The sequence below is a fragment of the Nelusetta ayraudi genome, unplaced genomic scaffold, assembly GCF_046127955.1.
Source record: "Nelusetta ayraudi isolate G7.1 ecotype Tasmania unplaced genomic scaffold, CSIRO-AGI_Nayr_v1 ptg000008l, whole genome shotgun sequence".
NCBI lineage: Eukaryota > Metazoa > Chordata > Actinopteri > Tetraodontiformes > Monacanthidae > Nelusetta > Nelusetta ayraudi.
In genome coordinates this window covers 1205975-1725000 of record NW_027466058.1, presented here as the reverse complement: position 1 = coordinate 1725000, position 519026 = coordinate 1205975, and the positions used below count along the sequence as shown (strand labels likewise).

Genomic DNA, 519026 nt, shown 5'->3' with positions numbered 1-519026 from the left:
ATCCCTCGGCTGTAACAGATCCCTGCGGAGAGAGAGGCAAAAGCCAGAGATGAAAGGGGGGAGGAGCTCCTCCCCGGAGAAGAAAAGTAAGTTTTGTCCAACTTGGTTGGAGCTAGTGGCTGCGGCGCTATCACCTGTTTTGGGCACCTACAGGCTGTCAAACTGTGAGATCAACAATAGCCGCTTCTCAGATCGCGCTATGCTCGGGATCAATCCAGCTTTATGAAAAGGAAAACTAACAGGTATTGTGTGTGTCTCCGCAGCGTCGCCTCACTCTGCCGAGGTGTGCAGCAGCATTGATCACACACAGCGCTGTGGCGAGGCAGCCGGGGAGGGAGGGGACCCCGAGGAGACGCTGCGTTAATACCGCCTCCGATTAGCAATGCAGGCTTTGCTTTGGTGTTTGTAATATGCAACAGGGATTTCTGTGTATTCCATGTATTATACAGTATATACTGTATAAAACTACACAATAATGCTTCCAGACTGTCCTCAGCGTTTGCAATATTCATAAACTTGAACGGCAAACTTATGTACGAATGGGGCTTAATGGTCCCATGTTACGCAACATTCACCCATGTGTTCTGACTGTAATAAGTCATGCAGTGAACTTCCCACCACTGGGAGAAGTCTGTTCTTTACTACTTTACTTTGCCTGTTCCACTTTCCGGAAAGTACGTGTGGGAAGTTAAAAGCGTTTGTTTGTGGCTACTTGCAGACTGAAGTAGATACTTGATGTCACGTGACTTTGCTGGTAATAATAATGGGTGTGGTTTAGCATTTTTGTGCATCACAGCACTCTTGCATGTATAGTTCTAAATCACTGTCACAAAAAATGATAACAGATAAAAAAGAATCCTATCTAGACCTCATGTGTCTGAAGCAATTTTTTTTTCTTTGCTTAGAGGCTCAACTACTTCGACCAGTCGGCCCTGGCAACCTACCAGCATCTAAACACATCAATTTGACCCGAAATGACAACGCTGACAGCTAGGGGGCAGGTGATTTATAATGGAGGGGCAAAGCAGAGCCAACAGTGATACTGAATGAAGCAGCTTTCAGCGAGTGTTTTGCACTTTAAAGTCTTGACGCTGAAAGTGAGAAGGCATTGCACTCTGATTTCCATTGCTAACTGATTACTGACGGCTTTGTGTGTTTGTGTGTGTGTGTGTGTGTGTGTGTGTGTGTGTGTGAGAGAGAGAGAGTGTGCCAAAGTGCTTTTGTTTAAACATTTTAATGTGGGCTTATGCAAAGCACATATTTGTATGCGTGGGTGGTAATGACTCCCTCACAATAAGTGGACTGATGGATTCGTACCTTCCTGTTCGTCTTGTACTCGGAACATCACGCGTCTCCTCTGCTTAGAGGCGGCAGGTAAAAGTTTTTTTTTTTTCTCAGCTCTAAAGCTCTCTCTGTACCTTTTTTTTTTATTTTTTTTTTTATCAAAAGCTTTCTTGTTTCACATGTGCACTTGTTCCCTCCGGCTCCACATAGGGAGAGCCTTTCTGAGCTTCTGCGTGAGAGATAAAGTAATAATCCTGATTGCCTTTGTGATAGTGGAGCCTTATGTCCTGCTGAACGCAGATAATGCCCCCTGTGAAAATACACCAACATGAATGGCTCGCCTAATTTTCCTCATTATGCCACAATCTTACGACCATGCGTGCAGAGAAGAAGGGCTCTCTGAGGTTCCGTTAAGCCTTATTAAGGTTTATTTTTCTTCTTTTCTTGACACCAGTGACTTAGGTCAGAGCCAACACGGTGCAGGAACTTCTCTCGGTATAATGAGGAACAAGAGCCGGACGCATCTTCACATCTGCTCCCACATGACTCCATGGTTCCCTCTCATTTTTTTGTTGTTGATGCTCTCGGGGGCAAAAGGGTCTCTCATGCAAATAGAGAACGGGCTTCTCTGGGTTCATGCAGTCGTTGGAATGACAGGTACAGTGTATCTTCCCGCCGGGACATCATGGGACTGTCAGTATTGTGCCCTGCGGGGGTTAAGAAAAAAATTACATTAGTGTCATCGTTTCACCTTGAAAGCTTGTTTGCTGTCCAAGTGCTTCTGCCGAAGGAGCTATTAGAAAAGCCATTAATTAGTGTCACTCTGAGTCAACGTAGGAGGTGCTCAGACTTGGCCCGCCTCCCAAAACCTGAGCGTGCGCGCACACACACACACACACACACACACACACGCACACACACGCATGCACACACACTGTTATAGCATGCAAAGCCATGCAAGCCTACTAGGTTTTATTAGCACCCGCAGTCGGCGGCAGCACCCTCCTTACAAATTAAACAGGGTTATATGTATGCATGACACATTATGGAGAAAATTTACCTCACTTTGCTTTATTCGGTGAAGGGTAAGTAGCATTCACCTTGTGGACGGATTGGACACGCTGCAAGATGCATTACCAAAGGCTTTAAGGCTGCCATTAGGGGTGTGTGGCTGTAGGAAATGTGTGACCGGACTCTTAAGATAAAAAAAAGTTGATTTCACCGCCAATTAAGAACTTTCTTTCTCTTTGCTTTTTTTTAAAAATTTTTTTATTGTTAAAGCGAAAGCATTGAATTCCACTATCGCCAGAAATACATTACTGCAGATGATTTAATGTTTTTATAATACTATAGTAGAAAGGACTGTTTCTGGATTCTGCCTTTGCTTGAAAAGCCATCACCAACACAGAGCGGTACTTCACAGGTGATTAAACTCTGTGTGTGCGTCTGTGTGTGTGTGTGTGTGTGTGTGTGTGTGTGTGTCACAGTCCCTAAGGCTCCACCATTGTCAGTAGTCTGCTTTGTAAATCAGCAATTTGCAAGTAATTACACTTTAAAAAATAGGATAAATAGGCTTCATGTAGACTCTTTGTTCTTGGAGTATTACAGTCAAGCTGCTTCAGAGCAGATCCGTCTCCTTTCGTTGATATTTCGAGATTGTTAACTAATATCAATGCATTATTCCACATGATCATAGATAATCTCATCATATTGGTCCTTATGTATCTCTTGGCCACAGTTGACCCCTGTCCATGGTGCTGAAACAATCTGCTTAATAGTTAGCAATACTCGTATGCCTACTCCTTGTTTTATCTTATGCAAGAATCATGTTTTTTGAGAAAATATTTTATCGTGTCAAAGGCAATGTTTTTAGGTTGAACCTCTTGGAACGCTCTCCTTTTTTAACTGCATCTCAAAGAAGCACAGGTGTTAACATTCAAATTGCTAATGGAGAATTCTTTTCAAGTATTGCAGATTGTCATCCTGGGGTGAATGGTTGCCAGCGTTAACAATAGAGACGGAAAAAGACAAATCAAGTACTTCCCTCACCCCTGAGCTGTTCTTGATGCAGCATTCGTCATGTCCTCTGCAGGAGGAAAAAGTTCCCCATTTGTCAAAATTGAGCCATTTTAACCAGCATACATTATAATTTAGAAATGTGTCAAAAAGTCAAAAACCTATGAGCATTATAGGGGGCAAATACCTCTGCAAGGTCACAGACAAATTGGCATTTTCAGGTAGGACAAGTGGAGGAATTATATGGTTTTTTTGTGTTTTTTTTTTGGGGCCATTGATGACTAAACAAGCAGAGAAAACACACTCATTAAATGCAACCAAATGTCAAGGACGTTCATGCACACTCTGAATATTCTAGACAATTTAAAGTCAAGATTTGCCTTTCATTAGAGGACTTAAATTATTTATTTCGTTTATGTCTCTCTGCGGTTTTATCTTTTCTGCTGCTTTGGCTCTGTATTGCCACTCTGGAGCCGAGCTGCCTGCGTTCTGCAGCTGTGATTAAAAAGAGAGTGAACACTGGTAGTAACCTTGGAAAATAATTGGGTTATTTTTCAGTGTGCCAACAAAAGTGTGAATGGTAATAATCTACTTCAGCCGGCGCTTTCCTGCAATTATTTCCCCACACATTATGGATTAATCCCAATTTAAGACACAGTCGCACAGTCGCTGACACACCCTGAAATGTTTCTCCGCTAATATGTCCATGAAGGACAGAGAACAGCTTCCAGAGGAGGTAACAGCAAAAATATAAGCGACTTGATGTCTGAGTTGTTTCAAGGGCTGAAACCTTTTATTTATTTATTTATTTTTTTTAAATCTCCATAAAGCTGGAATATCTTTCCCACTGAATCCATCTATTCTCTTTTTGCATGTGTGACAAAATGAAAGGGTTCCTTCAGAGGGCTCTTATGGTGTCCTGGAGGTTCGTTAGCATGCATGCAGCCTGAACTCGCTTAATGTCCAAGCTTGTTTGCCACTGCAGGGTGCGCGAGGTTCCAGGGTGCAGGTGCTGAGAATGGACACAGAATAATGCATGAAGAGCCCCTCAGCCGCAGGTCAAAGTGCTGCAGAATATTGCAGAGTAGCAATATTTGGAAGTTAGCATTTTTTTTTTGGTGGGGGTGGAGCTGGTAAGAGAGTTTTCCAGTTTCAGTTTATTGTTGCACACTGTCCTTTTTTCCATTTTTAAAAATTTAATTTAGTCTTGTGACAAAAGTATCTGGAAATTTGGTTTTAAATCAAAAGAAAGGTTATGTTTATATCCTGCGGCTTGATTCGGTCCAACAAGCCATTTCCTTTTCCTCTCTATGCACAAGTAGTAAAGACGGTGCAGCCAGAGTGGCTGTTGCATCCTTTCAAGAATGCATTATTAAACACCTTGCGTAGCTGGCTGCTGTCCCCGTCCTCGCACTCTGTTTCGTATCATCTTCTTCTCAGTGTGTCATCAGCGGCGCTCCTCTGTGCTCGCTAATATTCATTAATCAGCTGCATTATTAAAACGTCTGGGGTAATTATGAATGCAATTTACCGTAATTAAATCCCCCATGGATGTTTCATTTTCTACGGTAAACAGCGAGGAGAGGAGACTGCGAGATTGTGCCTTTTACACAAGGAGGAAAACAAATGGATTTTTGGAAGATTCTTTTTAGAGAATCTAAAGCACACAGAGAGATGCACTCAGATCTTCTGCAGGAACAATAATTGATCAGTTGGAGAAGCAGAATCCAGAGAGGCATGCTGTGGTCGCGAGTGAGATGAGGAAGCAGGAATGAATTAGTAGAAAATTATATGCAAACAAACACTTAAGTCTAATGGTTCCGCATGATGAAAGAAATTGCTGCTGAGTCTATGCGGCAACACTGATGACTTCCTATTAACTCCTGGCTGCTCGGTAAAGACAAAGCAAACATGTTGCATTATCTGAGACCGTAATAATGCAGCGATGTCGTAAGCATTTACTCATATTTACATAAGGTTGAGTGATTTTCACGTCAGTCCAATTCATCGGTTATTTATGAGTTACTAGGAGGCTCAGGCATTAAACATTCAAGAATGCAGCCCCTGTCTGGGAGGCTGCAGTGGATGTTTTGGCGCTGGATGTGACGTTGCCGATGAGAAAAACTTCCATACATCGAGCCTAAATCAGCAAAGTCTCAATGTTGAGTGAACTATCCCTTTAACCTCACCTCCAGTGTATCACTCACGACGTGCAAATGAGATATTCTCACCCTCGATGCAGCTCATGCAGGCTCACAGACACAGGTGTGAGGCCCCCGTACTTCTCCGTCAAGCGCGGATTCAGGGCAACGAGACACGAAAAGCTTCTCCGCCGACTACACGGCTGACAAAGCGTTGCGGCCGACAGCCGCCGCGGCTTGTAGAGCACCTTCCCGTGACACAAAGCTCGCTTTTTCGGGGATCCGCCGGCAAACAACAATCTTGTAATGCGCTTACGCTCGCTGTCTGCAAAGCATTTCATCTGGATGCTAAAAATAACTCCCGCTGTCTCTCTCTAAAAGTTCCCAGCGTCACAGAAAGCTTTTAACAGCCGTGTCTTTTTTGGAGGGAGCCAAGTAGCCCGAACCTCTCTGGAAACGCGTGCTGGGTAAATGGTGTTTTTTTTTTTAAAGTGGCTGTTGAGGAAACTTTGCCGCTGTAATCGCCGCCGACAGTCAATCATCCGGTGAAACGCAGCTCGGTGACAACACTTAGGAGGGCTGTTTGTTGGGTTGACGCCTGTTTTTTTTTTGTTTCACTTTACTTGAAAGCAATCTCATAATTGCTCAAGTTTTACAAGCTCTGTGATGGATGAAGACTTTTATTGCTCGGAAATTGTGCTTAATATTTTATGCCTCGTATTAAAGAATTGTTTTATTCTCGTCACAAACCTCCATCTCTCTCTCTCTCTCTCTCTCTCTCTCTCTCCCTCTCTGGCTGCCCGCTTGGGGAAACGCTGCCACGCTTGCTTGTACAATTTCTCGTGGGGAGGCTTTTAAAAGGGCTGAAAAGCACTCATTACTTTCAGAATTTTGTCTGCGAAATTGGCCAATCGGGCCGCTTCTTTAGCTCCAAATGGCTTTGTGATGGCGGCCGCTACTCATGATTATTTCATGTCCTCTTATTTGGGCTCATGAATCATGCAGCCGACGTCGTCGGGGCCCTGAGAGTTTTGCACCGTGAGCGACCTGCGCACGGGTGGGGCGCACGCGGTGTCTGAGGGAGTGAATGGGTTCATGTGAGTTTCTTTCTTTTTTTTTTTTTGTGCCACTGATCCTCTGGAAGGAGGAAGAGCGGGATGATTGGAAGGGGCAGATCCCAGGGGAATATTCTTATAGATATGGGATGGAAGAGAGGGAGGGGGGGCGCCGTTTAAGCCACAAATCTGCAAGCCTCTGGGGCGATGCCCCCCTAAGTCACAAACATAAACAAGTGCACAAAAAGGCTGCGCACGTGTCGGCGGAGGCAAAAAGGAGCCTCTGTGTGTGTGTGTGCGTGCGCGCGGTAAATAATTCAGCAGCTCAGCCGTCTTTTCCCCCCCTTTTGTGTTCCGCAGATTAGGCAAAGTTCCAGAGAGTACAGTCTTAAACACACACACACACACACACACACACACACACACACACACACAACACAAACACAGATGAATGCATATTTAATATTTGTGTGTGTATTTTTTTTAAGTGGCTTGTGTGGAACTTTTTAATAAGTTGTGTGAGTTTGAGTTTTTTTTTTTTAAGTGCCGCTCGTACAAACTCACCATTCGATAAATCTCATCACACTAATACAAGAATTGGTACAACGGCGCAAATCAATGCGCCGTGATGACTTTTACTGATTTGCTTGCCGTTGGCTTCCGTAACTCAATTTGCTACTCCAAACCCTCCTCCATCCCTTCATGCAAAAAATGAAACGTCACTCCTGGCCTCGGACCTTCTTGGCTCACATCAAGTTTTTACAGCCGCCCTCTGCTCCCCCCCACCCCCGCCCTGGCTGGAGGATATCTTCTCATTCTTTTGGAATCTCTTCAAGGAGCAATTTGAAGTTGTTTTCTTCTTCTTGCAAACAAACTTTTCACTTTCCGCGCGCGTTCGGCTGAATACAAACTAGGCTATTCTCTACCAGGGATAATGCAGAGTGGTGGTCATGGCGGTGAGGGGAAAAAATAATGTGGAGTAATAAAATCCCCCTCAAGAGCTTTTCTCCTTCTCACAGCTATAAAAATGTTGTTTTTTTATTGATTGACTTCCTGCTGAGGGGAAACTTTCAATTATCATTTCCGCCGGGCTGCCGTGATGCGCTCGTCTGAAGCCGTAATAGAGCCTGGTGTTCTCCTCAGGCTGACGTTATTAAATTCACAGTTTTTTTTCTTTCTTGGTGGATTGGTGCGATCGCACTGATTGCACGGCCCTCCGGAGCTTATGACCAGAGCAGAGGCCAGAGAAACACTTTGTTTATTTATAGCTGCTGCCAATCAGGAGCAGCAGACTGAATGCTGCTATTGACCGTTCATGAGGGACTTTTCAACAAGGCCTTGAAAAAAATAAAATGCATTTATTTTTTTTCAAACAGGTGAAAATTCTAAGCTTGCAAGATTTTTTTCTTTTCTTTTCAGTTTAATATCTCGCAGATCCATCATAAAACCCCCACACCTGAATTATTCATACTGCAGAGGTGTCAAACCCATTTTCACAGCGGGCCATATCTTCATTCCCTGCAAAGATAACTGTGAGGCTGTATATATGTAGTAATTTCTTAACATACTGTGTAATTGCTGTCACCATAATGACAGGTTATTACTTATTCAAGAAAATAATCTATCTGTGCACATAAAGTATGTGCTAATGTGTTTGCTCTAATGTATCAGGTTAACAAACCCACATAAACCTGTCAATCAAAGATCAAACAGCTTGTAGTGCAGTGATTACGTTCACTTTGCCCAAAACCTTCATTAAGTCAAGCAAATGAAGCGGTGCAATAACCAAGTGATGCATCTGACAGCAACAAAGTGCTTATGTGTCGAGTGCAAATGAGCTCAGATTTGAATTCAAGTGCGGCACTTGAGTGAACGTGTTTGGTTACGTTGCCGCGCGAGAGGTCAGTCCCAGGCGTCCAGTTGACCGTCTGCAGCAGGTCGTGGGAGGAAGAGCTGCAGGCTCGCAGTGACTCATCGCTCTCCGGGAACCTACCTGCGTGTTGGCCTGTGTTTCTTCATGCGTGTGTATGCGTATGTTTGAGTGGCGCCGTCAAATCGTCTGCGACAACCGTAGCAATGTGCACGTTTCCCGAGGCTGCGGCGTTTAATGGCATCCGCACACATTAGCGGCCCCGCCATGGCCGTTTTCCCCATGATGAAGTGCGTTCAGTCTTCTCCGGCGCGCCGCCCCGGGCTGCGCGGGCTGCGCCGTTTGTCCAGTCGCACACAGCTGCAACACACTGCAGCCCCACGAGAGCCGATGTCAGAACGTTTCATCTTCATTTACTGCGGCCGTGGTCTCTGTGTTTGTGATGATTTTATTTGAATTGAGGGCTCGGCTGCTCTAGTATGCTCTCAGAGACTCTCAAAGCATCTCAAAGCAATTCAGACTCTGCTTATGTTACAGTGAAACTGTCCTCTTTACAAAGAGCCTTGCCTTTAGGGCAGCAATACTATGCTGATATGAAGCTGTGTATCGTTTTCCCCCCTTTATGTTTAAGCTTTTCCAACCTGTTTTGGCTGCTTCAGTTCACATCACTGTCTACTAAACTAAAACACACCAACAGTGACTCAGCATCCTGCTCCTACAAGATGTGGAGGAGAGAGTTGGTGCAGGAATTTGGGCCCCTATGGGCTGAACTTTAGAAGATGACAAGCCCCTGCTCTGCCCACAACAACAGCAACCCAGACATCTAGCACCAATTAGTCTTTTGCTTCCACCAAGAGAAGTTTTTTTTTTTTTTTCCTGAACTGTGGTTAGCCGGAACAGTGAACAATATAACACTGAACTTATCTGTAAATTACAAAGAACATTTTTTTTAAGTTAGAAAGTTTTTAATTTCTTAAAAGTTTTTTAACCGTTGCAATTGCTGAGCGTTACCTGAGTAACTCCACATCCCACACAGCTTCCCACTGTTGCTAGTTTACACCACACGCTTGAAAACATCATCTTCCTCCTCCTCCTCCTCCTCCTCCTCCTCCTCTGGATTCTTATTGAGCGTTCTCGATCTCGGATGGAAAGAAACGCGAACGAGGAACCCCTCTGGTGATCGATCATCTCCGGCACCCAGGGAAGGCTGTGGGAGGACAGGTTGGGGGGGTGGGGGTGGGGGTGTGTGGGGGGGGGGTCATCGAGGGCTTGCATTATTGGGGGAAATTCGCTGGTGAAAACGTGCACATGCATAAGCGCGCGCACACACACACGGCTGGTCTGATTAACTGGCGGGCAATCACTAGTCTGAGGCTGTCTGCGACGATTGCGCCCAGCAGGAGGCGGCGAATTCGCTCCGAGATTCCTGGTTCCGTTCAAACTGCGCGAGGCGACATCGACCGAGAGCGGGGGGAAGGTCAATGTTTTATTGCCGCAGTGATTTAATTGGCCCCGCTCGCCGCGGTATCGCGCCGTCTTTTATCTCCTCACCCCTGTGTTTTCCTGAAAACACGACGCCGAGCTCGCGCTTGACTACTGTGAATGCAATTGTCCACTCTGTCGCAGCCTCACCACTCCCTCTTCCCCCCACCACCGTTCTGATGAATCTCATGGGTACGACTACCAGTGCCATCAGTTTACCTGCAACAGGCGGCGGCCAATGCCGACAGCCTTGTGCTAAAGGAGGGGAGTCGTGGAAGGTGGTGGGGGAGAGAAAAAGCAATCAGTGGTCAGACGCTGAGGAGGGGAAGGGAGGGGAGGGGGGGCGATGACGGAGGAAAAAGACCTCAAGGAGTCTGATACAAAGGCAGAGGGGAGCGATACAGGTGGAGGGGAAGGCGTTTAATTTGGCACAGTGTTGCCAGCCAGACACTTAATCGCCTTCGATCTTTGCGGAAGGTGGGAGCAGGAGAGCACAGGATGGAAGGAGGAGGGGGAGGAGGGAGGGTCGACACACAGCGGCTACCTGTTCAACGGCCATCTGCCAAAATAAATGTATCCGCCTACCAACTGAACGCCCTCGGGCAAAAATCCCTCCATCCATCCGTCTGTTTTCTACCAGCGGTTGCAGAGATCGTCCCGGTGAGCTTGGGGGCGAGGAGTTGGGGCTGCACTCTGGACAAGCTGCCAGTTGGAAGTGTTGCAGTGCTACAAACAAACCAATTGCGTGTACACACACACCTGTTGTCGATTCAGTGTGGCCAGTCAGCACAATGTTCTTGTAGAAGCGCCTAAGATCACACCTGCCATTTATAACGGCCTTTTCTGCCCCGATGCAGAGCCTGGGCTGTTTTCTTTCTTTTTGGTGCCCTCTGGGGATGTATTGGATTACATGTGTCTATATTATATATTTTCATAAATTGCTGTATTGTGTGTCTACTCTATACAGAAATATTTTCAGATGTTTATACATGACTTACCTGTTTATTTTTTCATGTGTATGCATTTATATATAAGATTTTTTTCCATCTTATTATGCATGATTTTGACCAATATCTGACGTGAAAGTTATGTCATGTAGTTGTTGCAGCTGATCGGTCACGTGATCTCGATTGTGCCATGTGACTAGTCCCATTTAAGATGGCTGCTCACGGCACCTTATTGGCTGAAGAAGAGCGCACTGCTCGAAAGGTACGTCACGATCACAACTTTTTGCAAAGAGTCCTGCAGTGCTGGGATCCTTTTTTTCACAGTTTTCAAGAAAGCGTAAGTTTAAAACATAATGTATGTAAATGTAATAACTCAAAAACCCACTAAACTGAGGTCAGCGCAGCCATTCCAGACAGACGCACAGCTGAATCACTGACATGATTTACTGCGGTGATCTAGTGATCATCAGTCAGGGGGGGATTTTTTCAGCGTTTAAACAGCGATTACCCGCTAATAGCCCCCGCAAAAAGTCCCTGATCATTTAGAGGGTGAGTTAACAGCGATAAAAAAAAGTGAGACAAGAACATCGGCGGGTTACAACAAACGTGTGTGTAGGTGTGTTGGATAGCGGCGTTCGCCAGCGAGCGGGGAACAAGAACTCGCTCGCCAATTTCTCATTCCTCTTTTTTGTCCGATGAGTCACTGCACTCCTGGAGCTTTCATTATGTGAGAGGCAGAAGTACATCCTGTATCCTCGCCACAGAAGAAAGTAAAAATGCAGAAGGCCGAGGACACAGAACCAGTATAATTACAGCGTGTGGCGGGAGACGCGGTGTGAAGTGGCGGCGCCGGGATTCATTTCGAATGAAAGCCGGGGTTGGTGGGGTTGGGTGGGTGGGTACTTGTGTTGCGCCGCTAATAACACATATTATGCTGCTGCTGCGCAGCTCCGTGATTGCCTCTCGCTTGCTTTTTTCGTGATCGGCACAGACGTGTGGTCATCGACGGGAAACATTTTTTCATGTTTTACTGACGAGGAGCTGCAATCAAAGCATATTTTTGTCTTTAATCAGTGCTTCTGATCGGCACACAATAAAACCCTCAACTCTTAGCTTCTTGCTGCGCATACAGCGAGCTGGAGCGACAACCTGGCCAGCAACTGATGTCTCACTCCCCCTTCTGCGATGAAAACCAGCATGCTTTTTACACCAGAAAACGGCTTCCAGCCAGTTAGCATCAGTCGCTCCGAAAAAGCCAGGGAAGCATCCAGAGAGAAGATAAACAGGAAGCGACTGAGGGACGATGCATTCTGCTAAAGAGATCAGCCTGGATGCTGCTGCGGTGGCAGTTTTATCAGAGCTGGGTGGAATTTCACACCACAACAAGAACACAGAACGCCGCCGAAGGCTTTCGTCGGTGGGCGACGTCTTCTTACTTTGCTGCCGACTGGCCTCGAGTGTGGTTAAACGCAGTGGCAGGTGTAGCCCACAGCCACGGGCCGGTGATCTGTCTCCGATGTCGCCCCTTGGGCAAAACGTAAATCAGCCGGATACATTGTGTGTGCGTGTGCGTGTGTGCATGTGTGTGTTGCTTCTGCACAGGTAGAGGACAAGGAAAAACACAAGATTGCAGTGATCAAGGGGATTTAAACCGCAGCTAATAACACACATGGATAGAAAAATAAAACTACCCTAAACCCACTGTGGAGAAATAATCTCACCCTCTGATGCACTTGTGTGCTTTGCCGCTACCACTTCCCATTTTTGCTATTTGTCGCTCATTTTCCCCTCACACTGCTTCTGTCATCACCCTCACTTAATATTGCACTAATATTGCAAGTGCGTTTCATGCCTAATTGTCCACCCAGTATGTTCTGACCAGTGGTCTCAGTATCAGAGGAGCCTGTTTTTATGCAGGGTTGCTAACATCGCGAAACCTCTGTCACACGCACACAGACACGCACGCACGCACGCACACACACGGTCACACTTTGATCAGAGGTATAGCGACATCTGTTCCACACGCTTGTCAACTTCAGCGAGCTCTATTTCTGCCGGACCATATGTGCCCAGCCATTAAGCAAGGTCCGATGGTAATTTGCCATCTCTTCTTTGATGTTGCGTAACACCTTCATGTTTATTTTTTTGTTTATTTTATTGCCGAAATCCACCGAAAACTCCGAACTCTCAATTCAGTAATTTCATCGAGTGGCAATTTTGCCACCTGCAGTGCGGAACATCTGTCTCCCTCCCCTGGTGAAGCGAAGAATAACAACAGCTGCTCGACCGACTTCGATGCTTCCCACACGGAGCGGCCTTCTAACCGCTCAGCCTACTCCACCGCAGCCTCTGCTTTGTTCTGCTGGGCTCTTTTTAAACAACCTTTGATAAAACAGCAGCTGGTGAACGAGATGCTGACGTGATACCCGTCAAAAGATGCGTCCGCGCCGCCGGGCCATAGATAATTACGCCGTTTGGGATGAATCTCTGGGACAGCATCTGATCCACTCAGAGTAACTGTGAGGGCGATCAGGCTTAAATGTCTCGCTCCAGGGGGGCGATGGCGCCGTCGCCAGCCTCGATGATGGGCGTCTAAATTCCCCAGCAATGCGTCGCGCCGGCCTAAATGGAGCGATCGGTGGAGCCGGACGCCAGGCTGCACCTGCTGCTCATCTCCGCTGCGCCAGGGGCCGTCGCTGGGCTCTATCCAGCTCGATGGAGGTGCAGATGGCCGACAGCGCACGATAACTCACGCGCCTCTGTTAGGAGGCCACTGAGTCACATAATGAGCTTCACAAATGGCAGACTTTGAATTTGCCCGTGCCAATAAACTAATATGGATTAAAAACAACACAAAAGAGAAACACGGGAGTGGAACTCTCTCGAGCCTCGCCGCAGAAGTCTTCACTAGCACTTTTTCTGACCTTTATCTGACCTTTGGCTGGTTTTTGTGTTACTAATCTCTCACAAACGTTTTCATTAAAAGAAGCAGGTTGCACACAATGAAACTAGCTAAAATGATTTGAATTTGGTGACGAGTCCATGAAAGTGTTTGGAGATGGAAGTCACAGTCAAGATAAAGATTGGAAAGTGACCGGATGAACCTCCTGTCTGACAAATTCTACCAATTAGATTTTTATTGTGCTAACTGGCTTTCTGTTGCTGTGATGAGGGACAGTATTGTGTCGTCGACTTCTTGCCTAAACTCTTTTCAGATAGATTCAGTCATTTCCCTCTCAATATCGTTTCTGTTCTGATGGAAAATTAGAATAGTGATAAAATTGTGGCTTTTTCTGCGACTTTTGCAACTTGTTTCTTCTTTTGTCCCAACGGGAAGGGCCGTTTGGTCCCTCAATGATAAAACCGGCTCAAAACCACTCCGCCTGGTGCTTTTCACGAGATGGACGATTGTGATGCCACAGTGGAAATACCCGAAATCCTGCTGATTTGTTGCCTGTGAGGTCTTTGAATCTTAAAATACACACTATCATTTCAGCCACTGGTTTAAGTCACTCACCATTTGTCGAGCCCAGACTGGCTAACGGAGCCGAACACACTTGGACATCAGTCAGATGCTCGTAAATGGGTCGATACCAATCTGATTGCCAACACCACATGAACTTTGTATTGAGATAAATATTGCAATGGCATCCTCTTGCTGGAGTTTTACGGAAATGTGGCCCATAAGTGTTTGTACAACTCTATTCACAATCTTCTCAACTACTATAATCTCTTACTCTGTCTTTTCCTGTCATGTGACTTCCCTCCTCCTCTGTCTGCTGATAAGAACACCATGTCTCATGATTTTATGTAAATGATTCAGAGGATATATGTTTTTTTTGTGAGACCTCCTCCTCGTCCTCCTCCTCATTTTGAACGTCTGGCATTGGATATAGTGCACATGAATTATTGATGTGCAAAAATGGTAAGCGCGTACCACGCACATTCCGTCTATTTTTATGCACCCGACGAGGTCTGTGTGCAATGTCAGGCTGCCACCAACAACTCCAACGCCAATATGAAGGCAGGCGGCGAACGCTGACTTTGGGATTGTGGTTCTGATCGTTTTGTGTTTGATCACATACATCATCTGTACAGACCTGAAGAATAATCATTGGCACTTTGACTCTAGGATGGACTTGTATTATGATTTATTGATTGCAATGAAAGGTTAAATGAAGTCTTTACCAGTGTATTCAACGAAAACATTTATTAAGATGTATAATCCACAGGGCTTTGGTTCCAATATAATATTATTGCAGCAATCAATTGCAAGATTTGTGATCAAACCTTGTAAATTACTCACTTTGAGTGATCTGATCTGATGAAAATTTGACTTCCCATTCTGAAAAAATGAACAAACAAAAAACAACTGTGCTGAAATACACTTGATTCAAAAGAGACCTTGAGTCTAAATATACCAGGAGAAAGACTGATGACGGCAACACTTTGACAACAGAATCGGGAAGGAGAAACTATCGTTGCCAGGAAGACAAAAAAGTATCCTCTCCCCGGCAAAGTGTTACGTTTCTATGGTTACACACCTACACCTCCTGTTTATCAAAGTAATTTAATTTGCAAATGAAACCAATCTCACAACAGTTCGATCCCAACAGGGTTGATTACAGCCTCCGCTGCGACAGGCGGCGCGGGAGGTGGCCTTGGCGCATATTTTCAAAAGTTCAAAGAAGTCCATCGGCTGACCTCTTTCTGGCGACTGTGACTGCTGGAATCATGTCAGAGGGTGCACGGGTGGACTGGCTGCTTGGTGAGAGTGTGCCAGGTGGGGAATGAGATTGCCGTCCGTAGGTGGAGGTTAAATTCCCTGTTTAATGCATGAAGAGTCGGCCGGGGAGCGACGGAGGAGTAGGGAAAATGAAGGTGAAATCTCCTCAGCCCTGCCAGAAGATCAGCAGGAGGTGCATCAACATGCCTGAATCAGCACCTCTCCCCTCTGCGAGATCACTTCACACAGCGACCTTGTTTTTGTCTCCTTCCCAACACCTCTCTCTCTTAACAGGAATCTAAACAGAAACATATTCATTTTAGTTTATTTTTCTCAGGCTCCAAACAGAGGGCTCAATGTGCTAGTTTCCTGGAACTGTGCGGCTAATATCACAAGGCTGCTCCACTAGTGTCCCAGAGGGAAAAAAAAGTATCTGTCACAACATGGAAAACATCCATTGTGATTTCAATTCCACTAGTTGCCCTGAGTTGAAAAGTTTTATTCGTTTTGGTGCAAATCCAAAGGAAAAGTGCACTTATTGAATCAAGTGCTTCTGAGCCAAGAATAAACAATTTCACAAAACTGCCTGGAGGAATTGATGGACAAACAGTAAAAATGCTCCGTCTGTCTCCTGCAGGAAACAAACACAATATTAAGAAAGATTTTTCATCTTCATTTTCCTTTTGGCTGCTCCCTTCAGGGGTCACCACAGCCAATCATCAGCCTCCATCTAAGCTTCGGCTCTGCATCCTCTTCACTCACACCGACTAACTTCGTGTGCCTGTTTCTCCGCCATCTATAAATCTCCTCTTTCCTTTTCCTCTGTCGGCCTCCTGCCTTGCACTTCCAACCTCAGCATCCTTCTAGTTTTAAAGCACATCTATTATTCTCAGCCGCCGCATGCAAAGCTCCCGCAATAGCCTCTCAGAAAGTTTAGAGTTCTGCCCTCTGAGACAACCCCGCTGCCGCCTTTTGTCCCCCTTTTTATTCCTCTGGTTTTTACTGTATTTTGGAGGATTGGATTGGATTGGAGGGAAATGCAATTTCATCCCTCCGAGTACCTTGTACATGTTGGATTGACAATAAAGGCGAGTGCTACTACTTCTGGATACGTGTGAGGTACAACAAAGCCAAGGCATTTTTATTCAAGGCTGAACAATAGAAGGCTGAAAACGTATTTTTCATTTAGGGCAAAAAAAATAATAGTTGTGCTCCACTGGATTACAAAGAATAAATTACATCGTACATCAACTATTTGGATTCATTTAATGCGTTTGCCAGCAAACGTCACGTTTTTTTTTGCATCAGAAAAACAAATTAAGGGAGAAAGTTGGAGGAATTTCATTGGAGGGAAGAAATAAGAGAGCAGGTTGGGGGCTGACAGGGTGAGCAAAGGATTGACAGAAGAAATTGGGTGAAAGGGAGAAAAATATGGGCAGCTTATGTCCTGGGGGCTGAGGGTTTAGTGCAAAGTGTAAATCTGCCTTAATGGTCAGAAACGGACCCTCAGGTGTCCGAGAGAGTATCGCATATACTTTGTGTACGTGTGACAGCTGAATATGTCTGTGCAGCTTCCGGGGGATGACGGGAGACATGGTGTATTTCCCAACAGAGCGGATTAGTCAGTGTTAATAAGGCCAGGATTGTTGGATGGTGCCGTGAAAGGCAGTATGTACAATCTTTGGTTCTGCTTGTTTTCTTCTCTCGAAGGAAAGAAAGTAATATTTCCTCAATTCATCCTGTTTTGTGTGGATATGCAGGAACTGCTATTAGTTCCGGGACACGGCTTCGTTAAAGGAGCAGAAAACTGATCCGCCGGACTGGAACCGGCTACTGGGTAGTTGCGCCTACCGTCACGTGACCTCTGCTCTGCCTAATTATTCTAAATCACAGACCCAGACAAGCGAGAAGAGACGCAAAGCCAGAGCGGCCGGTGTAATTGAAAGAATGATGAGAATATTAGAACAATATAGCTTATTGACGCCGTGCTAATCTATCGGCCCTGTCGTGAGTGGATGCATTGATCTGCCGCTGTTATTCAAACCATGAGAAAGGTCATGTGGGCTGACTGGACTTCAGCTTGCCGTGGTGGTCAAACTGTGACGGGTAGTTACACCAGAAGTTGGTTCAATAGTTAGGGGAGGAGGGTCGGCTGTTGGTGTGACCAAACTGCTGCTCCTAAAAAAGAAAAATGAATAGACGAAGATCAAAATAGACGAGTGTTGCATTTGTGACTTTACCTGGATGATATTTTTGAAGGGTTGGGGTCAGCTCGAGATTTCTTCCCACCGTTTTCTTGTTTTTTCTAGTTGGTTTCTCTTTGCGCTTAGACACCTTTGCATATGACTTAGTGCTTTATAAATAAAGATTGATAGATTTATATAGTAATATTACACTAAAGGCTTTCTTCTTTTTGCTGCCAACCGACTTTGTGAAAAGTTTAGCTGAACAAAAAATATAGTAGCGCTGCAGTACCTGCGCACTGCGGGCGGGGACACCTGTCTGATGTCACCCCTCACACCAATCTGCTGTGGTGGCCAAATGCTCGCTGCAAGACTCTTCACCAGCTCACTGGACACGCAGGACGGATCTAACGCTTTTAGGAAATGTCACATCACACAGAAGCTTCCTCTAAAGGTTCAGCATTCCAGGAAATGCCGAAAGACATTGTCAAGTTACTTGGTGTTTTCCTTTGTTCCCACGCAGTCCCTGGCATTTTTTTGGGATTTGATGCAGCGCGTTGTGTTTATCAATGGAAACCTAAACAGGGCAGCGTGGCAGAGACAAAAGAGAGCGCAGCCACTTAAATGAGCTAGGATCGGAATTCTATTAAGGCGCAGGTGAAGCAAACTGAGACGGGAAGTGAACACGGACGGGAAGTGTGAAATGAGAAGAGACACTCGCAGACTATTCATGGGCAGCAGAGCTGAGACCAAGACTCACTTTCTTTTTTCCCCCCCTTTTTAAGTCGAGCTGTGCCAGGAAGAAATAAATAAATAATGCTGAGTCATCGCAGGCGTCCTCTTCTGAAAGGCTATTGTCATCTGAATTTTCTCTGCCTTTCTCTACTGGATCACCGATTTCCTTTCTCTTCCTTTTTTTGCCCTTTCATCTTTTGTTTTACCCCGCTTTTCATAATTCATTCTAGCACCGCCGTGTGATTTATTCGCCGTGTGAAACAGTGCGTGTGATCAGTTTCACTGGGTCTCATTTGGTCGGGCAGACTAGATAAACAGACACAGAAAGACACTGACGCGCGCATTTAACACAGTGAAGGAGAGATTAGTAACGTCCTGAGTGGTGGAGGTGCAAAACAGGGCCGTTTCTCCTCCCGGTTCTGTCCACACTGCACTTCTCTCTCCCGCGTTCCCCGGCTCTCCTTCGGACAAACATCCCGGCTTCATGCAAAGTGCCCGTTGCCTTATTTGACAAATGGCAGTCAGGAGAAATCAGAGAGGCGTAAAAATGTAACCTGAACCATTTCAAGACTTTATTTGAACGCATTCCCCCCCCTTCATGGATATTTTATGACCGAAAAGAAAAGGTGCTTTGTGTGTATGCGTGAGAGAGCGTCTTTGGGAAAGGATTGAAACAGAGTGCACGAGATAAAAGCTTGTTTATCAATGAAATATATATCGCCGTTACAGTTCGAGGGCTTCTGACACTCTCCTAGAAAATGATACGATCCGCTTTGTGCCAAATACATTTACACTCAAAGACGAGATGATACAATTTTAGAATCGCTGCCGCAGACAGGTTTTGTTTGAACACGGCCCACCAATGAGACATATGTCGAAAAGTGAATGTTGAGCTGTGAAGTCAGACAACTCTGGTGACGGCAGCTGGTACAGCAGCTGCAGCGTACACGCCCTTCTCTGCTTGCTGCGGTCGGGCTGATGTGCTTCAGAACTGGATAACATGCAGCGTTGGTCCTTTTCTGCAGAGGTGGAGCATTTCTTCTTTACAGTCACGTTTGCTTATATCACTATTGCACATTTTTTGTTTATTATTAAAATGTTTTTTGCACAAGTGGGGGTGTTAGGGTCAGGATGAGGGTTGTGAAAGGTTCAATATTACCCATGTTCAGATCTGAAACCTTTTCATCCTTGGCAGAATGCTGAACCCTTCAAGCCTTCGACAGAATGCTTTGTTTCTGCTCCCTGCTGGAACCGACGTTCTGCTGGACCCTCTGCATGTTTGTAAGGGGACAAAACAAGGCTGCTGATGAGTTGGTGTCACCGGGTGGAACAATGAGTCATCATCTCACAGGGAGACGGCACATTTGAACACACGTTTACTGCAAGGTGGAGCAAGCAAAACGAGTAGAACACTAGGACCTTTTCTCATTTGTCGACATGCTAGTGGAATATGTTCCTGTTTGAAAACGCTGGTGAACTTTGCATAAAGCAACAGAAACTTTAAAAAACTCAATTAATCATTATATACTTACATTTTTCTTAAAGCGAGAAACAGATTAATTTAAAAATCTTTCTATTTTCCCCCAATGGAAGCTCCCAACAGCTCCAAAACAATCAACAGCTGCTATGATCTAATTGCGCTGCAGCTACTGTACGCTGCTGTGTTTGCAGGAGGGGAAAACACTGAAACACTGACTTCTGAGTGCAATCACTGTCAATTACCCCGAAGCAACCAGCGCCGCACGCACTGGCAAAACAAACTCACGCATTTAAACGTAAAGTAGACATTTCTGCACATAGCCCCCCCATTCCGCAGCCACCTCAGGCAGATAAGTGCAGCAGCTGAGATCTTTGTGTTCCGCTGGGTTGCGCTCCTCAAAGCAGCCGTCCTCTCTCTTTTCTTCTCAGACCCTCTGGAAAATACTGTGCGTGGGTGGACTGTGCGTGAGTGACATTTTTGGGCTATTAGCAGCCGTCGCCGTTCTCTTTAAGCAAAGCCAGCGACAAATTTTCCTCAAGTCAATCTAGTAACCCCCGGCATTTAAAGCCACTCTGCTTGACTCTTGTCTTGACCTTTGACTGTAAAGAACGAGCTTCGCTCTCTCTGCGCCTCGGCTGCCTCGTCCGTTCCCGACGACATGAAGAGATCCCCCCCCCCCCGTTCCCCCTCCTCGTCTCTACGTGTAAGAGACAGTTTGGCAGCCAACAAGCGTAGCCTCATTACACTAATGAGTGGAACGACGTGTTATGTAAGAACCTGTCAATGGGAAACTTCATCGGATGTGTCACACTCGATTGTTGAGTGAGAAGGTAATACTTTAATACTTTATCGCGCAGCGTCTTTCGGGGGGGAGAGACGTGCACTTTTCTTTGACAGATGGAAGAGGAAGCCGTGCAGAGTAGAGGGAGAATATTCATGGATTTGATGTATTGTGCCACGCTGTCACCTGCGCGTACTTGCAACACGTCGGAGTGCAAACGTACGAAGGGAAAATATAGATTCTTTGAATGACATTCTTGATCTTTTAGAGTCAAAGGCAGCGTTTTCAATTTATGACCCCCCAAAAAATCAATCATAATCAACCCACTCATTGTCACGCCATCAAATTAAACATGCAAACAATACACAAATCTATCAGGGAAGCAAAAGTATAAGCATGTTTGGTGCAGTAATTATGGCAATTCTGTGAAAATACGTGCAGGCTAAAATATATTCACAGAGGTGAATTTGGTCAGTTTTTATGATTTGTTTTCCCCAATCCCAAATTAGTTATTCAATGGAACACACACACACACACACACACACACACACACACACACACACACACACACACACACACACACACACACGCAAACGTCTCCCATTGATGGCAGTAAAAGCTGATGCAAACAACGGGACAGTCAATGGAAGATAAAAATCCACTCCTGCGTATTTTGCATATTGACTGACATTCCGGACAGGAGGCATTTGCATTTCCACAAGCACCTGGTTTCCTCCTCCAGTGGACGGTGCGGTGTGACTTGGATGAAGGATGGAGTTCATACGTGGCCAAAAATAGAAAAAAGCCAAATAAAGCCCCTGAGGTGTGACTGCGTGCGTGCGTGTGTTTGTGAAAACCTATTACGGCTGATAAGAGTGATCGCCGGCTGATGAGCGTTTCTGTGTGTGTGACTGTGCACATGATGTATAGCTCACAATCTACTGTGATAACCTTGAGGTAATTAATCTCGGCTCTGCATGTGTGTGTGCGCGTTTGTGTTTGTGTTTGTAGGACTCATCATAAATCAAACCCAGGATTAAGAGGAAAACAATCAAGTTTAAATGATAAAATAATTAATTTCTTTGAGAAGGGCTTTGATGAGCGGGGATACGTTCATCGATATGAAAGTAAAAAAATCCAATTCGGAATATTTTGATAAGAACATTCAAAATCAATCAGTTTCAATGAGCTAATGAATTGTATTGATTTTCTTCTATTTGTTCTTTTCTCGTGCTCTGCCAGTGTGTTTGCATGTTTGATTTGAATTGGAAAAAAAACAAAACAGTTTCAATAAAATGCATATTTTCACTTTCAATGATTTTTTTTGTGCCTGGAAATACAAAAAACGCTGGCTAAATGAGCACATTTAAAATTTTTGTGTGTCAGTGGCGTGAGGCTAAAAAAAAAATAAATCAGAAAATATCGAGATCATTTCATCTTAAACGGACGCTTCGAACCCCTCACACCAGATCAGACAGACATCGCAAGGGGAGGAAAGTCTCTTTTGAACCCTCTTGTAACCCACGATGCTCCTGTCATCAGTGATTTGCTATTGGAGGAGCTTCTATACATTTTGTAAAGGAGGCAGGAACTCTGCCCGACTCCCATCATCTCAGCACCGCAGGCAACAACCTCGCATTCCCAACACTGTGATCTCTGTCATTTGCTGTCATGCACTTGTTTTGCTCCCTCTCATTATTTTCCTCTTTTGCTGTTGGTGCACCCCCCACCGCCCCACCTCCACCACCCTGTCAGCATCACGACATCTTGGGACTGTGTGGTATTTTGACATTTTGCTCCTGCTGAGAGATTAATTATGTCTCTACCTTTGAGATGATGGTGTAGGAACGCCTTGGCTTTGCTACGGCTTGGCTTGTCATTTCATCATTTTTTTGAGCATGCTTTCGTATATTTTACATCTTTTCAATCTGAATTTCACCACTTCATCGGCCTCATGCGACGCCGGCATTGTCAACAGACTCCTGTTTGAGCCACATCCAAGTTGGTAGATGGGTGACTATTGCTGTGTCTCAATTCAGGGTCCACACCCTTCAGAACGAGTGTCCTCCGTCTGAAGGAAGCGTTCTTTGAGTACCCAGCCTAGAAAGACGGACAAAACCCCGCCTCCCCGGTCACCACTCGGGACGGTCTAGCCTTCGGCGTATTTCCTCGTTTCGTCACCGCCGTTCCCTCCGGCTGGCCAACCCCAGAAGTGACGTTTTTATAGTATCAAGCTAACCATTGGTTAGCCATCTAACGATGCCGTTGGATGATCAAATAAGTAAAATCCTACGTTAAAAACTGGATACTTTATGTGAAACCTCAATACTTAAATTTATACGTCGTGTCTTTGCCAGTACATGCTGCTAATTTCAGCTGACTTTCCAGGATCCTACGATGCTTTGCAGCAGCACGCAAAGCATCATGGGATACACAAGTACGCGAAGGATAGTAGCGGTGCGTCCTTGGAATCGGCTAAAACGAGTGCGTGTTTCTAAGTACGCATTTTGAGCGTCCTAAGCACCCTCGGGAATTGGGACAAGCCTTCGCGCAGTGCTATGACGCAAATTCCTTTCAAAATGCATACTTCAAGGATGCAGACCCTGAATTGAGACACAGCATATACTTCATGTGCTGGAAACAAGGACCCAGAGTCCAAGATGGCGGTCCATTCATTTCAATGAAGTTGCTCAACTCACATGATCTGTTGCCAATCAGATCCATCCTGGAGAACATCACTTACAGACACGTCAGGACACAGCCAATCAGAACGAGCTGAGACACAGCCCATGGGATTTTTTTTAATGCAGTACCTCCAATGGCCACTGGAAAAAATCGGACCTCCGCCTTATTGCCAGTCAGGTATCCAGTTTTTATAATACATCCACGGCTAGCGACCAGCTCGCATAGTTGAACTGCATTCCAACCACGAGCCCCATGATCACTTGCTGTATGCACAAAGGATATAAGGAACAGCTCGCCAGAGACAAAAGCCCTAAAGTCTGCGTCGATAAAAAGATCAATCAGTTGTCTATTTCGAGACTTCATAGTCATTTGTAGTGTTTTTTTTGTTTTTTTTTTACACTTAGACACGTTTTTGCTCAAACAAAGCAGCGGTTTTCTCTTTTGAAGGGGATGTTTTCGGCCCAAATGTGAAGTTAATGAGAGATTCCCCTACTACACAAAAAAGCAGCCTTTTCACAATTTTATGCTCTTGGAAATGTTGTCAGTGGAATTTCTTCCAGGGGCCCTTCTTTAAACTTCCATGCACTTTCATATTCACACAGTTGAGAGCAGACGGAATGTTGAGGGTGGAGCTTTTGTCACGTCACGTCCACAACCGTGAGAAAGACAGACGTTGCCCACACTACGAAAACTCGGCTCTCTGGCTGAAAGTGTTCGTACTCGCCTGCAGCTGCTTTGAGACAGCAAGAACTTTTGAATGGCAAATTGAACTCTGGCTGGTTAGACAGAAATAAAAAAGAAAAAACCTACCGTCTGTTTAAACAAAAGGTGTTGTGGCTTCCAGTCCCCGTCGTGGACTAAAACGAGGCAACAAACCTGCTGAAGAGTTGAGTTAAAAGGGAGCTGCAGACTCATTCACTTTGCATGAGCTGCACCTTGAAATATTTATGCTTACTTTTTTTATTTTCACACATAACGGTCTAAATCTGCGACACCTTGCCACAAAGCTCTCCTCTGACATAAAAGTTTAAGAAGCGGGATATAAACTCTGAAGTGACACTATAATAAACCTTTTCAGCTCTTTCCTGCTATATCTGTTTTGCTTTTCCCTGTGCGTGCCGTCCATTGCAAGGTAATCAGGTTGCATAGGTTTTAGAATCAGTAACCACAAATGGTTAAAGTGACAGAATGGGGTGTTTGCTGCAAACTTTTACTGAAATCCTTGGGCTTTGGACCGAAGGAAAGACACAGAAGACTGAACATGTTTCATTTTAAACTGAAAAACAAAAGATCACATTGTGTCTCTAGGGGGAAGGGGTCAAAAAAATATTTTAGAACCTAAACACAAGAATTCCCCAGTAAGGGACGGCGGTGTAGCAACCTTGAGCGATTGCTCGTCCAAAAACCTCCAAAGAACACAGGATATTTAGCCCTCTGTTTACAGCCTCCTGCAGAAAGTCAAACATAAGAAGAGGGAGAGTGAGACGGCTCGCTGTCTGAAGTCACAAGCCGAGGATGAGAGTGCGGCATATGGGCATTAATATGCGGGAGAGGTTTTCAAGATACAGGAGGAGCACATGGGGCTGATCACAGGGAGAGAGAGAAAGATGGAGAGAGATGGAGGGAGAGAGACAGAGACAGAGAGAGCAACAGGACTCTCAGGGTAAAATGTAGATCAAACCAGTGAAGATAAAACCAAAAAATTTCATTGGAAAACAAGCGCGGCGGCTTCTCATTAAATGTTCCCCTTCGTGCCCTGCACAGCTGAAACACTTCTGTTCCTCCACGAAGGTGCTCTTCTCTTGTAAGAGGAACAGCAGGTCAGACAAAGGTGGAAAGAAGAAAAGGATTGTCAGGAAGACACCCGGAGTGAAAGTCCTTCACTCTGTTCATTTAACTGTGTAAACAACTGGTTTTATTACTAGGTGGCGTCGTGCCACAGAAACAAAGCGGTGAGCAGTGCAGTGGGTTATTATAACATTAATTGTGTTACTATATCAAATCTTTTAGTCTTCACTGCCTGAGAGTTGGACACCTGCTTGATGTTCTACTCACTTCTGCAACTCAATATGAAAGAGGATTTCAGTGTTTTTTGGTTTCATTCATTATCTTCTGCCCTCCTCCCGTATATTTACCACCATAGAACTGTGAGATTTATCATTTTCACATTTCTTTCCCCGCTCCCAGAAACGGGTCATGACTAAAACCACCTTTTTTCCTCAATATTACCCCCCCCCCCCCCCCCCCCCCATGTGACCTGCAACACAACATGGAAAGTAATAACGTGCTCCAGAGCGACTGCCTAGCCCTCGTTGTTGACACGAAGCGTCGGGACGCATCGCGGCACGGATGGAATCCAGCGCGGGCAGCCACTTGACCGGTTGTGTAATTCCAGAGCCGCCTCCTGGGGACAAGCTAATGTAAATGTTAGCGCGTTCGTGAGTAACGAGGCGTGAAACGCCGCTGCTCTGCGGATGCGGAGCCGCGTGCCGCGGGTGAAACGCTGATAATTCATATTTCAGCCGAGATATTTTGACACTTTAATCACGGCGCAGAGGCTCGTCTCTCCTCGGCCAACAGACGACAGCGTTTGAAGGGCGAAATGTTAATCTTCTTACGTTATTTGAGCCGTTTGTTGCACGCGAAACTTTCAACTCTGCGGTTGTGTGCGTGCCTGGCTGTGTGTTGACGTTCAGCCCCCCTCTATCCGTTGTGATAAATCTAAATGATAACCTTCCGTTCTCAACGAAGCTGATCCCATTAGGGCAGAGTGTGATAAATGTGGCTAAGCCCTGTATTGTGATTGCCTGGATTTGGGCTTTGGCAAGGAAAAAAACAAAAAAACAATTAGAGATGATTACTGTGCAGTCGCAGAGGCGACGTCCCGTCATCCCTTACTTCAGCTGGGGAGGCGGCAGCCTCGCTTCTCAGCTGAAGCCTTTCATTATCACAATGAGATAGAGCTTTATCTCCGTCACTTTCACTTCTAATTTTCTCCCCCCCCTCAAGAACGCCGGCCGAGAATCTGTTTGTTGCCGTCCTCTTTGTTTTTCTTTGAGTCACGATGGGACCAAACATCTTTTATTCCGCCCTCCCGGCGGGCCCTTTTTCTATTATTTATACAGCGTCTTTTGGCCACAGTTCTCCTTTTCCCCTCCTATCTTATCGGCACAGTAATCTAATCCCAACGTCAGGCTTCTTTTATTCTTTACTCTCAGATATAAAATTTTAAAGGAGCATACAGGCAACTCCTCCCACGTCCTTTTTGACCTGATAAGGGCATGAAAACAAACCGAAGGAGACGTCATAAATCAGTAAGTGAGAGATACTCTGGCCGCTATGTACATGGTTTACAGCCGGCTTAGGGGGTGAAGATTGAAATTGATTGCTTATGGTTGGGATCCTTATCCTGCGGCCGTGTAGTGGTTATTGATTTGACATGGTATCTGTGCCCCCAGGGGGTGCAGGCTTTGGTTCGAGACGTCCTTTAATGCAAACTTACAGACCGCGTGCGAACGTTGCCCACGCACGGGTCGGCGGCTATTGGATGTCGGGCGTCCGGCACGGACAAAGAAACCCCTGCATCATCCCTCAGCCTGCGAGGGAGGCTCGCGAAGGCGATCGATGCAAACCTGCGGCCGAGTCCTCGCACGATTTTTCACGCTCTCGGCAGGGCAAGGCGAAGGCAGCGGAGTAAAGATTGAAACTGCGGAGGAAAATGAAATAATCTCAGCGGCCCCGTTCATGGCTGTGGAACCACGAGGAGCAGGGTGTATTAAGGCGCCGTGGTATTTCAAAGTGTTGGGATAGCACGACTCCAAGGAAAAGGCCAGTGAATATGCATTAAGGAGGCCAGTGAACATGTTTAGAGAGGAAACGCTCTCTGAAAACAGCTTTGTCACTACTTCTTGGCCAAAAAATATATATATTTCATGTCGCTGCATTTGAGTGGAATGGAGGGCAGGTGGAACAGAAGGTGTACAAAGTCCCTCACAAGGTGACAAAATCAACCTGAGTGACATAGTTTGCAAAACTGCGTACAATTCAGGCGGCATGTAATAAGATAAGATTGATTGATAAAATTATTCAGACATTTTCTTTCACGCATATGGGCCCCAATTAGTGAGATTACACTTAAAACCAGATTCAGCTATTAAAAAAAAAAAAATCCTCTTTTGTCAGAGTCCATCTGATTGATGAAACTTGCATATCTGGAATTGAATAGAATTGGACACAGTAAATGTGCAAACCTGTGCTGCAGTGTAGCAACATTGTAGGGACAATACTACCACTACTAAAAAAACTTGGTTGAAAATAAAAGTTTAATTCAAAGACCCGAGGAAGGATGGTTAATATTGATTTTCCTGTTATTATCTTTTGTCATGCTGAGATGGAATGTTCAATTTCATTGTACTTGTATAATGACAATAAAAGTGGTCTCATTGATAAATACTGCATTATAATCTATATTTGTGTGTAGGAATTAGTGCTTGTTTCACAGATGAGCACGCCTGTTATCTTTATTATGCTCTGAATCTTTGTACTTTTTAATGGCACCATAAACATTGTACAGTAGACTTGCTACTAAAGTGTCTCTAACTAAAGATTCTGATGCTGTTGCACCACGGCACTGTACTCACCGGGGCTGCCGGCTCTTTTGTTTCCCTGTTGGCCGATTGGTCAGCTGACCACATGACTGACAGCTGGCCTGCCCTGCAGACGTCCACACTGCCTGGGGGGAACGAGAGGCACTGGCCCTAATAGCTCAAGTAAACTTGCAGTTGTGAAAGGCTCACTGCTGACATTTACTTATTTTTGGACGCCTGCGTGCAAACATTTCCCCAGGCAGTTTGGATGCGCACCCTCTCAGTGTGTAATGCCATCAGTTCAGACTGTGGCTGCTGTGCTGCGGCATGTTGACAGCGTGCTGATGCCCGGGAAGCCAGTTCCAGTGGAAACGGTGCTGAGAGGGTGAAGAGCGACGTGGGGAAACAAGATGTCACGTAAACAAACGTAAACAAAAGGGCTTTTTGCTCCTATAGGCCTCGTGCTGACAGTGGACTGTAAAGTGCAAGACAATAAAGACGGTGTTCAGAGAAAGACTGAAAGGATTTCTGAAGCTCACATCCAGTCGTGGAGAAGTAACCCCGACCACTCAACCCTGTATGTCTGTTCTGCAAGTTCAAATTGAGATGGAGCTGGAGGGAAGATTGGAAGTATGAAGGAAAAAGACCGTCTGGCTCCTCAGACTTTAACATTTTAAGAAACATGCTTCAAAATAAACTTGAAGTTAAGTGAGAGTTGATTTATTTGGATCATAGTTGTCATGTTCTGTGTATTTCCTGTTTTATTTTGAAGTCTGTTTATTCTGCTGTCAGCAGTCAGTTATGTTATTTTTTGACCTTCATGGACACCCTTAGTTAGGTTTTCGTTTTAGTTTAAAATATTTTTTTTTCTGCAAAAACCGGAGTGGTCTGCATTTGGGTCCTATCTCCACGCTCCCGTTGTGACAGTAGTTGTGTTGAGGATTTTCTCTTCCAAAAGGCCACATTACAGTTAAAAAAAAATGTGTCAGCTCTACTCACATGAAGGACGTGAACCACTCGTCATCTAAACCACTGAGGAATAATGTTTACATCTCTTAGGAGTGGCTTTTACCCACTTTCCTCTATTATTCCGTGCTGATGGATGAGATATTTGGGTAATAATAAGAATAAGATGGACCACTGTATGTTGGGTAAAGTTCAACTGGGAGATGAAAGCTCGACCCTTTCACACAGGACGTCATTATCGTCATCAGTTGCCTGAGACAACCGGCTGCAAGGCAACCCTCGCCTCATTCTATGGACACGGAGGTAAAGGAGGAACCTAAAGATTTACGATGCACTGGAACCTTGTTTGTTTACGGTTGGAGGTGAGAGCAGCAGACACCTTCCCCGACCAGTCTGCGGGCCGGGCGATTCTCTCCATCCGTACACAGATGCGCCCTGGAAGAGCTCCATCACTTCCGCTCCCTGTTTTTCACAGGCCAGTGACCAGCTGCCTCTTTCATCTGTGGAAGCAGCTGCTATCTCTTCCCTCGCTCCGCTCTTCCTCACCACCCCCCCGACCCCATTCCCTCTGAGCACGATGGCCTCCACTCCGGCACACGTGGAGCTTCCCTCCGCTCTCCTGCAGCTCATTTATCAAGTGGAGGGGGAAGCCTCGGCGAAGTGGGGGGAGGCTTCCCCAGGGAAGGATGGAGAGCGAGGTGGGGGGGTTGTGAGGGGAGCTGTTGATGGCCGAAGGATGGTGGACTTCCTGTTCACGCTCCGGCGACTTCGCAGGCAAAGATCCGGGGGGGGGGCAGAGACCGACGAGGAGCTTCTGGTCAATATATGTACAAGTACTCGGTGAAAATACACCGCGCACACATCACCAAACTGTGCTGGTGTAACCCACGGGGAGTTGAGTTGGATGGACTCTCTGTATGAAGTGCCCTTCAGCCAGGTCTCACAAACATGATGTCCCGCAAAGTGTGTCTTCCATTTGAAAAAAATGACACTTTTTAACGCTAAATACGCACTCGTTCAGCTTCAAACTGCGTGGGCTTCAGAGAGAAAACAAACAGAATGAGAGCTGGTTATGGTCTTCATGGTTACCAGAGCGTCACTGTACTGCGGATCGATAAACGGTTATCCAGCAAGTCGTTCCGGCTCCTTGCCCCAAATAGCTCAACACAATCATGACGAGCCCGCGGAGCAGCAGGAAAACAAATCAGAAAACCATCAGTCGTGGAGGCTTGACTGAGAGCTGCCGCTGGGGCTTCTCATCCTCGCTATTAACTCACGATAGATGTTTTATTATCATCCAGTCTCAGCCCACTGTTGTGCAGAACGTATATAGGTAACTGGACTGCTTATACCTGAGCTCGGAGTATTTAACAGAGGTGGAACAGCCTGTGGGACTGGTGAGCAGCTGCAGGGCTGCAAGTTGCCTTCAGGAAGCTGCGACAACTTTGTAACGCCACTTTTAGAAAAGCTGTAATCTTTACAAGTCTGGCCGAAGTTGAATAAAGAAGCCGGTGTTCTTTTCAGCCTCCAGTCTCTCGCCCACCTTCTTCTGACCTGCGTGGAGCTTCCTCACAAATCGCACAGAGTCCCGCAGCGTTGCCTCGCCTGGAATGCTTTTTCTTTCTTGTCAGGATGAGACGGGGCCTACATGTTTCTGCAGTAGAGTAATAAATCAGATCAGAAGATTTATTTATCTTACGTCAAAGTCTGGCTGTGCATTTTTTATGTATTCAATATCACTCCCAGGAACGTGTTTTTCAGAAACCGGGCAATAACGATATTCGAGTGACTGAGCTGTAAAACTGCCATGAAATTCATTACGCAGAAAAAAAGAACAGCAAAAATAAATATATAATTAAATGAACAATACACTTGTGTCAGTGATGTGAGTTGGATCGCCACCAGAATTGAATGGACTCCTTCTTGGCACGGTGCTGCAGCTCTTCTTGATGGAGCCGGCGGTTGTTATTTGAGCGGATGACGGACGGGCCAAAGGAAACGTGACCTTTTTGTGTTGAGGAGGAAAAAAAAAATTGCGCAAGCTTCCTCCATCAGGAAGGCAACGAGACAAACGTTTGCTCCTCTTTCTCCCTGACCGCCCGCGTTGAATCACATTGTAGAGATGGATCTCGCCCTCTCTCTCTCTCTCTCTCTCTTGTTGATCCTTTCTTTGCTCTGTCATTCACTCACAGCTGAAGTCGTGTCTTCTAAAGCCTCACGGTAAAGTTCTCCCCACCCTGCCCTCACCCGTCCCCCAACCCCTCCACCCCTCCTGCTGCCTCCATTCTCTTTCATTCGCTCATTCGTATTCTCCTTTTCCTCCCTGTCTGTCGGGCTGTCTGCCAGTGTCAGTCAGGGTCAGCGCCAAAGGGAATGCCCTCCAGCTTTAGATGGAACTAAATGAATTAGGAGGTCCGGCCTTTCTCCATTTAGGCTCTGCGCTATACCTGTATCGCTCTATAATCTGGTCTGGTTTCCTGCGTTCAGCTTGTTTACTCTGAAGGCGAAGCGTCGCATTGGGACGGGTCCCATCTCGGGAAATAATTGGTGGCACTGACTTCTGGTTCTGAGGACACTCTGAGATTTTCCCAGAGAATGGAAAAAGTTTCTCCTCAAGAATTTCCTGGCTGATGGTTTTAACCTAACAGGAAATGACTGGTACAATTAACAATTCATCATGGTACATTAAAGGTCATACCTTATCCACTTCTACCAACATGAATGTTTCATGTTTTTCATGATTATTTGAAAACTGGGAAGCAATTGTCAGTTATTTATTAAAGTCAGTTACTGCAGTAATATGATTAGCTTGATGTCTTCGTTTGAAAGTTTAATCGCCTTTTCGTTCCTAAGAATATTTGAACTTTAAGGTAACCTTTCATGTTTTAAGAGACTATGATGTTAATGAGTTTGAAACAGAAAATGCTAAATCAGCAGGAGAATAAAAAGGCATGTCCCCACAAGTTGAGGCTCTTCATCTGCTCTTTAAGCGGCACAGCAGTGAGATCTGGCCACGTTTTTCAGGTGATAATTTGAACGAGCTAGCCGCGTTTTATTATCACATTAACTCTCGGTGGCAGTCTCTACCTGCCTGAACGCACGGCCGCTGCAACCCAATAAAAAACGCCTTTACACATGGTTGGATGCCATTTCCAAAAGAAAAAAAAAGTGTTTAAGGTGACATTCATATTTTTGTCTATGGGACTCTGGTTCTTTTGAAAAGTCATTAGTGTTTAGTAAAAGAAAAAGAAACAAACACAATGAAGAAGGGAATAAATGTAAAGTTATTAGGCCATGAAACTATAACTACACTTGACCTAAACCTGTCCTCTTGGAGTTTACTATCATTGCGATTCAGGAGCTGTACAAATATATCAAAGTAGAGAAACAGCAAAAACAAACTGAACCTGCCACAGAGGATTGAACTTTTCCTAAATGTTAGAGTTGTCTGATTTATCCACAATAATGTAAAGATCATCTACTGTTTATCAGATTTGTTGGTATGTTTTTTTTTTTTCCTGGTCTGCTAGAGGCTATTATATTGGTGCGAGGGACAGCATTGTTAGCCATTTTAATTCAAAAATATATCTATATAATTTCATCCTGCAGCAACTGTGCTAACTGCTTTAACAGCAGTAATTACTTACAACTTGCAGCCGCCTCCTTTTCTTATTCTCCCTTTTAATTCTGGAGTAGCTTGGAGCTCGCAGCTTCTTTCTCCTTTAAAGGAAGCTGACTGCTTATTGAATCTATTTGAAATTTTTAACACCGCCTGAAAAATGCTCTCTGTTGGAGGTTGGAAAGATGAATGGGGGGAGATTTCAGAGCTGAAGCGCCAGCCACCCAGCTGCAAAGACACTTTTGTTTAAAAAAAGAAAAGTATGCTGAATGAATAGACACACCGAGATTTGTCCATGCGTCACATTGTGCATTATGCTCCATTTCTGGATTTGTCTTCTCTGCCCACCGCACGCACGCACGCTGCCTGCTGCTTGACCTTCAGCTCCCCTCCGGAGGGCGACGGAGAAAACTGCGCATCGGGCCACAGACGTGGAGGGGGGCGGGGGGATTAATCCATACACTTCGTGTCCGATGTCATCCCAGATTAGAGGAGTTAATCCACTGTTTCCTTCTCCGCTCTTTCCCTCCCGTCAGATCTTGATTGGCCGAGGTGGAGGGCGACAAATACCTCAGGCTTTGGAGGGCGGTCTTCATTACGTAATGTGTGCTGGCTGTGTGACTGTGTGTGTGGGGATGGACCTTCATCATGCTGTGGATGTGTGTTTGTGTATGTACCTTAAGTGCATAGGACTTTACTGCATGGCTCTCTGTATTAAAGAGCGCAGGTGTGACCCAGTGGATCTAATTCTCCAGAGGGAAACTCCGCGATAGGCCGCTTTATTTGCGGAATAGATTCATCTCCTGGACGGCTATTTCTCCCCCTCGCCAAGGGCACGGCAGCCACGGCGGAGCGGCCGGCCCCGATGCCGTGCGCCACCTAATGAGGATGCATGTTCGGGGGCATTAAAGCGCCTGTCCGGCTGTAATCGTGCACATGTCGATAACCGGGATCTTCCCCGGTAGGGCGAGATTGAACCTCGGCCGTCATCAATACTCGCTAAATCTAGAAATGCCATAATCCGGCAAACACTGCACATAAACCGGCGGTATTAAACCCCCTCGGGATGCTGCGAGCCTTTACAAATCACTCCTGAGGCGAAAGTCGCGGTTCTTCGGTTGCGTAAGAGCCTCGTCTGCGACTTACAATCGATGGTGATTGCTGCCTTGCGTACGAGCGTGCACGTGCATGCGTGCGTGCGTGCGTGCGTGCGTGCGTGCGTGCAAACGCCTCCGTTGTGGTTGGCACTCTGGGAGCCGTTACTTGTTTTGCGTGGGGGATATTTTCTTGGCACGTGTCTCGCGCTGTCAAAGCATATTGTGTGTGAGTGAGTTCCTGTCATCAGCAGCCTGGAGCTCGGCTCACTCCCGAATCACGCCACCACCGCCACCACCGCCACCACCGCCACCACCGCCTCTCCGCCGCTCTCCCACTCCTCGCCTTTCTCCGTAACCCCTGCTCTCCCTTTTGTCTCTCGCTCTGTCTCCGTGTTTGTTATTTTCTGAGTCGGTGTATCCTGCCAGAGAGGTGACGCCGGGGGTCTCAGGGTTGCTGGCATCTTTGATCAGTTTATTCTGTTTGCTTTTTTTCTTTTTTCCCCCCTCTCCCCTCCCTGCCTCCCTCCGCTTGGAGGCATTCAACCGTGAAACAACGACCATTGTCGGTCCTCGTGAAAACTCTGCCAGGGCCTGCTGAAGATTCTATTTGTGAGACATGCAGCTTGGAGGTCCTGAGGTTGCGTTGGGGATGACAGGTCTGCAGCCTGCCTCCGTGTAGTCACTTCAAACTGTACATCTGCCACGCCTTTGTTTCGCTGATGCATCAGAGGCACATGAATATACTCTTTATACTCTTTATACTCTTTATATTACACTATATATATATTTTTTGTTGTTTAGTTGATATACTTGTTTATATCCCTAAATGTATTTTTGGTCACCATATGCACAATAAGAATATAGTTACAATAAATTGTCCCTTTTTGCTCAATCCTGCAGTTTGATAATCACTCCGTTCTTCTCTTTCTGATCCACCATGAGATGTTTACACAGGTTCATGTTGCCTGGTCAGTAAGGAAATTGATTTTCTCTTCACCCCTCCCTGTCCACTTGTCTTTGCCGATGCCTCTGGCTGCATGCAGAGGCTTCAGATGCGTAAGAAAACAAATGGCTCCAGCTTTGCTTGCCCAATCAAATGTAAATATTTGCATCCAGCGGAAAGCGGCGCAGCGGCACTGGAGCCGCTCCTTGCTAACAGCGTATGCGCGCTGACTAATGGCTGCCTTATAGGGACTAAGTCCAAATATCATTACTTCATGCGTCTGCCTGTGACTTTCCAAAGTAGAGGGTCATTAGTCTCAGCTTTTCGAAAACGAGCTCCGCCATTTATTCTTCGCCGAAGTCGCCACAGCTGAATTGAAATGATTTAACGTGTGTGCTTCTCCGTTGTGTATTTGTGGGTTCTTGAAGCGCCGACCTTGCCAGCTGCCCCAGTTCGGGTCAGGCTGCCGGGTCATCCGGCGGTGGGTGGTAAAAGATTTGTTTGCGTCTGATCTGTTAACTGACGTTGCCTCAGATGTGCGGTGACATCTCCTCATTGTCTGCGGGGCACAAACTGTCACCGTCGGTGTCAGAAAGGCTCCGATGAAGGATTTACTTGTTGCAAAAGCTGTAATTGACGTGGCGCAGCAAGCGATGCCTCATTAAGACTCCAAACTTCTCCTTAGAAGATCTGTCTTGTCACTTCTTCTGGTTCCGCTATTTGTAATACAGAGCAGGCTTCTGCTCCCGAGCACCCGGGGTGACGGGTTTGTTTGAATTAATAAATTGATGAGTGAATTCTAATTAGCTTATTAAACTTCATTTGAAGGTCCAGTCGTCCTTTGTGTCCTCAGCCAGCTAAATGGGAATTAGTAAGTTTGTGGCTTGTATAGATTTTCCAATAATGAGCCAAAGACTTTAAATTGATTGATCGTTTGAGCCGCTGTGCAGTTTGAGTGTAAATATACCTCCTGGCTATGGATGCAAATGATCGATTAATTCATTAATCTTTATTTGAATGCCCTTATCAATCGATTAACCATTAATTGATAAGTGGCGATTTTTCCTGAGAACCTAAATTTCACAATTACAGATGTGTAAGGAACACATTATTTAAGCCCTAAATAATGTTGAGGGTCCAATGTGACCCATTTTTACATTAGAGAACAGTGAAAACACCCTTAACATTTATCCGCTGACTTTAAGTTGACTTGCAATGGGTCACATTTCAACAAGTTGTTTAACAGTAGCTTGTTCCAGGTATACAGTATTATGACTATTACAGGTGAATTGCTCTTTTCTGCCACTCCACTGTTATAATGATATTAACTATCTGTGCAAAAAATGAATTGCGACTAATTTAATTTAATCGATTCAATTCTTAATCGACAATTCATCGATAGTCGATTAATAGTTAACATAAAAAATTATGTTTTAGAAAGAAAACGTACAAACTGAATTATTATTGAAGGAATGCATCAACGTTTTAATTTCTTCGGTGCTGGAATTTGTCACCCCGGCAGTGATTAATCTCTGCGGTGCCTCCCTGTGTTTTGAAGCGACACTGTGGTGAGAACTCTCGCTTTACCCTGCTCTTCAATCTGCGTGGCCATGTGGCACTAAACTAGGCTATTAAGCCATAGTGGTCTGGGGAGGCCCCTCGGTCTGATGACAACTCTGCCCCGTGGGAGGAAACAGCGGGACGCCTCAGTGCCGCCCTCGCAAGTGGGGGGATTTGGGCGACGGGGAGGGGTGGTTGTTGCGCCGTGTTGAATGATGATACAACACGCCGCCGGCGTGGAAAAAGAGAAAATCCATATTCACACAAAAACAACCCCGGCAAAGGCATATAATATCATATTATCTTGTTTAATGTATGATTTTTATTTTGAAAACCCTTTGAAGTCTTGAAGTCTCTTGGCTGCGTATTTTCGACCAGTTGTATTCACAACGTGCGCATCCTTTGGTGCCAGGTCATTTAAAGTCAGAGCACACACAGACACACACACACACACACACACACACACACACACTCACACAGCGCCAGCCCACATTTAAGGACAGATGGAAGCCTTGGGGCCAGAAGTTTGCCTGCATTTACACAATAGATGGGGTTTGTGGTTTCATTCCCTCCAGCTCATACGAGACACGACACGCATGAATTAAGCTGATGACCGCTCATGAGTTCGTATCGACCACACGGAGCAAAGGGCCGCCTCAAAGCGTGGATGAGACACACACGCACACGCACAGATGGAGGCTTTAGGGATGATGAAGCACATTGATCACGGCGCCTACTGGTATTCAAAATCGATAAGCCACTGTAAAGTTTTGAGGTTTTGCGGTTCAGGAGGAACAACAGATAAATCCACCGCGTGACTGAGTGCCAAAGGAGAGCCGATTGATTCAAATTCCAAATTAGAACGCCCGGAAGGGGCTCGAGTTCGATTCGCGTCCCGCCTCGGGGTGGCAACAAAGTCTCCCCTCTTGCGCGAGAACAAGTACAGGAACTAGCAACTTGGATTAGCCGCAGCGACGGTGACGGTTATCGCGGTGAACTCTTGTACGCCGCTCTGAGACAGTGGTCGGCGCTATGCTTGAGCGGCCGACATAATGAGTAACTAATGACGGTCGTATTACCGGGACCCAGGTGCTGCTTCATGCCCGGCTGCCTCCGTTGGAGGTAAAGCTTAGATAACAGTAGGGCGACACGTGACGGGCCGCGGCAGACCAAGGTCAAGACAGCTCCACATGCAATTAGCAGAGTAAATAGTGTTCAGAGCGCTTGGCTATGCAGTTACATCTCTGTTGACTTGTCTGTTTCTTCTGCGTCAATCGTTTAAAAAGATTTTACAAACATATGATATTCACAAGATATAGTGAACAGCATTAAGAGTCGGTGTGTTTCAGTGTTTGTATTGGTGTATGTGTACTGTGTATACATGCTGTTGTGTCCCATTTATATATACGTATATGTGCATATCTACAGTATATCTGTACATTCATTGATATTTATAGAGCATACTATTTTTACATTAAATGATATAGTATTATTATTATTTTCTATGTAAAAATTGTATTATACATAGAAGGCAGCAAGTATCCACGCAGTGTAAGTTGTCAGTGTAAGTACATACGTATTTTTACTTCTTCTCACTCCCTTTCAAATATATTCATTTTTTTTTATTGTTTTCTTTTGCTACATCAGTTATTCATTCTTGAATGGCTTTATTTGTTATTTTTGCATATTTTTTGTTTTTTCTGACATATTTGAAATAAATACGACCTAAACTAAACTAAACTAAAATGTCACTTTGAATTTTCTTGTTTCTTTTTCCATTTATGAGCTCAGAATTTTTCCTTTTGTAATCATAAAGTCCAAAACAACTTCAGATTTTGTGTTTTGCTGACATTGACCCAGAATAAATTTTTAGCTGTTGCTAGAAAATGTTGAGAATGGAGACTTCTGCATTTGTCAGTTGAGGAGCCTTCACTGGACAAGGTGAAATCAGAAAATTGATTTTGAATTAACAGCGGTCCTTCCGCTAAGAGTGCTCCTGCTGTTTGCATCCCCAGTGGCGGCCGAGTGCACGCTGTCTCATTCTGAGGACACGCGGTTCTCTCCGTAATCGCCCACAGTTTTTCTTTTTCCGTATTCTCGTTAAAGACCTGCGGGACATCAGAAAGTTCTCCCTCCACTCTCCATTACAGAACTCTCTCAGGTACACTCTCTCCCCGCTGCGCGCCCAAATCCGAAATGCCTCTTCGTGCTCAGTGGTGGAGCATTAACGGCGGCGCGAAAATAATGGCTCCAAAGATGTTTTTCTGGAGCTTTGAAAAGCAGCGGACAGTGGGAGCGAGATATAGACAAATTGTCTGTGAGCGCTGCTTTATGCTGCATTAATCTGAATAAGCACGCGGCTGCATGTCAATAGGAACTGTATAACATCGGCTACGTCATTTTCATTCGCCGCTGAAACAGCTTCATCAGATTATTGTCACCGCCAGTGAAGGGCATTGGTGCTAAATACAGTGAACGATGATGACAGAGTTGCAGCAACTGATGATAAATTGTCACTATAGGTGATGCATAATATATAAGAAGCTAATTTCGAATGACTTCATGATACAGACTGTCTCTCAGTGCTGTTGCCCAGACTGCCGTCTGACCTTCCAATCTAATCTCACTCGCGGCGACGCTTTGCGGGTTTGTGTGTTTCTCTGCCGAGACTCATCAGGGCTTATCGCCTCAGAGCATCTCAGCCCGAACCGACGAGACATCTCCCCGTCGTCTTCTTGACCTCCTTGACTTGACCTTCACCCTCGTCTCAGTCGACGGCCGGCGCCACACACTCCTCCGCGCTGTAAATCACGTGCGCGCAAACACGCTCATCAAAACACAAAACACAGACGCTCATTTTTCCCGAGCGTCGCAAATCATTCCTGAGCTGGCGGCGGCGGCGGCGGCGGAGGGGACGCGGCCAAGATTAGCGGCCGCGTGCTTTCGTGACGACCGAGTGCGGTGACTAAAGCAGAGGCTAATCCTCCCTCTGTAGCCGTTGGCTGGATGGCCATTTATGGGCGCTCTGACTGTTGTGTTCTCTCTTCCCGTCTCCCCCGTTAATCTGCCGACGGCTGGAGCGGTTGATGAGGCGCTTCGCCGCTGCTCCACCACTTCCTCCTCTTCCTCCTCCTCCTCCTCTTCACGGGCCGCCCATAAACAAACGTGCGCGTGTGGGAATAACGCACTTTGCATTGAGACGTGTTTTGCCCCGTCCGTCGGACGTGCGTGATATATGGAAGACACAAATATGTTAGGGTGCGCACAAAAGGAGTGATATCCACCAGCCTGAGTCACTGGGTGGAAATTAAAGCCCGGGATGATCCCTCCTTCAATGAGCAAACACTTCATTTTGACAGATCATTAACTCGACATTATCTTTCATTAGGAGGCGCCTCGGCATTACTCATGCAACACCCCTAGGACCCGCAGTCACAAGTGGCAGCACACACACAGAGTGAGACACGGAGAGAGAGAGACACCCCACTCCTCTCAGGCGAACCGTGGAGAGGTTTTGATGCGATGCACTCGAAACCCGTCGCTCAGAAAACCGATATGCGCCACCCGATCCCGAGGCTGAGATGGAGCGCACCCCGCTCCACTGATAACGGACTTTATATATGCAGTTTGCCGTTGTCAGACATAATACTGGGGGGGCTGCAGGCTCAGATCAAATTTCTCCATCACGCGGTGAACTCGTCCGCTCCTGATGGTATCGTGACGCTCTGGTCACCAAAACCACTTTGCTGATGACCACAGTAATTAGTCTGACAAGAAGGTTTTTTTTTTTGTTTTTTTGTTTTTTAACAAGAGTTGTAAAAAGCATCCGGATGAATACAGAGGTGCTCTTAAAGGTGTGATGTCGATGTGGTATTCCTGAGTGCGGGTCGCAATGGCCTGGGGATTCTTTATATTTAGTTTAAGACAGATGCTTTGTTTGACTGTCCACTAGTTCGGAAAGAGGAAAACTAAAAATCCCAAAAAACGGTCTCAAAATGATCTCCGAACACCTGGCTGGGAGTGTTGTCAGTGACTCCATGTCTCACAGGTTTTTTTCTTTCAGCTTGAAAACAGCCCCGCGGGCAACATTAACGGGAAAACACATCTCCGGGTGGAGGCCGGGGCCAGTTTTCCGGAGCAGCCAGACTCCATCCATCTGTCTGCCGGGCCAGATTGGCACTTTTGCTGTTTACTCCCTCCATCATATCCTGCACCCAGCCTGGGTCCCCGCTTTCCATTCATCTCCTCACCACCACCACCCGGCCCATGCCTATAAAAACTCCCCCGCCTGCCTGGGCCAAGCACGCCCCAGTGATCTATCAGAGGGTGATTTTTATGGGCTTTTCCCCACTACTGATGGCTATTTAGCCGGCATCACCCCAAGTCAGCGTGATTTGTTATTGTAAGTGTTTGTCAGACACATTTGGGCTGTTTGCTCTCATGGCAGACCAATGAAAAACGAGTCGGCTTTATGGACAACGGTGACGCTCCTTCGTGGCCACGATGATCAATGGCGCTTCAGGGGATCAGGAGGAGGTAATGGGATTGTTTGGATGGGCTGCTGAAGGTATGAAAGATCAAGGGGGGTGATGTGATGTGATGTCTGAAGACACATATACAGTATGTCACATCCCTTTCCTCCAACCGTCTCCATTTGCATTTTTTTGAATGTGTGTTCTGGTTTTGCGCTCAGCGCTGAGCTTTAACTGCTCTGACGGAAACCAACATGCAGACATTCTGAAGAGCGTTGCAAGCTGTGTTCTGTTTACCCCACCACAGTCGATGGCAAATCGCTTTCGCTTCTTTCAGCCTTTCAGTCTTGGTTGTTTTCTTTTTTGATTTACGAGTTGCTCATAAATTGTGTTTTCACTAGAAATAATCATTTCAGCTTTCGCAGTTCAAGTAACTTTTGTAAATTTGTGCGAGGTGGACACACACCTGCGTCCTCTGGAGCACCTGCATGAATATTTATGCTTGAATATTTTTCAGTGTGACAGAAATGCTTAATTAAAACAAGCAGGTGGGTGTTGTTCGACTCTGAAACACCATGTGCATAAAGAAGCAGATTTAAAATGAATGAATGAATAATGGATAGACAAACAATGAAAACACCAATGCTGACTCATGATATATTTAGTTGACATCAAGTCATTGCTGAATCTCTCGTACTTTCAAGTTATTGAAGTTACGGTTTGCCAACTAACTGTTATGCAACAAGTTATTTTTTTTATTTGATGTTGGTGAAAATTTTTAAAAATTGCTTCTTTTTTTTTTTACCAATTGGTTTTCTACACTAAAAATAAGCGCACGCAAGAGCATATCAAGAGAATTTTCAGACAAAATGACACAAAGCTGCAAAAATGGCAAAAGGGGGGAAGCTAAAGAGAGGTCTGCCAATATAACAAACAAACAAACAAACCTAGACAGCATCAATGTGAGAGTAAAATAATGCACTTTACCCTCCTCAGTAATTCATGCCGCTCTAAAAAAAAAGTTGCTTTTCTTTTTCTCCTTTAAACATACTGAGGTCAGTTCTGTAACTTACTTGCTGTGCTGAGGAGAAACAGAACGTGCACATCGCAAACCGGTTTGCCTAACACGGCTGCAAGTGTGTGTGCGTGTGCGCGTGTGTGTGGGCTGCTCTCCCGGACGGTGCCATCCCTCGGGCATGAGGTGACGTCGGTAGCAGCAGCCGAGCGCTTGACATCTGTCAGGAGCCATCACAGGTTCCAAACGTGCGCTGAGACAACAGACGTATTCCGGGGAGACGTGTGGTCACTGTTCTCCGTCTGAGGCCGAATCATAAGACGGGGGGGAAAAAAATAGAAAACATGACAAGGGAATCTGACGATGTTCGGGGAAGGTCACTCTAGTCACGTCCTGGACAGTTGCGTGGAATTGAAATACAAGGATGGAGGAAGGCGAGATTGGGAAGATGGGAGTGAAAAGAGAGATGCAGGGAGGGGATATATCACAAGGATGGAAAGGAGGGAGGAAGGAGGAGAGGGAAGGCGGACGGTCGGATTGAATTAGGGTTAAAGGTTTGATGAAGGCGGCGGGAAGCGACCGAAGGATGCTGAGATGGGAGCGTGTGAGGAGGAGGCAGCGGAGGAGAACCGGTTGGCGCGGAGAAAATTTTTTTCTTTTTTTAAATTTACATGACAGTGTGTGGTCACGAGGCGGGCCGCAGCTCTGCTCATTAAAAGTGCATGAAAGAAAGTAACGTTCGCCGGCCGCCACGGAAAGCTAAGCTGCTGCTGACAAGCGGCCGGCTTCCAGTTCTCAGCTTTTATGAAGACAAAAAATGATCATTATCCATTTTTATTGCCTTCCTAAGGGAGGCAGAATACATGAAATTGTATTTCCAAGGAGCAGCAAAGAGCAGAGCTTTTGGAAAAAGGGTTCATGCGAGCATTCATTTGAAATTCCTTTTAAGTCATGCTGTGTTGGATTTCCATCAATATAAGGCTAAATTCAGCTCTGGTTGATTTCCAACAACGATAATAATAATAATAATAATAATAATAATAATAATAATGATGAATAAATAAATAATAGTGTCAACACACTCAACACATTCACATTCTAGAAATGTTTTCCATCTTTCCAGAATGAGGGAGTTACACCAGGCTGTAAACAGGGGGCTAAATATGGTGTTTTTCTTGAGATCTATAGCGATTTGTGGATTTTATTAATTAATGAGCTCTGAAACTCAAATGAATATTGAAGTTGGAAGGCTAGCGAGGATTGGTTTCTAGAGTTCCTCCATCTTGTACCATGGTCATCTTCCTTTTAATAGCTAAAGTTCTTTGTGGTGTCTCTCACTGCCATCCAGCCCGCGATGATGTGCGTGACGAGGCTTTGATCCTTCCCGCCGATGAGCGAATCCACTCTTGGGTGTGTGAACGGGGTTCAGCCGCCATCAATCAGCCCGTCGGCCAGTGTTGGCCGTGTGACTGAGGGGAAGTCGACAGCTCCTTGGTGGTGGTCGGTGGCGCTGGTGAATAATGGAGGGAAGTGTCAGTCAGAGGGCTGAAGTGCTGTTTGATGCTGCTTAACAAGGAGGCTTTGCTCTTCGCTTTGCTGAGCTCTCGCATTCAGAATACCATCGCTGACAGGTTTTTATTTTCCCCCCAAGTTAATCCCTCTTATTCTGCCTTATTCTGCTTTATTCTGCCAGAAATTATTCTGCGGCGCCGCGGCGAGTCCCAAATATTGAGCAATGAATTGAGGAGAAATGAAAACGCTCTCACAAGCGACCGTCTGACACGTTGTGTTTTGAATCAAGCCAGTGTCACTCTGCGCCGCACGCGCTTCGGTGAGGGAATCCCGGAGTTTGGGCTATTTATAACCTCAGTGTGGCGGCTGAGAGAGTTGCCAAGGACATGGGGTCCAACCTTGGGGGTGTTGCGGAGGGAGTCAGACGCTGCATCAGTTGGATGATGAGACTTCTCGCTCCTCCGCCCCTCTTTCATTTATCTGCATTTCGCAGACGCCGGTTCCGCATCCCATGTGTCTGAGTGCCTGTTTATGCGTTTGAGTGGGTGTAAGTAATCCGGTTACAAAGTGCTGCAGGTTCAGGGGTGGACGGGGATTAAATGGCTAATTTGGATGCACTCGCACGCGCGCTGAAAGGGTTTGTTACATTGCACAGGTGGATATTTTCACCGGGCTCAGTTTGGTGAAGCTTTACTGGCCAAGTGGTGAAGAAACTTCTGAAGTGTTTGCTGGACCCCAAAACAACTCCACAGTGATTCTCCCGGACCCAGAGATCCATTAGTAACACTTAAATGATGCAATAAATAAGGTGAGAGAAAAAAAAAAAACAAGAATTAGCCAAAAAAGCAGAATCCTCAGTTGTATTCATCCATTTAGGATAGGGAAGTCCGATATTATCAGCCTCCCAATATTATCGGCCGATAAAGGCATTAAAAATTAATATTAAAAACATTGGTTCCGGGAAAATATATTATAAAAATATGGCCTTTTTTTATTTCTCCAATTTAGTTGTCATGCCAAAGAATGAATTCCTTGAATTTCCTGGTATTACTAAAAAGTAAACAACAATACTTTACTCGTCTCAACTACACTTGATGATGTCATCAAACCGCATCCAAGCATAACAGCAAACAATGCGCGTGTTTCAGCAGAGTGCTTTCAGTGGTGGCTGGCTGCTAATAAAATAGCTCATTCGTAACTGATGACATCATGCGGGACGTCACAATACAAATTAGCCATAATGTGTTAATTCCACGACCCCATATATCGGTATTGGTTGATATCGGTTGATTTTGGTAACGGAAATTAGGGGTTGGACAATATGGGGAAATCGGACATCAGTAAAAAAGTCAAAATCAGACATCAATAATTTAGGAAATAACTTTTACTCTTTCACTTTGACAGGTCAAGAAGGTCTTGCTCCTGTGAAACACATTAACGCTCAGCTGAGGTGACTAACGTTAGCCCTGGCCGACGTGGTGATTTTTCAAACGTAAACGTGGTGAAATTTTAATCAGACTTGTTAATTTTTGAACACCTATCCCTCCAGATGGAGCAGCGACGGCCGCCAGGGCTCCAGCCCATCGCTCGAGTCCTAAAGACTTTCTGCTTCCTGCCTCTGGTCCCGTATTTCAGCCGTGACTCACTGAAAGCCGCCTAACTAACCATGAATCGATCTCCCCCACTTCCCCATTTCTCTTTCTATGTGTGCTCCACCTCCCTCTCATTTGAAATCCACCTCCGCTTGTCTCCTTTCATTTGCCAAGCACGGAGCGGTGCCATCACTCCCCAATCGCCCGTGTCTGTGAAATATTTGGTGGATATTAGATGATAGAAAGGGTGGCTCCCTGTGATTGTCCCGCCCCCACACCTCCACCCTTTCTTTTTTTCGTGGCTTCAAGCATGTCACTCTCCTGATGACCTTTTTCTGGGGAATTTAGATCGGTCTTGGTAATGCGGAACACTCAGAATGTAAATGATAACAAATAAATCAACCGTGGAAGCATTTACATGGTAATGAGAATAGCCGTCGGGGGAACTTTGTATCTCGATGTGGTCATCCGTCTGCTGCTCTCAGAGCTCAACCAAGTGAGCAGCAGTTGAAGAACATGTGTATGTATGAGTATATCTATATATCTATATATAGAGATCACAGATTTGGTTCACTGTGACAGAAAAGTGATTTTTTTTGTGACTATTAAGTTGTTAAGTTGTTTATTATTGTCATTATTATTTTACCCATGATGGGTTAAAAAATGACTCGTATTGTCATGACGTTTAAAAGGAGATGTTTCAATTCCACTTTTATTGGTTACACCACATGAAAGAATGTTGCAGCCCGTACGAACACACGCAGTGAAAATAGGAAATTACGCACTTGGAGACCAAGCAGACCATTGCAATGACTGCTGTTAGCAAAACCTTAACGGAAGCTCAGATAGATGAAGGAGGAAAACGGGGGGGAAAAAAATAGAAACGCACACACACACGCACACACACACACACACACACACACACACACACACACACACACACACACACACACACACACACAAGGCTTCTGAAAGCCAGAGCGTATTTATAGACAAGAGCGGCGTCGGAAACCTCTGCTTGGCAGCAGCAGCAGCAGCAGCAGCAGCAGCAGCAGTGTTGCTCCTTGCTGATGTCTCTGTGTACATCTGACACGGCTGTGACTCAGTTGAGAACATTAGGAGTGCATGTGACGGTGATAATAACGGCATGAATGGAGCCACATGTAGGCCAGCTGTGGGTTTTAAAAGATGTTGGAAAGCTGTTGACGAATGACTCAGGAATGAATTTTCAACATATTTTTTGACATATCCTGTTTTTGGTTTTTAAAAATTGGCTACCTGTAGTTTTGTTACCATATCCCATAAAGGAATGATCCAACAGAACAGAAAATTGTCCAATTTTGTACTCATCACTAAATTGTTGGAGGTTCTGAAGATGCTTTCTTACTCACATAACTGTTCTGGAGTTTCACAGAAGGAAATAGTTCCACCCTGCCTGTGCCAATACAATGGAGCATTGTGATAGCAATTTTTTTTCCATTCACATTTTATTTACATAACATTCTAAGAACATAAACAAAGAACAGAACTTTTCTCCAAACAACTTCGGTGGTGTCTTGTGAGTACCGAAAGTTAGTATTGAATCCTCGACTTGTCAAACTTGTCACGACTTGAGTTTACATTGCAGACTGCAGTTTGAAGAACGCTTGAAGTTCATGATTGCAGGATTTTTCTAACACATTCACAGTTCATTCGACCCGTGACCCAGAACAATTCTGAGGCATTGAAGCGCATTGTTGACATTTACGTTCCTTTTAATGCAAAACTATGTCTTGGAAATTTGATCTAAAATTGAAAGATCCCGTTTCACATCCAATTTCAGATCTTTGCACTTTTTTAAAAAAATTAATTTAACAAATGAGTTGTGTTTTCATTAAAGTAAAAGCACGTTCAGACATTTGGCAGGTCTGCAAAGGAAATCACAAATCAGACCTGCTGTTCTCATCGAATTGGCAAGTGAAGGCGGTGTTTGATGCATCCATTGTCAGACGACTGAAGGTTCGGCACAAACATTATCTGGCGAGTCATGAACTCTATGATAAAAACACACACACACACAAAAGGTCTGATGATTTGAAGGCTCCTCTTGACCAATCTATCTCCACTCTGGCAAGTCAGTGGCTGAGGATGTTTCCAGTCATCCAAACGATGACAACGCAGAACCGCTCCGTCTTTTTGGCCGCAGTTACGGACGTCAGCGCCCGTTTGACGAGGCTAAGATTCAAGATAATTGTTTGACTATCAGACCAAAAAAAAAAAAAAAAAAACTCCTCCAGCCAGCGTGCAGACTTTGCATGGCGGACCGGGGACCAGTGTATTCAAACGACTGTCTCTCTGTGTAGGGGAAACTTCAGAATGCAAATCACTTGGCAATGGTGGAGACTCACCAGAGGATCTGAACATACAGTAGTGGTGCAGGAAACAGGAAATTAGTGAAATTTCAAAATTTTGGGTTCCTTCGTGTTTAGTTGCTAATTAATCTCTGCGTTAATCTCCAGCCAGATCCAGTGAGGTGGATTTTAAGCTGTTGTGTTTTGTGTTTCCCCCCCCCCTCTTCTCTCTCCTCCTCTTCCTCCTCTATCTACTTCTCCTCCTCCCCTAATCCCCCCCCCGCCTCTCTCTCTCTCTCTCTCTCTCGCACTCTGTTGATGTGTACGCATGCACGCGCGCGTGCCACCCCCATTCCGACTCTCCAGCGCGCTCGGTTTCACTCTGCTTCCCGATGCCGAGAGCGCACGCCAAACAAAAAAAGCAGACACACGCGGGATCTAACAACTTTCATGGCTGCGATTTCAACGCTGATGACGAATCAACGATGACTTGTTGACTTCGCCGTAGACAGGCTACAGGGAGACGAACAACATCATCATCAACAACAACAACAACAACAACAACAACAACAACAACAACAACAACAACAACATCATTAACAAAACCTACTTTGTGTGAGAGAACCGCCAACACTCACAGCAGCTGAGTCCCCACAGTTCCACATTCCGGCGCACCGCGGGGGAAAAATGAAGGCGAAGAACCGTGACCAAAGCTTGTCGGACTCCAGAGAGCTGGACGGATCGTATGACCAGCTCACAGGTGAGTGGACACCTCTGGGTGTTTTTGAATGTACTCCCGCCTGCTTGATGAAAGACGAAAAGATTCAATAAGATGAGCGGATTGCGCGGAAATCTCCTAGTCTGGAACTTCAGGTGGCTTCCGCTCAGCACGCGCGGGTGGGAAAATCACTCCACTTTCATTTGCATGTGTCTTTTAAGTGTGCAAAGTTTATTTTTGTGTGCTTCTTTTGCATTTTATCGTGCTTGCTTCCCGCTTTAAAGTAGTGCAACCAGATTCCCCTCCAGCCCCTGCGTGATCAGACCGATTGGCGGCTGAAGCCAAAAACACAGGGACAGGCAAACAGCTTATTGAATCTTTACGCGTCGATGTGGCATGCCAGTGTGTTGCATAATGTGGTGCGTAACGCTTGGTGAGTGGAATGAAGGCAGCGGTGCGCCTCGCTGCTCGGCTCAGCTTTGGGAGACCACCGTGCCGCGGTGTTTGCTGGGAGGCGGCAGACGGCAGACGGACAACACCTGTCGGGCTGACGGGGTTGAAATTGTGGAGTCTCGTCGTTTTTCGACCTGCGTTTCTTTGTTTGCTCAAGTTTGACTCTGTGTAATTTGTTTTTGTTCAAGAAGCTGCCCTGACATGGTGTGAATAGTGGCTGTTGGAGACTCTGCTCTTTGGATTGAATGAAATGTGTCCTCCTGCAGGCTCGTGATTGCACAGTTCATTTGACCCTTGACACGCTCCAGGAAGCTCATGGTTAACGTTTCTGTTTCCGTTGATGTTGAAAGAGGTATTGGAAAATGTGACGGTCTCCAACTGAATGTGTGTTCAGAATTTCTGTTTTTCATCACTGACTCCAGTGGAGCAGCTCTGTGTGACTGTGATCAAAACAAAAAACAAAACAAAACAACTCCATAGATAACAGAATATTTAACCCTGTGTTTACAGCATCCCACCAAAATCACTTGACTTTTGGCGTTGTTCTGAAAGTGCGCTGTTGTACCTTGCAAGTAATTTGGAGGGGATAAAAAAAAAAGCCGGGGTGGGACGAATACCTGGTGGGGCGGTGGGAGAATCTGACAGAGGCATCAGTGCCCTTTGTGACATCACAATTTGACTATTTCCAGAACTGCTTACTTTCACACAGTATTTTCTTGAAAGTGTCGCAAAAGAAGTGAAAGATGCTCCTTTGTCACCGCCAAACTAGTAATGAACAATGCCAGTGTTTGAAAACTGGTATTGCTGTATAATGTGAAGAGACTCCACAACACTAAAACTGTTCAAGGTCTCGGCTTTATCTCCCTGCTGTTTGTGTGGAACGGCTATGATTTGAGGTCCATAAAGGCGTTTATGAACCTTGTGACAGCCACTGATAAATTGATTGTGCAAACATTTCTTTTTAATACCGGCCACAGTTGCGTCGTCGCCGCCCTGCTTCACTCGCTGCGGTACTAACACCCTCCTTACTATGTTGTTTACCGCCCTGTCGTTAAACCCAATGAATTAGTCGGCCATTTACCCTCAGTTGTTGCTTTTTGCATCTTTGACTTCTAAAAAAGTTTAATAGTACTTCTGGACGATATCCGCTCCTGGCCAGTCTTTTCTTTCTGCTGTGTCTGTCAGTTTAGTGCTTATATAAAGAAGGGAATTAATGGAAAGTGCTGAGGCTGGTCATTTTTCTAAATCCTAAACAGTTATCTAGAGATTCTCTTTTTTAATGCTGCACTTCAAGGGTTAACTCGCCCTCCTGTCACTACGGTCTCTACATTAGAGTTGTCCTCTCTCTCTCTCTCTCTCTCCCTCACTTGCCTTTGTGTTCGCCGCTCGCCTGCTAAACGCCAGCTGCCTAAATAAAACGCTTGCTCTTATGCTTGAACACACCTCGGGCCTGCGGAGGGCAGCTGATTGTGCTCGCACAGCTGTGTGTGTGTCTCCAGTCTCGTCCGCGGCAACTTTTAATGGAATTCTCACCTTTCCACTGTTTGGAACTGCAGCGAGGCTGAAATCAGACGAGCAGATCGTCGACGTAAAAACTAGCTCCGTCTGATGTTCTCGCCACACTGAAGGAATCTTGGGCTTACATGTTCGTGTGTGTTTTTAATGTGTGTTTGAAAATAAGATTTTTTTTTTTGCCTGGGTTTGAAAGCATCCATCCAGGCTTTTCAACTCAACATAGGCGCTGAAGGTCGTGTGAGGGCAGCCCACATACGGTGCTGCCGGCCATGCTGGGCCAAAACAGTGATGTTCACAACGCTCCTTAGCCTGCGGCAGACTGACTCCACACATCTTTCCTTTTGGCGGCTCTGCTCAGGATTGCTCTGTTACCTTTATTTGCAAAAAAAAACCCCAAAAACAAAAACTGTGTGCAGCAAATGTGCCAGCGATGGAAATGTTAGGTCTTTTTTAAAATGTTTTTTTCTTGCTTGTTTCCAATTTCTTTCCTTTGCTCCTTCCACCACATCCCATCTGTTTAGTCCAGCTTGTTGAAACGGTCCCCTGCGTCTGACTGTCCTCAAGAAGTCATATTGCATTTTTAATAGTTGGCCAAGTGGGCGGCGGGGAAGGTGGTACTCGGGGAGGGTGGCAACACTCAGCGTGGCGAAGCAATTTACTTCTGGCATAGTTTTTAATGACTTTCTCAAAGCTGTGAATTGCATGGTTAATTCATCTTTGTGGATGCCGCCGAATCTAAGACACACTCGGCCCCGGTATTTTTGTGGGGTCATTAGGTCCGGCCGCCTCCAGGGACGCCGTAATAAAGAGGCGATGTGTCTGGGGAGATGTCTCCCCGCCTTTTTTTTTTTTTTTTTTGGTTAAGGCCATTTTTCAAATTGCAAAAGCTTCTCACTGTGAGGCAGCTCTGCGTGTGTCTACGTGAGAACAGATGACTTCACATTTTCTGCATAATTTCCAATAAAATGAAAAATGAGGTGTGATTCGCAGGAGTGGGGAAAATGGATTCTTAAGTGTTTTTAAAAAAAAATAAAAAATTGGGGGGGCGTGGGACGGACAGCTACAGGTGAGTCATTCTTTGTACTTACAAACAATAAGGCTCCGCGTGTGTGTGTGTGTGTGTGTGGTCCTGCGTGTGCGTGCGTGTGCTCTGACCTGCGCTGCTTAAAGGTAGCGTGGGTGGCCTCGGATGAAATGTAACCCTCTAGAAATAACTCCCTCTTAGCCGGCTGCATTGTGCTGAAGTGCGCCCCACAGCGAGCGTGCGCGTGTGTCGGCGTGCGCGGTGGCCTGCCGTTCCCCCCGCCGTGTTTAGGAACGTTGGGCTGCAAGGCGAGAGGTAATTATAGCGGCGTGGCGCACTAATCTCCTCTTCGAGACGCCCTCGAGAGGGATCATATCACACGCACCTGAACGCCACGGCCCCTTTTCTTTTTGTTGTACAGTGCGTTTGCAGTGCGTCTTTTCCGCATCCATACTGTTTTTAAGGTTCATTTACAGTGTTTGACAAAACGATACCACCGTCCTTTTTACGGTTTCCACGGTTTAAAGCAACAGCGTGTAACTTCTGCAAACAAATGAAAGCCTCTAACCTTTGCCAAACGAGCCCGCGCGGTGGCGAATGAGCCGATCACCGCCAGGTAAACGTCTTTTGTATTTCACAGCGTCTGCGTTTGACAAATCTGCTGCCGCTCTGCACATTTTCCGCACCGGCAAAACCATCCGCCGATGGTTTGGTGTCGCTTGAAGGGTGACGGGAGCGTCGGGGAAGGAGTCGGGAGCGAGTGGGAAGCGGTAAGGGAGCAAAGCATATGGTGGATTCTGGTGTTTGAAAAAAAAATAAAAATGCAAAAAGTGCCCAGAATAGATTTTGGCAGGCAGGGAGAAAGGATTAATGGCGATAAATGAAGGGGAACGACAGCGAAGCGAATCAGCCATTAGCTTTTGGCTCCGGCTGTGTCTGATAGTCGGTGGATAGAAGGCTTTTGTTGATGGAGAACAAGCTCGCATGGAGATTGAAGCTTTGCGTGCTTTACTGTCCTGAAACTTGATAGACCTGTTGAAAAAAAAACAAAACAACATGTTTAGCCCTTTGTTTACAGCCATCCTGCGAAAAAGGTGGAGTTCTCGTGAAAGTGCAGCAAGCGAAAGAAGCAAAGGGGATGGACACTTCTGGAGAGTCCACTGGCCCGCGTGTATCAGTAAAAATAGAAATAATTGTACAATAAATAAATAACATGCTGTGTGGACGTCAGCAGATACGAGTGAGTCACTAAAAGATTCACGTGAGTCTCTTTCTTGGCCTGGAATGCCCTGAGCAGGCTGGCTTTGATTTCTGAGGGAACTGAAATGGAGCCTGATGCTGACACGTGTTGCCTCTGAAAGATCTGAACAGCGTTTATACATCTACAGTATGGCCGTGACACGCCGACCACCTCAGGTTTGATATGTAAATACGCCTCAGTTCGCTGCGCGCTGTAAAATTCACCAAACCAAAGAGCGAAGATTCCAGGGCCGTCGCTGCCGATCTCTCCAGAGGCTCCATTCACCTTCATGCCACGGCGGGTTTTTTGCGCCCTCGTCAGAAGTGTGTGATTGCCGCTCGCGCTAATTAAAGAGGCTGTGATTGAACGCCTCACCTGATGTGTCGGGATGCGCCAGACGCCCCGGCAACTCGTCAAGGGGATCCTGCATTGGGTTCCAGGGGCTCGGGTTTCCTCCTGGAAGTGCCAGAGCCGCTGATGTGAAGTGACTACACGGCGGAAAAAAGCTCGGAGCAATTCTCCCAGGCTTGTCTGTCACGTTGGTTACATCACCGTGGAAGGGAAGGGAAGGGAAGGGAAGGGAAGGGAAGGGAAGGGAAGGGAAGGAAGGAAGGAAGGAATATTAAAAGGACAAGTGTGGGAGTGGAAGACGCTGGGAGATGACAGAGGAGTAGTGCGAGAAAATTAATAAGGCTGCAGACGGTATTGCTTTTTTTCCCCCCACTCTCCCTTTTTTTCTAGGAACGCTCTTTGCAAGTCTGTAGGTGTTGTTTTTTTCAGAGGGACCAAAAAAAAAAGAAATCTCATCTTGCCAGCTACAGCCTGTAAATGCGAAACATCGATCCATCAGCGCGGCGTCGACGCGCCGCGACAACAACAGACGGCCGGCCGAGAGCTGACTTGACTTTGTGGAGCCTCTCGCAAGATGCTTGTTTTTTTTGTTTTTGTTTCTTGAAGAAAACAAAACAATGAGCCCATCCCCCTCCCTCCCCCCGAACCCCCCGCCCAGTTCTCCAACGATCCGGGCTCGTTACAAATTAGATCACATTAGCGTCCTGATTCATTCTGCCCGATTCCTTCCACCTCTCTTCTTCCTCCCTCGCTCATCCTTTTCCTTTTTTTCCCCCAACCATTTCGACGCCGTTGCTTCTTAATTCCCGTAACCCCGGCGTCCACGGACGAGTCGCCCTGCGAGACCCCCGCTCCCGCTTCCACCAGCGGCAGCGGGGCCCCGTCGGGGCCGTATCTGAACTGAGCCCCCGAGTCAATCCTAACGAGTTTTAATCGTTGACCGCGTCTACGGAGGGGCTGGGGGGGATTGTTAATTAAAACAGGGCCCCCGCTCGCCTCGTCACCCGCCCTGCCCGCTCCGCTCCTCATCCTCTCTGTGCAAACACGCTCATCGCTAAATGCCTGCAGGGGGAGAGAGGAGATGCGGGGGGAGGAGAACAAAGAGAGAGGGGAGATGGGAAGATTGTAAGATGGGCTGGGAAGAGTCGATGCATGTCACAGAGCGAATGTGCCGGAATTAAAGAATGCGATTCACAATCAAAATACACACACACGCACTCACGCACACACACACCAGACATCTGAGGTCTTTGTTTCTCTGCATGGATCTGACAGGGTTTCCCTTTTTTTTTGTTAAGAATGCTTATCAGCGAGTGATTGATCGCTGTCGTGTCTCTGGCCTGTGGTTCCTACATGCGCAGCATCTGATCTGCATTAGTGGATCATTTTCTTTCCCTTAGTCCAGTCGTTGTGCATTAGGCCGACGGTACGGAGAGGGGTAGAGACTGGCAGACAAATGGTGAGTGTGTTTACGTGCACACCAACGTACTCGTCTGGAGGTAGCTGACGGTTCAAGTGGTCATGTAAACGCCTCAATCCAGTATAATCCATGGGACAATTCTGACTGAACGCCAATCTTCACTTTATTCTTTGCCTGTGTACAACTTAACTTAGTCTTCTTCCTTCATTTTTTTCTCCCTGTTCTCTTGTGCTTTTTTCCATTTTATTTTCTTTCTATCTCTGCACAAGGGTCTCCTTTGTCATTAGTGGTTATCACAAGAGATCTGACTCTAAAGACTGGGGACATTATGCGTTTGTGTTGGATGTACTTTTCCCTCCTCTAACCTGTCTTTACTGGCAGGTAATATAAGAGTGCAAGAATCCATGAGGTGATTTATACCTTAGTTTCTGAGGTCCTTTGGATAATACTAGCTATTGGCATCAGTCATTCAACATTTCCTTTTGCCTGCATCCATGTTGATTGATTCTGTTAAAAAAAAAAAGAAAAAAGGAAAAACAATGGTAGTGCTGTATTGAAAGGTTTGCAGTTCAACTCTTCCAGCATTTTCTTTCATTCTTCAGTCTTCATTCTTCTCGCTTCTTATTGCTGCGATCATTTTCTGGCCGACTAGTCTAACATTTGATGAGACCACTGCTCCCATCACCTCTTACAACCTGAAAGACACATGGATAAAATATGGACGAATTGTCTTTTAAATAAATATGATTGTACTTGTATAATTATACCCGCACATTACTGTATTTCATTTGATCACAGAAGATAAAAGCCACTACATTGCCAATCTGTCAGGTTCATGCTGAACTGGTCCACACGCTACTGTACTCATGATAATCAGTATTAATTCTTAGGAATGGGCTGCATGAAGACAAGTTAACTTTCTTCATAACATTCAATCAATGACTCGAGAGCCTGCGGGACGTCTGGCCATAGATCAGTCACTTCAGACGGAACTCCGGGGACCTACAGTGTTGTCAATAGGGCATTCACATTCACACAGACGCACACTCAAATACACACACACACATGCCGAGCTGTGGAAAAGTCAGAGGGTTGATCCTCATCAATATCCGTCAGTTATCCTGCGGCTCATGGCAAAACCTACTGTCTCCCAGTGTGCACGCCGTCGAACTGATGGGCCAATCAGGTTCCAGCTTAATGGGCGTAACGTCTGCTGGCCTGGTGAATGAAAAGCAGGTTTAGTACGTCGGATGGATTAATTTGGGAGCAATGCTACCAAAGCAGGGAAAAAGAACACACACACACACATATATAAAAGGGATGTTAACAATTAATCGATGATTGATTAATTGTTGATTAATAATTTAATCAATTAAATTGAATTAGTCCCTATGAATTGAACATTGTTTACACGGGTACTTAATATCATTTTAGCAGTGTATTGGCAGGAAGGGAAATTCACCTGTAGATACTGTGATGGTCATAATACACTTAGAACAAGTTACTTTTTTTTTTAAAGTTGAAATGTGACCCATTAGAAGTCAACTCAAAGTCAGAGGATACATGTTTAGGGTGTTTTTACTGTTCTCTAATGTAAAAATGGGTCACACTGGACCCTCAACATTATTTAAGGGTTAAATGATGTGTTCCTTACACATTTTTCATTGTGAAATTTATCAATTAATCGTTAATCGATCGATAAGATCAATCAACTAACAATTAATAACTTAAATCAATAATTTGCATCCCTGATACACACACACACACACACACACACACACATATATGTATACGTAAAATGCACGCTCCACTCTCTTTATTTTCTTGCCTGCTGTTCAGTGCTAAGTAGAAGTAGACCAGCAAAAAAAAAATGCATAAACCAACAAACTTGGAATAAAACTACTCTATGGAGAGCATTCCAGCAGGTTGTATTTCCTAACCGAAGGTGTTCACCCTTTCACGTTTGCGGTTGCTTTATATCTGGGGCCGTCTTGCATTGTCTCGAGTAATTAGCGCTGTGCTGGCGGGCTTCCTGGCCCGTGTCAGCCCTCAGCCAGGTCGTCAGAGGGGACGTTTTTTCCTGACAGCTCGGTCTTTATCCCCCCCAGGAGAGATGCTGAAGTCAGCTCAATCCTCCACCACCACATATGCGCCGTGTAACAAAGTAGATGGACCCATTGCAATTTGGGCGGCTGGTCCAAGGTAGGCCTATTAGTATTTGCGAGAGAGGGTTATTATAAGAAAAGATTAGATAAAATGCTGAGGTGGGGGATTCAGGGTGACGCCGTGTCACTGTGCCCTGACTTCACCGCTGGACGGGCTCGCACTCCTCCACAGGAAGTCGCGGCAAACTTCACACCGTCAACGTGTTGAGGTTCGGCTTCATAAATAGCCTTGGCTGCACTCGGTTATCAGTCGATCCTCCCCACGGCTGCCACCGCCCGCCCACCCTCACCTCTATATCTCCCCCAGGCAAAGGATAAATCGATTACTTACACCTCAACCCGACATTCCATAAGTGTTGCTCCCCAGGTGCTCCTGCCTGCCTGGCGCTCGGAATTTTTAAAGCCCTCAATGCAGTCTCCTAATCCACCACTGAGCACTCGCCACACACACCCACGCGGAGCCCAGACAGGTTTGATTGATTGTGGGCATGACAGCCGTGACAGCAATTGGGATTGTTACCGACCTGCACCTGAAGAAGAACGAGTCATTTCTTTTTTCTTTTTTCTTCTTCTTTTTTTTTTTTACCTTCGAAGGGGAAACCTGAAGTTCGTCCATGGACTGAGAATGAGTGCGAGGCGACGGCGATCTTTCCTCGTCAATTAGTAAAGCACAACATAAACAGACAACTGCTGATTCGCATGCTCGGTGCGACAGCTCACGCTCCTGCTGTGTGACAGCAACAGTGATGCTTTGTTTTTGAACTGCAAAGGATGTGTATTTTACGTAATCCCTTGCATGCCCGATGGAACATTTTAAATTTATTTTGGCTTTTTCTATTTATCTAAGTGAGAAAGAGGAAGCATTTGGGAAGGGGAAGCAGAATCAGGGAGCTTGATTGGGTGGAACCTTCCGTCTGTCACATTTTCGCGGTTCAATCAGATTTTAAGCGAACACCTGCAGCGTCCACGCTGATCTCTTCAGCAGCACCCTCTGTTTGTGGAATGTTAATCTTGCATAGGCCCAAAGCCCCTTTTGGAAGGTGATGGTTTATGGAATTTCTTTAAAATTAAGGCTGATTGAAAATGCTTTCTAGTGGAATTTATGAGCTGGGTGAGGTGGATTCCTGGCCAAGTGGCTCCTGAACTCTGTCATATGCGGCTTACTCAGCAGCAATAACCTCATTTTAAATGAATATAAAACACACTTGTAAAAGTTAAAATGAAAAGTACACTTGAAAGTCAACCTCCACGAAAATTGGATTTTCATGCAGAGGTTTAGAGATGCAGCGTACACGTTCTTACTCTCACTCGGAGAAAGTCATTAGGAGGGGTAACGATTATTAATGAGGCCGATACAAAATTCATGAACTGAAATATGGGCCTGTGATTTGCTTCCTGTGCGCTCGTGACTGGGGGGGCGGGGGGGAACCCTCCTCTTGTCTCAGACAGCACGACCGAGCAACGTTTGGGGAATGACAACGGCTAATTAACGTTTCGTTGTGTGCTTCTGTGTCCGGATAGTTTCGAACAGCGCTTTAACGGGCCCGTCTTCATTGGGTGAGTCCGCTGCATGTCTTTGTGCAACGTGTCCCTGCGTCTCAGCCAGCCTCCTCACTTAGCTCTTCTTAAAACAATTGTCAGACGAGCGAAGAGGTTTTCTTGCTATGTAGCTCTCAATGATTATTTATATATAGTATTTCTATTGGCACTGATCTAATTTTGTTGTCCATGTTACAGTGACGATAAAGATGTATCTGTCTGTCTCACGATTGAACTGAGGAATCATCAAATGAGACATGTTGGGCTTGGAAGGCAAACACGATCCAGTTTTGAGGTTGATTTAAAACCCCCACATTGATATTCAGCGTATTGTTGTGACGCTGTAGCCGAGTCTAGCCAGTGTTGCGTGTGGCCCTCGTCGCAATTTAGAGGTCGGGCGATTTGTAAGCTGTGTGGCCTTGTTGCTGTAGTTCCATTGGGAAAAACTTAAGCTTTTCTAAATCTTCTGTGTGTGTGTGTGTGTGTGTGTGTGTGTGTGTGTGTGTGTGTGTGTGTGTGTGTGTGTGTGTGTGTGTTTGTAGCTCTTGTACAATCTCATTGACATTCCGGGGTAGATCTTGACATTAGGCTGTCATTAGAGTTTGCCAGCAGACAGGCAGAAGGCCACTGCAGAGTCTTCACTTTTCACCTCCACTAATATTTCCAGCAACGTGTTGGCCCTCCGCCAGCTCTGCCTTTTTACGAATAAGGGCGAGACGACGACGTGGACGATGATTGTAAGCGTTCCTCTCCTGTCCTGTCCTCTCCTCTCCACTGTTCTCAGAGTTGGAATCAGTGATTATAGCGCACGCAAAATAAATATTATTAATTAGATTACTTTCAGCTCCCATGTAGGCCTGACAGTGTTGTTGGGATTACTCCATACAAGTAATCCAACTACTGATTACTGATTTCTTCTTTAAAAAGTAATCTGATTATTTCTTTATCTGTTTTTTTTTTTTATATAAGTAATCAATTACTAACTACTAATGACTTTATTTAAAAAAAAAAAAGATGAAGTAACATGCACATAATGCACAACAAACCACAATATTCTTTCATTTAGACGAGATGAACCCAAAATAATGTTTGTATTTCCAGCTATCAAAGGCAATTGCTGCAACGACGCTGCTAGCACGGCTGCATCATCGATCTGCGGCATCATTGTTTTCGGTTGTTTTTCTAAATTTCAGACATTTTGTGGGCAAGGAGACATTTTTAGCTTGCAAAATCTTTCAGAAAAGTAATTGAATCCTTACTTGAAGTAATTATGTTATAATTACCAGTTTTGCCAGAGTAATCCTGTTACATTACTCTGTTACCAAAAAGTAGTTTAATTACAGTAGTGGATTACTTAGTGATAGATTACTCGACACACCAACACTGAGGCCTGAGTGGGTGTTTTGGTGACTTTAAGGCCAGTTTGTGTGTGTGTGTGTGTGTGTGTGTGTGTGTGTGTGTGTGTGTGTGCACGTGTCGGTATCGGTTTAAACTGCAGTAAAAATGCCAAAAATGTATTTCTGGCTCTCAGACTGTGATGAGTCCGTGCAGCAGAGCAACTTCTGACTGATAATCAGGCGACTCCAGCGAGAGGAAACAAACAGGGACAGTGTGCGTTCGTCTGCCTCGCTTGTCCCTCTTCTGCGACGGTTATCGCCGCGTCAAACAGGGAATGGCTGCGAGGAGCTCACGTCTGTTTTTCCTCTGAAGATGTTGAACCTCTTCGGTCGCTTGATTTCTTTCAAGACGGAAAACGGGAAACATTTAACAAGCCGTTTAAACGAGTTTCTCTGACAAACACAGTCACACAAAATTGTCAATCTGTATCCGGGGATCAACCCCGTGGATCAATTTTCTTTTCAGATATTGAAATGGCTCCAAACTTGAGTGAGTGCTGACATCACCTGTTCCTGCATTTTAGGATATTTTATTTTTTGTTTTATTCCTTAAGAGCCTGAAGGTCTGTGCCGCGGAATCAAAATGAGAGTTTTATTGACTTGTGCCCCATCCACCGAGCCACGAGTGTGGCACTCGCTTTGCTGTCAGTCGGTCGAGACAAGGCGAACGCACACGCACACTCACACTCACACTCAGGCAGGAGGAGGTGAGCCTGATGACTGTTGATGTGTTGATTCACGGCTGCAGCGCCGCAGCTGCTCTCTGTCAGCACCTGCAGGCCTCTTGGCTCGGCGTCATGTCGCCGATAAGAGGAAATCTTTCGAGCACCTCTTTCATTTTGTCCTTGATTGCAACATGGCATCAGCAGCAGCGCTCTGAGAAAGCGATGCCGAAATTGGCATCGCATGAAAAAAAGAAAGGAAAAAAAAAAAAAAACGGTCCAGAGGCCCGAGTACATTTTTGGCAGAAAGTCTGATGGAATCATTTGAGAACACGCCGCTTCTGTGCAAACTTTGCCGGAATGGGTTTGCTTTGTGCGATTTGCTGTCAACAAACTGATGCTATAATCCCGCCTGCCTCAGCTCTCGGGAAGTTCTCTCACCAGGGCATTAATTCCCCCCCCCATACATCCGGATGTCAATGATAACAAGCCATTGCTTTGATATTATGAGTCAGTATGTCCACCTGAAATTAGTTTACACATCCCATCAGGGCCAGAACTTCCGTCTATCGCATCCAAGTGGAGAAGTTACATTTCTCCTGCCAGTTTAGCCCGGCTGCATTTCAGAGTATCGTCGCTCTTACGAAGCTGAATGTATTTTAAAGCGCTCTATAATTTTCTACCCCAAGTGACAAAACGTAGACAGTGAGGTCAGTGCTGAGGTAATTTAGGTGTCTGCTGGGTAGCTCCTGGGAGGATGGCAGCACCTCTGGCAGCCAGGTGTGTTTTATTGTTTGTTTTTTTCTTCCAAACTTGGTCCCACTACTGTTCCTTTAAAAAAAAAAAAAAATCATATTAAAATCTTCACGGGGGAACTTACAATAGCTATAAATAACATCAATAAGTGCTGCTGCTGCTGCCGCTGCTGCGAGGTCTCGAAAGTAAATGCATTAGCTCTGCGCGCATGTGTGTGTGTGTGTGTGTGTGTGTGTTGCGCGCACGCCCTGAAGTCAGTCGCAGCGGCTGTTGCACCTGTAGGAAAACTGTCCTATTTCTCAGTCCGCCCTCTCGCGCTCTCCTTTGTGTATTAAGGGAGAGATAAGGAGATAAGGGAGAGATGCAGGCAGCGGCACACTTTGACAGGTTCTCGCTCTCTCTCTCTGTGTGTCTGAGGTATTCCCTCAACAAACACAGTCGACAGTCGGGTGTGAGGCTTTCCTTCCTTCATGCTGCTGCTTCTCCCACTTCTTGGCCCACTGCCTCTCTGGGTTGTTTTTTTTTCCCTGTGCTGTTTACTTTTCTCCAACCGTCTCAGCGAGAGCAAAGACGCGCTGACAATGTCCTCAGTTTGTCCTTCATGGGAATATAAGGAGCCGCGAGCAGTCAGGTGTTTTGGCACCTCCGCAGCTCCAGGATTGATTAGGGTCGATGTCGTCTGCGCTTATTTCGCCGAGCACCTCCTTTAGTAAAATGCAACCAAAGAAAAAGCACCTCAACAATAAAGCCAGGATTACACAAATTGGCTCTTTAGGATTTGAGCCTGCGTGTGGAGGGGTGATGAAAGGTTCCGGCAGCTGCTCTCATTGTCCCGGCAGAGTGCGATGGCGGCGGAGGATTAGAGTGGCCCTCAGTAACGCTGACGGCAACGTTCATCTCTCATTTGTTAGTCAAAGTTTGGGTCGACCCGGCCACAGAGGAAATCCTGCCCGCCGAGCCCTGCCGAGCCCTGCCGAGCCCTGCCTGTCGGCTTCCAAACCTGCGCCGTGGCAGCAAAGCCTTGACGTTAATCGGTTTTGCCTCCATTCTCTTCCTCGCCATCTTTATCAGGCCGAGCAACAAACACTGTTTTGTGCCACAGGAAGACAGACGCGGCGGTGAAATATCGAGTTCTCTCTCGCAGCTTCTCTCTCGCGGCTTCTCTCTCGCGGCTTCTCTCTCGCAGCGGTTATTTTCATTTCCTGCTGGTGGTGCGATAGAGGGCAGTCGCACAATCAGCTTCTGTTGAGATACAAATCGACTGTTCTTATCCACTAACCATTAACACCTAGCCTTTTTTGTTTTTTAGCAAGTTCGTTGAGATAAGCACAAGGTTGCTGACTATAGCATAAGGAGGAAAAGCAACGAAGAAGACGATCAAAATACTGAAGACAAAAGACTGAAATATGTGGAAAATACAAGGACACCAGTTCAGTGCACACACACCATGTGTCACATGCCTGTCAGTCGTGCCTGCTGGGTTCTGTGTGCCCTTGGCTGGCGCGCAGCTGAGGCACGTTTTCACTGATTCACACACCTGTTTTCCCTCCGCCATCATTGCTGCATAAAAGCCCTGGTCCCCCCACACACACTCTTTGCCAGATTGTCCGCTAACCCCTGTTATGACCTTCCAGCGGGCCCTGGTCTGCCTGCCTGATCTCGACCTGTTTCTGCCCCTGACCTGCGTCCTGCGTTCCTGTCCCGGTAACCCGACCTCGCTACTGTTTCCGACCACGAGCCTGGTTCTCCTGCCCTGCTCCTGCCGACCTGGAAACAACCCTCGATCCCCGCCCCCGGACATCCGACCCGCCTTCCGTCCCCGACCAGCCTGCTTCGCCGCCGTCCCGGAGAACCGACCCGCCTGCTTCGCCGTCGACCCGGAGGATCGACCCGCCTTTCGTCCCCGACCACGAGCCTACGGTTGCTAACCGTCATAAATAAATCCTCTTCTATTGACCATCTGGTGTTGCATTTGGATTCTTACCTGACATGTTACACCATGGCGTTTCCGGTCCAGCGCTTCTGTCATTGCTTCTCCTTTCCAACGTCTTGCCAGTGTGACATTTGAGTCACATGACTTCTGGATCTCATCCCCCTTATTCACCACAAACCTTCCCAACATCTTGTTGGATTTGTTATTGAATTACTATTGATTTTCACCTTAGACAGTGAACTGCATGAAGAGGCCAATTTTAAATGGAGTTGTACATTTTCGAAAGTTTTTACCTGCAACTTTACAACGACGTCTGCAATGGCTGGTGGGCGTGTCATTTAAAGAAGGACACCAGGACAAGAGAGAAGGGCAACATCAGCCAATCATAGCCGCCAGTATACCGAAGTGTCACTCGCATAAAAACTCATTTGACATTTCCCAGCCATTTACCTTCTCCTCTCCTCTCCTGTCCTCTCCACTCCTCTCCACCTTCATAATCTCCTTCCTGCGCCGCCGCGTCCTCCGTCCCATTTAGCCGCGTCCTGATTGGGGATCCTCGTCGCTCTTATCACCGTCAGCCAGCTTGGGGTTCACACCGGGGGCCGGAGGTGTCGGGCCGGCTGGGGAGGGGTCTCTTCTTCTTCCCCTTCTTCCTCTATCAGCCATCCCCACACGGAGGAGAGGAGGGACAATGGCTTGGCGCGCGTCCCGAACGCCCGAAGACGATTCCAGCCGGCGCTGAGGGAACGCAGAGTTCGGCTCTTCGCGCGCACTCGCGAAGCGTTTTCTTGGCGGGAGGAGCGGCGAGACCTCAGAGGAAACAATGTGGAAATGAAAATATTGTCCAGGTCCATTTAGTTGTTTTTCTTCCCGTTTACGGCGTAATTAGTTATCTAGTTTGTCGGAGACTCTCACACCACCTGCCTGCAGCTTCCCTCACTTAAACACCTTAACGAACCTCCTGCACAGTGTTTCTGTGTTTATGTGTGAATGCATGCATGCTCGCTGCAATTCCACCATATATATATCAGCCAATTATCCTGCCCGTCTATCCAAGCGACAGTCTTGGAGGAGCGAGCGCCGTGAAGGCAGCGCAGAAGTTTGGCAAACCAGCAAAGAGGCTCTGGTAGTTGTGTGAGGGGGCGGAAGTTTGATCAAAAAAGCTGAGAATCACGTTTTAATCATTTGGATCAACATCATTAGAGACAATATGTCATAAAACGGCGTTTTAAACTACACTCACCACTCCTCCCCCTGACCTCGGACAGTCCGTCCTGTTCAGTTGCACTCTGAGACATGGTAACCACCAGCAAAAACACACACACACAAAAAAATGATATCAACATTTTGAAAAATGAGCGTAAAACAAACAAAGCAAAGGGATAATGACAATAATAACGCTTTCCAGAGTGCGAAGAAGCCATGTGGGATTGTAGACACTGGAAGAATGCAGAAGCAAAACACTGCAGACATGAAAGACATTTTTCCCTCAGAGACATCATAAATAATAAGGCATCCAGCATAAAAAGTAAAATAAAATAAAAGCGTGCGAGATAAATCTTTTTTTTTCTTTTCTTTTCTTTTTTTACTTTTTAAGCTAGCTCATTGGGACATGTGATTATATGTGGATATAGTTTATGTAGATATTTTAAGGGTGCACTTTTTGTTTCAATAAATACATTGTCGACTGCAATTTTTTTATCGTACCCCCAGAGTTTGATGTTTTATGCAGCCATTGGCCAGATACAAACAATATATCTCTAATACAAACACAAAGATAAAACAGAAAAGAGTGAATATTAGATTAGATTTCCTGTCGGCCCTCCGCGTCCATCGCTGCTTAATCAGAGACAAACACATTGGATTAGCGAGTTTCTCCCTTGCCGTGTGGGCCGTCGCCTCGGCCGCGCAAATTGTGGCTTCGCTGTCTGACGACCTGAAAGAGAATCTCGACGTTTAACACGTGACACCCGTATTTGCAACTTTAATTTCTGGCTTTGGGCTGTTCATCCGGATGGAGCTGAGAGAGACAGAGAGAGAGAGAGAGAGAAAGAAAGCGAGAAAAAAAAAACTTTTGCCACAAGTGGCGGTAGTAATTGGACTGTCTCTCAGGATTTTTTTCAGACACACTTGCTCAGACCTGCCTAATTAAGCCCACACAACCCTGAGACACTTTCTCCTCACTCCGGCCGCAGCCTGGCCTTTTCCTAATGGCGGCGAGGTCTTTGCGGGTGTTGCCGGTGTTGTCGCCGACAATAATGCCTTTGTTTACGCTCCTCTTCATGTCTCTCTCAAATGATTCTAGCAGCAAAAGGGAAGCAGCCAGCAGCTCCGGTCCACTTGAATCGCTCTTTAATAAGCGGGAGCCGCTGCCTGCGAAAAACAACGGCTCGTTGTTTGGGCGAAAAGATTGTTAAAACGTCCGCGGCTAATAATATTCTCCTTTTTAAAACCCAACCAGAGCCAATCTGTTGGACGCGGAGTGTCGAACATGTGTTGGATTTCCAATAAGATTGGGAGGATTTTAATCAAAACGAAAAAGTCTAGCGGAGTCCTGGGTATATCCGCGAAGGGGCCGACACATTGTTCGTGGAAATCCATCTGTCCGACTGATTCATGGCTCCAAAACAAACTCTGAGATTAGAAGGGTGTCGGTAAACACGCGCACACGCCCACACACGCCTGCGTTTTGCCTCAAGCTGCACGAGGACTCGTGTTGAGTTCGGATTTTTCTTGCACGCAACCTTGACCGCGCGCTAATTTGCTTAACCCCAACCTCACGCAAATACAGCGTCTATATTTAACACGGAAAAGTGAGGACTGGCCAAACTGTCCTCGCAATGACATGTTGAGAAGAACAAACACACACGCGCACACACACACACACACACACGCAGACCGACCCTTTGTGTGTTTGTTTGCGCTGTCCGCACCGATGCTATTGCCGGGCTTATAATGTCTTCGGAGGTGTTTGCTCGGATGAGGGTCATCTCAACAATTAACCTTGTGTGACAAGTGCGGCAGCTCCACAAACAGAGGGACCGGAGCCCCATCAGCCGCAGCAGCCGGCCAATAAACAAACACGGCCGCCGGTACCTGCGCGCTCGGCTCTCGGCGATTTAATACGGGCGAGCCGATGGCTTTTTGGGGGGGGGCGCGACTGACCCGGTTGATCAAAATCCTCAACGGGCGACAAACTCAGATGCTGCACGAAGACGGGAGACCCTGAGAGAGACGGAGGGGGTAATAAAGCTGCGGCCAACAGCTGGGAAGCAAGGCGGCTTTCGTCATTGAGCATCTGCAGGGCGGCATGCCGGCGTCCGTCTGTCCGTCCGTCCGTCCGCCTGCCCCGCCCTCTGCGGTAGCCGAGAGGTGAAATCAGCGGGAAAATGCGACGTGTAAATGAAACACCTGGAGGTGACTCTCTTTCCAAGGAAAATAATAAAAAGCTGGAGGGACTCGGCTCTGCGCTCGCAAAGCGTTAATAATAGATAATCAGAGTGAGAATAAACAGTGCTTTTCAACAGCCGGCCGCCCAATTAACAGAACTCTAAGCTCATGGAGTGGAACGTGACGAGCAACAGCCGGAGATTTTCTTTCTTTTTTTCTTTTCTTTTTTTGAGTATTTTTCATTCGGAAGTGGAGTGCAGACACTGAACCGGCGCCGTCCATCACTTTCTGAGCTGTGACTTTTGCCGGCCGCAGCGCCGACGACCAAGACGCCCTGCTGGGAAACACTTTGTCATGTTCTGCTCCGGCAGCAGCATCAGAAGTCAGGGGCCGGGGGGGAGCTTGCGCGAGACGATCTGTTTCAATGCCGGAGAAAAGGCAAGACTGACTGCGGAAAACACTGAATCTGCAAGATAAAAGATAAATCATGTTTACTGGAGAGAAAAGTGCAAAGAAAAAAAAAATGAAGCCACATGAGCCTGTTTTTCTTCTTCAGAGCGTCCGAGTTTCCTTTCTGTGAGACTTATATCGCAAATTTTACAAACCTGCCTGTAAAATTTTTTTTTATATTTTTTTTATTTACTAGTGTAAAAATATTGAAGCTTTCACTAAGCCCCAACACAACATCCCACTCCTGACTGGATTATCTCTGGAAATCAGTGTTTGAAAACTCCGGGTGTCCTCACATATTAATCCCTGTAATTGCTGCTGGGAGGCCGACAGCAGCAGGGAGAAGCTGCACCGACTCACGCATGCACGCAAGATACGACGGCCTGATGATTTATTCAATTATTCTGACAGACGCAGGTTTGTGGTTTATGCTTAATCATAAGGTTTGCGGCGGTGAAGTGAGGCGGTCGTGATAAAGCTCTGGCGTCGGAGCATCGGCCTGGTGGAGCCTCCTCTACTGCTGCCTGCTCCTTGGTGTCGGACAAACTCGTGCCCCCTGTTCTCGCATTTCAATTTTTCTACTTTAAAATGATTATTTTAATGTGTCATTAGGTGCGTGAACTGCCAGACCCTCTTGCAAGAATATCAATACTTACGCCTGAAACTTATCAAAATTTAATAGGAATACTGTCAGGCAGCTTGTTTTTTCCTCCTCTCGTGTTGTTTTGCTGTTTTACACAGACCCCAATTTCTCGACAAATAAAGCTTGACAAAAAAAAAACAAATAAACATGTAAGGCTGTGGGGTGGAGCACGTTGTATTACCGACGGGATCACAAGCTGTGTAGGAAAGCCAGACATCTGGAAACTTAAATAATGGACGGCTTTGTTTTAGAAGGAAAATCGAGAAGCAGACATAAATGAAACGGGTTTTTATTGCTGTCTATGTTTCAGCTTTAAAATATTTCATGACAATGTCTTTTCCATCGGTGGCTAATTGTTCCTAAAAGTTAGTGCACTTGAACATCATCACTCTCAGGTCAGTGGCCAGCAGAGATAAAGAACTGCCAAGCCTCTTGGAACAATTTTGCTGTTAATGTGAGCTTATCGCGTGGCAGAGAGTCATTTCCCACAAGAGGATGATCATTTCTCTCTCTATCTGCCTCTCTCTCTCTCCCTCTCTCTCTCACCCTTTCAGTCGGCAGTGCTCGCCGTCAGAGCGATGACATTTATTCCCTCTGAACTGGATCCTCTCCTCACTCCCAGAGCGTCTCTCAGCTGTCATCTCTCCTTGTTCACCCACCCACTTCTTCTGTCTGTGTGTGTGGTGTGAGGCTGAGGTGCGTGTCCATTTGGAGGTGCAGCTATTCATTTTAAAAAACATAGAAATGAAAACATTGAAAAGCATCAAAAGTTGATTTAGTGGAAACCAAGAGATTTGGCTAAAATAGGCCAACGACATGACAAAGAAATAAAGTATTTATTTATTAAGGAGTTCATTGAGCTGAGGTGAAATTCATTAAACCTGAAAAACAAAACACATGCATAGCCGTAAGGTAATTTTCAACCCGTGCACTGGTTGGTCCTTTAAGGATAAAACAAAGTTCATTGCAAAGTGTGAAAATATCAGCATACAAAGCGTCTGAAAGCAAAGTAAAATAAAAAAGTGAATAAGTAATAATAAAAACAACAAGACAGAACTGAATGTATCTATTCTGCAGTTTCGTCTGAAGCCATTCTGATCACAGTGGCACTTTGCTGCTGCGGTCGTCCGTCCTGATTCTTCCTTGCAGCAGACGTCTTGCATCAGCCTTGCAAAAATAACTGTTGTTCCTGCAGCGCCGGCTCTCCTTATCCATCCTCGTTTGAAGACTGTCGCTCTCCTCCGCTGCTCTCCAGTGGAAAAAAAACAACGGCCCTGCATGCAAACGCTAATGTAAGTGCGAGGAGTTTGTTCTATTAGAGAGTTTTATTTACAACCCAGGGACGTCTTGCAACTTTTTTTTTGGCCGTTCGCCCTTTGGGTGTGAATCAGCAGGACAGTTTTGTTTTTTTCTTTCTCATTGGATTGAATTGGAATTTCCAGAGAAGGAGAAGCCAGCCTGTCTTTACTCTCAATTAGTTGCTCTCCTCAAGCGATTCTCCATTTTCCTCCGGTGCTTTTGTTTCATCCTCTCCCGTCCCTGTTCATCCTTTCAGTGCATGGAAAAAGCAGTAAAACGGATGGTGTGGGGTGGGGGGGGCGTAAGAGATAGTGGGTGCAGCCAAAATTCGTTTGTTGAGATTGCTCGATACAGTGGGATGGATAAATAAATGGAGGAAGAGGAAAAACAACCTCCTTTTAGTGCAGCAGAGAGAATAGAAGCTCGGCTCTTTCACCAGTTTTTCAATGGTTGTTCCTCCACAGAGTGAATCTTGGAGACTCTGTGAAGCCGGAACAAGGGACAGGCACAACATTTTTTGTGTGTTACCAGAATCAGGTTTCCATTAAATTTTCAAGTAGATTTTGAGGTCAACCTTTGGAACTTTGTTCCAGCAGCTGGTCTGCAGCAACTAGCATAACTGACTAACTAACTAACTAACTAACTAGCTAACTAACTAACGCGGCTGTGGTCAGGCAGGCTGCTGCACGGCACTTCCTTCTTGCATTGTGGCCAACTGCTGCTGTTTTCCATGACATATGGCCGCGATGTCCTTTGCGGCCGAGGGGACCTTTGCCACCTCACCACCTGCGACTGCTCAAGGGTTCACATCTTCTTAAGTAAGTGTTAGGATTAGAGGACAAATTTGCTTCCTGCACATCACATCTACTTTAATTTCCTTCTGTTTTGCATTGATTGTTTGCAAGTGAATGAAAACACCTTCAATTTGGGCATATTTCCTGTGGGAATTTTAGCATCTACCAGCAGTGCAGTGGTTACAGTGACTCCTGGACTTTGATGCCTCCTCCTTGGTCACCTGTGAGGGTGAGGACAGGACCGTGAGCAGTAGGAGACACTGTTCTGTTTCACATTTCTGGTGAAAACGGCGTGAAAGCTGAGCAAAAGAAAGACTGACAAAACCCTCACTGACTTGTTTGTTCGTCTCACAAAGAGTGACGGCAGGAGGGAGGAGCTGCGCTTTTATTGTACTGTGCTTTTGAAAGGAAGCTGCTCTACTTTATGTCACCTCACAACGCCGGGATATCAACAATAATGCATTCAAGCCGTGGCAGCTTATATTTAAGTGTCGCCCTGCAGCAAGATTATGACAATATACTGGGGATGATGACAAAAGAAATATTAAAAAATGAAAGATTTGTATTCTGTGAATAATATGAACTTTTGAAGATATTGTTTTTTTTTTTTTTTTTTTGCCTTTTAGCTTTTGCGAGTTCCTGCAATCAAGTAGACAACTAGATTCCTTCTCAGCCTCCTTCCAATTGTGATGTGCATATCGTATATCGCATGTCATATATTTTCATCAATATATCGATCGTTGATCAGAGTAAAAATTTGTATCGATAATTTTAAGGAAATATCAATACATATATGTATATATATATATATATATATATATATATATATGTATATATATATATATGTATATATATATATATACATATATATATATATATATATATACAGTATATTTTGACCACACCTGCAACGACTTACTGTAATGTATTGCATATTGACATCAATATTGGTATCGCAATATCAACCCCAAAAATATTGATGATCTTATCGAATTTGAAATGTTGTTACGTTGTTGATGATGTTATTGCCCATCACTGCCTCCCATTCTTCCACTCAGGGTCATGGCTTGCTGCAGCATATTCTAGCTGTTTCAGGTGAAGGCCGGGTCACATCCTGGACATGTCATCAGTTTTTGCAAGGCCGCATTAAAAGACCGCCAACCATTTGCACTCGCACTCACTCCGGTTCCCAGGTCTGGGATCAAACTTCACAGCAGGAATTTCGTGTTCATGCTCCTTAGAAAGTAAAATCATATCAACGCAGTTGGTGAAATACAAAAATGTACTTCTTTAAAACACAGACTTCGTACTGTTGGACATCCACTTCCTGTTATGGTGGGCTGATGCAGCTGCACAATGACTGTTTGGGCACAGGATTGGTGCCACGGCAAGAGAAAAACCCCGTTCAGCCCTGCTGGAGCACTCAGCGGGTGATCGCTGTTGCTGTTGTTGTTACCTTACCTGAAGCTGTTGTTCTTGCACCCGCCGCGTGTGCAAACAAGCGTTCAGAGAGACGTTAAGCTGTGGAATTTACCCTCTCGGTGCGACTCCTGCGGTTTTGAAGAGAAGAGGAGAAAATAATCCCTGCGAGAGGCCATCGGAGCGTTAAAGTGTGTTTGGAGGCAACACAATCAGACCGAACCCGCCGCCGCCGCCGCCGCCCTCCCCCTATTTCTCCCATCGCCGATCCATACCTGGCCGCCCACTGATTTCCCATGAGCCCTTGGGCTGATTGCGCGAATTTGCCCGAGTGCCGCCCGTGAAGTTACTCTTCGCTTTTGTCAAACGTGCGGGCGGTGAAAATTTTAGAGCCAACGTTCACCTCAGGATGCACTTCGGCCCCTCGCGTCTTACGTAACGGCCGTGTTTACAGCGGCCGAGGACGGATTACCACCTCGTTCGCGGAAAACCAAATTTGGACCCAAGTTATTTTTTGTGTTGTTTTCCATCCCTTAGCAATCGCAGCGGCATAGTTTATTCACGCTGTGATGGACGTGGCTCTGTGTCAGTCTGCTGATTTGTCTGCTCTTTCATCAGCGTGTTGTTGTGGTGGGATGTAGTTTAGCCCGCCTCACCTCTGGCTCCCTGCCCACGTGGAGAGGAAAACGGCCAGAGAGGATGAAAAAAAAAAAAAAAGATCTGCATGGGAAACACGCACAAAAAACACGTTTCTTTGGCTTTGTTCGGCAGGATATTTTATTTCAGGTGCGGTCACTGCATGTAAAAGAAAATGTCACACTTCCGCACATCTGTATCGTGACGAGCGAAGGCACTTAAGATGCGAAGAAGAAAGGCGGGAGCTGAAAACTGAGCGAGGTTGAAAGTTCAGGCGGAGCTGACTTAAGGAAGCTTCAGATGGTGTCAAGAGGAAGTGATGGATTACACCGGAAGGCTGGAGGATTACGGTCCAATATTACAGCTGCATTTGTCACGACCGGCGCTGCTGTTTAGATTCTCCTGAAGGATCATAAAACATTAGATAGCACGAGCAACGGCAGAGAGGCTTTGAAGACAAAGTGGGGAAAAAGATTGCGTCGCAGGTGCGGCTCAGTATTTTGGCTGTTTCTGTTTCTGTGTGTCCAAACTCCTGTCTGCTGGCGCTCAGGTTGAGCGCTTCTCTCCTCTCAGTGTAACCTTTCCACTGACACTTTTTTGATTAGTTATCCCCTCTGGGCTTGTGTGGCGCAAATACCTTCCCCATCAATAATTCCCGTCCACTCCTTCACTGTCCCGGCCGAAGCTGCGGCAGCCTCCAAAATCCATGACCGGCGACTCTTTGCAGAACTCAAACAGGCTTTCGACAGTTGAGCCGACGATGTGCAAACGCACGCAGTCTCGTGGCATTTGGAATGTGCGGCCGCGGTGAAGGTGACTTCTCCGTCTTCTTATTCTTCTTGTTTTGGGAGTGCCGGTGGCAGCGGAACATGTTTGTCCCTGCTCTATTAGGACTGATGATGTCATTTGGATACAGATGGGTCATTTAACGCAGCAGCTGTCCTCATCAGACACGTCAGACTCAGCTGCCGGCGTTAATGACCCACAGGAAGCCATGGAGCTTGTAATGAACGGGAAACAAATAGAAATCCCTTTGTGAAAAACATTTTTTTTTTTTTTTTTACCCTCCCACATCACTTAAAAAAAAGTTGAATCTGGACTAATTGGTGGGTAACAACGTGTGAACGCTACCTGACTGAAGGAGGAGATGAGTTGTTAGGTGCAGACTTGCAGCTCAGCTGGATGAATCACTCATGCGGACGCCGGCGCTGGCTGATGTGTAAACACCACCGCTAGTAATGGGCCAATTTAATGCTAGCTTTGTTAGCTGTCACTCCTCATTGCCATGCAGCCCGCTCCTTATCGCTGGGCGGGACTAACAGTAAACGTGGGCGGGGCATAGGGTTTGTGCTTTGTAGACGCTGTGTTTCTCAATGAGTAAGCGCCACTACTGGTATATAAGTGACCTCACAGTAGTGTTGTAGTACTCGAGATTGGTCTCAAGGACAACTTTTTAAGGGTCTTGGTCTCCTCTCTGACTCAGAGGCATTTTTACTCTGTCTTGCCTCGGCCTCAGACTGGGTGGACTCGGGGTTTTTGATCAAGACCGGTCGAGACAATCGAGTCCAGCCAAAACTGCAACGATAGATAATAAAAGAAAAAGAAAGCTTTTGTTTAACCACCTCATCCATAGAGCCAATTTTCGGTCTTTCACAACCACCATGAGTGAGATGAGTGTAATTTAAGTGTTGAGCTCAGACATTATACGCTTTTCACGCATTTTGTCCATGCTTGGCACGCCATCATTTTTAATGAAATTATTCAGAGTTATTTTATTTGTTATTTTCATGAAACAAAGTTTCATGTTTTTTTGAAAACTGTTCAAAGTAGCTGGAAAATCAACAACATGTTAAAGAAAATTATTAAAAGGTACTTTGCTGAAAATAAATATTGCTGTTCTATTTATGTGGAAGCAAACTGGTCTTGTCTCGATCTGGATTCTCTCTAGTGTTGATAATGTCTTGGTCTCGGATGGTGCGGCCTTGACTACAGCACTACCTCACGGCTGCCTTGCAACATGCATTAAACATGTCGAATTCTTTTTTTTTTTATTTGCCATGTTGACAACTTAATATTGAAATATTGCATCTAAACTGAATTTTCAGTCCTCTGGTAGACCAGGGCATCTGGGACCTTTCACCTCGTGCATTTTTTATTGACGAAACCGAGTTTTGTCCACCGTGGCAATTTTTCCTTTCCCCATTTCCTCCTACATACCATATGCTGCTCAAGTTTTATAAACCATATGGTGCATATGCTTTGGAAGAACACAGGCTGTGTGTCAGATGAGCTACCCCTCAAACAACAAACAACAAAAATGGAGTGGGAAAAAAAAGTACTTGCTTTCAGAGAGGGTCAGGTCAGACAGAAATAAATGTTGCGTCCCATACAGTCATCCGCCCACAAGCTGGAAGCTATTTCCTTGAATGCCTCTTATTTTGGAATGTGTTGTACCTCTGAGGGGAGGCAGGTGGAGGCTGCAGCTCTCACTTTTGGCTTTAGAGGAAAAAAAAAAAAAGTTAGCAGGTGAAAGAGAGAGATGGGGAACATGAGAGCGGATGAGAAGTGCTGAAGGGCCGCCGTTAACCACAGGGAGACTAATGAAGTGTAATTCACCGAACTGCTCACAGAATGGAAAAACCACGAGCGGAGCAGCCGTGGAGTGCTGGAGTTCAGCATGAGTGAAACTAGATTAAGGTCAGAGAGTGGAGTGCTGTGAAATTGGGTTACCGCGAAAAGGTCTCATCCAATCTGCACGCGAGTGTTGCATCTGCATATTTCATGTGTGGAACGGGAACGTTGCGGAGTGCTTGTGCGCTAATCAGCGGAGGCACGAGGAGTCGTGTTTATTGCAGCGGATGAGATGCGAAAATTCACTTTTGACACCCGCTGATGGCGCTCGGAGTCAGCGGGGGGGTTTTATTGAGTGGCTGCGGAGCAGCAGCAGCAACAGCAGCGGACTGTGAGCCACCTGTGAGGGTGGGTGGGTCACTCGCCCAGCTATGTCAGAGTAAATGAAGTTCAGGGTCGACGATGGTGGCAAAACCATGTTTTGGGAGGGGGCAAGAAAACAATGCAATGCCATTATACCTCTATGTAAACTCACTTGTGTGTGTTATTATGTATTGATTGTTATTATGTGTTACAATATTATGCAATTTCCCTCATATAATGTCATGTGTCACTTGCCTGTCAATGAACACTACAGTGATAAGAAATAACTTTTTACTTTTTTTACTCCAGTTTCATAAAATGTGTGTTAAAGCACAGCATTCTGGGAAATATCCCCTTGTAGCATCACACGGGACACTGATACCTCGGGTTCACCTATATCAGGTTTTGGACGAGACCCTAAGCCAGGTGTGCATTAAACCCCACTTTGTTTTTGTCTCCCTCTAAACATACAGAAGGTCCAACGTAAAGCATCAGTTGTAGTAAGCTATTTTTTTTTTTTTTTTTTTTTTTTTACAGAAGGCTCTAAACAGAGGGCTAACTCTACTGTTTTCTAGCGGTGCATAGAGTTGCTCAGGATAATAATGGGACCTTTAACTGGCGATTTTGTCCACTGGGTGGTGCAAAGTGGTCACTGTGTGCACCAGTAGTGGAGGAAATACAATACACGCACTTTGCTGTAATTGTACTGCATTGTTGCCGTTTGATGATTCCAACCCCAACTATCTACACTGCTCAATGGATGAGACTAGTTGATGGCAAACAGTTTGGTAAATTCACTACCAACCCTTTAAAAGATAGACAGGAAGAAACAGTTATTGCTGCCTAGTTACTATCTTAACTATATTCTTCAACTCTTCTTCTTCTTCTTCTTCTTCTTCTTCTTCTTCTTCCCTCCTCCTCGCTCGCCACACTATTCCATGCGTGCGTGCAGTGCACCCACACTGCCTTTTTGTCCTCGCGCCTCGTCTCGACTTGGCAGCCAGGAGTCTCTCGCATGTTCCTTAATGAAACGAAAGCGGCTCCTTGCACAGACGGCCACAGCCAGACGCGAGCGTGTAACGTGGATGAGACGCGCTCGCTGCCGCGTCGAACCTGTGCTCTTGTCATCCGGGGGTGGGAGAAAAGCTCTCTCTCTCTCTCTCTCTCTCTCTCTCTCTCTCTCTCTCCTCTTGCGTGAGAAAGAGAGAGTCAGGACAGACTCTGAAAATGGAAGCGTGTATTTTTTTTTTCTTCCTTCTCTCTCCACCTCCTACACAGGCAGCCAAGCTCAGAGGGGCTCCGTCTCTTCCAGGCTCTCTGATCTCCCAGTCACAAAACACCTGCTGCTGCCTGACTGCCTTTAGACAGGCAGGAAGTGGGTGGGTGGGCGGGTGGTGGTGGTGGGGTTACCGGGCTGAGGTAGGCCGGGTTGAAGCTGGGTTTTTGGTGGGTAGGTGGGTGTAGCAGCAAGCAGACAACGCAGCCAAGACTCTCGGGTGTGACGGGGAGGGAGGGAGGGGGGGACAACTTCTCTGATTGATTCCTCAGTGGATGCGCACAGGTGGAGATGTGCGTTCTTCAGCATCAGGTGCAGCTGAAACTGAATTAGAAAATGACTCCATGGGGGGTCCAGTGATTTGCTCCAGTTTTAATCAGTCACTCTTCGTTTTGTCGTCCCCCGGGTCTGTCTCTCTCCTTCCCAAAGTAGGGAGTGAGGAACTCCCATGGGGGTAAGAATGCAGAGAAAAAGCTGTCACTGCAGTTTGAATAGATTTATACAGTGAAAGGAGCCAAGCAGAAGACTGATTTGAAGGGCGAACATAAATATGTCTACATGTCTGGCTGGATCTCCACCTCCTTTCCAGCTTTTATTATAAATACATAGATAGGAGAATACAAAGGCAGACTCAGTGTGTAAAATTGATCTGCACACACCATTTATGGCCCGTTCCGATCATTTATAATGTCGAATTTGAATATTACTTCAGCCAGCCATCTGACAATCTGATCTATTACCAAGATTTTATCTTTTCATTATTTCTGTTTATAAATTCAGTGTTAAAGTGATATTGAAAAAAAGAAAGAAAAAAAAGATCTGAATCCGCTCTGAGATTGCTGCCTCCAGGGGACGCTGGTGAGTTTGCGCTGCGTTTTAGAGCCTCAGACGGTATTATTTATTTTTACTGGTGCCGATCTGCCATCTAGTGTTCTCTTTGGTACAACACGCGGTTTAAAAAAAAAATAAAATAAAAAAAATAACCTCCAGCACACAAGCGTGAATGCTGCACAGCGGCAATGTGTCAGTGTATGCAGCAGCAGATGCTTATTCTGACTTTACCCACGTTCTGTTTGTAATGTACGCCTGTTAATCATCACATATATACATACGTATGTTTATATTGTATGTGGAAGCATGCGGTAGCCTTAGTCGTTTGCCCCCAAACTGAAACTTATTGAAAATAACTATTAAATCTATACATTTTGATTAATAGAATTTATACAGGCCTCCTCTGTTGCAGTCCACTTGTAATTTAAAGCTATGCATCATCGCTGTTCTGACTCCTTCCCGTTTGTCGAAGATCTTGTGGTTTGCGTAATGTAACTGCTGGGAATCTGTCGCTTGCTGCTGCCCATTATTAACATTTACAGATGGTTTGGCAGTCCCGCTTTCTTCCTATCTGGAGAACAGATTTGGATGAATATTCATCAGTCTCCTAATTAAAACACGCTCCGCTTGCAGCTTGAAGTTTCGTGCTCCATTAGTTGTGCGCTTCACTTTATTTATACCCTCTCTTTAACCCGGCGCTTTGGAAAAGTTACACGCGTACGTGTTTGTGACATTTATTAGGTTCCTCTATTCTTTTTTTTCCCCTTTCCCAGTCCATCTGTTAGCCCTGGGGCCTCATGATCACATTGGAGCTGCTTTTGTGGCGCCCCATTTTCACCAGCAGATGGCAGCAGAGGCATTCAGTTTATATTTTAAGCTGAACGCCTTTATTTTTACCCTGTGGACAGCTGAACAGGCAGTAATATGAAGAAAAAAAATACACATAGTTCAGTTTAATTGTGTCCCAGTGTCACTACATAATATGAATAAATCTTTTTCACAATTAAAGAACATATATGTAGAACTGTAATGACTATATGTCCTATTTAACCTTGTAAGTGTAAACTACAATTGCAGTAGATGTCAGGCTGCAGGGTTTCTTTCGTGTTCGGAGTGCCTGCTGAGGATCGGGGCTCATTGATAATGTATGGACGGATGCCTGAGGCAGGATCAAACACGCTGTTTGGGAACTTTATTGTGTTTGAGGAACCTGACGTGTGTATGTGTGTGTGTGCGCGCGCGAGCGACTAGGTTTGTTAGTGCCACATCCATGAATCGTTTAATGTGCGGCTCAAGGCTCATCTCTTCTCATTACCTGCCTCCTCCCCTCTGATTGCCATATTGGGGTTTTTAACAGCTTTTCTGTTGATTTGGTCTTCTGCTGAAAAAATATATGCCTTTATAAAATGCTTTATAAATCTCACTTTGGCAGCTCTCTTAAGTAATAATAATAAAATACTTAAGTAATTAATTATAGGGTGACATAAATCCAACAATACATGTAAGTGAAGAAAAACAACGACTTCTATTTTTGTGTTTTAGTCAGTAATGCAGGAGACGAGTGCTCCCACCTGTGCCTCCTTCTCGCTCCATCCCTCCCTCTCCATCTTCCCTTTCCTCGCCGCATCCCTTCACAGTCACATGTCCTCTCTGAATACAATGTTGAGTGGATTTCTCACCAGCTGGTGCCTTTGCCTGCCACATAAATTATGGTTAAAAACAAATATGACCGTGTGTGTTCGGGTAAATGCGGCGCTGCGAGGACCGGCGTACGTTTGTAACTGGCAGCGTGAGGACATTCTGGTCGGGCCTCCCAACTTTATCTCAATGTCTTTGGCCGAAGCTGAGAATGAATGTGGGTATATTTGGGGAATGCAGTCAAGTATTTTATTTAGTATTGGTTTCCAAATACTTCAGACACGACTCAGTAACAGACAAGCCCTTCGACATTCCTGTGAGCTTTTCTGCAGAATGCTGCACTGATCCAAGATCTGCAGAAAGTCTTTTTGTTGGTGAGGATGAAAGAAAAAGGAAGAAAGAAAATCCCCCAGTGTCTAATGCATGGACAGGGGAAGAGCAGAAGGGAGCAGGTGAGGTCCGTCTGATTGCCGGGTAGATTTATCCTCTTCTTGACCCCCCGGAAGCTCCTCCAGATCTCCCGCCTGTTTGGACGGCGTTCCTGACATTAACTTCCCGCTGAGGGCAGATCTCAGGGTCTCCGGGGTCTCCATCATACTTTGATGGGTGATGTCACCCGGGCGGCCCGCTGATCTGGAGGTTTACTGTCAGGTCAATGGTGCAGAAAGTCTGCCAGCTACTTAGCTCGCGTTTCCTGCCCGCCTGTCCTCTGAAAGCTGGCGCCTCCCCCTCCTCCGCCTCCCCTCCTTCCGTCCATCACTTCAAGTGCGTTTTCATCTCTGGCGTGACATTTTCAGGCCTCTCGCTATATTTGCTCAAAGTGGAATCACAAGGAAGCGCAGGCGCAAATTAATTGACGCCTTGAGACGCAAATAATAGCTGCTTGTTAGAGCACAACGGGGGCCTGCGGTGTGAGTCGTTGTGACTCTTTGTCTGCCTGCGTGTGTTGTGTTGTGTTTCTTGGTAATTGTCGCTAATGGACTGCAGCCTGTGTTTGGTTTTGCCAGGTTCTCACCCTGGACATCTCAGTGGCGGTGACTCAGAGCTGGATGGAAAAAGAACACTTACTCACGCACGCACACACACACACACACACACACACACACGCACACTCACACTCACACTCACACTCACACACACAACCAATAACAGGTGGCTGGCTTCTGGCACATGTCCTGGATGGACGCAGTGTTTTAAGGCAGCGACACCTTTAGATCTGTTTTAACTGGAGCCGCCTCGATGTTCCACAATCTGCTTCAGACCGCCTCTCTCTGCAGCCTCGGTAAACAAGTCGCCGCGTCTGCCGCGCATCTGATATGCATTAGCAACGGCGCCGTGTCAAATTTTAAAGCGGGAGCGCTTGAATTTAGAATAAAGCAAACATTCAGAGACGGGAAAAAGAGATATTCCGACTTCAGTTGAGTCAACCATCTGGAACTGCAGTTTATATGATAGATATTTAGCCCACCTAAAGCATAATTAGTGGGTTTTTTTTCCCCAGGAAGGAGCGTCCCCTTAGAACACGCTCGACAAAAACAAACAGTAAAAAAATGTCTTTTCAATCACTTGACAAATTCCACATCTGGCCCACAGCGCCAACATCTGTGGTTTTACTCCACGTTGCCGCGGAGCGAACGCACACCTCCAACACTCCTCGCCTTTCGACAGCTGTCCTGCTTGTCACACTCGGCTCCGGCGCCAGGACGAGGCTCTAATCAGACGCGGCGCTCGGTTCGGGGAATTGTGTGTAAACAGAGGGGGCCTAAACTGTGATTGAAAAACAAAACAAGAAAAAAAAAAAAAAACAGATATAAAGTTTCCGACAGACAGGAAGGATGTGACTGAGAACCTCAAACAGCAGGTGCTGCCGTCAGTGGACGTGAGAGACGGATGGATGTGGTGATGAACGGGCGGAGGCAGCGCTACTTTGCTGGGATCTGAGCTGAGCTGATGCACGGCTCCCTCCACCCGGTGCCGCTCTGTCAGGCGCCGCAGCAATAAGGCAGTTGGGTGTAATTTGCAAAGTCAGGTCAGATCTGCATCACCGTGTGCTGGTATATTTGGTTCTCCGCTGTGTGGTGACAGTGGGCCTCCCTCACATCAGAGGAGGGCACAGATGTTGCAGTTGAATTCAAATGTTTCTTAATAACATGAGACTTTATTACGCGTCACGCATTCCAGGTGGCGCCGTCTCTGTCCGGCAGCTGGAGTTGATGTTGTTCAAACAACCTCTTTTGGTGGAAGCCAAGTGAAGCCTTGCAAATCCTTCGGCAGTTTCCTCGAAAGCGCATGTGCGTGTTTACTGATGAAATCAAGGATTTAACGTTTCTCTGCTCGGCGAAATGTCCCACTTTATCCAGCTAAATATACATTTAAAGTTGCCTTCAGTCGGCTGCGAAATGAAGGCGTCGTCACGGCGCTCGCAGAACGGCCCTGGCGCCGGTGCAGAAGCAGCCTCGCAATCAGGACTTTTTATTTATACTCTGACCGTGTGGAAAGTAGACAATCCGAGATTGCTTTCCGATGGTGTGTGTGTGTTTTAAAGAGGTGGAACAGATTGGAAACTACACGGTCGAACCAAGGTCTGGAGGAAACCTAAATGCCAGCAGTGTGATTACTCTGTATTACCATACAGCTATGAAATTGTTCAATCAACATTATTTCGTACTGCTGTAATGGTGGGATATACCGGTACAGCCACCATGGTTTTACGCCTCCTGTATTATCCCACAGTTTGTTGGTTAAGCTTAATGTTTGAATGAATAAGCAGGTTGGCCCGAACTTTATTCATATTTGGCAACTCGCAGGTACTTCACGTCTGATTTGAAGCAGAATAATCAGAAATAAACACTCCAGTTTGTCTCAGTTTCCAAACTGTTTTTGCATAATCACGACTCCCTGCAGCCGTTTACGTAACCTTGTGTTCACTCGCAGCGCACAATATTGCCAGTTAATCCGGACCTGAATGATTAAAGATCCTCTAACTCCTGTGCCTGGAGTCAAAGTTAATGAGTAGCCAGTAATCCCCCACAACCCGCCTTATTAAGGGGAAACTCTGCTCCATCTGCTTTCCCTGCATGTTCCTTAAGCACCTTGGCTCATAATCCGAGGACCTAATCAGGTCCTTCAGCGCGGCTCGCCCGCTCGTCTCTTTGGCTCTTTCTGCCGGCGCCGCATCGACCTGGAGTCGATTAAGGCTCGCTGTCAGACGCTCACCTGCACTTTGACCCCCTCTGCTTGTTTTTTTTTTTTTTTTTTTTACATAAATGAGGACGGGAGCGGCCCGGGCAGCGGACGGAGGAGAACAGGAGGGTTTTTCTTTTCTTTTTTTAAAGGCAGCATCTGCCTGACGCCCCATTGATTTTCTGTCTGACCTAAAGACCGCACAGGTGTGTGTGCGTGTGTGCGCGCGCGTACGGACCTGCCATTCAGACCTCGCTGGGGAAAAAAAAAAAAAAAAATCCATGCGTGTCTGCGGTTGCCGTGGTTACGGCAATTACTCTGAATTCCGCTTTGGGGAGAGGGTGGGGGGGTAGGGGGGGGGGGGTAAAGGTGGATAAAGGTGAAGGCAGTTTAACAGGCTAATGCGGGAGCTGCAGGTGGAAACCGCCGCCCGGAGCCTCGTCCACACCGGGGGAAGTGGGGCCGAGCGGGCTTCCCGCTACTCGGCCGTCGGAGGCAGAATGAGAATAAGGACTTAGGAGGAACACTTTCCTCTCTCAACGCAGCGCAACTTAAAGCTCCTCCGCTCCTTTCTCGGCACTTGCTAATCTCTCCATCCTCTCGCTGGTGAGGTGCTGGTGTTCCTCCCTGCCAGCGTTTCCCTCCCCGCTCTTCAAATTTTAGCCCAGTGAAAGGGGAGAGATATCAATTATGCATCTTCCCCTCTTTGCCCCGTCCTCACCTCACTAGCTGTCTCTTCGTTTTGGCTCTTGGCTCCCCCTCATCCTCCTCCTCCTCTTCCTCCTCCAACTCTTCCTCCTCCTCGTCTCCTCTGTGTCCTTCCCCCACCCCTCTCCACCACCATTAATGAGCTGCGGAGACGCAGACAGCGAAGGGTGGCGTGTGATGCTAATTAATAGCTTTGGTTTGCCTCCATTTGTCACTTTGCTTAACCTCCTGCCACGCACGCGCACGCACGCGGACAGAGGCTGCCTTCTTTATGTGACGTGAGGGGGGAAAAATAGAAACCCTTCCCAAACATCAACAAGATGTGTAGAGAGAGAGAGAGAGAGAGAGGGAGGGGGTGGGGGGGTGGAGAGAAAAACACCACCTGCCACTCCAGCCAGCCTCCTTGTAGTAGTACACACACACACACACAGGCCACTCATGTGCGCCAGTCTTTATTTTTGCAGCCACGCTCCTCCCAGCCAATAACAGGGCTCCTCAGGGTGGGAGGGGGGAGGGGCCAGGGCTGATTGACAACCGGCGCCCTACAGGTGGGGAAGAAGAGGAGAGGAGAGGCAGAGGGAGGAGAGAGGGGAGGGCGAGTGAGCACGAGGAGAGAGGAAGGAGGCGGCGGCAGCAGCAGCAGCAGTCCGGCTCTCTGACACACACACACACACACACACACACACACACACACACACACGCGCGCGCACACGCACACACACACACACACACACACACACACACACACACACACGCACGCACACACACACACGCACACATACACACACACAAATACACACAAACACACACTTCTTCCTCTCCCCCTTTTTCCTCCTACCTGGGAGAGATTCCGCCTTCCCTCCGTCCCTCCATCCCTCTCCTCCTCCCCCACCCCCCCTGCGGGCAGGCGAGCCGACCGAGCAGCACCACTGTCTCCAGCGCCGCTGCACCTTCACAGCTGCACCACGATGAGCCAGTGCAGGAAGAGGTGCAAGAGGCAGCTCACCAAGGTGGCTCGCTACTTCTACCACTTCCTCATGGGGACGCTCACCCAAGGTAGGCTGCCACACAAACTTTCGCCCCCCCAGCCGCCAGAGGGGCTTTTTGGCTTTCCTGAGAAGTGGAGCGGAGTTGCACAGAGGCGTTTTTTGTTTCGTTCGCTGACTTTGGAAGTCCAGGATTTGGACTCCTTGGTGTGTTTTTTTTTTTTTAGCCTGAAAGACGTCAGGAAAGACTCTTTCCCTGTTGGAACAGATTAACACTGCTTTTTTTTTTTTTTTTTTTTTAAATAGTCTGAGCCTGTGTGTGTGTGCTTGTGTGTGAAAGGAGAGAATGCAGCGATTGTGAGTGCAACCGATTGATCTCCGCCGGAGGAGCACATGAAACGGCGGCACATCAAAAAGCCTTAAACGCTGCGGTCATTATCCTCTGTTTAAAGCACCTTCATGTGCATCCTGCACACTGTGCATTTACGTGGGCTGGCTGCGCCCGCCGGGGGCCGTTTGGACCACTTTTTGCCTCAGTTCTGACAGAAAAGTGAGAGTCAGGATGAGCTCCTCCTCTCTGTCTGTCTGTCTGTCTGTCTGTCTGTCTGTCTGGCTGGCTGCCTTTTGACCCCCCTGTTCATCACTTTGCGCCGCTCCTGGTGCTCCCCCCCCGTGCCTCCAGCAGTCAGACTGATTGCCCCTGTGGAAGCTTGTGACATTCCACCTCCATTGAGAATCTCTCAGCGGGTGAAAGGCACACACACACACACGCACACACACACACACACACACAGCCCTTCAGCCAGCTCCCAGTGTGACATCAACTCCTCCTCCTCCTCCTCCTCCTCCTCTTCCTTTTCGCAGAAACACACACACTTTTTCCCCCCGCCATGCTTAACTGTGCCGTGAGCTTAGAAAAAAAAAAGTTCTTACTGCTCCAACTGTTTTTTTTGTTTTTTTCTTCCCGTCAGAGGGTTTATTTCCTCTCTCATCACGAGGTCTGAGAAGTGTCCGTGCCTCCAAAAACGCCCTCCGCTGCAGGAGCCTATTGACAGCCTGCTGCCAAGCTTTTACAGCCTTTTTTCATCCTTTCTTTTTTATCCTTGTGAGTGATATTGAGCAGCAGCAGCAGCAGCAGCAGCAGCAGCAGCAGCAGCAGCGAAGCCTTCGGGGAGACGCCACAAAGTGGGCCGGTTGCATTGAATCCCCTGCGGCTGATCCTCGGAAAGGCTGGGATAAAGCAGTGTTTAGATGACCTTGTCAATACAGCAACGCGTGAATGCTAATTTGACATCCGCGCCGCTCGTCTCCACCTCGGCGGCTTTTTTTTCTTCTCTCCCCTCTCCCCCAGCGTTATCTCTTCAGACGCCGACATCTGCGCGCCTTTGTGCCACCGCTCTTTAAGCAGCGGTTGGAGAAGAGCGTGCGCTGGTTTGATAGCCTTTTCAATGTGGGAAACAACCACAGGTGCTAAATGAAGATTTTATTGGGCTCCAATTTCCTTCATAAAGAAAAAAAAATCTTCGTAGTTGCTGCATTAATAGTGGGGTTCTCATCGTTGGGACCAGTTTGAACTTGCCTCATGCGTTGCCTGTATTCAGTGTCAGAGTTCTTTATTAATCTTCTGGTCCTTCTCCAATTAACATTCCTATTACTGATGTGGGATTCATACTGTACTACATGTTATGCTACTTCCGTGTTTGACGACCCATCCTGGAACCTCCAGCAGATCCCAGGGTGTCTTCTGCTTTTGATGTTCTGGCCCATTGGGAATGTGTCAACCTCAAAATAAGACCTGACAGTCGCTTTTGTATCCACAAGATCAGTGATGGAGTGTCTGAGGAGGAGAATGGAGCAGCCCCCTCGATTGTCGTCCTTATCGGGGTCTGCAACCTTTTTAAGCACAAACCCAACAAGACAGTAGCATAAATCTAAGTGACCAGATAAGAAGAAGAAAAATTCTTCCCTGTTTAAAATCTTCCCAGTCGGCAGTTTTCTCTTCCTGCAGTGACAGCATGGCCAACGCGCTCAGCCACTCGTGGGTCACGGTGTTTTTTCCTTTTTTTTTTTCTTTTTTTTTTTAGCTTTTTCTGTGAAAAGTTTTGAAGCACCTCAAAGTTCAAGGGCAGCTCTCGGCTCGTGCTGCGGTCACGGGTTGCGCTGAGGAGGATTTTCAGTTTCTGAAAAGCCCGCAGCACCATGACAGGCTTTTCGTTTCATCCCGACTCTGCTCTGTCTTCACCTCTCCTCCGTTCGTTCCATTCAGCGCTGGACAGGTCTTCGGGGTGTTGCCCGGGCCTCCTCCTTCACGGTTGCACTCTTCAAGCCTGTCCCGCCAAAGTAAAGTGCCGCTGATGCAGTGGCTCGCGAGCGTCCCTTTGCATTGTGACCTGGCAAAAATCCATTTCACTTTCATCATCCGAAGATCCGCAGCACATTTAAAAAATATGGTTCATCTTTTTATGCGTAATCACATTTATTGAGAGTCCTAAATTTCTTATATATGCATCTTGTCTGGATTGGTGACAAAGTGATATTTTTTCATATGATGTTCTTTATATGTGACGAAAAAGATGTAATTAAGAATATGCAATAGTCCGACTGTTTATCCCGCTGGGTCCGATCACTATCACATTGCCAACAGCTACAACAAGCATTCAGCAAATTCCCTAATCAGCTTTTCCAACACAGTGTTTACTTTAGCATCTAATCACACTGCTAATAAATTGCATGCTAACGTCACTAAAATTATCTTGAGCTGCAATTTCATACTGATCAAAATATTCATTATTGCATTTTCAAGCTTAGTTGGGATGTTTAAAGTAAAGCCAGTGCAGAAACTCGACTTTCCCTCGGTTTTTATGTCACAAGGGACACAGATTGTCGAGATATGACAACATTCCAGTGCATCACAAAAAAGTTAAGCATTTTTTTGTGTGTCCGCATTTGTTTGTTGAGGAGCTCTAAAAGCGGGTGGGAGTAATTGAGTAATTTTCTGATTCTATTAACTCCTATGAATACTAATCACCTGCTGCTCCAGTTTCCCACACCAACAACGCTTGATGGTATTTTGTATGAGAAAACAGCATGTGCAACAGGTAGATGTTGGACAACAGAATCAGTTCAACTTCGAGTGACTACAATCAACCCGGTAATACAAAACTTCCTCGCAGTCTCACTTAATACTCAGGGCCGTTCAACCTTTTCATTTATTCAGTTAATCTGGACTTTCTCTGATGATGTGGTCGACCATGAGCTTGGGGAATGCAACTTCCTTCCAAGTTGTTATGAAGTGCGGTGTAGCCTCAGGCTGCTGGACTCAATATCCTCAGTGAAAAAGTTTCCTTTCCCCGACGTTGGTAATATCAACCGTCTTCTGCAGCCAGCTTCTGCGTGGTACCTGAGGACTGGACCAGTGAGGCCGAATTTAGCCTTAACGGCCCTGGAACAGGTTCCTCACTCTCACGCTCCTGAGGTGCTCCTCTCCTGCTCTTTTTGGCTGTGGAGTAGACCTGGAGTGTTTCATGTTGAACATCACTGGATGTCTGCCTTTGTGGTAGGTTGCTGTGGTCGTCTGTGTAACTTGGCTGCGACCCCATGTGTCCTCCCAGCACAGTTGAGTCTCAGCTCCTTGGTGGATTTCCCTGCAGCTGGCTGCACACTTTGCACTTTGGTCGACCCTCTATTCTCTGTGTTCTGCTTCCTGGTACCCTTGTAGCCATGGGGCTGTGTGTCTGTGTTAGAGTGTGTGTGTGTGTGTGTGTGTGTGTGTGTGTGTGTGTGTGTGTGTCGCCCTCTCTAGAGCCTCACTTATGGGCATCTTGTTGTACAACTTTCCCATCCAGGACCTGTCTGTCATGCCGTCCGTTATCTGACTGTCTCTGTGGGCTTCCTCCATCGTTGTTTTCAGGCCCTCCTCTCCATGGAGGGCACTCCTGCCTCCTCCCTGCAGTGTGCACCCTTAATCTTCCACACGGGCACGTCAGGGATCCTGTTGCGGCGGCACGGACATAATGAATATTTCGTCCTTCCAGTTGGACGGAAAAAAAAAATTGCAATTGCAATTTTTGTAACTGAAATCCAAAGAAATGGTTTATCTAACTCTCAGCTGTGTGCACTTAGTAATCTGGAGCTACTTAAAGGTCCAGTGTGTCAATGTTGGTAGAATCTAATGATGAGAAAGTATAAGAACAGAGCAGATTCACCTCCAGGGCTATTGCCCACTTCATTACTTTAATTTTAAATGCAAACATAGTATTTATTATTACAATTACCTGGTTTTAGCAACATACCAACTAATTAAAAACACATTCTATTTGTTAAGTTAAGCCACTTTATGCCAGTAGACCATGCTTTAAAATGTCTAATTCTAATCTGTGATGGAGGAATCTGTTTTCTTCTTCCCGCTTCATACGTAAAAACACGCATGCACACGCAGACACACAGGAAAACAACCACTGTGGTCCGAGAAGGAAACAAACACTTCCAAGTCTGACGTTTTCTCCTGCACAACGAGCCAACAAGCGTCTCGACAGCTCGTCAGACTAGCTGCATCGTCTCAAGGCCCCTTTACCATCTCCCCTCCATGAAGTATTTATTAAAAACATTGTGCTCATACTGCGTCTGAGTATGTGTGTGTGTGTGTGCGCGCTCACACCCATCCCTAAGTTTACTCAGAGACAAGTTACCATGACTACTGGCTTCTCTGTACCAGAGACGGAGGGAGGGGGATGGAGAGGGGCGGGCGGGAGAGAGAGAGAGAGAGAGAGAGAGAGAGAGAGAGAGTGTTTGCGTTTCACTGCAAGGTGAGTGAGCGAGCGAGCGCTGAACTGTATAATGACTGCGCTTCATTGGGATTTCATCAAAGCCATTCAGAGTTTGGTATTTCGGTACTGTGGCATTTTTGGGGGGGGGATTGGGGGGCCGCCAGTTGAGGCGCTGAGGGAGTTGCCATTTAAACCACAGAGCGGCAGAATTCACCCTGCTGTCAAAACCGCTTTTGTTTTCTTAGCAGTGATTAATGCGAAAACAAAAAAGGGCAGCCGCATGAAATTAGGAATGAAAACAAAATCAGCGCTCCTCTATTACCCCAGTGGATGGGAGTCGGGGGACGTCCTAAATGAATCTTATTCCCCGCCGTGGAGCCCGAACACCACACGGCGCGTTCGTGTCGCATCGATCAACCCGGGCCGTAATCGCATTCCCCTGCCTGTCCAGAACCGAATCGGCGGCCGCGGGCCTAATTGTGTTTGGTTGTAGCCCCCGTTGCCTGGCGTTTGCATGCGCGCATCACTGATGGCGGTCGTTTTCGGTGGCCCGCTAATTAGCTCGTTTCATTAGCCTCCGCAGGAAGTGAGGGCCAGGCCAGGTCGCCGTGTCCTCATCTCCTCTGCGGCTGCCCCGGGGCCGAGCACACGCGCGTCGATTTAACCCTAATGGCAGAGTCGGCTCTGTTTGCCGCAATTAAGACGTATTAAACACAGGTCGCCAGGCCCGCGCGCATTGCATGCGCTGTGCGGACACATCAAGCTAGGACAAGCAGTCCAGGATGCTTGGGTTGTGTTGGGCCGAGCCTCTGTGAATGGCCCGCGAGCTCTATCGATCCGTCCTTTAACGCCGCTCTTATCAAGCGTTAACAGTTCAAGCTGACAGCGTCCCCGTCTCCTTTGTGCGCCCTCGCCTGCAGCCGTATCTCTTACCAGCGCAGTGCCGGCACCCTCGATGCGTCAGATAAGAGAGTAGCTGTCGCTCAGTGTTTCTGAGCACAAGATAAGGTGAACGTTAGAAGCATGTGATGCCAAATTTACCTCACTCAAGTGTTTTCCAGCAGTGAAATGTAACATCTGGCCCGTCGACCAAGTCCGCAGAGGTGAGAAAAGTCTAAATGTAGTTAAAAAATAAAAGAATGAGCATCACTTTCCCTTGCAAAATCCCCTCAACTTCTAATACACTCCTTTGATCAATATCTCCTCCCTAAAGCTCAACCTCTTTGGCAGAGACATAAAAAGTAGCAATTAATGCAGCTCATTATGCAGCGTAATCAATACGGTCTAATATAATAATTATCTCGGGACGAAGTTAATGTTCTGGAGTTGTTCTGCTGCCGTGTCACTGCACAATGTGAACAGACCAGGGGCCATTTGTTGAAGGGTTTGACGTTTTTCTAGATTAACGGGGCTGTTGGTTGACTTTTAGTCGTCCTACGGTGGTTAATGAGAATTGCTGCATTCTGATTAATAACCAGTCAGCCCCCACCCCACCTCCCGCTGTGTCTCTATGGACTTGTGCGCTCACACACACAGCAGCAGCCCAGACTAGATTTCCTGTGAAAACACACACACTGTCCGACTGTCAGTCAGAGACCCGCACGCCGCGTTTCAGGTTTCAGGTTTCAGGTGCACCTTTCAGAGCGGATTCTCCTTGCGGCTCGCTCGAGCTGCGACCAAAGAGATTCTGTTATCGACCCCTCATCCATGAATAAAGACACACTGCGGCCAAATCCTTCACCGCTTGCGGAGCTTAGCGTGTGTTTACTTCTGATTTGTTTGGCTGAAACACTGCGGTTGTTTAATCGCCGCTCCCAGCTTTTCCTGCGCGCTCGCTGCGCTAATTGTTTCCCAGCAGTTCAAACCTCCGTCGTATCGTATCGGCTTTTGCTGTTCTGATGCTCTCTCATGAAAGCTAGACGAGGGCGGAATCCCACAGCTGCGGCACTGTTGACTTGTCTTTGAATTCACGTTCTTCCTACCTGTAGTTTTCCAAGTTTGACTCGCTCCCTTTTTCCCTTTGAAAAACTTTATCCCGCACCACCCGTTACACTTCTGCGCCTTTTTTTTTGGACGTGAAACTCGCATTAGGCGTCGGCTATAAAATGCGTCTGCGCTGTGACACAAACTGCCCCGTGGCGCTGAGTCCCAGGCTTCTCCCGGGGTCTCTGAGCTTGTGTTTGTCTGTTTTTATTTGCATATGCAGCAGCGAGCCCAGTCGCAGTATGAGGTAATAGCTCTCGCAGCTGGAAGGGAATTGTTCGCCGCATAAGGATAAGTTAACGCTGTGCCGGGGCCCCTCTCGCTTGTGTGCCTTACCACGGGGGCGGCGTGGCTCATATTAATGCACAAAAGGCAATATGAAAACACGGCGGGACGCTGAGACGGGGCCTCAGGTTTGGGTCGGTAATGACTGGCAGCGCATGGGCGGCGACACGTTCGGTTTCATTTGCAAGGGTTTACCCCACTTCATTTTTAGCGAATGGTCGGGGCTGAGCCGCCACAGGCTGGTTTTCTTTCAGCCAAAAAGCAGATTTCTAGAAGGAGGAACGGCCACGTGCTACCACTCCGCTCGCTTCCACTTCCAGAGTTGCGCCGCTTTGGTTGCCAGACGTGTACAGATTCTCACTTTAATTAGCTCTTACCTCGGGCTGATCGCTCGCGTCACTTTCTGTTTTTTGACGGCGACACCTCCTGACTGGTGCGTTCGCAGTCGCGTTGGGGGAAAAGGAAAAAAAAAAAAAAAGGCAAAGAATGAAAATAAACCCATGTAGGAGCTTAAGGTTGCAGCCCACGAATTACAGAAGATTCCCTTCAGAAGATCTATATTTAAACGTTACTCTTTTAGTCCCGCCGCCCGCTTTGCGAACAATTACTGGCGCCCCAGATCAAGTTATTAAAGGAAAAGCGACAGTTGGTTTGTAGTTATTTGCGCGTTTCTTGAACGCTGACTAATCCCCCCGCGTATCTGTTGCTTCCTTCTTTTCCACGCATCGTTTTCCCCTGGCGTCTGTCCCACTGTTTTATCCTTAATCTGCTTCCTGCTGTCCGCGCCTTCCCCCACTTGCTCTGCCCATCAGGTGCTCCTCAGTCTGTGTCAATGCGGCATTTTGACTCCTGATATCCTGCGGCTGCGGCCGCGTCAAACAGGTCGCCTGCTCGCCGTCTCCGCCCGCCTGTCACGCGTCCTCTAGGTGGATGTCGAGGGAGATACAAGAGGCTGGGAATTGATTTGATTTAAGATTCGGCCTGAGGCGAGGACTTGCTACGTAGCGACCGGCTGAGACGTGGCGGCGTTCGTGTCATCCCTCATCTCCTTCCGAGAGCAGCGTCAGTGGCCTGTCGCTCTTGAGCCGCCTGTGGGTTAATGCGGTTTGCCAGGAAGGATTTTATTTGGAATCGCTGCTTTTATTGAAGCCCGGCTCTCCCCCGCTGGGGCCTCGCCTCTTGTAACGCTAACCTCTGGTCCTCATAATCCACCCGCCCCACCCCCACCACCCCAGCTCCGCCCTCCTTTCACTTTTCCCTCTTTCTGTGTCCTCCTAACCTTTCTGCCCCTCCCAGCGAGAGAGATGTGAGACTTCACCTTCATCAATCATGTGTATACACACACAGACACAGACACAGACACAGACCTAGCACGTGCTAAAAATATACCCCTATTAGTAGCAATCTGAGTGTGGAGGAGGCTTGAGAGGGGGAAAAGTAAGTGTGACTGGTTGCGGGGGGGTACGTGTGAAGAACAAGACGGGGAGAAGGACGGTTTTGTGTGCGTGGAATGTGTTTGAGTCGGTGAAGCTTTTCAACACAAAAAAAATTGCAGTCGTTAAGGTCGCGCAGAGGAGAACTCGAAGCAGGCACGGCCGTTAAGCTCACTGATGCTCAGCTGTGACCATGGCAATTTCCCTTGTGGATCAATAAGTCTAAGTTCAAACTGCTTTCTTGTTCGGTAATGAGTAGAACTGTATTTATTTTATTTTTTTTGTGAGAGCCAGGCATCACTTTAAATACCTTTAGCCAGAGGGGCTTAAGCAGAGGAGTTTTCTGTTATTTTATTCATGCCTTTACAGAGTCTGCGTTGGAGTTCCTGTCTTCCTGTCTCAAACACAACATGATATGAAAGGCCAGCTCTATTTAATTTAAACGATTAATAATAAACAATTATTTGTATTGGATATTTTTAGCATTTTTATCCAGCCGCAGTTGTTTACCAAAGTTTTTTTTTGCAGGCTTTGCTTTCTTAAAATGCCAAATGTTGAATTACGGTTGTTAGGAGCTGTTGCATCACACCGCTCAGGCTACACACTGTGTGTGTTTCTATTTCCACGCTGAAATCTGTTGAAGCAAGCAAACGGCTCAGCGCCTCTGCCCATGGTGCTGAAACATAACTTCCAGCACCTCAAGGTCACCAGCTTGTCAACTCGTCTCTCTGTATACGTTTTCCATATATTGAAGAGTGGAGCTGTGGTGCTCTGATTAGACTTTCTTTCCCCCTCTATGTACAAAATGTGCAGCGCTAGCAATTTGCCAGGTAATAGGCTGTGGCGCCCGTCGCTTTGTCAAACTTCCCATTATAATGTATATCAAAGTCACAGAGGTGCTATAGCACATAAATGGATTCACATGCGAGATGTGCTATGAGGGGAAATAAAAAGAAAAATCAAGTCAAGTTAATGTACTGTGGTATATGATAGCGCTGCAACAGCCAATGCATCATTGCCCAAGTCTCGACATTAACATGAGCGCCGTCTTCCGGCACGCTGACAAGTCTCCTCCAAACACATGAAGTCATGTGAAGTTGTATTGGCCCCGATTTAAAATTCACAGGATTTAATTTACACCTTAATGACTTGTCCTTAATTTTTCAGTTTTCAGGGGAAATTTTTAGGAGTATTTTGATCAATAATTAATTTTCTAATCAGACCTTCCCAGCCGGCCCCTTCGTCATTAAAGGCCAAGTAACTAACTGGGAGTGTATTTTCCATTCTTCTTTGACAAGTTCCCTTGGCAGGTGGATAAATTTACTGCTAAGTATAGCTATCAGAGTAGTGAATAAATCTGGGCTAACTATAGCTATTAAACGCCTCGGGGAGCTCTCACTTCCACTGGTGCTGTTGCATAAATGGCAGCATTCATGTATGTATGTATGTATGTGTGCTATTGTTATAGGAGAATTCATAGTGACTTACTAACCACTTGCGTGTACATAGACTGCAGTTAAACTCAGGTTGTGAGGGGCAAACCTTGCGTATGATGTTGTTTGTGTTTTTTAACACAGTATGCCAGAAGTGGCTATTGGCTAGACGCTCAATCTCCCATAATGAAGTGGACCAATCAGTTTTGTTAATGTTGCCAGGGCGCAAGTGCTTGTGGTTTCCTACATTTTGCAGAACTGTGGCTAGTTACTGTGCACTGCAGTGTTTAATGTAACTCCTGCCAATGAATAAAGTGGAAACATTGTTTCTGCAGAGAAAACTGCAGCCACGACAACAACAGCGCTAAATCTCCTTAGCGTCAGCCACTGTTTACAACCTGTGCTAACAACTTCTCCCTGGTAGCGGCCCGTCCTCACAGTCAGCATTCCAGTATGCTCATAAACTCAGATTTTCTGAGTTAATGACCTGTTATGTCACCAGGAAATCAAGTGAAAATGGTGCATTATACCATTCAGAAGCCCATTGGTCTGTTTTTCTTCTGTTGTCAGTACCATCATCAGCGTCATCTACCTTTACGACCGTTGTTTCGCTTTCTTTTTCATATGCAAACAAGACGTGCGCTGTCAGTCAGACATGGACGAACAATGCCTCAACAACAAATGTCTCACAAATGGAAACACTGTCAGCTCATCATTCATAACGATGAGGGAAATGAAGTCCACTTTCAGACCTCTGGCCTCTTTAGCCGTAAAGGAAGCTGATTAGTTTGGGAATTCAAAATTAAGATTGGCGCTTACTGTTGGAGCTTAGTTGAAATTTGAGAGATCCCGCTGCCATTCAGTGTCACATGTTTAACAGTCAAGTTTGAAGTGTTTCTGTATTTTCACGACACAGTCGTCGTGGCCCTGGTGAGGTGATGGGGGTGATAAGAGGACGTAGCATGAAGGAAGAATAATGGGTTCTCTGCGGCCAGGGTTGTCATTTATAAGTATGCATAAAAATAAAATCTGAGTGGCACTAATTTCACTAACTGGCCAGAGATGTAAAGGTCAACCGTCTGGAATGCGCTCCGTTGTTGCTGGAAAGCTGTGATATGCATCGCTTCATTGCTTCAACACTTCATCGCTTTATCGCTGTCTCCCACTGGAGACTTAAATATAGACGCTAGCTAAGGTGCAATCGCGCCGTAAACATGCTAATGGCTAATGCTGGGAATTTTAACACCTAACCTCGGGGAGAGTGACTTGCTTACGCTTTATTTTTTGACACTCTGCCAGCGGCTTCATTTTTAAGCCCAGGAGGCTGCTTCTTGGATTCATTCCATCCCTCTTCCCCATTCCTTTCTTCACCCGTGCACCTTTCACTCCGCGTCACGCTGCGCACGTCGGGCAGCGGCGGAGAGCTACAAAGAAAGGACGAGGACGATCGGTCGGTCGAGCCTATTCATGTGGGAGAGCAGTGGCCGCAGTTGCTAAAAGTCTGACGGTCCCCAGCAGGGACGGGGGCTGTCGGTATCACTCAGCCATCCAGGCATGAGGACACCAGACCTCGGACCGGGGTGGCCTTGAAACAATATAGCAGTGACCTCTGGTCGGCACCATGTAGGTGGAGCAGTAGAAGGAGGAGAGGCAGGGAGAGAGAGAGAGAGAGAGTGAAAAGGAATTCAGTGGAGTGACAGATGAGAAGGAGGTGAGGGTTCTTGATAGAAATGTGTAATACATAAAAGATGGCAAAGAGTTGAAGTTTTTCTGGAGGGAACGCAGTCGCGTGCAGCCACAAGGAGAGGAAGCTGCTGCAACACCGGCAAAGACAAAATGATGGCATACGAAATAAGAAAAAGCGTTCAGTCTTTAAAAAAACGTTTATTTTGCCTTTTTTATACATATTTTAATCCCCATCATTGTTAAATACACAGATTCGCTTTCATCTTTTTGCTGGTCATGGCTGTTTTTCCCTCTAGCTGAGAATTCTGTCTTTCTATTTGTGCAAAAACTGCTTCAGTATCACATTTTCACTTGATTTCTTATTAAAGGCATTTCACTGATAAGCGATTCATGATAAACAAAGTACATGATTCGAAATTAAATAAAATACTCTGTTTATTTATAAATGTGAAATATTTATATAATAAATAAATAATACATTTAGTGATAATCATTTTTTTTTTTTCTTTGGTAAGCCAACCTGCACCACTGTACAAAATACATCTCTGGACATGGTTTTACGGCTAAAAGCAAATGATGCCCTGAAGGCTGAACAAGATTCGCTATTTTATTTTGAGTAAGCCGAAGGCCTGGATGGAAGAAAAGAAAAAATAATAATAATAGTGATGAATAAATACTGATGATGAAATATCTCTCCTCCTGCTGAGACTTCATCACCACGGCTGCCGACAACTGACATTGCTCAACCATTTTCCTCTCTCTATTACTGTCAAGGTGTCGCCCGTCAACTTGACGTCTGTCAGCTGTCAAGCGCGCTTGTGCGAGTGGCGTGTGCGTACGCGTGAGTGTGCGTGCGCTTCTCGGCGGGCGTCTGAGCGTCACACTCAGCGAATGACAGCGGCGTCGTGGCGGCGGCAGGTTTACGATAAACAGCAGACAAAAGGGACGGCAGAAGGCTTTTACATCTCCTGCATAAAGACATTAATACCTTTTTAGATAGGCAGCATCATTTGACCTTGTTTCAAGTAGAAATGGGAATGACAGCTTCCACCTGCAGAAGATGCCTAAAATTAAATTACTTTGCTTTTATTGAACAGAATGTTGTTTTTTCTCCAGAAACATCACTTTAAATGTTTCAAGATGTGCAAAGATTTTGCCCTCGAGACGCTTGTGTTCTGAGCCAGGCTCGCCTCCTTTGGCAGTTAATCTTGTGCTTTGATATGTCTAGATGGCTCCAATGGCCCCTGACTTTAAACATATAAAAATATGCTTATGCTTTTCAACAAGCACCTTTGCCCGGCTGCTGCTTAGTCATGACGTTGTCTTCCAGGGACAAATCTCAACACATGGAAAATGAGAAGATAGTGCACCATGGGTCTGACTTCAGCACCTTAAGTCAGTTGTTTTTCTAGTGTACCTTGAGATAATGTCAGATAATTACCCAATTTCACCTTATTGGAAAATAATATTAACAATCCATTGTAGAGTGACAGTGCTTTAAAAGGAATGTGAGCCTATTTTCCTCCATCAGCTATCAGCTTTGTGTGCATCTAAACAGGCCCCATTTCACACTGAATGAGTGTCCATGTTAAGCCACTGTATTGTCATTATTAGACTAAAAAGTGTCATTTCATATTATTTTTCGTTGGTGCTGTGCCGCCATGGTATTTATTCAATGTAAAAAATGTGCCGTGGCTCCACATCGTGGCCGCCACGCCCGCTGTTTGCTCCTCCTCATTTTTCTGGTTGTTTCAGAGTGGCGTCACACGCTCCCCTCCCGGTGCACTGTGATGCTATCGGTCGGGTTCTCTCCCTCCTTCCTGCGGCCCCCCTCCTGTTCCGTCAGCTGCTCCGTCTCCTGGCCTGCATGATGTCAGTCTGCCCCCCCCCCCCGTTTTTATCTCTCTATCGGAGCCCAGCCTTCCTGCGCGTGTACGCTTTTGTATGCTACAACGAGCACAAGCGCACACACATGCACACACAGTGGCACGGCGTGTGATCTCATCGGTTACCACCTCCGGATCTCTAACTCTGATTCCACTCCAGCTATTTATAGCCGCGGAGGCTCACTCCACACTGTGTGACACGTCATGACCCGAGTTGCTGCCTGCCTTTGTGGAAAAGGAGCGCGTGGCACTTGAAAGAAATTGGAGGTGTGTGTTTTGTGTGTGTGTGTCTGTCTGTGTTGAACTCTTGGTGCAGTTCACCAGGTGTCTGTTGCAAGGCTTTTGCTGATGGTTTGCTTGTGTGCACTTGTTCTCTTTTTATTTCAGTTTTTTTAAACGCACGTTAGAAATTGCTTTGATTTTCCCCTGACATTGATCCCTTGCAAGCACTAGAAAAATGAGTCCGTCAAAACAGTTTCTAGTGCAGATTAGACTGATTGTATTCACAGTTAGTCTAAGTTATCTGAACACCACAGTAAACTGCAGACTGTGTGGGGGATTTTTCTCTCTCCTTGGGTTTGCTGTTCAAGGTATTGAAACGTTTCCGTCTGAATTTTCTCTCTCTGCTTTTGCTTTTGGAACTCGTGAGCAGAGTTTTGCACCCCTGGCTCTCAGAGATGCCTTTAATATTCGCCACCACCCACCATTTGTCCTTGAACACTGTTTACAATCAGGTCTGTGGACTATTATGAGCTATAAAAAAATTCTATTTAGAAGACGTCTTCCGGCAGGCATATATGTGAAGGTCTTTTCTTTCTTTGTTCGCTGCACGCAGTCTATTGCAGCACATCTCAATAGGTCGGAAGGATACAGTGATCTGGCACGCTGTTTGCTTTAGAAAAACAACAACAACAACAACAACAACAACAACAACAACAAGCAAAAGAAGGATGGAGGAAGGAGAGACCTTTACAGAGGTAACCAAGTGGCTGCCACTGACAAATTGGTGATTAACTACTGGCTGAAATCTCCTTTTTTATTGGGTGAATTGTCCCATTTAAACATGCTTATTATAAAATGCAGTTTACACCGGCAGGAGACAGGGAAAAACACAGACAGCTGAGCGTGGGGCACGGGTGAACAGCCAGTGGAACCAACAATGTAGAGGAGTGAAAACTAGTAAACATCGCCGACCACAATCAGGACTGATCGGATCATTTTGCTCAAGGCAATAATTGTTTTAACCTCTCCGGAAATAGAACGTCTCTTCAGACAATTATCCTGGAGGAGGTGTGTGTGTGTGTGTGGGTGTGCGTGTGGGTGTGCGTGTGGGTGTGTGTGTGTCATGCAGAGCACTAATGGATGCCACAACCTGAATGGTCGGGATAATGAGATGTGGCACAACCTAAAGGTCTGTCGTAGTATCAGAGGGACACCAGAGCACAGGCCTAATTGTGTGTATGTGTGTGTGTGTGTGTGTGTGTGTGTGTATCTGTGTGTGTATCTGTGTGTGTGCGTGCGTGTGCATGCGTGTGTGTGTGTGGGTGTGTGTGTGTGTGTGTGTGTGTGTGTATCGACTGCAGTACAAGAGGGGATACGGAAATATCTGTCATAGACAATTCTTTCCAGAACATCGTGCAGAGTGAAATATATAGTGAAGGTGAGCGTGTGTGTGTGTGTGTGTGCGTGTGTGTGTGTGTGTGCGTGCGTGCGTGTGTTTGGGTTCTTGGCTTCCCTGGGAATTGATGCTATTGCATTGTGTCCATGACAACCGGACTCTCTCTCCCTCTCTCTCTCTCTCTCTCTCTCTCTCTCGGTGTCAATCTATTCCTCACTCGCTCCCTTTGGTGACAGTTGACAGGTTTAACACAACAGGGTGTTTGACTCTGCCTGAGACGACTGCAGCCCCTCCCTTCCATCTCCTCTCCTCCTCTCCTCTCAGGCTGTACGTTCTCTTCGGGTGTTATGGTTGAGGGCTGATCGCTCACACTCCAACCATGGCAGAGGACCTCGTCGACGTTTAGCGTCATTCAGTGCCGGCGCTTGTATCGCACATCGTTGGCTTGCAAGCTCAAGATCCGTCCTATTGCGCAATTATGAAGTGTGGTTAAATTGGAACTGTCGCCTCACAGCAAGACGGTTTAGTTCGATTCCAACACGGTGCCTTTGTGTGGGGAAATGTTGCGAGTTCTCCTGCTTCCCGCCGCAGTCCAAAGACACGCAGGCTAACTGGCAGCGCTAAACTGGCCGTAGGTACTTCTGGGATAGACTCCAGCAACAGCAACACCACGGACCCTGAGTGCAGCAATATTGAACTTTATTTACTTGAAGTGATTGAAGTGATCAGTGGGTGTCTGGCCAGTTTCTCTCTGTGACCTCATGTCAGCATCTTCCTACCTTTAGGTTTTATTAGGATCCCCATTAGCATGGCAAAACCAGCTATTTTTCCTAGGGTCCTCATTCATCATGCAAAAAAAAAACCCTTCTTAGTAATACATGTACCACAAAGCATCAAACCATCCAACTGCGAACACAGTGCAGAGTTGTTTTCCTCACCGTGTGCCCTCGCAGCGCATCCTCTCCCTGCCGCTGACAGAACAACGGTGCTCTGGTGTCATTTGAGTCACTCGCGCCTCCTGATTGGCTTCTGAATCGGCCCTCACCTCGAGCTCGCTCGCCACGTCCCGAGTCGACGTCCGCTGAGACCCGGCAACAATACGTCTTCCAAACGGGGCTGCTGCGATTCGATCAATACGATTAAAGATGAATTCAGCAGGGCCCTCCTCCTCCTCCTCTTCCTCCTCCTCTTCCTTACCGCTGTGTTCTTTTGAAGGTTGTCCCGTTCGACGTTCTGCACAAGGTCTTTCTGCTTTTGTCTCCGGCTCAAAGGGAGCACGTGCCTGTTAACTTCTTAGCTCGTCCTGCCAGCCACCAGAGGGCCCCGGCTGCATGCCAGGGGTGCACGCCGCCGAGGTGCCGCTGATGAGATGGACGTGTCGCAGACTTGGCAACGGCTCAGAAAACTGCGCCGCCCGTGACCTTATCAGTTAAGTGAAGGTGAACATTTGAAAGTCGCGTGGTGAGAAAAAAATAATGTTTTATCACTCTATGTAGATGTTTTTTTTTAGAAGAGGTGTGGGGCTAAAGCTGAAAAGTAAAGGACAAAGAGCGCGCATGTTCAGACTTAAATCCACACTGACCTCATGTGGAGGCTGATTGAAGTTGCACCTTTTTCACCAACTTCAATGTGGTGGGTCGCCTCATGAAAACAGGATTTTCTTTTTTCCTCTGTGCAGAACATCGTGCACACATTGCTCTTGTTGTCTTTTGTGGAAGAAGTCAAGCCCACCCCATGTTTATTATTTTGTGATTCTCTTTCTTCTCTCGGAGTTTGCTGGTCTCACGCCCCTCGCAACCTCTCTTCCTTATTCTCTTTCTTCTCCCCCCAACATGTTCTGATAGCCATCCAGAGCCATGCAGCACCTGCAGTGTGAAATTCAAAGTTTTTCTTATTCAGAATTCAGACCGTGGCATGAATAAAACATTGTTTACTCCCAACTCTGTAACAAATGCTGCAAAAAATAAATAAATAAAGGAATACATAAATTGGGAGTACTTGTCAAGGCATATTCTGGCCATTTTTCCATATTATTGCAAAGTCTACAGACAGCTGTGGTACTCTTAAATAAAGACCTGCATGTTGTTTCATCAGGAAGCTGTTCCACAAGTCATTGTCCCCGGTGGCGCAACGACAAGTAAATGCAAGAGAATAGTTAATAAGACACACTGTCAGCGTAGAAATTACTCATAAGTGACCAACACTAAGGTCTCATTCAAGCTGGATGAATAGTTCACAGATCGCTGGCTGCTGTCTGCAAACCTCGACAATGGTGGCTAACACGAGGGAAAAACAAACAGGGCGCTTATCGAGACAGGTGGTGCACGGTGACGTGCACTGAGTGTGTTTTGGCGCTGCAAGAAGCACTCGGACCAAAGGTGGAAGAGGGAAGGTGTGGAAAAGGTTGGCGAGAGCAAGAAAAGAAGGGAGGAAGAACTGGAAGTAGTAGAGATGAAAATATTGTGCGTCTCTTTGGGAGTGACCGGGGTGAGGAGTGTCAGGAATGCATCAGAGGTCAGAGGTGCATCAGAGATGAAGCCAGAGAGTCCAGACTGGCCAGGATATGCCTGGGTAGAAGGATGCTGAAGCTGGAAAAACACCTGGGAGGAGATTGAAAGATACATTTAGAGAAGCCCACATGACAGGTGGCAACACCAGAGGGGAACAGCAATATTCAGATCAATTAAAGTGGGCATTAAACATGTGGAAAGTTTCCTAGAGTCGCTATGTAAAAAACAAACAAGTGAGTCGCATTGAATGGAAAATAATCAACAATGGTGGTGAAGCGACGGCGCGAACCCTTTCCTACCTGCGCGACGCGACGCCCACAGAGGGAGGGGGAACAAGTCCGCGCCCTCCTCCGTCTGTGACCTATTGTGGCCAAAACCATTTTGAGCCGTGATGGTCGTCCCTCACCTGTCCCGCTGATGTCTCTTTTCAAGTCGGTCCTTGTGAGCAGCTCTGAGGAGAGCACGGGGGGGTTGTACGCTCTCATCCTCTTGTCGCTGTTGCCGCTCTCCTACTGGCTGTTCCACAGGAAAGGTGAGTGGCAGGGACTTTCCCTTTAAACCCGTCGGTTGCTCTAACGCTGATATGAATTGATAAATGTCAGTTTGCACGACTTGATAGCGTGGCTCTCTTGTTGTGTGTGAAGGAGAGAATATGTGGGTTTTCTGAGAAAATTTTCTATCATTTCTATCAATTATGTCATTATAAAATCATTGTGCTTTTTACTGACATACTGATGTGACTGTCAGAAATTCAAAGTCACTGGGATCATGTGGTAATAGTTCATTGATAACAGTTGAAAGTAAATGATTAATGATTAACTCCATCCATCCAAAACAATCCCGTGTCCTTGTACATATTGTGATGATGAGGAAAGTACTAAAACATGTATGACTAGTCACTTCAGTTAGCATACATGTAGTCATTCAAGATATTGCTTTAGGGCTTTTAAGAGAATTGCAAGTTGCATACTTAAGGCAAAATGTTTCATTTTTAACTGAGAATGAAAAACTAGAATAAGAAAAAAAACAAAGAAAGAATATTACACATTATTCCATCCCGATATGATGTATATTTCTGAAAGTGCAGTCTTTGATCTTTGCCCCGTTCTGCCCACTAGATGTCCCACTCTAGCTGAGACAGAATCCTTATTAGTCCTTAAAGAAAAAAAAGGGCTTTTCCACTTCACTTGTTTCATTTCTCGCCTGGTATTATACCTGTATTGATCGTCTGCGTGGCAGCAGGACTCACCGTGTGACATGGAAACCAGGGACAACGCGTTGGCCCAGGCGCCCGCCTCATCTCTGATCACAAACGTTGCCTCGTAAGTTCGTCCCCTGACGACGGCGCAGTGTCAGGTGAAATTACTGCCAGAGACAGCTGCAGAGTGAGCTCGACCTCATGAATCCTAACAATCTCCAGCTTCACCATATTCCCAGAGAGCATTTCCATAGTATGACCTCTGTGTGTGTGTGTGTGTGCGTGTTTTTTGGTAGATGTGTATTTGGAGGACATTTGACGAGAAAACCCACAACACAAGAAGGACATTTTGTACCGTGCATGCACGTGCATAAAAAGTTGCTGTTTCGTCAGCACGCTCTGTCAGGTCCCACGAGAGCACAAATCGATAGTTATATTTTCCTATTAGCACGTTCTGTTGATAGAGACAATAACAAGCAGGGATCGATGCAAGATGCGACCGCTGAGGACCAACGGCGTTTGATTTTAAAGACTCATCATAGTGGAAGATCCATTTTTCATGGGAGAAACTCAAAGGAGGCACAAAGTCAATCCAAAATCTTTATCCCAAGGTTTCGGCTCACGGTCTGAAAATATCACAGCTACTCTTTAATTTCCAGTGTGTAAGATTTATGGTAATATACGCTGTTGCTCATAAAATTGTGACTTTTTTTTTTTTATCTGTCTTTTATAGCACCAAACAAATTTTATGCATGAATTCATTTCCCCAGGGTAACTTGTCCAAAATGATGACTGAGCCCTTTAAATAAGGATAAACTCATCATTGTGTCTGAAACCCACCCAGGCCATTTATATGTACTTAACAGCGTATCTCCTTTCATGGACGTTACCCTGTTTCTAAAACAAACAGCTGCTCAGTCATGTCAACACATCTTCTTCTTCTTCAGTATAATATTTCAATTTCTTATTTCTTTCTGATAATTAAATCCAAAATCAAAACATCTATGTGTATCCGCACAAGACGGGATGTAATTAGCATCTTAGCAATTAGCGTCTTGCTATCTGCGATGGCCAGCCTTTGCTTTTTGTCTTGAAAGGCCGCTTGGCTGTGGCCCACTTCAAGATGCCGTTCTCAACAGTGCGTGCTGGTAAATGTTACACACTGGGCCTTCAAGCGCGCCATATTATGCATGCAGGGTCGATACGGCACTTTGAACCAATTTGTCGTAAAACCGCCGTGTGCCAATGGCCTCACATCTCAAAGCGTCTCTTACGGTAAATTTAACCACAGAAGAAATTTGGAAAAAATCAATAGCGGCTTTGTGGGGAAGTTGGGCGACCTGTGTTCTGAATTTAGGTGCAAGTCATGGTGTTGGTGGTGTTATGTGGGTCAGAAGCAACAGATGGAGAACAAGTTGGCGTGCAGAAAGATTTGTTGCCGTTGAAGGACGTCATTAGCCTGATATTTCTCAGCGGGGCCAAAGAGTGGCCATCCTGAGGCACTGAGTATTTATGGCAGCCACCATTGACTGGGCCACTGAGGTCCTGATGAATGTTTCTTATAATTAGCACAATATGAAGTTTGAAATGGGAAATTGTACCTGCGGATCCCCAGAGTGTGCTGAGAAAACAACGACTCTGGCAGCAATAAATTTGCAGTAAAGAGACGGTGCTGCTGCGCTGTAGGCCCAGCGAGTTGAAATCTCTTCCGAGTTACATATTTACTCTCTTTCATTGTTTGGTTAGGTCATTATCCTTTTTTTGCTCATCGGCAAATATTTGAAGATGCCCCAGCAATCACCGATTTTACCCACTTTGATGTTTTTTCAAAGTTTGTGGAATAGCAAATGTTCCAGCAACTTTTAAAGCAATTAAGCTAAGCAAAGACAAATATATATTTTTTTAAAGAATGAAGTATTAAGGTGTTTTTTTTTTTTTTTTTTTTTTTTTTTTTTTTCTAAAAAGGGGATTTTAGGTCTTTTTATTTTCCATCTTAGATAATTTCCTTGTAATTATAGTAATTTGTATTATTCAGTCATTGTTCGGGCTTTTTTGCACCTTATAACTTTCAAAATTCAATCACTGACAAACTGCAATCTGTAACTCAACTGTAAATCATTAACTGTTGGTCTGTTCTCTGCCAACAACAATCAGAAATCTGTTTGGTCGGCTGCCGAGTTTCCAGTTGACCTTCCCGGCTTCGGATGCTATTTTCCTCCTGAAACCAGAGCCGCTGGATGGCAGCCTGGGCCCTGACGGGGTGTCACTGTGCACGTCCCCTTTGCATGAATTTGGTGAAAAATGGTAGTGAAAGGACGGGAGGCAGGCAGGCGGGCAGACAGCGAGGGGAGGGGAGGGGAAGGGAAGGGAGGAGAGTACTGGGGAGGACACATCTGCGGGGCCAATTTTCCATCGTGACAGGCAGAATGAGGGGAAAAATCCTCTGGTGGAGGGGAGATGCTGCAGGCTAATAAAGAACCGACGCCTCCTCACAGCGTGCCCGGAGCCGCCCAGGTGGATGCGACCTCAGCTCCCCAATCTCCTCACCTCGTCCTTCCTCTCGTTCCTCCTTGTTCTCTTTCTGTCCGTCCTCCGCCCCTCCGCCCCTCAGCCCCTCCCCCTTCGGTGACAACTCCTGGATGGATAGCAGGCCACTGAAATCGGCTTTAACCAACAAGTCGCTCTCAGGTTTCCTCTTCGTCGTCGCCGCCGCCGCCGCCGTCTCTCCCACCCCTCCCCTCGTCCCTCCTGCGTCTGTTTTTGTACGCGCGCGCGAGGCTCAATATTTCCCTGTTTACATTTGCGCCCTGAAATCGGAGCCGCGGAGCTCATGAAACAGCCAGTGCACACTGCCGTCGAGACTGGAGAGCAACGGCCCGGCGTCTGTTTGCGTACACATGTATGCGAACTCGAGTGACATCACGTAAGATTATGTTGCCTGTCACCTTGCGGGGAAGACAAGGTAGCGAGGGTGACCCCGCCGCCGCTTCTCGCTGACGCTGTTCTGTGCGACGGACGTCTTGCCCCCCTCCTCCAGTAATGAGGCGGGCTGCCGCATAGAAGAGCCGGAGCCGGGGAGAAGAAATGTCAGCGCATGGGAAACAGCGGATGCAGTCGGGCCTCCGCTCGCTGTCGTGCTTCACAAAGGGAGACACACACACACACACACACACACACAATCGGGAGAATGGTATAATGATGGAACATCAGGACTTCTTTTTTTTTGCTCTCCATTTCTGTTACTTATTTATTATTATTATTTTTTTAGCACAAAGCAAAGTGATACCCTCAGTGGGAGCCGGGCAGGGAAGGGCCGCTGGCTCGGAGGCGCAGCCTGCTCTCAAAATGTGATTATTCTAAACCGTACCTGCAGACTGGCTCCACAGCAGTGGAAAAAAAACATTGAAAAAAGTTTTCAGACAACCCTTAAAATTTTACACAATATCAATGTCAGTGTCATGAAATATTTGAGGGAAATGTGTGGCTGCATCATAGAGGCACAAACAAATGCCAACAAAAAGAAAATACCAAAAACTAAGTTCTTTAGTACATGCTCTAGATGTGTGTTTTTTGTTTTGTTTTATCTGGAGGGAACAGTGCACTTGCAGAAGGGAGCTTGTGGCTTGTCAATGATTGTACTAATGCAATTAATAACACTTTTTTTTTTTTTTTTCTAACACTGTCTATTAATTCCATTCACTCTGACAGGCCTTTTACTTAGGGACACTTCTGTCCACACTGATGAGCTCGGCTGTCCCAACAATCAGCTGCTGAAAGAGCAAAGACTGTGTTTGCTTCTTTAGTAATCAGCTGCGTGTCTCTGAGTGGTGTTTGCAGGAGGACATGGTTTTGCTTGCAAAGTGAATAACTGCTGTGTTTTTGACCTGAGCAAATGTGTGAACTTAAACTGCTGAACTGTGTACATTTGAACTTGCAAGCTCACAATTTGGCTCATTGTTGACAGCCTAAACAGCTTGTACCTTTTGGTTTTGTTTTTTAACACATTTAAAACATACATTTTTGGAGGATTTCTAAACATCCAAACTTCGTGGACTTGTGACGGCACGCGACCACTTCAATCATTGCTCTGTTTGTCCTTGGTAGACAAGTGCACTGAGCTTTGATCGAGCCAAAATTGGCATTGTGTCTTTTTTTCCCCCCATCCCGATTCATCACAAAATGTTGAAATGGCAACAGTTTGTCAAATACCAGACATTTTTATGACTTTCAGCCAGAAGCAGTGATACGACACTATCAAGGATTTCGAGCCACGGCGGACGCTGCATCATTTAAAAAAATCTCTTCGAAATTTTTTCATCCTTTAAACTTTTTTATTAAATCTTGTCGAGCTGCTATCTTGGATGGCATCTCGACAGCAGTATGGCAATACGTGTTTCACGCTGCAGTCTGTGGCAGTGCAATTCCCTCTGTTTGTGAAACTCCAGAGTGGTCACGACGAGGATGAGATCATAATGAAGAAGAGGTCACTCACGTAGTAACTTTAGCATGACGCTTTAGCTGATGCCAGTTCATTGGAGTTTCTCCATGTTTCTCCTGATTTCCCACTAACTTCCTTACTAGTTTCCTATCTATTCCTTCCCTCCCATCATGCTCCTCTGAATACTTCATTGCCTGCAAAGAAAATAAAAAGGCACTTAGACACTGAGGGCAAATACCTTAGAGTGGCTACGTGGGTACGTGTGTTTTGCCCCCTGCTTTTGTTCTGAACTGTTGTTGAAACATTCCGCTGTCTGCGTGTAAAATAAAAAGTTATGCGAGAGCGACTCGCATAAGCGGTTAAATGAGATGTTGCAGGGGCCAGCAGAGTGTGGGCAGCACTCTCAAGCGATTTCAGAGTGAAATGCAAATGAAAATAGATGAACCCCCCCCCCCCTCTCCACATCCCACCCCGCCCCACCCACTGGTGAAACTTGGCTCTGAAGGCTTCCCTCCGGATGAGGAAACCACATTAGACCAATCAATGGAGGTAATGTCGGTGCAGAGCGAGGGCATACCTACAACTCCTCCCTGTTTTCAGTGCAATCTCTCACTCATCCTCTACCCATCCCTCTGTATCTGCTGCCTCTCCCTCCCTTCCTCCCTCCCTCCCTCTCTCCCAGCCTCCCTCCCTTCCTCCCTCACTCCCACTTCCCTGCCTCCCCGACAGCCACTGCCAAAGGAGCAGCAAGCGCAGCACAACCCAAGTTTTCAGATTTCGACAGAGGGGCCCGCGGGTTTGAGGAAGAGTGAAGAGAGGAGGGTTTTTTTTTTGTTTTTTTTTAATAAAAAGCAAACACAAAAACAGCTTTAGGTCAGTTGTTGCGGCGGTGTGCTAGCAGCCTGTAGCTTCCAGCAGTGTGGCCTCCTCCGGGGCATCACACAGGCGGACTAGTTTATCAAAGTTTGAATATCCGAGTACGACTGTGGGAGCAGAAAGAGCACTCGGCGGCTGGGAAAGTCGGAGCGGGCGCTCGGATTGGTTGGTCTGTTGGTCGGTCGGTCGGTTGGGTGAGTTTGTCCGCCGGACCCGGCCTGGCTCCCTGGAGCAGCGTCGGGCGATGACAGACGGCGCTCTCCAAGGATGTTGAGTCTGGATGGCTTGGAGATGATCGCCGTGCTGGTGGTCATGGGCCTCTTCATCAAAGTGCTGGAGCAGTTTGGGATGTTCGAGCCCGTCGGAGGGGAAGGTAAGGCAATGCCTTTTCCCTCTGAGTTATTTATTTATTTATTTTTAAAAAAGCGGGAGCTTCAGGTCACCAAGGGCATGTGTGTGCAGACAGGAGAGTGTTTTGCTGCCACTTTGACGACTTTTCGCCGTCCCTCCTCTGGTCCTGGACGGGGTGCAGCCCTGTCTGATGGGTTTGGGTTACCAGTGCAAACGTAGGGGCCGTGCAACCCGCTCCCCTCTCTCCATCACACACACACACACACACACACACACACACGCTCACACAGACAGAGTAACTTTAGCCGTGTGTGTGAGGCCTGCCCTGCCCCAGGGGTGTGTGCTTTTACCCTATAATCGATAGCACTATGGACAGAGTGAGTCTGAGTGCTGTGCAGAGGCTCTCTCTCTCTCTCTCTCTCTCTCTCTCTCTCTCTCTCTCTCTCTCACTCCCATCAGCCTGTTGTTTGGCGCTGGATCTAGTGAGAGAAAAGCAGATGGTTATTTAATTTGCTGTACATCATGTGTACATCTTCATCTGACTCTTCAAAGAAATTATGACAATTTTTTTTTCAGTGTTTGACAATTTGACAAAAGTGGGCTAATTTAAAGGAATCATTCAGTTCTCAGAGCACAAAATTAAGCCTTGCTTTTAATAGTAAACATAGTTTAGGTGTGGTCTCTCCTCGGCGACAGTTTGAATGAAAGGCTCATCTCGCTGGCAGATGCTGCAGCCACACTCACTGTCTGGCCTGTGCTTTGACCCCCTCTACCTTTAAATGCCTGGTTACACTCGCTCATCCCTCAGCTTTGTGGTGACAGCGTGTAAGTAAGACTGCATTCCTTGCTTTTCTACTCTCCTCACGCCATTACCCACGGTGTCCTGGACACCTTGGGCATCATTCAACAGTTGCGTTTATGGTACAGTTGCCGCTCGGTTTTCGATGTTCTTAGCCACATCAGTTGAAAGACGTTGAGGTTTTTGTTTTTTTTCTTTAGAGTTTGCTCTGAGAAGCGCTCCGGACGCCCCAAAGCGGCAGCTGGACAGTGCCCAGACATCAAGGTGTGCCAGCAGCTCCGTCATCTCAACAAAGGCCGTTTGAAAAATCCATAGTCTGCGCTTTATGGGGGCGGTGAAACACACATGCGCGCACACAAAACACAAACACACACCGGCGACTCCATTTGTGCCGACCTCGTGCTCGGAACCTCATTCTTCAGCATATTGTAACCATTCTTCACGGGGTATGGCAGACATAAGCGGCATATGTGTGCGTGCCAGACTTCCTGTGAGTACTTAAGCTAATGAATTTTCCCTCTCTAATGGAAGAAGTTGGACCAGATGGCGGGACGACTGTATTACTCAGTCTATCTGTAAGAGTATGCCCTGACTGGAGAGCTTTGGAACCACCGCAAACTCCACACAAGGGCTTTTAATAAAAACTCGATCTGTTCTCGATGTTATTCAGGAGACTATTTGTTCAAAGCCGACTGCCGCTGAGTCACTTTTCCGGTGAGACGGCGGGCGACAAGTGACATCAAAATACTCAGAGTCTCCCGTTGCTCTAATGAGCTGTTTTACCGACCTTGTGTGCAAAGTGGCAGCACGCACACATGCATATGATCTTCTGCCGCCTCGGGAAGTGGAAGAGACTGGAAAATGGAAGGAGGCGTGCGTGAAAAAAGGGATTCACAGAGTACGCGGTGGTCTCCTGGCTGGGCTGGGCTGGCTGTTCGCCGGGCGCCGATAGATTCAGAGCTAATGGCTAATGGCTAATGGCCGGCAGCAGTTCTTTCAGATGTTTATCAGTTGGAAATTGAAGAGTTGTGCGACGAGGGTGTTCAGTGGAGGGCAGCACGCCGGAGAAAGGTTTCTAACAACTTTGCAGCTTCCTCTCACCTCTGCTCAAAACAAGAGTAACTACAGTTATATGATAACTTTTATTAAACTCGGCATATCTACTGTTACCACCATTATTGCAACTACCTCAGTTTTTTATCGTGTCCATCACTCATTTTTTAAAGTAAGAAAGCAGTGAAAGCTAAGTTTACCTACTTTAAAGGTTCAACTGCTGAGAGCTACTTCCTGTCCCGGCAAACTGCCTGAATCCATCTGACAGTACAAAGAAAAAATGCCGCTGAACTTTTTTTCCCTCCTTTTTTTTTGACAGTAATGTGTTAAGATTGTGACATTACGCAGCCTCTTTTATCAGAGTTGAAATTGAACTTTGGGCTTGACAAGGTCCTCGATGACATGTTCCATTACTTCTAAAAGGGCCTTCAATACCACGTTTGGCGCGAACCCACACTAACATTTTCAGATGTTCGATACACCCAGATTCCAGAGTGGCCACTTGCCAGTAACGATACTTTCACACCTGCTTCAGTATCTAATGGTGAGGCCTGTCAGCGGCAGTGTGGCATGGCTGGGAATCGAAAGGTGGAACTGATGGCAAGATAAGGTGCAGGTGGTGTCGCCGCTCTTTGCTGCCTCAAGAACTCCTGTCTGATTCGCTCGCACGTCGGAAGAAGAAGCAACGACAGCGGCACCGAGTGCCAGCTGTGAATGATTCGATGTGCGAGGGGTGTCGACAGAGGCAGATGTGACATATTCGCTGTGGTATCGACGGATGCATTGCACAGGCTTGGAAAGAAAATGTATCAAGGCGGCAAGAGAGCATCTACTCTAAGTTACTTTTCCTCTTCGATATGGGGATGAAATCGGTTGTTTTCATTCACAAAGACTCTTCCAATATAAGGTTGGAAAGATACAAACAGGGCCTTTCCTTCTAACGTTGGATTTAAAATAAAGCAGTGGTTGAGCGCTGGTTCCTCCTTAAAATGTAGCTGATACATTTCCCTGTTTGCTAAATAAAATATTCAGTTTTTTATGATCAAAGACATTCATTGAACAAAAATGTCCTCTATAAGAAGCAGCCAATGAGACCAGAACGACTTTATAATACCCTTAAGGGCTTATGAAATGTAAAAGTGTCATTCAGAGCTTTAGATAATGGATTAGTGCCAAGCAGTGACAAGGCCCTTGTACAAAGTAACTGTAACTGTATTATTATTTCTCTGCTGCTGTTCGATGGATTGATAGAATTCTTTCTCTCATTTTATCACTCACCTTTTATATGCGTGTGTGTATTTTGTGTATATGATAGGTAGATAAATAGATAGATAGATAGATAGATAGATAGATAGATAGATAGATAGATAGATAGATAAATAGATAAATAGATAGATAGATAGATAGATAGATAGATAGATAGATATAGATAGATGAATAAGTGATTTGGATAATTACAATCCTAGTTAGGAAACTTTTTCAAGTGCCGTAAAGCCACAGTGTGAGTTGCAGTCTGTCCCTGTCGTCCTTGTGTCAGGCTCCGTCTCATCCTGTCCCTCTGTTGGCCAGCCAGCTAGAGGACGAGAGGCCGGGACACTGGGTGGTCACACCGGGGACATTTAATACACAACTCTGCATTCTCTGCCATCTCCTTTTCCCCCTTAATTTGTCTCTTCCTCCTTTCCCTCTGGCTCTCCTTCCCTGGTCGTGGTTCGAAGTGGCCGTGTTTGTGTGTGTGTGTGTGTGTGTGTGTGTGTGTGTGTGTGTGTCGGAGCTCTATTTGTCTGTGCTCTTTGGATGAACGAGCATGCGTTGTTGATGCTCTTTGTCTTCTGAAACACGCCTGCAGGGAAGATGATAACACTACGAGTAAACTAATGAATAGACACACAGGCTCGCAGGACACACACTCTGTGAGCTTGTCCTTGAAAATATCCCTCGCCAACTTATTTGGAAGATTTGCATTAATACAGCTCAGCCCTGCGTCTGGAGACCTTTTCCTGTTTGCAGCTTAACCTGTAAACGTTCCTGCGGTTTGGTGCGGAGAGCGAGGCGCTATGCTAATTCACAGGCTTAGCGTCAAGTATAAGCGACAATTATGGGAAAAGTTCTCACTTCCTGTCATGTGATTTAAAAGACGACATAAAAAACACAAACGGGTTAAAACACTATCAGGTGTGTTGGTTTTAAATCCATTTTAAGCCTCATCCTGTCACACTGGTTTTGACATCTTCTGGTAGCCGCTACGTAACTTGTTAGCAGTAGCCTGATGCTGGAGAAAAAATAATAATAATTCAGTGATGACTTTCCTATTAAGGCTAATTGCAGAGGTTTGGTTACTCTATTGCGGCAATCTTCCTGCATAGAAGCATATAGGATATATGTGATATGTAGCCTATAGCAGTTTCACTTAAATCCAATTTTACAAAACCTCATATCATGGAAAATTCTTTCTACCAATACAATGCGTCTCGAGACAGAAAATGAATTTCACAAAAACCTTTTACTTATTTATTTATTTACTTGTTTATTTTTTTCCTTCACTTTGAAGAAGGCATTCATTTTTGCAGGATGCTGTAAACGGAGGTCTAAATATACTCTGCTGTTTGTTTTGAGTTTTGGGGGACGATTAATTGTGTTAGGTTCCTCCGCTGGGTTCGGGATGAAACATAAAGATCTGATAATGGGCATAATAAGGGACCTTTAATGTCACCAGGAACAAAGGAGGCCACACATGCCTTTCAGCTAGACAGGACTTTCATTCTGAGCTGAAAGTGGCTATTATTCACTGTTTCGCAGCCATAAAGAGAGGCTACAGGCTGCTGTCACACGGTCACCGATTTAGCTGCCACTTTAAACTTTATTCATGACTGGATCTCAGATGGCCATTCACCAACCCCACAAGCTGTTGCCAGCATCTTTTTTATTATTATTTTAGTTTTATTTTATACACAATGTTTTACAGCCCTAATACAGTCATGTGTTTCCTGGGCTGCAAATTGCTGTTGCACTGTAAAAAGAAAAATTGCGATGACAGCAATTTCCTGTGAAGATTTGTTTTAATGGCCCTTTGAGAAGCAGATTTTTGTGTCAGCAAAGTGAGATCCAAATGCGGTAAGCAGGTAGAAAGAGGCTTTTCTTTTTTTTTCCCCTACACTTTTTCCTCGATATTATCGACCTGTGCAGGATGTTTACCTGAGCCTTGTCCTGACAGGAAGCAGCAGAGCACAGTGTTTATGATCTGATGGAAATAAGTTTAGAGGATGGTTGTGTGCGGATGCAATTAAGATCGACTGCTTTACACCACTGAAAAACACAGGATGCATCCTTAAAAGCTTAAATGCGGCCGAGTGCCAGATAAGGAATGTTAAAAATACAGCAGCATTAACGCAGCTCGTGGTGTGCTGTGGTTTAATCTGTGGCGCCGGGGTCTCACTGCCCTCTTCAGGTCTGAGAAGCTAATTACTGCAATGTTGACACTTCAAGATTTGTGTCAGCCAGAGTTTTGTTGGCAAAAATCCTTTTACGTAACAGCAGTAAAGACTTTTTTTGTTTGTTTCATTCTCCATAATAACATGGACATATGGAAATTTGCCCTTTTGGTTTGAAAAAACAAACCTTGATGGTAATATTATCCATTCAACAACAATAACTGCAGTACTCCGGATATACGGATCACCTAAAACTTTTCCCAGTTGCCACTTCTCTGTCACTCAAGCGTGAACAGAATGGAGGGATGGTATATTCTCACTAACTGGTCTAAATTTGGTGATTTATCCAGTCAGAGAAGCTGAAGCCGGTCCTGCACATCGAAATAGCCCATCGCTTCTTGTCTCCTCAGATGGAGTAACCTCTCTTGATATCTCTGTCACAGCTGATAGTGTGCGTTCTGGAAAGTTCATCAGCGGCTGTCTTTGTTTTTGTTGCAGTTTTTTTTTTTTTTTTCTCCTCGCTGAAACGATCCGGCCTCGGCGGAATCAATCTGTTTGTGTCTCGTGTGGCAGTATTAAAAATATCCTCAAAAGCTAATGATCTATGCAAATGGAGCTATGCTTTCGCTTATCTAATTGGAAACACACATGCCAGTTTTGAGCACCATTCGTCAGTGACCTCGACCGCAGCATGCACACACACACACACACACACACACACACACACACACGGACAAACGCACACACACACACACACACACACGTGCGCAGGCACACCCATCTCTTAGACATTTTAATCAGTTTTGAGCAGGGTAATTGCCCAGGTAGACATCTAAATATGGAGGTGTTTCAATTACTGTGTGTCTGGCTTCAGGCAAAATATGGCTCACAGAGACTAATAAGCCGAGACTGATTAACGTGAGATTTTATTACATTGCCAGCGTGTGCGTGTGACTCTGTGCTCGTGCGTTCACGTCGACGCTACGAGTTTGCGTGTCCTTCATTAGATCGCAGCGCCTTTAAATTGATTAGAGTCGATCTGTTCCACACATGCGCACGTGGTAATCACGATTTTGTCACGTCGGGATACTCTCTGGTTTGACAAACCGCCTGCGCTGAAACCACGTGAGGATTTCTGGAGGACGCCCCTGGGTGATGCAATGAGGTTAAGAAACAAAAAGCAGCGCCTGTGCAACTTTTCAAAAAGCTGTTTCGGGCCATCAACATCCAGCAGACTTAATTTTCTGGTCGAGTGCAACCGCCCCTTTTTTGTACTTTTGGATAAAGCATTGTTGTCCCATATTATGCACTTCGCCAGTGTCAGGACTATCTAACAGGGGATTATAATATGTAAATAGCAAAGTGGAAAATAAGTCAATATGAGTCACGATCGGTCCAAATGTACTTAATAACACAGTCCTAATGCCTTTGTGCTTCTGGCTTGCTGTTAATGCAGACCCCAGAGAGTGATCATAATGCAAATGTGACATTGACAAAGAAGGAATCAATATTTTCACTGTTTCTGAAACATGTCTCTCTTTTTTGAGAGAAAGCCAACGTTGACAGTTATCCTTCCAGTTTCTTCATGGCTTAAACAGAGGTCGTTTCAACAACACAACTTCTTTCTGCCATCATATTAGCTGTTTATTAGCTGAGTTTAAAGTGCTATTTAACCAGTAGAGTTTTAAACTGAAGCATTATCCACTTTACAGTAACACTAGTGATGAGTGTGAACCACATTTTGGCCTCTCTTGCGGCGAGCCAGACTTTTCCCCTCCAGTGGGGGCGGCTACTATCGCACACACGGGTTTAAAGGTCAGCGCATTACAGTATTCTTGGAATCACAGACTTTTTATTTGGTCCCCCACAGGATTTACAACGTATTGATCTTGCATCTCCGTGTCATCATTTGACAGACGTCTTAATGCTTTGTGTAAGAGGAAGAGACAGGTGGGCTGGAGGAGCCTTGATCTCTCACTCTTTGATCCTTGATTTTACTCGCCGCTCGCCGAGAATTTACTGGCCTGAATATGTCACTGCCTTTTTGGAGGTTACGAATCCTGCCTAAATGCTCCCTTACATAAATATACAATGCTTTATGTAGGGTTCTAAACAGAAAAAAAAAGAAGCCATTTTATTACCTGCCTCACAGTTGTTTTCCCTATTGTGTTGTTTCTCAGTTCAGCACCTTGTGTTCCTCTAGTGATGGACGGCTGCTCGACACCGAGCACTCAGCCTTGCACTCTCAGTCTTTCCAATATGAGCTCGGTCTGCGGCAACGACTCGTCGCCGGGTTTTTCATTGACGCGGAACATAGGTGAGCCTGTGATTAAATGCAGTCCTTTCACTTCTACAGGAGAATCTCTGTGGTGTGTGATCCCCCCGAGGCACCGCCGATGTAGCGCAGATCTGGGTCTCGACTGTGACTCCGAGAATCATTAATCACACCAGAGACAGATCAAGCCCTCTGAACACCTCTGTCTCCTTTTTCCATCTCCTGGTCTCTTTCTGTCTGACGTGAGGCGACTTTGCTCGGCGGCGCACAAATTGTCTGCAACACATCCTCTTGGTTTGCAGCCGATCGTTTACCTCCGTTGTTTTTCTTCGACCAGATTGCCGTTTTCATACCAGGGTGAGGAGTGCGGGATGAATGACAAGGTTTTTTAAAGCCAAGGGTTGCTGGATATTGTTATATACCAATACAATATACCGATCCACTCTTTATCTCTTCGAATACCTTTTTTCCAAGACAAACAAAATGACATTGACAGTCAAGCATCTGTCTATAAGGTAGAAACACTTTTTTAAATCCTAAAATCATTTAAACTATGGGCACCAACTGAATTTTAAAACCAAACTGGGCTGTTTCACAAACCATTGAGGTTTTATTCTACGTCTTACCAAACTTTCTTTCAGACACCAAACTTTCTTTCAGACAACACTGATTTGATTCCTGAAACCTGCCTGATCAGGCTGTCAAATTTCAGACATGTTCATGTTGTTTTCTTCTGACACGATTTCTTCTGCAAATCAGATGAACCTCTAATATGCTGCTGTGACGTCAAACCAAATAATCATCCAGCTCAATTTGTCAAGGTTCTGTTTAACTAAATGTATTTGGCCTAAATTTCACAATATAGGAGAAAACCAGTGCTGCGTTTCCAAGAGAAAACCACTTTCCCCCTTTGCGCAACTTTGCATATGCATTAGCTGGATTTCCCCCTCAGGCCATGCGCTTGTTCGTGCACATGTGTTTTCGACTCATGGGAGGCTGCCACATCTGTCGATTTTGCCACAGTAGCCGCCGGGTCAGACGTTCTGCCTCTCTCCTCCCCGCTAACTCCTTCTTCCTCTGCTTCATGGTCTCCTGATCTCGCTCCTCGTGCTCCCTCTGCCACATCCTCTCCAATTTTTGTCATTTGTTTTCAGGCTTTGGGCCACAACACGTCCCCAGTTCCTGTTTCTTCTCCCTCGACCATCTCAACCATTCGTCTTCTCTCTCCTTACTCTCACCTCCCTCTGCCAATTTATTCTCCTCATCATCCCACATCCATGTCCCCCTCTCCTGTTTGCCCTTCTACCCTACAGGTAGCTCTCCCCGATCCCATTGTCTCTCCCTCCCTCCCCGGTCACCCTCCCCTTTCCCACCTTCATTCAGTCCCATCACTGACCCAATTAAATGTGGGGAGGGACACAGCGAGGGGAGAGTGACGGAGTTGGAATGAGAAAGAGAAGGAGAGGGAGGACAGGCAGCGCAAAGGGAGACAGCCGGTGAGTCGGTCGCCGGCAAATCAGGGGGAAGTCAGAGAACAATTGCCGCCAACCTTCCAGGACACACCCCGAATGTCCGAACTTCTCCTGGAACTTTAACAACCCTTGACAGCTCTCACAGGCGGCGTCGGCATCGGAGGAGGAGGGGGAGCGGAGAAAGGAGGAGGAGGAACAGCAGCGGCGGCGGCAGCAGCAGCAGCGAGTCTCCACTCCTGCTGCCACGCACTTACCGTTCCCAATGAAGAAACGAGGAGAATAACAATAAACCTCTAGTGAAGAAAGCAGGAGGGGAGCCGCGGCAGAATTAGGATGGCCAAGCACCGGCACATAGAGGGAGACTGAGAGGAGGGAGCGAGGAGACGGGAGGCAGCCGCTGGAGTCCTCGCTTGGAGCTTGCAAGGCGAGCGTGGGGCAAGGGGGACGAGGACGTGGAAGCCCCCCCGTTGGCAAGAAGGAGGATTTCTGCTCAGAGGAACACGGGGCGAGAGGAAAATAAGGGGGAAAAAGGAGAGGATGAATCTGTTCTTCCAGGAGAAGTGGGAGGTGGAGGGGCTGCAGACCGTAGGCATCCTCTTGGTGGTCTGCAGCTCCCTCAAACTGATGCACTTTCTTGGGCTAATCGACATTACTACGGCAGGTAAGACAAATGGTAAGAGAGCAGGAGAGAGGCGCCAAGTGAGAAGTCGAGATGATGAATATGGTGAGAGGGCTGCTGGTTTGAGGTGGGTGGGTTGGGTTGGGGGCAGCGTGCACATTTTGCCTATTTGTGTGTGTGTGTGTGTGTGTGTGTGTTTCTTGCGGTGTTTGCCGGGGTTACAACACAGCAAAGTGACGGTGGCGCTTTGGCCTCACATCTTTTATAAATAGCTGTCACGTCTGTCACACCTATTTATGGTGCCGCGCCGGCAGAGGGGCGGGTGCAACCAAGTGCTTCCGTTTTTTGCGAGATTGAAACAATGAAGCCTGCACAAGTTTTGTGTCTCACATGGCTGCATTGTTGGATTGCGATGTTGGTGACAGAAACGAGGTTTAGTGTAAAGTGTAAAGTGTAAAAACAAAGGCATTTGTGGTAAGAAGCCATATCCAACATTGTCTACCCTCCAATTTAGGCCCATCATCACAAAGCAAGGCACATCCATAAAATGTTCTTCTGATTTCAATGCCTGGCAATGATTAGTAGTCATGGATTGGAGGCTCCATGAATTCATTAGTCCTTAAAAAAAACAGTCTTGAGATGAGGGTAAGTTGTGTCCTATGCGGTATAAATAGCAGTCCTTGAAGTAATTCACCATAATCTACTTTGCTGGAGTCACTCGTCTTAATATTCCATGTCAGGGCAGAACTTTTCAAAGCATTACGTGAACCCAAACAACCATGGAAAAGCCATCAAGGAAGTAGACAAGGAACAGGTTCATTCAAGTTGTCGTCTGAACCCTCTGAACAAAATACTCACTTCTTGCATAATTTAAAAAAAATAACAATAATACAGGATCTGTTTTTGCTTGCTGCTCAGTCCAGTGGACCTCTAGAATCCAATATGAGTGCAGCAGAGAGTGAGCGAGAGAGAGAGTGTGCAGATTGCAAGAGATTGATGATGTTGCGCCTCATTTAAAAGCACTGAAACGGCTCACAGATGCCAAGTTGTTCCCGCCCATATACACAAACTGTTTTTATCGTCACATTCAAAGATTCAGGCTTCAATCATCCGGCGCATTAAGTCCCTGCAACAGTCAGCATCGTGGCCTTTCGTCGCGCCCCCGTTCCGTAATGGGCCGGTGTTTGCAACTTCCACCGCGACGCCGGCTGTGGTTTATTGTGCCTGGAGCGAAGTCTCACATCTGCGGCGGTTTATGGAGCACAGGGCTCTTTCAAATTCATTCTAATATTGCCAGGAACGAGTTGCCATTAAGAAACCCATATATATGTGGGAACACGTTCTTGAAAATATAGTTCTTAGTTCCCCATTTCCTGAATGGTTGTGATAGGCTGTCATCGCCCCCCCGGGGTGAACTAGTGAACTCTAATTGCACAATCACTCCAGGCCGAGCAAGGCAGCGGTGCGGTGCGGCTGCACAAGAGAGACAGCGAGCAGCTTCCCTCTCCGTCCGAGGATGAGACGGGAGTTTTGTTTTCACTTTGTTGTTAAAAATGAAAAACGCCGGCCTCGTCCGTGTCAAATTTAACATCAAACGCAAGCGGCACAAACTGATGCTGTGAGCACGCTAACCTACTTGTTTTACGTGTTTCTGCTTCATCATTCCCGCGGTTGTATTTTTTTCAATTCTGTGACGACGCTCTCCGAAATAACAGGTTTAAAACCATCTAAAAAGAACCCCTTATTTGCATGGACATCGTATTTGTTAGATATAAATAGAGTCACTTTAATGATGCGCTGAGACGTGTTTCAAGGCAAAGATTCATTTATAAGCTTAAAATTATGCATTTTTTGTGTGTGCGTGCGTGCGTGCGTGCGTACGTGCGTGTGCACATTTAGATCAGGTTAGTCCCGCTGAGATCAAGTGTCTCTCTTCCAAGACAGCTGGAGTACGTTTGCTCAGAGACTTGACAACGGGCGAGAAATTTCATCACCGGCAAAGAACAAAAATACAGGGAGGGGAAACAGGAGATGGAGATAAGGCTGCGAGACGGCGAGGGAAAGCAAAGGCTTCAAGACTATCTTGACAGCCGCTGGTAGATTTGGCTTTTATGGCCTCACAAGTATTTCGAGCATAATCTTCCCTGCAGAGGAAAGAAAATAGATGACTTGCTTTAAAAAATAATAATATAAGCCCTCAGAAGAGTTTACAGATATGAACTTGAGCTGGTTATGTGCAAAAAGCTTTACCTGCATGTGTTTTTTTTTTTTTTTTTAAATGTATGCAACGTGAGATACTTCTTAACTCAGTTTATTTATCTGTTATTACACTTACATTCTGTACACACTGCGCACATATCTTTCTGAAACAGAGTGAGTTTATTTTCATTATACATAACCTCCCCATAGCTATTTACAGTTTGGCAGATTCGTCAATTGCCATAATCCCTTTAGGTACATTCATGCACATTCACCACACAATGAAATAATGATGTAACATTGTGAGACAGATGAGTTTTTAAGGCAAATGCATAATTGGACCTACATTTCAGACATACCTGCAGGGCGTAGTGAAGAAGTGCAGAAATTCAATATCTATGTTGAGAAGAGTCTGATCGTGGTGGATGGTGATGGCGTTTTGTTTTTTTGAGCCAAAAACCACCTAAATCGGTTGAGGTTACTGAAGTGGCTCTGTGCTACTCTGCCCAGAGGTTTCACATAATCAAGAAAGTAGTTTGGAGTATTTGCCTCATTGTGTCATAATGTTACACACTATTATGTCATTGGGTTTTATGCATTGTTATTTCATGAGGTGGTGATCCTGCAGGTCACAACTTGGTAACAAGAGTGTTTTTGAAGTTGTTGGGTTGTGTATTTGATTAGTTTTGTTGTTTGTTTGCAGCTCTCAAAGCAACAATCAATGATCATTTAAGAAGAATGTAGTTGCTCATATGTCTATAGGGAATATGGCTAATGTGTAGAATGATCCTTTTAAGCAGATAGTGAAGTTTCACAGACATATGCAACACACACGTTTGTGTCATTATTCTTACTACCACACGATAGAGACGGGCATTTTGCTTTCCGTTAGCAGAAATATCTAACTTCCTGTTATTTGCTGCATCACTTTGATCTTCAACCAGTTTTTACAAGCTTACTTTACCCGCCACAGTTAGAGAATCGCACATGTCCTGGTCTACTGGTCTTTGATAAATAGGTATTTTGCATAGATCTGTTGGAACTGTGTTAATAGCCTTCCCCCAATGTTACAACCCAGAGAAAAAGACATCAACATTTAAGGGTTCATTTGGTCTTTTTTCCCAAACCTCTTAAATGTAATTGCTTCATTTCTTATTAAGTCATTTAAGGACCACCTGTCAGTGTTAGTTTTCCTGACGTTATGGGCAGCAGTTTGCAGTGTATTTTCACACTACATCTCGTGATTCATCGATTACACGACTGAACTTCACCTCATCTCGCTCAGTTATATCCTTCATCCGCTGCATCCATCACTCATTGCATTTACGGCTTTGGCATTGAGCCCACGTTTGTTGGGGCTTCTCCATATGATATAAAGGTTGCTATCAACCAACACACGTACAGACCTCTGGTTGCGGCCTGCACGTCAGGCAGGCTGGATGTAATGAAAACTGCCGTCTGCTGGACAATGTGTTCCACCTGTTCTGCCCCCCCTCGAATGAAGCTCCGGGGAGCACTGCGTCCACAGGGTGACACATCACAAAGTCAGTAGAGGATCTGTTGTCGTTCCATCACTTTTCACCCCATCGCAGCCTCCATCCATCAGACGAGCGGGCTCCCGCTCAAACAGGTGAGGCCACCGAACGGGCGGGAAACGAGAGTAAGTGGCGCGCTAGCGTCTTCATCCTGATGTCGACTCGTCCCTCTATGCACATCCAACCCGAGATGAAGCGTGCTTGCTTTGAGCTGGTCTGGGGCGGCAGACGCCAGGGGGCTCTGTGTGAGGCCGTTGGGCAGCTCATCATGTTCAGAGTGAAGCTAACTGGGAATTAAACGTGGTGTTTTATCGGCTTGTTCGGTGCTGGGCTCACCGCTGGTTTTCCTTCCAGTTTGCTCCGAGTGGTGCGGTGAACCGACGACCTGCCTGAGTGAAGGGACGCTGTGTGTGTTTCTAAGGGTCACGGCCCGTTTAGCCGTGGCGTCGCGGTAACAGCTTGCTGCAGCGACGCCCGTGGTCTCCCATCGCTGAGCCAGGTCAGCAAGGCCGTTTGCTTAAACGGCATGTGTGTGTGCGTGTGTGGGTTTGTTTTTTGTTTTGTTTTTGCATCTGTCTGCATGGTTTTGTTACACTGGCATGTGTGCATGTGTGTGCAAAATTGAAACTTGTCCGCGACCTGTGCGTGCGTGTCTAACCTCTGTGCTGTGGTTGGCGATTGCAGGTAATCCTTCCACCAGCCAAACCAAAAAAACCATAAAGCAGCGTTTCCTCAAGCTGCTGCCATGCTGCAAGCCTACGGCTGCCCCCTCTATCAGTGAAAGCAAGTGCTCCTTCACTCTCTACACATCTCTGCTTCCTCCAGTGTGTCCAGCCCCTTTCAAAACGGCTCAAAGATCCATGCACATAGCCGCCGAATCAGCCAGTTAAAACAGAAAAACACAAATATGGATGTATATTAAACTCCATCATCCTTCCCCAATGTGTGTGTGTGTGTGTGTGTGTGTGTGTGTGTGTGTGTGTGTGTGTGTGTGACAGGGTTTGCACTTTAACTGCGATGATGTAAGCTCCTCCAGACTAGTCACTCCTGAAGGCTTTAAATCCGAGAGTTTGCCGCGATCAGCGGGATGCGAGGCGAGGAGTGGATGAGGAATATCTGTCCGTAACTGTGTGTCTGCAGCGCTTTTATCACTGCTATTATTTTTAAAGGTCCCCCGCCATCACTCCCTTAGCATTCAGCTCTCCCCCAGTTTCTTCAGCGTAATTGAGCCTGCCTTTTTTCAGACAGAGAGATTGAGTCATTATATGGTCCCATTATCGGCCATGGTTTGCTTTTTTGATATGTACTTCTGAAGCCCAAGCCGGATCAAAGATGTTTTGGAAATTGCTTCGCCCACCGCTTACGTATAGAAAATTGCTTTTTCTTTGCCAATGGTGTAGTGAGACTGTGGAATAGTGACTTTAAAAAAAAAGAATGTTGTTTCGCTCTAAAGTAAAAGACTTTTTGCCTGTTTGATGAGCTCAAAATAACCTCACAATGCGGGCAGGTTGATTGCTGCCGTGCAGGTTTTTTTGTTTTTGTTTTGTTTTTTCCCGCCGGGCTCCAACGTGGTCCTAGCTAACGCTGGTCTCTTTCTCGCACACAGACAGCGTGGAAGATGACTTTGAGCTCTCCACAGTGTGCCACCGCCCCGAAAGCATGGACAAGCTGCAGGAACAGACCAAGTTCACCAAGAAGGAGCTGCAAGTCCTTTACAGGGGCTTCAAAAACGTAGGTCTGATTGCAGGAGTGGAAATGCAGAGATTGATGTAAAGATATAAAAACCCTCAAACAAACGTGGTTCAGGTTTTTTTTTGTTGTTTTTTTTTTTATCTCGATTGAAATTCAGTGCAGTAAAGTCCCGGTCTGCGAGAGCGACTGCTACTGCATAGTAATTTATTTATTCTACGCAAGATTGGAACTAATGAGTTTTCTCAACTCCCCAGGAGTGTCCGAGCGGCGTGGTGAATGAGGAGAACTTCAAGACCATTTATTCCCAGTTCTTTCCGCAGGGAGGTAAGACGGCGACGCTTGGCGCCGAACCTGCGAGAGCCCCGGACGTCTTGTTTTTGTTTACACCGTTTCCTTTGTTTTTATTCAAGCCCGCACATCTTGGGAAAACTGTAAAGAATCCCCCTGATTAAATTTTTGGACGAGTGCTGTTTCATCATCACAAAGAAATGAACTTAATTAACTCACAATAGATCGTCTCCCCCTTAATACACAGACGGTGCTCCGCAATGAGCCGAGGCGATTCTTCACCGGGTGATATTTAGCTTGATGGAATGTTAACCACTCGCCTCCAGTCGCATTTGAAATTATTCTTATATCTGGGCTATATTTAGCTCGCTGCTAATCAAAGCTGCTCGCACACGTTGCCTTGAGTTTCAAGGGCACTCTGGGTAACTCGGAGTCTCTGTGGTTGCAGATTCCAGTATGTATGCGCACTTCCTGTTTGAAGCCTTCGACACTAACAAGAATGGCACGGTTAGTTTCGAGGTGAGACCCGTTCTTCCCTTTTTAGAGTTTGCAAATGTTTTCCCAAAATCAGATCATTAAACTGCTCCCTGCCTGCCTGTGTGTCAGGACTTTGTGTTTGGCCTGTCCATCATCCTGAGAGGGACCATTAATGACAGGCTAAACTGGGCGTTCAACCTCTACGACTTGAACAAGGATGGCTGCATCACCAAAGAGGTAATATAATTCACACGCATTGGCAGACGTGTCTTCTCTCTCTCTCTTTCGCTCTCTATCTTCCGGTCGGTTTGAATTATGCACAAAAAGTTTCAATTTTTGTGGAAATTAAATGTGCAAAAATAATCAGTCTGCTGAGATAAATGACTTTTATTTGGATATTCATGCCGTGATATACAGCACACGACCTCATATTACTTCTCTGAGGAGTCATGTTTAATTAACAGCGCTAGTTTTAATTAACAGTGGATTTTAATTTTTAAAAAAAAGTTGGATGAAAAAAACCTACAGGCCCCTTTTGAAATCAGGATAGAGCCAAACTGTGTGATGGTTTGTCTTGGTTGTTGTTGCTGTTTCCTAATCGCTCTGAGGTTATTTACATGTCATCGTCTGTGTTTTCTCTCCTCGACTTTTCAGGAGATGTTGGACATCATGACATCCATCTATGACATGATGGGGAAGTACACGTATCCCACAATGCAGGACGACGCTCCGAGGGAACACGTGGAGAGCTTCTTCCAGGTTCAGCCCAGTCTTAAAATTTTGATAAGCCCTCGTATAAAGCCTGCGCCGCACTGCCGGGGAACGACTGAAAGAGTTATTGTGCTTGCAAAGAACGTTGATGTAGTGCGGCTGCGTGTCATTCATCAGCGACTGACTGCCTTTTTTGTTATTCCAGAAAATGGACAGGAATAAAGATGGAGTTGTCACCGTTGAGGAATTCATTGAGTCATGCAAAAAGGTGAGGCGGGATTTTAAAGTCTAATAAGATTGGCTTCATCAGTTTAAGGAGGCTGTATTTCAGGGATTTTCATTCGTGTTGAATGTTAAAGGAGCTGTAAGCAAAATGTAACTTATGAGACTATTGGATAAATGAAATTATGCAAACTCTGTGCGGCATAATGGAATTTACACTGACATTGTGTCAGTATACAACAAATGATAGTGTCAGAAATTGATCAATGCTACCTATAAAACCGACTGATTTATTTTAATTTAAAAGATGGAAAACAAAACAAAACAAACACTCGAGAAAGAAACAAAGAGGGACGTCGTCTCATGCACGCGCCTCGTCACTTGATATTGTCCAGAAATAGTGATGCCTGATTATATCCTCGTTGGCGAGCAGAGGTGGAGGTGAAACAACAGATGCGTCTCCTGTTCCAGCTTGTTTTGGTCTGTGTGTATAAAAAGCTCATTAAACTGAAAAGACTGACACACTTTATTGTCCCTGTGCTGAGTGTGTTGCTCGTTAGTTTCAGTTAAGCCTGCCGAGGAGGAGCAGAGATGCCTCCTGACCTAAACCCCTCGTCTCCTTCCAGGATGAAAACATCATGCAGTCCATGCAGCTTTTTGACAACGTCATCTAAGGACCTGGACCACAGCGAGCCTGCAGCAGGGCACCGGGGACGGAGAGCAGTGTGTATGCGTGTGAGGTGGATCAGGATTTGAAGCGAGGCTTTTGTGGGTGTGCGTGCGTGCGTGGCCGTCTTCTTAAATGTGGAAGCCGCTGCTTGTGTGTATCTGTCCAAAGCTGTGAATGCACAGAGCGCAGAGAGCTCCCCTCTCTCTGGTCCTGGACCTCCACAGTGACATTTCTCCTAGCAACAGTTGGATCCACCTTGACTCCCTTCTATATGATGCAGACCCTTAGTTTTACCCCAAAGACACGGAGTACAATGGCATCGGGATCACAGGCACTGACCACACCCTCCTCACCCAGACGTATTATTTATTTATCACTAAGGAGCCAATAACCTTCAGCCTGGAGGGAAGACGATGCCCCCTGAAGCCTTTCCCCCGCTTTTCCTTGTGTTTTGAATTCTTGAATCTGATCCTGCCTCTGTGCATGTAAGAACATAACACCTCCTTGGCAGGACGAAGTAAACCCTGGCCATAAATAGAGAGTCTGCCGCCATCTGGTGGATGAGACAAGAACCACTTCCAGAGAAAAACAAAAAACAAAAATTAGATCCATGACGTGCTCACATTTATTGAGGGTTCAAATGAGTCACTGACTCCGAGGAAGTGATTTCAATATCGCATGATGATGTCACTACTATCCGATTATGTATTTACAGAGATACTCCAAAGTCTGCTCGTCTGTCTGCTGTTCCTAGTCACTCACATGTGCCTCACTCACCTTCTGTGTATGTGTGTGCGTGCGCGTGCGTGCGTGTGTAACAGGGAGAAATCATCCACCCTACCAATGTAAGACTATACAATGGGACCACATTCAACTCTCATTGGGACGTCCTGGCCCTCCAAATTACCACAGTCCTATCTGTAGGTTTCTGACTGTTTTGCATTTAGTGTTTCCCCCCGTGATGTTTTATTAGCCAGAGTAACATGTGGGGATGCAATATAGCCGACAGGTTGGTTTAACCCTTGCAGCTTTAACTCAAACAATGGACTAGCATACCGCTGTCGTACTAGTCGCCGCATCCACATAAAAAAATAAAAATAAAAATCAAGAGATTATTAGATCGCAGGTCGTATTTGTGATCATCTTGTGACCAGGAGTGTCATGTGACTGTAGCAGGTTCTACTTCAAAATTCTTAAAACGTGTACAAGTAGGCTCATCCAATGTCGACTAAAGCATAGTACACATGCGTCCATTGTTAGAGAGACGGGGTTTGTGTTTTTATCCCCTCCACCCCCCACCATGCCCCTTTCTCCGCAATGTGTTCCCTCTTTCTTTAACACCAAAGAGAAGATAGAGGTGAAAGAGGTTTGTATGGGACGTGGAGCCCCTCATTGTTGCTGAAGAGAGATGAGAAGTTTGAGGTCTGCAACAAGCACGGCAAGGGGCAATCAGAGGCAGGGTGAAGTAATTACAAGGTGATGGCATCGTGTTACAGCTGCATTCTGTGCAAGTTTGAGTGTTTTGAAAGGCAAACCTTCATAACGAGGCTGCGATAAAAGTTTAAAGGTAAATATTTTTTGTTTTTTACAAGCCCCGATTGATTTGCTTTTTTCCCGAGCTGGAACCACATTTATGAGGGAGAGGCAATCAAGCGTTGTCTTCAGACGCCGACATGGAATAGCAATAATGTACTGCACCGTGATATCAGCGCACATTTCCTCATTTAACCTCCTATTCCTCTCAGAGCACAGTTGAAGGGTGGGCAAAGACCCTGATGAAAATATGCACTTCCGACCTAGCGGTCAGATTTTTTTCCCCCCTACTTCCGCTGTGCATTTTTTTCTTTCTTTAAAAAATAAAAATAAAAAAAACTTGAGGGGCAACGCATTTTTCGCTCTGATTGTTCCTTGCCAACAGCTTTCATCCCCGACCACCACCAGTAAAAACCTGTCTGTACCCGCATGTACTGTGTCTAGAACAATGACATCCTACTAACCTGTTGTACTGACTGTCTAGTTAGCTAGTCTCAACTGGTTGCATATACATATACAAAAATGTGTATATTTTGTACAGAGACAATAAAAAAAAAAATCACAGTTACTATGCAAATGGACTGGAGTTTGAGTCTGCATTATTGTCATATATGTTTAAATAAGTCAATTATTACAGCTTTGCCTTTCAGAAGAAGAATTGAGAAATCACTGGAAGTTTTACTTTACCTCATCATCACAAAAAGCAAAAAAAAAAGTTCAAAGCTTAAATATACACTTGTACATCACATTTAAAGAAACACATGTAAGTCAGCTGATAATCTGATACAAAGCGGCAGCAGAGTTTTAGTATTGAAAGACATTTGACCAAATATGTGAACATGATGAAAAGAAATTTGGTCTCCTTCAGAGATTGCGTCAGCATTCAAGCTTCTACAAAAACCGCAGCGGAATCAAGGTGAAAAGTGTGCATCAGTATGTTTTTACAATAACATACACGTAATTGTCATTTAGGTATTTATTCGAGAGCCTTGATGAATTCTTGCAACTTCAACCACCAACCATTTTGTTTTTTTTCAGCCAGAAATCTTCTATTATGATGCCACTGTCGACTCTTAGTAGCTTAAGTGCATGGCGGTCGTGGGTTTGTTTAGTCCGTTTAAGAGCAGTAAAAGCAGTTTTATTTTGGCATTTTGCGAAGCTCTGCCAGAACCCAAATGGCCAGCGAGAGAAGAGCCACAGAGCCGGACTGGTGAGTTGCTGCCAGAGGAGTGGGGACATATAGCAACAGGGTGCTGATGCCAAGGGCGACCTGGGGGGGGCACAAACAAGCACAGCTCTGTTAAGAAGGTGGAGTTGGAGGGGGGGCAGAAGGTTGCGCTTGTATGTTTCTTGCTTGACTGACAACTAACCTGTGAGTAGGCCATCGCTGTGAGGAGACTGATGGCGATTTTTGCTCTCCTGGGCAGCACCATTTTCCTTGAAAACATGTAGAGGCCTGTAATTGCAGCCAAGGAGGACATCGCCTGGAAAAGCCCCAAAAAATAAGTTGAGAAACCACAGTTATCTTAAAGTATGTGATTTCTGCCGCACCGATGTGACAAGCCGCTGATGCTTTTTTTCCTCTTGGAAGTGAGACTTGCCAGGATTCTGTGGTCAAACTGCACAGTTGTGGGATTTTCAAAGAAGTTCTTCAGTGCAGGAGAAAATGCCAGTAGATCGTCAGGGACCCATCGCTCGCCCATCTTGGGGAAGGAGTTGTACACAAGGCCGGCATCCAGACCAGCAACAAAGGCACCTGCATAAAAGCATGCAGAAGTTTATTAATAACAATAATAAAAATAATAATATATTATATTTATATAGCGCTTTTCAAGAAACTCAAAGACACTTTACATAAAAAATAAAAATCATAATAAAAACAATTACATTGAGATACAAATACAGAATACATGACAATTACATGACAAAGGACATTAATCACACATTAAAAGCAGAAGAATTCCTATCCTTTATAATACATGGTGGTTACAATTTGCCTGGCAAAGGACTAGACAAAAATCCTGCAAGTCAGTCATTGTACATCACATTACAAATAACTAAATAAACTATTATTGCAGTTAAAGAATAGGTATATGTTTGTGTCAGAAGGCGGCTTGGAACAATGACGATTCCCACCAAGAATTAACATTACCTGAGAGAGCCGTGAGGAAAACCAACCCGCCAGTGCCCTTGGCAAACCTCCTGAGCTGCAGGAGGCGTGTGGTTTCTGCCAGCTGGTTGGGTAAGGAAATAAATTATTGTTGTTGTTGCAGTTATTTAATAATATTACATAGAGCTCCTGGCTTGTAGGTAGGCGAGCTGGTATGTACCTTGTGCGCAGGCCGCAGCATCGTGAGCCCTGTCCAGAGGCTGGCACAGTAGAGCAGCAACGCAGAGCCAAGATGAGCACTTAGGCGATACTGACTGACCCGCGGGATGTCGTAAGACTCGGGCTTATCCTCCAAACCACTTTTTACCATGTACCAACCCAGCAGGCCCTGCGGGGACACACAGAAGAATTAAAGTACACGCTTCATGCAAGCAATGTTTCTCCACCCAAAACTACCCCGAGTCTCACCTGGAAAAAGACAAAGCCACAAAGACCCAGCACTTTCCCTTTCATGGAGCGATTGAAGTATCCTTTCTTCCAGAAATACACGGTGGGGAGAATGTACGCGAGTCCAACCAGCCTCCCCCACATGCGATGGCCCCACTCCATGTAAAAGATGAACTTGAACTCTGGCAGAGTCATGTCGTGGTTCATTCTGGGAAGACAGTGACAGAAGAAGAGAGGCTTTAAATCCAATTCAATTCTGTTTGAGAATTGACGTTTAAATGTTAGAAAGTAAATCTGAAAAAGAAGGTTTTACATTGTAGTTTGGGCGTTACTGAAAGGTAGCCTTAAAACAAAAATGCCGCGTTGAGACGAACAGAAGAGTTTGGGCGCTTACATTTTGAATTCAGGAAACTGCTGGTATTTAGAAAACTCAGCCTCCCACTCAGCTTGTGTCCGAGGCGGCTTCATCTCTCTCACCAGGTGCCAGTCAACCATGGAAAGCCCAGATTCAGTCAACCTAATGTCAACATAAATAGCTATGAGTGACACTTGCATACGAACAGAACAGCTTCATTCGGAAAGAGGTGCATCAGTTTTGAGCAGGGTTTACCTGGTGACGCCCCCCAAGACAACAGCCCCGACCACCAGGCCGCTGCAGCCCAGCAGCCAGCGACCTACAATGCGATTCGTGGCTGCATTTGGAACGGTGACTGCTGCCCGGGAGATGGAAGCCCCTGCCTCTGCAGTGATGGTGCTCTGGCATCTCCGAACGAGCCACTGGCGCGCCTGCAGATTCTGCAGAGGAGGTTTCCAAAGAAGTGAAGTTAAAGAAGAATGATTTGATCACTTAATAATGATGATAGCTATACTGAAACTGCCATTCCGGACAACTGGAACCATTTATAAGCATACTAAAAAATAATATAAAATTAAATGAAATACAAAGAACAACTGGCCAACAGTGCTGAAAATAAGAAACAACAATAAAGTTGATTTTGACCTGTGAGCCACCTCTGTTTTGACAACTTGGTCATGATCAGAAATCAAAACAGGATGATGCGGCTTGAGTCTAAGCAAACACAGGGATGCGGTTGAAAGTTTTATTAGCTCAGTGACGATGGCGTTTTGATGGGACAGTAATTGGTGCCAATATCCGCTTCAACTGTAACTAATTTAACAACAACGTGCGGACGTGACTACAGGCGCGTGAGTGGGTAAAAGATAATCGTGAAGTGGCATTCTACCGAAGCAACCCAAGTTGGAGGCATTGTAAATTCTAGTATGGTGTTGTCGTAAATGCGCAGAGATCGTTAGTTTCGCTATCACCACAGCGAGCGTGACCTTATCCTGCGGTCCGGTGCTACTGATACTCACATTGCTGTGATGAAATCCTTTGCTAGCATTCCTAAAACCGCAGAAGAACGTCGTCCGTAACGGTGACAGTAGCATTGTTGAGCCCAGAAGTCGGACAACGATAGACAGGTCCCACGGCGTTGTTATGAAATGTGAGGTTTAGGTAAAGGCAGCAGCCTGACTGTTACGCCACCATGTTTCCTAACGACACCGGTTCAACTTCGACCTCATGACGTCACAAAATAGAAAATTTCCCCCCTGTTTTATGTGGGATTTTGGAACCTGAAAAGACATTTTAAATACAAAGTAAATACATTTTGTTGTTGTTGTTGTTGTTTTGTTTTTGTTTTGTTTTTTGAAAATACAGTTAAATAATTGTATATGGATAAAATCGACGTGCGTGATGCGCGCATGTTTTGGGTACTAGCGTGTCCCGCATGGACGGATCCTTGTACGGTTTAATGCAGCGCGGGTTTTTTTTTTTTTTTTTTTTTTACTGGTTTTGAAATGGATTTTGAGATGTTTATATTGCCCCTTAAAATGTGAACTCCGTCAAAATTATGAGAGTTAAATTTCGACTTTTTCATTTTTTAAATAATAAAAGTTTAACGCCTTTGTGCTGCTCAAAGTCATTTTCTGTTTTCTACCTACATGCCATTTTTTCCACGTTGATCCTCAACGTATTTTATAACATCTGTATTACTGCATAATAATGTTTTTTGTTTTGTAATTTATATATTGTATGATCAAATAAAGGTTTTGGAAAATGATCTATCACCGCCCAGCTGCGACACCCCGTGTCATGAATCTACCAACCCGGAAATGACCGTTCGACGCTGGCGCTGGCTTGTCAGCGCTCATGGGTCATGTGGGAAGTCGGACACGCAACCCAAACATGCCCTTAAGATCCTGACACTACTTCCAGTCGACTCAAGGCCAATGCATCATTAGAAAGTGGATCTGACAGGTAGTTGTGGTGTAGGACAAAATCCTTTAGCTCCAGAATAGCGATCCCGTAAACTCGTGAAAATACTCGCGAAATACTGAATGTCTCTGTTTTTTCCCCCCTCGTGTCTTTCTCTCTTGTCTTGACTGTCAGAATGGCAGAAGGTTTCTTAATGGAGACGTGTGTGGACTCTGTAGAGTCTGCTGTCAATGCTGAACGCGGAGGTTGGTCTCGTTATTCAGCACCGTCCTTTCAAATCCCCCATGCCATGTAGATAAAGACTTTGAGAGTGGCAGTTCATCTGTGATGTCTGGGGTTGGAGACTGCAGACCAGCTGACAACATAACAACACTGCAACACTTTCTCACAGTGACCATTTGCAGACTACTCTGCGTGGGCAATCTATTCTGCAGATGATGATGCATCATATGGGTGCAGACTGAGTGTTTACCCTCCCTGACCCTCTATGTTGACAGGTGCAGGCAGGCTTGAGCTGTGTTCCAGCCTCATGGAAGGGGGGCTCAGCCCTAGTTTGGGTGAGCGCTGTCCATTTTCTGCAGATACACACTTTGACTACTACTGAACACAAACCGAAGTGTCAGACATTCAACCTGCGTTCACGTTGAACAGGTCTGCTGCAGGTGGTGAAGCAGTATGTAAAAATCCCCGTCTACGTCATGATCCGTCCGCGTGGAGGAGACTTCCTGTACTCAGACCAGGAAGTGGAGGTGATGAAGAAGGACATAGAGCTGATGAAGAGTCATGGGGCTGATGGGCTGGTGCTGGGAGCCCTAAATGAGGACGGTCATGTGGATACTGAGCTCTGCATGGAGTTTATGGGTAATGTCTGCTGGTTTGTTTTTTCTTTTCTTTTATCTTAATGTTGGAGCAAGAATATTTTTACAGCTTTATCCATTATCCGTTTATTGTTCTTTTTATTCAAATGCAGTTTTTGGAAATGAATAGACTTTCATTGTCTTCCTGCTATACTGTGTACTTTTTCTCACCAGCTGCTGCTCGACCTTTGCCTGTCACCTTCCACAGAGGTAACTTTTCTCTTTCAAAAATTCTGATGTTCTTACTAAATACATGCTAAGATTTAAAAGGGGTAAAAAAAAAAACAAACAAAAAAAAACCTCTTTATATATGTTATCTTAAACATTTCAGATAAATTTTACTTTCTGAACTCGTGATGCTGAATTGAATCAAACTTTCTGCAGCCTTTGACATGGTTCTTGATCCAGTGGTCGCTCTGGAGACTCTGATATCGTTGGGCTTCCATCGTGTGTTGACGAGTGGCTGCGACACCTCCGCGTTGGAAGGGCTACCTCTCATTAAACGGCTCGTCGATCAAGTAAGTCAGATCTTACAGAGAAACCTAAGGAACTGAGTCAGCACTTCAAAGGTGAAACAATGTGCAATTTTAAAAGCGAGAGAAAAGCTAGATTGCCACTCTGTCATATGCATTGTGAACATATGATTCATGCTGTGTTCATGCTGCTGTGTCATGTTGCTATTTTCCATTTTCCCTCTGTTTGTTTCCGCAGGCCAAAGACAGAATTGTCATCATGCCAGGTGCATTTTTGTCTCATATTTATGATTTTTTTTTTGTAACTTGCTTGTATTATTTAGTGTTTATGCTTTTGTATTGCAGGAGGGGGCATCACAGAGAGAAATCTACAGAGAATCTTAGAGGGCTCCGGGGCTCAAGAGTTTCACTGCTCAGCCCGCTCGAGTAAAGACTCAGCCATGAAGTTCAGGTATGGAAAAATAAAAAAAAGCTGAATGGAATTGAAAGCAAATAAATCTTTTTTTAAATATATGCATGTATAGTTTATTGAAATGCGTCTCTAGATTAACCATATTTTAACCGCACCTTCCTCTGCCATGCAGGAACACCTGTGTCACGATGGGCGCCGCTCTCTCCGCACCTGAGTACAGGCTGAAGGTGGCAGACGTGAGCAAAGTCCGCACTCTGAACGCCTTAGCCAGAAATACCTTGTGAGTGGGTGCAGGACAGTCAAGACAAGAGTAGTCGACCAATACCTCAGAAGAGCTAAGCGGTAACACACATCATCTGAATGAACCCCCCAACACACGTCAGTATCCTTTTTGTTACTGAGCTCACCTTGAACCGCTCGTTCTCAGGGATTTCCCTTCATTTCTGTTCAAATGTTAAAGTCAGAAACAATTCGTTTTTTTTCTTTTGAATTACTTTGTCGTCGTGTCAAGTCATATCAAATTAAACTTTATTTGAATAGCACCTTGCAGACATTTGAAGTGCAACAAAAAGGGCTTCACAATATGAAATAAAAAAAAATACAAAGAATCCAAGAAACATTAATACTGAACAGATCTGGAAATTAAACATGATTATCAAAGATAAGCAAATTAACTTATTAGTAGCACATTAAAAAAATATTTTTTTCTTTTGTGAATTTAAGATGATGTGTGTGTACCAACAGAAATCTGTTTCAATCCCTGCAAAAAGGCAACAAAAAGCTGAGCCCCTTTGGGTTTTTTTTGTTGTTTTTTTTATGTCAGAATAGAGACTTTGTGACTTTTTTTCTCAGAATAAAAAAAATTGTTAACCAAGAATGGATGAATCACAATGATTTCCTTTTTTCCAGTCTCATTTGTTTTAGTTTCTTTTTCTTACACGACGGCTCTAATATACTGCATATTATATTATAAGTTGGCTGTCGGTTTGAAATTATGCCTCATTTTGAGGGGTTTCAAAGTGATGCATTGAGAATAAAGAGTGAGTGTTAACTGAGCCAGAAATAATTCCTTAAAAAATCCCGAAAAATAAACGACACAGACGCTGCGTTAATGCAAGCATTATATAACTGCACGTTTCCGGAATCAAGAAAACCTGTGATGCCATAAAAAGAGTGATAAATAGTCAATAACATTTGAATTTTCCTTCTCAATTCAGTTTTACAGCCATTTCTCAACTTTTTTAGCTTCTCGGTGATATCCTTGTCAACAGCAAAATAAAGGACACTCTAAGGAGCACGCAACCTCATTCAATGTGAAAAAAGACAACAAAAAAAATGCTGACTAATCACACCACACACAACACTTCCAACACCAAATAAGAGTGGAACTTGGACTGATGCGTTAGGCTTTACTGGTTTTACTGACTTTTACCTCCAGTTATCCAGTGACTTCACTCAACCCATTTTGGTGCTACTAATCGGTCACATGTTGTATTTTATTGTTTTGTTTCTCACATTTTGACATGCAGTATGAACAGTATGATTGCATGGCAGGTCAGTGGTAAAGAAGAGTCGTCATCCCCTGTAAAATGTGCCTTGGTCACGCTACGTTAAACGAAACAAGCACTGGCGTAGAGTTTAAGTAAGGCTTTTTTTTGTTGCCATACCCTACCATACCATCCCGGGCTTGTGGGGTTCAGCCTAACACTAATCGGCAGCTCACTTCAAGTGGCACACAACTACACACGTACATACTTAAGACACACTCACTCATAACACACACACACACACACACATAGATACACACACATTGGTACACTTGTGCGCCCGCACTCAATACAGACCGTTGTTTACTTAGTTGTTTCCCGTTATCTTAATTTGTTTATGTATTTATCTCTTTTTTCTCTGTTTCTTTGTTATTGATTTTGTTAATTATCTGACGCTGCTCAAACATCCGCTTTTCTTATGGCCACATTATTATATTTTGTTGCCATTTGCTCTCTGTCCTACTTTATCCCTCTCTCCCTCCATGCACCTTCCCTGGGTCCTCTTTTTATTTGCCCTTTCACCCCCTGTCCCTCCTTCAGTTCATTTTGGCCAGGATAATATAAATATAATAGAACTACTCAACAGGTAGTTGAACCGACTTATGTGATTCACACTCCTGGGTCACAAGCTCTACCTTGGAAAATAAATCTCTCAGCCATCAAAGACATTCGGATCCATTTCTGCTTGTCATTATGGCCAGACATGACAAAGGGGAGGGGGAGGTGAAGGGGAGTTTATTTAAATTGTGCAGGCAAAAGTGAAGAAGTGTAAAAGCAGCCAAATTGACTTTATTTATCTGTATTATTTATCAATTGCCACATCATCCCAGATTTTTCCTCCGGGGGGGGCTTTGCATGTCGAGCAGGTCGGGACCACGTTCTCGTAAGCGACAGCAACAAAGAAAATCTAGAAGGGTTTTGAGGAGGTCGAAACCTTGAGCAGAAGTTGGTGGCGTTCAGAAGACGGACAATACACCATGACAATACAAATCTTTGTTTATACGTCCTCTTAAAATTATGACTAACTGCATAGACAGCCTACCTGTTATGATAAATAAAGCTCCCTCTTATGTAACAAGAATTCAGACATCAGATTAGATACAATACCAGAAGTAATAATTGCTAATTATCTCGCAATGTCAGTCTCGCCCTGATTTATGATGCCCCTGCCGTAAATCAGTGTTTTGCATTCTGCACGCAGCAGTACAGCTTCTCCCGACTCACGTGTCCTCAGCTCCATGAGGCGGCCGGCTTATGCACCCAAAATGTTATCAAAGGCTGTAATCATTAACTGACAGCGGACCATTTTCCAGCCCGGCCCCAAAAGTTAACAAGCTTTCATTCTTAAAGAAAAAAATAAAAGAAGAAGATGAGGAAGCTTTGGACTGTCGCTAAGTTGTTTTCACAGCAGGTCGATGGCCAGGAGAACATATGCTGCACATGCTGGCAAAATCAAAAGGCAAAGGTTGCTGGCAAAATTAAAAGGCAAAGGTTGCGATGGGCAGGCTGGTTGTGGGAACAAGTGGCACCAAGTAGTTAACCAAAGGTAATGAGATAATCAATAAGTGGTTGTAAATATTTGGAACATCCAGCTTTTGCCACTCGGATTGTTTACAATACGGAGCCAAGAGTAATAACAGCACAGAGACTTTAACGACATGTCGTCAGTCTTCAGTTTCAGTTTTAGGGGAGCAGCTTGGAGAAGTTGTGGTTGGGCTGGAGCTGAGGAAGGGACATGGTTCACAGAAATAATAATCTTAAAAAAAAAAAAGGAAGTTTCTGCTTGGTCATGCTATGTCTTTCTTTTGATTCTTAACCTTTAGCTTTGGTTTATCACTGCTGATACTGCCCAGGATAATGGGTACAAGGTGAGCTGTCCACCATCTCAGCAGAACCACGCTGGGGTTTTATCTGCGCTATCTTTGTGTGCGGCGGCAGCCACACTTGCCCACCATAAACATTCCCATGACACATGTTTTACATTAGAGAGCCCATTTGGTGACATTTTAGCGTGCAAGGCGAATGGAACTGGTTTGAGTCTCTCCTTTGACTCATTCCTCTTGTATACAGCACCAGAGAAGGAAACAGGCAAAGAGAGAAGGAGAAGTCACCAGACCATCTCTCTTTCTGGATGCCCCTCCAGCTGAGTCTGCTGTTCCCCCAAACTGCCGGCGGCCTCGGAAGCTTGTTTGCACGCATAACTGCCCTGAACTGATTTGATGCGATTCGACTGGAGCAAACAATTCTCTGGCCAGGCATGCAGAACAGAAAAATGGGCTCACAACAGGAAACTGGGTGCAGTGTGCCCGTTTCCTTCCCTTTCCCTTTGTAGTACACTCCTCCCTTTGGGTGGGCTGTCCCGCGGACAGCGGGACGCACCGCTGGGCTGTATTTCTGCAAGTCATTCCCGCTCTTCCATCCCTCCCTCTGCCTCCCAATGCCCCTCCCATGCCCTCTTTATCATATAAGGATGTGCCTGAAACATTGAACTTTAGACGTGAGTTAGTCAGGGGTCTGGAGCCAGAGGCTGGGCTCTGTGAATGACTTTGTCCGACGCTGCTGTGTTTTCTCACTCAGCCATCTGGAGGTCGGTGAGTTTGTGTGCGTGTGTGTCGGCTCCTTTCACACATCACATCACAAGTCTTCCCTGGGACCACCGCAGGACGAGCCCTCAGATCTTTTTTTGGGGGGGCTCCAACAAGAATACCTTTTCAGCCTCTCTTTAAAAACCCCTCCAGAACATCCCAGCCGTGTGAGCTTCTTTTATCTCCGCAAGAAGATCAGAGGTTCCAGAAGGTGGTGGGCTCCTCGAACTTTAAAGTGTTTCTCAGTCAACGTCCTGCCATTGTCTACCCCCGGTCCTGTGGGTGGGCTTGGAGGGGAAGAGAGCCTGGAAGGTTTGCGCCTCTGCAGCGGAGCAGCTGAGAGCAGAGAGGCGCCTCCTGGGATCGAGGAGAGCCGTCAGCGAGGACCATGTCTGACCCACTGTTGGACCAGTACTGCGGCTCCGTCTTCTGGGTGAGTCCAGCCGCTCGGTCTGGTAGGAGGCGGTTTAATTTTCCCGACCCAGTCGAAGAAACTGGAAATCTTTTACAATGCAAAACATGCCTTGGGGGTTTATTACCTAGTTAATAAGTGCAGTTTTGACTTTCACATATAGCCAGAACACATGACTTTAAGAATGATTAATGTGTGATGGAGTAACAATAGTCTGTGCGTATTATATTGCTATGTTTGTTTTACAGATATGCCCCCCCAACATCATGTTTGCCCTTGAAATTATCTCTCTGTGTGCACTAAACAATCCTACCTCTGTGTGCACGTGAGACCTCCACACGCACTCTGGGAAAAGTTAACGCAGCCCCTTTGTGGGAGTGAATCCGCCTGATTTCTTGTTGGAGTTTTAGCGCACATTTAAAGTCTAACCAAGGGAAGTAAAGTTTATAAATGTTTATAAAGAAAGGATATGGGTTAAAATGGCCACAGACACTCCGTATGGCCTAATGAGAAATATGTTATAATCAAACAAACATACAAAACACAAGTGGCTGCCTTTGAGGCTCCAGTAGCTGAGGGGGAATGACGGCGTCACCATATAAGTTTAAGAAATGTGGCACGAGTCACAATATTTAGAAGTGTGGATCACATTGTCTTAACACATCCCTGCTGTTAGTGGCGTGAGTAAAGAAGGGAGGAATCCAGGTTGGCGTCCCACGCTTCCCTCAGTGTAAATAAGAACTTGACCTGCCGTGTCTGCCTTCACGGCAACAGGACAGACGGGGTTTTGTTTAAAGTTTTTTTTTTGTTTTTGTTTTTTTTTAATCATCATGCTCTTCAAATGTTTAGAAAATCGCAGGATAGAGACCTTAATTCCAATGCCAAGAGAGCGTTTCTGTTCTTGCATGGTTTAGAGGCAACTTTTATTTGTTTTTTTTACCCCTGTACACAGTGAGGTGAGTCAACATGTGACTTAATAACTCTTCTGCAACATGACTGAGCATGTTTCTCTAACAGCCCCAGCATGTGTTTAGCCATAAATTTAGGATTATATATAAATAAAAAAAAAGGGACGTTTTGACTAAGTAAGCTTTGATGAAATTACTGAGTTTTTACACACCTGTAGGAAGAAATACGACCAATCTGATTTGATGTTGGATAAGATTCACACTCTTTTTTAATAACTTGACAAAACACATCAGAAAGAGGTGCAGCTAAAGTTAAATATCACCAACATATTTCAACAGCACTGGTAAACTTTATTTTGAAACAAGGAGCTAATCTTTTCTCCTATTATGGAACTTCCATCAGCTGTATCTCTCGGCGGCTGCTATTACACGCATTAATTTCCACACAGCTGTGAACATGCAGTTTGATGGTAATTACATGGGAGCAGTGGCATCTCCCTGCAGTGCCACTGTGGAGGAGGATCTGTCGAGGTTGTCAGCCAAGATCGAGAAGCATTTTGCCAAGTCACCACAATTGTATTTTTTTTTATTTTTATGGTGAAGCTTTAGGTTGAGATGCAATTAACAAAGGTGTGTTTTTTTGTCTCAGAATGCATCGTACGTAAACAGGGAAGACCCGGACCTGCCGGTGTGTTTGGAGAAGACGGTGCTGGTGTGGATCCCGCTGGGCTTCCTGTGGCTGTGCGCCCCGCGGCACTTGGCGTCCTTCTTCACTTGCAAAAAAGCAAACACAAAGCACCTGTCGAAGCTCTACCTCCTCAAACAGGTAAACACGCACCGCAGCAGGATGCGAACGGAACAGAGAACAGAACAGAGTTCACCTACGAGGACCTTGCTTCAGTGCGCGCAAAAAGGCTATTTTTATTATTGTTGACTCGTTTGTTCATAATAAGTCATTTTAAAATCCATCAAATTACTCCTCAGTGCTAATTCATCAGGTTAAAGATGTGGCCATTGTGGTAAATGGGGTCCCCCTGTGCTCAAGATAGCTTCTGTCTGTCATATAACTCTTGATTTCATTTATTGAAATGACTGTTTCTTCAACTGATGATATTGCATATTCACAATCACATGGATACATCTTTATTCGCTGTAGCAAACCAAGGAAAAGTGCTAATAACATAAAGGATTTTCTATTTGAGTGTCATTACTGTCCTTTTTTCCCCACAGCTCGTGGTGGGCCTGTTGTTCTTGACAGCCATCGCCGGCTTGGCTCTACCTCTAGCAGAGGGCCGTGACCCGGATAATGGTATCGTCATTTTTGTGAACCCCGCCCTGTTCGCTGTCTCATGGGTAAATATTGCCGGTTTTGCCGAAGCCAATTTGTTTTGAGTCCTCAACATAAATGCATAACCTGTAATTTGTGAATTTCTCTTTTGTTTTGTTTCTCAGCTCCTGGTGCTGCTGTGTCAGGACGGCCTGAGACGGAGGGAAAAGGCCGTGGACTCGGCCACGCTCTTCCTCTTCTGGCTGCTCCTTGTGCTGTGTGATATTTTCCCTTTCCAGACTCTCCTGAGGAAGGCGCTCGCTCAGGTATGAGCAAAGGAACGCTGAGGAAAAATGTGGAGTCTGCCATAACGGTGCCGTCAGCCTCTATCTTTATCAGGCTCCTCTGTCCGAGACAAATGTCTCCCACGGGAGACGAATACAGACCCTTTTTCTTTGTTTCTGATTTACAGGATCACATAGAGGATTTACCTCAGTTTTGCCTCTTCTACATTGCCTTTGGGCTGGAAGTGATTGCGCTCATTCTGTCTGCTATCGCTGACATCAGTCCCCATGACAGGGAGCGGGTTAAGAGGGTAAATGTTTATTTCTTCCTCACTGATTATTGAGGAAAATTTCAGTCATTCAACTTGTTTGTCTTGTGTCGCTCTCACCAACAGAACCCCGAGGCGGGTGCGGCCTTTTTGAACCGGATCACTTTCAACTGGATCAACAGGTAAACGACACGTTGCCACTGTCGAAACGTCTGCAAACGAGCATAAGCAACAACGACTAACGCTGTCTGCCTCCTGTGTCCCCAGCATGGTGGTTCGAGGACATAGGCAGCCGCTGGTTCAGGAGGACATGTGGGACCTGAATGACCAGGACAGCACCGGCTATATTAACGGGCGCTTTCAGCACTATATGTCGCAGGAGCTGCAAGAAGCCAGAGTCCGTTATCAGGAAAAGTTGAGGACCAAACCAAGGAAAGGAAAAGACCCTGAGGAGGCGTACGAAAATGGAATGACTGGCGGAATGGGGAAAGGAATCAGTAAAGATGTGCTAATGATGGTGAAAAAGTCTTTATTTATTGTAGTGTACATTTTGCTTGTCTTTTTTTTTTTTTTTTAGAAAAACAGGCTATTAAACGTATGTCTTTCTCCAGGAGGAAAAGGGGAAAAAAGATGAAAAGAAGGGAAAGAAGAAAGAGAAAAAGAAAGAGAGTACTGACTACCCTAACTCCTGGCTGATCTACACCATTTTCAAGACCTTTGGTTGGATTCTTTTAGAATCTGCCTTCTTCAAGCTTCTACAGGACTTGCTGTCTTTTGCCAGTCCTCAGCTCCTGAAGTGAGTCAAATCCAAACATCTCTTCCACCTCACCTGTGTAACCTTTATCCTAAATCCAATCAGAGACTCCCCTACAGAGAGATGCAAGCTAAGTCAGATGTATAAAATCAGTGCATCGTCCCTTGAAATTGCAGCAGTTTACGTTCACCGGTTTGACCCCGAGCTAAATTCAAATCCGTGGACAGGAGGCGTGACAGTAGCTCGAACCCTCAAAGCCCTCTCTCTTTTTTCCCAGGCTGATGATCAACTTCACGTCCAACAAAAGCGTTTTCATGTGGGAGGGCTACCTGTACGCCGTGCTGCTGTTTGTGGTGGCCCTCCTGCAGTCCATCTTCCTGCAGCAGTACTTCCAGCGCTGCTTTGTGTTGGGCATGAAAGTTCGCACTGCGATCATGGCTGCTGTGTACAAAAAGGTAAAAGCAGACAGACGAGAGACACCACGAGTTCTTTTGCTTTCCTCAACGCTACTACGCTAAACAAATTATTACACGGTAACAAAATGAATGTTTTTTTTCCTTTTGTTTGATTTTTTTCACTGTGTTCTTACTGCTACTAATCTCCTTCTTCAAGGCATTGGTGGTCTCCAACGACACCCGCAGCGAGTCGACCGTTGGGGAAACCGTGAACTTGATGTCCGCAGACGCCCAGCGCTTCAACGACGTGACCAACTTCATCCACCTGCTGTGGTCCTGCCCCCTGCAGATCGCCTTGTCCATCGTTTTCTTGTGGCAGGAGCTGGGCCCATCGGTCTTAGCGGGCCTGGCTGTCATGGTGCTCATGGTGCCTATCAATGGAGTGCTCGCCAACAAGGCCAGAAAATTCCAGGTCAGCAGAAATGCACGAGCAGTGGATTGTTGATAGTTGTTTCAAGCACAGTTTCCTAGAATGATTCTTGAATGTCTTTATAACTCGTCTTGATTATTTTTTTATTCCCTTTTTTTTTAATTTTCAGATTGAAAACATGAAGTGCAAAGACAAGAGGTTGAAAATTATGAATGAAATTCTTAATGGGATCAAGGTGAGGTCCTAATGCTTTGATGATAACTTTATGTATTTACACATGTGCAATAGAGGCAAGAAAATGGTGGTGGACAATTCTAAATTGCTAAAGAGGAAAAAAAAGCAATCTTGAATTGTCTCACTGTCTCCCTCTACTCTTTGATCCCTCCAGATTTTGAAGCTCTATGCCTGGGAGCCGTCCTTCCAAACCCAGGTTGAAGACATCAGGCACGAAGAACTGATCGTGATGAAGAAGTTTGCCTATCTGACGTCTGTCTCTACTTTCATCTTCAGCTGCGCTCCGGCTCTGGTGAGTGATGTGACAATACTGGGCTCCCAGAAGATAGCCCGGAAGCACACGTGGCCAGCAGTCGTTATGTCTTCTCTCACCGTCTCGTTCCTCTTAGGTGTCACTGGCCTCGTTCGGCGTGTTTGTCGCCGTGAGCCCAGACAACGTGCTTACTGCAGGGAAGGCTTTCACCGCCATTTCCCTTTTCAACATCCTCCGATTCCCCCTGGCCATGCTGCCCCAGCTCATCGCCGCCATGGTGCAGGTATGGCCACGGCAAACCCGGAGTCCATCAGCAAGCGGGAATCATACTTTAGATTAAAAAAAAAGCAACTCAGATGTTCTCTGACTCCTCAGACCACAGTGTCCAGGAAGCGCCTGGAGAAGTTTCTGGGCGGTGACGACCTCGACAGCGACATTGTGCGACACGACCCCAGTTTCAGTACGTTCAAAGCAAATCGCAAATGCACCTGTTACCAGTGGTTTGAGAGTGTGCGAGAACTAACTTTGCTCGATTTCCTCCTAAAGACACCGCTGTCAGCATTTGTGACGGTTCCTTCACCTGGGAGAGAGACACTGAGCCCCTGCTGAAAAAGTATGTTACCGAAGGCCAAAAAAACAAAGCTGCACATTTGTTTTTTAATATGATGTGCCATATCAAATATTATCCTCCTTTTTTGTTTGTTTGTTTGTTTGTTGTACACTAGTTTGTCCCTGGATATTAAGCCTGGCCGGTTGGTTGCTGTAGTGGGAGCCGTGGGCTCGGGGAAGTCGTCCCTCATCTCGGCCCTCCTTGGAGAGATGCACTGCACGAAAGGCTTTATCAACACTCAGGTGGCATTTGCTTTCTGTCTTGATATCCTTCCAACTGTAGTATGATAAGATGAGTAAATGCTTTACGCATCAAGCCTTATTGCCCCAATAAAACACAGTTACATAATTTGTTTTACACAAGAGCACTGAAGGAAAACCGAAGCGTCATCACACTTCCAAGACGTTAATCCAACAAAGAACAAAGGCCAAGAGAGATTAATAGAAGAATTGACCACAGGTTGTTATAAACATCTGTTCTGGACTTGTGTAGTCACTCAGTGGTGCGCTGCATAAAATCTCTTGTTGAAGATACGCATGAATGTGGACGTGGTGTTCCTTTCCTGCGAGGGTAAAGGCAAATTTGGCAAAAGAAAAGAATCCAATACTGACAAGATCTTGGTAATGATTTACTCCCAATAAAAATAACACGGTCTTATGTCTTTGCTTTTTAACCAAACTCCACCAGTCACGAGTCTCATAGCTGAGGGCGTCTCATGCAAGTTATGCAACATGTCACTACTAGCAACCCAATGACACCAGAATTTAAAGAAATAATACATAAATGACTGCGATGACTTGGCGACTTGTCCAGGTTGTCACCCTGCCTTCGCCCTAAGACAGCTGGGATAGGCTCCAGCAGACCCCCGTGACCCTGAATAGCAATAAGCGGGTATAGAAGATGAATGAATACATAAATTAGTTTCATATTGCTGCATTTTGTGCTATTGGTTGCAAATTGTGCTATTTCAACTTCCTGTCACAAAGTGAAATTCACTTTGCTATTGGTGAGAGAAGTTAATATAAGTGATTTCTGCCGAAACAGTGCCCTTAGTTTCCCTGCAAACAAGTATTGATGGAGTCAAGGCAATTGCTTCTTTAACCATATTTCAGATGAGTGGCCCAAGATCTTCATGCTCACCTGAACTGTACAATCATGGGCTTGCGACTGACTGACTTAAATTGTCTCTCGCTGCAGGGGTCCCTTGCGTTTGTGCCTCAGCAAGCCTGGATTCAAAACGCCACTCTGAAGGACAACATCCTCTTTGGTACCCCCCATGAAGAAAAGACATTCCAGAAGGTGATCGAGGCCTGCGCGCTGGCTCCAGATCTGAAGCTGCTGCCCGGGGGCATCCTCACTGAGATCGGAGAGAAGGTAGGATTTGTGCTGTTGGTTTTCCTATGTTCCTCTGATTAAAGATGCTTGTTGTGAAGGTTTGTCTGGGGTTAAGTCAACGTGCCATAGTTGCTGAACCTCCTCTCCTCTCCGTTCCTCTGCTCTCTAATCCTCCAGGGCATCAACCTCTCAGGTGGCCAGAAGCAGCGTGTGAGCTTGGCCCGGGCGGCGTACAGCCAGTCCGACATCTACCTATTGGACGATCCCTTGTCCGCTGTGGACTCTCATGTCGGAAAGCATCTCTTTGAAAAGGTTATCGGACCCAATGGAATTCTCAAGAACAAGGTTTGTGCTGAGCCTGAACGTCTCGATCGTCGCTGCTGTCCACAAATTAGAATCATGATGGTATTTTGAATAAGTTGGCCAATTTGTGTTTGAGCCGAGTGTGACTCCCTGTCCGCAGACTCGTATCCTGGTGACCCACGGAGTCAGCTTCCTGCCCTACGTCGACGAGATCGTGGTCCTGGTGGACGGAGTGGTGTCTGAGGTTGGCTCGTACAAGAGCCTGCGTGCCAGCAAAGGGGCCTTTTCGGAGTTCCTCGACACGTACGCCAAGGAGCAAAGAAATCGGACCCAGTCGGAGTCGGGTAATCAGATTTTTATTTATTTATTTGTTTATTCAACCAGGGAGGTCGGGTTACAAGCGGTTCTCATTTACAATGATGTCCAGGAGGCCAACGCGAAATAGAAAGGACAACTGAACTCAACTGAACTCAAATCAGCATTATTTATAGAGCACTTTAAATAGAACCAGAGCTGACACAAAGTGCTGTACATAAAAACATAAAACAAACAATAAAACAATAAAGGCAATAAATTCATGCTGACTAAAAATCACAAGAGCCATTGGGACCAAACGACATCACCTGTGTTTTCTTTTCATTGAAATTTAAAAAATATAAAGCCATCCAGGCTTTAATGTCGTCAAGACATGTTAGAAAAACACATTAACGGCTCGGACATAAAAACAACTGTCTGTCTGTATCGGGGAGGAGTCAGCGGCATCTGTGTCATGTGACAATGTCTCTCCAGATGGGGACAGCATTAACATCGAGCTCATCCCCGAGAGAGAGGACGCCCAGCCTGACTCTCCACTGGAGGACATGGTTTCTTCTACGCTGAAAAGAGAGAATAGCATCCGCCGCAGCCAGCGCAAGGGCAGGTGAGGCATCCGTGGAGATGGGCCGGCACGTGTTGCTAACTTTAGTGGGCACAGCAGCTGGTTGTTGTCTCTCTTGTTCGAATATTGTACCAATGTTTCAGGTTTTCGTGACAATCAGGCGGGAATAATATGCCTTGTTGTTGCAACCTAATTGCTGTATTTTTTTTTTTCCTCAGTGTCAGGCTGAGGAAAAATAGTTCCTTTAAAAAGCCAGAAGACGGCCAAGATAAGAAAGGCGACGACAAAGATAAGAAAGGCCAAAAACTAATAGAGAAAGAAGCCATGGAGACGGGACAGGTAATGTTTTATCAGCGCCTCGTTTTTTTTTTTGTTTGTTTGTTTGTTGTTGTTTTTTTAACAGTGCTTTATGGGACTGCGACCACCACTTACAAGTTTCTCCCCACCCCTGAATGCTTGCAGGTCAAGTTTTCCATGTATATTCAGTACCTGAGTGCCATGGGCTGGGTATATTCCACCATAGTCTTCCTGGTTTACTTCATCCAAAACATCGCTTTTATTGGTTCAAACTTTTGGCTGAGCGACTGGACCAATGACGCAGACGCCGCAGCCGCCAACGACACAGAACCTCGGATGGGGGCAGATGTCAGAGTGGGAGTGTTCGGAGCTCTGGGAGTGGCTCAAGGTAACTCGGAGTTTGTTTGTTTTTTGTTGTAATTGGAAACTTTTGTTTGTTTATGTTTAATTGTCTATTTTGTTTTCCTTAAATGTTGAATTATTGTGCATCTTTTAAGAAGTAAACAGTAAACACTAATCAAATTATGACATGAGATTTAACATGGTTAACATGGTTTAAAATCGTTTGGATGAGTCCGCCCATTAATCTAGAAAATCTCTGCTTTTCCCAACAGGAATCTTTGTTTTCGCCGGCACTCTGCTCATGGCCAACTCTTCGGTCAACGCGTCCCGCATCCTACATTCCAGGCTGCTGAATAACCTCATGCGAGTTCCCATGATGTTTTTTGACACCACACCTACCGGAAGAGTAGTCAACCGATTTGCAAAGGTCCGACTCACCGTCCGTCACAACAGTGTCTGTGTTTTAGAGTTGTGTTTAAGCGCACAATGTAACTGGGAAAATGGTCAAAAGTAGCTTTGGGTATTAGCATTCAATTGCCATGGAGATATTGCTATTATTGCTTTTCTTATCCTAAACATAGTTCAACTTGTATTATTAGCTACCTGAAAACATTTATAAGTCTTAGCAGCACGGTAATAATTGTTTCTCCTGCTTCTAAAGGACATTTTCACTGTGGATGAAGCCATTCCCATGTCCCTGCGGTCTTGGATCCTGTGTCTCCTGGGTGTGCTGGGGACCCTGGTTGTCATCTGCGTGGCCACACCCTTCTTTGCCATCATGATCATCCCGCTGGCTGTGCTCTACTTCTTTGTACAAGTGAGCTGCCCGAAATGACAATGTCAAGGGTGGGTGGTTGGGTGGGTGGACTAAATAACCTGGACAGGAAGGAAGCCAGAGTTGAAAGAAAAGATGGAAAGTTTTTTTTTGCCCTACTGTTAAAGTAGAGAGGTCCTTTGTTCCTATTGTAAAAGGTTCTTCCTCTGTTTATTTCAGTTTATTTATCTTCCTCTGTTTTGTATTTTTTTTATTTTTTTTTTTACTCCAGCGCTTCTATGTAGCCACTTCAAGGCAGCTGCGTCGGCTGGACTCGGTGTCTCGCTCGCCCATATACTCACACTTCAGCGAGACTGTGTCCGGGCTGTCGGTGATCAGAGCTTACGGCCACCAGGACAGGTTCCTGCAGCACAATGAGAAAACCATCGATGAAAACCTCAAGAGCGTCTACCCATGGATCGTTTCAAACAGGTCAGGATTTCAGTCCCCACAAAATTCCAATCAGCAAGATCATTCTTAATGCATATGATTTTTTGCCGCAACGTTCTCATGTTTTTCTGCGCTCGTCTGCAGATGGCTGGCCATCCGTCTGGAGTTTGTTGGAAACCTGGTCGTGTTGTTCGCGGCCCTGTTTGCTGTCATCTCCAGAGACACCTTGGACAGCGGCCTGGTTGGCCTGTCTATATCCACCGCTCTCAACGTCAGTGGCCAGCGCCGCAATTCTCTGACCGCAAGCACAGCTGATTATTTGGAACTGCGATGCAGTTAGATGAAAGCGGTTATTGACGTGTTGTGTGCTTTTGTAGGTGACACAGACCCTCAACTGGCTGGTGCGGATGACTTCAGAGCTGGAAACCAACATTGTCGCCGTGGAGAGAGTGAGCGAATACAGCTTGCTGGAGAATGAGGTGTGTCTCAGGAATGCTTTTCTTTAGCGGATGGTCATTTTCTTGAGAATAATTGACTTTTATTAAACTTTTGTAAACAAAGAAAACCTCCCCGAGATTAAGGTCAAGGATTTTTATTCATTTTCACTGTGCATCTACGAACACAAAAGAAAGCCATTTTACAGATAAAACAAGATTGCCAATTTACTCATTTATTATTTTCTGACTAAACTACAAAACCTATATTAAACAAATTAAAATGTTGGATTGATTCTCAGACATTGTGAAGAATAATGCAAATATCGTCAATAAACCCATTTTAACTTCAGCCACCTCATTAGGTCTTTTCCAGTGTCCTTTTATGTTTCTGTTTCAGTGTTTTGTGCGTTTCTTTTTGTTCATACCAGTTTGTTGTCTTTGTAGGCAAGCTGGGTAACAGACAATAGGCCGCCAGAGGACTGGCCCCAGAAAGGAAAGCTGCGCTTTGACGACTACAAGGTCCGTTACAGACCCGGATTGGATCTGGTGCTCCATGGAATCTCCTGTAACATTAGCAGCACTGAGAAGGTCAGTGTTCCGAAATTCAGTTATAAAAAGAATACTGCTCTCTACGTACTGGTGGTCAGACATTTACCTCACTGCTTCTCTGTCTCTTTACGTTCAGATTGGCATAGTGGGCCGCACTGGAGCCGGAAAATCAAGCCTGACAAACTGCCTGTTTCGAATTATTGAGGCTGCCGAAGGCCGCATCATCATTGACGATATCGATATTTCCTCAATTGGTCTGCATGACCTCAGAAACAGGCTCACTATCATACCACAGGTACAGTACATGGGAAAAAAAAAACAAAAAAAAACAAAGCAAGTCTTGTCTTACACTCACTTGGATTTTATTCAAAAGCTCATTTTCTGTTTTTCAGGATCCTGTTTTGTTCTCTGGGACCCTGAGGATGAACCTTGATCCTTTTGACAAATTCAGTGACGCAGATATCTGGAGGGTGCTGGAACTCTCCCATCTGAAGGACTACGCTTCAGGACTGCAGCAGAAATTGCAACACGAAGTCACAGAGGGAGGAGAAAATCTCAGGTTTGCAGTCATATGAAAAATAAAGATCAGGAAATGTGCAGGTCGATCTACAGGACAGTTAAATCAATTCATTAGGACAACGAACAAGGCTGTCACGGTACATAGCTCTCTTCCCATTGTAACTTTACTACTTCCATTATTGACCTTCATCACTCAGGTATTGGTAACTGTTTAAATTATTTCAAAACAAATGTTATAAACAGTAGTGGAAACTGTTTTGAGGCACCCTCAGTATTTTATACAATCTCTGATATGGAAAAACAAACCACTGATTACCCTGCCTGGTTAATAAGTTGATTATGCCTTCTTTATTGCTCATCCGTAAATACATTTCTGAGCATGTGACTCTTTCCACAGTGTTGGACAGAGACAGCTGTTGTGTCTGGCCCGAGCTTTGTTGAGGAAGTCTCGCATATTAATCCTCGACGAGGCCACAGCAGCCGTTGACCTGGAGACAGACGATCTGATTCAAGCCACCATCCGCAAGGAGTTTTCTCACTGCACTGTCCTCACCATTGCCCACCGCCTGCACAGCATCATGGACAGCTCCAGGTGAGCCGCCATCTTGACATTGAATTCACTCCCGACAGAGACAGGCTCCTTGGGGATACCGAGCTTCCTCTATAGGTTGTTCAATTGAATATGCTTGCCGTGTAACCATGTCTTTACTTTTTCCAACTTCCACAGGGTAATGGTGCTGGATGCTGGAAGAATAGTAGAATTTGATTCACCGGCCAACCTGCTTGAAAAAGGGGGCCATTTTTATTCCATGGCAAAGGATGCTGGAATAACGCAAGACAATACAGCTTTATAATTTTGTTAAAACTAAATTCCATAAATTGCTTTTGCGCTTAATTTTAAATGCTTGATTTTTGTTTTCATATGAATGTGTATTGTTGTATTTGTATTTATACTTGCTAAAATAAGAACATCTAATATTGTATGTAAATAATTTTTATATGAGACAATAAATACTCTTTTTCAAATATTGTATGATGGTTTTATTTACTTATTTACTTTAATCCTCTTGTTTGAGTTGTGAACTCATTTTGACCATGTAGATAGTAAGGATTAGAAGTTATGTTTTGTGTCATTTCTGTGAATTTTGTAAGGCTGCTAGAGTTTGGTTGACAATGCATTGCATAATGAATCAAGAACAGCTAGACAACTACAGTGAAAGCTACTCTAAGTCAACTTCAACTAGGCTTTTGCTGTGGATGTTCCCAGAAACAATTGTTTATGACGTTGATATAAGTAGCCATGTCTTACACCTTGTTGTAGTTTCATAGCTTTTAATCGTAAAACCAAGAGGGCGTCTAACAAAAAGCATGTGTGACAATTTATTGGGAAAATTACATTTTTGTAAGAATGATATTAGAAAAAAGGATCATTTTAAAAAACGGAACCGACATAACATTAAGTGTATACATACACATACATTACTGCCTCTCCTGACCTGTCAGGTTCGCCCTCCCCGTTGATGACGTAGACAAACATATTTATCAGCCAATTGGAGTGTTGTGGGCGGGACTAAGTATGAAACAGCGGAAGATTCAAAACGAAGATGGCGGCCGACCATAAGTCTTCGAACAGTCACAAACTGGAAAGAAGGTATCCCTTAATTAATTTTACGTTATCAGAGCTATATTTTACTAACGAGTGTCTACATAAATAATAACTACATTTGGCATAACATATTTTTAAGTGCATATCTAAAGGTTGAAACGGCCGTCAGCGCAGCTAACACAACAGCTGTTTGTTTTGCTAACATCAGCCCAAGTTCGCGCTTTCTTTCAGAATAATTCCATTTTAAGCTTCACACCGTGTGTACTCCCCTTAAAAAAAACCTTTATCCCGCTCGTGTTTTCGGCAGGGAGACGAAGTGCAGCGTGTTTACCAGCATGGAGAAACCAAATGCAGGCCAGCCAGTGATCTTCAACCCGGACTTCTTTGTGGAACGACTGAGACATGAGCACCCGCAGGTCTTCACGGATCTGGTCCTCAGCAACATCACCCGCCTCATAGACTTGCCGGGTGACGAGTTTGCCCAGCTGACGGGAGATTGTGAGCCTAAAGTCGCCGCTGCCGGTGGCTTCCTGCGGTCACTCAACTTCCTGAAAAAAAGAGGTGTGAGCCGTTACATTGCACCGCTAGAGCTGTTTGTAATCAGATCTTGGATGCATCTTTCGTTATATCTTTCAAGCATTTATATTTATATATGCATATAAATACTACTTTTAGACTAAATTGGTCTACATGCTTCGCCCTATGTCTGGCCCTGTGATTTATTTATTTTTTTCTTTAAAATTAATTTTTAATCCCATTTTTTTAAGGGCACACCCAAATGTGTTTGAAGTCTAATGGTCTTCTTGAATTAAAGTAATTAGTCACACCTGTATCTATTTTGATGTTACTGTGTAATTTCATGTCTTTCAGAAAAAGGGGTGGTTTTTGGTGCGCCGTTAACAGAGGAAGGAATAGCACAGATCTATCAGCTCATTGAATATCTTAGCAGAAGTGAGTATGGCTTCATCAAGGTTTTACAAGTGGATTTTATTGTGCGTATGTTGGAAAAGAAGTCCATTTTCATCACTATTTGTTATAATACATTAAAAAAATTAGCCCTCCCCTGATATCTTCTGACAAGAGTTTATTTAAGCCTCCTGTTAAAATTTGAGGTGGTTGAATGAACACTTGATGTGGGTGATGTCACTATCCTGGGAGGGTTATCATTGAGATATTAGCCCTCTTTGTGACATCACAATGGGGTGAATTCCAGGACTATGTTCTGGCTCACATTCTTTGGACTTTATTATAGACTCTTATGGAGTTTTCTCCTTTCTGATGACGTCATCGACATGTTTTTATGAGGAAAAAGTTGATAAATTGATTTCTCCTTCATTCTGAACAGAGTTCTTTTTTTTTTAAATCCTTTAAACTGCGTCTCGACACTGCTGCCAGTGAATTGACATTAGGTCATGGTTTATTCTTAAAAAAAAGTGATGTCATCCACTAAAAGTAGACACTAGAATAAAATAGATTGGTCAATAATTTATCTCAAAGCACTTTGCTCCTGCTGCACTCCCTCCTCTCCTTTCACTCAGCGCCCCCACCCCTTCCCTCCCTCTTGCCCTTCTCAGTCTTTTTCTCCTCCGCGCCGTCTGCCTGCCCACACACACCACGTCTCTGTTTCTCTTTGGCTGTTTCTCTCCACTTTTAGACCTCCATGTGGAGGGGTTGTTCCGTGTGCCAGGCCACAGCCTACGGCAGGCCGCCCTCAGGGAGATGCTCAATTCCGGGGCAGATATAGATTTGGAAGCAGGCGGCTTCCACCCCAATGATGCTGCCACCCTGCTGAAATCCTACCTGGGGGAGCTGCCAGAGCCTCTGCTCACACACCGACACTATCATGCCCACCTGAAGATTGGAGGTATTGACATGGAGACCTGTTTTTCTTTTCCAACGATTTAAAGGAAAGTGATCCCTGCCCTTTAATCGTAATTCCTTTGTTTCCTGTGCGCAGCGATGACCCGCTTTGACGATCAAGGGAACAAGACAAATATCCCCGACAAGGAGCGCCAGATCGAGGCGCACCAGCTGCTTTTAATGTTGCTCCCGCCGGCCAACCGCAGCCTGTTGAAGCTGTTGCTCGACCTGCTCTATCACACTGCTCGCAATCAGCAGGTCAACAAGATGTCTGCCATTAACCTGGCCACGATGTTCGCCCCGCACATCATCTGGCCAAAGAATGTAAGGACTTCAGGGTCGTTTTTTCTATGGCTGTTTTCATTGTGGTCAAGTGGACCTCGAGCCAACATGCTGTATGTTATGCATCTGTCCTCCAGGTGTTGCCAAGTGATCTGCAGGGAAACATCGAGAAGCTCAATAATGGTATAGCTTTTCTCATCAGGCACTCACAGAAACTTTTCAAGGTAATCATACAATTCTCTGTAGTCATTTAATTCAGCTCGTGTTCATGTGTCAATTTCTTTCACCTGATGTCAAAGACGCAATCAGTAAAATTGCCATCTCAAGGCTCGCTTGTGTCAAAAGGTCGAGCTCGACGTAGAGTAATGTGTCCTTTTATTAGCATGGAAATAAGAGGTGTTGTTGTTGCTATACCGAATAGCTTAATGTTATTTTTCTGTACTTAATGATAGCAGGTTACATAGATAACCATATCTGCTCACGTTTTCATTTTAGGCTTAAAAATTTTAAAAAATTTCTGAACTCACCAATTTTCTTGTTGTGTCAAAGGCACCTTTATATATTAAGGAATACACCCATCTATACTTTACTGGATCTAAAACTCTTCAATCAAAGGTGAGTGTTTTTTTTTTTAAATTCATTTTATTGGTTTGATTTAATAGCTTTCGATGTCTCCTGGAAAAGAAAAATAACATAATTGGCTTGTTTGTGCACCCTTTAAAAGGATGATCTGATTCTCTGCTCTGGGAAGAAAGCTGGACCATTGACCGTGGTCCCACCTGCCTCCCCCTCTCCCTCCATGCACACTGTCAGAGGGGAGAATGCTGTCGCCAGCGGCAGCTCGGTTGATACTCAGAATTACACTGACTCTGCCCTCAAGGAACTGTACCAGCAGGTCACCAACATGCCAGAGTCGGCCAAGAAAAAGAAACTGATCAGACAGGTAACATAGGTCTGCCGTGAAGCAAACATACAAACGGCTCACAGCCCAGCTCACTCGTGCACTCTTTGTTTGCGTGCAGTTTGAAAAACAGCCCTTGTTGACGCCTACATCTGATTCCCGGACGCCTTTCAGCAGGAAACACTGGCGCTCGCGCTCTTTAGGTGGAATGATTAAGGTAAAACTCTTCATTTATTAATACATTATTACTAATTACTAACTAAAGTTTCATATTTTAGAGTATTTGTTTTATGAGAGTTAAAATGCAGAGAAGAAAACATGCAAAACTGTCAAGTATCGGCTTTTAATTGACTTTTTTGTGCATTAGCTTGATGTCTTCATATAAAGAAAAATGGATAATGTTACTGTTCTTTATGGGATATATATGTGTGTGTGTGTGTTATCATAAAAAAAAAAAACACAAGGTCTTTCTCTTCATAATTAGATTTTTATGTAGGATGTTATTTGAACTGGGGTATTTTATAACAAGATATTTCTCAAATAACTCTGTGCGCCTGATTTTTGTCGCTGGAATCAGAGGAAAATGTTGGGAAGTCAGTCGTCCACGGAGAGAGAGAGCGGCAGGCTGCAGAGTCCTCTCCCCAATGCTTCCAGTCACGGACGGGGAAAAGAAAACGGTGGTGGTGAAGGAGTGAGTATTGTTCCGTTTCTTAGAAAAAACGCCGCTCGCTTGTGCCAAGTAGCAATCAAAGCCAATAACTGCATCGTGAATTATGTCAACAGAGTTGAAGGTTGCGATAGTTGCAGCCCGCTATGACGCCACATTGTTGATAGTTCATGATTTATACTACAGTTTATGCTTGGAATTTATTAGGCCAGAATTAAAGAGTGCAGAATTTCTGAAATTATCTGTAATTTTCCCCGATGATGATTTACATGTTCAGCAATAGACAAGTAATTCATTGTTTCCGAAAGAAAATGCACGAGAGTGTCTGAGGTAACTTTCTATTCATTTAGCCATTATCTACTCCTCAAGCTGTCATCAGTGAGCAGCGTGCAGCTTTTCTCCTGGCTGCTGACAGCGCCTGTAGCCACCTGCTTGTGATTTGCCTGAGGCGAGGCCTAGTTGTTATTTAGACATAACAATACGTGAATGGCCGCTCCAATACAAACCAGTCTTCTTTTTCTCCAGGATTGATTCAAAGAACATGCCCACACAACTAAAGACACAGACTCGACTTTTTTCATGCGTCGCTACAATCACAGCAGCGTAGTGGTGTGAGAATTCTGACACCCCGCTGAGGTCTGCAGTCAGAATTTGGTATGAAACCTTCTGCAGGCCTGCAACGAATACGATTGCGACTACTTCAAGCCCACATTAAAAACTGGAATTTTTTTTTTCATGCAAGAGTTCATGCTGAAGAACCTCACCTTGCATCAATCAAGATACTTTTCTGGAGGATTTTGCACACTGTTGATGCTGGATAACAAGGCAGCAGTTTGAAGAGGATGTTTTTTTTTTTTTTTTTTTACATCACAGTGAAATATAGTCGAGTAAGCTGAAAGGGCCCGATGAAAACGATAACAATAGCAGGGAAATGTCTCTGGAGAGTTTTTTTTCTCTTGCTTGCATTTTGTTATAGTGCAACATAGCTTTTGCCAAGCAAACACAAGAGTACTGCTCTGTCACTACCCTGAGTCTTTTATTTTATGCATTTGATGCTTTGAAAGGTGTAGCTTTACAAAATAGCAGGATTGCAGTGTAGAAGAACCTCTGTTTTTGCTTGTTTCATATTAGGCTTCTGTACTCCAGTTCCACTGGAGTTTCAATTTGTTTTTCAGCAGCTTCTTTCGTTGTGTTTTGCTGGGTAGTGGAGTGTTTAGCTTTGTGATCCTCCTATGCTTTGTGTTTGATTTGCAAGCCTGTCTGTATTTATTTGTATTTATCGGCTGAATCTTTAGAATAGTGCATCTAGTTCATCTTACGCACAGATGCAAGGTAAGTCTTTTTTTTTTTTTTTAATTTGTGAAAGAGTAGATTTAAAATGGTTGTGAGTTTAATTTCGCAGACCTTTAGTTCAGGTTGTTGACTTGGTAGTCATTGCAGAAATGTGCCTTAAAGTGAATATATCAAGTACTGTGAAAGGTTGCTCTTATTTAACATTTAATCTTTTAGTCTTTAAAGTTGCTAAAAAATTTTAAAGAGTTGATGTGTGAATTAAATGAGGGAATAACGACAAGAGGCAGGAGAGACACTGGAATGTTGATATAAAGTTGAAGATCTGATGGATACGCATGACCACTGAACACCATCCTTTTTTATGCATTTTCTTTTAACATATTTAAACATATTTTTTTTTATCCAAGACCAAATTTCATTCTTATGCAAGTTGTTTTATAGCTTTACATTTATGTTATGTTTTAAGTTCCAGTCAATGAGTTCATATAAGTTATATTGCTTTCGATATTTTATTATGTTTTTATATTTTTTTGTTTGTGGTTATCACATTGACTCTGATGTTATACTGTGGTGTTTAGGTGCTTAATTGTGGTGCATTCTGGGTGAGTTTGAGCCATTTTTTTTTTTTTTAAAGAGGTCTTCCTGCTTGTTGCTTCCTTCTTTCAGTAGCTGTATTGAGTTCACTCCATGTGGTCACTGTTCTAAACTGTTACAATTAATATGCAATATGTACCTTTGACTGTGTACGATTAATGTGAACGGATATCAGTGCTACTGTCATGTTACGCACCTCTGTAAATAAAAAGACAACAAGCTGAAGTGTGAATTTTATTTCATTTTATGACGTTGTTTTCGTGGGAAAGAAGACAATTTTAACGAAATGGTTTTCTTTCGAGCATGCCTTTCAAAAGTAGAGCTTCTTTTGCGCGGTCTACTTTTAATGCAGTGTCACTTTTAGCCACAAGGTGGTGCTGTTTACTTGTAAATGTTGGCCGAGCATCCGTTACTTCTGCCTGGATCAGATAAAACAGTTGTGTCTTAAATAGTGCGATTTTGGAAAAACTGAGAACATCTGCCCATTAACTGCGCCACTACATACGATAGCAAGGTTTTATCGGACACATATTTGAACTAAAAACAAACAAGAAGCAATCTAGCTCGTGCTTAGTCAATCACGTTTGTTTCACCTCTAGGACTTTGCCTTTGTAACGAATATAAACAAGACAATTATGTGACACTATAAATGCTTATCAATAATAGTACATTTTGAAAATGCAATGTGTTTTTTAGAAAGCCTCATGCGTAAGTGAAGCAAAGCCTCACAAAGTGCTGCTGCACTTTGATGTGCCAGGCTTTAACTTCCTTCACGGAGTCACCGAGTGAGTGAGTGAGTGAGTGATTGCGTGGGTGGATTTCAGAAGCGGAGGCAGCGGCTCTCACAATGGATGGAATGTCTCAGTTTGTCATTATGTTGTCCGTGTCAATGCATGTTTGGTATTGTAAGTGTATGCTGTAAACATTTGAGAGTGGGCTTGCTTCTTTCCTGCTTTCTTTTTTCCCCCCATCTTCTTCAAATATACAGCAGACTTCTTCTGTGGTAGTCGTGCGTTGTTTTGCAGCCGGAACACTACAGAGGGGGGTTTTATTTAGCATTCCTGCTCCGGAATAGATCAGAGCGTGATGCCTGCAAAATGACTCAGACATACTAATCAACTTTACATTATCACCCCCAGATGTGATTGTGCTTGAAGCTCAAACGCTATTTCTGTGCGACTTGCACATGCACAAATGGATCGGCTATTTTAGAAAGAGGGGAAGCAGTTAGGTACCTCACTTCCTGCAGTAGGAGGTTTTTTCCCCCCACACACACAACGTTTAGGCTGCAGAGTTGTTCTTGTATTTTCTTTGAGGCTAAATTCCTTTGAGGGTGACATACAAATAACTTGGTTTTGAAAGGAGTGGTTGATTTTTCTGATGCTAAATTTGGTTTCCTGTTGTCTCCTTTTTTCTATCAGCCTACTAATACAACTCTTTTTTTCCCTCCCAGGTAGCTGCATGCCCACTGATGATGGGAGTTTGGTGCTTTGATTGCCCAACTTTTAGGTACAAACTCAACTCTCTCATCTAGCTCAAAATCTAGCATTCATCCCTGTATGACTGTCATTTCCTCTGTCGGTTGTTGTTATTGAGGGCTGATGTTGTCCAAACCAATCTCTCCCAACTCCACTGTAAATTACCGCCGTGGGCCTCCTACGGGCTCCCAGAGCTGCACAATCATTCCGCTGTATTTTGTGTGCATTCCTGTCACGACTCTGCGAGAGCGGAGGGACGCTGCCACCGCCACCCCCGTCACCGCTAAACACCACTGTCTCCTCTTTAATTAGCCTTTCGTAGAAGAAAGATATAAACTTCCCCGATGCTGCAAACCGTGACAGATGGGGCTCCACGGCATGTATGATTGTTCACAAATTTGCATGTGCACGCGTGCGGTGTCGGTCAAACAAACAAATGCAATGTCAAGATGTTTTCTATTTACTGGAGTCTTTCGGCTCTTCTGCGTCTGTGTTGTTATGTGGGAAGGGGATCCACCGCACGCCAGAGGAGAAGGAGGCCAAGTGGTTCCCGGCTGAGCAGGGCATGGACATTACCAGGTTGCCCTTTGTGACATCACAAAGGCCTGATTTCCAGAAATGGGTGCATTTGGCACACTTTTGGAAAAGTAAAGTCCTCTGACAGGCCAGAGATCCACATTGTTGTTGGAAAACAGTCTCCGATTCTCTGATAGAATAACTCAGGAGCTTTAAATCTAAGCAAATTTCACATTAGCCCTGTAAAATAACTAATAGTGTTCTTAGTCACAGCCCATTGCCAACCAACTTGCTGTAACGGCGCCGCAGCAATAATGTGTCCTGTTAAACTAGAGCTCTAATTTACACGTGTGCCAAGCCGACTATTGGTTTTGTGTCGTTTGGCAGCCGATGAACCTTTACATCCAGATTGCTTCATTAAAGAGGTGCTTCGTGTGCAGACTCGCAGGCGTGCGGGATGCAGTCGTTGCACGGTGCCTCCGAAGAAAAAAAAAAAACAACCTGTGCCAGCAAAGACAGGAAGTAACTTTTCGTGGCTCCTTTCCTCTTCGCACAGCTTTGCCGCACCGCTCATAAAAGCCTCTTTACTGCCAGACTTTCTGAACAATGAGCTTGAGACTGAACACCAAATCTGAAATAAAACCACAAGTTGGCCTTCTCAAAGCAGGCAGAATTTCAAATTCTGCAGACTGCAAATCAGAAGCATGATGACATTTAAGGAAAGCAGCAGTCACATGCGTCTGAACTCTAAAATTTATAATATCTCAATGAGATATTTACATTGTTTTGTGTCCAAAAAAAGGATGGTGTCCAAATTATTCCCGTGTTGTTTCTTCTCTGTTTTTATTGTCCTTCCCTGTCCCTCCTTTGAGCACAGTCCAGCATCTGGATGGCTCTGGCATGATGAGAGGAGAAGTGAAATTATGTGACATTTACTCCTATAAGTAAAAAAGGAGAATACAGCTGTTTTTCTTTTCCTCCCCGTTCGAGGTTCTCACGGCTCCTTGTCTCTATATCTCTTAAAACATGCCGCGGTTTGATCTGTCATACGCTGCTCACCAATAATTGCGTCACTGTGTTAAATGCAAGTCTGCGTGCATGTCGGCAGCTTCAGTCTGTGTGGCCGCACTGCACCCACATCCACTGATCCACATTTACACATTTACAGATTACTTATTCCGGCTGTTACGCCTCCGAGGACCGAGGTGTTGATTCCTCTCCTCCCCAGCGGATTCTCCTTTGTTACATGGGCGCATTTACACACACACACACACACACACACACACACACACACACTGAGCCCGGTCCCCTGGTAGCCTGTCCCTTCGGGCAGAGAGGAGGGGTAGGGTGGGGAAGGGAGAGGAGGGGGTGCTGTGCAGTGTCATGCAGGTTAGGTGTCTCTCTTGGGGTTCCCCCCCGCAGGCAAAAAAAAAAAAACTGAGTGAGGAAGGGAGAAAAATAATAATAATAAGAGGAGTGGGAGAGAGAGATGCTCCGAGCGGTTCTGGTATTGTGAATTAACAGAATGAATGAGGGAGAATGAGAGTGAGTTCAGGCAGGGTTCTGTTGGTGGGTGGTGGTGGGTGGGGGGGTCTTGTGAGCAGGGAGGAGGGGTAGGGGTGGAGTCGGGGGCTCTGCTATTTGTAGATCCTTGTGATGGATGACTGGTGTGTGTGTGTGTGTGTGTGTGTGTGTGTGTGTGTGTGTGTGTGTGCAGGAGAGAGAGAGAGAGAGAGGGAGAGAGACACACACACACACACACACAGACTGCCTTTTTTCCGTTTGGGCTCTTTCCCTCTATTCCCTCTCTCTCCAGGCGAGCGGAGCAGAGCAGAGCGGAGCGGCAGTGAGTGAGAGGAGGACAGAGACGGCAGACGTGCGCAGACCAGAGCGCAGCAACTCCACAAAGGCAAAGAGACGGAGAAGAGTTTGCGAGGAGATTTGGAGGCAAGAGAGATTTTTTTTTTTGTTGGATTTTTTTTATTTTTTTATTTTTAACACCAGCAAGCCGCAACCGGATAACAAGTCTCCATCCAAAAGATCCAGACCAGAAGAAGAGGAAAGGATTTCACAGCTCTGAGAGAACTGAAGCTTTTGTTAGACTTTTTGTTATAAATCAATATTCACAAGACCGATCTTTTTTCAATCAGGGGGCCTACGAGGTGTTGCAGCAATTTATATTTTTGCAGAGACTTAAAGGAGAAAGACGGTTGTTGTTTTTGTTTTTTTTTTCCCTTTTTGTGTCTGTCTGGCTTCAGTGGCGACCGACATGCCCAGCAGAGGTGGCCGTTTTGGGGCGTGCGCGGGCAAGCTGGCCGGCCGGCCGCTCTGGATGTGGGTGGTGATGCTGTGCACCCTGCTGGCGGGCAGCGCCGACGCCTGCCCGGCCCTTTGTACCTGCAGCGGCACCACGGTGGACTGCCACGGACTGGGTCTGAGGAGCATGCCAAGGAATATCCCCCGCAACACCGAGAGACTGTGAGTATCCATCACGTGAGGGGAGAACTAACTACCTGAGGAGAGCGACTGCTCGTCCTCGTCTTTTGTCTGACTTTTTTTTTTTTATTCAGTTTCTCAGTTTGCTGCATGGGGAGCACATTGCAGCGCTGCTCATGATTTTGTTTGAGAGTATAATAGACCCAGTAGCACTGCCTGTGAAGCCTGTATCAGTGTGTCTGTGTGTCAGTCACTCACTGGCATTCCAGTCAGGTATAAATAGGCACGAGGGGACTGGAAAGAGCAGAGGCAGATGTGTGCCTTTCACATGTGTCCGTAATTTTTTGACCTCATTGTTTACACGCGCCGGGTCGCTCAGATTGGATTTTTTTAATTTCAGGTTTTAATATTTGCCCCATTCTCACCACATGCAGCGGCGTGTTTGCCTTGAAGTTTAAATGTCAGGTCCTTTTCGCACGGAGCAACTGAGCCAGATTTACAGTCTGGTCAACTTGGATTGTATTCATGAATTACCCCCCCACCCCCCACCCCCTCCACCTGCCCCCACCCTCCCTCCTTTGGTCAGTCATATCATGTGTCCTGTGTGTGCAGCTCTGCGTCTCTCCTTATCTCCTCTTCTCCTTACTTTCCTTCTGCCGCCGGTCAGACCGCCGCCCCCCCCCCCCCCCCCCCCCCACTCCCTCCTCCTCGGGCCCCCGAACGCACCCTCCGCAAAAAAATTGTTAAATCATGGAGAAAATTAAGCAAATCGGCTACTTAAGTGAACCTCGCGCGAGGATCACGTAAGCTGTCTTGTCGGACAGGCAAGGCAGGGAGGGGGCGGGTGAGGGTGTTGGGAGTCGGGGGGGGGGGGTGGGGGGGGGGTGAGGGTGAGGCAGACGCCAGCGAGAGTTTCCTCCTGCGTTTTTCTGACGTTTGGCCCCTGCAATATTCATCGGGAAAATCAGAAGTGAGGAGTGCGAGGGGGGAAATAGATTGTTCTATTTCAGCTTTTAGAATATCAACCCTGAATAAAACATGCGGTGGGAACAGAGAGACTGAGGGTGTGTGTGTGTGTGTGTGTGTGTGTGTGTGTGTGTGTGTGTGTGTGTGTGTGTGTGGGAGAAAGCCTGTGTCAGAGGCAGCGTTTTCACAGTGGGAGCCATAGCTGCATATTTAATGTTTTTCATATTTAATTTCTAAGAACACCCTCTTTTTCTTCGCCCGCCGTTCTGGTCCGCATGTCTCCTGGTTTGTTCGCGCGCACACGCCGCCTCGACACCGAGGCGGGAGGAGCGGTGGGCGGGGGAGGGCGGTGGCGGGGGGTGAGGAAACATGGTCATTTAGTGGTTTCCCCTTTTACATGAATGACCATTCACACTGGAAGGAGCAAAAGAAGTCGTTTTGTTCATTCATAGGTGGTGTGCACCATGCTATCATGCTATTTCGGGTGCTGTCGAGCATCTCCAGCGCACTCTGAGCGCAACCGCTCGGGGATTAACCAAACCCTGGCGACTTACGTTTTCTCTTTTCTCTCTTCTTTTTTTTCACTTTGCGCCATGTGTTTATTGTGTTTGCGGCAGACGTGTTTCTTCTGGGAGCTCAGCAGGAACTGAGCACTTCACCCAGTCCCGCGTCCTCGGCAGTCGCAGGACTCTCGGGGTGATTCATCAAAGCGATTGTGCAAGTTGGCGACTCCGGACCACCCTGCCTCGTGGTGGTCGCGGGGAGCCGGGCCGGGGTTGGCGTGGTGCGCCTTTTGAAAAATGTGTGTTTACGTGGTGGGGAGAAAAAAAAGGGGGGAGCGGGGGGGGGCGCTACTGGCGTCAACAAATAGTTCCTTGAAGACGTGTTCACGGCGCTTGACCTGTGTTTAGACGACGACACATTTACGGAGCAGCTGGTTCCCGAAAATGGATCGATTAACAGAGTTTAAAGTGATGTTGAAAGAAATAAGGTTTGGTTCACTTGAATGGAAGGGAACAATTTTATATATATTTGTGTGCGTTGTTAAGGAGAGAAGGACCGCTGGGGGTTAATAAGGCTGAACGCTCCACTTTGTCAGTGTGTGTGTGTGTGTTTGTGTCTGTGTTTACAGAGATGCTCTTGGGAGATAGAGTGTGTGTGTGTGTGTGTGTGTGTGTGTGTGTGTGTGTGTGTGTGTGTGTGTGTTAAAGGAGGAGGTTGTTGGTTTTGGGTGAAAGTGTGTGTGTGTGTGTGTGTGCGTACTGAGGGTGTTGGGCAAGACAGCAGAATCCCATTTGCACTTGTCAGTGTGGCTTTGGATCAGGTCTGACCCCTGTGCTCTTCAGACCACAGCCTGTAATGAGACTGTGAGCCACACATATTAAAATCGCACCCCACCCGCCCGCCCAGCTCCCTCCCCCTCCTCCTGCATCCACCCTTCCCTCCCTCCCTCCCTCCGTCCGTCCGTCCATCCTCTTCCTCCCTTCCGCTCCACCCCCGACACACACAATGTCTGGCGGTCAAGCGGCGCGGTGGCCAAAGTGACTTTTTATCACTCTCGCGCCAGGCCACTCGGGCTCGCGTCTCTTTGTGCGGGCGGCAAAGGGCGACAGCCCGGGTTTTAAGTGGGCGGAGGAATCAATCAAACCTGCAGCCCTTTTCTATTTCCGTCCCCTCCTAATCTATCAGCCCCCCGCTGGCCAGAGTAAACGTGTGGCTCATCTGTGAGTCAGCTGATTAGCGGAGAGCGGGGGAGGGGCCCTGCCTGCATGTCATAAATAATTGCACACACAAATAAAGGAGGGTGATTTATTGATCATTTATCCCCCAGTGGTGCCTCTGGTATTGGATCTCAGTCACTGGGAAGATGCAGGCGGCAGAACCAGCATTTTTCCGTGTTTTTTTTTTTTTTTTTTTTAAAGGCTTAAACTTGTGCCTGGTGTATCAGTAACAGGGCCTCCCTTTGCTCCACAAGCCGTGTTTACATATTCCGGAGGGCTGGAGTGCTGAAGGTGTTGTGTGCGTGTGCCAGGGAATGCCTGCTGCGCTCTTGGCACCGGCCTATTCCTGTAGCAACTGACAGCTCGCAGACCACCTGATCTGTAGTTTTTTTTTTCCCCCTCCCTCACCCCCTCGCTCGGCCCTCTTTACCTGCCAACTCTGTTTAGGGAGGACCGAGGCCTTGGTAGTGAGACTGGTAGGTTGGGGTGGGGGAATCACGGCTACGCTGGCACTTTAAGCGAGATTATAATCCAATGAAAGAGTCATTGCGGATGGGTGTGGATGCGGGGGAGGTGGTGGGTGAGGTGGGACTAAAGAGTTGTGTAAATTCGCCGCGACGTCATGAATTAATGAAAGGATGCCGTGTGGCGGCGGCGGAGGAGGAGGAGGTCTGGCCCGGAGGCGGCCTGCGTTGCTTCATTCAGGTCCTTTGTCTAATCCATCCATCCTCGCGGTGGGTAATCCCGCGAGGGGTGATAATGCCTGGAACGAAGATCATTCACAGAATGTTTATGCTTGGCGGAGGATTGTGAAATTACAGGCCTGGGACTCTGTCAGTTCAATTTACTGCCTGTGCTACACAGCTGTGGTTCTCTCTCTCTCTCTCTCTCTCTCTCTCTCTCTCTCTCTCTCTCTCTCTCTCTCTCTCTCTCTCGCTCTCCCTCTCCTGCTCGCTGCTGCTGCTGCTGCTGCTGAGGTGGGCTTCATTTACTCTCTGCCGACCCCGCATTTAGCAAATAGCCACGTGAGTCCCCCTGTTCTGCCCCGGCTAAGACCACGGCAGGAAAATCTCTATTGTAAGTCAAAGTAGTTCCTCCTGCGGCGCAACATTTAGCCGCCTCGCTGCATTTTTGCGTACATGGCACCACAAGAGCGTCACTCACCGGCCACTCAGAGCTGACAGGTTGGTCCTGAGCATCAGAGCCAGCTGCTTTGTGTCCAAATTCACCTCAGACTCGTGGACCAGGCCCTCCTGATGAAGGTCTCCTCTGTGTGGAGGTCCGACACACACACATACACAACGAGGGGAACTGATGGTCTCCTGTAGATCTCCTTCCAACTCCTCCAGCATCTGGTTACCTTTAATGTTCCTGTCATGCTTGAATAAAAATGTATGTACATGCATGGCCGCCGTGGGTAAGAAAGACTTTACCCCAGCAGACCGTGAAAATGGCATTAAGGGAATCCACCTAGATCACCTTTCATCTCCTCCTTTCAACCCTCCTGGTCAGTCACTCACAACCTGGCAGCGCTCGGTGAGGGGAGCGCAATTTGCGCACCTCAAAGCCACATGTGCGCGCTTTATAAAAATGCGCACAAACGAACGCTCGCCTTTGCGAACTCAGAAGTTTTAAGAGGAATTTGCGGGCAGCCGTCCAGACGTAAGCCCTCAGCCGTGCGTGCGTGCGGCGGCACCGGCTGAGCGTTTTGATGTCGTCTGCCTGCGATCGTTTATAATTCTCCGCAAAGGGGAAAAAAAACAAAACAAAAAGAAACGCCCGCCTTGTAAATAGTTTAGAGTCCGGTTTCGGAGAGACAAAGAGATCCAGGAAGCTGTCATGCGTGATTATCTGGAACAAGCTGGCCTTCGACGTTTCTGCTCGAAAATTGACCCGAACGCCGAACTTTGTTTAAGGAAAAAAAGGAAGAAGAAAAAAAAATCACAAGACAGCTTTCCTTTGATTGACCGGTTGTTAACTCGACTAACAGTTCCAGGCCGGTTTGCCTGCTGGTTGGCGGCCAGCTGGACGCTCCGATCCCCCCGCGCAGGAATCCGTACGTCATTGTTCTCGCTCGGAGGCAGCCGTCGAGCCGGCCTTCATCCGAGCAGATCCGCAGACAAAACGCAGCCCGCACGGGCGGCGTCCATCAAAATTACCGAGTTGTCAGAGCGGCGGTGACAGGCGCGCGCGTCTCTCGGCCTCCTGCGTGGGTGGGGACGGCGGAGCGTGATGGACTGCTGCCCGCGTGAGACGATATGAAAAAAAATCCAACGCCGTGCGCGCTCACGCCGCCGCCGCCGTCGTCGAAACCTTCGACGGCGTCGGAGCCGATATATATATATAAAACATGAAAGAGGCCTCGGCGTCTGCTTCTGCTGCAGCCCCATGTGTGCCCCCCCCCCCACCACCACCACCACCTCCGTAGCAGCAGCAGCAGCAGCAGCAGCAGCAGCAGCAGCAACAGCACTGCCAAACAGATGTTTAATTGATTCACTTTGGCCTGAGCGAGTGTCATATGTTATCTATGTTTGATCAGAAAAGTGGCAGCCCGCCACCTCCTCCTCCTCCGACGTCTCGACTCGCGCCGCTGCTGCAGACTCTCTGTCTGTCTCCCCGCGGCGGCATCTGCACTTAATGTCCCCTTTACGTCCCTTTGTGGAGCGGTTTATTTCTTTCGCTACAGTGTGAAGACAGATCCATCGCCGTGCGTTCGCTGTGTCTCCCTCGTCGGCGATCGCTGCTCCTTGACCGAGCAGCATTAAAAAGAAATCTGCCGCTGACCCTTTAGGAGCAGGAGCTGGAAAAAAAAACGCTCTCAGACGCCCGCTGACGCACAATCACACTGAAAGAAATGTACAGTCGAAGGCCGTAACTGCAGAAGTCTGACAGAAGTGTTCCAGTCGGGATCATTTCGGTCGTGGAGGTCTACTTTCCCTCTTTTCCTCCTTCTTCCCGTCTCCTCTACTTCCCCGACACCCTCCGTCTCTGAGGCCGCACATCAGCTCTGCCGTGTATTGCCGCCCGCCCGCCGCCACACTCCAGCACAGCACACCTCTCCCTGGACGCCACTCGCAGGCAGCCAGCAGCAGCGCTGTCAGAGCGGCTCGGCGTTCCCTCCGTCTCTCTCTCTCTCTCTCTCTCTCTCTCTCTGTGTCTCTATCCAAGCATCCCGTCTCTCCCTCCTCCGGGTTTTCACGGCTGTCATGTCCATATGTTGCCGAGTCTGAGGCTCGGCGAATGCTTCATTCTTCAGGCTTCTCTCTCGGCTCCCTACTCATTCATCGGGGAGAGGCGCTCGTCCAGTCCAGTCAAATGGCATTATGCGCGCGTGTGATTGCCGTAGAAAGAGAATCCACGCTTCGCCCTTTTTTTTCTTTTTTTTTCAAGGGGGGGGGGGGACCTCCAGCATCAAATCGTCACATTGTTTTCACAGTGAGAAGTTTGGCCCGCGGTGCGTCGCTGATCCTCGGTCGGCCGGCTGCTGTCCTCCCCCCGCCGGGCCAAAGCTGTTCGGGACAAATGGTCCTGCGGCGCGCGCAGCGGCGCTGCAGAATGACAGCACAGTAGAGGGAGAAAAAAAAGATAACAAACACCTTGATAAGTCGAATTTTCAAAGGGAAAGAATAGGTAGGCTGGCAGGCGATTAGCAGAAATAATAAACAGCGAGGAGGCATTAGGAAGCGTGACTCCAGCGGTAAGTGTTTATGGTGCGGCCAACCGAGCTTAACGCAGCTCATAACATGAGCCGTAAATGGCTGCGAGTCAAGCTAGCAACGCAGCTACTTTTAGGGCTAATGGGGGAAACGATTAGAAGGTTAGAAGTTTAGTTTTTCCGTTTTTCTACATTAAACAAACATCATATGCCAATTTCAGTAATAAGGATGAACCTGGTTGAGCTACCTTGCTGTAAAGAAAAACCACAGTCGCCCGTACAAATATCATGCAGTAATGAGAAACTGGGATACCAATATTTATCAAGCACACAGGGAAATGAGTGTTTAGGTTTCTCTGTATACATGTAAACACTATAACTAAATATTTGCAAAACCTGGGCTGCTCCACTTCATAAATCATCATTTATATTTTGGTGAATCCAGACTGTGGAAAAAAAAATCAAAGAGTCAGAGTTTAATTGGAGCCATAGCTGCTCAGTGAATTGAAGCCAATATTATTTTTTTCATAGGCGAATTGCATGATATGGTAAACAAGTTCTGCTGCGACGGTGCTTTGAAACAACAACTCGCCCTTGTCCTATTTTCCCTTCCGATGTGTCGTCATGCCTTTCCTGTCCCACCCCTATAAACCAGATGCACAAGTGATACCCTCACTGGTATGCTCTGAAGCACACGCAGCTCTTGTTAAAGTATATTTATATGGTCTTTGTGTATATATGCTCAAGAGAGAGGGCACATGTGGACTTGTATATGTGTATCTGCAGGCTGGGCCTTGACAACCCGGTGTGTTTGCTTATCCTGCCGCTGTTCTCGCGGGTTTGTTGCAAGGAACGTTGCTCAATTCGAACCAGGTCTCCCCTTCTCGACCGAGGGACCCCAGCACAGTCGGCAGGAGGAAGAAGAAAAAAAAAATTAATGACTTTTTCAGCATGATGGCAGAGCTCTGGACCTGTCTGAGTTATGGAGATGTGGAGCGGTGGAGCTGGAACTGCCGCGTGTCAGCCGGAGGGAAGGTGCATGGGGGTGGGTGGGTGGGCGGGAGGGCACTGCTAGGCATCAATCAACCAGGGACAGAAGATGAAGAGGGATTAGATAGTGATGTCATAAATCCACCCGGTCTGCAGGAAGTGTGTCAGCGTCGGGAATCCTCGCAAAGTTTCCAGCGGATAGGATGGATTTGACTGAAGTATTTGGCCGCCGCTGCAGAAACTCGGAGTGGTACCTAATAATTTTCTGCTTTCTTCGAGTAATACTGCAGCAGAAGTGACACAAAACATCTGTCTGTGAGAGGAGTGAACGTGCTCTGCCCGCTGTGCCAAAAGCCTTCACTTCCTTTGATAGCGCCCCCCCCGCCCTGACCACCACCCCCAGCAAAAAAAAAAAAAAAAAGTCAGTAAGCGGTATTGTGGCTAATGCACAGCAGATTTTATTTTCTTTGGGCTGTTGTGCCATTTACAACTGAAGGGGTTCTGTTCTCTGTACACTGGTTGGAATCAACAGCGTTTGGCTCTGCCGATTCCCAAAACCCACATTCTCCCCTTTACCTTTTTTTTTTTCTTCGTCTTTTAATTTAAGATGTGGGTTCGCTTAGATTTATTCATCTGCGCAGAACTTGGGACACTTCCCAACGCTTCCTGACAATGCTCACATGTGAAAATGACCAAAAGCTGATGAGAATTCCAGCTCTCTATCAGCCGGGGCATGTGAGCGCGCTCGCATGAGGGTATCTCGGAAAGTTTCCTCGGAGACGGAACGCTCCTTGGCGTCGGCCGACCAGACCCCACGCAAGCGGCTCTAAGCTGCAGAGCTAAATACAGGCTGTGCCTTCTTATCAAATCTTCCCATTTCACGCAACCTATACACTTTCCGTCTGGTCACGTGTCGTGCCATTTCCAGCTCCGTGCGCGCTAACTCAACAGGCGCGAGGCGCCGATCCTCGGAAAAGATGACTCGAGCGAGACAAAACTTTTTTTTTTATTGCCAATTTTCAAACAGACCATCGTCACCTGGGCCGTATCAGGAAGTGGGAGCGCCGGGTTGGTTAGCGTAGCAAAATGCCAGCGGAAAAGGTCGCAATATGTCAAAAAAACCATGTGGAGCCTTTACTAGCTTTAGCATCACAGGCTGCCGGGTGGCATTTGAGCGCTGATTTAAATGTCACAGCATTTGTGGATAGACGCGCAATCAGTGCCACTTTCTTTTTTTTTCTCCCAGGATGGGTGCGTTCCGCGGCCTGCGCTCTCACACTCGAGGAGAAAACACTTCAGGTGTTGTTGCGCCACCGCTTTGATTCGCCAACGGGAAAAAAAACAAAAAAAACTGGCACCGACCTTCGGCGGGATTAGAGCGCGACCTCATCGCTGGCGGGAGAATATCGTGGTTTCGCTTGTTTACGAGATAGTCATCTCACTCATAGAAAACCACCACCTGTCACCTCAAGCATCCCTCTCTCCCTCCTCCTCCTCCTCGTCTGCCTGCGTCATCGGCGGCGGCCTCCCCTAAACACAAGACACTGAGAATCCTGGAGTTTTTGGGGTTTTCTGCGCGTGGGCGTTTGTGCGAATACCTATCTGCGTAAGTACCTGTAATGAGCACCACATGTGCAAGTATCAGAGCCGCGGCTAATGAAGCTCAGCCCATTATTTATTTCCCGTGGCCCTGTCGCCTGGCCTGTCGATGCACCTGTGTACACACACGCACTCTCTCTCGCGGACACACACACACACACACACACACACACACACACACACACCATCTGTCTATAATGGCCACTTCTCTTTCGTACTGCATAGCGCTCCGGTCCCTGGAGTGGTCATTAGACGAGAGAAGCAAAGAGTGACTGAGGGAGAAAGACCAGGGCCTTCGGCGTCGATTTGGAAGCAGTTTTTTGGTCGTGCTCTGTGGTTGGGGATCGCCGGGTCAGGGTTAGGGTGGACCCGTGCTGCTCAGAAAAACTGAAAGATACTTGCGAGCTTGGACCGGCTAAAGAACCCGCGCCTGTCGTGATAGTTTGCTCCGAGTTTCCTCCGTCAAAAGAGAACAGTTGCGAACCTTTCAAACCTCAGTGCTCCGCACGGCAACAGTTTAGCGATGCAGCGTTTATTCCAACACACAACATGGGTTGAGTCCACACAATATGTTTTTTTTAAGCAATACTGGCTCGTCCTTCTTTTACTGTGATGGCCAGCTCTCAGCAGGGAGGCCGCTCCTATAATATCCCCTGCACTTAGCTTCTTGGCCTTGTGGCTCTACCTAAATCCCCTCCGCTGGCTCCTGCTAATCCCCACCAATGGTGGGAGGACGGCGTAGACAGAGAGCCAGAGGAGGGAGCCGGGAGGTGGAGGGGCGGGTGGGGGTCGTCTGGGATGCTGGGAGTGGGGCTGCAAAAGAAAGGCAAACAGACTGCTCAAGCAGGGCTTTCATTCCAATAGGACCTCCTAATATCTCCCCGCGGAATTTGAACCAAGCGTGAACTTCCCTTTAACACGAGCTTTTTAATTCCACCCGTCAGGACACGTTAGGTTTCACATTGCGTCTCGGCGTTTAATTGCGACGCTCTCGGTGTGCGTTACGCCGACCGACGTCTTGATGCTTTGTGTGTGTGTGTGCGTCTGTTTGAGTGAGTGAGTGAGTGAGAGGGAGAGAGTGACTGTGTGTGTGTGTGTGTGTGTGTGTGTTTTTTTTTTTAGCTTCAGGTATCAGTGGGCAAAGAGGCCTCCGCTCCGCTCTCCCTGCTCCCTCCGTCACATGGCTGTAACAGGTTCAGCGGGAGAATAAAGATGAATTATTCACCGGTGTTTGCGTGTCTGTCTTCGCAGGGAGCTGAATGGGAATAACCTCACACGCATCACCAAGACCGACTTCGCCGGCCTCAAGTACATCCGAGTCCTGTAAGTACTTCCTCCTCCCCGCCGCCGCCGCCGCCGTGTGCTTATGTCTAATAATAAGAAGTCCGCACACCTTTTAGTTTGGCTATTCATGCATACCTGAGCCCCCCCCCGACCCCCGCAACACACACACCCTCAACTCACAAGTTGTGCGGACTCGCCGCCGCTCAAATTAGCATAAACCCAGTGAAGTGGAGGCGCTTCCGTCAAGAGTCCCACTCCAGAGTCCATTAAGCCGGCGAGTGGAGCGACGTAATGGACTTCTGTCTCACTGTATTCTGTCCATTACGCCGCCACTTATTGTCCCTCAGACGGACGCGCGTCCACTCGGTTTCCCGCGCGTCGACGCGCGGTCTGTACACAGCCGCCCGGCCCGAATAGCCTCTCAGCCGCCGGTTAACATGCGCAGGTGGGGTTGCGCTGTCAACTTCCCTCCGTTGTTGTGTTTAAACTGCACTTGCGAGCGCTTGTGCGAGAGGCGCCGCCGGGTTCGTCACGAGCGCCGCCGCCGCTGCGGTGGGAAGCCGCGCAGACGGGAAAATGTTTTTAGGCGTAATGTGAGCCGCTCACGACAAAGAAGAGGGGGCTGCTTCCGAAAAAAAACCCTCGGCCCTGCGGGCTTCTGCTCGCGCCTCCGCGGCCTCCTTCCCTCCTTCCCCTCCCTCCCTCGCTCCTCTCCTTTCCTGTCCTCCTCCGTCTGAGCCACCTTCCGGCACCACGTGGAGGTTAAATGCCTTCATGTCAGCAGCTTGTCACAGGCAAGTGAGGGGGAAACGACTCCGGGAGCGCCGGGACACAAAGCTTCCCTTGCTGCGAAGCCGCCGGCTCCCTCGGCGTCACCACCGCGCTACGCACGTGCACGCACGCAGGCACGCCACTTGCTTTTTGATGTTCCTCCGAAATCTGCCGGCGTAGACCGGAGGAGGAATGCCGTGCGGCTGCCTTTTGTTGCCGTGACCTGCGCCGGCTAAAAGTACGAGGGCTAGCAAAGAGCTGACCTCCGACCCCGCCGAGCAGAGCTGCAGCCGAGGTTTATCTTTACAGTCAGCTGCTGTCCGTCTTGTCCGTCTAAAAAAAAACAACACGGCTAACTGACCTCCATCCGTCCAGCGGGTGAATCCGAATTGTTTGCACGCTATCATGAGAGGATACACACCCCACCCCAACATTTTTTTTTTATTATTATTATTGTTGTTAAAAAAGAACTTTTCAATTCAAAAGCACTCGTCATTTTTTTCTGTCTTTCTTTTTTCTTCCGCGCCTCCATCTAAATTCATGAGACAGAGATCAGAGGTGAATTGCACTTTTCTCCTCCATGTTTATGGAGTGCGAACAGTGATTAGCATTTATATTCGACGGGGAGGAAGCCCGGACTGCTGAGTTGCCGCGCGGCGGCGGCAGCGGCGGCCTCACAGGAGACATGAGAGGTCGCCTTCAACACAGAGCAGCTTCACTGGTAATGAAGGAGAGCTCTTGTTGCCCCCCACCCCCTGTCCCACCGAAAAAAAAAAAGAAAAAAGCCCGCTGAGCGCTTCTCCCTCTCTGGCACGCCTGGCCCCGGTGTTGTTGTAACACTTCCAAAACCATCCCAGCCTCCTTTCTGGTGCGTTGGCTTTGGCAGTGCAGGCAAAGGACAGGATGTAATCCCGCTTTGCTCGGTGTTTAACTGTATGTTTGCGTGCATCCTTGTTTGTCTCTCTGGCCCGGCGGCCTTGATGTGCTGCCCTGCGACTCCGACCGGCAAACTTTGGCAGCTTTGCTCTCTGTTGATTGCAACCTTGATTGTAAAGGGGGGAGTGGGGGAAAAAAAAAATAGGGCCCCCCTGCCCGGCCCTTTTGCGACGTCTCCACCCAGAGGACCACACCAGAGACCCCGGACCCTCACACACTCTCTCTGAGCCACCATAGAAACTTTCCTGGCTGCCATTTCTGCTCCTTTAGCCAAGATTCCACATGGTGCCCTGAGTCCACACTGCTGCCCTGGGAGTGTGTGTGTGTGCGAGGGAGAAAGAGAGCGAGGTGTTGAATACACAGCACCAAAGCTTAAATATACATACTGCAAGAAGTCTCAGCACCCGAGTCCCAAAGCCTCCTTGACTTTGTTGAAAAAAAGCTGAAGTTCGCCGTCCCTGAGGAACTCTGTCTCTTCTCTCCCTCTCTCCCTGCAGGCAGCTGATGGAAAACCAGATTACAGTGATCGAGCGCGGGGCTTTCGATGACATGAAGGAGCTGGAGAGGCTGTGAGTATCGCCGCCACCCAGGAGAATAACGCCATTTTCATTTATTTAATTTTTTTTTTTACCTCTTTTCAAAAAGTCGCACTGTGGCCGAAGAGCCTCACAGGGATCCGTCTGTATGAGGCGCTTGCGTAATGAGCGCTGGTGGTGGTGGTGGTGGGGGGCAGGATCAAGTGTGAGGCGCTTCCCTGTCATTCCATTGTGGTCGGCTGGTGCTGAGAGGGTACACTGTGGGTTTGGGGTTGGGGGCCGGGGGGCGTTTTTTTTTTTTTTTATTGGCTTCGCCTGACAGGAATGCCCTCAGTGGTATACGAGTCCCCCCCCCCCCCACACACACACACACACACACGCACACGCCCACCCCAAACCTCTACCCGACTACCGCAAACCCAGGCTCATCTGGACAGCACCAGGACCCCCCACCCCAACCCCAAAACCCCACCGACAGCTTGTAAAGCGGCTGGGAAAACACACAGACAAACACAGACAACCACACCTAAAGCCGCTCATTAGCAAATCAATAGGGCTACCCGCAGGGAAACCTGCTCAGCAGATGACTTTCTGCACACACACACACACACACACACACACACACGGCGGTTAACATTTCAAAGCCCCCCCCCCCCCAATATGAAAACCCACATTAACAATTTACATTTCCCAGAGTCCAGGCCGTGTCCCCGCTCCCCACCAGACCTCCCGCCCCCTCCTTTCCCTTTTCCACATCCAACTCATCCCAAAACATTGGGCTAGACGAGCCCGTGTGTGCCAGACCAATGTGGAACTCGGGGGCGACTCTTTCCCCCCAAATGTTGAAGAGTCGCCTGCCCACCACCAGTAGCAGCAGCAGGTAGAGCGGAGCTCAGTGTGGTCCCAGCGGCAGCGGCGGGAACGTTTAATGCCATTTAACTCTCGGCCGCAGCCCGCCTGGCCGGGCCGAGCTAGCTAGCTAGCACTGCGGCGGTGGCGCGGCTCCTGGCATCTGTCTTGGATGCGTCTGAGGGAGTGACAGTGGCCTGAAGGCTCAGATGTGCGGCCTCTCCGTCGGCCCCGCCGCATTCACGTTGCGGTTTCCAACAGATTAGCAACAGTCTGTTCCTCATTGGCTTCACTGTTGCATTTGCATAAAGGCTGCCAGCCTTGGACGCAAGTCGTTCGACACGCAGCCCGCTGCCAACTCGCAGCCCTGCCGGTGCCTCCGCGGCCTTTTCAATGCGCTCGTCTTCCTCTCTTGAAATGTATTTAGCAGTTTTGTTGTGATAGCTGAGCCCAGATTTCTTTTTTTCTTTTTTTAAAAAAAAAAAAATAAATAAAATGTGTTCAAGTTCCGATAACTGTAAAGTTGTAATTTACCTGTTTAAGTAAGACTGTTGTTATTCGGTTACCCTGGGAAAAGTCAGTGGGGGGGGAGGGGGATTGGATTCTGCTCCGCGCAGCGCCGTAATTGAACTGTGCCGAGATAATTTACTGCGCTGTCTCTGGCTACAAGTTTTAATTCCCCCTGAACTCGGAGCCGGGATATTTATGTGACGTTCCGAGCGCGCTGAAACACAATAACCCTCGGCCGAGCCGAGTCCACGGCCCGCTCGCACAAAATCATTCCCGGCCTACGCAAGGACACACACGCGCACGGGGAGCGATGCGCGCGCACACACACACACACACACACACACAGACGCACACACACAAAGCTCGGCAGCTGATCATATGTTTTCCCTGCCGCAGGCGGCTGAACCGTAATCAACTGCAGCAGCTTCCTGAGCTGCTCTTCCAGAAGAACCCTGCCCTCTCCCGACTGTAAGTCCATTCATCTTTTTACCAACTTTCGACTGAATGCGTTCACTTTTTCTCCTGTCGCCGCACACACACACGCCACCATCTCTCGTCTGTCTCTCCGCCATTGTTTACACTATGGGAAAACTACATGAAATGCCTCGTGGGCTTCTGACTAAACAGATTTAAAGGAATTCTTAAATGCTTTACTGTGTTATTGCCTCTTCTCCCTCATTATGTCAGTCTTCCATGTACTTACTGTTTATAGCTGGATGAGAGGAACTCTCAGTCCTTTTGCACATCATTGGGCCTGCGTGCCAAGTCATCTGGTCGCTCTCTGCCCCCCCTCCCCCCAAGCGAAGCCAGAGAGACGCCGTCGACTTTGAATTGTGTTCGGGGGCGAAAGGATTTCTCTGTGTTTTAATGAGCTTATTTTATGGGACAGCAGGACTGACCGGAAAGCTCTTTGCCAGCAGTCCCCGATGAGTGAAATGTGTCATCGTAGATTTTACTCTCTTTTTAGCTCGGGGCCAGTGCTGTGTTATTACACGTCCGGTCGTTGCGACAGCGTCCCGACTTGTATCCAACAAGGCTCTTTGTTTTCTTTCTGCGATATGATCGGCGTCCCTTCTGCTCGCCGATCATTCCGCAGCTCCCATTATTTCAGTTCGCATTACCTGGAACATCTGGGAATAATGAAAGACGGGGACATGGAAAAATCATTTCCCTGCCTTCATCCCACACAGCGGTTGCCGAGCCGTCGAGCCTCCACTGCGGCCCTTCCGAGTGTTTATCTTGCGCCCTGTGTTTGACACCATCTTGAATCTATCTGTCGCTTCCTCACGTGTGCACGCTCGCCCGCCCTCTCACGTCACCTGCCATTTAAGGCGAAGCGTCCTGAAGGGCTTTTGGGGTTGAGGGGGCCTTGTCCTTTGGGTTGCCGACACTGATCAGCGCCGCGTCGTCGTCCTCCTCCTCCTCATCGCCGGAGCAGACGCAGAGCAGACGCAGGCCGAGGCTTTCCAGGGCGGCGAGCTCGGCCTTGGACAGCGGTGATTAGTCCATCTGGAGCGGCGGCCTGTGCCAACAGCCAGAGCACCGCGCTAACACGGCCGCAGCCGTTTCATCCGATCCTCGCTCGTTATTCTCACCCCGGCGCTGGGGCCTTGTCAGCCTCGTTCCGGAGGGGCGAGACTTTGTTTAACGTTGCTTAATCGATTCGCTATGTGTCTCTGTATACACTTTGCTCTTTATCCCAGGGCTGGAGCGGGCCTTGAAGTTTCAGGTGTGGGGAGGTTCGCCCCGTGCTCGCTCTCCGGCGCCTAAAACAAACGCGCGATCGCTGGCCGCGAAGCCGAAAATAATGCAATCTTTGTGCTCGCCCCGTGCTTGACTGGCAGTTTTATGAAAGACTTTTAGTGCTTGTTAAAAAAAAAGAGTGTGAGAGAGAGAGAGAGAAGAAGAGAGAGAGAGAGACGGTAGCATGGGCTGAGCAGCGGCGGCGGTGGAAGACAAAGGTTTTTTTTTCCTTCCCTAATGCGTTTCTCAACTCCTGGGCTGTGTGTCTGGGCCACACCGAGGGTTCTAGTTCCAGTCTGATGCGGTTGGGTTACAGCCCCGTCTTCCTCCCGCCAGCAGCTTTTAATGGACTTAAAAGGTTCTCGCCCCTCTGGGAGAAGGCTTTAGCCGCCGTTGCATAGGTGTGTGCGGTAGCTTGAGCGTGTGTGTGTGTGTCTGCCTGCCTTTGCCGATGACACATAGTCTGTCAGTCCATGTATGTATATATGTACAGTATGTGAATTTGCGTGCGTGCGTCCTCGCGCCCGGAGCTGAGTGGGCCTTGTTGTAGCCCCGCCTCCCTAATCCAAACATGAGATGTCGATGGGAAAGAGCGCGGCCTCCAGGTGAAGCGCTGCCCCAGATGGTGTCGCTCCTCCTGGAGAGCGGGATTAATTGGTCTCTCTCCTTTTCCCAAACTCGTTAAACTCTCCTTTTCTCTACCCTCTTATTGCCCCGTCCGTGCGAGCGCAGACGGATCTCTTTGAGGAAGGGCCTCATGCAACAAAGTGCCCGTTTGTCTGAGGCGTCCCGCTGGGAGGACAAACAGAAGGGAAAGGACGGCGGGGACCGGGGAAGGAGGGAGGCGGCGGCATGAGACGGTCGCTCTCATTAGACTTTTGAGGAAAAGCTCGCCGGGTTAATGAAAGGCTGTTTGCTCAAACGAGCGGGCGACTGTTGTTTTGTGGAGAGTTTTTACACACTCGACTTGCACGCAGTCGTTAAGCAAACAGGGTAATGAGACTTCGCTACAAAGGGGCCGGAATTAATGCGCGCCTTCCCGCTGGAAGACGTCGTTTCGGCGTCGCTGGAAAACTTCAGATGTATAAATAATGGCGCATTTGCAAATTTGTTTTTCTCACCAAAGTTTTAACCTCAGTCGCTGTGTTCACACTGCACCCGGGGACGACTTCCTCTTTATCTGCGGCATCGCTTCTCCGTCTCTCCTCGGAGAGATACCGGTGGCGTGATGCATGAGGGCCGGAGGAGAGATAATTGGAATTGATTAAAGACGATTAGAGATAGTTAGAGCTGCCTGGTGATGGATGGCACCGGCGAGAGAGCTGGGAGTCGGGGGGGTGAAAACGACTTTGGCGGAGGCCGTGGCGGCGGCGGACAATAACAGCGGCAAACGCGGTCGCATTCATCAAACCTTAACGAGCCACTGGCCCCCCGACCCGCCACCCTCCGAATTCACCCCCGGCCCGCTTCCACTTACCTTCCAGACCTGTAATCTGTCCGTCCGTTCGCCTGTAATTTGTGCCCTCTCGCGGTGGGAGAGCAGGATGAAGGAGAGACTTCAGGGGACGGAGGGGAAACAACGGCAACGTCGTCAACAACAACAACAAAAAAAAAGGAGAACAGAGCAATAGGTGAGCGCAGTAGGAGGAGTGCGGCCTGATAGCCGGGCCCTCCGGGGGGGAACAGCATCTGGTTTGCTGTCGGGCCGCATCGGTGGGAGGTTTGTTTTCTTTTCTTTCTTTCTTTTTTCTCTCTGATTTGCCTTTGCAGCCTGTTGCCGCAACAAACAAGTGGGATGTTTGAGGGGAGGTTGCTGCTTTCATTGGCAGCTCACACGCAGCACGACGCGGCGGGCCGAGGCTGGGCATGCAGGATACCAATACCAGTTGGTATCGGTACTGATACCAAGGTTGAGAACACTACTCATACTCTTAGAACACATGTTGATACCACGACACCGATAGCAGTTGTATATGTATGTAAATAACAATTTTGTTAAATTTGTGTTTATCCTGCTGCTCTGATAATTAATAACGTAATAATAATGTCTAATACCCCTATTAAGTACTCAGTATTGGTATTGGTGAGTACTGAAATGCAATTGGTTGTACTTTACTAATTCTGTAAAAAAGTCTCTACCTGAGGCGCAGTCAGCCCAGGTGTTATTAAAGTCGATTCGCGTCCCATGTACGTACAACGCGGCACACGTGTTGGCTGGCTGACACACACACATACGCACAAGAGGAAAACTGGAGGTGTGTGTGTGGCGCACTAATTAGACACAACCACACTTAATAGCGCTGTAATTACCTCTCGGGATGCTAATATGTTCGTGTGAAAGTCGCGCAGCTTCCGAATTATGCCGGAACGTTGCTGTGTTTCCTGTTTGTTGATGGCCTGACGCTTCACCCCGTCTGTCCGGAACAGCATCGAAGTTTGACTCCGTTCCGCGCCTGATTTTTCCGGCTTCTCAGTCGGACATATTTGGTTTTCGGGGGTCGCTTCCCCAAGTCATTCGATTCGGTCAAGCAGTCGTCAAACTTTTTCCCCTCTGACTCTCTGTTCACAGACAGGATGAATGTGTCGCTTTGTTGTTTTTTTTTTTTTTTTCTCGGATGCTAGTTCAGCGCGGCGTCTGTCTGTGAGCCCGCTAATGCTCCAAGCAGGTCTCGTCGCTTCCTTCTCTTTGTCTTCATTTATGAATGACCCGCCTCCTTCTCTCTTTACCCCGTCGTCCGCCCTCAGCGGAGCGTCCGGGGCCCCTGCTTGGCAGCCGTCCCCATGGCAACCCCCCTTCGACGGCAGACGTGCTGATTTCTCCACTGCAGCTCGTCTGACGCTGCAGCGAACGCTGACGGCAACGACTTCGCAGCGGCCGAGTTAACTTTAGACCCAACATAAGCAAAATACCTGCATGCGTTAGACAAATTGGCAACCTAAGTGGCCAGCAAACCCCAAATTATACTTGCGAGATGTCTGCGGATTATACGGTGCAAGAGAGGTCAGGCTTTTTCTGCCGTCGCTGAGATTCTAAAATATGTATTTCTTTTTTATGTAAGCGCCCAAATAAGTGGCCATTTGACTGACGAGCATGTTGAACCCTGGATAAGATAAACAGGTTGGAATGATTTGCAGTGTTGTCCATGCATTTTCCTTTTTTCCCCTCTCGTTATTTAAGTTTGACGCTTAAGCAACAGGGGAGCAGGTCTAAATTGGCGCAGGAGTACGACATACCTGACCCGGTGGCCACCCGCCCCCTCCCCTTCCTACAAAAAAAAAGTTCCAGGCAGGCCTTTCCTCCTTTGCCTCCTGCCCCTCTTCCTGCCTCTGTCCTTGTCAGCTGGTAAAACCGGCTTTTATGGCTTGTCGCTGCTTTCTTTACGATTGCGACTGTGTGTGAGAGAGAAGTGCAGACCAAACCATGTGAGGACAGCGGAAGCCAAAAGGGGGTAATTTAAAAACCACTCCGCCATCTGAAATATTCACAAACCGCAGCACAGGGGGAGTGAGAGAAAGGGGGGAGGAGGGAGTGGAGGAGGTGGAGGAGGAGGAGGAAAGTGAAAGAAGAATAAGTGAGGGGTGAAAGAGAAGCGGCCATGTGGCACAAGGCAGGAGGGAAGCAGCGGTGTTTATATTTACTAACGATTCTGTGTCCTGCCTCATGAATAATGCAGCGGGCGGATTGAGGCCTGTTAAATATTCACACTAAAGCGCAGGGACATCAGTGTGCTGGTGTGCGTGCATGTATGTGTCTGTGTGTGTGTGTGTGTGTGTGTGTGTGTGTGTGTGTGTGTGTGTGTGTGGGTCCAGCGTCTGGTACACAGTGCTCTACATACTCACTGCTGCAAAAACTCTTGGTGCTCTAAATAATCTCACAAGCAAACACACAACACGCACGCACGCACGCACACACACACACACACACACACACACACACACACACACACAGCCCGCTGTGCCTTGACCATTTCAATCAAACACGTTTGTGCGATTCAGTCGGTGCGCGGAATCGCGCGTGCGAGTGCGTGTGCCTGTGTGTGTGTGTGCCTGTGTGTGTGTGTCTATGCGTGTGCCGCTTCGCAGTGGGGACCGGCCTGGTCATTATGAATTGATACAGCATGAATAAGACATCACAGTGTGGTCTAGATCCGTCATGACTATACACACACGGGGATTTCACTCACAGAGTTGTCGCTGGAGGCCTCCTCCTCCTCCTCTAACTCCTCCAACTCCTCCAACTCCTCCTTCGCCACCTCCTCTTTCCTACCACCTCCTCCTCCATGTCCTCCTTCCCCCCTCCTCTTCTTCCTCCTCCTCCTCCTCCTCCTCCTCCTCCTCCTCCTCCACCTCCTCGTCCTTCTCCCCTCTGTGCCGCTGCCGAAAGTTGAAATGTGTGACGGCTGGCTTTGCCTGGTGCAGATTGGAAGTGACACACTTGGAAGCAAAGGCTGCCCTCACGTCCACACACACATGCGCACACACACACAAACACACACCGTCCTTGGACTCTCCAAGTGGAGGCTTTTGGAATGCCGCAAATCCATCCAGGAATAACAAGCCGTACAGTGTTAGTCAGGTTGTCCTCCAGTGAACAAATGCTCGCCGGACCTATACATGTGTGTATGTGTGTGTGTGCCTGTGCGCTGCTTAGAGTGCGGCCGCATGGCGTTAGAGCGCGGCCGTCGCGACGACAGACCCGGCTCATTCATCAAGTGCTCAGCAGAGTGCGGCTCTGTTACAACTCTATTAAAAGATCCGGCCTTTCAATTAAGCTTATCTGCTGCCGATCATCACGTGGAAGTAAGTGTGTGTGTGTGTGTGTGTGTGTGTGTGTGTGTGTGTGTGTGTGTGTGTGTGTGTGTGTGAGCGGCTCAGCAGGAAGGACGCTGCCTGTGTGTGTGTGTGTGTGTGTGTGTGCGTGTGTGCGTGTGAGCGGCTCAGCCGGAAGGACGCTGCGTGTGTGTGTGTGTGTGTGTGTAATCTCTGGTTATGAGCTGTTAGGGTCTGGACTGGAGACTCTGGAGCTCATTGTTGGAAGGAACCCAAGCAAGACCCCAGTGTGGCTTCTCACTGCCTCAGCGGAGGAGAAGAAGAGAAGGGGGTGTGGAGGAGGAGGGTCAGAACCTTCACCCCTGAAAAAAACTTCTTGGAGTAGCGGCCGCATCCCGTGCCCTTGCGCACAAGCTCGGCGGAGCCGGAGGCGCTAAGAAGCAGTCGTTGCTTCTTCCTCGCAGCCTCCGTCCCGTGGCCTGGGGGCTCCGACTCTGAGATTTACAAAGAGCAAACAAACAAACTGCAGGGCTAATTGTGCCAGCCTGCGCACTCACTCGCACACACACACACACACACACACACACGCAGTCGCGCTCATACCATTCGAAGCAGATACTGTGGCCGCTGTAGCAACCCGGCGCTCCGTGGGGGCTCGGCCTCGCTGGCTGTTTACCTTTCAGCGAGTGGGCGGGCGGGCGGAAGACACGCAGCGAGAGGATGTCTGGGGGGGGAGGTAAATTGTTCCAAATGAGCCTCATATTTTTTTTTTCGCCTGCGAGATCGACTCCAATCGCTCTGGAAAATAGCGGTGTAATGGCGCAAAGACTTTTTTTTTTTTTTTTTAGAGGCTGCGTATGTAATTATATAGGATTGAAGACACGTCGCTCCATCCTGAGAGGCTGCTGAACTTTCTCCCCCGGGGCCGTATTTCCTGCAAGCATGTTCGCGCATGTGTTTGTTCGCATGTGTGTGTGTGTGTGTGTGTGTGTGTGTGTGTGTGTGTCTTAATGGCGGGTCCTGTCTCCTCTCTGTCTGTGGTGAGAAGATCCATACTCGGGGATCTTCGAACTGGAGCCCACCTCCCGGCTCTTTTTTTTTTTTGTTCCGCGGGCTCCGCCGCCACATGTGTTGCTGAACTCGCATGACTCGGTGACACAGCGTCTCACTGCAGACTGCAGACATGTGCCGTGTGTGCTCCGCGGGGTTAATGAGGTTAGGATGACGCAGCGGCCACGACGGGCTGAGGCGGCAAACTCCTGGCCGCAGGCTGGTTTGTGTCTCCGAAGAGAAAGTCAGACGGAGGCTTTTGTCTCTTCTGCGGCCGTCGGCGGCGGCCACATCTGCGTGGAAGCTGCTCTGCAGCGGTGGGACTCAAAGAGGCCGTGGAATGCAACCGAGTGATAATTAGAAGAGGGGTTAATGGGAATTCCCAAGTTTCAATGCAAAATGGCCAAAAAACAAACCAAACGTATTTTTCTAATTCATAAAGATATTTATTTCACCACGCTGCCCTAAAATATGATTTAAACCACCTAATTAAAATACATCCATTAATCCTCGTGATTAATTATTCATACGCAAAGGACACATTCCAATAAAAGCCATCTGTTTCATTTCCATTTTTTTTTTGTTCTCCTCGTGAACCTTTGCCCATTAATTATCCGCCGCGCCGGAATCCGTGTGTTCGCATTTGCATAATCGCATCTCGTTATTCGCCGCAACAAGTCATTTGTGCGTTGTAAACACGCACGGCGGCGAAAGGCAAACAGGGCACGGCGGCTGCAGAACAAATCGCACAGAAGTCTGCAGATGTCTCGGCTCATCCGGGCCGTCGATCCCTCAGTGCCGAGTCGCTCTCCTCCCCCTGCCGTGCTGCTGGCCGCGCACATGACACTTGTTAGCTCAATGAAATGCACTTCCCGTGCGTTTCGGCGAAAGAAAAAAATTAGAATAAATCAGCTGCAAATGGTCAGAAACCATAACAAAGAGGGGGAAAAAATGATTTAGCAAAGCCTCCTGTTTTTAATATTGGCTCCCACTCACAATGCCTCCCTGCCAGCATCACAGCAAGAAGCGGTGATCTCATTAACCCCAGAGTGTTTGTGTTCGCCGACTGTGGAGATATTTTTTGATGAGAAACAGTGCGTTGTCCTGTGTGTGTGTGTGTGTGTGTGCACGCTAGCGTGTTTCTTTTTTAGCTTTGCGCAGTATAACAGGAAATCGCTGGGGGATGCATTACAGAATCAATTCTGACTTCCACACTGTCTAACCACAGAATATACAAACGCACGCACGGAGCACGCACGCACATACACACGCACACATCTGCCCTGCCCAAATTAAACCTTGCAGAGGGGAGAGCTGAGTCTGAGGTGCAGCCTGATTTGTGCAGTATCTGTTGTACCTCTCGTGCATTTGTAATCACAGGAGAAAAAAACAGCACAGAAAAGGTGCAAAAGCAGAGAATTCAATTTCAATATATTAGGTTTGTTTTTTTTCTGTTTTGAATTTTATTGTGGAACCTTGTTTCCCCAAATCTATTATACTGCTGAAATTGGGTGAAGTGACTCGAATGAAAATAGAAAAAAGAGGAGGAGAGTGAACATGCTGAAGGTGAAGGCGGTTACAGATCTCAAGAAAACCTCCAACAATGTAGCCTGTCTGTTGGCAGTCTCCTCCAGAAATGCTTAGTTTAGCCCTATTAGAGGGCTACAATTAGTGGAAACAAATACCATGCACCAGCTACAGAGTGATAATTGCAAAAAGCATGTCATTTACATGTAAAAAAAAAAAAAAAAAGTTTTGCGTTCAATGTGAAAACTCAGAGATGGTATGTGCACCTGGCCGGCTGCAGTGTCACTGACCTCAGAGAGGTATCAGCTAAGCTTCAGTGCCCTTTGTCTGAAAAATTGAAGCCAGAAGTCGAAGGACGGGCTTTCTGTCATTTCTGGGAAGTCCATCGACGGGCCTTGCGACACATGTTATGCTTCGAAAAACACTGGCGGAGGGAATTCTTCATCGTACGAGAGCCTTATGAGGGCAATAAAAATGACCTATGCCGAGAGACCGAGCCCGCAAAAGGCAATAAATAGCTCGCAGGCGGCGCAGAGGAAGTTATGCAGATGGAGCAAAAGACATAAGCGATGCGGCGGAGGAGCGGCCGGCCTCATCTGCGGACGTTTGAAAAGGATTCCCGTCTCGTCTCATCTCGGAATGCCCGCGCCGGGAGACGGCGGTGGTGGAGGAGGAGGAGGAGGGCACCTGCAGCGGAGCATTAGCCAAAAGCCCCATTATCACTTCAAAGCTGGACTGGGCTGGAGGAAGCCTTCGTGGCACTGGGGCCCAGCGGAAGATGAAACGCCACGCCGAGATACGAGTTAAAAGTCCCCCCCCCACCGTCCCCCCAACCCCCACCGTCCCCCTCGTCCCTCTCCACTTCCTCTCTGTCATCCACCTGTCCTGACTTCCCTTATCGCTTCCCTTTCCTCCCCCTCTTTATTGCTTCCTCCCTCCCTCGGCTTATCTGCGCCTTTAGCACCTGGCCGCCCCGGACTCGCAGCCCATATGAGATCTCTTTCTCCGCTTCCCTTTTCCTCCTGGCTGACTTCCTCCATCCACTCTCTGGCTTATAAAAGGCCCCGAGACCGGAGGCCCTGATGAGCCCCAGGCTGTGGTAATGAGCTCGCAGGCTTCTTTCATGTGGAGATCAAGCCCGGACGCCTCCCGGGGGCTGTTGTTGGTGCTGGTGGTGTTATTGCCGGCGCTGGATTGCGGCTCGTCGGGGGAAAAAAAAATAAGAGTAGTAGGTCAGAACGTGGAGATGCACACATTTTTTTCCCATGAAGCCGAGCAGCGAGTCTCCCGCCCAGACGGGCAGGCACACAAAATGCTGTCGGAAGACCCGGGGGGCGATCATTAGAGCGTGCATAAGTTATAGCATTCCTCTGTCCAATACATTATCCCGCAGACCTCCCCTCCCCATATTTACAGGCCACCGAGGGTCAAATACTCCAACCAGGACAACCACATGGGCCAGAAATCAATGGCAGACGCCCCCGCCGTCCCCTCTGCGAGCGTGTCAGCACGTCATAAAGTTGATATCTGACTGAGGGCAGCAACAAAGGAGGAGCGACAGGCTGATATTTAAACATCCATTTCTTTTTGATTTCAGGCTTTAAATTCTTCTTCTCTCCCAGCCATTGTGAAATCCTCCAAGACTTGGCTGTGTGTCTGCGTGTGTGCAGGCGCATGTGTGTGTGTGTTAATCCGTAACGCATAGCCAGTCACCATTATTGCTTCCTCCCCCTGACACCTTCATTAGCCTGCGGACAGGGATTACTTCCCGATCACTTCGTAGCTGTTCATGTTTTCTTCGTTTTGCACGGTGAGATCATCTCCACGATCTAGTGGTTACTTTTAGTTGGATTTATATCTTTTAATCACACAAAGGTTTTTTTTCTTTAACTTTTTTTTTTGTGCCTGTAGAATGACAGAAATTGTTGACCAATGTGACCAGGCTGAGGGCGAATCCTCGGTTTTATTGGCAAGTTGTGGTCATTTGAATCTTGAAGTTTAGGACAGCGGCTAAGTTTTAAGAGTTTGTCCAGGAAGGAAAAGTACACTTGCAGTGTCGTTTGTGTGTGAGTGTTTGTGCGCGTGAGCGACTAGGGTTCCACTTCATAAAGCTGTTGTAAAAGAGAGGAACCATTCATGGCCGACAAAGAGTTTTCACATGAACAAGCTAAGAGGCCGGTGCCCGACGGCACTCCACACACTTCCTCCACATTTAACCATTTTATATCCTCTTACTTTCCTCTCGTCCACCTCGTTTGGCTTGGCTCTCATAACCCTGGTTGATGGGCCGGCAGTGGTGGAGCTGTCGGAGTTACGGCTACCCCACTCTTATCGGAACTGTTTTTCTGCATTTTTTTTTTTGTCATGGAACAATCCAGGATACGTGTTTGATCAACACCTTCTGAAACCAGGTTCATCCTGTTGATGGGCCGCGTCAACACAAGTGCCGTTGTGCCGCGTTTGGCCCCCCGGACAACTCACCCCGTCCCGCCCTCCGTCCTCTGTTCATGGATGTGGAAAACTAAAGAGATAGTTCGCTGGAAAAGGAAACTTCCCGCCGCGAGTCTATACTCACCACCCTGTCGATGGAAGCCTCTGATGACATCTCTTTCTGATGTGGTTTGGAAATCTGTTCCGATTAAAATCTTCTCTGGTTTCCTCAATCAGCGAGAGCGACAACATCTCCGACGTTTAATCCCGTCTCGATTGATTGAGGATACCAGGACAGATTTCTTCATATCTGTTTTTTTTTTTCCTTCTCCTTTGCACTTTTGAACATAGTGAAACTTGATCTTCCCAAACTGGCTGTTGTCCTGGAGGCACGACTGACTGATTTGTTTTCAGTGTGAGTTCTGTTCAAAGTGGTGGTGCGTGGCCAGTTTTTCCTATATATACAAGCATACACTGAGCACAGAATCCTTGCCAAAGAAGCTCCTTCTGTTGCTCATTTGACTCGATGAGCAACTTGAGGCCGAGTCCGCGACAATGATCGGCTACAGGTTGCAACAACTTGGGAGTGTGTGGCCGCGCAGGCCGCTCGCGCCCAGCCGTTTGCATACTAATGGGGGGTGTAGTTGAGATGTTGCGGCACTGTAACCACTAAACGCTCTTTTTGTTTAGGCTCTTTCGCTTTTCCTTTTTTTTCTGCCCCTCCTCGCTACCGCCAATAACTTGTGAGAGTGAGCTCGGAGTCGAGCGAGCAGGGTTCGAGAAGCACAGCCCCGTTTCCCAGGCAGCCTCCTTCTTTGTGACACGGTTAAAGATGTGTCCTCGCCACCATTCCCATCACCCCTCGTCCCCTCCCTCTCCCCACCTTGGCTCCCATCCCTCCATCCCTCCCTCCGTCTCCAGAGAATAGCTTGCCCTTTGCTCGAGCCATTCCCTCTCCTTGGAGCTCATTGTTCCCCCGGGTTGCTAGGCGATAGTTGGGGCCTCGTTTGGATACGGGGTGGGTGGGTGGCAGGCTGGCTGTCGGGCTATTGGTATTGTGAGGTCAGGGCTGACGGAGGTGATGTGAAGGTGTGTGTGCGTGACTGCGTGCAAAGCTGCGTGTGCGCCGCAGCATTTTGCTCGGAAGAGAACAACTCGAGTTGACCCAAATGATCTTATTTTCTTCAAAACAAGGGCAAACAATTTTGCAGGATTGACCGTTCTAGACTTTGCGGACGCTGTCAGGTTGATCTACCGCCAATGGCACGAGGAGGCAGCGGTGCATTTAATTAGCTGAACTGCACGTCACCCAACCGGAAGCGATTTTTATCCCTTAACGCAGCTCGTTCGTACCGCACCGTCTAAAAGTTTCCTCTATTTTCTTTGTGTTTGTGTGGTGATATGCATGCATGCATGAGTGTGTGTGTATGTGTGTGTGCTTTCCGTGCATGTTTGGTTAAGGGTCAGGCGTGACAGCACTGGCACAATGGGGCGGGTGTGACCAACCCCTCCTTCGCCATTTATTAGCCTATTCAGTCACCCACTCCCCTGCTCCCAGCCAGTTTGGGCCAGGAGGCAACCGAGCTGTCAGTCAATGGGGGAGGAGGAGGAGGGGGTTGGGGGGTGGAGGAGGAGGTGGAGCCGCGTCGGGCTCCCAGAAAACATAATTAATGTGAAACACAAGAGCGGCCATATCGCTTCCAAAGCAGGGGTGGGGAGGGTGGGGGGGGCGACAATTAAAGGAACAAGCGGCCACCGTGGCGGCGATCACACACGGCGCGGCCGAGCGGCTGCTGCACTTCCAGCCGCTCACACCTGCTCTCTCCCTCACTCACCCTCTTTATTTCTCTCTCTCTCTCTCTACAACGCACGCACACACACACACACACACACACACACACACACACACTGGGGGGAGAGCCTCTTTGTCAACGACCCTCCTGAATTCCGATCCTAAATCGTCAAGCTGGCTGCGGCTGGCCGGCCTTGGAGGGCCCTGGAGTGGCTTTCACAAACCTCCACCAAACACACACACACACACACACTCTCTCTCTCTCTCTCTCTCTCTCTCTCTCTCGCTCTCACACACACACACAAACACGGCTGAAGTATTGTCAAGCGCTCATCAAGAGTCATAAAATGAGCAAAACAGAGAGGGACTTTTAGAATATATTCTCCCATTCAAACGAGGTGCACCTTCCCATATAGACACACACACTTTTATTGTCACACTCTCTCTTTGTTCTCCAACTATTCGCTCTATGCGGTAGGTAATTATCTAAAGTGGCCTGTTTCTCTCATACCACCAGGATGCTGGTGTGTCCTCCAGCCCTTCGGGCCAAAACCAACAAGTATTTTCCTTCTAAATTAAGCTTCATTAGGGATGACTCACCGTCAGCGTTTGTTTGTGCGTGAGTCATCACTGTTTTGTGTCTTCTTTTTTTTTAACGCTTCGCACTGTCCTTCATCTGCATATCGCAGACGTGCGCACACACGCACACACACACGCATACACGCACTTATCTCTGTTTTCACCCCCCTTCGCCGGCTTTAATCGCGCCATGACGTATCACAGCTCGCTGGTGTTTCCCAGAGCCGGAGCTGCTGCGAGCCGAGGCTCCCGGGATGGATTGTGGCTACCGTGTAGAAAAAAAGAGTCAAGAAGTCTCCTGGGAATCGGCTTTCTCCCTGCAGCGTCTGCGTGTGTGTTCCAAAAAAAGAAAAAAAACGTCCGCGGAGCTAAAATTGCCGGCAAATTACCGGCTAAGTTGCCGCCTAAAGTTGTCAACGCTCATAATGAGTTGGAAAGAATGTGTTGTTCACACCTATGTGTGTAACTGATAGTGAATTAAAAAAAAGAAGAAGAAAAGGAGGATCCGACACGACGTGCCCACCGCGGAGGAACCGCAGAGGAGTCGTGGCCTCGCCGGGACCTGACGAAAAAAAAATCCCCGGGAACCCCGGGGAAGTTTTTGGAGCAGCCAGTCACTAAGAACAATTGCATATTTGCAGGTGTTTCTATTGAATGGTCATGTAAATGGTCATGACATGTAAATGCGAAAAAAGTGTTTCCATGATCATTGCCTCTATATCGGTACGTCTGAAAAACCAGCTCGTGAGAGCGTCCAAACCTTTTAGCGATATTTGAGAGGTTTGTCAAAGTTCCATTAACAGGTTTTTATTGCGATGTTTAGGTTTTGCGCAATTCTAGGGGTAATGGAAACGCAGCTACTGTTGACTAAGAAGTTGGATTAATATTCACAGGGTTAATCGACAAACAAGTCGTTGCAGACGAGCGACCGTTGCTCCGGTTCACCGGGTCAGTTGAACCGCATCGCTTGATGGGACCGCTGACCCCCGGGGGGGCGCCGCTGTTTGGGGCCGCGCGCTAACCTTTCTTTGTACCCGCGTTCGGGGCCTTGTAACCTCGCTTTTTGTGTGGTTGTGTGTATCGGGTGTAGCGTGGCCGCCCCCTCGCCCATAAATCACTGTCAGATTGCAAACAAAAAGGAGGATGGAGGACGGAGGATGGGGCGATGGAGGGGGGGGGGGGGGGGGCGATGGGGTCCGCTGGTGCTTGTGTCAAACCCCCCATCGCTTACCGATCAGTGGCGAACTGAGTTTATGAAAATTCACCGAGTGTGAGATGAGCCCCCATCCTCCCCGACGCCCCCCCCCCCCCCTCCACCCTTCAGATGAATATTGCATGAAACGCAGCATTGGGTGACAAAACACTCCATCGATTCTGAAGGGAGGAAGGAAGGAAGGAAGGAAGGAGCACTGGATCGAGCGGAGGAGGGAGTGAGGGAACGCGGTTGATCGGCAGCGGCGGCGGCGCATGATGAAATAAAATCTGCAGGATGTCTGTCTCGGCGTGCGCGTTTGTGACAGTGCGCGTGCACGTGCGCGCGTGGGGGGACCGATAAATAAATGATGTTTCAAACGGGAGCAGCTCTCGGCGGGCCGTCGACGCTTCGTCGACGCCACTTGTTTACGATCCTGCGCTCTCACACACACACACACACACACACACACACACACACACACACACACACAATCTCACATATTCGGATGCATCTGTTGCCGCGACCGCTGACTAATACACGGTCGCGCTCACTTTCTAGGAACACTGCCGACTCTCTTCATCTCCTTCGTCCCGTCGTCCGTCGAAGCAACAAAAAGACGCAGGAGAGCATCAGCCAGCTTGGCAGAGCAAAATAAAGGCGATAAAAGGCAGGATTTGGGACGGATTGGATGGGGGGGAGGTGGTGGGGGGCGTCAGGGCGGGGACAGGGTTCCACTTCCCCTTCAGACCGAGACGCAGAGTTCTGAGAGCAAACGGTGCGTGACGCTGACTCACCTTTCCTCTGTTTGCTCTGCGGGCCGTCCAAACCTCCAAAGCTGCTCATTACTCAGGCAAGAAAAGAGGAGGCAGCTTTCACCTCCTCCTACCCGCAGATACAACAAAAAAAGCGGAAACCCCATCGCTTACGTGAGACGTAAATGAGGCGAGACGGGCGGCGGAAGCGAAAGGCGGAAGGGGTTCGGCGTTCGCACGTGGGAAAAGGAGACGGGATTCAAGGGCGTGAGGGGAGAGACGGGATTCCCACAGTCTGGTTGTTTTTGGAAGATTGTCTCAAAGGTCAGGACGGGATGGAGGACGAGGGGGACGACAGACCTGGCGAAGGGACATCCGGGCGGGCCGTGGGGGCTGTTGTGGTTTTAATTACAGACGGTGGAACACACACTTTTTAAATATTTAGAGCTGAGATGATCTGGGCTCCGGCTCGGTGCCTCCGCTGCAATCGCGTGTGTGTTGGTGTGTGTGCGCTGTTGTGAGTTAGCTAGTTGGCTATGAAATGAGCCATGTTGATACGGTGGCGAATGTAAATCAGCCTTCTACTGACTGCAGTGCCACCGCAGCCTTGCGGCGCTCTCGCAGTGATAGATGTTATTTCTGTAGCGGCTGTTAGCATAATGGCTTCTTGTGGGAAATAACACTCTCGGCGACAGTTGAAATGACACACTTTCAAGTGTGTATTAAACGCAAGTGTTATGTATTTATTATTTCAAGTGAGATTGGCTTTATTAGCATAGTGCCGTGGCGTAACGAGGTTAGCGGGGCAATTCACATATAGAGGTTCGAGCCCAGGGATTGAAATAGAGTCACTAACCCACTCAATCACAGCAGCAAGGAGGAATTCACTAAACTAGCATTTAGGATAGTTACACATGTGGCCTCTGTATTATTCGCTCAACTGAAAACAATGAGAGACACAAAATTGCAATAAATAAAAAAGTAAATGCCTGAAGAGAAAATTGTGTTTTTCACCTCAAATGTTGCCAGAGGAAAAGCAAGGAACTCAATAAAGAGCCAGAAAAAGGGGAAATAAAACTAGTGAGTAGACACTTTAAATGTGCTTCGCCTTGACAGTCGGGAGGTCGCGTGGCGGGAGACGAAGTGGCGGCCGCTCTCACGGCACCGGCGCCCCGTCCGTCTGACTGGCATCGAGGTGCAAGCAGGGAGATAAAGGGGCCGCAATCTAGCGATCGTTAGACAGCAGAGCCGGACCTGAGCGACGTCTGCCAGCGCTCGGCTCCGGGGAGGAAGCGGACACGCCGCAGTTAAGTGGAGCAATATCCTCCCTGGGATGTGCGAGGCCGGGTTTTTATTTCATTGTGCCAGAAGCGGCGAACGCCCAGGCCCCCAGTGCCGGCTCGGACCCGCCCGAGGTGGTAGTTAAACGGGCCGTAATTTTCGAGGCAGTGGGCCCTCGCATTGATCGGCCATTGACAAAGTTAACGAGCGTGGACGCGAGGCGCCGAGTCGGGACACAAAGACATCAAAGCAGCGCGGCGGCGGCCGCCCCGCTGTGAAACGGGCCTTCAGGCAGACGGCCGAGGGGGGACGGAGGGGATGGAGGGGACGGAGGGGGTCTTGGCACTGCGGCTGGAGCACTTTGCAAGTCTTCCCTCTCCCTCTTTCTCTCTCCCTTCTTTGTGCGGGTCCCTGTGACAAACATCCCCGCCACTGTTTGTCTTCACGCTGGAGCCGGTGCAACTTTCGGAGCCATAACCAACAATCCTTGACTTGACGCTCCGGCGTCTGCAGGCCACCTGCTGCTCCGGAGCCCCGCTGGCACACACACACACACACACACACAAACACTTGCTCGCATGCGAACGGAGTCCCGCTACTAGGTAACCGACCCGTCGGCTATCTGCCTTTTCATTCCTCTATGTCAACAGCAAATAAGGGACGGGGTGCAAGAAGAAGTGAAATCCCAGCGTCAATATTGGCCCGAGTGGACAAAGGCATTCCAGACGGCGTTGACACTCTCAGCCGCTCTTCCTCCAGGCTCCCATCCTCCACCTCCTCCTCCTCCTCCTCCTCCTCCTCCTCCGCCGCCGCTGCAGCTTTTCCCACCTTATTCACAAAGCCGGTCCAATGGCTGACTTCATTTCCGCACTGAATCTCTCTTTAGCCAACACGGTTTCTGTGTGCATGTGTGTGTGCGTGTGTGTGTGTGTGTGTCTGTGTGTGTGCGCACGCGCTCATATACATGGGCTGAGCCAAGTGTTAATCAGTGAATGAACACAGGAAAAGTCTTTCTTTTTTTTCTTATTTACATGAGGAGCTATTAGTGGAACTTATTCAGCTTTTAAAAAGTAAGCGGCTCAAAGAAGAGCAGAAGAAGAAGAGGAAGTCCAACATCTGCTTGTCCCATAGGAGGCCTGGAAACAAACTCCACAGAAATGAGAAAAGTTCATTTTTGACTTCTTTCGCTTCTCAGACACTAGGCACTAAACCATGTCTGCAATGATGACATCACAAAGGGGCACTGATACCTCTCCCAGGCTGGTGACAACATTTTCAGCCAGTTGTTTTGTTCCCTCCTGTCTCCCTGCAGATGTGCAGAAGATGTGAGGGAGAATATGCTGAAGAAGGCTGTAAACATAGGGCTAAAATCAGCTGCTTACTAGAGATCACAGGAGGCTCTGGAGGAGCTGCTCCACTATGGCTCCACTAAGACTAGGAAACAGGAGCACTATGGAATCTGTAAATATTCTCCGTCTTTCTCTGAGGAAACTTCACCCACCGCCTTCCTTCCTTGCAGCTTCTTAGCGCCTCTCCGCCCTCCGTCTCTCGCTCCCCGCGCCTCCAGGGGTTCAGATGTCATCCTCATCCTTGTCACAGGAGCCTAATGGATCAGTCACGCTCAGGGCCCTGGCAGCCTGACTCACTGAGCCAGGGGTGAAAGGTCACGGGCCGGCTGAGACAGGAGAGAGGACATCCGCTCGGCCTTTCCACTCCTGTGACGTGACTGCAAATCTGCGTGTGTGCGTGTGCGTGTGTGTGTGTTATTTTCTCAGTAAACACCCTCCCCGTACCAATGCGCAAGGCTGCGGGGAGAGGCCTCGTACGCAGAATACAAAACCAAAACACAAAACACACAAGAAAAACAAACAGCGGCGGGACGCAGCGCTTTCAGCTAGCGCATGGACGTGCACGGCGGCGGTCCGTGCACGGCGGCCTTAGCTGGGGGGGATTAGTGGGGAGGCCGGCTAGTTTATGCATGGCCACGAGGCGAGTCGACACGCATGGCGATGATGTACGAGTTCCAAGTTCTCAGGGTCAGCGGCACGAGGGTTGTGGGTTTTTTGGTGGTGGGGCTGCAACGTTTTTCTTTGTGTCAGATCTCTCCTCCTCCTCCTCCTTCTCCTCCTCTTCGTCCTCCTCCCAGGCGATGCACATGTGGCGTGGAAGAATGCGGCCGGCCAGGCGTCGTCATTAATGCAGGGCACATTTTCAATCTGCGCGAGCAGAATTTTCCTTTGTTTCCCTCCACCTGACTCGAGTGATGCGATGCCGCCCGTCATTAAGTCCTCTTCCTCCCCTGCGTCTCTATTATCCTTTGTTTCTCCCGGTGCCACACACCCACTCCTCCATCACCACCTCCTCCTCCATCCATCCCACTTTTTCTCTTCCTCTTTTTTTTTTCCCCCTCGATGGAGAATTTTAATTTCATGCCCCCTGCTCTGGCACTGGGCCCTCTTGCGAGCACCATGCTGGCTTTGTCACACACGCGCGCATGCAGCCTCCTCGGAGGCTCCCAGTCTCTCAAAAAAACACACACACACACACATACACACAAAAATGTGCACACAGCCACAAATATGCACTCTGTCACACTCCACCCCCCGAGGCTGCACGTCGGCATCCGTGCAGAACTTATGGCAATGAAACGATCCAGATAGTTGCACAAAAGACGCACGCCAACGCCGCAGGGGACGCGATCACGCAGGCAGGCGCGGCGACACGTTGGTCCAAGTTGAACAAATGGACCTGATTCAGTGCTCACGCAGGCGGAACAGAAGCCACCGTATCCCCTCGTATCTATCACGGCTGTCACAGGCTCTCAGCGAAGGCATCGGCCCTGCCTGCCTGCCGACAGCGTGCTAACTGTCCTGGCACGTATTCATTAGCCCGCACAGACGACCCGCAGGCCCCGGGGAGTAATCAGTCTCTATGCTAATGCTAGCTGGTTGGTGATGGATGCGTTTCAACCTCTTTTGTGTTAAAACTCAGCCTGACAAAGACGGAGAAACTGTTTCCTCCCCACGCGCAGGTATGTTGTTTTCCCTTCGGTAACTTATCTTGATTCATTATTATGACAGGTTCCACGCTGGAATACAGTCAAAGGCAGACAAAGGGGGCCTTCAGCAAGAGAGCTCTGTGTTTGTGTGTGTGTGTTTGAGTGTGTGTGTGTGTTTGTGTTTTGGGCCCATGTGGTTAAAATCTGTTCCGAACAGTGGCTCCTCTGCAAGGGTTCATTAACCTCGGAGCGCTCCGTCTTCCCAGGCTTCATCTTGATCCTCTGAGCAATGCAGATCACATCTGCTGCTCCGGGCCGGCCACTCATTAACCAACACACCTCAAGGCAATAGGCGGCGTTTTCTAAAATATTCCGAGGAATGCAGGCGGCTCATGAATAAAAGAGGCGAGTGAGCTCGCAAAACTTTTTTTTTTTCCCCCACCGGATTTACAGAGCAAAATAGTTTTCCCAGGTAAACCCTGGAATATTCAGCCGGACCGGCGCTCACTTGATGGAATTGAAATTTCCTGCAAGTCAAAAACCCTGCGAAATTACATAAGAGTGACATATCGTTGCAGTATCGCGGCCGCTCCGAGAAGAAGCCCGCAGACCTCACTGCAAACAATTTTCTTTGGAATGGCTCATTTCACCAAAGGACACAGTTCCAATAAAAAACGTTCCTATAGACGCCTGCCAGAATACTTATGCCGAATAATTGCAAACATCTTGCCGGCCGCCCTCGCCGATCATCCGCAGTGCACGAGATAAAACAGTTGTCTTTGTCATTATGCGGCTGGTTTAAGGTTGGCTACAGCCGCGTGGCCGTCTGGATTGTAACGCGGGCTGTCAGTGTGGGAGGACGGGTGGTGGGTGGGTGGGTGTGTGTGGTGGATGGGTGTGTGTGGTGGATGGGTGGGTGGGTGGGTTGGAGGCGGGCGGGGGGGGGGTCTGCAGAGACAGAGTAAACATCCAGACCGGCCGCTGATGTCCATTGTTTGGGTCTTTTTCTCAGGACGTCTCTCCCACCCACCGCAGCAGCACAGCTGGGACCGACTCCATTGTCCCTCCCTGTCCTCTGCCAGCCTCGGCCTCTCTCGGCAAACACACACACACACACACACACACACACACACACACACACACACACACACACACACACAACCCTCGAGGCTTTAGTCACAATTCCAGCTGGGTACCTTTTGTCTCCTAGCAACCGGCACCTCTGCAATTTCTGGCCTTGCACCTCCAGTCTGGACCGAGAAGCCGTCCTCGTTTGGGGTTGCGCAGACAGAGAAAGAGTAAGAGAGAGTAAGAGAGAGAGAGAGAAAGAGAGAGAGAGAGAGAGAGAGAGAGAGAGAGAGAGAGAGTTTTAACTTCCCGCCTGAGTAAAACTGAATCTGAAGGCGCTGGCATCATCCCTCTCTGTTATCTTTACCCAGTAAAGAAATGATTAATGGTACCGACTGAGAGAAGCAGCAAAGCTCCAGGAGGGAAAATATATCTTTAAAAAAATTTGACAGAATTTTACAAAGTAGTTTTAATATTACTTCTCTCCACTCTGCACCTCTGCCTCTTGTCCGCCCTGGTCGGGAGGCGGCAACCAAACAGCTGAGCATCAACTTTTGCTGTTTACCTTCCTGACAGCCTCTCATGAAACATTCATGTCGAGGTTCCCACAGTCGCGGGGACCCCGCGGTCATTTTATTCATAGCGGCCGACGAAACCCCCTCGTCCCCCACCCCCGACGTGTTGGCGCGACCGTCACGGGGAGGAAGCGTCACCGTCCCACACGCTGACCAGCGCTTGACCTTTGGCCTCTTCACTTATGCAATAGGCTGTCTGGGACGAGCGGCACTGTCTGAGCAGAGCAGATGGAGATCCGCAGGTTCATGAATTTTGCTCATCGATTTAAAATAACAAGTCCAGCGCCGACTGTTTCACTCATCGTCCACCGTCTCCACTTTTCCTGGGGAAAAATCACATCCAGATTCGATTCAGTCGGATCCTACTTCGTCTGAAGAAGTAGGCGCAAAAGGGGCCCACACAAGTCGGCACACAAGCCATAAGTGCAGGACGAGTCTTTAAATAAGACAACGGCAGTTATAGATGTCACGCTGTAACCATGACAAGTCTGTGATGGGGCGCCGACTTGTTTACCCCTGATGCCGATGCGGTGGTTTGACGCTGAGAAGACAGCTTTAAAAAAAAGAAAAAGCTTTACGTTAGTGGTTTTTTCCTTTTTCAACATTTTTCTCCCTCTCTTTTGCATGGAAACGGTTCCAAACGAAACAAGCAGGTCACGGCTAACGAGGGAAATGTTTTCCGTAGTGGATGAGCCGTGAAAAACCAGAGGTTTTGTTGGAAAAAAAATCAGCCAAACGCACGAGCAGGGTGCAAATGTGACACTCTCGTGGTCAATCCCACAACATTTGTTTAGAACTCTGCAATAACAACGTGACAGCGAGACTGAGTCGGTGCCCTATTGAAACTGGCGGTTGCTTTTTAATCCGTGGCCAGTGTAGTGTAGCTGATGCTAAACAACGTTACACGCTGTGTAAAGTGCGCTGGACAGACGCTGACTGCTGTGAGCTAGCGCTAAGATCCAGGAGACGTGAGCTGGTGAAGGTGTCCTCACCGAGATAAAGTGAGACTAGAAGGTCAATCACAATGCACCGCCGTCTTGCGTCACAGCTAGCGGAGGTAGCGTTGGTAGCGGAGGGAGGAGGCTGCAGTGTTTATTGTCCCATCACCTCTCTTTAGGTGCTGTGTGGGAAAACACAGCCGGTGCAATGCGGCAAAGCTTTTTCTCTTTTTTTGGAGTGAGCAACCAGAACATAAACACAATCGACACTCAGTGAGAAATTGCATTAGCTTTTATTGCACATAGCTCAAAAGAAGAGGCAGTAAATCCAAAGCAGATAAAATATGCTGATGTGTTTTTTGGGTCTTTTTTTTTTTGTTCTTCACTTTTTAAAAGCTCATCGCTGAGAGCAGGATGTCCTTGACGGCAGCCGCCCCCGGGGCCGTGTTTGAGTTTGGATTTCCCAGGGATTTGAGCGGCTCACCTTCCCTCTGGCACCGTCCTCACGCCTCTCTGATGCTTTCCATGTGTGATGGGATGTTCTCCGGAGCCCGGAGTAATGATAGAGGAGGCTTTTCGAACGAGATCCCGAGAAAAGCGAAAGCGAGGCGGAGAAGGAAAGTAGAAAATGATCTATGGAGGGACTCACGCTGATCTGCATTCATCATTTTTTTTTTTCTTTCGCTTTCTGCCCTGCGCCTGGATGCGGCCGCTGGAGGTGCAGCACGGTTGCGGAGTTGATCCGCTGTCTCGGAGTGTGTCGGGTTTCAGCCCCCCGACTGCGTGTGTGTTTTCTTTACATACTTTTTCAGCGGACCGTCCTGTGATCCGGTATCGGGCCGCCCGTGGTTAGGTGTGGTAGATCTGTCATCGCATCAGCTCAACACAGACTGACCTCAGGCAGGCTGCTGCTGGAGCTTTTTTTTTTTTTTTTTTTGCCCTCCCTTCCTTCCAGGAAATGCTGACATCCGATCTGCAGGATCGGGTTTCCGCACTTTCTAGGTAGCCAGCCGTTCAGATAGAGGCATCTTTAACTGGTTTAGTGGGACCACACAGGAAGTGTGTACGTCTTGTGCGAGAGTAGGAGCAGCCACCCAGATTGGCTCTGCTGCCTCGCTACCAACGGGCTCCCTGCCTCTTCTCTCCTCCTGACCCGCTCCACTCATTTCTGGGTTATTCTCAGAGATGCAGATCATCATCATTTTCTCCGGTGGCGTTTGGTGTTTACGCCACTGGCATCTCACCGTCCGGCAGGTGGACAGCGTGATGGATGGATGGATGGATGGAGGGGGCTCTGTCGTGCCTCTTGCCTTCACTTGGTTCGGGCCCACGGGCGCCCGGCGGTGATCGATGCTCCATCACTCAGTCGGACTGCCAGTGAAAGGCTATGGACACACTGGGGGAACACAAGCAGACACAATAGCAGGGAGGTTTGGGAGCGTTGGGGGGCGAGATCGACTCCCTCCTTTCTTCACTCCACTCACTCTTTCATTGGCTTCACGGGTGGCAGACCAGCACACGGCCAAAACCTATGCGCTCATGTAGGATTCTTTTTTTTTTTTTTTTTTTTTTTTTGCGGCCGGCGCAGACATCATGAATCATTTACAGTGAGAGGAGGAAAGTCGCTCCATCTCGGTAGAGTGTGTTTGTCTGTGTGTGTCTGTCAGGCCTTATGTGGGCCCAGATAAGTTCCTCCGACGTTGTGTTTTCTCTTGGTGGTTCCAATCTGGGACTTGCGGGCGGGTGAGCCGTACGTGATCAGAGCAGAGTCCGTCCATGAACCCCCCTGGACGTGTGCGTGCGTCTGTGTGTGTGTGTGTGTGTGTGCAGGCCTCGGAGGGCGTTTGTGCGCGCCGTGTGTTTCAACATCCCAATTTATCACAAACCTTCTCCAGATGCGTCCACGCGGCTTCTCCTCCCACCATTTCCAGCGGTGGGAGCAGCGGGACGTCGGAGGGTTAAACATATAAATGGGGGCTTCTGCCATTACAGGGTCTGTTGGAGATGAGATAATGCCGCTCGATGACTAATTTCCTAAAAGTCCACACAAATAAACAGAGGAGGCGGAGAGGAGGAACTGCGGCGCTGCTGCGGCGTCGGCTCCCCGCGTGTTGTGTTCTGGGGATGCGCACGGCGCTGTCGACACCGTCTCCTCAAAAGGAAAACAAATCAACAAAGACAAACAGATGCCAGCGGAAAAATCGTGCCGGCGCGCTGTTTGATTCTCATTAGCATCCTTCGTCAGGCCTATATTTAGTCCCAGCAGCGAGACGCAAGGAAGAGGACAGGAGGAACTTTCTCTCTCCTTCCCCGGGGAGTCTTTTCTGTTTTACTCCTCAGTAGTTTCTCCTTCCCCCTCTTTTCAAGTCCTCCTCCCACCGAGCCGCGACCAACCCGCGCTCCTCCCGCTAATCACCGCCGAGCTAAGGGGAGAGGAGAGGCAGCGGGCTCGCCGCTCCTTGCGTGGCTCCTCGTGCATGAGCCGCGTAGCTCTCCTCTCCTCTCCTCGCCTTGCCGTGTCGTGCGCCAGGGTGATTTGTGCAAACATAAGTGGGGCGTTTTATTTTTAGGACCTCTGGGTTCTGACCTCCGTGTGATAACGGTAATCACGATGATGACAGTGGCGGCGGTGTCTGGCTCCATTGTCATTGTCCAGATTGCACGTACTGCTGCTGCATGGAGGTATATGGAGGTTTGTTTAAATATATGTATATATATATGTATATATATATATATACATATATATATACACAGTATATATATATATATATATATATATATATATATATATATATATATATATATATATATATATATATACATATCAGCCAAAATAATGTATACACACCTAAGCTAAAAAAAAGCAGAAATATTTCAATACCAAATTTATTCAGACATCACAAGATTAATACAAAGTTAACTTTGACCCCTAAAAGAATTGATATGTATAGAAGTGCTGTGTATACATTTTTTTGGTCGACTCTATAGATATATGTATACATGTATAAAAAAAAAAAAGTACTCAAAAAAGCAGGGAGGGGGAGGTGATGCACCCTGGAGGCATTTTTATTGTCAGTTATTTCAGCGAGATAGGAAGCACCTTGTTGCGAAGGTGTGGAGGGGGTGGGGAGACGAGGGGAGGAAGTGCTGATACTCTTCACCGCACACAGAGAGACTCAGGCCACACAGAGAGACAGACATACCTGCCCGGGTCCTGGCAGGCCTCCAAATGTCCTGCAGCCTCGATCTCTACTCTTCCTCACCCCGCTTCCCTTTCATTTTCTCCCCCGTCATCACTTTCTTTTGTTTCGACGCTCGCTGTCTCCCGACAGGTCGGCGCAACCTGATACAGCCGAACAACGAGGGCTTCCCTGCATTGAAGGAGTAGCTCAGCAATGTCGGCGGAAGCCCTGGTGACATTCTCCAGTCCGCATAAACGCGCTGGATTTTACTGAGGGTGAGAATTCTAAGTGATGGGAGTCTATGGTGGCCTTGTGCGCTGTCATTTTTAGAAATCAAACAGAGGGAAAACATAACGTGTCTCTGAGACTGTTTGCGTGGTGTCGTCCAAGTGTCCAGAAGACACGGCAGCCCAATTAGTCTGGGAACGGCGACGGGAACACCATGTATTTAGCCAAAACACACGCTGCTGCTGCTGCTGCGGCTGCTGTTGCGGCTGCTGCTGCTGCTGCTGCTGCTGCTGCCGCTGCTGCTGCTGCTGCTGCCGCTGCTGCTGCTGCCGCTGCTGCTGCTGCCGCCACTGCTGCTGCCGCTGCTGCGGCGGCTGCTGAGTGTCGCAGGTTTAGGACACTCGGATGCGCCGCACAAGTAGTCAGAGACTTTATTTTGTTGTTGTTCTGGTTGTCGTGATGGAACACCAGACCACAGTGGACCATTTGCCGAAATCTGTTACCTCCATGAAACTCAAGAATGTAGACTAAGGGGAAGAAGATGGAATCGCCAGAGCCTCCTGTCGAGATCTGTGGGGGAAAAAAATCAATTTTGAGCGAACTGTTCCTTTAAATTGCATTCAGCATCACCGTCGTCCAAGAACTGACAGGTGCAGAAAACAATGTCACCCTCTGAACATTTTTTAAATGCCAATTTGCCAAAAATAACTCCCGCTCTTCTTGGGGTGTAAATTTTTCATCAGCTGCGGCTGTTACATAAACACGGCAGCGTTTTTGGCTCTGCAAGGCGCCCGTTTACGCTCTCCGTGATGGCCTCTTTGTCTCCAGCTGTGCCTTCCTCTCCTCTTTTTTTTTTTATCTGTCACTGCATTATAATGGGCTGCTGCAGCCCCAGTTGGCTGTGACAGCGCTAATGGCTCCATTTTTACGCTGATGGTGGCATCATTAACTCCCTCTACCTGCTCCGCCGCTGCCGCGCGGAGACAAAGTCTTTTGATGCCCGGGCAGTTGGGCTCCCGGAGTCAAACGAGATTAATCCAGGTCAAGTAATTACTGTTTTTTTTTTTTTTTTACTTCTGGTCTCTGAGTCGTCACAATTAAGATGACAAGCCAATTGAAGCCATTAGCTTTTGAAATCCATGTTAAATGTCTGAGGGATGGAATCCGATTAGGTGCAATTAGGTAAATGTTCCAAGGTTTGTGCAGGCCTGTCTGATGCCGCCGTCCTTGTTATTCTTGAGCCGGGGATCCGCACTGTTTTCCACTCACTTTAAATAGATATCCTCGGATATCCAGCTATCTGTCAAGACTTGAGCTTATTTTCGTGACGGGTGACTGGACTCCGAGTCTCCCGACTTCTTTCCCTCCGTCTACGAATTTTCATTTTGAATAAAACAGCTACAGCTGCAAGAAGCGAGAACTTACGAGAGGCATAAAAATAAAAAAATAAAATTGCTCGTGCTTCTTTCACAGCCATTTTGCTACTTTGTTCCCGAATTATGCGACTTCTCGGCAAAAGGCTGCGTTTTACCACGTGCACTTGTTTATGCGTGTGCACCAGAGGGTTTTACCGTGCGGGGAGGAAGAAGGTAGTTAGCAGTTAGTGGCAGCACACTGCCATTCTTTTAACAGGCCCCGCACACCTCATTAACTCTTGTAATGAGTAAGTAATCAGACACATTCCCCTCTCTGTCCTTCTGTCCCCCTCTCGCCCCGCCTTCAGCTGGAGAAATTGAATTGGAAAGCACTTGGCAAGGTAAACATTTCCTTATCGCGTCATCGAGTGGAGAAATCCGGAACAAGGTTGTTGTGTAAAAGCAGGTAATGCTTTTACACAACAACGCATAAAGAAACGTCTTATAGAGGCGCCTCTGTACGAGTTAGTTACAAAGGTTTAAATTTCAAATATATGCATGTGGACCTAGTGAGGTTTATTTATAATGAGATTGAATATTAGAAGATGTGGTGAAGCCAGTGATGAAATCAGTGGTAAAGGGAAAGAAATCTGTATTAATCATTTGAAAATCATTCATTTTTATTACAGAAAATCCTCTTAAAGAATGAACAATGATGAAACTGCGCCCCCTCTTAAACTGAAGCTCAGCCTTACTGTCACACGGTTAGATTATTCTAGTATTTACTTTTAATCAGCACTGTTTAAGCATCCAGAATCTTGTTTGTTGAAAAAAACAGATGCAACAGACACCCAAGGCGTCCAAGTTGTCAGAATGCAACAACAAATTATTGTTTTGGGTTTAAAAAAAAAAAGAAAAGGAAAGATTCCTGACGAAGGGACGCCGCCGCTGTCAGACGGTTCTTCTGATTTATGCCTCCAGCCAGCGTGCTGTCAAGGCGGAGGTTGTGAAACCGTTTCGATATGAAAGAGACGATTGTTGTTCGCATGTACCCGCGTGTGCTGTTGCGTACATGGGCTTGTTTGTATTTGCGTGTTCGGCATTAAGAATTATTTTCTCAGAAGCGCGCAGACCGGAGCCCTCAGGGCTCCGACCAGGAGGGTGTTTGTCAATAGGGGTTTCGCTGCAGAAACAACTCTTCACTTTTTTCATTTCTTTTCTTTTACCTTGGCTTTCTGAAATCAAGCGAATGCAAATTTCTCCATTTTCCACTTTGATTTGCGCCGTCCACCGCTGTGTTGCCGCGCCTGGCCTGCGCTCCAGTGATTTGTGTCCTGCCGCCGAAGCTCGGTACTGTATTATTAGTACATGACATTACGATAGAGATCAGAGGTTAATGATGTGAATCAGACAGGAACCAGACATCGGGCCTCGACATGTGCTTAATCTCCGGGGCAGGCGCCTCGAGCCGGGCCTGATAACATTGTTAATTATGCCGCGTGGACGCTCTTGTAAACAGGAGTATCTGCGACGGGGGCCACTTTACACTCACTAAATGTCGCCGCTGGTTGACGTCTCGTACAGTTGGGTCCCTTTCAAAAGCGCCGACCTGACGGAACTGCAGGCAGCGACACACCTGGAAACATGTGGTCGTGTGTGTGTGTGTGTGTGTGTGTCGCCGTGTCATTAGTGCCACAATGGCAATGAGCTGCCGCCCGCGGCGGCGTCACTCCACTAAAGCGAGCCAGGCTGCATTAATGAACTGAAAGCGGCCGCTCGGAGGCATGCGGCGCATTAAGGTAAATGCGCGCCAGGTTCTGGGCCTCGCTCACTTTCGCTCAGGGCCGCCGCCGCCGCTTCACACGGCCGTAATGAAAGCGGAGCGAGCGGCCTCGCAGGAAACCAGGCTCCCAAAGTTGCCGGCCATGACATCGTTACGGCGCCTGGTGGGGTGAGAGGAGGTGCCGGAGGGGTCTGGACCATGCCTCGGTGTAGTCTTCCTCACGCTGTAATGAGGCCCGTGGAAGTGAGTCTGGCCGGTGGAGGACCGCAGCTCGGCTCGGCTCGGCTCGGCTCGGCTCTCACGGTTCTCACCAATCCCCCGGAGCTCAAGAGCTTCCACAGGATGCAAAACACACATTTGAAATATATTCCAACACTGGCAGTAACAGTTTGTTAGTCTGGCCTGCCAGACAGAGGGTGTGGGGGGGGGGGGGGGTCCGACGACCCCGCTCACTCCAAGCTGAGGGAGTTTAAGGAGAAGCAAAGAGCAAATTGGGAGAAGCAGCAACTGTTTTTAATCTCTCGCTTGTTTCTCCTCGTGCCACTTTGCTCGCTAAATTGAATTTACGACGCCTCTAAAAGAAGCGCCGCAGCAGCCATTCGCCGATGGCCAGTGAGGCCAGATTTACTGTCACGACTGGGAAGCCGGTGGCGGCCAGCGTGGCTCTTTGCGGCGACTGCTCTCACATCACTGTGTCTCGTTTTGTTTTTTTGTTTTCATTTGGAAAAAAAAAAAAAACGACCCAGAGGAAAATTTGCTTCCAAACTAATCAGAAATGTCAAACATCTCCAAACCGACACGCAGTCAAGGCTGCGCTCAGGAAAAAAAAACAAAAAAAAAACACTGAGGGGTAACCACACACTGTGTAAAATACAGCATGGTCTCCCCACAGAAATGTCCCGTTTTGCCGTTTAAAGAATGTGTAAATGCAGAAATGTGGCGCTGCTAAACTTGATTTTCGCTGCGGCCCCTGTAGGAGTCGAGGCCGTCGCTAAATCCCTGCAGGACACGTCGGAGGAGCGCCGACTCCAAACCTCCGCCGCCGCCATTATTCCATTACATGTGACAGAGGGGAGAACAAACTGGGATGAATGAGATGAGAGCGGTGATTGAGAGGAGGTGGAGGAGGACAGACTTCCTGGCACTGCAGTTTGCAGCATTTGGGGGTCGGTATGTGGTGTGTGTGTGTGTGTGTGTGTGTGTGTGTGTGTGTGTGTGTGTGTGTGTGTGTATGTGTTTGGATCGTTGTTCCGGGTCCAACCTGCAGATCCGACATGACCTCCCACAGCCTCAGCGTCTAATCCAATCAGCCCACACTGTAATTGGGATTGTACCGATCAGTTCGGCCAATCGTGTTACAGCATACTGATGGGGTTGGGGTGGTATGGAGGGGGGTGGAGGGACGGGGGGGTAGTGTGCAGATTTCACTCAGATCTTACATTCTGGCTACTCACACAGAAGGTGCTCCTCTCTCTCTCCCTCTCGCTCTCTCTCTCTCTCTCTCTCTCTCTCTCTCTCTCTCTCTCGTCACCGTCTCCTCTCCTTGTGCTTGATGAACTGTAGTCTTTGGCACTCAAACAATACCCTCTCTTGTCATAACTCGAGAGCGAACACACACATAGGGACGGTACACACACAAACACACACACACACACACACACACACACACACACACACACACACACTCTTACAGCTCCTCTGCCAGATGTCCCGAGGGCTTCGTATTAACTGCGCAGCTTCGCCTCAGCACAACGGTATCCATGTTATTGCGCCGGTTGTTTTGTTAGCGGCGGAGGGGTGGCGGTGGTGGTGGTGGTGGTGTTGGGAGGGTGACCGGGGGGGGGGGCAATTTGTCATCAGAGCAGAGGGCCGGCCAGGTAGACCAAAGGCATTCCTTGGCATTCGCGTGAAGCCGCCTCGATAAGAGGGAGACGGGTGCGGAGACCCTGGCCTTCCTCCGCCGCTGACTCAGCGTTCAAGTGCGCCGCTCACTCCCTGCCAGGACGAGAACAAAAGCAGCCGCAGGCGGCTCAACGACTCTGGCATCTCACCGCTCCGTCAGGCTGGTGCAGAGACAGGGAATTCTGTCAGTTGTTTTTTTTTTTGTTTTGTTTTTGTTTTTTTGACGTCCGGGATGCGATCCCGCCAAACGTGGCAGAACGACAGCGGCGGTAGAATGGAGGTCATTGTTTCGCAATTGTCCCCACCCCCGGAAAAAAAGGCATGCTAGCTGCACCGCGCCGCACGTCTCGATGAAAAGCCGATAAGACGGAGAAGTCAGGAGCTCCGGCAGGGGCGCAGCGAGAGTGTGACTCATTAGGCTGAAGTATTTATGTTCCCTCTGAACTCCGTCCAGCGATAAGAGCGTCTGCGAATACCTGCCTGTGCGACACATTTTCTGGGAGGCCGAGCATTTGCAGGAACTGCTGAAACACAATACGGCCCCTGTAAAGCCGAGGGGCTGCTCCTTAGGTTAACCACCCCCCACCCCCCGACCCAGCTTAAGCACCCGTCTTAAGTTTTATTAGCCGTGCTCATGTAGTTTAATTCAAAGGGGTTTTCAGGCGGCGAGGCCGGGTCCCCCCCCTTCACTCTGCAGGAGCATTCAGGAGCCGCGAGTTGCCGAGGCCCGTGCGCGCTCTTCCCCCCCGGGGCTGTTTGGGATGGAAGGAGAGCAGGAGCGTAAACATGCAAATTCCATTTTTTTATTTTTTTATTTTTTTTAATTGTGCCGTATTTGCAGCGGCCCCTTCGGATGAAAGTCCCGGAGGTGACGACCCGTCGGGGACGCTCCGCCTGCGCGACCATTGTTCTTGGAAAATCGCATCCCGTCAGGGTCCCACGCTTGTGGTCATGTGACGTGTAGCACACGGCGTGCGTGGACACGAAACAAGGAAAGAAAACTCCTCGAGGCCTCGAGGTTTCGCCGCTTTTTAGACTGCGGTGGACTCAGCCGGGCTACGTGCGACCATAAGTGCTCTGTTTACTTGTGTTAGAGCTTGAAGGGAGCACTCCGTGTGCTCTGTGTGTGTGTGTGTGTGTTTCAAGGAGGCTCACTGGTACTGTGCGGTCTACTTCCCTGTGTATGTGTGTGTGTGTGTGTTGGGGAGGGAGGCAGGCTTGTTGTGAATGAGGTTAGCAAACCATTAAGATGACAGACAAAAGACGCTGCTCATTAAAACTATGGCTACTTGTTTTTTAGCTCGGCTCCCCCTCTCTTCTCAGACCACCCCCCGCCCCTCACCCATCCCTACCCCCCCCACCCCCTCCACCACCCCACCTTTTTTTCAACACGTGCTCCTGCTAGAAGCTAATATTTTCTTTGTGCCGTGGCACCGTTGTCGGTGAGGGAGCAGCACCGCTTGTGTTCTTTGCCGACTCTGTGCAGGTTCCTCCCATCAGATCGGATGAAGCTCAGAGGGCAAATTACGGCACCGGTGAAAATGCATCCACTATTCAATAACCACTCGGTTGCCATTTGTAGATCCCTCCGTGCAAGCAGCGCACCTCGGGCTTCTGGCAAACGCAGGGGGGGGGGAGAAAATATTTGCCTTCAGCTTTCAGTTCTGCACCGTCGGTTGTGGTAAAAGGGGGAGTGGGTGTAGATGGAGCATGACGTCTACTGGTTGGAAAGCGAAAGCACAGTGATACAGTCTTTTTTTTTTTTCTTATGCGAAACTTTCAAAAAGTGTTTTTTCTTCTTCTTTAAGCTGATGTGTGGCCGCTGTTTTCTGTTGTCTTTTTTTTTTTTAGAGATTTGAGTGAGAACTTCATCCAGTCCATCCCGAGGAAAGCCTTCAGAGGAGCCATAGACATCAAAAACCTGTGAGTGGACGGCATGATGCTTTATTCATTGTAATAAATGATCAGTGAAATAACAAGTTTATTGTGAGATTTTAAAACTCGCTGGGGGACAAAGTCTGTCACCTCTGCATCCCTGCAGCTATCAAAACTTACATCTAGTTTTAAATTCTCTCTTTTATAAACCTTAAACACATCCCAGACCCTCTGTTTGAAACATTTACATCCACTCTGAGACACTTTTTTTTCTCCCCTGTTCTGTTCTTTTCTACGGCCCCAGTCGTAAAGTCAGTAAACCAGCGTTTAAAAGTGAATGAGGAGCGGCTCGAATTACAGTGAAATCAACCGAACGAGCACAAAACAATAACGTGGCCCCATTTCATTCCATGTAATTTTGGCATGTTAACCTTTCTTCTTTTTTTATCTGGCACGTTTTTACGGCCCTGCACGGGAACACTGTGTGCGAATCGGTGTGTGCGTTCCCGCTGGCTGGGTTGTGAATCACCCTGCACAGGAAGACCAACACACACGCACGCACACACACGCAAAGCTCCAAAGAGCTGGTAGCGGCTTTGATTTACATCCTCGCTAGAGTGTAAAGCACGTATACCCACACACACACACACACACACACACACAGAGGCAGATTTACGAAGACTATCGACGGAGGTAAATAATCACTAAGGCCCCGCTTCGCCACTCAAAGGGGTCACGCAGGTATGGATGGCCGTACGACTCGCTGTATCGATGAGCTTGTCTGACCGTCTCACTCCTTCTCCTCTGCAGGCAGCTGGACAAAAACCACATCGGCTGCATCGAGGACGGAGCCTTCAGAGCCCTCCGAGTCCTGGAAGTGCTGTAAGTGCGCGAGGCGTCGCCGTCCATCAAAGCCGGCGCTAAATCACTCCATTAGAGCTCTTTGCTCATTTGAGATATTGTTTTGTTTTCGGGGGGGGTTTTCCCCCTCCCCAAGACTAATAACCATAACTAATTACGGCCTGGTGCAGACCTTTAATTAGTACGGCCCTGAGTTATTATGCCAAAATACCCCCAGCGGGGCCCCCTGCAGGGTGGGGGGTGCTGCTGCTGCTGCTGGTGGTGGGTTTTAGGTGGGTGGAGCCACACGGCCGAGCCCCACGCCCCATTGATTCATTGTTCAGCACAGTTGACAGCACCCCCCCCCCCTCCCCTCCCCTCCGCCTCCATCACATTAACACCCACCTACTCCCCCATCTGCACCCCGCCGAGCCCCCCGGGCGGCCCATCAGGGGGGAAAAAAGAAGCTCTCAGCATCTTCATTCACTCCGACATCCATCCAACCAAACAACGGAATCATGGATAAATCTTCCCCTTTTGGGAAACATCCCACCTGAAACGACTATCAGCGCGTGTCTGCGACAAAGGCGGCGCCACAGCGTTGTTATTTTTACAGCGAGGGAGAGTCTGCTTCTCTTTCTTTTTTCTTTCTTTTTCTATTTTGCTAAGCGGCGGCGGGTGGGGGAGGCGAAATGAAGCCATTACCGGCTGCTCTCAAGGTGTGGATGGATTGCAGACGTATTGATAGTGTTGTCATAATGGTGCGTGAAGATGCACCGAGGCGGCTTGCTGATGGGGGGGGGGCCTGATGCGGGGGAGGGGCCGGGGGTGTTGGAGGGCAGCCTGCGATATGAGTAAAGGGCTATTACGCTGATTGAAACGACCCGGTTCGCTCCCGCCGCAGCTGCTGCCCCGCCGTGCGGGGAGAAACGTGCACATTGCACTTTTTCTTTTCTCTTTCTCTTTTTTATCCCCCGTTGACAACAAGTTGAGGCGCCGCTTCGCGACCGGCGCTCGCACGCGCGCAGCAGCAGATTTGCATGTGCGTCGGAGGTGCGAGGGCTTCCCATCTGCGTGGAGTGAGGTGTTATATTCCCAGCGGGGGGCGCCGTAAAGACGCGCGTGTGTGCATGTGCGTTTTAAAAAGATGTTTAACAACAGAGGCCACGACGCAACTCGCTTTGAAAAGCATTTGTTTTGGGGTTTTTTTCCGTCGTAACGATTGTCTTTGCTTCCTTTTCTCTTTTTTTCCCCCCCCAACAGAACGCTGAACAACAACAACATCAGCAGCATCCCGGTTTCCAGCTTCAACCACATGCCCAAGCTCCGTACCTTGTGAGTCGCACACACACACACACACACACACACACACACACACACACACACACACGCACACACACACCTTCTCTTCATCTTCTCCTTCTGGGAATCCAAACTCTCGCGCTGGAAAGCGCTGAAGTCCTTTCGTGATCCCGGCGAGGCCTTAATGTCATTCCAGGCGGTGCTGGGACGCAGCCATAGCCACAGAAGGCTGTGCAATAAAAAAGTGAGGGGGGCCATTATCCATCTCCATCTGAGGCCAAACGACAACAACTGGCCCAGATAGACGCTAACGTGCCCCCCCCTCGCACCGTGCACCGCTCGTGTGATTACTAAATCTGAGGGAATTAAAACAATTAGACCGCTGGGGAGTCGGGACTCTGTGTGCTCGCTCTGCTTGTGGTGATATTTTAGGGTCCCACCATATAACCCAACCCCACTCCTTCCCAGTGGGGTTGGGTTATATGGTTATATAGCTATTTTGTTTACGCATGCGATGCTTTTTGCCTTTTTTTTTTTTTTCTTGTCTTTGCGAGCTAACGTGCGTGCGGAGTTCGACCGGAGCACGCCGCCAGTTATTCTAGGCAGGCGCTGCATTCCAGGACTGATGTGTTTAGAGTGGATGGTACAGGGGGTGGTCCGCAATGTTCCTCCGTTTTAGAATTTTTGCCATTTACAAACATTTATGTGACATTTCTGCGGTACGCGCCATCGGATCTGATGAGCCGTTTTGGAAAGGACATCCAATCATCTTTGCATCCGTGACTGATTTTCCTCCCTTTTCTTCTCTTCGCTCTGCGTGCGAGCAGCCGCCTCCACTCCAACAACCTGAACTGCGACTGTCACCTGGCCTGGCTGGCCCAGTGGCTCCGGCAGAGGCCCACCGTGGGCCTGTTCACGCAGTGCGCCTCCCCCTCCGAGCTCAGGGGACTCAACGTGGCCGAGGTGCAGAAGCACGAGTTTGCCTGCTCAGGTAAGGAGGAGGAGCGATTGGGTCTTGTATTTATCTATTTATTTATTCCGTGTTTTTTTGTGTGTGTGTGTGTGTGTGTGTGTCAGTGCATTTCACACTCGCGCTCACCTGACAGCTCCCCCCACCCGTGCCCTCGGGCAAACCTCGCCGTGCTTTCCTGGACCCCTTTCATGTGTCTCCAGCTCTCAGGAGCGGCCAGCGGTGCCAGCAAATATCCGATCCGAGCGAAAAGCCGCTCCTGCCGAGGATTATTGTGTCTTTGAACTGACTGCCTCTGGTGCGCGTGAGAGTGCGTGCGTGTGGGCGTGGCGCGGCGCGGCGTGCACCCGGGTTATCATATCAGCGCGATGGGAAAGCAGCATGAGAACCTCCTGGCCGACGCAAGGCCATCTCACTCTCAACACCAGCTGTGTGAGGGGTGTTTGTGTCTACATTTGTGTGTGTGTGTGTGTGTGTGTGTGAGAGCACTCATGGGCGTGTGTGTGTGTCTCCCAGTCTCCATGGGTTGTGATTTTTGCATAGCCATACAGCGTGACGGCACGGATCATTAACTATTCATCGTCCAGGGAAAGAGACCCAAAGCATGGGAGTGTAACGCTTGCCGCTGCCAAAGGAGGGGGAGGGAGGGGCTTTCAGGGGGAACTTTAGGGTCTGACAGGAAGCAAATGCACAGAGTTAAAGTTTGGCTTGATAGGGAAGTGTAGATTACACTGATATGGCTCCTTGGATTGTTGGTGTTTTTTTGTAGAATGTCAGTAAAGGGTTTTCTGGACATATACTATCTGGAAAAACAAACTGCCCCCATTAAAATGAGCTCTGCTGGTCTTTAGTTAGGTATCTGTGTGTGCAGATACAGTCAAACATTCCCATTCATTCATGTGCACACACACACACACACACACACACACACACACACACACACACACACACACACGGTCTCCCAGTTCCCCCTGAAGTGGAAGAATGACCAGAAGTTGAACTCCCAGTGATGGACTCATTAGGGACTGGTTCACTGGCACACACATACACACACTTATTTTGTCAGAATGTGTGTGTGTGTGTGTGTGTGTGTGTGTTTTCGGTCACAGTGTGTGCACTTGCGCTGTGACCAGGCCAGGCCACCTGCGGGGGATTTGGGGGCGGGGCGGCGCTGTGTTGGAAAAAAGAGACGAAGGAAAAGAGAGACGTGAGAAAGGCAGCGCAGAATGCTAGTTGTTCCTTTTGCTAATTAGCGTCATCGTTCGCAGCGGTTTCTCAGTGATGTCATTGTGGGGAGGTAAGAGTTTCTGGCAGGTTGTCGGTCGGTAAATCACCGGGTTGGCAAGGTGAGTGCATGACCGAAAAAAGTTAGCTTGTTCATGTGATTTTTAAGGCTGTCTTAGCCGTGAGAATTTTGCAATGTGATCAAGTCCCACATGCTCGAAGTCGGGTTCAGCAGAAACAGCGCCCTTCAAAGTCAGAACTTCAGCTCATAAATTCAAAGGAACCTCAACAACCTCGGGATTGCAAAGCAGCATTGTGACCTCCCGGTTAGCAACAATGACAGGAAACAGACATGCATCCATGCAGTGTGCTGCCACATGCAGGTGTGGCCTAACAATACTTCACACATCTCACATTTTTTTGACTTGCGCAAATGTACAACTGCATTACCGCTGGTAGACAAAACACCCTCTCCCAAACTGTTTCCATCCAACCCATAATCCACTTGTGCAAAATTCAATTTAGCATGGCTCCAATTAGATGGAAAGAAAAGTCCTCAACCATATTTTTTTTATTATTATTTCACATTAGCGGTTGCCTCCAAAGATATTTGTTGAGTTGGTGGGATCGGAGGGGCAGTAACTGAACCAGGAGGGAGTTAATGGAGCAGTCGGGAGAGGGAAGGAGGGGGACAGAGAAGTGCGGGGAATAGAGAGGGTGGTGAAAGAGGTGGCGGCAGTGGCGGCGGCGGCAGTGGCAGCGGCGGCAGTGGCTGGAAAAGAGATAATGGGGAAAACAGTTTTTTGTGGGAGAACAGGGGGATGAGTGTACATCAAACAGCCTCACCTCAAGTATACCTGTCAGGCAGCTGTCATTGTTAAGGCTGCTCCAGCTGTGCTGTGCACTCTCCCTGATCCCAGACCTGTCAAATGTGCCATGTTAAATCAGGAGGGAGTTCTTCTCTGCCCTGCACCTGATCCCAGATCTGTCAGAGCGCTGCCTTCCCAGATCACAGGGCTCCGCGTCGGGAGGTTTTTAGGGATCGTGCCAGTGTTGATTCATGCTTGGGATGCTTTTTTTTTTTTTTCATTATTAATATGATTTTTTTTTTTTTTGCTGCGTTTACATGATTCCTAGATCTGTCAAAGAATCTCAGCCCTTCACGTAATTGATCATGATGGGCTGGAAGCAACGAGGTCTCACATAAAACATTTTGTACCGTCTAATCGGTCCAAGAGTTCGAGTTGTCACGGTAAAGTATACCGTCTGGCAGCCCTCGGCCTCTCCGCTGGGGGAGCAGAGGTTTGAGAACTGTGCGTTTCCCTGTCACTAACTTTTCACCATCGCTCATTCTGCCCCCCCCCCTCCCGATCTCTCCCCCACCTCCGCCCCCAACATTTTCCACGCAGGCTGAGCGGATAGATAGATAGGAAGGTAATCAAATATTCATGGTTTGAAACTTGGACTGGTATCGCTGTGTAAATGAGGCCATTTAAAAGTCTGTTTTATTCATTTTATCTGGGTTAGGCTAGCACACACACACACACACACACACACGCACGCACAAACACAGACGCGCTCACACGCACATGCACGAACCAAATACGCCATACCGGCAGATAGAGCGAGTGAGGGAGAGAGAGAGAGAGCGAGAGAGAGAGAGAGAGAGAGCGCGCCCGCTCTCCGCCGTGTCTTTGACAGTAGCGCAGCCATTTGAACAGGTACCTAGAGACATTGTGATGGGTTTTGTGCCCTGTATGCAAATGGAAAAGTTGTCGCGCTTCAGAACAAATGGAAGTAAAGAGGTGGGGGGAGGGGTTGGTGGTGGCGGTGGTGGTGGTGGGAGGACCGAATGTGCAGAACGGCATCAAATTCCGCCAAGAGAGAGCGCCGACTCTGGAGGAAAATTTGCAGCGAGATCAATGGATGTTATTGGGAGGCCTTCAATGGCTCCTCCGTCTCTATTATTCATGTCTTTTCTTCTGCTCTCAACATACCGCCGCGCCCCTTTGATAGATAACCTAGTTTCCTGCTCATTGATTCTCAAGGATGTGCGGCTTTACAATAAAGCCAGGACCGGGCCGCCACGTCTTCTCTCTTTACTTCTTTCTTTCCTTCCTTCCTTCCACCTCCCCCACCCCCAATGTCAGAGACTCCTTGGGAGCGCGCGGCAACATTTGCAATTCGCAAAAGTTGGTTGATGTCGTTAACGGAAGCGGAAGAAGAGCTCCGCGTCAGCGCGCAAATCCCCTCTGGCAAACAATCCCGCCCCGTAATCCTGCTCGGATTCACGCTGTGCTGCTCGCTGAGGAGCGGCTGAATCAACCCGCATGAGCTCGCGCACCTGTGTGGAGGGAGTTGGAGGGTGTGGTGCTCCCATCCTCCCCATCTTCACCATCTGCGTCTGGTCTTCTCCGCAGGTCACCAGGACTCCTCCAGCCCGCAGCCGTGCAGCGTCGGCGGAGGCTCGTGCCCCGCCATGTGCACCTGCAGCAACAACATCGTGGACTGCCGAGGGAAAGGCCTCACCGCCATCCCGGCCAACCTGCCAGACAGCATGGCGGAAATGTAAGGAGCCGTTGCCTCACTGCCTTCTTAAAACCTTATAGAGCCTCTCTAAGAGCGAGTTAGGGGATCTGTGTTTGGATCTGGATCCGTCTCATGTGATCAAAAATCATCAAAAGTCAAAATCTTCGCTAAACTGTATATTTAGCCCTCTGTTTATAGCCTGCAACAGTGCTCAGCTACCTAGCTGGACCAATTCTTTGTTGTAAGTTGACATCTGAGAGTCATCTGGCCAGGGTTCACTAGCCTGGGAGAAGTGTCAGTGACATAGCAGTTCCCTTTGTGATGTCACAAAGTTCAGACACAAATACTAGAAAGTAAGCGTAGGAAAGAGGCAGGAGTTTTCTCACTGTCAGGAGAACCAATGACAGTCGATATAAACATATTATTGTGATAAAACAGTGATAAAGTGAACTCAGGACATTATAGAAACCTTAATAGGCAATTCTGTGGTGTTAAAGATGCGGGCAGATGGTTCCTGATGGAGAAGCGTATGCTAAATCTGATCTCTGCATACGCAGATTGGTCTTGCACAGCTCAGGCAGTAATTGTTTTACTTTATACGGTTTTCCTAACGTCAAATCAAAACTACAGATGGTCCTGCGATGCACATTTTTTTTATTTTGCCAACATTCCCCCGGTGCCACCTGATATGTTCTGCAGCTCCATGTGGATCTGATGTGGGTCGTGTTGTGCCGCTCCTCTGATGTGTTCAATTTCCAGAGCAAACATCAAGTGGGGCAGCAATGAAAGGAAAAAGATGCGTGTTTCGGAGAACACGCTGCATGTGTTCCCTCGCAGTGGCGCCTGTTGTAATATTCCGTGTCCGCTCGTTCGGTCAACTGACAAGACCGAGACGCCTTCAGCATGCATCTTTCATGCCCCTCCTGCCTGCTCCTCTCACCGTGGCTCAACCCAGCAGGTAGACATCCATCTGTTTGCCCCGGCACCGGAGAGACACACGCAGGCCGGGAGCAGAGCTACACGCTCTTATCTGCTCAGACGGCTGTGAACCACATTGCGAGCGCTTCCCTCCCCTCACTTTATCAGCCGCCCGACATCTGTCCGGGCAATAACCGTCTGCGCTATCAGGCCCCGTCGGACGCGCGGGTAGTCGCGCTCCCTGCTCCCACTCGCCGCTTTATCAGCGGGGTTGCGAGCCGCCCTTGGCGGAGGTCGCGTTGACACAGCCGTGATGTATGGACGGGGGCGAAGGGGAGCGAAGGAGGGTGAAGGGGGGCCGAGGGCCTCCCGGGTTTTGCCGGCGTTCCCAGCGAGGGGCCGCGCGTGTCGTTGGGAGGACACGGCGAGTTTCTAGGTCTCCCGCTCCCCACGGGGTTCTGTTTATAAATACCCGGCTCGCGTGGTAGCCGCACATCCCATGTTCCCCAACAACCCTGACCCATTTCCAGTGCCGCGCTGTGCTCGATTTCCTAATTTGGGCATGTTTTGCGCCCCGTCAAAGAGGGTGACCAACAGTGAGATGTTTTGACACCTTTCAGCTGAGTCTTCGCACCGTCCTGAGCGTCGACTTCGAATCCTCAGCCTCGCCTGGTACGTTTCGCCTTACCAGTGGAAAATCTCTCTTGACCTTTGAACCCGACGACCGGTGAGCAGCTTTGACTGGAGGAGCAGGAACAGAGCTGAGCGATGGCTCTACCATACACTCCTTTCCGTAGACGGATTTTAAGAGTCTCGCAAGCCTTCACGTCCTACTGGTGCTTAACGGTCTACTGCTAATAAACTCCGCTGATTTATCTTTTACAAGGCCGTGCTGAAACCCGGGCCCTTGGTCCTGCCCATCACGCTACCACACCAGTCCTTCCTTCCTACTTTTAAATTTGCATTTCATTCCACTTTTTCGTGGGTCTTCTTCGCCCCGAACTCGCCAATTCACCACAGGGATGGGAAAGATCCAGTTTGCGGAAAAATAAAAATAAATAAAATTAAATTTGGGGAAATTCTTGTGAAGCAGCAGCGGGTTTGAGTCGAGCCCGAGGTTCATTACCAAGTAGCTCTCGATGGCGGCGAGGCGAGGCGAGCTAGCCGCCGGCTATCAAGGCCAGTCTAATGCCTCGTTAATGAGGCACTCTGAAACCGAAACGCCGACATGCTGCTCTCGTTATGTACAAATACGAGACCTGCAAACCTCGCCGTGCTGCTCTCCTGCCTAACGAACGGCCCCGGCCGCTGCCGACTCGGGCTGATTTCCCACAATCCCCAGCGAGACCGAGAAAACCTCGCCGCCCGTCCGGAAACGACCGAGCTGAACCCACCGCGTAATTGAATTGGTCGCTACGCTCCCGACATCCATCTCCAGCTCACTAATACCCAGAGGCATGATGCGTCCCCCCCAAGCCGACCCTTAATGAAAAGCATGCTCACACACTAATAAAAAGGATGAGGATGCATTGATTGGACGGACACAAAAGCACGACAGTCACACTCACAAACCTGACAAATGAGACGAAGATTATTGATTGTCTGTCCGGAGGAAACGGCGGGAGATTGTTTCCTCCGCCGCTGCCGATTGGACGGAGCAGCTCCTTTTGTTGATTGCGGGGATTAAGTTGCCGGGCAAATCGATCAGCCGGCAGCCCAGGCTTCAAAAAAACAAAACAACAAACTTGTCAGACAGACTGCGTTTGCGTGCTCTCTACTGGCTCCGGGGGGCCTTTTCGTTAAACGACTGACAAGCAGCGAGGCGCCGTGACATACGGACGCCCGGCAGCACGATGAGAAAAAAAAAAAAACACGTGCAACCGGCGTGCTGCGTGGCGCGGCGGCCGTCTCGTCAGGGGCGTACGCGAAGCCGCAGCGGCTCCCGAACACCCCCCCCCACCACCACCCTCCACCACCTCAACCTCCCCACTCTGGCGCACGGCGGCGAGGGCAGGGGAACCGCAGCGCTTGTCACGCCGCCGTAAATCCACAGACGGCATCGAGACGACGCAGACGAAAACAGACGGCGGGAGCTCGTCGGCCACAGGAATCTGCGGTGTGGGGAGCCGCTGCGATCCATCCAGCCAGCCAGCCAGCCAGCCAGCGTCAATTTGCGCTACATTGCGCCATAAACGCAGCAGCGGAGGCCACTCCTTTGAATGAAGGTGGGGGGGGGATAGGGAGACGAGCGCTCGGCGGTTGCGCGTAATGTGTAAGGAAATATCGATGTACAGACACAACCTCAGCGACGCAGGAGGCCGGCAGTAAATCTGAAGAGGTCCGCGCTTCAAGAATTTTGATGGTGTGGAAAGTGAAGCCGCGCCAGCGAAAATCCCACCGCACACTGGAGGGGCGTGGGGAATATTTGTGTGTTTGAATATTTTTCCCACGATCCTGCGGTGACAAACAAGAGTCACCACGGCCTCAAGCTGCGACCGGCCGACCGGCTGATTGGGCTGACTGGCTGACTGGCTGACTGTGGCTGACTGGTGCACACCCTGGCTGGAGTCCTGCAGCCGGTTCCGCTGCTGGGAGGCGGCAGCGTGGCAGGCAGGCAGGCGGTCAGGCGGGCGGGGGCCCACAGCTGGCCCCTTCTGGGCCCTGCTAAGCCTTGTTAAGGACAGTTTTAAAAGCTGTGAAGTGACCTGCAGATAAACAGCCCCTCTGCCACGTCTGGGACTGAAGCTGGGTCTTAAAGGAGCAGCCGGCAGCCCCCCCCCCACACACACACACCAAAAAAACAGCCAGACCTGCGTGCCCACACTAATGGGGATGCCTGCCCCCCCCCCTCCCACACACACACACACACACACACACACACACGCACTCCTTCCACCGCGACCATCTGAGACTGATTAGCCCTTTGTGACTGACTGCCGCGTCTCTCTGCGTATCCTCGTCTTTACTTTGGCAGCGTCCGACAGCGAGAAGGTTTTTTTGGGGTTTTTTTTTTCTACTTCGGCGGAATGAAAGTAAACAAAGATAAGGAATATTTCCCCGGGCGGCGCAGGTCTGAGTGGAAAAAACTTGCAGACGCGTCCCCTCAGGACAGACTGATGTCGGGATGTCGCATGAGCACAAGTGCCGGACCCCGTTAGCGCTCAGGCAGGCAACAATGTGAGGGGCTTTTATTTTTGGCACTGGTCAACAAACGGAGATGAAGCCTTGTCCCCCCAGGTCCTTTTCCACAGCACTTTAGTATTCCCAATGTTTATTGGTTCTGAGGATGTTATGACTCCGACATGCCTGGACCTATTACAGCTGGGGAGCAGATCGGCGCTAATATAATCAGGCCAATCAGCAAGGGTCAAAAGTGTCAGGGAGATTACTCAGCCCTCTTGCAATGTCGACTCCTATTGTTTGGTTAACTCCTCTTCTCCTCCTCTCCTCCTCTCCTCCTCTCTCCTCAGACGCCTGGAGCAGAATGGGATTAAGTCTGTTCCTCCCGGAGCCTTCTCTCCCTACAAGAAACTGCGTAGGATGTAAGTACAGCAGTGCGCTCACCTCAGGGCTATAATAATACCGACGAGAACAAGAAGTCTGGAAACAAGAGGGCTGGAAAAAGAAACAACAATTTTTCTTATTCAGCTTCCGAGGAGCATGAAGTATTTATTTTGTCTGTGCCCGAAGAACATATTGGTTCTCAGGCTTCGGGGGTGCCACGGAAAGCAAGCACTCGGATGCTGCAGCGGCAGCATAATAACAATTCTCATATTTCATGGCTACACACTGGTATTCCCTTGGCCGGTGCCGTGTCCAGTCTGCGTTGCGCCAGGGTTGGCACGCCGTAAACTGCGGGCGGGATGATGGTTCAGGGACAGGGAATGTGCCGGAATGACGGCTGAGGCTTCTTTCCCCCTGTGGGAGCGGAGCAGCGACAGGCTGGTAGCTCGCTGAAAAAGCGCGCGTGTGTGTTTTCGCTTCACCCGCTGAACCAGCTGTCTGACTAACCAGCCAAACCCATAACACCAGCACCGCCCGACCTGACCGAGACAGGGAAACTGAAGGTCAGGGAGTTTCACTCGCACTTCTGGGGCGGATTCCTCCCTGTTTGGTCAACCGGCTGATTCAGAAATGGCTGAGAGTTTAGCCGAGGTGAACACACACCAGTCACCAGTCTGGAGGAGCCGGCCGCTCCTGTCTGTGGCCGTGCTTCCCATGGGAAACCTAAATAAGCATTATAATTGGCTGTAAAGAAAAAAAAAAGAAAGAAAGCAGAAATCCTTGATTTTCAGGTCAAAGATTAATTTAATTTAAACTCCACAAGAGCTTAAAGTTAAATGTGCTACAGACACTAAAGAACGCACTAAATCGGTCTGTATTTTGCTGAAGAAATATAGAATATGGTATCGATGTGCTGGATCTAAAATGTATTTAATATTTAAATTTCTTCGACATAATAAAGATCTCTTCCGCACAACAATCAATCAAACGATTCAATCCCTTACCGGCTTTGTTGACGTTGGAGATGATGGACACCCGGTTACACATCACGGTTTAGCCAAAAAAAATACTCTCGCACGTCACGCTTTCTCTCCGCTGCGCCAATCTTCGGCAGATTGTGGTTATTCGTGTCAGGCTGATCAAATAATGAGGCAAGATTGAGTGCGGCACCTACTGGCAGGGAGGTATAAACACTGTCCGTATCGCTTATAAGTTTCCCTTTTGGGTTACCGCAAAGAAATGATTCAATCAAGTGATTTCTCTGCTTGTCGCAGAGAGTTCTGTTGTTTTTCTTTTCCAAAGGAAAATCTGGGTTTTCAGGAACGTACATAAAGCATCTTTAATGGTCGGCGGAAAGCGTTCTTCTTCATCTGCTTTTCCAAACAGTGGGCGACCTGCTACTGTTGCCGCATTTAGCAACAGAAATGCACCGGCGGGGGGACTGGGGGGTCTGTGCGTTGACCCTCGGTGCCTCTGTTGATCCAGCTGGCCCGCGTGCACCCACCGGCGCGGCCTCGCGGCGTGCGGACAGCGTCAATACATCACGATGAACACGGTTCCTCCCCCCCGGGAGCCCCCCCCCCGGGAGCCCCCCCCCCCCTCCCCCACCTCCCCCATCGCTGCAGATGTTTCATATTTAGCGGTGGGGTTTTCTGACGTATTATTTATGGAAAACAACTGGTATTTAAACACAATGCAATTTCCAGGGGGGTAGAAGATATATATAGGCCTCCGCGCTGCCGACTCTCCTTGTATATTTGTGGGCGGTTGAAATATGCGAGCAATGTCCCCGGCCACCCTGCGCGTCCTCCAGTCGTCCCAGCGACGCCAAAGACGCGCAACTCTCTTCCACCTTGGCCCAGTTTGGACGACCTACACGTGAACCGCTCTGCTCTCGGGATGGGGGGGAGACAGGCACCGCCGCCGCGCTTCCAGGAAACCTCAGTCCTCTTGCAAGACCAAGACGAATAGCTGCTTATTCAACAGTTAGAGGAGAAAATCCTCCTCTCGTGCACCACACCGTGATTTTTTTTTTTTTCCCCCCTACCTCAAAGGTCTCCTGTCCGCACAGTCCATTAACTCTGCACGTCTTTTTCTCCTCCTGACCTCGTGTTGGCCGACCGCACAGACGCGCAGGCTGGGTTGTTGTCCTGTATTAGGTTTTTTGTTCTGCCGATAGCTGCAAGAGCGGCCCGAGTCTTCGTCTTTTTCATCCGCGCACTCGACGCCGGGTGTGTTGACGGTGCCGCAAATACAACAAATCGCTGATGAGTAAATGTTTAATTTTGCGATACGACTCCAGCCAGATCTATTCCGCCGACTCCTTAAAAGGAGAAATTGAGAGCCGAGAGGAAAGTTCCAGGATTTGTCCTCCTCATCCTCCCGCTGGCGCACCTTCTCCCCTTGCTCGCCTCCACCCCTCAAAACCGAGGTGACAGTGGATTCCGATCTGCTGCTGACTTCCTCACCCTGCGTCCTTCTCCCTCTCCTCCACCGCAGAGACCTGAGCAACAACCAGATTTCCGAGATCGCCCCAGATGCCTTCCAGGGCCTGCGCTCTCTCAACTCCCTGTAAGTGCCCCCACTCCCGCCGGACCCCCCACCGCCACCCCGAGTCCAGTCCAGTCCAGTCGTGCTTCTGTGTCTGTGCATAAATTACTTGCTTGTCACTCCTGCGTCTAAACCGAGTCCACTTTGTGATTTTCCAGCGTGCTGTATGGAAATAAGATCACTGACCTGCCCAAGGGGGTGTTTGACGGCCTCTACGCCTTGCAACTGCTGTAAGCGGAACACACACACGCACACGTACACACACACACACACACACACACAGACACGTCCGCTCAATACTCCTACTCAGTGAAGAAGTCGTGCCCTTGAAGTAAACTTTGTACCTGCGCAGTTTTCTCTTCGGAATGCATAATGAATGAGCGCAAAGAGAAACTCTGACAGGCTGCTTCCCTCCGTGCTCTTCACATCTCCTTCCTCCTCCTCCTCCTCCTCCTCCTTCTCCTGCGCCCGCTCAACCTTCCTGCCCAGGCTGCTGAACGCCAACAAGATCCACTGCGTGCGCGCCAACGCCTTCCAGGACCTGCAGAACCTCTCGCTGCTGTCACTCTACGACAACAAGATCCAAACGCTGGCAAAGGGCACCTTCACGTCGCTCCGAGCCATACAGACCCTGTGAGTCAAACACACACACACACACACACACACAAATCCGCTCGCCCGCTGACACATGCTGAGCAATCACCATAAAACATGAGCCAACACAGGAGTTGTTTATTCACAGGTCCGTGTAAGAACACGGGAATGGGATCGCGAGGCGGAGAATAAATCAATCCTCAATAAAAACAGATGGTGACATGCTGCTTTTACGGCCATAGCACCATCCAAAATCATCTCCCCTGCTTGCACACACACACACACACACACACACACACACACACACAAATGCAACGCACGCAGGCACAAACACACGCAGGCACCTCCGTGATACACAAATCAGTCGACACACTGTCATTCATAACAACACAATACCACTGATCAGTGCAACATCAACAATGCCTGATAAACACAACACAATACAACACACACACACACACACACAAAGAGGGTCATGCCGGCCACCCGTGTTGACCACACAGACGCACAAAAGTTAAGCTAATACACTACACTAATATATATCTCTAGCCTGCCGACACAAGAATATTGTTTACCTCCTTTCGCTCAGTTTGCATTTCTGAAGGCGGTCGCTAACACTGACCGGTTTGGAATGCAGCTCTTTGTGATGTCACAAAGGGCACTGATATCTCTCCCAAGTCAGTGGCACGCCCTGCCTTTTGCAGCATCAGTTTTAACAGGAAGTTACAATTGAGCTTTTTTTTTTGAGAGCTGCTAACAGGAGGTTAATTGTGCCGTTTGTTTTTTAAGGATAATATCTGTGTAGGTAATTGATCGTGTGAGGCTGCTCCACTCGATGAAATGAAAAATACGAGGAAAAAACAAGTCGTCTCCGTCCCTGAGCTCCGCCAGGCAGCTAGCCGCCGGTCGCTAGGGCGAAGCCGCGCTAACAAGCTCCCTCTGCGCTTGCAGCCACCTGGCCCAGAATCCCTTCATCTGTGACTGCAACCTGAAGTGGCTGGCCGACTACCTGCGCTCCAACCCCATCGAGACCAGCGGCGCCCGCTGCGCCAGCCCTCGCCGCCTCGCAAACAAGCGCATCGGACAGATCAAGAGCAAGAAGTTCCGTTGCTCCGGTAGGACGGGAGCCAAGAAAAAAAAAACCTGCCTCCTGTCTCTCCCTCTCTCTCTCTCTCTCTCCCTCTCCTGGGGCCGGCCGCCTGGCCGTGTCGGGTCTCTCCTCTCTCCTCCTACCTTCTCTCTTTCCCTCCGCGGGGAGCAGCTTTTATCTCTCGATTGCTCCCTCTGGCTCAGCCACTGATCGCTCCTGGCAAAAAAAAAAAAGCTTTTATTTTATTCTTTTTTTTCCCCACTTTTCGGTGCCAGTTCTCCTCCTCCTCCTTAATCAATAGCGCCTAACCCCCCTAGATGAACTGGAGGAAGGCAGGAAGGAAGGAAGGGCCGTCCCTCCCTTTTCCTCCCGACACGTTGGCACACTTGTGAGTTCTGGTTTCACGCTCCAACCGCAGCCGGGCTGAGCTCACCGGTCCAGGCTGGAGTTTGTGAAGCCAGACCCCCGAGTTTCTTTTGCCCTTTTTACCCCCGGTGAGCCTCCATCTCCTTCAGCCCTTCATCAGTCCTCCTGCCAGCCTGCCAGCCAGCCAAGCTCAGGTTTCCTTCGCTCTTTCGCCCTCCTGCATAGCCAGACGGCTCCTCCGCCGCCCGCCAACCATGTGCCCGACTGTTGTGTTTATGCGCTGCGCTGCGCTACGCTACGCCGTCTGGCACGGCGCACTGCTGAGGTTTCACACGTCTTTTATAGCCTCGTTTGTTTGGCCACGGCGAAGACAGTGTTTCCCCTCCGACCCCCCCCCCACCCCACTCCCGCCTCCCGCCTCCCACTTTTTCTTTTTCCCATTTTTCTCCACAGCTCTTCTTCCTGTCTCGGTCTCGCCCTCATGTCACTCGTCCCTAAGCAACAGCCAAATATTTACCAGCTTTCCATCACCACTGCCTCTCCTGTTTTTCTTTTGTTGATTTTTTTTTTTTTTTGATTTAATTTAATGCGTGCAGAAAGAAGCCCCCCCGCGGGGCTTCTCTCTGCTCAGCCTCCATTCACCTCCAGTCATGTTCTGTCATATATAAGCTCTTGTATATATATGACGCCCCTGGCATCAGCACTGACATCCGTCCCTCTTTCTTTTCTCCATCACAGCCAAAGAGCAGTACTTCATCCCAGGTGAGTGGCTCGTAAAAATAGTTCTGCACCTTTTCATCGTCCTCCTTTGCCTCTGTTATTACCCCCCTCTCCACCCTCCCCTCTTCCCCCTCCCCCCTGCCCCCTCCGTCCCGCTGCCGTAAAAGAGCTGCGTCACCCTTTTCCATGACTTAATGCTAATCTAAATGAACGATAATGAGCAGCTCAATGGGGGGGGAGGGGTTCAGCTCTGCTCTCGCTTTATTGGCTCTGCCCTCATTTGCTCACAATTACAATTTGTATTTACCGACTTAATGGCTGGGACATGGCAACACGCTACAGGTGACCTTCCAAGAAATGGCAAAAGTGTGTCATTGGCTTCCTGTGTGTTTCAGCCCACAATCTACAAACTCCTTCCTTGCCCACTGCCCACCGCGCTTGCCGATATTTCTCTCTAATGTTCTTTAGTTTTGTGGTGACCTGGGCTTTCGATAAAGTGCCGCGGTGCAGAAAGTCCTTCCCTGTTTCCCCAGTTGGATACTGCGCTAGGAAAACGCTCCATAATATCCATGTATTTCGACTGGCACGACTCCCAGTCCACGTTCTCCTGGAGTTTGGAGGTTTTATGGTCTAAAGTCGCTCGCAGTAGAAGTTCAGGGACTAAACTCGCTGCGCCACACCAGGCCGGACATGGGTACTACATCGTTTTCAGTCGTTTCCAGCGTATTCATGTCAGTGGGAATTTTTTGGAATACAGCTTCGTGTAAACTCTGTGTAAACGGCTCCTCAGTTATGTCACAGGGTCACTGAGCACCTGAAGCCGATACCTCTCCCAGGTTAGCAACGACCAGGTGTTGGTTCCGCCCTTTGACCTCTGTGTTTTGTGTACTTCCCCCGTCTGTCGAAGGTGCACCAAATCGACGTTACCAGGCGACCAACTCTCAGTGTTTTTACGGGAGGCTGTAAACAGAGGGCTCAAACGTGCACTTTTCCCCACATCTGATGAAAGTTGGCGGCGTTCGCGCACGCTGCACCAGGCAAGCAGGGTCTTGAAGCGACTTTGGCGTCTGAGCGGGAGACAAGTGTGAGAGCATCTGTTTCCCTTCAGCTCTTTTTTTTTTCTATTCTGTTTTTTCTCTTGTAGTCTGGGCAGACAGAGTGCAGAGGAAGTGTCTCTTTGCTTTGGCATGAGCACAGACAGTCACTCAGCAAGAGGGGCAGAAAAGGAGGGGGGGGGGGTGAGGGACAGAAGGGAAGGAAAGTGTGTCCCCTTCTATCAGTGAAAGCTAAAGAAAATAAAGCCCAGCGGAGGGAGCAGATTCCTATCAGCGGATGTTTCCGGACCTCTTAACAAGAGCACTTCCAAGAAAATAACTAGGAGGAGCAGCGGTGTGTGTCGCACTCTGTCTGCGCGCGCGCGTCCGTCCGTGCGTGCGTGTGTGTGTGTGTCTATGCCTTTGTGTGCGCGCTCATGCGCGTGCCAAGCGGAGATAAAGGCCCGACGCTGGCTCGCGGAACAAATGGGGACGACTGTGTAAGCAGAGAGAGGATCAAAGCCAAGTGTGATTAATGAGAATTTCACCCTCTCTCCCAGTGAAAACAATGAGAAACCTCCCCGACACACTCGCAGGCGCACGCGCCCGCACAATCGCACCGGCGGCACGGTGGGGTAGTCGGGAGAGAAGGGGGGGGGGGGGGGGGTCGGGGGGGATTCCTTAATACATTGGTAATGATGGGACGGAGCTGCCTGCAGGGGGGAAAGCGGCGGAAACTTGCAGGAAGTGGGTTGATGATGAGTCACTTTCTGCGTCTCGGAGGGGAAGACCTCGTCCGTCTCTTCCTCCTCCTCCCCCCCCTCCCCTCCTCCTCCTCCTCCCGTTTTTTGGAATCTGCTGACGCCACCGGGAGTGTCGTCGTCGTCGTTGTCGTCGTCGTCGTCGTCTTCGTGCCGCCGCCGCCACGCTCGTGACGACGGCGGTGACTCAGGCTCCTCGCGAACCCCCCCCCCCCCTCGCCCTCCCCTCCTTCTGTCATCCTCCAGATCAAAGTGCCGCGCTCCAACTTTCGTTGCTTCCTCCTGCAGCAGGAAATGCCTCCACTCCCCCCCCCCCCACCCCTCCGTCTGGCCCTGCGACAGCCGAGCGGCGGCCCTTAATGACGGGCATTAGCGCGTCTGTCGTCGCCCTCGGCTCCGAGCCGCGCTCGCAGCCGAGGTGACTCGGCTTCGAGCCGGGGAAGGAAAAAAAAAGGAAAAAAAAGAGAGAGGAAACGGCGGCGGCAGCCAGAGGAGAGGAAGTCGATTCCCTTCGTTGCAGTTTCACTCTGTCACCACCCGGCCGCGTCCTAATAAAGCCAGCCGCTGAGGCTTTTGGGGGTTAGTTTATGGTTTCGCGTACGGCTCCATTTATTCGAGTGGAGTCTCGACGCTCGGCCGTTGGATTTATTCCTGCTTGTTTGTGGTTTTCCTGCCGCTCATGGTTGTGGTCCGGGTGCCCCCACGTCCCCCCTGCTGACGTAATCTCCGCAAAACAGAAACAGCCCCCCGAGAGGTGCACCACCATGCGGCGTGAGCATGCAAAAAGAGAGAAGGAGGGGCGGGACGTGCGCACGCACGCACACACACACACACACACACACACACACACACACAGAAAAAGTATTCCAACAGCAAAGACTGCGCTCTTCCTTCTAAATGGAACATATGCGCGCACACACACGCACCGAGACACAATACACACACACACACACACACACACACACACACACACACACACACACTGTTCTAAGTGACTCCCAGCGCTGCTCCATTATTCAGCAGCCGTGATGTAACTGGCAGCACGCTTTCTGGCACGTAACGTCTATTCATAGGCAGAGAGGAGGTGCAGCAGGACGCCTTCCCAGGCCTCCCACGCTGCCTCCCTCCTCTTCCTCCTCCTCTTCCTCCTCCTCCTCCTCCTCCTCATCTCCCAGACTTTGTCTCCACCGCTCACCTTTTCAGCCGCCCCCCAGTCTCCCCCTCCTCCCCTGTGACCTCACCTGTCGGCACCCCCCCCACACCCCCCCCAATCCCCTCGCTGTGCTTGACTGAAGCCGGCGGCCCAAATCCTCCTTGTCATCCTCAGTCGTCTCCCCGCCTTCCTTTCCCCACCACTGCTCCCACTCCATCACCTGGCTGAAATGACTCACCCCTTCCCTCCCCCTCTCTCCCCCCCTCTCTCCCTCCCCACTCTACTCCCCGTTCATTCCTATGAATAGACCAGCCCGCTGAAGTGCGCCTGAGGCTAAACTTTAGTGGGGGTGGCCCCTAAGGTCACGGCGGGGAAAAACCTGCAGGATGAGAGTCGTGGTGCGTGAGCGGGAGCAGCCTGGAGATGTTGCGTTTAAGGAGTCTGACGTGGTTTTTTTTGCAGGCCATCAATGGAAGATGTTGAGTTAAAGCAAACTTGCATGTTTTTTTGTTTTTTTGGGGGGCAGAAGCACCATGTGGGGATGTTGTATTAAAGAAGTTCAACAGCTTCGTACGGGCCCATGTTAACAAAACAGTCCCGTGTGAAATGCAGTAGGCAGAAAAAAAAACTGAGTTTTTTCTTTTTTCTTTTGCTGGCCGGGAAAAAGCAGCTCCGTCCACTTCTGCCTGTTGCTCGCCTCTTTAGGAAAGCTAAACAAAACTAACTTTCCCTCACACCAGAAAAAACATTTTCTTGGAGCAGCGCACAGCGATATATCTGAGCACGGCCATGTAGGGAAGTCCGGCACGCATTGACGTCAATGCGACCACAATGTTTAAAAAAAGACGGTAAAACACAGCGTGCAGAACCATGCGCAGCAACTTGGAGTGCTCACGTCCAAATGCATATGAACCTCATTATTTGACGCTTTGGCATCGTTTGACACCAGTATGCAACATTGTCACAGTATTTCGAGGTCAGAAAAGAGGAAAAGCATCATAGCTTCAACCTTTCTGCATTGCATTTGAGGAGTCTGACGTGTGCTTGCGTTGCTCTCTCCGTCAGGTACCGAGGACGCCCGCCTCAACAACGCCTGCAACAGCGACCCAGTGTGTCCCCCCAAGTGCCGCTGCGAGTCCAGCGTGGTGGACTGCTCCGGCCTGAAGCTCACCAAGATCCCCGATCAAATCCCCACGTCCACCACTGAACTGTAAGCAAAGAGTTTAGCAGGAGTAAAGAAATACAGCTGACAGCGCGTGCGGAGCGTGTGCATGCGAAGGACTTTAGAAAGTGATGAGATCATCTTTTTTTTTAAATTGGTATAAGTAAATCTTATTCGGCCACTCACTCCGAATTTATTTAAAGGGGACTCAAATAATTGTGGCTTGCGGTTCAACTTTTCTCCTTCCAGCCGCCTCAACAACAATGAGATCACCACTCTGGAGTCAAACGGGGTCTTTAAGAGCCTCTCCCAGCTGAAGAAAATGTAAGTGAAGCCTCCTGCGCTCCCCCTTCCAGCCGTCTCACCGTCACAGAGGAACCTGTCTGACGCCAGTCCTCCTCTTCCTCCTCCTCCTCTTCCTCCCCCTTCATCCCCGCAGCAACCTCAGCAACAACAAGATCACCGAGGTGGAAGACGGGGCTTTCGAGGGGGCGTCGTCCGTCATCGAGCTCCACCTGACGGCCAATCAGATCGACTCGGTCCGCAGCGGGATGTTCCGCGGGCTGGAGGGGCTGCGCATGCTGTGCGTAACTCGCCGATGCACGCGCACGCGCGGTCACGTGACTCCGGCCTCAACTCATGGTGGCGTCTCGCTGGCTTTTCAGGATGCTGAGGAACAACAAGATCAGCTGCGTCCACAACGACAGCTTCACGGGGCTGCACAACGTGCGCCTGCTGTCCCTCTACGACAACCAGCTGACCACCATCGCGCCGGGAGCCTTCGACACGCTGCAGACCCTCTCCACCCTGTGAGACCCCCGACCGCACGCCTGACTCCCCGCCACGGCTTTCAGCACCTCTCCGATAACGTCTCTCCCCCTCCCCCCCCCCCGTCTTGCAGCAACCTGCTGGCCAACTCCTTCAACTGCGACTGCCGGCTGGCCTGGCTGGGCGATTGGCTGCGGAGCAGGAAGATCGTGACGGGGAACCCTCGCTGCCAGCGGCCGGGCTTCCTGAAGGAGATCCCCCTGCAGGACGTGGCCCTGCCCGACTTCCGCTGCGAGGACGGTAGGCGGCGCCGAGGACACGGGTCCGCTTCCCGGGGACACTTTTACGACTGACTTTCCTGAAGCTTCTTCACTCTAAATGAAGCTATTAGTCTCTGCGAAAGCCAGACGGGCGTCTTCGCCCGGTGCTGGATGACCTCGGCCGTGCGTGAATCCAACACTGACCGTGCCGGACTGACTGACGGGAACTTTAACTGCCTTCAAACTCCACAATACCTGACGAGCGAGCGCCGCCGAAAGATCATTTTGAATAATGGCCGGCATTGTGCGACTCTTTTGTTGACCGAATGGATTGCTACTCAGCAGTTCCCGAGCTGCTGGTCGATGGCGGGCTGAGTGGAGTTATTGAGCTGTTTGCCTTATTGACCGCTCGCTCGCTCCTATTTGCACCTGAATGAATGTTAGGCTTGTCTTCGGGGCCCTCGAGCGGGCCGCCTCCGTTCCCGCCCAACCCCCCCCCCCCCCCCCCACCGGTCGATATTGCATTAGCAAGTCTCCTCTTTATCTCCCTGTCCAATTTTACTTTTTCGCAATTCTCACTTCCTGCTCTTTATTTGTCTGAAAGCCTCATCATCAGCATGACGGATCGCGCCGTTTGGCTCCGTCCTGCCTTCAGCTCCAGCTTTTTGTCCGTCCCCCTTCCCGGCCGCGGCCCCTGGCTCTTCTCCACGCCTTCCCATCCACCCTCCCCCACCCCCCGACTCACCCCCAGTGGTCGCTCCTTCCTTAATTTTTCTCTCCACCTGTCTCGCCCCCTTCCGCTTTTCCCAGGCCAAGAGGAGTCGAGCTGCGTGCCCAAGCCCCAGTGTCCCAGCGAGTGCACTTGCCTGGAGACGGTGGTGCGGTGCAGCAACAAGCATCTCCACTCGCTGCCCAAAGGCATCCCCAGGAACGTGACCGAACTGTGAGTCCCCCGATTGCCTCCTTCCCTTCAGCGCCTTTTCACGTCTTATCAGCGCGAATTCCAGGTGTGATTGCCTGGCTCTGGTGGAAGCAGCGGGCGTGAGGGGTGTGCGGTAGGGTTTGGCAGGTATGAGGGAGATAAGGAGGCGGCGGCGGAAGTGGAGAAAACAGATCTGGTGTTTTCAGGAGAAGGGAAAGGAGTCAATAAACCCTGCAGTTATTCTCTCAGACATTCTTCTCCTGTGTTCCCCGCGGCCCTCGGGGCTCGCGCTGATGTCACTCTCACACTCGGAGCCAAAGGATTAAAGTGTGTGTGAGCGAGTGAGTCTGTGGGGGGGTGTGTGTGTGTGTGTGCGCGCGTGTGTGTGTGTGTGTTTTTGCATTTTTGTGCGAGGGCCAAAAGCCCGTCCACGGGAGCAAAGGGGAGCGAGAGGACATTTTAATGAGCAGTTTTCAATGGAAAAGGGGAGGGAATGGAATCGGTCTGGAACTTTCCAATACTGCTTCGAGACCGGCTCTCACACACACACACACACACACACACACATGCAGGGAGAGACACACACACACACACACACACACACACACACAGTCACTCACACGGTGCGAGCCCTAAGCCTGTCATTGTCCCAGCAGGTGTGACCAGGTGTGCCCCTCTGCTCTGGGCTTTCATCTCGTCATCTGGAGAGTTTTGCTACTCCGTCATTATCCCGTGTGTCCTGCGCACCGTCATTACCCGTCATTATCCCCCCCCCCCCCTCCCCTGAAGCCAGAGGGACCCCCCACCCACACCCACACCCCCAACTCGACCCCCTCCTCACTCCCGCCTCTCTGTCCCTCCCGCTTCGAGCACCGTCAACAACAATAGCAGGAGAAAGCCCCCCCCCCCCCCCCCCCCCCCACCACCCCCTGCAGCTGGCCCCCACTCATCGAGGTGGCCGAGCCTCCGCTAGCATCGGCGGGGTGGTCGCGCTGAAAGAGTTAAAAAACAAAAGAGGTCTACAGACGAGAAACCAGAAAAAATATGAACTGTGGAAAAATTGTTTGGTTTTTTTCCATCTCCCCCTTGACTTCGGGGGAAATCAGATATTTTGTCATCGCTTTGAGACTCCTCATGGAAGTGGGTCACATCTCGAAGCGTCGCTTGAAATCCCGCCGTTCTACGTCCTGATAGCGTTTGATGCTATCTGATGCAACCTCCTGGCTGAATGCTGCTGTTCACTGCTGTTGATCTGAGCTGATGGTCGTCTGACTCACGTGTTATCTCGCTTCCTGTTGCATCTGCCTCTATAATGAACAATCATTTCCACAGGAATTGTTCTGTTTTTCCTGAATTCGGTTCTGTTTCTCTGACCAGGTATTTGGATGGAAACATGTTCAGCGCCGTCCCCAAGGAGCTGTCCAGCTTCAAATACCTGCAGCTGGTGTAGGTTTTCATACGCCGTCCTATTCGCCGCATAGTCATAGAACGTAACTTCTCACATAGGACCCGTGTTGCTTTTCAGGGACTTGAGCAACAACAAGATCAGCACTCTGACCAACTCGTCCTTCACCAACATGAGCCAGCTCACCACACTGTGAGTGCACACCGACCTCAGTTCAGAGCTGATGCCTTCCCATAAACTGACACCGGAGTGGAATTAAAAAGCTTTTCTGCAATTGTTTTGTTTGTGTCTTCCAGAATCCTGAGCTACAACTCGCTGCGCTGCATCCCCAAGATGGCCTTCGGTGGACTCCACTCTCTCCGGCTGCTGTGAGTCTGCAACCTTTTTTTTTTATTTATTTTTTTTTTACCACTTTTTTACCTGTCACGTCATTTCAATGCAGCGCCCGGAGCCGCAACTTCACTTGCGGAGCCACAGAAGTTATTTTAAAAGCAAGAAAGCGGTGGCTCACTTTCACAGCAAACGTGTTATTGAACGGGATATTTTTACACATCGCGCCGACTACAGAGACGGAGCAGCAGATGCGGAGAATCTGATTGACTCTGGAGGACTGAAAGGCAGCCTGAGTGGTTATGACAGCTTATGAACACACACACACACACATACGCATGCACTCGCACAACAAGCGCAGCAAACGACCTATTTTCTCTGCTTAAATGGCAGCGACAGTGGGAGTGTAGTTCCACTTATTACTTCTGCCCACACCTTGTCTGCAGACATCTGTTCAATCTACTTGTTTACCGGCGAACGCCTAAAGCTCATCAATTTCTCACCATCAGGTCCAAACACACCCCCGCAAAACCAATGCAAGAAATCATTCTGACACTGATTACGCGAGAATGTTAGCCCTGCTAACCCTCAAGCTTTCCGCGTCTGCCTCAGGGTCTTTCTTTCTTTCTTTTTTTTCTTTATAAAGTTATGAAGTTGTTGATTGTGTGCTCTTGGCTCCAGACGGATGAGTTTGCCTGCTGAATAACTGAGGTGCGGGGGGGAAATTAGTCAGACGGACGGATGATGGAACCAAGCTCTTTTATTTTCTGTTTTCATTTTGTTTTTGGAAGTGCACGCAAAGATGCGAGCGGCCGGATGCGTCTGCACTTTAACTTAAACGTAAACTTCGGCTCCACGAGGCAGAAACAAAGACCAGGCACACCAACACCCTTTATGAAATTAAGCGTGTGTGTGTGTGTGTGTGTGTGTGTGTGTGTGTGTGCGTGCGTGCACGTGTGTTTCTGCGCCTGTATGCATAGCTTAAATGCTTGTCATCCTCTGGCTCGGCGCCCGTTAGCATGTGTGTGGGAGTCGACGTCTCGGCCCTCCATGTGTGCTCTTAACAGGCGCGCTTTTTTTTTCTTTCCTTTTTTTCTTTTACAGCTGACAACAAAGCTTAAACAAAGCCTCTTTTCTTTTTCTTTGTGTTTTTTTAACTGATGGTGACTACTAAACTCTCAATCATTACAGGGCACAAGAAGCCCTTTTAGCGTGGAAACCGAGTGACGCTCGCTCGTCGTTAGCCGCCGCCACCGCCGCGCTAGCCCGCCTTTGATCTCTAATGAAGCCGCCGCGTCCGTTACTCCTGCTCTTGCTCACTCGCGCCGCCTTCACTTTTAAAGTGTTGCCTCGTGCACGAAACTGCACGCACAGGCACACACACACACACACACACATCACACAGCCTTTACAGTGCAAGCACAGGCCGCCCTCACATACATGCACAGGCTGTCTGCATTAACTTATTGTCTCAGTCAGTCGGGCCCTGGAGTCGCAGCCGCAGCAGAAAACTTTGATGTCTTTACTGCTGGTGCGATCAATCATGAGCCTCCTTATAAATGTCTATTGGTGCCAGGACTCTTTTCTTTTTTTTCCCCCCCTCTAACTCAGCAACGCTTGTGGGGGTGCAGCGACGCCGAGGCGACAATGAGCTCCATATAACAGTTTCAACGTAAAGACCCCACACTGGATTCAAAGTTCGGTATTGAAAGCTTAATAAGAAACCGCAGCGAGCGGTAAACGTGGCGGCGGCGGCTCACTGGTGCGCTCGCACACACGTTGGAGGTGCCGGAGCCTTTGTGAAGCCGCTGCACCTCTTGGCTTTTACAAGAGCCGTAAAGAGGAGAAGAATCATTAACGCTCCGGGGCCTTCCAAGCAAGCAGGGGTCCTGCTCTGGCGTTGGATGTGCGGCGGCTCGGTGCGTGTAACGTGTGACGGTTGCGGTCGCAGAGTTGCAGATTAATAAGCTGCTAATTGGCCTGTCGGGCGTCAAGTGGGAGGCGAGGTAGCCGAGAGAGCAGCAGGCAGGGCGTCGTCCCCAAGGTTTGGGTGGGAAGCCACAATAAATCCAACGATATGAAGATGTGAGAATAAAAGGATTAATAACAAGCCGGCTGTAAATTTAATCAATGCTATTTTGCCTTAATTACATTTTTTTTCCGCCCAGGAGGGGTTTGAGCTAAAAGCATGTGAGCCAGATGACTCATAGCGCTGCACGATCAGATTTTCACTCATTAGAAATGTAGTTCATCCGTCTTGCCAACTTCCGATTTTCTCTTTTATTGTGTAAAAATTTCAGTGTTCTTCCAAAAAAAACACAAAGAAGAAGATCGGTAAGAAGCATCTTACCAGTTTAAACAATGGTTGCTGGATGAGTTTTATCAGAACCTGGTGGCGTTTTTTTCCTCGGTGGACACTATTCTTTTATTTTACTCCAGACTGGCTTTGGCAAGACTTGAGTTAAGCTGTGTAGCCGCTAGCCACAATGGCGGACCTTTGGGAGTTAGCATCCTGCCCAAACTAGCAGATCAAACTGGCGCACTTGAATGTAATAGACCAAAAATGTTTGGGGTTTTTTTTTTTGCCCACTTTCCCTTAAAAATGTTCACCTCACCTTTTTAAAAGGCTTTACTGGGCTCTTCAGCTGATGGATACCTGAGATAAGCACGAGGGACTTTTACAACTCTTCCATCCGCCATGCCAGGTTAACACTGTAATAGAAGAGAATGTTTTAGAGCAGACATGGGCAAACTACGGCCCAGGGGCCATATACAGCCCGTTTAGCTTTTTAATACGGCCTGCAGAACTTGAAGAAATAATATCAATAGTAACTAAGTCATAAAATAGCTGTATTTCAGCCATTTTCTTGAGTGTTTTAAGAGTTATTTCAATAAAGAGCTAAATACCTTAAAGAGATATTTTGTTGTAATGCTTTTGTTCCTTTTCAATTGGCATTAAAGAACGTGTTTTCTACACATCCCATGATATAAATACATATATTTTTGAGGTGAGGCGGGTCACCAAAACACTCCATCCATCTGCTCCTGCTCCGGCCCCTGTGTCAAATTTTAAAGCCTGCTGTAGCCACCAGTCAAAAAGTTTACCCACCCCTGAGTGTTTCGGGAGAGTTCAGTAAACAGGAAACATCGCTTTGGCTAAATGCAGCGAGAGATAGGAGGACGCGGGCGAGGTGCAGCGCAGTAGCGGCACACAGCTGCACAAAGGAAAGAGGCAAAACGACGAGCTGGGCGAACGTTGGCGAAAGGAGGAGGATCGGGTTTCTTCCTGGAGACTCAGTGGCTCCTTTCTTCCAGGATCTCTGGCCGGCTGGCACACTGTGCCCTTGGTAACCCAGATTCTCTCTTGAATGCCGCAACCTTGTCGTCTCTGCCCATTATGTCGCGTGTTTTTTTTTTTCCCCCCCTCGGAGGCTGCAAACCGGCCGCACATTTCAACGCAAAACCAGTTCGGACCGTCTGTATTCTTTCACCCGACTCTTCCGGAGCGGAACCGGTCGCTCGGAGAGAAGACCCAGGCGAAGGCAAGTCGGCGTCAGCGGCTCTGGTGCCGCGCTGACATTACCGTGCAGTCAGCTGAGGGCCGGAGGCGGTAACGACCTGACACGTTGCGGCGGACGCCAGTCATTTTAAGCCACTAAGTCCCGTTGCTTGTCGCCCTGAGAGCAACAAGGAATGCAAACAGCCGTCCTTCCACCAGCCGACACAAAGCCACGCGAAGCGAAATTTAAGACAGCAAACGCGAGCGCTCATTTGCCACGCAAACAATTACGGGATCTATTTCCTTTCCCCACTATCGTGCAATGCGGCTCAGGCTCGGGTCTGTTGCTTCCCCTCCATTCGCCCCCCCCACACACCAACCATCCCTCCCTCTACACTCTGTGCACTTGTTGGCCCTGCCAGCCAGACGCACGAGGAAACTAGACACCAGTGTTTCTCAGAAGCGACCGCTCTCACTTCATCTTGCTTTGGCCAGCTGCACAAAGTCGTGCCGCAACCGGGCGGCGCAGCGGCTTTCAAGCTACCTCGCAGCGCTTTGAAAAAAAGTCGACCGGAAGCAACAAAGAACGAAACATATTTCACCGTCATAGTTTTCAAAATCCTCGCGATTTGTTTTCGAGCTACAAACGTGTTTCAATGCTTTCAGTTCACTCCTCCAACATCCAAAAACCAAAACCTGATTATTTTTGTCCCCCCCCCCCTCCTCCTCCCTCAGGTCCCTCCACGGCAATGAAATCTCGGAGCTCCCCGACGGCATCTTCAACGACGTGACCTCGCTCTCCCACTTGTAAGTAGTTGCACACGCGATCCCCCGGTGGCGGCTGCCAGTGTGTTACCGGCCGCGGCTCGCGTCAAAGCGCCCGCAGCTGCCTGCTCGGACAGCTGGAGCGTGCGTCTCACAGTGGCCCGTCTGTAGTCCACTTTGGTGGGCTCGCCGTGGGCTAACCACTCCCCCCCCCCCCCCCCCGACCCACCCACACCCTGGCCTAATCAACACAAGGCGACCCTCTGCTGCACCGTTTTTCCCCGCTGTCACATCCCTGAAGCACACACAGATTCTCCACGGTCTGCAGACCTTGGTGTTTGTTTATCCATGTCTGTAATTCTCTGAGCGCTTGTCATGCATGTGTGTGTGTGTGTGTGTGTGTGTGTGTGTGTGTGCGCGCGCGCCGTGCGCAGTGTGGGCGTCATGCGGCTGAGAAAATATCCCCCCCAAAAACCACACAGACCCCCGTGCTCCTCAGCCGAGATGTTTGACCTCGACATCCGCTGATCGATGGAGCTATCAGTCAGATCCGCAGAGGATATTGGGAACCAGGCGGAGACGTAATCTGAAGATCAGCAAAAGACAACAACAAGAAAAAAAAAAAAAAAAAGAAAAAGTCAAGGCTGGGCAAAAGAAGGAAAAAAAAAAAAAAAAGTGTGTTAAAACGTGGCGTTGGAGGCGAGCCATTGATCCGCACCCAGACTCGAGTGGCTTCCCATGTTAGCATATGTCAGGTGTCAGGCGTTGGCCGGGCCTGAAAGATGAGCCTGTGCTCCGCCGTAATGGAACGCCATCGATTCAAGGAGTGTTTGCGCCTCGGGCAGCAGGACAGAGCCGGGCATTGATTCGCCGACGCTCAGAGCGTCTCCTGTTTGCGGGTTTGTCAAGAATCGAGGAGGCCCCGCGCCCGTGTCACAAAGGGCCGTTGAGCATCTGAATCGTCTCACTCGTCCGCCGCTCAAAGACGACGTTTGTGTGAATGCTTGTCGGGAGTCCGACGCGGTCGTGCCAACGTGAAGCTGTGGGGACACCTGCAGGTGATGGGGCGTACTGCACAGAAACGGACATGGGAGTTTCAAAAGTCCAATTGTATGCCTTCTTTACAGGAACCTAAACACCTCTCGTGGTATTTTCACAAACGTGGCCAGTCAGGTACCAGTTCCCTTTGTGACATCATAAAGTGATGATTCACAGAAGTTAACCATTTAGCCATTTTTCTTTTAAAAAAGACCAAGTAGAAAAAAAAAATAAAGGATAGATTTTTCAAATCTCATGACTTTTGTGGTGAATTTAGTGTAATGTGACACAGCATTTCTCCGTGACTGGGTGACGAGCGCGCTTGTTTGCTGTGCTCCATCAGGGCCATCGGCGCCAACCCGCTGTACTGTGACTGCCGCCTGCGATGGCTGTCCGACTGGGTGAAGACCGGCTACAAAGAGCCCGGCATCGCCCGCTGTGCCGGCCCGCACGGCATGGAGGGCAAACTGCTGCTCACCACGCCGGCAAAGAAGTTTGAATGCACAGGTGAGCTGCCGCACTGAGAGCAAAAATCCTTGTTCTCACGCCTCTTTAGCATCTCTGATTCATTTGGACTTCTCTGTATTCCTTCAGGAGACGTGGACGCCAACGTGCTGGCCAAGTGTAACCCCTGTCTGTCCAGTCCCTGCGTCAACCAGGGCGTCTGCCACAGCGACCTGATGGAGATCTACAGGTGCAGCTGTCCGCCAGGATTCAAGGTTAGAAGCCCGCATTGGTCACTCGCCGCCCCAAATTGCAACGTCGCAAAATGTCGACGGCGGATTGAGAGTCGACGCTGCCTCTCTGTGTCCCAGGGCAAGAACTGCGAGACGGCGCTGAACGCCTGCGTGAGTAACCCGTGCGCCAACGCAGGGACCTGCCAGCTGGCCGTGGAGGACGGCGGAGAGTACAGGTGAGGAAGGGGTCGAGGCGAGGGGTTTTGGGGGATTCCTCCCCTCGTACGCAGCGCCACGAGTCTAACTTGAGCCCCCTGTGTCTTCGCAGTTGCTCGTGTCTCGCAGGCTTCGAGGGCCCCACCTGCAAAACCAACATCGACGACTGCGAGGACAACGACTGCGAGAACGGAGCGACCTGCATCGACGGCGTCAACAACTACACCTGTTTTTGTCCCCCCTACTACACAGGTTCGTCCAAGCAACAAAATGGAAGAAAAAAAAACCCCACTGAAGACAGTTGAAGTGATTGCGGCAGATGAAGTCATTCAGCCACTCAGGGGATTAATGAAGCTGTTTTGTTTTGCGTGCAGGGGAGATGTGTGAAGAAATGGAAGACGTGTGTGCTCCAGGACGAAGCCCCTGTCAACATCAGTCTACCTGCCTCATCACCTCCAATGGGCCCAAGTAAGACTTTGCTGCTTGAAACTCAAAAGGGGTTCAAAATTTTTGGACAAATCCTATGAATTTAATGTCTTTTCTTTCATTCTCATGACTATTGACATTGCAGTTTCTCACTGGAGGCATCAAAACTGCGTATGAACACTGTGGAATTATGTCGGAAACAATAAAAGTGTAAAATAATTCAAACTTCAAAATAGCCGTATTTCATAAAAAGCATATTTAGGCTTATGTAACGTGTTTTTTTCTTTGCTGCTGTTGTAAAGATAAAAAAAAAAAAATTGCATGGGAAGGTGTGTCCAAACCTTTGACTGGTAGCATATATATATAAATATGCTTAAAACTGTTTTGTCTCCATCCAGCCTAATATAAGTGTTGTGTTGCAGATGTGTGTGTTCTCCTGGTTATGTCGGCGACGACTGCAGCTTGGACTACGATGACTGCGTGGAGCACCGCTGTCAGAACGGAGCTCAGTGCCTGGACGAGCTGAACGGATACTCCTGCCTCTGTCCCGACGGATACAAGTGAGGAGGAGGAAATGAAGATTAAAAAAAAAAAAAATCAATAAATCCATCTCACTAATCACCTCACTCCATCCGCAGTGGTCAGCTTTGTGAGATCCCCCCCTCGCCGCTGTCTCTGTGCGAGCTGGCCGACTGTCAGAACAACGCGCCGTGCGTGGAGCGCGGGGGGCGGGCCCTCTGTCAGTGTTCCCCGGAGTTCGGGGGCCCTCGCTGCGAGAAGCTGGTCAGCGTCAACTTTGTGGACAGAGACTCCTACCTGTTGCTGTCCGACCTCAAGAACTGGCCCCAGGCCAACATCACACTGCAGGTATGTAAAGACAGGAGGTCTTCTAACTGCTTCATCCAGTTTACATCCCTTCATCCTCCCATTTGTTTCCCTCTGTGTCTCTCTGTAGGTGTCCACGGCTGAAGATAATGGCATCCTCCTGTACAACGGAGACAACGATCACATCGCGGTGGAGCTCTACCAAGGTCACGTCAAAGTCAGCTACGATCCCGGCAGCCAGCCCGGACACGCCATCTATAGGTTCGACACCACGTGGCATCTGAAGGTTTAGCTGTTTTCCAGTAAACAGGTTTGGTTTGTATCTTAACATCCACTCTCGTGCTTCCACCGCCAGCACTGAGACCATCAACGACGGCCAGTTCCACACGGTGGAGCTGGTGACCTACGACCAGATGGTGAACCTGTCCATCGACGGGGGTCTCCCCACCACCATGGACAGCTTTGGGGCGGAGCGGCCCCTCAACGGGGAGGCTCCGTTATACGTGGGGGGTAGGGGCCCTCTCCAGAACACACCTCCCTCCTCTGCAGGCACTCTGAACTACTTCACTACTGTCAATCACCACCCCTCCCCCCTCGCTTTGTCATCACCGCAACCGACCCCGCCCCTTCCATCATGCAACCCTCCCCTCCCCCCCCCCGTGCTCCCTCCCCCACCTTTGCCCCGAATCCTTTCACCCGCCCACTCACGCCGTGTCTTCCTTCACTCATGACTGTGTCTGTTAGGTGGAAAAATAGAGAAAAAGAACTGTTGGTCTAACTTAATGATAAAGGCAGAAATGCTTTTTATTTCCAAAATGTTCACTCCCAATCTCAACTGGGAAACACGTCACCAAATTTTAACCTGGTAATGGTTTTATCGTGTACCAACAGCTCCCTCTACTGGTGATTGTAAGACCTAACAGACACAGTCCTCCAATTGGTTTTGTATTTGCATGTATTTGTACTTGGAGCAGAAGCTATTGTGTGTTAGAGCTGTGTGTTATTTATCTGCTTTTAAAATTGAAAGTTAATTTTAAAAAAAAAGTAGGTTTTTGAATGGGATTACAATTTTCAGAAAGCGCTAAGACTTTGTGACATTTGTCAGTGCCGTGAAGTGTTGTGCTGTCTACCAGGAGTCAGTCAGTTTTCCATACCCTCGTGCCTTCTGCTGTCCTCTGTTTCAAGGGTGACGTGTCTCGAAGTGCAAATTCAAACTGTTTCTGCAACTTTGACGTACTTAAAATGTGCACTTTTGGGACGCGCACGCTTGAATATGTCTTCCCCCATTACTCTCATACCAGCCCCGTGTTAGTTGTCTGTTTGTGACCCAGCTTAGACATCTACACACTCGTCGTCATGATCTTTTCCCTGCCCCTACCCTCACAGGCATGCCGGTGGACGTGCACTCTGGCACCTTCCGCCTCTGGCAGATCCAGAATGGCTCCAGTTTCCACGGCTGCATTCAGAACCTGTACATCAACAACGAACTCCAGGACTTCACCAAGACCCAGATGAAGCCCGGCGTGGTTCCGGGATGCGAGCCCTGCAAGAAGATCTACTGTGTGCACGGCATCTGCCAGCCTGACGGCCTCCAGGGGCCAGTGTGCCACTGCCAGCCCGGCTGGAGCGGGCCGCACTGTGATGAACCGGCTGCCAATCCCTGCCAGGGCAGCAAGTATGTTCATAAAGTCACACACACACACACACACACACACACACACACACACACACACACACACACACACACACACACCAATATATATAAATATATATATATATATATATACACATATACACACACACACACATATAGGTAACATTAACAATGCTAAATATGCTAACAGTATTATGTGGCTCTAGCCATTCCTTCGACATAAGTTCTAAGTTTGCTTTACTTTTGTTTTGTTTTGTTTTGTTTTGTTTAGAAAATGTTAGCTACAAAACACAGTTCTGTATATCAGCCCTTTGTGATGACACAAGAGACTCTAGTGGGCTGTTAGCAGGCTCTGGTCTCTGTAAAGAGAGTCAGAATGTTTGGATCATGTCCTAGTTTCTCCACACCATTCACCTGTTACTTAAATGTCTTCAATGTCCTTTGAAATATCATTTCAACCGCTATGGTTTATATTAATATTTAAAAAAAAACAAAACAACTAATGTATCTTACCAGGTGTGTCCACGGAAAATGTATCCCACTCGACCATCAGTCGTACCGCTGCGAGTGCGACGAGGGTTACCGCGGCGCCCTGTGCAACCAGCAGGGGGAGCTGTTTAACCCCTGTCGGCGTCTGTCCTGCAAACATGGCCGCTGCCAGATCTCGGACACGGGCGACGCTTATTGCCACTGCGAAAGCGGCTACACCGGGGACCTCTGCGACGCAGGTTTGCTTCCTTCACCCTCTCACCCAGAACCTCTGAGCACGAGTGATGTACAGATCAATACGTATGACGCCAAGTTTTTTTTGGTAATGTGTAATATCAATAGCAACACAGTAACTAAGCTATCTAGGTCTTATTAAATTGACACTAGGTTGATAGGAACAGCTTTTTCTTCCACCTGTGTGTAATGCGTAAGAACTGTGGCACGCTGAGTGGAAACCAATATTTTGCAAGAGCCAATAGGAAGCATCTGGTTACACAAGCCAATAGGAAGCCTTGTTTTATACGAGCCAATATTAACCCTGGTTATATAGGAAGCCTTGATTTGAGATTGCCAGTAGAAAGCCTCTATTTGAAAGACCCAATAGGCAGTCTCAATATGAAGAGCCAATAGGAAGCCTCATTTTATATGAAGCAATAGGAAGTCTTGTTTTATATGAGCCAATATTAATCCTGGTTATATGGGAAGCCTTGATTTGGAGATAGCCAATAAGAAACCTCCATTTGAAAGAACCCACAGGCAGACTTGATTTTAAAGAGTCAGTAAGAAGCCTAGTTTCATATAAGGCAACAGGAAACCTCAAATTGGAAAATCCAATAGGAGGCCTTGTTTTATACGAGCCAATAGGAAGCCTTGATTTGAAATAGCCAAAAGGAAGCCTTGATTTTAATGATCCAATAGCAAGCCTTGATTTTAAAGAGCCAATGGGAAGCCTTGTTTTATTCACTTTAGGTTTATTTGCTCAAAGTATCAGTATCAGATCGATATCACCGATACCAGCCTGAATTTTACTCAATGACGTAAACCAGTGGTATCAAACATCACCAAACGTCGCAGCAAATGCATAAACCTTCCGTCGCCCTGTGTCCTCCAGAGTCCGAGTGTCGGGGGGAGCCCGTGCGGGACTTCTACCAGGTGCAGCGAGGCTACACCATCTGCCAGACGACGCGCATGGTGTCCTGGGTGGAGTGCAGCGGGGTGTGCGACGCCGGGGCCTGCTGCGCCAGCCAGCGGATGAAGCGCCGGAAATACACCTTCGAGTGCAGCGACGGGACCTCCTTCAGCGAGGAGGTGGAAAAGACCATCAAGTGCGGCTGCGTGGGCTGCATGTAGCCCGAAAATCCCCCCCTCTCCCACCGATACACACACACACACACCACTGCTGAGAGTCAGAGAGGGAGGAAAGCAGAGAGAGGGACGAGAGAGAGCGAGAGAAAGAGTGGACTGGAGGAAGGGAAAGAGAGAGAGTATAAAGAGTATATACAAAAACATCTATCTATATATTATGGACAACAATGTTTGTAAAATAGGACCTTTCCTTCCCTTCCGAGGGTGCGTGACCTACAGCGACGCCGACCGGCATCATCAGCAAACAGCAGCAAGAAAATAATCATTGTGTCCGCAACGTTATTCCGAGAGGCGCGGGAGATTCCGAAGGTGTTGCGTTCAAGAGCGACACATCCCTCCAGCCGAAATTCCCCCAGAGCGAATCCCCTGCACCGCCCGCCCTGACATCCACCTGCCGAGCCACCATCCATCCATCCATCCATCCATCCATCCGACAGAGGAGGAGGAGGAGGAGGAGGAAGAGAGCTGGACCCTTTGACTTGGCAAAGCTGTGGCGAGTTGAGCTTGGCTGGGTTTGCGCGGGGCCGGGGGGGGGGGGGGGGGGGGGGGGGGGGAGGGCCTTGGTCGAGTTTCAAATTGACGTCGGTGTCGCCGCAAAAAGAAAAAAAAAGAAAAAAAAAAAAGGGGGAAAACGACGACAAGAACAACGAAAGACAAAAGCAAAATTCCCTCCGCCCCCGGAAGACAGTCAGCCGTCCACACGTGCGCGCGGAGGAGGAGCGGAAGCGGAAGCGCCGCGAGCGAAGAGTTGGCGCGCGACCCAGTGTGGTGGACGTTGGGCCAGACAGACAGTGGTGGCGTCACAGTGGGGTCGCTGTGTGATACCATAGCATTGAGAACTCCATTAATAAAAAAAAAAAAAAAAAAAAGACGGACAGACAGACAGAGAGAGAGAGAGAGAGAGAGACTGCACTGACTGGCAGCACTGAAAACAACAGTCATACACTTTCCCGACATGATCACGTACACACAGTCTTAACGCTTTAGCGAAAGATGCGCGGGGGAGCCTGTCCACTTCTGGAAGCCCCTCCCCCCGTGCCCCCCCCTCCCCCCCAAACGTTTCTCCCAGCATACATTGCTTCTGGATGGAGGAAGATGACGTGGAACCCTGTCAAAGCCCCCCGCCTCCCCGCCCCCCCCCTTGACGCCTGCAGTATTAAAACTTTGTGCGAACTGTTGCATGTACGGAGACCGAGTTTGCCAACTAAAAAAATATTTAGAGTTCTCTCCATATCAGTATAAATGTTATTACAAAGCAAGAGGTTGCAGAATCAGTGTCCGATGTTTGTTTCCGTTCTATTTGTCCCGCATTGATTTTGTTTTTTTGTTTTGTTTTTTTTATTTTATTTTTTATTGTATTTTGTTATATTTTGTCTCCTGGTGTAACCTAACTCCTATAGTTGCCCCCCCCCCACCCCACCCAAAACCCCTCCCCCAGCAACCCTTTATATAGAAATGCCTAACAGATTCTAATATATATATATATTTGTATTTCATTTTTGGTATAGTATTTTTCTATGTTAAAGAGTAAGTCTGTTTCTTAAAGCTTTGGGACTCGTGGAGAGGAGGCGTTCAGTTCCCTCTGTGTTGTTTTTCTTTTTTCTTTTTTTTTTTCTTTTTGTTGCTCTCACTCGCGCCAACCAGACAGGAAAGTACATTTGAATTGGCCAAAATCACAGCAAGCAGGTTGGCCCTCGTTGTATAGAAGGCAGTATTTGCTCCAGTAATATGTTTAATATTGTATATGTTGTCTACCATGTGAATATTACATCTAATTCATGAGAGTCTGTGCTTGTTTTTATTTATTTTTATCTCGAGGACGTCGTCCCGCAGGAGGCGAAGGGCCACAAGTGTCGCCGACTTTGCCGGCGTTTTCGGAAAAAAAAAAAAAAAAACTTTTGAAAAGATGAAAAAAGGTGAAAGAACAAATAAAAATAGCATTAAAAAAGAAAATCAGTGAGGTTATTCGCCACGTCACTCAAAAAGCGAGTTGGAAAAAAAGCAAACAGTATTTCCCTCCTCTCCGGTTCAGACATTCCTCAATGGCTGCAGAGGCTGAAGATACTACCAGCTCCACCCCCCCAAACCTAATCCAATTGACCTTGGAATGACCCCTCACACTCCCACCAACACACACACACACACACACACCGCCCTCCACCCCACTAACTCCTCGGAGCCTTCTGATTGTTTTCGCGTTGGTTTTGTCGAGGCGCTCGCTCGCCATCGCCCGTTTTGCGAGGTGCCTGCCACGGACTGGTGTGTGTGTGTGTGTGTGTGTGTGTGTGTGTGTGTGTGTGTGTGTGCGTGTGTGTGTGCGTCTCCTTTTTTGTAGTACAACGTCATGAAAGTGGTCAAGCGCGACTGATTACATAAGCTGCTGTCAAGCCAGAAGAAACAGGACGAGGAGCTTCCGCGGGCAATAATCACGTTCTGACACACAAATCATCGCAAATCTGTTCCGATTGTGAAAGGCGTCGCGCGCTGAGGGCGGGTGAAGGGATGGGGGGAGTTGGTGGGGGGTGGGGTGTTGCCGGGGGAGGAGGGGGGCTGGGCTCTGGACATTTCAGCGCGTGTCGGCCCCTGGCGAGAAGAGACGGGTGCCAATTACAGTAAAAACACAAGTCATACCTGAATGTATAAATGTGTATAGATAAATATGACTATGCTTATTCTTGAAGTGGTAACTTTTAGCTCGTCATTTAGTTTCCAGTGTAAGATGACCATCAGGGTGGCTCTCTCTGCAGACTGGGACCGTGTTTCCTCCATTTTGCTGAACTAAATGGTATTGAGAAAAAAAATGTTTCAAAAAAAATAAAAAATAAAAAAAAAAAAGTCTTTATAGTGTGAAAGGCTGCAGATCTCGGCTTGGTGCTTCAGCGCACACAGAGCTCCTATTCATATTGCTACCCCATGTCGACTTTGTTTTACATGCTGTTGTTGTGATTTCCGTGGTGTACAATAACATTTAAAGAAGAAGATCTCGTTTGAAAAAAAAAGAAAAAAAAAAAAGCATACTTGGTGAACAGTCACTTTAATTCTTAGGCTGTTGCGCCTCGTAAAGGCGCACGTGTAGTCTGAATGTGGCGTTTCCTTTCTGTGTCTCCTTCCCTCTGCACTGATCAAACCGGACCGGTGCGGCTCAACATCCTGGTAGACATCTTAGTGGTGCTTGTGCTATATTGAGATGTGCTTCTGTGTTTTCCGGTCACCCGACCGGAAAAACACAGATTTTTTTTTCCATCCTATGAACTTATATACTTAAATATGTTATTGTAAACAGCACAATGTCTCTGGTGTACTGAACTGGTGCAAAAACTAAATATCCGTCGTTGGGTTCCGTTTGCTTTTTTTGTTTTTTGTTTTAGTTTTGTTTGTTTGTTTTTTTTTTGTTTACAGGAATGATGGGTGGGATTAAGCTGAAAAATTTACCAATAATGCTGAATGTATGTAGTGCCACCGACAAAATGTTTACCAAACCTCCACTGTTTTTCATTAATTAAACTTAAATGTGTGTGCTTTTACGTATGGGTTGTCAGTTTTCTTTCAGCAGTCGTTGAACAAATGTCAATGGCCCTATGCTATGCATGGGAATTAGTTATTATACAAGTTATTTAAGTATTTTTTTGAAATTATTTTTTGTCCCAGAAAAAAAAAAATAGGCACATTTTCGGACATGTCGAGATTTTTGCATTGTACCACTCCGTCTCATGTTCAACTATGCTAGGAAGGTAATTTTGGTGAGTTTCAGGCTGATTAAAGTTGTTGTTTTTTGGTCCAAGAAAAAAAACACCACAGACAGTTGTATATTGTTTTTGGTTTTTGGTTTTCAATATTCACATTAGGAACAGGTAGCCTCATTTTATTGGAGCCAATAGGAAGCCTCAAAGATTTTTTTTTTCTCTCTAAATAAGAGGGCGAGAACCAGGAAGTAAATTTCAACCATTTTTATATCAACTCCAGCAAAAATACAAAGTTTATAACATAAACATGTATTATTCTTAGGATTACCACAAATAAAGCAGTTATTTCTTCTTTCTAATATACAAATTCAAATCTTTAAATAGCAAATGCAAAGGATAAACATGTTCAAGTCTGACATTTGGTGGGCTGTTTTCCGTTAGCTAAACAAATTAGCATTAAATGGAGTTCTTAAATAACAATAAAAACATAACAGACGTGGTGGATCTACTTTGACGCCGTAGAGGAGGGAAAAAAAAAAATAATAACACTGATAAAACATTATGAACCACCCAGACACCACATTATTGTCAGTCACTACTGTAGGAGTAAAAACATTTCACATGATCAGCCGAGTGAAAGGAGTCGTGCGTACAAAACCCCCCTTCGGCTCAGCGTCGGTGTTGCACTTCAGAAAGCAGAGGAAGTTCCTCGAGCAAGCAACCACCGCCACAACTTGGATATCGCTCCCTCGTCTCATCTTCTATGCTGTTGCGTGCCGGGTGAACACGGTAAACGGCCGATGCCAATGATGAAGAAGCCACAAAACCTCACAGGAGGTCGTTTCCACCTGCCGCCATCAAACTAAACAATGTAGCTCCGCCCCTAATAAGCCGAGAAGAGTGGTAACATTGAAGCGGACGCATATTTTTCTGTCGGTTAACTTGTTGCTTTTTGTATTTAAAATATGTAGCTATATCTCCTGCTGCAGCACTCTACTTTACAGTTCTCACTGTGCGCCTCTGCCACCTTCGGGGTGAATGAAGTTCAATCTTGTTTCATGATGACAACATCTACCTGACACTCAATGACAATTGAGTGTCATTGAGAGTGTCGGCCCCTGGCGAGAAGAGACGGGTGCCAATTACAGTAAAAACACAAGTCATACCTGAATGTATAAATGTGTATAGATAAATATGACTATGCTTATTCTTGAAGTGGTAACTTTTAGCTCGTCATTTAGTTTCCAGTGTAAGATGACCATCAGGGTGGCTCTCTCTGCAGACTGGGACCGTGTTTCCTCCATTTTGCTGAACTAAATGGTATTGAGAAAAAAAATGTTTCAAAAAAAAAAAAAAATAAAAAATAAAAAAGTCTTTATAGTGTGAAAGGCTGCAGATCTCGGCTTGGTGCTTCAGCGCACACAGAGCTCCTATTCATATTGCTACCCCATGTCGACTTTGTTTTACATGCTGTTGTTGTGATTTCCGTGGTGTACAATAACATTTAAAGAAGAAGATCTCGTTTGAAAAAAAAAGAAAAAAAAAAAAAGCATACTTGGTGAACAGTCACTTTAATTCTTAGGCTGTTGCGCCTCGTAAAGGCGCACGTGTAGTCTGAATGTGGCGTTTCCTTTCTGTGTCTCCTTCCCTCTGCACTGATCAAACCGGACCGGTGCGGCTCAACATCCTGGTAGACATCTTAGTGGTGCTTGTGCTATATTGAGATGTGCTTCTGTGTTTTCCGGTCACCCGACCGGAAAAACACAGATTTTTTTTTCCATCCTATGAACTTATATACTTAAATATGTTATTGTAAACAGCACAATGTCTCTGGTGTACTGAACTGGTGCAAAAACTAAATATCCGTCGTTGGGTTCCGTTTGCTTTTTTTGTTTTTTGTTTTAGTTTTGTTTGTTTGTTTTTTTTTTGTTTACAGGAATGATGGGTGGGATTAAGCTGAAAAATTTACCAATAATGCTGAATGTATGTAGTGCCACCGACAAAATGTTTACCAAACCTCCACTGTTTTTCATTAATTAAACTTAAATGTGTGTGCTTTTACGTATGGGTTGTCAGTTTTCTTTCAGCAGTCGTTGAACAAATGTCAATGGCCCTATGCTATGCATGGGAATTAGTTATTATACAAGTTATTTAAGTATTTTTTTGAAATTATTTTTTGTCCCAGAAAAAAAAAAATAGGCACATTTTCGGACATGTCGAGATTTTTGCATTGTACCACTCCGTCTCATGTTCAACTATGCTAGGAAGGTAATTTTGGTGAGTTTCAGGCTGATTAAAGTTGTTGTTGTTTTTTGGTCCAAGAAAAAAAACACCACAGGCAGTTGTATATTGTTTTTGGTTTTTGGTTTTCAATATTCACATTAGGAACAGGTAGCCTCATTTTATTGGAGCCAATAGGAAGCCTCAAAGATTTTTTTTTTCTCTCTAAATAAGAGGGCGAGAACCAGGAAGTAAATTTCAACCATTTTTATATCAACTCCAGCAAAAATACAAAGTTTATAACATAAACATGTATTATTCTTAGGATTACCACAAATAAAGCAGTTATTTCTTCTTTCTAATATACAAATTCAAATCTTTAAATAGCAAATGCAAAGGATAAACATGTTCAAGTCTGACATTTGGTGGGCTGTTTTCCGTTAGCTAAACAAATTAGCATTAAATGGAGTTCTTAAATAACAATAAAAACATAACAGACGTGGTGGATCTACTTTGACGCCGTAGAGGAGGGAAAAAAAAAATAATAACACTGATAAAACATTATGAACCACCCAGACACCACATTATTGTCAGTCACTACTGTAGGAGTAAAAACATTTCACATGATCAGCCGAGTGAAAGGAGTCGTGCGTACAAAACCCCCCTTCGGCTCAGCGTCGGTGTTGCACTTCAGAAAGCAGAGGAAGTTCCTCGAGCAAGCAACCACCGCCACAACTTGGATATCGCTCCCTCGTCTCATCTTCTATGCTGTTGCGTGCCGGGTGAACACGGTAAACGGCCGATGCCAATGATGAAGAAGCCACAAAACCTCACAGGAGGTCGTTTCCACCTGCCGCCATCAAACTAAACAATGTAGCTCCGCCCCTAATAAGCCGAGAAGAGTGGTAACATTGAAGCGGACGCATATTTTTCTGTCGGTTAACTTGTTGCTTTTTGTATTTAAAATATGTAGCTATATCTCCTGCTGCAGCACTCTACTTTACAGTTCTCACTGTGCGCCTCTGCCACCTTCGGGGTGAATGAAGTTCAATCTTGTTTCATGATGACAACATCTACCTGACACTCAATGACAATTACAAAAAAAAAAAAAAAAAAAAAATGTGCGATACCTGAAAACACAACTCAGCAGTATGACTAAACTACACCCCCGAAGACGTGACATCCAACCTGTCAATCATCAGCAAGGTATGTTACCCTGTATTGTGCGCTTAATTCTAACGAGACCATAACATAACGATTAACAAAACATATACACATACTTTTCTACGGAGTCTGACGTTTGTGATGCTGGCGCGTGTCTTTAAGCACACTGGCAGAATTTTCTTTGTCGACTTTGCTGGTTTTTCAATCCAGCCAACAGCAGGTGCTTTAAGCGGGACTCTAGTACGTCCAAAAAAAAATCAAACACCTAAATTTGCAGCTATGTAGGTTCAGATCTGCAAAGGCAACAGTTCGGATGTTGTTAAAATGTTCTCCTCTTAACAGACAATACATTTAAAAGCAATTAAAAAAGAAAATCTAAACTGATGCAGTGGACCGGAGCGACCAGCAAATTCACAGAATGATGAACACAAACAGGTGACGACAAAAAACGGCAAAATACAGCGCTAATATTGTACATACTTGTATTTGCTTTTAAGATCTAATGCAACCATGATAGGAGCAATTTTAGGATAATGCTCTGGGGAAATTAAAAATGCATTCAAAATAAATGTTAATGGGAAAAAAAAAAAAAAGGTTTCACATGTTCAGACGAAGTGTGATACTCACACTGTGTTGGAACGGAAAGTATTTGCACGGACCGAGGGAGCTTTAATGTTTCCTGCCTCTCCAGGAAGTGACGCTGCTATAGCTAGAGGAGAGAACTTTTTCACATTTCACACATTCTTTAACTTTACACTTCATAAATAAGGCACCTGGTCGCAACAGTCACATATTTACAACGTTGCAATTGGAAGACAGGCTGGAGAGTCAAGCTGCCTACTCACTACAAGTAAAAGCAAACTCAAAATAAAGTCAAAAAAATTCCAAAGGGGATCTCCCTTCCCACGACCGCTACATGCAGTACATGCTACCATCTAAAACAATAGATGAGAGGAAAAGAAAAAAAAGTAATCAGGATGGCTGCTAAATGTTTTGTCATTGGGAAACAACATGATGTATTGTTTTTTTTGTTTTGTTTTTACAATAAAGTTCAAAGAGCCACCTTATCTCCAGCAAGTCAGAAAGTATAGAAACACAAAGCCAAAAAAAAACTACTTCCTCTAGACGAGACACGCAGAATCACATGAAAAAAAGACCAAATGCACAGGCAATATTCCATCACGCTTGCATTGTCACGCCGGTGCTCTGACAGGCCTGAAGAACTTGTTCCTTCTTCACATTTGCTCGCTCTAAAGAGTTTGGTAAATGTAGAAATGTCAGTCTGTGCCCTCCATATATTCCATGGTTTAAAAAAAAAAAAAAAAAAAGACAAGAAAAAAAAAAACACCCTCAGACTAAACACGGTCACTCCCTGCAAGTGAAATTTTACTTTAAGAGTGACGTCCTGGTGCGCTTAGCTGGCACGGCTAAGGGTTCCTGAGTTCTTTTGGTGGCCGACTTGGCCGCGCTGCGCGGCAACGAGGCGGCCCGACTTCGCGTCAGCGCAGAGTCTTCAGCTTTCCTGACTTGTTTCGGAGATGCACTCTGCGCATGCATAGACTTTGTCCCTTTCTTTAACGCCGGGCCGGGGCTCTCGCTCGGGGGGGCCGCTGCCTCCATCTTCCTCTGAGATCTCGTCAACACCTGATCAGGTGAGCTGGGAACCTTGGCGTCCGTCCCCTGCGGGCTCTCGGCAGCGTCCCCGGCGCCTTCCGTTTCCGGCGCAGCCGGCTTCGCAGGTTCCTTCGCCTGAACTTTGGCGGCATTGACTTTGCCGACGGCGGGCTTCTCCACGACAGGCTTCTCCACGTCTGGCTTCTCGGCTTCCGACGCTTGCTTGCTTTTAGGTGCCTCTGGGGGCTTCTGCTCAGACATCCTGGTGCTGCCGAGCCGCTGAGAATGTCTCTTTGCCAACTCTTTCTTACCTTCGTCTCTCAAAACTCTGCTCTGACCTTTGCGCATCCTCTCCTCGGCTGAATTCCTCACAGGGTTTTTGTCCGACAAGGTTTTCCTTTGTTCCGCCTTGGCTGCCGACTCTCTGATTGGCTTGCCGACCGGCAAGGGCGGCTTCTGCACCCTCAGGTACGGCCTCGCGTCCGACTTGCCCGTACTCTTGGAGGCGGCGAGCCTATTGATGCTTTTGGATCTCAAACTTTTCGAGGCGTCTTTCAATCTACTATTGGTGTGCTGTACCTGCATCTTCTCTCGAATGTTACTGTACTTCCTCAATATCCTCGCACTGGCGGGGATCTTTGTCTTTCCCGAAGATTTCTGACAGTCGCCCGTCGACGCGGAGGCTTTGGTGGAATGCGACGTGGACGAGCTCTGAGTGCCGGCGGGACCTTCTCTCCGCTCCCTCCCCTTGGCCGCATTCGCTTCCTGCTCCAGGGCCTTGGCTATCAATTTCTGACTCTTGGGGTTACTCTTCACGGGCGAGGCAATGGCAAACTTTTTCAAATGTTTCTTGAGGCGCTCCGCCTGCAAGCTGGGAAACACGCCCTGCGAGGTGCCTGAAGAGTTGGACGAGCTGTGGAAGCAGAGCTGCGTTTCTGACGGGAGACGCGTGTTGACCTTCTTCACAATGACCAGGGACTTTGTTTCCGTCGACTCCAGAAACCAGCGACAGATACTGGATAGGTTGAAGCCTTTCATGAACAGCATCTGTACTGGCGAGTATTTCTGGTGCTCCAGTGACTTTGCCTTCTTGGCCCTGCGTTTACTTTTCCATATGGCGGCCTGCCTGTCGGCCCTGTTCTTATATTTCGCAGAGGGCTGACCCTCCTTATCTATCTGCAGCCACCCCTTTTGCATTTTGTCAAACTTAATGTTGAGATTGGTTATCAGATGTTGACTCGCGTCTCCCGTTAGCGTCTGGAAGAATTTGTTGGTCGTTTGTTTTGGGGCTTCTGACCTCTGCGTTGCGGAACGCCCGGCCGAGCTGTGCGATGCTCCAGGCGAAGCGGAAAGCGAGGGAGGCCTGAGTTGGGCTTTCGATGTCCTCTCTGGTTTAATTCTGACCGGCGAAGCCACGTCACTCTTCCTCCCAGCTAGAGAAGCAGTACTTGTTGAGGGCGTTGCCAATCGCTGAGATCTCAAGGCTAATTTCTTGCCGTCCGCTGCGGGTGACTGAGCGACTGCTTGGTTCGACGTCTCGGGCTTGTTGCTCTCGCTCCTCAGCGGCATTCTGGTTGGTTTTTCAGATAGAGAAACGCTGTTGTCACTGCCCATGTCCACGTCTCCCGACGTTGCCGCTTCCGTTTTCTGCAGGGCAGAAACTTCAGCCGTTTCTACGTCTTTCCGTAGAATTCGTTTATTTCTTAGCGGCATACCCTGCGTCGGCACCTCCGCCTCCGCCTGACACTGATTCTCTGATGGACTTGATTTGTCAATGAATTGTTGCGGATGCTCGGCTTTACCATCTTCTACCGCAGCCTTTGAAGACCTTAGCTTTTGTTTAGCCTGCAACCTACCTTCATCTTCATCTTTTTTCATTTCCTCGCCATCTGCATTTGCAGACGGAGCTTCTTCAGTGTTCGATTCGACAGCCGTCTCAGGGACAATGTCTTGTTGAGGCTGTTCATCACCCGTAGAGGGCGGTGCCAAGACAGAAGGTGACGTCACAGAAGGCGGTGGAGAAATGTGATCCGTCGATAAAGGAACCGTGCTACCAGCAGGTTCTGGAGACGGAACATCAACAGCGGGCAGGGGTGTTGGCCTCTGGCCGGTTGACCTGAGCTGCCGTTTGGCCCCGGTGACCGGAGAACGGTCAACAAGCTGGTCGGAGGGCGGAGGAGTGGGCTCGTCTCCTCTCTGAACTTTCTTATGTCCCTCCATTTGTTTGTCTTTTGAGGGACTTTTTGATGCAGGACTTGAGGGACTTTTTGATGCAGGACTTGTTGGAGCCACAGATGATGGTTCCGTCACCTGCTGTGCGTCAGAAGCTGCTCCTGGTGATTCGGCGACTGCTTCAGGCGGATTATTATCCGAATTGTCATTTTCAACTTTTGACTCAACGGGTGAGTCAACAACAGTTTTGCTGGCCGGGATTCGACTCGGTTTAGATGAGATTTTGACGGGGGACGTGCTGCTGTTACTTGACCTTCGACGCAGACTTCTGTCCGAAGCCGATATTGGACGGCCGTTCACATAACCTACCACTACTGTTTCCGTCTGTCTTAATCGCTTCGGCAGTGAAATCACAGTACCTCTTTTTCTACGCCAAGGGGGCAATTCCTTCAATAGTGCGTCAAGTGTCTTCGAGGACACATCATAGTCATCGTCACTATCAGCCACCAAAGGCATCTCAGCTTCAGCTTCCTCAGAGGCTTTACTGTCGGGCTCGTTCTTCACTGAACCCTCTGCTAAACCGGCGTAATCGGACTCCTCCGTCACTTCAAGGCATTGGCTGATCTGAGTCTCTGCTTGAAGTTCCTCTGGCTGCTCACTGAGAGTTTCCTCCCTCTTATTTTCCTCTTCATCCATTGGGTCGACTGCTGACGGGCTGCTTTTCTGTTGCTGTTCGTCTGAAAGTGGGAGCTCATTGTCTTCTGCAGTCACATCGTTGAGAGGCTGCTCCTCTGCCTCTGCTGCTACCGTTTGTCCTGCAGTTACTTCAACATCCTCATTAGGCTCAGGATTACGACTTTCTTCGACATTAGGTGGACACTGAGCGACGATTTCTTCACTCACGTTCAACCCTGAATCTGCAGCTGGCTCCTTTTCCCCTTCTGCTTCGCTCCTTAAATCACTTCCTTCGTTCTGTGCCTGGGATCTAATTGGAGAGGGAGGAAGTGGCGATCCCTTGCTCTGAGACTGATCTGTCTGACTAGTTTCTACTATGACATCTACTTCACTGGTGGCTACCTCCACCATATCTGCGTTTCCTGGTAACACGCTCTCATTTGACTCTTCAGTGGCCATTTGTTGAATGAGTGACTCCCTGCACGCCCCCGCAAAAGGCATATCCACTGGTGGCACCCCGTCCGGCTTGGAAAGCACTTGTTTCGGGGTGACCAGCGTGATTAGTTCTGGCATTGGAGTCGGACAGTTGCCTCTCCCAGTCAACGTGCGAACAGTTTTCAACTCCCAAACATCCTCAGAGTACATGTGGCCTCTAGTGCTTTTTCTGGCGTTGCGGCGTGGAAGCATGCCCCGCCGCCGTTGCTTAAAACACTCTGTGATAGGTTTGTCAATAAAAACAATGTCACAGTGGCCAATGTCTGGGTCAATCATTTCCCTGCAAGCAGAGTCCCTACTCCGATTATCAGAGCTTGTCCTGATGGTCTTCCTGGCAGTCCGCGGACAATCCGGGGGAGTGGTCATATGCGGGGAAAATGTTTTCGATGGCGTTTCGTTGGTGTGGCCTTGGATGTCTCTCTGCCTAGCTTGGTGGTTCTGACTGTGTTTTTTGACAGAAGAGCTGAGTCTCGCAGTATCTGTTCTGTCTGATGAATTCGAGCGTCCCTCCCTGTCCTCCAGTGAGTCCGAGTGAGATGAAAGAGAGGCATTGAGCACACACGACAGTTTCTTACCATCAGCTACATTACTGGCCATGATTTTCATCTTAAGAGGAGCATGATCGCTGTGACGGCTGTTGTCCACATCAACTGCACTTGTGGTATTGGTGAGCGAAGTGTGGTTACTCCCTAGCCCAAGGCTGCGGAGGTCCAAAACGGGGCCAGCGGTCGCAGATGTTTTCAGAGACGCCACATTTTCAGAATCTTTTTTCACAGCACAGCTGCTCTGGATAGAAGTTGAAACATCTTGGTTCTCTGACTTGGGATTGCACTTCTCAGGGGTGACCGCACAGACTTTTGCAGAGGAACAAGCACTTCCCTGAATCCCAAGAGTGCCGGTTTGCAGAGTGCTTGATGACGCGAGTGCCTTGACCTCGGACTGTAGAAAGCCTATGGCGTCTACTATCTGCCGCTGATGCTGGACACAGAGTTTGGCCATGAATTGTTCCAATGTGGACGTGGACTGCAGTTCTCTTGCCTTGGAAACAGCCAAACCTGGAGATTCACTGGAGACGGGGGAAGAAAAAAAAAAAACAACCAGTAAAATGATCAATCGGTACCAAGTATCAAGTCATAAACAGTAATTAAAAATAATAATTTGCAGATGCACAACCATGTTTGTCATTGCATATTTATTAGAAGAATAAGTGATTTTAAAAGTGAACCTTTTCACTTTCAACGTTCTTCCAGTGAACCTGACCAATCACATTGCAACAGAGATTACATCTTTTTTTCCTGTACAGTGGTGCTTTTTGTTACAGCATACATTAAGATCAACATTTCAAGCATGCACAAAATATTTAGTGACGTGGCCTCTTTGATTAGAACAAGTCAAACACACTTTTAGACAATAGATCAAAAGACATTAGGGAGGAGATATACTTATTTTGACCTGCTTTATGGGTTTCATTCTACTAGTGCAAAGGGTGACATGTAGACACAAGCTCAAAAACAAAACATTGAGGAACAGCTGAACAAAAAGAAATCAAGCATGGCTAAACAAATAACACAGAGTTATTAAACCATATGCAAATGTGTAATAAATAATCTGATAATCTCACCATCACATCAAGCCAAAAAATATATATATTCATGCCATGACTTGAACAGGTTTCTGTTTTCATTAAAACAAAAGTATGACTATAAAACTGCCACTTTAATTCCTGAAGTGACACATTAGGCTGCGTTATGTAAAGAAAGAAAATCGGCATGCAACTGTAAGACAAACAAGGCAGAAAGAAAAGCTGACTCTTGTTGCCTCTAATAATCTACCGGATCATTATAAATCAAACTGCATTGGTCAGTACAATGTCTGTGCGAAATAGTTAAATTAAATTGCCATTTAAAAAAAAAAAAAGCAATATCATATGTATGGGAAAATACCTTGTTAGGTCGAGTGAAATATGTGTACAATGTTTGTTTAGTTTTTTTTGTCCAATGCCAAGGAACTTTTTTTTTTTTGGTTAGCGTTGGAATACTCCACTAGATGCAAGGAACAATAATAAAGATTTTTAAACTTTACATACTTTAGCTAGAAATTGGAGTTACAGTACAACCAGAGAGGCGTAGAAACAGCTATGATGCATCTTTGGAAAGTGAAATCTCAGGACTTTTTGATATGATTTTTATAATCTTGTAGTGTAGTGTATCGTACGCAGTGTTTCTGTTGAATGTGTGCTTCTTGAGGCACTAACCAAAACAAAACACAAACAAAAAAAATGCATGTAAATATCCATTAGTCACCATTAGCACTGAGGTTAGATTTACATTCATAGTGCAACAAAGTATAAAAATAATAATAAAACAAGTTAGATACAATAAGGTTTTTTTGGCTCCAGAAAACAAAATAGACTTTTTCGAGCATAAAATAATGCTTTAGAGGTTAAAAAATAGCCTTTTCTGTAACTGGTATACAAGTCAGTAAAGTCTGCTGAGATCATCTACTTCCAATCCCTGCTTTTAAAGATGTAAGTCTAGTGGAGTACCTGAATGACTGGTCCTTTATCCCTGAGGCTGTTTTTCTGTCTTTCTCTGAGCTTTGCAGTTAGAAACTGTCACAAAGCATACGCCTTTTACTTCTGCACAAATGAAATTTCAGAATCTAATCATGGTTACATTTCTACAACACATCGTTTAGCCTACACAAGTGGAAATGGTCCATCCTCTGCAACGTCATCATCTGTGGACTCCGCAAACAAAATGAGCTTCATCAGAAATTTACAACTAAACGGTCGCCTTTTGCCAACTGGTTGAGTGAACCTCCATTTCTATGGTCTACTTGAACACGCCAACACTTCAGTATTTTCATATACAACAGCCTCAAAGAAACTTCAAATACAACAAGCTTCCCACAGACACGTGACCTATCCCATCCATGCAAAATATAATCCTCATTTATTTACATATAATGTATATATATATATATATATATATGTATATATATATATATATATATATATATATATATATATATATATATATATATATATATATATATATATATATATATATATATATATATATATATATATATATATATATATATATATATATATATATATGTATATATATATATATATATATATGTATATATGTATATATATATATATATATATATACACATACATACATATACACATATATATATATATATACACACACTATATTCAACAGAAGTATGCACAATACTTGTAAACACAAATTCTGTTCCGTTATTTGTTTCTGCACTCCGTGCAGTGGTGTTAAATCTTGACCTTATATTTATTTACTGGGCAACGGACGCGTCCGGACACGTCCAGAGCTTTCTAGAAAAATCTTAAATACCCTCCTCAATAAGTCAAACAGTTAAAATATTTGTAGCCTATAACTTTATAATCTATTCATTTCTGTGTGATAAGTGTCTTTGTCAAAAAAATCAAATTACATTCAAAGTTACTGAAGCGATCATAAACAATATTCAATAAATACAGAATTATTTGTAATTTCAAAGCACTCATCAGTTTAAGTTATTGAAGCAGTGGAGCAGAGGGGATAAAACCCAAGTTAGAATAAAAACACTTCAATAAGGTCATCAAAAATATTTTGTCACAACTGTCTGAACGTTAAAGCCCCCCAAGCCCCACTTTATTAACACCAACTCAAAGAAACCGTTAAGAAAGTCAGTGTGCAATTAACTACAACGACACACAAAAATATTTACATATGGCCGAGCTTTGAGAGGTTTTAAGTGGCTTGATTATATTACAGATCTCTGTATTATTATTTAAATAGTATTTTTTAAAAAACAAAACAAAATAAAAACCTGCTTATTGTGTTCATAAAAAGTTGCTACATGAAAGAGCTACCAGAAGCAAACTGCACTGTGGGTTTTCCCAGATGAGGTAGGTAACCGCCGGATTTGCTACGTTGATGAGGAGAGCATCAGGTTAAATCAGTCAGTTAAAAAAAAAAGGAAAAAAAATGGTTCCAACTTTGTCAGTTATACTGGATGATTCCAGTGCGTGAAAATAAAATGAATGAGCGAACTGAACAAAAAAACATATTTGACGTTTCTCGAAGGCTAGGCCATCACATGCAAGTAAGAGTCATTTACATGTATACTTAGAAATATTTTCCCCTCCCCCAAAAGTGATAAGGATATTTTAGAAGAACTAAAATATTTTCCATTTTGAAAAACAAGTGGAAACACAGCCGCCTATCGTAAAGTTATACTCTCACAGTGTGATAAAGTTACAGTGTACAAGACCTGAAACAATAATATATTTTTTAAAAAATTGTTTGCATTAAAATGTGTACAATCTGAATTAAATGCTTGCAATTAAATAATCCGTCATTTTGTCAAAAAACTCCCTGTTATATCTAAAAGGCTGTAGGATTTGCGAGATATAAGAGTTCTTGGAGTTGCGTATCTACCTGTAAAGAGAATGATGAGACTGGGTCCCATCTCCTGTAAGTCCTGAGGTATATCGGCTAATGCACAATAAGGGTCCTGATAAGCCATGGGCAAGGCAGGTCAAAACTCAAAGCTTCGCACTGTCTATCCGTCAGGTCTGCGAGGCAAAAAAAAAAAATTCTATGAAAGTGATGAGCAACTCCTGTTACACAGATGGTCGCGCATCATTAGCAAATGTTTGCTTGTAGCGGGTGAGTGACTCTAGACCTGGTATTCCTACTTTATAGTTACAAAGATTTAAGTTCACCAAAAAAAAAAATACTGCTTCCCTCTTGCACAGTGTCTAATATCTACAAAACAAAACAAAAATTCCAAGTGGGTTTCTGACTATGAGAACGTCGCTGTAACTGAGGTATACGTTTGTGTGCGTGTGCGTGTGTGTGTGTGTGTGTGTGCGCACTAACCGGGACTGAGACGGCACTGCGTCTTAATCAGAGCGTAAAGGCAATAAAAACAAATAAAATGTAATTCCTGAAAAGATGAACTGAAGTTGGATTTCGGAAAGAAAAAAGAAAAAACTACACGTTAGTGACACGTTGCGACGTGTCAACAAACTAGCAAAATAGATGAATTTCAACATGAGGAGTTCGGCATGTTCTTCTCAAATCTCAAATGTCAATTCAAACAGCAGAAGTGCTTTAACAGTGTTTCAGTATTTTAACAGTACCGCAGGAAGAACTGCACAGAGTGAGGTACAGTCCCTCAGACATTACCGAGAGACGACACCGAGGGGCGCTCTCCGGTTAGGTTTAGCCATGTATGTATCATAGTGGCAAAGAGGGAATAAATAATGGCTGTTTTAAAAACATACTAAAGAATTTACCGTAGCGCAAGTGCTTATCATTTTCTCATAAATAGCAGGTCTGCCTTGTAGCCATAGCTTGTAACAGGGAGGGAGACACTTGGAGTGCTCCAAGTATATTACGGACCTCGACACAGAGTCAAATCATAAAATTAAAATAAGTTAATAAAAATAGGTATTTTCATTAGTGAGTGATTTGCATCGGGGGGAAAAAAAAGCTGCTACCATTTGATAAACAAAGATCTGCCTCGTCCTACAACGTCATCAACGACTCCTGCATCACATCAGATATTCCACTGTGGATGCCACTCTCGCTCTCCTCAGACGCGCTCTCTGCCGTCTGACAAGCGGCCAGCGCGGAGTTCTGGCACTCCTTTTGCTCGGGGGACGTGGAGCCGTTGTGCTCCTCCGCCGGGCTCATCAACTTGGGCTTCTTCTTGGGGGGATTTTTCAAGGTCCCCAGTCGCTCCTTCACTTTGTATTCCAGGGTGCTGTGCGGAATGCCGTAGACCGACTGGGCTTTGGACACGCTCATCTTGCCGTTCAGCACCACCACGATGGCTTCCTCCAGCAGCTCCGTGTTGTACTGCCGGTAGCGTCCGCGCTTCTTCCGCGGCTGCTTGTTGCCCAGGTCTGACAGGGAGTCCAGGGGGTAGCCTCCCCCGGCGGCGCCGCCGTCGCCGTCGTAAGGCCAGAAGTGCTTCTCCGAACCCGAGCTGATAAATCCGACGCTACTCTTTTTGTGGGCGGGCCGAGGCAGGACCGAGCGGAGCGTCTTGGCCAGGCCGTCGTCGGAAAGCGAGCCGGCTGGCAAGGCCTCCCAAGACAGGTCCGTTGCCGAGGTCAGAAGCCGCACCTGAGGAATCTTGAGGTCAAAAGAAGGCGACTCCGAGGGGGACTGGCCGTTGTCGCCGCTGGCCAACTGCAGGCTCGCCTTCTCGTAGGCGAGCGACTTTGTCAAGAGTCCGGCGGCTTCCAACAAGCGAGGTATGTCTTTGAGGTGCTGGCTGGCCTCAGTGCTGGTTTTAAGTTTGAGGAGGGCCCCCAAGTAAGTTTTGGAATTCCAGACATCGGACTCATTTTTGAAAAGCTCAGTGGGCGTGGAGCCGCAGTTATGGCCGAGAGGCGAGTCTGGGTCTCGCTCCAGATCAGCTTCCTCTTTGATGCGCAGAGAGTATGCGAGAGACGGCGAAGGCTTATAACGGGCGGAGTGGCCGATATTCTCCCTTCTCCTCCCATCATGTAGGCTCCTCTTAAACAGCCCGACTTGTCCGTCCGCTCTCAAGGATCTCCTGATTGGATGGAAGGAAATTGGGTGTAAGCAGAGCTTGCACAGTTGTTTTTCGTTTTTTTTTCTAAAGGAGGATGGGTTGGGGAGGGGAGGATGTTGGCCACTCCTTTATCATACGGCCTTGTTCGGGTAACATCACTAGCTTTACGAATAACGGAGTGGAAGTGTGTGTGACTTTCAAAACAAACAAACAAACAAACAAATAAATAAATAAATAAAAAAAGGCTCATGCTTGGAAAGGTTTTATTTGCTTGCCGTGATGGATCTTTGACATAATTTGCACTGAAATAAGAAATGGGAAACCAAAAAAAAAAAAAAAGAACAAAGGGTAAAGAAACAATGAGAAATGAAAGGAAACGGAGGGCATCTAGTGGTGAAGATAAGGTCTTCCTGTGACTCAAAAGCTTAGCCAGAAGGAGGGATTATCTTTTCCTCGCAACGAGGCAGTTTTTTTAGCGTGGAGCTGTGAAGCGAGGCATCGCCACCACGCCATCTAACGCTGGCGATAAGGAAGTCTGACATTTTGTGCGCCACGTTACCGCAGTACAAGCTCAGCAATAAAAGAGTAAGCCATCAGAGGGGTGTCATGTTGCCAGCCTAACAGAATGACAGAGGTTTGTTCATCTAAAGACTCAGAGTCACACTTCTAAATGGACAAAAAGGAGATAATGGCAGAAACCCTTCCGTTAATCACCAGAGGGTGATTCTCTTTTTTTTTTGTACAAACCCGTGAGAAGACTAGGCTTGATTTTGAGCAAATACTTCCCCTTACACTGATATGACTTTAGTTATCTTAAAATAGCATCATTCTAAAGACTAAATTGTGAACATTGTTTGATGCCACAGTAGGTTTAAATTGAGAGTGCGCTTTTCCTGGCAGACTGAGAAGTGTCGGACTCCACAGGAGAAAGCAAAGAGTCAAAACTAATCCGAAAGAAAATATGACTGCAGTCGTGCTCACTCATGAGGGACGAAAATCAAATGACACAAACAACAGATGTAGTTGAAAATGTGTGGACGATTCCTCAAGTCTGAGATTCCAATTAGCTCACCGGCATAGAAACAGATCTCAAAAAAAAATAGTGTTTATCTGATTAAAGTCAAAGACTCAGATGCATTTTTAATGGTTACATGAAGGAAGTTAATTAAAACAATCACCCTTTTTTTGACCTCACTACTGAAAGTCTCTCGAGGGTCTGAAGCTGTATTAATGAGGGAGGTCTAAGAGTAGAGACAGGCAGTACAAATACACCGAAGGCTTCCTTCCACAGAGCAGAGGTGCCACCACTGTGAGAAATGTTTGTTTTTTTTTTTGCTTTTTCAATGCTTTTTATTTTTGTCCGTTGTCACCCAGTGATCCACCGAGCATTGATGCAACAACGCAGCCCTCAGCCTTTGCAATGTTTTTTGCATGTTGCAACTACAGTTACTACACACCCTTTATGTAGTGATCCAAATGAATGATCTACTGTACAAAATGGAGGTGAAAACTAATTCCACAGTCGGGAATAAATGTTTGTTTTTTTGTTGTTTTTTTCGATAATAGAGATCACTGGTCAAATTGTAGATAAACTAAATATCAAAAATAATTCAAAATATATTTTTTTAAAAAATGGCTTTATGGGGAGTGAAAACTGATGAAGAAAACTCAACTTACCCTTTAAGCGAGGCTGCAGCTGGAGAAAGGCAAGGACTACGGGCAGGCAGGCTGCTGCCGCTGCTACAGCGACTCTTCTTTATTGACAAGTCCAGAACACCATCTGCTGACAGAGGACGAGAAAAGCGGTTGGTTTCGGCGCTCGGTTTGGACTTGGCCAACGCAAACAACTGCGGCCGCACATAAAAGCATCGCCACCTTGATCACCGGGCAAAGCCGACGGCTTCTTGACGGTGAGGTCGAGGGGAGCATCCTGGACCGCCATGAGGAGCTTGCTGAGGACGGGGTTGTGGCTGCGCGCCGGCCACGAGGCGGTGGTGGCGGAGCTGGAAGGAGGAGCGGCCCCTGAGAGCGAGGAGGCGTTGGGCGGGCTTTGATCGGAGAGGCTGTCCTGAGGGGGGCTGGTTTTTGAGGTATATTCAGCGGCGAATTGTCGGATCATTCTCTGAAGGATTTCCCGAGCTACCACAGGGACGTGCGCGTCTGAGAAATTCGGCACATCTGTGTAAAAAAAAAAAGAAAAAGAAAAAAGTCAATTTCTGCCACAGAAAAATACAACGGTACGCGATGAGATTCTCTGAGCAAAACACATTAAAATGAAATCAACGGTTATTTGGCCGGGCGTCGAGCCAACATTTTACAATCTTTCCTGCATTAAGGTCATTATCTTCACAGTGAAGAGAGACGCTGTGCGGGTTTGTACTGCATGGAATCAGGTGTTTACATTTTCTGCAGAGGACTGCATGAAGAAACTCCTCTGCTTGCTCTTCAAGTCTGATGATGGCTGCCTGGTCCTTGACCGAGAGAGGTTTGGATCTGTCTTCCAGCCACTCGTCACTTAAAACATGGAGGTGTTCCTGTCGAGACACAAAAAGTGTTACTGCCCGCCTGCGGAACCAGTCACAACACGCGCAGGAAAACAATACACATGCTCAGGGACATGTGTTGAGATTTCATTATACCGCAGAAAACAGAGAAAATACAGAGAAAAAGTGGATGATCTCGCCAACATGACTGATGATTAGTTAATAACTAGTTAACTAATGACAAATGAAATGAAGACGGACAGAGACAAACTCACCTTTACTTTGTCCCTTCTCAAACAGCAGAAGGGACAGTTTGCATCAAATGACCAGTCAGACAGAGTTGTAGGCTCGAGGTCTGGGATGGAGAGAGAGATCGACACATGGACTTACATTCACAAAAAAGAAACCTCCAGTACTGACTTGTTCACTTCAATATGTCTCTGGCCAATAACTATGAGACAATCATATCTAAGAGCACGGCGCGACGTGCCAAAGTCGCTTCTGTTCGGAACCTGCAGCGTTGCGTTTTAGTCTTAATTGAAATGAGTGAAGGGCCCCACTGAAAGCACTTGATTCCCAATGGCCTGGACACCGTCCAAATCAGGAGTTTATTCATCGAGTCAAATTAAATTTTCAGCAGCCTTCAGTGTCAGCTGCTGCTGCTGCTGCTGCTGCTGCTGCTGCTGCGGAAGGTCACATTTGACTGCCTCTCATTGCAATTCTAATGAAAGCCAGATAACACAAACTTCAGTCTCACCAACGCGCCGCATTATAATGTTTCTGTGACAGCGTGGACTTTTTGCGCTGACCCCACGTCACCAAAAAAAAAAAACGAAAAAAGAAAATACCAACTTTGTAGAAAAACAAGGCCTCCTCTCTTGTGGAGTGAATGTCGAGGGGTACCGGACGGTACAATGCAGCGGCATTGTCATAATGAACGGATAACATACCGAGCGAATGCTATAGGACCGTCACTTGTGCCACGAGGAGACTTGTAGGAGACTGAAGACTTTGGCACTTACCCTTAAATAACTTCAAGTCCTCCAACAACTGCGGACCAAGCAGACTTTCAAGAATGCTCTCGAACCCTGAAGAAGAAAGACAGAAAATAGAAGATTTAAAAAAAAAATAAATTAAAAAAAATACAAGGACAAACTAACCACAGAACAAAATGAGCGTTGATAAGTGTTAGGACTCTTTAATGGAGGCTTAATGGCTGTAGATGATTGATTGTTCCATATCTTTGTTTCAGGCTTCGCCAACCTTGAGCGCACATATTTAGTTACTACGAATATATTTTTTACCATCATCAGAGTAATAAAAATAAAGGTATAATAATGTGTTCTTTTAGTCATTTTCTTCTATGAGTTCTGCTCTGTGAGAGTGAAATAAAGGAGAAGCAATTTCAATTTGATAAAAAGGAAAAACATTTGGGTGATAAGATGGTTTCAGAAAATTCAAAGAAAAATCCCCTCCACTGAAAAAGAGAAACTTGAGCTTCTGCTGTGAGGTGTGACGTGACCGCACTAATTGTTAAAGGCTCACCGCTGACGCTCCGTGTCATTGTGGAAACCCTCGCGAGTTCCCATATGCTTCCGTTAAAATCAGCTCCCCACCCCGTTTTTTTTTTCTTTTTTTTCAATAGTAAATGCATGCACTCCAGCCTCCTGTTGCCAAGCAACTAAAGAACCTACAGAGTTGGGAGTGAGCGCGTGTTGTAACATTAAAATGAAACGGGCAGAAACAAGACTGCAAGCATCTGTCAAAGTAACTCAGGCAAACCTTTTAGTCCGCTGAATGTTTGCAGAGGGAAAAAATACACATACATATATACATATATATATATATATATATATATATATATATATATATATATATGAATATATATGGCAGCAGGCAGCTGCAACAGCAAACGAAAAACAGAAGCGCGGCGCCGGATAAAAATATGTAGAGAAGTTGGTGCGACCTCAGGGTTGTGCGGCCATTTAAAATGTATATAATGCTGCGCTGCGCGGCTATAGTGCAACCGAGCACTAATACAATATGCAATGTCTGCTCTTGCCGCAGGCTAGTTTAACCAAACCTCAACCACCGTATGCATCAAATCAAGCGCTAAAGAGGTCAGAGGTAACATCTGTAACATTTAGTGAACTGGATTTTAAATGAGGAGGCAGTGTAGCAAGCGTGCTGGACAGCAGAAGGCCAAATGCACATGAATAAAAAAAAAAAATCCACCGGAGCCAAATGTACAGATCAAGCTGAAAGACTACACAGACTAAAAATATTTGCATATAAAAATGGTAAATTAAAATAAGGCAAACGCTATGAACAAGCTGCACGCGCGGTAGCGGGGAAAGGTCAACTTACGCTGCGTCCTGGCGGCTATGAGAGCGGCGAGCAGCCCCCTGCCATCCAGCGCACTCCCAAACTAACAGAGGATCCAGTAAAAGCTCTCATCTGTTAAAACGTCCTCGCTCCGCTTGCCTACAAAAATACCCACCCACTTTTCAACAGCCAAACATGATGAGAGGAGAGAGGGGTGGGGTGGTGGGGGGGGGGGGGGGGGGGCACGTGCTCAAACACAGCCTTGCCTATAGCTGCAGCGCGAGCCTGTTTCTGGGTTAGTGCACAGGACTTCAGCTGGAGCCATCCAATCCTATTTCTGAAATATTTCAGAGGCGTGGTGGGAGGGGAGGGGAGAGGGGGGGGGGGGGGGGGAAGTAGGTCATCCACTTTCGTTTGACAGAGCAGCGCTGTGACATCAAACTACTCTTTAGGAATGTAGTTTAGGGCATTTTCCACCACGTGCCGCGCTGTAAACCGTGACATGAAGGCGTTATTAACGCGCTCCCACAAACGCAGCGGCGAGCGATGCTGCGGGGCGATAACGCACACACACAAAAAAAAAAAAAACACAACGTCGACGGGAGCCCCCCACACACACACACACACACACGCAAGACCATTTTGGGGAGGGAGCCGCAGTTTGAACTTCAGAAAAACTATAAGGCGCCGCCTCAGTGGGTGCCGCATGAAATATTGAGGGTGTGTTTATCCGCCACGCACGTGCTACTAAATAAATGAACGTCTAAAACGGAGGACAACGGCCACAAAAAGACTGAGTGCATTGAACTTTGGTGGTGCTGCCATGTCAGTGCGGCGCTACCAGGGTTTAAAAACATACGAAAATCCATCCACCGAGTCAAACCACACACTCATACAAAAAAAACATTCAGCAGCAACACCGAGACGATAACGAGCTTCAAGATATCGGCAATTTGGAATTTGACTCGTTCAAATACATCGCGGATATCCGATATCTCGAGCTTCAAGCGAATGTTTGAGCCGCTATCTGCTCAGGCGCCGCACAAAAAACAGGATCTGAGAAACAGAACCGCTTCCGCTTTCAGTCAGCCGAGATGATTCGAGAACATTTCGCTATTTCCAACCACCGCTGCCTTGATACGTATTGTCTTGTCTTTCCATTATTATTTACTCCAAACACAGAGCGCCGTGCCTGCAGGCGACGACTCAGCGATGACTCAAAGCGCAGCCTAATTCTCACAAGGTACGTTCAAACTACAAACAAACAAAGCAAGGGGGCTATTCTGACACAAACTTAAAGATAAGAGGAACCTTTATGAGGTTAATTATTTTTTAGTAAAAAAAACAAAAACAAAAAAAACACTGAGGGCAACGGTTTGATGTCAGAAGGGATTAGTGGACGGCCAAGTGCTGTTTTCCTCTTCCTTCCATCTTATGTCTCTCTAATTGCCACGGCGTCCTGACCTGTTGCAGTCGGCTCGGGTTAATTCAGCCGCTCAGAGAGGATCTCGCTGCGAGACGTCTATTCTTGACGCTGCAGTCGCATTCTATTTTAAAGAATTTTGATTAATAGATAATTAGGCCAGTCTTTTGATGCACGCTGCACGTTGTACTATTTAAAAAAAAATAATCATTTCGGGGCAACATGTTGGAGTTGACTCGCTCTCCTCTGCAGCAAACCTCGGGTCCAAATTAAATCGAAAGATGGAAATCTGCGCACCGCGTGTGTTGTGGGAAATAGTCGAGTGAATTTAGAAACGTACAAACAGCAGCGCCACAGGGTTGGGCCACTGGACAATGAAGTCCACATATAATGACAAATTCATCATCTGCGTCTCTGAAAATTCAATAGAGCGACGCGGCGCCCATCCCATGTGACTCAGATTCAATCATCTCCATTACCTCCATCATACATTTATTTTATCCGCAGCGTTCTCATTTTGACTCGGAGTGAGGAACTCTCAAATGCTCAAGTGAGTCATCAGATGTAACAAATGGATCTAATGAATCTGATCAGAGTGCGTTCATATTCTTTAGAATTTGTCCGACTGTTAATGGCTTTAATTGCGCACTCTGCGTCCCAATCATGCGTTAAGTTCATTCGTTTTGTGGCTGCGCAGCAACTATTTAAAGGAGGTTTGGAAAACAAAAGCAGAAGAAAATGTAATCGGATTAAATAGTAGATGCTTTGCACAACCTTGGCAGTTATAGGCATTGGGTAGGCGAAAATAAGCTTCAGCTTCAGCCTACTCCTTTTTTCGTTTACAGAGCTGGTTAAATTTGTTTTCATTGTGAATGTATCTAGTTGTGTAAATTTGTTTTGGAAGGTTTGTTGTTGTTGTTGTTGTTGTTGTTGTTGTTGTGTTTGTTTGTTTGTCTTATAAATATATAATTTTTGTAGTTGATTGCACAAGATTGCTTTAATTTACATTGTAAACGAAAATAAAATTCAATTCAAATTCAATTCAATATGCTTTTGAAATCATTTCTGCATCCTGCTGCAGCTGATCAAAGCTGTGGTAAGGAAAAAGATCCCAGATCCCATGCACCACCTTGCTTTGCTTCACCTTCCCGTCTGTCATTCCACATACCTGGAAACTGGCAGGGGAAAGTCCTGGGAGGATAAATAGCAGCTTCTGTGTTCCCACACAGTCCTCCAAGCTAGTTTCTGGAAATGCTCAGCGAAACAGCTTCAAGTTTGAAAGCTAACAGCGCTACGTAGTCTTGGATGGTTTTTTACGAATGTCGTATATTAACTGTGTAGTTGACAAGAAAACATAATTAAGTCTGCATTTACTTTTTTGCCATAAAGGTTGACTGGATCCTCTATGCTGCTGCTGCTTCTGCTGCTACTGTATCTGACTTCCTGTCTTAACTGAAGCTGCTCGGCGTCGTCTGACAGCCTCCGTCGAACACAGAGTGGCTTCACACGCCGCAGAAAGCAGGAACCAGAAAGAGATTTCAGAAACGGTGCCGGAAACACACGTGTGGGTTTCCTGAGCTGAGCCGCGCGAGGCGCAGTGGATTCCTGCGGGATGGAACTGTTGTTTGATTTGAATTTGGGTGGGAGATCTTACAGCGGGGCTGCTGCTCCAGATCGCTGCCTCCTACTGACGTTAGTATTTCCCCCGCTTTCGGGTTTCTCGCTTTAAAAAAAAAAAAAAATTTGCTGATGGGAGGCAAACGCGTAGCCTCGTGGTGGTGCGGCTGCAGATTTTTCTCCTTTGGATGACCCACCCTTCCCCACGCTGCTCTACTGCTGAGGGCGTACAGTGCTGCATCAATCCCCTCCGAGCCCATCCCCCCACTGTAACTACTGTACACACGCTCTCTGAAGGAAGGAGTGCCCACGAGCTTGCGGAGCAGCGGCGGTGGCAGCGCCGAGCTCGCGAGCGTGCGGCAAACGTGAGGCTCACCAAATCTGCCGTCTTCAAAGTGCGTTTGAAAATGCTGCGAAAATCCAAGAAGGGGGCGGGGGGGAGAAAAAAAAACCCAACTGCCTGTTTTTCGCTCTCAGCATCCGCCGCGCTTTACATCTGAAAACAATTGCTCAGGTTGCGCGATTGCGAGAGTGTTTATGCATGACTGAGGGGGTCAAAGGCATCCCTGAGCGATGCTTTAAGAAGATGTATATAATGGGGCTGGGGGCTGAGAGCCAGTGCACAGATGACAAAGTGGCACAAATTAGCCGAGCTGCAGTCACGACTATTTTCATCCAGAGTCCGTCCTTCAGACGGCGATGGAGCCCGCTGACCCCCCCCCCCCGCCCGACTAAAAATATTGAACCCACGTCGCACGAACTCGCCGTAGATGCGTCGTTACACAGCACTCGGACGGAGGCGTTTGTGAAATGCAATTCGGCCGGCGCTTTTTGCCTCTACCGCCCGAGCTGGCGCAGCGTTTCAGATCAAACTGTTCAGCCTTTGACAAGGTGGCAGCTTGGGGGAAGAAAAAAACAAAACACATTTCAAATGATATGGCGCAAACCGAGAGCAGAATGGTGTAATGCCGCACAAAGTCGAACTTTGAATAACGAATGGGAGACCACCATGATTTTAAGCACAACAGAAAAGGGAGTACACACACACACACACACACACACACACACACACACACACACACACACACACACACACACACACACACACACACACACACACACACACACACACACAGCTAAGAACCCACATTCATATTTCATACCGACGCATTAAAGCTGCTGGTCGTGCCTCGCAAGATGGCAACAAACCTCCGCACGCCTCGTTTTGGCAAATTTAGAGAATGTAGGCCAAAGGCCCATTACAGGCAGGCGTGCTGCAGCAAGGGGTGGAAGAAATAGGCCACGGCGCAAGTTTAAATTATAAACAGGACAATATGTCTCAAGTGAGTATTTGTTCATTGTGAGCATCCTACGAATCAGTGTGTAAAAAAAAAAAAAAAAAAAAAAAAAACGCACATATATATCGCAGACATTTCAGAAATGTTCAGCCATAACCGGCCAAACCGAATCCACACACACAACACACACAACACACACAACACACACAACACACATACGATTTGCATGTGGGGGCTGATGAGCTATGAACACATGTATACGCAAACATACAGACAATTGTTGCCGTTGTTCCGCGGCGGACAATTGGCCTTGTCTCGCTCCTGCACTTTTACTGCTCACATTAAAACACACACACGCACGCACACACACACACACAAGAGACAAAATGTCCATTTCAGCGGCGGCGGCGGGGCGGTGACGGCGTGCGGCCCCGTCCACCAAAAAGCCAAACAAAAGTACATCCTTGTTGTCGTGGACAGAATCTGCCATTCTGTCAGCCGAGCGGACTGATGCCACGGTCCACTTCTATTCTGGAGCTCAACAATTGGCGTCCAAACACAAGGGACATTTGTCAGCCATGGGGGGGGGCTAACCTTCCCAATGGCGCTGGACCAGTGACTACTTACAGCGATGGTTTTCTTTGTCTTCAATGGTGACAGCACAATTAAACGACTGTAACTTATTATCTGGAATAAACTGGTTCCCCAATGAATCTCCGCGTAGGGCAAACCCCATCAGATGTGATGCTCCAGGTCCCGGTTGCACTCTTACTAATAAATGCTTGCATCTTATAAATACATGTGGCAAAAACTATCTTAAAAAACAGATTAATTAGTTGTTGTTTTTTTTCCTGTATCTTAATGCAATGGTGGCTGCTACAAGTTAAAACAGTCAAGCGCCCTGGTAAAAAAAAAAAAAAAATGAAAAGCACGGCAGCTTTAAACAATGAAAGGCGAGAAAACCGATATCTACAGCAAGCACCATCAAAGGCGCTGAAGCAAAACCAAGTATTTCACATCTATTTTTAATGAGAACCTCTGTTTCTGCTGTAGCGGTGCTCGTTCGCCGCAGCCCGCATCCCCAAAAAAAAAAAAAAAAAAATGACTGCAACATTTTCTCCTGTCACGGTCTGTTGTCACTCCTCTTGGCTGTCGGACGCCAACACAAACACGGGCCGACCTCACACAATGGGTTTTGCTCTAATATTAATTATCTGGGAGTCCCCCACACGGCACAGCCCCGCTGGTTCTTGACGTGATGCCAGAACTTTGAAAAGAAACGGCTCATGCGGTAACCCGTGGCCGCGGCGTGATGGCAATGCGACGCGGTTACTGTGCGTTGGAAGCAAAAAAAAAAGGGGGTGCAGGCCATCCACTGCAGGTTGCTGACTATCAGTAGCTGAGCCTGTGAAATAAAACCCAGATTGCGTCCAACTTCTGTGCAATTCCTACCAGCAGCGAGACGGCGGTAATAAGTCAGCGGAGGAAAGCGAAGCGATGAAACGCAGCACCACTGGTTAGTGGGCGACTATTGCTGCTGCTGCTGCTGCTGCTGCCAGCTATGTAGCCATGCAATCAGAACACCATTTCAACTGCATCAACATAAAACAGTCACGGTTTAAGCTCAATGTTGGCTAAATTATTATACTACTTTGTTTGGTAAAAAAAAAAATGCTGATCTCTCAATGATCGCTCATGCACTGTTTTCTACTCATGAGGCAAAAAAGAAAAATCCCAAACATTTTATTCTACAATTTAAATCAAATTTCTGTCATGCAACATTCTGGAGAGCCCACAAAAAGAGATGGATGGAAAGCCACCCATCATAGACTTTAGTCTTTAAGGTTGAAGTTTTTTCCTCTATATTCGGCTGTGTAAACTCTGACTGAAACCCTGAAGCTCTTTTTTTTTCCAGCACAATAAAAAAAAAACCCAAAGCTTCCTTCGGCTTTATCGGCCCATCCACTAACATACATTACACATTTCAATAAGGCCTATACATAGCAGCCACTTTCAGTGAGACTGATTCAATGTGACATTTTGAGAACAGCGGCATCAGTAGTAGTGTTCCATGTTAAATGTTTTGGTGTGTGTGTGTGTGTGTGTGTGTGTGTGCATGTGTGTTTGAGGGGGGGGGGCTTTAAATGTCATTTTCGCTTCTTTTTTTTCTTTTTTTTACAGTCCTCTAAAAATCAGAAGGAATAAGGCTGCACTGCTGACACACATGACTGAAGCATAGCACACACATAACAGAGATCTAACACCAACTGATAAATGTATAGCGGCTGTGCACACGCATCTTTTGATCCGACTGCTCCATCGCAGTCCTGTTTTAATGATCTTCTACTGAAGCTACAACATCTCAGGACTCAACAGTCCAATTTGGTAGCCAACGATGCGTGTCAAGTGTGGTGAGATGCGTAGAGGAAAGCAAAACAATCAGAAAATTACCTCAGGATTCAACTTGCTGCTTTCAACGGTTTCCTACAGGAACACATTATGAATGAAACGTGCCTGAAGGTCACTATAGGGTGAACACAGATCAACCCTAAACATGGGAAAAACCCACACCCTCCTGGGGCCCACCAGCCATCATGCAAACAGTCTTTCTATGGCAGAAACATTACAGCGCTTCAACATTCTACACGCTCGGCTCGCTTCATTTGACATTTATAAGAGAAATTAAACGCAACAGTATCAGAACAATAAAAGGAACAACAATTTTCAAGGACCATACAAACATTTAACAGCGGAAAAATTAGCCAATACCAATACATGACCGGGTAGGGTACATCGTGGTGCAAGCAAAGGATGTTCATCTTGGTCGTTTTTCCGTGTTCATTTCCTGTAGGCTTTGACACTTTTATCGGCAGCCAGGATACAAAATAAACACAGACGCAGCCGATTGTTGTGCACGGCGACCATCGCAACACTGGTCCGGCCAGTAAACGAGGAGCAGCAGGACGAGGTACGTAGAGGTCGCGTCACATCAGTTTCTACAGTCAACGTCACGGCACAACATGGATAATTTGTTGTCGTTTTCACCCCCAAATTGTACAAGCTGAATTCCGCACGCACACAGCTGAATGCCGGAGATACTGATTATGAAAGGATACCGACGCTTGGCTTTCCCTCACTGCGTCAGTGAGGCACTTCACTTCCAATCCTTGGAAAAAGTGATGCCCTATCTTACCAACACGGGAATACAACTATGCCACACCACAGACATTTAAAATTAGTCCCAGCGTGGGAGTATTTATCCATCTACTGATGCAGTATAACAACATTACATCCTACAATCAATTACCTGAATAACCACGATTCAAATCCGTTAAATTATGTATTTAATTCAACTAACAAGTCCCAATAGTCCCACGGGGTATTCCCTCATTTACATGCCCCCCCATCCCACCCCCTCCCCCAACCTACGTGGCAAAACCAGCATAATAACATTACTCTCTCTACCATCATTACCTCCATGACCGTTACTGACGTACATCAAACCATTTCTTTGGCTTAACCAGAGGAAATACCGCTGACAGAGATGTTTACCACCACCTCCGCCGCGCTGTAGTCAACGTTTATCTTTCCCCCACGTCTCCCTCAACCTACTTTAATGCAGCAAGCAGCAAGCCCGCAGCAGGACTTACAGGAGAAGCCAGTAAGCCGAATGTTAATTGAGAGCAATCACAACGGGCACGTTTCGCTCGCTCGCTCGCTCGCTCGCTCGCCCCCCCCCCCCCCCCCCCGCGCCATCCAAAATACAGTATCATCACACGGGCACGCGCATGTTAGCAAACGGGAGAGGAGGGGGAAGAAGGAGAGGGGGGTGGGGGGTCCTTTTAGCCGACGCAACGCTACGACACTCCCTTTAAAACAAGCACGGTGCCCTTTAAACCAACTAACGCCAGGCTAGCAACGTTAGCTAACGTAAGCGCACAACAATGCGGGCTGGCCAGCAACACAAAACAGCGCAACGCAGTCACACATACACGTCGGAAACCGCAGCGCGGAACTACCGGCAACTATTCACACGGGATGCCGAGAGAAGGAAACAGTTGAGGACAAAAAAAAAAGTCGCGGAGCTGCACCAAAAAAGCGCACTCGTATGTTTGCCTATTTACGTCGAAAGCGGTGCCAAAAGTGCGAACTTTGCGTCGCCGAGTGCGCCGGCGAGCGGCCGGCGGCTTCCTTACCTACGCAGTGGATGAGTTTGTGTCGCCACGAGTCAAGTTCCTGCCGAAAGCCGCGCCTGTCGATTGTGCACTGCAGCCTTTTGCACTGACTCGCCATTTTCTAACGTTCCTCTATGGCGGGCACCAGCACGGGAACAGGAAGCGCCAGTGCGTGAGTGAGTAGGGGCCGCGCGGCGGGGCGTTCCCGACGAGCCCCGCTGTGACGTGAACGCGCTCGGCTCTCGTCGTCGCTGCCGAGAGGAGGAAGTGATTCCTGAGGGGGGGGGGGAGCAGAAGGAGGAGGGGGTGCAGGTTTCGCTCATCAAAAAAAAAAAAAAAAGAAAAGAAAAGAAAAGAAAAACGAGTGGTCTGATTAAATCACCACACAGACAGAGCACAATTAAGCAAATTAATGTACGCGGTGTCACGTTGGGGTTATCTATGCAGACAATGGGAGTTGGGAAATGGGCTTCCAAAAGATCCCCTTGCCATACCCACTTTCAGAGCGCCTTTATTTTTTAATATGTAGGCTACTCAAGTGGGGTTGCCATGTATGATTAATTACTCCCACCCATACCACAGTTGGCCTTCTTTTCACCAGCCTGCAGAGCAAGCAGCTAGCTATGTTTTAGGTTTCTGGCTGACAGACCCAATTATGTTTCACCTCCCACGTGTTTGGAAAGAGACGGAAACAAGGTGTAATAATGAGATATCAGAGGCAAAATAAACAAGTTATGGGGGCGGGGGGGTGTTGTCATTTACTCTGGAGAAGAATTGTGTTCTCTGCGACATCACAAATGGCTCCTTTCTGTTGTTGACGGACTGAAGTCACAAATTACAGATAAATAATAAATAATTCATTTTGGCAGTTATTCAAAGTTTGTATAATATATTTCAAGTTTAGAAACATGCATTTGATTAAAACGGACATCTTTGGCTTCTCATATTTTATACAAACAGTTGTTCCCCTGTGGTGGTGTTTGTTTTGTTTTGTATGCAGGTTACATTGTTGGAATATTTCACTTGCACCGATATTGATTGAAAATCCAAGTATAGTCCAGAGACACACAATGCTTGTGTCCGTGTTAGAACAGCTCGATTTGAATTGTATGTACTCGAGGGCCAGAAAGCAAAGATGCCTTTCACCTGTTGACCTTGTGAGAAATAAAAGATGTATTAATATCAAGAAGATTAGTGTATGTATATATGAAACAAAGGCTTGGAGGGAGTCGTGGGATGTGTTTAATCATCTTAAGAGAGAGACAGAGACGGGGGGGGGGGTTAAAAGAATGGAGATGCACTTTGCATAGATTTGTGCAAGAAGGATATTGTCTCATCATGATTGAATTGGCCCCCTTTTCTCTCCTTTGGTGTCATAGTGTAAACATAGGGTTATAGTAGCTACTATATTGCTATACTACCTTTATGACGGATACATTTAAGGACAGAAAAGCCAGTAACTGATTCATGAGAGACTTACGTTGTTTTAATACGTATGTATTTATTTTATTTATTTTTTTAGCCTATGTATACAACAGTTATGTATACCATAATATACGGTATAATCAAGTTAACTTTTCAACGAGGGTCCACAACTTTGAATGCAATGAAACAACGCGGCGGATCGGTGCTGTATTGATGCTGTAATGACGGCTACAACGCCGTCTTCCGGTCTGTCGTAAAAACAAAAGTAAACATAGTTTCCACCTTATCACAACGTAATTGATACTACTTGACTGAGGGCTATTATCGTTCTTTAAATAAAATAAAATAAAATAAAATAAAAAATCTGACAACTGCGGATCTAACCCTCCCGAGCTGCGGTCGCCTCCATGGTTTGTGCGAGCTGCTAGCTCTCGAGGTAGGCGCCTTTCCGAGGAGCACGTAAACGCAGCATACGCGTCCCTCGGCCGGTGTTTTCATATTTGTACGCCCCTCCGCTCCCGTGGTGTCCATGCTTCAGAGGCGACAAACGTAGCGCACAGGTAAATAATTCACACACACATGCTTTCACGGCTCGCGGCGTGTATTCCATATTCCAAAAACCGCAGGTTTCAGTCGATTCCACTACCTGCCGGTCATTAAGAGCGATGTTTGTATTTATTTATTTTTTGCTGTGCGTGAGGAGGACAAACCCCAGCCGGACACATTTGCAGCACGAGTAGAATAATTCTTGCGGGGGGGCAGAACAGGTGTCCGTTTCAACGCGAGCTGGTGAATAATTCATTCGATGGCGAGCGCCGAGCGAGCGACTCTCTATATCTTAGTATATACCTGTCTGTCTTCTATTGTGCACAATAGAACGCCCGCGTTGAAACAGCCATCGTATCCACAGTTCTGGTGCTTCTGCAGCGCTGCCTCAGTCACGTTAATTCCACATTATTACAAGGAATGCCCCCCCCCCCCCTTTTGAGCGGCTGCAGAATCACCACGATCAGACACCGTCGAGGCTGCACGCCGCACACAGACTGTTTAAGCGACTCCCCGGGTTGCCATACAGTATCGCTGCAACTTTGTGTTAACTACTCCCCATATCACACACCTACAGGCACATGCACTGTGCGTTATTATGACGCATGAATTTACATCGCATTTGCACAAATGCATGGAGGAGGAGAACAAGACAAATACAAATGCAGCCACATGCATTTTTTTTTCTTCCAAAACTCAAGAATCTGCTCATTATCACTGTGACATGAGCGCCTATATTGTCAAGAGTGGCATTAACAATAGATCTCACATGGGCCCGCTCCATAAAACTTTAATCATCTTAAAAGTTGATCGGTATTATGGGCTGTTTCACTGGAAAAGAGGATTTACAGTGCATTTTGGCTTAAAAAAAAAAAAAGAAAGAAAGAAAAAATGGCAAGGAATCATTTTTAGGGTTGGAAAATATTCTATAGGCATTATGAAATGTTTTACGTTGGGGGTGGGGAGCTGCCAAAAAAACAAAGACGTGTGCTGTTGCTAAAGTTTCTGCTTGTGTCGTGAAAACAGGGGTGACATGACTCTGACCAGAGGATCGTTCACCTACGCCAGTGGGGAAGAGTACCACGGCGAGTGGAAAGAAGGCAAGACCACCCATGTCCCACAGTCTGAAATTCAAACTTTCATCTTAAAAGCAATCATCTAAATTTAGACACACAAAGGGGATATAAACGGGAAATAACAAATTTCTGTATATTCTATATCCATCGCCTCTAACAGGAAATTCCGCTTTACCCTGTTTTATTGTGGCTGCCTTTTTGATATCCATCATATTGCAATGAGCAAATGTTTACCCCAATGCAAATCTTCTCTGTACCAAATGTAAATTTGTAGAGATGAGCCATTTGCATTCATAAGGCCTCCATAACTTTTGCATAATCAGTTGTACATTTTGTCGGAATATTCAATTTGGGTCCTACACACACGGAATGTTGAAGTAATTAACCATTATTAAACGAAATGGAGCATAGATGGGGTGAATGTTTGCTCTTGATTAGCTTCTGTGTGTGACAATGCAGCAATACAACAACACAAATCAGCCCTGAGTGACAATGGGTGTGGGGCATGAGCGTCTGTGAAATGAAAGGATGCGTCATATCTCGTCCAAACGTGTATCCAAGACAAAGACTGTAAGGAAGTTACATTTACTTTAAATCTCACACATGGACTTACAGTGACATGCAAAGCTCAAGCTATTTAGTCAAATCTCAGCGAGCTAGCAAGCTAGCAGTGGCTGGCCAAAACACACAGAGCTGTGGATTTGGAGTCGGCTTTGTCAAATCTTCTAGTTAAGACTTTGGACCTTTCAGAAAGTCGTGCATCCTGTCCACGGCTGAAGTGAAACACAATGGGGAAGAAATTGAAGAAATAGATTGGATACATGTCTATAACGTGTGTGTGTATATGCGCTTTGTTTTCTTTATTTATTTTTACTGCTTACAATATTTTGCCCTTCAACATTTGATCTCTGCAAATGAGGCAATTGCACTCTTGAAGCCAAAGTTCAATCTAGAAATGGGAAATGTGTAGGTCTTGCGCCCTCTGACATGATTATGAGCTTTGGCAGTGGATCATGGGCTACTGGGACTGGAATGGAAGTGCATTCCTTGACTATTTTCACTGTCGGGCTTCCAAAGTAAAAACCCCTGCTGAAAATCTTCTGGATTAGAGTGCTGTAATTCCCACCGTGCAGGCGGCAGATTGGACTCCCTAATTCAGTGGTAAACCTTCAGCGAGCAGGGCGGACTGGGAGGTGTACCTAAATCCAAGCCCTTTACTAACTTATGTGACATATGCTGTAGCCCCACAAGACCGAGCGAGGCGCACCCTTGAGTTCAGACGTCAGCTGGTCACCTCCTAAGAGTGTGCCACGCATTTTGATTGAGTGTAATCCGAAAGAGGCTAGCGGGTTAAATGCGGTGTGACTGACGTACAAGAAAGTGCTTTAGCGGATTCCTCTCCAAATCTGCCGCCTGTTTGTAGCGCGAGTAGCGGCGAAGCCAGAAATGTTTCCTGGGGAAGCCACAGGGTGAGAGCATGACTCACATAGAGGCGGCAATAATTAGATACCTGTAATGACTACATGACTGTTTTTTATCAGTCGTTACTGTATTATGGTGACTATTTAACGATGAATTAGAGAAGAGCAAATCTTCACCAATGTTAAAATGAATAAGGAACCCATGTCAGTTTATTCCAACTATTCCATAGGGTCAGTTTTACATTCAAGTCCTTCTTTGAGTGTCTTGTTTCCACCGAGACCAAAATCCAGGCCCATCATCAAGTCAGAAATGCATATACATATTAAATACATACATTATGTTATATATGTTTAAAAAAAAAAAAAAGATACTGTACATCAATCAACAAAGACAAGACTTGAGACACTATAGTGTGGAAGTTGTTAGGGCTTTTGTCAAATTATCCCTACCACCATTGGCAGCTGTGTAGCTCCGCCCCTGAGCATGTGCCACTGCTCACTGCCAACGACATGTGACTTTCCAGGTCGGAGGCACGGCGTGGGCCAGCTCAAGTTCCAGGACGGGACCTGCTACTCTGGCCAGTTTGAGAATGGGCTGTTCCACGGCTCCGGTGTGCTCTTCTTTACCGACGGATCCAGGTGCGTGAGAGCAAAAATAAGTAGTTTTACTCCCAGTCAGGAGCTACGCGTGACCACCGGTTCCCCTCCTACCATGCCAGGTACGAGGGTGAGTTTTCACACGGAAAGTTCCAGGGCACCGGAGTGTTCAGTCGCTACGACGGCATGAAGTTCGAGGGGGAATTTAAAGATGGCCGCGTGGAGGGTTACGGTAGGTCTGTTTTAGCGCTGGAAAGCTAACTTAGCCCCCCCCTAATAATCGCATCTCTCTGTGATTTGTCACCGTGCCCGCGCGTCTCTCCTCCTCCAGGCCTGTTGACTTTCCCGGACGGAGCTCACGGCGTACCGCGAAATGAGGGCCTGTTCCAGAACCACAAGCTGCAGAAGAGGGAGAAGTGTCCCGGGGTGGTGCAGCGTGCTCAGGCCTCGGCGTCCGGCGCTCGCAGCCTGGCCCTTTAACCGCACACGGCGGGGGTGGAAGACACGATCAGGGCTCCGGCACCTTCCGGAAGGACCTCAGGGATGTGTACGTCGCGTACCCTCCGACTCTCCTCGGTGCCCGCCTCTTCTCTTCCCACCGTCACCTTTATTCGTCTCCCTACTCTGCCTTTCGCGAAACGCGTTTGACCAAAACGGCGTCCGGCGTCAGTGGTTTGAAATGTAAAACACAACAGTGACTTCCCACTCGCTTTCTTTTGTTTTTTTCTTAGGTGTGCTAAGTCCACCCAGGCTAGGCTAATTTGCATTTCCATTACCCTGTAGCTATTCGAAGCTACACCCAGAACGGACTACCTCTAGCTCTGCAACTTAGTATTTTAGGCTTACTCTGGTGAGCAGCTGTGCTGTGAAAACATCACACTTTTTTTACAACCTCGGGTAAATTGTATAATATCAATTAAATACAATCATAAACATTAACCCGGAAGGATATGTTCAACACAGAATCAGTGGAACTTTGACAAACAAGCTCACGCTTCAAGCAAGATATTTTATTTATTTATTTATTTATTTCAGTACAAACAGCTCAGTGTTACCTGTAGGCTGGCAGCTCTGCTGTAATGGAGATGCAAATTCCTGGCGCTCGTGCACGGCTGCGAATAAAGTCAAGGCCAGGGTTGCACGGCCGACACCTTTAAATTCACACGGCTTCTGAACGCTGCCTTTTCCGTTCCCGCAGTGTCTTAGTTTTTTAATCTCAAAAACCGGTTAGCTCTCACACATCAAACAACTCAAAGCTTTTACTCTTGATATTGTTGCACATTGATTTGCATCTATGTCCTCACATTTGGCAGAGAGGGTCTTTCATTGATTCATATTTCGTAGAAATGCTGCAAATTTCTAACAGCAGAGGAATAACAAAAAAAAAAAAATGCATCACCGAGCAGTGTGTTTATATACTTTTTAGTAGTTTTCTTCATGTAAAGGCGTGAGAATGCGGACAAAGTAATAACACAGACACACGGATGACTTCACGCTGCTCCGGTAATGGACAGTCCATGAAGGGGACACATTGATGCATACACAGAGCCAATATAGACAATGACTGCAAGCTCCACCAATGGACCTAAATAATGTCTCATATAAGGATTGTAATGCATTTGAAACAACACTTTGTAATTTTTCTACCTTAAAATCTTTTACACATGATACAGCACAGCTGGTCGGTTCTGGTGTACAACTATATCACGTTGGTCGCCTGCCCAGCACTACTCATGAGAGCAAACCCATCTATTCCAGGCAGGCAGTAGTTATATATCAGGCCTGTGGTTGGCACTTTGTCAGTGGGTGCTGACAGTCCATGAATCATAAAAATCATTCAGGAATTTTAAAGTAGAAAAACTACACGGTGTTGCTTTAAATTGTCTTTTGGGCCTAAATGAAACACAGAGAATGTTGACGAAGAAAAAAAAAAACAAACGGGACCTTTAATATCAATCAACAGTGCTGCTGCAGACTGATGGTCAAAGAATGCATTTAAACTGGGGTCGCTCCTTCAGTGTGAATGTCTGTAATCACGATTGCCTTAAAGAGATTTAGGTACCGAGAGCGCAGTCGACGGGGTGTCAATCTGAAAAATTTGATGATGCCCAGTGCCCTCACCTTGCTTCCCTCCTTCCTTCCCTCCCTCCATCACGTCATTCATCATTTTTTAGTCAATTCTAGTTTGAAAAAGACGCATCGACTTTGAGACACACATGGCAAAGTCCAATAAAAATCAATCCCGCAGTGAAAATCGCCGGAGAGGAGATTGAACACAGCAGTTTTCATGTGAAAGAAAGAAAAAAACAGTAAAACTCCAGTGTCTCCAAGTCGATGGCGTCTCGTCACTGAATGCATTTAGCCTGGGGTGGTTGGAGGTCTAATCAAGGCAGCTGAATAAAAGTTTCCTAAATCGTACGTACCTGCATACTGGACCGTTTGTAATAACAATGTGTGTGTTTTACCCGTGAGGTGTACAGATGATCGTTGGTGCTCGTTCTGACTTTTCAGATGTCTTTTAAAACGCGAGTGACCAGTCTGCTAGGAAGCCGTCGGCGTAGAAGACAAGAGCGTGTTGTTTTTTTTTTCTCCCCGAGTGGCACGACTTTATTAGCCTTTGTGGTGGAACGCAGCTGCTCTGTGGTACCAGTGAAGTTATTTATTTCTTATATCGTACTTGAACTATATTAGTGAGCCTTATGGTGCATTCGTAGACGTGTGTCTTGTCAAGATTTGCCTCCGTAGTATCTTCAACCAAAGACAATCAAACAACATCAGAGGCAAGAGGAGCGCTAGATGGCAAATTCCGCGTTACTCCTCACAGCCGAACATTAAAAGACGAATCAATGAGGGAGGAGGGGAAGAAAAAAAAACCCACCGGAGGCGCTGCTGCGCTGAAGAAACAAAAGCGGCGGAGATTAAAAAGGGGATTGATATGAGATTCTGTTGCATGGATTATTATACTAGCTGGAGTTTATTGTCGTCATAGTCTATAAAGAAGAAGAAAATCAATACTTAATATTGTGAGACCGACGCTGGGTTTTAACAGCTAGACATGCGAGGCGCCGTCATAAAAAAGAAAAAAAACGCCATCCAGGAGCCAGAGGGGAACAACAGACACACAATCCGGAGCCGCCACCTCCACCGCCGCCGCTCTTTACAAGCACACGAGCCTCTGTCGATGTTTTTGCGCGCGTGACCCGGCGTCGCAGGCCACGTGACGGCGCTCGGGCCTCCGAAATCGCTGGAATCCCCATCGTCCACCCTCCAACCCCCCCCCGCAGACAAAAAGAAACGGTGCTTCGACGGCGAGCCCGTCCCGTGTTCTCACCTGCGTGAAAAATACCGTCGCCATGGTTACCTTGTTTTCGCCAAAACAAAGCAAAACAAAAAAAAAAGAAAAATCAAAGGTTTCTTTTGAGGGCTCTCAAACAGACGGCCTGCACGCTGTAACTCTCCTGGAAAACGGCTCTCGCTTGACAGTGGATGTGTTTATTAAAACCTTGGGGGGAAAAAAAGCAAAAAAACAAAACAAAAACGTGTTTGTCGTCATGGTGTCGTTTGTTTGTGAGTCCGGATGCGGGATTGTGACGTTTCGGTGATGACGAGCGAGTGTTTACACAGGTCAAAATGTGAAAGATTCCTGGAATAAACAGGTTCTTCTGGGGTTTTTTCTCTCGTTTTCCTTTTATTTGGCTGCTCTACAAAGCTCAAAGCCTCCAGTTTTTCCCATCCCCCTCCTCTACCACGGCGCTCCCCGCCTGCAGTGACAAACGCAGCCGCTCGGATATAAAAAAAAAAAAGAAGAAAAAAAAAAACCCAACAAAACAACAGCGCTAAACCCGTTAAATGAGCAGCGTGAGGCCAACAGATTTAGGATGGGCGCCCCACCACCACCACCACCACTACCATCCCCTACTTCCCCCACTCTGCCGCTTGACAGAGCGAGATATCAGTTGGGAAGGTGTGCGCTTTTGTGTGCTGCCGCTGAAATCCCCCCCCCCGGCGTTATACGGCCTCACAAGCTGTCTGCAGTGAATACACAAACTGATTTTTTTTTTTTTTTTGCTCCTTTCAAATAATAAGCACGCGCAGTTTCTGAGGAGTGAGGCGTGCGAGCAAACACATCACACTCAGAAAACGATCGGCTGTGTGAACATACAGTACATATGTATACATATATATATATACATATACACATACACACATATATGTATATATATATATATATATATATATATATATATATATATATATATATATATATATATAATATATATATAAATATGCATACATACATTATTCAGTATGTGTGCATATATATGTATATATATGTGTGTGTATATATCCTATATATACATATATATATATATATATATATATATATATATATATATATATATATATATATATATATACACATACTGTTCACATATATATACACACAATATGTCTATATGTGTTCACACTGCAACATTTTGAGCAGTTGTCAGTTCCTCCACCGTGTGGAACATTTGAGATTTGAGCCAGTGATGGCAGAGGGAAACTATGCCCAGCTGAGCGGCCCCTCCCGCCCCCCTCGGCCCCCCACCAATCCCTGACATTAATCACGGCGCTACCAGCTGACCATCAGCTGACCCCTAACACGCTGCCACTGTGCGGTGCGAACTCAGGGTCGCGCGTCGGTCACCAGAGAAGAGACGTGACTGGACCTCAAGGTTTCTGAAGCTTCACGGTCCGGCCTCTCGCAAATGCGAAGCCGTCAGTTCGGGAATTGCGCCTTTGTGATGTCACATAGGGAACTGAAACCTTGGTGACAGCTTATTTTGCCCTTTAAAATCACTTTTTTTGATCCCTTACCATACATGGGGAGGGTAAAACACAGTGTCTGTTTTAGCGGGAGGCTAACTATGAGCGCCTTTGCAGGAGGCTGTAAACAGAAGGCTAAATGTGACCTCTAAAGTATATTTTTGATAATGCCATCCTCGAGCCGGAGAACTCAAGACGGTCGAAACCCTAGAATGCATTTTGAACCCGAGGCGGTGCTCTGATGACGATGACAGAGGACGTTCCGCGGGAGGCGTCGGAGCTAGTCGCTCCTCTCCCTGGAGTCGCTGTCGGCTGTCGCCTCCTTCGTCGTCTCCGGTCCCCGCAGGGTCTCCATGATGTCGATCTGCCAGTGTTTGGCCTGCTCCGCCGCTGTGATGCCCTCCTGGAAGACAGGTCACTCTGTCAGCCCGCTGTGCGAGGCTCCATCCTGGAGACACAGCGATGCTAGTTTCTGCTCAAGGACTGACTTGATAAATGAGGTTTGGACTCGCGTATGAGCTTCACTGAAAAGTTTTCTTTCCCTTCAATTTCCTAACGCCATAATAATTAAAGAAAAAAAACATAGAAAGCAAAAAGGCAGAATTGTTTGAAGTACTTGTTACTAGGTACTTATTATGCTATTTTATGCATGCTATTTTTTTACGAATGCCCCTGTATTTCCATCTTGTCCAGTTGCTAGAAATGAGAAATTCTCATAGATATGAATTAGGTGTCTATCTATGTATCCATCCATCTATCTATCTATCTATCTATCTATCTATCACTAATAGAATCAAATAAAATAAAATCCTTTATTAATCCCACATTTGGGACATTTGCATAATTACAGCAACAACAGTGCAAAATCAGGAAAATTATATTGATTCAAAGGAAAGAAAGAAAGAAAAGAAAATATTAATAGAAAATTATAAAAAAAAAATTATAAGTTCTGTACGTAATATTGACATATAAATAAGTATTTTATTGCACCTTTATGAAATGTAAATGCAGCTGTACAGCCTGATGGCTATATATCTACATGTATATCGATATACTATCTATAATATTCCAGTCTGGTTCAAGTTTCATTGTATTTATAAAAATTGAAACAAAAATAAAACAGCTGCATTGTATTAATATGGACCTAACTTGTGCTCTCTTGGAAAAAGAAACTCACATGATTTTTAATTTTGGTGTCAGCTCCGGCCTCCACAAGCAGCTTCACGATCTTGTACCTGTTGAGACGTACTGCATCGTGCAGGGCCGTATCCCCTTCCTGTGAGCAGAAACACATACTAGACATGAAAAAAAAAAAAAAAAAAAAATCAAAAGGCCACAATGAGCCACAGGTGGCCGCAGCCTACCCTGTCTTTGGAGTTGATTTTGACGTCACAGGACAGCAGGTACTCCACGATGTCGATGTGGCCGGTCCTGGTGGCCACGTGCAGAGGCGTGCTGCACAGCTGCAACGTCGCACGCCAGCGGAAACTGTGACTGGATCATATCTGTGCCATCCACCACACTGTCGTGCACAACACCTGCGGTATGTTGCCGTGAGTTTCGGTACGAACGTGAGTCACCTTATCTCTGACTTTGAGGTCAGCGCCGTGGCTCCTCAGGGCTTTGATGACCTCCAGGCTGCCCCCTCTGCAGGCCCAGTGGATGGCCCGGGAGCCCAGCTGAAACACACAGAAGGTGGGACCCACTCGCTCCTATAAATAGCCCTGACTCCAGGCCAACGTTAGGCTGCGGCTTTAGCGTGTGAAGATTATCTCGCGCAATCTCATCGCCGTCCCCGCGGACGAGCGGCGCGGCCTCACCTGATCTTTAAAGTTGATATCGGCGCCGTGCTTCAGGAGCTTCTGCACGACCTCGGCGTGCCCCTCCAGCGAGGCTCGGTGCAGAGCGGTCCTCTTCATCTGGGGGTGATGTTAATATGTGATGTCAGCAAAACAAACAAACAAACAAACAAAAATTTTTAAAAAATGGTAACACTTTCTATGAAGGTCTATTGTATGTGTACAACTTAAGACAACGTTTATAAATGATTACAGTGACACTGAGGTCCTGGATGGTACAACATATTACAGCTAGCATTTATAAAAGATGTTATAGACGATGACTTTGTGGGTTTAAAGTAAAGGGTCAGTGACATGTTTTATAATGCCGGTCATGTTTTAAAATGCCCTATAAAAAGACATTATTCCAGAAGTGCTGACCCTTTACTTACTAACATCACAGTCATCCTCTTAAAAAGTTTTTTGTAACAGGTAGTTATAATATGGTAAACCATGCAGGAGTTCAGTGTCACTTTGCCGTGGAGTATAAAACATTATGACTGATGAGCTTTATATCAGAACACATTATATCCATCATTATAAACATTGTCATAAGTTGTCATAAATCATTATGAACATTTTTGACATGTTTTATATTGCCTTATAAAGGCACTCATAATGCATTATACAATAGACCTTCATAGGAAAAAAAAATGCACTTGTCTTGTGAGTGTATGCACTGGACCTCGTCGTGGACATTAGGGTTCCCTCCGTCCTCCAGGTACTTGTCGATGATGTTCATGTTGCCTTGACAGGCTGCATTCATGAATTCTATGTCTCCAGGCTGCATCTGTCCAGACAAACCCACACGGCGAGACGAGAAAAGACTTCAAGGTCTCACATCTTGCTTTTAGAGAGAGTGGCGCAGTCTGGCGTAAATGTTCTCCACAGGCCTCGAGGGAATCAGCATTATTTGGCCCTCGGCATTTTACAACATTTTATGATGAATCAGAATTGCTTTATGTGACATTACAAAGGCCTAATTTCCTGAAGCGTGCTTTCCTGTGTTCAGGAATTTCATGGAAGCACACAAATACTAAACTGTAGGGCAAGCGTGGCAAGCAGGGGTACTTTGCTGGATAATGAAGCTTACTGCATGTGTCAGTCTTCCCCTTTTATCACAGCTCAGAGACGTCCTCTGCTCGGCTCAGATCCAAAGTCAAACCTTTTATGTTTGAGGAGATCCTGCTCGCTGCAAAATGACAGTGGCAGTGCAGGTACAGTATAGCAGCAGTACAATGCTAATTAAGCCATCACTTTGGTTTCTAGGGAAATAAATCACACGCATTGTGACCACATTTGAAGAATAGCTGGAATAACATCTCAATACACCAACTTACTATTTTACTATCTAGTGTTCACAGGTTAGACCTCCAGTACTCATACTTAAAGCAGGATTTTAGCATCAGTAACACTGTTGTCACCCACCTGAGCCCTCAGCGCCGCGCCAGTTTTCATGTCCCAACACAGCAGCCGCAGACTGCGCAGCCTCCTTTCATCGTCATTTCAAAGCAGCAGAAAACCAAAACAACAACTTGGCAGCTAAAGAGGGTAAAACAATGGGCACTGTTCTATGCTGGGATGAGGTCTGTGTGAGTGCCGTCGTTCACCCAGCGACTGCATGGCTGAAATAGCCGGTGGGACACTGTTACCCCAACAAACAGGTGTGTGTGTGTGTGCACATCAGCGTGCTTGCCAACGTTGCACACTCCCCCTCTCGCCTTCTCCCTGCATGTCTCACACACACATGGACATGGATTGGTACCGAGGGTCAGCGCCTTTCAAGCTCCTGGCTTTGCTGCGCTTCTCACTTACACACCAACGCGGCACCTTTCAAACGCTCCGCTTCCAGGGTTCCGTTTTCCGCAAGAGTTCCATTCGTGCTCCACTCCTCTGTCACCCCGTGTCCAGCCACAGTTTATTTCCGATCCGCCGTGTCCGTCAAGGCACTTGAAGCCCTCCTGTATGGAGTAGTGCTGTGCGTTACTGCAAGATTTGGTATCGATCAGTCAGTCAGTATCGACAATACCGATACCGATACTAAGTGTTTTGTGACATCTCTTTTCCCCCAGGATAGGGTTTGGATACTTTTGGTAAATAGAAGATATTCCTCTACATCAGGTGTCACCAACACAGTGCCCCTGGTCACCAGGTATAGCCCCCAAGGACCACACGAGTTGCCTGCAGGCCTGTTCTAAAAATTGAACAACTCGGTGAGCTGCGTCTCAGATTTCATTTTATTCTGTTGCAATTCTTTTGTAACCCACACTTGTATTTATATAGATTCAAAAATGACAGTATCTTAAAAATAAAATGATTAAAAAAAAATTGTAGTTACTGTATGAAGTCTAGAGAGGTTTAGGTGAACTCTTTAAACTCAGATTAATAGAAATAAGGTCTTGAATAGTGATACTATCTGTATCCAACCTTGGTAATTGAGACATTGAGAACTCACTAACGTGATCAGAGTATCATGATATATAACGGAAAGTTAACTGAGAAATGTATTGTTTCAGAGGAGTGTAGCAAACTGTTTGCCCTTTGTAATGCTTTAAATGCCTTTTTGAACCTGCTCTCAGGTTCAAAAAGGTGACCTCTGCTCTACAATGTCTCTTGCACCTTTAGAGCATCAGTCTTTATAAAGAGCTGCTGGTTTACCCTCCATTCAATTATTTTTGTTCTCGGAATTATTGTTGCAATTAAACATTCCAACTTAATGAGCAACTTTGCAGTAGTTTAAACATTATAATCAATACATATATCAATATCTTCAATCTAAAGTATCCATCTCATTACACCAATATCGATCAATACCAATACCAACTTTGGTATCGGTATCTTGATCAATACCCACCACTAGCTTAGAGGATGTGTCCCCTTCTATGTTGACTTATCAGGGAGGTATTTATGTTAGTCGGGCACACGATTATTTACAGAGCATCGCTAAGTGATGGGTTAATGCTTAACCAGCACTGGTTGGACTGAGAGTTCAGTAGCAGCAGCAGCAGCAGCAGCGACCATTTTATCCAACGGGCTGCTCACGAGCCGCTGCCTCCTACCAGTGGAACCCAGGCGATCACATGGTTCGCCGTCAGCTGAGGTTCCCGCTGTGAGTTTTCATTGTCCATTACTTCAGTTGCTGCGCAAACAGCTCTGCCGACCCCCCTGCGGCTGCATCATGAGATCAGTGTCTGCGTGTGTTTCAGGTGAAAAACAGCCACCATGGTGACCATGAATCACCTGAGCGTGGAGGACCCCGAGGACCCCGAGGACGCCTCCCTGCTGCTGCCCCAGGCTGAAGACACGGTGACACCGACGCCCATCTGCTCTCACAGGCAGCAAACACTCAGACACGCGGAGCCCAGGGACTTTTTCCTCAGCAGGTTCGTCTCCGCAGGCCTCTTGTATATATATTTACTCAGCGCGGCTGCTCTGAAGCTCTGCTGTTGTTTTTCCTTTGGCGCGCAGGAGTGCCAACCTCGCCCTCAGCCTGCTGCTGCTGCTCGGAAGCTACTCGGCTATTCTGATCCCTGCGTATCTCCCTTTGGATCAAGCGGGATTGCTGAGCGACGACTACCAAGAACCCAAAGACCTGGTAGAGATACACAGTTTTTATTGTTTACGTTTTAAATCCAGGCAGTGATAAGGCTGCTGGTCTGATTCCCAAACCTGGAGTTTGCATGTTCTCCCTCTCTATGTCGGCTCTCTCCAGGTGCTCCGACTTCCTCCCAGTATCCAAAAATCACGCATGCTGGGTTAATTTATAACTCGAGCTTGTCTGCAGGTCCGGTTGGTTGTTTGTCTCTCAGTGTAGCCCTGTGATGGTGACCTGTCCCTGACCCTGAGCGCAGGACAACCTGTGAGAGAAATTGATTTTGATGGATCTATGTTATTTCATCCGTCTTCTCTCCTCTCTCCAGGTCCTACTCAACCGATCTGCCTCCCTGCTGTCGGCGCCGTGTCGGCCCGGCTGGTGCCTGAACCACCTGAAGCCTCTCGCCTGTTCACCGGGTCTCCTTGACATCCCAGTGTTTGTGCAGCAGGACGGGCTGGTGCTCTCGGACCTGCCCCCTCCCCTGGGGTTCCAGGGCAGCGAGCGACATCTGGCCCAGGCTCTGGCCTCCTTGCCCCAGCCCGGCCTGCCTCCCTCCCTGGGCAGCAGTGGCCGATGCAGGCGGTGCGTGGTGGTGGGCAGCGGAGGGGTCCTTCACGGGAGCCACCTCGGATCTCACATCGACCACTACGATGTCATCATTAGGTAGGCTACAGTTAGACAGAGGGGGAAAGGAACGCGGAAGAAGCTGGCCGGGTTTTGGTGAACGTCTTTTCCCTCTGCGGTCTCCAGGATGAATAACGCTCCAGTGCGCGGCTTCGAGAGGGACGCCGGCTCCCACACCACCATCCGCCTCATGTACCCAGAGGGGGCGGCCCGCTCTGTAAACGAGTACCAGAGGACCAGCATGGTCGCTATTGTGGTTTTTAAGAGCCTCGACTTGGACTGGCTCACTTCTGTCATAAGCAAGCGGCCTTTGGTAAGCCGGAAGATCAGAGGGAGCGCAGCGCAAAGAAGCGGCTCCCTTGCGTAAGCCTTTATAGTCGCAGAGCTGCTGAGCTCACTGCGCTCGCTGTGCTTTTAACAGAGCTTCTGGTCCAAACTGTGGTTCTGGAGGGAGGTGGTGGATGATATTCCTCTGGGACCAGAGCACTTCAGGATCCTCAACCCAGAGATCGTTTGCAAGACAGGGCAGGCCCTGCAGAAATACGCAGTGAAAAAGGGAAGAGTGAGTTTCTTTTTACTGAAGTGTTTTTGTAATTAGCCAAGTCGCAATGCGCACAATGAGAAGAAAGAATTTTAACATCAAAAAGACGAGCAGAGATTACAGTTTCGAAAAGGAGGCCAAATGCATGTATTCTATTTATTTGGCCAGCAGGGGCCGCCAAAATTGGTTGCAAAAAGACGAAAATGGCTGTCAATACTGAAAGGAGCCCTAAATTCATACCATTACAAACTGCTTAGAATATTTTTGTTGGTCTAAATTGCTAGTTAAGAAAAACAATCAGGCTGATGTCTATTTTGTTTTATTTGGTCTAATCTTGAGCGGAAAGTTGTCACAATGACACAACACAATACCTGACTTCTTGCTAGTTCAATCTGCTCCGATAACCAAAATGTAGCAGAGACCTTTCTGACTTCACTGTAAGTTGAAGAGTGACGAGCCATAAGAATAAACTTAAACCTTATTTTGCACTCCTGACGAGAAACGTCTTCTCTGGTCTCGTAGATGGTCCCCACACTCGGAGCCAGTGCCGTGGTGATGGCCATGCAGCTCTGCGACCAGGTGAGCCTGGCGGGGTTCGGCTACGACATGCAGCACCCAGACGCCAGGCTGCACTACTACGAGAGTCTGCGCATGGGTGCGATGAAGGCTCAGGTACGAGATCGGCCCAACAGACGGTCACACTCGCGCCTTTCATTCGGGTCACATTCGTCTTGTGCTCCTGCCAACCAGGTGGTGCACGACATCAGTGCCGAGAAGCTCTTTCTGAGGGACCTGGTGGCCGCAGGAGCCGTGACCGACCTGACGGGGGCGCTGTGATGTCAGAGGGAAAGAAACAAAAAGGAATTCCGTACACTCCCGTCTCTCACCCTGACTGCAACCTGCAGCACAGGTTGTTCTTTAAAATGCTCACGGTCTAAAGGATTGACCGATGAGTAAGCAAATTAAACTCTTAAGGCCTGATAAGCTCATGATGATGAAACCACGGCTTAAGATGATCCCAGCGTCCTGGTTTTACACAAAGTCCGACGTCAGACATGGGACAGTTTCAAGCTCGACATACATTTATTTCTCATCCGAATACGGCTTTGCAGATTAGAGTCATCTGAAAATCAATTTCTCAAGACCAGCAGGTTTAGTAACCCTCTGTGTACCGTCTCCATAAAGGTCTCTGCTGCAACTTCCACATTTTTAAAAGAGACAAAAACAAAAGAAGTGGCAGAGTCTAACCTCACCTCGGAGAGCTACCAGGATCACAAGGGATTATTATTTTTTGTGAACAGTGTGATTTAGATTTAAACACACTTTTCTCATGTCTGGTGAGGTCACTGAAAGGCTAAACACATATTGTTTATAGATCTATTTTTTTGAAGGTGGATTTTGACATAATCCTGTGCCTTTCATAGTCTTTCAGCAAAATGTATTTCAGAAGATGAAAAACAGCTTCCAAGAGACGACCGACATTAAAACAGCATACAGTAATTACTGCTTTATAAATGTTTTATTTACACGGCATCTGAAAGCAGCTGCAATCGGGGGCTCAGCGGGACAACGTCTGCATTTTCAAGAAAATTAGCAGATTTAAATTTCACAAAGCAAAAACTGCACGAGCAGAATTACTAATAAATAAAAGACAGGACAGAAATTATTCATGTTTCCGTACCGTACGTACGGCCTTCTAGTCTAGAGAACAGTGCACGTGTGCACGACTGCGTCCCAGTGTGCTCACGCTAACCAAAGGCGCGTCTGATGAAGTCAGTTCCACCTGCTGCAGTGCGGGCACTAGAGCAGCGGGTTGCGTGACGGCTCCCACAGCTTGCTGGCCAGCTGCCTGCAGTGCTGCAGGATGATCTCGACGGGGATCACCCCCAGGTGAACCGTCAGCAGCTCGTAGCACTTCACCACCTCGCCCTGCCGGTTCTTGCTGTAGTAGCGCAGCAGCTTCCTGTCGGCGCAGACACACGGCTTTTAGCGTCGGCGCCTCCTCCGCGTCGCACCCACCACCTGCCGGCCGCCGGCCGCTTACCTGTAGTAGTCCCAGGCGAACATGCCGATGGGCGGAGTGTCGTCAGGCAACGTGGGAATCTCCCCCGCCTCCAACTTGAAGCCCTTGTTGATACCGGGGGGGGGGGGGGAAGACGTCACTTTGTGTTTCTATCTTCCCAGCATTCGTTTGAAATGAAGTCAGGCGAGTTTGCTGCGTACCGTCTCATTTTCGAACCACAGGAAGTAGCAGAAGTAGAAATCGCCATCGCGCAGGGTCACGGTGGAGTAACCCTTCTGGAGGTAGCGCCGCGTCGTGCTGACCTGGTTCCACACCTGCAGTTCAGGCCGTTAAATTGGGAAATTGCTATTAATTCAAATTTGTATACTGAGTGAGTGTTTCAAGCTTGTTTGGGTTTTTTTATATACATAAAAATGGATTTCAGTGAAAGCTATACACCTAGGATAAAGAGGCATTTTAAAACCCCTTTAGACAAAATGTTCATGTTTCATCTTTTAAGGAAGGTAAAAACGAGCGTGTAAACCGAGGGATAATCTTCACCCCCCCCCCCAGACTTCTATAGAGTTGTGTGTGAAATTAATTTTGCAATGCTGCCCCCTGCAGTCCAAGTTTGAAAAATAAAATCTGTGTCTTGTGACTGTATTCCTGCTACTCACATTGAAAAAAAAAAAATACATCTATGGAATCAATGCTTCTCCTGCTAACTCAGGCACTTTCAATCAAGCTAAAAAAACCTGTCACGATGTGCTCCATTGTGGCCGAAGTCACCTTGCTTTTGATGAACCGAGCCACGGGCCCCTTGCCCAGCTCAGACGTGGTGCGCTCCGTGATGCTGAGCGAGGGGGCGATCATTTGGCCACTGGCGCGGTCCACGCAGATGAAGTGGACGAGACCGGGGAAATCCTCCAGGAACGTGAGAATAGCTGAGTCAAGGTCAGAACGCTCAAGGGTGTCTGCAGGATTTACTCGGAGCGCATGGACGCAGCCAAGACCTGCACTAAAACGTGTTTATGTTTGGGAACAGGAAGTGGATTATTGAGCAGGATATGACACCATGGTGATGTTCCTCCTGCTTTTCACCAGCAGAAAATCCTTCCAGTCCATCAGTTTTTCTCTGTGGGAGAAAGAAAACAACCAGAGACGGAGGGAGGAGGAGTGAGAAAACTCCGGTGTTTGACTTTATAATTGAACTGTGACACAAAAAACAAGTGGGAGCAATACGCACTGCACCATGGTCTGGGCTCGTTCCTGCAGGCTCGGCGAGAGACGCTGAGGAGGGTCGCCGGGGCCGGCCTCCATCAGAAAACAGTTTCTGTACAAGTCGCACAGCTGGGTCTTCATTTTCTTACACCACGGGATGAGTCTGAAACAAAAACAAGGGCGGGTGGGGGGTAGGGGAGATTATTAAATGGACCGTGGAAACGGCGGGATTCGCAGTGACTGGTTTTGGCCAGCAGAGGGCAGAAGCGGACTCACTGTTTGTTCAACCTCGGTCCTTTGGCGAAGGCTTGGTTCTTGAACTGTTTCCACACTTGATCCAACTGGACAGACTGGAGAAGTTGCGATTCGAATTGGGAGAGAGACGTTCATGCAATATACTGGATCAGGGTTTTTTCAACTATATGATGATATTTTACTGATTTGCAAATAATTTGAACATTTAACTGAAACTAACTAAAACAAATTCTTCTATTCCTTTTGGTAAAAGACGCTAAATATACAAGAAATGACCATTAGAGGTCATGTTTGTGGCCTAAATTTTCCATGAGTACCAAGCAAACATATTGCAGGACCATATCATTTCTGGACAATATCACATGATGAATTGAATACAGAATCTATTGTGTGACATCACTTAATTACTTCATGTGACATAAGGAGATTTTTTTTTTCTTCTAACAAGCTGAATTTTGTATTTAGCTTTTCAAATGTTGAAACGGGGGGGGGGGGGGGGCAATCATTCTGGCTTGCCCACGGACAGCTATGCGCACAATGATAATTGGTCACACGTGTCGGAACTCAAACCTGTATTTCTCTGGGTCCCAGGGCCCTGATGAATCTGTCCAGCTTGTGTCGGACCTCCTGTAAGCTGGGCTGCCCCTTGGTGGCGGCGGAGCCTTCCAGGCCTTCACTCAGACGCTTCTCCAGCTTGGCGAAGGCCTCCAAGTATTTATACACCGACATGGCCATGGCGCTGTTGGGACTCTTAACGAAAAAAAATTCGCAAGTGAGACGCTTCATAACTCAGCACAAGTGCGCCTCCTGCTGGCCACAAACCATGAAGCCGGGAGGAAAACAGACCTTGGTTATCAGCACCAGGTTGATGCCGGGCCACAGAGGGAGGCAGTACATGGAGTGAGGCATCATGGGATACAGGCCGTCTTTGCGGGAGACCTCCAGGAAGACTCTGCGGGGGGAGGAGGGGTCCGGCGGAGGAAGCTCCAGGGTCTGCAGGCTGTCCTCCCCCATCTGGGAGGAGAAGGACCAGGTGAGGGGCGTCGCTGCGACGGCAGGGGAGAAGCTCCAGCTCCTGAACGCAGACTCATACCTGCACGTCCGGGTCGACGAACTCAAACACAGGAGTGTGTCCAGGTAGCGGCTTGTCTTCTAAAACACACACACAAAAACATTATGATCAGAGAGTGAAGAGGAAGAATACGCTGCACTTCACTCGGTCAGGTGGCTGTACAAGAAACAAGTTTAATTTAATGTTGTCAACTTCTCACGAAATACTCGTCAGTGCCTGTAGGTGGCAGTCGGTAGCGCCGCAACGACTTTTTTTATTTATTTTTTTCACACAAAACAGAATTAGTAACGCATGCATCACGTGGCGGCACTGACACAGCAAACCACTATGATGGATAAATATTTAAAAACTTCACCCTTCACTGCACCCAAATAATTCCCCATCATGTCAAACGTGGAATAACTGCGGGCTCATTTCCCACAACATATTTCTGCAAGCTTGTGTTTTTTTCAAATCTGACTTTGTTTTTCTCCCTTTTTTTTTTTTTAAATGTAACCATGTGTGGTGGCTCATGTCATGACAGAAAAATACTTCACGAGGGTGCAGAGCTCCTCATGCAAACCACCTGAACCGCTGGATTCTGTGGGCGACGGCTCCGGCGTGTAGAAACTTTCCGGTCCGGAACCAGACGTGCTTTCAATGTCCTTCAGAAGGAGAAGGAGACACACAGACGGAGAAGTTGGATGAGCAGCCGGGTGACACACGTGCCTCTGGAGTCAGTGTGACAGCGGCTTCCCACCTCAGGACTCGGTTCATCCAGGTCCGTGCTGCTGGGGTGCATGTTCTGCGCCATGACGATGAGAGCCAGGAGGTCCGAGGTGGTGAGCGTGCTGGCGTTCCGGCTGCAGGGGGCAGCAGAGAGGAGAGCAAAACACCTTTTAGAAACTAAGAGCGAAAAGCGAAGAGCGAAACTGTCAGAAAGTGAAACATTTCAGTTTCACTTTCACTTTTCATCAGGGACTGCACTGGCACACAGCCGTGCGTGATGAACAACGCTACGGAACTCCGGAAAACTGCAAAGCTTAGCACTCTGTTTACAGCCTGCAGCAAAAACGTTCAGTGTTGGCTTCCTGCTAAAAACCGATGCTTTGTTAGGACAGCAGCCGTGTGCTGGTCTCACTGAGGCGTTGGCAGCTGGGAGGGGCATTAATGCCCTTTGTGACATGGGGCTGATTAACCACCTGAAGCTGGTAGTAGAGGTAAGGGGTGGAGATTTGTCATTTGTAGAGGTTCATTTGCACTTTCGACTGTTGGAAAACATCGGCTGATTCCACACTGCTGCCCATGAAGATGTACATTTTCTTTTTCTTAGACAAAATCCTCAGTTTATTATTGTGTAAATGTATCGGTAATTGCGTTTGACCAGCTGCAACAATCACATGATGTGTCCCATTTACGACTTTCATTTTATAACGCTATTAAAGAAAGGCTAGTAAAGACCTTTTTATTTGAACTTTACGCAAACCTGGAGTAGAAGGCCAGCAGCTTGGTGTGGACCAGGATGAAGGCGTGCAGCACCTCCTCGCCCGCCCGCTCCGTGCTGCTGTTGAGCTGCTGCACCAGGCGGCCCTCCAGGAACTCGATGCACTGCTCGCACAGGGTCGGGTGGATGAGGCGCTCCACTGCCTGGAACACATAGAGAGAGTGAAAGAGAGAGAGAGAGACAGAGAGACAGAGAGCAGTCAGTTCCACGGTGTCGCCATGAACCGCAAGTTTCCATCCCAGCTGAAGCATTTGCCCAGAGGATCCTGCCGCCACTCTGAGACGCTCTGGCAGGCGTTTATCTGTTCCAGACTCTGGGCTGAGGAGGGACGGCGCTTTGAACCAGGACTGAGACTGAGAGTCAGGAAGACCCCGCCTCAGGAAATGTGGCTGTCTGAGGCCGAGTCGGAAGCTTCCTTTGAAATTTTGAAATGAACCTTTATTACATTTACCACCGTGACTTCATTACATTTTCATCTTCGTTCTGCTTCTAATTTTAACTTGAAAGAAACAAACACACGCTCTGTGGTGCTTTATCTCATTTCTATTATTATATTATATTTTCATAATTATGTAGTGCATAAAAAGGTGCTGAAAACATTTGTTCTATATCAGATATTGGTGGAAAGGAAATTGGGACGGTGCATTAAAGTAATACGAAGAGGGGACATACAGTTTTTACTACGTGAAAATCTAGCCATTAATTACTACATAATAATATAGTGTATATAATTACATAATTATATACTTTGAAAATAATACATACTGTGATACTACTACTATTTATTAATTTAAAATATGACATGATGCAAAAAAAAATCATTACAAACAAAAATGGTTCCTTATTATTACTATTATTATTATACTTTAACCTAAAATATAATTTAAATATGCCAAAATCAGACTTGGACAAACTTGAAAATAATCTCAAAAACACACTAAATGAGTATTACTTAATAATATGGGTTCATTTTCTAAACAATTAACCTTTCTGAATTTATTTCCACGCATCAGGTGTGAAAATCTGTATTAATATTATTATCTGTCTTGTGTGTGTCGCAGGGGTTTGACTTCACCTCCACCAGGAAGCTCTGGTCGTTCTGCTGGAGGTGGCAGTAGGTCTCCAGCAGGGACTGCAGATGTTTCCACAGCCGCGCTCGTCTCTCCGTGTCCTGAGGACGCAGCCTGTCGGCACAACACGGCGGCTTCGTGAGGAGGATGTCGCAGCAGATGTGAAGTAAATAAGGGATGAGGGTCGTAGGGGGGATCATCAGCGACTCACTCTCTCCTCATGAGGCTGCTGGACAGGGTGACCATGCCGAAGAGCACCTCCAGCATCTTCCTCATCACGTAGATCTTCCTCCTCAGCTCGTCCTCTCCCTCCTCGCCGTCCCCGTTCACCGCGATGTACAGGCACTCGTCGAACTTGAGGGAGGGGGAGAGAAATGTGGAGACACACGCGAGCTTGCATCAATTTAGCTGGAACCGAAACAAAAATCCAAACAGGCACGAGATGTTTTCAAAGAGGGAAGAAGCAGCAGGAGAGAGACGAGAGAGAGAGACGCAGAACTTTGGGAGAAGGTGTGGCTGGCGGCAACCGTTCATTTGATCTCTGCCCTGACTGAAGGTGGAGACAGAGCCAGTCACGCAGCATCTGGAGAGTATTTCTCCCAGTTGCTTTTTCTTCTATTTTTATTTAATCCTAAGTTTAGGAGGAGAACAGAAACGCAGTCTGCTTTTAAGTCTCGGAATAGTCCCCCTCCTCCTCTCCGCCCCCCATGGCTGTGAATCTGTCTCATTACCTTTTATGTGGCGGCAATCGGAAAGTTTTCATCACATCGCAAGGGAGAAAAAAGGCGGAAAGATTTTCAAATAAAGTTTTTCTTGTCCTTGAAAGTCCTCGATGAGCTATTCGCGCTGCAAAAACAGTGCAAATAGCTGCATCACGTGCAGCAGCGCAACGATCGGTCGGATTCCCTAACAGGACTCACATGACCGACGTGGTGATTCACTGTGGGTGGGAGAGCGGCACTGAGGTCACGCTGCCTTCACTGTCAGCAAGACTGGGTCTCGGAATGCAAGGATCTGCTTTCGCCATGAAGTCATTTCAGATCGAAGAGGTGGAAGAGTAAAACCGAGATCTTGTCTGACGGCAGCATGTATTTTTCGACGGTCGCAGGGACCTTTGGAAGGGGGTTTGGGGTTTATTAGCGTGTTTTGCTTTGGAAGGCTGCCTCTACCTGGTGCAGGACGTAGACGTGGTTGTTCTCGGTGGTGAAGGAGGAGTAGTTGTCGCCCAGCCGGTCCACCATGGTGCTGCAGGAGATGATGATGGGCGCAAACAGGGTGCTGATGCTGTCCTCAAACGCCGGCAGCTTGAAAGAGGAAGGAGGAAATCATCATCATCATCATCATCATCATCATCATCAACTTTATTTATACAGCACATTTTAAAAACCACAGGGGTAGCCAAAGTGCTGTACATTGGGACATACAAATAATAATTTAAACAATTGAGTTAGAGGCATAACACAGCCATAAGGACAAAACAAAACAAAGAAAACAGGCTCACGACAAGTGCTTTCTTAGGGGAAGCCAAACAAAATGGAAATAAGTTAAGTGCATTAAAATTAGATTTTTTTTTAAATTGATCGACAGACTTGAACCTGCTTTTCTGAATTTTGTGGGTTTCTAGCATCTCAGTGAACCCGGTAGGGTTGCGAGAAGTTCAAATTTGCATCGGTTTCTTCACATTTTCAGGGCGGGAATGTGATGGAAAAACAAACAGCCCCCTTGTGATGTCACAAAGGACTCTGACACACCTCCAGACAGGTGTTCATTTCACTCATGTCACCTGTTTTGAGTTCAACCCTTTTCAATCATGTACAGTAGAAGGTTGCAGCTACACAGCATGAGCGTGTGCAGGAAGTCAAAGTGTAAACAGAGGAATAAGAGTGAACTAACTAATAATTAATGAGAAATGATGAATGTAATTTGGCAGCAATGAAAACCTACCCCCTGATCCTCCTCTTGAGACGCCCCATACTGCAACTGGATGGCGTGCTGAAACTCCGGGTCGGTCCAGTGGAAGAGGACCTCGGCGCTCTCGCTGGCGATCAGCAAGCACTTCATCTGGGCCCGTCACGCTCTCTCACTCTCACTCTCTGTCTCTGCCCGTCGTCTCACTCCACACTCATGGTCCTGGAACGGATCAATCCGAAGCATTTGTTCAAAACAAGCAGAAACGCATACGGGTGGGATTTCTTTTTTTCTCCTTGAAAGCGTGCTGATCCGACAGACACGGCTGAGGAACGACCACTTCGCACTTCACACTGGCTGCGGTGTGAAGTTCAGAGGTGTGAATCTGGTTTCCTGCTCGCAGATTAGTCCTGATTGTCTGTCAAAACAATCCCTCCTGCGTGGATATACAATCATCGCTTCGTGGTAAACACCGCACTCTTCGCCGGGGCGTTATCCTTTCTGGAGGGCCGCGGGGCTTTGTTTTCAGGGCAGAGTAGTGAACGGATTTGCCGTTCCTCCCTCTCGTCACAGTCTGCTGCCTTTCTTAAAAAAAAAAAAAGTTCAGATAAACAGTGCCTGATGGCTGATACTCTATCAGAGAGCCAGGGAACCTGCTGGGATGGAAACATTCCAGCAGCGAGGGAGTCACAACAATATCAGGCCAAGCAGATGGAGAGTGGAGCGTCCACACTGCTCCCCAAAAAGCGCAGGAAGAAGAAGAAGAAGAAGAAGAAGAAGAAGAAGAAGAAGAAGAAGAAGAAGAAGAAGAAAACCCATTTTTTTAATGTCTAAAAGGAAAGATGAAAAGGCAGGAGAGCTTAGGTGACGTTAACTTACTGAAATTAGACTTAATCTGTTCAAAAAAATGTATAATAATTGATTGTAGTGAAAATTAAAATGCATTGTAGCAAATCTAGATTAAACTCAATTAAACAAGTGTCCATACCACACAAAAGGACGCAACACGAACAAATGTTCTGCTGTGTCTGAATCAACATTTGTTAAATGAACAAAGCTCATTCAGTTCAGTTTTCCTTCTCACATATGATCTCAAACTGTACTGTTGCTGACAGTGTCCTTCACCTTATGACCAAAACAACAACAGTGGAACAGAAAATTGGTATCAAGAATGTGCAGGTAAACAAGCAAACAAGCACATAATCAGCTCACAGAGTTTAAAACACAAACAAGGCAGTTCAGAAAGCGAAAAGGAGGTCAAACCAGATATTAACTGGGACATATAAGACCGCTGGACTTAGATCCAGAACTAACAGCTCGTGGTGTAACACAAAAAGCAACAGCCATGACAATCAAAAACAAATCACTCCGCAACGCAGTTTAATATTTTAGCTCATTTTTCGTCTCGCCTGATCCACTAACGTTATTTTCTCATCACTTCCTATTTTCGCTGACGGCTTCGACGATTTGTGTGTATTCATGCGAGGATCTCGACCGCCCCTTTTCGTTTTTGCTGAAATGGACAATAACACACACACACAACACTTTGCAATAAAGTTCGACGTGACAGCAAAAGTTTCAGCGGAACGCGGTTCCGAACCGGAAGTTTTTTTTCTTTCCTTTTTTTGTTTAAATCACGCGTTTAGTTTGAAGTTTAATTACCAAAGTTCGAACTTCCTGTTCCTGTATGCGCGTTCCACGTTCCTTGCGCCGAGCAAACAAAGCGCGACACGCAGAGAGAGAGAGAGCAAAATCCGCAAACACAACTCACCGTTAGGTCCCATCGATCACCGCAACATCTCTGCACTCTTCGCCGCTTGCGAACGTGTTCGTGTCGGCCGCATCCCACCAGCAACACCAGCAGCAGCACCACCCAGCTCCGCTCCTTCCGTGTGTCCAGCCCGTCCAGTCATGTGACAGCAGCGGGGCGTCACGAGCTGGCAGCTCGGGGCAGGCCGCTCCTGGGTTAGTGTTTGAATTAAAGGGCAGGTTTGCGCGGCAGAGCGGCAGACTGGTCATGTGCCGGTGCCCGAAGTGCGCCACATGACCGGGAGGCTGCGCCAGATAAAGAGTCTGGTATCTGTGGAATGCAGTTTAGTTGGCCACGGAGTGCAAGTCTCAGGGTGAATGGGTCTGATGGTTGTGGAGGGGGGGATGCGGAAGTGTGTTGCAAAGGTGCACAGAAAATACTTAAGAAAATAAATAAATAAACAAACAAACTTTAGTTTAACTAGAGTTTAACTAGAGTTCAATAAGTAAATCACTCCACTTATCGTAGCTTAAGTAGAAATATTAGTTTTATTAATTAATTTAAGGATTAACATTAGCCACGTTTGAAATATTGTGTTTTCTTACCATCAGGTGGCACTAAATTTTACACACTGGACCTTTCAAGCCTTTTTCTTTGGCATGCAAGTTGCAATGTGCTTAGTGGACATTAAAAGGTCACACAGTTGTAATCTGGAGATTTAATAATAGAATGAAATGGCTGTGCAAAACACAGTAATACTGTTGTGAATAAAATTAACGTGGAACAAGATTTTTCTTTGAGAGAATTTACAACGCACGCGCACACACATGCATGCATGCATGCATGCATGCACGCACAAACACACACCCACAATCAGTCGATGTTTATTTTGTCCTCGGTATCTAAAGGTATTGGTACATACAGTATGTATTCCGCTTGCACATATACCCAGCAAGCAACGGGTTGTTTCTCGTAGAGTGTTCCGATGGCCACACACACACACACACACACACACACACACACACACACACACACACACACACAAATATCAGTGTTCAAAATCTGCGATCACAATATTCCGCAGACTCTGTGCACTCGGCTTCTGAGCAGAGAGCAAAGAGACCCATAGTAACGTAAATATTTATGTTTTATTAACCTTGCTTGGCTCACAATGGCCCCGAAATGCCAAGAGTTGTGCGTCGAGGCCCAGAGTCTAATCTAATCCATCAGTTTTCTGGGGATCCGGTATTCATGGAAGTCTTATTTAAGCTGACTCCTGTATATACAGAGTAAACATGGAGAAATCCTCAGTGTACGCTAACAGGGTGAAAGGGGGCCTTGTATGTCTCAGAACGGATCATTGAGTATAAACAGTGTTGGGCAGGCCTGGGTAACAGTTACCTCGGCTAAGGAGGCGCTGTCACGCAGCGGTGGCCAGACACGGTGCAGCCCTCTAAATCACAACTCAATTAGATTTTGTCAGAGGAAGTGACGTCCGAGAGGCGCAGGTCTGTATGATAAATAAATAAATAGAAAAATCATTATTGCAGAGGAGAACCTTGTGATCCCGAGGCCCGAAAGGTTCTGTGTTTACCACCAAGCGGCTAATTGAATTCCTGCAGGACAGCGTTTCCCACTTAGCCAACGTGCTTTTGATCGTAATTAGTTACAGCCTCAAAGTGTTTATTTGGATTATGTTTTGCCGTGGCAAACAGGTACATATTTTCCCAACTTAGCATTGAGTTTTTCCATATTCAAATGCGTGCTAGGCCCTCGGAGGCACCTATTGCTGAAAGGAACAATGCTTCTCCCCTCCCAGCAGGCCAGGTGTTAATGGGCCCTGTTTGATGTCTATTCACATCAACAACGTGGGCCTGTTTGAAAGGAACCACATGCACGGCGGGGCCGTGTCTCTGAGGCCAAACATTTCTGCCTCTTACATGAAAGCGCACGGCCATTTTGCCCCGGCTGGAACTTAAAACAAAAATATAATCAGAAGGTACATGTTTTAGATCACCTGCCAGTTGCATGACAGTGTCACGAAATCCCACCGATGCACCGGCGTCCCCCCCCCCCCACACCATCCATTGGGTCTTTTAGAATCTCAGAGAAATCAAGAAGAACAGCATGGAGCGCTTGCCGGGAAGGTCGGTAAGATGAAACCATCCGTCTAACCCGCTACATGAATGCAGGTTGTCAAAGCCTCAGGAGAGATCTCGCCAGGTTAAATGAGTCAGGGCCGGAGCTAGAGGCCACCGAGCTTCATGTTTCCCATCAGCAGCTGCCTGTTGCACCGACACTGACAAGACAGCCTAGCCCTCCCGCCCCCCACACCCCCCAGTACAAAGACTCCCCAGCTGCTTCCACATCTGCTCCCTGGGTGAGTAATTGCGCCGGACGACCTTTGTTTTTAAGAAACTACAATTCAACATTTTCACTGGACGCTGTCTCATATATTACATATATTTCATTTTTCTGTTTTCCTTCCATGTGCTCCGGCAGGATCCGACGCTGAGAAGTTCACACTGACGTCTGTTGCAAATCTAAGGTTTCAAGGAGGGGGCAGAGCGATGATTCATTGTCGTCGAGGGAAAGAAACATGCGCAAACGTCTCAGATTCTTGTAAACTTTTATTTAACAAAATGTATATACATATATGTATACGGGCACGTTTTATACCAAAATAAATGCTCTCCAAAAGAAATATGGACACCTCTACATTATCTATAAATACATTCTTTACCTGTAATGATGCCAGGTGGTGAACCTGCCCGTTAAGCTTTCAATGTGTCACAATTCATGTCATCACCAGTACAATGTTTTCACCGTCACTGTCGACCGTACTGGACAGTTTCTAAATAACGTCCTTAAAATGTTGTTAAATGAATTATATAATCGTTTAAGATGATGATAATCTGCTTCAAGGCTCTGACATGCATACAACAAGAAGACCTCTCACCCGTCCTGTTAAAAAAGGCTTTTAAAATGATCTTAAATCACAGAAGGGGCATTAGTAGATATTTAAAAAAAAACAAACATCTTATGGTAAATTTATATGTATAAAAAAAAGCAAATCCGCCGATAATATATATTAGGAGTTTACTTGTGTATATTATTTACAATACATTTAATAATGATTAGACGTTAAAAGAAAAACAAAAATGTAAAACACACACTCACAAAACACTGTGTGCTTATATATTAATATATACATACACCAAAAATCCCAGCAGCATTCGAGAATCATAAAAACGTGAGACCACACCAACAATATGACGCACAAAACAAACTCACACAAGTGGTTACTTAGAATGTTGACCTAAGGCAAACCCGAGATAACGCACGGAGTCGCGCTGTGCGAAAACAGATCATGTTAATACGTGCGCAGCACCGCCGACCTCTTCTGGAAATCACACTGAGCAGCTCCACTGGTCGGACGGACGGGCAACTTCTTTTTTTTTTTTTCTGTCTTCGGACTGACAGAGCGGACACATCAGCAGCTTTATTGTTTACAAAGATGTGAACGCGAGAACGTGGGTGATGTCACCGCTCTCTTTCAATAAGCTTATGCAGCTTGTCTCTTCAGACGTGAGAGGGAAATGTTTAAGATAAACGTAGACAAGAGCGTGTTGGAGGAGGGAACACTTGGCAGCCGCCGAGAGGAAAAAAAAAAAAAAGGTTTAACGCCAGGCAATGGAAATTCAGCTTAACACGGTTTGATATTACACTATAAAAAGAACACATAGTGGCACAAACAATAAGAACAGTCTTGTAGCATTAAAGAAATTGTGTACATTTTTTTTTTAAAGTGTTCAGTGCAGCCCTGTTATTGTTTCGCGGGCAAGTCTTTCTTTGCAATACCACAAAAGAGAACATGAAAACTTCTTCTAAGCTGAAGCGGCAGATACTGGCTGTTAATGAAACGAGTGGACACGGGCATTCTGCCTAGGTGATGTTTTAAGCATTGTGAGGTCGCAATAATTGTTCAGTTTTCCATGGAGACAGTAAAAAAAAAAATAACGAGGAATTACCCTGTTTGTCAAACTTTGGCTCAAGACGGTTGCAGATCCTGGAGGACTTGCTAGCATCGCGGCGGCGACGACGCTGGACGTTATCTCCTGCAGGCGTACGCGTTGATGTTCTTGATGACGTAAAAGCCGATAGTCATGGGAGGCATGGCTATTGTTCGTCCCGCCCGTAATGTCTTGGGTTTCAGCTCGGGGAACGTCTCGTTGTCCACCATGAGCAGCTTCTCGCCGTTCAGCTGCACGTGTCTGCGGGGGAAACAAGGCTGTGAGGCACGAGCTGAGGGTTGCGCACGCGTTAAGTGAACTGGGCTTTCACACCGACCGACACAGGGAGAGAGCCAGCGTCATTTGGTTATAATGCAGGTTGTTGTACACACGGGGGAGCTGTTGTTAAGAAAATTGCTATTTTATTGCATCAACGCCAAACCGTGAAATGAGGAGGAGATCAAAGTTCTTGAACTAATAATCGCTACAATTTAGTTCCATTTTATAAAGTTAAATAAATATTAACAATTTAGATGGCACTTCTCAGGAACACAACAAGCCAAATTACAATAATATTACAATAATAACACTATTTTCTAAAAATGATATTTCGTATAGTTTGGTACTGTGTTGAAAATCAACAGTTTCTATAAAGCAATAAAATAATTTATTTTGGTTCTTTTAAATATTTAAAGGCCCACCTAATAAGAAAAGGCAAGAAGATCAGAAGGTTTAACACAAGCAATGTTAATGTTCCTCCTTGTTGTCGGGGGAACATCATGAATTGAATTCAACAACCCATTGAGCCGCCACGTTTCTGCGCCTCCTTCCAGTTTTTATGTTGATTTGAAAAGAGCAAATTTGTGTTTTTTTCACACATTTTCACACACAAAGTGAAAATAGTTAGAGCTGACATGTTAGCCAAGAGTCAATTTGAGCGTGTGCGTGTGTGTGTGTGTGCCCGCGCTCATATTTTTCTTACATTGCATTGTGACTGACATTAATGGCCACATTTGAATCAAAAATTCTTTAATTCTTGTTATAACTTTTCAGGCATAGATTCTAATAATTATATGTTGTTTAATAATGATTAAACCTGATCAATGAAAGCACACAACGTGAGGCGTTCCATGTATTTTGTTGTAGACAGGTGGTGGTGATGCCCTTTTTAAATTAGTTTAAAAAAAAAAAACATATTTCAAAATCCTATTACCATATATCACTTAAGGTACAAAACTAAGAAAGAAGAAGTTAATGGATTAATCGTTGCTATCATTATTATGAAACACTGCAAGAGAAAAATACATTTTTAGTCAACTAACAGAATGAGATGTCACCAATTGTCAGCGATCCTAAAGTAAAATCCAACACAAGGGAGAGACTGGCCCCTTTCAAATGTATGCTTCATTCAAACTTGGAATTTGAACTTCTTCTGACTCTGAATAAAAGTTATTGGTAGCCTATTTTTTTATTGGTATCTTGTGAAATTCACAATATTAAAACCATCAAGTTCTGCGGTCTGAGAATGTTTTTATGAGAAACTGTAATTAGAAAAAATAAATCATTTGGCATAGCTATACGTACTGTTTCTGAATCAAACCAAAATGTCTAAACCACTAAAGCATTGAGTTAAAAAGCCCCATGAGCTCAACTAATTTACAGACATCTGGTGTTGCTGAATAAAAAAAAAGAGTCCCATGGACTGCCAGCGCCAAAGAAACACACTGGAAGCCAGAAAAAGGCCCATCATTAGTTTGCTCTCCCATTAATTACCTTGTGATTCCCACCTAACACCTAAAACATCCTCCATCGTCGCGCTGTTATTTCAGGATAACGTCTGAGCTTCAATTAAGGCTGCGCGCAGGTTTCGTATAACAAAAGGACACAGAGCCTTGGGTCATCAGGTTGTTATTCCAAGTTTTCAGGCTTAAGTCTGAGTCAGAATAACAGGCGAGGGGGCTCGGAGAGAAACAGAAAAAGGCCGTAAACCTTTGAATTTAAGACGCCTTTAAGGCAACGCAAAAAATTCTATGATCTTGTTAAACGACACATAATATATATATATATGTATATATATATATATATATATATATATATGTATATATATATATATATATATATATATGTATATATATATATGTATATATATATATATATATATATATATATATATATATCAGACTCAAATTAATTTAATGGAAAAATGTCCTAAAAAGAAAAAAACAACACTGAGCCCATTGTCCCATCCAATGGTAAAATGTTTCTGAGGCTGACAAAGCGAAATAGGTTATCTTTTCATTTCATCCCGTTTTCTTTTGAAGGGCCGCTGTTTAAAAAGCTGGTAATGTGAGGAAAAAGGGAAAAATAAATACACGGTGGGTCGTTCTGATTCGCACCACCAGCACCTTTTCGGCCCGGCTCCCACAGCGTGGAGGAGGAGAAGTGAACACAGATCTTATTGACAGAGAAAATATCAGCGGGCCACCGCGGCCGGAGCGCGGCGCTCACCTGGCTCGAAGTCCGTCGGCGCCGTAGGGCTGCAGCAGGTACTGATGGACGGTGTTGTTCCGTAGCGTTCCCGCCAACTTGATTTTTTTGCGCGAGCGGTGGAGGTTGATGATGTAGATCGTTATGGAGCCTCTCACGTAGTTGTGGCTGCAGGCAAAGGGAAGCAGGACGGAGACTGAGTCAAGGAGGTCACTCGTCTCCGCCTCATGTGGGAGACGATGCTTTGGAGACGCGACGCAACAGGACGCATCTCCACATCTGTTAATCCAGATCATTATCATATATAACGTTTCCATACTGAATGGGATCCTGTATGATTAAAGATGACTACAAAGAGAGGATGGTCTTTTAAAAAAAATTTTTTTTTACTGTGTTTGTATCACATATGCAATAAAATAAAACCGCAACCTCTTGATCTAACCGGGATCAAAAGGCAAGTAAGAGGAAGGGGGAAAAAAAAATTAATATGCAAAAGATAAAGCCGGCTCACGACCGGCGTTTCATCACAACGCAAGTTGTTCTTCATTACAGTCGGGACCTGTGATCTATTTTTAGCACTGGGCCCCGGCGTAATGAACCGGCGATAAAGATTTTCGGCGGCTAAATCATTTTTAGAAGTGCTACCCGAGGGGTCGGCTTCTCCCGCACGCGGATCAAGATGGCGAATGGCTGCGAGCGCGGCGGACAACACTTCTTCAGTTACACAGAAAACAGCGTGTGACCCCCTCTCCCCCATTCCCCCACCCGAGTCGAGTCCCTCAGCACCGGGGACTCAACTTGATAGGAATACTGGGCCAGAGTTAAATAACTATGTGAGACAGATAAGACAAACATGATAAAATCTAATAAGGGGGCCAGATATGAGGACAAAGACAACAGAGCCGTAGTGAATACCACATGTCAGCCCCGAGTGCGCCGGGTCAGGGAGGAACGCTCTGAGAGGCTCCTCCCACTTACCACCTCCGAGCTCTCCGCCGGCTAAACCTCCCCAAAGCCCTGCGACTTTTTGCTTCGATGTTTATCAGGGCTCTTTCGGCTGAAGGGGCGAGCCATTTATTTTAATAACCCCACTCCACATCCAACGTGCTTCATATTTATGGAGAGAAATAAATTAGCGTACTGTTAATGGGAAAGCCAAGTGTCTGCCGCTGCGTAAACTCTTGGAAGCCGTTGCTGAAAAAAGTGGATCGGGGGTCTGAATGATAAATCAGCTGCCAGATGAAACACGGGACAATTATCTTCAAGACCCTTTCTTTTTTTTTTTCCCGATCGGTGACATTTTTACGGATCCAAACCAGGAAAGGAAAAAAAAAAAAACCCACGTAGATGCTGTTTGATGGTTTGAGCATCCCTGGAAAATTAAAGGGACAGGGTTGAAGTGGATGTCACACAACAAATCCCGTTTCCCAGAGCCCAGTGGAAAACATCCGTCCGTTGAACGCAATGCTGTTAGCGCAGGCTAACAACGGTTGGCCCACTAAAGGGATGACTGTGTGAAACCACCAAGTGGTGGCATTTGGAGGTTCCACATTGTGAGAAATTCACTTAAGCAGTGTTTTCCAGCAATAATGTGAGCTGTCAACATGCCCGGCGGAGCCTCAGTCCTTTACTGCTTTTAAAGTGCCTGGTAGAACACAGCGAGGATCGGCCCTTTGAACCCTGCCGACACCTCTGCCAGGTTATTGACCACACCTCCGGCCAGCTGCTCCTTGGCCGCTCTGAGATCGCCCCAAAGCCGTTCCCGACCTGCACGACGAACAACAAATCATCGGTTCTGGCGCTAGGCTGGAACCAGGCACTGCTGCTGCTGCTGGAGGCTGACATACGGTCTGGATACGGTCTGGGAAACAGGACTAGACAAGGTCATTCCTGGAGATCCAGAGGTCTTTTTCAGGATGATGAATCGTACAAAGCTACTTCACTAGACTTTGGGATGAAAAATACATTTCCACATAGCTAGACTCTGACCCTTTCATGCATGAGTGATGACAACTTTGTTTAGGTTTGTTTTCTCGATTGTTTTTGTTTTTTCTTTGGCATGAACTTTAGTGAACTTTATTTGACACTATGAGAGCAGTGCCTGTCGTAAGCATATATTTTGCTAGGGTGGTGTCAGTTGAAAGATGATACATGGTCAACATGTCATGAAAATCACAACAGTGAAGTGCGATTTTTTGGCTACTTTGGCCTCTATGTCTTTAGAACTCTTTGTCCTGGAAGGCAGAAGTTACAGAGAAAACTGCATTCTATAAAGAGATTATAATTCTATATTACATTACTGATTAAATTGAATGCAATACCATCAGTTGTCTCTTACTTTAGAAGCATCAGTGAGATGTCCTTGTTCCTTGAATGAAGTTGCCGTTACTGCTACAGCGTGCCAGGTGACACCTGGCGTGTTGAGTGCAACTCTGCCATGAGTTCATTGCCGTTGATTCCACAGAAAAAGACATCTTGGTGTCGTTCCACTCGGCGACCTTCGTGCACGAAAGGGTTAAGACCTCTCTTTCGTTGCTAATTCACCACATCCCAAATGAGGGCTACAAGAGGGTCCACTTACGAGGAACTATTTCAAATATTTGCATGCATGTCATCAGGCTGTTACGCAACTCCCGCCTGGCCGCGGAGCATCTATCTGTGCTGCGCCCGACCACAACTAAGACGTTCCACCTGTAAGAGGGCCCTGTCTACGGCGAGGTCGAAAGCCTAGCCTGCTGCTGACAGCCGCCCGGCTGGGTTAAATGATAACCTTGAACAGGCCACGGTGGTACTTTTTATCTCCTCCCGGCACAGACCGCCGTATTGTCCTCCCAGCCCCCGAACCCGCCTCAGATGCCCCCATCCAGCCAATCTGAGATGGGATGAAGGCCTCGCGCACCTTTCAGCGGCTCTTTGACGGCGGGGGGACAGAAGCCACACACCTGATAAGTGATACCCGTTAACTTTTATGGCCGCTGAGCTGTGAATGAGCGAGTGTCTGCGCGCTCCTTATTTATGGGAAGTCAAACGGCACAGCAAAGGATTTTGTTCTTAGCCAGACACTTCGCCTCAGGCGTTTGCAAGAGGACACACGGCAGGGAAAAAAAAAGGTAAGTGGTTAAAAAAAACAAAAAAACAAAACAAAACCCTGCAGCATCCTGTTCTCAATCTAAATCTTCAAGGACCTTCCCAAAGTGATGCTACACATTACCGGTGGAATGTAAGAATATGTGTTTTTTTTCATGTCTGCCAAAAAAAGAAAAAAACTTGAATATGAGTTACAGATACACACTGACACAGTACGAGTTTAAATGCAGATGAAAAAAAAAAAAAAAAAACTGGCTCAACGTACTTGTAGTAGCTGGTGCAGTGGGCGTAGATCCGCAGCTTGTCTCGTATGACCCGGCCTGGTTGTGGCTTCCTCTGAAGTCCGGCCACCCGGACAGCCAAGACCCTCGGACCGACGAGACGCTTAAAGACCAGGGAGAACCAGTAATCCTGCCATTGAAAGACAGACACAAATACACTTGGCGTCACTCCTACGTCTGTTTATCATCTTAATGTTTGGGATGGGATTCCGCCTTCTGTCTGCATTGGACTTTTCAGAGGACGTCCGCGGCAGCGAGACAGTTCAAAAACTCAACAACTCTGCTGTTTTCAATCCAAGTGTAATATCTTCACTGTAAGGGGAACACCATTACGGATTTGCTCGATTTATTTGTTTCCTACTAGGGGGTATCCTTAAAGTATCCTCATACATTTATCAAGGCGTAAAAATGTCTCGGTGAGTGTTGAGCGATAGATTGCAGAAAAACGAGCGAACAAGGCAGGATGTCTTTCAGATGGTGAAAGGTAGCGACGCTGTCAAGGCTAAATATGTCAACACTTTCACACCCCTCCGCGCTCACAACTCATTGTGCAATCTAATGCGCCCATTTGTACCCAACAAGCGCTGACCTTTTTTGCAACAGACAGCTCTCGAATGTGACATTTGGTCCAAAGCAGTATGAATAATTACGAAGCTCAGCTATTACTATCTAACAGTCAACGGCCCTCGGTCTCACTTTTTAGACTACACAGACTCAACACCTCTCCAAGAGACCCAGAACAACATGTGTTCCTCAGGAAGTTCCCATGCAATCCTGCATATGGCAACATTTAAGGGCTTCTTTTTTTCCACGCAGGCTTTAACTTAATTTGCTGCCCAGGCATCGAAGAGGCAGAGCACATTATGGAACTGTATAGTGTTAGCTACAGGAGAGAAAAAAAAGTGTAAAAAGGGACAATTCTATCTCAAAATATGTAAAAATGGCATATGCAATTCCATTGATTTGTGTTACGATTTCTAAACTCAGACAAAAAGAAACCATACATCCCACAAAAGAGGAAGGGAAAAAAACTGTCAATGATTTCTCTTTTCTGATTCAACAGAAATGTCGTTGCCAAGTCCAGCACAGTAAGACCATCTATCGGAGACCACTTAAACCTTGTCAGCTGCTTATATCAACGGTTCAACAATTACGACAACTGTAACAACAATTAGCGACAATCGTGCAAATGGGACAGATTTCTTTGTACCAAAATATCAACCAACAAGGTGGTAATGATGATAATAAAAATAATAATAATAATAATTTGCAGCAGGCTTTTATGGTCTTGCAGGAAATTGACAATGACCTTAGGCTTTGAACTTGGACAAATAGGACTGCCGAGAAAGTGGATCTTTCCCGGTTCTGTATCTGAAAAAACAGGAAAATCCTCTGGGGGGAGACCACACACTTGTGAAGAGTGTAAATGAAATGGGGCAGGAGAGGAACAATCCTGGACTGACAAGCATGTTAGGGTCATTCAGGGGGAGGGAGTTTCAAAAGGAGGCTTTCTACGGTGACGTTAATCTTGCGAGGAAGATAGGCCCAGTAATAAATTGTTTGGCGCTGAGCGCAAACTGGCCCTGCAGCATGCAGAGCCTTCGGACATCCAGCCATGTTAAAAGCATTTCACTGTTGGCGGTGAACCAAGATATTGTAAGATTTAAACAAAAAAAAAAACGAGTAAAGCCAACTGAACTGTTTGATATTTCCAAGTTAAAATGAGCAGCAGAGAACATCGAAACAGAACCAATATGTATTTGAAATCTATATAAAATATTGTTATGGTTAAAGTCAAAACGTAATTCTGCATCGTTTTCTAATCCAATTTTCTAAACAGAGGATGAAAGAATTTATTAAAATGCATTGTAATTTAAATATAAACTTACCTTATCACCATTCTACGTCAACAAAGGCAATAAAATGTATGGAAAAATAAATAAGAAAAGGACAATTTCTTTCATAACTTCAGAAATGTGTTTTATGAAATTGGCCTATTGGAGCATTCCATCACTTCTCTGCAGTGTTATTTGAGATATATTTAAGTTCAGATTCAGAGTAAGAAAAGGATAATGACCAAGAAACACTTGACACTTTTTTTTATAAACCATAATTACACTTTATAGCATCTTTATTTAAGAAGGTTCAGAGGAGATTTTATACAGAGTTTATTCTGTTTCTTCTTTATTCAGTCCAGATCATTAAAAAACAAGGAACTAACCAATTCCTCGTTGGACTTAACGTTACATTTTGCTCAGCGTTGCAAGGCTACTTCACTGACATCTCTGCGTATTGGCCTCTCGGGTTGCACATCTCTCAGCGGCCAACTGTCCTGCACCGAGGGGTGCGCGGCTGTGATGGCCCGAGGGGGGTTGGGGGTCGAGGGGGGGGGGGGGGGGCACTGACACTGTCCTGAACCACTGACAAAAGTCTAAGGTTACACGCTGTTTCACCCCCGCGTCTAGCCACTCATCACCACTAAACGGCTTTCATCTCACCTAATAACTCCCACGGGAAAGAACGGGAGGTGCCACTGAAAATGATGCTGGCTCTGACACAGAGAGGGTCTGAAGGACAGTGCCGTCCCGAAAAACATCTTGTGGCGATGAAGAGGGGCGAGTTGGGACACTGAGAATATATGTATTAGGGTTTCTCACTGATCATATGGATCGAAGACAGACTTACAGGTAAAGGGTTAAAGTTCTGGTCCACCAGGTGCGAGTATCCATAGTCGAAGAACGAGTGACGGAGCACAGCGTCGATGCCATGCAAAGCAGCCATGCCCAGAGTGTTCACCCACCTGAAAGAACAAGAAAAACAAAACAAAAACAAAAAAAACAATATAAAATAAATCATCAGGACTTTTACTGTAGGTCATTGATTCCACTGCAGAGTGACATTTAATATGACAAACGCACGCTGCCAAAAGTCACAATCTGCCAGTAAAATTCACAACTGTTTGCGGAACACATAAAGATTCTTTGCTGTACTCACAGAAAACCAGCAGCATATGTGTCCGAGAGATTGCTTGAACCCCCTGCCCACGCTGGCGCCAGTCCACCCAACCACACTTTTTTACCAGGACTGTGTGTGTTCACAACCTACATAAAAAAAAAAAGGCAACTTCATTGAAAAAGTATTTATTTGCATGTCATCAGTAATAACATTGCGGTTGGTTGTTTAAAGGACTCGTAGAATTTAGGAGGGTATTTACTGGTGAGATTAGTCCAGTGGAACAGAGAGCCGACGATGTGTTTTATTTCTATTTCAAAAAGTACAAATAGTTACAGAAGACATGTGAGTGTCTTTGTGTGTTCGGGGGTCAGTTTAGCAAGCAGTGACGGGTATGAAAGCAGATTTACTGCCGAGAATTTATACCTGTTCCTTTTTATCACCTGCCTGTTTGTTATTTTCTACTTCTAAAGAAAATAATAGTAGACTGCTACCTCTGACATTGCATATTTATGAGTGGGTTGCATGGATTCTTACATTGCAGCATTTTGAAATCCACCAGAAAAATATGTGAGGTCTGCTTACACTAAAGCTCTCAGAGGCAGCAGATGATGTACAGCATTCTTGAAGTCTTCTACCCCTGTTTTTTTTGTGTGTATTTCAATCACTTCCCTTCATATTTCAGTATCACGGGACATAAAGCAAGGGCAAGGAATCATAAAAATAAGAACGAGATGGCGACAAAGCATTATACATACGTCTATGAGGGATTTTGTTTGAGTGAAATGAACACAAGAGAGTTGCGTTAGACTCTATTCTTTAAACAGAAGAAAACTGCGGGAAAAATGAGAGCATCAAAAAACCACACATACCCTGGTGACTTTAGAGAGCTGCTCTGCCAGAGTGTCCAGCAAACGTGTTTTTAGGAAGTCTTCTACTTTATTTACTCTGCCATCCATGAAGTAACTGTAACACAGAGCAAGAACAAAATGAAAGCTATATAAATAAACTTTGTATTTACCATTTTTCTCACATCTCATACCCGTCGTCTTTCCCGTTTAACTCATAATACGGATGGAAAACACCACAAGAAGACAAACACCATTTTTACAACAGTCGGAAAGTACCGCCACCATGACAAAACAAAACTAGATTAAGAATACGGGGGTGCTTCAGTGACTCTGCCTGCAGCATTGTTAACACATTGAGGTAGACATATAAGAAACATTATCAATTAGAATCAAAGCCTTTTGAAATATAAGTATTGTTATTAAGATTCACAGCTGGAGTCACAGGGGGGAGACAATAAAACATGTTTCTGGTGCCGTAAAACACGTGTTGCTGCACTGGGAACAAGAAAGATATTACGTGAACTTCAAATTCAACGATAATTGGCCATGACATGAAGTTGATATTACATCCTGCAAGTAGAACTTCCCTGGCTCTGAGCTGTGAAATCACACATCTGAAATGTTGTAATTCAGACCCCTGGGTCGTTTGGCTTCACATCAACAAAAAATATAATAGCGAAAGGGTAAAAAAAAACAACGACAAAAAACATATTTTTTCAATTTTTCAGGATGTAGAGATGCCAAACAACACCACGCAATCTAATAAGATGAAAGGAGTCTGGGACAATAAGTCAATTTTTACCCAGAACAGTCTGTCTCTAAAATACAAAACTAAACCTTTCAGTCATACTGACAGGAACTTCACTATCTGTTAGAAAGTAAGCAAAAAAAAAACAAAAAAAAAACTTAACTTGTACAATTTATTTCCAGTTTCTATTCATCATAACCTTAGGACACAAATGTTTTTTCATTTAAAAAAAAAAGAAAAAAAAAAGACACATTTAAACATAGTCAAACAAAAACATTTAAATATTCCAAATTAATACTTTGGGAAATTTAAAAGTGGCCAATTTGTAATTCAGGCATAACAAGAAAAACAAAAATCATAACTGTTAGTCATTGTTATTCTATATTCTAGCGTCTCTACATGAGATGCTGTTGAAATGCTTGGTGACAGAGCTGAGGGTTGAAAAGTCATTTGCTTGCTGTCGTAAGTTGAACATTATCTGGGTTAGTAAAGCTATAGTGAACACTAAAGTTCAAACAGGCAGAACGAGGAGAAAAGAAAGAAAGAACAAGGTTGGTCCCATTAAAATCCTCTGTGTGAGTGGCGAAGGCTGATAAACTGAACTGGAAGCAAACAGTGCTGCGACTCCTGCTGCCAGACGGTGGATGCAGGAGAGAGATAAAGCAGCAGGACACTGAGAGAGTCCACACGAGATGTGTTAGGACTGAAGCAGAAGTTACTGAGAGCCGAGGGGATCTTGCGGAGATTTTATTTCGGGCAACTGGCAATACTAAATATCAGTTTAACACGTTTTACTTTTGCTTTACACGAGATGTGTTTTTCCCCCCCCTTCTTTTAAAAGAGTTTAACATTTGTTGTTTTCCCAAACCCGTAAACATTCCTGGGAAACCATTACAGCCAATTTACACTTCAAGCTTTTCAGCTGACAATTCGTGTCAGCAGTTGATTTGTTCCCCTACAAAAGCAGGTTCCAAATAGCACAGGGATTAGTAAAAGTATTTTATTTTGAATAATACGCCACTTTACAAGACTGTCAATTAATCACAAGTGCAATGTTAAACATCGAAAACAAAAGATAAAAATCTGTGCTGCGCCTCCTTTTCGGCAGCACTGTTTAAATGACTGTAGTGTCAGCACGGTGTAGTTTACAGTGCGGCGTCACACTGTAAACGACGCACAGATTAAGTTGCATCTTGACATAAATTATTTGGTTATCCTGTCATCTTACCGGATCCTACAATAACTCACCAGCGTAGATCCGTGGGGAGTGAAAAACAAGTTCATATAAGGAGGCAGAATATGAGGAAGGGTGAGTTTTCACAATGTGATCCTGCAGGGCTCTGCGACGCAGTGCAAGCCATACAAACAAACGGGCAGCACAACTAGATTTACATTCTTCACCCAATGCTGAACTACAGGAGAAGGCCGGTCATCACACGGGTCTGACGCACGACGACAACCATTCCCACTCAAGTTCACACGATGCAGCCAGTGATTGTGAGGCTCCAACATGCAACAGAAAGGTGGAAACTGCAGCCGGTTTACTGCAAAATGACCAAATGTGAATGCAGTATTTTAATTAGATTTTGCTGCCGCTGCCAACTCAATGGGACTCAGCTGCTTCACTAAAGGGTTAAATAAAATAAATACAAAGAAAAAAAAAATACACATGCAAGTTTCTGAATCTTTCCATCCATCTTATATAACTCCTGCACACAGGGTTTTTTTTTTTTGCTAGAGCATGTCCCATAGAGTGAAGGCAGGGTACACCCTGCAAGTCGCCAGTTCCTGGCAGGGCCGTATTGAAAGACAAACAACCATCCACACCCTCACACGCACCTACAGACAACTTGAAGTTCCCTCACATGCATGTTTTTGGACTGTGGGAGGAAGCCAGAGTACCTGGAGAGGGCTCAGAATCTTTCCCTTCAATACTGATGCCAAAATATTTTTTTTCTGACATTGGAGAAAACTAGGCAGCAAAAATAAGAAAACCACAAACAGTATTTTCAATAGAAAAACTTGAAAAGATATATTAGTGATGCAAAAAAAAACAACCCTCCTTGACTCATTTCTGAGGAGCTATTTTGTTGTTGTGTTGCTGGTGTCTGACATAGCAGTGAGTGCTAACTCCATAACACACTCAATAGACACGCCCAAAACGAAACTATTTAGTACTTATTACCACAAGCCCGCAGTATAAAGCAGCAGATGTGAGCAATCTAGAGAGGCGACTTGGAAGTGTTTGAAAAGGAAGAGGAACGTGCGACGGTAGTAAAGATGTTGTGCCAGATGCATTCCTTGATATACATGCGCAGGTTATCATAAGATTAACCAACACGGAGAGTAGTGGGGAGATGTGCCGCTTCTCCTTGCTTCAAATGCGTTGTCTCTTTCCAATTTCAACAAAGAGGACTTCAGAACAAAGAGGTCTCTGTTACAATCTGCAACATGGTTTGTCTTCAATTAACTCTGAAATGGCAACACAACTCATTTTGACATTGTAAACAATTGCAAAATGATCAATTATCAATCAATTCCATTCTGAAGGCTTTTGTTTTTTAAGTCAGTACGGTTTCTTGGGGAGAGGTTTTTGCTAAAACGTCTTCTAATAAATCCTGTGTGCAGGATTTGTTTGTACTCATGAAATATATATATTTTTTAAAGAGACAGCCAAAATAATCAGTTAGCTCAGGCCACCATGTCAAAGCCGAGCTCCAATAAACACCTTCGGATGTCAGGATCTTGCTTATTTGTGTTCGGCTAATAATGTGTGTCCACATGTTTGATTTACAACCCGAGCCAGGTGCGGAAAGTAAAACCCATGTCGCAGACATGCAAATGGGTGCCTTCCATTTTTATAAGCCTGCCATCCTTTGTCGAGGTCACAGCTCGTGTCGTGCAGCCTGGTTAGACCGGAATCCCAATCTCCAGTGTAAAACGGGCTAATTGACAAAAGGGAATTAGCCTCAGCATATGGTTTGACTTTAACGGTGTGGGTGGTGTTTTTCTAAAGCTTACCGACAGCCCTGCCTCCTTCCGTTTCTTCTAATTTTTCCTAATTAGACCTGACCTTCACTCTGAAAACCATCCACTCAGTCACACAGAGTCTCTTTAACTTTTGCGCTGCGCCTCTTTGCCCTGCACACTTGACGCGTGTGCTGCAAATGTGTGCGGACAAAACGGGGGGGAAAAGACATCAGGCCACTGACATGTCTGAATACATTCCTCTAGGATGTGCAATAGACAAAGAGCAGGTGTTCCTAATTAAACACAGTTTTAGGGTTTCCTTTTCCTGTTGTTCCACTTTCAACACGTTTCCCCCACGTTACGTGCCGTCGGTTTCTGTTCACAACACCGTTAAAAATGTTATCGCTGGCTGTTACCTACCTAACCACCCGTAATGTGGTGCTCCGCATATTAAACCAGTCGTGTGGTAGGAACATAAGAATGCTTCTAGTCTTAAAAGAGGTGCTGGTGTATTTTGCGGCTTCCGCAGACAAAAATAAAATAGGGGAAAGAAAAGGGTAAAATACCTACTGTTGCCACGTAACTGCGTCTACAGCGGAGGCTGCGCTTTTCAGGAACCTGAAAGTGAGGAAAATAGACACAGAATCAGCATTTTTTTTTTTTTTTTTTTTTTTAATACTGTGAACAATATTTTTGACAGTTTCCCCCCCCCCAAGCATAATATCTGTTTGCAAGGCAGACACTGACAGAGTTAACACAGCATGTAAAAATATTTATGTGCAACCACTAATTGTTGTGAAGTTGGAAATGATTACGCTCACCAAATCTGCCAACGCTGACCACATGCTGCACTAACGACACATGCATGTCTCATTATGATACAAGGTTGACGACGCCGTGTCTTTCTAACTCGTGAGGAATACCATTAAAAGATTCCAAAGACAAAAATAACCCAGCGGGCAAAACATGCGAGGCCGGAAAGGATTTTTGATGATTTCCCAAGTGCCGTCCTCGTGCCAACTATTGAGCCTTGCAGGTTTGAATAATGCCCAAACGTTCAGAAGGTGCTTTGAAATGAGAGTCCAAACTGAATTAAGTGACGGTGAGAAGATGTTTGGATGTTTTCCACAAATGAAACTGGTTTGATTTTGAAAATGTAAGATGACTCCTAAAATACATATCCACACACAAATATGAAACAACTTCACTGCCTCTGTTTGTCAGTGACTTGTGCCTTGCAAGTTTCCCTGTGGTAGAATACACACACACATGTCTGGCCTGATCTTCCTGAACTGACTGGCTCCATATTTGGAAGTGCCAGTTTGTCAGGCGGCCACCAACGCTCGTCTCGAAACTTTCACCGCTCCAGCTTGTTTAGTCTGTCCAGCGCTGATATTTGGACTCTTGAGCAGCTCAGTGTCTAATTCATCCTATTTCCGCAGGGCGGCGGAGTAGCCGGGCTGTCAAACACGAGAGCCACCCCCCTCGTAACGGTGTCAAACACACAAGAATCACCCCGTCATTAAACGTTTCACCTGCGGGGACTCCGCGCTTGCTCACCCCTTCATCATCCCACCTCTCGCCCTCCTCCCTATTTCGACTCCTGCTCCTCGTCCACCCTTTCCAGCTCGTCATGAAGTTTCAATAGTACATGTACAAAAAAACAACAACAAAACTTTTCCTCATGTCGCGTGTACATAACACTTGTACTTGGTGAGCTTTGTAGATTTGTTGGAGCAATTCAAGTTCACACTGAATATTTTATTTTTTACCATGTCCTCCACCTGGATATCCATACTTTATGCAAATTGTTGTACTGCACGACACCACTGACTGTCTCCAACAGTGTCCTGCTTATATCTCATGTTGGATTTCTGACTCTGTTTGTTGTTTGGTGCCATTAATTCATCTATAACAGTCCAGTTTGTTTCCATATCAACAGATTGAGCAGCTTGGAACGACCAAACATTTTACAAAGAGATTAAGTGTGAGGGCTGTCATCATCTATTTTGCTAATAGCGCTAAGAATTCCATCTTGTTTGAAAGAATTTATACAAACTAAGACATGAAAAATTAGCCTAAATACAAACATAGAATGACTAATAGATAGCTTGCATATTCTGGCAGTGATTCTTATTATTTTAAAATACCCCTATTGTCCAAAATAAATGTTTGCAGGATTTTACATAACATTTTAAACCGACAGTCTTTCACATGTTTTTGTTAGATAAACCTTCTGGTTAACACTTTATCATCGGCGACGCAATAATCAACATCTCCTGGGACAATTGGCTAAAGGCACCGTAAACTTTATAATAAACCTCAGGACAGATAAGATAAAAATGGGAGGTAGGTGTTTGCTTATATTTGTCCTAATTGCTCGACTGTTTGGTAAATGCAACGACTCTACCAAATGCTAAGAACTGAATGGGTTCAAACATGATATTCACAGCGAATTTAGGATTACCGTCCTTTTTAACGTCAGGTCTTTACAACGACCTGTAGTGAATCAGTAAAGTCAACACGCATGTCAGCTGTAATCCTGCGTGCTCCTCTCTTAATTAAAGGCACAGCGTTAGGTGCTCTTAAGAGGACTGGCGGCGGGTGAGAGAGAAGCTACCCGTGAAACCTCAGCCGGTGGAGCTTCTAGGTGAAGGCAGCAGGTGGGCCATTGTGCCGTCACATTATCAATCAGATGACACTTAATTTGGGGCTGACGCGGCACAACTGGAGCGGCGGCGAACCTAAAATCTGCAGAGTGGAAATTTGTAAACACTAAACGCGACCGCAGAGTCTGTGTGCGCGCGTGTGCACGCTCGCGAGTGCATTAAACACAGTAAAACTATCAAACCAATGCAGCATACTTTCCACCCACTCTGGCCCCCCTCTCCCCCAAAGCCGAGCAGCCTAACAAGGGAAAGAATCTGAAGCGATGGCGGTCCTGCCGACTCACCCGTCCAGCAGCAGGATGGCATTCTTCCGGGGTCGTCCGGCATTGGGGCCGTAGAGGTGAGCTCGTTGGTAGTAGCGCACCGACTGCAGCAGGGTCCGCAGCTTGGTGTAGTCCTGAGCTAGCTGAGTGCTGTTGACTGCACGGCCCACCATGCTGCGGTAGGCATTGGGCTCTGGGGGATGGCAAAAAAACAGAATCGCAGTTGAATGAAAAAGAGAGGTTTGGAGAGTGCATCCACGCAGAGGGGAGGAGGCTGCGCCATGTTGTCATAGCCTGGACTTCTTTTAGAGCAAGTGAACAGCAGTAGAAAATTGCGTAATTGAGCAATTGCTCTTAATAAAGATGGATGGACTTTAAATTTGGGGGCTAATGGTCTTAGGACACACTCGTAACATCGGGGAAAAAAAACATGAGCAAGGAGAGAAAAATCCAAAGTGCATTTATCTGTTCTCGGTTACATACCGGGAACAGTTCTCGTCGATTTAAAAGGTGGTCTTCTTTTGCCACTTCAGATTCAACTATCTAGCTCTGCAGCAGATAAAAATATAATGAAAATACTGAGTGATGTGCAGCAGGAAGTTCAGAGCTCTGTGTGCGCTGCAGCTACAAGGGAACACAGATGGTGAGGATGAAACGAGAAGGCTGTAGGGCTCTTCTTTTATCTCTCAATTGCTTTAACCCTTTGCCTTGCTGGAGACTCTGCTCCCACCGAAATACATACATCTCTATGGAGCTCATCACGTCATCAACGGTGAATCAGACCAAAACAGTCAAATCTGCTTTCCTATAATGAAACTCAGTTAACTGTATAAAACTGAGAATTATATAGATTGATTTTGTTCTCAGACAACGGTTCATCAATATTCAATATTACGCAAAAACATATAATACATACAAGATTTATCGTGCAATTACTTAGTGTAAGATGGGATAAGGCAAGATGAGAGTATTGATGTCAAGAAGACAATTCATCATGTCAAGGATCAAAGAGGAACTGCGCATGTATGCATTTTGAATCATAAATAATCGTTAGGTTACGCACTCAGCGTTTTGCGTGTGGCTGTACTGACCATTGCCCAGCTCCCAGGAGATGTTGTACTTCTTGCCAGCGCTGTACTTGAGAAGGCTCAGCGTGGAGGAGGTGTTCCAGGAGTTGTCTGGGTTTCTGTGGAGAGCGTTGAGCCCCAGGATCAGGTGCAGACCAGCACAATCGGCAAAGTTGTACAGTTTGTCTAAAGACCTGGCTGGGAGAAACCCACAAAGCAGTTGTAACTCTGATTCTGTTTATGCACCTGGATACAACCATATGAACATGATGGAGACCATGTGTAACATATTGATTTAAGGCCTTTCGTGTGTATGCAAGGAAGGATCTCCAATGTATATTTCCACAATCATGTTTGGAATTTCTGATGCTTTCCTTCTAGCTTTGACGCCAATGTTAGCATCAATAGCTGATTAGCAATCTGCATCAGGCTTGGAATTAATACAAGCAGCTGTGATAATTTTGGCATATGTTAAAATAAAAATATAAAAAAATTGATTAATCAAATAAATCCTGCAATTGTGATGCTGTGCAAAATACAAAACTTTGCAACATCCTTTTAAACAACATCAAAAAGCCCGAAAATAAAAACTGTGAAACTCTGTCACGCCACAAAGAGTCATAACGTGCACAGACACAGAAAATAGGACTCAAATTTTCCTACACTGACACCAAGACAGGCCTGCCAAAACTGATATTCTCATCATGAACTCCTGCGGTGATCCAGCCTTCAAAGCACACACAGACTGCAGAACAATAAGTTTCTTGTGCGGCAGGCTCCTCACTCATGTTCACGTCTGTTGTCTCCATCAAAAACCATCATTCTCCTTGGGGCAAGAAGGTGAGAGCCTAAAACAGATGCTGACATTTGGCGTGAGCGACCAAAGGTGCATCGTTTTTTTTTTGTTTTTTTTTCCCCTTAATAGAGAAGGCAATTAAATCATGCTGTTAATTCTGTGACTGACTTCTCAAGGTTAACAGGAAAAAAGATGAACCGTGAGAGCGTTTGGCTCGCTCCAAAGGTTGCCTTCAGTTGTCTCTATGGTATCAACTTGTTGGCTAGCTTGCCAACTAGTTTATTCGTCCAGATGAAGTAAAAGTGAGGAAGGAGCTGTGGTGGCCAGCACAGCCACAGCACAGCAAGACCCTGCCAGTTTATTACTAGGGGAAAATTTTGAACCGTTATAAATACGCAAAAAAGGCGTCAGGCAGTTGAGCAGAGGTTCTGCACAATCCACACGGCCAGTAGGAAAAATGGAAATGTCGCTTATTGCATCTGGCACTTGTTCGCTTTTCTACACTGGCCATTTGCAGCCCGAAAACAAAGAAATGCCACAAATAATAGCTGCATTCATTCCCAACTCAAAGCTGAATTGACACAAATGCTATTATGCTAACTCCATCCATAGGTTTGTATGCTTTCAGGGGCAGCGTTGAGGAAGCCGGGACAGAGAGAGCGGCGCCAGATGTGGCTGTCAGGATGAGTGATTCCAGGCTTTTCCTCACCTGAGCTCTGAGCAGCAGGCTACCAGCTTCGCTTCAAGACACAGCTAGGAGCCCTGCACACACGTTATGAACAAATAAATGTCTACGTGCTTCTGTGTCAGTTTGGTTCCCTTGGGACTTTCACACTTCAGCCTGCTAAACTAGCAACTGACAAATTCCAGTATGGCTTCCTTTTTGTCTGCTGTACCCCAGTTGTAAATTTGCGAGTCGAGACTCTTTTAACTTGCCATGTAAAATAAGACATATTGAGACATAAGAGTTTTCTGAGAGCAGCTCAGTAAGCTTTGTCTGCAGTGTGTCTCTCAACAGAACAGACCATGAGAAAATAGTTTTTTTCAGGTTATTATTCCAACAATCTCCCATCCAGTCTCTCAGTGTGCATCTTACAGTCAAGTTGTGACTTAAAGATTTGGGCCCTTGTTCAGAATGTGGTCAGTTGGTTTATTATCATTGAACAGGGCATGTGTGCAAATTGTACCATATGTGACACATCTTGGGGCCCCGTCAATACACCCTGCCAAATGCGAAGCCAATCACATGAATCATTTACAAGCTATTTTGAAATCAGGCAAGCAGAGGTTCAACTATTGGGAATTATTGGGCTTTTTGTTTTAATAAACAGCAGTTGTTCCAAATAAGAAGGCAGGTGAGCACTTAATGCAGTGTCTATTTTGTACACACGTAGTGCAACCAAACACTATCAGCCAGAAGAGGAACCGCAGCATTACTGGCCAGTAAAGCTCTAAGAGTGAGGCTGTGTGGAAATGAAATCAATGAAATATTAAAGGGTTCTCGGGCCAACGCAAGAAAAAACATGAAAAAGCATGCATGCACCCATCCAAATGCACGCCTGTGGGCTACATGGCATGACTGAATTGAAAATGAGGCTTTCAAAGAGATAAATGAGTTCAAAACTCCTCCAAATGGGGAAAATCAAAATGATCTACCGTTTCCCAAAACACAGTCAACATAAACCAGCCTGTTAGAGCTGTCAAGTGAGCACCAAATGGAGCATCTCCCCATGACATCTTATTATCTTATCATCTGATAATTCATCTTACGGTCGCTTCCATTCCCACACGGTAAAAAAAACAGAGCTAAACAATAAACAATGTAGGCCTGTGTGAGGGGTCAGACTCTGCTGCAATCAGTCAACTGCAAACTTTCTTTTATTGCACAAACAGCCTTGCCGGACACGAGCACAAAAACACAGAGACCGTGTGTGGTAGTGCGTGTGCGTGCATGTGTGCGTGTGTGTGTGGGTGGGTGCATGTCGGCGTGCCTTTGTGTGTAGCAGAAAGAGCAGGGTCTGGATTTTGTCAAAGAGGAGCCGGTCCTGTGAAGCACAGGGGCCGGCGGCATCAGACGGTGCTATGCCTCATTTCTGCAGCCCCGCCGCCTTTTCTCAAACGCTGAAATATGGACCGAGCGGCCGCGTAACCCGAAAGCCCCTGGCATCATCATACAATTCATCATCGTGCCGTTGCATTAACCGTGGGATTCCCGTCGGATCCATCTGTTTCGAGATGAGCATGCGTCGTTAAACCCCAGAATCAAAGGCAGAATTTACGGAACCCGGTCCAAGTGACCCAATTACAATTTCTTCCCCTTCAAGTAGCGCGCAGATGTGTTGCAGGCAAAAAAGAATGCATGCGTATTTAGAATAGTGTCAGGACCGGGTCCGTTTTTATCTGTCAATCGGGTGTCTGCCAATGTGAAGTGCACAGATCAGATAACTCCTAGCACGGCCGGCCGTGCAGCCGTGGAAATGCTGCTAACTGCTAACATGCTCAGGCTTCGGTAATGTGTCACTGCTTTATGCTCTGACTTCAAAAATGCAAACTGTTGCTGTTCAGCTCGGCCCTACCCTTCAAGTTACTATGAACACGCTCGTCCTGCTTCGCACGACGCAACTTTATTTGACTTTTCCGGAACATTACAATCAGCTGGCTGAGCTTTGCTCATGCTGCACCCAGCCAGTGTTCCACTTGAATGTGTCCCTGGAATAATCAGATATAAGGCCAACATCTCTACAGTAATCTGTGCACTGGTAAAAATGCTTTGTAAGGTGTAACATTATAATTAGGATTTTGTTTTCAACTGCATTAACACTAGCCCCACTTCATTTCCTGTCAGTGTTAGTTTAATTGTGTTTAAGTGAGCAGAAGTTTCCTAAGTTCACACAGGTGAATTCTTTTTTTTCAGTACATATAAACAGATGGCCAAAAAAACGTGGATGACGGCAGCAAATCCAAGTTAAAGATCCAAGAAATTTTTTTTTGGAACCAGCCAGAGAGAGGAAGAGAACAAGCTAAGTGGACATTAAAGCACTGCTGAATACGTTACATGCTCCATGGCTGTTGAACTGAAGATCAAAGACCGCTACCCAAAGTATGCACATGTAAGCTCATCAATAGCATATGGAAACTCAGCAACAGAAACTGTCTGTCAAGTCAGGGCAACTGAAGAAGCAGTTTTCCATCTTTTGGCATCATTTTGAGAAGGGCAGAACGTTTTGATGCGAGCATGACACGGACACCATCGTTTTTCGTTGTCAGAGACTTTCGGCACACTGGCTCTCTAGCAATACAGCTTAATTGTAATAGCGATCCTTGTCTTTTCAGGGTAAGGCTCAAAACCGGAGGGCAGAAGGAAAATAGCAGCAAAATGGCCAGATTGTCCATAAATTGTAGTAAATTGTTGCTGCTGGAAAATCGTTTGTGTAGTTGAACGGTTGTTTTTTTTTTGGTCTGAGTTACTTTAAGCACTTTCCTGGTATTTTTGCTGTAGTTGTGCAACACCTGAAAGTGAGCAGTTCACTGATTCGAGGTTTGGTCGTTTTTTTATTTTATTTTGTAGGTTCTGTAGCTTTGCCTCATTAAAGTATTCAGGTTAAGATGTGACTAAATGGGAGCGTGACAGGAGGCAAAGTTATCGTTACTGCTTATATTAGTTAGAAATTATTTAGTTAAGGGACCTTTATTTACTGGGAAATGTGGAACTGAACTATTATTCTGCAGGATACACATCACTTATATTGGGCAAAAGACTGACTTGGTATCCAGTAGAATATAACTTGCATAGAAATGAAGCTTTGACTTCACAGCACTTAGAAGTCATAAGCAAGACGAAACTCATTCAAGGCTACCCAGTGGTGTTATTGGTGTTAAAGATTATACTTTGTTACTTTACAAAAAACAAACAAAAGGCTAAAGTGCACTTCAATATAAGACATATAATTTGAAGCTAAATGCTTCCAAACTTTAGAAATGCTCTAACCAAGAGGAAGGCTATTTCCCACCGTCCTAATGAAGGCAATTTTGACCAGGTTTTTTTTTGAGAGCACAGGCTGTCCCTAAAATTGATTACTAACATTTTTTGATGAAGTAGCATAACCTCCATTACAGGCAGATGATTCTCAAGGATCAGGGTGGGATGATTGCCTTTGGCGTGATGAACCGTTTGAAATTGGATCTTGCTCACAATTTGGGAGGAAAACAAAGAAATACAGCTGACACTTTATTGTCTGTCTCTGGTTTCACTTTACAAAGTAATATTGTAACTCGCACCCAAACACAGCCTACTGCCACAGCAAATGTCAGTTTAAATGTTTAGTTCGATCAAACTTAGTCAAGTATGTACACACTCATACCGATGCTCATATGCACGTGCGCGAGCGCGCACGCACACACAAACATACACGCACACCAGCGCAAATCTGGCTTGCTTTACAAGCCAAATCAAAAGCGAACCCTCGAGAGACATGTGCAAACAGGGGAGAAGGCTGTTTAGAGGAATTAATTCGGAGTCTTTTTTCCTGTTTATGGATTCAGTGTGTTTTTCCATATCTGAAAATTTCAAGTGAAGATTTCAGAGCCCTTTTGGATTGTGTCCGGACCGGTTGTAAACGGGACAATTCACACGGTTTCTTTTGTACTGCGGTCGCTTTAAGTAAAAACATCAAAGTACGCGCACATGGAGGAACAGAAGGGTTTTTCATTTTCTGTCAGCTGTAACAAGTCAGTCTATCTTTGCATGAATGTGCAGGGAGACCCTCGCACAAGAAAGGAAAAAAATACCCAAGCGGAGAATGTATGGCGAAGACAGCTACTCTTGAGCAGTCGGATGAACACTACATTTGCCAAACTGTTCCTAACATGAAGACAGTTGTTGATGAAAAGTCATTCAATACCGGTTCTTCATGCTCTCCGCTCGCACTCGGGGACGTGCGGATAACCGCTGTGGATGATGCGGGAATAAAAACGTTCAAACTTCTCGGACACCCATGAACGGCACGTGCCCAGTTCCTCCATAATGACTCCACGTCTTCCTCCGCTACAGCTCCACCTATTCGGCTACAACTCTATGCCTTCTGTTTCTCATTGGACCCACTCCTCCACTAACCGGTTCCTGTGGCTGCGGATAGACACTGGCAAAAGTGAGGTCATCTCCCGACTGATGCGTTCAGGTTGCAGTGATTTAAAGGGATAGTCAAAGGCTTACGAACACTTCCCACTGCCTTGGTGATTATTTCATTTAATTTGGCCAAAGTCAGACCGTCATTAGTGCAACTGATGCTATTAATAAATACATATGGTGGTTCCCAATAACACCCTGACACTTTCAGAGTTCTGAAGTCAAAGAAATGTGGTTCCAATATGGTGCGAATACCTCTACCGGAACGTTGCACTGAATGAATTTGACTTTGTGTTTATACATACATCTCAACTTGGACTCTTCTTTCCTATAGCCTACACCATTCAGGTCAGACCACTTCTGTATTTTGGAAGAATGCAATATATGTGGTGGGCACCTGTTTTCAATTGTGTCAATAGGGAAGAACTAACGTGTGTGTGTGTGTGTGTGTGTGTGTGTGTGTGTGTGTGTGTGTGTGTGTGTGTGTGTGTGTGTGTGCAGGAGTGCACTTGTGGAAACAACCCAGTGTGACAGAGATGACCTCAATCTCTAAATGTGCTGTCAATGGGGTTGTGTGTGTGGGCCTCTGCTGCCTAGTGCAGTCGGGATATGGACATGCACAGAGAGCAGATGGAGTGGATGACTAAATTATGTGAACACATGCTGTCGGCCATATAATGCACATAGACTCTCTGATGATTTTTGTGCACGAGGCGCTCACGCCGGCGAATCCACCATTCAAAGAGAGAAAGGTGGAGCAAACAGTCGTAAAAGGTCCTTTACAAGTTTTTTTAGGACGTGATGAAATTTTTTGAAGGGGTTTTTCGCATGTGTTTGGCAATGGATGGTGTCTATTATCTTCTAATGGAAAAAGTATGCTTTTATCACTGGTAATGACGCCACCACGTGCAGCTACTAAGAAAAGAAGTGTGGATGTGTTTGTTTCCCGTAAAAGAAACACTGTCACATCTCTTTGCCTTGTTTGCGTTGCGGAGCTACCTACAACCCGTAACCAAACACAGGGGAAAGATTAGGGGAAAGTTTATGAATCGCTCTGTCAATAGAAACTGACAAGCTGTTTGCCAGTTTATATCATACTGAAGAATAACATCATCCTGAAAACAATTTATAAAAAATTCAGACATCAGATCGTTGACGATGGGTCGCTCAGTGTTGCTTTTTTGAGTGACTGCTGAGCTGGAAGGCAGTGGACAGACAAATGTAAACAAGCTTGTGTAAGTGAAGATTACAAGCCAAGAACGGAAAAGGTTTTGTTCGCAGTTGTGTAGAGAAATGACTTGTTTACTAATTATGGGGACCAAGTTTGATGCTATACTAATAGAAAAAGGCAGAACATCAATGCTGGAATGAAAATGATGAACTGGTGGATGTGGACTTTTGTGTTATATAGGCACTAAAATTTCCACTAAAGAAAATAGTGTGTAAAAAACGTCTCATTATGACTAACATGCCCTGTGAACATAAACAAGAAGCTTTGGAAGATAAGGGAAATATCCACTTCAAAATGGGTCTTGTCAAATAGCTGGGGATTTCACGCTAATAATGTTGAATCATCTGTGTATATTACAGTGTTATCTCACACTTCAGCTATGACAACATCCCAGTTGTGTTTTACAGCCAACTAACAAAAAAGGCAAGGCAAGAACAAAAATCTCTTTCCCTGCTGGATATGTCATAGCCTTGCATTTTGCTAGCTTGCAGCACACCAGGGTTCAACAGCAAGTGTTGAACTTGGAGAAAAGAAGATTCCTGCCAGAAAACGACAGTTGGTTTCTATTTAACACGAGAGTTGTTGCCCTCTGCGATGCGGCTTCTAGTGTCACTTCCATTTAAGAAAAAATGTTTTGACTTTATGGGCACTTAAAGAGCCCTTTTGCAAAATCCAGCAAAAAAGGAACGCTATGTTATGTGGAAGTCAAAACATTTTCTTCTGAAGTTGACAACTAAGTGTCCAGCAAACACTAGGTTTCTATGAAGAATTTGATCGCTGAGGCAAACATTAGCGCCACCATTTAAAATAATGATTCTGAGAGCCAAAGCTGACCTTTTTAAAAGCAGAGATTAATAAGCCTGTCACCTCCAAAGAGGCCACTTGTAAAGCTTCTACCTTTAACCTTAGTCATTTTGTTACACACCTTTGCAGATGCTGTAATTTCACCTTGATTGCTTGGTAGTTTAGGAGCAACAAGGCTCCTGCAGGCAGGTAAAGGGAAACAAGCGGGAGGGTAGCCCAGGGCTTTACTGCCTCTTAACCATCAAAGCATTTGGACTTAAAGCTACATCTGCAGCTTTTTCCCGTCAAACACCTGCAAAGGCTAAATGTGAAATAAATGTTTTAACAATACGGAATTCATCATATTCTAAACCAGGACATTTAGGACATCTGCTACATTCCCAACTGTGTGTGGTTATTTTTTGATCCTTGACCATGTGATGGATGAGGGTTATGAAGACCAGATCCCAAGCTGGGCAGCAAAGAAAACACACAATATTCCAGACTCCCTTCCACAGCGAGAATAATCACCATAATCACCGCAATCATCTTACACTCCCAAACTATATCCACACACATTACTAATCTTTGAGCTAAACGGGAGGTTATATGAGCATGGCCACGTTATCAAATAATCGATTTACATTATTGCAGAATTAATAACATAATGATGTCAAATTAACCTAATTTGATATTGTCATAAAAGTACAACAACAATTAAAATGATCTATTATGTATTTTTACAGCTTTTTGAAATTTAATATAATTTCATTATTAGAGTGATAATATCTAAAATTGAAAAACCGTGTTCTGGAAAAAAAAAAACCTACAGCAATGCACAGTCCCCTAACAAGTAAAATGGTATGATTTAAATTTAGATTTTTCAGATGCATTCACATGTGAAAAACGTTTGCAACAGCTAGAGAAAGAGAGAAATGGAAAAAAAAATGTGCGCCTCCTGGCCGTTGTAGGACAAACACAACAGGGGGCACCTGTTCCGCAAGAGAAACAGTTCCTTCCCATAGTTTTTACGTCCCATTAGAGTTTTTGGAGCCGTTCCTTGTAATAAACCTGGCACTGCTCTCACCGTGATAGATTTCCCAGACAGATGTTTTTGGAAAGAGAAAGAGAATGTTTCAAAGCGTTAACCTGAACAAATTTCTCCCCGAGCCACCAAACCCTTTCTACAGCCTCCTGCAGAGGGTTTTACCTGAAACACATTGAAAGCTCAGACCGCATTCTTTGGATTTGCGCAACAAAATTATGTTTTGGCAAAGATATCATTATGTACAGACGAAACACCACAAAGCAGAACTGTATTTGATTTAATAAAACAGTTGTACTTGCAAATCCTGCCCAGAGTTAAAAAAAAAACAGAAAAGAAGAAGGGTTCATTGACAAGTCACATGTATTCCAACCATACATGAATCAATAATGAATACAGGTCTTACTAGAAGAAAACAAAATAAATTAATTCATTAAAAAAATGTTTGGCTCTTGCCACGTTCTTTGTCACAAGAATAAGAAAAATCTCTTTTATTTATATCCATGTAATATAGTTTAAAAGAAAACCAACAAAAAAGTGTATCTCATGAAAAGGCATGAAAAAGGGGGGTTTAGGTGGTCTGTAAGAGCGTCCCTATTGGACGAAAGGACAAGACATGCCCAGAGGCTGCCTCTGTTCCCACGTAATCTCTGGACTTTAACAAAAGGAATCCCAAACGACGAGAACAACTGATGTAGAACCAGGCCACTTTGAGTATGGCATGCAGGCAGGATCAGAACCTGAGTTTTCTACATTGCCATGAAAAGGAGAAGGCCAAGTGAGGAAGCCAAACATCTGCTCCTGGTTAGAGGTGTTGACTCCTGCCATTCACAACAGAGGTTTTAAACCTCAGGAGAAGGTTAAATTGCCCTCCTCTTGCCTGGGCCACTGCCACTGGTCCTGTATACTCCCTAGAGGAATGCAGGCCCGAGGAAAGTACCAGTGAAAATTCAATTTCACTTTTCTGTCCGCGGTCCAGTTCCCTGACAGCAGAGAATTGCACTGGACACTTGTGCAATCACGGAAATTCATTCAATAACACGTAATTGTGCAACGGTCAATGGTTCCCTCAAGTTCATAGCAGCTTCAGAGAAAAATACAAAATGCGTCCAAAATAAAACTGTTCTGTAGTTTGTTATTTTGTGTGCATACATCTCAACAGCGCATAATAAATGCTCCACATATTTTGACTCTTTAAGAAAACGGAAAAAACAAAGATAAACTTTAGCACTTGGGAAAGAAAACACATGGCTGACATCAAGCTCACATTTCCCCACTAATGAGCCATTAACGTTTTCAGAGGGCACTGATCACAGGACGAAGACAAACCACTGAGCGATGTCGGTTCTTAGTCATAGCCGGCTACCGCTCGACAACAACCGAGCGCAGACTGCACGCCACGTGTGTTTAAAACTTAAAAACTTTTTCTCTTAAAGATACACCGATAACCGATACACAACGGTTCCCCTGACTAAAGTCTACAAAAGGTAAACAAGATGTCACGCAGTCATCCACCGAGGCCTAAAGCTATCCAGTAATTAGGATCTTTGACAACAAACACAATCCAAAAAACTTTCCAGGAGACCGCTGGGCTGTTTCTCGTACTCTGGGTTATGTTGTTAGGACTGTAGCTTTGTTTGCTGTTTGACAAAGTCTGCGATGACTCATTGTTTAGGAAGGTAGCTGGACACCCCGTAGGGTTGAGAGATCAAAAAGAAACTCCAATATAATCAAGGCAAGAGCGTGTCGTCCGCTTAACAGCGCAGGTTGCACGTAGTTTGGCGCGTGCTACAGCCAACGACTTGTGTGGCAAACAGTGAACCAACAACAAACACACAAACAAACAACGCTGACCTTGGCAGCTGTGGAGCTCACGGCCGCTCCGCTCCAAGAAAGATATGTCATTGTCTTCGTGAATTTAGAAAACACAACGCGTCTTACAGTGCTTTTCAAAATAAGCTGCTGCAAAGAAGCTTTTCCTGGTCGAAGACCAGGTGCATTCCGGAAAAAGCGCCGTTTGAGAGAGAGAGAGAGAGAGAGAGCGAGAAAGACAACTGAAAAATGTTACCAAAGCACTTTGCGCTCAAAAGTATTAACTTTTTGGACTTTCTTTTATACTAACAAGTAACACGTGGCTTTTTCAGGGCTCTTCTAAACCTCTATGTTGCAGAGAATAATTAAGAAGTTGCTTCTTCACGCAGCCCTCTGGGGCTGGTACATGTTCCTGTTTCATCTGAGGGCGAGAGGTCAGTCACAGCTGGGAGTGAGGCCTCTGGCACAGCTTTCGTCTCTTCCTTGACAAGGAGGGACATGTTTTCTCAATTATGGTCTTCTCCTCTCTGTCAGTTTAATGTGGGGGACAATATGAAGCTTACCAAAAACATTTTTGTTATTCATATATGAATATATATTTATATATATATTTTATTGTTTTTTGTTTTTTTTTTAAAAAAAAAAGGTTGTTTAACTACAAATAAGATGAGATGCTTCATGACCTGACAAACAAGCATTTTCCTTTGATACTCACTACTTATGTTTCTTTTTTGGGCTGCTTTTCCTGCTTATTGACCAAATTGAGCAATTTAACTCACAGTGCAAGTTTTCTCTTAATTGGTGTGAAACTGCTGAACCCCGTGCTTTTACGGGTTTGCCCCAACCGTGGAGGCCGTTTCAGACCGCAGGTGTCGGCTGAGGAAAAATAATCGTGAAAAGGAACAAGATCATTGTACAGGTACAATACAAAAATAATTTTATTCACCTTTAAACTGAGCTAAATCTCCAAATGTGTTCACCCTTTCGCTTTACCCCGCCCCCTTTCCTCCCCCTCATTTTTAAGGGCCGTGTGCTGGGCTATGAATGTGCAACTCAGCGGGACACTGGAATGATAGATAGCTCCTGACAAGGCCCAGCAAAATCCAACCAAACACATGCGCTCCATGAAAAAAAATAAAAAAATTGAAAGACAAGTCACAAGTGGCCAGAATATCCTCGTGCCAAATTCTTGTGCAACGGCGGAGTTTAAAGGCAAGGTTGAACGATGGTGGTATTACAGCCAGTCTGGCGGGAGAGGACGGAAAAGCAAATCGTGATCAAATCATGTGCAGAATGAAACACAGTGTGTTGGGCATTTCCTGTTTTGCATGGCACTCTGATGCACCAGCTGTAAAGGGCAAACAAACACAGCAAAATGAGAGGAGATAGATTCAAAATCAATGGTAAGATCTGTTTGGGCTCCACTGCTAGGCCACTGACAGCTAAGCCTGAATGATCTGGCAAAATGACCATCTGTGATATGGACAGACTGAATGGCAGGTGTTGGAACACTTGATTTATTAATGTCGCTCCAGCACAGAAACCTGGTTATAATGCTGTAGTAGCAATTATTAGGACCCTGGCTGCTAACTGGCTTGGTAACTGTGCTGAGAGATGATGAGAGATGTTGACAAATGAGCTCAGTCATTGCCTGAGCAATGGTTTGGTGGCATTCTTGGTTATGCTTTCAAACATGTCAATCAGTGATCTTGTGGTGTTTGTCTTCAATGACTCACTGGTGGCCGGCCGGCATTTCAGCCATGTATCTTGGCTGAAATCTTTCATACAGTGACCACGTTTTTCCTTTCATTTCTACATAACAGAGGAGATAGTGGATATGTGGTTCCCTCCGCATTTTTTCCTTCCACTGTGGCAGTGCCTGCAACAATTTCTCTACAAAAGCCAAAACAGTTCCACAAAAGTGTCAAACTAGAGCTCAATTGTTGACAACGTTTCAACCTTGCGATCATCTGGCCTGTGCAGTGATTCAAAATGTAAGCTCTTGGCATGCTTAGATGTCATTAAGCAAGAATGTAGCAATCTTACATAAAATAAAAAAAAAAGCTGTAAAGAAAAAGAATTGTATCACAAAGTGATCAACTTGTAGGAAGCGATTAATAGCTCAACACTGTGGTGGAGTTGGTGTTGTTAATTGGGAGCTACCAGCATAGTTTGGAAGTGGACTTGTGCAAAGACAAGGCTGCACTTGGCAGAGGTGGTCATTAGTCATCTGGACTGGTCGAATCAAGCTCCAAAACAGAAAGCCTTCCAAAGACGACGACGTGTCTTTAGTTACGTTTCACTTGAATGTAACTAGTCATGGCAACATTAGTTTGTAGAAGAATTCTTTTCATAAAAGCAGTCACATAAATCACCTGTCATACCCTGCCATCGTCAATCTCCCCCTCTATTGTTCTTGCAAACTTTCGCAACGCACATGCGTCCAGGGCAAACATGCATCTGCACACAGAATTACACGGCAATTCCATAAACAAGGGATGAGAGCCTGAGAGTCAATTTAGGCAAATAAAATGTGTCTAGCTTGTAATGAAGGAGGCATGTTCCCTGCGGGAGAACAACTTCATCTGGACCAACACAAAGCTAAAACACGCAGACAGGAAAGCCCATATGCCCGCACACATCCACGTGCGCACACACACACACACACACACACACACACACACACACACACACACACACACACACACACACACACACACACACACACACACACACACACACACACACACACACACAGAGGCAAGAGAAGCAGTCATTCCTGTCCCTCTCTCTCACTGACATGAGAAGAGCAGTCAAGAGCAGTGTACCACGATTTGAAATATGACACAAAACGTATGTTTTCTGGAGTTCAGAGGGGGGAAATGTGGAGCGAGGGTGTCAAGCCAAACAATCACAGAGGAGGAAGGGCTGCTTTCAAACATTTCCCATGCATCAGGCTATTAAAATGACATTGGTTTGCAGGTTGCTGGCACTTGTCTCAGGGCATATTGCAAACACATGGAATTATATGTCATGTCCATCAGGGATTTAAACACTTTGGGGATTCTTTTGATTAACGAAAATCAGACACTTGTGGATCTGCAGAGGCTATGTGGAAAGACTGCAAAAAAGGAAAACAGGGATTACGGCAGATGAGTTTGTTTTAGCTTCGCTTTCATCACTGCTAATGATTGTAAATAGACAGGTAGGCTGGAAAAAAATTAGTTATGATAAGTTTGGACTTGCACGTTCAATACAATATAACTTGGCACTTTGTCATAGCTCTCATTTCTAAAGGCCTTATGTAAGACTGGAACAATACAATTTTAAATGCAATACATTCTGTGTGGCTGGTGCATGAACATAATCTAATAATAAATGTTCTCCAAACAAGAGGTTTTTACAATTGGCATGCACAAAGAACAACATTTTGAAAACATATTAAATATATATATATATATATATTTTTTTTTCTCTCTCTCTTTTACACATTACTTGGTAAGCCACAATATATGTTTGGTAAGTTCATAGCATAGGCTGTGCTTTCAGCTTGTCCTTAGACGTGAACCCATCTGACATGAGCCTATGCATTCCTAATTGCTGGTCAGAAGCCCAGATAACTCAGGGAGGGTTTCTTCGGGAAAGGCATCCGGCAGAAAAGAGAGAGAGGGGGGGAGGGGGGAGGGGGTCTATGCCAAATCGCATATGTGGATCATCATATGTGTCCAGATGAGACACAGTGGTAATCCCTAAACTGAAGGGTGATGGAAAGTGGGAGAATCTGACTCTACTTTGCTCAAGCTGGAATTGCAAAGTAGCAGCCAGGCAAGTTTTGCTTAATGGCTACTCGCCCCAGACAGATTTTGTTGTTTTTCCAACCGCATGCCATTTTGCTTAATTGCTGTCCCTGGTTTAAGGCAGAGGTACTTGAGATTTTCACGGCATCTCCAGTTTCAATACAGTCGTGTGGTTTGTTGGCATCAAGTTGGCCAAAGGATCACTTCAGCAAGCTTAGCAAATAACGAAAAGGGATACTTGATCATTTATATGGTTGTAAAATTGTATCAGTGGGGGGGGGGCAATTTAGATGTCAGCTCCAAAGGCTACTTCATCTGACAATGTAGAAAATACTGAGACAGAAAAAACACACGCTGACCTAGTGAGCTTTTAAAGTTTGTGTTTCAGGTCTTCGCATGCTGATATTAACCCAAATCTTTCAAGGTTGATAGTTGGGGGCCATCTAAATGAAAGACTCACAACTTTTAACATGTGACTATTAACCTTTACTGCACACGTCTAATAACATCATTACCAATACTCAAAGAGATTCTCCAGTCATCCCATTGCCAGCTGCACAACACTGTTACAACATGAGGCACTGAAGACTGAATTATTATAAATCTGTTAAAAGCAACTACAACACTGAATGCCTAACCTAGAAGTCAAAACTCTTGCATTTAGTGGGAACTTTTAAACAAAGCCATAACAAAAAGCAGATATTTGCTCCTAACCAAAAAGGGTCAATTAGGGGAAAGGCAGCTTAAAGGCTGAGAGATGTCTAGAAAAACTAACAGTGAGGGTCGAGTACATTTCCCACTGTCGCAACAGCGAATGTTTTGATTTGCAAATGATTTAAAGCAAAGTTAGAATTAGAGGCCGTTCAATAGACATCTGTGGCAGTTTATTTCAATGACTTTTTTTTCTCAGTCTATCCACAGATGGTTAGTAAATTACCCACTCTGTGTCTGCTCCTATTGGTCATCTATAGATATGTTTTAAATATCTGCGCAAACCCAGTGCAATGCAATTCAGTAAAGCGAATTTCTCTTATCGAATTAGAGTACCATCACTATATACTGTTGTGACAATTTACCCAAATTAAAATATTGCAGCCAATGTACTGTAATAAATATGAAGTCTACGTGTTGCTTTCAGTGAGCGGAGTGAGACTGCTGTGGTCCAACTGTGACAGTTGTTGACATACCCAGCAAAAGTAATACAGCAAACAACAGGACTTGACATGTTAATGTCCTATTATGTTAAATATGTTAGCTGCTACTTAATTGCTACGCAACCCTTTCTGCTTTCAGTACAATGGTAAATTTGGTATGAACGCTGTTTTTTTTTTTGTCTTGTTTTTTAACGAGTCATTTAATTATGGTTCTGTCAAAACAGATTTAGGGAAGAGGTAATCAAGAATAATGGAAGCTCTAGACTTCAGCAAAGCATCAGTCATTACATGCTGTTCTAAGAGGGCGTCCACCTCCAGTCTTTCAGTTTTTCACTTCTGTGGTTCAATGTGCTTTCCATAGACACATACGCATTGCACGTAAAACGCAGACATCATTCAAGCTGGAGGTGCCTGACAATGCTGGAAAAATGAATTATGCCGGTCAGCATGTCAAGGGTCAACCTTTAATACCATTAAACTTTGGCAAGACACCCTGGTAGAAAATGAAAGCAATGTGCGCAACTGTACTCTTTGCACTTTGTGCAGCTGCGTCGAGATGAAAATAATACCTTTGCTCTCATGCACTCATTTGTTGAATTTGTAAAAGCAGGGCCGGATTAGGATTTCTTCAAATGCATCTCTATTATTGTTCTAATGTTTCCTTTCTGTGCAGCCCTACAGATTTCTCCGTTGGGTTTCTGGCTGACACTGCTGCACTTCAAAGAGAGGGACTCAGGTATAAGTGTCTGGCGTACACAAGGCATTTTTTTTTACCTAAATCTAACAACTGATTAGACACTGTAAACATGTGTGCCACTTGATACTTCACACATGAGATCAGACTAGTAACAAGGAGAGAGGTAAGTCCAAATAATGACATCAGGCTGCATGCCATCTGCCTGAACATGAAGCCAGCTTTAAAACAATGTCTTCCCTTCCATGTATTCCAAAAGGGTAAAACGAGTGTTGCAAATGCAATGTATTTTGCTTGCGATTTAACAAAAATACAGGTTAACAGACTAAATAATTAAATGCCTTGATCCCATTCATTAAGATTAGACAATTCTCATTAAAAAAAAAATAACTTCCTTTTGTAGAACATTAAGGAAAACAGACTCACATCCATAAAATATATACGCTGAGATACCCAAAACCGACAAGTTTTTATCCTTGGAGTCATAAACACATGATATGTCAAAAGGGATTTTATACAGCAAGACATTTTTAAGGGGGATCAATGTGGGGGGAAGCCATATCCAGTTCAAAAACCAGCCTCATTTGTCATTTCCTGAGCTTAACTTTGTACCTGATGCGAGCAAGAAAAGTAAGCGTAGCCTTCTGTTTGTAAAATAAAAGATGCACCGGATGTGAGCTCTTAAGCATCAGCCTGGGGCGGCTTAGAGATGCAAGCACACCAAAAAGTATCTTGTGCTCAGATATAACACAAAAGAGAGTATGACAAAATGTGGCAAACTGGGTGGCTGGTCCCAGAACGAGTCGTAGAAACGCAGCGCGCTCGTGACTTTGACCTTATTTGAGCTGGAGGAATTTGTGTACAGGCATGTGTGCATTAGCTCAGAGTGGCCCCTTTATTGATAGCTCTAACAAGCCTGTGTCAAAGGTCAGACAGTGAGGAGTGTGAAAGGATGAAGCAAAGCTGTCAAAGGTTCTTAAAACACCACCTGCCATCACAAACACAGCCCTTGGTGATTGTTACCATATTTGAACACATCTCAAGTGCCTTTAAAGTAGCAACCTACACAGAAATAAGAGGTTTTTGCACATATTTGAGTTCATGCAGCAAGGCAGCCATGTGCATAATGAGACTACACAGTACGGTCCCACTATTGTAAATGTTTGCACTTCCGGTTAGTGATCATTTTCAGTGAAGAAAGTGCTCCGTCGTGTTAGCAATTTTCTCATGAAAAATTGCAAGGTGAATTATTGTTAAAACTTAACAGCGGAGACTTATTGAAAATTTCCCATGGGCAGACCTGAAGCTTGTCTCTGCGCTGAAAAAAACAGAGTGTCTGTGAAAGCAATTGAAAACAAAAACAGTTTTGGGTCCTATCCCGAGCTACTAGATAAGAACTACAGCACACAAACAATGGACTAAAACTTCTGCACCTCATACCATAATCATAATAGTAGATCATCACCATGCCAGTGAAAACAGTGTGCAAAAAAAGTGTAAATTAATTGGGTTCAAAGAAAAGGGGAGAACAAACAGACACATTAAGAAATGCATGTGCAATAATAATGGTGCCATTGCCTAATGCCTAGTGTGGCGAGGACAAGTCAAAATAATATGTGAAATTGCGGGCAACATGGTGGTGCAGTAGTTAGCACTGTCGTCTCAAAGGGTGAACAATATTGTGCGTTCAATTCCTTCCCAAATACAGCTAGCGTAGCTCCAGCGTCAGCTATGAGCCCAACTGCAGGACAGACATGATGTAAAGATAAATTCTGTACCCTTCCCAAAACATGATGCCACGTGATAAACGTAACATTTACGTTCTCCTGTTGCTTTATATCATAAATACACGGAGATAGACAGACCAGCTAACCATGTTGGGAAAAAAATATCACTTTGCTGCTTTACATATTGTGACATAATTACTGTTATGTTGTTTAATAGAAAATACACATCATCGTTAGTCGGATATGCATTTCAAGTCTAATGCAGACATCAATTAATTTTCTATAAAACCATTAAGATGTAAAATTAAAAATACCATGGGACATTACTCGACTACAGAAGGAATGTGAGGAGAATGTGTGCACGTGCAGGTTCCCATGTATTTGCCTAGTTTGATAGATGCTTTCAGGCAATGTTTTGACTGTTGCACTTGAGACGGTCTGAAAATAAGTAGCTGATACATCATGATAATGATCGCCTCATCATTCTTTCGAAAACGCAAAGAGCATGGCGTTACTCCTGCGAGTGAGACCTTCTAAAAACACAGAAGACCCAGCGGAAAATAGTGCAGGACCGAGCACGGCTCCAAAGTGAAAAAGTGACAGTGATAATTATAGGTTCAGTTGAAAAATAATAAGACGCATTAAATATATCACTCTTTCTCTCTGTCCCTCGCTCTCACACACACGCGCACAAACTAAATACATCACTGCAAAAGCATATTTTTTAAGGAAGAGGGTCTGAACTTAAAAACATGAACTTTCTGCCCATCCAAAAACATTCTCAACCCACTATTTTATCAAGGTGCTGCGGAGTATCAAGTAGGGAAGTCAGCAGTATGTTTGTAAAAGCACTACCGCTGTAGTGTGCAGTGCTCTACTCTTGAGTTAAAGAGGTTCAGTTAAATTCGTTGTGGTCTTATATAACTTCCCGTATATGGCAAAAAGGCAGCAGCGCTGATGTGTTCCTTTGAAAGTTTTGGATCTTAACTCAAGACAAATACATTTGAATTTAAAATCTGCAGCTGTGTGTCACTTCAGAAGAACTTTAACTGATCTTATCAAGCAGCAAATCCGACTTCTTTTACAGAAACTCACAACTAAGGGGAAAGTTTATGGACAAGTTTAAAAAAAAATGTACGACAAATCCCTTGTTTGCTTTCATCTTGTGCAGTTCTTCATTTCCATCCAAGTCCATCATAGTAATAAACAGAAAACGGAGCCCACCCAAAATCAAGACTCTAGGGTATATTGCAGTCAGATTGAGTCAAGCAGTAAAAGTGTTCCTTTTCTTCTTCTTTTTTACCCGCCTTTGCTGCTCAACCCCGCTCTCCACATTCCTATTATACAAATTGCATTTGTCATCCTGAAAGCTGATCATTTCTATTGGCTTTGAACTCAGTTTGAGTGCATGTGAGCATATATTTAAGAGCGTGACTAATGGGGCCATGTCCAAAGTCTGCCATCTCCAGCGTGTTTTTGTGTGTGTGATCTCCTACCTGTTATTGTGATGTTGCTGTAGATGTTGGACAGTTGCTCCTTCAGCAAGACAGGCTGTGTGGAGGAGGCCTTCTCCCGCTGCAGCTCCAGCATTATGTCCGGGTGGTTGGCTAACCTGCAGCCCTTCTGTTTGTCCAGGGCAATGTCACTGTGTATTATATCTGAAAGTCAGCATAAATGGAGTAAAAAAAAAATTGATGTTGCTGTTGCCTCAGTTATAGTGTCTCAATGATCAAAAACAAAACAAAAAGATTCCTCAAATGTCAGTAACAAAAGCATGGGGCACCTGACACGTAACTGTTTTTGAAATGATGTCAAATGGTAATTCAATGACCTAAAAGTAATTAATGTGTGTGACATAATAAAAAATAAAAATAAACATACGAAATCCAATCGGGTCTTATGCCCTGGCGATAGATCTGCTCCGTTCCTGGGCTAGTCTTATCGCTGGAGCTGAGTGACTAATTACAAATACGTTTCCCATAACCTTTTAATGATTATGCAAAAGGTTTTTGAAGTACTGCGCTCCTGTTTAGTGAGAGAGAGAGGCCGAATTATTCGTAAAACTTCAAACTATTTTAACGGGGACAAAATGGGTAGTCTGGCAGGTAAAAGACTGATTAGCAGCCACCGTTAACGAAGGAAAACGTTCGTTTTAATACGAAATTTTGGCCAGATGTCTACAATGAATTGACTGCTAACAGCGTACTTTATGAGAAACTGACTCAGCACTTTGTTTTTGTTTGTTTGCTTATTAAAAAAAAAACGAGCAAATTGAACAAATATTGCTTTAAAAAAAAAAAACTGCGTCACAGGTCACGAAATAGGAACAGCTAGCTAGAAACACCTACGCAGTTTTTTTGTTTGTTTGTTTGTTTTTAATCCGTCAAAACATAAATTATTTTGGTGATTCTGAAAGTCCGCGTCGTCCCTTTGACAATTACCGTCTTCGTAGTTTTTCAGATAGTAGTCCGGCCCGGGCCCGCGGAACTTAGCGAGGTTCTTCTGGTTGTTGAACTGCAAGAAGTCGGTCCGCTTTCCGCCGAACCGCAGGAAGGCGGGTGAGAGGCCGCGCGCCAGGGTCACGAGGCGCTTGGAGCTGCGGACATACGGGACGCGCGTGGCAACAGGAAGTGAGGCTGAATGTGAAAGAACTGATACAGCGGTCTAGCAGGAGAACGAGGAGAAGGGAACTAATTCAAAGCCCGTAAACACACACACACACACACACACACACACACACACACACACACACACACACACACACACACACACACACACACACACACACACACACACAAGTTGAACTGCTGAAGCGCTGTAGCTTTGACTGTCAGAAGCAGGGAGATAGAGAGTGGCCTCTTCGTCATGCGGTTAAGGTGCTGCTGCTGCGTCACGGACCTGAAGGACGATGGGAGGAAACACCCAGGCATCCACGGACACCGTCACCACTGGTGTACATGTACATGAAATATTTCAATAAAATGTAAACGAATCTGAAGCATTTCTATTAGGTGTATTTTTATTTGCATACATAAATATGTTCGAAAATATTCGGGCCTACACGATAATGATGTCGGTATATATTATTTTTGCGTGGAGAGTGTGGAGGGGCGTCTTACACGAGCAAAACATACTTTTAAAAACAACGGCCAAAGAAATGAACGTTGAGAGCAGGGATGTTTTTCAACAAATGTTTTCTATTTGTGTGTCATTTTTGCACACGTGCCTGTCGCCCTTGGTTTACACGATAAAAAAAAAAAAAAACAACCCTAAAGTGACAGTCGAGCGATTTGACATGCTGGTGAAATTGTGAAACATTAAAGAAAAACGACGACTAGAAGCCATTACGCACAAGTCATTTTAATGTAACTACCGAACAGAAACAGCAGAGAATGAGCAGTCACATTTTAATGTAAGTCTGCTTCTTCCTTTTTCTTTTTCTTTTTTTTACCTGGACAGTGTGCTTCTGAAAGGCTGCAGGAGTTGCACAATATTATACAGCCCATTGTTTCATTCCGGAGTCTGGAGGAAAGAAAGGCTGACCGTCCTGCGAGAGCCACAGTCTATTTACACTGCGCTGTCTAAATCACCAAAGAAAGTGTTGTAAAACTAAGGCTCAAGTGGATAACGGGTAGGAGTGAAAAATTTGCAGCCCCTGCATATTGTCAGTAGAAATAATAAAACGCAACTGTATTTGGCTAGTTGCACTGTAGTGTGTCTATAGGGGAAAATGGCGATGTGGTACAGGCCTCAAAATGTGAACCAATAGCCTACATCATTTGTACGGCTTTTAGATGGTAAATCGTGGCTTGTGTTATTGTTAGTGTTTTGCCCAGTGCTTTGGCACAACAGATTTCTCGTGCAAACGGGACGGTGTGATTTCAAAGTTGACTTTAACGACTTACTAATAGTGACATGCAGTGATACTGTGAGTCCTCCATTTCACGGAGAACACGGCCATGTAGGAAAAGACTGTAGCACCATGTTGTAAACTTGTAATCCCTAAATCCACGTTAACCAGCATCTAATGGTTCTGATGTAAAACGTTACATTTATCAACGTGCAGAGGATTTGATTCTGTTTGTTTGTTTTGTTGTTGTTTTTTTAAAGTAGCTATCAAAACGATAAAGGTTTATTGAGGCTGAAGTGAAATGTGATTCATTTTTAGTTTATATTTTAGTTAAGTAAAATGTTGACTTTGGGTAATATGTGAAATTAATAATTATTATGCACAGTGCCCATGACAAATAAGTTTACACGTTTCCATGGGTTTTGTATAGCTACTTCATCGCAGAAGTTACCAAAGTTTTGGTCTGACTTATCAAATTATCTGAATGTTTTGGACTGGCCTCTCTGACTGACAGCCGCGCACCACGGAGCAGACTGTGACCAAAGCCAGGAGGACGCCTTCTGTATAATCCTTCCATGACAAATGAACACAACGTGGCTTATAAAGGAACCATCGAATATCGAGGCAGTTTATTGTTACAAGAAGCTCTCGGTACCTTAAAAAGTCGAGCCAACCATCTTTGATGATCGAGGGGTCCAGCTGCAGAGACAGGAAGTTGTCGTTGAGGACTCGGATCGGGCTGCGGGTGTTGACATCCAGGAGAATCAGCGTCCTCTCCATGAAGCCCGGCCGCTTCCCCGCGGTTGCAGGTCTTTGGTAAGCGGAGGGGGAGGAAGATGAGTAGGAGTAAGAGAGCACCGAGTGCACCACCAAAGTAGCCAGAGATGCGAACCACAAGGAGGACCACTGGGAAAGGTAAGGTGGGGATCTGGGCATCTTCCTGCCTTGCAGAAGCTGAAGGATCCTTGCGCGTAAAAGAGGCTCAAAAATGAGGAAAAATACGGGAAGCAATTAGGATAATCTGCCCCTTTGTCGTTTGGTCGAGTCGCTGTACGTCGGTTTCATCGACCTGATCGATCTGGATCTGTCTTCCTGTCTAGTTTTCTCACCCCTCTTCTGCCCCCAGCCCCTTGCTGTATTTGTGGGAGCTGTTCGCAAGAGCGCACGCCTCTGCCCAGCCTTCGTGGTCGCTGGAGCCAGACGCTGGTAGGAGGAGAAGAGGCAGCGCCGCCCCTCCAAGGTTCTCATGAGGTACGAGGGCAAACTGCTTTTTCTCGCTTGCAACGCATGTGCCTTGAAGTAGTTTCACGTTAAAGCGGGAGGGCGACGTCGTTCAGATATTGAGGTTACTCTGTTTTATGTTGAAATAAACACCAGTGTGCGTAAAAAGCGCAAAACATTCGAATTTTTTTTCTTTTTTTTTTTCTTTTTCTTTTTTTTTTTTTGAGCAAGGATGTGAACAGGCTTAAAGCTGTTCCTAATAGTCATTGCTGATGAACTCAGTGAGAAGGCATTTAAGCTTGTCAAAATGTTTTAGGGTTTAGGGATTATCATTTACAAGTTGAAAATAGTTTTAGGAAAATTGAGAAATATGTCTGTGTTTTAAACGAGGTCCACGACATGTTTGTGGAGCGATTGGAAATAGTGACAAGTGATAAGTGACTGTTATTTTCATCCTGGCGAATGGAAAGCTTTCCAATGTGCTGACTGCGCACGGGGAGAGGAAAAAAAAAATCCAAAACTTCCAGCATAAAATTGAAGAGGAATCTGCAAATCTTTGGCATGCGCAGCGCCGGAGAACAAAGAAGGCCTCCTTCAAAACACCCGAAAAAAAACAGCTTGTCAGCGGGGAAGTTTACGTGTCTCGGTAATGCGGAGGATTCTCTTGTGTTTTGACAAACAACAGATTGCACGCACATTTTTTGTAATAACTGACGATAGTTGGAGAATACAGCAGAAGATATTCAGGACTATTTTTTGAGAATTTTTTTTTTTTGTAAATTCCCTGGCGTATAAAACTGACCTACGAACTATATATCATGCCATTTTTCTCCTCCCGAAGTTTCTGGGACACCGGTGAGCATGGCTGCGTAACATTTTGTCCTCGTTTCTGCAGGCGCAGCCCCCTCAGGAGTTCCGAGTTGAAAGAGGTGGTCGTTTAAGGTCACCGCTGACTAGCATATGAGTGGTGTGAAAGTAAGAAGAAACTATAGCGGCCGGACGGTGTGATCCCTGCTGTCCTTTGGTCCATAGAGCGAGCGAATGCTTCAAAGATCACAATTATCCAACGTGTTAACGTCTTGAACTTTGTTTAGCCTCCAGTTCTCTGAACTAGCCTTTCATGCCTTGCGTCTTATTCACATTTTTAAAATGCTTTTTTTTTTCATATGAAAAAATAAAACTAACATTAACTCTTTGAAATATTAAGAAAATATCGTGTAAGAAACATTTCAGAGGTAGTGTTCCTGTTTTTATGGCCTTTGTAATTGATTGCAGGATTCCCTGTAGTTGCGCTATAAATTCTACACCAGCTTTATATGACCTCTTGCAGGGAAGAGCTATAATAATGGAGCTGTTGAAATGAAGCCTTTTTTCTGAAGTACTGCCTCGGATGGATCAAAACCAAATCGAAACAGCGGCGTGACGTTCTGCACACTCTTCACTGGCAGCGGGATATTTTAATTAAAACAAGAAACTTTCAGTCCACGTCTTTAATTTCAGAAGATTGAGGTTTTACCGTGAAATCAAAAACAAAAACAAAAACTACCCAACTGTGATTTTTGATAAGGTTTCTTTGCTCGAAAAAAAATATTGTACGCATCTTTGTTTGAAGAAATATGTTAAATATATTTCAACCACCTTTTTAAACTGACGATTAAATTCCACTTAAATTTCGAATCTTAATTTTAAGGATTGATGAAAGCTATAATAATGCATTAATGATATTCAACCGTGCAGGGGTTTTGTTTTACTGTAGTTTTTTTTTCACTTTTAATGTTAGAATTCCTACGATTTAGATATAACACAGCTGGGTCATGCATCCTGCACTAAAAGAAAGTCATAAGAAGTTTTCGATTTTATTGAAGCGTATTTACGGGTTCGAAAGAAGTTTGATTGTTTAAATAATCAGCCTATGACGGATTTTTATTCGATCAGACAAAACGATTCTTTCATGTTTATATGACTGCATCAAGCTTGTTTATGTAACTATATTATCTAAAGTTGGATGTCTAAAGAGAGATTCCAACGGAACACTGAAAACATTGAAAAAATGGTTTGCTGCTCCACTGATTTCCCAGTTATTTCTTTTTTTTTTTTTTATTCGTGACGCTGAAGCGGGTTGAACGTTTTTTGGTGCGTAGGCAGTCTCCCTTTTGCTAAAATGTCGGTGTGGAAGTGTGGCTTCACCTTCAACTTCCCTTGACTCGTAAATCCTCGGGACTGAAGAAAAACAGCTGGTGCAGCTTACTGGTGTGCGCTTCAATCGAATCATAAAGTGACTATACTAATCGATTTTTTTTTATTTTATTTTTTTTGAGTTGTGAGTTTATAGATACATTGATTGTTACATATTGATTAGCATTTCTGTCTTAATTGGTCGGAGCTCATCACTGACCGGAGGAGGTGAGTTGACGCATGTACCTTTGCGTGCAAAATTCCCAAATTGCAAGTCTTTAACGTTCTTTAGAGGTGTGAGCTATTACAATTCTATAAATGTTCCCCAAGATATAAAGTTAAGGTTTTGTTTTTTTTGTCTTTAAAAAGATAAACAGAAACTTGCAATAAAATATTACACTGCAGACAGAGTCGAGCAGTAACATGGGGGCTGACTGGAAAGAGCTGCACTTGCAGAGCCAGCGCTATCAATAATAATGGTGATAATGCTGCCATCTAGTGGTGAAATGAGATAAAGGCCAGATATGCTACATAAGTAAACCGGTGCATTTTAGCCACGCAGAATCTGGCCCTCTGAATCATTTGGTGCAATATGATTCATTCATTCATTCATTCATTCATTCATTCATTCATTTAATCGTTGATGATTTGCCGAGTGATACTAATAGATAACATTTAAAACGTACTCATTATTTGCTGTATAATAACATGTATTTAACGTGTAGCCTATTTAGCGCATTCGTTGCTTTCAGTTGTTTTGAGTCTTAGTGTATTACATCAATCATTCATGACCGGGCATTTCCTGCTTTCTATTTTTAGAAAATGGGAGGAAAGCAAATAATGCTTGCCCACGTCACGGGCTGTCATGTATTTTTTAAGGACCCCGGTGTCTCTACCCGCCTTCACACAGAGACACACGCGCGCCCCCTCGCTCCCTCTTCCTCTCAGTGCAACATACCCACCCTCATGGATACGGCCACCCAGCTGCTCCATCCATCCCGTGCACACCACGTGACCCACTTCTCCCGTGCCCTTCACTAGTTCATTCAGCATGATGGCTGTGGATGCTGCGGATGCTCTCTGCAGCATCCTGCATCCGCGCCGTCTCTCCCTGCTCCTCCTCACCGCCACCCTCTCCTCGCTGCCGCGTCCGGCTGCGGCGCTGCTGGGTGTCCGGCCGGAGGACACCCAGAGCGGGGAGCTGTCCGTGCAGGATGGGATTCTGAGGGCGACCGAGGGAACCCGCTTCATGCTGAGGGTTTACTACTCCGCATCCCCCGCAGCGGAGCATCCCAACAGCCTGAACATCAGCGGCGGTCCCGACGCCGCTCCCGCCGCTCCGTGGATCTCGTTCATCGAGGAACCGGGTGGCGACAGCCCGGATGGAGCTGGTCATCTTCGATTCGCGGGAAATCCCTGCGTGGAGGAGAGCGCCCGGAGCTCGGATATCGAGCTGCTGGGTTCGTTCAGATCCACCTCGAGTGAGAATTCAGTCTTGGTGGAGCTGCTGGCGAAAGACTTGCGCAGAGGCGATGCGATCAAATACTACTCCATGTGCGCCTTCGACGGGGTGAAATGGGAGCACTTCAGTACCAAAGACTTCTGGCTCGCGGTGGTGGAGAGACCCCCGGAGGCGGACGTGTGGCTCCAGGCGGGCGTCTCGGTGCTCCTGTTGGGACTGTCCGCGCTGTGCAGCGGCTTGAACATCAGCATGCTCGCCCTGGACCCCGTGGAGCTGCGGGTCCTGCAGAACAGCGGCACCGACAAGGAGCAGAAGCACGCGCGGAAGATAGAGTCGGTGCGCAAGCACGGGAACTACATCCTGTGCACCGTGGTGCTGGGAAATGTCCTCACGAATACGTGCTTCGTGGTGTGGATGTGCCAGATTTTAGGGATGACCGTCCTCTCCACCGCCTCCTGCACCTTTGGGATTTTCTTCATAGGTGAGATTTTACCTCACTCTGTGGCGTCCAGGCACAGCCTCGCCATCGCCTCCAAGACCCTCTGCGCCACTCGCCTGCTGATGCTGCTCTTCTTCCCCATCGCCTATCCCGTCTCCAAGATCCTGGACATCATGTTGCACCAGGAGATCAGCAGCTTCTACACCAGGGAGAAGCTGGTGGCCATGCTGCGCGTCACCGACCCCTACCACGACCTGGTGAAGGAGGAGCTCAACATCATCCAGGGTGCGCTGGAGCTGAGGACCAAGACAGTGGAGGACGTGCTGACCCCGCTGTCCGACTGCTACATGCTCTCCTCGGACGCGGTGCTGGACTTCTGCACCATGTCGGACGTGATGCAGAGCGGCTTCACCCGCATCCCGGTCTACGAGAACGACAGGTCCAACATCGTGGACATCCTCTTCGTCAAAGACCTGGCCTTCGTGGACCCCGACGACTGCACGCCCCTGAAGACCATCACGCAGTTCTACAAGCATCCCATGCACTGTGTGTTCAGCGACACCAAGCTGGATGTGATGCTGGAGGAATTCAAGAGAGGTAAACACACGCAACCCGCTGGTAATGAGGCATGAGCGCTTGCAGAGTGAGTTCTGCAGGCGCCCATGTGCTGGAGCTCCTTCAAGGCCACACCTCCACCGCCATGCATGGCAGCTAATTGTCCTTTGAAGAGACTTGTGCACTTGAAACAAGTCTCCGGTGCACAAGCCGGCGTGTACGTCAGCCCAGCGTGCCTTGCCAGCGAAGCCCTTTGATCCCAACGAGCACTAAGAGCCATATGTGAAATCTGATAGTGTCACTCAGCAAGCTTTGGTTCAGCCAGAGGTTACAAAAGGACCGAGATAGGGGTCGGCCTGAAGAATTTATGTGGTAAAATAAAAACTTAATAATCCATGACAGCAACCCGCGCACCGTCCCCGCCCCCCAAACCCTCATGCGTGGCGTCGCCTCCTCGCGAGCACGAGCAGAGGTATTTTTCTTGACTTTGAGACTTTGAGTTGACTTGAGCATTCGCGCCACCTCGCCGACTCCTCCCCCCTCTCAACCACTGAGAGCACTCGCAGTATTACAGTGCTCGGTGCTCCGTTCTGTGATAGCATCAGAAAAGTTTGACGCCTCTCAGCAGGGAGCCCTGATGATAGCGCTGAACATGAGCCAACCCCGAGGAGAAGAACCTGGACAAGTTTTTGTACACTTGAAGCTAGCGTGGAGACACACCCGAGCGTGCAGGAGCCACCGTTATGCAAGGACTCTTCTTACCCGAGCTTACGTTGAGGGGGGGATTAAGACGTACATCTGTTTCATCGACCAGCAGATGTAAATCACAGGCGGCAGACACAATCTGGGAAGCGGAAGCACGGCAGTGGCTTTTGAAGCGATCGTAAATTGGAAATGCCACTTACAGATCAGCAAAGTTATTATTTCTGGGTTATGAGGCAACAGATTACGTCTGGGCCCGCATCGGGTTCCATGCCGAGGTCAGGCGAAAAGCAGAGATCAACCTTTAGGGCTGTTTGGGTGGCACACAATTCTCCCCCCACCACCCCTGCGGTGACTTTGAAGCTCCCTGTGCCACCGCAGGTCGTCGCCGCGCAGAAGCCCGCGGAACAGCCATGAAAAATTCAGCTTCAACCTTTCCCTTCCTTCCTCCTTCGACCTCGCCTCCTACCTCTGTGTCATGGATTAAAGGTTCCTGCTGTCCAGGAAGCCTGGCTGGAAGCTGGGAAGGATGTCTCACTATGAGCGGTGGGATGGAAATGTCACCGGTGATGTGACAAATGTGAGGGAGGACAGCAATGACAGCGCTTCTGAAAATAATGTGACCTTTGAGAAAACTGAGCGGTGGATTTGCTCTGTGCACCCGCTCTATCACTTGTAGGTTCAATTTTCTTTTTATTTAGCCCTCTGTTTGCAGCCTCCCACAAAATTCCTCACTTTCATCTCACTGCAAAAATACTTTGTTGAACCTCCAACATGGAAGGTGACAAAAACAAGGTGACTGTGAGGGCGTAACAAAGTTTGATGTTTTGTCAGTAATCTAGGAGGATCCGTTGTAGTTGAGGTCCCTTTATGACATCAGAAAGGGTCAAATCGAATAATTGAGCATTCAAATAAATATGCAATCAGAGTAAAAAGCACTTTTCTGACCGACATGTTAGATGCAATTTTATTAAATTATAAATATGAAGTATTTTTTCTGGAATAATGTTAAAACTGTGAAATAACATATAGCTAACACTTAGTATTTACAGTGGTATGCCCAATTTAAGTTAAAAAAACAAAAAAACATGTACCAGCACTTATCATATCTTAGTTCCCACACACTGTGTATAATGTGTGTGCAAAACAGGATTTAGTCAATCCATTATTACTATCCTTCATCCTTGGCAGAGCACAGAATTCATAATGCCTAATCATATGCAGACACATTATGCACGATGCACCAAAACAAGCGTCAGACTGGAGGAGCCCGGAAACTGACGAAGCAGAAACAATCACAAAAGGGACATCCGTGGTAGACCCACTTCTGCCGCGGGCTTGTGTGTCTTCGTGTGCGAGTCTGGTGTGTGTGTGTGTGTGTGTGCCCTGCTGCAAGAGCATTATGTAACATTTGAATGATGTAATGCAGTGCCCGGGCGCAACAGCAGCTGATGGCAAAAATCCACCTCTGACTCACCTGAGCTCCGGTTGCACCCGCTCCGCAGCAGCCAATCACTCGAGTTGGGTGATGGTTGAATGTCAGTCTATGGGGATTTTTTTTTTTTTTTAATCCAATGGATTATATTATTTGATCCACTGTATCTGTTAGCTACCATCCCCTAAATCTGCCCGTCTCGAATCAGCGTCCCATTTTGATTTGGTTTTACTCTCATCAAACTGTTATAGCTGCGCTTTAATGATAAATCTGCGTTGATGATTAATTCATTTAGTCCTGTGATGGTCGTTTGGCACGTTTGGCCACGTGCTCGCGCTCATCACTTCTTGTCATTGTGACGTTTGAGCTCCACCGGCAATCCATCACCTCCAGTCACTGCTTTATGGACTAGTGATGCTGCTGGCGAGCCGTGTCAAACCAAATATTCGCTTACTTAGCTGCAAGCGCAGAATCTGCTCACGTGGTGCATAAAATGTGTGTGCGTGTGTGTGTGTGTGTGTGTGTGTGTGTGTGTGTGTGTGTGTGTGTGTGTGTGTGCAAAAGGGGCAGCAGCTTGGGCTGTTTCGTCAGCAGATGCAGGCATCCCCAGACTGATTGTATAATCTCCGTGTTTACGTAAGGGCCAAGTGCTCTGAACTGTCAAAGTGTCTCCAGACTAATCCTTCCCAATTTTTGCCCGTCTTCTCATCTCAGTCGCACAAACACACAGGCAAGCAGTCACACACACACACACACACACACACACACACACAAAGTAGGGCTGTCCTGGCACTGGAATGACTTCACATGCTACCTATTCAGACAAATCTCTCCTCTGTGTTTAAATGGTCTCCAGGCCCCATGTTGACGTATCAGCGCTGATGAATTCCTCCATTGCTGCACAGATCCAGTTGGGATTTTTTTTTGACTGCGTTTCTGAAGCCTTTTATGAATTTGACAAAAGCACAGTACGCTTGCAAAGCGTTTTGAACTCACCGCTTGTTCCTCTCTCTGTCCCCTGAACGCAGGTAAGTCACACCTGGCCGTGGTGCAGAGGGTCAACAGCGAAGGCGAGGGCGACCCGTTCTATGAGGTGATGGGCATCGTCACCCTGGAGGACGTCATCGAGGAGATCATCAAGTCGGAGATCGTGGACGAGACGGACCTGTACAGTACGTAGCGTGCTGGAAAACACACACACACAACGATTGCATGACATGTCGGCACATGTTGCATCTCAGGATCAGGCTTTTAGGCTTGTCAGGGGTCAAAGGTCAAGGCTGTCGTGACATTTTCCTGCTCGCCGAAAGTCATCAGACAGCTCGCCGCTCATCAAATTATTCTTGCGAGCATCTGATTAAATAATTGCTAAAAAACAAACCAATAAACTCTGAAAGTGCTTTATGTTGGAGATTGGCTGAGAGTTCAGATTTGCAATCTGAGCGTCGCCGCTGCTTTGCAAGGTTAGAGCGATTGAATCTAAACACACTTTCTGACGTGATTACAGAATTTAAATTTCATGTATTCATGACTCAGTCACTGTGGCTGTATGGATTTCAACTGAACATCTATCAGGGCGTGACGGGGAATGGATTTTTGCATCCCAGAGGTCAAAGGTCAACTTGATTGTGACAAAACATTAAGGCACAAAAGCAGTTTTCTGGCCGTTGGTCCATATAATGATTTTGTCTCCGTCGTTATTTTTTTTCCCCCTCCCAACAACATTCATATTTCAGGCGACGCCGTGCACATGAAGATTTTTGATTTGATTCCTTCGGGTGGTTGATATGGAGTACATAGTCATGCATCGCTACGTTAATCTTCATCAGTCATTTGTTCCCATTAGCGTGGAAAGACGGCGTGAAGATTGTATTCGACGGTACACGTAAGCGTAAGTTGGCGGGACGGGGATTCGAGTCTTTACGTCGGCTCACTTCCTCATTAAACTATTGATTCCAGCCCCTCTCCTGCTGTGCGCAACTCCTTGCTGATCCATAATTAAATAATGGGAATGAATGGCCCTGGTCACAGAGATAATCGCCATAATCCGCTCAATATTAATTGGTTGGAACGGCTCTCGGTGGAGAGGCGTTCTGTGACTTCTGTGCTTCCACACGCACAAAAAAAAATAAAACCTCCTGCCCACGAAGCGAGCGTGTATTAAAATTTGAATCATTCTGTCGTCCCTAATTAGACGCCCAACTCGAAGCTCTCGCTGTCTTAGACGCGCTCGGATGGGAATTCATAACGGCAATCTTTTGGTGTGTGTATGAGTGAGTGTCAGTCTGTGCATAATTATGCGAGGGTATATATAGAAACAGGGGAGCCAGTCTCTCCAGATAAAGCACTTGGGGCACTTCGAGCACCAGCTGCTCCTGCTGCTGATGTGATGCTCTCAATGGAAATATGTCAAATTTATTACCGATTACACCCGCAGAGGATGAGGCAGTTTCTGAAGCAGAGGTGTGTTTACGCCGAACGACCCCGCCATGTCTGCAGCTGTGGCTAAATCAATGAAATCTAATCTGCTAAATCTGTTTGCCGCACGCGTCATCACGCAGCACGTGCAGCAGCCGCAGCAGCGACTAATAAGGTCGCTGGGAAACTGGATCAGTGGCGGAGTGGAGGAGCGGTATTAATAGTTCGAAAAAAAAGAAAAAAAAAAGAAGGCTTGCCCTGCTTTTTACGCACTCTGCAATTTTGTGTGGGTTCGCAGCTGATAATCGAAACAAACGGCGAGTCTCCAACCACGAGAGGAAACAGCAGGACTTCTCCATCTTCAAGCTGGCGGAGAACGAGCTGAAGGTGAAGATGTCGCCTCAGCTGCTGCTCGCCACGCACCGTTTCCTGGCCACAGGTACTCCAAGTCTCCCTTCAGCAAAAGTGCACGTGCGCAACGTGGGGGGGCCGGCGGGTTGGATTCTTTTCAGGATAAGTCACGGAAAAGGACATGTGACGGCGCTCTGTTCTCGTGCATCAACCTTTGCAGAGGTGGAACCTTTCAGGCCGTGTCACCTGTCGGAGAAGATCTTGCTGCGGCTCATCAAACATCCCAGCGTCGTGCTGGAGCTCAAGTTCAACCCCAAGAGCAAGCACGCTCCCCAGCACTACCTCTTCCAGAGGAACAAGCCCGTCGACTACTTTGTCCTCATCCTGCAGGTAAACACGCCGCTGACTCATCAGCCGGGGAGGTGAATCACGAACAGGGCAGTGGTTTTCTGCAAGGGTGGGCCTCCGTGATGGAAAAGCAATTTGGTGACAGCGAAGCCTGCGACTCGTGCATGGCATCCGATGCATCTGATGCATTGCAACTCACGACTTGTGCTGCTGCTGCAGGGTCGGGTGGAGGTGGAGATCGGGAAAGAGGCTCTGCGCTTTGAGAACGGAGCGTTCTCCCACTACGGCATGCCGGCGCTCATCCCACCTCTGCCAATCGGTAGGTAGACACACACACACCGACGCGCGCGCACACACACACACACACACACACACAGGCGGAGCTGATCAATACGCGAAGGGGAGGCCTTCGACAATTCAGCAATCAGGAGAGAGAAAAAAAACACTGGTGCAGGGCTGCAGCTGGCCACGTTTCTCCTGCCTGAACTCCACCCAACCGGCGGCGTCTGTGCAGCGTCAGCCCGCGAGAGCCGTGGGAAGTAAGTAATTAAAAGAAGTGATTTCAGAGAATTTCCCAGTAGGAGGACGCGACCCGCGCAGGATTATATGAAATCCTGCTAAGACTGCAGAGCATGCGTTCTCTCTCTCTCTCTCTCTCTTGCTCTCTCTCTCTCCCTCTCTCTCTCTCTCTCTCTCTCTCTCTCTCTCTCTCCATCTCGCTCGTCACAAAGAGAGTCCAGAACTTGCTCCGGAGCTGCAGACGTGACACATCCCACAGCCGAGCTGCATTTACACGAGTCTGATTGCTTTTTTTTCCCCCTCCCCCCCGCACCTTTCTGAGTCACTGCTGTCAGACCGCAACGTTTATGCAGTGCGGCTCTCATTCCCACCTCCTGCACACTGAGAGAAGCCAAACAACCAAAGACACACAAACATGTAATAACTAAAGATCTTAACTTTAACATTTTCAAACATCTGCATTTGTGCATTTGTAAAATCCTAATATTATACAACCGTGTCACGTAAAATTTGAGTGCGCTGGGAAAAAGTTAAAAGCGGGGAGTCTTTTTCTTTTTCTTTTTATTAGGAACAATACAAAATAAACACACTGGGATGTAGTGTTCTGTTCACGAGCGTGTGCCCTGTTAAAACAAATGAAGCATGGCTCAACACAAGTGGGTTGGGGCTGCTTAAAACCGCGTACAAATCATGTCAGGGCTGTTTTCCCAGCTTGGATGCTGGTTTACTGTCTTTGAATTGTGGTTGGAGGGTTAGTAAGTGGAATATACAGATAGAGCTGCAGCACATTGCACCTGCACTCATGTAGAAGTCCATCCATAGACCATAGAAGGACCAAATTAAAAAAAAAAAAAATTTCACCATACCTCTTTGCTTTGCTGAGAAACAGGAAAAAACGTCTAATCTCTCGGTGTTTCAAAGGAATCTGTCCAATCGGTCCTTTACCCAGACAATAAACATGCACTGGCTGAAAAACATGGCCACTTGCCCCCGCCCCGCCCCCACAGGGTTTTCTGCTTTTTTGTGCTCTGTGCAGGTCAGAGGTACAGCTCCCGGGCCAGCGGGTTGAATCAGTCTGATTTGCTATCGAGCGGAGGCAGCGTGGGTCAGCTGGCCGCAGGGGGAGGAGGAGGAGGGGTCTACTTACCCGACTACTCGGTGCGACAGCTCACGGACCTGCAGATCATCAAGGTAGCGGAGATTAATGGCCGCGTCTGCAACACAGAGACGTGCTGCAGAAAATTCCGCCTCTGTTATTATTAAATGTTCATTTCCTGCAAAGTGGATGTTGGCGGGGTTAAAGAGGGAACACAAGCCAAAAAACACATTTTTCTAAAAAAAAAAAAAAAGAAAGAAAAAAAGCTCCCTCAATTTAATCTGGAAATTTACCCAAAATGCAGACTCTTGCTCTGCGGCAGCGGTTGCCTTTGATATGTTCTAATCCCTGATTGTGACTGAACACAGGCATCCTGTCCCCTGCTCCCCTCTGCGCTCATTCCTTTAATGACCGGGGATGACCGAGCTCCAACCAACCGAGCAAGATTCCCACCACAAAAACGCTTTGATACTCACTAATTTCCTCCAACCTAAATTGGGATTAGGAGGGGGTGGATCAATCCCAATATCAATAATAGTGATGCTGATGTTGGTTCACTTGGTATTGGTTCACTATTGGTGGTTTAAATTACATTTTTTGGCAGAATTTAAGTAACATACCTGAAACCTTTGGCTAAAAATGTATTTATGTTTTTGCCAAATATAAGATGGATAAAATCTATCTCAAGGTTTAACATAACTTTAAAAAATGTAAATCTCAAAATCTTTATTAAGCACTTAATGTGCTGAGATTTAGCATAATGTGACACATTCACATGTGTTTTTCTTTCCAACATGTAACTACACAAACTGCCTTTATAAGTGAGAGGTATCACATTGGTTTTGCTGATACCGACCCTTTGTTGCTATCAAACCATTACCAGATGATCACGCATGTCACACCCCTCTGTCTCTGTGTTAACGTTGCACCGACGCAGATCACCAAGAACCACTACCAGAACGCCATGATGGCCACCAGGATGGACAGCTCCCCTCAGACCCCCGACGCCGTGGACCCCGACGTGAAAGGGAGGCACCCGGTCCCGGAGGCCCGCTCCCACAGCATCGCCCTCCCCCTCACGCACACTCACACTCGGATGGGGCTGGCCCGCCTTGCACACCTCCATCCCCACGGTGGCCTTTTCAACACCTCCCAGCTCAACGCCAGGAACCGCATCGTTCGTAAGTCGACGTTACCGGACCGGTTTGAGGGGGGAAAAGTGTGACGTGTTACATATGAATTGATCATAGATGGAGCTGACATTAAGGCGGACTATGTCCTTGATCTTTGCATCCTTTTGATTCACCTTAAAATATAAATTTCACCTCCCATGCCAGATTTCTCGATTGATTAATGTATTATGTAGACTTTTTATTCTGCATCCATCCCACTTTTAGTTACATCGTCCTCTGAGGTGTCTGAGGAATAAATAAAAGAGAGAAATGCCTCATCCTTGGGTTGCATATGACCTGCTTTCATTTTAGGCTCTATATGAATTTCATTTGGCTGGAAAGCAGTTAAGAAGAGGAAGGAGACACATTTGGTCAAAGCTTAAACGGGCTTCTGCAATGGCCTGTACAACAGCAGCAATACATAATAAATTGAATTATTTGAAACAGTTAATTCATCCAATGAATAAATGCTTTATTTTTATTATCTAATTTAATTTCATGATCTAATTATAAACTGAAGCCAACGTCAGAGAATCTTATGCATCTGAAAAGCCTCAGTGACTCATTCACAAAAGTGGTGCCAACTCGTCTGTACTGGTTTTCAGGCTTAAAGGATTTCCCAGATACCATCTGCTATGCAGTGTGTGTTTCACACTGACCAGTTTGTCAGTAGAGGAAGAGAAAAAAAAAATGAACAGATGGTTCTGTTTGTAGTCAATAAGTCCCCAGTTGTATGCTGTCAGGACATAATGATAGGCTTGAAAAAAATTAAGACTTAGAGAAAACAACAAGACTTGGCCAGAAACAGGTCCTCTAGCTCCCTCTATAGGCGGACCATGAGCCTTTACCTGCTGTCCAGTCTCTCGTGAGGTCTGGTTGGACTCGTTCTCTCTCTTTGCAGGCAGTAAATCCGATGGGCAAAGGAGTCCCAACGACACCGTGTTCCTCCGCATGGATGAGATTCCCTACATCCACGAGGATCGGCCAGAAATCTTCGGAGAGGATGGTGAGCAAAGCACAGTGTTGTCCTGAAAGAGGTTCATGAAAACTTAAAATATCGTCAGATCAACAGCCTTGCAAAGCTCTTTTGTTCTGTAGATCTTCAGAAAACAGCACATCTATCATTGTGTTGAGCAGTCTTTCTTTATTTATTGTCAAAGGATTGAGTGAGCACCTGGCTGGGGCTGTTTCCAAGCTAAGCTTAAGCTGGCACAGGTAGTGACATCACAAATGGATGATTTCAGGAATGCTGTTTTCATGGGGCAAAATAAAAGCAACGAAAAGGACACATGCTAAGTATGCTAAGTTTTATAACTTAGCTTTAGCTCGATGTTGGATCCACGAGTGGTGCAAAACTTAGAAAGAAAAGTTGCTGAACAATTCTGGAATAGTCAATGTTAGTGGGCACACATTCAACAGCTCAAAGAAAATAAAATCTGGCAAAGTGTGAAAGTGAAGAACATAAAGGAAGGACTTCAAATGGAGGAAAGAGCGTGGGACGGTTATGCAGGAGTACTTTTCTTCATGCAGGAATAAGATGTGAGGCTGTATTTCATGCAAAGCTCTTGCCAACTGCATGTGCATCTATATAACACTGTGGGTCTGATGTCTGTGCACTCTCTCTGCTCTCTGCACCTTCAGATGGGCCTGCCGAGTCTCAGCCGTCCACCTCCCCCCTGATCAGCTCTCTGTCTCTGTCCAGCTCCGAGGAGAACATCGGGAAGAAGCTCTTACGTAAACTGAGTGAGTGCGGCCCCCGTTCGTCACCGACGTCGACGCCAGGCGGGCGTCAGATGTGCGCAGAACTTTTAAAATGACGCCGAGCGTATCTTAGCGACAGGTGGCGGGCCGCGGAGCAGATCCTTCCGGCTGCAGCTGTCCCCGCCGGCGCCGGCTGTGGTGTGACTCACTTAGCTGTAATTACTCAGTTCGAGGGCCGGAGAGTGGCGCAGCTATGCGCACTGATGTTATTTTTGGTGTATGCAAATTAAACACGGCCTCAAAGAGACGTCTCCGACAGCACAGCAGATCTGAGAGAGAGAATGAGAAGCACAAAAGCGCAGAGATGACTCACGTGGGCTTCAGCATCTTCTTCTTCTCTGTTTCCAGGTAACAAGAGGAGGAAAAAGTCCAGGGACGAAGAAAAGAGTTTGGAGGAGGGTTCAGAGACACCGATGACGAGCTAGCAGAGCGGCGACGGGTCGGAGCGGTGGTCGAAAGAGCCCAACTGCTTCCTCCGCGTCCCACACCCATAGCGACGACCCTGCAAAACCTCTCCGTCACAGCTCTCACAGGAGACTGAGCCATCGTATCTACTGTAGCCACCGGTAAAACTCAGGTCCCCCAGCAGCAGGCACATCCTGGCCCACCTCCAGCTGACTTCACAGGCCGACAGTGACCAGGAGACGGACGGCTCCAGGCAGAAAAGTATAGAGGATTTGCACAGCCTTACACCAGACTGGCCGGCCTTCAGCATGCATTCATCATCACTCTCAGTAAACAAGGCCATGTGTCTTTTTTCCCCAATATACCATGATGGAATTTAGAGGTCAAATAGGAGGATTTTATAATAATAATAACACATGACAGTAAGCCAGAAATAAGAAAAGCCCATCTTTTGCTTTATTTGCTTGGTCCATTTGTTAATACATGGAGGTCTGCAAAAACAGCCCTCTGTGATGTCACCAAAGACAATAGTCCCCGAGGGGGCACCATGTTTTGACCGCCACCCAGCAGAGCGAATTCATATTGAGCCTAACAGAACTTTTTTTTTTGCAGCGGGCTGTAAACAGAGGGCTAAATATATTGTTTCCTGGGGATCTAAACAGAGCTCCCCCCCGTCCGGACATTTAACATTTAACCGTGTTGGTAAAGCCAGCAGCATTGATTGTGCGCTGCAGTCTCCCACCATTTGGCCTTTTACAGAATCAAACAGTTGATGCAGTTTTATTCTTTTTTACAGTCAAAGTGAAATAAGTTCCCATACTCAACACAAACAGTTTGCACAGAGAACCGTGCTGCCGTAGTTAGAGGAGTGACACCTTAACTGCCAACAAATACACACACACACACATACAAAAAACAGACACGAGCCATCGGTCAAGAGCACAATTTTTTCAACAGAAATAATAATAATAAAAAAGAGCAAAATAATAGAAAAAAAGCCATTAAAGAAAACCTTGAATGACCCCTTAGCAAGCTGCCATGGGAATGCACAACTTTGACGTTTTACTACCTATAGATACACAATCAGCTGACTTTTATACAGGAAGTGCCAGAGTTACCTTGGAGAAAGCAATAGAAGTCACCCTCCGTCCTTTTAACGGCATTAAATATCTCGCACAGCTTCACGCGGCCGACGCGTCCTCCTTCCCACACGGCCGTGTTTGTCCTGCAGTCAGTGGTGTTCCTCCTCCTGTTCGGGCCGCCGTGTGAAGACAAAATGATCCCTTCTATGGGAAACACGCCAGTAACTTGTCTACCTTTGCTCTCGATCTTTACCGCGTTAGCCTGTCGTTTGATTGCCTTCCATTCGAGCACATGACCTTCCCGATATGTGAGCCACTTTTCTACGTGTACAGTTCGCACCTCTAACAGGGTCCTTGGCGGAAGCTGCAGACAATTCAACAGAAGCTTGGGGAGGAGGATAGTGTTTCTTTAGTGATATCGAGGGTCTTAATAACAGGAGATGACTAGTTGCTTATTGCATGTTTGTTTATGCTGCTTTTTCCTGTACAGTTTTCCTCTATAGTGTTTCCATATGCATGTCATAGTAAACGGGACGCATGAAAAGGATCTGAAATTACACTAACATCTGACGGACGTGCAGTGAATAGAGTTTAGGGTGACTGCAGGTTTTGCGTGGAGGGAAACAAAAAAAGCAATAAGAGCAATAAACTGGTTGGGCAACAACTGCTACTTTTTTTTTCTCTTTTTTTTTTAGCCGTTGTTGCAGAGGTGACGCAATGATAGTGCAATCATAAAGGCGCGGACTGGACTAAGCGGATCTGCTCCGTGACATCTTGGCAGGTACACTTATCCACAGAGCAGACCATGCGATACGGACGAGGAGCAATATGAGGCAAGAGTGACGTCAAGCCGCCACCTCCCTTCACATGCGCGCACACACACAAACTAAGAGGCGTAATTGTTTTTGCTGCGGGAGTGCAAAGGACACTGCCCATCTACGTAAATCCTGCCAACCCGTGTGTGTGTGTGTGTGTGTGTGTGTGTGTGTGTGTGTGTGTGTGTGTGTGTGTGTGTGTGTGCACTGAGCGAGTCCTTTGATCTCGAGAGGATTTATCTGAACCAGGAACACCTCCAGCCTTCTGCTTTGAGAGATTTCCAGGTCGGCTGACGTAAAGAAGAAGGCTTGTTTATGGAATATTTATGGAATGAACTGGCAATGTAAGATTTTGCTATATGGAACTACCCAAAGATATGAACAAAGAGGATTATTTAAAAAAAAAAGAAAAGAAAAAAAGAAGGGAAAATCTAATTGCTATTAAATAAGACGTTATTCCTGTCTGTGTTTTGTCATTTTTAAAATCAGACCTATTGCATGAATCTCAGCATCAACACATGAACACACACGGCACTGACCAAGGTTTATATATAGTTCTTTATTAGAGCAGTGGAGGTAAGCAGCAGCGCTTCGACTCTTCTACAGAACAGTTGGTGTTACTGGCGACCCATGCACAGCGATAGTAAACCGGTCGATCGAAAGTGCAACTGTGCCACCGACACGGGACTCTTGCATAACGGCTCCCTCACAAACTGTGCAAACTCGACATTCGTTTGGCAGGCGGAGTCGGACTCGCGACTCTGAGCTGGCGGCAGGAAGAGATCAGAGATCGCTCTGGGTTCTGCACACCTGCCACTACACTGCAGCGCCACTTTGTGCTTTCACTGATAGATAAAAGTTGAGGTAATTAGCATGAGCGTTTTGGGAAGACAACTGAATCATTAGGTACAGAAAGAAACTAACTGGAATAGTCACAGATCAAACAAAACCGTATTTTATTCAGCATTTAAGTGATGAATACTTACTTGGTCACTTCTTAATACAATTTCAGTGCCTTGAGGAACTGGCTGGCGAAATGGAATCGAGCGATTGTGTGCTTTTATTTTTAACGCTTGGAATGGATGAATCATAACAGTGTGACACAACGGCACACACCGCTGAGGTAAAAGTTGAGTTTTACACAAGGTGAGAATTTACACCGTCACAGATGTACCGAGCCTCGCAGAGAGACGGGCGCTGACGCACGCAGCAAAATGAGACATGCGAATGGCAACACAAAGACAACTGGGAGAAATCATCAACGTTATTATTCGGAGGTGGACTTTTTTCCTTCTCTCACGAAATGGTGGGACTGAGATTAGATGTGCATCTCTATCAGTACTGCAGAGTGTGGACGGGCCAAAGTCAAAGGCCTGTTTGCTTAGCAGAAATACTGAGAAGGGAGTTGGAAAAGGGCCAGTGAGGTAAACTCTCTCTCTCTCTCTCTAGAGTTTGTGTTTGCTCCAGGAAATCTGCAGGGCATAACAAAAAAAAACAAAACAAAACAAATAACAACTTTCCCTGGGATGAGGTGGCTCAGGAGCCAGGACAGGAGGAAGTGAGGAGAACTGTGGGTAAAGCAGTGTCATCTACTGGACCTTTGTCACAGCATCGTGGATGGACTCGGCCACGTAGTCAATGTTCTTGCTGGTCAGGCCGCACATGTTGATGCGGCCGCTGGCCATAAGGTAGATGTGTCTCTCCTTCACCATGTGCTCCACTTGTTTGGCTGCAGGAGAGACAGCAGGATGGCACATTGTGAATTTCTCTTGGAGATTAAAGAAGTTTCTATGTATCAATCCATCAATCTATCCATCATTACCAACAGGGAACGGAACACTTCCTGCACGCAGCACTATATGTATTTAAAGAAAATGTATTGCATAAAACAATGCAAATGTGGACCAATTAATACTTTTGGATGCTTTGAGACGAGAACAAAAATGTATATCAGTAAAAGCAGAGTAATATAAGGAGTTCTATCTTTGACTACTTGATTATTTTTCACTCTTAGACAAAACTAAAAGCGTGTTGAAACTCCAGGAACCCCCCATAATAGTGATGAAGTTAAGATTCTTTGCTTTTATTCGCTGAATAGTCTTTGCACTCACGGTTGAGGCCTGTGAAGCTGAACATGCCGATCTGCTCCGTGACGTGGTTCCAGGTCCCTGGGGTCCCCAGAGCCTGGAGCTTCTCTTTCAGCTGAGCCCTCATCAGCAGGACCCTGTCAGCCATGGTCTTCACGTTGTCCTTCCTTCAGCCACAAGCAGAGATATCTCTCACAAAAGACGCCCTTTGACCAGCATCTGATGCAGGCGTACGGAGTGTGATATGACGTGCGCACCATTCTGCAAAGAGCTGCGGCGAGTTGAGAGTGACGGCGACGATGCGAGCCCCCTGAGTGGGCGGGTTGGACCACGTGGTCCTGACGATCTTCTCCATCTGGGACAGCACCGTCTTCAGGTGGTCGGGGTGGCGGGTCACTATGGTCAGGTTCCCCACACGCTCATCTAATGATTGAATGAGAGTCGGCTTTAAAATATAGATCAGCTACCGCTTGAACGGCCTGTAGATGGCGACATTTGCCTCCTTAAAATTGGCAAAAGCTGCGTCTCTGTGGCCACTGTGGTGCAGAATTAGGCAACTCACTCACAGGTGTCTGCTAAAATTGCAGCCAGTGTGAGATTTAAATAGACAGCAGGCAGCGCTTAGAGCTCTGGCCGACTGCAGAAGCCAACTCTATTAAATTTGTAAATAAGGCAAAAGCAGTGTGAAGCGGTTCCAGGATAAACTTGGTGGCTAATGAGATGTGATTGCACTCTGATGCTGTATAAAATAAATTCTTAGATCTTAAAAATACTTCTCCAAATTGCCCATTAATCCTGACCTGATCTTTGTGACACACAGAGAGAAGGTGAGAATGTGCAAGAAATGAGAGGCACTCTGTGTGTGGAAAGCAAAATAAAACAGCAGCATCGCAATTAAATAAATCTATGAATCAGGAAAAAAACATCATTTTATGAAACATGGCACCAATTACTGCAGACAACCTGTGTTCGGTCTGTCAGTTTAAGCTGCAGGTTTGATAGTTTTATTTTTGTGAAATGAAAAGCGTGAAGAGCGGCGTGCATCACTCACTGTAAAGGCCAAAGTTTTTGGAAAAGGACTGGGCGCAGAACATCTCGAAGCCCATGGAGACAAAGTAGCGCACGGCCCAGGCGTCCTTCTCCAGGTTCCCTGAGGCGAAGCCCTGATAAGCCGAGTCGAAGAACACAAACAGCTTCCTCCTCTGGAGAAAGAAGAGGAGAGCAGATCAAACGAGGCGCCGACGCTTCGACCGCGTCCTGTTTGAACAGACGCTGGGAGTTGCTTCTGATTGATAAACGCGTCCGTTGGGGACGATGAGCGGCCGAGCGGCTGCTGTGAGCACGTTTCTGTTTAATACCATCATAACTTCGGCGATCTGCTTCCACTGCTCATGTGTGGGATCGGTGCCGGTCGGGTTGTGAGCGCACGCGTGCAGGAGAAAGACGGAGCGCTCTGGACAGCTCTGAAGGAGAAAGAAACACGGTGAGACTCACAGTCACGGTGACTGATGACGACTGGAGCAACTTCAGAGTCTCGCTGACACGCTTGTTTACCTCCAAGTCGCCGAGGAAACCATTTATATCCAGGCCCCTCTTCTCCGCGTCCCAGTACTTGTATGGACGGACGTCTTCAAAGCCGGCGTTGGCAAACACAGCATTGTGATTTTCTGAAAGATGAAGTACATTTTCTTGCTTCTATTTCCGACCTATAGAATCATTGACATCAGTTTATTTGAAAGTCTAACATCTGAAGCGTCAACAGTTTAAGAAAACCAATAAGTCAAGAAAATGGGAAGTAACGCAGGCTGGCTGTTAAAACGCCCAGAAGAAGACAGAATGGGAAGCTGCTGATAGAAAGAGATTTGCTTATTCTGCAGCAGTGACAGTGTGACCAAAACAAAAGAGAAAATACTGTTGCTTTTTACAACGTGGCAGCTTTACTAAGAGTAGCAATAAGAAGTTGAGTTGACCAAACTAGCAGTGATAATACAGTAGCTTAGAGTATTTCTGATAACAAGAGAAACTTTCTATGTGCTGGATGAGAAAGTTACAAAGGATTTAGGGAGTGTTGGATGAGATTTTAGTCAATGGCAAGAATATCGAACGCTGAGACAGCAAATAAAGAGCCTCTAACTTCTACTTCACTGTACATAATCTGTGTGCTTTACCCCATGTGGGTGCAGACACATAGACAGGTGTCTTGGTGTTGTTGGTCCCATTGTAGAAGCGCCTGAGGAACTCCGCACCCATCTTCAGAGCACCGGTTCCGCCCAGACACTGGACGGCTCCCACCTGGCGGCGACAGAGAGACAGACGGTTGGTTCAGGTGTAAACAGACCGAAAGGAAAGAGCGCCAACTCTGGCGGAACACGTACCCTGTTCTCCAGGATGGCGGGGCTGTCGTCTCCCAGCGCGATCTTGGAGGCCGAGGCCCTGAACTCGGGAAGGCCCAGGATGGGCAGGTACTCGTGGTTGAGCTTGTCATCTTGCACAATCATTTGCTCCACCTTCTTGACCACAGGGAGAACCCAGGGCTTGCTGTCATCGGTCCTGTAGGCTGCAGCCCACAGAGAAAGTAAACCGGCATTTGATTTTCTTCAAAATCATTTTTAGATCATTAATAAATAGTACAGATCACTCAAAACATATTTTACGAGCAAAATCTTCAACCAGAAATATACCTGTATCGGTCTCATCTTTCTGTTGAAAGTACAATTTAAAGCTAGAACAACATCACAGTGTTAACTTAAAGTGTGTACATTTGGAGTGTGCGAAGTGACCCTAGAGAGGTGGGGTCAGAGAACAGAGATAGAAAAATAGTTCATCTACTTCCCAGTTAGCTTTGGTTGCACAAACTGATAAGTGGATGACATATAATCACTGTGTTATCCCCAGAATAACCCACTTTAACTGAGGTTTCACAATTTTGGATCTCCTGTTAATCAGTTGGACCAATCCTTTAAAAAAAAAAAGGGTGGGGTGGGGGGGGGGGCTTGGGGGGTCTCAATGTTGAGCTGATTGGACTTCAGTTGCTTATGCTCGCACGTTATCAATGATTAACCTGCTAATTGATTTCCAGGTTAAAGATTAATCAGATTAATCGCTTATCAGCCAGATGCAGATCCAAAGACCTGCGTCGCACTTTCACTAAACAAGAGGTATTCAGTAAATGATAAGGATGCAGCAAATCATTGTTAGGATCTGAAACAGCAACTGATCTTTCAGCTTTCTTCTGCATGTTCCCGCTGGTCTCTGTGTGTCCTACATTCTGCCAGCTGCCCGGTGACAGATGACCCACCTCGCTGCTGTGTCTTGCAGGGAGAAGCGGGATTATCCCGCTGCACTAATCATTGGACCTGCCGCGCACTGACATTAACACAGTGCGAGCTCAGCAGCGTTTACCCCTCTCACCGTTGCTGTGCGGTGTAACACAGCCAGGATTACTAAATTTAATGGGATTAACACCGAAAAACAAGACAGAAAGGGGGCCGTTTGCTGTTTGCAGGGGAAGTAACGAGACTTTAAACCCCGCACACAGTATTTAAACTCCTGCCACAAAGCCTGTTTCTTTCAGCATGAGAGGGGGGAGAGTAATCCAAATCTGGTCCAGTAAAGAGAGTGGTGGCGTTACATAAGGAGGGCACACTTTAAAACATAAGCTGCCGTGACAGAGCAGCAATCGAACTGTTACACCACACATCCGTAACGTTACCGTGAACGCGCGGCATGTAGTTACTGTAGTTACCGCGTTACACTCAAATCTGTGACCCAGCATATCACTGACAGGGCAACAGGTCGACCTCGCTTCGTTAACCGTGACCATGTCATCCTATGCGTCGCAAATAAAAACAAAACAAAACATTTTTTCGCCAATTAGCAGCTAGTTAATAACTAGCGTCGTTCGGTGGCTTAATCCCTCGTGAAGCGAGTCAAGGCGGCCGGGGCTGCTTGTCACGGGAAGAACTCTTTTCTGACAGCTTACCTCCGACTCCGAGGTTCACTTTTTGGGGAAACTGGTCGTTGTTGAAATCGTTGGTTAGTTTAAAAACAGCCACGGGGGCTGCCTGCGGCACCTCGGAGAAGACGGACATCTTTGTGGCTTCCTCAAACTTGCGGTAACGGAGAACGGGGGAACGGCGACCGGGACGGCTGAGAGGGATGATGGAAGACTTTCACCTTGCACTTGGATTCTGTGACAGGAGGTGGGAGTGGACGGTAGCACCAATAGGGTTGTGGGAATGCGAACCCGGCCAATAGACGCGCTCGTCAGGGGTTGGCGGAGGTTGGGAAAAACAACATCAGAACGTATGAGGGAGGATTGGCCAATGAACTCGCGTAGTCGTAGTGATTGACAGCTGAGACAGCTTTAAAAAAAAAAAAAAAAAACAGTCTGGTAAGTGGGTGGGTCTTGACGTTCTTGCGATTGATATGCTGGCCGCAAGGTGGTGCCACGAGCTTGGTTCATACTGAATGAAGCTACAGCTCAGGCTCCAGCTCAGACTGGACTGCAGATAACCTGCGCTCGTTCTGTCCAGTGCTGCAATTTATTGATTGAAAATACATTTGATAGCATGCGTTTGCATGCATGCATGAATAAATAAATAAATAAATAAATAAGAATCAGCTTTATGGACATATATGTTTTAAATGCAGGTCTGCAATTTAAACCTTATCTACAAATATCACATTTGAAACCTTTACCTTTCACATTTTTATTATTACGAGCGTGAGTGCAAGTAAAACTGTGTATATGAGTAAGCGGTATTAACATTTTGCTCTTCTCTGCAGTCGCCACAGTTCTCCACTCCATAAGTGGCTGATAAATGGCAGCCAGTCTGTTCTCTCTTGCCAGGACACAGATTTGGACGCATTTGAGGTACAATCCTCAAACTTTGCTCTCTCTCTCTCTTTCTCTCTCTCTCTGCTGAATGTGGAAGCTGAACACAATGGTTAATTGCATTTAGTGGGGGCACACAGAGAGTGATTGTTTTTGACTTGGGTCAGTGCAACCGGTACGCAAACTTTAATTAACTTTGCCACACTGATCTATAATCGATGACGTGGGAACGAAAATTACCTGTTTTTTTTTTTTTATCACAAAAGAAAAGTGACATCTTGTCTGATATCTAATGATGCTTGTTATACAGGCACCGACATGTTAATGATTCAGCAGTAACTCTCCAGTAGTGTTGTCAAGAGTAAAAGAGAGCTAAAAATCCATTGCCTCATCCAGAACTTTTCAATATTTTAATTGCGACTCCTAGAATATGCTCTGTGGTAATTGACCGTTTTGCAACTCAAAATCACAATCACGCGCATTTCAAAGGTGCACACAGAAATGAAATGCTAAAATTGGATTTCCATCAACTGACGGAAGCTGGCAGAGCACATAAACAGAGCAATTGAATGAACTGAGCGGACGATGTGGCTTCAAAAAGCTAGAGCTGCAGTTCAGTATCTGCAGGATGAGTAAAGACGTTGGCTTGTTTTTAGAACAACTTGTTTTTGCACTTTTATTTGACAATTTTTGAGATAATTCTGCTGAAAAATTCTGTCTTTGGAATTGATTTTTGGAATTCGTCATTCATAAACAGCGAGGAAACAAAAAACTGCATGACTATCGCTGCCGTCCTGTTGCTGTTTTTCCTCCAGATGTTACTTACTTGACTCCTCCCTGCTGCCGCCCCCGCTCCCTCTCCCGTCCTCGCTTCGCATTGACAGTAGATGTTTTCATTCTTTCCGACCAGGTGAGGGTGTCTCCTCTGCAGAGCTATCACTGTCAGACGCGCAATTATGGGATTTGAGCTCCCAGAATACGGCTCGGTGGCCCGGGGCAGGGCTTGGTAGCAAGGGGAGGCCTCAGGACGTCGCTGTGATGTGAGGTGTGAGTCAGAGCAAGGGGTGACAGGAGTGGCCTCGCAGCAAGACAGTGCCCGCAGGGGTTACTGTGTCACATTCAGATGAGTGAGTTAGCCAGCCAAACATTCGCAGACACCCTCCGCGCAGCTGCTTGACACAATTATGAGGTGCGTTTACTTTGGCATCCGGCAGCGCAGTGCAAATAGGAGCGAAAGAGAGAGCTAGAGAGAGAGAGTGTGGGGGAGAGAAAAGAGGAGTTGCGCCGACAGGGTTTTCTTTTTTTCCTCGTTGTGTTTTCAGTTTCCATGCAGGTTTACATTGTTGCTGCAGGAGCGCTGACACTGAAAGACACACATTCAGGCGCAGGCCAGTCTCGCTCCAGCTGCGGTGGCTGCCAAAAGCACCAACAAGAGCGTGTGCACACACACACACACACACGCGCGCGCACACACACACACACACACAGACAACAGGGGCACATTCCAGTGGGTGCGCACATGCCTCGGTGGCCCCTGTCTCTGCGGGTCAGGGAGCCGCGCTGAGTGACCACCTTTTTAGCTTCCCGCCGTGTTTGTTTTCCGAAGACAGTGCCATCAATTCTCTAACAAGGGAGCAGACACAGCAACAACACGGGGCCACAGGACCCCCCCTGTTCAGCTCGCTGCCTCGGCCCCTGACTGATGGAACGCGCAGGCCGCGACAGACATCAATGCGCCGCCGTGCTTCCTGCTTTAATTGACGTGTGTCACGCCCATCTTCAGCACAAAGACTTTGTTACTTTGTACTTTTGGTGTGCTTTTTGCAAATTTCCCCAATGTTGATAAATAAAGGCATTCTTATTCTTCTCAAACGGGTAGTATAAGATATTACTTGTACAGATGCGTTTAGACCTAGGACTTAAAACAGAACATTTCAAACTGTTGGCCCCAAGAATAATTCTTAGCTGTTAGTTTATTTGGTATGTTTTAACTTTATTCTTCAATTTATTAATTCAGTGTGAGGTTTGCTTTGCCCAGCAACACCAACAGGAATATTGCCACCGTACAGTTTTAGTTTGAATGTTTGAACCAGAACATTGGGGTTTGTTTTGGTGCAGATTTTATGCACAACTACCAACTACAACTACAACAGTCATTAAAAAAATATCCTTTAAGTCAAGTACATATATACTTTGGGAATCTCTGTTTTAATTGTATTAGATAATAATACAATTAATATAATAATGTCTGTAAAGCGAAAAGGCTCGATTTTAGCTTCTTGCAAAGAAGAGTTTTTTTGACCTTTCACATACTTGAAGAGTCTGACAGTGTGGAAGATGTAAATGGCCAGAGGTGGCATCACCAAACTGGGATTAAGTATCAATGACATGTGGGCTGATTTTTTTTTACTTTTCTTTTCTTTCTTTTTTTCTTCCAGAAAGCAATGTTCGCAAAGTAATAGTTTTTTACCTTGGTACTTCATTAGTGGTTTAGAGACGCATGATTTTGGTAGAAAACACCAGAAGAACAAATTTAACAGACTACATGGAACCTGTAAAACAAGGCATATAGCCACCTTTAGTTCATGTATGTATATTTACATTACATTACAAATGAAGACACACTTCTGTCCTAATTTAAATGTTTTAGCCATTACTGCTATTTCAACAGGCTGTACAGATACCTCAAATTTGACTTGTGCGACAAAGATAAATGTCTTGGTTTGTTATACAAATTGATGCAAATCACATTAATCTCATGACACCTTAATTGTTTTTGGAGGCTGCAAATTCTGCTTCATCCCATCAGTTATCACACCACTGGCTATTTACTCCCGAGAAGTGCAAACACCTGAAATGTCACAGTTTCCACCGTAGTCGCCAATTAAAAAAAAACAACAAAAAAACGCAAAGTCAACACAAGGGTAGAAAAGGGAAGTTGTTTGGTTTGGTTACAACTGACGACGTGGGATGAAATCGAGTCCCACTAATAATGTGTGACGTGTGCCACTCAGACAAAATAAGATAAATAGCAAGTAGAATGCGATGGCGCCTCACACAAAATGCACAAAACTATCTTCGCTTTGTGGAAAAATCAAGAAAAACAAAAGTGTGAACGACCATCTTTGCATTGTGTTAAAACACCAAGTTGTCAGGAATTGTGGGTTTGGCGGCTGGGGCCGTTCCAGGCTCCGTGCTTATTACAGCCCTCAGTGGTTTAACAACTAGCAGGCTACTGGCTGCACAGCTAGCCTTTTTATTTATCCGACAAACATAAGAGCTGTCTTTATTGTCTGATACCTGAGGGCAAACGGCACGTTTTCCCAAAATGTAGTAAAAGTCGCAAAAGTGCGAGAATAAATTTACTTAACATCAATTCAAATCTTAGACAGTGCATCTGCAGCGTCAGAATGGCGCCGCTTTAATTGTTTGCCCAGTTGATATGCTCACTATATGTGATGTGGGTTTTTATTTCTTAAACTTTGTAGGTTTTCTTTTACTTTAATGCATTTTGACTGTCGCTGGCGGTTTTATCTGCGTTTATTGATTTCATTCGTGAGAAAAGCTAATTCTCTTTCAGCACCAAGACAGGATCAACATGTCTCGCATCATCTTGCATCATGTCTACTAATTGTGAGGAAACTGCCAAAATTATAATTTCATTTGGAGCATCACCGTTGTATCAGCTTTAGCCACTAATTTTCAGCATCGTCCACAAAGGTCTCTTGCACTTTGCCTGTCATTCACTGTTTTTTGTTTTGTTTTTTTTCCACGACTGAAACGGCCTTTACCCCATAATCCTGGGTGGAGCCTCGGCACAAGGTTTACAGTGTTCCTCTTATAAGTGATTGATGTTGTCTTTCGGCCAGATCAGGCCGCCCAGACCTCAACTTTATACAAATATGCATGCAACGAAACAAAGACGGGAAGTGGGACGGCGCAGGTCGGATTTTTCACTCGCGTAAACCAAACAACCGCGAAACAAGTGACAAGAACCCCGGCTGTGGCCGTGGCCGTTGGTGATCTGTCGTTTCTTGCCATCCACGTCGTGTGATTTCAAAGCATGGCCGCCAAGAAAGGAGACATTTACGGCCCCGTAGCGGCGGCCGACTCACGAAAAAAAAAAGCCATCTTGACTCATGAGGAGTCGAGCCAAAACAAACCGTCACTTTGACGAGGGAACCACCGTGACCGCCGTGGAGACAGTAGCGTTTTCTCTCCGGGATGTTTACCAGAGGGCAGGCCCTGCATTTTTTTTTTTTTTTTTTTTAGTATTATTTTGAAGCAACATTTCGGTTTCCCAGGAAAGCTATTAACTGCCCACGCCAGTTTGAGAAAGTCCTCCAGTGGAAGGGATGAACTGCGTTTAACCTCCCGGCGTCTTCCAAGAAGCCCCGCCAAAGTACGAGTGGCTTGGGAGAATATTCCAAATCTCACGTCACCTCACGTCCCACTCGGTGAAAGCCCCTCCCCCCGCCTTGTATCTTTATCTACATGGCCCGTGTGGCAGCGCAGGAGGATAAGCATATTTAGGCTGCGCGTTTCCTTCCAAGCTTACATTCCCAACGCCGTAGATCACAGGCGTTACAGACTTTCACGTCCCCCCGCCCCCCTCTCCCTTGTTAGCGCTCGTGTATACAAACACACACCTGCTGGGGACAAGGCCGTCTGGGAGAGAATTACAGAGGGCTAATTTATGATCCCCAGGGGAGGGCAAAGGGCAGGGGACCCAGACGGGCCTGACCTCACTTCCTCCTGTTACGGCCTCCAAGACGTTGGGCCCTCGATACGCCGAACGTTGCTTCGGTTTCTCAAACCGTATCGGCCTTTTTAATAGTTTTCCCGAACAAACATCCCAGTCGGGATATCTCTCTTCCTAACCTGGACGAGCCCCGAGGGAACGCCGCCACATCGCCTGCTCGCTTCAGGCGCCACTTCCTGTGTGAGATTTGGCACTTTTTTTTTTTTTTTGGAGGTGGCGAGAACGGCATTGAGCTGAAACCGTGGCCCTGGGGCTCGCCTCTTGCTCTCCTCATTTCCTCCAGTGAGAAGCCGCTGTCATCCGTCACTCGGGCTCAGGCAGCGGTACAATGGCTCAGACTTGGGGGCCTGGCCGCCGACACCGTCGCATGGGCCGCTGATAAGGCACACCTTCCTGAGAGCCCAGCCGTCACCCGGCCCGGCTCCCGCGCCAATACTTGCAGATGACCATGGGATGAAGAAAAAAAATAGAATAGAAAGAAATTGTGAGCCACGCAAGGCGAGCGCACACTTAGCGGGCTTCCTTCTATGTCCTCAAGGTTTTCAAAAAGTGGATGTCATCACTTCCACGCGGCCGCGAGCCCTCCTGTTGGAGAGACTCTTGTGTAAGGCGACGCACTTGAGTTAATCTATTTTTCTTGATGCCTGCAGCTTTTCTCGCCTCTGGCTCCTGCTGAGCGCTGTATACTCTGATTGGGAGGCTAAGGGGAGTCCTTCACTGCACTGATGACTGTATGTCAAGAGGAGCACTTGTAAACAACCGAGTGGAGGGATGCCGAGTGCTCCTCGATTGAATCCGTCAGGTGGGGAACGCTCTCACACTGGATCCGGGCCGAGCGTCTATTAGTGCAGGTTAACCAACCAGTTGCACTTTAAACAAGGCTCAAGACGATGTTTAACCATCTACCATCTGGAAAAGAGCCCATATAATTCTATTTGGTAAAGAATAGACTCTAGGGAAAGAAAAAAAAACAACAACATTTTCAAATTTCAAAGCCCAAACCCCACCAATCAGATTTTGTACGAGCTTTAATTTAAGATTTTTTGAATATTTTATAATCAACATTCTTAATTAGTATTGAGCAAAGCTATGCTTTACACAGTTTACCAGCTATTTCCTATTTTTATCTGTGCCATGAAAATTACTAATGATTCTAACAACATCATCACATTCATAATTCCCCACACGATGCAATTCAAAACTATGAATCCCAACTTTGCACTGTAAGGGCTCAGGGCTGCAATGGCTGTGTTGCATTCCGCTTTTGTCACAATTAATTGAGGCCGATTGGAATCCTGAGGACTTCGGAAAGAAATAAAACAATATTATTTTGGAGTTGAAATGCTCAAGTGCCACTTATTCCCATCCAGGGTTTGCACAGTGCCCAACATAAAAGCCAACAATGAGACAAGTGCAAGAGAGTCAAAATACCTCTTATTATTAAAACTAGTTCACCCGGTTTCACCTCAAATTTCTGACACCTGCCACTTATTAGGTAGTTTACCCCAAGATGAATTACAATGAGAACTTTTCCAGTTTTGCAAGTTCCTCCCTTGAGGTTTTTGTTTAGTATATGGAGGTGAGGCAGGGGGGGGGGGGAATCATCCTGCAGCCTGACCTCTGCAGCGGCTCTGACCTTACCCGGCTTATCGCGATGATTCTGTTTCGAAGATGATGTATCGGGGGTGGGGAGTCGCGCAGCTCCTTGACACTCTCCGGGAGTCTGGGTTTTGTTACAGACAGGAAACAGACTCTTCCGCTGGGTAAACACGCTCCTCTTGCTCGGACACTTTTTTTTTTCCTTTTTTTTTTTTACGCAGCCGGTGGCACGCGAAAACCGCCGCTGATGGTCACTGTTTGGGACGAGCGCGCGCGCGTCTCGCTTGTGAGTGTTTGGCGTCGGGCGTCTAATTGCGCCATTAGGGCTCTAACCTGCTCCTGTGACCCGTGAAGCTTTGAATCCAGACAATGGGCTCAGTTTCCTTGAGGTGCGCAACGCGACGTGCATACTGGCTGGACACCTCCTTTGCACTGTTAAATGATAATAATTGACTAACAAAAATAATGTTGTGTCATGTTAACGTTATAATGTTGGATTGATGACAAAAATAATAATAATAAATAAATAAATAATCGCCATCGTCTTTAGGAATAACATCGCCCCTTGCTGAACGCTCTGCATGAAGCACTGCATTGCAAAAGTACGGAGGATTCAGTGTCTATTGACGATCTCTGTAAAAAATAAAATAAAAATAATGAACTGCATATAGTCTTTCAATTGTGATTATAGTTTTTTTTTTTTTTTTATGGCCCACATAAAGCTTCTTGTTCCGTCGCAGGATCATGTGCAACCTCTCAAATCCTCCGGAATCGCACTCGAAAAGTCTTAATCCGTGTGTAGCCACCTCCGCGACAGTTTTCTGCACCGAATTCCTTCCCCCCCACCTCGGCTTCACTCCTCCTAAATGGCCCCCAAACTTGGAGACGGAGGCTCCTCCAGCAGCAGAAGGAGGGAAAAGCCGCCGGGCCTAATCTAAACAGCGCCTTGTTGGTGGCGAGCGGATGAGATTATGTCGACATGCCCTTCTTTTCTTTCCACACGGTTAAAGAGCAATGGGCCCTCAGACTGTGGCGCCTGCACTTGGCCATAGATAGGTGACCAGGAAAGAGGTGTCCAGTTTCAGCACCGAGCGAAGATGAAGGGGAGAAGAGATCTTCTTCTATCCGGCTGGACGATGCACGGTGGAAAAGCTGGAGATGTGCTCACGAACAGGGGCAAAAATAACATGAAATACGAAATGCAATTTGTATTTATATTTCATTGGATTATTATTATTATTATTATTATTATTATTATTATTATTATTATTATTATTATTATTTAAAAAGTGATAGTCGCTCTTGTAGAGATTCGCAATATGGTTGGAACTGTTCAATATAAATATTTATCATTTCGTTTAATTTATAGTATTTACTTAAGATAAACCAATTACTTAAGTTAGTTCAATTAAATACATCATTTATTAATTTATTTAAATAATATATGTCTAACAACTATTTCCAATATAAGCCAGACTTTCCCGTTTTTGACGTCAGGAGGGAAAACTCTCTTTAGAAGGAAAATTGCGACTATTTCAAATGCCTGCCAGGAGACAGACGGGATTTCTAAAAGTGGCTAAAATGCTCTAAATGGGCTTTCGGATTGGCATTTTTATCTCATTTCCCAGCGATGAGACCTGCTATCTTATCCATGGCTTGCCCAGACAGGAAACCCAGATAGGCCTAATCTTAAAGACCACCGCGGCGATGATGGGAATAACTGCGAAGCCAGTTAATTTTATTTCTAAATGAGATAATAATTGCTATTTGAGTTGGAAGACAAACCCGACCGCATCATTTGGGTTATCCGCTATTATATCACTAAAATGATATTTAAATGTGATATTGATTATTCAAATAAAAAGCTGTCGCTGTATGCTTAAAGAGAGAGTAAAAGCCTATAGGCAAATAGAAAACAAATCGTCCTCACCTGGAAAGCCTGTGCCAACCTGAGCTGCTGATAATATTGTTTAAATAAAATAGGCCTTTTAACACCGACACGCACAGAGAGAGAGGGAGAGACCGAAGGAGAGAGGGAGCTTCTCTGCCGGTCCCTCCCACCTCCAGGACGTCACCGAGAGGGACAGGACAGCATCTTGGCTGACCCAGCTCGCTCTCTAGACAAGTGAAGTCAGCCAACCAAACAGGATCGACCTCACCGTCTCTCTCCTGAGCCCTGCAGCCACAGCCACAGCGGAGTCAGAAGGGATGTTACAGCTGCATGGACGCCACTTCCCCACGACCTGCGCCAAAAGCTTCCAAGGTTCCCCGCTGCCTGGTGTCGACTTCCTTTTACGCGCCGCCCGGGTTCCACTCCGGGGTGCTTGATTGTCCTCTGTCAGCTCTCTCTCGGCGGCGACGATGCTCCCCAGCCCGCTCGTCACTTCTTCCACCACGCCTTTTTCCGTGAAGGACATTCTGAAGTTGGAGCTGCAGCAGCAGCAGCACCAGCAGCACCACCACCAGCATCAGCAATCTCAGCTGCAGTTTCTCTCCTGCTTCGGCTTGCCGGGCGCGCTCTCCCAGCCCGGAGCTTTCACAAAGAGCCAGTTCCGCTCCCACACGCCGCCCTCCTGCATGCTGGCCGGCCGGGACAGTCCCAGCCCCATCAGCTCCGGAGTGTCGGAGGGTGAGGAGAGGATGTCCTATCTGAGCACGCTGACCGGACAGGACCGACTGACCGAGGCCGATCTGACGGTGGAGATGTTTGGCAACCCTGCGCAGAGTCACTCTGCGGACCTCGGACTGGAGCCCGAGCAGGAGGAGCAGGAGAGCAGTAAGTGCGGTGCGAAGAGAGTCGTAAATGATCATCTGCGTCATTTAATTTGTCAAAGATGAGGTATATAGGAGGGGGGGGGGGGAGAGAGACACGCCACATCTGAGGATGATCACTGCGATGATACGGTTGGTTTAGCGCCTGATGGTAAAGCCCTCAATCAAGCGAGGCTGCTAGGAACTGACACTTGCAAAGTGAGTTTCGCAAGTCACACTTCGAGTAAATGTCAAGGAAACGCTCGTCTTTATTTTGTATCAACATTATTCAACAAGAGGGGAAAACGCAATGCCACGCCTTGCAAAAATGAACGCCCACGTAAAAAAAGAGAGGGGGTGGTGGTGGTGGTGGTGGTGGTATACTATATACACACTTCATTAGTTTCCACCTGCGTTCTGCCAAGAGCCTGAAGTTAAATATGTGCTGTCTACATTTGTATTAATTAGGGTTTTCTTTTCATAGCTACGCCCATTCAGGTAAAATAGTTCATATAAAGCACTGATTTTCCTGTACGTTTGGCCAATTAATACACTGAAAAGCTGCCACAAATTCTTGGTTTTAATTATTTTTTAATTTATTTATTTTAAATACATTTGTTTGTGTAAGGCGTGAGATCATTTCATCATTTCAGATCATTGAGAACATTTGTAATTTAGGTTCAAGGTGAGACAATTTAAAAATGTCCTCCAATACCCAGTTTAATATAGTATTTTTTCCTATAGTCAAATTCATAACTTTCAAAATAGTAGCACACTTTTTAAATCGTTGAGATGAATTAATAACCGACATTTTTATTAAACAGGTCACAAACGTATAAAAAATAAACAACTAATTTAATTAAATAAATGTATATATTACAAAATTAAATAGTTTATAATAACGTTAGCTACAGGCGCCTGAATTCTATTTATTATATGATTAATCTATACTTCTCAGCACTGCCTCGAATGAGCTTGAATGTAATGCCGACTGTTTCTCCTTCACGCAGAATCCTGCGGGGCGTTGCGCGCTGACTGCGAGGATCCCGACTTGCAGAAGCCCACCGCCAAGCAGCAGAGGACCCGCAGGAAACCGCGCGTCCTCTTCTCCCAGGCCCAGGTGTTCGAGCTGGAGAGGCGTTTCAAGCAGCAGCGCTACCTGTCCGCCCCGGAGCGGGAGCACCTCGCCTCCTCCCTCAAGCTCACCTCCACGCAGGTCAAGATCTGGTTCCAGAACAGGAGGTACAAGTGCAAGAGGCAGCGGCAGGACAAGACTCTGGAGCTGGCCGGCCACCACCACCATCACCACCACCACCATGCGCCACCACCGCCCAGGAGGGTGGCTGTCCCGGTGCTGGTCCGGGACGGGAGGCCTTGTCTGACTGGCTCTCAGAACTATAACACGTCCTACACGGTCGGAGCACCGAGCCCGTACAGCTACTACGGCAACCAGGCCTACAGTTACAGCAACTCGGTGTACACCAACACGTACTCGTACTCCAGTTTGCCGTCGCTGCAGCCCGGTAACACCGCAGCCAATGCTTTTATGAACATGAATTTGGGAAACCTGGGCGCGCAGACGCAAAGCCAGGCGCCGCAAGGACCGATGGTGCCGCCCTGCCAGGGGACACTGCAGGGCATCCGGGCCTGGTAGACGCAGAACTTTACGCACGGCTTGGAGTAAACTCTCTGGAGTGTCTGGGTGGATTCCAGCCTGCTATACAATCACCCTGTAAGCACAAGACTCTTTTACTAAACTCCTGACAGACAGAATCCATGCGTGCGCATTTCTCACAGGGTTTTGGAAAGCCTGCGCTTGGATATCAGTCAGATTTTATTTCAAAAAAAAAAAAAAGAAGAGGAAAGACGGACTGTGCATCATGCAGCCTATTGTGATTTAAAGCGAATGTTGGCCTGATTTATTTTTTATTTTTATTTTTTTTTAATATCCACACAGATACAAAAACCTGTGCGTAAAACACTACCTTTGTATTTCTGAGTGTTGTAAATCATTTCAGGGTTGTGCGCGACAAGGGTCTCTGGAACTACATGACGCAGTCCCTTTAAGTATTATTTTCTTTTTTTTATATTTTACAGTGTGACTTCTTTTGGGTCAATTGCCGTTTTTATTTAAACCTGCTGTTTGCGTAACGAAGCTGTTTTTTTTTTCACGCTCATGTTACAATAACCCTGACAAATCCCCGACGGTGAATAAACAATATAACGGCGTTACAGAACTACACCGTGTTTCATGTGTGTGTATACGTATGTCAGACTTTGGAAAGAACAAATAGAAGAACAAAAGGACATCAAATAAAGCATGATGTTTGAAAAAAACACAACAAAACAAACAAACTTGTTAGAATGGTGTCCCGCGCAATTTCTGATCTTCGTTTGAAACGTTTTAATATTTTACACAAAGGGAAAAACTGCTCGGCGCATCTTCCATTTTTCCCTGAGACGTTTCTCAAGCCAACCGGACATTTATTCTTCTCTCTTTTTTCTCTGTGAGAGAGCTTCTAAATGTGGTCCGAGACAAAATCCAGAAGCAGAGAGAATTTAGAGGCCAGCTAATGTCCGGTCAGGATTCAGGGATGGACATTAACCAGACAGCCAGAATAAACTCTGGGCTCCGGGTGATAAATATTTTTGGAAAAGCCTTTTTCTCGCATTTTTCCTGTCATGTAATACATAATGTAGATATAAAATGATAAATAGATATCCATATAATCAAAATAATGATGATGATAATAATAATAACAATAATAATAATAATAATAATAATAATAATAATAATAATAATAATAATAATAATAGGCCGGGTTGTGTTGTGACAACATAAATTATGTAATTATCATGTAATTCATATTAACAAGTCACACACACAGACACACACACCCTGGATCCTTAACACACCTTCCCCTCGGAGGCATCGAACGCGAAGACTATTAATGGAGACGAATGGCAACGTAAACAGAGTGTTTGTCTCCTCTGATAGCCTCCACCGGCCACTTCCCCTGGCTACCGCACTGCCGGTGAGACATACCTGGTGTCAGGCTCTAAGTGCTGCGCAGCCACTAGTGTAAATAGAGCTGGCGACAGGACGGCGATGCCTGAGGACGCGGCCAGGCCTGGGCTGCACTCTGACAGCTCGCTACGATCGCTATCTCCTCGCTTCCAAAGATAGAGGCTCGGCTCGTCGCGGCGCGGCGGAGGCGTTCGGCTGAGCTTCCCCCCCTTCTCCCCACCACCAAAACAAAACAAAACAAAACAAAAAAAAAAAAGTGTCTCCACTGGCAACCGAGGAGCTCACAAAACATCCAGGGCCCAAACATAGAAGGGGGGGGAAATGCACGAAGAAGCCGTGCCATTAATCGTACGTGTTGATCTATCAAGCAGGCAGCAGGGACGTCGTTTGAACCCCTTTTAAATTTATATACAATCATTAAAAATGAAAGCAGAATGTTTTGCCATATATTTGAGAGTGTCCAAAATTGTGTTTGGGGAGGTTCCTGTTGCAGGCTATGGATCCTTGAAACATGTGAAAGACAAGCCTGTGGTTTTGTTTTGTTTTGTTTTGTTTTGTTTTGTTGAGTTGAAATAAAACTGGCTTGACTTGACTTGACAGCAGAAGCCTGAAAACATATACCAAGAGAGTTGGCTCCCATTGTGTCTGCGTAAATACGTATATTTGACATTCTTAACAGAGGAAAAAAAACAGTATATGCGATTATAAGCCGCAATTATTGTTGTTACTTTTTACAATGACCTCATTTTAATACACATACCGTTTGGGTTTATGTAAATCTAACGAGATATTTATAATTTCCCCTGTGCGCTATAACTGCAGTTTTGTTTATGCGCCTTATTTCCCCCGTCCACTCAATTTGAACACTGCGTGCACGTCCATAGTCGGAAACTCTGGTGGAGGCTGAATTGAATCCCCCCCTCACCCCCTGACTCATTACCGTTTCCGTCAGGAAGGCACGATATATTTTCTGAAAGGCCACGCATTATTAATCGGTGGCGATGACATCGCGGGGGCTTGGACACGTGTACGCGCCAGAAACTATCCGCTTCCAACGGGGGACGAGCTTTGACGCTCTGAGGCAATCCGGGAGATTTCTGTGTTTAGTCAGAGGAGGGAAACAAAGCAACGCAGAGGAGGGCAGATCAGCGCGTCTGTCATCGAAAGTTCGTCAATGGAAGCTCGGCCTGCTGATTGTGTAACGCGTCGGCCGGCAAGAGAAAGGCGGTGGGGAGGAGTTTTCCTCCGGGGGCTTTTTTTCCCCTTTATCATATTCGCTCCTAAAACCTGGGCAAATTGGACCACATGGCGGCGCTAGTCACCTGCTTGAGCAAAATACGCTCAAGCAGCAGCCCCCCCCCCCCCCCACGCCCCACATAGTTGCACATTAATTTGTCAGCAGGAACTAACAAATATCCCGGTTCGAGCAGACTTTTACGCACGGCCGTCCAAACATTACGCACCACGTTTCCTTGCTGCAATCTGAGCTTATTTGTTATTTAGCAAAGCACTTGGGGACTGGTATGTGCTATACTTGCCTCCTGACAGATGATCAGAGTTCTAAACAAGTAGTCGTAAAGTCGCCTCAACCATAGAGCAGTTCAGGAACTATGAAGCTTAAAGCTGAGGTAAACAAATACAATCATGTCTATAACGTGGCAAGATGTAGTCCCATGTAAACGGGGAAGACAAGGAACCAGCGTGGAGCTGGGCGGTGCAAAGGAGGGACCCATCACGGTGAACAGCCTATCCAAGGTTGACTGTCTTCTGTCGCGGATGTTGCAACAGACTTGACAGCTCCTGATGCTGCCTGCATGGCCAATATCAGACTGGACCATGTTCACCGCTATTAATCCCGAGCAATTACGGAGCCGGTGACGGATCGAGCGGAGGATACGCGCTCTCAACGGAGCCCGTCTCTCAATGCATCTGAATCAGGCGGAAGCGGGACGGCAGCGATGTTGAGCTTTTCGTCCTTCTCGATCAGGGACATCCTGACCGGACGAGTTACGCGGGGCGGGGGCGTTAGGGCGGCGTGGGACACCTGCGCCACAGGCGGCAGCGGCATTAAGGGCCTTGGATTGGCGCATCAAGGAGGAGAGAGACACTCGGCCGGTCTCAGTGCGTCTGAGGGAAACAATCCCGTGTCTCCTGATCCCTTCAGCGACGAGACTGCAGGGGAGGAAACAGCAGAGCGAGAGGGTGAGCTCAAGGGAATTTAGTCTGAATAGAAACAAAGCGATGGAAGAATTTGGCGCAATAAAATATAACTACTGATATTTTTTAACCGATTGGTTTTTATTTATTTTGTTTTTTTTTTTGTGAGAATGTTGGTGGGTGGCAAATACTGTATCTAATTCTGGATACAATCCTGACACTTCCCACTTCCTTCATACCGGCAGATGAACAACAAGGCGGTGCAGAGCAGGACGTGGCGCGCAGTGGAGAGGAGAACCCGCAGAAGGGATTCCAGAACAGCGAGGATCCTCTGGGATGTTCACCGGAGGGACAGCTGCACGCGTCCGGCGTCAAGAAGCGCACGAGGGCGGCGTTCTCGTACGCGCAGGTCCACGAGCTGGAGCGCCGCTTCAAGTCGCAGCGGTACCTCTCGGGACCGGAGAGGGCGGATCTGGCCGAAACCCTCAAACTGACAGAGACCCAGGTGAAGATCTGGTTCCAGAACCGCAGATACAAGAGCAAGCGGCGGCAGGCGGGCGGCGAGCTGGCGGAGTGCGGGCCGCCGAGGAAAGTGGCCGTCAAAGTGCTGGTGAGGGACAGTCAGAACCAGGACAGCAGGCCGCACTTGCCGGTGTACCGGGCCTACCGGTACCAGCCCTACCTGCACTACTGCTGCCAGCCCTGCAGCATGACCGGGATGATGTGCTGCGGAGGGATGTTCTGATGATCGACACACACACACACACACACACACACACACACACACACACACACACACACACACACACACACACACACACTCACCCCAGAAACACACCGTCTGCCTCATTCTGGAAGCTGTCTGGATGACAGAAGTCGAAAATGGACAGAACTGAAAATGAATGACTTTTTTTTTTTTTACCTGATGGCTGGGAAGGAAGGTATCAGGAATATCGCCACTGCAAGATTGAAAACAGGTTTGAAAGTACAAATGCATATTAAAAAAAATATATATATTTTAATTATCACGTGGGTTTAATCCAAATTAATTCCAGTATTTGCAATCAGCAAACAAATTACGTAATTATTCTCCATTTTTCAACATTTTCATTCCTATCTGTACTCTGAAAAATGTCTTTTATATCAGTGTAAAAGAAAATACTGTAACGGTTCAATACAATGACAAATTCTACAGTAGCATTTTTGTTAGCCTAGCTACGGAGAAACACCTCTTTTTCTAAAGCAGCAGACACATGTTTTCTACTTAAAGATACATTGAAAGTAGCTGCCAGATCCACTTTAGATTTAGCAAAGAAAACGTTTCTCACTATTTACATTATTCCCTCATTTTTTTATACACCAGAAATTATACTGTCCTGTATATCAAAAAGTACTTAAAGTGCTATGTGTAAATCCACCTTGTAAAATGTAAATGAGTTCCACCAACTCTCTCCAAAACAATTAAACATTTAAATTTTTTGGTTTTAAATTAACACTGGTGTTGATCATTTGATAAAAACAAAACAAAAACAACAACAGGTATTCAGTTTAAAATATAATTAGGGTTTTTCTGTATGTAGACTGAAATCAGGTGGTGATGTTCTACAAGCATTAAATGTACAACTTCAGGAACCAATGACTTGTACATTTCACCAATGCGTCACTATCAACAAAATAAAACCTGACTGATAAGGTGCAGACAAACAGCTGCTGGTGCAAATGAGTTCTTGGAATGACTTATGTACAGTAGCAGGCAATTTGCAAGCAGCCCAGCAGAGATTTTAAAATCGTTATGTTTCCTAAATGCCACATTTTTACTGTTTCCAAAACTAAACTCACACAGACACACATCTGAGAGTGTGTCTGTCGGGTGTGTGTATCTTGGAGATAAGAAGCAGTCAGACATAACTTGCTGTAGGCTTTTGATTACAGAGGTATGCATGTGTGAGCGTGTGTGTGAAAAATGATATCTAATAGATGTTTATTTATAGGCAAAGAATGCAGATGAAAGTGTTTGTGGCTCAACATGAGGTCCTTGGTTTTTTTTTTCAAAAATATTTTCCTGACATGCAGACTGTAAACTGAGCTCCCTTTGGTTCTCGCTCCAACTAAAACGGACTAGGACAAAATGGCAGCCTTCACGCGGAGAACTGGGCGATTTCGATGTGCTCATACGCGACGCGTCGGCCGACGATCCTCTACTGTTACATGAGTCAGGGAGGCCCGATCAACCGTGGAGATGTTGCAGAATCCCAGACAGAGCCCATTAATCACAGCACGCCGGGGAGACTGCGCCCTCATCCCTCTGGAGGGCACACAATGGCCATACTTGTGGAAAATAAAAACATTTAGTTCCGAAATGAGGTGGCTTGCTGGCACTTTGGAGAACCGCAGGGCTGCGGCGAGGCACACACAAATTGTCTACTCGGTGACCTCTTTGTTTCGGTGTCTCAATATTATGTTGGCGTTAAGTCATACTTGCCCATTGGGGAAAAGTTTAAGGCATTTAGCAGCAGCAAAATAGATTTTGTCCACCAGAACTGGGACTCAAACACACATCCATGGAGTGTGAAACATGAAACAGACATTATGTGCTTTGGCATGGACGAAATCGACCAAAGCTTTTCAATGACTGCACGCAGTAGTAGTTAATGCATTCGACAGCACCTATACGCCTGTCTGCCATCAAGGCACAAGCTTGCAGCAGACACGGTCTTGGTGCAGCAGGTATGTTTTCTATGCGCTCTGATTACTCACATTGTGCCGCTGAATGGCCGCTCTAGACATCTCCGTCTACCGTGACCAGATAAGAATTCCGCCTTATCTGGAAGTCGGGTGATGTCACGCCGATGAAAACTTCCATTGAGAGGCAGTGAGGAGGGTGAGTGGCATGAAGAGGGGCGACTGAGGGCTCTCACAACCCGGTTCAAGAGACAATCGGACCCATCTGGTATCACGAGGAGGCTGTTTCACGGGTTTTATTTTTTCGCATCTTGCGACGCTTTGTGTTGTGTTTGTGTTGTTTGTTGCTTCAGGTTATATCACTCACAGCACTGACTGATGTATTTCACATGTATCTGGGTAAGCCTGTTGTAACAGATCAGATTACTTCACTCCCAGCAGTGACTCGGTGCTGACAGGTGGCATTTTGCAAGCTGCTGAAAATGTTTGAATATTTAAGATGCAGGATTATTAATTATTAATCAGTCTTTTGATGCTTAAGCCTTCAGAACGTCGCAAATACCTGGAGGATGAATCCAAACGTCTTCCCACCGAATTCTCATATTTGTTGCACATCTGGCGCGCTATCATAATATTCACTATGTCTGCCTTCTGTTTTCATAAAGTCCTCCAAATGCAGCCAACTTTGTTTAAAAGCCTCTATCACTGTCTGATACGACTCCGGCCCTGTCAAACGCTGTTCGGGCGGCCGCAGACCGAGCGAGTCGCCAAGGATTACAGCATGCATAAATATATGAAGCTCAAGTATGTAAACAACTTGAGCCGTTCTTTATTGGTGCGGCTCCAGCATGAAGAGGTTCATAAAGCAGCGAGATGTAAGGAGCCGGGGAGTCGTGCGTGGAGGAGCGCCGGTCGTCGCACTCAAACGGGCGTCATGTTGCATTAAAGGGCAGATTTAAATAGGAGCTCGCTATGCCAGTGGAAACAGGTAATTTCCTGTTTTGTCCGCCGCCGCCGCTGATTTTTCAGCCGAGAGGAATGCGTGGAGGGTGGGGCTGAACGCTTGGCCACGCAGCCACGGAACGGGCATTTCCCAGATGCCTCCCGCACTATTTGCTCGCGCATTGGGCGACGTTGATCGTTTTCTCAAGTGTCTTTGTCCGTTTCGACGGTATCCCATCCTCGCGTAATCGCTCCCTGGCACCGACTCCGCAGGGATTTAGAGCTCACACGAAAGCTCGCCTTTGAGATGTTCCCGCTGAAAAAATGGTCTCGGCCCCGCCCAAAATAGGTTAATCAGACAATCACGGTTATTAATCTGGTAAGTGTTTGCACCGAGGGAAAGACCAAACAGAAACGTGTTTTTGCTGCTGCCAATGAGTCGGCGCTCTGCAGACACGGGGCAGGACTTGGGGAAAGAGAGAGGTCGCAGTTAATACCTCTGTTTAAAGACAGACCTGCTTCCTTTTGACCTGCCCCAACTCTTTCAGACACACACACACACACACACACACACACACACACACACACACGCACACACACGCACGCACGCACGCACACGTCACCACTAATCCCACCCAGAGGACACTTGAAGCTTTCTCCAGAAACTATTAGCAGATAGCATCAGCACATGTAGGAATGTAAACATTTACAGTAAAGCCATAAGCCGTCTAGCCCTATCTCCTCCCCCCGGGGTGGAGGGACACACATCCATCACACCAGCCGCATCAGCGCCGCCAAGGTCCCCGTCACACCATTAGCCGCGATTGCAACCGATTTTGCACAAAGCTTCCAGTCTGCAGAGTCTCTGCAGCGGCGGCGGTGAAATCACTTAGCAAGAGCAGCTATTCAGACGTGCGTCTGCGCTTAGAAGCCCCAAACTGCGCAGCTCTTTGGCCACAATTTCATCCGCCGCCAGGCTGTCACACATGACAAAAGGCTTTCCGTCAATTGATTATGAAATGTACCTTTTGTGATGTCATAAAGGGCCCCAAACATCACCTATATGTCCCAGGTTAGTCCTTTGGCCCCTGAGCCACGTTTTCTCAACCGACCTGATTTTATCCACTTCTGAACATGACGAAGCATCATTCTAGCATTTTTTTTGTTGGGGAGGCTGGAAACAAAGGGCTAAATTATCCGTTTACTGGTGATCTGCAGGTTTCTTTTCAGACAATTAATAAAGCAGGAGTCTGGGATGAAAAGTAACAATCCGACATAGGGTGGAACTGCTTACCTTTGGCGGTTCATGTACTTCATTGGCCAGAAGGCAAGAAAAAGAAAGAGACTGCAGCGAAACGTTTGAAGCAGAAGTAGATGATACAAAAAGGAGGCCACCCGGAACTTCTGAATATATATCAAAGGGAGTTTTTATGTGAGTCTGAGTCTGAGTTTAGAGGGGCTGATATCGCAATCGACAATGTATCAGTCTAAAAGCAACTTTTAGCTTTCCTGGCCGTGCACGTCTACCTCCACCACCACCATCACCACAACAACAAGAACAGCAACACGAACACAGACAGTTGTCAAGCGTGTCCGTCAGCTGCCTGCCCCATAGAAGGACAGGAAGCCTCCCGAGCCGCCTGGGCCTTTCCTTCCTCCGACTCCTCCGGGTGCTCTCGCAGTCTCCCACACACACACATGCTCAGACGGACGCGAGCTCCTTGAAGGCCGGCTGGCCGGAGGAATCCAAATGTTTTAATTAACCACGATAAGCAGAGACAAGGAGGGCATTGAGCCGCCCGGAATCACAGACGTCTCCTATCAGCGGACTGATAGAGGAACTACTCAGGCCCCACTTACGGCCTCTCCAGCTCTCCTCCTCCCTCTTCCTGCTCTCTCTCCACACCTCCAGTGAGAGGAACCATCACCATCGTCCTCAAAGAACAGAACAGAACAGAACAGAATAGATTGAATAGATGTGCTTTATTGATCCTAAAATTGGGAAACTCCACAGTTGCAGCACTAAAAACAATACAAAAAATACCCCAAAAAATGTTTAATTCTATTTTATTCCCCTTTCCAATTCCAATTAAAGGGCCAATCCGTCTAGAATCGTTTTTAGGCTGAAAGTGTTTCCTCTGGCTAGCTTGCGCAGAGCACCCAGGAAGCTTTGATAAGCCCGACCTCAGTGGGGTTTTTTTTTTCACTCATTTAGCAATGGTTGTGCAGAGGCTACACCCAGCCTGGCGAAAGGAGCCGGCGGTTATTTACAGCTCACCCGAGGAGGACTCCATCCGTGTTTACATTCCGCCCTTTCACGGGCACAAGCCCCTCGACCTGAGAGGATGTTTGCGCGGTGACAGGCCAGACGGATCCACATGGACGTGTTTACAACAAAGTCTGCTGATTATTTTTGCCAAGTCTTTGGATTCACTCCTCTGCGCCGTCTGCCATCGAGTGACAGGGAGTGTCACGGACAAAAGCAAACGAGTCGCTTTCCAGGTAATTGAGTCATTTTAAATGGATGAACAACAACGTGGCGTAAAGGGGGTTGGGGGGGGGAGGGGGGGGGGCGGAGCGTGTGACACAGGGGTGAAGGCTTTCACACGTTTGATCTTTTCTCTCTTAGGTGGCTATTAGTTCCGTTAGCAGTCCTACAACTTAGAAACCGCAGCGGCAGAAACCGCGACTCTCTCACAAGGGTGTTCTAACCTTTAGCCACTTCTTCTGGGGTTTGTAGACAGCCAGACAGGCAGACAGACAGACAGACAGACAGACAGACAGACAGACAGAAAAAAAAAAAAATTCTCTCACATGCCGATACGATAAGTTAACTTTGCGCCGCAGCTGGAATCCTGCTCGTCCACCTTCCAAAAAGTGTGTTTAATCCGTCCAATCTTGCCTTGCAAATTCCACCGAGTTCCACGATCGTGCGGCTTCCTACAAATACGACAGGAAGTGGCGACTGAGAGCAGCTGCTGCTGAAGATGTTAACAGAGACGCTGCAGTTGCTCCAGTTAAACACTGAAGTGTAAAAAAAAACAAGAAGAAATGAGCTGAACTGTTTTCTTCTTGTTTTTCAGTGGGAAACTTTTTTCCATGCCGCACCTGACCGGCCTTGGCAAGAGTTGACTGATACATGGTGCAATCGCTTGCTCCCCTCCTTCACAAAGGCTCTCTGAGGGCTCTCGACCAGATGAGATAACTGAGATAAATTCAGGGGATTTAGGAAACCTTCCATCTTCCATTGTGACGGGTTAACTGGTGGCACGGCGATACGTCGTAATTGCATCGCCATTAACCGGCAGCCGCCCGACTTCGACCTTTTTGCTGACGGGGGAGCGTGCGAGGGGAGCTGGCGAGGCGGTGCGAGTGCTTCCGGGGAATAAATGAGCGCCGCTTCCATCAGGACGCCACCGCTCTGAGGCACGGCCGTTAAGCTTATTTGACAGGCGGGGGGAGAGACGGCTTTCTTTTCAAGATCACGTTCAAAGGGCTGCAGGCATGTTTCTTCCTCGGTGTCCCTGACTGCACCTGTGGTTGCTGCACGCACACACGCACACACACACACACACACACACACACACACGCACTGAATCCTGTCTGCGCAGCTGACAGAGAACTTTAGAACTTTAGTTTTGGTTTGGGGCTCTGTGTGTGTGTGTGTGGAACACGTGCTGTAAGTACACTCAAGGTGTGTGTGTGTGTGTGTGTGTGTGTGTGTGTGTGTGTGTCCTAAGTGTGCGTAAGGAGATTTTTCCGACCCCGCTTACCCTCTGAAGGATTTTGCCTCCAACATTCGAGAAGTCTGGAGGCCTCGGAGGAGAGAAAGCGCCGCACACCTGCAGCCGCCGGTAACAATGCCGGAGTTTGACTGCTCGACCCCCCCACTCGCACCCTCGCCGAGGCCTCACTCCCAAAACTGCCCAGGGGATGGTAGGAGCGCACGCGTGTGTGTGCGTGCATATGCGACGCGCTTCGCTTTGATCGTGTTTTTCAAGTTTTGCTTTGCGTCCTCGGGGCAACAGAGACAGTTACAGCTCCTTCCTTCCAAAACGTCGCCCCAGTCACACTTTTTTTTTTTTTTTTAACCCCCCCACGCCTCTGTTTGCTCTGAAGAAAATATTGTTTTTCTTCAAATGGGACGTTATTTCCACGCCTCATCTTCCTCCAGACTTCCAGGCCCATTAGCGATGGCACTTAAGCAGAAACACTTCAAGTCTATTGTCGTGGCCTCCATTCATTGCAAGTCTTGCAAGGTGGTTCTTTTTTTTTTTTTTAATGCACAAGGAGCCACGAGGATCTTGTTTCACCAGAATTTTTTTTTTATAATCTCCACACTGTGAATCGTCACATAAGCGTAGAGCTCATTAAATCAGCTGTTTTCGTCAACGGAGAACTCCAAGCAGTGTAAGTGCGGCCATCATGGAGGCGCTGCCAGTATAATTTATCCTGTCCACATTGATTAGGGTGATAGGAAGTGCATCGGCACGGCGAGTAAGGTGTTATGAGTGGATGGTATAGAACTTATTTAGAAACTAAGCATCTAGATACCAGTCGGCCTACATGTTCGTGTATGCACTACTTACACACTGAGCCTTTGATCTAATTTTCTATCAATTTTCAACCTGAACTGACTTCAAGGACGCAGCCTCGCATTACTATCCACAAAATCTGCAGAACTAAAGAACTCGATTTTAGCTTCCTGTTTGGGCCCATTTTTTGGTGGGACAGAGAATCATCAAGGTGTTATGGGGAAAAAAGTACATTTTGGATAATATAAGGCCAAATCCAGTGACTTCCAGTAAACATACGCTGCACAACAGGGGTATCACATAACAGTCTGAAAGCCGGAGTTATGCCCCCACCGGCCCCACTCCACCCCGCTGCAGATTGCGGTGCTTCCTTGTCTCTTGGCCTGCTGTCTCCTCTCCTCCCACAACACCGAGTGGGAGGGAGTGCAGCCCAGGGAATTACAACAGCCGCGTCTTTATCCAGCAGCACCCCTGAAAGAGCGTGAGATAACCGTCCGCATGTCACTGTGTGTGTGCGTCTGTGTGTATCCCAACTCTTAGCCTCTGCCAAGAGTGAACGGGCGTAGCTCAGCATCACTCTGTTATTCAGGGAAGCTGAGAGGGATTTGGCCACAGGATGAGATGAGAGAGAGGATGAGAAAAGATTTTGTTTGTTCTTGTCATCGAGGACCTGCAGCCACATTTCAAGCACTCAAGAGCACCTTTCAGGAGCGCTTCAGAGTGCGTCGCTGCGACAGACACAGCCGAAAACGAGCGACAGTTATGCAACCAATTTGACTATGGTGGGATGTAGTGGTGCAATGTAAGAGAACACAGCCTAGAACCGAAGAAGCCATTCGGATGAGAGGAGAAACGTCTTCAAGATCGCAAGATCAAGTCAAGATGCCCTAACTTAACCCTTAACCCTACCTTACGATGACTTGCATGACTGAGAACCTTCACAGAAATGTAAGAGTAGCAGAGAAGATTAAGCAGCGCAATAGTATACAATATGAATTGTATTTGCAAATCTAGTTGTTTCCTGTCAGCAACTCTTTGCTTTTTTTGCTCCAGAAAAAAAGACACAATTCTTGCCTCTGCACTCTGAGTTATGACGCACGCAACTGATGAAGGCACAATGATTTATGCTGCGCATGAAGAGCGACGTCAGCTTTCTGCAGGCCATCGAGATCCGGAGCAGACGCACTCAGTCGCATACTCCCACACAGACACACAGAGTGCAAAGTCAAGTAGAAAAAAAAACAGAGGAGGAGGAGGAGGATGAGGAGGAAAAAGTTGTGAGAGACACTGAGAGTCTCTTTGTATTGAGCATTCCTTGTTGTTTTTATTGTTACAACAGGCCTGTCAGTCAGTCAGTCACTCTCGCCCGACGCAGCCGGTCGCAGCGGGTGAGCGGCAATGAAAAGTGCACTAACACACACACATGCAGAGCCGCAGACACAGCCTAAATAACCACCGGCCACACGTACTGTACACGCCTACGCAGGGACGGTGAGGCAGAGGCAGAGGCAGCGACTTGGACGCTTCATTAGCGCTGTGTGTTTGAACAGGTGTCTGCCTGACAAGTTCATTGTGTGTGTGTTTGTCTGTCTTCGGCCCTGTGCCTGCTTCTCTAAGAAAAATAACAACTAAAGTAGATATGTAAAATACAGAAAAATATTTTATTTTATTTTAATTATTGGAGGGAAGGAAAATACTTTTAAGATGAAACAAAATCATAAAGATACAGATGTTGTGTCTCGACGTGGTGATGCAATGTTGATTATTCACAGATTTCGAAAAAGCCGCCACTGGAGCATTTTTGTCCGAAAGATGAATATTAAAGAGCTTACCACAAGTCTCGATAGGGGTTCAAATGTCTTGCTCTCATTTAAAATTCACCTTTGACCTTTCACCCAAGCCAAGCAACACGACAATCCAAAGATTAAAACTGCAACTTTGCCAGTGCAGGTTGACTTTTTGTTTATGTTCTACTTAGACACTTACCTACTTACCTACAGTCCTTTCTGATCTAGTTATCAATCCTAAATACATTTTAATCAGACTTAGGAGTTGGAATATGAAATTATAAAATTTCATAAATATAAATATTAAGCATATGATTTCTCTTGCACACTGTACCTGTTGCTTTTTATAGATTCCTGAAACTTCCTGTTGCAGCTCGTCTACGCAATCCAGGTACACAAGTCGCTACTGTGTTTTCAGGCCTGTAGGTCAAAGTTCAGCTCTGCACCTGTGCTCAAGACTAAACAATAATAGAGTGAAAACTGAAAATAAATACAAAACACATATTTTACTCTTGAACTGAAAGTACTACACACGAGCTGAGACGTTGGTGAAGAACACCATCGATTACTGCATGTTGTTCTTGCGTGTGTGTGTGTGTGTGTGTGTGTGTGTGTGTGTGTGAGTGTGTGGGTTCTCTCCAGGTACTCCTGCTACACTGCAGTGACTGCAGTGTCAGAAAAACGAATGAGCAGATTAATTCGGAGGCGTTTCGACGAATCAACCAATCAGGAGTGCTTCTCATGGTTTGCGAGCGGCGATCGTCACCACTCGGCCTTTATTCAATGAGTGCAATTCAGTGTTGGAGACAATCAGACATCAATAAAGAATGACGGCTTCCATTTACGTGTACTCGCTGGGTGTGCAGATACACAGCCGGTGGGACAGTGAACCACTTTTTTCTTTTTTAGTTAAATTCTTGCGCTGGAGACAACGACAGGCAGCCGCTCGGCACAGACAATGACTCAGTCGCGGCCGCATTTGACGCACAATGATGACCATTTTTAGGTTTGGCCCTGGTCTGCTGCTTCACCGAACACACACACACACGAGGCATTGGTGGTGAATATTTGGACAGAAAGAAGGGGGCGAAAACAAAGAGTATGAAACTGCAAAACAAGAAACCAAGTAAAGAAAATTTGCTGGAATTTCAATTATAATGGACAATTTAAACACACTTCAGATTCCTCAGCGCTGATGATCAGTTTTACATCTTGAAGTAAATCAAAATAATACAAGGAATGAATCTTGAAGCTCTCGCTACTCACATTTTTTTTACCCCCAATAAACGGCCAATACAAGGGCGCAAAAAGGAAACTTGGATAAATTACAACAACCAAATCAATTAGTTTATACAGACGTTTTCAACAAATCTTTGTAAAACACATTTAGGAACTGGCCAATGCCAGGAATAAAGTATTTTGGCCTGAACAGCAAAAATTGTTCCACTGGGTTCACACTTTGTATATAATTTGTAGACTAGGCTTTTTAAATAGTGGGATTAAATCAATATTTTTTTTTGTTGGTCATTGAATGCCTCTTTAGTACACCGCACTGAGTCTGTTATGGAATTTAATTCTAAACAAAACTTTGGGATTTCTGAGAATAGAGAGAGAGAGAGAAAAAAAAACATACTTCTGGCTCTTGGACAGCGACTGTGGGAAAGTGATTACAGTGACACCACTGCCCCCTGCTGACTCGTCTGGAGAACTTGTGCGTTCGTTTCATTTCATGGCTACCTTGGTAGATGGCTGAGAACTAGAGCCGGGTTGACTAGGACTATAACACTGTGTTAATGTCTTCTATGAGAGAGAATCAGAAAAAAAATCCAAAACCCTGACAGGAAACACTGAAGCGAAAAAAAAGAAGAAGAAACTAGTCAAACTTGAAGATGTCCTTCTTATCTGCTATGTCTGAACTCACGGCGGGACATCTGAGGTGGCTTTTAGTCGTATTCTATGTGCGTATTGACTTCATCCTCCCCCTGTGGAGAGGGGGAGGTGGAGGGGAAACACCAGGGGAGGTTAAGACTCGATGTGTTGCGCTCTCCTCTTGTCGTGCTGGTGCTTGGTGATTCCGTACTTGAAGAACTCGTAGACCGACCAGCTGATGGCGGTGGAGGGCATCTGGTAGATGACCCTGGCCTGGGCTCCCTTGAAGAAGCCCCGCAGGCCGCCCAGCCTGTAGACTGTCCGAAAGGCGTGGGCCAGGCCCGAGATCTGTCTGTGGGGGCCCGTGCCGTGGCTGGCGCCCTGGCCGGAGGAGCCCAGGGCCAGCGACTCCTGCGTGTTGAGCAGGGTCTTGCACACATCCAGGGGCGTGGTGGCGGCGGCGGCAATGGCCCCGGCCAGCGCTCCCGACAGCATGTGGGAGGAGGGGTTGTACTGTCTGTGGGGGTTGAGCAGCTCCTGGAGGTACTCGTAGGTCATGAAGTGGAGCGCCTGGAAGGGCACGTTCATGGTGAGCTGTGTGGTGTAGCTGCGGTAGAACGCGGCCGGGCCCTCCTTCTGCCACACGGCCCAAGCACAGTTCAGCACGCCGCGGTAGGGCGAATTGTACATTTGCATGCGCTGCTTCACAACTGTGGCGGGAGGAGGAGGAGGAGGAGGTGGTGGCGGCGGCGTGAGGCCGTTGGTGCGGAGGGAGGTCCGGGGAAAGCGGGAAAGAGGCAAAGAAACAGGCAGAATTAGGAAGTGGATCAACTACATTGAACACACTAAACTGCAATTTCAAACCACATTATGCAAAATTTAGCACTGAAATTAAGTTGGCTGTCCAGTCAGCCAATTAACTTCAAGGAATAACAAAACTTAATTTTAACATCATTTACTTTTGTTTTCGAACAAAAGGGCTGCCTGTCCCACCCCTGTCCCACCCCTTCATGATGCCACAAGGGGTGCTAAAAAAAAACTCCCTGCTACCTCTCCCAAGTGAGTTAAAACATCCCCAAACAGATGTACACCCTCTCTTATAATGTTATTACGGTGACCGCTCGCGTCTTTTAATAAACCAACGAAGAAGAGAGTAGAGGAGGTATCCTGGTTTGGGTGGCGTGTGCCACCGTAGCTCACAGGCAAGCTCAGGAGAGGGACAGAGAGTGAAAGACGCTGTAATCTAAAATGTTACCAATTGAGAATCTCCAAATATTACACACTTGACCTATAAAAGTCTTGATTGTTGTTCCTTGAGAAGCAAGTGGCAGAGCCAACAAAGCCACAGTTTCAGCAAGAGGCTGCAAACAGAGGGCTAAATATGCCACTTTTGATGGGGAGGAATGCATTCGCAATTACGCAGAGTGGTCAGCTGGGGCAGCTGCACCCCACTGAACAGCTGTGCTCTCCCACCACTGACATGCTCGGGCAGGTGGCCTGGAGGCAGCGGTGACAGGCTGAAGGCCCCGACTGGTGGGCCCACGCACTGCACCTGCAGGACCTTCCACCGGACGCTCCACTGGGAGGAAGTGGAGGTCCTGCTGTCAAGGCCAAACGGCTTAGCGGTGCGTGCATGTGTGTGTGTGCGTGCAGCGGCCTTTACCTTCAGCTGGATTCATGATGGCGTCGTGAAGCAGCGTTGCCACGCACCCAGCCGTTCCTGCAAGAAACACACTTTAAAAGTTACGACACACTCGCAATGGTCGCGCCGAAGACGCAAGAGGGACAGGAGACGGATGAGGCAACTTGTGCTAAAGCCAGTCTGCCAATTTTACATGGCGCTGGAATAGAGGAGATCTGGCTGCTCAAACAGAGACACCTAGGGGACAAAGAGGTCCACTGCGCCGTTGGGAGAGATCGAAAAACAATCCTGCAAAATGCAACGCTCGGTGCGCAGGTCGAAGCCGCAGGAACAGGACTCACCCGGGAATCTCACTAAAGTGGACAAGGAAAGAGTGAGGAGAGCAAGGAAAGAGGAAGCAGTTGACATAACAGCAGGATTACTTTCACTGAATCCTGCCGCTTGCAATCGCTCAACTTCCGCCAAATCAAAATGGTGTTGTATTTTTTTTTGTCTTTTCTGACACCACCATAAACTCTGGAATTGTTACTGTCACGGCAGAGTTCCACGTCCTCCTGGGCCTTTAGGAGTGCTCAGGCCACGTCCGCTCCGTACCCAGATTAGGCTGAGTCAGCAGCTTAGCGGAGATCACGCTAATGTTGCCCGACAGCCGGGTAGGAGGCGGACCTACGCAGCAAAACATTCAACGCTGATCCAAACAAAGGTTAGGATTTGACACATAAACGCTGTTAACGAGTGTATTTGTATGCTTTATGGTACCATTAGCCAAATGACTGTTAGCCCCTGGGTGAATGACATCACTTAGAGTCTTTTTGAGTTTCTCATAGCAGGCAAAATAGAGGGCGTGGGCTGGTCCAGCCCCGACCGCTGTGGCGTTCAGCCCTCGCAGGGGCCGCCAGACGCCCTCCGTGGCCACGATCCTGCGGAGAGCGTCCATCACGTTCCTGTAGCGAGCCGCAGGGTCGGGCTGGAGGCTCTGCATCCGTGTCTGCAAAACAGGGTCGAAAAAAAAAAAAGGGTTACGGAAAAGCAGATCAGTTGTGCTGGAAAATTTAAACCTTAAACTAAATAGCAGCAAACTATATATTTATGTTGTTGTTGTGGTTTCTAAATATGCTAAATTTATACTATTTTAGACTTCCTTGCACAATATCATGGAAATGCAATATGAGGTAAGCTTGTCAAGTGGTCCAATAGCGATACAAGTCCCATGAACACACCAATATTGAATAAAAACAGAGATAATGTCTCTTGACCAACTGCTTTTCGTTTCTGGGTCAATTCTGATAAAACTGCAACTATTGCATCATCACCGCTAAAATATTTAGCAGCAACCCGCGTTTACAACTCCAAGTAGCTTCTTCTTCTTCAGGGTTTTCAATGGGCAACTACCATCAGTAGCTTTTTAGTTCACACTCTTGTACTTCCCGCATTCTTAATCATAAAGGAAAAGCTGATTGGTCAGGAAATCCACTCAAAATCAAACTCCTTTGTATTACAGGCTGGCAAAATGGACGGGGGAATTTCCAAAGATGGAATCTGAGCGATCCGGCTACGGTGTAAGGTCGTTCTGACTCACGAGGCTATTTATTCAGGGACGAGATATGCTCAATACTCGTGTAGTCAGGTCTGTCTCTAAAAATAGGCTGGGATGCTGCGGAATTCCCCCACACGTTTCGGCACAACTTCACCCAACTCTGCAAGGACCCTTGGTGTGAGTGAGGGGTCAAACTTGGGGAAACGAGGAGTCTTGACATCGTGTTGATCTACACGCATGATTCAATTGAAGGAAGTGAGGAGTTAGAAGCGCCGAGGTTACAAGGGGACATAAGCTGACTTCCTGTAAGCCTCTTTTCCCCACTGACCCAGCACACCTCTCCCTTCTTCTGCTTGTACACACACACACACACCACAAACAAGTTATTGCAGACGTTTATCTCGTATGATATATGAGCCTAATTAGGTGGATCAGAGGTTCAGTGGGTCTGTAACTACTGAAATAGTCCAGCTGCAGGATAAACTTACAACCCACTGCGTATACTGTATGTTACAAACACATACAAACTTTAAGCATAAAAAAGAAACGGAGCCCAGGTTCACGCTAGTCTGCAATGCAGCTGTAAAACGCAGAGCGCAAAGAGACACACAGTGGCTGGCACGGGTTGGTTTAGTCAAACCCCGAGACTGGCTTTTACTAGCTGGGCTGATGTTTTGCACAAACACATTAACAGACTCTCCGCATGTGGAAGATAAACGCTGTGTGTGTGTTCGGCTTATTTGCACATCCAAAAACCAATGACCTTTGTGCTCAAAGGCAAACACTGCTGTGTCCTTGACTACCCCTTGCATCGAAGATTAGAGTTTACAGGCCGGCGTTTCTCTCTTTTTTTCTTTTCTTAAATTCATGTGCGGTGCACTGACACGCACACACACACACACACACACATACACACAGAGCACGCGCTGCAAAATCCACAAGGAATTACCAGGATCTGAGGCACATTAAGGGATAGTCTGCACTATAATTACACAACAACTGCGATTGTCTCCAAAGTGGCGGAGCTTGTGGTAAGGACGGAAGTATTTGTCCTAAGGAGGAAATGTATACAAACAGGTCAGAAATGTGTGAGATGCGTCTCCAATATCTTTTTCCTCCCTACTAAGTGTTGAGCCGTTTACATAGAGTCGACTCAGTTTTGCTGAGTCACGACAGCAGGCCAAATCTCGCGTAGCCTGCCCAAAAGGATGCATAAATCCAATAGCACGGTGCACGAGACGGCCCTGCAAACTGAACTGAACTCTTCCAGGTTTGGCGGCGGGCTGCAGTTGGAAGAGACATGGGTTTAGAGCAAAAGGGGGGTTTCAGGCTGACACATGCAGCTGACTGTACTGAGCTCACTGTCATTTGCCCAGATCCTCGTTGCCCTGTGTTGTGAAATAATATCAGCGGCTACGTAAGCACCAGCAGGCAGACATTGAGATGCAACAGGTCACAGGTTATTTTCATGTTAGAAATTAAAATAAAACATCACCCAATTTGTCAAATAAAAGGGACCACGTGATGAACGTCAGCGTGGCAGGGCGGCTCATGTGACCATTTCAAACAATTAGTGATGGTGTGTGTAAAGCAGAGGGCCTTGGTGAGAAATAAGAAATGGATGCCACGCTGTAGACACAGTTCCAAACTATCTGCAATATAAAGCAAATGCTCCAGTGTATTCCACGAAACGTCCCCAAACAGAAACATCCAGGGGGGAAATAATAATACATACAACCTCATACTTGAATCTGCCTCTTGCCTTTGCAGACAGGACACATCCACATCACTGTTTAATTTGCATTTGGCAAATCTTGTTAGCTATAGCAACTTCAGTTTACTCGTTTCCGGTTTCGTTTAGATGGGAGTAGTATGTAAACATGACCGTTACATAACGGGAAAGCGACGTTTCCTTTAATTTAACGTACAATTTCACACCACGAAAGCTGGAACGAAAACTTTACGACTGGTTAGCGGTCAGTCGTGGTGAACTCCCACTAGCATGCTAACAAGTTAGCTGGAGGGAGTGTGCGGCGGCGGTGCTAAGCACCGAGCCCACTGACCTTGTCCTCGCTGCCGTCACTGCGGCGTGTTTAGGTTAGCGTCACGGCTAACGAGCTATGCTAACAAACACGCCGCACTACGCAAATGACATGTACGGTGGTCGGCGGAGGCAGTGCTGTGAAAGGAACGCAAAGGAACGCAGGGAAGAAAGAGAGCACTGTGTTTAAGACTGTGCTACCTTGACACAGTCGATGGGGAACATGAGGCAGTGCTCCATGATCCCGGCCACGGCTCCAGCCAACATGTGGGTGCTAGTGGAGGCACCCTGTGGCAAACCCTCATAGTCTGGTTGTGAGTCCTCTGCGTGTGCGTCCTGCGCGCTGCGGATAATATCAACAGTCTGTATCTCCGTCTCCCCGGCGATTCGAGGCGTCAGGCTCCCCACGATGCTTTCGGAAACTCCCCAGAAGCGTCCCCCGAGCCATCGAACTTCTGCCCCGGCAGATGCGCCAGCAACCCCGGGATCATTGCTTGCACTCTCCGCTGTCATCCGACGCCTCCTCACAAATCCATCCGCTTCCATGAGAAACCAGGTGGTTGCGGCGAAGTCTTCGGGTGCGCAGAGTCTTGCGGGTGCTTGTTTAAACGTAAAAGTTTCACATTCCGTTGGGGCGGTTTCTGGGCGCCTTGCCTGCTACTCCATGCCCTCCCTGCATCCGCACTTTGACAGGCAGAGCCAAGAGACACAGGCCGCAGCGGGCACACGCACAGGGCACCACCCACCTCCGGCCGTGAGAACAATGTGTCCTCTGATTGGCTACTGTGGCCAAGTCCCACCCATACTATTGGTCGATGGAGACGTCACTCTGGGAAGCCTTTTCGGCGAAGACTTCAAAACTCAGGTATGTGGCACTTGACGTGCTGTGCTGCTGCGCTCTAATTTTAAATTTCGAAAGCATCGGGAATGAAACTGATAGCTTACATTTGCGTCATGTGTAAAGACTCGTGACACGAGGTAAACGATACATAAACATGCAGTTGTGAGTTCTGTTGTGTGAAACCGATTTGTGTCTGCGCCACTTGTTCGGCCTCTTTATTCGTGATAGAGGCGCAAATGTCACCTAGAATCATTACTGCAATGAACGTGATGATTCATAAAACAAAGTATTATATTAATAAAAAGGTATGCAGCTAAGTTCCTGAAGTTCCGAGATTAATGTTCACATGTAGCACTTAATTGGTGTTTCAGTGTCTACAATGCATTTGTTTCTTTTGACTTATTACACTCAAAATCTTCTTCTTCTTCTTGTGCCGAACGATCCGGAGTTTGAAATATTTTTCTTATCAACTAAAATAGAGCAATTAAATTATGAAAAGGGGGAGCGGCTGTGCATTAGGCAGTAGCAAATTAAAATGAACTAAAACAAAATGACAAAAATAAAATATGAAAGGCAATTTATTTTTCATAATTGTATGCACACCCTGCCTTCGCCCTATGACAGCTGAGATAGACTCCAGCAGACCCCTGTGACCCTGAACTCAGGAAAAAGCGGGTATTGAAAATGGTTGGATGGAGGTATTATGCACAATGAAGTTTCGCTTGGGCAAAATTCAAATGTATTGATTGGTTGTATTGGATGATAAACAACAAATAGGAGACAACAATTAATAAAGAGGGTAAACGTAAACTGATGATTCATAATAAACAAATGACATGTAATGACAAGTCTCATCCCCTAATTGAGACATTCCTGATTAATAAGATTTTTTTTCCTTCATAGAATATATTTCCAAACATTTCAGTCATTTATCCTGTTAAATTATATTACGGTAAGATTAAGATTAACAATTTGACCAGGTGGTGATCTTTTTTTTTCTTTTTATATTTTTTTCTCTCAATAGACCAATAAACATCACGTTTTATAAGCCCAAGAGTTGTTTTGAGAGCACAGACACCTGATTTCTTTATGCTGCACAACTTTAGAGACAGTAGTTCACTTCATAATTATGAATGCTAAAAGCTTTAAGCTAAATGCCTCTAAGCTTAAAATCTTCATCAGTGAACCTCTTTGCCTGAAGGAAAAGAGGGGCTTTTTCCCAATGAATGAGGTAATTGTGTTTTGCTGCGGTGCTGGTATAAGAAAATTGAATTTTCTGCCGTTACTGCCGGGGAGAGCCTCCGAGGGCTGGGGTGTTGAATTTCTGCCGACAAAGGGGAATGAAGTGTTAATTTCTGCTTACAAGAAGAAAATCTCCTGCTTGTGATCTGGTTATGGTTGACTGGCTGTCGTCCGCAGACGTTCCTTAAAGGAAAACCAAGCAGACGGTGTATCAGGATCATTCTTCTTCCATGAAACTAATGGCCCTCTGAAGCATCAACTGGCTGAAACTCTAGATCGCCATAACACCGCTATTCATTTCCAGAGCCAAGAGAGTGCAAAATCGCTATAAGCCTCAGGAGTTATTTTACACTGTCTAAGCAAAACATCGTAAAAAAAAAAAAAAAAAAAAAAATCCACATTAAATGGATAATATGAGACGATAATATGGTTATGTTTTGCTGTGTTTGGTTGTTTTTGCACCAGTTGACACGCTTCCTTCTTTGATCCCCATAGACCAGCTTTGTCTGCTCCCTGGGCAGCTGCCAAATGGTCTATGGACTCTTATCCTGTTAGAGAAGCTGAGTGCATCATTGAGCCAATGTGACATCTTCAACAGCAGCCCTCAGAAACAAGACAGTCTTAAGATCTCATCTTGAAACTCTTAAAGTGGACCCTTACTTTGAGAAGCAATAAGCAACCAATTAATAATTTCTCAGGTAGGCTTTAATTTATCATCACTGGCACGTGTGTAGACACATTTAACTCTGAACCACTTCTGTTCATCCCATCCAGATATCTGACTGCACTACATTTTGCCACCTCGTTGAATTTGTGTGGATGTGTTGTTTAAAAAACAAAATGCAACAAAACAAAACAGAAAAGCATCACGACAAAATATTGAAAATGAATATAATGTGGCTCAATTTCTTTGAGGGGCTCTTTGAATATAAGTTGAGGGCATTAAAAGTACTGTCCAGTAAAGTTTGGATTTTCCTGTTCGTTTTCTAAATGTCTGATTGATTGTGTGAGTTGAATGAACGTGGATAACGATCCCACAGTGGGGGGAAAGCGAGGATAAAAGGGAAAAGCCTGCCACCCAGTGGGCAGTTGGGTAATAGCAGGGTGAAAGCTAAAGCTACGAATACCGACAGAAAAGTTTAAATGTATTGTTTAAAATTATTTCAGAAACTATTAGTTGCATTTTATCCAATGATGATATGTCAACTGTACGAAAAATAGGCGGGAAAAAAACACACACCAGCCATTTACTTAAAAATATCCCTCTTATGCCAGCTCGTTTGAAGAGCTCTCCGTTTAAAGAATCGATTTCTCAACTACACAATTGTTGCAGATTATTACTTCAAAGGCCTTCTCACAGGAACCACGGCAGTTGCTGGACAGGAAACGTATCTCTTTCTCCCCCCATGGTTTGTGTGGTAGTGTTGTTTCGTTCGCAAATTCGAATCCCCCTCCCGAACGTACTGAACCGAATCACTTCTTGAGGATTCGTTGTTCCCTCGGTTCAGTCGAGCGCCGAAATTACGTAACCTTTTAATTTCTCCACCGTTCATGGTTCGCGAGGTGAGGTTGAGGTCGACAAATCGGCTGACTGTGACAGTCAGACACCACCGGCGACTGCAGTGACTCCGTGTGAAGCGAGTCAGCGAGCGAACGTACCGCCGTAAGACGATGCGGGGCCGAGCAGCAGCGCAGCCTCGAGTCATGGCTGCAGCAGTGTGGGGTGCCCGAGGAAGGAGATCTGCGGCTGTTTTGGGGTCAGCGAGCAGATCCAAGTCAAGTCAGGCTGCTCCTAAGTCTCAGTATGACGCCGTGGTCATCGGAGGAGGTGAGGTTTGTTACAGACGGTGCAGGAGGGTGACACGTTGCGCTTTATGGCTGTTTGGACAAGTTATCAAGTGACAGTTTCTTTGCACACACCAAAGAAAAGCGCTATGCTTTGTCTTTAGTTCTGAGCTTTTTTTTGCAACTTTTACAGCCATTCATTGCCACATGTTGCATTTATATTTTTATGCATGCACAATTAGATACATTCAAAACGTTTTTGCATGCTTTTTAATGGTTTGTTTTTTGTTTTTGTGCAGGACACAATGGACTGGTGGCTGTAAGTTGCAACTGTTCCAGCTATTACCCAGTAAAATATGTAATAATCATAGAACTAAGGTTACAGTTTTTACTCCCCCACCCCCTCTCTCTTTGTGTGTGTGTGTGTGTGTGTGTGTGTGTGTGTGTGTGTGTGTGTGTGTGTGTGTGTGTGTGTGTGTGTGTAGGCAGCCTATCTCCAGAAGGGGGGCCTGAGGACTGCAGTGCTTGAGCGCAGGCATGTGCTGGGAGGAGCAGCCGTCACTGAGGAACTCTTTCCAGGTACCTCTGCAGTTTGCCTTGACTCAGAGCTGTACCCCGACTCTAACCTAATTGGTTTGAGTGGTTTTGAGCAACTTTATAAATGTGCCCAATGTACACCTAGGGCCCTTTGTCGTTAGCCCCTGAATAGAAATCCAGAATACCTCGATTTCCATCAGTTGAATGTGTCAGAGGAAAGTGAATGAACTTGTTTTGTTTTTTTTTGCATCTCATGAAATAATCATTAATCGACGCATCAAAACTCATTGTCTAGTGACAGAACTGGTTCCATGTTTAACAGCCATGTGTTTCCACTTGTTAAGCCAGGTAGTTAACCTGAAGGCCCTTTGTACCCGGTGAAGTAACAGTTGCCTCGTTTGCAGGTTTCCACTTCTCCAGGTGTTCCTACCTGCTCAGTTTATTAAGACCCCACATATACAACGATTTAGAGCTCAAGGTAAGAATTGCAGAGATGTGCAAGAAAGTAATTCCGGTATTAAAACAGAAAGACAGCAGAAGGAGCATGCCCTGACAGTTTTGTGTGCATATGTTCAGAAACATGGGCTGAAGGTGTACATGAGGGACCCCCATGCTTTTACCCCTATGTTGGAGGAGGGCGTAGGAGGGGCCCTGCCCAGGTCACTCACCTTGGGCGCCGATTTAGTGATGACCCAGAAGGAGATCGGCAAGTTCTCCCAGAGGGACGCCAAGGTGAGGAAAGCGCTGAGATTGTGCTCTGATCTGAGTTTGATGCTCCTTTCGGATTCAACCATTCCTCACGCCAGCCTGGCTTTCTGTCCCGTTGCCATTCCAGGCTTACCCAGAGTTTGTAGCGCACCTTGAGAAGCTAGCTGGAGCGATTCACCCTCTCCTGGATGCTCCTCCTGTAGATATCCCTGGAGTCACGAGCGGATCGCTGAGGAAGAGGCTGGCTGCTGCCAAAACACTGAGGCCTATCATCAAATGTGGTGTGTTGGAAATGCAACTACTTCTTCTTGCAAATATTTCATTTCTGAAAGAAAAACCTCATACTCAGCTTATTGATATCTGTTCTGGATTTTTTCATTGTCAAGGCCTGAAACTTGGCGCAAATCTCCCAGACTTTTACGAGATTGTAACTGCACCGATCACCAAGGTTTGTAAAAGTTAACAGAAGACTTGCTTCCATTTCATTTGCATCTCGTCTGACTCACCTTACGTGTCCCAGATCCTTAATCGATGGTTCGAGTCAGAGCCGTTGAGAGCAACGCTGGCTACTGACGCCGTCATCGGGGCTATGACCAGTCCCAGTAATCCTGGCAGTGGGTGGGTGAGACGAGTTTAATGTTGCCAAGCTTTGACCGAGGAATAACTGCATCTATTGAAGAGATATCTCTGGAAAGCAATGATTTCATGCCCTTGTCTTGAAGGTATGTGCTCCTGCATCATGTGATGGGAGAGCTGGAGAAGGAGAAAGGAGCGTGGGGTTACGTGGAGGGAGGCATGGGAGGAGTGTCCCGGGCCATTGCCAGCTCTGCTCGGTCCCTTGGTGTGGACATTTTCACAGAAAAGGTTATTTCGGTTTACTTTTTTTTTTTTTTTTTTGCAGCTTATTTTGCAGTTTAATTAAAAAAAATATTCAACCTGTTTCCCTGGCAGGATGTGGAACAGATCCTTGTTGGTTCCGATGGTGCTGCCAGGGGAGTGGTGCTGAAAGACGGCACGGAGATCCACAGCAAAGTTGTTTTATCAAACGCCACCCCGTACGTTACCTTCAGCAGGCTAACACCGCAGGTATAACTGAGAAACAGGAAACGCCACGTGGCCCTGCCCCAGATATCATTTAATATTTATTTTGTCATCCTGTTGTCATTTCAGAGTTCTCTCTCACCAGAATTCATCACGGCTGTTGATCAGATCGACTACACCTCACCTGTCACCAAAATCAATGGTAAGCAGTGATGGAATTCTGAAGCTCTATATGCTGCCTCAGAGCTCTAATTCTAAAATAAATATCCTAAATATCACGATTCAGTTCTCCTGACTTCTTGGCTACCTGTTGTCTCCCCCTGAATTAGTTTCAGTAGGACACACGTAAGTAACTGAGCTGCAAAGCCACTGTGACTAATTGTCATGGCACAGATTATTTTAAATCTCTGTGCAAGCAAGAGTCCTCTGTCCTTACGTTTGATTTGGCTAAACCCTGTGGTTTTCTGGCTTGTTTGTTTTAAGGCAACTGGGCCTCTTAAGTTTTAGAAAAATGGAACATTTGAGACAACAAGGTACAAAGAGACAAAGCGGGGATCAGCTCTTATCTCTTCAAACTGAGGCATAGAGAGTTTGTGTCAGTTAGCGCTCAGTGTTAGAAACAGAAGTTGCACAGTTTGGGGTATTAGATGTCTGTCTAAAGCGCTCAATTGAAATTCCAAGTTTTCTGTCTATTGAATTATTGCCCAAAACTCCATGCATTCCAGGTGATCCTCTGTATTACGTTTCTTTTTCGGCCCATGTACTCTCTCTCAAAATCTACCTGTAAACAAGATTTTGTAATAAAATTTTCAGTCCACACTGATTTGGTGCTGTTCTGTTTTTCTTTCTCTTACAGTGGCAGTGGACAAACTACCAAACTTCCTGGCTGCTCCCACGCCAAATGACAAGCCCGGTCCTCACCATCAGTGCTCCATTCATCTGAACTGTGAAAGTGTGGAGGTGCTGGAGACGGCGTACAAGGAAGCCATTAACGGGCGGCCCTCCGCAAGGTGCACACATTTATGTGACTCACTCAGCCTTCTCTGATCAGCAAGCAAATAAGCCCATGTACAGTATGCTTAAGTCATTGGTGGTAACTTTTTTATATTCCACATGTCTGACTGATGTCTAGCATGGGTTTTTCAGTGAGTTGCCCTTTTGTTTCCTTTACAGAGGCCCTATTATGGCCATTTCCAGGTTTCATAAATCAATTTTGGTGGCTTACTTCCAACAGTTAACAAAGGTTGTTTGGCTGTACAGGCCTCACAAAACAAGCGCCTCTCTTGATCAGCCTGAGGAGGCTGCTCTTGAAGCTGATCAAGAGGGACGCTTGTTTTGGCTCTCTTCCCCTCCACTAACAGCTTGCTCCCTTGTGATTGGCCAGCCGGTCACCGCTAGCCCTAGCTAGCGCGTAACATAGCTACTAGCTCTCATGTAGTGACTCCTTGCCCACACGTAAAAAAAAAGTCTACATAGTCCTTACTATAATAAGCTTGACTTGTGACGTAGAACGCTTCCTGAAATCCGAACAGCTGGCTTCATTGCAGTCACATGGAAAAAGCCAGCCAATCTAGAAACGTGCAAGCTGTCATTTTATCTCGGGACCTCTTTAATGTGCACATATGACTTGTTCTCCTGTTGTTTCAGGCCAATGCTGGAGATGACCATCCCATCTGTGCTGGATCCCACTCTGGCTCCCCCTGGCTGCCACGTGGTATCGCTGTTCACCCAGTTCACACCCTTCCACATCGAGGGCAAGGAGTGGACTGATCACGACAGAGAAGCCTATGCAGATACAGGTATGGAACAAACATCCAAGCAGTCGACTGGTACTGGCATAAAATGAGAATGCCATGAATAAGAATTCTATCACGTGGGAAAAACACATTTAAAACACATACTGATGAACTTGTGTCAGTGACAAGATGTGTTTGTTTTCCTGCACGCGTGCATGTTTGTGCAGCATTTGACTGGGTGGAGAAATACGCTCCAGGCTTCAAAAAGTCGGTCGTCGGCAGGGACATCCTGACCCCGCCCGATCTGGAGAGGATCTTCGGCCTCACCGGAGGGGTACGTTTTCAATGCCAGCATCTGGTTTGTCTGACACGCCATTGTTCACCAGACGAGGAAGTCGTTTGTGTCCTCTGTGTCGTGCCGCTCTTCACGCAGATACGCGGCCCCCGTTACATAAGCTGTTAAGTGTTAGACAGCTTTTTACCACAGACCAAAGGGCACAGTCCAAGTTCTCACTCACTGCGTCAAGTGGCACCTCAAATGTTTTTGTACTTCTGCTTTATGATGCAGTCACTCAAGAGATGCAGAACGGCTTTCAGCACATATTTATGCAGTCTGGTACTCTGGAAGTGAGAAACGGAATACTCATATCCTCTTTCTTATAACAGAATATATTCCATGGATCGATGTCACTCGACCAACTGTACTTGGCCCGACCTTTGCCCTCTATCTCTGACTACCGCGCACCCATTAAAGGACTGTATCTGTGCGGCAGTGGCAGTCACCCAGGTTGGTTTATATTTGTGAATTATTAAACTGTAATAATGGCCATGCACTGAGCAATGTTTTGAGGGGCAGAGTCAAGGCTGGGGCCAAATTCTGGGGATTCCTTGGCATTTCATGTTTCATTTCTTTTCCCCCTGTCTGTCTCTCTCTCGTAGGGGGTGGAGTGATGGGCTCTCCCGGCTGGAATGCGGCACTAACTGCCATAGCCGACCTAAAACGCAACTGAAACAGTTTAACAAACATTCCGACATAATAGTCTACAATTCTTTGGAAAGCTGCCCTTCCACCACCACATGTCATCCATCCTGTTTTACAAAGCACTCAGACAGAAAAGAAGAAGCCAAAGTGTGAGCAGTTGCGGAGCTAGTTGTAGTCGTTGATACATCACCAAAAAACAACAACAACAACAAAACACCAGATACAGTACTTTGTGCTGCAGACAAATACAGTTTTTAAAACTTTTATTAAACGTAAGCCTTATATTGTAATCACTGGAAAAAATGCATATGTGTATAGATTAATTTTTACATATTTTGTATAAGCAAACTAAATAACATTTTATCAACAACATGCATGTGGTGTGCTGCTGTCTTTTCTGTAGCAGACCACTGATGGGAGGTATAATGGGTAAAAAAAACTAGTTTATCCAGAGAGGAATGAAGGATCTGTTTATGTAGGATTAAACTGTTGTTTACTTAATACTGTCATGAGCACGGCATGGTACTGTTTGCTCAAGCTCCGTTCTAAGTATTTTTTGCATGAGCGTTGAGTGAAAATCTCTCCGGTCAGCAGTTTGCCAAGTACAAAACCTTCAAGAAATAAAAGGTGTTTCCTGTAGTCATCTGTACTCAGCGTCGCAGGTGTTATTTTCACTTCACTTATTTTCTGTCAGCTGAATCTGGAGCGAACACCTGGCTGTGAGCTTTACCGCTAACAGGAAGGGTGAGGTGAGGTGGTGGGGTGGTGGGTAATTGTGCCCTCAGTGACGTGAAGGAAAGCCTGATTTCAAGAAATGTATTTTTTTTTTAAAACACACTTTAACAACTGTGGGCAAGGGAACAAAATGAAGCGTAGTAAAAAGTCAAATGGATGAACTTTTCTGCTTTATGGGGGGTTCAGCAACAGGAATGGTGTTGTCAGAAAGCAGCGTCAGCGTAAATTTTGACTTGATTTTTTAATATTACTATAAAACACCATTAAAAAAAAAAATAATAAGTATGGAGAATACAAATAAATTGAATTACGGTATAACTACACGACAGCGCACTCAAGTGTGTCGTGCTTGGGTGATAGCATGCAATTGGCATGGACTACCAAATCCATGCTCATTCAAGATTAGCATGATAACATTACAATCCTTATTTTTGAAACGGGGTCACGCAAATACGTCACCGCTGTTTTATGGGTGTAATTCGAAGTGACCGACGACCCCAAATGGGCGTCCTGTCCCTTTAAGACGCCGCTACTCTGGGTGTTCCTGCGTCTGCGCTCAGGAAGTGGACTGAACCACCAAAGATTCCCGCAGATTCGCTATCGATTTGTCCCGATGTTTTGGAACGCGCTCGCGCCGAAGATAGCCCCGTAGTTGTGAAATACCTTCCGTGGGATATTCGCGACGATAATGCTGGATGGTGGCGCTCATGAAATTCACCAGAGACATATGCCGGCTGTTGGGACTCGGGAGCGGTAAGAGAAGTCGCCGTTTTTCAAAGAGCGTGAGGGGAGAAAAAGAAAAAAGAACTCCGCCACAAGTTGGACCGTACCCACAAACGGTCGCCAAACACGCGTTAACTAGTCGAGGTAGGAGGAGGGGGGTCGGGGGGGAAGGTCGTAGTGTTTGTCCGGAATGATGAATTTGTGGCCGTGTTCATTGGCGGTCGATGCCGTGAAAAAATAGCCCAGCTTGAGTGCCTGGCCGAAACAATGAAAAAAAGTTCCCGAGTTCCACCCTTGTTGGCACAAGTCAGCGTGTCGGTGCCAAGAAGTTGTAAAAATCAGCTAGAAACACGTTCCCATGTCCAACAAACCCGGAATACATCATTTATAAATCACGTATAGTCGCAAAATGTATGTCGCAATATGCATGTTTACGCGATAATAGTTGACCGAAACCTGATGTGAGTGTTACGGACGTTGAGTACATGGAGTAGAATCCCCCTAACGTAGTCTCTTCAGAATATGTTTCAAAGTCTTCTCACTTCTCCAAAGTTTCCCTTTGATGGGCAGGTTTGTTTTCTGTGTCAAAACACGTCAGTGCATAATACTATTGAGAACTGTGTCACCGATAACAAGCGGTAATAGCTCTGTACCGCAGCTCTCTATTCCTAACACAGTTACTAAGTGACAATTGGTGCAATTAAACAAAACAACAGTGACTCATTTGATTAAGAAGTAAGACATGGCTGCGCTGAGCATAACTAAAAAAATTACATTGTAATGATCATGATCTAAATATATTGTACACATTGGTAGATATACATTGGTGAGCTGCACAGCAGTTTTGTGGCTTGAAATGAGAAGAATTCATTGACCACATTGCCAAAGGGAAGTTTGGCTGTGTGTGTGTGTGTGTGTGTGTGTGTGTGTGTGTGTGTGTGTGTGTGTGTGTGTGTGTGTGTGTGTGTGTGTGTCTTTTTTTTTTTTTTCCGGTCTGTTGGCTACACTAAAGCTTGTGGCTGAACAGATCGAGGCCTTACCAGGCAGTGTTTTGCACAGTTTTCCAACGTTGTCTAATTCGGAACACAGGTTTTTATTGTCTTTATAAACTGTTGTGCCTTTATTGTGACATGAAAGCAGCTTGAGCTCACCTGTACTGTTATCGACAGAATGTAATCTCTTCCTTCTGTCCGTGTAATTCTGACATGAGAAATGAGAGAGACGAAGATCTGCAAAGCTGATTTCCTCCCCTGAGCTCTGCCCCGGTGCGGCGCTACTTTGCATTCCAGCGGGGAGTAAAAAGCTCACCTTTCATTACAAAATCAAACTGAGACGTCTCTTGGAAGGGTAAACACACAGAGACCCTTTATGTTGCATTTGTCCTACAGATCCGGTGTGATTGCTTATGTTGGGATGAAATTCCATTATGGCGAAAATATGGCAATGAGCTTGATTATATTAGGGTAAGTACATAGATTACCAAGGAGGAAGTGGGAAGGTCGCTTGTCTGCTTTCAGTCTCAAGAAACGTTGTTTACCATATGCCGAGTGTGCAATAATGGTGCAATTTGCATGAATCAGCAGCAGCACAGTTACAGTATCTTGCATCAAAACCTACGAGTCACAACATGAGTCAGAGGAACAAGTATGAATTTCCCTCAACTCTGGAGAACTTCTCTGAACACATCCGAACTGCGCTGCCGCGATTGACTTCCTTTTGTTTATCTAAATTAGATTTTTTAGAATTTGTTGTTTTACACATACAAGACACGCACACACACACACACACACATACACAGGAATAGTGAGTCATGAGTCAGATTTGAAAAATGACATCATATTTCCTGTTTCACGAGTTGGCGGTGAATCTTAAGATTTGTAAGCTTATTGTGCATTGTGGTGAAAGCAGAAGGTTTGAAATGTCATTTAATACTAAACCAGGTACACTTTTAGATGGAAAGAAAAAAAACTGGGTTTATACTACAGGGCTGGGCGATTTTGGATAAAAATGAAATCCCTTTTTTTTTTCTTCTCTGATTTTTTGGTAAAACTACAGAAGACAATGGAATAAATTATTTCAAAAAAAAATTTTAAAAAGAAAAATAGCAAACAAAAGTGCAACTGAAAGATACTGTAATTCCTCCTTGGCCTTGGAATTAATGAAGTGAGAACCTCTCTTTTACAAAAAAATCACTTGAAAATGAGCAGGTTCTTCAGAAAAAAAGATGAAGTTCCCTTGTTTGGGAATGAAGTGAAAACTTCAGAACCAAACACAAATAGTGTCCCCCTGTGAATAAAGTGACAACCTTAACTGTATTTCACCAAACATCACTTTAAAAATCAAAGGTTTTTCTATCATCCTGAACAACGATGAATGAATAAAGTGGGCACACAGCCCGGAAGCATGCAGGAGGAAAATTGAGTTTAAGATTTTAATCAAGATTACATCGTCTTGACTAATAAATCTGATTTTGATTCGAAATCGATTGATCGCACTAATTATATAAATTGCTGATATGAGATAGCTTTACTCATTCATTTTTTAATTTTTTTTTTAATTTCCGGCATTACATTTGGCCCCAAACACCGTTGGCTGAACGCGGTCTCTCCACAGGCACCCCTGTCCAGCAGCCGGAGGAGCAGATGGACTGTGGTGCCGCCACCTCTGACCCCAGCGATGATACCACTTTGTCCCAGGTAAACAAACAGTGTCACTGCATCTGGCAGCTTCGGGTGAAGGACGGCGCAAGGTGTGACGCACGTGCCACGTGTCGGGTGTGTTTCAGGGTGCAATCAATGGAGAGGAGGAGCTGAGTGAGGAGGAGAAGGCGAGGCGGAGGGCTGAGCGACGCAAGGCCAAGAGGAAGGTGAGAGTCTGGACCCTCTGCTCCCGTTTAATGTTAAAAGAGAACCATGTGTTAAAACCGGTGTTCTTTGTATTTGGCCAATGTAAATTCTTCTCTTTTATAGCGCCGTCGGAAACGTAAGAAGCAGGTGCAAGTGAAGCAAGACGAGAACGCTGAAAGGGTAACAAGTTTGATTCAATATTTTTATTTAATTTAATTGTTTAATATTCTTCTCTATATTTTTTTCGTACTAGATTAAACCCCTTAATTGACAATGTAACAGTGTGTGATGTCCTAATGGGAAACCCTGGGTCATGTTGAGTCCTGTTGATGCTCTTTCACTAATTGGTTCTCACAAAGTAAATTCCCACATGCCAGCACCAGTTATTCTTTCTCCCAGGCCTGTTTTATCTGCCTAAATCAGATTGAGAGGTCGACTTGCAGCGTTTCCCTTTAATTGCCGATACTCTGGCATCCCGTTGCACCACAGTTTACAGTGTTTCCCATCCATTGATTTAGTTGCGGCGTCCACCACTTGCTGATTTTGCTATTTTTGGCGCTATCCCATCTGCAATTGCCACATGCCCCAGTGGACGCATGACAAACTTGGACTCTCTGCAATTACTAAATCTACTCTGTTTACAATGGTCGCAACCCTTTTTTTAATATGTGGCAACTCCGTTTCTCCCAAACTGTCTTTAAACACACCACTGTGGCTTAACCACTCTCTTCAGAAAGCCTCATGTTGCTTAAATGATGCACAAGGGTATAGAGGAGTGTTTTTACCTTTTTTGACATGGGCTCAGGTTTCATCTGTACAGCTCCTGGCATTGCGCAGATTAAAATATTACTTTGAGTAACGGTCACTGATGTCGCTTTGCACATGAGGACGACGACGACGAGGACGGCGGCGCGGAGTCGGAACTGGACGACAGCGATTCAGAAGTGGAACTTGCTGCTGAGGAGGAGGCTCAGGAAGCGCTTAAAGGCGAGGAGGACGTTTGCGCTGCTCCGTTCAAGTGCGTCAGCACTCCAAGCGCGGCGCCCTCAGGAACAAGAGGAGGACGCCGGAAGAGCCAAGACAAACCCAGTGAAGAGGTGGGCAGCCTGGAGATACATTGGAAAATAATTACCTGAAACACAAAAAAAAAAAAAACCAACAGTGTCGTATTTCGGTTTACATAAAAGTCTTCTTTTTTTTCTCCATCCCGCAGGAGCCAGAGTGGGACGAGAGCAGTGCCTTCTTCACTAATGCTGCTAGCCATATCAGACCCAAAGGATCGAGTCGCAAGTCCAAAGAAAACAAGGAGAATGAGGCCAGGAGAGAGGTGAATAAACGTGATTGGAAATTCAGGTCTTCGGTTATTAGGACAGCCGTTCCAAAGTCCGTTGTGTGGAAAAGTGGACTCTGGAGCGCTGAAGCCTCGTTGAGAGTCTATGTTTTTTTTGTGGCGTTTGACAGCGCAGCACTTAAACTGGAGCGGCGCGTCATAAGTTACTGTTACACCAACAATTTATATCAGAATATAAATTGTTGTATTTGATGAAGTTGACACAGATGTGAATTATGAATTAATAGCATTTTTCTTCACAGTCTAATGGAACTGACAGTGTGGCCAAGAAAAGTGCATCACTGACTGGTAAGCAGTCATCCGTGACGGGCTGGGCACGGTTAATGTAAACAGCGATAACAATAAAAAAGTCAGAGTCATCCTAAGATAATAAGATGCGCGTCCAGGCGAAGAACGATTTGCGTCACACTTTCCCTCGTGTCGCGCAGAAAAAGGGATCAAGCTGGTACAGGAGGGGCAGTACGAGCAGGCCGTCGCCATGTTTACAGAAGCCATCAAATGCGATGCAAAGGATTACAGGTACTGTCACACAAGTCACAGCATGTTCACACATACGCTGAGCGGCGATGCGTGCACGATAATCACAGGTTGAACTCCTCAACATTTACTGCCGTAGCAAAGACTTGGAGCACTGAACTGTGAACGTGACAGCGTGTGCAATAACTTTCCCCAGCTGTGTTTTTTTTGGGGGGTTTTCTTTTCCGTCAGTCATTTGATTCCTTTCCTTTTTTTGAAACTGGTGTCCGGTAGGTTCTTTGGGAATCGTTCCTACTGCTATCACTGCTTGGAGAAGTACCCTCAGGCCCTGGCTGACGCTGAACGCTCCATTCAGTTGGCCCCGGACTGGCCCAAAGGACACTTCCGCCAGGGCAGCGCCCTGATGGGCATGAAGGTTGGCCAACTGCTCGAATGCGGATGTGGCTTGTAATCACGAGATAAACGTCTGCAATAACTAGTTTGTGCTGACTCTGTCTGTCTGTGTGTGTCCGTGTGTGTGTGTGTGTGTCTGTCTCTCTGTGTGTGTGTGTGTGTGTGTGTGTGTGTACAGCGGTACGCTGAGGCGGAGAAGGCCATGGAGCAGGTGCTGAAACTGGACAAAGACTGCGAGGAGGCGGTCATGGACCTTTTTAACTGCAGAGTGCTCCAGCTAATGGTACATAATCCGTTTCAAAATGTTTGAAAATTGAAGCTCATCATCTTCAAGTGAACTGTTGACCTAGTTGTTCCCGTCACGCCTTCCGAGTCAGTTTAGTTTCTTTTCTTTTAAATTCTTTTCTCAGGAACTTGGTTACGAAGAAGGCCAAAGTGTTGTGCTGCTGGAGAGGTTTTCCACTGTGCAGGCTGTTTTGGCAGCCTGCTCCGATGTTGCCAAAGGTAAAAATGACTATTTTTAATTTTAATTTTTTTTTTACAAATCTTTTTCTCCCTCTATATAACTGTTTTCCATGAATGTTCTCTCTGTGCTTTCTGTTGAAGAAGCTCTCTTTGTTTTGCAGCTGGGAGCCAAGATCCATCGATTGTGCAACCAGGGTAGGTGACCACTTGTTTGGTCCCTCAGATTTACAGTGCCGGCGGGCGGAGCTGGGGAGAAATATTTAGTTTGTCTTTGTTTATGTTTTTCAGCTTAAAGGTCACTTTTTTTTTTAGATGTTTTTTCTACTACAGTGGAGCAGCTTCCGTGGTTCAACCAAAAACTACTGCACAAAGAAAAGGCATCACTGTATTTTTTGACATCACAAAGCGCTGGTTTGCAGAACTGCATGTGTTAGCATACATATTATGAAAAGTAAAGCAAGTAAAGCATTGACTTTTATTGTTCATGGGCAGTTCAATTACAGGCAAGAGGCATATTATTGACTGCATGTGGCGGTGAAGTACTCTCTGCTCTTTGATGCTGTGTCTTAACACCCTTCAAGCCTTAATAACATGATAATGCTTCTGTGAGAGGAAGATCTTCCCATTGAGTGCATTCTGTTTTCCCCTCAGAAGCCCTTGTCCATCCCTGTGGGTGGGAAACGTGACGACGGACCTCACAGAGAAACACCTCTGGGACCTTTTCAAACAGTAAAACGCTTGACACTTAACTGAAACTTGACACAAAATCCGTCTATCGATAAAGGGCGACTTTCTAATGTCTTGAAGCGGCTCTAGTTTGGACATTTCCAGATTTAATCAGTTAATTTTGTCAATCTACTTCCATTTTGTTAGTCTAGTTTGTTTGATCATCCCTTGTGTTTGGGCCACCTAGTGGGGAAGATGACTACTGGCTCACATGTGGCGAGGGGGCAGTAGCTGCGTTTCCATTACCCCTCGAATTGCACAAAACCTAAATATCGCAATGAAAAACTGGTAATGGAAACACATAAGATTTGAAAAACCTTCCCAATATCGCTAAAAGCTTTTGACGCTCTTATGAGGTGGTTTTCCAGATGTTGGATGTCGAGCTATATCGCAAAAGTGTCATAGAAACACTGCATTTACATGTCATTGGACATGACGCTCAGGGTCACGTGACCGGTTCACTTCAAGTGAAAATGACGCCTTATGTTTGGACGGAGGAGGAGACGGAATATTTTATGTAGAAGTAACCAAAGAGAAAAATATAGCAACCATTCTTGACAGCAATCAGTGCTAGTGACTCTTTTTCAGGTCAGGACCCTCTTGAACTCCTACAATCCTTTGTAATAGCCAAAGGTTGTCGCCCTCTGAACGTGCCGGTCTAATGTTTAACCAAGGTTGTCACATGCTCGCCCCCTTTATATCTCGTTTGACCTGCCTCGTAGGCACGGCGAGATAGAAAGCATCCGAGTGCTGCACGAGAGATTCTGTGCCTTTGTCAACTTCAAGAGCGCCAGCACGGCCGCCCGCGCCATGGAGAAACTGCACGTGAGTGTCCCTGCGGGGTGAATTTGACTCTCGCCCGTCCTCTGACAGTCTGCTGTTTGCTCAGATGCTCGTCTCGTCTCGTCGCTCTCGCAGGGTTTCAACATCGAGAACACCCGGCTGGTCGTGCGCTACCCCGACCGTCGCCCGCCCAGGGTGCTCCCCATCCCACTGAAGACGTGCGTCCCTGCCACACAGCAGGCGGGGGTGGCTGCCGGGTAAGCGCCGTCCCCTCCCCTCCCCAGGTGGCCTGTCCATCCGTCTCCTATTTACTTGACTTTTCCGCCTCTCTGTCCAGTCCGCGGCGACGCGGCCCAGTCAACGGAGACGAGTGTTACTTCTGGAGAACAACCGGCTGCCATTTCGGGGACAAGTGCCGCTACAAACACATTCCAGACCAGAAAGGCAAGGACAGGAAACCCTGGCAGCCCTGAGCTGCACCACCAACACCACCACATAGACCGAGACTCCTCAGACGCCTTTGCTTGCTGAAAATCAGTTTCCTCCGAGCTAACGCTAACCCTGCGCAGCAGAGTGAGCTGAACAATCAGCATCTGAGCATTCAGGTTTCAATGCAGTGAGAGTCAGGAATGTCACTCAGCAACAGCCACATCTTTGGCCTCTGTGAAAAACAAAGCGAAACAAAGGGTTATCAGGAACTGAAACTGAATTCAACTGATACAGAAGGTCTCCCCCAGTTGCGGGAAGCAATAATGAACGAAACCTCTCACTCTCTCGAGTTTAAACTACAAACCCTCCTGCAATAAGTCACCGCATAGCAGTGAAGCGGCACCCCTCCCTGTATTTTAACCTTTCTTCACTTAATCAGTACTTAAACTTTGCTCCCTTTTTATCCATTGCCATTAGCCAGTTGTTTTTTTTGTTTTTTTTGCAAACGACGAGACAAACTTGACATGTTAGTAGTGAAGCAGTTGACCATTCACTGACATGATAAGCTACAGAGGTGCCTTTTTAACATCCTCCTACAATAGTGTGGTGCTCTGCCAGAGGGCTTTTCACATTGAAGACATATCAGAGCTCCTATACTCATCCGTATATTTTTATTTAGTGTGGCTGTATACGTTTGAATTAAAAACCTGGTTAACAACTCGCAGACGTTTTCCTAGTCAGTGCTCCAAAGGATGCCGCGTTCGCACTATAGACAAGTAACCCCAAACAAGTTACTAGTTTAGCATCTCAAAGCAAACGCACTCTGCAGGTCCAGCTGCACGGCTGCAGACGTCGCAAAAAAGCTTCACATCTATGCAAAAGACGGCGATCGACCTGTCTGCCGCACACCGCCTCCCACAAGGGAAGTGTGTCTCTCTAGGTCGAGCTCAGTCGTGTGTGCACACTTACCTTTGACCACGCATATGTGTGTTCAGTTTTTCTTTAAATCAGTGTTTTTTTTTGGCCCGAGCCTGGTGGACGGTCTCCTCAGTATTCCACTCATCCCAATAAGATTTTGTCTGGTGACTGAAGCTGCAATGTTAACAGATTTTTTTTTCTTTCTGTTATTATATTATTATTATTTTGTACCAGTTACAACACTAGAGCGTCGGACCTATTGGCATACATATCTTTAGGTAACAAATACAGCTAAAGCACCAGTTCACACTAGATTCATTAGTATTTATTTACTTATTTATATCTTTTTTTTTGTTTGTTTTTCTTACAACACACATTGGGAGCTGTGCACAAATGTATGTTTTCTTTCTTTCTTTTGAAAAAATAAACAACAGAACTGTATTCATATTTTATATATCAAGCAACAGAATTGCTGACTTTGAAGAAAATAGCATTATTTACAATCAGTATCTAAAGCGCTGCCACTCGCTGCACTTTGACTTTTGTTGGTCGAGTTTCTGTCTTGTGGCCATTTGGATGACAAGGTTTTAAAAGTGCACTTTCTCCACCGAACAAGCATTGCCTGTTCTGTATTGGCCCAGTGCGCTTAATATTGACCCTCCATCACTGTTTTCATCCTGTGGATATTTCGTAATTGGACAAGTCAAAATCTCTCTGAGTAAAATTATTTTTATCCATGTTGTGTGTGTTTTTTTTTTTTAAAGTCTCTTTTTTTTTCCTGCCGTGTTTCAAAGTTTTTCAGGAACATGTTTTTTTTTTTTTTTTTTTTTTTTTTTTAATATATATTGTTGTTCACAATGATAATCTTAGCACTGCGATCCCGTTAATCCCTAAACGTTTTGTATTATTACTGCACTGGAAAAAGAGTATTTTATATTTAATAAATGCATTTGAACAGCAACATCTGGTGTCGGTCTGTACTTTGAGTTGATACATCGATAATACAGCCAGGAATCTGAAACTTGTCGGACGAGTCATGCACACCGTTCTGTAATTCTGCTGCGCTACCACACGGTGGCAGTGTTGTATATGAAAGGTGCACAACTGCACCTTCAGCTGCACAACTGCACCGTCAGCTTGACGGGTGTGCGGACTGTCAATTGGAGAGAGACAAGCTTACTCATGGAAACATGGATTGTCCAAGTAGTACGTAGATTAAAGGTCCCACGTTTTTCCATTTGTTCGTCAGACTGTGGCGTAAACAAAGTTCATTAATGGCAGAACAAATGAGTTAAAACACCTGAGTGGAGAGTGTCACTGACCTGGGAGAGGCGCCACTGTAGCATCGGCGTCCTATGTGACATCAGGAAGGGCAGAGTCAGAAATGATTGACAGGTCAGAAACGTCTTAGAAAGTGCATTTTTATGATAGAAGAACTTCATTGTGAATAACACTCTGAAAGTGCACAAAGACACATATGTGTATGTATATATCTTCTTCGTCTCTTTTTAAGTACATTATAGTACATTAAAATCATTTTATATTTTTAGGCAAAAGATGCTTTTGGCCCTGAAACAAACTAACAGTTTGATGGACGGACGGACGGACGGACGGATGGAACTTTGACCGTATCATACAAGTGCTGTCGGTTTCCAAATATCATACAAATAAACCAGGAGCCCCTCAGACATTATTGCTCATCTATTGACCGTTCACTCAAGTCGATCATAATAATGATCATAATGAATCAGTTCAATTCATCACTCAAAGCCCTGGAGGATATGAAGCAATCAAAAACTAACCTCATTGATTCTATGTGCATTTACAACATGCTGGTTTTTAGGCATCCTTACATCTTCAGTGGTTTCCCATCCTGCCACCAATTCTTGTTTTTAAAGATGTGCATCTTTTGTTGTCATTGCACGTCTCAATGGTTCTGTGTACTTATCATTTAGTCTGTGCGCTGTTATTACAAGCACAGACAGAATCTACTTTGTGTGTGCTGTTACCTTGCTGTAGGGGAATCGAACTGCGACATTACAGCAGGAGGGACATCTATGGAAGTGATCAGACAGCAGGTGTGCAGTTCCCACTTTAGGCCTTTTCCCGGGACGAGTCCTGATGCTAATTTGCAGGCACAATGCAGTCAATCAGACAAAGACAGAGTTGGGTCTCTGACCTGCACGCCGCATCAGAGCTAAAGCTCAGGCCCTGCAGGGTGAAAGTTACGAAAGCCCAGAGAGGACGAGGAGAGGTTTGGAGGGGGAACGAGGAGGCGCTGTCATTTGAAAAGGCACTTGTTTATTGTTGCAGAGCATGTATTTATTTCATGCCCCCACAGACTGTGGCTAAGGGCAGAGCCCGGTCGGTCGCTGTAATTAGAGAGGTGGGGAGAGAGTGTGCGCTCCGCCACAGAGAGCTGCTTTGCTCGGATACTCTCAGCCCCCGTGAGCCCTCCGAGGAACTTGCAATGCCGCGCTTTTCGCACGCACAAACTGGACTCTTAACCATTGACACCTGTCCAGTTCAGGCCAATTTTTTTCCGATAAGCACCTGAGTCCTCAGAAGCTAAATGACAGTCGCAAGAAAGTCATGTTTCTCCTCACGTTGACTTGCACGTTTTCTATTTTTTTCTTTCTTTTTTTTTTTTACACATCCCTCATCCTTTCACTTGTCGGCCTTGGAGATCCCTCTGATTTTGGCCCCGCTAATAGGGGGTCTGCTTTTCCTGTTTCGGGTTTACCAGTCAGGGAGGGACCACCATCCTGCCACCCAGTCGCACATCGCTGGCGCACACAAACATCTCAATTACGCCATCAAAGTTCACACACGTACGCACGCAAAATACACATAAACGTGAGAGTTTTCCTCAACTTTTTTTTTTTTTTTCCTTTCACCCACTTGGAGCCGGTAGGTGTTTTTATAGTCGCGGTCGATGTTTCAAGTTCCTACCTTCCCTGTCATGATTGTAATTTTTCATGCCTATGAATAAAAATAGCCTGCTTTTTTCAAAAAAAAAGAAGAAAAAAAAGGTGCTCGTTGAGGTTTTCCCACAGAAATAAAGCTGAGTTTATCAACAAAACACTGTGAGGCCTAAAAAAGACCCCTGATGCTAAATATGTCCCATTTGCTTCGAGAAATAGTTTTTTTTTTTTTTTTTTTTTAAACACTTTAAGGTAAAAATTTTTTTTTTTTATATATATATATATGTATATATTTTTTCAAACAAGTTGCGGATGAGATGCGGAGATACTGGGGTTGGAGCAGCACCGAGCACTTGAGTGACCCCCAGCTAGAGTCGTAAAGACGCGCTTTAATTTGGATATATGCTTTCTATACAGTGATGACAGGTTGGCCCGCGGTTACTCACTCCTGGCATCAGTCACACACTTGGCGTGGCCGCTGCGAGGCCGGGTTTATTTTGGGGTCGGCGGTTTGCGGCCACCTCAACAAGGAAATACCTACCCTGCGGTGGCGGGAGCTTCTTTAGGACGCTCGCAACTTGATGTTTGAGGCTATTCTGGAGCCAGGGCCCTTCCTGCCGGTCACGTTTCACACGTTCGACGAAGAGGTTGCAAAACTCCCGCTTGTGTAAAGCGCCCCGTCGGCCAATCACGGAGCAGAGACGCAAAGTGGAGGAGGGAGAGGAGAGGGAGGGAGAAAGAAAGAGAGAGAGAGAGAGAAAAAAAAAAATCACACCCGCTTTATTTCATCATAAAAGTCTGATTGGGATGCTGATGCTGCAGATCTCAACCTGATGACAATGGATGCCTATTAACTATTATGTCAAACACAATGATTTTGTTCCAAAAGCTGATAAATGATCACCAATTATCTTAAAGTACACATTAAAACAATATTACACATCTATCTTTCTATATTTATCTATATATGAAAACATATTTTTAGATGCTCTTTGAGCACACAACCACCTTGTGCCACCTTGACGGACAGCCTGCATCGACTTTCACGTTTTCTCTCTGGCAGCGAGTCGGCGAGAGGACGAACCTGGAGCGAATGAGAGTTCAGGAGGAGGGAAGGAGGGAACGAGGGAGGGAGGGATGTAGGGAGAAGGAGGGAAGAAAGGAGGGTTGCCTTAAGCACTTAGTACACACTCCCTCCCTCACTCAGTCACTCTCCCCTAGTCAGTGACGTCCGCCTCTGCTAACATTCGGCGCCTGCCAAGTAAGTGAACTTTCACCTTGCTACTTTGCGTTTTTTGGAGAATTTGTGTCCTATGTTCAGATCATGTTTTTTACAAATTATTTTTTTTTACTAATTTTTTTTTGTTCTTTAGAATAACTGCCATACACATTTTTATATATTCTAAAAGGTCTTTGCTGGGTTAAAAAAAAAAGAAAAACTAACTTACTTCTAAGAGAAAAAAAACACATTGACATCTCTATTATGCACCAGGACTCGTTTTTTTTTGTTTGTTTTTTGGCTTGGTGTTGTAATTTCACAGTCAGCTCAGTTGCATTTTGTGGCCTGCGGAGATCCAGCATTTGACTCCCTCTAAGCCTCCACCACTGCATTTTTCTTTTTATGTGCCACTTGTTACGTTCCTAAAAAGAAAAAAAAACCAAAACAGAACAGCCTGGTGTTCCTGTCTGCTTAGTGCGCCTTAGGGAATATTTGTTCGGCAGAAGACACAACACAAGAGTGTGTCCCTAATTACAGAGAAGGGCTTATTTGCCTCGGGTGAAAAGCAGCAAATCTGATGCGTTCAGCCTCCCCTCTGTTGTCGTCAGCTGAAACATGACTGGCAGAGAACCAACAAGATCAGTTTGTGAACACGTCTAATCTGCATCATCCAGAGCACAGTCACTGCTGGTCGGCTCCATCTCCAGGCCTCCCGCGACCGCTTGAGGTCTCGGCACGTGAAATTGAAGATTGATGTCCCCCATTAAGTAGAAAACGTAGCCTGTAGCTCCAGACTGGCAGCGTAATTGACGAGACAGAGGAACGACCCTGCTGGTTGATTTAACTCGGCCCTGATGAATTGAATAAATGGCCGCTACATGCGCAGTAATTTAACCTGAAGTGCGTCTGGGAAGGTTCTCGGTCACCCAGGTCATCGTGGTTCTTGAAGGTTGAGTTGAAGGCAGCTTTGCTGGTTTTTGGATGATGTTTTGGAAGATGTTTCATCCGAAGACGAGGCCAAACGTCTTCAAGACGCCAAAAAACAAAAACCAGCCCAGCTGCTTTTCTCTCAACCTTCAGGAATGAACCTGAAGTGGGACAAACCCTTCTGACGCAGAGCTCCACCCCTCTCACCTGCAGACATCACCATGACCCGCGGCCTCCTCCACCACCTCCTCCTCCTCGTCGTCCTGGCTGTGCTGTCGCTCGGCCGTCCCGCCCAGGCCGACCCCGGACAGGCCGCCGGCGCCACTCACCGCCGGTTGCCACGCGCGCCGGCTGCCAAAGTGCGCCTGGCCGGGAGCTACCCCAGGGAGCCCAACGAGGGCCGCCTGGAGGTCTTCCACAACAACACCTGGGGCACCGTCTGCGACGACGAGGTGGACATCAAGCTGGCCAACGTGGTGTGCCGGGAGCTGGGCTTCAGGGCCGGCATCACCTGGGCCCACAGCGCCAAGTACGGAGAAGGAGAAGGTGAGAGCTTGGAATGGGTTGGATTTCTTTTTTTTTTTTTTTATCACAGATTATTAGCGAGAGAGCGAGAGAGAGAGAGAAAGAGAGAGAGAGAGAGAGGGAGAAGGAGAGAGAGAGAGAGAGGAAGAGAAAGAGAGAGAGAGAGAGAGAGAGGGAGAGAGTGAGAGAGAAAGAGAGAGAGAGAGAGAGAGACAGAGAGAGAGAGAGAGGGGTCACAGAGAAATAGATGAAGTCACATCTGCAGTTTAATGTGACCCTCGGTTAAAGGCTCCATTAATTTAACATGGCCATTCATTAGATTTAAAACATGGCCCGCCATGCTGAGACACTTCATCCTAACCGCTTAGAATAACTTCCCCGCTGCACATAATTGCATGACATAACTTTTCGGGTGCGCCAATCAAAACTTCCGAACATGACAAAAAAAAAGTGACTTATTATGGGATGGGATTGTTGTCTCTGCGGCACAAAGGTCCCCTTGAAGGTGCAGGCGGTGCATAAAGAGCCCCTTTTTTTGTGAATCACACAACAGTATTTGCTCGCTCGCTGTGGTTTACACGCATTTTTTTTTTTTTAACTTTTTACTGGCGCTTTTAAATCCTAAAGAAATAGAGGCTCTGAGTGGATGCAAGCAGCTAGACGTACGGCACCCCTCCGCCTCCTTGTAAAGCACCCCGTATCTCGCTGCTAAACAAGCAGCTGGTGGGAAACCCTAAATCAGCGCGCTGGTAAAAGTCTGGTGGTTGGTTTTTGGGATCATGCAACTCGGGCCTTTTTGGTGCCACGATAACGCGGGAAGGGACGACAAGTGCAGTGACGAAGGCGTCCGTCTGTCTGTCCGTCCCGCCACAGGCCCCATATGGATGGACAACGTGCGCTGCGATGGGACGGAAAAGTCCCTGAAGGAGTGCAAACACAACGGTTGGGGCGTGAATGACTGCAAACACACCGAGGACCTCGGGGTGGTGTGCAGCACCGAGCGCAGGTTGGACCAGACGGCCAGCAGGGGGATCACCACGGCGGCCAGGCCCAACGGCAGCCCCGCCCCCCAGTGGAGGGGCGTGGCCTCCAACACTCATCCAGGCTACAATGGGAACAGACACCAGCAGGAGGTGCCCAGGTTCCAAAGACCTCACCACTACCAGGTATGGCTGAAGAACTCAGATACCTATCTCTTCTTCTTCTTCTTCTTCTTCTTCTGATTGACAGCTAACTGTTGTCCGCCTCCTCCCCTCCAGGGTCAGAGCAAGGTGCAGATCGAAGAGGTCCGCCTTCGGCCCATCCTCATGGCCACCAAGAAGAAGAGCCTGGTGACCGAGGGCGTGGTGGAAGTGAAGCATGCTGGGAGGTGGAGGCAGGTTTGTGACTTGGGCTGGAGCCTCAACAGCAGCAGGGTCGTGTGCGGGATGCTCGGCTTTCCGGAGGCGACCAAGCCCAACTCCAAGATGTACAAGTGAGTGGGATCAAATTTAGCAATATATTGTAATTAACATTTTTCTTTGGTAACAGACACATGACTATTTTGAGATGTTATTTTCGCACCTTAAGATGTTTCGATGGTAGCTTCCATCTTTTTTAGAAGGTCACCACCCTGGTTATATAATATATATCTTATGAAGACACAACGAACCTTCTTCAGCCAATTTAGGAAATTTCCTAGGTGTTCATAGCACAAAGTGCACGCACGCACGGTTCAAGAGGGCAGCGTGCAAGTGCTCCTGTTTGGTGAATAACAACGCATCCTGCAGAGGAAACAGTTGGGTTTCTTTTCACAGCCTCCCTGAGTAAAAACTCCTTTTTTTGGGCTTATCTTCCTCTCCCAGCTACCTTTCCTCCCCCTTTGCTTCCTCCAGTCTGAGGACGATGATAAAAGCAGTGCTGTCCCCAGTCAGCTGCCCTCTCACTCTCTAGGCAAATCACCCCAGCTCACCTCATTACCCCTCCCTCACTCGCCCTGCGATGCTATCTCCCGCTCGCCCCTCTCAGACAAACATCCCCACTTTAACTTTTTTCCGCTTCGTGCCAAGGTGTAATGTCGCCGCTGATGGTGCTTTAACTCTCCCCCCCGAGACTCTCCACTGTCACCATCCAGTGACGTGACAGTGTTTCATTGGCAGGGCACCCTCTGCAGGCGGGAGCAGGTCACGCGTCGCTTCTCCAGATTTACACCCAAGTCCGACAAGTGTGACGTGTGCATGTTGCTGTAAATAGGTTGCGGAGCTGGTTATCATTACCCCAGTGGTAGCAATCATTGCAAATAGCTTTTAGCAATACCAGCAAAAGAGCCTTGTCTCAAAGTCACAGTAAATTTGCCAGAGGATACAATAGCTAGCTAGCTTGCTAACACCACGGCAGCATTTTGCTACTTCAGCAATATGCTGTGGCTGTCAAGTGTCCAAAATTGCATTCTTAATTTTTATACCATTTTGAGAGTTTGAATAGTGTGATGCATTAATTGCGCATTTATCACGCTTATCTCACACTCACAACTAAAATATGTGGCCGTTCCAAGAATCCGGAACCAAAGTGTGCAATACGTAGAAAACCTCTTTCTTTTAAGATAGAACCACAGTTATTTTTGGGGTGCATTTTGCAAAACAATCAAAGGAGCTCAAATTCTTTACGTTCAGCAGCCCTAAATGCGGGCAAAAACCTACATTTCTAAATAAAGCGTCACTCCAAAATAAGAACAAGCCCACATAAAGGCATACCAGAGTGGCCAGGCACTGTGTGGGTGTGATAAGTTTCGGTAACTGCTCGAAGGAATGGTTTTAGGAAATATGCCCATTTGTTTTTCCGCCAGGATACCACACTGAGCCAGCAATTTTAGCTAAATATAAAGGAGGAGAGCTGGTGGAAACACACACAACACCGGAATGCTAGGGAATCCACCGAACAGGGCGAAAATTCACAACAATATCTATTATAACAGCATATTTTGTTAGTTTTGTCGGTTTTCACCATGCACACAAGGAATGTATTGATATGTTATTCCTCCTGAAGGGAATTTCTCAATTCACTCAATTTGGTGGCTAGATTTTGATCCATGTTATTTCCCTTACAAAGTCCATATTCTGGTGTCTGAAATAGTTGCAGTGGCAGCTGTGTGTTAGTGGTTCTACTCTAACGGGAGCCCTCATGCTGTTTACCACCTTACAATTAAAGGAATCAACCCATGTTTTTCCAATCAATTAAGTGTTAGTATAATAATAAAACGGCACAGGCAGCATCCCTCGAGGACATAAGACCTAGTTGGATCTGGTTCCTGGAGCTCAGCCTGCTCTTGGTGATTCATGGTTTAGTTATTCCTTCCCTCTCTTGGCTTGGGGGCAGTCTGAATAAACCTCTGACAGACCGCAATATCTGCTTTAATGGTGCTGGACTCTGTTTTGCAGCTGCATTTTAAGAGTCCTAACCTTAAGTATTATGAAGATACTTATAAACTTTGTGGCAACTTTCCAAAATGCCTTAATTCAAACACACAAAGCATGCAAAAAAAAAAAAAAATGCTGTGTCTTTGAGAGAACAGTGAAGCTAAGACTGGATTTTTTTCATAAGGAAGAGCATCACCCGACGTTATACCTCCAGTGGTGAAAAGTTGTGAAACAGCTCCGGCCCGCCCCCTCTTTCAGGAGCCTCACGGGATCATTTATTACTGCGCGACTTTCTCCCGCAATGCAGGCGTGACGTCTAACCCCACCCCCCGCCACACCTCCCGTCGTAGACCTGACACTTAGCGCGCGGAAAGTGGGATGAGAAGTACAAGTTATAGATCAATAAAGAGCCGGACGGGTAGATTTGTTTGACTGCATCATAAGAGTCTTGGCTGCCGACCAGCGAGGGAGACGTGACGAGGGGAGGACGGCGCCGCTGTACCCTGAAGGGCTTGGAGTGAAGCCTGCTGGGAGTTGTGCTCGTTCTCGGGATGTTGTCCCAAGGACACGGACACGAAACAGAACGCTCATCCAACACATCTGCTCAACGGTTGAAAGTTTGGCCAGACGTAGGCTGCGGCGTTGTTGGGGAGACTCCCTGAGGCTCTGGCAGGGAGGCAGCCGTGACCCGGCTTGTTGGTCCTCCTGCCCCTCGCGTGACCTGATGCTTCGCCGCAAGTTGTGGTGGTCCCAAACCGCGGCGATGTGTTTGTTTCCAAATCTGTAGCTGTTTTCTATCCCGCACAGAGGGACATTTGTTCCCTCTCACCATGGTTTTTGCCCTCTTCAAAACAGCTTGGAGGTGAAAACACGTCCCCGCTGCTTGCTTGCCAGACGCACAAAAACACATACCTTATTTATTTTGCAGGATTTAGCTTCTAAAAATGGGATGAAGCCCTTCCTTTGTTGCTTCCTTGTTAGCCAGAAGGCCCGAACTGAAAAACACCTAAAATGGCAATAATTGCCTTCTGGTCCAAATTAGCCTCCGTAATTATGATTGCAAAATGTTCGCAGAGTCGCTGGGAGGAATAGCAAAAAAGGGTTTGAGTTGGCGTAGCGGTCAGCTTTCATGTAAAGTCCCTGACTGGCCAGTCAGATTCAAGGTGCCGCCACGGCCCTCCTGTGTCCGAGCGCCTCCGCGTCCATTCTTAGAAACCAGGCCGCGTGTCCCGTCTCCCGGCAGCCTGTGTCTCTTGGACCGCACTGCAAAGATGCTTCGATTACAGGCTGGCGAGGACCAAGGCTGTGCAGGTTTTCTGCTGAGAGTGAAAAAAAACAAAACAAAAAAAACACCCCCAAATTATGGCCGGGCGCACGTGTGGGTGTGTGTGTGTGTGGCGAGAGAGAGAGAGAGAGAGAGAGAGGGAAAGAGGGAGGGAGGCGGATGCAGACAGGAGTAACGAGAGAGAGGCGATGGAGACACCAGGAGAGAGCAGCAGCAGCAGCAGCAGCAGCAGCAGCAGCAGCAGCAGCAGCAGCAGTCAAGATGAGGCAGCTTTTTTTTTACGCTTGTCTCTCGTGAAGGACGTCCAATTACAGCTGCAGTTTGCCGCTGCGACCCGCTGCGTCAGCGGCTGTCTGTCTTCCTTTGTCACCGTGGTGATTTGGGGTCTTAACTGACATTTCGTGTTTAATTACGCTCCGATGAGGGTTATCATTTTCAGCGCTACGGCCGACGTTCCGCGCGGCCGACTCTCTATTTTTTTCACCCCTCCCTGAAGCCTGAATGACATTCTCTCTAATTTATGTTACCGCCGTCTTTTTCATTTCTGAATAGGATGCCGCCAGATATGTTTTTTTTTTCTTCCCTCCCCCCCCGTGAACAAGGTGCTGGCGCCGGCTTTACAAAACAAGAAGCTGAGGTGTTTCAGTTGTTGTCTGCTCACCCTGGAAATATTTTGGCATGCCTGAAAAGTTGTCACAGTTATCACAAGGCACAGAGTAAAATGTCACCTCCAAAAAATCAGCAAAGGAAACTTGTCTGATGTTATGTTGTGCTGAAGGGAGACGCAGTGGAGGAGAGAAAGGGCTTGACATTCTTTGTTTTTTTCTGATATTCTAAGCATTAAAGGTCCAATACATACATTTTTTGTTTTTGCAAATACTGCCACTGGCCTGTCGTTGAGAAAAGGTTCATCCCTCACTTGTTTCGCTTTTGCCAGTTTTGAAAAATGTTCTGGAAATGGGCCCTTTGGTGATGTCACAAAGGGCAATGTCACTGTCATGCTGATACACCCCCCCATCAAGGTGTTTCACCTTGTGTCTTTATTTATTTTTTCGTTTTAGAAGGAAGCAGAACTGAAGCCTTATTTTGGCTGGAGGCTAAAAATAGAGGGAAAAATATGCTAATAATTAAAGTAAGTAAATTTTTAATGACAAAATCTCTGAATTCAGAATGAAAAGCAAATATCTAATAATGGTATATGGGGCCTTTATATTGTACTGTTGGGATTAAAATGTCAGATTTAGCATTTGTTGAACCAGCATTTAGTTCTCTTTTCGTCAGGGAACATCTCAATATATTTCTAATGGTGAAAGGCATTTTTTTTTAAATTATTTTTGCCCGGTAACACAAGCTGTTGAACCTTTTTCTATAACAACACTGTATTATTTATAAAATTTAGTTCAGTTTTCGTCCCTCTCCATCTTTTTCCTTTAACAAAGCCCGCGAGCAGCGCGAGGCTGATGAGGCCAAAACATCGTGCCTTGTAATGCTTGTTTTTTTCCCGGCAGGCGGGCAGAATCCCCTGTCATTAGTCTCGCTGCTCTCTTGGCTTCACAACAAGTGCAGGATATACTGTTTGGCTAAGCTGCAGCATTGAACGCCCAGCAGGTGGAAAACAAAGTGGTGCTGATGTTGCCTGTTTGTTGCATCGGCAGTCAGCTTGGAGAGAAAAAAAAGTATGCACATCCTGTTGCATTGACACGATACCCAGCTGTTGAGGGGGTTATTTAAAATGTTCATAAACCTGCCAAAGCTACAATTCAATTGTGATTGGGAATCCTCAGGCGACTGTTCTGTGGTGAGGTCACAAAACAAAAGTGCAGATGTGTTTGCCTCATGGGAAAATGCGTGCGAATGTGCATGCCCCTCATTGTCTGTCCCAGATGATGACACGGTGCTTGCCAAGCCACATGGCAGACGCATTCGGGCTATTTTATGAGGACGTGTCAAAACACTGTAAAGAACGAGCGTTTAATTCCATACAGTGTCACTCAAAGTACAGTAGCTCTGCCGCCAACCGGCGAGGCTTTAGTTAGACTCAGGCACGCAGAAGAATTAAAAGCTTTTATTCTATAAATGGGAATAATAAATACATAGATTTAGCTGTACAAGTCTCACAAAACCCCTAAAAAACTACTTTCAATCGTTTTTTGGCATGAAAAATACATGTTAAACAGCTGAAAAGTCAGGGTTTCAAGATTTTAATTTGTCAGCTGTTTAAGGCCTTACACAACTTTCACCACTGCATTTTCTGAATGACGTTACCCCAAAGGCTCATTTTGATGAATGCCAGTTTCGGGTCTTTGTAATTTTAGAGGCTAATAAACCCCAGAAGACTATTGTCGAACGTCAAGTTGACGAACCACAAGTGAGGAAAGAGCAACACACAGAGAGCTCTGAGAGAGAGAGTGCCCTACAAATTGTAGGGATTTCTGCAACATGCCCTCGAGTTAAAATGCCTGAAGGAGGCCAAAAACTCCAGTGACATCCCTGCCAGAAGAAGAACAGCCTGTGGTGTGTATGTGTGTGTGTTTTTCGGAATGTTTTGGTTTGATTGAAGTGCATGGTGTAGGCACTGTGGCATGTCAGCTTCTCATGTCTGCCAAAAACGGGCCGTGTCCGCAGCGGGTCAGCGCCGCCGGCACGAGTCCTGCTTTGGCTGCGGTGCTCCTTGGACAGGATGGCACGACTATTTAATTCAACACTGAGCTCGGTCAAATCCTGTTTTTATCAAAAACAAAACAAAACAATTTTTTAGCATCAATTCTGAATGGCAAGATTGCTTGGGTTGGGTTGTGGCTTTGGATGTTTTTGTTCCCAGATGTTGCTCTTTTTTCAGAATAAAGGCCCAGTATCTAAGATTTTGTGGCATGTAATGGTGAAAAAGCACACTGCAAAAAAAAATGTCACTGTTATTCCGTGTCTTCTGATGTCCCACCTGATGTCACATCTTGCTGATATCAGCTGTATGATGAAAAAAAAAAAAAAAGTCTACAAATCCCGTAGAAAGATGTGATCTTATGATAAAATCAAAAGCACATCTTCAACTAAAAAGCATACAAATGCATTTTCTATCCCATTCCATTATAGTTTGTTGCAAGTCCATGAAAAAGCTTTTCGAGTTGAAGTGGAAACTTTGGTCAACAGCACATTTCCTCCAAAACAAAACCGTGGTCTCTATATATGGATATATTAAATGTCTTAGGTAAATACGGTACAAGCTTTTGCCACAGTTAACACGAGCCCACTGAAATAACATTTTTTTTTTAAACAATTTCATCCAAGCATTGGCTTGGGATGGGTATACAGTATACACTTCTAAACCTGCGATGCAATAAAGGTGAACGCAAACAAATTCCACTGACAGAACAACACCAGCGTATTCCTCCTGAATGCCATCAACACAGCTAACATTAACCCTCGCCACAAACCCACACGGGCACAGGCACGCCACTTCCAAACACTGAGGATTTCTTCATAGCCGCATGGTTCATTTCTTAGATAGAGTCAGCATCTGAGCGGATTCTATTTAAGTTGTCACCAGGCACTTTTTATGTGGCGGAAGACCTTTGTGTGTGGCCCGCTCAAATATAGCCCGTACGACAATATATCTCAGGGTTTGTACAGGACTGGTGACCTCACAGGACGATGAGTTTGCGTTGGTGACCTCGAGAGATGCACGAATAGATCTGATAGAACCACCTCTGCTTTTCTTCTCCTCCCCTGTTTTTTTCCCAGGAAAATATGGGATACCAAGGTTGCAGATCCCTCAACAAGGTAGGAAAAATGCAAACTGTTCTTCATGACTCCATCTTTATAGTCACTCACTTGAGAACTTTGTGAAGAAAGAAAAAGAGATTTTAAAGGTGTATTATCCAAACCGTTCATTTTTACGTACAGACTGAGCCTCATGGCGAAGAAGAAGGGATTTTGGGTGGAAAAAGTTCACTGTCTGGGCAGTGAAAACTGTCTGTCTGAGTGCCACGCTCAGCTGTCGATACCCAGAAGTCCGATGCCCTGCAAAAACGGGCGACACGTCGTGGTCAAGTGCGTACCAGGTCCTCAGTTTGCTCGCATCTCCTCTGGAAGACCCCAGGCTCCATATGCAGTGGTGGTAAGATTGAGTGACAAAGTGGCATTTTGGCCAAAACTGCACTTTACACATTGGCTGAGGTCTTTGTCCCGGTTGCCTTGTCCAGCCCGTGCGACTGAAGGCCGGTCCCAGACTGGGCGAGGGCCGTGTGGAGGTCCTTCGTGACGGCAAGTGGGGCACCATCGTGGACCACCTGTGGGACAGACCAGCAGCCAGCGTTGTTTGCCGAGAACTCGGCTTTGGTACCGCCAAGGACGCCTTGCAGGGAGCCTTCATGGGTCAAGGTGAGTGAGAAGCTCTGTTGTGCATGGAGCCAAATCTTCCGATCAATTTCGACAGAAGTTCAGGAAAACTACCACTGAGTCGGCTGTCTGCAGATGCTTGAGTGTGTTTATCGTACGTCATGGTGTTCCAGAGAAGAATGGGAGACTTTCAGTGTTTTGCTTATCTTAGAAGCCGCACCCGTCTACCCTGACTGATCAGATAATGCATGGGCTTGTGTGTTTTGTCTGTCTCTCTGCGGTTGTAACCATCTGAACTTGCAAATGCGTTGATTGCAGTATCCAGCAGCTATTACATCAGTCGTGAAAATGTGCACACTCTCACTTATGCATGCGTCCATCCCATGCATGCCCACCCATGGGTCTAGATAAATACTGTATGTTGTGGTGGTTAACAGCGGCGTTTGGTCGAGGTATCCCCAGACATATCCTTGTTTATGTCAAGCTAGCCTTTCATTCACTCAGTGCTGTGGTCTTTTTTTGTCCAAACTTGAATATCCAGCCTCACTGACGGACGGATTCAGTTAGCATACAGCTGCGCCAGTGGTTTCCCCACCCTTACAGTTGTGAGAACACTTTCACCATGCCACAGGGTGGGATGTAGCCTCTAATCTTGCTGATTGGGATGAAATGTGGATGACACCGCTGGTTTTTGTAGATCACACACACTGGGTATTTTTGTATTTGCATTGGAGTGGTCCGGCCTCATAAATTGAGTTTTCAGCAGATGATGTAACTTTATTTTGGGTGAAGAAAAAGCAAACTGGCTTAGTTGGCTTTGATACCGCCCCAGAATTCGCACCCCTTAGTTTATGTCGGCACCTTTGTTTGAGGTCAGTTGTCAGGCCGTGTCGCGGCTCCAGAAGTCTGGGGCGCAGGTGTTTAAATGTTACCGAAATAGGTTTACTCTGATGTAACCGCAAAGCTTCAATAAGTACCTATAATCCTATGGTCTATCCCTAGCATGTATATATTGCATGATTGTGTGAGTGCGTGTGTGGCTTTTCTCGGTTGGATAAATGGAGGGTTCGCTCTCTGCTTTTACATCACTCCAGCCTGGTGACAGGAAATGAAGGTTCTCTGTACCGTATTCCCTGAAATGATTTCTCATCTGTACTCCCATCCTATACTATAATTGAGGATATTTTCTGATCTGCGTTAAAAGCCAGTAGGATATTTCCAGTAAAATAGCAAGTGATGTGTGCACGTGAGAGGCGCAAGAAGTTGGAGGCAGCAGCATTTTTAGCTTTACATACAACTGATCCCAATCATTCAAAAACAGTCTCCGTGGGGGGGGGAGAAACACGCATGTCTAATGTCCACCCTTTGCTTGCCTCTCTACATGAACATAGACCAGAAACATGCAGCTGCATATTCCTTTTTTTCATATACATACATACAGCTGTAGCCAGTCCTCATGTCTGCTCGGTGGACTTCAAAGCCGTCTCGCAGTTTCCCTTCTATGACATGGGGCCTGCTACACATTTTGCTGTGACATATAATTTTCCAAGTGCTTGATGGCCACATAAGTACAGGCCTATATGTTGTTGGAAAAGGCTGAAATTAGACTCCTTTCATAACGTCTTTCTCTGTGAGGGTTTGCTAAAGGGAGACTTCGGCCCACATTTATATTTCACCCATTTACTACTCACCGCCTTTTTGGATGTAGCTGTTTCCGATCCACACAACCATTCTGGAGGCTGACAGACAGAGAGGATTCTGCCCAACGGTCATGTACAGCAGCCACAGACTCCAGTCTAAAATAAGACAAACATATCATGTCTCCATACGACTTGTGTGGTTTCGTCGCTGTGTTCCGAACATGACATTCCTCACTTCTCATGTACTGTAGTATTCAAAATCTTCACATTTACAGCTAGTTCGCTGGTAGCATGTACCTAGCAACTTTGGCTAGTGTGATAACATCCACAGCTGTGCAGCATTCTGGTGCATACCAACATGATTATGGCCCTTCTTTGCAGGCTACAGAGGCAACTGAGGCTAAAGACATGGTGTTAATATCTCGAGTCAGGACGAAGAATTAGGAAGTGAACCTAGTTTTTGGCAAATTGGTGAGAGTAATCTCCCCCTTTAAGTGCAAATACTGTGCATATCAGTTCAACAAGGCTTTAGTATTTCAAGGTGGAATTCCAGATTACATTTTATTCGGATCCACTCTGAGCTCTGCTGCTGATTTGGGTGAAAGTCTTTGAGTCACCTATCTGCTACATCAGGACCCCACAGCAGAGCCTGGGATTATTTACAGTGATCTGATGTTATGACGTGATAAAGGCTGTGGCTGACTGGCTCTATGTCTGATAGTCGCCCATTTAAAGACTGGAATGTGTTATCACTCGTCAGATTTGATCAGAACACTTAGTCGACTTGCAAGTGTGGCGAATGGACAAACACACTGATGTCACGTTTGCATTTTGTAATGTTTACCGTCCAAACATGCTCTTTCCCCGCTAGCATGCCATGTGCCCAGAAAGCAGTGTGAGTAAAGCCCGACTGTACTTCACGCTCATCAATTTGCTGTGCTTGCTATCTGAACTATCTGCACATCTAGCCTGATGCGTGGCTTCCCGTGAAAAGACCTTGTCAAACGCAACCAGACAATATAATGCAAGCAATGACATCAACCAGTAAACTCTTCGCCCCTGTGCATGCACTCACTTTCACAAGTTGTGCTTTTTGCTGAGTGGTTAAAACTAAAAAGCTAAATATTTAGCTAGATTTGGGCGACAATGACTCCCTTTCTTCCAGTCTTCCAGTTCTTCCAAGTCCCATGTCGATGGCTTTGGGAGATATAGAAAGAGGATGTTCCGTGGAAAGAAAAACACATGTGCATACAGCATTAATGCACCCAAAGTAGAGCGTAATTTCAGAGGGGTTAAAAAAAAAAAAAACAGGGTTTCCCTCATAACCACTAACCAACTACTTTGTGCTGTTCCCCACAAGAATGTGACAGATGTTCTGCACTTTCCATTCCCCGTCGTTCGAATTCTTTGAAGGGCCGACTTTAAGCTGGTCTGGGTTTGAAATTGTTGTGGAGATGGCACTCTCAAATTTTTTAATCAATTGTTAAAATCAAACATTTAACGTTGATGTTACAGAACATTTGTCAGATGACAATTAATTGATTAAAATGTAAATATAAATATAAACATAAAGCTCTGTGAGTCTGCCAACCCTTCCGCTCCCATCACCATCACATTTATCTTCACCATCAGCAATTTAAATTACAGGGACAATGTTGCTATTTTCTTCCCAGCCAGAGATTTATTTTTTTTACTGTGTAATTTTGCCTGTGAAATACATGTATGGTGCATGAAGGACATTATATGCACATAAGGGACACTGCGAACATATCAAGTGTGTGTTTTTGTAAATGTATTTTGAGTCTTGGAGACAACCCAAATGTTTAAATTCAGCATGTCGCAGTTAATTTTCAGAATCCCTCAAGACGTTCGACTTGATAGCTTAAACAGTAGGTGCTTTAGGCTTATCTTGTGGCCTTCACCACGCATCTGGAGTCGGAAGTGGTTTCCATGTGTCTTTTTCATACATACAAACCCACACTCGGTGGCCAGTATGGAGGCAGGCCTGCAATCTACCAAAACCAACAAACAGACAGATCGGCTTCGTCTTCAATCTGGTCTCTTCCATTTTGGCAATCGTCCTTTTTGCCCCTCTTTCTTGGTTTCGACCCTCTTCCCCCCTGTTTATGTGGTTCTGGTTGTGTTTACTTCACTACTGTCCCACATCCAAATGGGCAGTTTGTGCCTGTTTGTTTGAAGCAAACGCCAAAGCCAAAGTTTTGATTTGCGTTTCCAATTCTTACGATCGTTACAGAAGCAGTTGCCCATCATATTTTCCCACCCATGTTGTCTGGAAATCACAAGATCTTAACTGAAAAAAAGGAAGAAAGAAAGAGACCTTGTCTTGTCGGCTCACCCAGGTTGACGATATTGCAGTCGCTGTGCATAAAGCAGCAGAATGTTGGTAATGAGGTGTGAAAGATCCCCGGAGTAGATGCTGCTGGATCTTTTGGCCTTTGAAGACAGAGTAAACAAAATTCATCAGACGCAAGATACAGACACTCGTATCGTGTTTTTTTGTGAGACATGCTATGCTAACCTCTCTGTTGTCTACGCTGGGCGGGTCTTGACTGCGCAAAATAAATGATGCCCTTTGGGTTAGTGCCAGCTCAGTCTTTGGTTTTCCTGTTGTCTGCTTTATTTTTGGTCTCAGTAATTAAATATGTCTCCAATCCATAGGTACGGGACCAATCCACATGAACAGCGTTCAGTGTATGGGATCGGAGCGCTCCATCCTGGACTGCTACTACCAGGAAGTCCAACCGTGGACCTTCAAACACAGCCAAGATGCCTCAGTGCGCTGTAACGTGCCTAAAACTGGAACAGAAAACACGGTACACGAACTACTCTCTAGTCTACCCTTTGCCAAGTTTCAACTGGTCAAGTCCCAATTTAATCCCTTCATTGTCACGGATTCCCAGGTGCGGCTTTCCGGTGGCCGAGTTCCATCAGAGGGACGTGTGGAGGTGTTGATGGAGGTCGGCGGTCGCAGGCGTTGGGGCTCCGTCTGCAGTGAGAACTGGTCCATCAATGAAGCCATGGTGGTGTGCAGACAGCTGGGTCTGGGCTTCGCTGCCAGCGCTCATCAGGTAACACCTGCCTCGTCACTGCAAGGGTAACACCTAGATATCTTTACGTGGTATGAGGGCCAAAAACATTGCGAGGCTATGTCGCATTTTCAAGACCAACCCTGTGTCACATTACAGTTGCAATGTCCTGAAAATATAAACAACTCAACGATTGATCAAATGATTAATTCCTTGGCTTAAGTTGTTGGAGGCATCACTCATCCGAAAATTTGTCAATCTTCCATCAGCAGTAATGAAACTGGTGAAAGGACAAAAACAAATCTATGAGGGTGCAAATTAGAAATGGAGCTCCATCCACAGTCATACCCACTGCCTTAATGACACTTGAGACATTATTCTTTTTTATTCACAAGACGTAACTTGACGGTGTCACGCGCATCCTCTCCGACAGGAGACCTGGTACTGGTCCAGCGATCCCAGTGCCACTGATGTGATTCTCAGCGGAACCCACTGTGTGGGAACAGAGCTTTCCATCCAACAGTGTCGCCGCAACAACCACGTGCACTGTCCCAGAGGTGGCGGGAACAAGGCGGCGGGAGTCACCTGCTCAGACAGTGCGTTCGGATGAATCTCGCCCTCTGTTGAATCTTCTCCTCTGCCCTTGAATCTGTCTCGATGCCTCACCGAAAAAAATATTCCTTCTTTCAGCTGCACCTGACCTGGTGGTGGACGCTAATCTGGTCCAAGAGACGGCCTACCTAGAGGACCGACCCCTCCATCTTCTGACTTGCGCCAACGAGGAGAACTGCCTCTCCTCGTCCGCCGCCAGGATGAACTGGCCCTACGGCCACCGGCGCCTGCTGCGCTTCTCCTCCCGCATCATGAACCTCGGCCGCTCCGACTTCAGGCCCAAGGCGACAAGGGACAGCTGGACATGGCACCAGTGTCACAGGTAGGCAGGTGCTCAGCGACTCTTGGCAGGCGTGATGCAAGAGTGGGCAAAAAGCGTTTAAGGTTCCGACTATTTGTGGGATGTTGTGGTTGCACTTGCGGCTTTTCTAAATGTTTTCATTTTTGTCGGCGAGGGGAGCGAGCCGAAATCCTAGCAGGAAATAAGTGACCCAGAGCTCGTGCAAAATAGCTTGTACATACGTAATGACACGGCCCCTCCGCCTGGAGTCATTTTGAGTAATTTGGGGTTATATTTAATTTCACTGCATCCATTTGCTAGCAGGAAAGAAAACATGCTGGGGTCAGATCTCCGTGCCAGACGCAGATCTGAATTAACAAGGGCTCTGCAGGTAGCGAGCAACGTGACCATTAAACATTGGAGCTTTTGCTCTCCGTCGGGCCTCAGCTGTATTTTTTATTTTTTCATGCATTTCAAATGGATCGTCCATTTGAAGGTCCTCCCGAGAGGCCCAGCGCTTTTCCTCACCTCCGGTGTACGTTATTTTCTCGTCAAGTGACGAAAGCAACTTTGCACGTTTGTCCGGAGGGGCCGAGAAGAAGGAGCCGTTTGACGGCTTACGGGTCGCCTCAAACAGTGTTGTCATCTCTTTTCGATTCATTAGCCGCCGGCACAGCGAGGCGATCTGGTTTAGCGCTGGGACGGGCCGGTGCGCTGCGACAGGCGCAGGGTCGGGCCTTACCGCAGTTTGTTACGACAACACGTTGGAGCCGCGGCTCGTGAGTTTCAAAGCGGCCCATTCACTCAGAGCGGGTAAACAGCCTCGACCGAGCGGGCAGCTTAAACAAGCTTCTGTGAGAGGTGTTACGGCGACACCCATGCCCGCGTTCGCGCAGTGAGGTCATTAGGCCGACGTGCAATAGGCAGCCAGTGTTCGCGGAGCGTAAATGCACGCACTCATGGACGTACGCACGTGCGCACATACTCTCACCTGGATTTTATTTTTTAACCCCTTCCCCTGCCCCTCTCCGTTGTACGCAGGCACTACCACAGCATTGAGGTGTTCACGCATTACGACCTGCTGACTCTGAACGGCACGAGGATCGCTGAGGGACACAAGGCCAGCTTCTGTCTGGAGGACACGTACTGCCCCGAAGGTAATCACCGCCCGGGGTAACACACACACACACACACACACACACACACACAGACTGACTAGTGTTATCAATACACCAGACGCGTTCAGTTGTTCTCGCTCGTTTACATGCAGCGTCTCCCAGTTGGAGTTCATGTCTTGGTTAAACCAGCATTCCTTTGTAGGAACAGATGACACAACAAAATACACAAACATACAATTGGCATTATTCGTGTGACGTCACTGACCCTCTGTGCGTTTGTTAGGACTCCAGAAGAGGTTCTCCTGCTATAACATGGGCGACCAGGGCATCTCAGTGGGCTGCTGGGATACATACCGCCACGATATTGACTGCCAGTGGATTGATGTGACGGATGTCCGGCCAGGGGACTACATCTTCCAGGTCAGAGTCGTTATTTACATTCCCTGTTCTCTCGAACCACTTTGTAGCATGAAAACAAGACACTGCTTCACAAAGTATTTCTATATTTTGGAGATAAATACTCTAGACAAGCCCGATGGAGTTTTTTGAGTGTGTCTTGCACTTTTCTTACTCTCAACACATTTGCTAATTTTTACTTTTAAGTCTCTGGTGCAGAATGGAGCAATTTGGCAGTCAACTTTTACCCAGTAATGCCACATATACGTACGTCTTACTAACTAAATGCGTTAGAGAAGTCATAACTGCTTTTTGCCGTTACCTCAAATCTTAATTAGGCTGACGAGCGCAAAGCTAGCAGGCTATAACGAGCTGCTAGCTTTGCGCCAAACTCAAGCTAGAACTCAAGCTCCACTTCTTGCTGTCCGCTAAAGAGAAGGAGGTTCCCTGGTAGCTGAGGTCCCTCCCCTCATCATTCACCAGGTTCCGACCGTCTATTTTAGTATAAACATCCCGATGTATCCTATGTCGCGGCCATCACCTCAACGAGTCGTCGTGCCTCTTATTACTTTGGCGCGGGTCAATCAGTCACGGTGGATAGCACATCAAGCGCTCCATCCCCTCCACAACGTCGCCTTCCATCCCCGGCTCAGACATCTGTTCCCACCACCGTACGCAGCCGTACGCGAATCCCACGCCACCAATTACTTCCCTCCTCCTGCGGAGGACGAGCTACAGCGTCTGATAATTACGGCTGTCTGAGAGGTCACACTCATTCTTTGTAATTACACTTTTCTCTCCTCGCCGAAGATGGATTTATTTAATTCCTCCGTAAAAAGATGAGACGTAAACATACGAGCCGACGGCATGAATCCTGGGCATGTCGGGCGGGCTTGTAATTATAAAGGAGCACTTATGGCACAATGCGGAGGTGGAGGAAAGACCGAGCACAGGGGGCCGAGGCAGCGAGCTGGATGGAGCCGCGGCGGTCAGGTTCGTTTTAGGTAACTGGCGGAGGGAAGGGCATCAGAGGGAAGACAGAGGATAAACACAAGGCAAGCAAAGTAGGATGTTAATTATTTACCAAGGCTGCAGGATTGGAAAAATATAAACATCTTTTACAGCCGCCGTCTTTGTCTCCGCTCTCTTCTTTCATTTATCTAGTAAAGTGCAGATGATGCCCGATTTCTCTGATCCCCTGCTTTACAGAGGAGCTTCTAGCAGAGGCCTACCCTTGAACCGCCCAGCGCTAATGAAACACACCAATTACCCAAATTTAGTGCCGCCTCTCTTTTCGTCAAACCTCGTCCTCCCTTCCATTAGGAACGGCTAATTTGCCACCAAGGAATCCCTCCTGCCCTGTTTTTATTTTTATGGCCGCCTTTTTTTCACTCGGCGGCGCTGAACCAGAGCCACTAAAAAAAAAATAAATAAAAAAAAATACCACGCGGAACCACTGATTCTATACTTTAACTTTAAACTGATAAATTAAGAGAATGCAAAAGAAGGTTGTTGTGCACTTGCAACACAAGTTGTCTCAAGTTTTATTTTTTGGGGGGGGCGTCTTTCTAACCTTTGCCCTGTGTAACTTGTACTTAAAGTGGGTGTAGCAGTTCACAGGGCAGCTATTAGACTAAATGGCTTCTCAGTATTATCGCCAGACCAGATTAAGAGAACGGTCGTATCAGCAGTTCTGAAGCTGCTCTGCAAAAAAAATTATTGACTACCAGTGGTGAGTGTGGCACCTCAAAGAGCGATGTGAGACGCACAAACATGAGTGCTTGTGTTGCAAAATGCTCTCATTCCAGGATAATTTACTTTTTCTTATTATTGCATGCCGATGCTGCATGAAGAGGTGAGTAGGCTCCTACTGTTCAGGGACCCTGAGGGCCTCAACAACCCAAACTCATTCACCTCAGCTGTAAAGTTACGTAACCTCATGCGCGGCTAATTGCTTTTTTTTTTTTTTAATGTTGACATTCGCTTCATTCGTAATTTTTATTCATACGCCGTAAAAATAATTTTTCCCTCGAAGATCCCTCGTTATGTTGTCACGCTGTCAGGAGACACGATAAAAGTCGTGGTTACAGTGCTGCAGGCTGTTCCACCCATGTGCTTGACTGAAGACTGCCGAGAGCACTTTGTTTCAACATCAACTCTGAGACTCTTTGTGTGTGTGTGTGTGTGTGTGTGTGTGTGTGTGTGTGTGTGTGTGTGTGTGTGTGTGTTTGTCATACGAACGCTGCCTGGAAAAGTCATCCAGCTTTTTATAGATAAGAAAGGGATTGACTGTAAAAACAATGCTAGCCACAAGCGCTGTTTAATAACAGGCCCTCTAACAATGTCTTCCTCGGTGCGTAGAGAGCAAGGGCACTCTGGCCCCCTGTCAGAACATGTGCATGGCCGGCTGAGATACAACATTACTGCGGATGAAAGTGTCTGCCCTGTAAAAATGGCCCCTTTCACCCTAATAAACGTTTTGTTAGGAGGAAACTGGCAGGCGGAGATTCCTCCTCAAATCAGTGCTGAATAACCACAGGCCTTGGCGTAATTGTGTATTTTCTGTTATTGTTTTTTTGGCAGGTTGAAGTCAATCCCGCAATGGATACGGCAGAGTCGGACTTCATGAACAACGTCATGAGATGTCGGTGCAAATACGACGGGAACAGAGCGTACATGTACGGCTGTCATGCAGGTGAGGGACTTGGAGGACTCGTTTCAAGTTTTTAGACCACGTTTAGCCGTTTATCCTGGGCATTGAAGCAGTGCACCTGCCAGTCATGGAGCAATACCACCACCTTGACTAGACTGTGGACAGGACACAGTGTCAGCTGCAGTTGAAACACTGGCTTGGCCACCGAAGCTTCTTCATGGGATCTAGAAATGCCTAGAAGTAGAAGTTCAAAGGACCTGTGTCACAACCATAGGTCCTTGAGTGACTTACCATCCAGAAAACTCTGCATATTTATCCCTCTGTTTACGACCTCCAGCAAAACAATACACTGGGAGGTGTTGTCACTAACCTGGGGCAAAAGTCAGTGAATTATCAATGCCCTTTGTGACATCACAAAGACACACTTTCAGAACTTTTTGTTCTAGCGCACTCTTTCTGAAAAGCGAGTAAACTCTTACAATTCCTGGGGAGTTTACCGACTCACAATGTTTGTTTGTTATTGAATTACATTGGCGAAGCGAATGAAGCATAATATGGGACCTTTAAATTCCCCCTCTGCTCAGTCACTGATGACGTCGCTGCTCTCTCTCCCTCCCTCCCTCCCTCAGGCGACGCCTACAGCGCAGAAATCGAAGACCTGTTTGAGCACCAGAGGCAAATCACAAACAACTTTGTGTAGCCCGGCCGAGGCCCAGCACGCAGGCCTTCATCAGGAGGGGGCCAGGGACTACTCAGAGCGGGCCGAGGTCGGTGGCCTCTGGCCCTTTGGCTCCTCAGGACCCACAACATACACAAAACGGTGGCTGTTTGCCTCCCCGGGAGATGCAGCTGAGGTTCACATCAGCAGCGTGGAAGCAGCCGCCATTGCAGAGACTCCACTGACAAGATCGCAACAAGTGCCGGCCGACTCAACATTTTTTTTTTTTTTTTTTTTAACTCTATATGATGAGCAAGAACATTAAGTGATGGTTCGAAATACAGATTTATGTGAACGACGCCTACGTTGAGTTAGCTATTCCAAACATTTACTCAATGAAGATGTTATCATTGCTGTAACTAAGGTGACACGAAGACAACAAAAAAAAAAACTATCTGGAGGATTTAGCAAAGCTAATAATTGTGTGAGCAGGTGTAGCAAAACAAAAGTACGAGAGTCTCCTATGATGGCTTTATTTCGCTCAGAGAACGGAATTACTGATGAGCTTTTACACAACTTCATGAATGGTGCTGTCTAACAATACTGTATGTGGTTATATTAACCTCACTGTGTTTCAGGTGAACGGTGCATTTTGCATTTACAATTGTTTTATATTACAGTTAATTATAAGATATTATTGTCAGATTTTTGTTTTTTTAAAGAACTATTTTAGTATCCAGAAAGCTAATTAACACCAAACTCACTTCTCAACTTTTAAACGGTTTGTTGTATTTTTTTTTTTTTGATGAAACAAAGCACTTTAACTTGTAACATCAGTATTTTAGCTCTAACCTACCATCATATTATGAATTTAGCATCAGAGTTTTACATTTTGGAAAACAAGCTTTGTGTTCACGTTTCATATTCACTGTGCTATTTATGCCACCCTTTTAATTTATTAATGGAAATCTCTCTCACGCACACACATGCACACACGCTCACACACTATCTCTCTCTCTCCCTCTCACACACACACACACACACACACACACACACACACACACACACACACACACACACACACACACACACTAACTCACACATACACAGAGAGTTCTGCTTGCTCGTTAGGAGTTTGTTCGCGATTGATGAACAATTCTGAATATATGTTTTTTCTGTCATATTTATCCTGGAGGGAAAAAAAAAGAAATTTCATTTAGTAGTGAAAGTTTGTGATATTGATCTGTTAATTCCAATGAATAATTGTTGATTTATCATATAATTGTTTTAGTAGTTTAACTTGCGAGTGTTCAACTGTAATTTTCCTCTCCTGGCCGCTCAGCTGTGAGGGAAAACCGTCCTTACAAAACCACAGTGTTGTGGTGGTGCAGGCAGCCTGGGTTTTGAGAGTGTGTAAAAAAGCCTTTTAATTATGCACGCTTGAGCTACACTTAAGGCCCGGGGTTAAGGCTGGGATTGCAACACGTGCTTTTTAAGGCCACTGGATGGGATTGTCGCTGACGGGTTCGGGGACTCCGGGTCTCGGAGGCGAGGGACGTAGTTTGCGGTGGATTTGCGGGGAGGATGGAAGGTGGCTGAGAGACGGATGAGAGAGAGGAGAATTAGACAAGTCAAAGAGATGGATGCCTCGGGGGTTTTTTTACGGCCAGGGCCGCTTGCTTTTGTAGGCTACAGTGCGGTGACCGCGGCGAGAAACATTTCGGCTCGCCGGGCGGGAACAGCACACTCGCATCAACAAGCAAAAAAAAAGTAAACAAGTTTCCCACAAAGACACCTGGATTTGGCTGAAGCTGCTGCAGCAGCAGCACACTTTGCCTTAGTCGAGTGTGTTGGACGCCTTTGTTGTGTTGAGGGCTTTTCTAATGGAGCTGCCGGGGGAAAGGACGCGTCACTTTCTTCATTTTTTTTATTCTGGGGATTGCGTAAAAGCAGTTCCATTTTCTGAGCGGCAATCCTTTAATTAAAACATTTTTGTTTTTGAGAAATTCTAAACAAGTTTGTTTCGTGCGTGTGTGCAGTTGCCGCAATACTACAGTCCGCCGGTGTGCTTTTAAAAACTACATTCCATTCTGAGGTTGTTTGGCGTTTGCTGCTCTCATTTCATTCCACGCTGCAGCTGTAGTAGCACTGGGACATTGTTTTCCACGGCCAGTCATTCCTCTTTGCCTTCAAAGCTGAGAGTGTGGGCTTCAGTACGGTCACTTTCAAAGAACGCAGCGCTCTCAGGGACCAAACTCATCATAGCAGCCTTCGAAAAAAAAAAGAAAATCATCTGTTATGATTCAGGCTGCATCACAGACACCAAGTCAACCATAGAAATCAGTTGCTGTGTCTTTTGTTTTACAGATGGTTTGAAAGTGATGATTTTTTTTCATTATAGAAGGATAAGAATTACTGTGGATCAGACTCTGGCTCGGTCAGAAGCAAATTTCAGTCACGAAGCAAATCACAAGCCATTTATTTGTCATTACTGTGAATCAATAAACTTCCATCACTTACTAAAAGGTCTTGCGCCTCCTGCCTCCTTCTTGCCATTCATGACTGCCACATCTGCTGCTGATGAAGCGAAGCGGCCTTCACTTATCTGCGTCCAGGGGGAAAACTCTGCATTGCTCTCATATAAGATCTGGTCTTTCCTAACTGGCTACTCCAGCTCTCTGAGGCTGTGCTTTCCAGACACTTTACAGGCCGTCGGAATACTGGAATTTTATTTCACAAGGTTTCCCCTAAAACCCTTTCAAGATTTTCAGTGACTTAATCTTCTGCAAACAGAACGTTCCGTTGTGGGAAAGGAGAAATCAGCAAAACAGCTTCGCTAACAAAAATACACGACGGCGTCCTGGAATTAATGACTAAACGCACGCATATCAAATCTGCAAAAAAGGTAGGTGGAGTCATTGGCCGCAGGAAATTTACTGCTAACAAGGGTCTGATCTGATCAAGGCTGACAAGTCCACCCAGAAAGAAAACAGCGGCGCTTAAGAAGTGGTCAGCGGCTGTGATGAAACAGCTGCTGGCAAACAGGAAGGGAAGACTTGAAAGCAAGAGCACCTGAGTTCACAGAGTGTGGCCACACGAGTTCCTGGAGAGCCCTTCATGCCCTCTCAGCGCGGCAGTACACGAGTGCACGCGAACTCCACGTCATGTACGCTGGAGTTCTCTGATTGCATGGACCGATTCCTAACGACACTACGCAGTTTCTCTCCTGTAAAATCCATGCATCTATTTTATACCAGCGCTCCCTCTGTGTTGAGGCGCTATCGCAGATGAGTTCAGGCAAGAATGGGGTTACGCACCAGACAAGACACCAGTTCATCGCAGGGCCAACACAGAAAGCAAAAACAACCATATATCCTAACACTTTAAAGTTGTCAAAGAGCCTATTTTGCAAGTCTTTGGACTGTGGGAAGAAGCCAGAGTGCTTGAAGGGTCATGGCAGGGAGAACATGAAAACTCCATAATTGAACCCTCCTTGTTCTGAAGGAACAACGTCAAACACGAGAACCTTTCCAAACCACCAAATTTTTCAGGTCCACTGATTTGAAATAAACAAAACACAGACAAAAACGTACAGCTGACACACAGGGTGGACTGGGTCGGGACTTTGGTTGCCTCTCGCTTCATGGTGACACTTCACGAACCCACGTCAAAACCTTTTACTGGGCTGTATGTAGCCAGCCAGCTAGATAGTTTGCTAGATATTTTAGCAGATATTATGTAGATATATCTCAGTAGAATGTTCACAATGAGACAATAATATTGTTAGAGGAGTCAAGAAAGAGACAAACAAATAGTAGCTGAGCACTACTCACACACTGACTACAGAGCAGGCAACCAGACTAGCCAGGCGAACTATGTCTATGACATGTATTACAGTGAAAAGAAATATGGTAAGAAATATGATAAAAATGGTAAAAGGTAAAATGCTCTGTTTTAAAACAGGACTCGCTCGTGGAACGATGGCAATAACACGACTGTCTTTGTTCATCTTCTTAGTGAGTTTGTCTGAGATCTCCTGTCTGTGGCAACTTTCACTTTAACTTTAACATCTGATGTATGTGATTTGGTGATTTATAGGGGTTGAAAACAGTTCTTAAAAGCACATTCTTACTATCGACCCAGACAGTGAAAATCCTCTGGTGCGTTTCCAGCCTGACGCACCAGCTGGAGTTGAGTGACTTTGTTCACTGCCCGGTTGCGCAACCTGTTGCATGGAAATCGGTCACTTTCCACGGAGAGGGGCCACATTATCTCATCACAATAACAGACGCGAGATACCAACGTCTGGAAGTTGCTCCGGAGGACAATATAATTTTCTCAATTTTGTAACTTGATTGCAGTGCATGGGAGGACACGTGAAAAAAAGCGTAGTGAGCCAGGTTTGGAGGAAGAAAGCAATTTTGGTCTGGAGGGAGGAGGGAAGAAATATGAGGGCACTCTATCGGCGTACGCGCGGCCACGCGCTCCCCGTTTTATCCTCAGCCACCTGGCTTCCTGTTTGCAGCACGTGTTTTTATTTGGGAGGCCCCGGCGCTGCGACCCCACCCTGGCCTGATGTGGGCCGCCGAAGCCCCCCACAATGGAGACTGTGTGCGCCCTCTGAATGACAGACTGTCCACACACGCTACATGGAACCCAGCCCAGCACACACACACACACACACACACACACACACACACACACACACACACACACACACTCCCCCACCACCACCTCCCTCAGCTTACTGCCCATCAGATACACGGAAACAAATCCACACAGGCCCGGATCACAGCTTTAATTTACGACCCTCGGTGTTTGGAGTCTTATTAGAAAGACGGGACATGACAAAGGATTTCAGCCACCAGACTGCAAGTTGGTCAGCGCTGCCGTCTCTGGAGGCCGCGTGGCAGCTTCGATAACAGCGACCGCAGCCCCCCGTGACAACTTGCTTTTTTATGACACTGGGTTTGATGAGCTGCGAGCGCGGCTAAGAGCCTGGTGCAATGGCTCATTAGTGCCCCCCCCCCTCCCCCTTCAACTCCCACCCCGCCCCCGACTTGTAATTGATTCCCCTTGTTTTCATTATTCCGCGTACGAGATTACGGGTGCGTTTCCATGTGCACATGGATCAAACGGAGAACACCTGACACGCCGGGGGCCCCGACTCATCACCTGTGGTTGTTAATATTTACTGATAGGGATTATGCTTTCCTGATTCATGAATGCATTTGCATAATTGTCCCATCCTGTTGGGTAAAAAAATAAATAAATATATATATGTATAAAAAAAAAAAATCATATTACAAGGCACCCATTCAATTGTCTGAGCCATTGAGACAGTAAATGAATAGGCAGTGAGATGTAATGACTCACATGCAGAAACAAAGCGGGCTTGCTGGCAAATGAAAACAATGACTCTCAAAAGAGGCTTTTTTTTTTCTTTTTCTTTTTTCTGTTTCACCGTGTTGTTTCAGCGCTGCTGCGCGCCAGTGAAAGTGGCTGCGTGCGCGCACGAGGTCTTGTGCGCACCAAACAACGCCGCCCCTCCGACTCCCGAGGAAAAACCTTCTCCTCTCCGCGAGCAGATTTATGGCGACGCTGCCCTGTGAAAGAGTACACATGCTCTGCCCAGTCCCCGCACTGCGCCCTGACAATTACCGCTATATATACCACTCCAAATGAGAGCCGTGAGCCGGCGTGATTATAGGGTGGAGCAGAAGCAATGAGGCAAAAGAGAGAGAGGGGGCGAGGGGAGGGGTGAGAAGCGAAAGAGTGAAGGAGCGAGCGGAGCTGGGGGGGGGGAGAAAAGGGGGAGGAACTCCGAGGAGGAGCGTCGCGCGGCGCGAGGAGACCAGCGGCGGCACTGGAAAATTGCACTGTTGGTCTTCGCCCAAATGACAGCGCGCGCGATACAAGCCGTGTTTAAAGTTTGAGGTGTTTCCTTTTCTAAAGAGCAGACGGGGAGATTAAAAGGACGAGGAGCATGCATGAGATGCGCAGCAAGTGGAGGCTGTGATCTCAGTCTGCATACTTGTCTGCCTCAATAAATCTCACAGCGCCCACTCGCGAGCCGGAGCTCCGGCTACGTGACTGCGGAGGCTGCAAAGGGATTCGGCAACGTGGTGCTGCCCTCTACTGGAGGCGAGGGGAACCACGCCGCACTGATGGGAAAGACCTTTAAGATTCCGGAAAGCAGTGACCAAAGTCCAAAGAAAACGTTTCCAGTGGAAGCCTGGGATGGAAAAATAAAACCAAAAATGTTTGACACAGCAAACCTGAGGCTATAATTTTAATATTATTATATTTAATACTTCTCCACCTTCATGTCCCAGCTCGCTGGGCTTGTCACTTGCACAGAGTGACAGGTGAACCGTCAGTCACAGGGCCGTCCTGGCTGTCATACAACCTCTGGAGCATCAGAACCCCCGAGACAGCCGTCAAAGACAAATCTAATGTCACGTCAGTTGAACTCGCAGACGAACCACGTTCAGGCTGTTGCTGAGCTCAGTCCACAGCGACGGGCCATGGGCCGCAGACACCGCTAGGTCCTCTAGGGTCATCAAACTCAGTAAAACGACGGAGTGTTGAGTAAGAGCGGCGACCGTTCTTTTCATCCACAAGCAGGAACATTCCCTGTGGGAAGGAGGGGGTGGAGCGCAGTGGGGGGTGGGGGGTGGAGGGTGGGGGTGGGGTGGAGCGCACAGCGGCGGCGGGATCGCATTACCCACGGACTAGTTTTTCATTGCACAAAAACCCTACGCTCTGCCTCACTCCAGCGGCTTGCATAATTGGAAGCATCTCGGCATGAAGATAGAGTCAAGGTGGCATATCAATAGGCGCGTACTCCAAGGGCATGCAGATAAGAGAAGGCTGCTCCTCTTAACAGGTCATTTCCATGATTGGGTCACTGGCCCTCCCCTAAAAAGACAGTGGCGATGTTGACTCACATACAAATAAATTCAAATGATGATCAGCCGAGTGAAGCCGTGTCGTACAATTCACTTCCAGGGGCGCTCATCCCTAACGCAAACAAGAATACGTTGCATTGCCAAGCCGCGGCTCATTGTGTATGCGTGCCGGACAGTGGAGTCCCTGCAGCTCTGGACAAAGAGAAGCCAGCGAGATTACATGCAACTGGGGTGAAAATCGACCGTTCGTGGCGTTTGTTGTTTCATTAAACTAGCAAGAGCCCTGCATACAAATACACATTTACTTCCCTCTAAAGCCAGAGGAGTTGTATGTAAAACTTTATCCGGATCTGGATCCATGCCTTGGATTTTTCGACTGGTATTCTGTGAATTTCAAGTTGATGTAACAACATGTAACATAACATAACACAACGTGACGTAACGTAATGTAACATAATGATCACTCTGTGTGCCATTTGAAGTGACGGTACTGCACCATAACTACAATAAGCGCCTCTGCGTCAAGATGACCAAATAATGCTGTGCTTGGGCAGCCGACCACTATTAGCACAAGATATCAGCTGTAAATTTAAACAACTTCTCCGTGTCCCTCACTGACAATAATCAGAGGAGTGCAGGATTGAGGGAGAACTCACCAATCACGACAGTTAATGAGCTGCAGACAACGCTGTGCTTGCTTATCGGTGACACAGCCTTGTGTCGCCGAGAAACATCACACAGCGAGTCGCATTTTAAGTGTTTACCTGAGATGAACTATTACGATGAAGAATTCTCAAACAGCAACTTGGCATGCCTAGGTGTAATTTTCTATGATTTAATTTTTTTTGGCTGTTCCATCTAGCAAAGAGCTAGCTGGAAGAAATTGAAAAGAGGTTCGCAAAATTTGAAAAGACGCCAAAGTGCTTTTGATAAGCTTCTCAAATAGACAAATCTGATTTGGTCTTTCACACTCAAAATATAGCAATCAGCCATTGTACACGAGCAGCTATGCTGAAGGCCTTCAACTGATGTGTGGAGTGATTATTTAGCCGGGGGAGGAAGACAGTTCGGAGCAGCAGCAGGTCTTACTGAGGCAGTTGATGAAATCTTATTTGTGTCTCTGTCACATCGGAGCTCTGTTGTCACCCTGAAGCTGTAGCCTCTGCTTGCCCCACTCCCCTGCTGAAGAGGGTAGAACACGGGCAAATTTCAATGCATCACTGCTTCTCCAGTGGTTTATCATAGGTTAGTCGAGGTGCCCCATGTATGGCACCGCTGCTGCACAGAGAACATGTTAAGTCCCTGTACGGTCCTCTGGAGCTTTTCCACTAATTCTTCACCGTGATTTGGCGCCTGAAGAGCCAGAGCCCTCCGTCTCCGCACAAATAAAACACTGCGCCAGGCTGCATTAACTCTGCGTGCTTATCGCCTATTTGACTCGACACATTTTATGAGCGGGGAGCTGTCACCCCGCCCCCCCACCACCCCACAACACAAAGAGCCATGCTTTATGGACTATTGCATCACTGTTTACCGCGCGCCATTATCACATCTAACCGCATGTACGCTATGAAAAGCGTTTCAATTCATCACACCTTCTCCTGAGGCGCGCACGCGTGCGCTTTCCTCCGACGCCTGGGTGAAGAAAGCGAACGTGTGGCCAAGTCGGACAAAAGCTTGGTTAGAAGATCACATGTCGCGGAGCCAGTCGCCCTGCTGCGGTCTCCTCCGCCAGGCCAAACCGAGCCCTGGAAAAAAAAAAAAAAAAAAAAAAAACTGCTGCCCACACTAACCTGCTGACCACGCCGGCCCCCGTGCCGCTTGTGAAACGGCTGTTTACGCTCGGCGAGGGAAAGGTGACTCGGTAGCGCTGGGAGTGCATGCTGCACATTTCAACATGTATCAAAAACAAAACAAATAAGATCGCAAGGCTAAAGCAGCAACTTATTATACACGGTCAGCGCAGCCCCAACCGGGACACGTTCATTTCATGCTACAAAGTTTACAATATTTCAGTGTTCGCTCCAATACTCTCGTACTTTTCAATATGCACCCGCTGTTGCCTGAACTGACGTCGGCACCACGTGCTGTATGCGATAACGCTTATGCAAAGCGGTTTTTGCCTCGTGTGTATTTTTTACTACTTTTTTTTTTTTTTTTTTTTTTTTTTAACGGCGGTGACTTAATTATGCTCCACTAATCGGAATAATTACAGATATTACAGTAAGCACAGTAGTTGCTGCAATGCAGTCGAGTCACCGCCCTTTAATGGACGCGGCGCTTAAACAAACAGATATTAGATACGTTTTGCTACAAATCTAATTTACAGCTGGGAGATCAATCAGGTGACGAGTTTGGGAGTGGAGGGTGTAATAGGTTGGCGATGGGTAATTAATACAGAGTGCGGTGCGAGATACAACCGGGCGCTTCCTTTTTTTTTTTTTTTTTTTTTTTTACACCTCTGTGTTCTTCCCATCTTCCGCCGTGCCGCATTATTTATCTCTGCTGTCACGCCATTGTTGTGATTATGGATGTCATGCAGCTGTAAAGCGCTCCACGATCAATAGGCCTGAAATTAAACCAAAAAATGAATTTCCGCAGCACCGGCCACATGCACTCCTGAGCAGGAATTACCTTGCAGGCTGATTAGTCTGCTGGAGGACGACAGCAGCGGGGGGAAGTGCCTGGATGGAGGCAGGAGTAAAGGACGCCGTTGTAGAAAATACAGTTAGACGCCACATGGAACTTATAATTTCTTAGAATTTTGCCCCTAGGATATTAATTATTGGATTAATCAAATGCAATGAATTGGCGACTTTTCCAGGGTGTCACCCTGCCTTCGCCCCATGACAGTTGGGTTAGTCTCCAGCAACCCTGAGTGCAGGAGTAAGCGGGTCCAGAAAATGGATTGACGGATGGATGGATGATTAATCAAATGGGCAATTCTGGGAAAATCACACAGATTCACAACAATGATAGATTATTGCATTTATATTGCTGCCGTTTCCAAGGGAACAAGGCTGAAAAGCAGTTCTGTCATTTCTTCAAGGCTGTGATCAATATTGGACACAATCGCACATTGAAACTACTGTACGATCATCTGAAAGAGTTCCAGGAATGTGTGGCCACACAATGTTCAAATCACAATAATCTAAAGTATAAGAAGATATTAGATAGATGCTGAAAACTGTTAAATTCAAAGACAGAGAGTTGGATCAGCCCAGTGACGACTGGACGACTCAGAATCTTGTCCTAGTCAATATCACACACCGTAAAGCTCCAGAATAGCAGGAAATGTGGAACATGTCCATGAAATGAACCTGAGCTTTCACAGTGTCACCGTCCGCAGGACTCTTAGAAACCTGGAGAGTTCGACGGTCACGTCACCGCACCTCCCTCCGCCGGAGACGGACGCTTCCTTCTTCCTCAGCAGCCGCTTCCCCTCCACCCCCACCCAACCCTTATTTAGAATCGATTTGCTATTAATGCCAAAGCGTCACACCGGGAGGCTGACAAAGGGGTCGAGCTGCATGCGGTCGCCTGACAGGCATCTCCGTCACCCAAACAGGAAGTTTGGTTTACATCAGCCGTGGGGCGGGACCTGTCATCCGGAGCCCTCGGGGCTAATGGGTCTGATTTATGTGCTCCTCTCCTCCTTTTGCAGAGAGGAACTAGCGTTCCGAGTTTAGTCCGCTGGTTTTATTTATGTTTTGATGATTGAAACGACAAAGTGTGAAACTTGAGGTACACTTTGAGCACGGCGGCGACTCCAGCTCCGCACCAACGGTCCGCTCTTTCCTTTAGCCGCAATGTCGCGTGTCAGGACTAATTTCCCTCATGGCCCCGAGAGGCCAGACGCTGGGCAGTAACCACTGTTTGGTTTTCAAATCAATTTGACAAATCCTCTCAGAACTGTAAAACTGTCTGAGAGCGAATAATAGCCTGACACCCAGCGTTAGTGGGGGCTGATGTGACTCAAGACTGACGTCCAAGCGTGTGGCTCCTGGCTTTTACAAGGAGACGTGGTGTTCTGTTCTCTCCGACTTTGTGCCGAGATGTCAATAAAGTGCGCTGACGACAACGATCCCTGGTGGAAAAGTGAATCATAGCTCAAGGCAGCCGTCGGCTTCCTTTAGCGCAGGGGGAGAAAAAATATGTGACTCGCGCCCTTCGCGCTTCAAACCAGGGACACGCTTCTTCAGACGGTTGTATGTTTTATGCGTGGACCAGCCGGATACCTTTGATAATGGGCTGCTGCTGTGTCGCTTCCGTCGCTCCCTCTATCTCTCCCTCTCCCGACCGAACTCACTCTCAACTGTTTATTCACTTTATTTCCCCAGATCAGCTATAAAGAACAAACACTATTAAGGCAGCCAATCAATAAGGGGACATCAGCGCCGTTAGCCCTCCCTCTCCCAGCAAAATAGATTTATATCTTCTGGCCGAGCAACATAAATCACATATTCATACATTAAATTAAAAAGCGTGATTGATAACAAGGCGGAGAGGGTGTTGGACAACTTAGAATGAGGAAAAAACAACAACAAATACACTAAGAAGCTGCAGAAGGGTGCGGAGAAAATGTCGTTTTGAGCCCAATTCTTTCATGCATGGAAGACGTCTGGCCAAAGGAACAAATAATCTGGTGAGAATTATTGTCTGATCTCATGAAAAACTGATGCGAAAAGTTCTCGCTTAAGTCTGGAAGGCCTGGCTTGGCCCCTTCCGGGACATCAGTCTCGACTCCTAAAGGAGGTGGTCAGCCGCCGGCCTTTATCCTCGGCAAGGCCCGAGGAGGGACGGGTTCATTCACAAAGTGACACTTAATGGGATATATACAGATTGTGTCATGCATTACGGAGCCCAGCGGTTATGGGAGCATTCCAGGGGAGAGAGACGGGAGAAATATGGCGGCATCTATCAGCGGCTGGGCCGGAGAGGAGAAAAGGTGCAGCGAGAGAGAGGGAGAGAGAGAGAGAGATAGAGAGAGAGAGAGAGAGAGAGAAGGGAATGGGAGCGAGCGAGGAGGTTGGGAAGCTGCCAAGGACATTTAAGAGAGCTGTCAGGACAGGCTGATCTATGAAGGGCCCTGTTGGCTGAACCTATACTCTAGCATGGCTGTGTGTGTGTGAGTGTGTGTGTGTGCGTGTGTGTGTGTGTGTGTGTGTGTGCCTGCATGCCGAGGTGATAGATATAAGCCCAGTCGCACCACCGAGCGCAGCACAGGCACCCCGGGAGGCTGAAGTACAGTACAGCGGAGAGGGCTGGCCGCACGGGTTCAAAGAGCGGCGCTGCAGCTCATCGACATAGAAAATCAGATGTTTTCAGATGTCTATTCCGAGCGTGGAAAGGAAGCTGAGGGTCGGGACGACGCCCGGGAGGGTTCGCGACACGAGAGGGCAACTGCTCGGCTGCTCGGCTCTAATTTCGAGTTCCCTCCCAACAACTTCTACTTCAAGCAGACAGAGGGAATGCAGCGCGTACGTTTTCTGTGAATGGTGAGACAAAAAGTCAGACGGCAGGAATTCCATGTTAAGGGTGTTTTACAATTGGTAATTATCATTATCAAAGGCAATAAAAAAAGGATCATTGCCAAGAACACAGGGACAAGCAAGTTCAACACCGTTTTGGAGGAAATCCTTAGTTAACTCTGTGAGTAACAAGACTTTGAAGCCTACCGTCCTTGCCTTGGTGCTTTTCCTTGGAGGATGTCAACAGTCACACACAGCGTGAAGGTCTGCAGGAGTGTCTTGTTTGTGAAGGACAAGTCCAGTCTGCTGTGCAGCTGTCCTACTTCCACATGTACACCTTCCCGGTATACCTTACGAGTACCTTGTATACACAGAGTGTATATGTACTCACACACTTAGTCAAGGTTGGAGGGATTGTGCCTGCAGAGACTCTGGGGACCTCGGTTGGAACAAGTGGTTGTTTTCAGTCCCCGCTAGCTCTCAGTGAGTCTCCAACCGGTCTGCCAAGTATGACCTATGACCGCTGACATCAACGAGGCGTTCTCATCCGCAGAACTACCGCTTACTGGCTATTCTCTCTCTCTGTGGAACTTGATTGCTTTCTCAATAATCGCTCCCTAGTCTCGGTGGTCACTGAGAGTTTTTTGGGAGTAAAAATAGATACAATTCGATGTTGATTGCTTGAGGTTTGTGTAACACAGTACCACACCTGAACTGCACAAACACATGTGATTAGGGTGAGCAGAATGTTACCATGGGAACAGCAATTGCATGACACGAACTCAGCACGTCAGCTTTGAAAGATGTTGTTATAACTGTCTTGGACTTGGTTCTGCTTTGGAGAAAAAAACTGAATGGTTGTCAAGCACAGGCTGGTTGGGTGACTGTCTCTCAGAATGTGACCAGTCACACTGTGCTATGTTGTGGTCAATTCAATGCTTTGTATTGCACACAATTAAACCTGAGCTGGGCTCAGGAACTCTTTATTAATTCATAATGTATTTGAGCCCTTTATTAAAGCCAAAAATCATATCATATCATATCATATCAGGTTTTGTTTGGGGCACTGATCTCTTACTTTTCATATCACAGCAATAAATTATGTCTCACTCTGTGCTGAAGTACATGAATTTTCTCCAAAAAACAAAAACAAAACAAAAAATAGCATTTTACTGCAGGGTTATTTAAGGTTCATGCACAATCTAATATTGATGAGAAAACAATCTTGCAGCTCGACTAAACATCGCACCAGGACACAGACTCCCCGGCAGCCGCGCTGAGGCAGCCTGAGGGCCCGTTAGCCAGAGGAGTGAACGCCAGGCAACCCTACCAGAGGGGGACGAGGCTCGGGGACCATTACTGAAGCTTAATGATATGAGAAGTGCTCTCCTTTCCGCCGAGGAGGGGATTCATCACGACGCTGTCGCGCTATACATCTTTCAACAGCCTTTAAAGAGGAACTGGGACGTTTCTCTGTGGCCGTTGTAAAAGCCCCTCCCTTGCCTCTTCTTCCCCTGGCGCGTTCCCCCTTCAGTCCTTTAACCTTGCACGACGGCGAGGAGCAGACAAATTTCAACGTTGGAATCCAGCTCGCCCGTCTTGCAGAACTCTAACAGAGATTGTTTTCACTCAGTGAAAAGCATCCCATGATTCCCATGAATCGGCTTCCTTTTTTGGTCGCGAGAAAATCAGGAAGCAACTCTTCCCAGCTGCCACGTGAAGAGACGCAGACACACAGGAAGTGAATTTGAGCCTAGCACCTGCTAGCTGCTGCTGCTAGGCTAACAATGGCTTGATTTTGTGATCAAGGTTCTGCTTTTCTGCTGACTTTTGGCAAGAGTTCAAACCTGGCGCTCATCACTGTTCACCACTACATGTAGCCCACAGCCTGAAGATGTGACTCCTGGCTAGCTAGCATTAAAAAAAAAAAAAAAAAAAAGCTATTTAGCATCTGGCACTCCATCAAAAGAGTCTAGCAATCAGTTCACCAGGGGCTAAAGCTCACCATTGCGTCTCATTGTAAGCTACAGGTGCACACTGTGTCAGAGACAGGGCAAGGGTCACGACCCAGCCCACAAGGATGGTGAAACGATAGTGACGAGGTGGCGTGCTAGCTGCCGTCACACATAGCTGGTGGAGAAAGTCACAAACCCCAACATGGTCTTGAGGGGCCCCATGGGGGGGAGGGGGTGCGGGGGGGCAGTTTACAATTCACTCTTTGCCTCAAAGTCATACTATACGCGGCGTGGCTGGCTCCAGCCGAGCACTGATGGATGACTCCGTGTCCTCTCATAAATAAAAAACACTCTGGTCGCTGCTGCATGAGACTGTAGATCAGCGAGTAAATAGCCGGGAGGTATCAGCACCGAAGGTAGCAGTACGTCAAGCCCCGAGGCTCCTCCGTCCCGGCCGACGACCCTTCACATTTTGACCGAGGCGTCCCGCAGGGTCGCAAACCTGTAAATCAAGCGGTGCGTATGAACTAGAACGCTCGTGCAAACTCAGGAAGTGGAAACGCGGCGCAGACTTCGGGTCTTTAACTTGATTTTATAGCGGGGTGCAGCAAATGCAGCAATGACAGCAGGGAGAATGTTGGGTTTGTATTTTTTTTTCTTTTTTTTTTTTAACATTGATGTTGGATTTGCATTGTTTGAGCCAGAGTCATGTGGCTGCAGATTTACACCAGCAGATCGCAGACAATAACAGTAAAGACGGAAGTGCACAGCTTTATGACTTCAGCACTTTCAGTTTGAAGCCTTCCAGCACCAGTGCGTTTAAATTATGGTGGGAGACGTCCTTGGGATGTGAACATCTCATTTCAGGAGGCAGCGCGCACACACACACACACACACACACACACACACACATGAACGCACAATCACACACACACACAATTCATTTCATCAGGGGTCTCTGGGAGGCTGAAGCCAGTGGGGCGTGACCTAAGAATTATGTCATCTCTCTTTCACTCACACGCACTCCTGTGACTGTCACAAGACACCTCGCTAACTTTTGGAGAAAGATCTTTTGTGATTATTATTATGCTGGTAATTCTTCTAAATGTGACAACCCTGGCTTGTTTCTGAGATGAAACAGCTTGTTGGCTCTTCTAGATCTTGGATGTATAGATATTGTAGGCAGTTCAGGAACTTAAAGAAGATATAAATAAAAGTGCATTTTTTTTTTTTTTTTTTTTTTAGAAACAGGCAAAAGAATTACATTTTTCATAAAATCGACAAAATGATGTCTGTGTGAGTGTGCATGCAGTGACCATAGTAGAGGAACATTTTTTTTTTTTTGAATATGTTCCTGTACGCAATGCTATTCAAGTCTAATCCCGACCCTATTGTCTAAACTGTTGTTAACAAGGCAATCCAATAAAAAAAAACAGAAACATGAGAAATCCGCTCCGCATCCGCATCCCAGGCTGCGCCCCGCTGTCATGCCCACGACACCTAAAGGCCACGCCCACCCGCCGCCCCCTGCCCCACGCTCATTGGCCGGCGCGTTTAAACATCTGGCAGGGGCCGTGCGGCGATTGGCTCGAGCGTCACACAAGTGATTTCATAAAGCAAATCTTTTGGAAGTTGGGTAAAGGCTATAATCGGGGGGAAAAACCCCTGAGATAACTGCGGCACAGCACAATTAGCCGTCCTCCGCCTCCTCCCCTCCTCCCTCCTCCGTCCTCGCCTCCTCCTCTTCTTCCTCCTCCTCTTCATCCATCGGCTGTCGCTCGCTGCCGGATTTACTTCGGAGTTTCGGAGCGTCCGCGAATCTGTGAGTACTGACTCTTTTTGTGTGTGTGTGTGTGTGTGTGTGTGTGTGTGTGTGTGTGTGTGTGTGTGTGTGTGTGTGTGTGTGTGTGTGTGTGTGTTGTTGTTCTTCTTTTGCTGGTGATGCTGCTGATGCTGCTCGCGGTTGCGGCTCCGCGACGCTCGGAGAAAGTTGATGAGTAAGACGAGACTCCGGCGTCACCAGGTTTCTGTCGGGCGGCATCGTCTTCCTCATCATCAGCATCAGCATCAGCATCACCCCCCTCCAAATGCTACAGGATTAAAAAAATAAATAAATAAATAAAAAAGGTAAACAGTTGACGCAAGGATTGCAAAGTAAGATTTGCGGGTTTGCAAACAAACTTCTTAATGCGGCTTTTGGGGAATAAAATTTCCTCCTGATTCAACAGTTTAAAAAAAAAAAAAAAAAAAGATTTGTTGTGCAAATTTTCTGTTGGCTGGCTTGTGGATTTAAAGTTGTGCATTTGACCCAAAGTCTTTTTTCTTATAGATTCATGTATCAAGAGTATTTAAAGTAGGTTTTAATATTGTGCAAGAAATAATCAGAATATTTGTGTTGTCATATTTATGTTGCTGTTTTTGGTTGTGTTCAGAAGAGGTCCTGGCAAGCTGTAACTTGCAGATGCTCAGCTATTACTATTATTATTATTATTATTATTTTTTTTTTAAATTGAAGCTTCAGATGATTTGTTTTCATTTTGCAGAGTGACTGCAAAATTGTAGTCTTTTGTCTATTGTCCAGGTGTGTGTGTTTGTGTGTGTGTATGTGCGCACTCTGCAGCAGGCATGTCCTCAACAAACAAGAGTTTTTGTGTTCTGCAAGTGTGTGTGCGTGCGTGTGCGTGTGTGTGATTGTGCGTGCGCGCACACGTTTGAAAGTGAAGACGATGCCGGCTCTTTGTCGCAGTGTTATCAGGATCAGAGGGAGGCTTGAATGCTCCAGGAAGCACATGCTGATGTTGCACGACGAGGTAATGGCCTCTCACTGCCAACAATAAATAATCACATCCAAAACACTTCCACGCCGCGCACATTTTTATTTACTCGGAGGCTATTTCATGGACTGTTCTACTACAAATGACCTCATTTGGAGCTTCCTGCCGCTGCTTTAATGGAAGAGGCGCGCGCCGTTGACCCTGCTGGTGCCACATCCCAGAAAAAAAGCCAACAGACGAGGCAGTTTTCTGTGTGAATCGCAGCTGAATCCAACGTGTGGGCGAGTCACATTGAAAGCGGCGTTGGTGGACTCAGGTGAGGCGTCTTTACCGCAGTGAAAGCGAGGCAACGCTCCTCCACGTCCTTGACTGGATGATATTAACCGGCCATTTTATCAGGCTGCTCCCCAATGGTTTCAAGCGCTCATCTATCATGTTTCTACATCCCACTTCTTTCACATTATCGCTTACTTTGGCTGAATTACTGGGAGCACTTTACTTTTTTTTTTTTTTTTTTTAGCTCGCCCGCACAATTCAGATGGAAGTAAAGGACCCACCCTCTTTTGCTCAGCGCCCTAAAACTCGGCCTCACGGGTAGTCGCCGACTGTTTGTGTCAAGGTCACCTGCAGACCGACACAGTGGAAATTAACTTAGACATTCTTGTGAATGTCCATTCATTTATTTATGTACGATGAAGACCTGGCCAAGATATTTATGACTTTCACGCACCAGATAAGAATTAATTAAAAAGTGAAAATGTGTTCATTTGGAGATAATTCAGGTGGTCATTTGGGTCAAAAAACCTGAAAGATTGGCGTGCGCAACAATTTCTTGCTTCCAGGAGTGAAATAGATTATTATTTGTCAGTGGAACTTATCTCGATGTAAGGGGCCACTTAATTCAGGACCTTAAACAAACTATTTTATTTTATTTTTCATAAATAAAACTTACGGTGCAAATTCTCATTCGCAGCATAAACAAACCTGCGTACGTGCCGTCGCTGCAGGTGTAGAACTTGTCCGACGACTACGCTTCCCTCTCTGTGAATTCTTCCCTCAAACGACGCTTCAGAGGCAAAACAAAAGTTTTCAAGCCTTCCTCTTTTCGATTTCTAACTCATCAAAGGTGTTGGGTGTGAGCAAGCTGTGTTTACCGTGGCACTGCTCAGCTCATTTGTCATCGCATCCCGTGCTAATGAGGAGAAACTGCCTCATCCTCAGAACCCAGTGTTGTTAATTAACCCCTGTTGCAAACTGCCACGTTGGTGCCCGCCACCGTTATCGCTGCGCCGCCTGCCGGCCCGGCTAGCATTAGCCCCGTCCGTATTTCTCGCAGGTGTCAGCAGCGGCGGCGCCTCCGGCAGGCTTTTTGAGTATATTATCCAAACCGCAGGCAGGTTTTTCTTTTCCTTTTTTTTTTTTTTTTTTATCTCAAATTGAATTGTTGAGGGAGATGTTGAGGAGCCATACATCACCCCGGACGTATCGGTGGCGGGATGGGAGAATCTGCTGCAGTGGGGAGGCAGGAGCCGGGATTGGCTCACGGCTTTCACGACTAGGATGACGAAGGCTGCGTCATAAATCCACAGGCAGAGCAAATCAAGTTGTCAGCTTGTAAATGCCACTTAAAAACCGTGTGTGTGTGTGTGTGTGTGTGTGTGTTTGTGAGGTCTTGCTGCGTTGCCGATGATGAGCCTTATTTTATTTCGGCCTTAAAGTGGTGACCTTCCCTCTTTCTCTCCTCGGCCTCAGTCACGTTTGAGCGGCAGGAACAAACGCGCCTTCGCTTCACAAGATTGATTGAATCACTTGTTTGGCGCCGCAGGGAAAGTTGTGAATCACCGAATCCTCTCCATCCACCAAGAACTACACCAGCTCCCAGTTGTTGCCCACCGTGACAGGTCCGTCATGTCATGTCAGGTCGGTTTCCTCCGGGTTCTTCACTCCGGCTCACGGCTCTTCGCCACGTATGGATTTTTCCCCTCCTTTATTTCCTCGGCCCATCCACCCGTGATGGGTCGTTCAGATCCAACCCTGCAGAATGCTGCTGATTACAGCTGTTTGTCTCCATCTCTGTGTCCCGGGTCGTGCAGAAAATTCGGCCAGCGATTTTCGCGGCCGTCTGTCCCTTTTGATGGATTTGCGGAATTTCCAACTGGGCATGAAGGTGTACGACTCTCTGTTTGATTCTCATTTCGCAGGCCTGCGGGGACGTTCGCCAGCCACTTTAGAGATAAAACTGCTTGTAAACACAAACAGATAATCAGCCAATGGCATTGGCAGCGAGTCAGTGCATGGACCCCCTCGTCTCAAGGTGCTGTCCGTGAAATAAAGAATAAAGAATTCAGGCATGGAGGCCTGGCGAAGACGACTCGCTGAAGTTCAAAGCGACCATCAGATTGGTGCAGAAAGGAGATTCAAGGGACTTTGAACGTGGTGGACATGGTTGTTGTTGCCAGCGTGGCTGCAGGTTGAGTATTTTAAAACTACTTGTGCTTACGGAGAACGGACCCTAAAAGAGGAAATTCTCCAGTGAGCGGCATCTGCGTGGAGGAAAAGGTCTCGTTGATGTCAGGGGTCAGAGGTCAGAATGGTCAGTGAACGGCAAAAGTAGCTGCGTTTCCGTTACAGTTTTTTGCAAAATAAAAGCAATTTTTCTAAAATTTAGTTGCGATTTGCAGGTGTTTCCATTGAATGGTGTGAAGTGCATAAGCCGTAATTCTCTTAAAATCTCGTCCCGCGAGACCCCACTTTGAGGAGGATGGAGGTACAAAATTTCTTGTATAAATCTGCATTTTGATATTGTATGCGGTCAAGAATGGTTGTTATATTTTTCTCTTTGAATACTTTTTTGAAAAAAAAATTCTTTCTCCTCCTCTGTCCAAACATAACGTGCCATTTTCACTTGAAGAGAACTGGTCACATGACCCCGTATGTCACGTCGAGTGACGTGTAAAAGCTGAAACAGTGTTTCTATGACACTTTTGATATACACCTCTATATGGATACGTCTGAAAAACCACCTCATGAGCGGAAAAACCTTTTAGCGATATTTGAGAGGCTTTTCGAAGTTTAGGTGCATTACCAGTTTTTCATTGCGATATTAAGGTTTTACGCAATTCAAGCAGCTAGTGACAAGAAGCAACACTGGTTGCAACCAAGGTCTGCAGAGCACTCCATTGGCCACTTTATCAGGCACGTGATGCCTGCCAGGTGTATTTAATAAAGTGGCCGCGGTAGTTGAGTAAAAAACGTGCTTCTGTGAAAACTTGCTGAGGTAAGTTTTGACCTTCTAATCCTGACCCGTCGCTGTGCTACACCTCTGCTAAAGGACACGAGAAACATATCCGAACGTCCTTAGGTTAAACAGCGTTTTGAAGCCGGTGAGGTATGAAGCCGATGACAAGCCATCAGGCGGTGTTTTATTAGATGTTTTTCTCCCTCCAGGCGACCATGTTGCTGTGGCTGGTTCTGTTCCTGCCGCCCATCTCCTCGGCTCAGCGCTCGGAGCCCATGTTCGCCGCCGTAACCAAGAGCGTCCTTCCTCCCGACTACGACAACAACCCCACCCAGCTCAACTACGGCGTGGCCGTCACCGACGTCGACGGAGACGGCGACCTGGAGATGTTTGTTGCGGGGTGAGAAAAGGATAAAAAAACAAATAAAAAAACCCCAATGTTTTTGGTTCTATTTCTGCTGTTAGGGCAAAAAAAAAAACAAAACTTTAATTTGAGCATAATTCACTGCTAAACTAGAGCAGAGACGAACCCGCACTGTGATTTTCAGTGATAAAGTTGAAGACTGAAAGGCGGCGAGGCTCACTCAGCTGATGAAAACCGATGTGATTGGATAAAACGCCTGTAATGGGAACATTTTGGCAAGCCCATCCATATCCAGTGGAGCGGTGATGAATTTTACAGTGCAGAATATAGATGGACCCAAATGACCTGCTTCGTGAACGCCACTTAGCCGAGACATCCGCTCCTGACGAGAGGCCGTCACTGAACCTCGGCCCAGGTTTAAATTTTACTGGAGTGCGGCAGATTTTCAGCGCGGGCTGTTTTAATCTAAAGAACAGCAGTGTTACCTTGAGGCCTTACGACTGCACAGGAAGGAGCATCTTAGCCGGTGATTGATAAGATGTTCGTCCTCCTCTGTGTTCCCTCTGCTGGGTCACACGCCGTCGTAAAAATACGCCGCAGACTAGAAGGTCCCTGAAGTTCTGAAAGCTTCTCTGACTCGTGTTCAGAGGTGAGAAGGGAAATTCTTTTGATGCCTGCATCTGAAGAAAGGCAGGCATGTAAGGCATGGAGCATTTATGAGGAATGTGCTCTTGGTAAATACAGTGACATCCTTTAAGCCACAACATTTTCCACCTGCTAATGTGCCTTCAAATCTATCTATTAAATTCAACCACGCCCACAAAATCCTGACCACTCATGTATCATTAGGATTTAAAATGATGAGCCGTTTTGAAGACATTATAAAATTGAAAAAAATGTACAATGCACGGGACGAGTCAAGGTGCAAAACCTTCAGGGTCGCTGATCCACAAGTTCAGTTTGAGTTCCATTGAAGTCCAGCAAATTCAAGTCTCTCAGCTGCAACATCACCGTTACACACATTGTACAAAACGCTGTGAAAAGAAATCAATAAACAACAATAAATATTCATAACTAGAGAGCAGCTGGTGAAACTGCCCACTCATCTCTCAAACTCCATCTGACCCAGAGACGAGTTAAAAACTGTGATGGCCCATGGGTAAAAGCAATTATTATTGCATTGCATTATTATTGAAGGTCCTTGACAAAGTTGCCCAAGTGTTTTTTTTTTTTCAGAGGCCTCGTTTCAAAGTGACACCGTGAGACGTAACATCTCTCAACCACTGTGTTGACAGCTACAACGGGCCGAACCTCGTGCTCAAGTACGACAAGGAGCAGAAAAGGCTCGTCAACATCGCCGTCGACAACCGCAGCTCTCCCTTCTACGCGCTGAGGGACCGCCAAGGCAACGCCATCGGGGTGACGGCGTGCGACATCGACGGAGACGGCCGAGAGGAGATTTATGTCCTCAACACCAACAACGCCTTCTCCGGTACTGTACACGCACGCTTGGCTCTCATCACGAGCGCAAATGTGCCGCAGCGCTACCTGGCTGCCCGCTTTCTCCCGAGACAAAGCAGCTGAATGCAAATAAAACGCTTATCTCATCTGCGTCCTTATCGGACAACAGGTGCTATTAATCAGAGCGAGGGCGCAGCGCTGGCGAAAGCTGCAGCTGCTCGCCTCCGTCTTTTTGAACCCTCCTAACAAAAAACACTAATAATGACGGTGGAAAAAAAAAAAACACCAGCAAGCGGCTCCTCTGTTCCCGGTCACCCACGGTTATTCTCTTACATAATGCCTCTTGTGTAAAAAAAAAAAAAGAAAAAAGAAAAAAAAAGCCCTCAGGCGAACTCTGCTTCCCTCTGCATGAAGGTCGGGCGACGTATTCCGACAAGCTGTTCAAGTTCCGCAACGGACGCTTCGAGGATCTGCTCAGCGATGACATCAACGAACACCGAGACGTGGCCAACCGCATGGCCGGCCGCTCCGTGGCCTGCGTGGATAGAAAGGTACCACACATATACACGCACACACGCCCAAGGGGTTCTAAGAACTGGGTACCAGACATCCAATATGGCAGCGCTGTGATTTCTTTCCCAGTGGCCACTCGTGGTACTGCAGCCAAAAAATTCAATGTGGCCCAAGAAGCATTTCTTTCACTTCCAAAAACAACACCTGTATACAACTCTAAGCAAAATCATGGTTCATGAAAATATCTTTCTACTGTACATTTTTAAGTCATGGACTTTCAATCTGACTTAAACAAAATCTGTTGGCCAGAAAATCTCCAGAAAACACTTTTTACTCCCAGCGTGACCTCATGTAAGGTCATGATTGGCTGATGCGTTCAGATGGTGGGAGTCACAGAGGCATGATGGGAAGTGAGGCTACTGCACATGCTCAACAGGCGGCATAATGCAGGAGTAAATTCAAGATGCCGGACTGAGGTGAGCAACTCTATTGAAACGAATGAGCCGCCTTATTGGAATCTGGGGGCCTGGGAAGCAGACACACACACACACACACACACACACATACACACACACACACACACACACACACACACACACACCAAGGATGTGTTTTAAGAACTGTATACCGGAATTCCAATATGGCAGTGTGGTGATTTTTTTTCCCCATTGGCCATTCGAGGTACAGCAGCCAAAAATCCCATGCTGCTCAAGAAGCATTTTCCCCCACTTCCGATTTTTGTATTGTACATTTTTAAGTCACGGTCTTTCAATCTGGCTAAAAAATATTCTTTAGGCCAGAAAATCTCCTAGCGCAACATCACGTCAGGTCTCGATTGGCTGATACCTTCTGATAGTGGGAGGCATGATGGGGAGTGAGGTGACTGTGCAGGCTCTATGGGCCGGACTGAGGTGAGCAACTCCATTCAAATGAATGGACTGCCATTTTGGATGCTGGGGGCCTTGGCTTGGACAGACACGCACGCACACAAACACACGTACATACATACATACACACACACACACACACACACACACATGGGGCAGAAAGAAAGCCACTACTGGGATCAAAGTCCATGCAGAGCCACAAAAACACACGCGTGCACGCTCGCACGCACGCTCGCAGGACCCCCCCTGAGTGTTTTCTGGCTTCATGCATGGGCGCCTCAGTTTGTTTACCAGCGATAACTCACGGTCTCCTGCCCGCCTGCCTACGCCGGCCCTCTCAACGCGCGCGATGACACTTCATTTGGCGGAGGGGGAATGGCGTGCCATTTTCTCTCCTCTGTCCATCGCGCCGCCGTAATTACAGAAGCCGGGGCTCGTTTGTTTCAGGGAACATTGTGCGTCGGCAGAGGCGGCGACGGCCAAGTGCTGCTCTCCGTCTGGAGCGTTTTACTCCCCCCCCCCCCCGGCTATTGCTTCCTTCCTTCTACTCGGCCTGCCCCCTCCCCAACCTCTCTTTTATTGACGGACACGCTCATCGCCGTTCCCCCCGCCGTTCTTATCTCGCACGCGGCTTCGGTTCTCACTTACAATCAGTGGACAGCGCGAGGAGGCAATAGTGTGAGGAACAAGGTGGGGATTGCAGTCGGGTTTCTGTTTTTTTTTTTTTTTTTGCCTTTTTTTTTGTGTCCTCTCTCTCGAAACCACAGTCCCATCTCGTCGAGCCGCCGCTCGCTGATAGGCTGCGCAGCTGCCAAAGCGATCGGGCAGATACGTGCTTTTAACGGCACTGTGCTTTTCAAGGAAGCCAAAAAAGCGTGCTGTTTGCTCTTCCGCGCGAGTTCCAGCAGATTGTCGGAGGAGGGTGGGGGGGCTGGAGAGAGGAAAAACATTCTCCCCGAGTGCAAAAAAAACAAGAGGCAGATCTGCAACAGCGGCGCGAAAAAGGGGTTGCGCGGGTCACAATCAAAGCCCGGCAAAACGGCTGGCGAGAGAGCCGGCGCGCTCGCTTGTTTACTCATAAATAAAGCGCTATCGTCCCGGCGGAAAACAGCGATAATTAGTCATCCAACCGCTTCATCCCTCCCAGTCTCCTTGAAAGTGACGCGCCGTCATTAGTCTTCGACAAACTGATGAAGGTGGCATCCTGAGGGCTCTCACGCTCAGCTGATTGATTGGTTTCTCCGTCGCACGCTGATGCATGGGCGGCGCTCGTGAAAGTGAGCGGGTTTTAAAAGGTAGACGGATTAGGGGGGGGGGGGGGTTCATTAAAGAGAAATGAGAAAGTTTTTTTTTTTTTTTCCCCCTCCCAGAGCAAATTATTTTGGGGACGTGGGGAAGTGATTCGGGCTCCGTCCCGACGGTTGATACTGTGGCTGACGCAAAGGGCACAGAGTCACGCCACACCACTCACTGCGCCTGTCCCGGTGACAGGAGGTAGCCTTGGGTGAAGACTTATTGAAAAATCATTGACTTTTAAGTTTGTTAAGTAACTGCCGCTGGCCTCCGGGTCATTTGTCGCAGCTAATTCTAATTTTGCCTGTGCGTGCACGTGCGTGCGTGCGTGCGTGCGTGCCACCTCCCCTCTCCTCAGCGGTCCACGACGCGACGCTTCGTGACACTTACATCAACTAGATTAATTCCTTTCACTGGCGTGCCGACAATTGTTTTAAAGCCGGGACGCAAAACGGCCGAGTGTCTGTGTGCGTGCGCGCTGGTATGTTTTTAGCGCGCGCGCGCTCGTATTGATTGAAATATGTTGGGCCTGGTGGGAAAGCTCATTGGAATCAAGTGCGCAGTCTATTAGTGTGGTTCCGTCCGTGAGTTTGTGTCTGCAGGGACTCTGACTGATAATGGAGTGTGAAATTAATCTCCGAAGGGAGGCAGCGGGCGGGTGGGGGTAAGTCGGGGGGGCGGGGGGGGAGGCTGGGCGGGAGGAGGGGTGGGTGTGAGAAGGGTGTGTCTCAGGGTAGAGCGAGACAAAAAAAAAAAAAAAAAAAAAGGGGTTGGGGGGGGGCATGTTGTTGTGCAGAAGCACCTTTATGGCGGGAAGGAGCGAATCGGCGCCGCCTCCGTTCTGCGTGTCATGAGCTTCGGCTCGGGCTAATTGTCTCGCCACGAGCCTTTTAGCGCACGCCTCCTCGCTAAGGTGCCGCATTCCGACTCGGAATTCTCAGCGCGGAAACTTTTTTAACAAGCTGACTTTTCAGTTTGATGTCGGGCGCCAGCAGCAGCGGCGGCGGTGGCAGCGGCGGCGGTGGCAGCGGCGGCGGTGGCGGCGGCGGCGACTGCAGCCAAAACAGAATAAATGAATGATAATGGAGCTCCTTAACATCCGGATGTATAAATAAGCAGGTGCTTGCTTACGAATTTGCCACATGCCGTGTCCTCATTGTGGTAAAGCTGCCATAAACTGAACGAAACTCGAGCTTTCGAGATGTAAAAAATAAAAAAAAATTTAAAAAAAGCAACAGAAACCCTTTGTTGGATGCATAACTCTGAGAGACAAGACGGTGTAGATCAGAAATCTGTGCTTGAATACCACAAGTGAAAGGTGGGTGATGCCTGTGCGTGTGTGTGTTTCCTCTATTTTTCTGTATACCTTTCAATGATTCTCGCCAGCCTCGTCCGTGCTCTCCTCTCTCCTCCTCTCTACCTCTACCCTAACCGAGTTCCGCCCCGTCCCTCTCAGGGAACAGGCCGCTACGCCATTTACATCGCCAACTACGCCAGCGGGAACGTGGGCCCTCACGCCCTCATAGAGATGGATGAGTCGGCCAGCGACCTCTCACAGGGCGTCATCGCCCTCTCCAACGTGGCGGAGCAGGCCGGAGTCAACAAGTTCACAGGTGGGTGCTGAGAAGAGTCGGTCGCACGGACACGAGATGCAGGACGTGAGCCCGGTGCTTGTCGGATGGCAGTTGTGCATGCAAGTGAAGGAAGAGTGTCAGATGAGGGTGAGAGAGAAAGGAAAGAGGAGGCGACCGGTGTTTTTGGACTTTTTTTTTTTTTTTTTTCAGCCCCGTCAGCTACTTGCACCAGTCAAAGTCACAGGATTTGAGTGACGAACACACATGAAGGCGACTAACAGCCCCGAGGTGACCTTCGTCACGGCCTCATGCCTTCAAGGCTTCCTGGAGCAGCCATGTGTGCCAAGCAGCTCAGCCAAAGATGATGTCATCAGCGGTGGACGGCAGGGAGGAGGAAGAGAAAGGATGACCTCATGTTGACGCCGCTAACGGTGTTTTTGGTGATGAGTCAGGCCCTCGTTTCAGACTTAAGATGGACTAAAGAATTAAGACAGAAAAAGCTGATAAAAAAATACTTTCTGGCAAAGTTTGTTTCCTGCCTGCAGGGGAACTTCCCAGAATCTCCCTCCTTCAATTTATTTTTCTTACTCTGACTTTCAAGGAAGGCAGGAAGTTAAGTCTTACATGGGAGGCTGTAAACAGAGGGCGAGTCCAAACATTCCAACATGCAAAGCTGCTCCTGTGGAGTTGGGGGTGTAAAAAAAAGATGTAGAAAGGAGCAGGACAGATGGAGGCAACAAGGCCTGACTTAAAGAATTCTACCAGATCTTAATTAAATCCCTGTTCAAAAAAAAACAAAACAAAAAACAAATGCATGGAATTGGGTGCGTGGTCTTTAAAAGTGTCCATCTGGTGCTCCTCAGTGTTTGGTTTCAGCTTGTCAGTGATTACTAAGAAAATCTAAAAAGGCGCTCAGGAGGGAAGTAGATTAAAAAGCCTTTATTTTCCCATGGATTAGTCATACTTTAAAAACAAAAAAAAAGTTTTACCCGCGGCAACACATTACAGCCGTTGCGGAACTTGGTGTACTTGCCCCGAGTGCCCTCAGATTTCCTTTCATTAATTCCTCACTGAACGACGCAGCGAGACCCACCGTGTGAGCAAAAATAGTTTGAAGCGAAAGAATTTTAAAAAGCAACATCGACCAAGCCAAATCAGCGACGTCACGCCGATGATTTAAGAGTCACTTTACAGGTATTCATCGGCCTCCCTGCTCTGTTATTGAAGACGAAAACAACAAAAAAAAACGCCACAACAGTGAGTTTAACCAAGATCTGACATCATCGGCAGAGACGTCGGTCATACTTCACCGTAACCGCTGGAAAGTCCTTGACGGTGAGAAAAGGAACTTTTCCAGCGAACGGGAGTCAACTTTGCGTCGGCGAGCCGCCCAATCAATCTTCATCATCCCCTCCGCTCGCTTTTTGTATGCAGAAAATCATCGAAGCCGGCGTAGAGGGAGGAGCGGGGCCGGACAGTAATCGCTGTGAATGATGTACGGTGGACGGCGCTGTCATCAGAGGGCCGTTAATCAGAGCGAGGGGACAGTTGGCCGAGTTGTATATCTAACGGTTACACATCTCCGGAGAGACATTAGTGGTTTACGGCCGCGTAGGACGGCGAATGATATTTGTCCGAGCTGATGGAGTGGCCCACTAAATCACGAGCCAGACCTCAGCGGCGCCGCGCCGGAAGGACAATCAGAAGCCCTTCACTCGAAATAATTAGACTCCGCCGCTTCGGGAGGAGATGCTTCAGCCGGACGCTTCACTTCATGGGATGTCACTCGATTCTGATGTCATATTGAAGGAGAGTCGAGCGGGTACAATGATCTTCTTTTTGCAATGGGAAACCAATACCATACCATGTGGCTTCAAAGACACATGTTTTCTTGTAAGACTTTTGTTCATTTTAGGGATGTCCGATAATATCGGTTGGCGGATAATATTGGCCCGATATTAGCATTTTTTGTGATATCGGTATGTATTGTTACCGGTTTTTCCTCCAATAATGAAAACCCGATAACGCCAAACGTGCATGAATAATCATGGGTGCATGTTTATTTTTTGTTCATGTTTGCCAATGAGCTAAGGACTGAGTGTGTCTATATCTGTGCACTTTTGTTTTCTCTGTGTGGACTTTACCTCATTCCATTCTCATTGCACTTTTCCATACAGGCAATGTTAATTTGTGGAATGCATCTAGTTAGGCATCACAATAACGGTAGGTAATGTGTTCATTCCACGACAAGAGATGTGTGATGTGACCTGAAAATAGTTTTGGGGGAAAACACCTGCATATATCGATATCAGTTTTTATCGCAATCAGAAACTAAGCCATTGGACAATATCGGCTTACCCGGATACCGGCAAAAAGTCAATATAATAATATAGTAATAATAATAATGATAAAATTCATTTTCAACTGACATTAAATTCCATAATTCCTTCCTTCTAAAGTCCACAACCAAACTGGCCAACGCACTCTTACATGGCTGTACCTCTCCTGTGCAGGAGGACGAGGCGTCGTGGTCGGGCCCATCGTCAGCCAGAGCCTCTCCGACGTGTTCTGTGACAACGAGTATGGACCCAACTTCCTGTTCAGGAGCAACGGAGACGGAACCTTTACCGACGTGGCGCAGCAGGCGGGTAGGAAGGACACTTTGAAACGTCCCGGTCTTGTTATTTGGCTGTGTGAGACGTAAACCAAACACACGGGGAGCTTTAAGGTCCTACCGTTGGTTCCTGCAGGCGTGGAGGACCCCATGCAGCACGGCAGAGGCGTCGCTCTGGCCGACTTCAACCGGGACGGCAGGACGGACATCGTCTACGGCAACTGGAACGGACCTCATCGCCTCTTCATGCAGCTGAACAACCGGAAACAGAAGTTTAAAGTAGGTCTTGATGTGTAGCCAGGCTAATGAACGTCCCGAAAAGCCCATTAAATACTAATAAGAATGTATGTGTTCAACTTAAAAGTGCACTGAGGAAAACCGAGGTAAAAAAGTTGTGAATAAAAATACGAATACAAATGCATTTGTAATATATTTTTCAGGTTTTAACTTTACCTTTTTCAGAGGAGTCTCAGCTTATCACAGGTTCAAAAGAACAGAACAAAACTAATGATTAGTGGGCCACACAATTTTAGTTCACTTTATGTTTGAAAAATGTTTTTTTTTTATCTTAAGAAGTTGGTGACTGTGAATTTCAACTTCTAAGTAAGTAAATAAATAAAATAACTTACCATTTTAAAATATTTAATGCTCAAAGGCAAAATTGGAGAGGAAAACTGACTTAACAAAACAAACAAGATATAAATAGATTTGCAAATAAATAATCAAACAGTTAAAGACATCAGGCTGCATTTTCTCGTGAAGGCTTTTTTCTCCTCCCCTTTAGAACAGAGGGCTGATTAACAGGCAACGGCAGCAGATCCGGCCCGCCGTCTCTGTGAATGGCGGCTATCTGTGCGAACGGCCGGCCACTGATTTAGCGCCGGCTTTAAAGCTGGATGGGCCGTGACTTCCTGCAGCGCGGCGGTGGCGGCGGCGGCGGCGGCGGCCGGGTGGAGCTGCGGCGAGCGTAAATCTGCGAGGGTTTTTGTGCGCCGTGATCTATCTGCTCGCACCTGCGGCTGCATCTTTTACCCCAGAGATAAATGTCACGGGGGAGGCGTTTTTATGGGGGTCGAGAAAGGGGTTAATGTGTGACGCTTCAACTCCGAGACGATTCCATCAGCATGACACACACACACACACACACACAAAGGCACTGCGCTCCAAACCAAGGCATTCACACGGGGGACAAATTGGATTATTAGTGGGACAACAATTTTATTTTTTGTTAAGCTCACGGACCCATGTTGCATTAAAGAGCGCCTCCCCTCTCACCGGCTGACCCCCCTCCCAGTCACGGCGCTGACCTTTGGCGTCTATAATGAAGCCCTTGCATCACTCCAGTAAACCGCTAATTAAATTGGGCTGAAACAGCAGCTCGCTCGGCTGGTGCAAAGTGCCGATTAGGCCTGTTTGCGCTTTAATTAAAATCTATAGCCGTGGTTTTCAGCGAGCGCGCGTGTGCACAAAAGCACGCACACACACACACACACACACAGATGCAAACACACACTCACACGGTCATTCATCTCTCCAGCAATCTTTAAAACATGAGAAAATCTTCCCTCTTTACAGTCTCCTCCTTGTTTTCTTGCGTCAGCTTTTATTTTGGCGAGGCCCCCCACGGCCACGACTTCTGGTCTGGTCTGGTGGAACACCTCCCCCTCCCTCCCCCTCCTCCACCCATCAATCAGGTGAACGTCTCTCCCCCACCACCACCCTCACCCTCCGCCGGCCTCAGTTAGCCGTCCCCTCTCCTTCACCTGAGCGCCAGAAGGTCACTGTTCGCCCCCCATCTTCCTCTCTCCCCTCCCCCCATCGACTTTATGAGCCTTATAATTAAAACGGGGAGTAAATACTGGTGAGAGTGAAGGGCCGCTCTATAACTTTCGCGCCCCTGGCAACTTATCACGCCGCCGCTGAAGCAAGGAGATATCCGTAACTTTCTCCAGGAAAAAAAACCCGCTGCTCGGCTCTCTAGCTGTCTGATACGGGATGATATAGGAGGACTCAAGTTCTTGTGTCCAAGCTGCACATGATGAAACTCTTCGGGGGTGACTCGTACCGAGACGGCCGGGTCGGCGCAATCTCACACTCAAGGTCTTTCTTTTCTTTTTTTGGGGGGTAAAAAAAGATGTTCTGCTGTTTGAACGTGCATTATCAGTCCACACCCTCTGTTGCATTTCCTCAGTGTGAATGTTCATGTCTTGTTCCATTACAGATTTGAAAGGGTTTCAAGAAGTCCAAATCCAATTATCACACAATTATTGTTAAAAAATTCACTTCGCCCAAGATGAAAGAAATATTCAAATCTTGTTTTTTCATTGAGGAGAAACTCAACATGGAAAACAGTGGGAAATCTGTTAACTTTAAATAGATAGATTTATAAATAAATACCACCAAAGGTGAAACTGGGTCCCATCAACATATAGACAAAGAAATAAATAGACATGATTCCTTTTTTTTTTTTTTTTAAAGGGAAAAAATACACTACCAATCAAACGTTTGGACACACCCTATGCATTTAATATCTTGTCTTTCATTCTCATGACTATTGACATTGCAGTTTCTCACTGAAGGCTACGTATGAACACACATGGAATTATGTAGGAAACAATAAAAGTGTAAAATAACTCAAACACGTTTTATATTGAAATCCTTCAAAATAGCCAACCTTCAGAAAAAGCATATTTAGAGTTATTCAACCTTTTTTTCTTTGCTGCATCACTACATATATCTTGCTCATATTTTTGATGTCTTCCGTATCTGTCTACAATGTAGAAAGTACTAAAGATAAAGAAAAACATTGCATTAGATAGTGTGTCCAAACTTTTGACTGGTAGTGTAAGTCACATGACAGGAAGTCAGGGAGCCGAGCTCTGAACTGCTCCTATGTCTACAATATGTACTGTAAGTGATCTGGTTGTGACGATCAAAAATCTGTATGAAATGAATGAATTTCGCTTTAATTTTGATCTTCTTCGCTTCCTACAATGACACATTTTATGTCCCAGGGGAACAAAAACCTCCTCCATGTGTCCTGCTCCAGCCCGCGTGTTGTCTGAGTGATTTACCGTGTCGCCCCTTCCTCTCAGGATATCGCCTCCCAGAAGTTTTCCATGCCGTCTCCGGTCCGCACCGTGCTCGCGGCGGACTTTGACAATGACAACGAGCTGGAGGTCTTCTTCAACAACATCGCCTACCGGGGCCCCTCTGCCAACAGGCTCTTCAGGTGCTCTCTCCCTCACACGCGCTCAACGTACAGTGTGTATATATCGTTCGATGAAAGGCGCACAAACAACTCCTGTGTCTCTATTTAATATTCTGAAACGGGCCTCGGCAGCTGAGCGGAGTTGGAAAGTGTGGGCCAGGAATGCTTATCTCGCCTGGCATCCCGCCTCCTCCTGCCACACATGAGCGAATCTCTCATTAAGACGGGCTCAGGTCTCTCCTCTTGGCTCCGCCGCTGAGTTTCCCCTCCAGATAATATTAATGAACTCGGCTTTCAAGCTGCACTTTATGATGTGTATCAATTGTTGAGACTTAATAACAGACTGAACGCATCCTGTCTGAATGAAGATCTGATCTGGCATACTTACACCCTGCGAATCATCCCTGGTGCATGAGGCCACGAGCCGCTGGGTCAATTCAAACTAACTATCGCCGATCAGCACCGGGCCTCAGAGAGATTTCCTGTGTTTGATGCAGGTCACTGGTGGAGAATCTGTCTCTTTGGACATGCTGCTGGTCCGACAAGGTCGCTGAGCCACGGCTATTGTTTTGCGCCGAGATGATTCAGCTGCTCCTTTATTGCAGCTAATTTAACCCTGTAACACAAACCAAAAATGTCAGGGGTTTATTAAAAACAAAAAACAACAACAACAACAACAACCGGCTAATAATTAGCAGCGCTGAGGGATTATGCATAATACATTAGCAGACTGCAAAAGTAATTAAGATTATGCTCAGAAATTCAAATGACCGTCCATGGTCCAATTTTCATACTGTGTTTTCTAATTTGTACATTGAATTATAGAATTAGAGTTGAATTTTAGTAGAAGTTGTTCGGCATTGTTACATTTCAATGGCATTTTAATACGTTTTCAGTGTAATTTAAAAAAAAAAGAAAAGAAAAAGAAAAAAGGGCAAATTCTTTGTGGACAAATTTCTTTACTATGTACACGTTTATGCAGTTTTGTTTTGTTGTTAATTATTGAATAACTTAGTTGATAGCATTACACTAGCATTAGCATTCCCTAGGCTTTGAGTAAGCAGGGGAAGCATGAGCTAAAAGAATAATCAAGAAAATCACAAGAATTGTGCACCTCTTAAATGTTTAGTTACAGCAACAACTGCCTGACTGTTTCCACTTACGACATTAGAGCAATCACACATTATGGTTGCGGTGCTCCTGGTGTGACAGGGTGAGTCGACGGGAGCACGGGGACCCCCAGATCGAGGAGCTGAACATCGGCGAGGCGGCAGAGCCCGAGGGCCGGGGAACAGGTGAGTCTGGCCGCCATTCCTCCAGCCGGCCACGGGGTGGTGCTAGAGCTCCACGGCCGATCTGATCTCTCGGCTCCCTGCACGGTCTTAAACAATGACAACGTTCCACGTAATTAGTTCCATGACTGTTTAATGTCCCCCTCCTAATGGGGAACAATAAATGTTAGGCAAGCTGTTTTTGCCGGAGCGATCACAACGCATAATCGCCGCCGTGACGCCCCTCCAGGAGCCGTGGCCACAGACTTTGACGGCGACGGGCGCCTGGAGCTGCTGGTGTCGCACGGCGAGAGCGCAGCGCAGCCGCTCTCCGTCTACAAGGTCACGCAGGTGAGTGTCGCTGCGGCTTCGGCCACCCGGCGTGGCCGCTGACCGTCTACTGAACTCTCTTTCCGTCTCGCCCCTTCCAGGGCTCCACTCACTCCTGGCTGCGGGTCATCCCCAGGACCAAGTTCGGAGCCTTCGCCAGAGGGGCCAAAGTGGTGGTGTACACCAAGAAGAGCGGCCCACACACACGGATCATCGACGGTGGCTCGGGGTACCTGTGTGAGATGGAGCCCGTCGCGCACTTTGGCCTCGGTGAGTAGCAGGGCGCAGTACTGGTATCGATCTGATAGGAGGTAAATACAGGGCCAGTATTGCTGATACTGATGATAGATAGATAGATAGATAGATAGATAGATAGATAGATAGATAGATAGATAGATTTTATTGTCTTTCCCAAAAGGTGACGTAAATTCTCCTTTGACAAGACTCGAGCAATAGAATACAAGACATATCAAACACACTTAAGAGGTAAACAGATGTCTGTAAACAGTTTAAAAAACAAACAAAAACAAAAACAAAAAAACAGCCTCGATATGCCAAAAAAGTACTTTTCAGTGTCTTATTTCATCTTCATTTTGTTTGGGGTGGTTATTGAGGTGGGAACAAAGTACCTTTTTTCTTTTTCACAGATGTTTTTGCAGGCAAATGGGACTTTATCGATGCAGTAGTTTAAATAAAGTTATACATATAATACAATTCAAATACAACATCAAGATAAAAATCTAAAGTATCAATCTCCATATGCTGGTATCGATAAATACCAATACCAACATTGGTATCGATATTGTCTATATGTGTGACTGTGTTTGTGAGCTTTTCTCTCAGCTGCAGGTACTAAACATGTTGTCGCCCCCCTCCAGGAGGCAGCGCTTAAGCCACGATGTTTACGCAAGGGATAGAGTTATTATTTTTTAATAAAAAAACAAACCCTCAAGCAGTCCGAAGAGAAAAGTGTGACAGGTGGTAGAAGTTTCATCTGCCACCTGGCGACCGTACAAACCAGGTAGCCGGGACCTGATCCAAATAATCTCTGGAGGTCCCGCTCTTCACTGCAACCCCCCAAGCTCTCCTCTCACACACACAGACACACAGACACACACACACACACGCAGTCAGCAAACTTTCCACGCTGCCTTGGCTTCGCCACAGACCTCCGCACTCGCAAAAACTGGCACGCGTGAGACGCGAGCGCTCCGTGTTGGTCGCAGAACAGGTGAAATATGCCTTGGCTCTCGGGCAGCACACCTGCTGAGTAAATCACTGTCTGGCAGCGATAACCACAGATCTGTTTACACTAGAAATGCCACTTTAATTACAAGCTGCCTTGCCGACGCTGCAGAGGGGCCTGAGACTGATTAAAATGCAGCGGTTCACGAGGGCCGAGAGTCCCAAACCAAACGAAGGACAAATTGAAGAATCTGATAGAATCCGCAAACAGTTTCACAGACACGGTGTTTCTCTCTGTGCGTTTCCAGGGAAGGATGTGGCCACTAATGTCGAGGTGTACTGGCCGGACGGTCGCTCTGTGGCTCGACCCCTGGAGCCCTCAGACATCAACTCGGTGCTGGAGATCAGATATCCACAAGACGAGGATGAAGTGACTCCTACTGCGGAAATTGAGGTACACTGCTGCGCCGTAGCTCAGCGGGGCACATCCTGGAATATTGGGATCTGGCAGTGCCAAACAACTCCTGTGCTCCTCTGACATTTTAAAGATGTTACACCCCTTTCCAGGTATTTGTCTTTAAGACTGGATTCCAGTAAAGTGTCCTTGCAAGACTTTGGATCCTCCAAAAACCACCGGTCTCCTAAAAAAGAGGCCAACGCGGAAATGCCAAGAACCCGCATTCTGTCATTTGGCCAGCAGGGACCACCAAAGTTGCAAAAAGACTTAAAAATTGCGAAAAGGCGAACTAAATTCATACTCTGATTGATTTAAAATTGTGTTGGTCTAATTTGCAAGTAAATCAATTCATTAACTTGGCTCTAACGTTAATTTTGTCCAATTTGGTCTAATTTTGAGTAAAAATGGCCATAAAGTTGTAGGTGTGGCTCAGGTTTAGTATCCAACTGTGGTCAGATCAACTTATCCCGCACAAGAAGAGGAACTGGCACTGCAGGATCAGAAGTGTGCATGAAGGGATAATGTGCAAAAATCTGGCTTTTCAGGCCACCAACACAACTTGAACTTTATTCACTAATAAGCATTAACTTTAACCGCTCCATTAACAAACAACAAAGAACAACCCACGTTAAGCAGCGCTGGAAGCCAAACTGAACTGCTTGACCGCAGCCTGTGGAATCGTGAACCTCTGACTAATCTAATCTAATGTAATCTAATGTAATCTAATCCCGCAGTGCGGCCACGGCTTTGCCCTGAACGAAAACGGCCGCTGCACAGGTAAGTCAACGGAACTCCTGCTTCCTATGGCCTGGTGCCTATCGCTTCTCCCCTGAGGATCAAGACCCTGTCTGCCTCCCCCTTCCTTCCTTCTTCTTCCCTCCCTCCTTCCCTCTGCCGACCCTCAGACGAGGACGAGTGCACCCAGTTCCCCTCTGTGTGCCCCCCCGACCGCCCCGTCTGCACTAACACCTACGGCAGCTACAAGTGCCGCGGCAAGAGGAGATGCAACCAGGGCTTCGAGCCCAACGACGACGGCTCGGCCTGCGTGGGTGAGTGCTCTCGAGGGGCCGGGGCTGTACCAGGATTAGCCCCCACCGAGATGCCTTAAGCCGCCTTGATTACTGCCATTTGGAGGTTTAAAAAAAAAAGAAGAAAAAAAAAAAGGTCTTGGAGGTGCTAACATTCCTCTGTGTCCCTGCCGTGCTGCATGACTAACTTCTCCCGCACGAGCGAGCTCTTCCGAGCGACCAAGAGGCAAAGAAGAAAAAGTGATTTTGGTGACATTTTTGCTCTTCTCTCTGCAGCCCAGGTTGCTTATTTTGGAGGAACGCGCTCTGCCGGGGAAGGCAGGTGGTCGGGCCGGGTCGGCTCGCTCTGGCTGCTCTCCACCTCGGTGCTGCTCAGCGTCTCGGCCCATCTTCAAAGCGGACGGCTGTAGCCGCGGCGACCGGCACCCCCTCCCCCCACCCCCCTGTACAGAGACTCTCCAAGCAAACTTTTCTTCCCCGCAATCACGCGCTTTTTCTCCTCCGTGGATCTTATCGCCCCCTCGCCGTCCCCCGCTCTCCGCTCACGTCGCTGCTATGTGTCAACCTCTTGGCTCCGCCCGCTGTCCCCCCGCCCCCCCGCCTTCTGGACCGCAGAGAAACGAGCGCGCAGGGAGCCGCCGCAGGGGTTCAGGAGTCACCGTGTCGCGCCCGCAGAGCCCTCACGTCATCGCCTGGCACTTCTTCATCTGTAGCGGCACCTGAACTGAACTGAAGCCAAGTCAATAAGTGGAGCGCACGGTGCGTCCTGCCCTCCGTGCGTGGAAGACAGGCCGAGGTCCCGTCTGCATCGCCGCTCCGTCGCCGCGTGAACCCGAACAAAAGTCGCTCTCGGTCTCATTGTGGCCTCGCTGAGATGCTGAGTAATCCTGGGTCCTCTGAATGTGTGTGTGTGTGTGTGTGTGCGCGTGTGTGTGCAGTTGGATGGAGAAACATATGCCCGGCCATCTGTTTCCAATGCTAGGTTGCCCCTTCATTACCTCAAATGTGAGCGCAGTGGTAAAAATTTATTTTTTCCACTTGAGCCTTGACTTGATTTTTGCAGGAATTCACACTTGATGTCGGGCATTTGCTTTTTGTGTTGTGTCAATAATGGGGAAGGCGGATGGAATATGACGGCCATTTTCGTGAAACACGACTTGCCTTGTGCTAAACCTGCCATTTTATTCGCTACTCTATCTTAGATAGCGGCTCTTTAGGAACGCATAGATACTTCTAGATACTACATTATCATTTATTTATTTATTTATTTATTTATTTATGCAGTAGTCATTTTTAGGTGTCATTAAGCCAATAGGCCTTACCATATAAAAACAGTGCTGCACTCTGGCATGAATTCCACTCAGTGTTTGTCTTTTTCAGGTAAAGCCACAGCAGTTGAAGATGAAAACATCCACAAACCTATTAAGTTCTTTTCACAACTGCTTGTTTTTGGCTGATTGTGCTTCAAACAGTCAAACTATGGCGAGGAAGAAAACATCCACATCAGCATTCAAGAGGCATTTTCCACCCCTGCCGTATTCCTTGCACCCCGGTGTTGCATTAAACATACAGAATTGATGCCTTCGACAAAATTTTAACACTTTGGCACTGATGACGGCCAAGGAGGAGAAATATGATCCTCTTCAAGACGTTGATTGATTCTCATTCCTGATTTCAGTTTTTTTTTGTTTTTGCTTTCACAATATTCTTCATCCCAGGACGGCGAAAACTACGCAACACAAGTCCGAGTTTAACCAACTTCAGAACAATCACCCTCCCAGTAGAAAAACAAATTTATCATCGCCATCGAGCGTTGGCCAGTGTTGTCCTCTAGAGTAGTCTGCGTGTGGTGTGTGTGTGTGTGTGTGTGAGAGAGAGAGAGAGAGAAAGAGACATCGCGTTTGTGCCATAAACACATTCTTCTCTATTCACTGGCTACAAGTGCTTTGGCCTTCAGGAACTTCTCGCTTCGCACCACGGAAAACGACTCCGGAGCGCCTGCTGTTGGGTCCCCGAGGCTGCCGGCGAGGCGGCCGCAGGGCGAGAGACGCCACCTGTGAATTACAAACATCTCAGCCGAGAGTCAGAGACTGAACTCATCCCTTTCCCAAGACCGTTTGGAGAAAACACAGAGGCGCAGGAGCGCGATAAACCGATAAACAGACGTCGGTAGATGTGTTAAGGCAACGAAGAATCAGCCACAGCGGAGATCTTCTGGAGCCGCCGCGACGATGCCGTCATATCCACAGAGCGAGATCAACAGAGGGTTCAGCAAATCCACCTCCACTTGTCCGTTCATTGAAAAAAAAGCTCTGAAAGCTGACCTGAAAGTCACTTTCAGGGGCTCCAGCTGAAGCAAAGAACTGACTCTCTATTCGTTTTCTCCATTTTGCACCATTCTGACGTCACACAGCTCACAGTTTGCATGAAGACTAGTCGCTGTTCACTGAACCTGCATGCGAGACGATCACCGACTTTTCTGTTTGACCCCCCCCGCCCCTGCTGTTGCCTCCATTCTCCCTTCCTTACGCTACACAATCTCTCCACGTAGAGGTTAGACGTGGTTGTGTGAACCAACTTTGAGTATTTTCTAAAAAATAAAAAAAAAATGAAAATGTTGAAAAAAGCTTGCGGCTTCAATTGGTTATTTTTAGAAGCGAAGAGAGGTTAAAACTGAAGGCTGCTGAATACTGGACTGATCTTGTCTACATGCACATGCAATATGCAACTAAACATCCTGTGTACGGTGTCGCGCTTCACTCAATGTGCAGGCGGAGGCACAACCCCCAACCCCCCCAGTACAGATGTGAAGCTTTTTTTTTTTTTCTTGTGACCAGTGAAACTGGATTCGTTAAAATATAAAAGTTGTGCTGGAGAAAAAAAAATAAAAGAAAAAACTGTTTTGAAGTGATGGATTACTTCATTTGCGCCCTTCAGACACACACGCGGCAGTGGAGTTACACATTAATGAGTCGGAAGTGGAAGTAGTTCGACTGCAGAGAGGCAGAAAAATGTGTAATTACGGCAACAGAGGAGAAGGTGAGCTTTAATAGAAAAGAACCCGTGTAACACAGCTGAAGCGTGTCATTGAATGATGTCGCACATCCTCGCGGGACAGCCTGAGGTGTGTGGGGTGGGTGTGTGTGAGTGAGTGTGTGCACAAGTGTGATTGTGTGTGTGTGTGTGTGTGTGTTCTTGGCATCCTCGCAACATTTTTGAGTCCCAGAAACTCTAGCTGCGTTTCAGTCTTCTGGAAATTATTTGAAAGTGGAGAAGTTTCTGTTTAATCATCAAACCTAAAACATACTTTTTTGCGCTCGCTGTGTGCAAGTTTGTGTATGTGTGTGTGTGTGTTCTCGTAAATTCCCATTGTTAGAACTGGACTGCAATTTTAACCAACAAGTCCTCATAAATGCGTCTTTAAATTTTAGGTTGAAGGCTCACCTATAGAGAAAGAGGTGAGAGTCAAAGCTGAGTTAAGGTTCTGGACAGGCTTCGGCTGTATGGATAAAAGCAACATGAATGGGAGTCAATGCAAGTTATCACTAAGATAAAGACAAACAAGTCTGTGTGAGTCTCTCTCTCTCTCTCTCTGTGTGTGTGCAGTGTCTCTGTGTGCGGCCAGATTTGCGGGCTGATTTGGAGCCTAACACTACAAATTACAGCATGTCCCTTAAGATCAGATATGGACGGACATGGGGATGAGATAATTTGTGCAGCAGAGGGAAAAATAACAATGACAACAAGCTTGTGGATGATTAAATGTGATAATTTGGCCAACGCTTCACCTTGGAGGCTGAGGCAGTGACCTCTAGGGGCGCTGTGGGACACAAAGTGCCCCAGAAACCAGCTAGTCCAGGGGTCGGGGGCCGGACCAGGAGCAGATGTTGGAGTGTTTTGGTGACCCAACTCATAGGAGAAAAAAGATATCATGGAATAAACATGTTTTGATGTCTATTGAAAATGAACAAACATCTGTCTATGAACCCCCACGGTATTTAGCTCTTTGTCGAAATTACGTTTAAAACACTGAAAAAACTGATGAAATATAGCTATTTTATTACTTATTTACTATTAATATAACTTCTTCAAGTTTGGCAGGCCGGGTTAAACAGCTTAATGGGCCACATATGGCCCCCAGGCCGTAGTTTGCCCCTGTCTGGGCTAGTCTGTTAGTTTTAAGTAGAGCGTTACACAGGACAACTGGCGAGGTAATTGCTTGGTGCTATCAACCAATTGAGTCCTTGCGTTCAAGATCATTAGACAAGCACCGATGTAATCAAAAGCGCTGTTATTCGATAGTTTTGACAGATGGACCGGAATTATTTTCCCATCATGCAACTGGCAGACTACTCGCAGCGAAGGTAAAACGTCGTTACAAGTGGTGCAAAGGTTTATGGACCATGACCCAGTTTGTATGAACAGCGGCACTGCTTGGCAACACGCAAATCCTTTCACACACAAACAGAGAGATCAGTAAAAAGTGCTGAAAAAGAAAGTGGCTCGCTAACATGCTGCTACGTTTCATCGGCGATTAAACGTCTTGCGTCTTTGCCATCTCTCCTCAACTCCAAAGAGGGACAACAGGAAGTAAAAGAACGAGATGCTGCACGTCAAGATCCCCTGCTGGAAGTGTGCGAAATGGAACGCAGCGATGACATTCCAGTCTGCTGTTGTCGCGGTGGTTTGTTGTCGGGATTGTTGTTCGTTGTCCTGGATTTGACCTTCTCACTCAGGAGACTCAGCGACTTTTCTCATTTGCCCCCCCCCCCCCCCCCCCCCCGCCGCCCAAAAGATCTAAAGGGAAAAATTGCCCAATGAGCCGCGTTTCACCATTTGCCAATGTGATCACAAGTGACACAGTAACTGGAAACACACTTTTCCAGGCCTGGGCGCCTGACGTTGTGTTGTCAACATGTATTCAGTGTTCCGTGCGGGTGACGTCCAGTGGGAAACCCAGCAGAGGCGCAGTCAATCACGCAGAGCTTAAGTAAACTGAATGACTAGTCACACTCGAATCAACGGCCAGGGCTTCATTGGAACAGAGATTTCTTTTTGTTGAAGTAAAATTCGAAGCAAATATCTAAACTATAAAGCACAATGTAGTTTGAGAAGCCAAAAGTTGGGAAATTCTAGTTGCCTACACCAACTTCCTGATCTTCTAAGACAATCAGTACTTCATTTTAATGTTTAAAGACAGATCTTTTTTCTCTTTTTTTTTACTTCTTCACAAGCCACGGATGAGATTGAATGAATGAATGAATGAATTTTATTATTGTGTCATGTCCAAAGAGGACTCATCCCTTTCGGGATTGTAAGACACCACAAAAACTGTATTAAGTTGTATGGATTGGATGAGTTGTCAAAACAATATGTTTTCTTTTTGTTTGTTTTTTTTAAATATCCATTATTATGATGACACTGCTCCCCCACCCCCTCCCTCCCTCCCTTGCAGGACGCTATCTTGCATGCATTTCCTTATTAATTTGTCGAACCTATGAATCTGTTTCCTGGTTTCGTCCTCAAATGTTCCAGCAGATGGATGTAGGCACAGTCGTAAACTTCAACAACTGTTCAGAACATACAGATACGACATTGCTATGCTGGTTGTGTTTTTTTTTTCTTCTTTTTTTCTCTCATTTGGGAGAAACAAAAGAAAATTCAACACTACAGCCACTCTCTCTCCCCCTCTCTGTCCCAGCCGGGACTCAAAGACACTGTGGAAAAGGTGAAGCTGGCAGCGTTGCTCGGTCGCTGCACGACGAATGAAAGAGCAGGAAGGGCGTCAGGGGGAAAAATAGGCTTGCCCTTCCAAAAGGACAAGGAATGTTAAAATGTGGAAACCTCGGAAAAAGTCGCAGCGGCAACAACCTGTGGCGGCAGGCAGCAGTCAAACGTGTTTGAAGGAACAAAGGAGCTCTGTGAAGGAGGATCTCTGACCTTACTCTACAGGTGTCCACTTGTTTATGCACTCCTGGGCTCTGTCTTTTTGGAGGAAATATCACTCTGTCCACTCCTCCTCTCATCCTCCACGAGCTGCAGCATCTGCCAGGACATTATTAGTCACTTTAAGCCTTTATGAGGAGGCCATGATGGATCTTCCAAAAAAAGAAGAAGAAGAAGAAGCTTCAAAACATAGTCACGTGTTGCCACGGTCAATTACATGCAAGAATATTGTGAAAATTTGTGTGTACAGTAAATATTTACTTTGCTTGAGACTTTCAAATAAATCGATCATGAATTGAGTATGTCTGTAACATTTTGTGACTTAGGTCAAAAACTTTATTGGTACCATTAAAATCACATACATTTTATGTTAGAATGTAAAAATGCAACATTTGTATAATTGAACTTTCATTTCAATTATTGTTGAAAATTTTAGTCGATAATTTTGTAACATGTTTTGAAAAACATGCGATTTAAAATGTTTGTTGGCGTTATGTTAACTCTTGCTTGCAGTAAATAGGCATTTATTTCCAAACAAGTTTGAATATTAACCTACATAATCCCCACAAATCAGATTTATGGTCTATTTGTTAGGCTGCCCCCTACTGGTCAAATACACATTCATCTCTCACACCGGCAATAATTAACTCTCTTTAGTTTATCATCTTCAGAAATTTAAATAACATCAAAATACTATAGAAAAGAATGTTGTGGCTAATATTGTGTTTAAATTAACTCGGACACTGCATTGCATGAATATGAATATGTGGAATAACGGCATGCAAGCACAACGGTAATAATCTGCTCCCCCATTGACACAAACACTTTATTTATTGCCTGGAGCATCTGGAGACAGGGTTTGCATGGATTTGGGGTTTAAAATAAGAAAAACAAAAAAAACAAAAAAAAAAACCCATACAGGATTTTGAGATGAACAAGTTTGAAAATCACAAACCACACGCAAAAATGATGTAAATCTCTCAGAAATAACACAACTGAGGTCCCTCAACTCAAGAGTATTCAGTTCCTGCCATCTGGTACACTTTTGTTTTTGACACACACTTATCATGCAGCATCACACAATGTTCTATGTTCGGGTACCACAACTTGGAAAATGTAATCAGATTTTATGTGCACAGGAAGACAATATGGTACTACAATTTACCACTAAGACAGTTTGAGGTACAGGGCCTGGTTTTAGAAGGGTTGCCATGTTTCTGGTCTGACCTGCTGCCATCTGAAATAAAGACCAGCTGGGGATTTAATGTACAAACCGAAGTGAACTCAATACGATCGTCACTCAGAGTTGATTATCATGCTCTCCTCCAGGGGTTTTATCGAAAGGATATAAGAAAGTTTAATTTACTTGATTTTTAGGGGGGGGGGGGGGTGCTCCTTCCTTCACACGTCACAACCTGTTACACTGAAAGAGTCAGGATTGGGTTGAGGAAACACTGACATTATTTAGGATGATTCATCTTCTGGGCAACATGAGCATCCAAACATCCACCTGATAGCAGCTGACAGCAACCACTGCTGGTGGAATTTGGCACATTTCTGCACTTTCCTTTTGAATGCGACATCCTTCCTCCTCACAATATCTGACATTGTCGTTATAAACAACGTCATAAGCTACATCATGAACTGTTCAAACACCATTTTGGACGAAACCAGTCTCCTCTTCACTGTTCGGACAAAGGTAAACGGCTGTACAAATGATATGCTCTCGGTGCTGTGGCGCTCAAAGTCCAAACTGAGAACGATATTTATACATTAAAAATAGATTTAAGAAATATGACTCGGCATCAGCGATGTTTAGGAATCAAACAGCATTGTTGAATTTCCATTTGCTCTTTTTAACACTTTAGAAGTGACAAAGTCTGGTTTTTTCTCTTTTACAGTCTTTTAGTCACTTAAGGTGTGCATTTAAAAAAAAAAGAAAAAAAAAAGATATTGTCCAATGAGCACTTTTCTTGGCTTATTGGCAGTGTTTTTAGTCTCTGTGTCGTTTGTCAGTCCATCAGCCCCAGGTTGGGTATCCGTTCCACTGGGATGAAACATGAAGGCACCATAAAGCACAGGAGGCTGAACACAAGTGCAACTGAACTCAACTGCATTTGCAGAACAAAAAAAGAAAAACTCCCTCTGGGCTCAAGCAATATTATTTTTAATAAATTATTTTGCCCTCCGCTGAAGTGCATTAACACATATTAAATTCACACTTGACTTTCCAGCGAGCGGCACAACTTCAGCCTGGCAGCACGCTGAGGCTCTGGCTCGCTCGCTGCTAACTACCTGTCTAAAACGCAGCGGTGATGCCCCCGCCAGTCGCCTTATGGGGGTAAATAAAAACGAGGAGAAAATGGCAAACGGAGGGGAAAACAGAAACGGTGACGCGGGACAGGAACTATGCAGACGGTGAAATGGGGGCTGACGTGTTTTCAGGAGGTCTCGTCTTCTTGCGAGACACTGTGTGGGTGTCCTGTCAGCTGGCATCAGCGTCCGCGCTACCCTCATTAGCTCCCATACAGCGTTAGTCAGCCAAGGGTGCATGACTTTCCACGGACAGGCGGGCGGGATCCAAAAAAAAAAAAAAAAAAAAAAAAAAATTCTTCTTCTTCTTTTTGACTCATTTGCAACAGGCCGACAGCGACTCGGGTCTTGCAAGTCTGCTTATCTTGCAGCCATCACACCTGCTCCGGCTAACAAACGCCGATCGGCCGCAGAGAGATAACAACCTCACGTCATTTCTCGGAATCAAACGGGGGTCTGGTCTCATTATTAGATTTTTTTTCCCTTGCTCTGACAGAAGGTCCGCTTCTGTTCCCAATGAGCTGAGACCACAGAGAGCGTTGTCTGGCATCGGCACGGCCTGCCGGAATATGAGTGCAGGAAAGCAACAAAGGAGTGCGTGTGCATATACATATATATATATATATTTATGTATATATATATATATATATGTATAGGCCTGTGCGTGCATGTCTGGGTCCGTGTGTGTGTGTGAGGGGATCTACAGCTGCGATGCGGATCACCACGATTGGCCCGCTGTGAATGGGAAGGGATAAGTAATCCAAGGTGTTCTTAGTCAGCTGTTTGACACGGCTGTGAAGCGAGCAGAGCAGGGCGGAGCGGAGCGGAGAGGCAGGCAGAGCCGCAACAGGCCCCCCAATTTAACAGCGTTCAGAGCTCGTTGAACCTAAACCCACCTGACATGAATGCAATCATTCAGCGGGAGCTGGAGAACATTAAGTCTCCCGGGAGGGCCGGCGGATTCGGGGAGCCGCCAAGCTCGTAGGTGGACGCGGCGTCGGCGACCCCCCGACGAAAAAAACAATCGGGCATTGACGTCCGAGCCTAATCAGCGGCTGGAGCGCTGAATCAGCTGTGGGGCGGCTGGTGAGGTGGTGCAAGGGGAGGGGAGGGGGGGGAAATTGGGGAAACAGACACGATGGAATGAGAGAAAAGACTACATGGAAATTTTGAAAATGAAGAAATTATAATTTGCTTTGGACGGCTGTCGGAGGGGAAAATATTCCCTCGCAGCGTGTGTGTGTGGGTTCTGTTGCACTTGTGTTTGCTCTGTTGTGTTTCCACTGTGCTCGTGTAATCCAGCCCCTGTTCTCCGGGGCGGCGCGTCCTAAATCCTCAGCGGGGAGAGTGGGGATTGCCACGGATCCCCCCCCTCATCCCACCCCCCCCCCCCCACCTCGTGCGCCGCCGCTCCTTAGAACCTGGTGCTCTCATGTTTCAGCATGCGGATGTTGGTAAGAGTCCCGCTGGCCCGGTGGTGGTGGTGGTGGTGGTACCCGTAAGCCTGGCGCTGGCCCTCCAGTCACCGAGCGCCGCTCCCCGCCGACGACATGCTGCTGCTGGGGCTGGAGCTGACCGAGCCGCGGTCCTCGAACACGCTGATCTCCAGCTGAGGGCAGCGTTAAGGGGTCAGTCGTGACAAAAGTTAAAGAAAGAATAACACTGAGGCTGAGTTTAGGGAGAACTGGGGGCCAAGGAAAATAGTTCACGGATATTCAGTTCCATCTTGAGTACGTTTTTTACCGCTTCCAAAAAGTGATGGTGAAAGTGCCACCATGTGTTTTTGCCTCTTAACTTTCACTGCTTTACATCCAATTGAGAGGTTTCACACAACGAAAAAAAAAAATCACCAGTAATTTGTAACAATGTTCCTAATCAGTGAACTCCTCAGAAATGGGAAAAGCTTCCCAGGCTGGTCCACACCAGCCAAGTCTTCCTTCCACCTGCTGTGGCCGTTCCATATTTGACCCTTTAAAACGTGTGGAAGGCCCGACAAAGCTTCAACTTCAGAAGCAGGATTGTAAACACAGGGTTAAATTTGCTGTATTCTGGAGACTGTTTTCTAACAGTTCATCACTTAAGGTTCCTCCATTGGAGTCTGGGGTGAAAAAAAAGAAAAACATCAACTTCGGTTGCCTTTTAAAACAATGAAAGGAGAAAACCCTAAATTCTGAATATGAAATGCTTGAAATACACATAAGTGTCAAAGATGGTCCTCGGCCAAGATGGATCATTTTGCTCCCAGTGTGATACTAATCGGCAAAACAACAGTAAAACATAGCAGTCGGGGTGAACCTATGAGCTCAGAGAGAGACAGAAAGGAAAAAGTTTTGCCATCCACGTGTTGATTTTATCAGGTGTGTGACACATCCTGCAGGAACAGACACTCCAAGTGCAGCGACACCCTGCTGTGACGTCAATACGGCTGCCTGTCATGGGATCAGCAAAAATGGAACTGCCAAAAAGCATAACTCACAGCATGCAAAGCAGTAGCTGTGTTTCCATTACCCCTAGAATTGCGCAAAACCTAAATATCGCAATAAAAAAAATATGGTAATGGAAACGCCTGAACTTAGAAAAACCTCTCAAATATTGCTAAAAGGTTTTGACGCTCTCATGAGGTGGTTTTTCCAGACGTATCGATATAGAGGTATGTCGCCAAAGTGTCATGGAAACAATTTTTTTTCGCATTTACATGTCACCGGACGTGACGTACGGGGTCACGTGACCAGTTCACTTCAAGTGAAAATGTGCGCGTTATGTTTGGAACTGAACCCTAACCCTAATGGAGGAGGAGACAGAGTAATTTTTTAAAAGTAATCAAAGAGAAAAATATAACAACCATTCTTGACAGCAAACAAATGTAAACAAACAAAAGCAAACGTAATTCTCGTAAAATCTCGCCCTGCAAACATCGTAAAATCTCGCGGGATAAGATTTTACAAGAATTACGGCTTCACACCATTCAACGGAAACACCTGCAAAACGCAATCGTACTTTGTCGAAAATGTTACAAATATCGCGAAAAACTGCCAGCGTCGGCTCCAACCTGATGACATCCTGCCACGTACACAGCATGTCAGTTTATCTGAGCCTGAAGTGCACTTTCGTCCAAATCAGTTAAAATGGAGGGCAGACATTCAAAAGGATACGACCCTCATCCCTCTCTCAATGGGGTCAGTGAGCAGCAGGCCTCTGGGAGCGTAGATCTTCTCATTCTGCTCCTGGATGTAGCTCGATATCTTCTTCAGCACCTGCAACACAGAACAGCATGATGGGGAGAGGAATGACGCATCGACAAATCCAAGTCTGAGAGAGGATTCAAGTCTGAAATCCAGGTGGAAAAAGGGGAATTAGCACCCATGAGCAGTTGGTTGTTGGTCTTCTTGATTTTCCCTTTTAATCGAAGATTTTTCGCTCTATAAAGTTCTGCCAGTCATCTCGAGGAAGGCCCGTCAAACCTAATTACTGAGCGTTGACAAGCATGAGCTTTCCGTCTCTTGAGGTTTCTCTGAATTAAAAAAAAAAAAATAAAATCAATTTAGCCACTAATCCAAACAGATGCCTCTCAGGCTGCATGTCCTGTCTCCGTGAACCGAGCGGAGTGAAGCCTCGGTACACAAGCTCAAACAGAGCGAGGCCGGAGTGAACGGGAACCAGATGGGTGCAGGCTTCCAGCGCCGGCCGGGCCGGCAGCTGTGGCAGTGGCATCATTAGACCTGCTTGTTCAGCCTCGGCCTCACGCATCTGCGAGCGCCAGCGAAGCTGATGTGCCATGCCTCCCTTCAACTCTGCCTGACCATGTTAATCAAGAGCCGCACGCTCCGCCGGGCCTCGTGTACACGGAAGGACGCGCAACCCTTAGCGCATCTGGGCTAACGCGGTACACATTGGAGTGGGCGCCGCTGTGCTGTTTGTATTAGAGGCTAGTCGTGGCACCCCCCCCGCATCCCTGACCGACTCAGTCTTAAATGAACACGTTCGAGCCAGTCTACCCAGTGCTTGTCATCCAAGGCTGTGGACACGCTGGAGGATAAAAAAAATCTTAACTGATTTTAAAAATGTTGAAGATGCCAGAAATGAGGATTATTTCAACCACCATTAACTGGACAGCCAGACTGAGAGACCACACACACCTGAGGACTCAAGATGTCAGATAATCCCTCGTCATCCGAGCTCAGCTCAGCACGCTCCTGCAATTTCTGGCCACGCCTTTTCCTTGTCAGACCTGTTGTGATACGTCTTGCAAGACACGTTGAATAAACACTCGCCTCGTTGCCAAAATTCCACTTTTTCAACAGTTTGGTCCGTTGTGGGAACTTATTCGTGCATTGTTTTTTGAGCCGGACTGGGCTTCCAGTCTCTTCCCTTCCTGCTCCTTCTCAACGGAACCAAAAAATGTGAAAAGAATTGCGATTTTCGATTGCATGAACTTAGACTGGAGCAAGAAAATCGCATTGACACCACACACTTGAGGATGAGGATTAGACAAATACTCACCTGTCTCCCTGACTCTGGCCAAGCCCTTTAAATCTCTGGGGAAGCAAATCTGGCTAAAAAAAAAACCTCAAGTGTGTCCCCAGCCGTAGTGTGAATATGCATTAATTTCCATTTTATGCATGCATACTTACATATATACACACATAGCAATACATGTATGCAAGTCCCTATGACAAGACAACATCACAATGAAACATCAGCAGCAACAGAAAGCCACTGCCGTTTTAAGAAAATAATGAATGAAATGAATAAAGCAAGAAATTACATCAGAGACAAGAACAGCTTGTTCTGAATATGGCCTTTTGAAATCTCACCGAGTGAACATGGAAGTGTTGCTGCAAACAATAGCACTGTGAAAAAGAAAAAAGCGATCACACTGGATGAGTCCCAGATCGCAGCGGCTCTAACGGACCGCTGGTGTTGAAACGACCGAAAGGTCACCGCAGAACTCGGAACCCCGACGGATTAAGACAACGGAGGCTGCACTCGGCACCGCTGGGTGTCAAAAGGCCTGTTACAGCTGCAGGCCACAGCTGCTGATGTGGTGACCTCCTCCTGCCTCGTGAAGGAGCAAGCCAGAGAGGAAGACTTCACTCTGACTCATAACGTGGAGGACCAGCGAAGCGGGAGATGTTTGTCAGTGGGGTGGGGGTGAGGGGGGGGGTGGGGATCTGGAACACAAGCGGCTCCCTGTTTGACTTGGACGCACGTCAGCACGTTCGATAATGCACGATGCAAACTGCAAAGAGGTTTGCGTCACCGAGGGTGATACAGGGGAAACAACGTGTGTGTGTGTGTGTGTGTGTGTGTGTGTGTGTGTGTGTGTGAATAAGTGCCCACACACGCATTCTTGTGAGTAAGAACAGGGCGCACAAGCCGCCCAGGAGGGAAGTTTCATGAACGCTTTGGTGCACATCTATCTGTTCTGACTCGCTGCCAGCAATCAGCGTCCTTTGATGGGCCACGACGTGCATCTCAGGGAGCCCGAACATTGCTCGGTGTGTGTGTGTGTGTGTGTGTGTGTGTCAACGTTATCAGCACACTCACACGCAGACAGGTGCGCGTCTGTCTGTCTGTCGTCAACGTGGGCGGTTGTATTTGATCGTCGTCAGTCATAACGCAACCCAGCCGAGATGATTCGGTCAAACAGGTAAATAAACAACGCTGCTAGCTCGGCCTGATAGCATCTCCGGGTCTAAACTGGGGCTGTCGACGGGGAGATGAAAGAGGGGGCCTCCGTACAGGAACATTTCTGCATGACTTGGACATGGCGAGAAGTTGCTTTGTGCAACCCGGTCAAACTCACTTGATTTAAAAAGAAGAAAAAGAAGAAAAAAAAGCAATGTTTAGAGAACGCAACAAGGCCAGGAGATGAAGGTCACGGCTGACGGAGATCAGAGAGAAATGAAGGAACTCCACGGCAACTTTGGTTCCGTCAGGGTCACGCAGCCACAAGAGGATTAAATCAACCCCACGGTGCATGTATGTGTTTGTTCCTGCCACCTTTGTCACGGGGCAACGAGCAGCAACGGCATGTAACCACCATGCCGGCCCTAGCAGGTCACTTTGCACGAGGTCTAGCAGTGGACGGACGGCTGAGGAGCAGCATGACCCTCGGAATTGCATCTCCTGTTCTTCTGGCAGAGACTCACTGGTGGACGTTCCGCCTTTGTCCGACAGATCCAGCTTGCCCAGAGGGGATTAAACGAGTCTGGTAGCTGGGCGGCCAAGGTCGATGAGAGCAGAACGAGCCGCCAATAAACAGCGACCGGTTGAAATGTGATGGATGACATGAATCCAGGAGACCACATCCAGGCAATCAATCGGCTTCTGTTATATTTCGTCCCTGTCGTGTGTCATTTATTACTCAGAAGGTCTTGCTCGGGTCATTCCGCGAGGTGCCTTCGCCGCCCCGGTGCTCAATCTCGTGGTGGAAGGTGGTTTCAGCTCAAACACGTGCAGGATAATGTGCAGAACATTTCCCCTGGGAGGGCAGCAAACATCTTGCGGTGTGAGTCGCGCGCCGGAGTGTTGAACCAGCTGAACCCCAGATAAACAAGTGACCGACAAAACACCTCAAAACACGTTTGAAATCTGAAAGGAGCTCCATATTTACCGGTCTTCCATATTTATAGTTCAGGTCCACCAAAATAAACTCAGTGTTTTTGGCCACGAGGGGCTTCGCCAGGTTTGCCGAGTGATGAGGGACAAATTGCTCCTTTCCTCACACGCTGGAAGGCCGAAGCCTCTGGAAGAATGTTTGAGCTTCAGACAGAACCTTCAGCTGCAGCCAGAACAAAACACTCTGAAATTGTCACTCTATAAAAAAGTCAGGTCTTAGTGTGCAGTGGGGAGGAAATAACATTTATTTGCGCTGCATCTAAATACGGATGTATTTGTCAATATTTAGATCCATGCATCTCTTAAAAATATAAGTGCCACAATCTATATTAGTGTTACTGTAAAGCTTAATTGTGCTTCCTAACCGTTTCTTAATCTGGCAACAAAAAGTCCCATCTGTCAACCAACACCAGGGCATTTCTTAGCTGTGCAATGTTTTTTTTTTTCCTTCAGTTTTTACCTTCTCATAGCGCGTCTCCATGCACAGGAAGATGATGTACGCCGTCGCGCACGCCAGACATCCTTCCAGGTAAGACTGACCTCCGATCTTCTCGGCCTCCACATAGTAGGAGTTCAGCGTCTTCACCGTCTCCTCCAGCAAAGTTCGCTCGATCTATTTGCAGAAAAACACGCACAGAGGTCCAGGTGGAGATGCGGTGTGTTTTTTGTTTTTTTTTCCAGTGCGCTGTGTGTTTTGTGCGCTCACCCTGTTGTCGAGCTCCGAGGGGAACTTGGTCAGGAAGCGGCAGACGGTTCCGTCGCTGTAGTCCCTCTGGATGAAGACCTTGGTCACCAGCGACGCACTGTGCCGCAGCTCCTGGAGGTTGTGGAACTGAAGGATGAACATACAGAAGATGTGAATGAAAAGATCTAATCAATGGAGCTTCAGCCTCATTCATTTACTCTGTATTTTAGTGGGTGGCCAAATGTTCTCTTCCATGCCAGAAGCACTCACACTACAAAGGTAGCCAGCTCCTATTAATGAGTATGAACATTGATTGCTAAATTCTAAAAGGATTTCTATGCATTGAAGTCTTGTGTAACTCTGTTACAGTAAAGAAAGTCTTATTGTCTTATGTCTAATTTTACAGCAGCAGAGCAGGACAGCAATGCACCACTACAACTGTCCACAGCAGAGGAAACTCATTCACCTCTCCGCCTGCCTCAACATCAGTCAGTAGACCCCTGGTGGCAACAACGACACACTTTTACAACGCTCCTCTTTCCAGGGCTGAGTGATGCATTTCACACCCAAACACCCCCCAAACCCCCGAGAATCTTATAAATGGGCCACGGCAACTTGTCCCCTGCTGTTTCAAGTGGCTGCTCTCAGGAGGACGGCAATTAGAGGTACAGTTGGCAGGAGGGATGGAGAGAGAGAGAGAGAAAAAAAAGAAAACCAGGAGTGCATATGCACCCCCCCCCCCAAAAAAAAAATAAAAAAATGATGTGTTATTAATAAGATCCCATCACAACAACTTACTATAACAAGCAGTGTGTGTTCAGATCACCTGAACAAAAAAAAACCCAAAACTCTCTCGCTCGTAAGCCTGGAACAATGACCGGCTTTCATCTCCGTATAGGGGATATCATTCACCAGCAGAATTAGCATCCAAGCCGCTATTTTTGTCCGCCTCAAGCCAAAACCGTCTCTCAGCTCGTGGAAGCGTCTGCCTGCCAGAGCTTTATATATCCCTCCGTTTTCGCCTTCCCCGCCTCTCCAACACCACCTCCCCTCCTGCGTGACGCTGTCTTCAGGCCGTCGTAGTGAACAACAAGTCAGTCTATTATTAGAAGCAATTAGCAGCACACCATTGTGAAGCACCTTTTTTCTTTTTTTTTCTTTTTTTTTAACAAAAGTTAGGATCTGCTGTTTTGGAGTCTGGTTTATCGTGTGCTTGTGCTCGGCCACTGCCAGTCTGCAGGCGTTCGCACGCTAGGGAAGCAGTGACAAAAGAGGGCTTTCTTTTATGTGCGGCACAGGAAGGCTCAGCTAAGAATAAATTTGAATAATCTCAATGGATGTTTGTGGTGAAGTGCACTCCAGCAATCACGGTAAGAGACTGTAGTTGGTAATGATCATAAAAGACAGAGGAAAAGGGGGGGAAAATGCTGCAGGAAAATCAAGATGTGGCTGCTAATCCAAACGACTAAATGCTGGAAAATTAAAAATGGAAAATAATAACGAAGGAAAGTTTGGAGATATTGAGGCGTAAATGGAAAAAATAATCCATGATAGCAAAGAGGGGGAAGAAAAGTGCAGATGTTGTTGTCTTTAAGGGGGAATTTAGTTGTATCCACATTCAGGCCAGGTTTATTCCGTCCTCTTTCCACCACCTGAAATCTTTGTCCTGTCTGTCAGTTGCAGCTGGACTGATGCAGCCAGTGTTCTTGTGTCGTCCCGATGCAGGAAAAACAGATGACCTCTATGCCACTCTAATAAACTCTGACACTTGAGCTCCAAACTGACAACTGACTGAATCTCTGCAAGTTGTGGCTGAAGGCTCTGACAGCAGTTGAAAATGAAGAAATTGTGGTTTCCGCGTCATTGCTTGACGCGATAAAAGTCAAATGTAAGTTAATTAAGTTACTTTTTAGATATTAGATTTATAGTTGAAAACAACATTCATAATTTCACTTAATTTCAGCCCAAAAAGGTCACGAGCAAATCCAATCTCACTAAAAAATAACATTTCACACAGTTGAAATAAAATGAACGACACCTTTGGGACAAATAAAGTTTTTTTTGAATCAAACTGAACAGACAACATGTCACAGTTACACACTGACCGGCTTTAACATCCCATTTGTTTAAGCTAAAGAAATACCCCCGCTGGGTCCAAAATAAGCAGGCAGCTCGTCTCCTCCCTGCAAAGCCCTGCTTTGATTCTCAGGACCTGATGAAATGTTTCTCCGGCCACATGGGCCCGAAGTTACTGGCAGAGCCGCTCAGTCTGCGTCCGTTTAATCCTTCAAGATAAACGTCTTGGGCTTGAAGGGTGCTGATGTTTACTTTTCTGTGTGGGATGGAGCAAGTCAAGTCCAGTCTATTACTGCGTCTAAATATGGAACACGGGCAGACGGCAGCATCGCTCTGATCGCGCGGGAGGCTTTTTTTAAATTTTTTTTTTCCCCAGAAGGACCTCCGCCTACACTCTCCTTACCTTTGCTTCAGTTTGTGCATCATCTGTGACCGAGTTACACAAGCTTTTGCTCAAACTTCATGGAGAATTCCGCACAAATATTTTACGACTTTTTTTACGACGAATTTTCCCACATGGGGAAAAGCCAGATGGAACGTTTCTTAATGGTTTGGATTCATCTCGCACATCCATTTGTCCCATGAAGAAATGTTTGAAAAGCGAAGCAAAACTTTGGGTAGGCGACGGAGTGGGTTTAATGTCCGACATTTGAGCAGGGCTGTTTGCTGCTGCCTCTTCAGCTGCAGGTATCAACAGTCTGAGGCTTCTGGAGTGCTGCGTTTACATCAGAGGACAGCTGGGAATGAAGTCGCCTTCAAGTTGACAACTTTTGTGTGAGAAAGAGACGCCTATATTTTATATTTAGTTCTTGTTAGTGTTGCTAGCCCATGCTCGTCTATGGATATATAAATACAGCATATTAAAGTGCCATGCACGACAGTGGGCCTCTTCAAGCATCACAACAATATATGCTGCAAAACATTGACGGAACTTTGAAATGATTCAGAACAAGTGGTTAAACAGTGGTGTAATACACAACTTTCACTCAAAGAGGCTAGTGATGTTGAATTTGGAACTCAGGGGTTGTTGAAGCTCCTCCAATCTTTCAGCCTTAAATTCCAACATAAGATGGTTTATTCTGATGATGTATTTGCTCATAAACTCAGAAAATCCCACCTTTGAGGTTTAAGGGAGTGCACAGTTTCTATTGGAGCTTAATGGGGGGAGTGCGTCCACGTCCCTCGATTAGCTGCTGAGCGCCGTGGTGTTTAGCTAAGCTATTGCCAAAACCGCTAACCGTACTAAAGTGAAAGCATGTTTTTCCACTGGAAAAAAAAAAAACCTTTGGTACTTAGTTCTTGTTTTATTGCAAAACTGTTACGACATTCTCATGAAACTGCTGCTCATCCAGCCTCCAAGCTAACCTCGTTAGCATCAGCTCTGTCAACAGTTGGTCAATGAAGCCGCAGCAGGAGCTGCCTCCCGTTTCACCATGAGGTGGCAAGTAAGGTGGCTTAACGCAAGTCATGGAATCCTGAGGACAAAAAAATACTCTGAATAAAACCTCCATAATCCAGCTGCATTGCTTGTTTGATATTTACGAGCACACGGTTGACAAGTTCAGTTGAAAGGATCAGAGATCAGAACGGTGGAATTTCATCATGAGACAAAAAACCTCAGCAGCTTCTATTTTAAGAGTGGAAATATAATATAAAAATAAGGCCGAGTTAGCTAGAACAAACAAAATAAATCCATGTATGTCTGTTTAAATCAAAAGTTAAAGAACCACTTTTAGCATATTTTCTTTTTTAGTTAGTCCATTTCACCGCCTTCATCACTGACATTTGTTTCTCTGTGTATACGCTCCCGCCTGGATCTGTGGGTCTGGGCGACTCTCTCTGCCATGTTTCCTAGTTAAGTCACTCCGACTCAGGGAACACATAGCGACAGCACGGCCGAGTGCTGCCAGTGGGCAGACGTCGTAAAGGGCACTTACGCAGTCTGAGGACTCACAGCGAACGCACTCAGAGCCGAAAGGCGGGGAAGGAATTCTCCGACTGCCCCGGCGTTTGCCTGACTGTCAGCACTCTCTTTACATCCCTGCTCAACACAGCTGGCTCGCCGCCACTGCGGGCAGCCTCCATAATGTTTACAGTCGGGCCGCCTGAGCCAGAGGTCCATAAATCGTTTAAGGCTTGGACCATGTTGATAAGGTTTTTTTTTTTCCCCTTCTTTTTCTTTGAAGGTCAAGAGTGGAGGTTCAGCGACTGGAGGAGAAAATCCGTTTTTATTGATAAAGGTGCGGCACCTTTCACTGGAGCGGAGGGGGAGCTCAGCCAACTGCTGAGTAGAATTTTGCTCTTCAACACGTTATTCCTCATCAGGCCACAACCAAGACGAGGAGCCCACAGAGCGGGAAGCAGTCTTAATGGATCAGGGGAGCATCTCGTTCAGCACAAACAGGCTGCACACAGGCAAAGCCGGTCGCTGCTCATTCACTTAAGGGGATCATTTCCTGACTTACCACACAATAAATGCTTCAGAGAGAGTGTTGCAATATATGAGACTGGAGAGGAGGAGGCATGGGGGTTGGAGAGTGGCAGCTGGATGAAAGCACATGAGTAAAGAGAGCGGCTCATCTCACTGACGGTTACAAACTGCAGCGGCCTGCTCGTCTTAAATATGCCGTGGATAATTGATGCGACTTGGACATGAAAATCTGTCCTCGTTTTTTACGCACTCGGCGCGTTGGTGAGTGCGACAAACAGACAGCGGCAGTGGCAGAGGGGCCCCGCTTGCCTAGGAAAAAAAAACAATGGTTTTCTTGAGTTCTTGCCTATAAATTGGATGCTTACTTGTGGATTTGTACCTAGCGCACACACACACACACACACACACACACACACACACACACACACACACACACACACACACACTCCAAGTGCATAAGGACGCTGTCCGCCGGAATCTGCATCCAATTAATGACTCCCTCCTCCAGTGGGATCATTATGTTAAGTGAGGTCGCTCAGTCTTAAGTCAGCATCGCAGTGACATCAGCGAGGACATTGAGAGGTGGTGTGGTGGAGGTGACGGTGGTGGTGGGGTACATCAGCGAGGCTAAAAATACACCCACAAACGCTGTGGATGCTACCAGCGCCCTACCAGGCGACACTATTAGACGCTCGTCCTGTGAGCTCAGCACCTTGGGCAGTTGCCAGTCCTCGTTCTAAATGCCTCGAAAGAAGGAAACGAGGGAAGGGGAGATGGTGCCAGGTTTCTAAAATGTATAAAAGGTTTACGGTTGGCCAGCATCCTGCTCAGCTGTATGACACAGAAGGAGGAGAGGAACTGTCCCTGTCCATGGTGCTGGCTGGCTGCTCCATCCTCACCCTGAACTCTCCACAGACGCCCGTTCCTCCACCTCAGCCAGCAAGACTGCAGTTTCACATCATTCCTCATCAATCTAACCCTGCGAAGGCACAAACCCGTGAGTGGAAAACAAACAAACAAACCCAAAAAAAACAAACAAACAAACCAAAAAAAACCAAACAAACCGCAGGAGAATAAAGGTCGTGGAACGCGGAGCTCCCACAGATCACTGGGAGTAACAGAAGCACCTGCATGAATTCAGATGCTGCTGCTGCTGCGTAAAGACGTGACCTGCTCCGGCGAGCAGCGGCAGCCTCCTCAGTTACAGCCGCGTTCAGTTCCAGCAGCCTGAGCGCCACACCTGCAGTACTGAAAACACACACGCACGCACGCACGCACACACACACACACGCACAAGACGAGAACGAGGTGTTCGTTTTCCACCTCGTCAAGGAAAAGGAAAGAAAGTCTCACCTCTGTCGCCATGTTGTTGCAGCAGCGGGGCGGCGGTGTGCGGCTTTCGCAATGTTGTCCCGTGCCTCAAAGCGACCACCGTGCGCTCGTGCCGAGCGGGACAGCGCGACCGCGGCGCGTGCCAGGAGAGAGCGGATGCGTGGGGCGCGCGCGCACGTGCCGCTTTTTGTGACTGAGGCGCGCTCCTGCGGCCGCGGGATGCGGGGAAGGAGTAGAGGGAGGGAGGGAGGGGGAGGAGGTGTGCGCGCGCCACGTTTTGCGAGTGCACTACATTCGCGCGCTCTCACCTACTACGCGTGGCCACTTTTACGAGGGACCATTAATAATTCCGTCGGTCGTTAATAATTCAAATGAAGTGCCTCGGTTTCCCGTTTTTTTTGTCTGTGAAAATCCGGTGGAGGAAGCGCAGCAGCACACATTTCTCCGCTAAAAGGCAAGAAGAACAACAGAAGGTATATAACCCCCCCCCCCCCCACACACACACACACACACAGTTTTTTGCAGCATGCACTGATATTAAAATCCACTGAGAAAATTGCTTTGTCAAGGAAAAGCAAGGCCAGTTCCACAAGCTTAGAGTAAGAAAAAAAAATAAATAATAAAAAATGGAGTCCTTCATCTGTGTTAAAAGCATCACTGAAATCAATGTTATTACATCCCTTTGAGGCAACACTTATGTCGCAGGAGCTCCCCGACGAAGCGGGTCAGTTCTGGTGCAAAGTGGTCACTGCCGCACCACCGCAGGCTTGCAAGATGAAACATTTATCGCAGCTGATGGGACCTCCCTCCCTGCCGGCAAGGAAGCCGGACGGCTGAGGTTTCATGTCTGAATTCATCTCGGGGAAAAACTTCCGTCTGAATTGCTTTCAGCTGAGCAGAGAAGCTCCAACACCAGTGTGGATGCGAAATGTCTGGCGCCGGCCGCGGTTCGGTGGTGACAGTAAAAAAAAAAAAAAGCTTATGTTGCAGTTTATGAACAATGACAACAAGGGTCAGGGTTCATTTTATTGTCAACTTCTCAAAATGTACAGGACGCAAAATGTCGAAATTTCTGTTTCTCTGCTCTCATGAAATAAAAAAAGACAAACATGGAGATTTTCTGCACTGGCCAATCAGAGCCTGCGGACACTTGCAACGCTGCTTCAATTGAAATTTCAGGTGTGTCAGGTGAGGACTTGAACTTTGCTGCAGTCCTTATCTGGGGTCAAGTTGGATGTTACACAAGGTTGTACAAGGAATGTAGGACAAGACAGAGAAAAATGCATGCCTTATACTCCAAAGCACTAAAAAATATATTTTTCCATCAGATAACAATGGAGGGAGACTTTCATAAACTAGAGGGGGTAAAACCGCAGCGGTGGAAGTTATTTTTGGTGAGACCTATTTTGTTTTGACATAATAATTCACCCCGCGACTAAACGAGTTCCTGCCTCCGCCACTAGAAAACACATTTCCCGAGGTATGCTTGGATCCCGTTTCCTGGCAGAGGCGCTCGGGTGCACGCCGGGGCCCCTGTAAACAAACACGAGCACATCCGCGAAAAAAGGGGCCGCGGCGGCAGGCATCCGACACTCGCGAATGGCAACAGAATCCAAAAATAAGGAGCGGAAGAGCCTCGGCGAAAAATGAGAATGAGGCTGAACTAATATTGTTTGCCAGGATCCTGCTGCTCGCTCCCGATTGCCCTGAAAAGATGCGCATCTAATCGCGCGGCTGGCAAAGATTCCTTTGGGCCTCGCAGATTTATATTCACTTCTGTGCGCCTCCGCCCCCCCCCCCGACCCTCACCTCCCGCCTCTTTTTTTTTTTCTATGAATCTGTGCGAGTGCGAACGTGAGCAGCGTTTCTGCTCGCTTCCCCCTGAAGGCGTTCAGTCTCCCATAAGCGCAGCACAAACGCGTGCGCATGCACACTGCGTCACATAAGCCTGTGAAGGCTTTTCCCCTGGATGTAACTCATTATGAGATTATATGTGTATCGTGTGTGGAAAGTGGAACACGACACCGACAGGCCTTCGAAAAGACTCGGAGACGAACGAGGATTTAATGATCACCGCGAGCGAACCACAACAGACAAACAGTCCCAAACAATTTCGATCATGGTGCTCACTGTAGACCGGCGTAATTTTTTTTTCTTAATTTCTGGTGTCACACCAGGATTATCTGGCTTCTTTAACCCGAGTGGAATCGTAAATCCAAAGCCGCAAACTCAAAACTAATAAAGGGGACATTTTAATTGACATCCTGGGTTCACATCCGAGCCCTGTTTGCAATTTGTGGGCAGGATTACAGACGGGAACTCAATGGTGTGTGCAGTTAAAACCGTCAATGCAAAAAAACAAAAACAAAAAAAAACACAAAGAAAACAACATTTGAGTATTTTAGGAGGTTTCGTGTGTCAGAGAAGGAGGTAGATGTTTATTGTTCATAGATTTTTAGTAGATTAAATCATGACAACCGCAAAGACTCAAGGAAATCGTTATTGCCATTTACTAGTAGTTAATGAAAATCAAAAGGTCAAAGGGTTTGTGAAGAAAATCCATAAGTTTTCACATTTGTTTTCTTGCTCGCCACGCTTCACTTCGGCATCGTAACCCGTTAGCATCGGCAAGGAACAGTTCAGCGTTTCACTAATGCAAAGTTTCTGGCAAAGGAATCCACCAAAGACACTCAGTGGAGCAATGAGGGTCAGGCAAAGTCCGCAGGTCCAACCCGGCAGGTCTGACAAAGGAAAAAAAGTCAAAAGTGCAGGTGTTTCTTGACAGAGACTCAGTTGAACCTGCAGTGAGAAAGTTGCATTAGTGCAGCAGCGGTTGGCTCCGTGCTGTGTCGATGGAACAGAAAAGCGGTGGAGCTCTGGCGGTTTGGGGTTGATACTCGCGCGGTCGACCAGCCGGATGTGAGCAGGCCGAAGGAAATTACCAAGTGGAACATCCAAACTTCAATCACGGTCCAACATGTGCATTCCTATTTATATTGGGGAAGTAATAAAAGAAGAAGTCTATAGCGTCACACCCTCGTCCTGCAGCGTCCTCGATGGCAGAGGAAAATAACCTCGTCGCTGCAACTGAGTTATCATCATGACTGCAAACGCTGCCTTTTTTTTTTTTTTTGCCATTTTTTAACTTGGCGGGATATTAGTTTTAGCCAAGCGCGCTTGGTTTCTGCCTTATTCCGCCCGTGTCAGTTTTAATTTGAAGCTCCTGCTGTGAAGTGCTGGAGAGACTCAGCAGAAGGAATAAATAAAACTGTTATACTGCTGGATAGAATTTCATTTATACTACTCCCCCATTCACTAGACACCACTACTTCAGAGGAGATACTGGTGGCGCTTACCGATCCATATAACCCTTCAGGAGTTTGACAGAGGGAAAGAATTCCGCAGAATGGACACCTATTGTGACCATATTGTCAAAAGTAACAACACGGTGTCTCCATATCATGGCTAAACATGTTGTTAACACCATCATTTTGAGATAATCTGGACTTTCAGTTCTGCAGGAAGCTTGGATGACACCACTCTTAGCTATTCACGTAGCCACATTAGGCTTCCACTGTCATGGCCAGTGGCATTTTTCCTTTATTAAACAACAGAACAGCTCAGACGTGAACTCCAAAGATGCTCTTTTACCACAAATGCATTTGTTCCATCATGTGTGTCCATCACAGACAAAATGCATGACCTTTCCCCATGCATTTCCCAAGATGCCAGCCAGCTTCCAGCCACCTAGAGATGGAGTGTGATGTCACGGTCACAACATTAACACATCTCTGCCAGTTGCATTTGTTTTTCCAGCCTAGGCTTTGTGCGCAAGCGCTTGTACTTCCCGTCATGTCGTCACTCTGCCTTTTTGGCACTGAAGTCAGACTTGTAAAGCAGATTTACGCCCTGCTGCCGAAGGAGTAGATTTGTTTATTTAGCGCATTGTCATCTGCGTCCATTTCCACACGCCCCGGATACCTGCACAAGAGGCGCAGTGCCTCAGGTTTGCCTTCATGCTCGCTCTGTTTTCTATCACTTGGGCGTCTGGGCATGGTGCCACAGCAAACAGCCTTCTCTTATTGACCCAACCACAAGTTGAGAATGTCTCACACTGAAACACACAGATATTGTCGGGGGAAAAAAGCTGAATGAGATCTTGATCTCCTCCCCGACAGGAAATGAGAACCCTCCAACCCTGAAAAATACATTAACTTGGAGCCTTTAAAAGCAAATAAACATCACCTCAAATATCTTTCAACATTTTTTAAAAACCGAAGTCAAACAAAAACACGTCTAATCTCTTTCAGTGGCTCATCTTTCACATGCAGAAGGCACCGTTGGATGTCTCCGGCAGGAATGTGGACACGTCCCCGGTGCTGGCAGTCGAGTTTGACTTGCAGACTTTTCGCTGTAAGCCAGTCGATGTTCTTGCGCTTGATCTGGTCCGTGCTGGTGGGATGAATGTTGCATGCCAGCGGAGATACTGATGGAGTTTTGTTTGCAGAAGCCGCAGAGCCACTCGGCCGGCTTGAATTGCAAGTTACAGCAGGAGGGAAACTTTCTCGCACAAATGAGAGAGAAAGACAACCGGGCAGGACGGATACATTCACAGCTCAAGAGGGATTATTTCCAAAGGATGTCAATGAAATGCGTTGCAATAGTTGGGTCAAAACTCATCCAATGCCATTAAAAACCTCTCTCATCCCTGTTCTCTGCCACAAATGTCAAAAGGCCGTCTTTTGCATCTTTTACTTTCTTAAGTTTTCAGAAACCATGTGTTTGGATTTGGATAAAAAGTTCCCTGTAAAATAGAGTTCTGGAAATCAGCCCACTGAGGACGTCACAAAGAGCACTGATACTTTTGTGGCCATCGTCCAAACATTTGGAAGCATCTGGTTTAACAGCAAGCTAACACTTTAACCCAAGAGCCTTCATGGAAGGATGCAAGCAGGGGAATAAGTATGCCCTCCCATTCCAGAAATCAACTTTTTGGATGATAAGTGGCAGATCTGAAAATAAAGTGGGGCCTGAGACGTAGGGAGAGACTTCCTACTTGTAATCATTGACAAACGACTCCACAGCTCCTCTCCAACGACAGCTCAAAGGGATGAAAACCACTATTTACTGTGCATAAAAGCCCAAAACTGAACCAGAGTTGCATGGATGCCTTGTTGCTCACCGGGGCTAAAAGCCGTTCGGCGCAATCGCACGGGACAGCAGCGACAGCCTGCCAGACGTGAAGCCGATTTCCTTCGAGCAAAAACCGAGACACCGGCGGCGAGCATCTGCGGCGGCGAGGGGGAAGGGGAGAAGAGGAAGTGGGCGGGGCCAAGGGGACGAGATTGGACACTCAGATTAACCTCAGACGCTGTGTGTGATTTGCTCCCACCAAATGCATTTTGAGCGACATCACTGTTAATTTAGCAGCAAGCGGGGGAAGGAACTCCTGCTGGAAGAGACCACGTGACCCGAGGAGAACGTTACACTGAATTGTGCAGGTTTGTCAGAGTAGCATCTGAAGCCCAAAGCATTCATATTTCCTGACGCCGGCCGAGTGCAGGAGCACTGGAAGGTCCGCCGCTCCCTGCGCCACCAGGGCGTGATTCCCAAGCCTGGCGCTCCCGCTCGAATAAAGACGGATGTCACGCAGCGGTTACGGCTCTATATTCCGATAGAGGCGGACGCGGGCGTTTCATCTTGTTCCCGCTTTAAAAACGTCACCTATTGCAGCGGCGGCGGCGGAGTGACGGTTCACAGGCTTTTCACTGTCGGCCTGAATCACAGAGTCTCCGGCTGCAGACTGGTGACAACTGTGGGGCCTTTTTTTTCCTCCCTTTCTTTCTTTCTTTCTTACTCCCTCCAGTGTACCCAGCGCCAGAGGGAGAAGGGGGATGAGACGAGCCAACAGATCGCTGCCAAGATAGTTCCCGCCGCGGCTGCGCGGCCTTATAAAGACACATTCAGCTTTGTTAAAAAAAAAACAAAAAAAAAACAAGACATAAAGAGGCTCAGTCACGACGTCAACACGCAAGTCCGGACTCACGCTTTAGTTTTTATCCAGCTTCAATCTGAGCAACTGCTATGTCTCGTAGATAGATTTGTAAACCTAATTCAAGCTGAAACTGAGTGCGGTGACAAAGTGGACTTTGTCAGACGGTCAGCAGGTCTGTGGGGATGCTGCAGGCTGGACGTGGACGCACACGTGGAAAAGGGACAACAAAAAACGTGACACGCGCACACACCTACACGCACACATGTGCATATCTTCCCAGTGAGCGAGTGGAACTCGCTTGTTGCCATGCATTCGCTCACCTTAGCGTCGCTACTGTCGTGCAAAAAAAGAAACCAGACTGAAATAATAAAAAAATGTCGCTCAGGCGTCAGAAGGGTTTTCCTTTATAAATACTTCTCTCTTTATTTGAAAATGTAGCTGAATGCTGAATTTATAAAAAAAAAAAAACGAGGAGCCGCTTTTTTTCCCCCCATTTTTTCCATCGCAGCACTTTAGCAGCGACACAACAAGAGCTATGAGACGAAACACAAAAGCTTTTCATCAGTGCCGTCATTGCCGTTCATGCACCGTTTGAACAGATGCGTCGTCAGTGTCATTCTCAATATGGACGCAAACCCACCTAAAGGACGATTCATTGCCTGTTAATGCACATGGCCAATCAGCCAATCACACGCCGGCAAACATCAACGCCTTTATGCATGTAGACCCGATTAGGATGACATGTTAGAGTGGGCAAGAAGAAGAAGAAGAAGAGAATGTGGGACCTCGAAAATAATTTACTGCCACGCTTATATTTTACATAGCCCCTAAAAGAATTAGTCAATAAATATGCTCATAACCCAACATAATCAGCACCCTTACCATTTCCTGCTGGCTGTTATCTGCACAGATCATCCTCTGTAGTAAAGATTGACACTGAGATAAGAGGAAGGCCGCGTGAACACACGCACACACAGACACACACACACACACGCTCGACTCAGTGAAGTGAAAACATGACAGGAGGGTAAAGGCCTTATCACCATAATGAAGCATCTTGCCAGGAGGCGGATGATGTTCCATTACTTCTCACTGCCAGGAAGGGAAGAGAAGAAGAAAAGGAAAAAAAAAAAAAAGAGTTGGAAGAGAAAAGGCTGAAGACTCTGTTATTCTTAAGTAAACAGATCGTTTGAAGAGCGCTGAGACTTTGCTGCCTTTAAAAAAGAAAAAAAAAAGTGGCAGACTTGAAGCAGCAGGAGGAGTTTTTTTTTCCCTCCACACTCAGGGTCACTCTGAGCTTCCAGGCATTTCGTCCTGGTGCGGCGCTCTGAAAACCGCGGCCGGAGATGTGGGCTCACGCGAGGTCGCGACACGACAAACCTGCAGAATTTACGAGCTTTCGGGGCTTTGCAGGGCGAAGCCCCGCGCCTGTCCGCGATATACTGACAGCGAGGGGTTCACGGAAGCCACTGCGGCGTTCAGCATCAACAGCAACAGCGGCAGACTTCCCGCTGAGGGAAGAAAAATGAGCCCGTCTCTGGAAAGAGAAGAGGACAGAACTGAAGAAGAAGAAAAATAACTAAACAAAAAAAAAAAAATCCCCCAAATGTTCTGATGTGTGGTTTGGCTGCTTTCCTCAGACGAGTCTCTGAGTGGATTAAAAATACACTCACTTCATGGCACAACCAGCGCTGCGGCGTGCCAGATACCTGGCTGCTGCGAGGGCGCCGAGTGGAAGCTCCATCTGAGCGAGAAAAAAAAAGTCTCTGGGGCACATTGTCCTCCGCGCACGCAAGCGGAGACACAAAGCTATGCGAGTCGGTTAACCCCTGTTTTATTGCCACCACAATCACGATGGGCCCTCAAGCCCCTCACCCCATTTTTTTATTTCACTAAATGAAAATCCTAATTGCGAGTAATCGCGCCTCAGCATTTCATCTCCCGCATTAAATCTGACAGACGCGCTGCTCTCACTGTCTGGAAATGAGCGCAAATAGGAAAATTGAAGGGAGTCTCGGGGCCATGTGCTGCTGCTGCTGCTGCTGCTGCTGCTGCTGCTGCTGCTGCTGCCGCAGAATCTCTGACGATAGAGCAGTTCGGTGGAGCGAACAGCAGCAGCATCAGCAGTAGTATAGTAGTAGTAGTAGTAGTAGTAGTAGTAGTAGTAGTGGTGGTGGTGGTGTAGCATATGAAGCCGGCCAGTCTCCTGCCTTCAGATGGCAGAACAGATGGTCCAGTCCTGAGGGTCCGGGCGTCGGTCCCTCATCCAAATCCCCTTCACTGAGGCTCGCTTCCGAGCAAAACGCAAACTGATTCACGCCGTGAAAGATGTTTGCGTTATGAAAACGATTGGACGTTTGAAGAGACGGGCTCGAAAGAGGAGCGCCTCAGGTTAGATTCCAGGAAGGCCAAAGATCAGTTGTGTTGGCTGCCCCCCTCTAGTGGACACTGAGGGATAACGGCGGGCAAAAAGGTTGGACGCGAATCCACATTCCTGCTAGCGACCGGGAATCTTAATCTCGTGGGTACGACGGTTGAATGGACACCGAAGATAAGCACTCATTTGTGAATAATTTATCAGTTGATACACTAAGTCTATACTTCCTTTTCCAAGTCTCAGTATCTTGCAAAACGAGCACCATTAATATATATATATATATTTTTTTTTTAAACTAATGACAAAAAGAGCGGAAGGGCTTGTGTTTCCATTCCAGGAACACAATACATCAACTAATACAGCTGTGGTCTGTTTTTCATAAGCTGCCATCTTCCATTTAGCAAATATAATTCATGATTTCCTACTTTAATAGAGAACAATGTATATCTAATGATTAAAGTGAAGCTGTGCTGTGCCGTCTGCGCTCAGGTAGACAAAGATGACGTCAACCAGCATATTTGTCTATAATGTATCTGGATGGAAACCAGGAAGGCAGACAGGAAGTCGACAAAAATTTCACTCCAGTACACTTATTGTGTTGAGTACAATTAGTCATCTGGTTTTTAACTGGAGCTTTTTTCTCCTCGTCCTAAACCAGTATAAGAGCATAGAAAACATTTTCTCACACAATCACCAATAAGACACAACACAACGTTAAAGCCTGGTTGACATGCAGATAGCTAGTCTGCCGTTAACAGCGTTAGCTAGCTAGCACGCTAATGCCACTTTATGGCCTTTATTGATAGCTTTTTTTGCAGACAGGCGCGTGGTGTGTGCCCTTATGCCCCCCAAAAATATTCTTGATTTGGTTCTCGACTGGGATGTACCTAACGGTTGACCAACATCTCGTTCCGTTTACGCACCGAAAAAAAAAGTAAAATAATGAGTAGCTGCATGCTCTGTTGGCAGGTTAGTGTCAAGCCTAATCACTCCCCTACACACAAATACGCACGCTTTTGCACATGTAAACCCACAGTCACACACACACACAGGCGTGCTGGGTTTGTGCAACCATAATCAGCACTTGGAAGCAGCCACAGAGAGCAGAGCCCACCTTTTTCCCAGAACCGCCAGCTACTTTTATTTAAGCCTCAGGCGTTGCTGGTGTTGCCTGAGTGTACGTGAGGGAATCGCCAGAGACAGACAGCGGGACGTGCGCGGTATATCACTGTAATTTAAAAAAAAAAAAATCAAGAACAATTTTGGTAAAAAATTTCCCCCAATCATGTGATTATCAGTTCTTAGGAATGGAACGTCCCGTGTGGAAAGCACAAAACAATGAAATGAAACATAATAACTTCAGCATGTTCCGTAATGTCCCTTCGCTCACGCCTCCTCCAGTCCCTTGTTTTATTGTGTCTGTGCCTTACTTGTGAGTCGTTAAGTGCTTCCTCTGTCTGCCTTTGCTCATTTTGCTTTTGGTGAGCGTCTTCTGGCGCCTTGCCATTTATGAGTGGTGGCCCAGCACATAGAAACAATAAAAAATGGAAAATCTTCCAACGTCTTTTCATTTCAGCAAATCTTTTCAATGTTTCATTGACTTTCATTACAAATCTCAAGTGACCCGGTGTCAAAACAAACATTATTAGGAGCGCCATTAGCACATCATGACATTTAAAGACACAATGGACCTTTAAAGCAACCATTGATGTTCAATCTGTAAGTGGGACATGATGTGCACTTCAAGCTGTCAGTGAATTCCAAAAAAAACGCTGTTGTGGCGTTAGCAAGTTAGCGTGCTAGCTGCCGCTGGTACCGCAAAGCCAGCTAGCCCGCCAACTGCATCTTCACATATATGAATCAGGCATTAACAGCAGCGCAGTAACAGAAGTTTGCAACTTTGACGGACATTACACAGGAAGTAGCACCTTCTGCTCTCGCAGGAACAACCTCCAGCGAGCTGCACCGCCCCCTCACGCTGATGGAGGGAACCTGGTGGACTCATCAGCCGGAGGAGACTGGCGTCTATTTTCGGACGAGCTATAGGCAGAGCGTCGGGCGAGGTGAGGGCCGCAGCAAGAGTGAGAAGGTGAGAGCGAGAAAGAGGGGAAGAGACAGATTTGTGCAATGTTGCCTTGGCAGCGTCCCTGCAGAGGCTGGTTTCGCGAGAGAGGAGCAGGATAGCCGGGCGGACGCTGGGACGGGAGCACATTCCCACACAGGGAGCTCAATAAATTTGCCCGGCTGTTATTTAGCGCGGTTCTCGTCGCGCCAAGATTCCACTCCGAGAGGTCCGCAGTGAAAAGGACACCCCCCATGTTTTTCTTTGTGTTTCGAGCAACAGCGGTAGATTCAAGTTTTCCAGACACTTGTCAGAATCAAGTACTTTCTTTTTTCCTCTGTGATGGTCTAATAAATATAACAAAACAAGGAAGAAATACAGCCGTTATGCAAAAGCGTTTCTGCAGCGGGGAGGAATTTGAGGAGAAAATTATTAATTGAAGAAAAAAAATGATACAAAGTTGGCTACATGCGCCTGTTGAAGGCGCCACAGACTCCCGTACATCCTCATGTCCTCCATGAAACCGTGGAACTTACTGGCGCTACGGGAAAGTCGTAAAAAGATCAGAAACTGAGGCTTTGTTTTTGTTTTTTTTAAGAAATTCAAACTGCCAAGAGACACAAGCGCAACCAGACGGCATCTATAATGAGCGCAGTAACCCTGGAAACAAACACGGAGGCGGACGGAGTGACAGCCGGGACGGGGTCAGGGGAGAAGGTGAAGAGAGGGATGAGAAGAGATGCACAGAGGGGCTGTCAGCGGCAGGGTGGGAAAAACGAACAGCCTGTTTTCTTTGCAAATCTTGCTCTGTCACAAAGAATAGCAGAAAAAAGAACGAAGGAAGAATGGAAACGCACCAACGACGCAGCGTCTGCTGACTCCTCTCAGGAACACATGAAACTGAAGCCGGTGCACATCTGGATCTGGATGGAGTTTTTTTTTTTTTTTTTTTTTTTTTAGGGGAAGGACGGGGTTCAGGTTGCTGCTGAACCAGAGAGAACACGACAAAGGCGCTGGAGGATTCTTGGAGGAGGCCTGGTGTCAAAACCTGTGTGTTGCAATCCCATCCAAAAAGCTTTTTCTTAGAGGCTGTTTATAGTTATGGTAGAACCACAGCTGCTTCCGCTGTTGCCTCAACTCTTTATACAAGAAACACCAGCCGCTGCTACTGCTCTCTTTGAACATGGACACCACTGCAAAAACGATAAAATAAGGGAAGATTTATAAAACCTAATCTGCGATTATTCCAAGAAATATGACAAGCATTGGTCCACACAACATCTCATGAAATGCAGGAAAATTAATTTTAGATGTGGAAATGAATGAAAATCACTGTCAAAAGTTTAGAACTTAAAGTTATATTTGAAGAGAGTCAAATAGAGATGTAACAACAATGTAACAACACAATATTGTCATAGTTCAAGTAAAAGACAGATGGGGACTGTGTGGGTTGATGGGAACTGTAGTTACCACTGCACTCCCCTTTACTGCAAATAATAAACGCAAAACCTCCATATGTCCAAGATACTGACAATTTGTAATTGGTTCCGAGTTCTGTCTTAAGTTATACAAACACCTTCATTACTGAATATACATAAAAAGAATATTCGTGAGAATATTCTGCCTCCGAAAACAAAGAGCTTTTTGTATCCAGGCTTTTTATTCTTATGTCTAGCAACCAAATGAGAGCGGGCGTCGGATCAGCGACCGGAACAAGTTTAAGAACCCGCATTTGGATCTGATCCTTTTCCATCATTCGAACACAAACTTTGCGGGCACGTCGGACGGACCTTTCCAGACTCTCCCCCTCCTGCACGCTTTTGCACCTGTGGAACTGGCCGGCCAGTGTCAGTTACCCTGAGCGGAGGCGGCGGCCCAGCACATGCCTGTCTAATGGCTGCGACGCGTGGGCGGGGAGCGCGGAGACGCCTTGGCACGCTGCGCCTCATTGATGAGGACGGCAGCGAGGTGGTCCGCCCTCCGACGCTTTTCGTGTGTGTTCAAGGGCCACCGCGTGTGGGGTAGACGTGCACGGGGAGACGTCGAGAGGCACCGGACACGTGCGAGGGAGGGAGGGAGACCGTGGAAGAACGGAGTGGGGGAGAGAATTAATGCTTTTCCTCCTCCAAAGTTTGTCTTGTCCAAAACCAGCAGAGGTGTTCGCTAACCGCACTTGGAAGAGGGCAGATGAAGCGGTTTGGAACGGCCGCCGCCTCCTCCTCCGCGCCGCCATTCATCGGGGCACAGTAGCCCGTCCGCTGAAAAGCGCCATTGTGCCGAACAATTAAGCAGTTTGTTCTTACCTTCACTTATGTGGGCACGGCCCTGTTCTGCTCTTATGCAATGTGTCACATTCTTTCAGTCGAGCACAAATTGCTGCTACCTTCCCCCGTACGGCCCACCGCCGGCTGGCAGGCTCCAAGCCTTCAATTATGCTCTTTGTCCGAGGACAACTAAAACACACGGCGGTCACTGCGGGAGATTAATGGAGGATTAATCTCCTGTCCGCCCGCCCCCCCCTCGCCCCCCGCTTGTGAAATAATAATGTACATTTCAACCTTTCTCCGGGTTTTATATGTTTCTAAACTGTTAGAAACAACATTCGGCGTGTTAGTTTGAACTCGCTGAACGAAGCTGACGGATGATAATGTTGTACTGTTTCCTCCTACAATATATAACAGAGTTTTTTTTTTTTTTTTTTTTTTTTAAAAATGGCGGCTCAGACATGTTTTTGGCAGTTGTTCTGCACAGCACTTTGGAGCCACGTGCAGCTCCCCTTGAGTTTCATTTATAAGACATCGCTAGTGTGAAGAAATGGATCAAATCTTCAGATGCCAGGTCAACGTTGAAATGGCCCATTATGGCCATTTCCAGATTTAATAAATGCGTCTTTGCGGTGAACAACAATAAACCAGGTTTGCTTGGTCAAAAACTCCTACTTTGAGCTGAGCAGGCCTCACAAAATCTGAAAGCCCGAAGAGGCTGTCTTGGCTCTCTTCCCCCGTCCCCTACCAGCTCCATCTGTGGCTCCACCTTGGAACAGCTAGCTAGCGGAAAAGATGGCTTCAAGCTCCGTCATCTAAAGCCTGCAGAGGTATTTCTATGATAATCGGCTTGACTTGATAGGTAAATGGTTCTCCAAAAATTCAAACGATTTGTTTCAGCGCAGCGACACAAAAAAAAGCAGCCCATCCAAACATACAAGTTGTCATTTTTCATAATTATTCACACACACACACACACACACACACAAGTGAAAGAGCTAAAAAAAAAAAAAAAAGGAGTCAGTTTTGCATAATATGACCCCTTTAACAGAAAACTAAATAAAACAGCCAATGTAAGATTTCTAAACACTGATCAGAATTTTTCTTTTTTTTTTCTGAGCCGCAGTAGAAATGACTCAGCGTTTCGGTTTCTACATTCCAGCTGAGCTTCTTTTAATTGCTGAGCATAAACGAACCTCGGCGCAATCGTTTTTATTGCGCTGGCTTCATAAAATGAAGCCTTTACGCGCTTGTTTTTTAACCCATTGAGGAATTTATTATGGTCTGTGGGCTCCTTGTAGGCTGCTCCGCAGAAATCATATAGGTTTGAACATCAGTGCAACCTTTGAATGCCATCGTAAAGTTCCATCATTCATAGCTTTCTTTCCAGATAAAAAGACAGCGGAGTCGCTGGTTCCCATTACAAATTTACGCAAACCTTCACGATGCCAATGAATAACATCTTGTCATGAAAGTCAATGCATGGGGGGGGGCATGACGGATTTTTAGGTTCACTTTCAATACAACTTGCTGTCATCTGTCACCACTCTGAGCAGGTTCTGACAAGATCTCTTTCTATTCGGAGCTTCTCAAAACACAGCTGCATTTGTCTGCTGCTCTAATATTGTATAGTTGTACTCATACCTCTATAACATCTCAGCATTAGAAATAACTCAGGGGCCATTTACACGCAGACAGGTTTTTTTTTAAACCACACATTTTCGAAGACACAAATGTGTTCACACAAAGCCGTCTTCAATAATGTTCACCTTTACACGGAGACACTTGGAAACGACTGAAAATGATGTGGGACCTATGTCAGGCCGAGTATGGCGCCACAAATGCATTCCCTGAAGCATGCCGTGTTTAAAGTAGCAGCTCGCTAACAACATTAGCACCACAGACAACAGATAGAAAGATTGCTTGTGAAAAGACGGTGTGAATAAAAAACTGTTGAACTTCTGCTTCGAGTTACTTTCGAACATAAAGCCTTGAAAGGTCCATGTTAAGGTTAACTGGGAGTCTTGTCAGAAAAGTTTGCGAACATTTTTGTCATTGAGATTTCCTGCCTCAATATCCCAGTCCGCCAACCCAGTCACAAGTCCGCTGCGGTTGTTGTTGTTGTGAGTGGTCCTCTGCACCTCACGGCTGCTCAGGTTGCAATGCATCCTCCTATGCTTTAAACTACACTGTGTGGTGTGACTGTTTGTACAAAGTCAAGCCACCTATGTGAAAACTCATCTTTGCAAAATGTGTCACACGCAAGCTTCATTTCAGGGTCCCGGTGTCTAATGTCTTCTGCATGTCACAAATAATCACTGGGGTTGCGCTAGCAAAGCAGTAGTTTATCCACTTCATTTAACGTCTTTTAGCCGCTGCATTCAGCGTCGTTAGGGAAACTGCTGCTCGCCCTGTGCATAGCATGGCTTCAAAAAGAAGTGATTCCTGCCAAATTGACCTGTTATTGGAGCGCAAATGCCAAGACCTCCGAACGACTCCAACTCACTACTATCTCGCCATCTCGCATCGTTTACCATTCGCTGAAACGCCTGTCTCTCCATTTCTCAACGGAGGTGAGGTCGCATCCTTAACTGATGACCCCCGGCCGCTGCAGAGACGAGCGGCGGGGGCGCGCACATAAACAGAGAGATAGAGGAGATAACACGGAAGGGGAGAAATGGCTTTTCCGCCGTCCTCGCCGACGTGTCCGGAATTGTGGATGATGACGGACGGGCGGATGTTATCGATGGCCCGTGCTCGTATGCACGGGCAAGCGAGCGGATCGCGTTTAACCGTACACTTGCCTGTCAGACGAGGCCATAAATCACACACGCCGCTACAGATATGGCTGACAAATGCAATTCCTTCACGCTCGAGTTCCCGGTGACAACGAGAGGCTTGTCCGGTCACGTCCCAGACATGCATCCTCAGTGATCCAAATGCTAATGGATTGCACCAATTACAGGTACAAATGGCCTAAAAGACAATTTGAGGATGTTTTTTGTAAGATCAGTGCAAGAGCCTGCAGCTGCATCTAGAGACAATAGTCCTGCAATGTTTGCATTGTGCTACTTTTTTCCCTCAGTTTTCTTGGGGATCAACATTCAGTGTGTTTGCTGCACTTGAGATAATTTGAGTATTGTCTCACTTAAAGATAATAAGGGTTTTAAAATGTATGAAAACACCTTAATCTGATACAAAATGGACGGATTCTGAGTTGGATTTTAGATTGTTGACATGTGTACAGAGTTGAGCAACCCATAGAAAGGCTTTCTGCGCATTCTCAAGATCCCCACTGTCACCTTTGTCCCGGAAGCAGAATGAGACAATCTGGAGTCCTGCTGTCCTGCTCATCGCCGTGGTGTGTCCGAAAAATATCCGTTTTGGACCTTTCAGTCAAGAAAGAAATGTGGTTCAATCTCCAACAGCTCCAGGAGCTTCATAATTCTTCAGTGCATGGTTGGTCGTAGGACAAGGAACGGTAATCGATTCGAAAGAAGAAAAAAAATTGTGACGTGTAATACCCACCATTTCAAATGAGAGTACAGCGCCACCTTGCCGCCTGGAGGTACATACTTTCGCCAGTAATGTGATTATCTCCTTGGCATGAAAAGGAGGGACAGTTCCGTAGCTCAGACCCTTTGTCTCCTCAGATAAGCTGTTCATGTAAACGCAGTTTAAACTGTATTAAGTCAGTGATCTTACAGCAATCTTCAACAATAGCTGGCAACCTCTGTGAAACAGCGCTGGCTGCCTTTTGCTGTTGCATTCCTTCATATTCACTTA

General features: G+C 46.6%; 21 protein-coding genes and 1 long non-coding RNA gene across 36 annotated transcripts; 13 read left to right on the top strand and 9 right to left on the bottom strand.

Moving 5' to 3' along the window:
- The first annotated feature begins 47426 nt into the window (after positions 1-47426).
- On the top strand, positions 47427-126457 carry LOC142883591 (A-type potassium channel modulatory protein KCNIP2). 5 transcript variants are annotated; one of them, XM_076018587.1, is made up of 9 exons: positions 47427-47837; positions 120968-121066; positions 121890-122014; positions 122230-122299; positions 122712-122782; positions 122870-122977; positions 123395-123499; positions 123657-123719; positions 124300-126457. In XM_076018587.1, the coding sequence occupies exons 1-9, from the start codon at positions 47765-47767 to the stop codon at positions 124345-124347; spliced, it is 762 nt and encodes a 253-aa protein (XP_075874702.1). In that variant the 5' UTR covers positions 47427-47764; the 3' UTR covers positions 124348-126457. The 5 variants fall into 5 exon arrangements, with proteins under 5 accessions (XP_075874702.1, XP_075874706.1, XP_075874705.1 ...); XM_076018591.1 differs by lacking the exon at positions 120968-121066; XM_076018590.1 differs by lacking the exons at positions 47427-47837; positions 120968-121066 and adding an exon at positions 82103-82507.
- Positions 126458-126463: 6 nt separating this feature from the next.
- On the bottom strand, positions 126464-130011 carry cox15 (cytochrome c oxidase assembly factor COX15). Its single transcript, XM_076018586.1, has 9 exons — positions 129808-130011; positions 129044-129228; positions 128828-128950; positions 128455-128641; positions 128207-128374; positions 128029-128110; positions 127478-127632; positions 127247-127360; positions 126464-127146 (listed from the first exon to the last, which is right to left on the bottom strand). Exons 1-9 carry the CDS (start codon positions 129880-129882, stop codon positions 127015-127017), a joined length of 1221 nt encoding a protein of 406 aa, XP_075874701.1. The 5' UTR covers positions 129883-130011; the 3' UTR covers positions 126464-127014.
- Positions 130012-130599: 588 nt separating this feature from the next.
- Positions 130600-133347, top strand: cutc (cutC copper transporter homolog (E. coli)). 2 transcript variants are annotated; one of them, XM_076018584.1, is made up of 9 exons: positions 130600-130753; positions 130886-130956; positions 131209-131268; positions 131363-131572; positions 131743-131778; positions 131953-132086; positions 132280-132307; positions 132387-132492; positions 132626-133347. In XM_076018584.1, the coding sequence occupies exons 2-9, from the start codon at positions 130887-130889 to the stop codon at positions 132735-132737; spliced, it is 756 nt and encodes a 251-aa protein (XP_075874699.1). In that variant the 5' UTR covers positions 130600-130753; position 130886; the 3' UTR covers positions 132738-133347. The 2 variants fall into 2 exon arrangements, with proteins under 2 accessions (XP_075874699.1, XP_075874700.1); XM_076018585.1 differs by having other exon boundaries at positions 130631-130753; positions 130894-130956.
- Positions 133348-136731: 3384 nt separating this feature from the next.
- abcc2 (ATP binding cassette subfamily C member 2) lies at positions 136732-149292 on the top strand. Its single transcript, XM_076018577.1, has 32 exons — positions 136732-137018; positions 138555-138731; positions 139136-139258; positions 139358-139498; positions 139645-139767; positions 139852-139907; positions 139993-140242; positions 140337-140521; positions 140757-140934; positions 141092-141346; positions 141474-141539; positions 141693-141830; positions 141928-142074; positions 142167-142251; positions 142338-142404; positions 142517-142643; positions 143599-143775; positions 143914-144081; positions 144200-144383; positions 144829-144958; positions 145135-145255; positions 145379-145601; positions 145828-145982; positions 146217-146372; positions 146602-146801; positions 146904-147030; positions 147137-147238; positions 147641-147784; positions 147882-148040; positions 148138-148304; positions 148662-148856; positions 148992-149292. The coding sequence occupies exons 1-32, from the start codon at positions 136974-136976 to the stop codon at positions 149116-149118; spliced, it is 4698 nt and encodes a 1565-aa protein (XP_075874692.1). The 5' UTR covers positions 136732-136973; the 3' UTR covers positions 149119-149292.
- A 517-nt stretch (positions 149293-149809) lies between these two features.
- Positions 149810-155692, top strand: LOC142883588 (rho GTPase-activating protein 19-like). The gene is made up of 11 exons (XM_076018583.1): positions 149810-149915; positions 150178-150431; positions 150741-150821; positions 151525-151734; positions 151828-152054; positions 152150-152236; positions 152562-152627; positions 152737-152955; positions 153035-153130; positions 153491-153604; positions 154106-155692. The coding sequence occupies exons 1-11, from the start codon at positions 149869-149871 to the stop codon at positions 154109-154111; spliced, it is 1407 nt and encodes a 468-aa protein (XP_075874698.1). The 5' UTR covers positions 149810-149868; the 3' UTR covers positions 154112-155692.
- A 3510-nt stretch (positions 155693-159202) lies between these two features.
- slit1a (slit homolog 1a (Drosophila)) lies at positions 159203-243050 on the top strand. 4 transcript variants are annotated; one of them, XM_076018580.1, is made up of 37 exons: positions 159204-159939; positions 170080-170151; positions 172317-172388; positions 174111-174182; positions 206714-206785; positions 207548-207619; positions 208841-208912; positions 209707-209870; positions 213494-213641; positions 217991-218062; positions 220524-220595; positions 220733-220804; positions 221064-221207; positions 222120-222283; positions 223363-223386; positions 227358-227502; positions 227704-227778; positions 227894-228037; positions 228120-228263; positions 228356-228522; positions 229293-229425; positions 230782-230850; positions 230930-231001; positions 231106-231177; positions 235374-235445; positions 236785-236948; positions 237036-237160; positions 237257-237354; positions 237447-237586; positions 237709-237802; positions 238183-238320; positions 238399-238627; positions 238716-238846; positions 238941-239095; positions 239972-240260; positions 240756-240967; positions 241840-243050. In XM_076018580.1, exons 1-37 carry the CDS (start codon positions 159731-159733, stop codon positions 242076-242078), a joined length of 4608 nt encoding a protein of 1535 aa, XP_075874695.1. In that variant the 5' UTR covers positions 159204-159730; the 3' UTR covers positions 242079-243050. The 4 variants fall into 4 exon arrangements, with proteins under 4 accessions (XP_075874694.1, XP_075874695.1, XP_075874693.1 ...); XM_076018578.1 differs by having other exon boundaries at positions 238941-239134; XM_076018579.1 differs by lacking the exon at positions 223363-223386 and having other exon boundaries at positions 159203-159939; positions 238941-239134.
- Positions 243051-248248: 5198 nt separating this feature from the next.
- Positions 248249-274199, bottom strand: LOC142883584 (ligand-dependent corepressor). Of its 4 annotated transcripts, none has more exons than XM_076018573.1 (7): positions 274044-274194; positions 264207-264272; positions 263460-263539; positions 263103-263235; positions 262577-262879; positions 262379-262484; positions 248249-255182 (listed from the first exon to the last, which is right to left on the bottom strand). In XM_076018573.1, exons 1-7 carry the CDS (start codon positions 274138-274140, stop codon positions 250547-250549), a joined length of 5421 nt encoding a protein of 1806 aa, XP_075874688.1. In that variant the 5' UTR covers positions 274141-274194; the 3' UTR covers positions 248249-250546. The 4 variants fall into 4 exon arrangements, with proteins under 4 accessions (XP_075874688.1, XP_075874689.1, XP_075874690.1 ...); XM_076018574.1 differs by having other exon boundaries at positions 262379-262481; XM_076018575.1 differs by lacking the exon at positions 248249-255182 and adding an exon at positions 258294-260722 and having other exon boundaries at positions 274044-274199.
- A 1589-nt stretch (positions 274200-275788) lies between these two features.
- Positions 275789-280100, top strand: morn4 (MORN repeat containing 4). Its single transcript, XM_076018572.1, has 5 exons — positions 275789-276007; positions 277020-277093; positions 279015-279129; positions 279210-279319; positions 279419-280100. The coding sequence occupies exons 2-5, from the start codon at positions 277027-277029 to the stop codon at positions 279565-279567; spliced, it is 441 nt and encodes a 146-aa protein (XP_075874687.1). The 5' UTR covers positions 275789-276007; positions 277020-277026; the 3' UTR covers positions 279568-280100.
- A 3576-nt stretch (positions 280101-283676) lies between these two features.
- Positions 283677-288737, bottom strand: ankrd2 (ankyrin repeat domain 2 (stretch responsive muscle)). Of its 2 annotated transcripts, XM_076018568.1 has the most exons (7): positions 286828-288737; positions 286420-286524; positions 285717-285815; positions 285477-285575; positions 285261-285359; positions 285074-285172; positions 283677-284299 (listed from the first exon to the last, which is right to left on the bottom strand). In XM_076018568.1, exons 2-7 carry the CDS (start codon positions 286522-286524, stop codon positions 284177-284179), a joined length of 624 nt encoding a protein of 207 aa, XP_075874683.1. In that variant the 5' UTR covers positions 286828-288737; the 3' UTR covers positions 283677-284176. The 2 variants fall into 2 exon arrangements, with proteins under 2 accessions (XP_075874683.1, XP_075874685.1); XM_076018570.1 differs by lacking the exon at positions 286828-288737 and having other exon boundaries at positions 286420-286746.
- On the top strand, positions 288716-292647 carry st3gal7 (ST3 beta-galactoside alpha-2,3-sialyltransferase 7). Its single transcript, XM_076018571.1, has 8 exons — positions 288716-288843; positions 288941-289117; positions 289203-289329; positions 289655-289992; positions 290080-290266; positions 290375-290515; positions 291017-291166; positions 291245-292647. The coding sequence occupies exons 2-8, from the start codon at positions 288957-288959 to the stop codon at positions 291329-291331; spliced, it is 1191 nt and encodes a 396-aa protein (XP_075874686.1). The 5' UTR covers positions 288716-288843; positions 288941-288956; the 3' UTR covers positions 291332-292647.
- hps1 (HPS1 biogenesis of lysosomal organelles complex 3 subunit 1) lies at positions 291995-301536 on the bottom strand. Its single transcript, XM_076018567.1, has 18 exons — positions 301277-301536; positions 299542-300086; positions 298767-298901; positions 297809-297951; positions 297603-297711; positions 296510-296670; positions 295784-295886; positions 295610-295688; positions 295066-295124; positions 294819-294986; positions 294543-294722; positions 293994-294067; positions 293743-293880; positions 293567-293631; positions 293286-293431; positions 292718-292831; positions 292539-292621; positions 291995-292457 (listed from the first exon to the last, which is right to left on the bottom strand). Exons 2-18 carry the CDS (start codon positions 299656-299658, stop codon positions 292295-292297), a joined length of 2037 nt encoding a protein of 678 aa, XP_075874682.1. The 5' UTR covers positions 299659-300086; positions 301277-301536; the 3' UTR covers positions 291995-292294.
- Positions 301537-303874: 2338 nt separating this feature from the next.
- Positions 303875-345723, bottom strand: hpse2 (heparanase 2). Its single transcript, XM_076018564.1, has 12 exons — positions 345313-345723; positions 343249-343403; positions 342304-342465; positions 322668-322841; positions 321598-321769; positions 319215-319262; positions 314948-315041; positions 314118-314224; positions 313809-313923; positions 311108-311253; positions 307777-307923; positions 303875-305529 (listed from the first exon to the last, which is right to left on the bottom strand). The coding sequence occupies exons 1-12, from the start codon at positions 345591-345593 to the stop codon at positions 305367-305369; spliced, it is 1764 nt and encodes a 587-aa protein (XP_075874679.1). The 5' UTR covers positions 345594-345723; the 3' UTR covers positions 303875-305366.
- Positions 345724-348067: 2344 nt separating this feature from the next.
- Positions 348068-361391, top strand: cnnm1 (cyclin and CBS domain divalent metal cation transport mediator 1). Its single transcript, XM_076018563.1, has 10 exons — positions 348068-350551; positions 353675-353818; positions 355363-355503; positions 355636-355805; positions 355983-356082; positions 357319-357473; positions 358316-358559; positions 359452-359556; positions 360192-360293; positions 360660-361391. The coding sequence occupies exons 1-10, from the start codon at positions 349105-349107 to the stop codon at positions 360734-360736; spliced, it is 2685 nt and encodes an 894-aa protein (XP_075874678.1). The 5' UTR covers positions 348068-349104; the 3' UTR covers positions 360737-361391.
- Positions 361392-363152: 1761 nt separating this feature from the next.
- Positions 363153-368892, bottom strand: got1 (glutamic-oxaloacetic transaminase 1, soluble). The gene is made up of 9 exons (XM_076018566.1): positions 368683-368892; positions 367076-367257; positions 366869-366992; positions 366255-366367; positions 366059-366163; positions 365752-365902; positions 364958-365123; positions 364725-364867; positions 363153-364342 (listed from the first exon to the last, which is right to left on the bottom strand). The coding sequence occupies exons 1-9, from the start codon at positions 368789-368791 to the stop codon at positions 364203-364205; spliced, it is 1233 nt and encodes a 410-aa protein (XP_075874681.1). The 5' UTR covers positions 368792-368892; the 3' UTR covers positions 363153-364202.
- LOC142883579 (uncharacterized) lies at positions 363153-370011 on the bottom strand. Its single transcript, XR_012926062.1, has 2 exons — positions 369592-370011; positions 363153-364042 (listed from the first exon to the last, which is right to left on the bottom strand). It is a non-coding gene; the product is annotated as an uncharacterized LOC142883579 (long non-coding RNA).
- Positions 370012-377944: 7933 nt separating this feature from the next.
- nkx2.3 (NK2 homeobox 3) lies at positions 377945-385542 on the top strand. Its single transcript, XM_076018415.1, has 4 exons — positions 377945-378674; positions 379660-380300; positions 383534-383879; positions 384080-385542. The coding sequence occupies exons 1-4, from the start codon at positions 378260-378262 to the stop codon at positions 384577-384579; spliced, it is 1902 nt and encodes a 633-aa protein (XP_075874530.1). The 5' UTR covers positions 377945-378259; the 3' UTR covers positions 384580-385542.
- An 8974-nt stretch (positions 385543-394516) lies between these two features.
- Positions 394517-401582, bottom strand: slc25a28 (solute carrier family 25 member 28). Its single transcript, XM_076018562.1, has 4 exons — positions 401071-401582; positions 398051-398279; positions 397313-397369; positions 394517-396359 (listed from the first exon to the last, which is right to left on the bottom strand). The coding sequence occupies exons 1-4, from the start codon at positions 401413-401415 to the stop codon at positions 395803-395805; spliced, it is 1188 nt and encodes a 395-aa protein (XP_075874677.1). The 5' UTR covers positions 401416-401582; the 3' UTR covers positions 394517-395802.
- Positions 401583-402695: 1113 nt separating this feature from the next.
- On the top strand, positions 402696-410390 carry pyroxd2 (pyridine nucleotide-disulphide oxidoreductase domain 2). Its single transcript, XM_076018561.1, has 16 exons — positions 402696-404780; positions 405037-405056; positions 405223-405316; positions 405679-405752; positions 405851-406006; positions 406110-406263; positions 406369-406430; positions 406503-406600; positions 406705-406846; positions 406934-407068; positions 407153-407225; positions 407880-408033; positions 408671-408822; positions 408987-409093; positions 409426-409546; positions 409699-410390. The coding sequence occupies exons 1-16, from the start codon at positions 404624-404626 to the stop codon at positions 409767-409769; spliced, it is 1770 nt and encodes a 589-aa protein (XP_075874676.1). The 5' UTR covers positions 402696-404623; the 3' UTR covers positions 409770-410390.
- Positions 410391-410831: 441 nt separating this feature from the next.
- LOC142883572 (uncharacterized) lies at positions 410832-419950 on the top strand. Of its 3 annotated transcripts, none has more exons than XM_076018559.1 (16): positions 410844-411229; positions 413813-413895; positions 413985-414065; positions 414169-414225; positions 414933-415142; positions 415259-415372; positions 415639-415684; positions 415825-415915; positions 416147-416288; positions 416445-416549; positions 416677-416770; positions 416893-416926; positions 417383-417460; positions 418180-418282; positions 418376-418497; positions 418578-419950. In XM_076018559.1, exons 1-16 carry the CDS (start codon positions 411172-411174, stop codon positions 418711-418713), a joined length of 1554 nt encoding a protein of 517 aa, XP_075874674.1. In that variant the 5' UTR covers positions 410844-411171; the 3' UTR covers positions 418714-419950. The 3 variants fall into 3 exon arrangements, 2 of the variants coding, with proteins under 2 accessions (XP_075874674.1, XP_075874675.1); XM_076018560.1 differs by lacking the exon at positions 410844-411229 and adding an exon at positions 412403-412546; XR_012926061.1 differs by lacking the exons at positions 418376-418497; positions 418578-419950 and having other exon boundaries at positions 410832-411229; positions 417020-417460; positions 418180-418250.
- A 3742-nt stretch (positions 419951-423692) lies between these two features.
- Positions 423693-446679, top strand: loxl4 (lysyl oxidase-like 4). Its single transcript, XM_076018558.1, has 15 exons — positions 423693-423772; positions 424871-425203; positions 426056-426348; positions 426442-426656; positions 433601-433639; positions 433763-433976; positions 434062-434239; positions 438517-438671; positions 438759-438926; positions 439318-439480; positions 439575-439818; positions 440818-440933; positions 441178-441314; positions 443874-443985; positions 444573-446679. Exons 2-15 carry the CDS (start codon positions 424879-424881, stop codon positions 444641-444643), a joined length of 2430 nt encoding a protein of 809 aa, XP_075874673.1. The 5' UTR covers positions 423693-423772; positions 424871-424878; the 3' UTR covers positions 444644-446679.
- Positions 446680-460614: 13935 nt separating this feature from the next.
- On the top strand, positions 460615-484431 carry crtac1b (cartilage acidic protein 1b). The gene is made up of 15 exons (XM_076018556.1): positions 460615-460760; positions 465160-465350; positions 466610-466806; positions 467190-467326; positions 470925-471081; positions 473556-473690; positions 473793-473935; positions 476752-476888; positions 478080-478162; positions 478389-478489; positions 478570-478738; positions 479962-480107; positions 480845-480887; positions 481016-481159; positions 481415-484431. Exons 2-15 carry the CDS (start codon positions 465166-465168, stop codon positions 481546-481548), a joined length of 1911 nt encoding a protein of 636 aa, XP_075874671.1. The 5' UTR covers positions 460615-460760; positions 465160-465165; the 3' UTR covers positions 481549-484431.
- A 6358-nt stretch (positions 484432-490789) lies between these two features.
- golga7bb (golgin A7 family, member Bb) lies at positions 490790-502688 on the bottom strand. The gene is made up of 5 exons (XM_076018555.1): positions 502564-502688; positions 496725-496850; positions 496479-496631; positions 492550-492651; positions 490790-491006 (listed from the first exon to the last, which is right to left on the bottom strand). The coding sequence occupies exons 1-5, from the start codon at positions 502573-502575 to the stop codon at positions 490920-490922; spliced, it is 480 nt and encodes a 159-aa protein (XP_075874670.1). The 5' UTR covers positions 502576-502688; the 3' UTR covers positions 490790-490919.
- Positions 502689-519026: the final 16338 nt, after the last annotated feature.

Bases quoted from the DNA above. Each gene is read 5' to 3' on its own strand.
- hpse2 (XM_076018564.1), bottom strand. From the start codon at position 345,593: ATGCCCAGATCCCCACCTTACCTTTCCCAGTGGTCCTCCTTGTGGTTC. The intron at 343,404-345,312 runs GTACCGAGAGCT...GTATGTCCGCAG, and splicing joins GGTTGGCTCGACTTTTTAAG to CTCCAAGCGCCTCGTGACCC. The intron at 321,770-322,667 runs GTCAGTACAGCC...GCCATCCCCCAG, and splicing joins CTCCTGGGAGCTGGGCAATG to AGCCCAATGCCTACCGCAGC.
- morn4 (XM_076018572.1), top strand. From the start codon at position 277,027: ATGACTCTGACCAGAGGATCGTTCACCTACGCCAGTGGGGAAGAGTAC. The intron at 277,094-279,014 runs GCAAGACCACCC...GTGACTTTCCAG, and splicing joins CCACGGCGAGTGGAAAGAAG to GTCGGAGGCACGGCGTGGGC. The intron at 279,130-279,209 runs GTGCGTGAGAGC...CTACCATGCCAG, and splicing joins TTCTTTACCGACGGATCCAG to GTACGAGGGTGAGTTTTCAC.
- cnnm1 (XM_076018563.1), top strand. From the start codon at position 349,105: ATGATGGCTGTGGATGCTGCGGATGCTCTCTGCAGCATCCTGCATCCG. The intron at 355,806-355,982 runs GTAAACACGCCG...CTGCTGCTGCAG, and splicing joins ACTTTGTCCTCATCCTGCAG to GGTCGGGTGGAGGTGGAGAT. The intron at 357,474-358,315 runs GTAGCGGAGATT...GCACCGACGCAG, and splicing joins CGGACCTGCAGATCATCAAG to ATCACCAAGAACCACTACCA.
- pyroxd2 (XM_076018561.1), top strand. From the start codon at position 404,624: ATGCGGGGCCGAGCAGCAGCGCAGCCTCGAGTCATGGCTGCAGCAGTG. The intron at 408,823-408,986 runs GTATGGAACAAA...ATGTTTGTGCAG, and splicing joins AGAAGCCTATGCAGATACAG to CATTTGACTGGGTGGAGAAA. The intron at 409,547-409,698 runs GTTGGTTTATAT...TCTCTCTCGTAG, and splicing joins CGGCAGTGGCAGTCACCCAG to GGGGTGGAGTGATGGGCTCT.
- nkx2.3 (XM_076018415.1), top strand. From the start codon at position 378,260: ATGCTCCCCAGCCCGCTCGTCACTTCTTCCACCACGCCTTTTTCCGTG. The intron at 378,675-379,659 runs GTAAGTGCGGTG...TCCTTCACGCAG, and splicing joins GCAGGAGGAGCAGGAGAGCA to AATCCTGCGGGGCGTTGCGC. The intron at 383,880-384,079 runs GTGAGCTCAAGG...TCATACCGGCAG, and splicing joins GGAAACAGCAGAGCGAGAGG to ATGAACAACAAGGCGGTGCA.
- LOC142883591 (XM_076018587.1), top strand. From the start codon at position 47,765: ATGAAGGCGAAGAACCGTGACCAAAGCTTGTCGGACTCCAGAGAGCTG. The intron at 122,300-122,711 runs GTAAGACGGCGA...CTGTGGTTGCAG, and splicing joins CCAGTTCTTTCCGCAGGGAG to ATTCCAGTATGTATGCGCAC. The intron at 122,783-122,869 runs GTGAGACCCGTT...CCTGTGTGTCAG, and splicing joins ATGGCACGGTTAGTTTCGAG to GACTTTGTGTTTGGCCTGTC.
- got1 (XM_076018566.1), bottom strand. From the start codon at position 368,791: ATGTCCGTCTTCTCCGAGGTGCCGCAGGCAGCCCCCGTGGCTGTTTTT. The intron at 364,868-364,957 runs GTGCGCACGTCA...TTGTGGCTGAAG, and splicing joins CCGCAGCTCTTTGCAGAATG to GAAGGACAACGTGAAGACCA. The intron at 364,343-364,724 runs GTGAGTGCAAAG...TCTCTCCTGCAG, and splicing joins CAGCTTCACAGGCCTCAACC to CCAAACAAGTGGAGCACATG.
- slit1a (XM_076018578.1), top strand. From the start codon at position 159,731: ATGCCCAGCAGAGGTGGCCGTTTTGGGGCGTGCGCGGGCAAGCTGGCC. The intron at 159,940-170,079 runs GTGAGTATCCAT...CTGTCTTCGCAG, and splicing joins CCCCGCAACACCGAGAGACT to GGAGCTGAATGGGAATAACC. The intron at 228,038-228,119 runs GTGCGTAACTCG...CTGGCTTTTCAG, and splicing joins CTGGAGGGGCTGCGCATGCT to GATGCTGAGGAACAACAAGA.
- LOC142883588 (XM_076018583.1), top strand. From the start codon at position 149,869: ATGGCGGCCGACCATAAGTCTTCGAACAGTCACAAACTGGAAAGAAG. The intron at 149,916-150,177 runs GTATCCCTTAAT...TGTTTTCGGCAG, and splicing joins AGTCACAAACTGGAAAGAAG to GGAGACGAAGTGCAGCGTGT. The intron at 153,131-153,490 runs GTAAAACTCTTC...CGCTGGAATCAG, and splicing joins CTTTAGGTGGAATGATTAAG to AGGAAAATGTTGGGAAGTCA.
- LOC142883584 (XM_076018573.1), bottom strand. From the start codon at position 274,140: ATGGCGAGTCAGTGCAAAAGGCTGCAGTGCACAATCGACAGGCGCGGC. The intron at 263,540-264,206 runs GTAAGTGCCAAA...TCTCCATCCCAG, and splicing joins GGACTTGAAGTTATTTAAGG to ACCTCGAGCCTACAACTCTG. The intron at 262,485-262,576 runs GTGGCGATGCTT...GTCCTCTGTCAG, and splicing joins GGCTTTGCCCGGTGATCAAG to CAGATGGTGTTCTGGACTTG.
- hps1 (XM_076018567.1), bottom strand. From the start codon at position 299,658: ATGAAGTGCTTGCTGATCGCCAGCGAGAGCGCCGAGGTCCTCTTCCAC. The intron at 297,712-297,808 runs GTGAGTCGCTGA...TTGTGCCGACAG, and splicing joins AGCAGCCTCATGAGGAGAGA to GCTGCGTCCTCAGGACACGG. The intron at 295,689-295,783 runs GTGGGAAGCCGC...CTCCTTCTGAAG, and splicing joins TGGATGAACCGAGTCCTGAG to GACATTGAAAGCACGTCTGG.
- loxl4 (XM_076018558.1), top strand. From the start codon at position 424,879: ATGACCCGCGGCCTCCTCCACCACCTCCTCCTCCTCGTCGTCCTGGCT. The intron at 433,640-433,762 runs GTAGGAAAAATG...TTTTACGTACAG, and splicing joins GTTGCAGATCCCTCAACAAG to ACTGAGCCTCATGGCGAAGA. The intron at 438,927-439,317 runs GTAACACCTGCC...CCTCTCCGACAG, and splicing joins TCGCTGCCAGCGCTCATCAG to GAGACCTGGTACTGGTCCAG.
- LOC142883572 (XM_076018559.1), top strand. From the start codon at position 411,172: ATGGTGGCGCTCATGAAATTCACCAGAGACATATGCCGGCTGTTGGGA. The intron at 416,771-416,892 runs GTAAAAATGACT...TTTGTTTTGCAG, and splicing joins CTGCTCCGATGTTGCCAAAG to CTGGGAGCCAAGATCCATCG. The intron at 418,283-418,375 runs GTGAGTGTCCCT...TCGCTCTCGCAG, and splicing joins GCGCCATGGAGAAACTGCAC to GGTTTCAACATCGAGAACAC.
- cutc (XM_076018584.1), top strand. From the start codon at position 130,887: ATGGCAGAAGGTTTCTTAATGGAGACGTGTGTGGACTCTGTAGAGTCT. The intron at 131,269-131,362 runs GTGAGCGCTGTC...CACGTTGAACAG, and splicing joins GGGGCTCAGCCCTAGTTTGG to GTCTGCTGCAGGTGGTGAAG. The intron at 132,087-132,279 runs GTAAGTCAGATC...TTGTTTCCGCAG, and splicing joins TTAAACGGCTCGTCGATCAA to GCCAAAGACAGAATTGTCAT.
- abcc2 (XM_076018577.1), top strand. From the start codon at position 136,974: ATGTCTGACCCACTGTTGGACCAGTACTGCGGCTCCGTCTTCTGG. The intron at 140,522-140,756 runs GTGAGTCAAATC...CTTTTTTCCCAG, and splicing joins GCCAGTCCTCAGCTCCTGAA to GCTGATGATCAACTTCACGT. The intron at 148,857-148,991 runs GTGAGCCGCCAT...CAACTTCCACAG, and splicing joins AGCATCATGGACAGCTCCAG to GGTAATGGTGCTGGATGCTG.
- ankrd2 (XM_076018568.1), bottom strand. From the start codon at position 286,524: ATGCAGCCTGGAGACATAGAATTCATGAATGCAGCCTGTCAAGGCAAC. The intron at 285,576-285,716 runs GTGAGGCCGCGC...TGTGTGTTTCAG, and splicing joins ATATCAACTTTAAAGATCAG to CTGGGCTCCCGGGCCATCCA. The intron at 285,173-285,260 runs GTAGGCTGCGGC...TTCTGCTCACAG, and splicing joins AAATCAACTCCAAAGACAGG to GAAGGGGATACGGCCCTGCA.
- slc25a28 (XM_076018562.1), bottom strand. From the start codon at position 401,415: ATGGAAGCGGATGGATTTGTGAGGAGGCGTCGGATGACAGCGGAGAGT. The intron at 398,280-401,070 runs GTAGCACAGTCT...CCTGTTTTGCAG, and splicing joins TCCCCATCGACTGTGTCAAG to ACACGGATGCAGAGCCTCCA. The intron at 396,360-397,312 runs GTAAAGGCCGCT...CTCCCGCCACAG, and splicing joins CATCATGAATCCAGCTGAAG to TTGTGAAGCAGCGCATGCAA.
- crtac1b (XM_076018556.1), top strand. From the start codon at position 465,166: ATGTTGCTGTGGCTGGTTCTGTTCCTGCCGCCCATCTCCTCGGCTCAG. The intron at 466,807-467,189 runs GTACTGTACACG...CTCTGCATGAAG, and splicing joins CACCAACAACGCCTTCTCCG to GTCGGGCGACGTATTCCGAC. The intron at 478,490-478,569 runs GTGAGTGTCGCT...CGCCCCTTCCAG, and splicing joins CCGTCTACAAGGTCACGCAG to GGCTCCACTCACTCCTGGCT.
- st3gal7 (XM_076018571.1), top strand. From the start codon at position 288,957: ATGGTGACCATGAATCACCTGAGCGTGGAGGACCCCGAGGACCCCGAG. The intron at 289,993-290,079 runs GTAGGCTACAGT...TGCGGTCTCCAG, and splicing joins CACTACGATGTCATCATTAG to GATGAATAACGCTCCAGTGC. The intron at 290,267-290,374 runs GTAAGCCGGAAG...TGCTTTTAACAG, and splicing joins TCATAAGCAAGCGGCCTTTG to AGCTTCTGGTCCAAACTGTG.
- golga7bb (XM_076018555.1), bottom strand. The intron at 492,652-496,478 runs GTAAAAACTGAA...TCTGTGTTGCAG, and splicing joins TGGAGACGCGCTATGAGAAG to GTGCTGAAGAAGATATCGAG. The intron at 491,007-492,549 runs GTATCCTTTTGA...CGCTGCCCTCAG, and splicing joins TTGAGAGAGGGATGAGGGTC to CTGGAGATCAGCGTGTTCGA.
- cox15 (XM_076018586.1), bottom strand. From the start codon at position 129,882: ATGCTACTGTCACCGTTACGGACGACGTTCTTCTGCGGTTTTAGGAAT. The intron at 128,111-128,206 runs GTACATACCAGC...TTACCCAACCAG, and splicing joins TGCTGCGGCCTGCGCACAAG to CTGGCAGAAACCACACGCCT. The intron at 127,633-128,028 runs GTAATGTTAATT...GCTTTTATGCAG, and splicing joins TTTCCTCACGGCTCTCTCAG to GTGCCTTTGTTGCTGGTCTG.